This window comes from Lepidochelys olivacea (genome assembly GCF_965140295.1).
Source record: "Lepidochelys olivacea isolate rLepOli2 genome assembly, chromosome: 5".
Classification (NCBI taxonomy): Eukaryota; Metazoa; Chordata; order Testudines; family Cheloniidae; genus Lepidochelys; species Lepidochelys olivacea.
The window spans coordinates 96,669,452-97,246,167 of NC_140415.1; the positions used below are offsets into that span (position 1 = coordinate 96,669,452).

At 40.8% G+C, this 576,716-nt stretch overlaps 3 protein-coding genes and 2 long non-coding RNA genes across 7 annotated transcripts; 2 read left to right on the forward strand and 3 right to left on the reverse strand.

Moving 5' to 3' along the window:
• Positions 1–14,085: 14,085 nt before the first annotated feature.
• Positions 14,086–53,363, reverse strand: GCNT1 (glucosaminyl (N-acetyl) transferase 1). Of its 2 annotated transcripts, none has more exons than XM_084627724.1 (3): positions 53,218–53,363; positions 17,270–17,328; positions 14,086–16,580 (listed from the first exon to the last, which is right to left on the reverse strand). In XM_084627724.1, exon 3 carries the CDS (start codon positions 16,454–16,456, stop codon positions 15,164–15,166), a length of 1,293 nt encoding a protein of 430 aa, XP_084483850.1. In that variant the 5' UTR covers positions 16,457–16,580; positions 17,270–17,328; positions 53,218–53,363; the 3' UTR covers positions 14,086–15,163. The 2 variants fall into 2 exon arrangements, with proteins under 2 accessions (XP_084483850.1, XP_084483851.1); XM_084627725.1 differs by lacking the exon at positions 53,218–53,363 and adding an exon at positions 19,457–19,498.
• Positions 53,364–58,241: 4,878 nt separating this feature from the next.
• LOC311520718 lies at positions 58,242–98,195 on the reverse strand. The gene is made up of 3 exons (XR_014711676.1): positions 98,108–98,195; positions 70,095–70,247; positions 58,242–59,070 (listed from the first exon to the last, which is right to left on the reverse strand). It is a non-coding gene; the product is annotated as an uncharacterized lncRNA (long non-coding RNA).
• Positions 95,697–115,684, forward strand: RFK (riboflavin kinase). Its single transcript, XM_084628414.1, has 4 exons — positions 95,697–98,570; positions 104,753–104,904; positions 107,758–107,860; positions 111,666–115,684. Exons 1-4 carry the CDS (start codon positions 98,141–98,143, stop codon positions 111,794–111,796), a joined length of 816 nt encoding a protein of 271 aa, XP_084484540.1. The 5' UTR covers positions 95,697–98,140; the 3' UTR covers positions 111,797–115,684.
• Positions 115,685–128,533: 12,849 nt separating this feature from the next.
• Positions 128,534–428,584, reverse strand: PCSK5 (proprotein convertase subtilisin/kexin type 5). 2 transcript variants are annotated; one of them, XM_084628879.1, is made up of 37 exons: positions 427,838–428,584; positions 397,560–397,664; positions 365,211–365,324; positions 331,878–332,021; positions 329,462–329,538; positions 304,520–304,608; positions 297,158–297,330; positions 282,048–282,260; positions 268,443–268,543; positions 249,791–249,894; positions 232,435–232,552; positions 231,535–231,723; positions 220,063–220,199; positions 212,404–212,547; positions 210,046–210,148; positions 208,982–209,175; positions 207,293–207,377; positions 204,792–204,889; positions 204,192–204,321; positions 203,143–203,258; positions 186,946–187,048; positions 182,088–182,224; positions 178,876–179,079; positions 178,450–178,518; positions 161,010–161,052; positions 158,751–158,893; positions 156,847–157,047; positions 146,124–146,207; positions 145,318–145,513; positions 141,344–141,561; positions 140,030–140,266; positions 139,225–139,455; positions 136,924–137,101; positions 136,263–136,480; positions 133,900–134,000; positions 130,699–130,885; positions 128,534–130,044 (listed from the first exon to the last, which is right to left on the reverse strand). In XM_084628879.1, the coding sequence occupies exons 1-37, from the start codon at positions 428,033–428,035 to the stop codon at positions 129,635–129,637; spliced, it is 5,592 nt and encodes a 1,863-aa protein (XP_084485005.1). In that variant the 5' UTR covers positions 428,036–428,584; the 3' UTR covers positions 128,534–129,634. The 2 variants fall into 2 exon arrangements, with proteins under 2 accessions (XP_084485005.1, XP_084485006.1); XM_084628880.1 differs by lacking the exons at positions 128,534–130,044; positions 130,699–130,885; positions 133,900–134,000; ... (12 more) ...; positions 182,088–182,224; positions 186,946–187,048 and adding an exon at positions 200,458–201,169.
• On the forward strand, positions 148,326–204,774 carry LOC311520929. Its single transcript, XR_014711732.1, has 5 exons — positions 148,326–148,412; positions 165,402–165,511; positions 197,048–197,168; positions 201,661–202,206; positions 204,641–204,774. It is a non-coding gene; the product is annotated as an uncharacterized lncRNA (long non-coding RNA).
• Positions 428,585–576,716: the final 148,132 nt, after the last annotated feature.

Sequence of the window (576,716 nt, forward strand, 5' to 3'; positions counted from 1 at the left end):
CTTTTTGCACGTCTTTTCCAGATGGCCTTTAAAAGTCAAGCTTCTGTCCAAGGTTACACCCAAGTACTTCAGATAAGGCCAATTTTGGACCTGTTGACTGCAAAACATGACAAGAAAATGATTTCTTGGTGGCTTTGCTGTTTAGGTGAAAGGGTATTACCAAGGTTTTGGAGGCATTGGTGTGGAACTTCGAGCACTGAAAAGTATTCCACCATTTTCATAAAGTCAATGAAGAAGGTGTCACCAATGGTGGTGAGATCTTAGCATTGCTCTTGCAGTATAAGGCAATCAGCATAAATGTGTTCGCTAAGTCACTCAGTGTAGATGTTAAACAGTAGAGGAGACAGCATAGATCCCTGAGTGGGCATGCTTTGCTGATCTGCCCATTCAAAAAGGACACAGTATTTTCAGTTGCTCAACATCATGTCCTGGAGTTGCATAGTGCTATGGCATTTGATGACCCTTGATGAATTGAGCAATAGCCCAAATCTCCATATCGTATCAGAAGAGATGGTTAAATCTATCAGCACTGTTCTGGTTTTTAGATTCCACTGGAAGCCAGCCTCACTGTGACTAGTAATGGCAGAAACCTGGTTGCGGCAACTTCATCCCAGTCAGAAACTAGCCAGTTTCTTGTGCAGTATGGCCTCCAAGCCAGGGATGAGATGGGCCAGAAAAACCCTCTCCATAAACTTTCAAAATTGTGGAGAGCAGTGAAATTGGTGGTTTCTCATATTTGAAGAGGGCAATGATTATCCTCATACCAGCTTTTGGGGATCTTCCCCATTGAACATATGGCAGTAAATAGGTCTGCCAACCATGATGGTCCCTTTGGCCACAAATGCTGAAGAATTCAGGATAAGTACCATCCTCACCAGCAGTTTTACCACTTGTAGTGGCTGTAAATGCCTTGTTCATTTCTTCTATAGTACATGGGGATGATAGCGCTGAAGTGGAGGGGCTTTGTTGGACATTTCAAAAGAGCTTGTTCTGAGCTTTCTGTTTAAGAAGGATGAATTCAAACTGGAACAGGTACAGAGAAGGGCTAGTAGGATGATCCGAGGAATGGAAAACCTGTCTTATGAAAGGAGACTCAAGGAGCTTGGCTTGTTTAGCCCAACCAAAAGAAGACTGAGGGGAGATATGATTGCTCTCTATAAATATATCAGAGGGATAAATACTAGAGAGGGAGAGGAATTATTTAAGCTCAGTACCAATGTGGACACAAGAACAAATGGATGTAAACTGGCCATCAGGAAGTTTACACTTGAAATTAGATGAAGGTTTCTAACCATCAGAGGAGTGAAGTTCTGGAACAGCCTTCCAAGGGAAGCAGTGGGGACAAAAGACCTATTTGGCTTCAAGCCTAAGCTTGATAAGTTTATGGAGGAGATGGTATGATGGGATAACATGATTTTCGCAATTAATTGATCTTTAACTATTCATGGTAAATAGGCCCAATGGCCTGTGATGGAATGTTAGATGGGGTGGGATCCAAGTTACTACAGAGAATTCTTTCCTGGGTATCTGGCTGGTGAATCTTGCCCACATGCTCAGGGTTCAGCTGATTGCCATATTTGGGGTTGGGAAGGAATTTTTCTCCAGGGCAGATTGGAAGAGGCCCTGGAGGTTTTTCACCTTCCTCTGCAGCATGGGACACGGGTCACTTGCTGGAGGATTCTCTGCACCTTGAAGTCTTTAAACCATGATTTGAGGACTTCAATTGCTCAGACATAGGTGAGGTTTATTGCAGGAGTGGGTGGGTGAGATTCAGTGGCCTGCATTGTGCAGGAGGTCAGACTAGATGATCATAATGGTCCCTTCCGACCTTAATATCTATAAGTCTATGAGTCTAGTCAGACAGCTAGTCAGTTTTGGTCAATGAGTTACAGAGAAGGTGTGAGATGACAGCACTGGCTGCCACTTTCAGTTGACTGTGTTTTACTGGGTCAGCGACTCCAAGCTTACAGAGGAGTCCCCAGGCTTGTGCTTGGCATGAGTGAAGTAAGACCCTCCACTGTCTCAGTCCATCTCTTCAGGTGGGCATTTTTCAATGACTACTTGACTGCTTTTTCTGTGTTTGGCTCACTGCTCGTCTCATACTCTTTGAAAAGTGCATCTGGCTCTGGCTGCCAGCAAGTGGTACTGACCTTGCAGTAGCCACAAGGAACATGATTTGTGACAGCTTTGATCAGAAGGTGAACAAAGTGGCCATAGTGTATCTCATTTTCAACTTCTGCAGTGTGTGCAACCCAATTCCCTTTGAGGAAATTTCAGTGCAGTTTTGGCATCAATTCAATCTGTGGAACTCCAAAGCCAATGTACAGAATAGTGAGGCAGCGCTGGCTGCAGGGAAAGTTTCCAAGCATTATTTATGAAGTTTTCAGAGGGACATCACTTTCATCAGAAAGCAGAGGTCTGGATTATCTTCAGTATTCCATTAGGCTGACTGAAAAGTCCCTGGGGATTTGGGGCCAAAAAGAAGGTGGACATTGTGAACCCAAACCCAATCTGTCAGTTGCTCACCAGCTGCCTCATTTCTATTATAGCCTCATTGTAAATGGTTGCTATTAAAGTCACCAATGTACACAGCTTGACACAGCTTGGAGGAGGGGAGGTAATGCAGGCTTCGGCCATACAGGATTTAGAGATTTGAAGATTTGGAGGGTTATTTTCTTTAATAGGCTGGAACTTTTCAACAGGACATGGACTTTTATCTTAAACTTTTCAGTGTCTACACCCTCCCACCAGGTAACTTAATATTTACATAAATAAAGTAAAAGTCTGATCATTTGATGTGAGCAAACTAAACCAACGATAACAGAATGAAGGTTGGTACTGTTTAATGTAGAATGAATGATTACCCTCTGTGATTAGATTTAAAAAAAACCTTTGGTATCAGAGAAGACGTTAAAAAAAGATGGCAGTGAAAAGTAGGGTATCAGGTTATAAGTGATTATTTCCTACTGCTGAAGCTTACCTGGGAGGGTAGACTTCTACAAATAACACTACAATATGCATAGGAATATATATCATACATACCTATTGTCCATTGAGTCTGGTATCCAATCTCTGGCATAGGCTAGTACCAGATGCTTCTTAAGAAGCTGCAAGAAACTTAACAGACAAATACAGAATAAATGGTGAATTGGTGAAGTTTCCTGCTCAGCCCAGTCAGCAGATGGCTTATAGCTGGAAGCATGAGGGGTTATATCCCTTATACATTTTGTCTGATCTAAAGTAAAGGTGGATTTCTCAATATCCATATATATGTCTAATGCATTTTTGAATACACTCTTGGCCTCAGTGATTTCTTGTGGTGGTAAAATATATTTCCTGTAATCAATTTTAAAATTTATTATCTTTTAATTGTGTTAGATACCATCTTATTATTATGTTATATGGGCATAAATAGGAGACTCCAATTGTACCCCCTCTGTTCATTGTTTTGTACACATCTATCGTGTCCCCTCTCACTTGTCTTCCGTCTGAACTGAACATGTATCTTCTCACCATCCTAATAATTTCACACTCTCCTCCTATGGAAGTCTTCCTATGCCTCTAATCATTTTGTTGCTCATATTAGATATATCTTCATGATATTCTATTAAGGTTAAACCTATTTCAGTGTAACTAAATTGAAATGTTTATGACCAGCATTCAGATGCTATGACCAAATTCTGGCAAGTCTTTCAATTCACAGCATGTAGAAATTTATTCTTTTTCTATCTTGAGCCCTGCAGTCATCCTGTTCTTATTTCCTCAGATAGCTGCTGAGTGGAACATCTAGACCTCTGAACCCCAAGATAATCTGCTTTCAAAGTCGCAGTGGGACTCAGCCAGAGTCTTCACTTTTTTCCTAAAAGCTATATGGGGTGGGGTGAGGGGCAGGTGAAATGGAAGAATGACTGAGAACCAACCTGAGCATCACACTTATGGCATTTCATCTTGAATTAGGCCCCAATCCAGCAATTTACAAATGTGTGGGCACACTGGTGTCAATGGCGCTCCGAGCCCACACACTGTAAAACATAAGATCAAGGCCTTACATCAGGGCGGACAAACTACGGCCCCCGGGCCAGATCCGGCCCCTCAGCGCTTTGGATCCGGCCCATGGGATTGCCACCCCCGTGGCACTGCCGGCCCCATGCTGCTCCCAGAAGCGCCTCGCACCAAGTCCCTGTGGCCCCTAGGGGAGGGGGCACAGAGGGCTCTGTGCGCTGCCCTTGCCTGTGGGTACCTCCCCCAAAGCTCCCATTGGCCAGAAATGGGGAACCGCAGCCAACGGGAGCTTCAGGGGAGGTACCCCCAGGCATGAGGAGCCCTCTATGCCCCCTTCTCCAGGGGCCACCCCAACCTGCTTCCCTGAGCCCCCTTACACCCCCCCACACCCCTCTGCCCCAACCCCTTTCCCTGAGCCCCTTCCTGCACACTGCACTCCCTCCCACACCCCAACCCCCTGCTCTAGCCCTACGTTCATGGCCCTGCATGCCATTTCCCCACACCGATGTGGCCGTCAGGCCAAAAAGTTTGCCCACCCCTGCCTTAGATCACAAGCTCCTTGTGGCAGGCATTGTCTTTTACTATGTGATTGTACACCACCTACCACAACGGGCCCTAGCCCTTGATTGGGAGCTAATGTTTTAAAAATATATACACTAAGTTATATAAATAATAGGTTTTGCCTTTATTCAAACAACATTTTTTGTTTAGAGGCCTGATGATCTACTAATCTGAAAGAACAAATCAGGTCTATATACCATAATAAAGTGACTTTATCTAACGCTAAGTAGTTCAAGTCAGTTTCATGTAGCTGTAGTGGAGGAAAGAACATCAGAACCAAATATTGGGCAGAGAACTGGAGTAAGGCCAGTTAGCTGGAAAAACTCCACTTTTTGTTTTATTTCCATTGCCAGCAAAATGACAGAGAGCACTTAGCGGAAACTGAAATCACCTTTAACAGATAATACATTTTTTTTTTAAAACCTATAACATGGTTGGAGATTAACAAGTCTAAAAAACAAATGTTCCAAGTTTTCTGCCTTTTAAAATTTGTCATGTGTTAGAATAAGCACTTATACTGCCTGTAACTATGTGTGTGTACAAACACAACGATAGGATCATCCCTGTCAGTCATTAAACATCAGAATTGAAAAATCTAGGCTGTTCTTACTGTTGGATTGTTAAGGTTAGATAGTAGGGCTGGCTCTAGGAACCAACAAACCAAGCATATGCTTGGGGGCGGCACAATTCCAGGGGTGGCATTTTGCTTGGGCAATTGCGCTCTCGGAGCTTGGGACGGCAAAAAACCTAGAGCCGGCCCTGTTAGACAGTCAACATTTTGCATGGTATTTACATGTCCAAATATATTTAAGTACATACACACTTGTGTTTCCACTCCCAGGTGCTAGAAGTTTGATGTGCCAAGCATTTTTAAACCACTGAACAAGTCCCTTGCTCCTCTTCTTCCTGTCTGTTCCCTATATGTAAAAAAAAAAAAAGAGGCAAGAAGCAGGGCTCATAAAATGCATGTCAACTTCTTTTTAAACATGGCTCATAAAATGTGGTTAATAAAAATAAATCACAACTCCTCTGAAATCAGCTGAAAGACCTGACTATGCAAATATCTTCTGAATGTAGCACACCAGCCATCTATGCAATTATGCTGCACTATGCTGCCTTTCAATATAGTGGCACACATTTTCCTATTCCTTGGAAGGGAATGACCTTGTTTTGACTCTGACTGAAGAGAGATCTCTAAAAAGGAGAAATATGTATGCTCCCTCCACCCGCAAAAAGACTATGCCACCCAATAGATTAGTCTGTTCATTTCACTTAACAGTTACAAGTAGAGATCTGATTTCACAACAGAACCTGAAACCACTTAGTTTCTTTACAAACTTGGAGCTTGGACTGGAGGTCGTTTCTGCTCCAGCTGATGTAAGTGGTAAGATTCCCACTGACCTCACTGGGTGCAAGAAAGACCTGGTTCCAAGTCTTTTGAAAGGTTTGCCAACCTGAGTAATGGGCAAATGTATATTTTTTTCTAAAAATGTAGTGCAGAGACTCTCTGCTTAAGAATTTATCTGTCTCTATGGTTACCAAATAGGTTGTTCAGAAGCCAGTACCTCTGGAGCCAAATTTTGGACCACTATAGCATTACTCAACATTCCTTAAATGCCTTTAGTCCCCCAGTGCTTTAGATATAGATAGCCATCCTGCTCAGAAGGAGAGTGTTTCTTTGCTGGTGCATTGCTGTTATTGGAATGAATTTGTCCCAATAGGTCATCGTTCCCCACATTACTTCACCCCTAAAATCTGCCTGAAAAGTGGTATTTAGAACCACCATCCTACCTCATTTATTGAATGTATTCATTAATTAAGTGCACACATAGTATGCTTTGCCCTCTACAAGAGGAAAAGGAAAAGATTACTAAATGCATAAGCAGATAGGACGCAAACAAAAGTGGAGAAATCCAGAAAATGCTGTTAATTTAGAATATCTATTTAAAAAACAAACAATAAGGGGCAAACAGCACTTTTACAGAAAGGGGAAAAAAAGTTTAAGGAAGAATGAGGATGAAGGGGGAGGGGATGTCTGATGGATTTTGATAAGAAATTTTTCCCAGCATAGAAGAGGCATGAAAAAATGAAATGAAGGGCAGGGTGAGGTAGGCTTCATTAGTGGAGCAAAAAGACTAGTAGGAAGCAATATGAAATGAGAGCTGAGATTAAATTGGGTGGAGTGACAAATGATGGTAGTAATAGGGTGGAGTTGTACAGAACCTTAACCATAAACAGGTCAGAGCAGCAGTGGGAAGCTGATTTTAACTACTTCATTCAGATAAATTGGGAAAGAGAGAGGTGAGTAGTGTGAGAAAGAAGAAATTATATTAGCTAGAAGCCTGTTGTGTGCTTCTCTTAATTATTTTAAACATAGAAATGAGATCACATTTGTAGCAGGTGTTTATTAACGACAGAGCTGCCAAAAAAAAAAATGGAAAAAATAATTGGCAAAAGTTGCCAAAGTTGTTTCTAGATCCCAAGGTTGGAGATGCACCTGTTTTCTGTGGAAGTTTCAGTGATATCTTTTACCAGATTCTTTTAAATCAAAATTGTTTGACATTTTTCATTTACCAAAACCTGTTTTCGGTAAATTAAAATTTGTTTTCAGAATTTACTTTAAATTATTTTTGTAAAAATAGACAATTTTACAAAAACAATGTCAACAACAATTTGTGTACAAAATGTAATTTTTTTTAGAAAGGACTTTTTTGGGGGGAAAAAAGTTCAATTTCAACCAGTTCTATTAATTAGCCCATCTTTTTAATGTACAAGGACATAGCTGGTATTATTCTGAAAAGTTCTGGCTCGCCCACTTTTCAAGAGCGCTGAAAAGACATGAAAACAAAACTTCTTTACAGCAAGATGGATAAGACTGGGGAGTAAGTGTCGTGAGCAGCAAATGGTGGGTGACTCATCCCTGCACATATTTAAAATTAGATTAGACAAATCGATAGCTAATGTGTTGTAGTGAACAATTTTCCACAAGCAGAGGGGTGGGCTGGATAATCCAATAGATATTTTCTGTGTTGAATTTATTATTTTCAATCTGTCTCTTTCAGAAAATCTAGCTAGACACTTCTTGGGGAAAGAAGTCCATTAGATTTGGGGATATAATTCTTATGCTGCATCCTGATTTTATGTAAAACCCCCAGTTGTGGCACCGTCAGAGATCAGAATGAACCCATCTTTCTACTTTCAGGGGAAAATGTAAATCTTTTCTTTATGGAAAGGCCTTTCCTCCATAAAACAGTGCTAGAAGAAGTGACGGGCAAAACTTCCCCTGCAGATAAACAGAATAATCCCATTTAAGAAAATGACACTGACAAGGAGTGAAGAGCAGGAACCTTTCAGATCAAAACATGCTTTATTCATTTTTACCTACATTCTATGGTGACAGGCACAATATAAACACGAGACAGATATAAACTCTCTAAACTAACCAACTCTCCAAAAAATTTTTTGCTTTCAAAGTGAAAAGTCTGACCATGGTATTTTTCCATTTAATGAAACAAATGTGATCTAGTCCTGTGTCCCTTCATTGATTTTGGGTGTAATGGGCAGAATTTGACCCAGTGTCTTTAGGCAGAAATATTACGTTCCATATCCTTGTATTAGAGAGTTGCCTCCCCATTCTGACTTGGGTCCTAGACAGAGCCGTCCTTTGGATTTATGGGCACCCTATGCTCCACTGAAAACAGACCTAGACAGGGCCATCTTTAGGATTTACGGGAACCCTATGCTCCACTGAAGGCAGTCCCCAGCTGGCACCGCTGACCCCAGTGTGTTGAGGTGGTACAGCCAAACCCCACTCCCAAATTGCTGACACACACCAAGCTTCGTACACAGCAGACGCTGCGGCAGTGTCTCAAGGCAGGCTTCGTGCTGTCACAAGGAGGCTGCATCTTACCAGAGCCCACAGCCCTCCTGCAACCCCTTGCCACTCCTGGCTCACCACGAGCACTGTGACAGGAAGTAACAAGCAGTAATAACAATAATAATAATGATGAGGTGTGTGTGTGAGAGAGAGAGAGCGTGAGCAAGCAAGCCTCCGTGTGAGAGACTGTGTGTTGGGGGACTGTGTGAGTTGGGATGCACTGTTTACCTGTGAAAATAAAGGTTTTCTTTGAAATGTTAAAAATGCAGGAATATTTCTAATAATCTCAGCTAATGTAAGACCTATATTTTTGGCCCAAAGGACACCATCAGATCACACTTAATCACCAAGTAATTTTCTAAATGCACCTTTTGAGGACTAACACCACTGATTTTAAAAGATGCATGAGGCCTTGTGCAGGCTAGTCGCACCCTCTTAAAGGAATGGAGGAGTTAAACCTTAGGCTCATATGGCCTCTTTCAATTTCTTGCTGACACAGACCAGAACATGTATGCAGTGTTGGTGTAGCTGCGTCTCACCCACCTTGTCTCACAGAGCAGAGCTGTTAAGCAGGAGAGAGCCTTCCAAAAATCCTTCGTAGTTGAGTGGCATTCACTCCGCTGCGGAAGAAGCGGCTCCTATGTTTGGACATCAGAAAACACACTGAGGATCCCAGCATCATTCCAATGAGCTGGGTTGCCATGGATTGGATGAAAAGCAGTGAGTTTGGGCAGAGCAACAGTCTTCACCGAGGAGCATTTCACAACTGCTAGTCCTTTAGTATAGGGAGCAACCTCTCATGCTAAAGAGACTGAAGGGGCATCTGTGGATCAGAAGTTTCTTTTGACTGAATATAGAACTGGGGCTTTTGTGCAGCAAGTCACACTATTAATGAATGAATTCTCATTATTGATACAACATGCTTATCTTCTTGTGCTGTCTGTGAGTGTAAGAGGGCCTGATTCTGAGTGGCACTGATCCCCCAAACTCCCACTGAAGGGCTGGAGGATCTGGCTCAGAGGCTGTAGTTGTGAACACTTTTTTCAGTCAGATATTAAGTAGATAAGACTGATTTCTAAATAGGCAAGAGTTAAATCGTTGGTATGCCATATTTTCAATAGGAATCCATATATTTACACAGTGCAGTCAATTTGTTTAATTACTAGAGTAACTGATGTAAATAAAGTTTTAGTTATATGCCAGGACAATCGCTTGATTTGCTTTTTAGACTATGAGGCCATCAATCTACATTTGTCATGGCTGTGGTTGCATCAAAGCACTTAAACACAGAACATCTAGTGAACTGCTGCCCTCTAAGATCCTTCTCTAGAAAGACAGCTTTGATTCATTCCACATAACCAGAATCCATAGAGTGGATGACAAACTTAAACTTCAATCTTTAATGCAGCTTTTCTAGTTACCATACACGAATGAAGATGATTTGCCAGGACAATTGTTATCATTGGCTAAAAACTCATTAATAAATTCAATTTACAACAGCATATACCTCAGTTGGAGCTATTTTTAGGCAGTTTCAGAGTTAAGAAAGCTGGTTTTGTTTTTCTTAAGTCCTCAAATAATTTTTAAACAATCTGAGTAAATACTGTGCCTAAAAATCAGCACCTTTTCCTTAAGTCTTCCCCTTTTTTTTAATTTGAAAGTTGTTCAAGTTAAAAGCAATGAAAGAAAAGCAAAGAAAAATGATTAAGTGATAGTGTGAATACCATATTGTCCAGCCGATAGCTTCTTGCTGGCTACTGCCCTGGGATTTCTTGATGTTCATGGTGTTTCGTATGTGGGACACAATAGTGAAGTGAAAGATGGCGTAGTGAACAGTTGTACAGCTAACTTAGTTACAACTGCAGAGCTCAGAAGGTGACAGGAAACTTAAAAATGAAGTGTTATATTACAGGAGGCAGAGTCTGTGACAGCTAATTAGACTTAGATTTACTGAAAAGCAAAATTCAGGTAGGAAAGAGGTTGCATGTAAGAGTTAAGACATTTTAGGAATAAAGTCAGCCTTTGGTCAACTGAAATAGCACTCTGGTATGGTATCTGTTACTAGGACAACTGTGCTACTTTATCACTATATAGTTATTTATCTGTTCTATTTCCATAGTTACAATAGAAATCAATTAAATGACTCCCCTCCCCCATATTAATGTAACACTAGTGGGTGAAGTATAAATGGGATTTCAGAAGTGCCTAAGGAGCACACATCCCATTGAAAGTAAATGGAACCTGTGCACCTAACTCACTAATATGCTTTTGAAAAAGCTTGTTCTAAAAGGTTCAAAAACGTTAAGACCCTTAGGTACTCCAGTCTGAGTATTCAGATCTTCTGCCCTAATGCTAGTTTATATGCATTGAAATTCTTTTTTTGCATTTTTATTTGCATGGGAAGAAACATGGAGTTAGTCATCAGAGGAAGCATTCAGTTTGCCTGAACTAAAGTTATCCTACTTACAAGGTCTACTGGTGAAAAGGTTAGTGCAAGCATATGAAAATTGCTACCTCTAAACATACATTACTTTTAAAGTTGACCAAGCCAGTTTTCTTTAAAGTAACTCAGAAGTCAAGCCAAGTTTGAAGATGAAGTATCTAAGTTGCCACTTTCCAACTGGAGCATTAGGGAAGAGCATTTTTCATATTCATGGATGTTAGACAGAAGCTGAAACATATGAACAAATTGAAGATACTTTTGATGGGGATGGCAGCAGTGGCTGGTGATGGTGGTAGGTCTCTGGACAGGGCTTTCAGTGTTGCCAGCTCTTGCAATTTTGTCTCACAGTTTTTCTTGGTGTTTTTCTTAAAGCCCCAGCTACTGGAAGTAATTCAGCCCCCTAGAAAATACTGCTTACAGGGGAGTCTAGGCCAGTGGTGAGCAACCTGTGGCCCACAGGCAACATGTGGCCGATCAGGGTAATCCCCTGGCAGGCCATGAGATAGTTCATTTACACTGACTGTCCGCAGGCATGGCCGCCCACAGCTGGTCAATGTAAACAAACTGTCATGTTGCCCAACAGCAAATTACCCTGATGGGGTTGCTCACCACTGGTTGAGGCTCTTGCAACTAAAGTTGAAAGCATGCACATGAATTCAATCAGAAACAGCTTTGTAGTTTCACCACACATGCAGCTAGTGCAAATAATTACGCTTTGGCTTTATTTATTGTGGATTTTGGCTCACATAGCATACTTAAACTCAGTCTTTCTTAAGGACCCACATGTGTTAAATGGACCTGCTACAGAACAGTAATTGCTGCAGAATAAAAAGTTTACAAACAATTGTAATAGTATCAGTTATTTCTTCTTGTACTGTATACAGATTAGTATAGAATCCAGTCTGATCTGCTCTGAGTTGTTGCCTTTTACCTGAAGCTTTTTGTTTGATTAAATCCTCCATGGAACTGGTCAATTGAGACCATTGCAGTATACTTTAGAGTCCACTTTTGTTTTGAGCTTACATTTGTAATGGAAGACTAGCTACTTATAGACTAGTTGTAGCAGCCTCCCCAGGAATATACAAACGTCCCTGAACCTAGGGTTGCCAACTTTCTTATCACACAACCAGACACCCTTATCTCACCCCCTGCCCTGTCCCTTCCACTAGGCCCAACCCCTGCTCACTCCATCCTTCCTCCCTCGATAACTCACTCTCCTCCACCATCTCACTCACTCATTTTCCCTGGGCTGGGGCAGAGGTGTGGGAGGGAATGAGGGGTGCAGGCTCTGAGGTGGGGCCAGAAATGAGAGATTCAGGGTGCGGCAGAGGGCTCTGGAATGGGATGTGGGCTCTGGGGTGGGCCATGGATGAGAGGTGGCTCTGGGCTGAGGCATAGGGTTGTGGTATGGGAGAGGGTACAGGCTCTGGGTTAGGGGTGTGGGCTCTAGGGTGCAGCCAGAAATGAGGGGTTCAGGGTGCAGGAAGAGGCTCAGGGCTGGGGCAGGGAGTTGGGTGCAGGCTTAGGGAGGGGGCTCAGGGCAGGGGATTGGGGTATGGGAGGAGGTGTGGGGTGCAGGCTCCAGGTAGCGCTTACCTCAGGGGGCTCCCTGGAAGCCGAGACATGGCCCTTGTCTCCTAGACATAGGCATGGCCAGGCGAATCTGCGCTCTGTCTCCACCTGCAGGTGCCAGCCTTTTTCTAGGAGGGGAGGGATGTCGCTACTTCCAGGGAGCCACGTGGAGCCAGGTAGGGAACCTGCCAGCCCCAACAACCAGACTTTTAATGGCGTGGTCAGCAGTGCTGACAGGAGCCCCGAGGGTCCCTTTTTGACCAGGCATTCCATTCAAAAACCTGACAACCCTACCTAAAGCAGTAGTTAACCCAAAGTTTTAAAGCCAGGGGCAGCTTATTTTAGTGCTAAAAGAAATATCAGTTGCTTCAGGTTTGGGGTTGTTTTTTTTTTTTTAAAAAGGATATTGAAGTTTTCACTGTGTATGGCAATGGGCTAAATCTTGTGTTTGATTAAAACTGGCAGAGGTAACAACGTCGCAGATCCTTAGAAATATTCATTTTTGGAAGGGCAAGGGAAGAGAAATCAAGTTAAATTTTTTGCTCTTTTCATATAAAGTAGAGAATAATATTGTAAGTGGGTTACAGGATATAGGCCTAAACCCCTAGGCTTTATCTTTAATTTAGATGCAGAAGTGGAATTCCTATGTTAAAATGCAACTATATATAAAGATGTTTCCAAAGAATTAAGTTATGACAGTTTTAGACAATAGGTAGTTACTGAATGGAGAAACTTTCACAACTGTCTTTATCCAATTTATCAGACTGCAGTAAAAGCAGCACTAAGGAATAGTTTGAATTTTAACACCAAGGCAGTGCTTACATTCAAGGAGTTTGAGTGTAGTCTACAATCTTGCTTTTGTCACATCTACCACAATAGCTGCTTTTTTAGGCCTTACCAGAGACAAAAAGTCAGCTAGAACTTTCCTCTGATAGCATTCAAAGTTGTTGCAGATCCCTTTGGAAGACAGACCCGTACTTTTTAAGATTTAACTGTCTTTACCAAAATGAAGTGTGTCCCCAAAAGAGACCTGAAGTGTTTCTTCCCATTCCTACATCTCAGAAAATTTGATGTATTTATACCTTGTGTTCCATCTTCCTTAATGACTTTCTCCACAGCAGGTTTCTCAGCCCTAGTTCTGATGTCAGAGGGTATAATTTTGCAAACAAGTATGCAGCTAAGTTACACATATGAATAGCAACACTGGTTTCAATAGAACTCCTGCTAGGAGTAATGTTGTTCATCTACACATATTTAAAGGATCAAAATAATAAAAAGTATATACACATTTTTAAACTTTAATCGCTTACTATAGGTGTACAACCCACTATACTAAGCGTCAGTCTCGGCTACCATATCTTCTTCATCCCAAGAAGTTTGGAAGTAGTTTCAAGAATTAGGCCTAAAAGGCTGACTACTTTTATGTCAGTCCTGTTATAATGCACATTGAAGATACATCCTCCATTCTATGCACAGAAGTAGCCCCACTGAATTTACTCTGACTGGGAGCCACCTACCTGAGCAAGGCACAGATTTGTTAACTTGGGGCCAAATCATGCTAACTGTATCACAGTCAGTTATATTTTGACAGTGCTTTGAGAGGACTTTCAAATGTCAAGAGAAAACAGAGTTTCACTTAGAAAAATAATTTATTTGTCTGAATATTCAGTAACTGTTTAAATGTTCTGAGATACAAGTGGGTAGACTGATGTACGTTAACTCTTTCAGAATGTTGAGCCCAGCAGCTCCGACGGTTAGAGTTGCAACATAAAAGAATTAATTCAATCCTCAGACTAGTTAAAAAAAATTACAAGTGTAGAGAAGTGACATTATGCACAAAAAAATAAACATGATATCAAACATTTATATCCTAACAGGCCCAGAATAATAAATTCCCCTGAGAAGATGGACATTGCAGATTAAAGCTATAAATGTCGTCTCTGAAATTAAAATGTAATTGTTCAACTTTAAAATAGTTTTAAACTAAAACAAGCACACAAAACATTACTGTAAGAAGTGTACTTTAAACACAAGGCCTTGTAGTTGCTTGGTGAATATTTCAACTTAAATTCAAGGTTTTCAGAAAAGAAGATTCAGAAGTATGTATCCCAGAATACATGTGGAACCACTGCAAAAGTCTTAGCTTTGGCATATTGATCAATTCCCTTTTATCTGTTTTTTAAAGAATTCCTGACATGCCTTCCCTGAGATCCTTTTGCATCTACATGCTTGCTCAGTCTAGCTTTCTCTCCACCCCATGCCCAACAGTAATAGAAGATTATGAAAAAGGATGGAGTTATGGCCACACAAGATCAGGGGGTTCTGTTTTTTTAAGGCTTTGAATTGAATAGTAGCAGAGATCAAAAAACAAAACACCACAACCAAAAAACCTGAAAGGCTACTACTGAAATGTTACACAAGAATAGCTGGACTTACCAGAGGAGCTCTCTTGACCCCAAATATGCATTTTGAGGCTTGGACCTCTTCCAATAATAAGAGTATGTGGTATGGAAATTTGGGGGGGAAAAGTAGTCAGGTGAGACTGAATTGAACCGAACATATCATATATACCCCAAGTGGAGTTTCTCATGCTCATACCAAGGCGATGAGTAAGGTGCAACACACTAATAAATCATCACTACATAATATTTTATCTGCATGACAGCCTTATCAGTGTGAAGCTGTCATACCAAACACAAGATAGCATTTTAATTTTTGTGTTGATGCAAAGCTTTCTCTCTCAAATATTCTTCCAAGCACTGAATTGCGAAGGGGTCAACATCAGTATCAAACTTGTTAGCAAATAAATGGTGTTTCTTTAACATCCAGTTCAAGTCTCCCACTCCAAACACACACACAGCGCGCACATGAATTCCATTGCACGGAGGATAGGGGGCACCTTTTGACACATCCCCTTCAAAATAATGCCACTTCACAAACCTGGCAAGAGCATTCATGTCAGAAACATCATACTTGTCACTGGAAGAAACAGCCCCTGGAACTTCAGGGATTCTTTGAATAGTAGCCCACAGGTATTCATCAGGGCTATACGTGTCTTTAGCCCATTCAATAAATTCAAGGATTTTGCTGTTTTCTAGCACATACTCTACAAATCTCCTACTAGCAACAAAATAGGCACTGCCAGAGAAAACAGGTGTACTAAGAGGTGGAGGTTGTTTGTCTATTCCCATGTTCTTTAGCTTACCATCAACAATTTCATAGTGTTTTTTCCATCGTATTTCTTTGCTGGAAGGCATTTTCTCAGTTTCTAAGCTGTTTTCACCCTTTAGGGCTTTCAATTTCTCCACCATTTCCTGGTTGGTCTTAATAGGAAAGTCCATACCACAAAGATTTATCAAATATTTCCAGTTTGTACTTCTCCTGTAGAGATCTTTCATGCAGTTGAGGTCTGCCTGTACCCTGCTCCACGAAGCATACACTACACTCTCCAATTGGCTGGCAATAAAGACATTATTGAAACAGGACACAATTCCCTTAACTGCTGCCAGAAAAGATTCTGGAGACTTTTTGTCAACATGAATACAGTAATAATTCTGCGGAGCATAGATTGATCTTAGAAGTCTATCAAGCATGTCTATTTTGTGATATACCACTATTGAATAGGCAATTGGAAATTCAGCTTCTTCTTTACTGAGTGGTTCCATAATATACTTCCGCATCTTGGTAAAAGAGGCACAATCTGTTGTCATATTAATATAATCACTTGCTGTTAGCTTAGGGCGTTTCTTAAATGACACAGATAATATCTCAAGCTTTACTTTTTGAATTTCCTCTATATCACCCTGCAGTATCTTAGAGCAGTTAATATTACTGGTAGGATCTTCACCAGTCAGCTCTAGATGTCTCTGACTCAAGAAGTCCAGCTTTTGGTTACTTTTTAGAACAGAAAAGGCCACTAAAATAAGAAGTAGCACGAGGAGGTGCCTGAAGCGTAAAATATGCCAAAAACGAAATTTTCTTCTCAGCATTTCAGACCACATTGGATACCTTCACTTGGCTAAACAAAGTTTCTTTGTACTCATGATCTCAAACCCACTTCAAAAGCTTCAGAGTCATCTGTTCTCATTTCTCAAAAGTGTGTGTATACACACTGGAGGAAAAGCCCTAAAACAAAAAACAAACAAACAAAAAAATACAAGTCATTCCTAATACAGTTATTCTGCAATTCAATTCTACATTTTACCTGTGGCTTTTAAATCAAAAGTTGATTTAAAAGTCTTTGCTTTAATGGTGAACAGTTTAGTTAAAAGGAGTTTCCTGCAATTTAGAAAATGTAATGAGTTGGGTGGTGAAAGTTTAGATACAGTCTGAGTTTTCCCATTTTATGACCAGCTCTAGTATTGAAGCTATGTATTCAAATGTTAATTTCTCCCTCATACCATAATTTCTACTGCATTATTGGATGAAGCATGTTAATTCTGGCATGGCTGGTCTAAGATAGATTACTTAGATCTGCTGAATCCCTTTTAAAAATGTTGCCATTTTAAAATGCAATAGAAAGAAAAGTGTTTTGTCCCCTAGACAGAACTGGTTTACCCATATCAGATGAAATAATTTAGGGAACCAACTGAGGTTTTGTGCAATACAGAGAATGTGAAGTGTTAGTAGCTTAAGTATTTATAGTAAATATTCCAACCTGAATTTAACAGGGACATTTTACACACACACTCCATCAAAGTTTTGTTGGCATTTCAATTTACAACTCATTTACTGGGGAAACGATTCACACTTCATCCTCTCATTTGAAATACAGCCCCCATGCACATTCAGCATTTTATTCTTGTGATACAGACCCTTAAACATACTGAAGAATGAGCAGTGATGTGACCCTAGGGCTTCTTTCAGGAAAGATCTGAAAAAGAGAAGGGAAAAAATAATTTAGTGTTACATAGTCATCTAGCTTTCAGAGAGTTGCTAGAGACAGCTCTCTAATTGACATGGTATTGCTATTTTGTGGTCTATTTTTAAACAGGTATTTAAATTGCACTTTTGAAGCTGTCTTTCATATCACTCTATGCATGCGACAGCTTACTCAATTGTTAGAGAGCTGGCTACTAGATAAACGTGGACTACAGAGTGTTGAGAGAAATATAGTGTTGTCAGAAATATAGGAATAGCCCTAATTTCTCTCTAGATACAACTACAGGATTTCATATGAAATATCCAATACACAAAAAACAAAATAAATTAAAATGAGTTTGTTATAAATTCAAAGCACTACGATATATATCTTCACGTGTTCACCTGCAATGTACAGTGCATATTTTATGTCCACTAACCCTTAATTAAAATATCTTAACCCCCACCCACTTGAACATTCTCCAGTCAAATTTTCTATAAAGATACATAATGAAGAGTCCTGTAAATAGATGGACAGAGTCTGGAGACATCTGGGCAGTCATACATCTGCAGAAGAGTTTGCCAAGAATCTCTGGAATCTGGATCAACTAAACAGGTAATAGTTTAAGAGTGACACTTTATTTGTATTCACAAATATGCTTGCAAAAAATTAAAAGCTACATTTGGTCAAAAACTTTGTTTTTCCTTTTCTCTCTACCTCCCCTTCCAGGTTTACATGTAAACAATATTGAGACAGCACGAAAGGGAAAAATAATGCAAACTCAATAAATAAGACAGTGGAGGTCTATAAACAATTATGTTGCATCTAATGTACTAAATATCCAGTTCTACTTTTAAATACATCATTTAATTAACTCTAAAGAACATTCAGGTTTTAGTTTCAAGTACTTTATTTCAGAGGTTCTCAAACTTCATTGCACTGTGACCCCCCCTCAGACAACAAAAATTACTATGTGACCCCAGGAGCAGGGGCCAAAGTCTGAGCTCCGCTGCCTCAGGTGTGGGGGACCAAAGCCAAAGAACAAAGGGCTTCAGCCCCAGCTCAGGGGACTGTAGCCTGAGCCCTGACGCCCTTGGGCTTTGGCCCTGGGCAGTGGGGCATGGGCTTCAGCTTCGGCCCTGGGCGGTGGGGCTTGCACTTTGGCCCCAGGCCCCAGCAAGTCTGACACCAGCCCTGGTGACCCCATTTACCCATTTTGGGGTCCCGACCCACAGTTTGAAAACCACTGCCTTATTTAATAGGAAGCAAAATGCTCAATGTATATATGGAGAGATGGTGATGGGAGTCCATAATTTTCAGTGAGAACACTTGCCAGTATGTCAATCTGGAAACTAAAAGCATTAAAACTTTTTACTAACTACTATTCAAGATCACCGTGGAAGACAACCAAATTCATACAAAGTCATGTTTACACTTGCAAAAAATCAGTAGAAATGTAAGTATTACTAATAAAGCTGGTAATAAAAATATTTTCTGCAAAAAAATATTGGAACACAATTTTTGTTCCATGAAAAATTTAACAAAAGTTTTTCTATAAAGCCAAGAGTGCCAAAAGTTTTGTTGGTATCTGTCTTCCTTCCCAACTGTCACCCCAATTCCTCGTGGAATGGGAGTGCAGGGCGAAGAAAAGGGAAAACAAAATATTTTCATCCAAATTTAAAAATTTCCAATAAAAATTTCAATTTGTTTGCCAAGCTGTTTATTGAAAAACAATTACTGCCAGTTCCAAATTACCTTCTAACAATTTGTTTTTAGATTTTAAACAGAGACAAATGATCAAGGCTTGAGATTTCCATAACTGAAGAACTGCATTAAGCCTGTTTTTCTGCAACCTGCTCAGTATGAATTTAATAATGTCTGCTAAAATTTTAACTTGTAATTTAGGATTCTCAAACTGTGGCTTCTAAGCTTACTTGGTGATGCCAGTCAGTCTTCATTTGAGGATGCTTACTAGTTGCAGCCCAGATCATGATTCTCAGAAGCAGTTTTCACACACACACACACACACACACACACACACACACGGCCGTTTCTTCAATGTATAGTCAAAAATGTTTAAATTAGCAGCAGGTGACAACAAAACTGGAGAGTTAGCAAATCTACAGGACAGCAAACTCACACGGCAAGGTGACATTGAGAGATTACGGCAGTGGTAGCTCCAGGCAGCAAGAGAAGTTTCATTCTGCATCAAGGGAGAGGAAATAGACAGCAGTCGGGTAGAGTGCTGGAGGGGAAGGAATAACCAAGTAAAGTTTGCTCTTATTAGAGCACTTATATGTGCCAAAAAACAAAAAGTTTGAGGGACCAACGCTACTCTCCATGCGGACTCCTAGGATTCCATCAGTCTCCAAACTAAATGGATCCCACAACAATTCATTAGTCCCACTGCATTTGCAATTTTGAGTGTTTATAGATCATTTTATAGGAACTAAGTGCTCTGGGTCAGATTTTCCATTGTGGTAGTAGAACGATATGGAATTGGACCAGAAATAGCTCACCCCAACTACATATGCATGCTTATACTGTGTCCTCTGAAGTTAACAGCAGTAGTTTCATATTCTTGTTTAAATAAACTCATCTGACACACATCAGTGCCTCCTCAGATGTGCAACCATCTATATAACAGTTAAAATAGTTTTCTGTAAACTCAAATTAGCTGTAAACTCTATTCTGCAGAAGGGAAATTAAACAAGATGGTAACTCTTTGGTTCAGTTTCCACCTAGGGTCTACAGTAACTGTTCATAAAGCAAAGGGCTGGCTTTATAAACAGGCAAAAATAAAGTCTACAGCTCTGCATTACACTGGTGGTGTGACAAAGCTGTTCCACTCATCCACAAGGGTCTCCACACCTATACATAGTTGCGTGGAATAGGATTACCAAGGAGATTTCCCATCTTCCTAAAGAGGGTGGGAGGAAGGGAAGTGGTAGTTTTAACCCACAAAACTGCTATTAATCACCCCCATAACATTAAAGCCCTTTCCATCAGTTTCTCAGGGCAGGTCTACACTTCAAACGCTGATGTACCCGCTTCAGTGAAGATGCTACTCTGCCGACAGGAGAGCTTCTCCCATTGGGATATTAATCCACCTCCATGAGAGGCAGTAGCTCTGACTGCCTGTTCACATAGTGCTGTTACACTAGGGGCTAGGTAGGTGTAACTACCTCACTCAGGGGTGTGGATTTTTCACATGTCTGAGCGACTTAGTTATACGGATATAAATTTATAGTGTAGAGTGGCATTCTTTTCTTCCTCCTTTGTTCAAGGTACTTTTCTACAGAAAGTTTCCCAGGATCCATTATTACTGCTTATCACAAGTTTCTGCACAAGGACTTTATATAGTTCCCTTCACAGAATGAAGGTAATCAGAGACATACGACTGCCTTCCCCACCCAGTGGGGCACGAAGGTCTCAAATCCCTTACTATTTTGCACTTGTGCAGTCACCCACATGAGTAAAGAGGTGTGAAAGTCTACCATTCTAATTAACATATTGAGTGTCAAGTTTCTCTATAGGATCTGTAGCAATGTAGCTTATTGTTTCTGATCAGCTCTTCCCAAATACTCTCATAGCGCTGTATAGGTTTTGATATAGTCTTGTCTCTGGTCTAACTAACTGCAATAAAGATAAAATGTAACCTCTAGAGAATATATTTAAAGGAAGAGCATAAGGGCTTGTCTACACTGGCACTTTACAGTGCTGCCACTTCCTTGCTCAGGGTTGTGAAAAAACACCCCCGAGCGCAGCAAGTTTCAGTGCTGTAAAGTGCCAGTGTAGACAGTGCACCCGTGCTAGGAGCCGGGCTCCCACTGCTGGTAGCACACCTGTAACGCCCCTCGTGGGGGTGGTTTTTTTGGGAGCTCTCTCTCCCAGTGCTCTGCCGCGACTACACAAGCCATGTTAAAGCAAGGGCCGGCTCTAGGCACCAGCTAAGCAGGCTGGTGCCTGGAGCAGCGCTGCTGAAGGGGCAGCCCCGGTGGCAGCCCCTCTCTGTTTCCCGCGGTGGCAATTTGGCGGCAACTCTTCTGACTCGGGTCTCGCTGTCGGCGGCAGCTCCCTTCCATGTTCCTGTTCTCTCCGGCAGCGGTGTGTGTATTCAGCAGATTTTTTTGTTTTTGTTTTTGTTTTTTCTTCTTGGGGCAGCAAAAAACGTAGAGCCGGCCCTGGTTAAAGCACTGCCATGGCAGCACTTTAACATTGCCAGTGTAGACTAGCCCTAAGGTAAATATCAGAATGTTAGGAGGAGTAAGTTCTGAGACGGAAACATGTTCTCATTCTTCACTGGCATGGGTGTTTACAAAACGCGCTACAGCATCCACAAGAAGCAGATTACTAAAAGAAAAAACTAACAGCCACTCATTTGATTCTGGGAGAAATATTCTGATGCAACATTGGCAATGAAATACAATAACAGAAAGAGGACATTGTAGATTGAAAGTTAATGTTGCTGGGGCATTAAATTTCTTCTCTCCCCCAATACACTTGTTGAAAGCGGGGGGGGGAGGGGGGAACTACTCTGTCAAATAATCTGAGATAACTCTAGAAGCAGTCAGGGGAATAGGAAAGCTTTTGGCAAAGGGTTTTGCTAGGACACTAAGGACCAATCTAGTATCAGCTGGTTGAAGGGTGACCAAGGAAGTTCCCATATTTAGGCAAGAACAAATCCTGGTCAGAATCTCTGCCATACTAACTAAGGAACAGTGATCAACACATTTGTTTAGGAACAGGATACATTTCAGGGCAAAGTCAGAGAACATGTACTATACTGCAGAATTAGGACAAGGGCAACTACATAGTAGAATATAAGGCTATGGCTAACCTATAGAGATTTGTTGACAAAAATTATGCCGCTTTAATTAAAGTACTGTTGCATGTCCACACTATGCTCCTGGTGTCGGCAGAGCAGGTCACTAGCAGCTCTTGCATCAACACAGAGAGCAGTGCACTGTGGGTAGTTATCCCATTGTGAAACTGGCAGCAGGGTGCTTTGGGAAGGGTTTGCAGTGCTTCATGGGGCAGGTACAGTGTCACATGATGCGATTGAGAAACCAGCAATGTTTCACTGGCATCCTACAAGATTCAGCTGAAGTGTATGTGGGGGGAACAGACAGAAACAGTGTGCGTGTTGGGGGAAGAGTATGTCGGCATACTGCTTCTTTAAGTTCAGACAGTAGACAGAGCAGTCCCTCCCCGTCCACCTCCCCCACCAGCAGCAGCCCATTCTACCTGCCAGTCTGAGAGAGTCAATTCCATGTTAATGATTCCTTCAGAGTTTTCCTACAGCCCCCTCAGCTGCCAACAGCAGCAGCCTCAGCAGCTTGTGAGCTCTCCATGTTGAAAGGGAAAGGGTGCACGCCTGCAGGGCAGCCAAGCCAAGTTCAAAATATTTATGAGCAGAATGGTCACGGCAAGCATTGTGGGATACCGGGGGAGGCCAGTTATGTCAACATAGCGGCAGCATCTACACTGATGATTTGTTGCTTTAACTTCACTGCAAAAAGCTCTATGCCTCTCATCGAGGTGGTTTTATTTTGTTGGCAAAACAGCAGAGTTTTGCAGCCAAAAGTAGCCTTGTAGCGTGTACACCTCCACTGTTTTGTCGGCAAAAGCTGCCTTCTGCCAACGAAACTGTATAATGTAGACAGGGTCTAAGCAACTCTGAAAAACATAAAATTTTGGTAGTGGCTACGTTTGAGTAAGAAATAAAATTAGAAACTTCATTTAGATAGGTTGACCTACCTCCAACTGTTTTACAATTGTATAGTTTTGCCTACCAACCCAAAAAACCTCTTTAACCAAGGTTGCTGTCAGTTAGCACACATTTACACCTTAGGTCAAAAGAAATTATTCTTCTTTGGGGAGCAGAGAGAATAGAAAAAGCAGGTCACATTTTTGAAAGGATTCATTATCAGGGCTTGTCCACACAGAAAGTGGATGCTAGAAACCTTCTAGCGTGGATGCTGTTAGAACCATTTAATGTGGATGCAGTTTTGCTAGAATAAAGTTGCTTTATACCAGTCATAGCTTATTCTTGTATGGGAAGAGGACTAAACTAGATCAATATAAATCATCTTTATGCCAGGATGCTTTTCCCCTTCTTAATAAAAAATTACCACAACCTAACCAAAAGTTAGTTTTTGAACCAGTATATTTAGACCTGGCCTCTGCTTCTTCAAGAGAAGAAAGATATTTTAACAACTCAGTATTAAGTTGAACAAAATTAGGAAAAAGCAGCAAGTTATTTGACAAAACAGAATAAAGGGAAGCACTTTTTCCCCTCTCCAAAGTCACATAGTGTTTTGGTTTTTGTAGCCACTCCACAACTTTCACAGTTTCATAGGTTTCAAGGAGCCTTGCTGCCTCACGCTTGTAGTCTGGCAACAAGAAAGGTAGTGTTTGTATTTTCTTTAAAAAACAAAATGAAACAAAAAACCAAACAAACCAACCATGGGCCAGTATATTGGCAGGCAGGATCAACAGCTTAGTATTTAAAGTTGTCCACAAAAACTTAAGCAATGCATATACTACTTTCATATAGCTTAAGAATAGCAGTGTTTGGGGCTTAATTTGTGCTGGGGCTTGGCAGTTCATAGCCCCAGCACCTCCCGCCTCCTGACCAGCAGCCACTACTCTCTGGCTGCCCAGCTCTGAAGGCAGCATCATCACCACCAGCTGTGCACAAGGAAGGGTGGCAATACACCATACCATGCCACCCTTACTTTTGTCCAACCTGAAGTGCTCTGTGAAAACATCTCAGGTTAGAAACATTTCGGATGGAACCTACTCTGGTTTTCAGGTGGCCTGCAGCTTTGGGGCAGCCCTGCAGCTCAGGAACCTCAGGCTCCTTGCTGCAGAGCTGGGAGCCTGCAAGTCCTGGGGGCTCTCAGAGCCTCTGGGCTCCCTGCCACAGAGCCAGGAAAGTTTGGGATGGGCTTTCCAAATCTAAAACTCCAGGGCAGCCCTACCATGCAGGCTGGCCAGAGAGATCAAGGTTTCTAGACTCCTCAGCCAGCTTTCTCCTTGGGCTGGCCAACTTCTGCAGCTTGGTGAACCAACCAGGGGTCCCAGGTCTGGGGCAGAGCACATAGCAACATAGAAGACCTGGCAACTGAGGAGTGAAATTTACATAATTCTTTTTGGTTTTATGGGGCCCACCACTGACCAGCAGTTGTGAAACTGACAAGAATCATGTCAATTTCACTCAGCAGCTGCTCAGTCTGGGGAGCATTTTTTGTTTGGGCAACATCAACATATTGCTGCCTGTGTGTCAGGCTGGTTCTCCCAAATGACCACCCCGATCTTGAGAGAGTGTTGCTGCTTAAACCTACCAGAGTTCTTTCAATTTCTTGCATTCCTGGGATTTTTTCCTATCCTGGCATGGTCTCTTAGCTCTCAAGTGCTTACTGAGAAGTGGTTTATCTTGAGCTGCTCTTTCTGTTCCTGCTCAATTTCCCCCCTCAGACTATTAAGGTAAACCAATATATTCATACAACAAAAATAAGCAGGTGAACGTAAATTACAGAGCAGCTCCAAATCTAAATCCACCGCCTTCCCCAATCATTGCTTAGACTTTATGTACCAGCTTGGTTATTGCAATTCCACTCCCCCCTCCCCAAAAAGGCAGTGGCTTGAATTAAAATACTAAATACAAGGATGATGAAAATTGTGCATAATACATGTTTGCAGCAGTTAATCATAAATAGATTTTGCAAATGAGATATACATTGATAAATGCTTTAAAGAAGACCAAAACAGCATAAAAAGCAAAAAGACAGGAGGAGTCTGACTCTCTAGAAAGCATTTCCTTTCAACAGAGTGGAAATGCAAGATAATGTTTGAAGTCTTCAATGATGGTTTAAAATTGAAAAGGATGTGGTAGAGAGGCTCCCCTCCTCCCCTTTTGAAGAGCTATTTAAAGTTCTTAACCCATTTCAAAAAATCAAATCAAAATCAATCAAGTGTTGGTAAGAAACTGAAAAATTCAGTAGTTACAGAAGTACTCTATTGAATTTTGGAGCTCTCTTGGGGCTGGCCCAAGATTGTGGAATGAACAGTCACAGGAAATGAGAGCCATTACTAAGGGTATGTCTGTACTTAGAGTTTTTGCGCTGTAAGTTTCACTGGTGATAGGGAACCGGTAAAAGCAAAGCGCTGGTTTGTGTACTCACTCAATTCCTCAGGCGTCAGAGAGTGTTTACACTACCAGCACTTCCATCGGGATGAGAGCACCGCTGTAGGGCAGCTATCCCACAGTGCAGTTCTCTCGATAGATTTTGTGGGAAGGGGGATGGGGGTGAGCCGAAGGCCTTCTGGGTCTCTGCTCAGTGCCCCATGCTGCCCTGCTTCATGCCTTAGGAGCCCCATTACTTCCTGGCTTCTTCCATGGCATTTTTTTAAAAGCCTCCTGCTGTCTGGCTGCTTTCCCCGCCACATCTACAAACAAAGGGAAAGGGAGCTTCAAACTTCCCGGGGCTTACAGAGGGAGGGGCGGACGTTTGTGCATCAGAGCAGCGGAGATGCTGGCCAGAGTGGTTGCTTTTGGAACTGTGGGATAGCCTTCAGAGGCCAAAGGGTGTTTACACTGGTGGAATGCGTCTTCACTTTCACAGCAGTGCAAAAAGAACAGCAGTAAGAGCTGTACGCCTCTCATGAAGATGGTTTTCTTTTTGCAGTAAAAACTTCTGAGTTTCACTGCAAAAAGTCATTAACAAGTGTAGACGCTCCCGCGGTTTTAGCACAAAAAAGGGACTTTTTGCGCTTTAAATGGTAAGTGTAGACATACCCCAAACCTCTCACCTTCCACTCTAAGTGCAAGGCACATTTCTTTGACCTTGTCTTCTCTAAGATATAGCAACATGTGTTTTTAAATATATGTTTATATTATGCACACGCACACACACAAATTCCAAAAACAAAAACACACATAATATAAAATATGTATGTTTCTATTATGCACACACTTCCACTGGGGAAAGGACGAGAGAACAAAAAGGTGTGATAGTTCTTAGCTCTGTTTCTCAATGCACTGCTGGAAGGTGCTCAGATACTATGGTGATGAACACAGTGTAAGAACCTGTACAAAATACTCAGTAAATGGGGCTAAACTGAAGCGGTTAGTAGATGTATGTGAGAATCAAGGTCCTATTTTACCCATATCTATCTGCTAAGTATCCCTGGTAATTTCAGATTACTTTAAGATTAACTGCAGTTTCTTTTCAATTACCCTATACTTTTTTTTGGTATGTTTCCAGTTTCCCTGCCTCTCATTTCCCTCCCCCTTCCATATTCCATCAAATAATGCTTCATAAAAAGGGGGCAGGGTGGAGATTGGAGTGAAGAAATTAGTATCTCACACCATGACAAGTACCCAAACTGCCTTCTATAGGGTGAAATTCACAAGTCCTGCCAAAAGTTTGAGCAATCAGGATGTGTGTAGCCATGGAAGCTACATCCACAAGGCAGAGACCCCTGCTTAGCCACTTCTTATACACATTCCATTGAAGGGTACTATGGGATGATAGGGAATTTCACTGCCCAGAAGACCTTACACAGGCAGTCTTCCTACCAATTAATCATAGATTTTTCTATAGGTTCCAATCACAGTGATATTTAAGCATTGAATGTCACCCACAGAATATAAATTAGACTAAAAACTAGATACTAATTAAAGCTGCCTGATCAGATCTGCACTATTTTCATTAACCATCTCCATACGTTCTACTCATCAAATGTTTTATCCTTCCAGAATCCTCCTCTCCTCCCACATGTGACAGACAACACAACTCACAGCAATTGTTAATTATGCTGAGCATTTGACACTGGGTCAATACTTGGATTAGATTTTTCATATAGTTTCTCAAAAAGAAAAGGAGTACTTGTGGCACCTTAGAGACTAACCAATTTATTAGAGCATAAGCTTTCGTGAGCTACAGCTCACTTCCTCAGATGCTGTAGCTCACGAAAGCTTATGCGCAAATAAATTGGTTAGTCTCTAAGGTGCCACAAGTACTCCTTTTCTTTTTGCGAATACAGACTAACACGGCTGTTACTCTGAAACCTGTCATATAGTTTCTGGCACTCAGTTTGCAGAAGAGTTTCTTCAAGAAAAACGTGTTTTAAAAAGTTGGTTTGTAGTGACTTAGACACAGAAACTAAGTGTTCTGACAACATAATCCCATGCTAAATGTTTGGTTAAGGAGCAAAATTAACACTATGTAAAATACACTGAGATTAGCTGCATAAATAAGCACCATAAAGGAAAGTATTTCTCTATCCTAAGTACGGTATACTTTGAGCAAGAGGGTAAGATCCATTATAGAATTCAACTTTTTAAAAGGCACAAGACTAAGCAATTTAGAAAATGGGCTAGACACATGTATGCACTTGGCTCTGCTCCATAGTTTACACAAACAGAAAAGCTTACCACCAGGTGTACATTAAAAACCACACTTGGTCAGTGAGCCCTATGCTGGAGAAAACTATTTTATGATCAATGGTGAAACAGCAGGGACTCATTTCCCTCCAGGTATTTAGGAACTGGTTTAAACAACCAAAGAAGCAGTTATTTAATCTTGTACATTGTTTACGTTCTTATCCAGGTTTAAGTAAATAAGCAGTTTAGAGCAGGGGTGGGCAAACTACAGCCCGTGGGCCAGATCCACGCTGGGCTCCGGGTGCCGCTCCAGTGCTCCAGCCGGGTCTGGGGCCATACCACGTGGCTTGGCCCTGCTCCAGCGCTCCAGCCGGGGCACCGCAGCATGGCCCCGCTCTGGTGCTCTAGCAGGGATGGGGGCTGCTCCATGCATAGAAGCCGGAAAAGGGACATGCCACTGCTTCTGGGAGCCACTTGAGGTAAGCGTTGCTCGGAGCCTGCACCCGAGCCTCTCCCCACACCCCAACCACCTGCCCCAGCCCTGATCCCTCTCATCCTCTCCAAACCCCTCGATCCCAGCCCAGAGCATGCTCCTGCACCCCAAACTTCTCATCCCCAGCCCCACCCCAGAGCCCGCAACCCCAGCTGGAACCTGTACCCCTTCCCACACACCTACCCCAGTCCTGATTCCCCTCCTGCCCTCCAAACCCCTCAGTCCCAGCCCAGAGCACCCTCCTAAACCCCAAACTCCTCATCCCAGCCCCACCCCAGAGCCTAAACCCCCAGCCAGAGCCCTCACCCCATTCCACACCCCAACCCCAATTCTGTGAGCATTCATGGCCTGCCATACAATTTCTATTCCCTGGTGTGGCCCTCAGGCCAAAAAGTTTGCCCACCCCTGGTTTAGAGCCTTTCATAAGGCCTCCCAGTTCAAGTCCCTCTTCCGCTAGTAATCACTTTTCAGAAGATTGTTACCTCCAGCACAAGGCACAAGAATGTCAGCTGTAATTAAAAGCTTAAATACAGGTTCGCAATTTATTTATGGTGACTGTGTAGATTTCTGGGCTTGGGCTGGAGCCCAAGGTATGGCACCCCCTCCCCACCCCCCAGCCTGGGCTCTAAGACCCTGGCAGCGGGAGGTGTGTCCCAGAGCAAGCCCTGAAGTCCACACAGCAATGAAGCAGCCCGGAGCCCAAGTCGGCTGGTACAAGCCAGCAAAGGGTGTCTATCTAGTTGCTCAATAGACAAAAGTGGTTTGCTATTACATTGAGGAAGCTGATACCAAGAAGGAAAACAAGCTAAAGACAGACTATGGGTCTGGTGTAGAAGATGGCAATAGGAAGAGAGGAAGAAAAGGAACGTGATTTTATTTTTTAAAGATTTTTTAGCAATCGTCTCACATATAAAAACTTGTCTACTGAGAACTATAGGTCAAATCCACTATTGCTGAGTCCACTTAGACTATACCAGTTGTAGTGTAACAGTGGAAAACTTCAATTTTTTGTTTTGTTTAAAGCCTAAGTATAAGTCCACATTTAAGTGGGCTCATTTTCCAAAGTGCATCATCCACTGACATCATTTTTCTCCCTGCCTCTCCCCTGTGCCTTTCTGGGACCCTCCTTATTGAATTGGTTTTCCTTTAGAGAACAGATGCTGCAGTATTTCATGAGAGGTCATCCCATGACCCTTTTTGCTGAAACTCCATTTCCAAAATGATCCTTCCACAGAGCTCTGACATTGTTGTGTTGAACTAGCTACAGTCAGTGGCAGCCATTCAATGTCTAGCACTTTTGGGGAGGAGGGGGAGAAATCAGGCCATCTATTTCAATGCCTGAATATGGACATAAGAGTTTTGCTTTAGGCACCCATTTTTAAAAGTTTTGGCTACATTAGGACATAACATGGCTGTACGAGCCAGCTAGGTATTTGAAGACAACGTATAAATGATTCTTAAAAGACCATTTCAGAACATGGTGAATTTTTGTAGACAAGTCCCAAATTATATTTACCACCTACCCTACTAAAATCCTCACAGATATTACGTCGCTAGATTATCCAGAGCATCTTCCTATTTTCATTAGGAATATTTAGCACTCGCTGCCCCCCGCTACTCCCAGCTGGCTCAGGTTCTGCCACTCATCTCATTGAGTAATAACTTGCTCACTGAGTAGCCCTATTGAAGTCAATCTTGGTACTTAAAATAGATATTCAATAGAACTACTCAGAAAGAAAGGTGGTAGTTTCCTTTAGTGCAGGTGGGGCCAGGGGACTACCTTCTTTTACTCACAAATCTACACTACACCATCATTACAATACTGGAGGCAAAAAGCATTCCACCCGTTTCCCACAAAGTTCTTCACTTTTGTCATAATTACCTCTAAAATAGTTCAGATGCTCCCAGTCAAGTAATTCCAGTTTACTACTGAGAACTCAAAATCCAGTCAAATACCGAAATAATTTCTTTACTGAACACATGCACCTTAATGTAGCTTTTCCAAGTTTTACAAATTTAGTTACAATCATCATTTGGTTGTATTTCATGATTAAAAAGAGGGTTACCCAAATAGATCTTTAGTGATAGTTTAGTGTATACCAACACTACTAATTTATGGTCTCAATTGCAGAAGCTCATCTGCACAGTTTGGCCCCACTTAACAGCAAATTATCACATGAGGCACTGTTGTAATAAGGGGGCATGTTACTTCATTATCTTCATAAACTATTACAGTACTTGTAGGAGATGAAATATCCGGTAATTAAAAAGAAAATGACTAATTCACAAAATAAGACAGTGATACATTAATCTGGCTTTAACTTTTCCTTTAATTTGCCAAATTCATAGCAGAATCATATCCAGATCTAGTAGACTTACAAAGGTTGTCTAATTACAACAATAACGGGATCTATTATGTAAGAAGTGAATTTAGGGTCTAGAGAAAGACAACTGAGTATGGATTATTTTTATTTACTACAGAAACCAATAGCTGAAGCCTGTTACAGACTACCCTCAAACCAAAATTTCTGCTTGTTTGCTTAGAAATGTAGATCATGTTTGAAGGGAAGAATTACCAGTTCTTCCAAGAAGACTAGAAGAACATGATTTAAGTACAGTGGCACATGTCAAGTTTCAGTTGATAGAAAAAGCGATTTATCAGCTCAAGAGCTTCACACCTACTCAGAGCAGGACTTTATGATGCTATGATAAAAATGCCGGTGGCCAGTCTACAAGAGCACTCCCAGTGTGGCTAGTACTGATGGAGTTGCATGAGTGTTAGTTTTACAAAAAAAACCTCTGTTTAGGCACAGCCACTAGGAATCATTGCTATGAGTCAGTCATGACCAAATTTTCTACAGAGCTTGATACTCACCCAGCACACAAGAAATTAAACACTCAACATGGGGGATAAGGAGGGGCCATTTTTAAGACAACTACTGTAGTTCAGAAGCTGGAGTTTATTTCTCCAATGTACTCAGTACTGCTGAGTAAATTAGGGATTAAAAAGAAATTTAGTTTTCATCTTTCCGAAGGGAAGGCAATCATCTACCAGTGAAATGAGAACAGATCATAATGAACACCTTACACCATGGAATACTGACAGGTGGCCAGAACCAAAGAGCCTTAAAATTAAATGTTACCATTAATATCCTCAACATATTCTCCAGTTTACAAAGAATACAGCTTGCTGAATAGTTTCTTTCCCACAGTTTGAGAAGACTACTGTCACAGTTCCAGTCACCTTTACACTATCCTGTATTTTGTTTTCAATTTTTTAAGAATTCTTCAGTTGCCAAAAGCCGTTCTGCACACTGCCTATGCTTACAGGCTAATGCTGTATGTAAAAGCTCTAGTGTTTGGAACTGTCAAGAACTGCACCCTTCATTTCATTTATACCAGTTCCAAGTCTTACATCATACCCACACACTTCACTCAAAATAGTAGGGCTGTCAAGTGATTAAAAAAAATTAATCATGATTAATTGCACTGTTAAACAATAACAGAATACCATTTATTTAAATATTTTGGATGTTTTCTACATTTTCAAATATACTGATTTCAATTACAACATAAAATAAAAAGTGTACCGTGCTCACTTTATATTTATTTTTGATTACAAGCATTTGCACTGTTAAAACAAAAGGTAGTATTTTTCAATTCACCTCATACAAGTACTGTAGTGCAATCTCTATCATGAGAGTTGAACTTACGTATGTAGAATTATGTAAAAAAACCTGCATTCAAAAATAAAACAATGTAAAACTTCAGATCCTACAAGTCCACTCAGTCCTACTTGTTCAGCCAATTGCGCAGACAAACAAGTTTGTTTACATTTGCAGGAGATAATGCTGCCCGCTTCTTGTTTACAATGTCACCTGAAAGTGAGAGCAGGCGTTCTCATGGCACTGTTATAGCCGGCGTCACAAGATATTTACATGCCAGATGCGCTAAAGATTCATATGTCCCTCCATACTTCAACCACCATTCCAGAGGACATGTGCCCATGCTTATGATGGGTTCTGCTTGATAACAATCCAAAGCAGCGTGGATCGACGCATGTTCATTTTCATTATCTGAGTCAGATGCCACCAGCAGAAGCTTGATTTTCTTTTTTGGTGGTTCAGGTTCTGTAGTTTCCGCATCAGAGTGTTGCTTTTTTAAAAACTTCTGAAAGCGTGCTCCACATCTCATCCCTCTCAAATTTTGGAAGGCACTTCAGATTCTTTAACCTTGGGTCCAGTGCTTTAGCTGTCTTCAGAAACCTCACATTGGTATCTTCTTTGTATTTTGTCAACTCTGCTGTGAAAGTGTTCTTAAAATGGACAACATGTGCTGGGTCAACATCTGAGACTGCTATAACATGAAATATATGGCAGAATTTGAGTAAAACAGCAGGAGACATGGGACTCCTTGGGGGAGAATTGTGTCACAAATTTAATTAATGCATGGAAGCAAGTCCTCTGGAATGGTGGCTGAAGCATGAAGGGGCATATGAAGGTTTAGCATATCTGGCATGTAAGTACCTTACAATGCCAGCTACAAAGTGCCATGAAAATACCTGTTCTCACTTTCTGGTGACATAGTAAATAAGAAGATGGCAGCATTATCTCTTGTATATTTAAACAAACTTGTTTGTCTTTGCGATTGGCTGAAGTTTTACATTGTTTTGTTTGAGAGTGCAGTTATGTAAAAAAGAATCTACATTTGTAAGTTGCACTTTCAGGACAAAGAGATTGCACTACAGTACTTGTATGAGGTGAATTCAAAAATACTATTTCTTTTGTTTATCATTTCTGCAGTGCAAATATTTGTAATAAAAATATACACTTCAATTACAACACAATATATATATGAAAATGTAGAAAATCAAAAATATTTAATACATTTCAATTGGTATTCTCTTGTTTTAACAGTGTGATTAAAACTGCAATTAATTGCATTAATTTTTTTGAACCATGGTTAATTTTTTTGAGTTAATTGCGTGAGTTAACCGAGATGAATCAACAGCCCTAATTCCTAGTTATGTCTAGAAGATTGTCCAATATTACAGTTTCTTTTCCTTAAACTCTTATGTTCCCCTCATCAGCATGTTGCCCCTTCAACACCACAATCTTGCTAAAGTTGATACAGACAATAAGTTAATTGTGAGCAGCGATTTGACAATACTTGCAACCCCATGTTATTCATCACAAAGACTGCCCTTTACAGAAAAGAGGAAGAGAAGATGTGATCATCTTTTATTTTAGCAATTGGTTCGCTCCATAATCATCCATCTACTTATTTTAGCTGTTTCAACCTTCTAAACTCTGCTGACTTGTGTACTGCCTACTCTCCAAATCAAAACTCATCCCTTCAGTGGTAGCCACTAAGGTCTGGTCTAGACCCAACACTTAGGATGACCTAGCTACAATGTTCAGAGATGGGAACTCAATCCGAGAAACAGAGTTAAGTCAACGTAAGCCCCAGTATAGACACCTAACTACGGTTTCTCAAGGGGATGGGCAAAGATTTAACTGCAGATTTGCTCCATCAATTTAAGAGTTAAGGTCTGCATTTGGAGCATTTTGGGAAAATGAAACTGAAGGATGAGACTAACAATCATGACAAAGTCCAAAGCCTCTTTACTTGAGCACAGCATTCACTAAAGAGTGTTGTTCTATACTTGAATATAACTTGTGGGAAGGAATTGAACTCAGACCACGATTAAATTTCCAACTCTGAACTTGTTCATCACCCCAGGACAAATCACAAACTATCTGCACTTCAGTTTACTCATCTATAAAATGAGCAATGATAATTGTACACAGTGCCCGTGGTATTTGGAGATCTTTAGATGGAAGCCAGGTTCTGATTAGGCTTTTATTTATTTATTTATTTAAAGAATAAAAGCTCAGATGTAGATATATCCGGTCCAGTGGGGCATAGTTGGTACCTAACCCCGAAAGGCTACATAGACAGACTAAAACGTAACTTTCAGTCCAACTTCCAGCAGCGTTCCCCCTTCCACACACGTCACAAAATCTTTTCCTAGAGGGCCTCTTCACAATCTTGGAAAGTGGGGCTACTGAGGGGACCACTACTTAATAGACATCCCATTTACTCTTCTCTGCTTGAGATCTCTGTTAATGATTGGTCACCAAGTATTGCAAATATTTTTGTAGTTGAAGTTATCCTAATATAATAAGCATAAGTGAGGTTAAAAAAAAAAGTGTTTAAGTAGTGAGAGTTAGTATCATGCCATTTAATGTACCATAACTACTTCAGCCTCAGGATTAGAGCCTTTGTCTCACTATAAAAACCAAAAGCAAGCAAGTTTAACATTCAATAAAATACTTCACTAGCAGTTTTCAAGTACAGACTCAAAAGACCAATGCAATCTCACCAAGACCAGTTTTAGGTTACAGTTACAGGGCCTAATTGCTAATTATATCATGATAGCACTAAGGGGCTGTCAAGTGTTGGATCCAGACACTGGGGATTACCAGACACATGGAGACTCCTGAGGTGGTATAAAACTAGTATAATGGCTCTACATCTCTCCCCCATGAAGTCCCAAAGGTAGGGTGCATGGGTGGAGCCCTGCTGGACTCAAATTGTTTTCAGCTGCTGGAATAGTCCTTTGGGACCAAGACAGCTTAATGCAACAACAAGCAGCCTAAGGATTGCTCTAACTTGAACAAGGGTCTAAACTCCAAATATCGGGCACAACATGATAAATCACTTAACGGAGCCAGCCTTTTCCCTGAATTCTGCTGGAACTGAATCTGGGCCATAAATTTTAAGATGGCAAAAATGTTCCAAAAGCTAAAGGTTTTTAGCAAAAAGAAAAGAAGTACTTGTGGCACCTTAGAGACTAACAAATTTATTTGAGCATAAGCTTTTGTGAGCTACAGCTCACTTCATATGCTCTAATAAATTTGTTAGTCTCTAAGGTGCCACAAGTACTCCTTTTCTTTTTTGCAGATACAGACTAACGAGGCTGCTACTCTGAAACCTAAAGTTTTTAGCTCTCTTTCCTGTCAACTCACATCTTGCTTTGATTATACAGACCCAGATCCAAGTTCCCTTTTCTTACATCCTGTTGTGGCTGAACATATTTTGAGTATCAAGTTGAAATTAGCAAGTGGCCTCATCTCATCCTGTAAACCATCCTTTACTAATTTCACCTGATTAATATGTCTGGGGACAGAAAGAACTGTTAGTTAATATTCTCTGGGACTACAACTTTCTCTCAATCCATGGCAATGTTCCACTTCCTTTCAAGGTTTGTACTTTCACAAGGTTAACGACTCTGAATATCCCCTTTAGTAATACTTCTTCATTATGTAAATAGAAATACTCTATGCAAGCAGCATAGCGCAAGGTAAGTACTTTCTGTCTGTGAAGATTATATATTTAGGTAATTAAATATTCGATATTTATACAGCAAGTACAGTTTATCCTGGAAAGGCTGAATGCCATCTGTCATGGTTATGTTCAGCTTCATTTACCCCCCTTAGAGAATACTAACTTATTACACTTCTCCATCTTTATGTTGTTGCTGGTTGCCAATGCCTAATAAAGAATGCTAGTAGTTGATTTGCACAGACAATTCTCACACCACAGTATTTACCCTATAACAGTCCAGGCAAAAGGCACCACACTTCCATGATGTTTCAAGGTTCCCGGTGCTTTGTTGCCAGTGGTTACAAGAATAAATAAATGATTTAATCAAACTGAGCTAAAACATATGGCAATTCTTCCTAAGAAAAAGCAATTAAACAGAGCATTCTGTTCCACGTGTCACTTTTAAACCATTTCATGAGGATATTAAGAATTATGGGGCACTGGCACAGGGACAGGTGAATGGTTAATACCTTGAAAGAGCCAAAACACAGTGTGAAAAATATAAAGGTATTGTAATGAAACTGCTGGCTCATTGCTGGGCACTGTATTAAAGGTCAATACATCCTGAAGTCAGAACAGACCAGGCTCAGGACACAGCCAGACCCTGCAGGAGAGCAGGTTGGAGACAGCACTCAGGAAGATGGCTCCTGAGGAAAGACCAAACAACGGGTAGCCTGAGAGCTAGGATCTGGGAGATTCTGAGCTTGGCAGAGACTTGCCTGTTGCAAGAAGGCGGCCAGCAGCAGAAGTACACAGGATTGCAATATGCAGGGAAGAAACTGATATGAGGGTGCTCCAGTCAGACTCTGATTTTATTACCCCTGGACTGGACTGGCTTAGAGTTTTTATTGCCATTGATTGTAACCCCAGAAGAAGTTGTACCTATGGTATTTGCACAATTTATTTAACTGGAAACTGAGTTTTTACAAAAAGAAAAGGAGTACTTGTGGCACCTTAGAGACTAACCAATTTATTAGAGCATAAGCTTTCGTGAGCTACAGCTCACTTCATCAGATGCATATCGTGGAAACTGCAGCAGACTTTATATATACACAGAGAATATGAACCAATACCTCCTCCCACCCCACTGTCCTGCTGGTAATAGCTTATCTAAAGTGATCATCAGGTGGGCCATTTCCAGCACAAATCCAGGTTTTCTCACCCTCCACCCCCCCACACAAATTCACTTTCCTGCTGGTGATAGCCCATCCAAAGTGACAACTCTCTACACAATGTGCATGACAATCAAGTTGGGCTATTTCCTGCACAAATCCAGGTTCTCTCACATCCCCCCCACCCCCATACACACACAAACTCACTCTCCTGCTGGTAATAGCTCATCCAAACTGACCACTCTTCAAGTTAAAATCCAAGTTAAACCAGAACATCTGGGGGGGAGGGGGGTAGGAAAAAACAAGAGGAAACAGGCTACCTTGCATAATGACTTAGCCACTCCAAGTCTCTATTTAAGCCTAAATTAATAGTATCCAATTTGCAAGATAAGCTATTACCAGCAGGACAGTGGGGTGGGAGGAGGTATTGGTTCATATTCTCTGTGTATATATAAAGTCTGCTGCAGTTTCCACGATATGCATCTGATGAAGTGAGCTGTAGCTCATGAAAGCTTATGCTCAAATAAATTGGTTAGTCTCTAAGGTGCCACAAGTACTCCTTTTCTTTTTGCGAATATAGACTAACACGGCTGTTACTCTGAAACCTGAGTTTTTACAGGAACCCACCAGGGACTAGAACCCGTTGAACACAGCATTTGAAGTACTAAGAACTCACCTCTGAACTCATTACACATTAGCATGCTAAGCTGCACCCATGGGACTGGTGTACCACAGCATATACAATGAAAATCCTGCTGGTTGCAGTGTATTATGTAGAACATTTATTCTTCAGAAGGGAAAAATTAATTGGTGAACCACAGCAACAATGTTATCTGACGAGATGTGTGTTGCCACAGAGAGGAGAGATATGTTAATACAGCTCAGCATTTTCTATTACACAACACAGATGTAAATGGCCATGAATTAAGTATGACTTTAGAGAGATTAGCAGTTCATTACACGTGAATGTATTCAGTTACAGAAATTTCAATCTCTGTAAGGGAAGTACAAATATTAGTCATAATCAGAATTATATCAGCTACTATTAGGTTACAGATTTAGGTCCCAGTCCTTTAATGAGATGTGAGGGCAGACCACTTGGAAATCAGCTAGTCTCCACACAGACACAGAAGTGTGTCCCATTGCAGGACCAACGGCCTTAGATTTTCCTCAAAACTTACAAGTTCAATTAAAATAGAAACTCTCTTTTTTGAAGCATTAGCACTTAACGAGTTTTCAGTCTCATAATTTCAAGAAAACCCACCACACCTGACACTATTATGGAGACGTATATCTAAACAAAAAGACATTTGTGTTTTCACAGGTTAATTTTTAAGCTATATCGATATAGATAAGATTATAGATATATCAAACAGAAGCATTTAATGGTCATCATAGTGGTTGCTTAATTCTTTGGAATTCCTCTGCAGGGTACAAGGGAGAAGAGGTCACTATCTAAGAGACCTTATCTAAAAGGATGCCACTGAAGAACCTGGCGGACAGGCAGATATGTGCAGAGGAGATATTAGGTGGTGTTTCTTAGGCCCACACCCTCTTCCCTGCTGAAGAAACAATCATATAAAAGACAACAGCAATGTAACAGATTTTTTTTTTTTTTAAAGAAATTGTTAAAATACCCAGGGCATAATATTCAAAAGGTGATTCATTAATTAGCCAGATTTGAAAGAGGCAAGTTGATAGTCTTTTTAATATAGGTCATTGGGAAGGATATTGAAATTTGTATTTCTCTGCATGAACGTTTTGAAAGGTACATGTTTCATTTGTAGCACTGGAAAGGAGTCCAAAAATGTTCTGTGAGCTTGTTCTAAAAGCTTTACCATAGGCTAGATTCATTGACCAATACTTGCTGTTTCAATGCTATTTAGAGTTAGTGTAATCACTGCTTGCAGTAAGTCACTGGTTTGTGAAAATTAATTTGGACTCTTTGCTAATACTGGAAGATAAACTTGCATGTTTTACACAGAGATCAAGGCCATATCTACACTACAAACTCATGTCGACATGAAACCGCCACAGTCAGTACATCACTTGCATGTATGGCTCATGTCGGCAGTGTGCGTACTCACCAGGAGCGCTTGTCTCAATGCACAGCGTGGTGCGCATGGGAAGTTTTCGCAATGCATGATGGGACTGAAACTAGTTGCTCAGAGGTGACGGAACATGGAGTCAACTTCATAGAGTGCAACTGTCTCTATCCCATGTCATTTACATCCCATAATTTTCACACCTTTTTTCAAAGTCTCACAAATCCACAAGGCCCTCCTCACTGTCCACCATCTCCAACAGAAGCATGGAGCCTGCACAGCTCTGCACTATTGTCATGAATATTACAAGCACAGGGCACACGATCGTGAAGCATTTGCAGAGCTGCACGAAGAACGGAATTCATGGTTGTTGGTGGCATTCACAGAGCAGCTACAGATGATAGAGCGCTGCTTCAGGGCCTGAGCAACAAGCAGTAGCTGGTGGGATTGTATTGTAACATAGGCGTTGGATGAGGAGTAGTGGCTGCAGAACTTTTGGCTGTGCAAGGCAATATTTCTGGATCACTGTGCTGAGCTCACCCCAGTGCCCTTCAGAGCAGGGACATCAAAATGAGAGCTTCACTGACAGTGAACAAGCACATGCTAATCACACAGCAGAAACCTGCAACACCAGGTTACCAGCTGACTGGTAGCAATCAATTTGGAGTCCGGAAATCCATTGTGGGGCTAGTTGTCAAACAAATGTGCAGAACCATTAGTTGCCTCCTGCTACGCAGTACTGTGACCCTCTGCAATGTGCAGGACATGGTGGATGGATCTGCAGCAATGGGGTTCCTGAACTGCAGTGGAGCAATAGATGGCACACATCTCCCTGTTTTGGCACCAGACTACCTTGCCGGAGTATACATCAACAGAAAGGGCTACTTTTCTGTGGTTATGCAAGCGTTGGTGGATCATCAGGAGCACTTCACTGACATCAACGTGGGCTGGTCAGGGACAGTGCAAGATGCTCGCATCTTTAAGAAGACAGGACTGTTCAGAAAGCTGCAAGCAAGGACTTTCTTTCCCAAATGGCAGATTACCATTGGGAAAGTTGAAATGCGAATAGCGATCCTGGGGGACCCAGCCTACCCATTGCTCCTCTGACTTATTAAGCTGTAAAACTGACCATCTCAACAGCACCAAGGAGCAATTCAGCTACTGGCTCAGCAGGCGGAGAATGACAGTTGAATGTGCTTTTGGTAGATTGAAGGGACCCTGGCATTTGTTTACTCTCAAGATTGAACCTTAGTAAGAAAAATATTCCAGTGGTTATAGCTGCCTGCTGTGTCCTGCATAACGTATGTGAAGCAAAGGTGAAACCTTTCTGCCAGAGTGGAAATGGAGCGGCTGTCTGCTGAGTTTGAATAGCCGGACAGAAGGGCTAATAGAATAACTCAACTTAGAGCTATATGGCTCAGGGAAGCTTTGAATGACCATTTTAGCAGTGAGCCACAGTAACACAATTTGTTATACTGTGCTTTACTTGGCCCTACTCATTTGTGGCCTGTTAGAAATTATGTGGTGATTACGGTACATGTAGGAATATATCATCAGTATACTTATTAATTTTGTCTATGGCTTATCCTGTGCGTTGTGTCACACTGTCAGTAACAAGTAACTGGTTGCTTTCAGACCTGCTAAGCATTTGGTAGCAGATATTGCAAACCAGTAAAGACGAGTTATGTTTTAAATCAAACATTTATTTTGAAACAGAATTTGATGCAAAGAAACTAAGGCTGTCAATTAATTGCTGATAACTCATGCAATTAAAATAATTAAATAATTGAGTTAATCAAGATTAATGAAATAAAAATGATTAATCACACTGTTAAACAATATAATACCAATTGAAATTTATTAAATATAAGTGTACAATGCTCACTTTATATTTTTTATTACAAATATTTGCACTGTAAAAATGATCAACAAAAGAAATGTATAAGGTGAAATGAAAAATACTAAGTACTGTAGTGCAATCTCTTTATCATAAAAGTGCAACTTACAAACGTAGATCTGTTACATAACTGCTCTCAAAAACAAAATGTAAAACTTTACAGCTCCAAGTCCACTCAGTCCTCCTTCTTGTTCAGCCAATTGCTAAGGCAAACAAGTTTGTTTACATTTACAGGAGATGCTCCTGCCTGCTTTTTATTTACAATGTCACCTGTAAGTAACTGGTGTTGCAAGGTATTTATGTGCCACATATGCAAAACATTTGTATGCCCCTTCATGCTTCGGCCACCATTTCAGAGGATATGCTTCCATGCGGATAATGCTCGTTAAAAAATAATGCGTGAATTAAATTTGTGACTGAACTCCTTGGGGGAGAACTGTATGTCTTCCGCTCTGTTTTACCTGCATTCTGCCATATATTTCATGTTATAGCAGTCTTGGATGATGACCCAGCACATGTTTTAAGAACACTTTCACTACAGGTTTGACAAAACGCAAAGAAGATACCAATGTGAGATTTCTAAAAATAGCTACAGCACTCAACTCAAGGTTTAAGAATCTGAAGTGCCTTCCAAAATCTGAGAGGGATGAGGTGTGGAGCATTCTTTCAGGAGTCTTAAAAGAGCAACACTCTGATGTGGAAACTACAGAATCCGAACTACCAAAAAAGAAAACTAACCTTCTGCTGGTGGCATCTGACTCAGGTGATGAAAATGAACATGAGTTGGTCCGCTCTGCTTTGGATCATTATCAAGCAGAACCCCTCATCAGCATGGACGCATGTCCCCTGGAATGGTGGTTGAAGATGAAGGGACATATGAATCTTTAGCACATCTGGCATGTAAATATCTTGCGACACCAGTGTCACAAAGTGTGGAGGAGACAGGGTCCTGCACCCCCAACTTCCTACGATTCACTGCGACTCTCAGCCAGCCAGTAAAGCAAAAGGTTTATTAGACAACAGGAACACAGTCCAAAACAGAACTTGTAGGTACAGACAACAGGACCCCCTCAGTCAGGTTCATTTGGGGGGGGGGTGGGGAGGAGCTTAGACCCCAGCCCTGGGTCTCCCTCTGTTTCCCCAGTCAGCTCCAAAACTGAAACCCCCTCCAGCAGTCTCCTCCAGCCACCCCCCAGCTCCTCATCCAGCCTTTGTCAAATTTCCCAGGCAGAAGGGGTCACCTGGCCCCAACTCCCTCCTGGACTCAGGTTACATGCTCAGGTATCGTCCCTCAAGTGAAGTCACACCCTGATATCCTATCACCAATGCAGATAGTACCAGTAAAACTCCCCTGCAACATCCCCAGGTCAATCCTCCCCACTCCGTCACATCCAGCTACAACATTGCCATGCGATTGCTTGTTCTCACTTTCAGGTGACATTGTAAACAATAAGTGGGCAGCATTATCTCCTGCAAATTGTAACCAAGTTTGTTTGTCTGAGCAATTGGCTGAAGTAGGATTGAGTGGACCCATAGGCTCTAAAGTTTTACATTGTATTCAAAAATAAGAGAGTTATTTTTTCTACATTTGTAAGTTCAACTTTCAGGATAAAGAGATTGCACTACAGTACGTGTATGAGATGAATTGAAAAAATTCTTTATTACACTGCAAATATGTGTAATATAAAATAAATATAAAGTGAGCACTGTACACTTGTATTCTGTGTTGTAATTGAAATCAATATATTTGAAAATGTAGAAAACATCCAAAAATATTTAAATAAATGGTATTCCATTATTGTTTAGCGCAATTAATTTTTTTAATAGCTTGACAGCCCTACAAAAAAAAACCTACTAAAACAGAATTTACGAAGGGGAAAGAGCATTCATGTCCACTTCAGCTACACTGACACCAATCGTGGGTTTCACAGGTCAGCGATGTGAAGTTGTGATGGTCTTTAATGTGAAGTTGGGGTGGAGTTGTAGGGGTGGCACTATGGCCTCTGATACCATGTGGCTGGACTGCAGTGGAGTCAAAAACATCCTGGCTTGCTGTACAGCTGGATCCCCAGGTCACCTTCTCTCCAAATCCTCCTCCTCTTTCTCGCTGTTCACAGCAGGGGCCTGTGACTCGGGGTCCTTGGAGTATCGACGGTGTTGTGTGGGATGGTGGTGGAGTCTGCTGAGCAGCATGTTGTAAAAGCAGCAGGTGTGCAGCTCAGCACCAGATCTATTGTCCTCTCTGGCCTCCTGGTATGCCTGCCACAGCTGCTTGGCTTTAACGTGGCACTGTTGCTGGTCCCTGTTGTACCCCTTCTCCTGAATCCCCTGAGCAATCTGCTCTTTGATGTCCATGTTTCTATAGCTGGCTCAGAGCTGTGTTTGTACAGCCTCTTCTCCCTACAAGCCCGGGAGATAATATCTCTTGTCTACTCTAGGCTGGAGCACGTACATCTGTGGTGGGCAACCTGCGGCCCATCAGGGTAACCCGCTGACTGGCCTCCAGACAGTTTGTTTACATTTGCACGAGCGCCCGCAGCTTTCAGCGGCCATGCAAATGTAAACAAACTGTCTGGTGGCCCGCCAGTGGGTTACCCTGATGGGCCGCAGGTTGCCCACCACTAATGTATGTGGTCTGGAGCTGGCATGGTCAGATGCATGTAACCATGGAGAGCTACTAGGTTCTCTCTCCAAACCGGGTAATCAGGAAAAGGAATTTCAGAAATTAGCAGGGCATGAAAAGGGGGTGGAAGGTGGGGACTTCACAATGGAGACCAGAGCAGTCATTGGGCATTATGGGAAAGATGCTGGAGGATTGTTAGGGTCAACATAGCGTTACCTATGTCTACACACCCGCTGCCTCAAACTCCATACATCAATCTTGGCTCATTGAGGTTGTGTTATTATGTTGGTGTAATGGACCATCTTAAGTGGAGACACATGCACAACTAGGTTGACACAAGGCAGCTTATGTCAACATAACTTTGTAGTGTAGAGCAGGCTTAAAATATCAACTCACCACTGCAGATGAGAAGCGTGCCCTGCTAAGTAAGGGAATCCACACCACCATTTTGGCAGGATTTAAGCATTATTTAAAAAAACCCCAAAAACTTAAATTTGGATTAAAGTAATATTTCTAGCCCATATATTATGATGCTCTCCTCTGGGAGCCCAAAACCATAACTCACTGTGTTACCTCTTTGCCTTAGACATCTTTGCTGGAGCTGAAACGAAGGGCTTGTCTACACTGGGACTTTACAGCGCTGCAACTTTCTCACTCAGGGGTGTGAAAAAACACCCCTCCCTCTGCGCAGCAAGTTTCAGTGCGGTAAAGCGCCAGTGTGGACCGTGCACCAGCACCGGTAGCTGTGCCCCTCGTGGAGGTGGGGTTTTTAGGGCGCTGGGTGAGCGACTTCACAAGCCACGTTAAAGCGCTGCCTCAGCAACACGAAGGCTTTGTCTACACTGGACTTCCGCCAGTAAAACTTTTCTGGTTCAGGGGCGTGGAGAAAAAAAAAACAAAAAACAACACACCCCGAACGACAAAAGTTTTACAGATGAAACGCGCCAGTGTGAACGGTGCTTTGTCAGCGGGAGATCTCTCTCTCCCGCTGACAAACAGCAGCTGCACTGTGCACCTTTTAGCAGCACAGCTGTGTTGCTAAAAGTTGCATAGTGTAGACATAGCCGAAGACAGCTCTCAAAGACTCAGACTTGAAGGCTAGAAGGGACCATCAGGATCATCTAATCTAATCTCCTGCACATTGCAAGCCACAGAGCTTCACTGATCCCCTCCTGTAATAGGCCTATAACATCTGGCTGTGTTACTGAAGTCCTCAAATCATAAGACTGAGTTACAGAGAATCCATCATTTACTCCACTTTAAACTGTGCCACATGTTGCAGAGGAAGGCAAAAAAATCCCCAGGGTGTCTCTGCCAATCTGACCCAGGGGACAAGTCCTTCCCAGCCCCTAAAATGGCAGTCAGCTAGATCCCAAGCCTGTCAGAAACACCCAACAGCCAGATACCTGGAAAAGAATTCTCTGTAGTAACTCTCCCCTTCTAGTGTCCCATCAATGGTCGGAGATATTTGCTATTAACAGTCACAGATCAGCTACGTACCATTGTAGACAGTCTTATTTACCACCCCCTCCATAAACTTATCAAGCTCAGTCTTGAATACTGTTAGGATTTTTGCCCACACTGCTCCCCTTGGAAGGCTGTTCCAGAACTTCACTCCTGTGATAGTTGGAAACCTTCACACAATTTCAAGCCTAAACTTATTGATGGCCAATTTATAATCTATGCCACAACAGTCTGCCTTGCCAGAAAATTCCTTGACACTCTGCCAGTCTAAATCTTACCTTTTAGGTTACATTCAGTGAACTCCAGTTCCCAAGTTCTCCCAGAGAGGTCTTTCTGTAGTGTCCACTTCATCTCAATGAACATTAACATAAACTATGAAGTCCACTGTCTCCAAAGAGACAGTATTCCTGCACCAGCCTACTGGCTCACTGAGGACACATTCTAATTTAACACACAACATTGACATATTTCAGAGTAGCAGCCGTGTTAGTCTGTATTCGCAAAAAGAAAAGAAGTACTTGTGGCACCTTAGAGACTAACCAATTTATTTGAGCATAAGCTTTCGTGAGCTACAGCTCACTTCATTGGATCCGATGAAGTGAGCTGTAGCTCACGAAAGCTTATGCTCAAATAAATTGGTTAGTCTCTAAGGTGCCACAAGTACTCCTTTTCTTTTTGCAAACATTGACATAGTAAAACTAAACAAAAGTTTAGTAATAAAGACCAGATTTAAGTGATAATAAGCAAGGGACGGGGGGGGGGGGAAGAGCTATAGTTACAAAGAAAACAAAAAGTAAAAGATATATTGTCTAGTGTCTAAAACTTAACTGTTTACTATCCTGGTCTCAGGCAATTTCTCACTAGTCAGTTCTCAGCATCTTCAACCCACACAGCTGAAAGATTCACTTTCCACAGTTTCCAAAAATGCTGGCTTCTTTTGTCCCTTAAGTGATGGATAACTAAGGGGTTCCCTGCCCTCCTTCTTATAGTCCCATAAACCTTTGAAATGTATTCTTTTGAAGTGTATCCCCAGAAAAAAGTTCTTCTCCCCTGCTGGTGCGCTGTCATGTTGTCGTCATCTCACTGTGATCTAGCTCTTTCTGTTGGCTTGATTACTTGGTTTACCTTAGATGCAAATATACTTTCATTGCTAGGTTCAAGCTTTGTAAGCCAGAGACACTGGCAAATCCACATTCCTTTGTTTGGGATAAACCTGTTTATCCACTCACATTGCCTTGTCTGGACATATTTTAGAAACATGTTTCCAGCATACTTACATAACCCTTTACATAGTAACCATACATACATCACACAATGATATTAATGTCCCATATGTAACTAATTATACGATAACTTACAAGACACTATTTGGCTAAATATTCTGACAACAGTGTGTTGCACATGCCCTTTGCCAGCTGACATAAAGGGGCTCTTAGAGTCATATATATTTGCCAGGATAATCTTCCAGATATAAACAGAATATAAATCAATGCAGTCCTGTCTTCCTGAGTCTGCGAACAGAATGCAGCGGTGTTCCTGCTTATGTCTCAGTGAAACAACAGTGGCATTGTAGACTTAGAAAGTAAGTAGACTTAGAAATTTACCAAAATAGCTATTCTGGAATAATAAGTGTCCATGTGGGGAATTATTCTAGAATAGCTATTTCAGAAGTTTCCAAGTGTAAACAAGCCCTAAAAAATGGTTGTTTCTGTTACTGCTCAAAAGCTTTCTGGATAGTAACAATGAAACAATCATGTCAGTTTCAAGTGGCTGTTACTTAGTAGGTTAAACACCTCCCTTGCCTACCGCTACTATGTACTGAGGACAAACAAAACAAAAGGAAGGAAAGTCCATTGATAGTCACTGAATTGTATAAACTTTTTTATCACTATAAATTACTTTTAGAAACAGTTTGTCCATGCTTTTAAGCCTCGGGTGCTTCTGCATGCTAATTTTTTGATGAAACACATATGCAAAAGTGCTAAATGAAGGGATGTGTCTTCGGATAGGCTTGTCTTTCAAAGTGGTCTTCTTTTCTAATCCACTAATTTAGAAAGGCTTCTTCAAAATTGTCCTCACTAAAAAAATAATCAATGTTAGCAAAAGCATAGGGGAAAACTTTTTTTATTACTATGAATTACTTCAATAAACCGGTTGTTGTGGTTTTAACCCTGGGGTTTTTCCTGCATGCTCATTTTTTATTCAAATACCTATAAATAAAGGGCTGTTTCTTCAAATAGGCTTGTCTTTTCAAGTGATTATAAAATAGAACTTTATTCCTTTACAAAACTTAATATAACTTTTACTTGCTCTTGTTCAAAAATTTGAAAAGAAACAACCCTCTTATCTCTTCTATGTTCTGGACATCTAACAGCCTTCTTTCTCTCTAATTCACTGGCTAACAAAGCTGCTTTTGCTGCAGCTTCAAATTGTCCTCACCAAAAGCATAGGGAAAAACTTTTTAAAACTGTTGGTCTTCATCTTTATTAAAGCACCTGTGTAAAAGCGCTACATGGCAGGAAAGATGTTTGGGTCTGTTTTTTTAGATAAGAATAAGGCAGTTAAAGGAGAGAAGGGAGAAGGCTCTTGTTTAAAAATCTTGGGACTAATAGGATTGGTTCAGGAAAATGTATTCTATGATGCAGCTGTAGAACGGCATCTGATTGGTCCAACCCAAAGGGGGAGACAAAGGGGGTGAGGCAATATATTTTATTGGACCAACTTCTAGTTACACTCGACATTTTCCTCTTAATTTCCCATTACTGCAGCTGGTAGTGCAACTCCACCAAGAGCGGCTATGCCAAAAGTAATAACAGGCTGACAGGTATTTTAACTATTGCAGCGTCTGGTCCTGCTCAGAACAGGTCTAGGCAACCCCAAGATTAAAATGCAGTTACCAGGGCCTCATCTGCACGACTGTTTGTGCTGGTAGAGCTGCGCCTGCCAGAACAGTGGGAAATTTAAGACAACGACACTAGTGGAGACAAGGTCATACAGAACAACAGTCCCTGCCCTGAAGGACTTGCCCTTGTCTTCACTGTTTTAAAAAAAAAATTTTTTTTTTTTCACCTTGCAATATCTAATGTGTCTGAGCTATTTTGAAGTGAAAACGACAGTGAAGATAAGATACTTTCGTTTTATATAGGGCTGCTGGTTAATCACAATTAACTCACGCGATTAACTCAAAAAAATTAATCACAATTAAAAAACTTAATTGCAATTAATCAGTTTTAATCACACTGTTCAACAATAGATATCAATTGAAATTTAACACTATTTTTTGATGTTTTTCTACATTTTCAAATATATTGATTTGAATTACAACAGAATATAGTGTACAGTGCTCACTTTATATTTTTATTACAAATATTTGCACTGTAAAAATGATAAATATTGTTTTTCAATTTACCTCATACAATCACCATAATACAATTTCTTTATTGTGAAAATGCAACTTACAAATACAGATTTTTTTGGTTACATAACTGCACTCAAACAAAACAAAGTAAAACTTCTGAGCCTACAAGTCCACTCAGTCCTACTTTTTATTCAGCCAATCGCTAAGACAAAAACATTTGTTTATATTTACAGGAGATAATGCTGCCTGCTTCGTATTGACAATGTCACCTGCAAGTGAGAACAGGTGTTTGCATGGCACTTTTGTAGCTGGCATTACAAGGTATTTACATGCCAGATATGCTAAACATTTGTATGCCCCTTTATGCTTCGGCTACCATTCCAGAAGACATGCCTCCATGTTGGTGATGCTTGTTAAAAAAAGAATTCATTAATTAAATTTTGACTGAACTCCTTGGGTATATCTCCTGCTCTGTTTTACCTGCATGTTGCCATGTATTTCATATTATAGCAGTCTTGGATGATGACCCAGCAGATGTTCATTTTAAGAACACTTTCACTGCAGATTTGACAAAACGCAAAGAAGGCACCAATGCAAGATTTCTAAAGATAGCTACAGCACTCAACCCAAGGTTTAAGAATCTGAAGTGCCTTCCAAAATCTTAGAGGGATGAAGTGTGGAGCATTCTTCCAGAAGTCTTAAAAGAGCAACACTCTGATGCGAAAACTACAGAACCTGAACTACCAAAAAAGAAAACCAACTTTCTGCTGGTGGCATCTGACTCAGGTGATGAAAATGAACATGAGTTGGTCCGCTCTGCTTTGGATCATTATCAAGCAGAATCCCTCATCAGCATGGAAGCATGTCCCCTGGAATGTGGTTGAAGATGAAGGGATATATGAATCTTTAGCACATCTGGCACGTAAATATCTTGCAACACCAGCTACAGATATTTTTTGTACGTAACTCTACATTTTTAAGTTCAACTTTCATGATAAAGAGACTGCACTACAGTACTTGTATGAGAACAATTGAAAAATACCATTTCTTTTTTTTTACAGCACAAATATTTGTAATAAAAATATAAAGTGAGCTCTGTACACTTTCTATTCTGTGTTGCAATTGAAATCAATATATTTGAAATGTGGAAAACATCCAAAATATTTAAATAAATAGTACTCTATTATAACTTGTTAATTGCTTGACAACCCCAGTTTTATCATAAGGAAGAGGGGCTCATTTTCACTGTGGTTTTCACACCAGGATCTCTCTCACACAATAGTTACTGCAAGGTAAAAGATATGCATTTTTTAGCAACAAAGACAAGGCCTTAAGCTTTAAAAAATAAATATTGACCCTTTCTGTCACGCAATGGCCATTATATACACCAACACGGTGTCCTTATCTATATAAAAGGAATTACTGCTAAAATATCACTAGTGAGAGAGCTGGTTTAGATAGGGCACCAGTGGCCACTGACATATTAAGAACAATGCTGAATAGGCCTTTTATTTTTTTTAAGCCTAGTTAGAGGACACTGTTTAAAACACTGACTACACTAACATGGTGTTTAAGACCCCTTTCTACACCAGTGCTCCCACCAGTGGAGCTGCATCAACAGTAGAAACAGTGGGGATTTTTTTCCTTCCAAAAAAATTCCTAATGTAGGTACCTCCATCTTTAATTACAGCAATGCTAAAAGATACAACTGTCATATGCAAATCCAAACTTCTCGCATCTGGGAGGTAAGCAGCATATATGACAGTTTCTTTAAATTAACATTGCCCCCTACTCCCAAAATCTGGACTCTTATACTGTGCCTATCCAAATATCTGGGGTGGAATCCTGGCTTCATTAAAACGAATGGAACTTTTTGCCATTGACTTCAATGGAGTCAGGATTTCACCCTTTTTCTCTAGGACCCATTGGCTAGTGCCTACTGCAGAGCAGGGATTTGAACCAGTGAATCCCATATCTCAGGAGAGTGCCCTAACCACTAGGCTATTAGGTAAACAGGAGATAGGTGTGGTACTTAAGGTACCAGCACCACCACCACATTGTCCAGCTCTTCGTTTCTTTTGCTTTTATTTTTAAAAAGGCTAAAATTCTCCAAACCTAAACATTTTGTTTTGGATTGAATGAAAGGACATTTTTTTAATGATTGAAAATGCCCAAACATTTCAGTTCAACCCAAACCACTTTTTCTTTCCTTTCTTTCTTTCTTTTTGGACTGCCAGAAAACTGAAGAAATCAGTTATTCACACAGGTCTATCATCCTCTTATGCACTAGTGGAAGATAGTTAAAAACAGTGCAAGAAATAGAAGTCTCATTAACATAATAAGAAAATACTGCTTTGAAATTAGACAGATATTTTATGTAGCCCATCTGTCTCAAATTATTTCTTTAAGCACGTGGTCATGCAAATCTGTGTTCACCCATTCTTAGCATCCACAGGCAAACCATACTTAAAACAAAACAAAGTTATCTAAAAACTTTCAGTTTTCTCTGTATGGAAAACTGTGCTTACCTTACTACTATTGCCCTCCTAACAGGCATTTGCAGCATACTTGCACATGCATAAGTGAAGAATGCCTACAACTTTATGAAAGACGTGAACAATTAAATGAAATTTTTGAAAATTTTATTGTCAACAAACCAGACTTTTGCAGGATAGCATTTACATTTTTTGCAAAGCTCTGGCTCACTGGATGCTATTGGCATTCTGAAAGGCTCTATATTCTGTTGAAGAGTATGGAGATACATTTTTCTGCTTTCAATTTTCCTCTCCCTCACTTTTACTTTTGTTTGTTTAATTAACGTTCCCAATTAGTTTCATTATCATGCTATTTTTAGTGACAAGGTTAAAAATCACAGTAAGCTTTCCTGGAGTTGAATAATGCTGACTAGTATCCGATAAACTACATCAATGCTACTAATTGGCATGCTGAATTCCTGGGGAATTACCTCTCCTATAGCTTCTCTCAGTAGCAACTGCAGTTCTAAGAAGTCAGATTTCAGTATTGCTGCAATTGGAATAGAGCCTTTAGATTTCGTTTTGAGAGGGGGAGGTGGCAAGAGGAAGCTTTTAAAAGCTTTGTCTAAAAGACAGATAGCAAAATTCTCCACTGCGATGAAAGATTTTAAAAACTGAATTTTGCTCCAGCATACCAATGTAAACTCAGCAGGGCAGCTTCTCAGCCTTTTGCTCAAACTGGTGAACATTTTTATTCACACAGTTAGTCCAACTGAGCAGTCCACTTCACTGAAGTTAGTGGTTGGTGTAAAAAAACAGCAGATTTTTGGCCTCTGATCTTTGTCTTAGCCTCAGCCAGGCTAATGGAGCACAGAAAATTTCTCTGAGATGTGCTTAGCCTCAGGGAAAGGAGTGTTACAGATCACTCAACTAGAAGTGCCCCAAGCAACTAAAGCCCATTACCGATGATACAGATTCTTTCTGGGACCACCTAATTATCTTAAGGACGGACATCTGAGGACACTAGAGAGGTTAGAGTGGGGAAAAGCGTTGTGAACCTTACAGGGCACTGGAGACTCCCAAAGAGGATAGAAAGTTTAGTAGTAATGTACATATTTCCAAAATATTTACCTTCTGACAAAAATGTTTGTACCATAACTAGACTTCCATCACTAGTATTTTTTTCCCTACTTCACAGGGGCAGAAGGGGTCTATCTTCTTTTAGAGACAAGGGAGGTTTCAGCTCAGTGACAAAATAGCCAACAGCTACAGGGCTAACAACCCTTTTCTGGTTCCACAGAGCCCGGGTGTTTCTTGCCAAACTTGAAATCAGCTACCTGAAACCCCCTATTTAAGAAACCTGTTTGGAATTGCAAATACTCCAAATAGGTAACTCATACTGCTCTTTAAACGTAATTGACCTCACCTCCTTCCAGCAAAAAGATTTACTTTTCAGAACAGCTTTGAAAAGGGGGCAAAATGCCAGTGGTATACTGAGCTGCCTGTTAAGGTTTGAAACCACTCACCAGGCTTAGATTCCAGAAAGCCACTTACAGCCTTCTAAACTGTTGGTGTCCTCAAATCTGTTTCTTCAGACTCTGCTCTGTTTTACCAACCTTGACAGAACACAGGCATGCTATTCCTTAAAAATAAAAGAAGTCTGATCTTTTCTAACCCATGCCCATTGTCAAGATGTTTTAGCACTTAAATAATATTATGTAAACGCGGCTCAAATAAAGGGCACGAAGTAGAGACTAATGTTTGCAGAAATCCCAGAAATAAAGGGGTTGTTATTGTTTAACCTTAGATCAAAAAAAGTTCAGGTAAAAAGTCTGTTATACCTTTGCAAGGTTTCATATGTGGAGAATATAGGGTGAACCATACAACACAGTCAGTTAATTCATTCAAGTTGCCAACAACGTTAGCAACAGCAGCAACAACAAAAAACCTGGAGCCCCATTAGTTAAACGGCTAAAAGCACTCCTATTTGAAACAGAACAAAGTTTCCAGAAATCTTTTTTTGGGGGGGTGGGGGTGGGGTGGGGGGATTCAATAACAACTTGGTAAATTTCAACTGCATTAAGATAGCTTCTACTTCATAACGCTGGAGAGAAAGAGTGCTCCCTATTGCTATTTTTTCACATTGGAACGGCTCTTGTTTCCACCAGGACAAGCGAAGAACAAAAACGTGTTCTCGAACGAGCAGGAGAGGAAGCGAGCGTGCAACCGCCAGCGCTTTACAGCAACATGCGAGTTCCCCCAAAGGAGGTATAGAAACAGAAACAGACACTGCCTGCCCTGGCCAAACAGGCTCACCCACCCAGCTATTACTTCACTTTTCCCTAGGATGGGGCTCGGTCCCTGGCTCCACCACCTTTGTGTTCCAGTCAGTGGAGAGCCAAGGTGGGCGAGGGAAGAGCTTTTAACTGGATCAACTCCTGCCGGACCCAGCAGGGCGCCCGGGTCACGGGAGCGGGGAGTGAACGAAGAGGGGCTGGCTGGAGTAAAGCCAGGGCAGGGAGCAAACGACACCCCCTCCCTTAGGAGGGCGCACCAGTCCCCCCTCCCCCTCCAGAGCTCGGGCTGCCTGACTCCGTCGGACACGACTGGCCCGGCCCGCGGGGAGCCGGAGGAAAGGGGGCCGAGCAGTTACCTGGACCGAGCGGCCGGTGGCTCAGGAGGGACGCGAGCTGCTGCTCAGCTACGAACTGAGCCGGGCTAGCATCAGCGGAGACAAATTTCCCCCAGCCTCCTCCTCCTGAGAGCGCCCGCCCCTCGCCGGCGGCTGGAAGCACTTCCTCTGCCTGGCCGAGAGGCGCTGCTGAGCGCCCCGCCTCCTTATATCCCCTGCTCTTTACACCGCCCGCGGAAGCGGGGAGGATGGGGCAGGGCCTTGCACAAGCAACCAGCCGAGCGAGGCGCTTCCGAGGTTCCCCTTCACTAGCGCCGCCCCCGAAAGAGCTCCCTCCACTCCCCAGAGCGACACCCTCCTCCCCTCACAGCCACTGCTACCTAGGGTGCCAGTGTCCTCTGTGTCCCCCCCCCCCAGGGCTCCCTTGCAGCCTCTGCTACCCCTCTTCCCAGTCCTCTATGTCCCCCCAAAGACCCCCTCACAGCCTGCTACCCCCAAACTCATCCATGTCCCGAAAAATCCTCACTCCACCATCCATCACTCCCCAGAGAGTCACCTCTCCCCAGCCTCACCATTTCCGCACTTGACATGGTAAAGGATTTATATATGTGTGTTTTCTACAGGGCTCCGATTCTCAGGAGGGGAGCTTCTCTCCTGCAGGCCTCCTGCAGTTCTTTGAAGAGAAGCAGCACAGGCTTCCCTGCTGTGGAGCTGAGACATTCCAGAGGTGACGATGCGGGATCTCTGCCCTCTCCCACAGAGTTCATGAACTCCGCGGGAGAGAAGCAGCAGATGCTCACGTTTCAGGTTTGGTTCTGTGGATGTTCAGCTGAATCAATTTTAGAACCAGTGGGACACAACCTAGAAGGAGCACTGCTTCTGTCCCGTCCAGTGCCCCAAATCAACTGTTACAACCTTGCCCTGTCCTCTCTTCTGGACAAGCCTAAGTCTGTTGTAAAGGGACCCAACTCTTGGGTCCATGTACTTCGAAGCATCCTTGAGTCTGGGAAGTGATTGGTCATTGTTCTTAGCTCTGGCTCACTCCCAGGGGCAGACCTTGTGTCTGACACCCATCTTGGACAATGGGACCCTGCAGTTTGGCTATCTTAGACCCTGGAACTAGTGTCACAGCCCTCCAGAACCCCCCATTGCTTAGACATATTCCGCCAGTGTACCTGATTGTGAGATCTCTGGTTCCTAGTTACATTCTTCAGGGACAATGTGGCTGGAAGACAAAGAACACAGACTTATTGAAGAAATGTCTTTAATGGTAGACGCTTTCTCCCTTAACAAAGTACACTAGAGAGTTATAGATTTATTAAAAATAACACAATCCCCTTGTCTTACCTCACAGCTCCTGTGAGTCCTTAATTTGGTCAGTATTCTTAGGCTACAAAGCCCTTTTTGGCCTGGTTGTGCATATACCATTGGTTTGCCGCCTTGGTCAGAGATGCAGCCACCTTTTAAAACAGCCTCTGCCTCTGTTCTCCTTTTCCCCATATGCTTCAGATGGAGAATTTCCCTCCTCCCCATAGCTTCTATGTAGAGAGTCATTCAAAGTCAATAGCTCTTTTGGTAGAAAACCCATTATTCTGGTAGGGGAGACTCATTGAACATTTATGGCTTTTGATGGCTCTCTCAGAGCTTCTCAGACTAAGGCTATGGCTACACTACAGCTTAAATAGACATAAATTATGTCCTCAGGGGTCTGAATAAGCCACACCCCCTCCCGAGCGACATAATTTATGATGACTTAAGCGCTGGTGTGGACAGTGCTATGTCGGTGGGAGAGCTTCTCCTGCTGACATAACTACCGCCGCTCGCAGGGGCTGGAGTAATTACACCAATGGGAGCTGCTGTAAGCTCTCTAGTGTAGCCATAGTCTTTCCACTAGGTGTTAAGCCCCTGCTACTAAAGGAATCCTCCAAATCCACAAACAAGGTTGCAATATAACATGAAGGTCACACTTCAAAATGAAGGTTACAGTACAGAGTAGAACCCCTGAAACATAGTGGAGTTCACCAAACAACATGGAATTTGCAGGTTGACACAGATATATTCCCCAATCTGTCACACCAAACACCCACAGTTCTGAGTAGTTAAGATGTGCAAAATTCTATGTTATTATGTTATCTTTGACAGTGGGACAAAAATAGAAACAAATTATGATGCATAATGGTACACTTTTATATTTTATTATTTTTAAAAATAGTCTATGAAATACAAAAGAAAAGCCTATCAATCCATATGATGGCACTGACTTTCAAAAAGACCTAACCCAGAGAAGATCTTGAAAGCTTATCTTTCTCACCAACAGAAGCTGGTCCAATAAAAGACATTACCTCACCCACCTTGTCTCTCTAAAAAGACCTCAGCTCAACCTCCAACTTTGTGCCAGCAAATCTGTGTCTGCAAATAGTTGTGGGTGTATTCTGTAGCATTTATGCATCTGATTTGGAGGTTCAGTCAGGCACTTATATAAAACTAGGAAGCGCATCAACTATTACTGGATGCCTCCAACTTGTAAATACAATTACTTGTGGGTGCAAAATCAGAGACAGCTTCTGAAGATAGGGGTTTATATCATTACCAAGTAGAAAGCTTCATTAACTATCAGTAAACACTGTTAAATTCAGTTCCAAAGACAATGTAGCACAACCCATATCAATAAAAAAACATCCAAACATACAGGTAAGCTCTTTTAACAATTGAACTACCTTTACAATATTACCTGCCAAGTAGTCATTATGGATCAGCACCATATTACAGATGGTCCCATTAACTTCAAGGAGAGTATTTGTCAAGAACTTAGTGTTAAATGTGTATAAAGGCATCAGAATCTTGGCCCATGTAATAATTCCTTATAGTGTAACTACTCTAGTGTTGTAATAATTGGGTCCACAGATTTACCCTAATTGTGAGCTTGGTTGTAAAAAGTAAGTAAAAGTTCACAAAGTATCACAATAATTTATGACAATAAATGTTAATGTGAAAAGGTACAAAGGGGAAACAAAAGATTAAATTAATTCAACTAAAATGGCCTACTTCTAGAACTCAAAGACTGTGTTAAGATTATGCCTGGTAAACAAGAGAAGTGTGGGACCAAAAATCAGTGGACCAAAATTGGTATGTCAAAAGTCAGGCCTAGTTGGTGGACAAAATAATAGGAGGAGGGCTCCTTAAAATAAATTACTTTGTGGGTGAAAACTGTCTGACAACTACAGGCTGGAAGATGGGTGAATGGGAAGAAGTGAGCTTTACCATCATGGGGCTACCACTGACACCATTTCCTGGGACCTTACGATCTACTGTAACGTTGTTGGCCTTTTGTCATCCTGATGCTGAGAAATATCCTGACCAACTCAGGCCAGAGAGCAGGTGGGACCCAGATGCCATCACCACCTCCACACTGGCTTCAGCTAAATCTCAACTATCACCTGGGGTGTGAGACGTTGTCAACCCCTCCACCACCACCCCTGTGTGTCATTTTCCTTCTCCACCTTATTTCTTCTCTTTCCTAGAGTTGTAGTGGCTGAGAGGTTGAGATGCTGGACTGCAAGGTTGTGGGTTTGAGACTTGCTTGATCGCACACTAAAAGGCTACCTCTAGTTCACCTACCCGCAAAATGGGTACCCGATCCACTGGGTTAGGGCAAATCACATCACTCCCTTGTGTACCCTTGTCTATGAAACTGACATGCCTTAATCATGTCAGCCCGATGAATCATTGACTTGGGGGAATTTTGACTATCCCTCTCCTTTTGTACTTGTTTAATAAGAATCTAGCTTTAGTGGCCAAGACTATATATTTTGCAACACTGTTGTAAGCCTGTGACCAAAGAGAAAGCTAAAAGCAATACCCAAAATAGACAGATGCTGGGACAAGTTTGCCAGGTCTTGGAGTGGTAGGTAAGGCCAGGTGCCATACTTGTGGGTTTTTTAAGCAGGGAGGTTGCAAATGAGAGTGAACACCAGAGTCAGAAGCTGCATTGTCTACCTTTGCCGTTATTTCCTCTCCCTTCTTGTGTGTACTTTTCCTGTTTTGTCTTTCAAGAAACAGGATCAGAGTTTAAACAACAACAACAACAACAACAGCTCCAGTCCATTTCAACTAACTTCTTCTCTTTTTCACAAAAGAGCAGTTACCATCTAACAGTTAATACCATCTAAAAGACTGCCAAAAAGGGGAAGTTTGCTTCTAAAAACTTTCTCCAGCTAAGGGAAACGTTAAAATGATTAATACGTTTAATACTTTACTTTTCAAATGCTGTAACTGTTTTTCTTTTTTTCTGTATCTTTAATAAAAGATTTAAAAGATTTTTAGTGGTTTTTATGCTCAAATAAATTTGTTAATCTCTAAGGTGCCACAAGTACTCCTTTTCTTTTTAGTGGTGTGTTTGCCATGGTACTAAGTAGGGAGGACTCTGTACACCAAACCCTGAACTTTGTTTAAAACTGTTTAATGTTGGACAGTGACAGTATCATGTTAACACCTTGACTCTTTGGGCCCATATGTTCCACTGAAATTAATACAACACTCTACAGCTCATCAACCACCTACTCTCTCCCAAACACACAGGAAGAGAAGTGGGTTCTACAGTTTGCCTGTAAGGTTAATAATGCTGGGCTCCAGTGAATCACAACATTTGAAGTACTCATCTGGGCTCCAGTGAATCACAACATTTGAAGTACACAATAGCCAGATAGTGACTGGTAACAACTATGCCAAGTGGGAGTGAGAAATTGCACTACGGTTTTTTGTTTTTTTTTTGGCAAGCTTTTCATTCTGTTTTGTGTGGAGGCAATGGTTTGCAACTGCAATGAGTAACTTTGAATACTGTAGGGAGTGTTCATAATCTAAGAATTTAAGTGGAAGTCAGAACTAGAAAAAATGTTAACGTACCTGTTGTGGTTGTTGTTGTTTTTAATACTACAGTATTCTAGCCAAATGTCCCCAAAACATCTCAGTAAGACTGTTGTAAACTCTAGTGCACACCATTACAGGTGAATACTTTAATATTCTTATAAAGGTTTCAGAGATATGCATTTTGTTTTAAAGTTTTCTTCCTTTATTGGTGACCCTACTACAACAGCAAAGGAAAAAGTTATACCAACAAGTTACCAAAAGGGGAGTGGGATGGGGTGTTCACCCCACATCAGCCCTGATAGGGTTAAAGAGAGCCTTGAGAGGCCAGTTAGGTTTATCTGGTGTCACCTGAGAGTGAGAGAAGGGCCAGGGATAATGAGAATGCAGCCCAGCTGGGAAAGGGCTAAGATCCCACTAAAAAGCCCAGAAGCTGAAAGTAGAAGAAGGCAGGCTCAGAGCTAGAAATGGATGTGGGAAGATATGGGGGGCTGTGTTGTGTTTAGTCTGGAGAAGGTTGAGAGGGAACATAACAGTTTTCAAGTACATAAAAGGTTGTTACAAGGAGGAGGGAGAAAAATTGTTCTTTTCCTCTGAGGATAGGACAAGAAGCAATGGGCTTAAATTGCAGCAATGGTGGTTTAGGTTGGACATTAGGAAAAGCTTCCTGTCAGAGTGGTTAATCACTGGAATAAATTGCCTAGGGAGGTGGTGGAATCTCCATCATTGGGGATTTTTAAGAGCAGGTTGGACAAAAATCTGTCAGGGATCGTCTAGATTAAAGTGGTGGTCCGCAGACCGGTGCTGGTCCGCGAGCCATCGGCTCCTGGTCTGCGCGCACAATGGAAAAAGAAATTGCCGGTCTCCTACATCAGATGATACTTAGTCCTGCCTTGAGTGCAGGGGACTGGACTAGATGACCTCTCGAGGTCCCTTCCAGTTCTATGATTCATGTTCCCTGAAGTGTCTAGGAGAGGGCTGGACATCTCAGAGAAACAAGGTTCATTGTTCCTGTAAAGAGACAAAACCACATCAGACCTTATTAACTTAACAGGGGGTAAATATACTCTTTAAACACAGCACTTTCATGGTTTGTGGTAAAAATGAAATAAATTTATTGGCAAAACAGGAATAGGATTAAGTTAATTCAACTATAAGGAATGAAGACAGAGTTATAAGTAAAACAAAACAAAATATGCTTCTAAAGGTCTAAAGCTTAACCTAGCAAGGCTTTGTTTAAGATGGTTTCTCTCACCAGTCATTCTTTATCCCAGCCATGGATGACTTTCCCTCAGTCAGGGCCTTCCACAAAAAGTATCAGCTGTGTGCTACCCTTTTTCCTTTAGGTCAGTGATGTCAGTTCTCAAACTGTGGGTTGGGACCCCAAAGTGGGTCATGACCCCATTTTAATGGGATCACTAGGGCTGGCATTAGATTTGCTGGGGTCCAGGGCCAAAGCTGAAGCCCAGTGGGGCTTGGGCCCTCTCTTTCCTCCCTCTCCCCTGCTTGGGTGGGTTCCTGGGGTCTCGTAGTAATTTTTGTTGTCAGAAGGGGGTCGCAGTGCAATGAAGTTTGAGAACTGCTGCCTTAGGTCTTTGCCTAAGAAGGTTTCTCATCAATACTCAGTTCCAGAGACTTCAATGCCTACCCCCCTTCTCAGCTTGCTAGAGTTCTGTTCCCTTGTTTCTGTCCAGTGTTGCATGCTAAAGATGGCTTCTGTACTTGTTTATATCAAACAAAGTTCAATTACTCTGTTTCAAGAGGCAGGATGACCTCATGCTGTTTTCCCCTTCATATGTGTTTCCCATCTCCTGTATGATTTCAATGTAAATAAGGCTTCCATTGTTTTGATGCTATCATGCTTAATTTACATAGGAGACAGGTAAATAGCTGCCCAACTTACTGTCTGGGTGGGGCTGTTCATTCCTTTGTTCACACTTTAAAACATAATATCAATAAGTATTCATAATTCCTATATAGTGTTAACATACACATTTCACAATATTAATCCCAAGCATGGTACAGGCACTCATAAAAGACCTTATAAAAGATACACTAATATCATATTCAACCAGTTGATTCAATTGCTTATTATTAAGACCTACCCTCCCCCCACCTTTCTTTATAGCTCAGATAAAGTGTCTTTTCTCTGCTTGGGTATAATCACACTGTATATTTCCCTGCCCCCTTCTCCCCACACACACACTTGTTAGCTTAATAGCTTTATCTAATATGTATATCCATTCTCATTGTCTTTCAAAGAACTTTGGAAGTAACTGTCTGGTGGAGAAATCACATTCTTTTGTTTAGGGTGGGGTAACTTCTGTTTGACTGGTAAAGACAGTTTAAAAATTATAATTTCACTTTAGGTCCATAACTTTGCTTGCACCTACATTACACAATGATGTTAACTACTGAGTTATGAGCTTTCTAATAACACATTACATGACACCTTTTAGATTCAGATAATAACAATAATGACTTGGGGTATACTGGGCTGGTCAGGCCTACTGAAACTCACAGCTAGATATCAGCGTGTCCCTTGCCCTCTGCCCTTGGGCTGTTTTTAATGTCACAGCAAAGTATCAGAGATATGTTAAGAGCCAAAAGAATGCGGGATGGAGATTTATGAGTAAATTTATAAGGGACAGGGCAAGAAACTTCTTAAAACTACATTTTTAGGGAAAATAAAAGTAATTTGCTAGCTACCTAAATTTATGTCAGAAGCAAGAGGGTTAATGTATGAGGTTCTAACAGGCATGACTGAGGATTAAATTAAATGGGGTGTAGGTGAGGGCCAAGTGCTGTTTGAGAAGTGGCTGATTAGCAGGAGAGGGGAGAACACAAACCATACACAGCTGTCTGAGTTATCTTATTGGGTAGGACTGCATCTTTAAATATATCAGCCCTTATAAATTAAACCATATATCCCATCCCCTTTGAGATGTTATAAAGGTCAATGGCATGGGCATATGGTGGCTGTCTGGAAGGGGAAAACAAGGTATGGTAAATGTGGAGAACATTCATATGAGAAGTGTATGATGGTGTGAGATCCCCATACTCGTTGTTCAAGAGCAGAATTGGGCTAAGTGGCCCCTATCAGCTAATCAGGCTGCAAACGGGGGAGCTTTTGACTGAAGGTAGCTAATTAGAGAGAGGCTTACTTGTGTGGGAATACTTGGGGGTCTATAAAGCCAGGATGCTAGCTACAGACTGAACTTGTGGCTGAGAAAGAGTAGTTATTCCCTGAGAAGAGAGAGGAGTGTTAGGAAACTGCTGGAAAAGATGGTAGGAAGGTACTAATCATTCCCTGGGAGGAGGGTTCTGGACTCTAGTACACCTAGAGATAGAAGGGAAACCAGAGTGGTAGGCACCAGTCCAGGGGAGGAGGAGTTTTTTTGTTTTTTGTTTTTTTTTTGAAGCAGAGAGAAGGAGCCCAGAACTGCAGAGCTGAGGAACAAGACTGTAAAATATGATGACTAAATTTATACATGAGTTTGAGTTTATACATGGTAGATGGGATCAGAATAGCCAAATCTATACTGACTACTCTAAAGTGGATTACACAGGTAGAGTAGGAATGGCCTTTCTATCCCTTGCATAATGACAGGTTTCAGAGTAACAGCCGTGTTAGTCTGTATTCGCAAAAAGAAAAGGAGGACTTGTGGCACCTTAGAGACTAACCAATTTATTAGAGCATGAGCTTTCGTGAGCTACAGCTCACTTCCTCAGATGCATATCGTGGAAACTGCAGCAGGCTTTATATATACACAGAGAATATGAAACAATACCTATTCCCACCCCACCTTAGAGACTAACCAATTTATTAGAGCATGAGCTTTCGTGAGCTACAGCTCACTTCCTCAGATGCATATCGTGGAAACTGCAGCAGGCTTTATATATACACAGAGAATATGAAACAATACCTATTCCCACCCCACTGTCCTGCTGGTAATAGCTTATCTAAAGATAAAGATAAGCTATTACCAGCAGGACAGTGGGGTGGGAATAGGTATTGTTTCATATTCTCTGTGTATATATAAAGCCTGCTGCAGTTTCCACGATATGCATCTGAGGAAGTGAGCTGTAGCTCACGAAAGCTCATGCTCTAATAAATTGGTTAGTCTCTAAGGTGCCACAAGTCCTCCTTTTCTTTCTATCCCTGAATCTGGAAATAAGAGCTTTGTGACACTATCCAAGTCTGTGGCCTTTGACAGATAAATTGAGGGGCATACTGATCTATGCCAAACTATGACTGTTATCTTACCTGACTGTTGGGTATAATGGTGATTACAAAAGGAGCCTCAGAAAGCATGAATGACCTAATCAATGAAATATTGTTCTTAACTATATACCTAATTATACAGTAATAGTGTGCATCCCAGCACATCTTTGTTGGATCATATTAAAGAAGTTCTGTATTAAAATCACAAATGAGTTTGATTCCCCATAGTAAATTCCAGGGTATTACTAATTAAGAGGTCTCTTGGTTTTTGGTACTGTTTCTCTCCCTCTATGTGTGAAACTTGCAAGCTGCTAATTGTGTTAGTACATTCAAAGACAGAGTCTGTTCTCAAAGCAATTCACACAGAGAGAGACTCAAAGCAATACTCTGTAACAACAGAAACAGCATCCAGAGATTCCCCACCCTTTTGTTGTATTAACAATTGTGATTAAAATAGAGATAGAGGATGTATGTGGATGGATGCTTGGTGTGGATAATAACTGAATGATCAGGGAGGTGCCAGCCTAAGAATCCAGTGTCCATCTGCTGAAGAAGGCATCAAGTGGAAATAACCAGAGGACCCCCGGAGGGTAGACTGAAATCCACCCAACATCCTCAAGGATGGGAGAACCAAAGAACAAGATAACATCTAGCAGCACGGAGCCGTCAGGAATGTGCCATCTGCTGATTGATTCAGCAACAGCATGATAAAGCAGTTCACAGAGACTGGCATAGGAAGAAATTCCTATACAAATGGACTCTAGAAAGTGAGAACTTTGGGGTCTGATTCTGCAAACCAACTTCCAGGAGCATCAGATGAGCGTCTGACAAGGCCCTGCTCCCTCCTCATGTCCAGGCCACCTAGCCAGTGGCTTGGCATGAGCAACTCTAAGGCTGGTAACTATGATAACAACCTTGCAGAACCTGTGTGTGTGTGTGTGTGTATGAATGAATGTGTGAATAAATATGAAATTGAATGGAATGTTATAGCTATAACTAACAGCTTACTAGGATTCTTTCTGTATTCACAATAAATGTGGTATTTTGCCTTTTCCCCTTTAATAAGATCCTGCTGGTTTTTATTTTATTGGTATAACATTTTGGTGGAGAATTGCAAAAGGGGAATATTGGTAAAAAACCTCAGTTATTGTAAATATTGGTGTGCACACTGCCAGCTCTAGTGAGCTAGGCATTTCTACTAGGTTAACCAGACCTGCTGGCCTCCGGGAAGGCAGCAGGGGAAAAACTCATAGATTAAGCTATGATTTCAGAATCTAGGCTGTATCACTTACTAAGTAATGCCAGGAGTGACAAAGAGATTGAAATATCCATGTTAAAATCTTTAAAAGAAAACGGGGTAAGCCAGTACCAGAGGGAGGAATGGAGTCAGAAGGAACTCCAACCTCACCTTTTGTTAAAGAAATTACACCTTTTAAATAAATCCTTCAAAAATTTGGGCACAGTCCTTGGACTAAACAAGCCCTAGCTGATGTCTGCACTATTTCGGACCTAGAGGATAGATTGGCTCCATATATCCTCATATGCAAACCTTCTAGTGCTGCCAAAAGAGATGCAGCAGCAATTTGGTTGTTGTGGGAGGCACGTAAGGATTCTTACCTCCGCGTGTCCTCATGTAAGGAGGAAAAGGCACAAACGGAAAAGGGAGCAGACAATTGGAAGGTGCTGGCTGCAAATACCCAAAGCCAGCTGAAAATAGTGAAAGAGGCACTCCAGAAATACAAAGAGTGTAAAAGTTAACTCTGCAGAGGCTGAAGGGACGCAGGTAAAGGGGGAGAAGGTCCTATGTATGGCACCTGCAGGTATAATTACAAAGAGAAAAGAGAGTAAAAAAAAGTTAACTCTGCAGAGGCTGGAGGGAATTAAGCAGCTAAACTTTGTGAAAATGTTAAAAAGGAAAAGTGTGATAGAGCATTCTTGGTTTCTTTGCAACCATTCTGAAGGAAAAATGGGCCCTTTTTCCAAAGGAATGTCTGTAAATTAGCCAGGCAAAAATAAACTATCTGATTAAAATCATTTGACTGGACAATTTAGGCAAATTTGCTAAAAAAACATAAGGGGGTTCTATTGGAACTTAACTGCCTCAAATGTATAAAGGGAATGTAAGACATAAAAAACAGAGCACTGTGGAAGGGATGTTAAGGAAAAGAAAATATGTATGTATCTATCTCTGTGTGTGTGTAAATATGTAAAGTTCTAAGGACCAATTGGTTTTGTTTTTGTTTTAAATAATGCCACTAAAAATTCATTTGACTTTTTAATTCAAAGTTGCAAAACTGACAGACCTTTTTGCTAGACACAGGTAATTAGTGTTCTTTGGCTTTGGGATTTGGCATTTAACCCTTAAAAGGTAACTCAATGCTTTAGAAAATTTAAAATGTTTTTAAGTTGTGGCTGCAGCAGGGCAGTCAAAATCAGGAGAATAGAAAAAAAAATTCTGGATTCTTTTTGTTTGTTTTTTGTTTTTTGTAACAAAATAGCAGATGGGAGCTGTAGTAAAAAAAATAAATAAATAAAATTTTAAAAAAAAGACAGTGCCCCTCTGAAGCAACAGCAGGGGTGAGGTGCACAAAACAAAAAGACTCAATGTTAGAAATACTGAGTCTGAAAATGGCTCTGAGTAATCAGACTGTCACTTTGATAAAGGTACATGAAAACTCCGTAAGCAAAAAAAAAAAAAAAGAAAAAAAAGAAAAAAAAGAAATTGATATGGATAATGTTATAGAAGTTAAACTATGGAAGGAATGTGCATTTGCCCCAGAACATGTGCAGGGTATATTGTAGAAGGGGCAAAAGAAATGCAAACATACCATGTTACTTAATTAAAATGCTATTAGGGCTCCAAAGGGAGCCACAATAGGTTGGGTTTTCTTTTTCAGATTGCTGTGTGTTTTGGAAGCAGAAGTTAAAAGTAATCAAAACTCTGAAAGTTGATTGTGTCCCTTTTAAGATAGTCTCTGGGCTGCTGATGGCTTTAAATCCAAAAGCCGGAAGCGTTTGTGAAAATGTAAATGACCTAAATGATAAAAGAAGGAAAGAACTAGCAGCACAAAGGAGCTGCAGATAAAGGACACACCTGGTCAGCAAACAAATTGTCTAAATAAAAGGTATAGTATAACAAGATAATTTTAATAAATTTAATGATAATAAGTACCCGTGTAACAACGTATAGTGAGTATGATTTTTGGAAAAACCCTTTAAGGTCGTATGGTAATGATGCTTCTCAGTTATTACCTGTAAATAAAACTTAAAGCTTAACACAGCAGGAAAAACATTATAAACTTGGTCTGCTGTATAAGAAGGAAAACTCAGGGATTTAATGACTAAACAGTGGGATAATTTCCCCATAACCCTTAAAAGATAAAAGCCATTGAAACCTGGCCTGTCTATAGAACAAAAACAGGAAAATGTGTGGGCAAGTCCTCTGTTTTGCTTGCAATCAGCAAGGGTATTTGTAAAAGAAATATTTTAAGCAATAATCTGCCACCCCAAAAGGGGTAGAAACATGTTCTTTTTGTCTTTCAGAAAATCAGGAAAAGCTGACGCCAGCTGAAAAGCAACCCAATACCATGAATCTACTGTCACAATAGAAATTGTGTTTTGTGTTCTATGTTTTGTCTTGTTGCTAGCACTGTTGTGTGTTTAAAAAAGAAAAAATACTAAAGACCTGCAGGTACTGAAAAATAAATTAAGCTCTCTGTCCCAGCTACAGGACAGACTGATACAAAAACAAGTACATGCCAATGTAGACTTGGTCCAAATTGGTCTGGGTAACCTAAAAGCCCGATGGAATCTTTGGCAATGGCTTAATACTACCACATGGCTTATGCATAAGAAAAAAAAATTAGAAATAGGAAACTACACAGCCATAGCTATGGGATGCACTGAAATGCAGATACTTGCCCTAGCAACTTTGGAACACAATGTTCTGGGTCATATTGGGAAATATTAAGGGTTTGATGCAAAGAAAGAGATCATTTTGTTTGACACTTATCAAAATGAATGAATGCAATAGATTCCCAGTACTGTAAAACCAGACTTGTTTAATGGGAGATTTTGTTGTCAAAATTGCAAACTAACAGTCCCTGGAGGCAAAGGTATTGAAGGTTAGCCCACTCCCCATATTACACCTGGGATCCTTCTGGCTACCCTGGACCTCGAGCCAGTGGGCTGGAGAGGGAGGGAAGCTATTGGACACTAGAGGTTGTACTGAATGGACTCCTCAAAAATGGGTGTGCCTCACCTTGCCTGTTGCCCCAGAACCTTGTAGTAAAGATACATCACTAGGATCATGTATGTGGGATGAATTGGAATCACAATCTCAAATTGCCTCACAGTACCTTCTTTTGAATAGGCTACATAGAAAGTGACACTGACGATTATAAATCTTAGTGTCAAAAGGGGGATTATGTTGGATCATATTAAAGAAGTTCTGTATTAAAATCACAAATGAGTTTGATTCCCCATAGTTTAAATTCCAGGGTATTACTCATTAAGAGGTCTCTTGGTTTTTGGTACTGTTTCTCTCCCTCTGTGCGTGAAACTTGCAAACTGCTAATTGCGTTAGTACATTCTAAAACAGAGTCTGTTCTCAAAGCAATTCACACAGAGAGAGACTCAAAGCAATACTCTGTAACAACAGAAACAGCACCCAGAGACTGCCCGCCCTTTTGTTGTGTTAACAATGGTGATTAAAATAGAGATAGAGGATGTATGTGGATGGATGCTTGGTGTGGATAATAACTGAATGATCAGGGAGGTGCCAGCCTAAGAATCCAGTGTCCATCTGCTGAAGAAGGCATTAAGTGGAAATAACCAGAGGACCCCTGGAGGGCAGACTGGAATCCACCCACCAGCCTCAAGAATGGGAGAACCAAAGAACAAGATAACATCTAGCAGCACGGAGCCGTCAGGAATGTCCTATCTGCTGATTGATTCAGCAACAGCATGATGAAGCAATTCCCATAGACTGACATAGGAAGAAATTCCTATACAAATGGACTCTAGAAAGTGAGAACTTTGGGGTCTGATTCTGCAAACCAACTTCCAGGAGCATCAGACAAGGCCCTGCTCCCTCCTCATGTCCAGGCCACCTGGCGAGTTGCTTGGCATGAGCAACTCTAAGGCTGGTAACTATGATAACAACCTTGCAGAACCTGTGTGTGTGTGTGTTTGTATGAATGAATGAATGTGTGAATAAATATGAAATTGAATGGAATGTTCTAGCTATAACTAACTGCTTACTATGATTCTTTCTGTATTCACAATAAATGTGGTATTTTGCCTTTTTCCCTTTAATAAGATCCTGCTGGTTTTTATTTTATTGGTATAACATCTTGGGATACCAGACAATGAAATGGCAGATAAAGCAGTGAAAAATTCCTTAAAAAATGAGATACCTCTGAGTAAACAGGACTTCAAAAGTGGGGTTTGGATCAAAGAGGAAAAAAGAATGAAGGTTCTATGTAATATGTCGAACTTGAGGATAAAGGTATAGTCTCCCTATAATAGAAGAAGTGAAGTGACCTATATTTAGAGTGCTTAACAGGTCAGTGTGACCAGAAAAGTAATTTATATTTGCTAAATGAGCACAAAGAGAGGTTGTGCAATCCTGCGAAGTCCAAGAAACAGTTGAGGATCTGCTGTGGCAATGCCAGGAGAATTACACAAAGAAAGATTCTTTGTAAGAATGGAAACTCCTCAAGGTGAAAGAAAATAGTCTGAAAGGATTGGTGAGAGTAGGGTAGCATTAAAAAAACAAAACCAAACCATTACTCTGCTTTTTAAGGATACAAGACTGGGCAAGAGGATGTAGGATTTTGCTTATGACAAAAACTGTAGTTGGTGGGCAGTTATAGACTCTCATACTGCAGCTGCTACACCATAAAATGTCTGGAAAGAAAGAAGAGGGCTTGGACTAGTGGCTGGTCTGGGTTGGAGTATGATGGGCTGAGCTAAGGAGGTGAGGCTGGGGGCTGCTGAGTGCTAGTGTCTGGCTGAAGGTGGTGAGGTTGTGCTGTAGGAGCAGGCTAGGTAGAGGACTGTGGATGACCCCAGCTGAAACGAGACTAAACATTGACGCTGACAGTCGGGGGGGGGGGGGCAGAAAGTCTCCTTGGACTATGAAGGACAATAGGTAGGGAGTGGTTTAGGGTCTCAGATCAGGGAGGGAAAAAAAGACTAGCTACATCAGGATCTGAAGAAGGCATGCATAGACATGAAAAATGAACTGGGTAAAAGTAAACATTTTATAACTCAAATCAGCAACAGAAGATATGAAAATATGAGATGTTAACCCCTTGAAAATGGCAGAATGGATAAAGCTAAGTGTTGGTGACATACAAAGAGCTAAAAGAATGCAGAGTGGATATCTGATAGACTACACACACAAGGAGCATGCTGAAAAAACTTAACATTGTAACCTTAAGGAAATTTACTTGTCAACGGCCTGTCACTTTCCAGGTGCAATCCAGACCAGTGAGGGGTTGTCACCGCCTGTCCCGCATCCTTGGGTACTTCACCATGCTTTTCTGTTTGCTCCCAACAAGGGCTATTCACAGCCTATCAATGGGCAGGTCACACGCTGAGCGTCAGTGTGTTCTGCACTGCCCAGCCCTCTTATGGACAAATTTAGATATTAAAGGTCCATTGCCCCTGTACAGGGTCAATATTCAACAGTTAGCTACTTTAACTGGAGTTACTAAACAGTTGAGTTTAAACACAGCACTGGACTGGGTCAGATTTTTAAAAAAGCAAGTTTTTTATTTAACTACAAAGAGATCATAAGTGAGTACGCATATAAGGCATTAAAGTCAGAAATGGTTACAAGAGAAATGAAGATAAAACACTATCTAGTAACTAAACTGTAACAAATTGGACTTGGTTCAAAGTAAAATATTAACTACAGGTTCACAGCAACATGGCTGACCAAATTCTCAGGTCAGGCTCTCCAGTCAAAATCAAAGGGTTGGTTCCTTTGTCTTTTTAGGTGACAGTGAGAGAGAGAGAGAGAGAGAGAGACCTTGGTGGGGTTTATATATGTATAATAATAATATATAATATTTTGGCCCCTCCATTTTTATAGTCCAGTTACCCTTTGAAGTGGCTTTCTGAGGATTATCCCTCAAAGCAAAGTTTATTCAAACAGTAAAGAAAGTGATGGGGGTACATTGAGCCCCATGCTCTTTTTCTGTATGCTGAAATGCAGATTTGCCTTGTCTCCCTCTTGCCATCTCAAGGACTTTGTTTACTAATTTTATGTAAATTGAAGTAAACACATATTCCTTTGTTTAAGATAGACATACTTAACCGTTCCTGCCTACTCCGGACTATGTGGGTTTGAACATGGGCTACCAACATCCTTTGGGGGAAATTCATAACTTTACATATAATGTTGCTACACATTTCACCATGATATTATTGACCAGTGAGTTATTAGTTTTCAAATGATACCTCAAAGGCACAAAGATTATTACAATGTGTAGGGTGTGAATACAGGGATGGATTCAGTCACAGCACTGTAATGGTATTCTGAGAGTTTCCAGGGTCAAAGTTCCACTAACAACCTATCACTATTGAAAGCTGATGGTTTATTCCAATAATTGTTTCAGCTTAAGTCCAGAGACCCCGCACCACCTTATTCTTGCCGGTGCAATGCTGAAGGGAGCTGAGAACAGAGCTCCGCAGTTACAATGTGTGACATGACACCTGAATGGCAATGCTGACACATGCTAATAGTTTATTTATTACTGTTGTGCAAGTTCAATGAACGTGTTAAGTATTTTTCTTTTACCTGTTTTGGTAAACTGATCCTTCAGTGTACAGTGAAACATGGGAGGCCTCTGTGCAAAGCTGCTAAAATGCTTCGTGCTCTAGCTCCAAGACCGGTAGTAGAGTTGGGGCACACGGAGTACCCAGGCCTCCTGGAGGTGGTGAACTGATCTCTCTTTAGCCAAGAGTAAACAAAGAGAGAAGTAGCCAGATCAATAATCTTCCCTTTAACATAATGATAATAGCCTTTCTGCTTAGCCTTTAAAACAAGGGGTTCTCAAACAGGGAGTTGTGAGGTTTTTATGGTGGGGGAGGGGCGGCTCGTGAACTTTCGGCATCCATCCCAAATCCTGCTTCATCTCCAGTGTTTATAATGGTGTTAAATATAAAAAAGCCTTCTTAATTTATAAGGGGGGGGTCGCACTCAGAGGTGTGCTGTGTAAAAGAGTCACCAGTACAAAAGTTTGAGAACCACTCCTTTAAAATCATGATTTTCACCAATTTTTGTCTAATCAATCTAATTCTAGTTTAGGTGTATTTAGTTATGTTGCCATTTTGATGAATGCATGTTCCTCATGAATCTGCCCAGGTTCATGAGGTCCATTTGTAAAACAGTAATCTCTCATTTTAGGATTTTAAATTTGACTATAATTCTGTCTCTCTCTCAATGGTTTCTTGTGGTAGCTTTGAATGTTTCTTACCTGGTGCGGTACATATACAGGCTAGGAAGTTGACTAGAAGTATTGGATTTAAGTACAAAATCAGAACTTGATGCTGCTGTGAAGTATTGGGAGATAAGCAGTACAACATATTGAATTGATAGAGGGCTTCTTCTTCAGAGTTGTTAAACGAAATTACTTTCTATCCAAAGAAATAAGCGGAAGGGAAAAATCTACTTTTTTGATAACGGAGTAATTTAGTGCCCCTAGCCAACATCCGCTTTCAGAGGGGAGGGGAGGGAAAGGGTGGGAGATGGAGGTACCAAGCTGCTGCCCTTGTATCTCTGGGAGAGGTGACGAGGACCCTGGCACTCAAAGTCAGAGCTAGCTCCCTAGCATTTGTGCAAGGCTGTGGGATGGGACTACAGGTATTTTATATTATGGTGTGCTTAGAGTACTGGATTGCCTGAATTTGGGCCTCCCTCCAAAAATAACAATGATGAGGGCCATGAGACTTCTTGGTGCTTGGCATATATCCAGTTCACCTGCTGTCTGTAAACCTAAATCAGTATCCCATATAATTCCAAGAGACTTCATAGAATATCAGGGTTGGAAGGGACTTCAGGAGGTCATCTAGTCCAACCCCCTGCTCAAAGCAGGACCAATCCCCAACTAAATCATCAAGCCTGACCTTAAAAACCTCTAAAGAAGGAGATTCCGTCACCTCCCTAGGTAACGCATTCCAGTGCTTCACTACCTTCCTAGTGAAAAAGTTTTTCCTAATATCCAACCTAAACCTCCCACATGGCAACTTGAGATCGTTACTTCTTGTTCTGTCATTTGGTACGACTGAGAACAGTCTACATATGCCAAGGAACAGAGTAGTAGTGGCCTACTTTAACTCACATCTTATTGAAGCCCTGGTTAATTGCTTTTCATGCTACAGTCCTCTTCTGACTCCTTGTTGTGGGACAAGTTGCTTCACCAACTTAAGGAATTAAGGCCTGGAAGTCTCTCATTACAGCAGAAAGGTGCTTCCTGTTCTGTCAGTCTCAATATATGTGAGAACAGCCTATCGACCAAACAACAGCTGGAGATAGAGCAGGTATGCTCCAGTTATTTTCCTTCCCTATACGATGCAGGTTGTATGCCAGGGCTGTGTAAGTGTGCAGGACTCCGTGCATTGGTTCCGTGCTAGCTGAGAGCTTAGTAAGACCAGCGGAAGTTCTCATTTTAGTAAGAAATGATGTTTTATATGCAAATAAAAGCCCTTAGGTTTTTCTGTGAAAGGGGAAGTGAGAAAAGAAAATTTCCGTGGAGCTTTTTAGCGATTACTCTTCTTCAAGTTAACTGGACCAGTTTATATACAATTTAAAAATCTTTAGCCAGAGCAGTATCACACTCTACCTAACCCTTAGCACGAACACCTGATTTTAGGATTTGTCTATAGGGGGTTTATTTTGCACTAATAGTGGATTTTTTAAAAATCAAAATGGCTTCTATGCACATGACAACTCAGAAGAAAAATTAACTGGCCGTTTAGTGTGAATTGGATAAGCCACTTTGAAAATGGATTAAATTCATTTCCAAAGAGGGGAGGGAGGGGAAATCTTGTTTGGCTGCATCTGTATTGATTCATTTTTCAACCCTCCTACTGCTATCCCACACTGTAATGCTATACACTGGGACTGACCTGTCTGTTTACCTGTACACCTTCTATTGTTCTGGGGTCAGAATGACCAAATGTCACTGCCCTGGTGTGCAGCCAGGAACACTCATTTGCAATTTCTCACTACTGGAGCATTATAGCAGTGTTACAACAGTCATGTTTTATACATGTGTCACATGGCCACAATGAAATGTGCAGAGGTCATGGATTTCTTTGCTATGTGGGGATAAGGCAGGACTGAACAGTCTCCTAAGAGCAACCACTGCAGTGCATAAATATGAATATATAGCAGGGGTTGGCAACCTTTCAGAAGTGGTGTGCCAAGTCTTCATTTATTCACTCTGATTTAAGCTTTTGTGTGCCAGTAATACATTTTAATGTTTTTAGAAGGTCTCTCTCTATAATGTAGAACTAAACTATTGTTGTATGTAACGTAAATAAGGTTTTTAAAATTTTAAGAAGCTTCATTTAAAACTAAATAAAAATACAGATCTTATCAGTTTAGTGTGATCCTTGCACTTGCTTTTCCTTGCTGAGTTTTCCAATGTCTGGTACATATTTGGATACTTTAAGCTACACACAGGCTTCTGAGTGATCAGTTGTTAACTGGCTCCGAGAGGGGCAGAGGACAGATTTCATGTGTGAAAATACCTGTTCACGCAGGTATGTGGATGCAAATGCTGAAACCATTGCAAATGCAATTTTCTTCAGACAGTTAAATTTCACTGGCAGGGATTTCCAGCAGGTCCCTGATCTCTCTTGGTAGCTTTAAGTGCACTCCGCAGAACTCCAAACTTTGATGCCCCCAATTCCGAGCTTTTTAACGGAATGAGCTGCATTTTGAAATCTTCCACACCCATCCACTGAAATACAGACAAATACAAGTCACTTTCATTGAACTTTTCAGGTTTAATTGGAAAAGAAAGTATTGGGCCAAATCATTGGAAATCTTAATCTGTTAGAAAACTCTGATTCCAGTTCCTGCATGTACATTCCAATCTCATCGACACTGACAGTGCAACGTGTCAATAGCTCTTTTATGTGTTGGAAGTAGCGGCAAGTCAAAGTTCGAATATCCCAAGAAAAAACTGCTGTTTTACAGCAAATGCCTTCCAGGTTTCATAAAGATCCAGAACCGTTTGCCCTGCACCCTGGAGAAGGAGGTTGAGTTCGTTTAGGTGAGCGGCGATGTCAGTTAGAAACGTGAGCTTTCACAGCCATTTGTCCTCATCCAGTTCGGGGTAGTTTTGTCCTTTTTCCGACAAAAAGGCCTTGATTGCATCAAAACAGTTTACAAAGAGCATCAAAACCTTGCCACGACTTAGCCACCAAATGTTGCTGTGAAGTGGAATGTCATTATAAGCACTGTCCATCTCTTCTAGCAGTGCTTGAAACTGCCTGTGAGTCAAAGCAGATTGAGCAACGAGGACATTCACAATTTGCACCACTGTATTCATCACATTATTAAGCTCTGCATTAGAAATTTTAGCATACAGGTTTTCTTGATGGATGATGCAGTGAAATTTGACTGTTGGGTGGCCAATCTGATCTTCAAGTAACTTTACAAATTCATTCTGTTTCCGACCATGGCAGGAGCACCATCTGTTGTCACACAAAATATTTTTCTGATGTCAACTCCTCGTTCTTCAAAATGGTTTACAAAAGTTTATCTTCCCCCTTTGTTGTTCTATGCAGGTGTTTTAGGCAACAAAGTTCCTCTTGGATTTCATCGGAAGCACAATAACTTGCAACAACTGCCAAACGTCAGTTATATCCACGCTGTCATCAACTGCAGCGCTAAATACCGCTGCATCTTTTAATGCAGTTGTCTGCTTTTCGTTAATGTTTTCTGCCATTTCGCTTTTGCGTCTCTCAACTGTTCTCGCAGAGACAGGCAGTTCTTTTATTCTAGATATGCATCTTTATCTGGCAAATCATTGAACATAACCTCCAAACTGCAACATAAACTCCAAAAACTATTTTTTTATTTCCCCATCTGTAAATGGCTTTCCGTTTTTTGCAATGCACTGTGCAATCTTTGTAACTTCCTTCTTTGTGGCTTGATTTTTATTTATGCTTAAGCATTTAAAAACACTGCTTTGCTTCTCATATCCTGCTACTGCCTTTTTGATCGATTCAGTCTTGTCTGCTTTGTCAAGAAAGGGTTTCTGGTGCTTCGTTTGAAAATGTCATCGAACACTTGATGTGCAACAAACAACGCTTTCACAACAGAAAGCACAAACAGCACGATCCTTCTTTTGAATAAATCCAAATGTGTCTGTCCAAAAAGGCTGAAATGAACGGACATCTAACTTTGCTTTCTTAGGAGCTGAGTTTTTATCAATTGTACCCCTCAACTTACAGTGGGGAGGGGGGAAATCGCGTCAGATGGCACGCACAATATCAAACGCAATGTGCTGTTCCACGTAATAGTGATGTAAGCAGCAAATCAGAACTTAAAAATATCTCAGTACAGCGGTCCTGGAACAATTTTTAAGGTGGGGGTGCTGAGCTGTGCCCCCTCTTGCCCCTGTCTGCACCTCTTACAGCCTAGGCCGAAGCCAGGAGCAGAGCCCCAGGCCAGCAGCTGGGACCCCAGGGTGGCAGCAGAGCCCCCGGGACCGGTGGCCAGGACCCGGGCAGCATGAGTGCCACTCAAAATCATCTTGCATGCCGCCTTTGGCATGTGTGCCATAGGTTGCTGACCCCTGTGTGAGATCAGCTTAGTCTCCCTATCACAGGGTGGTCTTCTGAGTCCCCTGAGGCCTTAACCACAGACCACAACCACTCCAGGTCTCCTCAGTCACTGTTGTCTTATTGTATTTTACATTTACAGTGAGTTGCCAGCTCCCTATTTGCGTCTGGGGGAGGTTACAGTCCTGCCTGTTTCTGCTTTCCTTCAGGCTCCCAACTCTCCCTCCTACACTTCCTTTCCGTCTGTGTCTAGCTGCTGATGATACTGCTACCCCATTAGCCGACCAGACAGCCTGATACTAGGGGCTTTGTCTTATATAGGCAACTATTCCCTTTCCCCCACCCTTCCTGATTGTTCACACTTGCTATTTGGTCACCCTAAATTAGCCCCTCAGATGAATCCCCATTCAGTTAATTAGTTTCCTGCCTGTCTTTCAATCAGAGCTCAATTAGTGTAAACAGGTGGGGGTTTGATTAAAAGATATCGTAGAGGTCTATAAAATCATGACTGGTGTGGAGAAAGTAAATAAGGAAGTGTTATTTACTCTTTCTCATAACAGATGGTACTAGGGGCCATCCAATGAAATTAATAGGCAGCAGGTTTAAAACAAACAAAAGGCAGTATTTCACAGTCAACCTGTGGAATACCTTGCCAGAGGATGTTGTGAAGGCCAAGACTATAAAAGTGTTCAAAAAAGAACTAGATAGACTCATGGAAGATAGGTCCATCAATGGCTATTAGCCAGGATGGGCAAGGATGGTGTCCCTAGCCTCTGTTTGCCAGAAGCTGGAAACGGACGACAGGGGATGGATCACTTGATTGCCTGTTCTGTTCATCCCCTCTGGGGCACCTGGCATTGGTCACTGTTGAAAGACAGGATATTGGACTAGACTGACCTTTGGTCTGACCCAGTATGGCTGTTATGTTCAGGAGTCACTACACCCAGGAAGACATCAATAGGCTGAGGGAATCCATGTTAATATTGTCTGGGAACAACACAACAACCAGATCCATTTTTTTTAAAAAAAAAGCTGAAATGCGGAAGCTGTTGTAAGAAAACATCTACAACTTGTGCTTGTTTTGCACCACATCAAGAAAAGGAGTTAAATGGCAGTTATCCTTGGTTATCTCAACATGAAGCACTGCACCAACTAAGTAAATATGGAGAAGCCCATTACAAAATCTGTGGCTGTCCATAATGCTAGGGCTTGGGAGCTCTACCACTTCTCAAAACCATTTATAGTACAGAATAAGCAGGGTTCAAATGCTCCATACTTAATTGAAATAAGTGAATTTTGAATCCATTATGAATGGAAATACAGGTGCTGTAGTAGTTATAAGTTTTGAAGAAGACCATAACTCTAAACATGTCAATTTCTTTTATGTGAAGACTATAGTCAAAAGGAGACAAAGGTTGTAGGATGACTGCAGGTTACTGTAAACTACAAAAGGTTTACATTACACTGCTTCAGCATGTATCTTGGAAGGTACTCAAATATTATGATGATGTGTGGTATTAAAATGTGTTTGGAAATGATTCTTCAGAAACTGGTTTAGGCTAAAAAAAACAACAACCTATATTGGCATATTCTGCATCATATTTTAGGCGTGGTGACTAAACTAACTTTTTGATAGACATCCTTTTAATGTAAGGAATAAAAGCAAAACTATGTGTTGTCTTAATTTACTCATGGCTTTTTTTTTTTATTTTAAAGACAGCTAGAAAAATTTGCAGGGAATAATTTCTTTATAGTTTGGACTTTATTTAAAACACTCACACACTCATCTGACCACGTTCAAATAGCACAGATATAGTCCTTTTAACACTTCGAATATAATCCATACTTTAGACTGAGTTAAACCTACTGCTAGGCAGCTAACTTTCTCAGCTACTCCAATTTTTTAGGATTACATTATATTGTTGAGCAACAAAGCTGTAGAGGCAGATTGATTTCATTTACTTCAGAATTATTATACCATTTTAGATTAAATTAAAATTAAAATTAAAAGTGGAGTTACTGCGGTAATTGTGACCAGAATCTGGTCCAAAGCATGTACATACCTTGCCCAGCAATCTATTAGGAGTGTCTATTGTTCTGAAGTTATTTAATTATCTCACATTTTCTCAAGACTTGAAATCTTTTTCAGCAACATCATTCCTAACTACTCTGACACTCTCTCATAAATCCTTCACACCAAATGTCAGGAAAAGACCTTCTGAAGATGGTGGAATGTGGTCAGGAACGAGCATATGTTATGAAGCTGTTGAAGACTCTGCATAGTGAAAGTCAGAAGCCAAACATGTGGCAGGAATTCTTGCTGGGAGACAGAAAAGTCTAGAATTAGGTCTGATAGAACTACAGTAAATCCTATTCTCACATGATAAACAAGATAATGATCCCAAACCCTAACAAAGGAAGAATCATGGTAACATAACCTTCATTTGGTTCAAGCACAACAATGTAGAACTGAGGACAGGGGGATTAAGTATGGCTTTTGCTTCCACTCTGAAGTCTGGTAAATACTTATTAGAAAAGGGTAGGAAATCAGCTATGTGAATAAGTGTTTGTACACTTCTGGCTTGAGTACTAGGTGACTAATGGCAAGTCTCAATGACACAGGACCGGCTCTAGGCACCAGCAAACCAAGCATGTGCTTGGGGTGGCACAACTCCAGGGGTGGCATTCCAGGTGATTTTTTTTATTTGTGTTTTTTGCTTTGGAGGTTATTTTTTTGTTTTGTTTTTGTTTTTGCTTGGGGCGACAAGAAACCTAGAGCCGGCCCTGCAACTACAAAATTAAGTCGACCAAGTTATGTCAACTTACAGCCACTGCAGTAATTAAACTGCTTTTGCATGTCCACACTACACTCCTTTGACGGCAGTGTGTGTCCTCATCAGGAGCACTTGCACCGATTTAACTATCAGTGTGGGGCATTGTGGGATGGCTTCTGAAAGGCAGCAACAGCTGATGTAAGTGACGCAGTGTTAGGTGTTTGCATCGACCTAACTACTTTGACTTAGCACTACACCTCTCTGAGGTGGGGTTATTACACTGATGTAGTGGGCAAGTTACAGTGGTGGGAGCTGCATTTTAGTAGAGACATTTAGAGTTAGGTTAATGTAAGCTGCATTCCATGGATCTGTCTAATATAGACCAGAGCTAAATCTCATTAGAGAGGAATGATGATTCTGTGGTTAAGGCACTAGCTTAGGATTTGGAAGACCAGGGTTCAATTCTCTGTTCTACTAGCACCTTCCTATGTGACCCTGTGCAAGTCGCATAGCTTCAGTTCCCCCATCTTAGAGGAGGGAAGCCCATATCCCAGGGGTGTTGTGAGGCTATGTACATTAAAGAATGTGAAGCACTTTGGAATCTACTGATGAAAAGTGCTACAAAAGAGCCAGGGGGTATTATTTCCACTTTAATTTTTCATGCAACCCAAATGGAAGTCAATTAACATGCCTCTCCCCTATAAACTAAAATAAATTTAATGTTAATCATTCAGAAGCATCATCAGAACTTTTCAGTCTGGATACAGTAAACTTCCTTCTAGAGCTGGTTGGGGAACTACTTTTCCATCCTGCAAAAACTTGAGATACTGAATGAGGATAAAAAATCAGTCTCCAATATTCAAGAATTAAAAATCCAAAAAGTTTCGCTCCAGGTCAGTCAAAACATTGCTTTGATTTTGGCCATTTTTTTTATTTTTAGTATAATTATCTTAAATTTCTTAAGTAATTTTGAACCAGTAAAGTAGAATTTTTCATTTCTAAAGTCAAAACAAATTGAAAATTTTGAAATGTTACTCAAAGTTTGGAAACAAGTTGAAATTAACTATTTCCAACAACATTTTGGTTTCAACAAATTGACATATTCTGACAAAAAAAATCTCCCATTGAAAGATTCCTGTCCAGCTCTAATAACAAAAGATAGTGAGAGATCAGAAAGTTGGTGCCTGCAGTGAGACTACATGAAATGTTCTTAGACAGCCAAAGTGCAGGGTAGGGGAGGGCCCATGGGTTGAGTACTTGCTGCAAAATGTAAGACGCAGGCATTGAATTGTGGATGGCATAACAAAGCTGTGATAATTGTGGTTTATCCTCCTTTGACACAATGGCCTCTTGGCAAAGTGTCTCCTGTTCTTTAGTCTCAGACCTGACAAACTCACTACATCAAAGACTTTTGTTTATAGGGAATTTATCTATAAAGGGTGATCTCTACTGAAAACTTGTGACTTATTGATCATAATCACAGCATGAAGTATGTACAGATAATATTTAAGGAATAATGTAACTATTGAAGTTTTATGCTTTTATGGCCATAAGGTTAAAAGGAGTCACCCAGGAGTAATATTACTCAGTGACAACCTATTCGTACAGGAGGGAGTTGTCATCCCTTTTTGGTCAGAACAGCCAACACAAAACCATCCAAGACAACTGAAAACAATCAAACCATGTAGAGGTTTTTTGTTTGTTTTTAAAAAGGGATTATTATAAGATGGGGGATCGCCCTGTCTATGAATAAAGACAAAAGACTGTGTTTTCATGCAGCACAGGGTGGGGAGAGGCACTCTGTGTCCATTCACTGAGGAGATGTCTTGTTGAGCGGGGCAGGAGTGCTGGAACAATGTGTATAGTTGGGGTGCTGAGAGCCATTCAAGCAAATTGTAAACCTTGTATGGAAACCACTTTAAGCCAGGGGGTGTGGCACTCCCCTCCCTCCCTCAGCACCCTCTAGTTCTAGCACCTCTGAGTGGGGGTGTTTTTCATGAAAGATTAGATCCTGCTTTCTGTGAAGTCAGTTAGCTCTCCAGCAGACTGACCTTTGGGAGAAAACATACTTTCATAAATGATAAAGGTAACTGTAAGTGTAGGCCCTTGGTTACAATATAAACCATGAACATCTGTTTCTATAACTTTCTTGCATCTAGTGGAATCTCTTAAATAAACCTTCTTTTGGTTTATTATAAATGCTCACAAGTGTTTGTGTTTTATACAAGAGCAGTGGTTTAAGGTAAAACTGGTTAAGTGGGATACACTACTCATTTGGGGGCAGAGGATCTGGGATTTCTGTGAGAAGCCAGTGTCAGGGCTGGACATCACAGGCCAATGCTTCAAGAGAACTTGAGGACAGGGGTGCACCTATTGTTAACCGCCAAGGTAAAGTCAGGGCTGGCATATCCCAGAAGAGTGTTTGTGTAGCTAACAAGCTGGTGGTGTTAGTAAAATAACACTCAGTTACCACAAGCAGGACTCCCTCCTATGTAGAAGAAGCCTTTGTTCATAAATGAAATAAGGCATAGGTTCTTTGATGTAGTTTCAGCAAGCTTTCACTTCCTCCACCCACAGGAGAGGTAAAAAACAGTCTGTTTAGTTCTTTACTTGATAGTTTGTCACATCAGACAAGCAGCTCCAGCATTCATGCTGCCTCTTGGAATAAAGAGTAAGTAATTTAAGAAGACCGCATAAGCCTCTTGGAGCTACCCTGTCTGACATTAAAAGATTATCAGGTAAAGAACTGAAAAAATCAGTTTATTCTCCTTTATTCTCCCCCAATGAAGGGATTCAAATGACACCTATAGAAGCTAATATCCTATTTCATTACAGAACTGTACAAAAAATGGATACTTGTACTATTGTTGAATACATTCCTGTTTTTATGTTAGCTAGATGTCCATTTTGGCTTCTCAAGTCCTAGTTGCATTAGGGACCTTGCTAATTAGAATTTAAGCTTTGGAAGGCTGTTCCATTTTTGGTCAATGTTTAGATTCTGACAGGAACACATTTCCAGTATGGTTCAACAGTTCAGCACACTGCAGGAGTCATTCAAGCAAAGCCATGAACAGCAAATACAAATACCTAATTATAGTCTTCATTGCTTTCCTCTTTTTCTAGTGGTTTGCTGTCCCTGTCCATCACTCGGTCTGCAGTTTAGCCTTACAATCCCTCATAAGATTAAACTAAAAGTCATTTCTAGGCCCAGTTCACAGAGAAGGTCATCCTATGAGCTACTGTGACCTTTCTTATCAGTAGAACTGCAAGTGTCTGGTTTCACTTCTTTAATGCATAATCACATGATCTTTCTAGCTGGCATATTGGGCTGAGTCACTTCATACTTAAGGCCCAATTCTGCAATCTTACGCTGAGATTTACTTATGAGTCGCCTCACCGAATTCAATGAGACCACTCACAAGAATAACTGCTACTTAGGGCAGGTCTACACTGAAAAGTTAAGTCGACCCAGCTACATCACTCAGGTGTATGAAAAATCCAGCCCGTATAGGCAGTGCTAGCTAGGTTGATAGAATTCTGTTGACCTAGCTTCCCCCTCTAAGGGAGGTGGATTAACTATAGCAACTAGAGAACGCTCTCAAGCTGCTGTAGTGGATGTCTACACTGAAGCACTACCCAGCGCAGATGGAGTTCTGCAGCTGTGCTGCTATAGTGTTTTAAATGTAGACATAGATTTAGTGTGAGTTCTGAGTTCTTCCTCTCCCACACAGGTACTTAATCAGTAGTTCTTCACCCTTTTTACTTTAGCTTTCATATAAATATCTGCCAAAGGATTAGCAAAAGGAAACATTTCAAGTGAGAGCAAATAAAAACCAATGGGTTTCCTGAACATTCTGAACCATTGCCAAGTTAATATCAGCCTGTTCATGCTGAGTGAGTGCTAGATCTGTATGAGTAACCAGTCATATTTTTAAATAGAAATCATAGGGTGCATATGTAATGCCGACACACCCCGGTCGTTGGCGGGCAGGATCAAATCTGGGGCCTCTGGGAGCTTAGTTCATGAGCCTCTACCACATAAGCTAAAAGCCAATTGGCTGTTAGCTAAGGCTGTAGAGCAGACTCATTTAACTCTCTCTCTCTCTCAGTGGTCTTGGTGCCACTAGATGGGACAGAACACCACACCCAAGTGTGTGAATTAAACATAGGTCACTACCAAGGAAAGTCCTTCAGAACATTCCTGATAAAGTTACTTGGCAGATCAGCATTCACTCATCCTGCAAACACACATGCGAGTAACTTAATATATGAGAGTAGTTCAATTCACTTCAATACAGCTACTCAGGAGCTTGTCAATATATTATATGATGGTATATTATGACAAAAGTCTGTGTTCAAAGGCGATATAGGACATTTTCTCTGTGGTTTTAATAAGAGAATAAAACAAAAAAATATATATTTTTTCTCTGTGGTTTTAATAAGTTAAATGTGTTTGCAGGATCAGACCATTGTAGCCAAGATCCAAAGATTGATTGGATACTTACATGGATAACAAGACTATCCAGAATTGTTATAGTTAATGCCAACAGAATATTGGAAGGGATATGAAACCTCATGCCTCAGGTTTTACATCAATCTTTAACTATTAGGGATTAGGATGAAACCTTCATTTTTTCTTGATCTTCTTCTGAAGTATCTGGTGCTTGCTATTTTTGGAGACAGGACAATAGACAAGGTGGACCATGGATCTGAGCTAGTACGGCAACTGCTATGCAAAGCCCTGCCTCTCTTCTCTACAATAGGGAAATTTCTCACTGTTGCTAGCAGTGGTTTGGCTCCAAAGTGTTAGGGCTCCCAATATTGCTAGCATAGATGGGCTGCAGGCTGCTGCTGGCATCATGTCATTCAACACTGATCAGAACAGGACTAACTGACATGATGCTTCAAATGCCACTGCCATCAGTGGTGTCACACGTCTAGATATGCTACTCTGTTCACTTCCTTCTGCTAATCAGCAGTAGTTACCCTCCCAAGTTATCAGGACCTCATTCTGACTTGCTCCACTGAAAAAATCCCAGAATTCAAGCCCTTCCTACAACCTTGCTCTGGATTACCTTATCAATAACTCCTATATTTACCTGACTTTCCACACCCCACAAATAACCGCTCCATGAATGATTCCAGGCCCCCTATTATTCTGCTTCCTTTACACAAAGAAGAATCTCTGCCTTGGCTCCCCCCTACTCTTAATGTTTTCTTCACATGCCTCTATAATTTTTCTAGCCACTTTCCAGTTTCTCCTTTCACTATAAATTCTCCCTAACCTGCCATTTCTGCAGGATTTCTGATAGACTTTATTCCACACTATTATCTTCTCCAAGTTTCCCAGCCTTCACCCGTCACTACTTTCCTTGGCTCCTCTCCAAGACACCATGCAACTAAGAAACACTCCCCTCAGCCCATTCTATCTCTGGCAGGTCCCTCCAGTAAGCTCCCTCACTCCTGTAAATCTCTTTGTAGGGTTCATTGCCACTGCTAGCAACCCTTGTTGGCTCCTGATAGGTGATTGAAATCTTGTGTGTTCTGGTACAGAACCCCAAAATATAGGGCTATTTTACATCTACTTTAAGTTCTTGAAGGCACTGGAAAGCCTGTTGAAGCTGCTGATGTGGAAGAGATGATTAAAGAGAAAGAAAGCAGGGTCACTGAAGACTTACAGGCAGAGTGACTTTTGGGTAGATAGATCATATTAAAACTTTTGTATATGTTCAGATAAGCTTTGAATAAACACCATACTCTGAACCTTCATTCCATCACTATCAATGTAACTGAAATTGCAAACATTGAGTTGTAGAATCACAATGAATCAAAGTGTGGGCTTCCTTTATTCAGTTCCATGCAGGTGGGAGTAGTCAAGATTCTGACTCTTAGGGCACATCTACTCTGGTAGTTACAGTGCTGGCAGTTACAGCACCGCTCAGAGAGCGCTGAAGGGAAACTGCTGTTCTGTGTTCACACTTTCAGCTGCCTGCGCAATAGCGTGTGCACACTTGCGGCGCTATTCGGAGCAGTGCACTCTAGGCAGCTATCCCACAGAGCACCTCTTTCTCTTCCGCCGCTAAGACTTGTGGGAAGGTGGAGGGGGTTGCAGGGCATCCTAGGTCCTGTCCCAATGACCTGTGATTCATTGCTTTGCATCCCAGCAATTCCTGTGCTTCAGTGTGCATTTGGCACCATCCTTCAATGGTTTGTGTACCGCGCCCCCTGCCTCTTTGGGATGCAGGAATGGATCCCGAACTGCTGACCAGTGTGCTGCTCGCTCTGACCAACATGCCACGAGTTGCAGTGGAGTTATTCCTTAAATTACAAAGGCAAGAGGAGTGAGACATTGATCTCGCCATGCCTAGTAGCTATGACACAAGATTACTTGTGGCATTCCTGGAGGTGCTGACCACAGTGGACCACCACTTTTGGGCTCGGGAAACAAGCACTGAGTGGTGGGATCACATTGTGATGTATGTCTGGGATGACGAGCAGTGGCTGCAGAACTTTCAGATGAGGAAAACCCCAATCATGGGACTGTGTGATGAGCTCGTCCCAGCCCTGCGGTGCCAGGACACAAGAATGAGAGCTGCCCTGCCATTGGAGAAGTGCGTGGTGATTGCACTGTGGAAGCTGGCTAGTCTAGACTGCTACCAATTGGTCGCTAACCAGTATGGAGTGGGAAAGTCAACTGTTGGACTCGTGTTGATGGAAGTGTGCAGGGCCATTAATCGCATCCTGTTCCAAAAGACCGTGACTCTGGGCAACATGCGTGACATTGTAGATAGCTTTGCACAAATGGGCTTCCCTAACTGCAGAGGGGCGATCGATGGCACACATATTCCAATTCTGGCACCAGACCACCTAGGCCCTGCGTACATTAATCGGAAGGGGTATGTCTCAATGGTTCTCAAGTTGCTTGTGGCATTTCACAGACATTAACGCAGGCTGGTCCAGAAAGGTACATGACGCATGCATCTTTCGGAACGCTGGCCTGTTCAGGAAGCTGCAAGCAGGGACTTTCTTCCTGGACCAGAATATCACCGTAAGGGAAGTTGAAATGCCCACTGTGCTCCTGGGAGACCCTGCCTAGCCCCTAATTCCATGTCTTATGAAGCCATATACGGGGCAACTTGAAAGCAGCAAGGAGCGGTTCAACAACAGACTGAGCAAGTGCAGAATGACTGTTGTGTGTGCTTTTGGAGCTTTAAAAGCCCACTGGCAATGCTTGTATGGAAAGCTGGACCTGGCCGATGACAATATTTCTATGATTATAGCTGCGTGCTGTATGCTCCATAATATTTGTGAAGGGAAGGGTGAAAGCTTCACTCAGGGCTGGACCACAGAGGCTCAGCACCTGGAGGCTGAGTTTGACCAGTCAGAGGCCAGGGCTATTAGAGGGGCACAGCACGGCCTCTTAAGGATCAGGGATGCCTTGAGGCAGCAAATTGAAGCTGAAAGCCACTAATATTTGTTGTTATGCTCAGGAGTGCAGTGTTTGGGATGCTAGGAGGTGATTGATGCAATATGTGGATTTACAATAAATGTATGGTACTTTGCAGGGCTCTTTTTGCTTTCAGTTAGTAGAATAAAGATTGCTTTCAAAACATAATTATTTTATTAAAACACAACAACCAGAAGAGAGAGTCAAACAAAAAAACCCAGCAGCAGTGAGGGGGATAGGGGAAGGGAATGTCCCAGGGGGAGGAGCAGTCCTGGGACACCTAAACATTTGTGTATGTCCAGGGGTCCTATCCAACCTTCTCCTTTGGAATTCAATGCAACGGGTACTGTACTTCAGCAGGGCCCAAACTGCAGAGAGATGGGTGTTGAGTGCACGGGGTAGTGGGAGTCTGTAGTGCTGGATTGTGGGTGGCGGGGGACTTGGGGGGTGGGGAGGAGTGGAATGCTGTGGGTATAGACCGGAACCAGGAGGTTGATAAGAGTGTGTTGGCAGTGTCTCTGGGAGGCACATGGGAAAGTTTTGCGACAGTGGCTGCTGGGGAGGGTGGACGCAGAGCTGCTCGGTTTGAAGAACCAGTATCATCTGGAGTTGGTCTGCTTGGCGCTCCATAACCATTAAGAGCCACTCTGTGGCTTCATTCTGGTGCACCACATTCTCCTTTTGGTCCCTCTTCTCGCTGTCCCGCGACTCCTTCAATTCCTGTTTCTTGGCATCAGAGTGCATCATAAGCTCATGCAGAAAGTTCTCCTTAGTTCTTCTTAACCACTTTCTAATTCTGTTCAGCCGTCGATTACAAAGAGGGAGATTGGGCTCCCAAGGTCATCTCTGTGAAGTTTAACTGCAACATTTTACAGAAGCAGTATTGTTTGCAACACAGACAGCACTGATTCAGTTATTTAAAACACAGCCAGTACTCTCACACCTGTCACTAACTGGCTGACCCCAGGCAAGCACACATGAGCCACAAGACCCCCCAAAATGGTGAGTAGCTGCAGGGGCAGAGTAAATCACCCTTCCCGGACACTGCTGTACACTGGGCATGTGGTCCTTGGGGAGAGCCAGCACAGTATGGGGGGGCCTGATAATCATTCCTATCCCCACACTTTCCACAGGATGTGATTATTATGGAAGATATCTCGCTGCTGAGGGGGAGCAGGGAATCAAGGCAGGGTTTTCTCCAAGCCTGCGGCTTCTGCCCTAGCCTCTGTGTGGAGCCTCTGTGTGGCCTCGCCTGTGTGCGGCAATGATCTCTCCCCTGTTCCCCGCCCCGTGATGGCACAGTGGTGCAGGAAAGTTACCGTTAATGGGGCAAGAAAAAAGCGGCTCTGCCGAAGAACCTGAGAGAGTTTCCTGGAGATCTGAGGGAGATTCCTATGAAGCAAGGGAGTCAATCAACAGCTTGTTCCGCTGCTTAGAATAGGCATGAGGTGGGAGACAAGCCTGCTTTCTACAACCCTCCTGCCCCCATTAACTCGCTTCAGCAATTCCCAAAATCAGATCCACTTACCAGGGGCCTCCTCTCCTGTTTGCCCTCTGCCAAGATCCAACTGCTGTGACTGGCTAGCCTCCTCCGGGGTAGAAAAGAGCTCCTAGCTGCATGCATCTCTAACCTCTGAGTCATCCTCTACTTCTGGGTCCTCCTCCTACTCCACATCCTCATCCAAGATTTCCTCCTCCTGGCTCGGTCCACTCTCGACTGGACATGCAAGCCACTGAAGTATCCACAGTGGTCTTTGCAGTGGAGGTGGGGTCACCTCAGATTATCTCGTCCAGCTCTTTGTAGAACTGGCAGCTTGTGGGCGCAGCACCAGAGTGGCCTTGTGGTAGGCGATCCGCAGCTCCTTCACTTTGACCCTGGACTGCAATGCATCCCGGTCATGGCCTCCTTCTGTCATGCATCGTGAAATCTGTCCGTAGGGATCATAATTCCTATAGCTGGAGCGCAGCTGCATGCAAAGCAAACTCCATCTTGGCCACAAGGGCGCTAAAGTTGCATTAGATTTCACTGAGCCAGTAACACATGTGAACTCCTGTGTCACTATAACAGTCTTACCATGAAGCCAGAGACTATCCCCTTAAACTTTCCAGTCTACCTTTCCACCCATACAAACTGAACTTAGTGATAACAGGTCACTTACACCAAAAATCACCCCACATCCAGGTTGCTTCCAGTCCCAAGAGAACAGCCACTTTCCCAGATGAACTGGTACCTTTGATCTAGTACCAAAGCCAACCTCTGTAGCCAGTCCTGTAATAAACTATCTAAAGGTTTATTAACAGAGAAAAAGGAATGAGTTATTTACAAGTTAAGCAAGCAAATGAGGATTGTCAGTTAACTTACGTGATTAACTCAAAAAAATTAACTGCAATTAAAAAAAACCAACCAATGTAAAACTTTAGAGCCTACAAGTCCACTCAGTCCCACTTCTTGATCAGCCAATCGCTAAGAGAAACATGAAATATATGGCAGAATGTGAGTAAAACATCAGGAGACATGCACTTCTCCCCCAAGGAGTTCAGTCACAAATTTAATTAACGCATTATTTTTTTTAACGAGCGTCATCAGCATGTCCTCTGGAATGGTGGCTGAAGCATGAAGAGGCACACGATTGTTTAGCACATCTGTCATGTAAATACCTTGCAGCACTGGCTACAAAAGTGCCATGTGAACGCCTGTTCTCACTTTCAGGTGACATTGTAAATAAGAAGCAGGCAGCATTATCTCCCGTAAATGTAAGCAAACTTGTTTCTCTTAGTGATTGGCTGAGCAAGAAGTAGGACTGAGTGGACTTGTAGGCTCTAAAGTTTTACATTGGTTTGTTTTTGAGTGCAGTTATATAACCAAAAAAAAAAAAAAAAAAACCAACCTACATTTGTAACTTGCACTTTCAGAATAAAGAGATTGCACTCCAGTACTTAGTATTTTTCAATTCACCTCATACATCATTTACAATGAAAATATTTGTAATCAAAAATAAAGTGAGCACTGTACACTTTGTATTCTGTGGTATAATTGAAATAGATATTTGAAAATATAGAAAAACATCCAAAGTATTTAATTTTTAATTGGCATTCTATTGCTGAACAGTGATTTATCTCGATTATTTTTTTAATCGCGATTAATTGTTTTGAGTTTATCGCATGAGTTAACTGACAGCCCTCATTTGCTTGCTGAACTTGTAAATAACTCTTTCCTTTTTCCCTGTTAATAAGCGTTTAGATAGTTTATTACAGGACTGGCTACAGAGGTTGGCTTTGGTACTAGATCAAAGGTACCAGTTCATCTGGGAAAGTGGCTGTTCTCTTGGGACTGGAAGCAACCTGGATGTGGGGTGATTTTTGGTGTAAGTGACCTGTTATCACTAAGTTCAGTTTGTATGGGTGGAAAGGTAGACTGGAAAGTTTAAGGGACTTGTAGGCTCTAAAGTTTTACATGGGTTTGTTTTGAATGCAGGTTTTTTTGTACATAATTCTACATTTGTAAGTTCAACTTTCACGATAAAGAGATTTCACTGTAGTACTTAAGTGAATTGAAAAATATTGTTTTTACAGTGCTAATATTTGTAATAAATAAAATGTGCACTTTGTATTGTGTTGTAATTGAAATCAATGGGACAATGTAGAAAACATCAAAAAATATTTAAATAAATGATATTCTATTTAACAGCACGATTAATTGTGATTAATTTTTTAATCACGTGATTAATCATGATTTTGAGTGCTTGACACCCCTAAAGCAAAACATATACACACAAATGAGTTACCATCTAAATTCTAACAGTGACAGAGTTGTAATGATCTGTCAATTCAAAGTGTCTTTCAGGGCAGACCCAGAAGGCAACCTGTGGGGATTTCTGGCTTGTTTAAGGTCTCTGGCCCTTCAGAATTTAAACAGCAAAAAAAATGCAGTTTATTCTTGTCCAGGATTTTATTCACTTATTTTGGAGTTCAAAATAATGGGATGAGTTCATGTGCAGTGAAGCAATCAACAATCTTTTATTCTTTGATGCTTCACAATAGTTTGCCTGATGTCTAGGGGCCTTCTTTTGTTAGGCAGGAGAGAACATCGCCTGTAGTATTTCACGTTTGGTAATGTTTGCCTCCTGACTGGAGGGGTTTACAGTTACAAAGCAAACACTTAAATATTACCTTATAACATGAGCTATAGATGTGAGATTAATGCACACAGCAACTTACAAGCCTTTCATAAAGTCTAAACAGTAAATACATTCTCATAAAACCAATACCTATTTTGAGCAAAATTAACACACATGACCTGGTCTGGTCTCCAGCTACAAGATTGTCAGGTCTTAGCTAATGCCTGCAGCTGGGGCGAGAGTTGCCATGCGGCATGCCAGTGAGAGTTACTTCACTTGTGGGGAAAAGTGGGAACTCCTGACTGCTCATAAATCAAGCTAAGAAATAGCCAATGAGATTTGTGTGCATCCCTCTCCCATTATTCTGCAGGAGTCACTGTAAGGGAACTTGTATCCTTAAAAACCCCTAACCTGGGTTTTTCTCCATGTGGATGAGTGGGGACAGGACAGATTTCCATCCCAATCAGGAAGGGGTTACAGAGCTCCTTTGGGCACAGTCAGACCCCACCCAGTACACCTGAGGCCTGTCAAACCTGGAGAGGGCCAGCTCCTGGAAAGGGAGGATTCAAGCCTCATGGAGGGTGCGCTTGGAAGGAAGCAGAGCTGGAACACAGAGCTTCCCTACCCTCACTAGTGGGGGGCTATTGATTAGGAAAGCTGCTGAAGTGCCTGTGCTGTCTGGACCCTTGGAAGAGGGATTGTCTACTTTGCTCCTCCCTTTGAGAGCACAAGGTACTCATGCTGGACCCTTCAAAGGGTTGGGAATCTAGCAGCCCCCCCGCCTGCCGCCTAGTCATCTCTCCCGCTCACCGCCTCTGCCTCCATCAATAGCGGCCGAGGCGTCATTCCCACCATGACAAGGAAGCACAGTGTCCGATGCCTCCTGGTGCCCGCCTCACCCCACATGGAGACCTACGTGCGGGCATTGGCGAGGGTGTTGGGGCCCTTGGCCATTGTGGCAGCCTCCAAAATGTACGGGAAGGTCATCTTCTTCTTAGCATCGGAGGCTGCCGCCCAGGAAGCAGTGGAGAGGGGCCTGGCGGTGGGGGGGTGGGGGTATGAAGTGTTAGGGATTGGCAATAGCCAGACAGGAGACAAGATAAGATATGAATGGGGTGTGGATGCGGTGACTCATTGTGGCAAGCTCTATGATCCTGTCTTACAAGTAGACTTGGCATTATCTAAAATTTCATAAAAAATGGAGAAATGTTCACTTGGACACTGAAATCCATGGAGCTGCACTAGTATAAAACTGGAGTCACACAGTGCTGATTCAGGCTTCTGACTTTTTCAGAGGACATCACTTTACTAATACAAGCTCTCTGAAATCTAATCATGAAATACTGACAAAAAAGGCTAGTGTCCTCAAGTGACTGAGCAGACAAAATTAATTTTCCATCAGAAATGTTTTACAACAAAGAACATTCTATAACCTAAATACAGCTGAACAACTGTGGCACGTTGTCTTGTCTTCAGCCCCATCTGTCTCCTCTGAAATAGTTGATTACCTTTAACATACGTCTCCACACTGAGACAAATCAGGTGTAACAACATTCCTGTACTATCTGAGTTGGAGGAGCTCTGCATGTGGCTGTATTATGTAAGCCAAGCTGGAGTATCATTTCTCTCAAGGAAATTAAAAATAAAAGACCTCCTCTTATTTTTCCAGATACTGGGACACAATTTCAGAAGAAATATTTTCAAGGTATCGGTCCTGATATTAAAAGCCATTAATGGCTCGGGTCCTTGCTGAATCTCTGTATCTAAGCTACCAAGATAGTTGCACTCTGGAAAATGCACATCACAAAGCACAGGTAAAAGCAAAAGAGAATCCGCGATCAGGCATTCTTGATCCTGCGGGTCTCGCTATAGAACAAATATCCAATGCAACTAATTCAGTCTAGCCACCCGTAGGAAATGCTGCATGATCTTCCTATTTGCTAACACCTTTCTGACAATAACCAAAAGAGACAACAGTGTTCCTACCTCAAATTAAACCCCCCAAGGAAAGGGAAAACAGAAGACTCCATGAAGTCCACCTTGGCCTTCATTCTGCTAATACAGGGGCATAGACAACTTTTAATTCTTTTTTGGGGGGGGGGGGGGGACTAGAGTTTAAAAAAAGCCACTGAATATCACTTTTAAGGAGAAATGTTGTACCATAACTAAATTTATTCACTTCTAATAAAGTGAGATTAGCTTCAGTTCAAAATACAGCATGGCTTTTATTTATTAACACAATCCCTAAGTGGGTGCTAAAGCCTTCCAGACTTAGTTGTCTACGTCCACACAACCTATGTCTAGATACCTCCCACAATATTGTGATGATGACCACTACAAAACTCTAAATTAGATCTATTTTTTGGGATCCTTGCAGTCTGCCCACTGTGGCAGCGTACATGGAGAAAAAGATGGAGTTCCAGTTCTGATATGCTGATAGTCTGAAACAGGCTTGCCCACAACCTGTAGAGCAAAAAGTATGCAATGAAATTTGGTGAATAATTCTGAAGAACAAATAAATAAGGGAGAATCAAGCTGTTCATTAGAAAATATTTGCTGTGAATTCTTCACCCAATTCTAGTAGTCTTACTTTGAGGAATAACTGACTTGTAATAAAGATACTAATGAGGGGGAGTTGTTTTTCTAGTCATATATTTTTCATTTGTACAAAGATAAACATAACTTTCAGGTACTAAATCAGAAAATTGTATGTGCAAAGTTTGAGGGCTTGGTGTAAGGTGGAGAAGGAGCCTCAAATTTTGTATAAGCCTCCATAAAAACTAGGAATATCCTTGACCATGGCTCCTTTTACTAGCTGTAGAACCACAAAATGAGACATTAGTTAGTGCTCAATCCTTTCTAGAATTAAAAAATATGCAGTTCTTAAAAACAAATCTTTCCTTCTACCCTAAAGTAACTTTCAAGTGCTAATCAGAACCCTTGTGCCCAAAGCCAGATGTCAGAAGAGATTGCTCACCACCTTGTGGATACTAGAGGAACACTACAATTTTATTCTGAAAGAATTTATTTGTCCACAAAAAATCTGAAGACTGTTTCTTTAAAACAGGAACATCTAGGTATGCAATTCCCTTACACACTATAACAAGATGGGTTATTTAATATCAGGGAGCTGGAGAAACACTTTAGGCCATAGAAACTAACCATTGGCCTATATATTCCCATTAAAATCAACTTTATTGAACTAAATTGAATATTGGAACCCTTAGTTTAATAGGTCAAATCCAACAGTCCTCTGCGCTGTCACTTGTCAGGCAAAACTCCCTTTGGAGTCAGTATGGGCATTGATGGGAACACTGAGCCTTGGGATGGCTCTGGGGGATTAGATTGTTGCTTTGGTGGGTGTGCATGAAAACTCTGTAGGCATGGGGGAGGCAGTTACACCTTGTGTAAAATTAATATGGCTAATATAATGTATGGAAGTTAAACTATACGGAAGGAATGTGCATTTTCCCAGGACGTGTGCAGTGTATATTGGAGAAGGAGTGAAAGAAATGCAAATAAAACATGGTACTTAATTAAAATCCTAATAGGGCTCCAAAAGGAGCCACAATAGGTTGTGCTTTCTTTTTCAGATCTCTGTGTGTTTTGGAGCAGGAGATGAAAGTAATCAGAACTCTGGTGGAAGTAAAATGCTTCCCTTTTAAGACAGTGTCTGAGCTGCTAACAGCTTTGGATCCAGAAGCAAGCTAGTAAGCCTCTGTGTGTAAATGCAAATTACCTAGCTGATGGGCACAAAGAAGCTGCAAATAACGAATACATCTGGTCAGCAAACAAGCTACTAGAAGACTCATATTATGGCCCTCCAGGAAAGGGAGGTGAAAAAAACAAGTCAAGCCTGAAAATAAGGGGGACAGGTTAACCTTAAGGGGTGTGGGTGGATGTGTGGGTGGGTGGGGGAGATGGGAACAGGGAATGGGGGTAAGAAAATTGGAATCATGTTTTGCTAAAGGGGGAAATGGGAACAGGGAATGGGAGTAAGGAAGTTGGAATCATGTTTGGCTAAGGGTAGGAATGGGAACAGGGACACAGGTGTAAGGCTCTGTGGTGTAAGAGCTGGGAAGGAGGATACTAAGGAAGGAAACTGGAATCATGCTTGCTGGAAGTTCACCCCAATAAACATCGAATTGTTTGCACCTTTGGACTTTGGGTATTGTTGCTCTCTGTTCCTGCGAGAAGGACCAGGGAAGTAAATGGGTGAAGGAATAAGCCCCCAACAGGCATTTTGCCTTATTAAAGGCAGAGAATGGGCGCTGGGATTTTTGTCAGTATTTCCAAACTACTACCACTAGAAAACATCTCTCCTTGGCTTTCTGTGATGCATCTAATATGTGTCAATATGCTGCACTCATGCTGCTATGTCTAGGTTGATTAACTGCTTTCTTTGCCTTCCCCCCTGGCTGACACCCAGCACCACAATGCTGTACTTTGTTTAACTGGACTTAAGTAAACGAATGTTTCAGTAAATCAGTCTAGGTTACCCAGGCTGAAGGAATGAATGCAAGTAATGTTAGTCATCAAGAAAAAGGAGAATAATGAAAGGAAGATATAAAGACAGAGGAAAAAGAAGGGGAGAGCAAGAAAGACGAAGTAGTAAAAGTAGGTTAAGTATAAATTTTGTACCTGACCCCGGAAGGTACCAATATCCTCAGCTTCCATGAGCTCATCACATTCAGCAGTTGGCAGGACTGGATGTGATACACTCTCTCTAGTAGACAGGTCCCTAATCATTGAGTTTTGAAGACTGATTACCAGCACCATGGTTTACACTCATATCTCAGCACAGGTAATGTGTTCATATGTTGGATCATATTAAAGAAGTTCTGTATTAAAATCACAAATGAGTTTGATTCCCCATAGTTTAAATTCCAGGGTATTACTCATTAAGAGGTCTCTTGGTTTTTGGTACTGTTTCTCTCCCTCTGTGCGTGAAACTTGCAAGCTGCTAATTGCGTTAGTACATTCTAAGACAGAGTCTGTTCTCAAAGCAATTCACAGAGAGAGAGACTCAAAGCAATACTCTGTAACAACAGAAACAGCACCCAGAGACTGCCCGCCCTTTTGTTGTGTTAACAATTGTGATTAAAATAGAGATAGAGGATGTATGTGGATGGATGCTTGCTGTGGATAATAACTGAATGATCAGAGAGGTGCCAGCCTAAGAATCCAGTGTCCATCGGCTGAAGAAGGCATTAAGTGGAAATAACCAGAGGACCCCTAGAGGGCAGACTGGAATCCACCCACCAGCCTCAAGAATGAGAGAACCAAAGAACAAGATAACATCTAGCAGCACGGAGCCGTCAGGAATGTCCTATCTGCTGATTGATTCAGCAACAGCATGATGAAGCAATTCCCATAGACTGGCATAGGAAGAAATTCCTATACAAATGGACTCTAGAAAGTGAGAACTTTGGGGTCTGATTCTGCAAACCAACTTCCAGGAGCATCAGACAAGGCCCTGCTCCCTCCTCATGTCCAGGCCACCTGGCGAGTTGCTTGGCATGAGCAACTCTAAGGCTGGTAACTATGATAACAACCTTGCAGAACCTGTGTGTGTGTGTTTGTATGAATGAATGTGTGAATAAATATGAGATTGAATGGAACGTTATAGCTATAACTAACTGCTTACTTCGATTCTTTCTGTATTTACAATAAATGTGGTATTTTGCCTTTTTCCCATTAATAAGATCTTGCTGGTTTCTATTTTATTGGTATAACACATAGTGGTCTTCAAAAAAGCCATGCAACTTAACTTTAACTTGTACTGGTAAATATGGCAATTGTTGGATCTAGAAAATTGTATGCAATGGAACCCGAACCCTAACATTTTCAAGCAAATGACATTTCTGAGTATAAAAACTAGTGTCCTGCAATGAGATCCTAAAAGCTACTTGGCAAGTATATTTCTGAAACAAAAAAAAAAAAAGGTAGGTTTGGATTATCTGTCATCTAGTTAAGCCTGAAAATGTATGTTTATCAATTAGGGAATTGTTTTTAAAAATACACATGCACTTATGTATTCACTTATTTTGTGCCTCTATATATAATACAGCATTTGAGCTTAGTCACTGTAGTTGCGTGCATAATTGACTATTTTTAAAACCCTATTTATAAAGCTGTTTTTGAATTTCCTACACTTCATTTTACCAAGGGATAGTTTATTTTGAATTCATTTGAAAAATGTTCTTTTCTTCAGATTCTTAGTATTGTATTTTTATGACAGGTTTCAGAGTAGCAGCCGTGTTAGTCTGTATTCGCAAAAAGAAAAGGAGTACTTGTGGCACCTTAGAGACTAATCAATTTATTTGAGCATAAGCTTTCGTGAGCTACAGCTCACTTCATTGGATGAAGTTTAAGAGATAATCAGAACCACCAGTGACAAATACACAACTTTAAAAGGGCCAAACTGTGGCCCCAATTCAGCAAAGCACTGAAACATGTGCTTACTTTTAATCAAGTTAGTAGTGCCATTGTCTTCAATAGGATTACAGATATGCTGAAAATTAAGCATGTGCTTAAGTGCTTTGCTAAACTGGGTCCTAAATCCTTTTAGTACATTTTTTTGGAGCCTGATAGTTATTAATGTTTAGAACACTTGGATGAAGGACGACTGTACTAAACAACTTAGCTATGAAAAATAAACAGAGCTGGCAGCCTACTGAACACTTTCCACTTTAGGACTGTTTTCAGTTGATTTAGAGCTTTGCCATCTTGAAAAATTGGAGAATGAAGTTTCCCATGCTGGGTGTCTGCCTCACACTGAATTTTTTGGAAAGGCACAACAAAAATAGTTCAGCCATTTCAGAGAACAAGGTTAAGGAGAAATAGGTTGTGCTGACCATATTAAAGTGTGTGTGTGTGGTGGGGGGGGGGGGGTAAGGCTACACAGCCTGTTTCTGAGCACCAACTTCCCATCTCCACTTATCCCCCTCTCCACTACCCCCTACATCCCTTCCCTCCCAGGAAGCATGTCTAATGTTTTCCTTCTCAAATAGTTTCATTATTCCCTCCTCCCCCCAAAAAATAAAACTGCCAGCCATGACTCCTTTGTGGGGCTTTTGATTAATATATAGTTAGGTGTAAGTTAATTGAAAGGTGAGCTCACAGAGCCTTCATGAGCCACACAGAATTTCAAAATAATCTAACTGTTCAGATACAAGAGTCAAGCTTTACAGAACAGAAAATAGTAGTGAGGGAAACTTCTACTCACTTTTCTGTATTGGAGAATGTGCAGTGTAAAAAAATGTAATTTTTCTTTATGCTCAATTGGGTCCCCTAAAGATTTAGTAGGGGCCATACACTACCTTGGGCAAAACTTGTCAGACTGAGACCACTTTGACCCATAGCTCATCAATAGTTTGATCTCTAGTGCTGTGCAATGTTCCCAACTAGAAACTCTTTTTAAAAATGGCTATGGGGGAAGAGGGTTACACCTGGCACAAATAACTCCAAATTTGGGTCAGTAACCCTACTCTGCTGGGGCACACCAACTTTTAAAGAAATCCAACCATGCTTGTCACTTTGCCTACTCAGGAAGGTTGATCTTTAAACAAATGCCAAGATCTAACTTTAACTACAGTGGTGCTGCTGTACCACTATAATGAGAGCCTCTCTGCCCTGGCGCGGTTTTCTTTTAGTAAGTCACTCTTCTTCCAAGTGTTTTTCTGACATCTGAAATGAATTCATTTTAATACATGTCCCCACATCTACATACACCATCAGTTTGAGACCCTTGGGTATAAATGAACAAAAACGTATACAAGCTGAGAATGTCATGAAGATATGATCTAGCGATAAGCTTCTAAATGTAAATTAGGAAGCAAAAATGCTCCTGTAGTTAAAGCACAAGAATTGATAGCAGATTGTAATACTTTTGCTACAAACTCGGGGTGACCATAGGCAAATCACAATCTTGATATACTTGGTTTTCCCCTCTGTGAATAATCCTACCCATCCTAATAAACACTCAATTCAATAATACTAATAAATAAAAAATAATAGTTTTGGGTTAAAAGATGGGTCTGGGAGGTAGAATATGTGAGTTTTCTTCCCAGTTTTGCCACTGACTTGCTGTGTGACGTTAGCCTTAGATATAGCCACTCTGTTTTCCAGTTTACACCTCTGAATATTGTAGACAACGATATAGCCTTGTTTCACAGAGGTGGTGTGAATGCATCTAGCCTAGAGACCGTTACATGAGGCCTGGGAAGTGCGAAGTACCATAGCAGACTGGCCTCTGTGTGCAGGTACCAGACGCAAGCGCTACTGGCCTGGGATTTTGGAGCTGGAGAATCTGGATTCGGGCTGGAGCAGCTGGTTCAAAATGCTGAGTGAAGTGTCCGGCGGGGCAATGGTGTAATTATCCCCCTTCCCATCCAAGCCTCTTCGGCGCCGCTGCGCTGCCGGGGGAGTCAGCTGAACGCTTCCCGGGAGAAGGGCAGGCGCGGGAGCCCCTGGGCGCAGCCTGCTCAGGGTAGCGGCGGCCAGAGAAGAGTAGAAGCCGACAAGGGCTCCGGGGCTAGCCCAGGGCTCCGGGGCTAGCCCAGGGCCCCCCCCCCCAGGCGCCGCGCCAGGGCAGGGCAGAGAGGCTCCAGGCTGGCGCGAGGCCCATTCCCTCCTTGCTGATACCGAGGCAGAGGGGACCCGGCGCTCTCACCTGGGGGGAGGAGGGGAGGATGCGTGCGGGCTAATGAGTCTGCGCGGCGTCCCTCCCACACGCGGCTGGGCCAGTCCATTCACCGGGGAGAAGCGAATCCGGAAGATTCCACGGCGGAGAAACTGGAACCTTCCAGTAGGTCGCGGCTCGTGTCCGCCCCTCCCCACCCCTTCCGCACCGGCGCCTGAGAATTCATTCAAAGCCGGCGAGTCGACGCGACGGCAGCCCTCCTCGCGCTACGAAAGAGCGGCAGCGCTCAGGAGGCGCGCGCGCACGCACACGCGGGAACCGCTGCTGGTGGCCGTTGGGGCCGGTTCTCGTGCTAGCCGTCCTCGCCCCCATCGACCCTTCGCTGGCGGCCGGTCTGTTTCTGCCGCGGCCATGAGGCACCTGCCCTATTTTTGCCGTGGGGAGGTGGTGAGGGGCTTCGGCAGAGGCTCCAAGGAGCTGGGCATCCCCACCGGTAAGTGCGGGTGTTAGGGGATTCGCCCCGAGCTGTGACACCCCCTCCCCCTTACCTGCGGGGCATGGGGGCGCCGAGGCTCGGGGGGGGGGAACCCGTGTGTGACCGCTGCGGAGGGGGAGTAACCCTGACGTCAGTGACCCGCCCCATTCTGAGGTTACTGGTGTCGCAACACCGGCTTGTCGGCCACCGTCGCTACTTGCCCTGTGAGCGGCCGGAAGCGAATCGCTTCTCTCGGCGCGTGCGCCGGAAAGCGCTGAGCGGGGCTGGGCTGGCATCACTGTTGGCGTAAGGCCCCGGTGATGGCGCTGCTCGCGGCGCGGGAGCCAGGCAGTTCGCTTGAGGTCTGGGGGCCTCCCTGCGTGGGTGGGCAAATGCAGCGCCAAGCGGGAGCAGCGCAGAAATGGCCGTGCTTGAAAATACCCCACCCCGTCACCAACCTCGCTTGAGCAGCCGGCGAAGGTGTACCCAGGAACTGCCTAGCGTCGAGACCGCTTATGCTGTCAAAAAGTGCATTTGCTGATTTAGCTTATACTGATACTGTGCGCTAAATAAGCTCTTGCAGCAGAAGAGTTTTTATACTGATATGCCTGCGTCTATTCTAGGGCTTCTGCTGGTATAGAAATGGTGCAAAAAAAAATTCCACCCCTACCTGACATTGACTATCCTGTCAAAAGCTGTAGTGTTGGCTTGGCTTGAGTAACGCAAGAATTCACTACAACACCACTTTATCTGAACCTGTGTTGAACACTGTCCTTGTTTATGTATAGAGTCCTTGTTTAGAGTGAACTAAGGCAGCCTGTCTACAGTCTACCACAGGGAAATCTTGTAACTATTTCCCACAGTCACTAACACTGGTTAGCTCCACTTGCGTCAGGAACGTTGGGAGAGCTGGCATAGACATGCCACCAGTTTTTAATTTCCATGTTGATTAAATGTGCCTTAAACAGAATTAGATGATAATACTTCCAATGCTGATCACAAATAGTGTCTGTGGACACTAAGCATCTTGTGTTGTGAATACTGGAGAAACTGAACCAGTCCTGGCAGCAGTGGAAAGTTCTGCAAAATTTCCTTTATGTAGGCAAGGTCAAGCATGCTTTCTGTAATATGATGAAAAGGGATTATCTTCTTAATGTTAGCAATTAAACTGTTCTGAGTATCACTTCAAGGGCATTCTTTTTTAACCATTTTTTTTTTGGCAACAGGCTAGTTTCCTAGAGTTGATTAGGATTTGCCATAGAAGATCTGTGATTCACTCAGGAGTTTAGCTTTATTTGTTTCCATGATCCCTATTACCATGCCAGCTTAATGCTATGATTAGGTACCAGCACAAATTGGTGACAGGCTTGCATCCAAAATGCCCCCTTTTAAAATGTCAAATTAGTAGAAATTTCTGTGTATATCTTGCTTTTTCAAAAGTGTTGTCCTAGTTGCAGGATTTGTGGCATGGAAGGAAGGTGTTTTCTATAGAGATTGGGATGAGTGCATGTGTGTAGGTAAGGAGGAGTTGCAAAATAGCTTGCTCAGAAAGCTGGGATATCATCATGGTGCTATTTGATTTAAATAAAACTGGGATTTCACCCCTAGCTTCCCCTTACTTTGACTCTGATGCAGAGAATTCCTGGGGGCAGGGAAAGTTTCTACCTAAACAAGGGCTCCTCATGTGTTCTTATTCCTATCCTCCTCCTCCCCCCAAACCCCCCCCCCCCACATACACTCAAATGTATAGTGAGGGATAAAAGTTCTATTTCTTCAACTTGGAAGATGCTTTTCTTTTCTGGTTAACCTTTATTTATCACAAAAAAGGGAGTTAACTTCCCAGTAACAAGCTAATGGAAGTAGCTTGTCAAGAAGAAAAAATGTATTGTGTTGTGAAAGCAAAACTGTAGAATTGGAGAAATGCAACACTATTATCTATGTCACTATGTACGGGTAAAAGGAAGCTGACTAATCTCTTTATTGTAGAAACATAAGGCAGAGCACTGGGCAAGGCCTCCTCATTTGTAACACTTAGATGAGTTGGAGTTTTACAGTTAATCAGTGATCGTTTGTCTGATTTAGCCATGGTCTGCACTTAAAATTTAGATCAAACTACTATGTTGCTCAGGGGTGTGAAAAATTCACACCCTGAGTGCCGCAGTTAAGCTGACCTAACCCCGGGGTAGAATTCTTCCATCAACGTAGCTACAGCTGCTTGTGGTCTTGGGTTTCTTACTTCATTGATGGAGTTTTTCCACTGTAGGAAACATCTACACTATACTCACACAGCTGCAGCTGTGCTGGTGTTGCGCCCATAGTGTAGACATGCCCTTAGTTTCTGGGTCTCTGTACCATTGCCCTGCTTTAGGGCTGGTAAGATCTTTCCTGTACTGGGGGAAAAGAGGTCATTCTTTTTTTGTAACATAAAACCAGGAAGTCCTTTAAGCTAAACACCATAAACATTTTTATTTCATTTGGTGACTTTTATTGGTCTTGAAAGAATGCTTTATGCATTCCTAAACTTACTAAAAGGCTATCCCAGTGTTTAGCTTAGTGCTGGTCCTGTACAAACAAACAAACAATACTTGCATGTTTTGAAAATGTTAAATTGATGTTTTGGTCTCAATCAGTAACTAAAAAGTTTGCATCACAGAAATCAGTCGAGTTCGTTTAGCCAAGAATAACAACTTTGTGCTTTTACCGTGTCACTCCTAAAGCACAGACTTAGGACATAATGCTAAAAATACCAGAAGCAGTTTCACAGAAGCATTCTGGTAAATGTTTCAGGCTGTCTCTTTAAAATATTAAGCTGTACACTGAATATCCTGTCAGGTTAAAATCATTCAGTGTACTAATTTGTGATGTTTACCTTGAACAAATGGAGTGAAATACACAATGGAAATAGAAATTAACTATGAACAAAAATTATTCTAACTAGTTTCATATTCTGGTTATCAGATTAGCAAAATACTGAAATTTAAGCAGCCATTTGCATTTCAGTTACGTATAGTGAGGATAGGCATTTTTCAAGCTTCCTTAAAAAGCTGTCATTATATCTTAGGCCTTGTCTACGCTACAGGGGAAATCTGATCTAAGCTATGCAATTTGAGTTACGTGAATAGTCAGCACACGTTGCACTGGTTTAACTGGACTGATTTAATTTAAACAAATCAACTCAGGACGAGCCCTGAGTAATATTTTTTGTGACAATAAAGTACGGAATAAATTAGTTACACTTGATCTTGATTTCTATCCAAATCTCCCACTGATATCAGGGAATGTAGTGAAGGAAGTCTTTGAAGTCCTGAATTCATATCCCAGACCAGATAATAATTAAACACAAAATTTGAACTTCTTTAATGGCACATCTACACTGCAGATTTCCCTGTGTGGTATTTGCCCAAATCCTCTCTCATCCACACTCCAAGCCTTTAGATGTGTCTGGAGTTGGCTTACTCCACTGGGGTATGGGTCAGATCACATGTTGACCTGTGACCTGCCTACTTTGCAGCGTGAAGGTAGCAAAGGCACTGGTACCTGACTTTGAGTCTAGGTAGTCCTCCCCTACCATTCTCTCAATTCTCTATAGCTGTATATTCCGGCCCTTCTACTTACTCATTTCCTACTTTCCCTCTATGTATGAGAAGCTACTGGCAGTTCACATTGCTGTACTATGATATTAATCCTCAGTTTATACATGTGCTGCTCCAGTTTTTGCAAAGCTCAGACTAGCTATGCTAAACAGCATAGAAGATGGCTTACCTCCAGCATGCCACTAGCTGGCCAGAGGAGCACAGTGAGGTTCTAGTTAACTTCTGGTGTGTACACTGGTGTGTACACTCAGGACCATCATTTTAGCAGGAGCTCCAGAAATATCCACTGTTAAGATTATGTTGAAAGTTTGGCAGAAGTGAGTGTCTGCCAGACTGGTGTCCAGTGTAGGGAGCATATCAGGCACCTGAAGCAGCTGTATTTGCAAGGGCAAAGATGGAAACAGCAGATAGGCAATGCGCCCTCTGCATCTAAATACTCCTTCTATGAGGAGTTGGACTAGGCACTTGCTACTGAAGAGCCCACTCTTTCCTAGGACATCCTTCTGAATCTAGATGGTCTTATTATCAGACTGAAGGAAGGGATGCAGGACGGCAGCGAATGGGGCCACGATGGATACCAGGAACAGACCACAGAACTGAAAGCCCCAGTTCAGCTTACTCGGCCAGATTGGCTGTTGAACATCCTGGATCCATATTCCAAGAACTTATTTGGGGATGGACGTGTGGGACAGCCTGGAGAAGGAGATGTGTAGGGCCAGATTTTGGATCTGTAACATTGTAAGTGCTGTCTGCCATATTTGTTGTCACGGGATAATTTTTGTTCTAAGAGGGAAGGATTTCTGGGTTATGACCAATAAAACTATCACTGTGGAGGATGGTGTATGCAATGGAGTGTGGTTAGCTTTGGCCGAAGGCTGAAACCAAGCCATCTTCTAGACAGTGTCCTCTTCCTCCTCATGGACCTGTCTCTCTTTGATTAACGAAGGCCTGCAAAATCAGGGAGCAGTACTCTTTGCAGATGACATTTTTTCTTACTTTTTATGGCAAGCAAAGTACGGGCACAGGTGTGCCATCGATGGCTGCAGTGCAGTTTGGGAACAACATTATCTGAAAGAACGCTATTTATTTCAGGCACACTTCTAATGTCCACTGCTCACTGGTAAATTACAATGTTAATTAACTCACAAATCTCTACTACTACAAATCCGACAGGTGACTTGCCAACACTGAACTGCTTTGCAATGACCGTTAGCAGTGGGGGGTAGAAAGCTTCCCAAGGACTATTGCAACCTGCTTCTGTTGGTAAGGACTCCCTCAATTGAGTGATCTGGTGCTGGAGGGTTGGGAGGGTTGGGACAACCTCAGAATTCCATGGAGGTCTGTTTCTGGAGCCTCTGCAGGTCATCACAGGTCTCCAAGACAATGTGATCTCATCACACTGTGCTAGTTCTTTTGCACCAGAAGTGCTGGTCTGCGCATGGGGAATCTGCAGCAATTGCAGCATTCACCATGTCTGTCCACTCTGCGATGAATGAATTGGCTTAATAGTCCTGCCACAGTCTGCATCTCAGAAAGTGATTCCAAAAGGCCATCCAGCAACTCACCAAATGTCCACTTCACTGCATAAATAACTCTCCTGCAAACAGGAGTAGCTCATCTAATGAATCCATGGCTTGTCCCCCGGTTCAAGTGGACAGAGGTGAGGAGTGTGTAGAGGAGGAAGTGCCTCAGCTAAACATGGCAGACTAAAATACTTCTGCACAGGAGTTTAGGAAGGAGATGAGTTCTCCCACCGTATACCACAAGCCAATTTCTAGAGCAGTTCCACTTGGTGAGGTGCTAAGAACCCTGGGATATATCCCCAGCACCAAACAGAGGTTGCTGCTTTACCAGTGTGGAAGTAGTGTATATTGGGCATGGCTTATGTGAAGCTGTGCGACGGTGACTCTGAGTCAGGCTTGAGTAACGCACCACCACACACTGTAACACTCAGCCTAAATGAGTGTTGACACCTCTTTATTAAGAGATCTTCAGGGATGGAAAAGTTGGAGAGAATAGGAGGCTTGTTTGTAGAGGTCAGGGTATTCCTTTAAAATAACTTGGTGATTTGTTTTACAAGTGCAGTCTTAAGCTGTTGGTCTTATAACATCTGAGTTTTTTTTAACGAATCATTTTGAAAGGCAGTATACACTCAAGCCACTGATAGGTACCTGTGGTCTTAATTTCACTTTAATGATTTGTGTGTGTGTGTGTTTGCGTCTTTTAACGTAGCTGTATCCTGACGGCATTACAGTTTGGCTTCTGTTTGTAATGCAGATGGGACTATGGCCAGGTTCCCTGATTGTGCTAAAGCATTTAATTCAGCCTGGTTGGTTGGTGTATGTAAGGTCATTTCTACACAATAACTTGGAACTATGTTTTACATAGATCTGCTAACTCTGTGGTATCTTGGATATCTCACAAAGCCAGTGTGCTAATTGGCTATGAAGCTGTTTTTTCCTATTGCTTATTCTTGTATTAAGTGGAGCATTGTGTCATTTAATATCAAATGATATGAGTGGAGTTTAGTTTTTAGTATATTTTAAGCTGTTTACTGTACTATGGAGCACTTGATTTATATAATATACACTTTTTTCGATTTTGCAGCTAACTTCTCTGAGCAAGTCGTCGAAAGCTTTCCATCAGATATTTCTACTGGTATATACTATGGATGGGCCTGTGTTGGAAATGGAGATGTGCATAAAATGGTTTTGAGTATAGGTTGGAACCCATACTACAAGAACGTAAAGAAATCAGTGGTAAGAATTCTGCTTTATGTGGTATTTTGGCTATAATAAACTAACTAGACTACTGGCTTGAGTAAGAGGAGCAGGAGTTGCTCCATAAACTGAATGAATGGTATTTAGATATTGCATTTCCAGTCATAAAAGTGGCACTTGTCTTATATTTACATACTGAGAGGAGAGTCTCTTAGTAGACAGATTTCAGAGTAGCAGCCTTGTTAGTCTGTATTCGCAAAAAGAAAAGGAGTACTTGTGGCACCTTAGAGACTAACCAATTTATTTGAGCATAAGCTTTCATGAGCTACAGCTCACTTCATCGGATGCATCCACTGAATGCATCCAATGAAGTGAGCTGTAGCTCACGAAAGCTTATGCTGAAATAAATTGGTTAGTCTCTAAGGTGCCACAAGTACTCCTTTTCTTTTTAGTAGACAGAGTCCATGCAGCCATAGAAGAATAAGACATGTTCCTGTTTACCTCTTGCATCATCAATTAAATTGATAAAATCTGATGCTGCCAGTTAAAATAAATGTAAGCTTAAATAGTAAATTGAGCACATTGATTATAAAAGACATGGAAATAGGATAAATGAGTAAAAGCCTAATGATAGCTGTTAATTTTCAGAGTATAACTGCACTTCAAAATAAAAGAAAAAATTAGTATGGCTTAATAGATTTTTCTACATAATTGGTATTCTTCCAGTATGTTCTCTGATCAGTAATTGAATCCATATTATATTATATTATGGCCTCTTATGCAGAATCAGTATAATAAACTAAAAATGAATTCAAATATTATCAAGAACAGAAAGTCTCATGCCCGCTAATTATACCATCATCTGTGTAGGATTTTTTTTCTCTTGGGTCCTGGCTTCTTAGCCTGAACCAGCAAAACTAGTTACATTTTAGGCATTCTGAAATCACAGGCAGTTAGGCATGAGCCCCTGTTCTAAGTTTTATTCCAGCTGCTACTCTTTCATCTCTCTCTAGAATCTTCATTCAGTTCCCAAATGTGCAAGAAGCAAAAGCATCCCTAAAATATGCTTCTCAAATAACACACGATTTCTTCAGAATTCAAGGAACTATTTCAAAGATGGAAATAATATAAAGCTAGATGGCAGTTTACTACGTTAGAATCCTGAAACCTGATATGAAATGGGTGGGTAGTTGGAATTCTGACAATGATGGTAAAAAATCAAAACATAAGTAATTTTCCTATTCTTAAAAATTTCATAAATGTAGGATTCCTGCTCTTGAAGAGCAAAACACCTTAAGAAATTTCTCACACTAACCAGTTAAAAAAAAAATAAAATAACCTTCAAGCAGCAGTAAGAACAGTGGTATTTTAAAAGCTTTTGCAGTAAAACAGTAGAGCCCTATAGTACACTTGCAGGAGTATGCAGAGGGTAGGAGTAACTTGAAATAAAACCATATTTGGTAAGCAAAGACAAATACAATTGTTGAGTACATTTGTTGCTAGTATACCTAGCTTCACCTGCTAAAACACTGTAGCTGCTGCAGTTTGTGAAAGTTCAAACTCTTACCCATAATATTCTTCTAAATTAACTTTAATAGGAATGGAAATTTGTGCAGAATGTCTGTGACCCAGTAATTTCAGTTTTGTCTCTTTTGATTTACATGTACATGAAGGTACTCGAGGAGCTTATGGGTCATTTGTATCTGGCATGTCTTATGATGATGCTTAGCTATACATTTCCTTTAATTAGATTTTGGACAATGGATTTAAAGTGTGTTGATGAAATGCCGATTAGGACCACTTTCAGTGACATAACTAAATGAGGATTTTGCTTGAGAAATGAAGTGCTTTGTTCAAATTGTCATGCTTGTTAGCTATTTCAGCTAGGTCCTCATTTAGTTGCATGTGCTTCTTTGATTCAAGAAACATTAAGTTCAGTCATAGATACTAACGGTATCGTGAGGTACTCTATACATTTAAGATTTTAGAGCGATAGCCCTGTTAGTCTGTATCAGCAAAAACAATGAAGAGTCCTTGTGGCACCTGAGAGACTAACAAATTTATTTTGGCATAAGCTTTCGTGGACTAAAAGCCACTCCTCTGCCATGTACATTGGCCAAACTGGACAGTCTCTACGTAAAAGAATAAATGGACACAACATGAGACATCAAGAATTATAACATTCAAAAACCAGTAGGAGAACACTTCAATTTCCCTGGACACTCAATAACAGATTTAAAAGTGGCAATTCTTCAACAGAAAACCTTCAAAAACAGACTCCAGTGAGAAACTGCAGAACTGGAATTAATTCGCAACCTGGACACCATCAAATTAGGCCTAAATAAAGACTAGATGGGTCACTACAAAAAGGAATTTCCCTCTGCTGATACTCACAGCTTCTTGTCAGCTGTTTGAAATGGGCCACCTTAACTGCATTGGCTTCATTAGCACCACAAAAGTGATTTCCCCTCCCTTGGTATTCACCCCTTCTTCTCAACTGTTGAGAATAAGCCACTTTCACCTTAATTGAATTGGCTTGTTAGCACTGACTCCCTGCTTGGTAAGACAACTCCCATCTTTTCATGTGCTGTGTTTTCCACTCCATGGAGATGTACTGTAGTTCTTTGGACATAGTAGCATGAAATTAATGGTTGAGACTCTTGTCATGCTTACTGAAGCTTCAAAGATGCTCAGTTTACTTTAACAGTTTTCTGTCATGTTTCTTAAACATGCATAATAAATGTTAAATTAAGTTACTGAACTTTATTAAGATGTGGGGCAGGGATAAAACAGGTTTTTTTTCCTGTTTTGTAGTTGGTAATAGTAACTTGGGCTAATTTTCTTGAGAAACAGAGAAAACAAAAATAACTATCCGATTTTTTTTTTCTTTAGGAAACGCACATCATCCACACATTCAAAGAAGACTTTTATGGTGAAATTCTTAGTATAGTCATTATTGGGTACATCAGACCAGAAAAAAACTTTGATTCCTTAGGTAAGTATCAAGGCTTCCCTAAAAGTTTTGTTTTGTTTTGTTTTTAAAGATTTTTAGCCTGACCTTGATGATTTATGCAGTTCACTGCCACCAGAGATTTGCCTTCCTCCTGTGTTCTGTTTCACTTTTGATAATTAAGTAAATCTGCTTTTGGAAGTGGATCATTTAAACCATAAATATGGTCTTCGCTTGCTATGATAGGTTGAATGCAACAAAGAGGGCTTTACTTTTCTGATATTAAAAAAAAGAATTGAGGAATATTGAGAAATACAGAAAACAGATATACTTGCAAGCTGTGTCATCTTGCACATCTGTTTCCTGGCTGAATTATTCTTTTTTGGGTTACCATGGTGATGTCACTCCCAGAACCTTGAAGTATCTCTGAATCTGTTGAAGAACAGCTCCTTCACAAAATCTAAACTGATTATTCAAAAGTGGTAGTCCTAACAGAATCCTCATTCTTTGGTCTGGCTCTTCCAATACAGAACTTGCCATGGAACCTCCTATGTTATGGGAGTTGCAAATCTGATATATCAGCAGGTGGTAGATTCCATCCCTTTGTGCGATTGATTCTTGTGACAAATGGAGAGGCTTCACATTTTAGATTTACTCCTCTTCAGAATACAGTGGAGATAATGGTGATATCTCACTTTGGTGTCATTTCAGCAGGGGCTTTTTACTATTTGTTCCTCCTGTTATCATTGCTGCACAGTACCCGAGAGAGAAGTCTTGGAAGTAATTATTCGCAACACCCATTAGATGTGTCTTGTGCCAGATTGTGTATAATCTGGACAGGTTTACACATAGTAGGGTTTGTCTTCATGAGCCAGAAGTTATGGGGTTGATACAGAAATGATGGGGTGATATTCTGTTGGTTTTTTAGTCCCTTCTGGCCTGGAAAACTGTTTCTTTGAGTGCAGAAATCCTTAGATGCTCCTAGTTTTGGTAATGACAATAATGCAGCACTGCTTCCAGATGTACATGGTTTTCAGATTAAGGGTTTACATGTACCAACAAAAATAAATTTTAAAAATGACAGAGGAAAGGATATTTTTTATTCAGTTTCTTTTAACACACATTTGACTCCAATGCTCAGCAAAGAGAAGTAAAGATCTTTGTTAAAGATACATATTCTCATCTATTCAGTTAAGAGCTGAGACAGTTCTAACCCAATTTTATTGGATCCTCCAAAGAAACTTCGAGGAAAAACCCTGGAAAAACAAGATTTTATTGTAAGATTTTTTTTTTTAAAAAAAAAGGGAAGAAAAGCATCTTCATGTAGTCCTTTTTCATTATAATGAAGCAAAAAAAGGCACACCTTATAAGAAGGAGAGAGTGGTATCTGTAACATGCATCCAAATACTTGAAGTTTTAATTCGTGTTCTCGTTAGGGAAAGTTGTAATCTCTCTGCTCCAGTGTACATTAAGGGTGACTGGGTGCCTGGCTGGCTGGCTGGCTAGCTAGTCTTTGGCATTCGCTTTCTTCTGACAATGTAACTGTTAATGTTTGCTCAACGTCTGCCTCTTGAGATTTCTACCTGATGTTGAACTCTCATGTGATGGTACCCATCTTTCAACTTCCTCCAACCTCTGTTGATGCTCCATCCTGATTGATCAGAGAACTGATGCATTTGGAGCACTTTTGTTCAAAATGAAGCAGGGTGCACAGTACAGAGATTGTTTTTCCGTACTCCAGCATAACCAGTCACCTGTGTAGGTCTCACCATTTGGAAGAGTTTTTGTCAGCAGATGAGTAGGGAAAGCACGATTATCAGCATCTCGTGGAATGTTACTTGGAATTTCAAAACAACTAATTTGAAGAAAAGATGGCATTTGGGTAGCATTGCTCTTGACAATAATTGCAATGTCAGTCAGTGTCAAACCTGTAGTACTTATGAATTGCTCTTTCTGCGTAAGATCTACATCTTCCTGTTGCTGTTGGGTTTCTTAATCGTACACAGGATCTTCTGCTGCATCTGTTACTATTGGCACATCTCCTTGACTATTGTCCTCATGATCCAGTATTGGCATTGAAATGTCACCTGTTGCAGTTGTGGAGTTTTCATTATCTGTAGCATTGTTTGTTGGGTAAGGTGTGTTTTCCAGTAGTTTGAGAAATGAAGTTATTGGCTTTGAGCTCTTAGCTGCTGCTTCACTTGATTGTTTTCGCCGTCTCTTGCTCGCACCACTTTCAGATTTCCTCTTAATAGTGATCTATCTGGTCAATATGTAGCCTATCCACACTTGAAATATTTTGCTGTAAATAAGTAGCTTATCTACACTTGAAATCTTCTACTGTAAACATGTACACAAATGCTGAAAAGACTTAAAATGAAGGAATACTACTTAAGAACACAAAATGAAACAGTCAGACAGGTTATTATCCTTATCACTGAATCAAAACTCAAGCACGCAGATATAATGTAACAGGCTGAGCTGAAGACAAAGGGATGATATATATAGTAAACACAGACATGGATACAGACAGAGAGATAATGTCCAAAAATTTCAAACGTGAATCCTCTCAAAACTCACTGTACAAGATTGTCCTCGCAAATTTTCACCTGGAATCTGGGCCTGTAGACTACGATGGCCTGTGATGATGGTCAAGCTAGGGCTCAACCAACCAGTCACCTCTTTTAGCTACCATATGAAGATAATAGTGAGGAATTCTCACACATTAATAATTCCTTAGTCAACTAGATGTAAAACTATAAAGACACTAAAATGTGACAATTCTCTACCTTTCAACACGCACTTGATCCAGCACCAGCCACTAGTAGTGGTTTGTTTATATAATCAGCTGATCTGAGCGGACACGTTCATCACTGTCTAATCGTGTGCTATCAGAACTGATATAAAATGTTCATAAATATTAATGAAAATATAACTCTTATGTGACAAAATCTATATCAGTTAACAAAAAAATTGTCTTACCATATCACATCTCTTATTTGCTTAAATTTGCAGCACTACGGTGAAAGAGTATCACATTTTGGTCCGATAGGGATGCGCATAAAAACAAGTTGCAAAACTTATCAAATGCCAAAAAATTAACTGTCTAAATTTGAGATCCCCTTTGAACTTGAGGCCCAGGCCAAATGGCCCCCCTGCCGCACCCCTTCCCCCCCCATTGGCCCTGAATCTTACATCTACAGTAAGACATAGTTTTTAAAAGAATCTAGTATAAAGAATTCAAACACTTCTAATGAAATATGTAGTAAGTCTACACTTTTCTTTTTCAATTTAGAAAGAGTAGGTTTAAAATTCTAAGTAAGAAATTAATGATTACCACTAGAGCTGGTTGGAAAAACTTAGGTGGGACCATTTTTCATTTGAGAATGCATTTCCACTGAAAATGAAACATTTTATGAAACCGTTCATTTTGTGGAAGTTTTATTTGAGGAAAAACTGGGAGAAGGGAGAATTCCAATCATGCTGATAACATCTTGTTTCAACATTTTTTGTTTGAACTTTGCCAGGTTTTTTTTCTATTGTACATTAGAATAAAATAGTCAAAATCAAAATGTTTTGAGCTGAAATGGAACTTTTTGGGAACTCTTTCATGGGCAATTCTGAAAATTTTGGTTTTTCTGAATAGTAACAAAACCAAATCTCAAAATACTTTGATATGGGATTTCCATCCTCTGCGCAGCTCTAAAAAGAACATTGTCTCTGAACCTGAACTGTTTACTGATAGCAGTCTGTTTTTTCTGGGTCATATGCACTCTCTCTCAATATTGTATGGTTTAGTATTTGGTCTGAATTTTTTAAAAAATATAAAATGTAAACTTTCCTTTTGCAGATGCACTTATTTCAGCAATTCAAGATGATGTTGAAGAGGCGAATAGAAAACTAGACTTACCAGAACACCTGAAACTCAAAGAAGACAACTTCTTCCACATGCCAGAAAGCAAACTAGTAAATGGCCATTAAACAAGGTCATTTGTACACTTATTTTTACTGTACTCTTGTCTTTGGTCTGCTCTCATTAGTATTCAGCTGTTGTATCTGGTTAGTTAAGTGAAATCTGTGTGTGAACAAAACACTGTAAAACAGCTGTGTTAGCCTTCTTTGTTTGAACTAATGTATTATTAAATCTGTCATGCAAGGGAGTAGAAAGTAATGTTAAATTCTCCTTAAAAATCAACATTGTGATTCAGCATGTTAAATTGTTCACAGGTCTGATCATATGAAACTCAAAACCAAAGTTACTAGTGTCTTTTTGTCTATTAATGGTGTGTACATATTGGCTACAGACAAAAGACTTCGTGATGAGATTAGAGTGGACAGTCATTACTGCTTTCCAATTGTTTTTACATTTTCCTTATATCTGGACTTCAGCCACTAATTTACAAAATACCAATAGTGATCATGCTACAGGTTTGTCTGTGATGTGGAAATCATCTGTAGCAAGAATAGCATACTGTAGAGATTATATTTTTGATATGTTTTAGTAGGCATATATTACACTTGAAACTGGCATTAATTGAAATTATTTATTTTTATTTGAAGAGATTATCACTAGAGTAAAATAATTGCACTGTCTTCCATTTTAGTGACATGCTCCCTATTTTAAGCATTGCCTGAATCCTAAAATGGATGCTTCTGTTTATTTTAAAAAATACATATAAATCCCATCGTGCCAAATTGTGAGTTGGCTGATTTCATTTTAGAATAACAGCTCACTAAATTTAAAGTAATTTAAAGATGCTAGATCTAGGTTACTAAATTAAATTTGTGTAACTCTGATATTGCAAAGCAGATTGAAAACCGTCCTTAGTGCAAGAGATCTTCAAATGATGTGGAGCCACTGTAGCGAGACCTGTGCCCAGGCCTGTGCCCTTGTAGCCACCTAGGATGGGAAAGGGGACCAGAGCAATTGCGCGTTGGCTATTGACAGCTGCTACAATGGTACTTTGGGGCTGTTGCAGCTGGACATAACCAAGAGCAACACTGAGGCTGTTCTTTAGATTATGTTGTGGACAAAACCCACCCCAGTTGACCTGAGGACTGGGAAGTTAAGCCATTTTTATGTTTTACCCTTTCCTTGGATCCTGCACCAAATGCAGCTTGCGTGGTGCCAATGATTAAGCACACTATCAATCGCTATGTGAAGAAAAAAACAAAGCCGCTTTTGGGACACTATGTGAAGAGGATAAATTCAAAATACAAACATTTCAGTAAAAAGTAAATAATTATGGTTTCTCTTGCCATACAAGACATAAACATGCATACAAATGCCATATTATCTAAACTGTGGTTGTACTCCAAGCAGATTCTATAAAAATGGGGCTTCATATTTCTAGTCTGATTCCAGATCAAATCTGCTTCTTTTACAAATATGTGATTTTGTCCCTTCTAACTACTAGCCATGCAAATTCATTCTGGAGTCTCAACCTGGGGGTTTTGCATTCCTGATCCTGGGCTGCTCCTTGGGCCTAGAATGATGCTTCATGTAAGTTAGTGTGCTGAGGGCCTGTAATATACAGCTGTACCAAGGACTGCCCTGTGCACTGCAGTGTTGTCCAGAATCTCTGCAGTGCTGTGCTGTAACCCCTGCTTTGACACACCCCATCCCCAGCATGCCTTTTATTTCAGGGTTCTCAGAAGTCAGACTTAGAGCTGTCTTCCTCAGTTCCTGTGCTGGGAATCCTTACTTCTCTGAATACGGGCTTCTAGGTTCCCTTTGTGCTTCTCTGGCTCTGGCTCTCTCACGCAGTGTAAAGAGACCAGAGCAGTTGTGAGGATCTTGCCATGAGAATGAAATTGAATTCTTTGATTTGCATATCACCAATTAGAGATCTTGCAACTGGAACTTAACAGTCCTGTTGATATGAAAGAGGAAAGAATCTAAATCGGTTGAGGAGGGAGGTGTGGTACATAACCACTTTTCAAAGTAAATAGTACTTGAGCTGGTCCTTGTTATCTTTTCAGAGTGCACACTGAAAATTCTTGACATAACTGCTGTCTGGAATTTTCCAAAGAAGTTTCAGAATTTCTCATTTGCCTTCTGTTCAAAGTTGGGAGAAATCACATGCAGTAGAAAATACTGTTTAAAAAGAATGGTTAATGTGAATGGCATTTTACTATAAGACTCAGTGTAAGCTGTCTTTTTACACTCTGCACAACAATTCAGACTTGTAAGTTGGAAGGAAGGGTATCTGTTAGGGATACATTTTAATTCAAATGAAGGAGTGAAGGGAGGATTTTCTTCTTGCATGAATATGTCCAGTTAATTCTGATATTTCACATTCCCCCTTTCTTTCCTGGGGGAACAAAATACCAGTTATATATACTATTAAGGAAAAGGTGTCGTATTGAAAAGTAAATCTGTTAGTTTAGGGTTTTAAAACTAAACAATTGTAAACTTTTTGCTAATGATTTCATGTGTCAGTTGAGGAATTGTTTACCATTTTAGGAAACAAAGGTGCCTTAAAACATTTGAGTACAATTGTTCATAACTGGTAACGAACACTAATGTCCAAGAATCATTTCACAATGTATAACCATTGCACTGAGCAGAGAGAACTTGAACTGCTAATTATATAAAACAACTGGAAGTGAGACTGATTTATATAGAGTAGTGTCTTGAGGTTGGTTTTTGAGAGCATAAATGTGTCTCAAAGTATCTCTCTGCCTTTGTGTTTTGTTATGTACTTGCTGGATATCAGTTATTTAAGTTTGATACAACTTAGTACAACAGAAGCTTTATGAACAGTTATATTTTTGTACTATATACTAATATAAAAGTACAAATCTTGTATTTGCTTATTCTACTGTTACAACATCTAAGCTAACTTTTAAAAAAGGAACTGTAGCTGGGTAACAGTTATATTCCTGTTTGTCTCATGTTTTCAGGTGAAAAGTCTTGCTTGGTATAAATAATTTTTACATATTGGTTGGCATGTTCTGAAAACATTGTCAACTGTTCACTATTTATGCTGCTTGTTTACTTGTCTTTCTTTCAGCTTCTACAATGAAAACTTTGTTCAGTGGTTTTCACTTTCAATTTCCCAGTGCTGCAATAGTTGGGTTACAAACATTGCAAGGGAAATGGCTTTTTAAAAATGTTTTAGAATTTTAAAAGAACCGTCAAAATACTTTCTCACAGTTTACATTTTGGGCCAAATATGAGTTAGTGTCTTTCTGAAATCTACTGCTGTCTTTGAATAAACTTTGGTCTAGTGTAGGGACCAGTCAATATATGTTTTGTTTTTTTCAAAAGGAAAAAAAAACCGAACAGTAGCTTTTAGGTAGGATAAAATTGGTATTGTTAGCTTAGTGCAAAATGTGTACATTTTTAGCACATGTTGAAAACTTTGAATAAAGTGCAATAACTGCTTGATTCTTTCTGCCTGATTTAAGATAGTAACTAACAATTGCTTATGTAGTTAATGTTCAACATTGAGAACCACTGGTGACTAGTAATTTCTAGTGTGTGTGTGTGTGTGTGTGTTACATATATAAAATCAACTTGTTAAAGTTGGGTTTTGTATTACTTCAGTTGACTCCTTTGCAGACAGCAGACCACTCTTTCTTGTTATGAAAGTGCCCTACCTATTTTTTGTGTTGAGGGCAATGAGATTGTACAAAAGGAAGAAAAATCCTGTTCACACTGCTTAGAAGTGAGGTTGTACATATGGCGATTGGTACAGCTACCATGCTAACTGCAGACCCATGTGCTTTGGAATCTTGCACCAAAGGTTTATTAAAATTCCAGGCTGTTTTCTAAGAGTCCCTGCAGACTCCACAACAACATGTAAAGTCACCTTTTATTAGCAAGTCTTCCTACTACAGTATTTGGCAAATTATATATCTTCACTTTCTACCCATCCCTATCATAAATTCTTGGGACTAGGTTTTATTTATTCACAGAATTTCTGTTGTCTAGGATTTATTGCCATGTTGTGTAACTAACACTGTACTCACCTGAAGCTAATATTACTTCCTGGATAGTATTTCCACAAGAACAGATTATATTTAATGAAAACCTAGTAAAAATTCACTTGGTCAAATCTTACCCTTTTTCGCATTGATGTAAATCAAAATTGATGTTTGCTGTTTCTTTTTTATATGGATGACAACAATGTCTCTTTCACTAGTGAAAACTGAACAAGTGATGGCTTAATTACAATTTTTTCTCCAGATTGCTAGATAACATTAATAGAGTTTAGTCCTTTATTTTATGTATTTAAATCATTGCCTACTACAATAGTGCCCTGATCCCTCATCTAGGGTCTGTAGGTTCTATTGAGAGAGAGAGCCCTTTTAAAACCAGAGACTCTTTTGCTTTCAGTGATGCTTTTCAGTGTCCGCCACATTTACCATCTAGTTTTGATTTTTTTTAAAAAAACATTCAAAGGGTTTAATCTGAAATTTAGAAGCACTAAAACAAACATGGTTGTGGTGATCAGCATTCTGTTACAAAACAAACAATTCAGGATTCAAATTATTTTAGTTGAAGGAAGATGGAGCACTTCAAAACCACATCTAGAAAGCAGCTCAGTTCTTTTACAAATCAGAATATGCCAGAACTGATCATTTGGGTGGTATTTTAAACTTTTCAAAGTGCTTAAGTGGCCTAGGAGAGTTGATAATGGAACTAAGAGAAAGATACACAACGGTGGATGTTGCACCAGTTAATGCCTAGGTGCCCTGGTGCCCTGCTTCCCTGTGAAATTCACAGCCCCAAACTCGATGCCCAGGCTTCCCATACAATGCATGGGGAAAGTTAAGTGCTTAAAAAAGGGATTCTCGGAAGCCAGCAAGATGAGCTGAGGGCTGCCTAAGCTAACCCTAAGAGGGGAGTAGTCCTGTATGTGGCAATCTTGAAGCAAAGCCCCCTACGGGCTGTTGCCTGGATGAAACTATTACCATGGTCAAGATCAGCTCTAAGACTCTTCTACTAGTGCATCCTTGTGCTTTAAATATCTACTGAAATGCAGAACAAGGATAAAAACATAAAAACATCGACCCATCTCCCATTGGAGACCACCGCATCACTTACCTCACAGTAGTACTTCAGATAGGAAGCAGTCAGCTCAGCGTGCTGCATAGATAGGCATCGGACAGCATGGATAGTTGTTCATCCACTGTCTTTTGATGGGATGCTCATGTGATCCCCCAGAGGGAAGCAGAGTAGCAGTCACGCATAGAAAACAAACCACAAATGCCATATTTTTCTCCCACAAGCTCAGTGTGGTGGCTGTTCCACTTTGTATAAATGCTTAGAGAGACATTGGGCCAGAGCCAGAGAGAGAGTGTAAACTGGTCATTAGAGCACCGCTCACCTGGGATGTGGGAGACCCAGGAGCCAGTCCTGCTCCAATGACTATTTTGATACATTCAAAGTGGAACAGGTTCAGTGGGAGAGATTGAGGGAACTCCACATCAGGGTATCCTGTAGCTCAGTGGTTAGAGCACTCAGAGGTGAGAGACCCCTGTTCAAATTATTTTTCCCCCTCAGGCAGAGGGGAAAACTAAACCTGGGTCTCCTATATCCCAGGTGAGTACTCTAACCACTGGGTTAAAAGTTTGCAACCTGAGCACCCTCCTACACACCCATCTCCTGGTTTTTGAAGAGGGCCTGATTTTGTTCAAGTGCTCTGAGCATGCCTAGTGGATCTCGCCCCATAGGGAAGATAATGTGGGCAAATGCCTGTCTGCTGCTGGTTCATGGATAGGCATCCAGACACCTAGAGTTAGGCAGACATGCGTTCTCGGAGGCAGAAATGTAAGGACCTAGAGAACTTTTACAGCAGAAATGCAGAGTGAGTTTAGGTGCCTATAGACTATCAGGGTTGGAAGGGACTTCAGGAGATCATCTAGTCCAACCCCCTGCTCAAATCAGGACCAATCCCCAATTTTTGCCCCAGATCCCTAAATGGCCCCCTCAAGGATTGAACTCACAATCCTGGGTTTAGCAGGCCAATGCTCAAACCACTGAGCTATCCCTCCACCTTGTATTAGATGGCATAGAGTGAGGATTTTGCAGATTACAGTGGTGCCTAATACTGGGACTTCGCAACCTGAGTACTTATGTGGATCTAGGCCTTTGTGTCCAGTCTGTTTCCGGTGTATGCTGTTATTAATAATGTGTTAGGCTCCTCCTATTTGTATTGGTCTTTCACACAATAATACAGGAGATAGATATTTTTAAAAATGGGTGTGAGGATTGTAGAACAAATATTGGCAAAGTCACTCAAAGGCAGCTGTACTACTTAAAAGTGCTCGTAAATAATTTGTGAAATGGACTTGATTTCAAGTGAACTGTGTGCCTTAAACAAGGTTTGTTCGGAAGTCCATAGGGGATCACAGTAAATAGAAATTCCATCATAATTTCTTACAGATTCCCCCAAGAAAAGCTGTACTAACCAAGATTAAATTATCCTTTTTATGAGAGAGGTGTGTTCACACTCCATACTAGTTCAGTTCTGGAACTCTGAAGATCAGAGCCCAAAAACAGATTGTGGTCGTATTTTTAGGAGTAGATTTGCTTTTAATTTGAGAATACAATGAAAATTCCAATGTCATTTAGTGAGAGTTGAAAGATGAACATTAGTTGAATTCGAAGATATGAAAATCCTTTATACATTCTAGTACAATATATATATATATAGTAAGAAAAAGACTACATTTTTCATAGAAAATGCTGAGATGTTTATAGCTCTAACCTATAGCAGCCTAACTCCAGTAAATGAACTCTCATATCAACTTTTGGAAATGTAATCATACAATATCTCTTCACCGCCCTCTGCCGGGTAAATTGAGTCGACATTGATTTGCTTACTTGTTGCCTGTAACTTAGAGGTCTGGGTTACAGAAAATTAAGTACAGGAGATTCTTCTGTATATTCCAAAAATAAGTGTGTAAAAATCCAGACAGGAAGATGAGGTGACTGTAGTTTTCAAATGAGGTTTGTGGATGATTGGTGTTCTGGAGAGCACTTCAAAGTGGTCTTTAGAGCCACGTTTATAGCAATGCTGAAGAACATGCAGCTGAACCAAAAGCAGTCCTGCCATCCTAGACTGTTTCATTCAACAGTCTTCAGACAAAGTTCCCTTATAGCCCTGCCCTATGTTCCTCTGCCTTTTTGGTGACTGAAAAGGAAATTAAAGCAGCTAATGCATGTATATAGCACTGAAATTCAATGACCTTGAGTTGCAATGAGATGCACAATCTACCAGAAAGAGGAAAAAGGACACACCATATTAGGACAGAAAGTAAAATTATATTCAATTGAAAGTGCAGGAAAAATAGAAGTGGCAAAAATCATGCCTGTTATAAATAATAAGATCACCGTAGTTGCACCAGGAATTAATTTAGTCTGATGTAGGAGTATAGACAGAACACATGGACAGAGCTACTCTTTCTGTAAAGTGCCATGGTATCTTTAGTGAAATTTTGTCTCATTTAAAAGACTACCTTTGATAGCCCAACATCTGCACTGCAATTAGACACCTGCAGCTGGCCTGTGTCAGCTGACTTGGGCTCGTGGGGCTCAGGCTGAGGGACTGTTTAATTGCGGAGTAGACTTTCAGGCTCGGGCTGCAGCCTGAGTTTTGGGACTCTCCCATGTGGCAGGGTCCTAGTGTCCAGGCTCCAGCCAGAGCCTGAATATACCACAATTAAACAGTCCCACAGCTTGTCAGCTGGCTTGGGCCAATCAGGGGTTTTTAATTGCCTTGCAGACATATGGGCTATGGAAAAAACATCACTACTTTCTGCAGTGCCTGTCTACTTGTCTCGGGGTTTTCTATAGCACCCACAACTGCAATTTCTAAGCACATCAATTTTCTGCCTGTTTTCTTTCTGGTATTAAAAATGAAAGACTTAAATATCAAATTGTGTATTGATTTCATTTTGAATTTGTAAGTAATGTATATTGGGCTTGTTTTACTGTACTGAAATGAAGAAAGACACAAGGGAAATTTAACAAGCAGAAGGACATTTTTGTTTAAACACAGCATAGATTTGCTATACAATCTGCTGCTGCAGGAGACAATTGAGGTAAGGTGATTTTTTTAAAGGACTGGAACTATACAATGATTACTCAGGGCTTGGCTACGCTTGCGAGTTAGTGCGCAGTAAAGGAGCCCTGTGTGTACTAGCTCACTTCCCATCCACACTGACAAGGCACATAGAGCACTCTGACTCCACGGCTAGAGCGCTCCTGGTACTCCACCTTGGCGAGTGGAATAACGTTTGCTGCGCCTCTGATGGAGCACCGCAGCGCCAGTGTGGATGAGGTATTGCATTACTGCGCTCTGATCAGCTTCCGGAAACATCCCATAATCCCCTTAAGTCAAGTGGACACTCTTGTCATTGTTTTGAACTCGCTGTAGGAATGCAGATATGTCCGTTGAAAGCTCCGTTTCTGACAGCCAGCATGCTTATCTGCTCTGAGACAAAGCAACAATTACTGTGGAATGCTGTGTGTGAGAGAGAGAGGCGGGGGGATGAGGAGTTTGCTGGTGTCTGAACTTACAAGACAGCATGCTGACATGCTCTCAGCCTCCCAAAAACCCACTCCCCCCCCATACACACAACACATTCCCTGTCACACTCCACCCCTGACCCCCCATTTGAAAAGCACGTTGCTGCCCCTTGAATGCTGGGATAGCTACCACAATGCTCTGCTCTCTGTGGCCGTTGTAAGAGCTGCTAATGTGGCCACGCCAGTGTGCTTGAAGCTGTCAGTGTGGACAGACTGCAGCGCTTTCCCTATGCGCTCTACGAAGGCTGGTTTAACTCAAAGCGCTCTACATCGGCAAGTGTAGCCATGCCCTAACATTTGTAGTCTGTAAGGAGGTGTGCGTGTCTCCCCTTCTGACAGGGAGGGAGGCTGTGCCTCCTCACTGTTTCTCAAGCAGGGTGCAGCTCCAGCTAGTTGAGTCCACCTGGTGATTAATCCAAGTAGCAGTTAGTCCCTCTGCCCAATCCCTCAATCAGGGCAGTGAGCCATTAGCAGGCCTGGCCCACAATCAGCTCAAGCCTTAATTAGTCTCTCTGCCCCAGTCCCTCAATCAGGGCAATTCACAGTTTGTAGCTCAGACTGAGTCCGTGCAATAGAGCCCAGCAGTTCAGGGTGGGAAATTAGCTCTCCACTGGGAGTGACAGCAAATGTGCTCAGCAGATCTTTCTATACAGCACAAGACAATATTATCTGGGGTTTACCTCTCCACAGAGGGTGTGCACATGAGTGCTGAGTGAATTCTCTCACACAGATCTGACTGCAGCCTGTGTGCTGAAATGGGGCTTGAGAGCCTGGCACAACAACTCAGTGCAAGGGAAACCCAGGCTGGCAGGGAGGGCTGAGTGGGACCCCAGCACATCAGGTGGCAGGCATCCTGGACCCGGGGAGGAGGAGTTTCTAACCCGTCACAACATTCTTATAAGACTAATGCCTATTTTAAACAAACTAACATATAGATGAGCTGGTTTCCAGCTATGAGTTTGTCAGTTCTTAGTTAACATCTACAGCCTTGGCCAGAGCTGGCACTTGGTTGGCCAGCATCGCAAACCTGATCACCTGTTCCCTTGCTTAAATCAGATAGTGGCTAAGTGCTCTGTTTCTGTTTGTTGGCTGTGTGTTCCCTGCAGTATTAGGAATTGGCTGGTGAAAGCACAATACAGAATTAGATTATATGATTTATTATAGGAACTCCCATTTTTCTAAAGATGAGATTCTAAAATGGGAAAATTAGTTCACAGGAAAAGAAAGAAAGAAAGATAATTGGGAAGTAAAGACCATGTGAAGAGAGGAAAAGGCACACAGCAAGAAAGGGTGCAGTGTTGGTGTTGATGTGGGGAATGAGAGAAGATTTGAAAAGGACAGATAAAAATGAGCATGAGAAAATTCAACGTAACAGACATCAGATGAGCACAAAAACTGAGTAATATTCCAATAAAACTAGTCATACAGAAGCTGAGAAGAGACTATATATAAGGAACAAAATCAAAAGAACTATTTTCCTTTTTATTCAAAGAAATGTATAATAAGGACACATTCAGTATATACAGTTACTCCCATAGAGACACAAAGAGAGTGAATTTATTGGAATTTTTGTCTCTGATATATAATCTTTTCCAGGTTGGTAGGGACTGAAATTTGTTAGAGCTTGATAGTTCTTTGGCGGCTACTGTGAAATGTGATCTCAGTTCATCTCCTAGAGAATAGGTATCCACATTCATTGTAACTAGGGCTGTCGATTAATTGCAGTTAACTCACGCGATTAACTCAAAAAATTAATCATGATTAATCGCAGTTTTCATCAGACTGTTAAACAATAGAATACCAATTGAAATGTATTAAATTGATATTTTTGGATTTTTTTTACATTTTCAAATATATTGATTTCTATTACAATATAAAATAAAAAGTGTACAGTGCTCACTTTATATTATTTTTATTACAAATATTTGCACTGTAAAAATGATAAAGAAATAGTATTTTTGAATTCACCTCATACAAGTACTGTAGTGCAATCTCTTTATCCTGAAAGTGCAACTTACAAATGTCGGGGTTTTGTAACATAACTGAACTCAAAAACAAAACAATGTAAAACTTTAGAGCCTACAAGTCCACTCAATCCTACATCTTGGTCAGGCAGTCGCTAAGACAAATAAGTTTGTTTACATTTACGGGAGATAATGTTGCCTGCTTCTTATTTACAATGTTACCTGAAAATGAGAACGGGGTTTGCATGGCATTTTTGTAGCCAACGCTGCAAGGTATTTACGTGCCAGATGTGCTAAACGTTCATATGCCCCTTCATGCTTCAGCCACCATTCCAGAGGACATGCTTCCATGCTGATGATGCTCATTAAAAAAACATGCGTTAATTAAATTTGTGACTGAACACCTTGGGAGAGAATTGTATGTCTCCTGCTGTTTTACTCACATTCTGCCATATATTTCATGTTATAGCAGTTTCACATGATGACCCAGCGCATGTTGTTTGTTTTAAGAATGCTTTCCCTGCAGATCTGACAAAACACAAAGTATGTACCAATGTGAGATTTCTAAAGATAGCTACAGCACTCGACCCAAGGTTTAAGAATCTGAAGTGCCTTCCAAAATTTGAGAGGGACGAGATATAAACCATGCTTTCAGAAGTCTTAAAAAAACAACACTGATGCGGAAACTACAGAACCCAAACCACCAAAAAAGAAAATTAACCTTCTGCTGGTGGCATCTGACTCAGATAAGGTAAATGAACATGTGTCAGTCTGCGCTGCTTTGGATCGTTATCGAGCATAACCCACCATCAGCATGGACGCCTGTCCTCTGGAATGGTGGTTGAAGCAGAAGGGACATATGAATCTTTAGCGCATCTGGCACATAAATATCTTGCGACCCCAGGTACAACAATGACATGTGAATGCTTGTTCTCATTTTCAGGTGACATTGTAAATAAGAATTGGACAGCATTATCTCCTGCAAATGTAAACAAAGTTGTTTGTTTGAGTGATTGGCTGACAAGAACTAGGACTGAATGGATTTGTAGGCTCTAAAGTTTTACATTATTTTATTTTTTAATTCAGGTTTTTTGTACATAATTCTACATTTGTAAGTTCAACTTTCATGATAAAGAGACTGCACAACAGTACTTGTATTAGGTGAATTGAAAAATGCTATTTCTTTTGTTTTTTACAGTGCAAATATTTGTAATAAAAATAAATATAAAGTGAGCACGATACACTTTTTATTCTGTGTTGTAATTGAAATCAGTATATTTGAGAATGTAGAAAACATCCAAAAGTATTTAAATAAATGGTATTTTCTATTATCGTTTCACAGTGTGAATAATCGCGATTAATCATGATTAATTTTTTTAATTGCTTGACAGCCCTAAAATTGTAGCTGACACCATTGTGAGCCAGCTTTGCAGAACTTTTGTCTACTGAATGACAATGGAGACATAACTTCCCACTCTCACACACATTCACAGCTGGTCCCTACATACAGGGCAACTGCTACCTAAATTATACCTGTTCAGAGGAAAAATACAAATGCCATTCTCTAGCACTGTCCTTTGGTACCTTCACCAATAATAAATTCACAAGAAAAATTAGTTTAAATTCAAATGTACTGCAGTTATTGAGCAATCCCACAAACATTTCTAAACAGATACCAACTAAACACCCGGAAATTATGCAGATACAGCAGAGAAAAGGCAGAAGTTTCATGACACCAACGATGGTACCTACTATGAATTTTGAATCTCAGCACCTATGAAACTGGCTAGTGCACTTCCATTGTGTCTTGCTAGCTTTTTCTTTGCTCATCTATGTTTTGTTGTAAAACTGGCAGCTGAAGTGATTAGCAGTACAAACCTTGAATAGGTAACATCATTATAAATATTTTGTACTGAATGACATATATGAAAGTTAGGTTACTTTATAATATGTGAAACTCATTACACCCTCTTTGCAAGGTCTTGTTTTAAATGCTTGCTTCTGGTAGAAAGTGGTTTCATTTCAGCTCAGTGCTTCAAACAAACTTGTATGTCCTACTGTCTCATTTGTTATTTGTACTGGAGCACTCCTCAGTATTGCCAAACCCATATATTTGAGAACCATGATTTAGCCTTGAAAAAAGCAAAAATTTTCTGTAGAAACTGTTTTTCAAAGGAAAATTTGGTTTCCAAGGAACAAATTTTTTTGTGACAATTGCATGCTTTGTGTGGAAAAAATTTATTTTTCATTGTAAGGCTGAATGCTCAAAACCCAAAATATTTTGATTAGTAAATACTGCCTTGGTATTTCATGGGAGTTGTAGTTCAGCTGCCACGTATCCTCATTCTCCTCTATGGGTCTACCTCCCCAGCCAGATTACATCTCTCATGATGCATTTCAGTGATGTGGCTGCCATCATGCACCATCCCACTTCCCAAAAGGAAATACCAGGAAGTATCATGGGAGTTGTAGTCCAAGTAGGGAGCCCAGCCTATAGAGGAGAAGGGGAGCTTGAGGCACTTGAACCACAACTCCCATGAGGTCCCATGGCAATATTTACAAATGCAAATATTGCAGTTTTTTTTTATTTTCTGCCAAAAATCTAAATTTTCTGGTGTGGGAGGGGGAGAGAAGCAAAATATTTTTTAACCAGCTCTACTAGTGAATCATCAAAGTAAGGCCAGGAAAGAAAAGGCTTTTCCCTGACCACATACACATACTTGGGGAACGGGAGACTAAAGAGCACCAGCAACCTTACACTTCCCTACAAAATCCAATCAATCACCTAAATCAAGGAGCAGAGGCAGTGATTACAGGAGGTAAGTAAGTGGAGGGGGGGGTGATTTTAGAGAGTGATGTGGAGGAAAGAAAAGGGCTCTTAATGCAAGGGTTGAAGGAGGAGAAAATGAAGGAAAAAGAATGAGTGATTGGAGGACCATGAGTGAGGCAGAGGAATGGGAAGCTGAGAGAAGGAGAGATTAAGAGGGCCAGGGTATGAAGGACAGCAAAGATAGGTGGAAGGAATAATAGGGCAAGGTAGAGGTAGGAGAAGAACAGGCAAGAAAAAAAATGTGGAAAGAAGGGGAAAGAGGTTTAGCAACAGTGACAGGGATTTAAACCAGTAAGAAACTTGAACTGGAGAAGGCGTGGCAGAAGAAAGTCCCAGAGACATTTTATTTTTAAAAAAATATTATTTTCTTTAAGTTTTACAGTGACCTTCCTCCATACGGTGGGAAGAGGGAGGAAAGAGAAGGAAAACTGGATGCAACATACACTAGTTTTGCAGTGACTAAATAAGATTTTAACTTTAGATAGTTAATGAAAAATGTTTTTTTGCCACCAAAAGTTCATGAAGAGAAAATCAGGCATTTCATACCGCTTTATCTGCTGCTTTTTCTGCTGCAATGTGTTCTGCATTAAATTTACATATTGCTGACTCCCCATCTCACGTCTCACTTTGTTCCCCAGTAGGTCCCTAAGAGGGAGACAAATTGTAAATAGTTCACCCTAAGCAAAACACCCTCAACCCACTACAAAACTCCCTCCCCTCAAGCTCCTGTTGACACCATTTATCAAGTATTAACCCCTTACAATCGATTCCCTCCTCAACAAAATCAGTCCCCCTCCACAAAATCAATTATCTCCCACCTTGTAAATCATAATTCATTTCTTCCATCTCACTCACCCAACACAAAATCAATATCTTCTTCCAGTAGCTCTTAGAACTCAGCCTTCTCCTCACAGCAGCCTGTCCTACCTGCTCTTGTGGAAAGGGGGAAGGTGCCTCTTGCTGCTTCTCTGCTTGCCAGGCCTGGCCCAGCTCTGCTTTTGCAGCTCCAGTCTCATAGTAACTGTAAGCAGCTCTTCATGCTTCTTGTTATGCTTTCTTCCTATCTTGCAGAAGCTGGAAGAATGGATCTCCATGGCAGTCAAGAGATACAGATTAAAAATTCTGGTAGCCAGAAAGCCATAGGTGGCAAGTCAAGCTGGCTGCAGAAGGGCAAAAGCCAAAGACTAGGCAGGTCTGTACCCTAAGCACAAAGTAGAGGTTAAGGCCTAGATTTTTCAAAGGTATTTAGGTGCCTAATTCCAATGGGGTATATTTAGGCACCTAAAGATTAGGCAGATCTGTACCTACAATGGGAGTTAGGTGCCTAAATACCTTTGAGGATCTGGCCCTCAACCTCTACATTGTGCTTATAGTACAGCCTGTCTTTAGAGCTAGGTGCCTAAATATATCCCATTGGAGTTAGGCGCTTAAATATCTTTGAGGATCTGGTGATAAGTGACTTTCCCAAAGCCAGAGAAGCAGTCCAGACTAGAACTGAGAGTAGAACTCAAAGGTTTCTGGTTCTCAGGTGTACTAAAACCACTGTGACTTTTATATCTACTCAAAAATATGGTCCTACTTGATTGGCCAGTGAGTTGCAAAATAGTAGTTTAAAACAAATCCCTTTTTAAGTTACAGGAGTTCAAAAAGGAATATTGTGCAAGGTGTTTCCGTTAGTTTGTCATTCGGGTAATTTTGAACACACCAGCCTTTCTTCATAAGAAAAAAAGAAATTGTTCCCATGCTGAAACTGAAAGCCCATAGGCTGCTCAGTTCATACATATTTTTTACAGCAGTTCATACTCATTATATTTAATACAGCTCATACATATTTAATACAGTCCATACATTTTTTTTTTTACTGGGGACAGCTTAAAATAAGCCTCTGAAATTTGATAAGGGCAGTTTCAGGTTAAAGCATATTCTTACAGCCAATTTATACAAACCACTACTAAAATAAGGGTATTGTTAAATGAGAGCATGTGAACAGGAAACTGTTTGAATAGTTGTTTTTCTCGGTATGGCCTTTCAATCATAATGTTTTCACTGTTTTTCTTATTCTATCCTTTGTTTTGTTTTGAGAAATTTTACCAAGAATGAGCTTTTACTTAAAGTGATTTGTCAAATCTTTATTTTCAAAGTACCTTATTGTTTCATCTTTTCCTATAATTATAGGCCATTGATTTATGTTTGGCAATATTGTAAATAGTTTTAACCCTTCCCCTGTTCTGCAAGTAAGGGTTTGTAATGAATAGGGCTGGAGGCCAGATTTTCAAAGCAGGGGACAATAGATACATAGACAACTGCCCACTTTTGTGTTATAAAATAAGATGTGTAATTAATCAGCATGTGCATCTCCAACACCCCACTTTGACAATGAGGATTTAAATAATTAGAACCCAATCCAAGATTGCCATTGACTTCAGTGGGCATTGGATTGGGTTTTTATGTAGCAATGCATAAAAATGCACTAGGACCAATAGTGGGGGTGGGAAATGGTGGAAATGAGGAAAGAAACCTGAATTAATGATTTTTTCACTTTAATAAAGTGAATGGGCTGGTGATTTGACAGTCCTAACTTCACACAGAATTTAATATACTACCTAAACCAAATTGTTAGCTGAATTTGCTAGGCATAACATGTAGGTGATAGTACTTTTGTAAAGTGTTCCATAGCATATTTTACATGGAGTCTATAAAGCATCAGACATGCATAAATAGGGGAAAAGGCAGGTGTTCCCTATTCTGAGTTAGGTGGGTACATTTCACTTGGCTCTAAATTCCTCCTGTAGGGGAGATCCATGGTAATTGTAATCCATTGGGACTACATACCTAGTGGCCCAGAGAAGATTTAAAATACATGAGTGCACTGTGAAGGAGCGAAATGGGCTCTGCAGAGGTGTTTTGTTAACCAGCCAGTAAATGACAATAGTAAGAATATTGGAAATATACTGAAAGTCAGCTTCCTTCAGGTCATCACAAGTATTTCTAAAGCTCTCCTATCAGTGTTAAGCAAAAATACTCTAAGTGTACTATACACCAATTGTGTATTGTAAGGAGACTATTAAATGCGTTATCTAGGTTTTTATATGGCATCCCTTACCATAGTATCTGAGTCCCTCACAAACATTAATGAATTACCAATCCCATGCGATAGAGACGTATTATTAGCTGTGATTTATAGCTGGGGAGCTGAGACTGAGAAAGTAAGTGATTTGCCCACAATCACATAGGAACTTCGTAGCAGAGTGGGGCATTGAACGCAAGTCTCCTGAGGCCTAATCCACAGTTTTAGCCAAAAGCCCATATTGCTAGTGAATAACAACAACCTTCTCTGCATGCTTTTGTACAAAGATTTAGTTTATTCTTTCACAACAAAGGAACCAGGTTTAGCATCTTCTCATATAATGCAATAAATTATACAATCTATAATGATGAAAAAAATCATTGTCTTCCATTGTTTCATTTAACATTTTTCAGTGCAGTGTTGATTACTCCCTTTCCTATTATCTGAACATCCAAAGCCATTTGTGATAGATATGAAAAGTAGGATTAATAAATCTTTTGCTTTCATGTCTGTTCTGTGACAATTCTCTGTAATCTCCAGATTTTTCCACATACATATTTATAGACTAAGCACTCCTTTATACTAAGTCCAAATAAGTCTGTAGAAAATGAAACATTGCTTAAAATATATACTCACTAAGATCAAAATTAATCAGGAGTTAATGTCATATAATATATTTCAGATATATTTTATCTTTTTGTTTCATTCAAGTCATGGCTACAATACATTCTACTTGGAATGGGGTCAGAGTGACCTCAAATTTATCTAAAACTGAATGTCTGATATATTAAATCTTTGAGGAAATGCACTTAAAGGTTATAGCAGTGTGTCAGATTTTGGGGAGTACCAGTGCTTTGGATAATACCATGGAAGGAAAAGAGTGTAAAATATGCAAAATCACATATTATAATGTGAACTACAGTACAAACTTTAATCACACAGAAGTAAACAATTAAGTGACATCCTATCCCAGGGACATCTATCATGTAGATAAATATGCCTGTCTTGTTTATATCAGTATATTTTTAAAAGGGATTGACAAGTGCTAGTTGGATACGTGTGTCTGTTTTATATACACCTATGCACTTACATATACATACTAGAAAATATTTTATTTTCACACATTAGTATACAGAAAAAGAATCTTTTAGCCAACCCATTTCTTGAGTGCTGCTTCTTAAAAGACTCATCAAGGATTTATAAAATGTTTTGGAAACAAAAGTTTAGAAACAACTTTGCTTCCACAGTATGTATAGCTAAAATCCCTTTTTCTTAGAATTATCATGAATATAAATTTCTGCTTGAGCCCCTTCATGCAGAGAAAAAAATATTTTATTCCCCTGTAAGATAACTAAATTGATTTAATGTAATGAGAGAGGCAGCGAAGAGGGAAAATACACAGATTAATAAAAAATTATCTAAATGAATAACTTTCATCATCATATTCCAGTTCATCTTCCTCCTCATCCTCCAGAAGTCCATATTTAAATTTACGATAGACTGTGCCATCCTGGCTCATATATACAATATCATCATCCTCTTCTTCGTCTTCATTATCCCAGTCTTTATACTCAGTCACTTGATCATCTTGATAGCTGGTGCTCTCATGGTGGTTACTCTTGTAAGAAGAGAAGGGTTTTGAGTGATCTCTCAGCTTCTCGTACCCACATCTGTTTACTGTCTGGGCTTTGGCTTGTGATCTTCTCCAGATGAATGCAATGGCTCCAATGCAGAGGATCAGCAAAATGGAGGTAGCAACAAACAAAGCAGTTTTCCCTTTGCTTTGAGCTGGTAGGTTCAGAATGGTCTGTAATACACACTCATCTGCAAGTTAAAGGCAACCAAAAAAACGTGAATACCATGACATACTTAAAGTGGGGACTTTGTTTTAGGTGGAAGTTTATGTATTCTGTATAATAAAACATTTAAACCCATTAGCAATTTAAATGTTTTGGACCGAATTTACCTCTGGGGTAAAGCATTGTAGCTACTTTGAGTAGCTATAATGGAGTTACACCAGGGGTCAGTATGCATCCGATGAAGTGAGCTGTAGCTCACGAAAGCTTATGCTCAAATAAATTGGTTAGTCTCTAAGGTGCCACAAGTACTCCTTTTCTTTTTGCAAATACAGACTAACACGGCTATTACTCTGAAACCAGGGGTCAGTTTGACTTGAATTTAAAATGCATGCCTCAATTTGCCACCTATTTACACAAGCATTGCCCATTCAACCAGATCATGAAACACTCTGAGAAGACTTGGAAGCTGTCTGTTGGGATCTGACCCTTTAAAATAGCAGCAGCGAGTGAGAGTATCTAGATACTCTGGCAATGGTGTATTAGTAATGGATTTGTATGCAGCAAAGTTCTGCAATGATAATTCTGCAGCTCAGAAGAAAATCAGTTTAAGAAACAAAACAAACACCCAACAGGGCACAAGGTCATTAAATATCAGCATTTCTCTTCATCTCAGTCCTACCTTGTGTTTCACTGCAGTCACAGCACTCCTGGGTTTCTGTGAGATTAGAACTATCACAGCACTTCACACAGCGGCCCTCGTCTAGGTAGAGTTTCATGTTAGCTGGACACACAGTGCAGTTGAGGGGTCCAGGCCCTTTACACTCTACGCAGGTATCATGGCATTTTTCACATTTGGATTGGTCTCCCTGGAGATACAGAACAAAATCAAACCACATTTGCTTTCCTTTTCTGTTTCAGCACGGATCTGGCAATCCTATGCTGTTGTAATCTGAGGGGACAGATTCTGGTCCCATGGACATCAATGGCAAAATTTTTTGGGACCGGGATTTAGTCATAGTGTTTAGGTGATAGCCACCATCTTTGCTGATACACCAAAGAATGAATGGGACACCTCCAGAACTAAAAGCATGAGCTACTACATCTTGAGTTAAAGAGCCACGGCACTGTAACTGGGAGCTGTAACAACTCATATCCTCTGTGAATTGACACAGAGCAGGAGCTGTAATACATGGAAGCCACTAGTGGCTTCCATTTAGTTTCTTGGTGAGCTGCACACATTTCTGTAATTTCTTCTGTCATCAGCAGTGACAAAAACAACATTGAAAACAGGGCCCCACAGTCATGTAAAACTCTGGAGTATTTTTAAAATGTAAGCCTCCATTCTTTAAGCGTATTGCAGCTCAATTCCCTTAATAGTTATTTTAAATGTGACAATCAGCAAATAACCACATGGCCTAGCTCATTTCATTGACATGGCAAATGATTCTGACCTACATCCCTAAGGCTTGTGTTAGAATGACTGGATAGAACAAGTAGTTTTCCCTCTTATCCTTCTTTCTTATCATCGGCTGGCTTGTGGGGGACAGATCCTGTGAAGTGTTGAATGCCCTTGGCAACTGAAGGCATTAGCCAGCACCTCATAGGAGGCACTCAGTTACACACAGATCCGATTCAGTCACAGCATAGCTCTGAAACTTACTTAGAATGTAAGCTTTATGGGGCAGGGACCATGTCTTTGTCCTGTATTTGTACAGTGCCTAGCACAATGGGACCCGGGTCTGTGACTGGGGCTCCTAGGCTCTACCACAATAATAATTATTATTATTAATTATTTGTAATAATTTAATAACGCAGCCTTGACGGAAACCGCTCAGTAATACAGCTAGGATAACTGAGGTGGGTAGAACAACTGGGTAAAGATACAACAAAAAAGAAAGGGTGAATTAAATCCATCTCCTCTGGAATCCTTTGGAAGGAAAGGTAAGGTAAGGAAATGCCTGTTCTAATGCCTAGTGTAAGGGGACTGTTGCCCCCTTACTAAAATTCAGTGGTAGTGCAAAGTACCAAGGTAGTGCAGAAGCCAGGAAAGTTCCCCACAATAGCGGGACCATTCCCCCGCTTACACTAGCACCCATTCCCACACATCTCAACTATCCCTCATTATAGGGGTCATCTCTCATTTGATACCCTCTGTTTTGCACATACTCAAGCCCTGATTGTAGTCTGACTTAATCCTGTTTTATAAGGATGGAATTCCATTCATTTCAGAGAATGGGGCTGTTTTGGTTGGCTAGCTCCCAGTACTAAAAGGGAAGGGTCGATGGGAAATCAGGACCCTGAGACTGACAGTCCCCTGAGACTGACCGCCCCAAATGGGGAACAACGGGGAGAGGCCAATGCTCCAGGTCAGCCTGATTGACAGGGCGGGCAGGCTAACCAGGGAGTCAGGAGGCCAGGAGCGTCCCATCCTCCCTATGAGCTGGAATTGCCTGAGTCAGACAGAGTGGGGCTGAGCTAAGGAGAAAGGAGGGGCCCGAGCTGAGCTGGGGAGCAGAGCTGTGCCAGATCCAGAGGGAGCAGAAAAGCAGCCCAGAGAGAGCAGACCCTGTGCTGGGAGCAGAGCTGCAGCCCCAAAGCCAGAGGCACAGCCCAGAGAGAGCAGACTTGCCCTGGGAGCAGAGCTGCAGCAACCAGAGCCAGAGGGGCCAGAAAAGCAGCCCACGAAGCAGGTCAGTGCTGGGAGCAGAGTCACAGAAGCAGCCTGCAGAGCAGACTTGTCCTGGGAGCAGAGCTGCAGCAACCAGAGGCAGAGGGGCCAGAGAAGCAGCCCAGGGAGCTGGAGGCAGAGCAGCTGCCGTGCTGAGACAGAGTGGTGTTGCTGGGGCTGGAGCAGTCTGGAGCTCGGTGCAGTGAGCAGCTGTGGAGAGCGAGGGGGACCCTGGGCAGTGGGCCCAGTACAGGGAGACGCCTCAGCCAGGAGGCTCTGTAGGCCAGACTTGGAGGGGGATTGGTAACCCCGACAGGGCGGGGGCGACACTGGGAAGAAGGGTCCTACCACTTAGAGCCTGAGAGCGTGTGGCCATCACCAGAGCAAGTGTCCAATCCATAGCATCCCTGCAGCACAGCCAGGGCCTGAGAAGAAGGCCTGGGACTTACAAGGAACAGACTGTGAACTGCCCTGACATTCCAGAGACACGGTTTGTGATGTTCCCTGCCACAGAGCGGGGTGATGTGTTTCCTTTAACCTTTCCCATTTTTCCTTATTCCTTTTTAAACTAATTGTTGATTAAATAAATTGTATTTGCTTTAAATTGTATGTAATGATCAGTGGGGTCAGGGAAGTGTCCAGTGCAGAGAGAGTACCCCGGAGTGGGGACACCGTAGCCCCTGTCCTAGGTGACCACAACAAGGCTGGGGGGTCAAGCCCCCCAGGAATCCTGGGCCCAGCCTTGTTGGGGTTACAAGGACTCTGCCAGACAGGAGAGTGGGCCGGAAGGCCTCCGGGTAAAGAAAGTGGGAGTGAGGAGTCAGATCCTTCTGCTAGCCCATTTTACCAAGGTAGTGCAGAAGCCAGGAAAGTTCCCCACAATAGCGGGACCATTCCCCTGCTTACACTAGCACCCATTCCCACACATCTCAACTATCCCTCATTATAGGGGTCATCTCTCATTTGATACCCTCTGTTTTGCACATACTCAAGCCCTGATTGTAGTCTGACTTAATCCTGTTTTACAAGGAGGGAATTCCATTCATTTCAGAGAAGCATTTGGAGCCATGTCTTCCCTACCAAGAGGGGAATAAAAGTAACTTTTGAATTCAGCAAGATCAAACACTGTTTGCTCTGCTTTTCTCGTTTGGGTTTTCAAGTCCATTATTATGTAAATACTTCCTAGAGAAGATGCGTGTGTATAGACAGTACCTCTGCGACTTTGTATTCTCCAGCAAAACATTCAGAGTAGCAGATTCCACCTGCTAGATGGTAACTCCACACACAGGACGTACAGCTGAGAGCTCCCTTCCCTTCAAAGGAAAATAAAGCAACAGTTTTATATTGAAATATGAAAAGTTATCATCTTCCTTTGGAAACTATGATAATCTGCTCCCATCAATTACACAGGGCATTTGTTGTCATCAAGTATCAGTACTGAACATGCTTAGCATTAAGAAGTCTATTTGAAAAGTGCTTGAGCCATAAATTAAGAAAAAAAAATTGTGCTGTTAGAATTTTGGGTGCTCAAAAATGTTTTCAGTGTATATTTTTAAGTTCATTAAATGCTAAAAGATTACTGAGAGAGACAAGCGGTGTGTGTGTGTGTGTGTGTGAAGGTCTATGTTTTATTGAAGAAGAGCTCTGGGTAACTCGAAAGCTTGTCTCTCACCAACAGAAGTTGGTCCAGTAAAAGATATTACCTCACTTATCTTGTCTCTCTCATTTCCTGGGATTATGGCTATAACAATACTAGAAACAAATATTACCAGATATGGCAAAAAGAGCATGAGCCATTTTCCTATTAGTGATCAGATGATTTGCTGGATGCTGTAATGTTTTGCTTCCTTAGACAAGCACTAACAGAACACTTGGCATGCTTGGTTTGTTACACAAACAGTTTAATAGGCAAATACAAATGTTACATGCACATCTTGTGCGTCGTATTGAAGTGGATGGTTTAACATGATTAATGTGAAAATGGGGCTGTCCAATCAGACTTCAAAACTATTCCCCTTGCCCCCATGTCCATGGCTGTGAGAAAAGAAGAAAATAGAAATGGAAGAAGTGGATAAAGGAGTGAAATTAGTAGCATTGTCTCAACTAGTAAGGGCTAGATTGTCACTAGGCCTAACAGGGCCATGCAGCCCCCTCTCCCAGTGCTGCTGGATTAGGGTTACCCAGATCACAGCACTGGGTTCCATGCGCAAGAAAGGGGCTGTGCTGCTGCTCCATCTCAGTAAGTGTGTGAATGGAGGGGAAAGTAGGGAGGGACCAGGGTAGAGCCATGGCTCTTCCCCCTCAAAGTGCCAATCAACAGAGCTTCACAGGTTTCCGGGCTGGAATAAATTATTTCCCCCCTGTAACAAGTGGGGAGCAGGAAAAGAACCATGATTCCCCAACTATAGTTCCTCCCTGGTGCTGCTGGGGCAGCACAGCTACATGACAACAGTTACTCACTGGCCATACACTTTTTGTTTAGGAGGATTATTATTAGCCAGTGGGCTCACACATATTCAATCTCTCTGTCTTTGTGCCCAGTAGTATTAATGGCAAAACAAATACAACATCATGTGTAGGAGACAGATTGTAAATTATAACAATATTTCCGATTCCAAATCCAAGCCAAAAATATTGCTGTTGATTACAATAATTTGTCTGTACAACTATATTTTCATAGCTATCAAAGGTGACATTTCATTCTACGAGTTGCTTTCAAATATTATTATGTTGCAATTAACCATCTGCATTCTTCAATGCAAACCTTTATATAGTACATTCTGAGCTACAGAATAGCAACTGGTAGCCATCATTTCAGAAACAAGGAAACCATCTAAGTCCAAGGAGAATAACACTGCCCAGCTCAAAATTGGATAGGGATAATTTTTTTTGAAAATAAATAAATAAGCACCAGGTTGGATTAGAATGGCATTAGTACAAAATGGATGGTGCCTCAAGGTGAACTTCAGCAAATATTTGACTGTATTTCAAAACAATATGTATACACATTTTGTCCTACTACCCTTGAACCCTAAACTCTGTGCTTTTAGTTTGATTTATTTCATTAGCTGTCCATTTTCTGCCCCCTCCTTTGAGAATCATTCATCTCTGAAAACTTGGAACCAGATTCTGAAACCCTGACTCACACAGAGTAGTGCCTTCAGTGGGACTGTCACTAGTCACAAAGTAAGGCAGTACTTAATGTGAATAAGGGAATCAGAATTTAGCCCCTTAGCTTCTTACCCCCTTACTGAGCTTGAGTAGTATCTCATTTTGTGAGTAGCCCCATTGATGGGACTACAGTGGAGTAAGTCCTGAGTCCAGCAATAAGCTTGTTTTACAGCACAATTATTAGTAGCCAACAGACTTCTAAAATCTGTCTAGTGACACTTTTGGCGAAGCACATACTGAATCATTAGAAAACTGTTCAACTCTCATAAATGAACATGTTTGTATAACATGTAAGTTACCTACTGCACAGTGTTACCAAAACCTTGAGCAGAGAGAGTTGGAGAGAGAAGTAGATTATGTTTTAAAGCCCTTGTGGCAGAGAAGCACATAAGGGAGGATCTTACCTTCGCAGGAGCTGCAGGTAGGGTGGCATCTCTCACAGACATTTGTATCACGATCGTCATAATAATATTCAGGGCAAGAGGGGAGGCATTCATTCTTGGAGTGCAGCAGGAAGGAATATGTATCACAGGACAGACAGTCTGTGGGCTGAGGTCCCAAACACTCTTTACAGCTTTTGTGGCATCTCTCGCACAATCCGATGGAGTTGTTTGCATAATATCTGAAAGAAGTTTTTTGAAGAGGTGAAGGTATGAAAATGTTTACATGGTCAGAAAAGATCCATTCCTCTCAGCTACTGCAGAGATTTCATTCTTGATTACTCTTTTCTTTGCAAAACTGCAGTCTTAATGGATGTAGGGTATTCCCTTTAATGCACATGTGCCATTTGGCCCTCTGAGTTTAGCTAAAGAGCAGCACTTTCTAAAACAGTGGGGCAAATTCAGTCACGAAGTAAGCAGATACGCCTGTGGACTAGGACTCAGGAGATCTCGCCCCAGCATATCTCCTTGCTGGGAAAATCCTAAATTGTCCCTAAAGAGCAACCTTAATGTAGAGAAATAACATGAGAAACTTTAATCTAAAAAAAAAGCAGAATTGAAGGCTACATGCTTAACAAAGCTCTTTGTCCAATATAGCTTTTAGCTATCCATCCTGGAGCCTTACCCAGCTGTACAGGCTTGTACGCATCCCTTTCCCTGTTTGTACCAGCCCGATCTGCAGGTACGGCACTGAGTGTTATGTTTTCCATAGCAAGTCTCACAGGTGCTGTGGCATGTGAAACATCGTCCCTCATCACTGTCAACATAATATCCGTCAGGACACGCTTCTACACAGGTTGTATCTACAGAGGGAATAATGAAGAACAAAGGATCACATACAATATTCTCTTCTCCTCATTGAGGCTTGATGACATATCCCATATCAGATGCTATAGCAGAGCCAGAAAGGGAGTGCCCTGCTGTATTAATTATTTTTATGCCTTTTAGCTCTCATCCCTTCATTTGTCCGTCTCTGTTTTCTCTGCTTCATATAGACTGTAAACTCTCAGGGCAGGGACTGTGTCTTTTTTTAATTCCTGAAAGATATCAAGTGATTATCATATATAATAATAATAAATAACCAAAAGCATCTGCAATTTATATCAGAATATACAAAGGAAGCAATAATCTTCAGGAAATTTTATCCCTCCATCTGCAGCACCATTTATCTCTTGGTTTCCCTGCTTTTGATTCTAAATACCTAGCTCACAGTTTTGATGCATATTTGGTCGCATCTATCGGATTTATGAGAATTTTGAGCCTTTATAGCTCAATGGCTTTAATCCCGATGAATAATTGAGCAGTTTGGCTGCTGCTTTGTGTGATGAGAGAACACTCTTGCAGTCCTGTCAAATGTACCATGAATATCACAATGTTTCATTGAGATTTCAGAGGGAAATCAGCAGATCATAATTCTGGAATGTAGGGCTAGCTCTGAGTCAGTTAACCATATGGGCTTCAACCTACCCAATGTTAATTAGGGTGAAGGAGAACAAAAACTACTCACAAAGTGAAATAATCTTTCTTGTGTTGTGTGTTTCAATACTCAGGTTATAGATAGGCAAGAGAAGATTTTTTCCTTCCTAATACTATTTCTTTGATATTTTGTTTGCCACTTTCTGGACTACAGGTTGTCTGTCTAGCTATCTCAATCTAAGGTACAAACTGTAATGAGCAAAATGATATTGTTCATTTGTAGTAGAAAGGGGCCTGAACCAAACTCTCAGATTTGTACCCTCACAAAGTTGAGGGTTCAAAATCTGGATCAACATCTGAACTTCCCAAAACTCAAAGAATTGTGATTCAGTATTCAAATTTGGTTCAGAGCTGGAAACTCTGATTCAAGCCTGGGGCTAGCTAATGCCCAGCTCTATTACATCTCTCTCACATTCTCACACTATGCTGACTACAACCAAGAAGAAACGTGTGATTAAAATGGTATTTCTCTGCAAAATTATTTATTTTTGCCCTGAGACAAATTCACCAAATAAATAAATAAATATCATGATTTGGTCTTACAATAACGTTTCTCTAGTTTTGATACAGAAGCTCACTTCTTTAGAAGAAATTTGGCCTTTGATGAACTTTGTAAATGTTCATTTTTGTTTGTTTTTTATATGCACCTATTCACTAAATACTAAATCCTGATGGACTTTCAATATTCACCCAGTCATTACTCAGGCAAGCCAATCTTCTGTTCTTTACTTCAAATGTTAAGTTTGCTTGAAATGCAGTCCAACAGAGAATGACCCATTGATCCGGGGACAATTTTTCAGCAAGTCTCCTTAACTACGTCTGTATATCTGTGAGTATATTCTATATTGCACACTCAAAACCTGCCAAGGCATTTGAACAAGCCCACATTTGCATATATACATGAGTTTTATGTGTGCAAAATAGATGTGTTTGCAAAATATGCAGGCAGGGCTAAAAGAACCCAGATGGTTCTTAATGTGATTTTCAAATCACCCACTTGTAATCAAAGCTGTAAGAAAGGACAGTTGAAAGCAAGCAGAGAGTAGGTAACAGAAAAGTTTTAGTTCTTTGTTAGCCATAAAGTGTTGTGATGGTTAGAAGTTCTGCTTTGGGCCTCAAAGTTTGTCAGGTCCAAACCTACATATCTGCCCAAACTCCAGGGCTGGCTCATATGGTCAAGAGATTTTCTTGACTAGCTCCAAAGAATCAACAGGCATGTGTGCATTGTGGCACAAACACCTGAAAGCTACCTGTCATACTTGACTTGCAATGTTCAGATTGGCTTCAGCCTGTTGAAATATGGATCCCATGATCAAATATCTTGACATTTCATGAAAAGGAGCAATGGAAGTGCAGCTTGAAGCACCATGATTAATGGGGATCTGCATATGTCACACATCTTCAAAGGAAAAGAAAAAATAAAACCTGGCTGCAGGAGCAAGATACTTACTGAGAAGATGCCAATTTTTTGGACAGCTAAGACACTGATGTTCAGCAGGCCCTGTACAGCGAGAGCACTTCTTGTGACAAGGGTTACAGGTCTGAGTCTGCTCATCGTGGTACTCAGTGAGAGAACAATACTTGGACATCACACAGTGACCCTGGCTGTTCATCACCATGCCCTCTTTACAAGTAAGGCAGGCAGTGGAGGAGGAGCAAATCTGACATGTCCTGTCACACTCTGAAATGTACAAACAGCAAGTATTTCACCACTTTTTTTTTCATTTCAGATTCTTTTTAAGTAGTTTTAATTTGTCAAGCTGCGAACATACACCCAGGGGAATATTTTCATTCAGGGAACTGGAGAAAGGTTTGTGTGTTTGTTTAAGTATTATTTCCTATCCCATTCTTTCTATAGGCTAACAGTTTACTTTCTTTATTGACTGCCACTGCATACTGAGCAGTGGTTTTCCCTGAACCATCCCCAGTGATGCTCAGTCTTTTTCCTGGATGGTAACCTATAATTTAGAAACCAGTAATGTGTATGAGTAGTTCTAATTATTACTTCCCATGTGTATTTCTTTGCACTTGTCAATAAATTTCCCATGTTGCCCATTCACCTAACTTTGTTGAGTCCCTCTTGGCTTTCTCACAGTCTTCTCTCGTTTGACTAGACTAAATAAAGTCATGTCATTGGCACATTTTGCTGCCTTGCTTTTTCAGGATCAATGGTAAATATATTAAACACCCCAAACACTTTTAATACTATTCAACCAGTTCTACTTAAGACTGTTTCCACATTTAAAAAAAAATACCTTGACAATCTTCAGTCTCTGTTTCATAGTAAGTCCCTTCTGGGCATTCTCCAAAGCACTCGCCATTGTGCAAAACAAAGGACCTGCTGGCACACTCATTACAGTCATCCGAGTCAGGCCCATCACATTCTCTGCAGTCCTCGTGGCAAGGAGAGCAGCTCCTGGAGTCGGCATAAAAGCCAGAAGGGCAATCCGGCAGACACTTCCCATTGTGCAAGAAAAACTGGTCCATGCATACTAAGGAAAAAAGAGAAGCAGCTGGCTAAGCAAAAGAACAGCTTATTTTCTTTTCCTGATGAAACCAACAAAACCCAAAGGTAGCGCCTGCTGCATTACATCTAGGGATGGACAAACTAATTCAGAAAAATAATAAAAAACAAAAATTGTCCTAGAGCCTTTACTAAAATTCAGGCTATACCTAGATTGAGCCTCTGCGTGGAGATGGGCCTATGATGCAAAGTTACCTCTGAATTTAATTCCAAACTTCTCAAAAGTTCAGGGATATTTGGATCTGAACTTTTATTCAACTCATTACTGAAATAGGGTCTGTCTGGAATATTTGCATCCAGATCTGAATTTCCCCAGAGGCTGGATGTATTAGGATATGGAGATATTGGTTGAGATGATCTCTACCTTTGAATTTATTTTAACCTTGTAGTTTAACCTTTTTGTTCATTCCCTTTCACTGTCCCCCACTTTTACACTTCCAGGTTGACAGATAGTTGCTCAATTTTACCTGCCCTTGAAATTCACACAATCATTCAAACTTTGGGGTGAGCAGCCCAACTAAACAGAATCCCCAAAACTTTGTGGTTCACTCATCATTAATTGCATGAATACTCAGTCGGCTTGATTCTCCACTGCTCTGTATCTTGCATAGCTATTTGCACCTGTGTAATGTTGGTGTAAAATGCCACTAGTTTAGAATGGTAGCATTTTGCATCCACCTTGTACCAATGTAAACGACTACCTGAGTTGCCAGGCCGTGGAAAGCCAGGACCCAAGGTCTATAACATGCTAAATCAGGGATGAAGTTAAGCCAGCAGGAATCTCTTGAAACACAAAAAAGAGCAGAAAAAGGAACACTGAACATATGTCATTCCTAGATCTATCTGGTTAAAAATCCTACCACATGATTCTGTGTTCATTAGCATCATCCTGAGTAGCTTAACAATTAAATTAAAGTTACTTTTCTCATTTTTGTTAACTACAGAAGAACTCTCTCTTTCAACAAATGTTTGCCAGGCTATATATTTCCAGCAAGGTCTTATCTTAGCCAAGTGGATACATGCCACTGTGGATTCCCTGCAGTACCTTTGCATGCACTTTCATGATTGCATTCCTGACACATCTCAGGGCAGTGTTTACAGATTCCATTAGTGGCAAAGTGCTTCTCAGAACAGGAGCTTTTACATTCCCATTGCTCCAGAAGCAAAGGACTTTCACAGGACTGACATTTTGTGGCATTTCCTTCACACGTCTTGCAGGATCCGTTACACTTGATGCACGTACCAGTTTCAGCAAAATACCCCCTAGAGAGTCAGGACAAACAGAACAAACAGTAGGAGAGAGCACACTTTTGGAACAGTTTGATGGCACAGTTTATTGCAAATATAGAGAATAAAAATGTATTTGGGTGAATCAGGAGCTTCACAATGGACAGATTTCACAAACAGCTGCTATGTGCCACACATCTCATACAAGATATTTTGCCCACTAAACCACATCATCCCTTAGCAGCACCAAAGTCGCCAGCATCCAGAAGGGCTGCATGGTATTAGCAAAGTTTCCCATGAAGTCTTTCCTTCTGCCCACCAGGGTGTCACTGTGATAGCCACTGTTCCTGTCCTCCTCCTGCTTCCCAGGCTGGAGAGGCACAGAATATGGAAGGAAGAAGCCATTGCCTGCAGCAGTGATATCAGTGGTTCAGGAGAAGGAAGAGAGGTATCATTCCAATGGTGGTAGGACAAGGAGAGAGAAGATACACCTCTGAGTAGTGGGAGGGATGGGGAGCAGGGAAGAGAGAGACCTCACCCCCAGCACCAGGAGGGACAAGCTGTTCCTGCATTAGAAGAAGGCATTACAATGGAAGGTCAACAACTCTGTAGAGGTTCAAGAGAGAGAAGAGGGAGGAGCTAGAAAAACATAGAATCATAGAATCATAGAATATCAGGGTTGGAAGGGACCCCAGAAGGTCATCTAGTCCAACCCCCTGCTCAAAGCAGGACCAATTCCCAGTTAAATCATCCCAGCCAGGGCTTTGTCAAGCCTGACCTTAAAAACCTCTAAGGAAGGAGATTCTACCACCTCCCTAGGTAACGCATTCCAGTGTTTCACCACCCTCTTAGTGAAAAAGTTTTTCCTAATATCCAATCTAAACCTCCCCCACTGCAACTTGAGACCATTACTCCTCGTTCTGTCATCTGCTACCATTGAGAACAGTCTAGAGCCATCCTCTTTGGAACCCCCTTTCAGGTAGTTGAAAGCAGCTATCAAATCCCCCCTCATTCTTCTCTTCTGCAGGCTAAACAATCCCAGCTCCCTCAGCCTCTCCTCAGAACTCATGTGTTCCAGTCCCCTAATCATTTTTGTTGCCCTTCGCTGGACTCTCTCCAATTTATCCACATCCTTCTTGAAGTGTGGGGCCCAAACTGGACACAGTACTCCAGATGAGGCCTCACCAATGTCGAATAGAGGGGAACGATCACGTCCCTCGATCTGCTCGCTATGCCCCTACTTATACATCCCAAAATGCCATTGGCCTTCTTGGCAACAAGGGCACACTGCTGACTCATATCCAGCTTCTCGTCCACTGTCACCCCTAGGTCCTTTTCTGCAGAACTGCTGCCTAGCCATTCGGTCCCTAGTCTGTAGCTGTGCATTGGGTTCTTCCGTCCTAAGTGCAGGACCCTGCACTTATCCTTATTGAACCTCATCAGATTCCTTTTGGCCCAATCTTCCAATTGGTCTAGGTCCTTCTGTATCCTATCCCTCCCCTCCAGCGTATCTACCACTCCTCCCAGTTTAGTATCATCCGCAGATTTGCTGATCGCATCCAAAAGAAGTGTCACTCAAGAAGCTGTAAAAATTTTGGCAAGTGTATTCTATTGTCAGGAGTGTGTCACACGGATACCTGTGTTATACAGCCTGTAGGTAAGTGGTAAGGAGCCTTTTTGAGAAGCAGCTCTAACTCTCCTCTAATAACCAGATGACAGCATGTCTAATATGGTGATTCCCGCATGGATCTGTGTGATGCAGTTTGTGGCAGAACTTCGACATAATCTGATCCTACACAGAATGTGCCCTGGACTATGAAAGCAGAACAACTTTAAGCAACTGACGTAGAGCAGCTGTGGGCAACCACAGTCACTCTAGGTTTGGAAGGATTAATCATAATGAAATATTCACTAGGCTTGGCCTATACCTCATAAATGAAAGGAGATGGAAGGGCAGGCTGGAGGCACATTTCATTCTGCATAAGATCTTGGAAAAAAAATATATGGAGGGAGGCCAATAAACTGTCTGAAATAATTACTAATTCAAAACTATGCAGTCATCTTCTAAAACTGAGGAAGGAACGAGCCAGCAGAATATCTACTTTGCACTAACACGTACAGCCAGGCAGCCTACACACAGTGGGGTGCTCTCCAGTGCTCTATTGGCATTTTAGGGAATGCTTTAAAAGAGCAAGGGGCAGTACTTTCTGAAGAAAGCTAAGGAGGTTAATTAAGAGGAAAGTTGGAAAGAAGGAAACAGAAGCGAAGAAAGTCCACCTCCATCTTTCCTGTTTCTATCTTCTTCCTTTCTTTTCTCTTATCATCTCTCAATATCCTTCCAATCCCTTCTTCCTCCCTCTTCTTCTGTTGTGTGAGTTTGCTCACCTTGCTTTGCAGATTCACTCTTTCTAAATGCCTCTGTCACAAGAGAACAGTGGATCAGTAAGATACGTAGAACACCTTCCCCTCACACTACAGTACTTTCTTTGGTTCTAAAGGAAGACATTTAGAACTGAATGAGAGCACCCTTGTTTCTCTGTGATACCTTGCAAATGGGGGTAGGTGATAAATGTAATGTAAAATATCGTAGGGGCTGAAACTTGAAACTTAACTTGGGCTGATTTTGTTGTAGTAAGGCCAATGTCTGAAACCCTGTTATGAATGGGTCTCGTAAGATACTCTGGAAGGCAGCAAAAAGTGGGAGGGATGCAGCAGTTGTACATGAAAAATGTGAATTAAATTGCATGATTCCATGCAAAAAATCTGGGAAATGGGTTCTGAAAACACACACAAGTTAATGTAATAATGCTGCAGTATTATTTTGAGATCAGTGTGTTACAGTTCATTTTTTGGACGGGTAGGCTGAAAGAACCCACACTGGCCTAGATTCTAATCTCAGTTATATCTTTCATGTAGTTATTCCAGATTCATTCTGGTGTATATGAGATCAGAATCTGTCCCTTTGATGCTCTGATTTATTTAACACAGTTAGCAAGTATGCAAACCGTGGTAGGAAAATACAGCCAATATATTAGTATAAATCACAGTGGAAAAGGGTTGGATGTGTTTTCCCAAAAGAAAGAAACTAAGTGGCGGCCTCTAAGGACTGGATCCTACACAGCATACAGCATTATGCATACATGCACTTGGCAACTAGTGATAAGCAGGATATAGAGTGCAGTGGAACCTGATCTGCTTTACGGTCTGATCAATGCTCATTGGAGTCAATGGGAACCTTTGTTACTGCTTGGCTGCCAGGTTACTGATGCATAGTAGGAGAAAAACCAGAAGAAGTACATGATTAAGCTCCCCATTTGCATGTTCAGGATTGTGCTTCAGTCCATAACTCCTCAGACACCCCCATTCTGTGCCCATACCCTGCCTCTTTTTTATCCTGTATTCTTGGGTGTAAGGGAGAGGGTAGAGAAGGGTTATTTTCAGTCAACGTGGAGATCTACATGAGGGTGAAATCCTGGCCTCATTGAAATCACTGGGAGTTTTGCCATTGACTTCAGGATTTCACACATAGTGCTTACTTACATTCACACATAGCCTCTGCTAACAAAAGCAAAGTAAATTACTTCATCCAACTGTATACATATAAATTGTTTCAGCACATCATAATTTCTGATGGCCAAAATGGTACATTAACATTTCCATAACAGGAGTTTATGATGTACGATCTAGAAGGACCTAAATTATGGAGACAAGTGGCACAGTTAAAAATTAGTGAGCAAACTTGAAAGTTGGTGTAAATCAACAAAACGAGGGAAAAAATACAAGATAACTTACGTGGGGCACTCCTGAAAGCATCTGCCTTCATGTAGGTAGAGCGGCCGGTGTGGCTGAGACTGGCACTTCATACAGTGCCTGGGGTCAGAGCAGTTTTCACAGTCATCTGTGCAATTCTCACACTTCCAACTTTTCAGGTCGCCAAAAGTCCCTCGAGGGCATGTATGTACACAGGTCTCAGCGAGAAGAAATCTCCCTAGCAATACACCCACCCCAATGAAATGGCACAGTTGAGAAGGCTTAAAAAAATAACTCTGGGATCTTGTTTGTGGTGGCCACACCTGCAATAGCATATTGGTGGGTTTCTTCTTTTAAAAATGGAACCTTAACTTTGCATTTCCTGCAAATCCAAAATTTAGGGTTTTTTCCCCCCATCTTCTTAAAAACTGCAACATTCTTTTAAGCCATTTTCCCAAAAGGCCAGTCTCATGGCCAACTGTCATTCAGAGACTTTAAGGCCAGAAGGGAGCATGATGATCATCCAGGCTAACATCTTGAATAACATATAATTTTACCCAATAATTCCTGGATTAAGCCCTTAACTTCTGGTTGAGTGGTTGGGGAATCAGACCCCTTGATAAATTTGTCCAATGGCTAATTACCTCTGCTGCTAAAAATAAATGGTTTATTCACAGTCTGACCGTATCAAGTTTCAGCCTTCAGTCACTGGATCTTGTTATACCTTTATCTGCTAGATTAAGCAACCTGCTACTATCCATTAACCAAGATATTCCCTGGGAATATATAATGTACCGAAGTACCTACCCAACTAAAAACTCTTCCCAAAGAAGCTGAATGCCACTTACCTTCTGGACATGAAGTGCAAACATTGTCAGCTCCATCACAGGTCCTACATGAAGAATCACATCTTTGGAACTTTTTTTTTGAGTCTGGGTAGGAAGAGGGAAAAATACTGCTGTTTACACTGTTTAGTCTTCGTAGGGACTGGATCACCATTGGCACTTTTAGGAGGACAAGTAGGCAGGACACCTTCATTCAGTCTGTGAACTTTCCTATTTGCTTTTTCTACGTAGATTCACTCAGAGCTATTTTAAAAAACCTAACTATTTACAGCCATAAAAGTCTAATGTTATATTCCTTGAAATTAGACAATTGACAATTTAATTCAATCACATATTCTTGGCTGATCAGTAAAGGGTTAGTGTAGAAAAATAAAACACAAAGGGCACCCTCAAATCCAGTTTGGCATTGTTCTAGAGTGTTTGTTGCAAGTGCTTAGCTTGTTATTGGTAATTTCAGGTTGGGGGTATGGATGGACATTGAATTTAGACCACAAATAGGTAAATGCAGACTCATTTTATCTGGGGAGAGGGGAGGAATATATGGTTAGGGGTCGCTTCTGAATGAATAATTTGTATTATGCTTTCATGCTAGTTGGTTACATTCTTTCCCTAACACGTTAGGAGTTCTTTGGAAGTGAATTAAGAATATGAAGGAGAAGAAGGGAGTGCCTGGAAAGAGATGTATTCACATGTATCAATCATCTCCCAATTCTCCCCATTAGGAAGAATCCTTCATGTTCCTCTTATGGAATCTTTTTATCTGCAAACTTACACTTCATACTCTGGGTGGGAAATTTGGGGTAATGTTTGTATAGACTGCTCGGCTGGTGGTGAGAGCAATAGGAGACCTGGGTTTAATTGCTCCCTCTGCTGGAGGTTTGAACTTGGGTTACCTACATTGCAGAAGAGCACCTTAGCCCCTGTGGCAGTCTGGCTCTCTCCTACTGAAACAGTTCCATTGGGTAGAAATAATGATGTAGTGATTGGCGCAAGGGCTCAACCTTGGCTCTCCCACTGCCTAGTGGAGTACTGTAACCAGAAGGCTATAGAGTCACTCACACTCAGAGTCTCTTTCTGGCTCAATGACTAGTCAAATATTTGAGACAAAGTGGAACAGCTTCAACAGGAGAGAATGAGAAACCTTTGCTCCAGGGGTTAGAGACCTTCCAGCTAATGTAAATGTCCCCAAGTTCAATTTCCTCTACCCATGACTAATTCATTATTTGGACACAGTGGAACACTTTCAACAGGACAGATTGAGAAAGTCCTTCTCCAGAATATCCCATAGCTGAGTGACTAGGGCACCTTTTTGTAATACTAGGAGATCCAAGTGCAACTCCCTTCTCTAAATCAAGCAGAGAAGGTGATTGAACCCGAGGCCTCCTACATATATTTACTGAACATCTCTGACTTCTTAGGCTTCAGTTGTCAGCAGCTGGAGCTGGGACTGCGTGCCTCTGCCCCGCAGCTGCAGCCAGGGCTGGGTGCTTCCCTTGCAGCTTCTCAGGGCCGTGGATATGCCCCCATGGCTGTGGTTAGAGCCGGGACTATGTACTCCTGTCCTGCAGTTGCAGCCAGCTCTGGAGCCGGTGCTGTACGTCCTCCCTGTGACTGCGGCCACTGGAGCTGGGGCTATGCCCCTCCCACGCCCATGGCAGGGGGACTTCGCCTGTCAGTCCCCACCCCTGGGACTTCAGCTGTCATTCCTTCTCCCCGCCACAGCCCTAGCCACCCCGGTTATTTTTAATAAAGTCAGATACAGGTCACGGGCACGTTAAAAAAAAAATTCACAGGAGTCTGTGACCTGTCTGTGAGTTTTACTAAAAATAACCCTGACAAAATCTTAACCTTAATTATGAGACAAGGAAACAAGGAGGGATGGATCAGTTCTTCTTATATCCTTTATAATCTTAAACACTAGATTAATCCCCTTCTAACTTTTCTTCTTTCCAGTTTTAATAGTCTTAGTTTATCATACCTCTCACCAACCTCCTTGTACTTATCCAGATATATTCCTTGTTAGCAACAGCAAAGGTATGGTGCCCGAAACAGAGCTCAGTACTATATACCACCAGCAAACACTGTATTGTTTTCTATCCCTAGCTCTCCTCCCAGGTTGGCTGGGAGAGTGTTAACTATCTCTCCGTGAGTAGAGGAAAGTCCACAGCTGTATGCCTTTAGTGCATGCACTGTCAGAGTAGTAGGGCTGGACCAGCTGTGATGGATTAAGCTACTCTCCCAACACACTATAAGAGAACTGGACTGTAATACACTGAAACTGGCCAGTTAGGGGTAGGTAAACCTTTTGCAGGGTGGGTATGGGGAAAGCTTTTTGATTCAAACTTTAGCTTCATAGAGTTATTCATTTTAGTTAGGTTTATATAGAGTCTAGGATTCAGGAAGCCTTACTATATAACCTTGAAAGGCAATGTTTGTTTCTTTGAGCTAGGCCCTGAAAAACTGGGTTTGGCAGTCAGTAGGACTTCAAGATCCTTGGTTACTGATCTTACACTTATACAGGGTTACCTTGGTCTTGTCTCACACCCAAGCAGCTTCTGTGTTTGTTTTGTGCTACACACTGCGGCAGATGTTCCACTGGGCTATGTATGATAATTCCTTTTCTCTGAGGGGCTTGCAATTTCAGTACCCATTACCATCTATGAAATTCTAACTTTTAACAGTATATATTATTGTACACTTATCTAAGCTGTCAGATTGCCCAGCACACTTAAAAGCCAGCTGGAGTCTCTCTCAACTGCCTGGATGTTACTAATCAAAACAACTTAAAGAAATCAGCAAACTTCACTCTAGCTTCCCTAATTGTTAAGACTATAGTGGTCTTGACAGACCTCTAAGAACCTCACTCATGACTCCTCTTCATTTTGAGGAGCAGCAATTCACTACAATTGGTTTTTTATAAGACTTTGCCCCTTTTGTTCATAGTTATTCACTTTCTTAATGTTTTATTGTGGACTTGAACAAGCCCTTTTCAGAATACCAAGTAAAATGTGTTTATTAGGCCATGTTTGTTTAGTATTTTTTAAAAAATACTCTGAAAATGTTAGGTATGATTTTCTTACATGAAGTGATCCTATTGGGTTATATTTTTTCAGGCTTTTTATTCTCCTATCCTTAAATATACTGTATCATTTTCTCTTATATTGAGGTGAGACCCACTGGTCTGCAAATCCTCTCATCTCTCTTGGTTCCTTCTTTTTAAAGTAAGCCCCACATTAGCCACACTGTGATCATCAGGAAGAATTGTTGATATATTCCATAGCCATGTTGTTAAATAAGAATGTTTCTCACTTTATTTACCTCAGAAATCTCACATGAACTGAATACTATCTGTTTCTGGAATCTATTGCATTTGCATTTCTAAGGTCATTCTATCTATCCTTTTTTAGCACTTTCAGTCTTTCTCAAGGCTACAATGATTTCCCACAGAAATTGTCTGAGATTTTCTTGAATCAAGATGGAATACAAAATGTTATGTAACTTCTCAGCAGCCACATATGCACTGATGTCTTTTATATTTTATTTCCTTTGAAAACCTTCTGTAGACAGGGCAAACTGTTAAGTGTTGTCATTTAATACCAGTTATGAAGAGAAAAAAGGAAAACAGAAATATAGCTGTAGTAGCAACTTCCAAGATTATGGGGCCCTAATCCTGACTGAGGACTTGGGGTAACATAAATAATAAATAGCAATTAGATAAGGCTAAGACAGAGACTAATAACTGCTGAGAAATGTTTATGGAGAAATTTCTTGAAAACATTTAACTGTTTACAATTAAGAAATACCAACTTTCATTTACAATTAAGTATTTCAGCGATCAAGATTACAGTTTCATGTTTGTTTTTCTTGGCAACATTTGTGACAGTCATTCTTTGCAATACATTACAGTCTCCACCAGAGGGGAATATGCACAAGCAGTTAAGCTTTTACGATATTTTGCCTGGGACATAGAAGAAAATTTCTATAGTCCAGTCACTCTAGCTTATAACTTTCCAGTCAGAAATAAATACTTAAACACTCAACTTGAGGGTTCTCTTCCTAGCACCGATATGAAAAGCTTGTAATTAATTGGGCCTGTTTGAATTCTGAATCGAGTTCTCCCAGCTTCAAAACTGCCATTTATTTTAATAGTAGCAGTTGGATCCTCATTTTGAAAAAAACAATAGTCTGGGTGATGCCCTAAATATCCTTCAAAACAAGTAAATATACTGCAGAAGATTTTGTGGTAGACCCACAAGCACCTGCCATGATGGGACCAATGCTTTTTTTTTGCATAGAACAGTCTTGAAAAGTTGTCAAGAAAATGTACTAGCCTAGGGACAAAATGTATTTATTGGCCTTTGCTCTGATGATAATGAGAAACCAGATGGCCAGTTCTGCCACACAGTAATATTTTACTTGTCACTGACCCATTACTTACTCATTCTGGGCATGTGGGCAAGTAGAATTCTTCTGTAAGGAAGTGGTAGAATTAGTTAGATATTTAGTGGAGGAGTTGTATCTTTGAAGTAAAAAGGGTGATGAGACTACAAAAAAGAATTGCAAGCTCTGGCTGTTAGCCTTGCATTCTGACCTACTGTACCCCTCAATAGTTATGTTAGACCAAGCAGTAAATGAGACCAGCTCATGACTGCTTGGCCAGCTGTTACCTGTATCTGGAGGATTCCTCCTTGTGCTCTGGAATCTAAGCTTTCATTTAAAAATTGAAATCTCAAGTCCTTATGGTTGCAAAGAAAACATTAAATATGTGAGCCAGATGTCCACTATTGCAATGACGTTTGCTAATTCAGCAGACAGCCTGAAATAATAGGTCAGTCAGAGAGAAGCGTGGATTGCCCTTATTCATATATATGAAATGTTTACTCTGAAGATTAGTGATGATAATGAGTACTTGTGGCACCTTAGAGACTAACCAATTTATTTGAGCATAAGCTTTTGTGAGCTACAGCTCACTTCAGAGGATGCATACTGTGGAAAGTACAGAAGATCTTTTTATACACACAAACCATGAAAAAATGGGTGTTTACCACTACAAAAGGTTTTCTCTCCCCCCACCTGACTCTCCTGCTGGTAATAGCTTATCTAAAGTGATCACTCTCCTTACAATGTGTATGATAATCAAGTTGGGCCATTTCCAGCACAAATCCAGGTTTTTTCCCCACCCCCCCCACAAACCCACTCTCCTGTTGGTAATAGCTTATCTAAAGTGATCAGCCCACCTTGATTATCATACACATTGTAAGGAGAGTGATCACTTTAGATAAGCTATTACCAGCAGGAGAGTGGGGTGGGGGGAGAGAAAACCTTTTGTAGTGGTAAACACCCATTTTTTCATGGTTTGTGTGTATAAAAAGATCTTCTGAACTTTCCACAGTATGCATCCGATGAAGTGAGCTGTAGCTCTCGAAAGCTTATGCTCAAATAAATTGGTTAGTCTCTAAGGTGCCACAAGTACTCCTTTTCTTTTTTCGAATACAGACTAACATGGCTGTTACTCTGAAACCTGTCATTGATGATAATGTTTACTACTTCACTGCTGGTTTAAAAAAATGCAAAAAAAACTTTTTCAGACCTTCAGAGCTTGGATGATTTTGCAGAAACTAAAATGTCACACATGTAAGCTTCCATTAGGGCCAAAATCTGCCCCAATACCATGTTAATTCTTGTTTCCTTCATCAGTAAAGGTAAACAATTTATAAATATTTTCAGCTTCACTCCCCATTGCAGAAACTAAGGAATTGACTTGTACTTTTTCCACTTTCTGAGTTAAGCTTTATTGCAGTTTGGGATACGTGGTAGCATTCCATCCATTCAGGCCACTCCATGAGCTTATCAAACTGAAAGTTTTATGAAGGTCTGAACTTTGGTTTTCTTCCTTTCTTATTTATGCTAGTTCAAAATATGTCAGTCTACCTCTGACAACAGGACATGGGACAATGATAAACAATCACAGTAAGCATTGATTTCTTTTAACACTGAACAAGGAAGTTTGTTCGAAGGAAAATAACAGTGGGTGGTATCCTGACCACGTTGGAGTATTGAAGTCAAGCGTCCCTAAAGTTACTTTTTTATCTTTCTCGTGCTTCTACTAAAGATTTCCCTTTAGCATCATCTATTACAGAGGTAAAGAAAAAGTACACCTATCCTTAAAGATATTCAATGTAATCTTTCACAGTGAGTGAAAGTAAATTTTGAAGCTCCTTGAATGCCGGCTCACTTGCTTTCAAGAATGCAGGTGTGTCTGAAGAGAGATTGGTTTAAACGCATTCAAATTAGCTACTTAGCTGTATGGTAGAGCTCTATATGGGATTATATTTAGTCCTGCTCCTGCTATTATGGCGGTGGGATCTGTAGGATCCCAGACCTGCCGCAGGGCTCTACAATAGTCCCGTGCAGGGCTCTCCAGTCCATTCTTTGGTCTTTCTCATGTGGCTAGGGAGCCACAGCAGAGTTCTCATTAATGCATGGTCAGTTTTTCTGTGATCCCTGACCTGCTCATTAGTTTTTACCTTGTGCTTATGCACACAACAATCCTTCACACCTGTGCAGTGTAGGATCAAGTGATTGTATTCACGTTTATAAAAGCCACCTATGGACTCAGTACATTTGTTTTCTCTGTTTGGGGACCACATTTATTTATTCTCATATATAGAGAGAAGGGATTTAAATAGTTAATTTGTTCCAGTTCCTGATATCAAACTGGCTGCCCACCCACATTTGCAATTACTCTCCTTTGCTTCCTAATTGAAAATATAGCAGTTTGTGCTAAAGAAAACTTGATTTTTTTTTTGTGAATTTTTTTTTTGTAAACCCAAAGTCAAAAACATGCAATACATTGCTGCAGTGACGAACATAGAAGGAGCTGTACTGCCAGGGTTGTAACCATGTGTACATTACTTTTAGAAGGTGACCTGTTTGGTCTGTACGCTGTGTAGTAAGGATGTGATTTGAATGAGAGCCAGTTTTTTCCAGTGGGGATGCTGTTTAGTTTGTTAGATTTTATTCTGTTTATGGCACTGGCCTTGCAAAAATGATACTGCCCTGAATAAAAATACATAAAATAGACCACATATCTCGAAAAGCTAATTACAATTAAATAGACATGATAAAACATAATGAAAACAATATACAGAGGTAATAAAATACTAGAACCTATCCCATCTCAAAGACTTATGAGAATTATAAATTCAAGGGTACTAGTAGGTTAGGTGAGAAGTAAGTCACAACCCCCAGTAACCATTAATTCCCAAGCTGGTTATCACATAACAGCCACAAGATTAATTTAACGAATGAATGCCTCGAATAAAAAATCTGTATGCAACTCCAATGGGGATGATGAAAAATATGTATAGGTTAGTGAATAAGTGTTGCTTGCCTCTGACAGAGTTACATTTCACATATGGATGCTATTTAAAAAGGTCCCCTACCTCCTTCTATGGTGCTAAATCCTCCTCTGTAGATATCATAAAATTTTCCATCTAGATTTCTTTTTCCTCCTCTCCCCCTTATTCCATATTCCCCATCTCTCTGCCTTATCCATTAGTCCCTATCCCCTCACTAGTCTCACATCTTTCCAGATACACCACAAAATGCACACCTAGAGCCAGATCCTTAGTTGGTGTAAATCAACATAGCTACATTGAAGTTAATGGACCTATAAGGAATTGTACGAGCTGGCATGTAATTCCTATAATCCTTTAATTTCTGAATATTTTGTTTTCTCTCCACCAACCCTCTGTTAACATGTTATATTTTTTAATTCTTGTTGTTTAATATGGTATTTAGGGAAAGAAAAAAGTGCTCAGACACATGCAGCTGGTGTAAGGCTTCTAGTACACTTCTCAGTGGCTTCTTTTTGGATGCTACTTCCGTTCTGTGTTACAATGTGTGATATGAGTTGTACTGGCTATACTTACCTCACATAATTAATGACTAATTTTGTTTTGAAATGATTTGCATGTGAAGAAGCATGTACTCCATGTTGAATCTATAACAGAAACATTTCCTTTGCACCTCTCAAAAGAATACGGTAGGCTACACTGTATGACTGAGGAGCATACAAGCTCAGGGTGTGGTATTTCCAGTGAACTGGCAAAATTAAGACCCGATTTCAGCTTGCAAAATGTCTAGTCCGGTTGATAGGGTGTGTGTAATCACTTGGTGAATCAAGCCTACACTAGTATGTCTCCTGGCTCCCAAAGTCATTTCATCATCTGGTACACCAGATAAAATACAGATGTTTTGAGCTACAAACAGAGAGCTCAACCATTTTTTTCCCTTGGCTTGCCTTTCCTTTTAAATGTCTGGAAGCCATACAAGCGCTGTTTCCTCATTTCAGGCCTTGATATGATTTATTAACAAATTCTCAGTTTGGAATTGAATTGTTAGCCCACCAGAGTACCCACAAAAAAAGTATAATTTTAGAAAGTTTTTATATACACACTGTCTTAGTCTTTGGTCTGTGTGCTCATGAAAATTCATGTTTCTGGTCTTTCATTTATTCTCACACAAGAAATGGAAGTGAAGGTTAGACATACAAAAAATGTATACTCTACACCCAGAAAGCGATTTTAATCCTGACCTAGCTACATCAATCTCTCAAAATGTAAATAAATTCTGCCTTCCCATTGACTTATCTCTTAGCATGCTCTGGTATGCTGCCCCTTAACTTGTTTGTCTAGGAGCCAAACTGAGACAACAGTTTTTTGTCTCATGAGACTCAAATGGTTGGTTATGAACCAACTTGTCCAATATGAATGGTCAATTAAGTTACAAAATCCACTGTAACATTCTCAACTACATTGTCTCAGACATAGTCCAGCAGAGATGAAGGTAATGGCATTGTTATTTGTGAGCTGAGTTCAAGGTCCAACACACCTCAGCCACAACCTTGCCTGCATTCACTTTAGCATACTTTTTAATAGAGAAAGATTGTTCAAAGGCACTTGTGGTAGTTATTGAATTAAGCTATGGGGGTTTGGGGATTTTGCCTAGATTGCCACCCTAATGAACATGACACAGCTAGCTGTGTATTTTGTTTGGTTATAGCAGGGAGTGGGAGTGAAGTGACTTGAGGTTTTTATTCTGTCACTGACTCACTGTGTGACCTGGGACATGTCATTTTACCTGTAGCTCAGTCCTGAATGAATGGGAATCAAATGGAAATATTACTTACTTGCTTGGTGAAACAAAACGAGATCCTCAGATGAGACAAATTTCCTGTGTCATTATTTATTCATAGTTATAGATAATTGTAACCAGAAGAAAGCATCTAGATGCCAAATAAAAGCAAATTCAGGGCCTCTACTTATATCGCTTTTGCAGATAAGAAATATGCTTCTGTTGGGCACAACACCTCTGAATGGATAGGAAGTACATTCGTTTGGAAACATTAGACAATAATTAGAGATGAGCTACTAGTGGGAACATTTTCTTGTTGCTGCCAACACCATCTGGCAGAAGGATTATATAGATGTTAGTTAATGGCAAGGCCATGTAGATCTCAGGACAGCCATTCTTGTATTTGCTCTTTTAAATCCATATAAATACATTTGAATCAAAAGCAAATTTTCATTTGACTATATTTGTGACTCTCATGTTCACTTTCAATGAGCATCTGAGCACTTGAGCTTTACTAATTTGAATGCTCACACAGGATGAAATTCACATTCATTCCAAGGGTCAGTAGCAGGCCTATGCTTCATTGAAGTCCTACTTAGTTCCTGGTGTGGGACTTACACCGTGCAGAGGACTTGTGCTGGGCCTCTGCACGGCAGTGAATTTAATTTTAAAAAGCCTATTTTAAAGCTTGTTTACAAATATTCACAAAAAGTGAATACATAAAATTCACAAGTAGCGCTGCTTTGATTTGATGCATAAATCATGCAAACTGGGAATAAAACAATCCCAACACAGTACATAGTGCAAATTACCAATAGTCACTAGGAATTGTTCATTAATCATCTACAGATTAAGAATTATTTGCTGAAGAAATATGTAAATAATTTTACAGTGAACAAATGTGAAAGTACTGTGATCTGCTTGCAGGTAGTTCATGAAAACAAAAAAGATATAAAATGATGTATTTGCAACAAATCATTTGCTCTGCTCCAGTAATTATGATAAAACTCATCAATAGCATTTTGCATTTCAAAATGTTTCACGGACATTAATTAATAACTTGCCATGATCTTGTGGGAGTAAAAATATTATCTCCATTGTATAAATGGGGAATCCGAGACAGAGAGAGTTGAAGTGACTTCGGGCAGTCACAGATGAAGCTAATGGCAGAGCCACGGCTAGAATTCAAGAACTCCAGCTCCAAATCCTATGTTCAGTCCATTAGATCATTATGGTTATTCTTAAATTTGATCCATTAAATTACTTACAATATACTCTATACTTCATTCAAAGTGAAATTCAACCCTGTTCAGGGAGCCAACACAGGGCCTCAAAAATAGGGCCTAAACTGGATTTAAATTGTGCATAAGCCTTGGACTCTCTGCCGAAGGGTGAATTCCACCCTCTGTGACCAGATTTATATTCATAGTCCTTATGATTCCTTAACTTCACAATCTACTTAGATATGCGGTAGTTTTATCCAACCTATAGGACCTTGGAAAAAAGGGGTTGGATGCCTTTCTAAACATTTCTAATCATAATAGTCCATGGGGTGAAATAAAAGGGATCAAAGGATCTAGCAACATACCATTCCAGAATTTCCCCTCCACTACCATGTTTTTTGGATTCACACACTTCCCGTGGAGTAGCTGTAAATTCTGTTTGCAGCTGGTGCAGTCATCAAAGTTGAGCCCGTCACATGTTGCACAGGTCCTATGGCACTCTTCACATTCTGCAAAGTCCTCATCACTGTAGAAACCTGCTCTGCAGTCATTCACACATTCCCCATCTACAACATAGAAAGCGCCTTTAAGTCATAGTATCGCTCACACATATCAAGAACCAGAAGATGAAGAAACGCTTTATACACCTATCCATTCTGGGTGTTGTGATGAACAGCAACATTAATAATACTGTGTGCTTGAGGATTATTAGTGAAGTTTAATCTCTAGTCTTCTTTATGCCGCTTCCAACCCCTGTTGGAAATTCAGGGATACATTTTGACAGATTGTGTGTAGTTTCAGTCATATGATTCCTACTAAAGCCAATTGGAAATGAACAAATTAAAGTCAATTGGGAATCCTGCAGCTGAGACCCATCACAGCTCCAAAACTGTATTCTTTAGATTCAGCACCCAAGATTAGACTTGTATATTTTGAATAATCCTGGCTACTTGAGATTGGGGAAGGTATATATCCCTGATCTCATTCTGAGGCAATTTAAGAAACACAAACAGAACAGTAGAATAGTGTGAAATTTTTGTTATGCCTCCCCCCTCCTCACCCCAGCCCCTGGTTTTAAATTTTATTGCAAACTTTACACTCAGCCCATGTCCTTATAGAAAACTTCACAAACCTTTCAAGCCATTCTCTACCAAGGTTTAAGTAGAGCTGAGTCTATCTCAAAATACTAACACTCACTATCTTATAAAAGTTTAGATCTAGATTTGAATTTCGTGATTGAACCCTAAGATCTGATTCCAGCAGATGTGTGGCCAATATTGAGTGAACCTGGGTTGATTCAGATCTTCAGCTACCACAGTGAAGGTGCTTGGATACCATGGTGATGTTCGGCAGTGTAAACACTAAAATAGTTAAGATAGATTCAGGGCTAGTTTGAGCAAATCTGAGGTTCCTTGCAAAGCCCAAAATTGAATTTGACTTCCTTCCAATGCACACAGTCACGTAGGGAGCAACAGGTCTTGTGTTTGCAATTGGACATACAAATGGTAATATATAGGTTTGCAGAGGGAGACAGGAGAAAAGTTGATAGGGCTTTCAAATTAAACAGGAGAATGGAGGAGCTTACAATGTACACCAGCAATGGTCATGGTAACCTTGAGGCAACCTTGGTCTCTCCTTTATCACGACAGAGCTTTCTGTCAGCGTGAAGCTGTGCTCCATAGCACCCAGAATTGGAGGGGTGAGTGTGCCATATGTTGGGGACTACCTGTAGCTCAGGTTTGGCAATATTGTCTGAATTAGTCCTGGTTGCTTCATAGTTTTACGAGGAATTCTTAGTTTTGTGTGAGTTTGATATGAAATTTAGTGGTTTTAACTGGGTTTTGCTCAGACAATTTGAGGTTTATTTGTTCAGACCTGAAAGTCAAAGTTAAGCTAGAATGTGCAAAGCCACACAAATTAAAAGCAAAGAAAAGGTTTGCTTCATTCTGTCAAACTAAAGCCACCTCATTTCACATAGCTCTATCAAATAGAAATCTTTTCCTGTACGTGCTCAAAGAGAGGGGATTGAAGCCAAACACTTGTTAAAAATAAAAATCCCGCTTGGAATTCATAGTCAAACATTTTGGGACCTTTGAACCAAAAGATCCCTTGGATTTACACAAAGGGCCTGTTTCTACAAGGTGTCCTCGATTCATATTGACGTCTATAGAGGATGCTCAGGAACCTCAGAGAATTAAGTCCAAATTTTGGCTTTTAGTGCAAATCGTTTTTGAGACGGCATATATATGTTACCTGTTACTTTGCTTACCTAAGAGATAAAAGCCTTTTTTACACCAGTAGCACTCATAGTTGTCACAGCTGATGCAGTTTTCATCACATTCTATACACTGAAGAGTACTCTCATCATTGTAGGTGTTCTCAGGGCAGTTCTTATAGCAATGCTGCTTATACCTAGTGACAGAACATTCTTAGTCAATTTAATAAGTCTGTGTGAGGTCATGGAGTTCATTTTTGTCAGTGTGGTGAACAGGCATAATTCCTAAGCAGATGTAATACAATTACTCACAAACTAAATAGCTACCTAGTTCAACACTACTCTACAAGCCAGGTTTGTTAATATTATGGTTCTCAAATATACTTGTAAAGTTTGATTTAAAAAAATTGATGCATACAATTGTGTGCCTAATTTGTACATTTATTGCAGTTGCTTGATAACTGGCCATCTGAACATGCATAACACCATATTTGTACAGACAGTCATATATGTGTATACACAGATTCATAGATCCACAAATTTTAAAGCCAGAAGAGACCGTTGTGATCGTCTAATCTGACTTCCTGCATAATAGAGGCCATAGGACTTTCTTGAATTAATTCCTGTTTCAAGTCCAATAGCTGCTGTTGAAATACAGCATGTCTTTTAGAAAAAGGTCCAATCTTGATTTTAAAATTTCCAGTGATCCAGTATCCAGTACCTTTGGTAAGTTGTTTCAATGGTTAATTAACCTTACTGTTAAAAATGTGTGTCTTATTTCTAATCTGAGGATGTCTAGCTTCAACTTCCAGCCATTGGATCTTGTTATACCTTTGCTAGATTGAAGAGCCTTCTACCATCAAATTTCTGTTTCTTATGTAGGTACTTATAATCAGAGGTCAAATAAATTCTTAACCTTCTCTTTGGTAGAATAAGTCAATTGAGCTCCTTGAGTCTATCACTATAAGGCATGTATTCTAATCTTTTAATCATTCTTGTAGGTCTTCTCTGAATCCTCTCCAATTTTTCAACCCCCTTCTTGAATTGTGATCACCAGAACTGGACACAGTATTTCAGCAGTGCCAAACACATAGGTAATATAACCTCCCTAATCCTACTCAATATTCCTCAGTTTATACGTGTAAGGATCACATTAGCCCTTTAATCTCAGTGTTACACTGGGAGCTCATGTTCAGCTCATTATCCACCATGGCCCCCCAAGTCTTTTTCAGAGTCACTCCTTCTACAGATAGAGTCCCCCTTTCTGTAGGTATGGCCCACATTCTTTGTTCCTAGATGTATGACCTTACATTTGGCCATATTGAAACACACATTGTTTGATTGCGTCCAGTTTAACAAGTGATCCAGATCACTCTGTATCAGTGACCTGTCCTCTTCATCATTTACTCCAATCTTTGTGTCACTTGCAAACTTTATCAGTGATGATTTCGTTTTCTTCCAAGTCATTGATAAAAATATTAAACAATGTATGGCCAAGAACTGATCTTTTCTGAAGTCCCTCTAGAAACATATGCTCAATGATGATTCCTTGTTTACAATTACATTTTGAGACCTATCAGCCAGTTTTTAATCTTGGATATTACTTAATCTACAGCATGAATGTTGAGGATTGTAATATGTATTTTCTAACTGCAACATTAAATTAGTCACAACTGCAAATACTTACTACTGGGCCCTGTAGATAGTGGATATCAGATGTAGCATATATGGGGATTAATCCTGGAATTTGCCAACTGGTAAATTTCCAGGATCCAGGTACCGAAAGACAAAGACTTCCTCAACACAGATGTGAGGCTGGATACTTGCCATTTTCAATAAAGTAAGGCTTTCCCCCAAGAAGGTAAACAGGTAGGCTATTGTTTGTTATGCCACTGGCTGCTCATCTCAACAGCTTGACAGCATTAGCGTGTTGGATCTGTTTATTGCCATCACTGAATATCAGATGTCAGGCATGAACCTGCTCCCTCTGGGGATTTTGCCATTGACTTAGGTAGGAGCAGGAAAAGACTAGAACAACCTGATTCCGCTTGGTGATAAATTTCCTCAACGCTTGTTATGGTCAGTGGGAGTTAAGGCCAAGGTGTTAAGTATCCTCAAGTGATAATACTTTGCTTTAGGGTTTGAGGGAGTCTCCCCCACACCTATCTTTGCCCCCCTTTTTAAAGTTCTTCAACCACCCTTCTTTGTTCAAGCAGCAACTAGAAGCTAACTGATATGGCATAACCTCCATTACCTTAGGGAGCATTGTTTTTGGTTCAGAAAATGTAATGACACTAAAAGAGTTGAACTTACATATAGTAATTGTGGATGCATGCTGTGCATATTCTTGGGTCACCTGGAATTAAAAAACAAAATTATATAAATGGTACTCTAATTTGAAAAACAAAATGCTATACGTGGCAAAGTTTAAAAATAAATTATTTTCTGACATTGCAGTTATGAGAGATGGGCCTGAACTGGAATCTCAGATCTGAATCCCCTTCAGTTTTGAAGTAATTTCTTCCCAAAACCAGATTCTGGCCTAAATTTTGAAGTGACTAGTGATTCGGAGCACCCAACTTATGACACCTTAAAGGGGCCAGCTCTTCATAAAACACTGAGAACCCATCTTCTGAAAATCAGGACCCTTCAAAGGGTCTTAGATTGGGCACCAAAAAGTTTAGAGACTCATAATCACAAGTCACTATTCAAAATGTGCTTTCGGCCTAATTCTAGTTACTATAAAGGGAAATTCTCAGCATGACATTTTTAAAAGCAATCTTTTAAAAAATATGAATAAGCACTGAAAGTTGCAAACCGTGATTTGCATGAATACATATCTGCAGACTCATGCAAATCAGGGTTTGCACACATACATTTGTGCCCAGGTCTTTGGGGTTAGAAGAATGTCTGTACAAGACTGCAAACACTATTTTGTGCGAATGCTTCTGATAACTTGATCAGATAGAATTACTACTGGAACATGAACATTCTCTGCTGTTTGCAATTGGTGCAGCAGAGAACAGACACAACAAGGTGTCATTATTCCCTGTCTTGTTTCAAATCAGACAGGGGTCCAGTTGGGGTCCCAAACGGACTATCCACCAGCTGTAGTTTGCCTGAGTGTGGTGTGCACCAGTCACATTCCCTCCCTACTCCTAACACACCAACTATGTCCTGGCCATGGTGTAGGAGCGGGCATATTTGGCTCTACACTCACTGGGGACTCTCCCACATGAAGGGAATTCTCACCTGGGTAGTTGCAGATGGTTTTGATGCCCTTTGCCTTACCTAAGCAACCCACCGGTAGCTGTGAATGGGCTGGAGAATTTGGAACACTAAACTTTCAGCATTTTAAAACAAGAAATATAAATATTGTAAATACGATTACAAGAAAGCTGTGTTTAAATTCCCAGAATGGGATGAAGACAGACCTGGAGCAAGAGATCAGCACAAGTCCAGTGTGTTTATAAACATTCTGCCATGAAATATATGTAAATTTGTTTCTGGTACTTCACAGTATGCTTAGGTCCAGATTTTTAATGACCCTACTTTAACCGTGTTGACAGTATTTCCTTGTACATAAACTGCACCTTGCAAATGCACATATACTAGCGAGGCACACACTTACCTGTTTTGCACATATACCTGACAAGTCATTATTGAAGCGTGAGGTTTTTCCCACAAAGATTGCATGCTTGTTGTAAATATGCTCCTTCATGTTTACAGAACAAATAACAAAAGCAACCACTTACTTCAGTATTCTTTGGATTAGGTTTTTCTAATGTTGATAAAGGAAAATACTATTAAAATATTTAAGTACTTTCTCTAGAAAGTAATTTTTTATCCTCAAGGTAAGGTATTTAATTTGCCCAGAGTTTCTTTTGCATGGTTTCTGAGAGCAGAAATGAGTTCTATAAGGAAATTTCCTCACAAAGACATTTTCTAAAATTGTTTGTTTTCCCTTCTAGTGTGTATGACATTTCTTCTTGGCACAGAGGTTTATGATAAATCAGGGTAGGCTAGTGTGTATATACTTATGTACAGAATATCAGGACGCCAGATATTTGGGTTTGTTGTTAATATTTCAGGTGAGGTACCACCAGTCCCAAGAAGTCATTGATGGAAACAGATAGGTATTGTCTCAAGAACATTCTGAGAATTTGTGGGGATCACTTGGAGTTTTACTTCCAAAGTCTTCAGATGCTCTCTCCCTTTCAGGAGTATATTAATTTGTTTTCATGTATAGGAGCTCTGTTTTCTCTGGCTCTGTGGGATGTTCTGGAGAAAGTGGTCTCTCTTGATTATCCACTTTTAGTTCTTTCTTTTGTTACCTATATTTGGCATTGCCTAAATAGATGTCTCCTAGACAAATTGAGAATATAATTACAAACATAGAATTTTTTTGGCTTTTAGTAAAGAGAACAGAAAGGTGAACATTAAATAAGTTAGTTGCTTAGGCAGATGTTTAAAAAAATGAATATTTAAAGAGCATTCCATTCTTGATCTTGTCAGGCAAGAGCGTATTCAAGGATAAAAGAGGAACCCTTCCTGAAACAGTGCTAGTCGCCAGCTTCTTACATTCCTGTGACGGTGGATGTGCTAATAGTAAATACCTTGTCAGGAGGCTATACCCATCTTTGGGAAAAGCTAACTTTAGACTGTTTCATTTGGAAGGTGTTTGGGTTTGAATCCTATATGGAGGCCTCCAGGGTGAGATCCGTTGGCAGATTTTCAAACTGCTAAAGCCGGAAGAAGAGTGTATCACGATTCAAGGAGGTCAAAGCAAAACTTACAGATGTTTTGTCTTCCCTTTGAAATGACTGGCAAACAGAGTTATGTATTTTTGCCATTTCTCTCTGATATCATAATTTGCTGAGCACCCTCAATGCTTGTTTACTCTATTGGGAGGGAAAGTTACTGAGCAACTCACAGGAATAGGCCCAGTAATTGTATACATGACAAAAGAATGGATATAAAAAGGGTCAGTGTTGATCATCATTGCTATGTAAGGTTTTGAGAACTTGGTTTCTGTTCACATCTTTCAGTAGATACTTATGTCTCCTCTCCTCTCCTTGTGTAATTATATAGCAGGGAACCACAACCTGTCAGAGGGACTTCTACAGCAGGCTGTTGAGCTACTATCTATCAAACTGTAAAAAGAAAATTATTACAGGGAATGCATGTCTGGAACTGTAGCTAGTGATAACGACCCCTCTGAAAACACACTAATCATTTAATTATTAATTTTTTTTGTCATTCAGAGGAAATTATGGGGTTATACTGTCAGGGGTAAAGTCATACTCATCTCAGTTCTTTCATTTTTTTCTAGTTAAAACTATTGGAGAATCCAATCATATATTCAGATTTGCAGCCTTTGTTAAACCAGTGTGACCCAAGTACAATTGTCTATTGATTTGGTCACTCCATTAAATCATTTGTTAGAACTTGCTACAACATTATTTGTTGTCTGAAAATTATGCCAATTAAAATGGATACTTTACTGTTCTATAGTTGGGCAGCTAAAGCTTCTGAGTTAAAACTGTTAATATGCTATGGACCTTGGATAAGAAAGAAATCCAAAAATTATAATTTTATCTGATGGCAGGCAGAAATAAAACATGGCTCACACGTAATCCTGTAATATTGAATTAGCCATTCAATACAGATCCTGCTTTATATCTTCCAAGTTGTTTGAAACCATCTTTGAGAGAGACCCTATTCTGGAAGAACTTATTAATTAAATTCTTCTCAAACATGGTTCCCTGAAAACTTGCCAGACTAATACTAGGCTCAATTCTTAGCTAAAACAAACATGAAAGGATTCTGAAACGGATGTCCATGTGTTCACATCATATTCAATCTGAATTTAAACATCCATGTGGGTAGCTATAAAAGGTCTGGGTCTCCAGAGAGTAAGCAAACCAGTAGAGGTCTCCGGTTTCAGGAATCTTTTTTGGCATGTGACTACTAATGATTGATCTGCATATTATCCTGATATTATCAGTGTTATTTCCAATTCTAGTGGTACTCACCCCACTTCTTTTGAAGCCAAAAGCAAAGCACCCATTGATTACAATGGGAGCAGGATTTAACCCATTCAAAATCTATGGTCAGATTGTGCCCTCAGTTATGTGTGCACAACTCCCATTGACTTCATTGACTTTGCGATTTTGTTACAGAGACGTTAGCTAAGTATTCATCACCTAGAGTTCATGGAGAAAGTCATTTGGTTTCCCTCCCACTTCGTAACCAACTGATTCCTTCCTCCCCGCCCCCCACTTTCTCTAGCACAATAAGGCTGGAGTAGAGACACTATTTGGTGTAAAAATAATCTCTGTTTTGATATAAGAAAAGTACATTAAAAGATTAACTGTTGGTCAAAAGTCAAAGACTCTAATTTCAATTGTAATTCTCTGGTTTGGGAAATTGTTTGGTGCCTTTTCTATTCCTGAAGAGAAGTACTGACATTCATGTTACAAGCATAATGGCGTTTTGCTGGAGGAGTATTTATGTTTGAATAAATAAAGTTAAACTGAAAGGGATTTGTAATATTACCATAGAGGCTTAAATAGATATTTATATGTGTTCATGCATATTAAAAATTAAGTCCAAAGGTGTTTTGAAAATCCTGGTGATGTTTCATTATGTCTGTTCACAGTGTTTAGCCGGGGTCTGATTCTGGAAACATTACTTACATTACAGGTCCTCTCTACTGAATTTCCCCCATTGAATATAATTACTCACTCAAGTAGTGCCATCAAATTAGAACCAGATCCTGAAATGACTCAAGAGTACACTTAACTTTATGCACTGTGAGTATAATTTTATGCACTTTTTGTTCTAGCTTTCCATTTGTTTATTAACTATCACTTTTTAATTAAATTGCTTGGAGGAAAAATTAATTGACTCGCCTTGAGCCTGCAATGTATTAAGCACACCCAGCTCCTCTTGCAATCAGAGGGAGATGAGGTATTCAGCGCCTGACATTATCAAGCCCTTGCTCTCCTTTTAAAATTTAATCAAAGGTAATGGCTAGAAATGATTTGATATTACACTATGGTCTTCCTTTAAGAATCAAGATTTTGTAATTGCTTAATTTCAAGTTATTGCTAGTTTTATTGCCTTTTATGTTTCTCTGAATAATATCATGAAATAATATGAAAACAGTACTGTAAGCTTTAATGTGTCACCGATGAGTATAGTTATATTTTACCACTCTAGAATTTTTTTTACTTTTACTTTATTGGCTCTCAGTTAAAACAACTGAAGCATACACTGCTCTCATAATGGGAATGTTGACTAGAGAGGGGCCCAAACCAAAATCCCAGCACCCAGGCAATCCCCAAACTTTGGGAAATATCAGACCCAAGATTTGTTGCTTGGGTCGTCTCTGTTTGTGTGAAAGGTTTGGTTTTTTTCTTCCATTTTTGTCCCAGTTTTCTTTTTTCATCTTTCTCTCTTCTGTCACACTATCTGTTCTATCTTCTTTCTCTTCCTTTTTTTCTTGATGCCATTTCACCTTTCTTTGGGTGGCCAGGACACCTGAGAGCCAGCCAGGTGAGAAAGGACATCAGCGTATAACAGCAAGAGAGAAGGCCAGATTCTGCTCTTAATTATGGTGCTATAACACAGGACTAACTTTAATTTTGATTACTGTGGTTTTATTTACAAAACAAAAAGAAAAAGACATGGTCTTTGCCCCAAAGATTATACAGTCTAATTTGACTCATGATGTAAGGAAAGGTTGTAATGAACAATAGAGGAGATGAGGTATGAGAAAACAAAGATTATGTGGTTATTCAGTGTGTTCCATGTAATGGTTCCATAGCTTAAGAGGGCAGCGGGTCTCAGGAGTAAGTGATAATAAATTCATGTTTTTCAGCAACAGGGAAGATCTGGATTTTTAGGAGGCATTTGAAATGAGAAGAGGTTGAGTGGGAGGAAGTACTATCAGGTGGAATAGGTCAGTTGACTTAATGGATTTGATTTATACTAGTTTGCAAAATAAGAATCTGGTCCAAAATGTGCCAACCCCTGATGTGATGGGTTATACATGAACATAAGAATGGCCATACTAAGTCAGACGAATGGTCCATCTAGCCCAGGAACTTGTCTTCGTACAGTGGTCAGTGCCAGATTTTTAGAGGGAATGAATAGAACAGAATAATTGTTGAGTGATCCATCCCCGGTCGTCCAGTCCCAGCTTCTGGGAGTCAGAGGTTCTGGGGTTGTGTCCCTTACCATCTTGGCTAATAGTCATCGATGGACCTAGACTCCATGAATTTATTTAATTCTTTTTTGAACCCAGTTATACTTTTGGCTGTCACATGTCACCCATAATGAGTGCCATAGGTTGACTGTGCGTTGTGTGAAGATGTATGTACTTCCCTCTGTTTATTTTAAAACTGCTCCCTATTAATATAATTGGATGACCCCTGGCTCTTGTGCTATGTGAAGGGATAAATAACACTTCCCTATTCACTTTCTCCTCACCAGTCATGATTTTACAGACCTCTATCATATGCCCCCTGAGTCATCTCTTTTCCAAGCTGAACAGTCCCAATCGTTTTAATCTCTCCTCATATGGAAGCTGTTCCATGCTCCTAATAATTTTTCTTGACCTTCTCTGTACTTTTCCAATTCTAATACATCTTTTTTGAGATGGGATGACCATAACTGCATGCAGTATTCAAGGTGTGGACGTAGCATGGATTTATATAGGGGTATTATGATATTTTCTGTCTTAGTATGTATCCCTTTCTTAATAGTTCCTAACATTCTGTTCACTTTTTTGACTGCTGCTGCACATTGAGCAAATGTTTTCAGAGAACTATCCACAATGACTCCAAGATCTTTCTTGAGTGGCAACAGCTAACTTAGATCCCATCAATTTGTATGTATAGTTGGGATTGTTTTTCAATATACATTACTTTGCATTTATCAACATTGAATTTCATCTGCCATCTTGTTGCCCAGTCACCCAGTTTTGTGAGATCTCTTTGTAACTCTTCACAGTCAGTTTTGGACTTAACTACCTTGAATATTTTGTATCATCTGCAAACTTTGCCATCTCATAGCTTAACCCTTTTTCCAGATCACTTATGAATATGTCGAACAGCACTGGTTGCAGTACAGATGCCTGGGGGACACACCACTATTACCCTCTTTCCACTGTGAAAACTGACCATTCATTTCTACCCTTTGTTTCCTATCATTTAATCAGTTACTGATCCATGAGAGGACCTTCCCTCTTATCCCATGACAGCTTACTTTGCCTCAGAGCCTTTGGTGAGGTACGACTTTTTTGAAAGTCCGGGTATGCTATATCACTATATCATCCTTGTCCACATGTGTGTTGACCCCCTCAAAGAATTCTAATAGATTGGTGAGGCATGATTTCCTTTTACAAAAGCCAGGTTGACTCTTCCCCAACAAACCGTGTTCATCAATGTGTCTGATAATTCTGTTGTTTACTATAGTTTCATCCAATTTGCCTGATACTGAAGTTAGGCTTACCAGCCTGCAATTGCCAGGATTGCCTGTGGAGCCTTTTTTGGTGTTACATTAGCTATCCTCCAGTTATCTGGTACAAAGACTGATCTAAGTGTTGGCTTACATATCACGGTTAGTAGTTTCACAGTTTCATAAACCAAAACTACATATAACTGTTATACACCAAAACTGCAGTGGGATAGCTATATATCTTGTCTTCAGTCAAGTACTTCTGCTAGCAGTCAAGGGATGAATCCCACACAAGAACTTTCTGATCTCTTTTTTACAGAGAGGAATTAATGGCTCAATCTCACTCCTGGTGAAGTTAATGGCAAGAATCCAACAATGGGAGCAGGAGCGGGCCCCTAAGTGAGAGGTTAAGCAGAGAGTATACACCATCAATACATCTATAGTAGCAGTAGTTAGTCAGGGGTCATTGAAATAAACCACCTGAAAATCAGAGCATTCAGAATGGTGGTTTTGGGTTTGTCTGGAGGTTATCAGTCATAAAAATAGAATAAAAAGGGAAATGTCTAACTTGGGTGAGAGTATAAACTATAGTCTGTTTTTGGTATTTCAGAAACATAATGAGAGGAATCCAAGCAATATGATAGGTGCATTATTTCTAAAGCGAGTTTCATATGTATTGAGATGTTAGGGCTGTCATTCATGTTTGAGAAAAACTGTATTGTACAGAAATACATATGTCACTGGGCTAAAATCTGATACCTTTAATCATGTTGAACAGTACATTTCTCCACAAATAATTTCACAGAAGTCAATAGGACTAGTGGTGGAGTAAGGCACTACTCAGTATTAGTAAGGGTATCAGAGGGCAACACTACAGTCCTAATCTTGCACTCCAGAAGTCCAGTGGAGTTTTGCCATTGACTTGAATGGCAGCAGGATCAGTCTGTCCCCTGCTATCAAAAATGTGTAGCCATGGCAAGGCTTATATCAGGGGTAGGCAACCTATGGCATGCGTGCCAAACGCGGCATGCGAGCTGATTTTCAGTGGCACTCACACTGCCCAGGTCCTGGCCACCGATCCAGGGGGCTCAGCATTTTAATTTAATTTTAAATGAAGCTTCTTAAACATTTTAAAAACCTTATTTACTTGACATACAACAATAGTTTAGTTATATATTAGAGACTGATAGAAAGAGACCTTCTAAAAACGTTAAAATGTATTACTGGCATGCGAAACCTTAAATTAAAGTGAATAAATGAAGACTCGGCACACCACTTCGGAAAGGTTGCTAATCCCTGGCTTATATAATAAACAATTTAACTTCCCTTCCATATGCAGACAGTCCCAGAAGATTTGCATTTGCTTCAGTCAGTAAGAGGTTCCATAAATGCTCTTCCTTATGCAAAGGCACAAACCCAAAGCTTGCACCTGTTTGTAACTGTTTAAAGAAGTAGGTGCTTGTGAATAACACTTGGGGTGAAGTTGCTGAGAGGTTCATTGTTAAATTTTACATATGTTTTCGTTCTTTGATAAACCTCATAGAAATAGCAGAACACACCAGCAATAGATCAGCAAGAAACTCTTCTTTATTGTTTATTTCTACAGAGAATTCTGGCTTGAAGTGGCTGCTGACATATCACAACTTTTAAGCTAGACTGTTAAAGTGGAGCATTTGTACCTTGCAAAGCCAAGCAGATTTCTAACACAATGACTGCCCTCCCACTCTCAGACTGATTCTATGGTTAAACGGTTTAACGAGAGTCTATAGATCCGGCTTCAAACCTCCAATAATCAGAGGGTAAAATTCTGCTCTCAGTCGCACTGTGAATCTGTAACTCAATGAAATTGATGGAATCTTACCCATGGAAATGAAAGCAGAATTTGGCTCAGATTTTGCCAAAACCCAACACGCTGAGGAGCCAAGGCTGAACTACTTTGTGAATACTAAAAAATGATTTCAGCTCTGCAGATGCCAAGCTGGAAATAGTAAAGAGGCTGTGCATCTAAAACTGCTGAAGGTCTAGGTCAAATTCATCCCTTGAATAAATCCATTGACTTAACAGGCTTTCCTCAAGCATGAATTGACCCAGAAATGTTATTTCATGAAGAAATAAAACGCTACAAAAAAGAGTCTTTAATTTACTGATTCTTATTAGATATGTTTAATATTATAAGCACCTAAGGAAAGTCTCCATGCGAAGATACTGTTGGAAAGACAACATCCTTGAATCTCATGTTCTGCCTACACTGAAATGTCACTGCTGAAAATCAAAAAAAGTGTTCCAAATTTACTGGGTATTATTTTTGGACAGATTGCATTTCCCACTTAAGAAGCCAGTGCAAACAAGACCTATTATCTGCAAAGCTAAAACCCATCCTGTGAGATTAACATCTGGAGGAAGATTTACTCTAAGATAAAAGAGGATCTTTGTAGTAATATTCTCCGTATTTTGAAAGTCTTTGCCTATTCATCATCAGAGATATCTTTAAGAAATGAAGTTTTGCTTTGTGCTTCTTAGGTTGCTATGAGAACTAGATCACTTTCTATTCGTTAATCAAGAACGCAACAGCCAGAGTCCCAATTTGCACCTGTACACTTGAATCTTTGTTCATAGTGCTGCCCTTGAGCCATCTCATGGGTTCTTTAAATCTTCTCCAAAAACATTTTCTCTCACTCCAGCTCCATTATATTCCATTTTTCTCCATCTCATTCTGTGTAATGGCTTTGTAGAGTATTTTGCAAGTGATTCAGTCTTCCTTCTCTGTTTGTTAGCTCCCTTGCAGCCAAGATTGATTTGGATGGCCTTTGACAGCTATTCAGATTTATACTGGTGTAACTGAGGCATATTTGGCCCCAAATGCTTATACCTGAGTTTGTTCTTCTAGGAGTACTGCCACTCAGAGTGTTTCCGTATTTATTCTTATAAAGAATGCTTGAACGAGAACAATGTAGTTGCTCATCTGTCTCTTTTTTTTTTTTTGTCTTGATGATCACTCCAATTAGTAAATATTGCTGCTCTGGTTCCTGTGTTCTCAGAGGTGATATTGGAAAAAAGCTCTTGATGCAAAGGTCTTAAGGGGCAAATCCTGCTACCCTTTCCATAGGCCCGGAGGGACCTGGGCACAGCAGAACTTGTAGAGTTTTGCTACACAGATGGTCGGCAGGTTTTGAGGCATCTGTTTAGGGATAAACATTCCAACAGGACACAGCACGCAGTTATGCAGGGGCTTCCTTCATACGATAGCTGTGGAAGGGGTTTATGGAAGTGAAGGGAAGTAACTTAGCCGAGGGGCTGACGGATTGGTGAGCTCATGGATCCACTGGCCATTCTCTCATGGGAGTGCACTGGCTGGTTGAAAATAAAGTATGTATCCTATGGGCTATATTTTCATACATAGAATATAACTAAAACTACAAACCATCAGTACCTTCCAGCTCCGCAGGCATCTTTACTTATACTAATTTCAGAGACTCTATAAACAGTGAAATAAAATGAGCCACGTTCTGCAGTTCCACCAGAGTAACTCTGTTGACTTTAAAGGAGACGTAGCACAGTCACTTTCTGAAGAGCTAGGGTAGATCTCTGTAGAAAGTTTAAAATTCATTGTTTTTAAAAGAACCTGGAGAAACTGAGACAATGAAGCAAGCTCTGAGTCTGGGAGTGGATGGTACACGCCCTCTCATCAAAAATCAAATGTGATCCAATTACAAGAATAACAAAAGGAACACAAGGAAAGTTGTGAAGTCTTGGCTCATGAAAATTTTAGGATTATTACAAACAGGAAAAAAAAACAAACTCTCCCAACCTCTATTGCTCCCCTGACTTTCTGGTTGAATGGTTGGTTTGGTGAAAGTTAGAGAATTCAGAGATCAAGAAGGACTTCAGTGCTTATGGTCCATCACTGACCTTCGAGCAATGGGATATGCAATATACCTGGTGCTCTGGGATTGATTTCCTCCATGATTTCAGGGTGCCTCTCAGGCTTAATTTCTTGTTTCAGACTAGTGTGCATTTCTGGCTTTGTTCATCTCTCGGTGTGCCACGATTTGCATTAACCTTGTTATTTACAATTGCAAGAGACATCGGGAGGAAGGTTCAGGTCTGGGTCTGTGGGCATTGTATTGTGCATTGGGCCCACATGCAGGTGGCCAGGTCAGCAGGTGGATCACAACTGAGCTTTGAGACTGAAGTCATATGCCTTTGATAGTTTGGTAGACAGGGGAGGTGCTAGGTCCAGCACATGCCTTGGTTGCACTAACTGATGTCCAAGCTATAGTCACCTGATGTTCACCCACCTTGGTGAAAATGACTTTGGGAATTGCACTGGATTAGATTTAGGGCTTATGATACACAGAGATGGAGAGCTGATTTATCCAGTTATAGAGTCACACTCAGTTGGTTTGGTCAGAAATGCTCACAAGGTGTGTGTGATGCAGTAGGGGATGCAGTAGCCCATACTGACAGAACATGAAAAAAATGTGAACCATGAGGTAGCCAGGATAATTTTGGGAATTGAGGGGTGGGGCATGATGATAGCTGATAAAATGGGCCTGAGTTCTTTAGGGAGGACAGAGTGCATCTGTCAGATGCTGAGGGGAGGAGCAACATTTGACTCGATGACCTTAGGGAATGTGTTATGCAGGAGATGGGTATCAGGCATGTGAGGAGTGTGATGCTACTTGCTGGTGCTCTCATTGGCTGGTTTCCAGTGTGGGTTAAGGCTAAAAGGGCCAGCTCCCTGAGGTAAATGAGACCTAGGATTGCACTGTTGGACCTTGTGCTCATGGGGGGAGGAGCTTGAAGTCTTTGCAGGCTGAGGCTCCCCCCACCCTGTCTTGCAGCTTCTTTCACTTTACCCCTCTGCCTTTCTCCCCTCCCCCTCCCAAACAACCCTCCACTTGATCTTTTGAAGGGCAAAAATTGCAGACTCCATAGCTACAATCTGTTACAAATAGTCCAGCTCTAGCCTGAATTACTGCCTGAAAGAGCGACTTGGTATCTGTGCCTGTTTGCCAAAGCAGAGAGATCTTTTAATACCTTCTCCTTTCTTCTAAAGTCTGTCTCTGTGACACAGCAGCATTTCTAATGTAATAACACATACATTCTTGTCAGCAGCTCATGGAGCCTGCTCAGGGGATTTCTCCAATGTCATATTTGACGCTACTGGCTACATCTGACATCGTTTCCTTCATTTCTGGCTCCACGAGAGATTTAGGATGAATTGTAAGAACCACATTGCCTGGGCCAGGGAACTTGAGACACACAATTAGGTACCTCAGGTTCTGTGTTTTAGGGCCTTCTTAGATAGCATCCACAGAGGTAGTCTTATTAGCTGGACAGTATTCTTAGTATTAAAATTAGCAAACGTGTCTGTTATGCCACTGCCATCAGGCAGCAGCAACAGTTCTCATGTAGACCCACTTGCAGTATCAAAGAGGGAATCGCAGAAACGGGAAATGCCACGATACACAATGCACCAGTCCTAAAATTTATTTACGTGTTTGGTGGCATAATAGTAACCATTGTTCTGTGAGCTGCCACCATTCAGTGTAGTGAAGCAGAGAACAAGAGGATTCATGTTTGCCAGTCAGGAATCAGCAGAGATGATGATGGCAAAAAAAGGAGAGTCTTTAACTCCCGCATATTATTCCAGTGTTGTTACAGGACCAACCCCCCCACCCCTCGGTGGGAAGATGAGGATTCATTATGAATGTAGGTTTTCTATAGCAGTGAGGCTGCAGTAGTTGCCATAATACATGGCCTGGTGAAAGAGCCCGTCTCCACTGCACCTGCAGAATTCTCTAGCACTCAGCCTTGTAATTTACTAGTGTTGTGCACTAGGATAAGAATTAGGCTTAAAACTATGGGTCTGCTTTCTAGGTCTCAGTAAAAATGGCTATTTAAAAATATGGATTTCACAATACACTGCATGATACCTAGCAGTTGTAGCTCTCATTGATACCAGTGCACCCTAAATGCATTATTAGTAATGTCTCTTTTTGGAGCATTTTCCTATAAATGGTCTGACTGGTCTGTAACAGTGTCTTTTGCCTTATCACTGCTGTATCTGTTTTAATAATATCAATACTTTTCCTCTCAAAATGGCTTATTATCATTAATTAAGTTTCAGAATACCTTTGTGAGAGAAGTGTCAATACATCCTTTGACATGTGGAGAGTGAGGCAGAGAGAAGTTAAGTGACTTCTCTATTCCTAAAACTAGACTGCTTCTTCCCCGTATCTCAACACTGGGGATTGGGTTATTGTGCAAGCATCTGCCATCTTCATCCGTCTGAGAAGGCACCAAGGTCCATCTGCCTACCACCTTCTTTGGGCCAATCCATTCATTGCTTCCTCGACTTTCCTCAAGATCTTTCCTACCCTCTCCTGCCATGTTACCTTCACCAGGTCCTAAATCTAAGCTACTGAAGTATAATAGCTGACAGAAACTGAGGGTAAAGTTTGATCCTGAAATATTACATTTATCTTTGTTGATCACTTGTCATGAACTGTGACTAAGAGATTGCTGATATAGGTCAGTCAAGACATAAATAATTAGCTACCAGAAGGTTTATAATTTATGTCTGGTCACAGATAAAGGTAAACAGAGATAGATAGAAATACAGCAGACCCAAGTTGTGGCAAGCAAGAATTCTGCCCACAGTCTACTAGCTACACACTCAGTTCAGTTATCATAATTAAGCTGACCCTATTGAGTATATTTGAAGTTACATGCATTACCAAAGAATCACAGTTTATAAAAAGAAAAAAATCAGTTAAACCCTTGTGATTTGCTGAAGGTAACAAATCCATCAATCAACAAGCTTATTACAATGTGTTTGTGATGTATCTCGCTTTTTTATTTCATTAGGTTCCTATAAGTCATCCAGCAGTCAGTAAAAGCTGTGGTTCACTCACAACCCAGCGTTGCAGCAGGATAATAATAGTTAGTTTTTAGATACTGCTGTTCATCCATAGATCTCAAAAGACTAAACAAAGGATATGTATCATTACTCATTTCACTGAAGAGTCTGAATCTTTTTGTATATCTAAATAAAATGTATCTATATCTATTTACATATTAAGAATCATATCTTTTTAGGGAAGAAAATGACATAACTTTAATTCTAGTTGGGCTATTACACTATTTTCTAGAAAGGACATTTGTTTATCCCCAGAAACTCCTAGTGCACTGCTGACTGAGAGTGCCCCAAATACCATTATGCCCAGATCTGAGGCAAAATTTCTTATTGTTGCCAGAGGTGAGATATGTCCAAGACAAGTAAAGACTGCAGGATCATGCTTCAGAAAGAAAAAGTTATATCTGGCATTTTTGGATGAATACGAATGCATCAAATTCAGTATTTTGCCAGCACACATAACATTTCATTGTTTTGTGTCTTTTGTGGCCCTTGGATGTTTTTACAGCATTTGTCATCAGAAACCACTTTTGGCTGGGCAGAGCAGCATGGCCCAGCTGTTTGCTCTCAGAGGTATCTTCTAGTCTATCCATTCTGATCAGATATGAGAACCCTCTTCCTTCATTTGTCTTAGCTGCAAACTAAGCTAATGATGCAGCCAAAATCTAACCAATTAATAACAACAACAACAAAAAAAACCCTCTCAGCAGCTCCGTCCAGTTTATATTATATCTAGAACTTAAAAATAATGTTATACTGTAGGGACACGTGATAACTTTTGAAATCTGTTCAGGATCTTGCTTTCTGCCTGCTTTTGTGCTTCAGTTTAAAATCCAGTGGTAGCATTTTAAAATAACCATATCCACTGTTCTATCAGTGCATCCATCTTAACCAGAAATCACAAACATTTTCTGGAGTTCCAACCAAACTTTCTGCACCCTGAACACTTCTGACCTTTGGTCTGTGCTGAAAATTGATCCTGAATTTGCCTGACTCTTGCCAATTGTCTCAAGCTTTGACTGGAGCTTTTGGAAACCGATTTAAATCAGAACTTCAAAGGTAAGAGTCAGAAGGGAAGTGGGAAGCAAGCCTAGTGGTGAGTTTATATTTAGGAGATGAAAGACATTAGACATAGGGTGTCCCATTTGCCAACTACTTTAGCCCCTTTTTCTGTTTCCCAGTTATCCATGATCAGGAGGATTTGCATAGCAGCAGATTCTCCACCCTCACTGCTCTTCTAGCCAACCTCACAGCAAGTAGGGAGTTTGTGTGGAGTAGGACTGCAAGCTTACGAAAGGTCCACACAGTCATATTGAATCCTTCCCTCCTGCCTCCATTTTTACAGTGCTTCTCAAACTGTGGTTTGGGACCCCAAAGTGGGTTGGGAATCCATGTTAAAGGGGTCGCCAGATCCAGCGTTACACTCACTGTGGCCTGGTGCTGAAGATGAAGCCCGAGCCCTGCCACCCTGGGCTGACGCCGAAGCCCAAGGGCTTCAGCCTGGGGCGGCAGGCTTGAACTCATGTCGATCTCCGCCCAGGGTCATGTAGTAATTTTTGTTGGCACAAGGGGGTCACGGTGAAATGACGTTTCAGAACCACATTCCATTGCCAAAAGAACATCCACAGTCATGAAAGAAGTTGTTGGATTTGATAATATTTATACTGAGTAACTGGTCACCTAAGTCACATGCTATTATGTTTGCTCATTTATGAATGACTGAACAATTAAGAACTGGAGGGCTTGAATAAGTCACTCGTGGTGAAAACATTTGTATGAATACATATTTGTATGGGTTTTTTTTTTTTTTTGCAAAAAAGTGAAAATATCATGATCACATGCATGCAAGCTTGGAAACAGTAACTCAAGGGGGCTGTGAATACTTTGGGTGGGACTGCATTCATTAATTTTCTTTTAATGAATGTTTGAAGATACCTCTTTCAATATTCACTTTGCTCTAGATGGCTCCATACAATCTACTGCTGTAGCTAGTGTTACAAAGCAAGAATTTTAACTAGGGATTTGGCCAAACCAAAGTGCCAGATATGAATAACCCCGAACTGTGGAAACTTGTTGACATCTGGATCTAGAGTTTGTGATGCAGGGCCATCTCTAATTTTAACACATTTGAATACAGACTGCTGAAAGACACTACGGCAAAATCCTCTTTTGTTTATACCACTATAAATTCAAAGTAACTCTGCTGATTGCAGTAGAGTTACTCCAGATTTATAACAAGTTAATTAGTGTAAAATTTGGCCCTGTATACTTTCATTTAACTTTTGGAAATTGCTTGACAGCAAAGAGTTCCTTTCTGTGATGTGAATTTCCTCATCATGTCTCATTAATCCCCACTTGGACACTATTTTGTCTTCCTGTTGGGTCACCCTGTTCTCCTTCAGTCCCCGGGTCATAGATTCTTCTGTTGTACTTCTGTCAGCATAGCCATGATGAAGTCAGGTTTCTGAACACAAGTGTATTAAAGCCAGATAAATTAAACTAACTGCAACATCTTTTCAACAGTTAAGTCTCCAAAAGAAATGCCCAAGGGCCAAAAATAGTGGTGAGTTGTCTGTCTCCATTTGAATTAAATAAGGCAGATTAGAATTAACTGTTCTGGAATGAGTAGATGGTATTTATTTGAGGATGTCAAACATTCTGACAGAACCACATTATGAGTAGGAGACACATTTCTTTCTCCTCATGAAAAATTGCTAGTATTAATCAATTTTTGAGACACTGAAGCTCAGCAGAAGTAAATTGCCCTGTAATGGAGTTTGACTTTACAGATGTTTCTTTAAAGAAGAGAAATAGTCTAGTGGTCTGTGCTCAGGCCTAGAATGGCTGAGGTCTAATTCTGGTTCTGACATTAACTCTTTTTGTAGCTTTGGGAAATTCACAAAACTTCTTAGTTGTGGTACAAATACTTACCTATCTCAGAAGAGTGTCATAAGAGGAATTAGAAAAGGAGTACTTGTGGCACCTTAGAGACTAACCAATTTATTTGAGCATGAGCTTTCGTGAGCTACAGCTCACTTGAGCTGTAGCTCACGAAAGCTCATGCTCAAATAAATTGGTTAGTCTCTAAGGTGCCACAAGTACACCTTTTCTTTTTGCGAATACAGACTAACATGGCTGTTACTCTGAAACCTGTCATAAGAGGAATTAGGTAAGCATAATTCTCAATGTATAGTGCATGCTATGGCTCTGTGTTGAAGAATCAAATGATCTGAAATGCAGCTTGCTCTGGGACAGAATGAACAGTGCTCATTAACCCCACCCAAGGATTTAGGATCAGAGATGAAAAGGAATAACATATCCCCAATTGAAACTACCAGGGGAATGGCACATAAAAACAACACATACCCAGCCAACAACTCCGGCATCCATCTGCACATGGTATGCAGTCTTCAGAGTTAGGGTCCTCCACTTCACCTGCGCATTGACGATTTCAAGTTTAGGGTTAATTCTAGCAAAATGAAGGGTCAATATTTAAAGCATTCAGCTGGGATATCGAAAATAAATGTATCAATCTGGCCAAGCCCTAAGGGTACTACTCATACTTGGAATCACTCATTTTAACTCAATATGATTCTTCTCCCACTTACACTTGCGTAACTCCATACACCTCAAGGGACTGACTCCCAATTTACATGGATACATGTGAGAGGGGAACCAGCACTTGAGTTAAGGACCTTAGGATTTGGTCTTTTTGTGTATCAGAAAACAAGAGCCAGATTTTCAACTGAGAATCTGGCCCCAGGGGTATTGTTCCTGCTGGTGGGTGCTTACCTTCTCTACACTCGTGCTTCAGGCACCTATTATCAGATAGGTAATATCCTTTGAAACATCTGTTGCACTGGGTGGAGTCGAGGCACATTTCACAGTGCTCTAAGCAAGACAGACAAGCGCTGTTCTTCTCTGAATGGTAGTAGCCTCGTGGACAGCTCTCTCTGCACTCTCCCATGTACAGGAAACGTTTTTTTCCTCTCTTGTCTGTGCAGCAGAAACACAGTGGGAGGAAATAGATCAGCAGTAAAAGAGACATCATTTAGCTAAGGCAGAAAAAGTAGTGTTAACACTGAACACCAGAGCTTCAGCTGATGGTCAATCAGTGTAGCTCAGTTATTCACCCGTTTACACCAACTGAGGATCTGTATCCAACACTTTCCACCGTGTTCGGAAATTATGGCACTAAAAATTTCATAATAGTTATTTCAAGTGCACAAACATTATAAACACCCCCACAATCCTCAAATATGGATGGAGAAGCTTCCATGATTGGGACTCTCACCCCGAATTCTCCTCAACACATCTGGGTGTGACAGAAGAGGCCCCTCCCTAAACTCGGATATCTTTCACTTCAACTTTGGGGAAGCTTGGGTCTTCACTGGAATCTTCATCCTGATTACTCTGAATCTTGAAAGTTTGGATTCTGAATTGAATTTAGAAGTGTAAGCTTGTCTATTTTATATTGAAGCACCGGTGATCTCTAGTGTTTGATGGTAAAAACTGGCAGGTCTACTAGATGAAAGCCCTCCCAAGTCTACGCCACAGACTCATTTCAGTAGTGAAACCTCTTCCCTCAGTCCACCCCACCCACCACGTGAAAGCAGGTATGACTCAGGGCGTTTTGCATTGCAGTGAAGGGAGCTCTTTACAAGTCACCTTACAATACTATTATTACTGTGCTAACTGTATTATGTTGCATCAGTATTTTCCCCATGACAATTTTTGAAGCTACAGTCAGAACCTAAACTATTAGTAATGGGTAGTTACTCTGCTATAAAAAGAGGCATTGATACTCTTTTATTTTTACTTTTTGTGTGTGAGTTTTGGTTATTCATGAAAGTTGCAGAATGGATTCTAATCTTCTCAGATCCTGATACTGTGACTGTTACCATGGTGTCTGCCTCTCTGGGAGCCCATAGAGATAGAAGTTCTGTATTGTTGCCCAGACTAGAGGCAGAATGGGCAGCAGCGGTGCAAGCTTTTTCCCACACTGCTGTGATCCTGACAAGCAGATACTGCCTATAGGGGTAAAAGTGTGTTTCAGCCTCTGTGTCCATTTGGTCTCAGCCTCTTGAATGAGACTGCCAATGTAGGTACCAATTAGTACGTATTGTAATAGTGTTTTTTGTGATGTAGACATCTATGTATTGAGAACCGGACTGAGACCATTGGCCCATGTATTTCACATTTGCCATGAAAGTGTCAATCAGATGCGAAAGATTTTGGGTCACTACCAACCTGGTCTGAATTTGAACTGGCTTCCTAGAAGTGAAAGGCTCCATATTCCCTTATCAATACTCTGAGTCATCAAGAACAATGAATAACAATTTAACTTAATTATTTTATAAAAAATGTTATTCAATTAGTATTTGGGGATCTTAATGGAAAATAATACCTAATGAAAAGAGAGATTCTTTGGAAGATCATCTACACTTGAGAGATGTTAAGCCTGTCAAGGCAAGTGATTCAGATACCTTTGTCCTTACAGCAGCCTTGTGCTATGTTACTACCACTTGGTAGGGCAATGGCCTGTGTTCCTTTCACAGTCTGGCTGTATTAGCTAATTCAGCACTCCTGTCAAGCTTTTCTGAATTTATGATAGTGTAAGTTTTGCTTGCTCATTTAGTCATAAGTGATAATCAGAAATACCAACAGGTTTATAGAATTATATGTATAAGTCTTGTAGCTGCTTGTTTGCCCATTGATCCATAGAGTTTCAGTACTTCTGACAACATAAAAAGTGGTTTAAGTAACATATTGTCAGGAAAACGGTATTCAAGGAAATATTGTGACAAAGTCACATAATCCATTCCTGTCTTTTCAGCAGCTGAATACTCTTTACTTTCAGTAACTTTTTAGACTATACCCCCACAAATCTAACACATGTTCATGTACAGTACTTTGGAGAAATCTACCATGCTCTACTGTAATTTCAAAGTAAAAAAGAATTCCTTAGATCATGGAATTCCCTGTATTGTCTGTTTAAATATAATCTGTATAATGATAACATTTGTTAAGAGATTAGATTCCTTTTGTGTGGATGGTAGCATTCTCTTTAGGAATGTGGAAGTGGGTTCTCTGTACATCTGCATCTGACCTAAGTCTGCTTTAGACAGGATCCTGGTGATCCCATAACTCCTATTATCTATCTTGTACTGCAATGACTGTTACTGTTGTGTCCTTCTTAGCTCCTGAAGAGCGGCATTTTCTGAGACTTACACATTCTCACTGTAATAGCTATTTGAAACATACATTTTTCACTGTTAAACAAAAGCACCAGAGCTGAAACATACATGTATTCCTACCAAAGTTGGTTGAAGTTTGGACTTTGGAGTCAGGCTTGAATCTACCTCTGTAATGTGCCTAAGCTAGAATATTGAATTAGAACACACACACCCCCACCAGTTGTGGCAAAGTTCAGACTTGGGTCAGAATCTGGATCTGAGCTTCATGACTCTGACACATGGCTCACCTTTGAATATAATTTAATATATTTCTTCCAGGCAGGGGGGCAGTTAGAAGCAGACCGAAGATGAAGCTATTGTGGCTATTATACATGTTTTGTTTAAGTGAATTGTGATGAAAGAGCAGACTTTTTTCTTGTCTGGGTTAGCACAAAAAGGCTTCCACGGTAGACTAGACTGCCTAGTGCAGCTTTTCTATTTCCAAACTTAGGTTTTCTATTTTATTCAACCAAAAACATTTCCTTTTTTAAACGTTTTTATTTTTGCCTCTCTAAAGACAGGCATAATTCCAAATACATTAGGCTGTCTTTGTTGGCCAAATAATGAACTGACACAAGAAGAACAGAATACATCTGTATTTTCAAGTGTTTTTCTTGCAAACTGAATTCCAGGACATTATACTGAGTTAAATCATGAGGATAGCCCGAAATGGTGGCAGAAGTTCCAGGACAGGATTAGGTCCTGAGAGCAGAGGCACAGAGAACCTAAGAGGCGAAGGAAAGAGTTGTAAGGAGAAATCTGACTTACCTGTACCACAAGCAGTACATTTGTTTGGTTCACTTCCACTGCAAGCTCTACAGGTATGATGGCACAAATGGCATTGGTTGTTAAATTCAAATTTCCCTTTGGGGCATTGCAGCACACACTGTCCATCATCAAAAAATCTGTGGTGGTAGAGAGAGGCAAAATGCCACAGTTAAAGTCTATAGCTGTCTCTTCATCTTTAAAGAAAACGTCCACCCTCACCCAGCTATATTTATTACTTATATTCTTTGCACATTGCTTTTCATTTCCCTTTGATTTTCTTTACAATATTTGGTAAGATAAAGTGGGAGGCCAGCTAAGCCTTTAACTTCAATCTTATACTTCAGATTTGAGTTTGACTTTTTTTTCCCCCACAGAAAATCACTTATCTTGATGTCTCTGTACCACAAGCTCTGAAATGTTCCTTATGTCTGTTAAAAAGAAGCCAAGAACATGTTTCTGTCACAGAAGTTATCTGTGAAAAAATCTAGGCCTCTGTCAAAGCTTTCTATTTGTTTCACTTTAAAGATTTGCTTTGAACTGCCCATGGGACTATTCAAAGTGCATAAAGTTAAACATTTGTGTAAATCTTCACAGGATTGGGGCTGAAGGGGCTGTCCCCATATGAGGGTTATTGTTGAATCCTATGAGGGTTATTGTTGAATACTTTTTATTGCTGGCTAATGACTCCTCTTCTCCAAAACTTTGTTGATGAGTCTGAAAGAACTGAGTGAATGTAGTAGCAACATAACTGGCTCAGGTATGCAATTATTTTATTTTTAATGGTTTTAATCTTAATAAGGGGAAAGGATACATATTATAATGATGTGGCCTATGAATAAATATGGAGAAATATATATGAAAGAAAAAGTTGAAGAAGTGGGCTAGAACCTCAAGATGTCTTAAATACAGCTAAGGAAAATAATGGAGAGGACTCTGTATGGCCTCATGCACTTCTGTGCTCACGTCCTTGACTGGACTGGCATTTATATATGTAGAGCCCGATCTTGATATGTGTTTAAAAGGACAATTAAGGATTGACTCCTTACTTTCTTAGCACTGATTTCAGGACAGTAGTTTCTCCATATTATGATAGCAACCAAGTTCTATTATAGAACCCTACTTTGTGCCCCTGTAATTTTGGTTTTGTGCATGGGTGAAAGTAAGGGGGTATGGGCCGGTATGGCGCACCAGTAAAATGTAGCCACCAGTACCGGCCCGTAACACTGACTTTAAAGTCATTGGGGGGGAGGGGGGGGAGCCGCAAAAGGGGCAGTGACGACCCAGCAGGGCCGCCGATGGGGGGGCGCAAAAAGGGCACCGATATTAAAGCTTTAACATTGCTGCCCCTTTTGCCCCCTCAGCCCCCAGCTGCTGATGGGGGGGGGCAAAAGAAGTTGCTGCCCCGGGGCTGCAATTTAAAAGGACCCGGGGCTCTGACCGGTGCTACCGTTACTGCAGCAGTGCTGGCCAGAGCCCTGGGCCCTTTAAATTGCCGCTGGAGCCCCGGGCGACGCGGGCCGGGGAGCACAGATGGACTGGTTGGGGGACACTGACCCCCCCAGCCCCGCCCCTTCCGCCCAAGGCCACGCCCTTTGGGGGGGCAGAGTGGCCCCATACTGGTAAGAGCTGCGTTTTACTTTCACCCCTGGTTTGGTGTGACAATCATCCAGATTTGTTCTGAAGGGAGATTGTTTCTGCAGAATTTGAGGACAATTTGTCAAATGGTCTTTTAGTTAGATATCATCTCAAAAGTACCCTGATTTGCAATGTTGATACTTGTGGGGATGGACAAACATGGCTGTGATGGCAAAACCACTGCTTTGTGGACACAAATTGGGTAGTGTGTACTTGTATCTTTGCCTCTGATTGGTTCCAACATCTTAGTTATGTGAAATGTGAAGAGGCCTGTAGCAAAACTTTGAAGAATATGACCAGAGCATTGCATTGCTAATGAAACCAAGGGAATTTTGCATGGCACCCGCCCTTCAGAAAGCTACGCTCTGGCAACTCTGCCTTGCCATTTTCTGAGCTACCCCATGTGCATGCCCAGCTTGGCAGGTGGAGCCCTGTGTCTGGGGGTACCAGGGCTAGGAAGAGGGCATGGCATTGGGGGAGAAGCTGAGCTACCACAGTCTGTCATTGCCCGTCCACCTGAAAGTCAGGGTCCACCCAAATTTCCACTCCTAGCTATGCCACTGGTTTGCTCACTCAGTGCAAAATAGTTCTCCAGGAGTGCCCCATAAATAAGCAGTTCCCGGAATGCTTCCTTTGAAAAAGTTTAGGAACAAACATATAGGATCAATGGGGAAGAGTTAAGAACTCCAGATGGTTGGAGAGAGAGAGACTCGCATACCTACATGTGGCATCCAGTAGACTTTATCTCTGTTCAGGAGACTAAGACTGATTTTTATCAACAAAGCTAGCCCAGTAAAGAGAGACCCTCTCTTGCCCTGGTCACTGTGTAGTCCTCATGATAGAAGCTGACAGCTCAGATCCTGATCCTGAGCTCAATAGATCACGGAATATACAGATTTAGAAAGGGAGGAGAAGTTGTTTTTTTAATTGAGAACTAAATTGTTTGGCTGGGAAAAACCAAATTTCCCTGATGCATTAAAAACAGATAATAGCATCCTGGGTTTCCGAACAAGGGAACAATGCCTAGAGCAGATTTCCCACAGAGAATGGGGATGTTCAGTGTTCTCATTTTCATAGGACTTCAGAAGGAAAAAACCCAATCTTTTCATCCTTTGTAGAAAAGAAAAAGAATTCTGCTGTAGGAGATCATCTCTCCTGAATTTTAGTCTGTATTAGAGTGCCATTCATTACACTCTTCAGTGTGAAACATTTAGAATCATAGGACTCTGAGACTTAAATAGGTCTATTTCCAATACATTACAAATAGTATCCACTGGAGCTATTTTCTCCCCTATAGTTTCCATTTGGATTTTTCTTTTATCTATTTTTGTTTTTGTTGTTTCTTTTTATTTTTGTATTTTCTTAGTAGATCTTTTATGACAGACAGAAGGAAAAAAACCTGACTCTCTTTGGAAGCCCTAGATGTAAAAAGAAAAAGAAAAAACTGGTGAGGGACTTGTTACGGTGAAATAAGAGCTTTGGAGCTTAACTCCCCTCTTCTCCAGTTGTATTATGTAGTGTAACCTGTGTAAGGAAAAGTACCTCTGCAAATGACCAACGTATATATTCTAGAATCCCAAAATTGGGGACAGAGGTGGAATAAATGTCTAGCCTTCTAGCTCCACACAAGACTGATAAATTCTGCTTGAAGCCAAATAGGAGGCAGCTAAAACTCTGGTTATGATCATAGCCTCCCAAAGGCCATGGAGACTCAAGGAAGAGAGGAGCTTGATCATTACAGCCTGGAACATTTAGGGGGTTTTGTGTTGTTTGTTATTATTGTAACAAACCTCGTACCTTTTATCATGGAACAATAAACAAGCAAACCTCCCCTCCCACACAAAAATCTGTGTTACAGTAACACAGAGGTTCCAGTTTACCACCCAGAAGAAGCATAGAACTTCAGCTCTGAGCCTGACACTCTGGCCGGACACACTGAGCCAAATTAATCCGTGGTATAACCCACCTAAAGGCAGTAGAGTTGCTTTAAGGATGAATTGACCCTGTACCGCTACTTGGTGTTTCTTGTTATTTCAGAGGTCTTGTCATAGACACTGGTGTTATAAATTGTATGTTTACTTGGTTTTTTTTGGTGTGTTCTTATGCCATGGAAAAAGCTTATAGGAGATTATTCTGGTCTCACACCAGTGTAAAAATGGAGTAACTCCACTGAGATCAGTGCAGTTACACCCGAGCAAAACTAATGTGAGTGCAGAATCAAGGCTACAACTTCTCTATTGGAAGAACATGGAATTTAAAACAAGAGACTATAATAGCTCCCTTGTATAAATAGCAGAGGTGAACCTGAGCTGCAGAATTCATATTAGATTCAAACTTTCCCAAAGTTTGAGCAGTGGTTCAGGTTGGGATTTAGTTCAGGACCTGCTCTAGTAAGGAAGTATTTAGATATATTTTAAATAAATAATTATGTCTTCGTTAGACAATAATCCCTTCAGGCCCTGTATGGTAATTGATCTCATGCCAGGTTACCATATAAATCAAATATGTGTCATGAAAACCAATGCAGATGTGGCAAGTCAAAAAATGGACTCCGAGTGTCTGAAGATATTGTCTACACTGCAATTGGACACCTGCGGCTAACTTGTGCCAGCTGACTTCGGCTTGTGGGGATCAGGCTAAGGGGCTGTTTAATTGTGGTGTAGATGTTTGGGCTCTGGCTGGGTCTGGGCTCTGGGACCCTCCTCCTCCTCCTTCAGGGTCCTAGAGTCTGGGCTTCAGCCCAAGCCCAGACATCTACATCGCAATTAAACAGACCTTTAGCCCAAGCCCCATGAACCCGCATCCGTTGGCACTGGCCAGCCATGGGTTTTAAATTGCAGTGTAGACATACCCTGTCTGTCACTGATCAGGGTCAGCCTGTCCCCTTTGTGGCATGTTAGAGGCCAAAACCTACTACCAACAGTTATGGTTTGCCTGTATGTCAGTCAGGGTTAGCTGATTTCACTGATTTAAGGAAAAAAGATTTTCTTCCCTCAGGGCCCATCTGGTTGAGCAGCTGTGCAAGCAATTGGTTTCATTTGTGCCACCTTTGTTCTCCTTCCTTGCTCTAATTTTGTTTGTCATACTCACTTGATTCACCTCATCGGGTTAATTAGTCTGTTTTTATGAGTTTGTACATCACCTAGTACAGTGGGACACAGATCCTGACCGGGGCTTCTACCTGCTACCACAATGTAAATAAATAACAACCACAATCACTTACCTTGTGATTGCACAGCCGACACAGTCATTCTGAGTTGGTCCTGTGCACTTAGAACAGGATGCTGCACAGAACAGACACCGATCCACACGCTCGGCATATTCCCCTGGCAAACAAAACCCAATCGTTTACTTAAGACCCACAGATCAAATAAAAAACTTTGTCCAATATGTTGCTAATTGAAAAGAATTAGACATCAAAGTTTTTTGAATTTCTGAAACCGGCAGTTCTCAGTTGTGTCAACAGGCAACCCACTGCTTGTGCCCTGGGTGCTGGAGCACTGTGTCTTTCGGAATGATGAGCCCAATGACTTGTTTTCTTTGAGTCTGCTTGAGTCTTATGAAGAATGCCTGTTAGTGGTTGAGCCAGCTCCTATTGGCTCAGCTTCTGGTTACAGGGGGGGCCTCTATTCTGGTGCACTCTGGAGAACTAGATTAAAGGACACTGCACGAAGGGTAACCGTTTGAGTCTCTGCTCCAGTTGTGTGTGGGATGCATGAGGAGTGAGTCCAGACAGCAGATGGGATTTTGAAGTAGTTCGGTGCACTACATTGCACTGTTTGGCAACCATCTGGTAGATATGAGATACATCACAACCATTCAGCTGCCTGCCTGCCTTTGCTATTTCTAACATGCGAACCACTGTGGTATCTCCATAAACATTTTGGTGCTAAATCTGAAAGGCAAACCTCAAGCAACTAAATGCACCCAGAATTGATTATGTCTTATCATTCTTGTGGACGACATAACCACAAATAAAGTAATTTCTTCTGAAAATGTTGGGGTTTGATTCTGATTTCACTTAGCTCATTTTGCCCCGAGGTAACTCCATAGATTTAATACCTAGTGCTTTTCATCAGATGTCAGTGGAGTCATTCCTGATTCTCACCAGTGTGAGATCAGACTGAGTCCTCTTGAGTCTCCCATGTTTACTATGATTGTTCAGAAACATGGCATGTTGTGTATTTGGTGCTATTTTATCTCTTTAGCAGAAACACATTCAAAGTGGTTGCAGAAAGATGCCACCTATATAGGACACATTAATGGGCTGCAGCAAACTCAGGGTGAATCCCTTTGGTGCTGATACAGTATTCTTACACTGCCAGTTTACAAGCCCCAGTGTAAGGCATGTGCTAAGGTCATATTCATAGCCTGTGCCACCACAAGAGATCCTAGAAGACTACTTTGCAACTCACAGGTAGCCAGGGATGGGTTTCTATAAGCTAAAGCCTGGACCAGCCCAAAATCAGGAGTGCATAATGGTCCTCTTTGTCCCCCTTACCTCTCCTCTTGGACTGTTCCTTCGGTTCTGTGCCTCCTGGAGACCTACACTTGCTTAGGGATATAGACACCCAATTACCTTTAAAATTAAAGAGAACTGGGTGTCCCAGTCCTCTCAGTGACTTTGAAAATCTCATCCTCTTTGGGCAGCGAGACTATAGCTGCTGCTGCGTGGTGCTGTAATACATGACATGTCCTTTTGTTTATTGGGTGCTCATTAAGACATGGTTACTGTGCTGCCTATCTATGCTCCCCATAACTCGTAGAGTAGCTAGAGTCCTTTGGCAAGTGACATGCCAGCCGTGTGTGTATTAAGCACTGTGTGGGGGCAGTGAATCTATCCATTGAACTGTTTTATAAGGCCCTAGATTAAATAAATGTGCCTATGTTATTTGGTTAGCAGGTAATCTATGCTAGTCAAGTACAGATATTTGACTGAATTTACTATCTGCTGCTTCATTCTTTAGCAACTGATTTAGCTGAGGATATGGTCTGGGCAGTGCGCCCTGGGAGGTAAATGAAGCCTGCAAATTCTGTGGATACCCCTAGGTGGAGAATTCTTCTCACTTGCATTGCTGCCTTGAAACTTGGGCTGTGCATGTGCATTGTGGGACTTAGGACACAGAAGAGTGGAGTGTCTTTTGGTTTTGGCTGTCTCTGTTTTGCTGAGTCCTCTGTTTTGCTGAGTCCTCCACAGTGTATGAAGGAGCAATGTCAGGAAGGGAGGCAGAAAAGCTATTATGTTAAGGCATGCTAGGGAACCTTTAGTGCACACCAGCAGGGTCTACCCAGTTAATGTAGGGCATTACCACACCATGTAGACAAGCCATAAAATAATGTTAATATACAAATATCTATTCCCTCTCACTCCAGACATATTAGCCACTCAATTTTTTATATAGGAGAAATCACTGGGATGATTTATGAACTAACGTCCTTCTCATTTTGAGTAAGGGCAGCAGACATATATAAAATGCCCAGACAGTGAGATCTCTATCCATGAGGAATTCTGCAGACATGTTTTACAAAGTCTGCAGGATCCCTTTGAATTCTCTATTAAAAATACACTGTTTTTGCAAATAATCTGGGATTTACAGGAATTGTTAGCATGTTTTTAGCTATTGTTCTTCCTTTTTCCAGCCGTGAAAGAAAATATTGAGGTTTTCTATATATATAAAGCAAAACAACAACCCCCCCTTTGTTTTTAAGCACCTTTTCTTTGCAAGTCCCAGAGGTAACCAAAATATTTAGGCGTCTCTCTGTGTGTGAGTACGTACAGACACAGAATTTATATATTAACACTTCTATGGTGCTTTTCAGCCATAGATCTCAACGGACTTTAGCATATTTATATGTGCCTATTTGGATGGGTATCCCTCTGTTTATATAATCTCTCTAGACTGTGTAAGTGAGATCTTCAGCTGGTGTAAATTGGCATAGATCCACTGAAGTTATCTGAGGTGTGCTGATTTACACCAGCTCAGGATCTGGCCCATAAATATATATATCATATAATGGGGTGATGATAAAGATGTGATAAACTAACCATTTGACATTGAATTGAGTACAGTTTTGTGCATTCACACTTGTGTAACTGAGATAAAATTTGGCCTTCATTAATTAGTCCTCACTGCACCCTGTAAATACTATTATGCCTTTACAGAGAGAAAGTGAGGCATAGATAGGTTATATGATTTGCCCTAGGTCAAATAATGACAGAGCCGGAATTAAAGCCTTTATCTCCTGACTTTCAGGCCAGTGGTGTACTCACTAGATTACAGTCCACTTCACAAACACTGTATTCCCACAATTAGCAATCCCATTTTTAGATTACTATAGTGTAAAGGTGTTATGATACGGAAGCACATCCGTACAAATGACTTTTTCAGAATATGGCAGATAAACAGATACTTTTCCCAACAGAAACTTGATATAAAAATAACCACGTTCCTTAGGGTCAGGTTCTGTCTTCTGTGTATTTTGTGTGATGTTTGTAAGCACAATGTTTGATGCTATAAAATAACTAGGCAACACTAGAATACATGCACATTCCACATTGAAGATTCTGATGGCTCATTGCTTGGGAGGGTGCTCATGATTTCTCATGGTTGTAGCATCCCTCAGTAGATGTTACCCTTGTATTAAATCATTCCTTATCTGATATTGTTGTTTTGGTTGTAATTTATATTCTGAAAGCTTTTCGTTGTTTCTTCATCTCTGTTAAATTCACTTTATTTGGCAACAGTGATAGACTCTGTGTCCTGTATAGGATCACTCAGTCTGGAGCCACTAATTCATATACCTCAGAATACCCCCCTTCCAAACCCTCCCCACATGGCATCAGTGGTGAGTTTTAAAAGGCCTTTGTTATTTCTTTGTTACTTCCTCCATCTGAAGTGCTGTAATTCATTTCAGCTGCCCTGGATTAGTGCCAGTTGAAGGCCAGTCCTTTGCTAGCTGAATCTTTAATTTGCAGCCTCTTAAAACACACTGTTATAAGAGTGAACACCAGAAATTGCCTATGTTCTGGGCCTCTGATTTCACAAGTCACAGCTATGGTTGTAGAACTGTCATTAAACATTAATACAATGCATTTTTTTCTGTGGAAATTAAAATAGTTAATGCTGAAATGCTGAAAGAAGATTTTTAAACTATACTACAGAACTATTTGTTAACTTGACGTACTTGCCTAGGGCTAAAAAATGCGTAACCCTTCCTCCCCCTTCAGACATTGGTAGCTAGCTGATGACCTGCAAAACCTGCACCCTTTTACTTTATTCTGCAAGGTATCCATGTCATGCATGTAACTGGGAAATAACACTAGATCATTTTAAAAAGTAATTTTACCACCTTTAAACATACTTTTCCACTGTACCTCATTTCAAGGGAAATCACTCCTTTTTCGTCCCAAAGGGTGTGTCTACACTGGACTCAAACACCCATGGCCGCAGAGCTGTAAAATTGCAGAGTAGATGTTCAGACTTGGGCTGGAGCCTGAGCTCTGAGAGTGGAGAAAGTGCCAGAGCTCAGGTTCCAGCACGAGCCCAAACATCTACCCTGCAATTTTACAGCCCCACAGCCCGAACCAGCTGACATGGGCCAGCCACAGGTGTTTCATTACAGTGTAGCCACACCCAAAGATTAGCCCTGTTCCGTGCAAACAGGGCGTTCCCCTCAGCTGCCACTTTTATTGCTGAAAATTATTTACATAATCACAACAAAACCATGAAACTGGGCTTATAACAGAAGTTAGTTATGTTAAGGGCATGAAACCCACTGCATGTTAAGTTTCCTCTGTGAATAATGCTTTGTATCCCTCATTTGAGATCTTTGGCGCATACTGCATTCGACATTTGGATTTTGGCAGGTTGCAAAGTATGGCTTTAATTGTTTATAGTATTGTTATAATTAATAATAAGCACTACAGTAATACATACAATACATAATTAATAATACTTAGTTCTTGTATAGCACTTTTCATCAGCAGATCAAAAAGTGTTTTGAAAAGGAGAATAAGCACCATTATCCCCTTTTCACAGATGGGAAACCTGAGGCACAGAGAGGGGAAGTGTCTTGCTCAAGGTCACCTAGCAGGTCTGTGGCAGATTTGGGTATTAGAACCCAGGTCTCCTGAGTCCCAGGCCACTGCTCTAGCCAGTGTACCCTTACCCTTACCATGTAAAAACTGCTTTTTTCGAGTTTGTCTTGCATAAATTATTTTGATTGCTGTTATTTTAGTAATATTTACCACCAGTGCAGGTGATGCTGTAAAATACACAGTAGGTCATAGCCCTGCCCAGATACACAACAGAAAATGCACTGGGAGGCCCAAAGTATGATGCTAATTTACTGTCTGATTCCTCAAGATGGTGAATACTACCCCAAAAGTCATTCTGGCTGAGCACTTACCCAGCCCTCCTTACCGTAGTATTGCAGCACCTGACAATCTTTAATTAATTTTATTCTCACAACCCCCTTTTGGGGTTTGGAGGTATTGTGATCAGTATTACAGATGGGGGAACTGGCGTGATTAAGTGAATGGCCCATGGTCATATAAGAAGTCTGTAGTTAACCCCAGAACTGAACCCTTCTGGTGTCTTCTGAGTGTTATATCCACCAAACCATCTTCCCCTAACTTCACTAGGAGTTGAGAGAACGCAGCACGAGGAAGTGACTCAAAGGATTGGGTCCTTAGAGCAATTTTATTTAAAAAAAACCCCACATTACTGAGGGCTTGGTGACAGCAGCTTCATTGCTAGAGGCAGGGCTCAGCATTGGTGGGCTTTGGGGCAGATAATGAATTTGAAGAAAGCATAGAGTTTCATAGAGTTTAAGGCCAGAAAGGAACATTAGGTCGGCTAGTTTGGCCTCTTGTATATCACATACCATTCAATTTCACCTCGTTACTCTGTAATGAGCCCAATAACTTGTGTTTGGCCAAAGCATCCAATTTTGATCTCAAGACAGCAAGGGCTGAGAATCCAGCACTCACCTAGCAGTCTGTTCCAATGGTTAATCGCCCTATCAAAAATTTGTGCCTAATTTCTAAATGGCATTTGGCTAATTGGGTTCAGCTTCCAGCCAGTGGTTCTTGTTATGCTGTTATTTGCTTGATTGAAGAGCCTGTTAGAACCCAGTATTTTTCTCCCTGGGCTGGTACTTGTACACTGTAATCAAGTTGCCTCTGAATCTAAGCATGGGATCGGTTGCACTGGGATTTGGGAAAACGCTCTGGGTGTACAGGGGAGGGTGCACAAATCTGAGTGAGGGATCCATAAGTGTTTAAGCTTTGGGGTGAATTTTCAAATGTGCCTACATGGCAGTCTTGTTTTCAAAAGCAACTGAGGTAGCAAGTCCCACTGACTTTTAGTAAGACTGAAAAAATGGAACCTCAGCTCCCACTTCCCTTCTGGTGATCCAATCATCCTTGAGGGTCAGAACAGACCAGGGATTCCATTCCCCCAGCAAAGATGCTTTGTGCAGAGTTAGATGTGGTGATTATAGGATGTAAGGGTCTTCTGTTTCAGGTTTAGCAGAGATCACATAATGCTTCAGGTTGGACTTGAAGCAGGATGTAGAGAAGAAAGGCTTTGTCAACTGCAGTATTTTGCATAACCCTCAATTCTTGTCTCCTCTGAATAAACACATGTACATCTGCTGTATCTGTCCTTTTGCCAAAACAGCTTGAAGTTTATGCTCACTGCTATTTATTATTTGTCTATGGTAGTGCCCACAGTCTCCAATCAGGGATTGGTGCCCTATTCTGTTAGGCACAGCGCTAATATGGGAAAAGATAGTCCTTCCACCAAAGAGCTCAGATATTTGCCATAATTTAAAAAAAAACCCAGTTTTTAAATTACCATTGGTAATAACAACCCAAAATGTGTTTTCCTCCATTGAGTCAGCACATCCATCGGTCACTTGAGAGGAGTCCTGAGCTACTGCTAAAACTAATGAGAAGTGGGTTGGAGACTGAGAGAACCTCATGTTCCTCTCCACAGACCCCTTATGATGGAGACCAAGACTCACGTTATAAGCTCAAACAGCACAAATGCATTGGCCACCACTACCACCAAATGCAGGAGGTTCCTAATGTGGAACTAAGAGGGGAAGAACTGTTTTAACTGTGTCTTCATTATGTGAGTTAGCACAGTCGGGTATTGAGATCTTTTGGTGCTCAGATAGTATGGTGATGGAAGGATGGATGATGGATAATTTTTTTACCAGTTTTATTGTTGCGGTTAACAAATTGTATTGGGTCATCCCTTAGTTGTCAGCTCCCACTAGCTGTTCCTTATAATGCTAGAGTGGATCTGTCCCTGCCTAGTGAGTAGTTGACAAAGGCTAAAGGGGTTGGAATGGATCCACATGTTGTTTTTTGCCAGGCCCGCTGAGGGAAATTCCGGGTCCCAGGGCCAGGGCTGTCCCCAGGGAGGTCGGCCACCTACACTGGCCCCCGGGCCCTTTAAAATCATCCAGGCCCCATGGCAATGGCCCCCTTTTGCCCCCCAGTCAGCGGGCCTGGTTATTACCTCTGTTACATTACTTCCAAAAGGAAAGGAACTGTGAGTGGTTTTGGCCAATGGGTGAATAAAATTCTCCAAACAAGTGGATAGGAACTTGAGGTAAACTAGCTACACAAGGAGTTCCCAGCACACAGGAGTTGCTCTCCATAATTGGTGTGATCTTGTCAGTATGTATACTGCTTTTACAATAACAGTGTTATACATCTCCAAAATGAAAGAAAAGCGATGTTCCATGGAGCACAGTGGGAAAAGGCCAGCCTTGAAATGTGATGTTGTTTTTCCATAAAAAACCTTCATGAAATCCATCTTACACTCTGTAAAGATGGCAATAAATTAATAATTGTGAATGTGGGCTTGATCCATAACCAACCACCCCCAGATCTGGCAGTGAGTCCATGAGATACTCAAGAAATGAAACAAAAAGAAAACGCCTGGCACTATATGAAGGTGCAGCGTTTGCTGCTGACTGAAGAGACCTCCTTTTAAATACTTGGGAGTTCTTTCTACAGCGTTCACTCCCTTGTCTGCATTTCACATAGCAGAAGTGAAACTTCACTTACTTATTGGGGAATAGATATTGTGGTGATCCAGAGACAAACTCCTTCTAGTATCTGCTAACTATAGTACATGTGTAACTGAGTATGGAACTGATTCTGCTACCTTTACCAGCACAGAGTAACACATTCATGAGCAATTCCATTGATTTTGCTGGGATACTCAGTATGAGGGTTTCAGAAACGGGTCCTTTTAAAATAATGGGCTTGACTCAAGCCTAGGTGAGAGGCCCAATATTGCTGTGCTCTAGGTGCCCTGGACTTAACCAAAATTTTCCAGGACATCATAGGTCCAAGTCCTGCTCTGTTGGCCAGTGCAGAGGTGGAGAATAGAGATGTGGTTACATTTGGCATATAACGTTTGTTGGTGATGGCAGCATATGCACCAAATAGATGGACATGACCCTAGTAAGCAGCTGTTGGCACATTAACAAGGCTCAGTTGCGAGCATATAGCAATTTGCTAAGTAATGATACTTTCATCCGTAGAGGAGGAAAGGAAGCCCTTCCCACACCAGTATTCTTGGAGGGTGGTAAACTGAACTGGTCAAAAACCAGGAAAACAATGTTGTGCAAAATGTTGAAACTTCCAAGTTGTTTCTCTTTTGCAGGGTTAAGAATGGATACATGTTTCCATGATTTTTTAACATGTTCATCAAAATAGTTTTTTGTTACAATACATCGTTCCCCAAAGAGAGGGAGCCTGCAAAACTTTTTAGAGAAAAAAAAAAGAGAACTTTCCAGTGTCAACTTCCAGTGTAAGTAGACGGGATCAAAAATAAGGTGCATTGGTACTGCTGAGGATGAATGCACTCTGGACGCAGACTTATCTCTACATTCCCCTTACAGTCACTTTTCCCACTCACCAGGCAGTCTTTGTTGCTCAGAAAAATGCTGAGGGTGTATTTTTTGAGGTGGTGGTGTACAGCGAGAAGATGGGTCAAGCTTTTTTACAAAAAAAAGGGGGCTGTTACAAAAAATAATTAAATCTTTCATTTAAAAAAACGGAGCCTTTCCGTACTGGGCAGTTGTACTTACTAGTTTAATAGCTCATTGAAATTCTGCCTGTTCTCCTGAGATATGTTGGTTATGCTGTGAGACTCTTTCTGGATCACCGTTCGATAGGCCTCATTATCTCCCAGGCTCCAATTTAGGGAGGCACTTAAGCACATTCTTAATCCCCACTGAGGTCAATGGGAAGTCACCATGAGCCTTTTTGAACAGGGAGGGAGACAAGCACACGTTTTATCATAGTTGTGAAATGGCTTAAGTAAAGTATGATTGTTAAAAAATCTCTGTTGCCACTTTTTGAACTGTGATATAAATAAAGGCAGATATGTTCTTCAGCAGGCAGGATGGAGAAAAGGGGTAAACTGCTCCATGTAACAAAGTTTCTGAACTTCAATGAAGTGGTTTGTCTGTATCTATCATGTACTCATTATTAGTACTGGATCTCAAATATTGAAGAGCAACTCCTCACAAATGAAGCAGAAGGAGGACTGATCGTGTCGTGAGAAAAAAATTACATAGCAAAGGAAGATACTTTCTTGGCAAATTTAGGGCCCATTTCTGCAGAACTCACTCATGATTAATCTCATTGGCTACAACGGGACTACAGGTATATGGATTATCATGTGAGTAGGGTGGGCTAGAATGCTGGCCAGCCTCCTCTAAAACTCTGTAATAACAATGCTTATAAAACACTGGATTCCATTACTAGACACATCAATGAAAGATGGCTGGCTAATGCTCCAACTTTATGCTACAAAGTATTACATTCAGGAGTAAGACTCAGTTCAGCAGTTGCCTGTCTGAGAGGCTCTACAGTAGGGATCGGCAACCTTTGGCATGCGGTCCGTCAGGGAAAGCCACTAGCAGGCCGGGACGGTTTGTTTACCTGCAGTGCCCGCAGGTTTGGCCAATTGCAGCTCCCACTGGCCGCGGTTTGCCGTCCCAGGCCAATAGGGGCTGCAGAAAGAGGGGGCCTGGCCTGCACCACTTCCCGCAGCCCCCATTGGCCTGGAACAGCAAATTGCGGCCAGTGGGATCTGCGATCACCCGAACCTGCAGACGCTGCAGGTAAACAAACCATCCCAGCCTGCCAGTGGCTTTCCCTGATGGGCCGCATGGCAAAGATTGCCGATCCCTGCTCTACAGCTTAGTGTTTAAAGATATGCGTTCTGGAAAAGCTATTTGGCCAATATTAACATGACTGTACTATCACTTTTTGCATGCTCTCCTCGCAGAGGACAATATGTTGAGAATGCAACACAACCAAATTGGTGAAATGCCCAGCAACAGTATCAACAATAGAAAGATGAAAATGGAAGCAGAGTGCAGAAGTTCTTCATGCAACAAACAACTAAGGTATCAACTGATTTTCTTTGGGCCAGATTGTGGCCTGCAAGGGAGTGGTGGGGCGTACTGCGCACACATTCTTCCTTGGGCCATTTTTGCCACTTCCTGTGCAGCGTGACTATGTCCCTCCCTGGCACAGGTGGGCGAGAAGGCAGGCAGTGGGTGGCCCTGTGACTGTCTCCCCAGTGTGCTTATAGAGTAATTATACCAGCGTGTTGGAGGGGGGGAGAGGGGGTGTACGCTGCAACAGGCTGAAGTTCACGCTCTCCCAGGAGCAGCGGGGAGAGTGTGATCGCTGATCTAGCCCTTTATTTTTAAGTGGTTTTAGAGCTAGCAAAAGGTACTGGATTGAAAACCACTACAGAACATACTCTGATTGGGCAGCTGAAGTGCAGGCTTCCTCAGACTGCCCTCACTGACTCTGAAGACCTGTGGATGAAAGGTCATTCAATCTCCAAGCCCATTCAGTTCTTCATCTCTCAGCTGAGATGCTCAACAAAGGTATCAATTAACATCAATAAAGGCTCCAAACCTGTACCATTGGAATGCTGCCTCCATGTGGAGGCCTGGTGACTTCAGTGAGGGTCTTCACGGGTGCAGCAATCTGCCTGTGAACAGTCATTTATAAGCACAGAGCCTAATGCAGTGCTTTTGTGGTACTGACATCTATGCACTGGGAAATAATGGAGATCAGCAATCCATTGCACAATGGACACCTCTGGCTGCCTAACGGGAAACGTAATGTCTTACCCTAATCTATTCCTAACCACCTCGGCAATTAGGTAGGTATGGATCTGGGTTTTAATCCTAAATATGAAAGAAACTGGTCTGATAATTACTGTTATGGATCAGAAGAAGTCGAAGCTATTCTGCATCAGAATTCAGCTTCAGTTGTGTTTCTACAGCACAAAAAGTAACCTCCATCAAAAACAGGTGTTTCTGCCATGATAAATACCACTGCTTTTCAAAACGTCAATACATTCACTAAAAACAAAAACCAACCCCCTCCCCCACTTTGTCGCAATGACTTATATGTGATATCAAACTGCTTTTTAACATAAAAATTACCTTCCTCTCCTAACGTGAGATACTTTACATATCAACAATCATCAACATGTGTTTCCAGACCAAAGCAACAGGAACTTAGGTTAATTTAATAGAAAAAATAAAATATGGAATAACATTGATTTTGGCCAGTATCAATTACAACAGTACTACTCTATTTTACAAATAACAACTGAACATTTTACACATGTACAGTATTTTTCAGTAAAAATGGATTTGGATTTAACAATGTGTCAGTATTTTAAAAAGAAAACAAAGATATTAATTTCTTCTCTATAATAGTGTTAGAGACATTTGTAAGTATCCAAACAAATTCTTTACAATCCATTACATAATTATATCTCAATTATGAATATATATATATATTTATATATAATATATAATATTAACTTAAACTTTGAAAGCATTATGTTCTAGTTAATAATGTTATTAGAGTAATAAGGACGTAACAGACTAGTAGTTAAACTAGCACAAATAAAGTCGTCATGACTTTGAATGTTTAGCAGGAAATTTAATGAACACCAAAGGAACGTCACAGTTCTTTTACTATCATAGAAAATGGGATGTCTGTAGGAATTCAGCTGTTCTCTGGGAAAAGGAACATATTGTTTCTACTGGCACCAGTGCTTACATTTGTAAAATTTAGGGACAGATTTCATATTGAAAAAAGGGAAGTCTAGAAGTTCTGTTTCTACGATATATGTTTTTACAGAAATGTTTTCCATTTTCCATTTGTGTGTCACTGATCGTCGCACCCAGATTACTTTTGTACAGAAGGAAGACTTGTTTTAGGCCAGGTCTACACTACCGCTGCTGGTCAATCTAAGCTATGCAATTTGAGTTATGTTAGTAGTGTAACTCAAGTCAATGTAGCTTAGATCTACTTACTGCAGGGTCCACACTTCTCTATGTTGATGGGAGATGCTCTCCCACCGACATTGCTTCCACCTCTCATTGTGGTGCAGTAGAGAAATCGATGGAAGAGCGCTCTCCCATCGATTGAGCATGTCTTCACTAGACCTGCTAAATCGAAGCCATTATGCCAATTTAGCTCTGTAGTGAAGAAAAGCCCTTAATCAAATCAATATCTTTGAAATTTAATTTACTACATTTCACCTAATTAATGTGTGTCTAGCAATATGCTAATAGGAACATATAAAAATATGTTGACTGGGAATGATGTGTAACTAGAAAAGGAAACACAGGAGCCCTATTCCTCTCTCACTTAAACTGGCTTCACTGGGGTTAGTCCCAATTTATACCATTGTTGATTAAGAGCAGCTTAAGGCCCAGACTACCAAGAGGGATATTATTACACAAAATCCAAACTGGATAGACATCGTCTCTTGATGTAAATGTATTGATCTAAATGTAGTTACTCCAAGGGTTGAATTTGACCCAGTGTATCAGTTCCAGTTATAGGGCCCAGTCCTGTAAACACCTACTTCTGGATGTAGTATCACTGAAATCTACGTATTAGCACTGTGACTAGTGGTACACGTTTGCAGGATTGGGCCCCCTGTTTGCTAAAATACAAGATAAGATTATACAACTACTACTTAAGTGGTACCTGTGTGCTACAGACTTGAGTTTACAAAATACTTTCATTCATGAAAAATAAGAGGACCAGCTCCTTTTGGAATTTGTTCACAATAGGAAGAATGCCCTTGTCAAAACGTAGGTGTTATTGGAATGTTACATTTTATTCCAAATAGCAACACCTAAGCCGTGGTCTACACGAGGGGGGGCGGGAATCGATCTACGTTACGCAACTTCAACTACGTGAATAATGTAGCTGAAGTCGATGTACTTAAGATCGACTTACTGTGGTGTCTCCACCGCAGTGAGTCGACAGCTGCCACTCCCCCGTCGACTCTGCCTGCACCTCTCACGGCGCTGGAGTACAGGAGTTGACGGGAGAGCACTCGGGGGTCGATTTATCACGTCTAGACTAGACGCGATAAATTGATCCCCGCTGGATCTGATGGGTAGTGAAGACAATTTGTTCACAATAGGAAGAATGCCCTTGTCAAAACTTAGGTGTTATTGGAATGTTACATTTTATTCCAAATAGCTTTGACAATTTAAAGAAAGAAATTAAAATCCCAGAATAGCAGTTAAGAAGCTAACTGTCTAATAACCAGATCTATATAACTGGGGTGGAGAAGCAAAATGTATGTAAATACTGCATGATGCAAAAAACAGCACACAGCATAGGACACAAAGTAAGAAATATGTGTGGAATTGATCACTTTTTAATTTATTTTTAATACTGATACAAAGGATGCAGAACATAGTCCCACATATAAAGATGTTTTTAATTCCCTCAAGGGCTGGTTTTCTTAAGTTCCCCGTGACAATATATAAGCACAAAAAAAGACTGATGCGAGTATTTTTTTGTTTTTGTTTTGTTTTAATCCATGTAAACTTGTGTCGTATTCTTGAAACACTCTTTAAACATCTTGAAGGGGAAACAAGCAGGAAAAAAAAAAGGGAAAGGAAGAAAAAGGACCATCAAAAACAGGGATAATCCTAAGGTTGACAGGAAATCAAATAATTACTTTAATGTTAATTTTGGCATCAATGCTTTGGTCACACAATACTGACTGTGATCCCGGATGCTTAGCTCTAAACACCCAGTTATGAAAGGTAGGCTTGTTGTAGTTTTTTCCATTAAAGTTCCAACAAACAGTTCACCATCTCCCCTGACAAAGAGGAGAGAGAGAGAGAGAAAGAGGTGGCTTGCTTTTTTTTTCTTTTTTCTTTTTTTTAATAATATGGATTAATCTATAAGTCTACAGGAGCAAGAGGATTCTGGGAGGTACCAGTTCACCCTTTGTGTGTACATGTTCTGCAACACAGTTGCTGAAGTACTTTCCTTTGACACAGATTGTTCTTTTTCACTAGCATACAGAATCCTCCCTCGGCCCAAGATTCTTCCGTTGCTTCCGGAGGTCAGCGATAGAGGGAGGGGGCAAGTTGAAGATTTGAAGAGCATGGTGTACAACGGAGGAAGATTTAATTGGTCAGACAGGCAGATTTGATGGAAGAGACCATTCAGGAGCAGGTAGCAAGTAGGAAATTTGGTCCATCAAAAGGAATTTCAGTCAACAACATTTTTTTTTTTCAAGAAGAAATATTGTGTTGTCCGACAGGGAGTGATTGGTATCCATTTGTGAAAGAGAAAAAAAAAAGATTAGAAAAAGAATAATTAGAAAACAGTGATAAATACAGTGAAGGATTTTTTCTGAGTTATTATGAATCAAAAGGATATAACAGTCATATCACAGAAAGAGAATAAAACATTCTAAACAGAAATTGAACCTTTGTAAGTCTGACAAGCAACCAATGCTTCTTGATCCCCTGCCGGTAATATAAGATCCTCCTTCTTTGAAAATTATAAGTAACATTATTACTTCTGTGTTTGTCCTCCTAGGCTACTGTAATAAAAATAACACCATTTGCATGAGCACCTTCTCAATGCCTGCTGACTTCAATGGGAGTGGAGAGTGCTCAGTACTTCCTCGGACTTCTCAGCTTCTGGAAGGATTGAGCCATATGCCAATAAAATGATGATTTAGTTATTTCTGTGCATGTTGGTCTTGTACCATTTTGTTTTTGTATCCGCAGACGCTACTCTAATTTGTACAAGTGGGCAGAGGAAAGCACTTGTGTGTGTGTACATAATATTTTTCACAAAAAGCATGGTGTGAAACAGTCACGGAAAGTGAGAGGCTGGTATAATCATGTTCACACAAAAGAGTATTTCTAATGAAATTTACTTTGCCTAAGCTCCTTTCTTTTTCAGCTCAACATCAATCACAATCCATGAAAAGTACAAGAAACAAAATTCTGCCCTCAGTGATGCCCATCTGTGCAAACTCATTGAGGCTGCACAGGTATAAATGAGGACATATGTTAGCCGAAGCAGTACCAGACCCAACAAGTATTGCAACATATTGCTGATATGCAAGAGGATACTGTGAGTACACGACTTTAATTTTCTTTTTACTACTAGCTTTATCTGACTTGAAAGTGTAAACTGACTAACATGATCTATAAATGTCCAAAGAAGCACTATGAGTCCAATCCTGCTTCCATTGAATCAATGGTAAAATGCTAATTTGACTTAAATGGGAGCTAAATGGGCCCCAGAATCATCATTAGTTCTTACTATATTTGCTTTGTCAGATATTTGCCCCACTGTGTGTAACACTAAGCTTCTGTTCTGAAATGATCTCACTTGTTGAATTGGACCGTACCTGCAATGACCTTAGGTAGTAACACCTTCAGGAAAAGGACCCTGTTATCTCTTTAACTGTTAACACACTTTGTTGCTTTAAATAATATAGTAATGAAGCTAATAATATGCAGTTAGAGCAATGCTGTATTAAATGCAACAAATTGCTTAGAGAATGCCAAAATCTCCATTATGAAGATAGTACAATATTTTCAAATTGTCTCTATTTCCCTTTGCTATTCATTCACATAATTCAATTAAGGTTATTGAGAGTTAACATCACATTAGTTGTCAACATCTTTACAGTTTAGAAGGGCAAATCAGACACAGATGAATCTTTCAGTTAAGAGTGCATTAAGATAGTCACAAGAAAAATCTTTCTAAGGAAATGCCCATTACAAAACAAATGAGGTGGAAATCATGGGCTAAAGCTCAGAATGGGGTCTGTGAAAGAAAAGAATGGGGTCTGTGAAACAAAAATAATCCATATTATATATTTGCCCCATGTATAAATCTGAAAATATAACAAAATAATAATTTAGAAATAATCATTTAAATAATCAATTAACAATCATCTAGAAATACTTCAAGAAGCCAAACCAACACAAAACGTGGAACAATTAAGTTAACTTTGATGCCAACAAAAGGAGTATTTTTGAGAAAAATAATAATACTCACCATCCTTACAGACTGTTCCAATTACACAGACCCCGGTATCTAAGATATAGCCATTTGGACAAGTTGTACAGTTTTTGTCTCCTTGACCACTGCATTCCAAGCAGCTGGCATCACATCTTTAAACAAAACAAAAGCCAGAAGTTATCACAATTGCCACTAAGCAACAACAGGAATTTCCATCACACTGTCTCAGTTAAGTTCTCGTCACTGAGATAATTCATATTCTTTTATTTAATGATAATGACTTGATTCTGAAAATTTTGAAACGAAGTACAGCAGGTAGAAGTAACCAGTCACATTTATAAAATACATTAGGCATCCATAAACTGGACAAAACTACACAGGGAGATAAGGATCAAAAAGTAAAGCATGTCACAGAAGATTAAAGGAGTATTATGTGTTTTCTGTGGAAAGCTGTAACAAAAGGTGATTCCCAATGCTGCCCCCGTCAAAGAGAGTTTGTCCAAAGTCAAAAAATAAGAGCTTCAGAAGGGCCTGAATTGTACTTTACAAAGATGTGCAAAAAACTCTGTCCCTTTCAAATAAAACTCAGCAAAAGCTTGCCAAGCCTTGTCCATCAAGTATTTCTGCTCCATAGCTGGTTGTGTATAGCTGAGGAACTGAATGGTCCATATGAATGGCAATTTACCTCTTGGCAAATGGCTACTATTGCTTCTTTAATGGAAAAGAACAGCCCCTCTGCTAGATCTGTTAACTAGTTACCATATTTTTATGCCTGTAAATTCAAATTGCTTAATAAAACCTTGATTTAAATAAGCAGAACACATACACACGCGCACTGAAATCCATTTTAAAAGCCCTTATTTAAAAATTACAATCAAGTTAACAATTCTTGCTTTCTTCCCATAGTTTGCTGAGCATACTGTGTATTCTCTTATTCTCAACACCCAGAAATGTGTTCTACAATGTCATAACATTCTATTATTTAATCCAATTTACACAGTAGTACATGTATGATATCAAATATTAGACACTTGCTTTAAAAAAACCCCCAAAATATAATTTAGCCTTTGAAGACCATATCTTACCTTTTGCACGTTTTGTATCCGTTTTCAAGAGAGTGGTCAAGGTAATAACCACCACTACAGGACTGCACACATCTCCCATCCTCCATAAAATAACCTTCTGTGCAGTTTATGCAAGCATCTGCTCCTGAGCCTTAAAGCCAAGAGAAAATACACTGTAACACATTGACACATTCTCAGTATAGCCTGGATAACAGACAGCATCGCTAACTGTAACAAAACATCTGCTCATCATAGGTTACTGGACATATATATTCTCGTTGCTTTACACCTTGCCTACATGTACTGCAAACTATATCAGCTAGCGACAAAAGATAAATATAGCGGTAATCCTGCCATACTTTTTTCTGAGAAATAAATTGTTATTTCTACAGCTAGGAATCACAAGCAAAGAGAGCTAGTGAGTATGTGTGTACTTTTCAGCCAGAACGTTTATATTTTTATGTCAACAGGAAGAAGCCCACTTTACTCAAAGATCTATTAAAGAACCTCCAAGGCATAACTTTTCATTTACAAGCCAATCATCATACTGTATTTGGAAACGTGATGTCATATTGCACAAAGGACAAAATGATTACGGGAAGTCAAATGTCACTGAGGTACCTGCACATGTCGCACAGGAACGGTGACACGGTTCACATTCCCTGCCGTTGTGATATTTTCCTTCTTCACAGCGGACAGCGCATCTGGATCCATATAAACTAGTGCAAAAGTACAAATTAGACTGTTTAATACTGACCAGCTAACAGCAAGGTAAGGAGGGAGGACAATGATCAGACTCAGAAACCTAAAGTATTCTGCAATGTAGGTCTCTCTTGAAATTCCGTTAATAAAAGTTCAGTGAAATGATAGTATCCTACTCTACACTTATACAGCTTCTTTCACTGCAAGTTCTTTACAAACTCAAATATAGCAGTCATTTCACACATGCGCCTACATCTATGGTGGAGTTTCACAACTTGTAGCAGACAGTACACAGTAGTATAGGACAGGAAGTGAAGAAGAATGCCAAATCTAAGGGAAAATGCAAAGAAAATTCAAGTATGCAGAATGTAATTACCCAAATGGAACTTGGTCTGGGGTCAGTACCACTGCACTTACAAACATGCAACGGTACCAGTAGTGTCCCCTAATACCACGTTAAAATACTAACAAATACCAACTCAGTGTGAAGAGTGCCACTTAATGCAGCCCGAGGATTTCCCTTTGTAAAGGTACTGAGTTTGCATGTGAACTGGGACCCTTCAGTTCATGCCTGCTGTATCCACACAGGGGAATTACAGCCTAGCACTATTGCAGACAGCTGTCTCCAGCCAAATAGTATTTGCAAACCACTACGTTGCATCATCCCATTCACATCAATGAAATCTTCACTTCAAAGTGTAGTTGCAATTATTGAGTTTAACTTCCCTATCACTAGAAGGATCAATACCTTGAGGTGCTAAGAGCTTTCAGATCCCACTGAAATCAGTGGGAACTTGACAGCATTTGGCTCCTTGCAGGATTAAACACGTAATCAGCTGAACAAAAACCTTGGATCCAAATTAACTTTGGGAGGGCCTGAAATCTTGATCTGAATCCAGAATTTGCAGCCTATGTTCCATGTTTAATTTGAATTTTAGTCTTTGGAATGGCTATCCACAGAACAAATAGACAACTGTAGTCCAGGAAACCTGTTAGATACTCTCTCCTACAAACCTGTAACCTTGGCTCTTCCACTGGGCTGCCTGATATAGCTATGAAACATCTCCACACTCTTGCTTTGCTAAGCGGATGTCTGCCTGAGTTCACCAGCTTGCATCATTTTTAAGAGACTAGCACCAGAGCAACTTGAGGAGGTATAAGTGTGGCTATTAAAATTAGTCAGAAACATAAAAGGCAAAACTTAGGTAAACTTCCTGAAATCGTCCTCAAGATTTTCACATTTTCCCCCACAACTGTTCACAGGCCTGTCATAAGAGGGTGTAGTTATACAAATTAATAATACTCTACACTTCCATAGCACCTTCCATTAGAAGATCTCAACATGCTCCACGGCATGAATTTACCAATAGCCTCACAGCATTCCTGTGAGGGAAGTAAATATCATCCGCATTTTACAGAGGGTTTCAATGTGCTGGGGCCTTGGCTTGATCTGATGCCTTGCTTCCCTGAGATCAAGCCTTCTCTCGAAGGAAGATCATTTTCTAGTGAGTGATAAACCACATCATTGGAGACAGAACAACGCAGGTGGTTGAAAAATCTAAATGCACTGTGGGTATATAGAGAGTGAGAAGTGGCTTTACCATGTGAAAAAGAAATTAGGCCTAGACATTCAAGGAAACTAATTCTAATGGTCAGCTCACACTAACTCAAAGACTGTAATCTATTTTGCCACAAAGTACATGTCCAATACTAAAACAATCAAGGATCATCCTTATTCTAAACAAGTCTCAGATCCAGATTTTGACCTCAATTTTTGTGTGGCATAAAGCCAGCATACAATCCCTTACAAATGCTACAGGGATAGTTGACCCTCTCCGCTTGGATCAAAAGGTCACTCATTCACATGGAAGTAAACACGGATGCTGCTGCTGCTCTATGGATTTTACCTATCAGTTTCAGAAGTGATTAAGTCCCCCTACCAAGCAAAAATACCCACTGCTGTTTAATATATGGGCATAACCATATCGTAATGGAATTGAGCCTGAGGTACTTAAGATAAGTGAATGATTGGATGTCTGAAGAGACACAATAAAGATAAGGAAATAGTTTCTAACTGTCACAGGAATGAATCAGAAGGATTAATACAATTCACCAGTTCCACTTCTGAAATAATCCTTGACTGCCACACTGTAGGTCAAAAAAGTGAAGAACACAGCTTTTACATGGCTACAACTTTCATTTTGCCCGCTGTTAAACATTTTTTAAAATTCATTGTTACCCAAGATGGCTTATGATGGCACAAGAAAGTATTAAATTACAGCACAAACAGCAATAGAACACATAAATGGAGGCCCAGACAAGGTTAAATAGTAATATAATGTATGTCTCTTTGATATATGTCCATAGACTCAGGAAGTCTCTTTGGCTATTGTGTGCAGTGAAATCCATCATATCTTTACCTTAGGCCATGTCTGCATTCTGTGCAGCTTTGGGATTCAGCACATGTCTTACAGTTCTCACTGCATTTCCGGCAAGCAATCTTATCTGCAAAGGAAAAAAGAAAACCAGCCCAGAAAACCCTGGTCAATCATGTTTAATAAAATTATATGGATATAGTCCATTGTTTATTGCTTTTCTACCTTGGCACAAGGAATGGAAATAGAAAGCAAGAATAAAATTAAATAGCTGAAGTGCTACTTATATGTTGACCTTCTTTATCAAATGCTTTCAATTATTTCTAAATATTTAAAATAACATCCTATTCCTTTGAAAAATAATATGCTTTGAGATTGTAAAAACACTTATATGAATACACTTGTTTAAATTAACTACGTTTTTATTACTGACTCATGCAATCTTTTCAAATAATAGGAAGAATACTAAATTCATGCAAATAAGAGTTTCTACATAAATTGCTCATGCAAAGCGATCTAGTAACCTTTGTGTAATTGTCTTTTAGATCATTTAAGCAAACAGACTTTCCTAATTTCATTTTTTTGGGGTTCAAGACTATGCCTGATTGCACTCTTCTGATCTTATCAAACGTAAGCAACATATTACTGTGCCCTCTCCCCTAACAGGTTCCCTTTACCGCAGCTATAAGACCTAAAGTGGCCATGTTTCTCCACCATTTACACTTCTTACCCTAGAGGCGCTGTATCATGGACACCAACTTTCTACCTGAAAAGGGCTGTGAGAATCCAATCTAACTCCACATTCTCTTTTATCCTGCATCTTGATCAGGCAGAGGAGACATTGTAGTAGAAAGAATAATACTACTTTGTTCTTGTAAAGTGAAAATGAAAGAAATGAAGCTAATATCTGCCCCTGCTATCCCTGGTTATGAGTAAACTGCTTCATAGGACTATAGGCAGGAGACACCGGCCCCAGTTCAGCAAAGCTCTTAAGCACAATTATCTTTAAGGATGTGCCTACATCCCTGGGATTAAATATTTTATATGATCATGGTCTAGGCTGGGAATTAAGACTTGGGGACTCTGCACGGTCATCCATAGGTGGGAATTAAAGCCAGGTCTCCCACAGGGCCGTGTACGTTACTGCTACTGCATCATTGCATTACTGCAGATATTAAATGTCTGCCAAATTTTGCCCATTTTGTGCAGCTGTGTTAAGAGTTGAGCCTCTACCTTCCTTAGCACACCAGTGTAGCAGCAGCCGAGCAGCATGCCCTTCTGGCTCTCTTTACCAGGGAAGCATGGTGTCCCAGTTTAGGAAGTAATGTTTAATATGTGCTGGAGATCAGCACACGCTGCTCCTTTCTGGAGCAGCAGGAAGATGCATTCTTCCACATGTTCCCCCACCACATAGTGGATCTACTATTGTAGTGGGCCAAGCGTTGCTCTGCTACCTCCACTTCCTAGTCAGAACGAGAAAGGGAAGGATTTTGTCAGGTATCTGCTAAGCATGATTTTCAAGAGCTAATAATCTCAGCAGAATCCAGGTTTAGTTTTGGAAGAGACACTTGATCAGGATTGGTTCCCAACAATTTCATAAAAGGAATGAGATTTAGAAAAGAGACAAATGTATCAAAATACACTTTTAATCTTAAAAACTATCTCCTGACCTCCCCCAAGCAACCCAGCCCAAATATTGGAAGCCCAAAGAAATAAGCAGGAGAAAATACTGACTCTTGTCAAGGTAAAATCCATCTGGGCAGCTGGTAATACAGCTATTGGATTCTTCATTGAGATAGTAACCGGATTTACAGCTCAGGCACTGGTCACTATGGCTTCCAACACAGGTTTCACAATTGGGTGAGCATTTTTTACAGCGTTTCTTGTCTGCATTGTAGTGACCAGGTGGGCAGTTTGGAACACAGATCCTGCATTGTGCAGTGAAGAAAAGGCAGAGTCGTCACTGATGTAAACCCACCACCCTATAGCAGAGGTCCCCATACTGTGTGGTGTGCCCCACCTAGGGAGCACAGAGGAACCTTTGGGAGGTGGGGGTTGAGGGCAGGCCAGCCCCTACAAAGGGCAGGGAGGAAGCACCACCCAGCCCTCCCCGCCCCCAGCTCTCCTCTGGTCCTTTGTGCAGCCGCATCTCTGGCTCCCGGCCCCAGACCCACCCGCAACTGCGGCCTCAGCTTCAGTCCCATTACCCCGTTCCCATCCACCCTGACCCTGGAAGAGGCAGGGAGACGCAGACAGGAGTAAGAGGAGCACAACCCTCAAAAGTTTGGAGACCACTACCCTATAGGTCCACAAGTATAAAACAGCCACCTTGCTCAGCATCACTACTTCTCCTTTCTACCAGAGAATTTAACAAAAGGTAAACCTCACAAGCATTGCATCCACTAACTTTTTTTCCCTGCAGCATCTGCTGGGTCACTGGCAATTCCCTCATCAGACAATCACACAGTTTCATTTTTAACCATTTATATCTGCCCCAAGCTTGCCCAAGCCCAGTGACTGATGCTATGTACTAGCTATGCTGGTTCTAATTTTGTTTTTATGTTCATTTTGTTAAAAAAAAATAGTCAGATGATGGCTGAATAATCAGGAAATGGTGTTTGAAGGATGTACATTACATTCAAATTAGTAGGACTTTCCTCTAACTCCTACGCAAATTTGTAAAATAAACTAAGGTAAGACAAATTATTCCATATCCTGTAGAAAAGGGAAAAGGAGGGAGATGTTAAGATAAAAATTGAACAAGGGATAATATATAAAGATGTTTTTTTCTTTCTTACCGGGTGTTGTTTTTAGATTTGTAGTAATAGTGTAGACAATCAGTACAGTGGTCTGGTCCTGGCCCATAACACCCTACTTTACTGCATTCTGCATTGCACGGACCTTTAATAAATCCAAAAATGAAAGGAGGGGAGAAATGACACATCTGCATTTGCTACTCTGTGGTCCTTACAAAATATTACGATCATGCAGAGTATAATTAGCCCAGTTCCCTATGTGGACTCAGTGACTAGCTATAGTGAAGCTAGCATAACATCTAACACAGACTTATCAGATACTATTTGTGGAGTCAAACAGATGCTTTCATAACAAATAAAATCATTTACATTTTTTGTCACCGATGCCCGAAGGTCCCTGAGTCCCTTAACAAAGACTAACAACATCATTTATCATAAATAGCTCTGTTGTGCCCAAATAAATCTAAGATTGGGAGCAAACAGTATTTGGCACGCTATCACTAGCATATTGTTGTTAATAATTAAATAAGAGTACTGGGGCCCTATTCATAATATTGTTACAATATTTTTAATATGAACTTTAAATCTGAAAGTTGGGGAATTGATTGTTAAGATTCTCCAACCTGACCTCATCTTCCTGCTAACAGCCTCTTACTGGATAGCAACTAAATGCTAGTAATGACCACTATCTTGTGGTGCAGTTTCTTCATAATTCCAGGAGAGGATGTGGGTAGATGATGACTAAATAATGGTGTGGTATCTTAGAACCAGGGGGAGCAGAAAAAAGGAGATATATTAATGAATAATGGGATCTTCCAGTGGCTTCATAGGTTAGAGAGCAGATGAGCTCACTTGGCTGTATGGCTCATGGTGGAATTTTGGATGTAATTTTTGGAATGTGTAGGCAAGATAATGGACTAGATTTCAGTGTATTTTCTCTCTAAATCAGCAGCTGAAGCGGTTCTGTTTGAGACTTTTGTCAGTGTTTATTTTGTAGGTCTGTATTTACATTTTGGGAAGGCAGAGTTTGTGGTCCACCGTGGCAATGTGAATGTTATACAGTGGTTTGGTGTTTATAACTAATACCATCAAAAGTGTTTGGCAGCTTAAACATTATCACTACGGAAAGCTGCTCAGTAACCATTATGTGTCAATCCCATCTCCATGCCATGTTGATGCCTGAAGCCAGAATAGGGGAGAAAAAAAAAAAAAAAGGAAAACCTCAGTCTGTCCAGGTGATTCTACAGTGGCTCAATCACCTTCCAAAATAAAGAGAGGTTCAAGAGTGAGTGGAGAATGGAAAAGTTCTCAGTATAATGCTGCCATCTTGGGGCTGGCACTCTACCTTTAGACAGGGAGATATTGATCACAGAATCATCCAATCAAATATTACCAAGCTATTGGCCTTCAAAAGTTCCTTTTCACACATAATGGGCCTAAGTGCTTTCAGAACGCTCTAGACATTGTTGGAATAAATAATGTCATACCGAAACAGGCCAGCCCCACTGACTTGTTGTCTTCTTGCTCTGATGCTATCTGACTGATGCCAGAAAGACTAGTTATAATAAAAATTCGATGAAGACAATGGACAATTTCTGATAGAGCTCAGTTGAAAGAGATTGTCTCTCCTGACACAATGTAGATGATACCATCCCGAACACCTGCTCATATATACTGCTGGGGAATTCTTCGCCATGTATATTCATCATGAATATACCATATGTACTTGTCATGCTTAAAAAAACCAGAATTAAAAAGATGTATGTGCAACTTTAAATAACAAGTCACATGACTCGGCTCTTAATCAAAACTCTTAAGTGAAGTCCCATCACTCCCATTCCTCATGGGAAAAACCTCAGTGCAAAGCCTTTTTACTAGAGCTTTGGTTGGCATCATGCTTTTGATCTTAGAAAGTTCATTTTCCTGCATGTAATTATTATAAAGCTTGCATGTTTATATTTATTACAATTCTAACTTATGAAAAGAAGTTTTATAAACACACATACAAATTTCCTCTTCAATCCAGAGACAGGGAAAGGCAGCTCAAAGTAACTGTGGATATTTTTTATTCAACTGCTTTGGTTATTGTTGTTGTTTATTATTTGTTTCCAGAAGCATCCACATGGTGCTAAGTGGCTTCCAAACAAACAAACACAAACAAACAAACAAACAAAAAAGGCACAGTTCCTGCCTCCAAGATCTTAGCCTCTAATCAGGGAATGCAAGTAGACAGAAGGAGGAAGAGTATAGAGAAGTGGTGAACATCAAACACTTAAGGTGGCTAGGCAGTGATGTTCTGACAGTACAATGGCACATACAGTGGGCCAAATTAGTCCTCAACTCTATTATACATGAGATACAGTAAATGAATGATTCCTCGAGATGTAGACTCCAACTCACCTGCATAGTCATCTGTCCCATAGTCCTCTATAGGGTCTTCGACTGGACTGGAGCGCACTCGTTCCACTTTGGGAAAATCGTTTCTTGGCGAGTAAGGCTGGATGGATGTCCCATAAAGAACTAAGGACCATTCTTTCAATTTGCCTAGCAGTCAAATATTTAAAGCATAATCTTAGAAATGACTTACATCCTCTCTTTCTCTCTATCATGTGGATTTTGATTCTGATCATGTGAACTTGTGAATGAATATGAGTGAGTTTGAGCCCTTGCTTTATCTCTGTGTTGTGAGACAGAGAGAATGCAGTTTTAGCTTCAGTATAAATCCAAACCAGCTCACCTTTCTAAATCAGTTTTTCATACATCAGATCTTCCACCACATCAACCTCTTCCAGTTCTAATAAAAGCTTACTTAAATACTCCATGCTTGCTTCAATGAAAAAGCATACAAAGTTTTCAAATAAGGGATGAAATCCTGACCCTGAAATCAATGGGAAAACTCATACAGACTTCAATGAGGCAAGTTTTCATCCCAGATTTCACTTTCCTTCAGAACACTAGTAAACCAACTTTTCTTTTTTATTATTCTTAATCTGTCAATTAATTAGTTGCACAATTGATGGGATGCCAGTTTATTAAAGGGGTTGATTTTCTTATCATATCCAATGAGTAACTCCTACTGGCTTTAATGAAGGTCTACTAATGCACACTAAGGGAAGAAAAACTCTTCTAACTTATCAGAAACTCTGTAGTAAAACTTCCATGACATCCTCTGAAAACATCACCATCAGTGACAACCCATACTATAAAATTACAATATGGAAAATAAGTTTGTCCACACTGCTCCCTTGATTGCATTTGCCCACATTAAAAAACCATTATACAATTTAACCCAAGTCAACATAATTGTCAGTCTCTCATCATGGAAGGCTTGGGACTGAAATAGGTCAGCAGTGAATATTTGAAGAAGTCCTGCAGCTATGTTTCGTGGTGGGCTGTTCTTTGGTCTAATTGCTCTTCCCTCGGAGCAACTTTTTTTCAGAAGTTTTAACCAAATTACCCTTGCTTTAAGAAGATCACTCATACTACATGTATGGTAAAATTCAAATAAGTTTACGCCCTCCTTTATATTAGTTGCTCTCCACAGTTCGTTTTTGGGCTGTAATATTTTGCTTTGCCTGTGTATTTTTAAACTATGGAAGTTAAGTTCCATTAACTTTTACTAAATCCTAGTTATCTTTCTGTATTCTCCCAATTTTGTTGCTATGCTCTAGTGAGGTACCCAAATAATGTGCCCTATTACCTCTTTGATTTTACATTCAACACCTACAATTTAAGCAAAAAGAAGCAGAGGTTTTCCTAAGCTGACTGGCTGATGGGAGGTGATCACCCATTTTCTTTTCAACTGTTATATTTTCAGACTAAAAACTGTTGTGAAATAGTACGTGTCTCAGTCAACCCAGTATTGTCAATCTGATAGAAATCCTTCTCTTTATCTGACATTATTTTGTCCTCTCTTGATTACAAGGCCAGAGAAGGCCATGGTCCTAAAGTCTAATCTATTGCATCACACAGGAGTAGCTTAATTCTTGCATTGAGCCCAACAACTTATAGTTGAGCTAGAGCATATGTTTTAGAAAGACATCCAACCTTGATTTAAAGACTTCAAGTGATGGAGTTACCATATCTCTTGTTAGGCTGTTCTAATGGTTAATTACCCTACTAGTGTATAAAATGTGCACCTTATTTCCAGGATGAATTTTTCTAGCTTCACCTCCCAGTCACTTGCTCTTGTCTACTAGATTAAAGAACCCTGTAGTATCAGATATCATCTCCCTGTACACGATCAAGCTGAACTGGCCCCATAACCTTCTTTAGATCAAATACCTTTAATCTCTGGTTATACACCCCAGGATCACGTTGCCCCTTTTAGCCACAGCATGTCCTCTAGGTGCTTATCCCCAAATCCTTGTCAGAGCCAGTTTTCCAGTCCCTCATCGTGTAATTATGGCCTATGTTTTAAGATGTATGACCTTGAATTTGGCTATAATAAACTGGATGCAGTCAAATAATGTGTTTTACTAATAGATGCAGAGTGCCGTGTCCTCATCATTTAATTCTTCACCAATCTTTGTGTCACCTGCAAACTTTATAAACAATAATTTTATATTTTTTTTCCAGATCATTGACAAAAATATTGGTCCAAGAACCAATTTCTCCAGCACCCCACCAGAAATACCCCACTTATTTTTGCTGCCCATGCATGGAGTCTGGAAGGATTTTTCTCCCAGGTCAGATTGACAGAGACCCTGTGTTTTTTCACCTTCATCTGCAACATGAGGCACAGGTCAATTGTTGGTTTGATCTACAGTGAATGGTGGATTCTCTGTAACTTGAAGTCTTTAAATCAAGATTTGAGGACTTTAGGAACAGCCAGAGATTTTGGGCCTGTTATAGGAGTGGGTGGTGAGGTTCTGTGGCCTGCAATCTTCAGCAGGTCAGACTAGATGATCATGGTGGTCCCTTCTGGCCTTAAAGTCTGAGTCCTACTGAAGCTTCCATACTTGGACTTTGCATGATGCAGTGGTCTGCACGAGTACGTCTATTTACAGGATCTGGGCCTTACATGTGTTTCTTAAGTAAACAAGTGGAGGGGAGAGTAATGCAGGCGTTACCATGGGAGTATTTTCCTTTTAAAGAATAGTTCAGTCGATAAAGAGTGAGAAAATCCATGGAACTCACCAGCACATAAATGAAGTCTGCCTCAAGGCAGGTTTAATTTGTACAATGAAAATACACACACACAGACACACACACTTTTATAACAAATATACAAAACATACGCACTTGAGCCAACATATCTTTTTGGCTGATTCCACCATTTAGTCTGGCTACCACAGTCTCTTTCCCTCCTTATATTTAGTACATAACAAAGAGATCCCCAGTTGTACGTGTAGAAGAAACAGTATACCACAGTGTTTCATAGACAGCATATGTCTGCACTTTGCCCCATTAATTCTGCTGAATTAAATGCAGAAATAACATACATTGTTTTTTTATAAACTGGATGCTGCTTTTCTTTATGGCTAACAGATGTGACAATACTTTGCCCAATGCTAGGGTCTGATGACATCAGAAACATTACATGGGTTGGCCATTTGTTCACATTTTGAGACAGGAAAACTGCAGTTCTTAATTATAAAACTTTTTGATAGCTAAACAAATATTTAAAGACATGCAGAAATACAAAACACATATGGTGGTGATAGCAGTGTGATCAATTTCAGACTATGGTGATAAACTGGGTAACTATTATAGAAGGTACTCATGCACCTTTGCTTACCTCACACACTGCCCACTGATCTATCACTGCCAGGAAAAACTTCAAACATTCCAAACATCTGAGTTTTTCCTTGGCTAACATATGCCAGGCATTAGCAAATCTTTTCTGAATAGGAATGCTATTGGACGGTTTCCATTATGAGGCAAGTACTACGCTGGATGCTGAAATTAGATGATGCTAAAGAGGACAAAAAGAACCAGGGCCTGAATTCTCCACTGTCCTGGATCCCTGTGTTGTCACTTGCAAGCATATGAATGCAGAGTCGGTATCTAACATTTATATTCGGATCTGGTGGTGTCATACACCCATTTTGCAGGTGTAAATGATTACACAAGGTTCAAGGCAGTGAAGAATCACTTCTCCAGGTCCAGATTCTCAGCTGTGCCCAATAACCAATGGGTGCATCTGAAGATATGGGAGATGATTTCCCATTGACCTGATTCCTGACGGTTTAGAGCAGACTCAGGACTTCTTTAAACTATTCTGGCTAACTGTGGCCCCATGGGCTGATATACCAGCTGTGGACTTCTACAGCCGCGTATTGGAGGAGACGGCTAAGATAGCTCTGTGCCAGCTGCCAGAGAAATCCTCATTTGGGCAGGTCTACTGGATTTGCAACTTCTTTGCACTACATAAGCTAGAGCCTCACCAGCTGTAAATCCTCATTGCTCAACTGAAATCAGTAGAGCTCTGCCAATTCACACCACTTGAAGATCTAGCTCCATATGATTAACCACTAATTGTGCTGTAGTTCATACAGTATAAAGTATTGAAATCAACAGGACTCCTCATTCAAGCTAGAGTTTGCAGGCACATGTCCTTAAAGAGTATTTGAATTTACGTAAGTCCTGTATAAAATTTGGTGGAACTCAATCCTCTCTTTAGCTTGTCCCTTTTACACTGCCCTGGTAGCATAACGGGGCTGTAAATGGACTCTGGGGAATAGCCCCTATGTAAGGAGCTGGTGGAAAACTATCAAAGTGGCTCTATGCCAGCCCTTGCTCAAGCTCTAGCATAGGGAGCATGTCATGGCAGAGCGGGAGGGAGGTGGTTGGAATGCATTGCTCTTTGCTGTACTTGGCTGGGGGATGACACATAGGGTGCTGTTGCAAGCTGGTCTAACCAATTCCTTGGAGCCAGGCAGCCCTCTGGCTACCCCAAGAATAAATTTGGTAACATTAAAATATTGATGAAGTTGCCGACCATTGACTTTATGGGCTTCCTTTTTAATAACCTGATGAAAGGAGGAACTCCATTGAAGCCAATGGAATGACACCAGTGAAAACTGGTGTGAGAAGATAATCAGACCAAACATAGCTGAGTGATGACTGAAAAACTGAAGAAGACTGTATTTTGCTCCAGACCTCTAGAGTGCTGTAGCCAAGCCCTTCAAAACTGCGTGTCTAAAGTTGGGCTTCTAAATCCTTAGTTAGCACTTAAATAAATAGACTGCCTGATTTTCCATTATACTGAGCACCCAGCAGTTTCCATTGACTTTAACACAAAGTTTCTTGCTGTGCAGCAATGTTGAAAATCGGACTGTTTATTTAGGCTTCTAGTATGGATTTAGGAGCATAGCTTCAGACACTCACTTTTGAGTAACCGTTTTTTCTTTGTTGAGTGCTTGCTCATGTTGATTCCAATTACGTGGTCACCAAGCCTAAATTTTGGAGGTGGGGTTGGACCTGAAAGGTTCGCTGACTGTAGCACCGCTCCTCCAAAGGCTGCATCATCTCTGGCCTGCTGAGTAGTAGAGTAATTCCTTCACCTGGACACTTCAGGCAGGAAGTGTGAGGGTCACTTTTTGGCAAATGCTTGCTACAGTCTATGCAGGGTTTAAACTCTGGGGACCAAGGCATGCCCCAGTTCTGGGGAAAAAAGGGGGAACCAAAGGGTGCACCCCCCACTAAAGCCTATCTAAAACTAATACTAATACAAACGATACACTTTATATGAACTATTTACACGAAGAAGTTAAAGAAACTAGGGGAGTTGCACTTGCAGAGCAAGAGCCACGAGCGTTCCGGCTAACCGTCACAGTCAGTAAGAAGGAACTGTGGGGTGGCGGGTCGGCATTGCCCTATATTGAGCGCCATAAAGGTGTGACCCCAGGGGACGCCCAGGCCGACCCAACGGATGCTGCTAGGGGAAAACCCTTCCAGCTGCTGTGCGTGCAGTGCGTGCACACCTCATTGGAATTGACATGAGCAAGCACTCAAAGAAGAAGGTGTATTAATCCAAATTAAGTATCTTAAGCCAAATCCAATTTCAACCAAGAGAGGAAAAAAAAAACATTGTTCCAGTCCACAGGACAAAAGGCCATCTCTACATCTGATAACAAAACTACCAATGGGACTTTCTGACCAGGCTGAATTTGGAGATATTTAATATGCTTCTTATGTTATCAGCCACAAACTTTTTTACAAAATAAACTTTAAACAGATACTTTTCAAGCTTGGTAGCTAGTACTTAGCCAAAAATTCTTTATTCTTTTCCTGTGTACTGGTGATACAGTCATCATATTTGGTGAAAGTAGTTTAGATTTTTGAGTGTCATTATATATTTTCTAATTCAGAAACAAGTGTATTTTTAATTGCCTAAAAATAAAATTCTCGTGTTAAACTCTCAAGAATATATTTGTATGGCTTCAAATATTTTATCTTGAGTATCAGACATGTCTTATTCTTGCAATTTAGGATTGATTTTAGATAAATCAATTTTTAAAAAATCTTGAATGGTTTATGAGTGGACTTACTTTTCTGAAGGGTAATATATTTTGTTGTCTTTATAGAATTCTAAACCAACATGCCTAGTGGTAATTTTATGGTGACCCAGATCAGATTTTAGAGCATTAATCCTGAATTTATATACATTTTTTAAATGTCACAGGCTAGTCATCACTCAGATTTTCCACTTTTATTGCAATATTGTTTACTGAGTTGATTCTCAGTGTTTTCAATCACACTATAAGTGTTAATTTAGCTTTACTGTTACATAATTTTCAATACATTCTTTGTACTCCAACTCTTGAGTGAACATTTTTAGTATAGATTTCTTGCTGATGTAATTTTTCTTCCTCAATATTTTTATTGAAATAAATCTTGACAGAAATTAAACGCCCCCAGACAACTGATTTGAGGGCATCTCATTTATTTTGATGTGAGATATCAAGGGAAGCATTCTACTCTATATTAATTAATAGTGGTGGTATTTTTTGTTTGTAGAATATCTTGTTGAAAATGAGGCTTAGGGCTGAGATTTTTTTCAGAATACTTAAGATACTCATCTCACATTGCAAGTCAATGGGGATTGGCATCTTGCTCTCTTGGACCCCTCTGAAATTCTAACCTAAATCTCCATTTAGTTGATCTATCTGTATTGAAATTTTTGCATATACTAGTGTAAGATCAGACCACATATTGGGACCTATGTGTGCAACAGGAATTATAAGCAGAAGATCTTCTGAGGCTAAAAGCATATCTAACCAAGAATAGGATTCAAAAGCGGGAGAATAAAAGTTCTGGGACACTTTGTCTTGTGTATGGCAGCACAAAGCAACCTCAAAGCAGGTGCAGCTGGCTAAGGGAGGCTCACCCCAATATGGTTTGTGTGTGTGTGTAGATTCTCCAGTGGTAGAGAACTGAACAAGGCCACTTCCCTCCTTGTAGCTGGCGTACTGAGCATGGATTGGAGAAAGTGTGTGGACAGAGATTGCTAGCAGTTTTATCAGCCACAACAAGGGGAGTGGCCTTGATCAACCTGATGAGAAGGTGGCCCAGAATCTGGGGAGCTCAAAAGGTAGCCTTTACCAGTTTGTACATGCCATTGTGTTAACTGCCTTAAAAATGCAGACATGCAACTGCACATACCAATCTTGGGCTTCTCCTTCTGAAAATTTGTCTCTAAATCCCTTTGTATTTTCAAACACTGACTCTTGGCTGCCAAAACTCACAAGCCTGATGTGGTCTAGCTGTGAAGTGCAACTTATACCTTGAGATGGCAAGTTTTCACATGGTGGGGATAAAGGAGGTACTAGTTTGCCTCCAAGAACACTGCATTGTTGCCATTCTTTTCCACACAAACCAGAAGTAGGTTCATGGTAAGAAGGAGTTACGGGTCTCAGAAGACAAGTAACAGAAGTGTGGAAGTGAAACACAACAAATAGATGGGAGTCAAATTCTGCCCTCAATTTTCTGCAATCCCATTGAAATCAGTGGGTCTGCTCAAGTATAAATGAGGGTAGAATTTAGCCCAAGTACGACATGCAACTGAACATATTCTTCTGAACCACTAAGCCTAACTAAAGGATGGATTCATACCTGGAGACTTGAAACTTCTCAGCTGAGATGGGGTATCATGAATCTCCAACTTCCAGTCACCTGCTGCTTTTTCTCCCCAGCAATGAGTAGTCATGAACTCCCAATTTTTAAAACCTTCTGTGGAATGATCAAATAACCTAGGATAAAGCAATAAAGTATATCCTGAAGAACAAGAAAATAAACCCTTGCCTACATCAGTGATCCTCAACCCTCATGTGTACCCACTCACAAATGAAATATATTTAAACTAATTAGCATATCTAATCTAAGCACTTATACTGAACTTATCACCATGGTTTTGCACCACCTATTTCAAACATATCTGATGGGACCATTTTGTATATAACAAGTCAATGCGGGAGAGGGAATGGTTCTTCTGTATGCTGTTGCTTCATATAATGCAGGAGAGAATGAAAGTTTATTCACTTCAAATTAAAACTGCCAGTGCAGTTTAATAAAAAGAAAAGGAGTACTTGTGGCACCTTAGAGACTAACCAATTTATATGAGCATAAGCTTTCGTGAGCTACAGCTCACTTCATCGGATGCATACTGTGGAAACTGCAGAAGACATTATATACACAGAGACCATGAAACAATACCTCCTCCCACCACACTCTCCTGATGGTAATAGCTTATCTAAAGTGATCACTCTCCTTACAATGTGTATGATAATCAAGTTGGGCCATTTCCAGCACAAATCCAGGTTTTCTCACCCTCCGCACCCCCCCCCCCCACAAACTCACTCTCCTGCTGGTAATAGCCCATCCAAAGTGACCACTCTCCTTACAATGTATATGAAAATCAAGGTGGGCCATTTCCAGCACAAATCCAGGTTTTCTCACCCCCCCCCCCAAACACACACACACAAACTCACTCTCCTGCTGGTAATAGCTTATCCAAAGTGACCACTCTCCCTACAATGTGCATGATAATCAAGGTGAGCCATTTCCAGCACAAATCCAGGTTTTCTCCCCCCCTCCCCCCCAAACACACACACACAAACTCACTCTCCTGCTGGTAATAGCTTATCCAAAGTGACCACTCTCCCTACAATGTGCATGATAATCAAGGTGGGCCATTTCCAGCACAAATCCAGGTTTTCTCACCCCCCCCCCCCCAAACACACACACACAAACTCACTCTCCTGCTGGTAACAGCTCATCCAAACTGACCACTCTCCTTACAATGTGTACTCTGAAACAGTGCCGTTTAATAAAATTCACATCCTGAAAAAGTATACACTGAACACAACTACATTTCCTTTGTTCTAAAAGCGTGACCCAGATACAAACATCATTTTTTAAGTGGAAAGTTTTCTTTTTTCCAGTTTTGGATGGAAATACTGAACAGGGGGTTAACAAAATAAGCAATACTAGGTGAGCAATACCACATGAGCAGTTGGGGCCAGGAGAGATTCAGTGCTCATGATGCTTATGAACAAAACAAAGGTAACTGAGATGTTGGTGTATCAAACTTCAAATGATTTAAGTACTGCTATATCCAAAAGTTTGACAAAGTCTAGTTTTGCTTGAATGCAGAGACTAATTGGCATATGATGATTTCATCTTACTAACAGTTTTACAGTAATTTCATTACTTAGGGCTTGGGTGAAGAGATTGGAGCTTGGGTCTGAAATACAGTGCATTTTAGTAGAGGGGACCCAGTTTAGAGTCTGCAATCTGATGCTGATCAGCAGGGAAGACTGGCCCAAGATTTTATTGCCTAAAACTGGAATTTATTAATGAGATTTTGAAAAGACACAAGAGAGCATGCACTTTTGTTCAATGTTAACAGCATGTTGCCTGGTTCCCCAAAGCTATTGATGAGAGATTCACTGGAGTAGAGACTAGTGTCTCATGAATGGTACAGTTCAGCTTTGGAAGGTTTTAGAAAAGGTTCAGAAAAGGACAACTAAAATGATTAGAGGTTTGGAACGGGTCCCATATGAGGAGAGATTAAAGAGGCTAGGACTTTTCAGCTTGGGAAAGAGGAGACTAAGGGGGATATGATAGATGTATATAAAATTATGAGTGGTGTGGAGAAAATGAATAAGGAAAAGTTATTTATTTGTTCCCATAATATAAGAACTAAGGTCCACCAAATGAAATTAATGGGTAGCAGATTTAAAACAAATAAAAGGAAGTTCTTCTTCACTCAGCACACAGTCAACCTGTGGAACTCCTTGCCTGAGGAGGCTGTGAAGGCTAGGACTATAACAGGGTTTAAAAGAGAACTGGATAAACTCATGGAGGTTAAGTCCATTAATGGCTGTTAGCCAGGATGGGTAAGGAATGGTGTCCCTAGCCTCTGTTTGTCAGAGGGTGGAGACGGATGGCAGGAGAGAGATCACTAGATCATTACCTGTTAGGTTCACTCCCTCTGGGGCACCTGGCTTTGGCCACTGTCGGTAGACAGGATACTGGGCTGGATGGACCTTTGGTCTGACCCAGTATGGCCATTCTTATGTTGTTATGAATGTATACAATTTCAGATCTCTCTCTCCCTTTCCTGGAAACACACACATACAGCCAGATTCACAAATACATGTTTAGCTATATATTTTTATTCACACTCTTTATGTATGGAGATTCCATGGCTCACATCTGTGCTTAAGTATATTTCATAAAATTAGATTTGTACACTAGCTGACTACTGGCATAGAACCATTGTTGATTCAATGGATTTACCACAATTTTCTCTTAGAAACTACAAGAAAGAGTCAAGTGATTTCACTTGGTTTGTTTTTTTTAGACATTTGTATGAGTAGGTTTTTCTTTTTTTAAGTGTATTTCAGCGTCTTTTTTTCAAAAAGTTGTGCATACAGTGTGCAAAAACTGTGAAAGCTGCATACAATTCTAGCGCTGTTACTTTGTGCAAAGTACTGTTAAAAGATATTCCAGGCACACATAAAAAGGCTATCTTTCCTCTTGAGAACCTCACTCATTCCACAGAGATAGGTCCTAATCCTGTAAGGCCTCCATTTCCCTAACTTCCTTGGAGTTTAAAAGAAACCATGTGCACAGAGAGCTTGCAGGACTCGTTTGTGTAACTTTTATCCTTCTGTCATTCTAATTCGTGTCTGAATATCTGATAACATTCAATGAAGAATATATACTTCAAAATAAAACTACATTCTCATTCTTGACTGGGTCGGATTTTTTCTTAGTGCAATTCCACTGATGTCACAGAATTTGTACTAGCAGAGTATTTGGCCCATTCTGTGTGATTATCAATTTAGTTATTTGAGTACAGCAGATTTTGCAAACAAATGTTTGCTAGTATAGCATACACCATGTACTGCAGTGATCCAGATTACCTATCCAGGTATCATTCCACACACACATATTGGGTAGGTTCAATTTAAAAGATTGCAAAAGTTTGCTTTTAACAGACTTAATACAGTTGCCATGCAATATTGTGCTGATTTTTTACAGTAACTCAGTAAACAACTCATATACCACAGTATATTATTTTTAAACAGAGTGTCAGTCAGTCAGGTCAGCAACAGTCCTCTCTACTGTTATGGCAACTAATTTACATTGCATTATATAAATACCATGTCATTATTTAAAAAATTCTATATTTATTGGGATTTAAGTCACATACATTTCACAGAGACATGTAACTGATATTTACTGCCTATTTTTACCAAGGACTAGTACAAGATTTTCCACAGTATTTGTGTTTTAGAGGAGGGTATAATCTACTTTTCACCTTGTCCTCAGATCAGTGGCAATTACATTTTCAGTCACCTCAGATGTTGGTCTTCATATTGTTTGCTTATCTAAATTCTGTCCAAAACGTGGTATTTAAAAATGTGAATAGATTTTTACTCTAATCTAAAACCACAGTCACTTTTGGGTGCCCGAAACAACATGGTGAAGAGCTGTAGAAGCCGAGCTGAAAAACCTGGGGCACACCTGGGAAACTATTGAAAGACTTGCCAGAAACAGACCGGAATGGAGGCGCTTCATCACTGGCCTAAATGCCAGAGGCATAAAAGGAACATGACTGAGTCACTAAAACCCAGCTCATACTTTTCATGTGTCAGTGGATTCATTTACTAGGTCATACTTCATACTAAGGGTATATTTATTAATAGTTTACAAAGAATTAGTAAATGATTAATAGGTGTTTCAATGAATGGCTAATCAACTGTTATGGATTATTGCGGAGTCCAATAGTTCAATGGGTGGCTTATAGCCATGCACAACAATTATAGACGTGCTTATAACCACTATAACACCTCTACTCGTGCCTGTAACATACGTCTAACATTATCTAATCATTCATGAACCCTTTATAAACTATTTATTAATGTAATTTTAATCTAAAGTGGGACCAGTTGCCTAAGTACCCATGTGAACCTTGGTGATACCAATATGGCCAAGATAGGCTGGATATGGCAGTCCTGACTTCCTGTACTAAGAGATGGAACATCTATGTGCTGAAAAAGAACATGTCCAGTACGAAATTAATTTAAAGTTGAAAAAAATGGGTCTCTTTGAGAAATTATATAATACACATATGTGTAGGTGTGTATGTGAATATATATTCACACACACACGCACACACACACACACACACACACACATATATATAAGTAGAAAGTATACTCAAATAATTATTTCCTGAAAACGAGATCATCTTGTTTAAATGTGCAGGTCTCTCTTTTTATCATCCTCACCACTAACAATTATATCCCCTCTCCATTTAACAGCATAATTAGAAACAGAAATAGTCATCTGTAATTAAATTTTAGAAATAGAGGCAGGTGGGTATCCACTTTCAAGCACATTCCACAGCTGGGAACATAAAATTAGCCCCTTACAGTTACATCTACAAGATCTACAAGGACGAAAATAGTTTAGATTTTTAGTAAACGGCTCACAACTGATAAATGCAAAAAACAAAAGCAACAATAAAAACAATGAAACCTAACAACCCAAAGAGAAAAACAGCAAGCCATAGTTAATTTGAGTTTGCAAACTGAAACCCTCTCCTGTCTATAACATAAGATGGATCTGGGGGCTAGACTTTGGTGAGTACCACCACATTCAGACATCATGACAAGACAAACAAAAAAGGTAAATTTATAAATATAGATTTGTATTACTCTGGTCCTTTTTAATCCTTGAAGTTCCAGCTGCATGTGATAGACAACCGTACACTATGTACTGAATTCAGTTTCAAGAATCAGGAAATATACACACTCCCAAATGATTGATCAGTGGGGATGAGGGCAGTTGGAGGCTGGGGACGATTTGTCCTCTACTGCAGAGCTCTTTGTTTATGATGTGCTCCAGCCCTCCTAAATTAGCAACTTGACATATAAGTGGTCCCTGCACGCTGGGCTAATGGGGGACAAGACTTAAGCTGAACTAGTATTTTGAACATCGCAGAGTGCCTTCTTGAGCTTTGCACCTGCAAATGTTTGGGTAAACTCTTTTGAACAGCTACTCTCCACAGAGGCTCCAGCAACTGCCTGTCAGCTGGGAGAAATAACTTTTGAGGAACACCAGACAGCTGAAACTGGCTGAATCAAAGCAGTCAACCAGTTCCTACCACCCATTGGCGTTACAGTATGAAGAAAACAAATCCTCCTAAGAAATGGTCTGGGAGCTGATAGGCACTCTGAAAGCCTTCTCACCTATAGCTGTTAAGTTAAAGGGATTTTCCATAAGAAAGTAGACGATTATATCTTCCCTCTGTAAAGGCATTGTTTTCCATAGATCTGACCTCCAGACGTTCACCTCTTACATTTACTCATTAAAGCGAATTTATGAGGCAACATGGAACTCAAGCACAGTTTGATCTGAAATGTGAGCATGCCAGCTCTGCTCACAGGATGGTTGCATGCACAACGGGAAAGATATAACTACACTGAAGGAAAGAGGCCTGACTACAGTCACCCTCATCTTTGATATAGAGAACTTGCCCGCAGATTCTACAGGTACCAGCATGTAATGGTCCGTCTTCATCGGACCAGGTGTGTCAGGACTTGAGGTTCCGCCTGTTGATACCAGGGTATTATTTGTGCTCACGGTTGTTTGTTTAAAAAACACACGTTTCTGTCTAATTAGCTGAAAATCTTCAGCAGCCCCTGGTGCAGGTCCATGAATTAACACAGCACCACAATACAGACTTCTTTCGGGCACAAGTGGGGATAGGAAAGCTGGTGGGGGAGGCAGGCACAAGGCAGTACATCAAGTAGGTCAAATTCATCCCTGGTGAACCTCCACTGAAGTCAATGGTATTATACCAGGGACTAACTGGGCCCAGTGATCCCAAGGTTACAAAACTGCCCATTCATCTTAGGCAGCTGAGACAAACCTGTGCGGAGGAAGCAAAATTCTTCAGAGCTATCCCCTGATCTGACAAAGTGTAATTCATCTCCCTTCTTCCTTCCTAATTTATTGGAAACACCATTTACTGCGGCATTCAGATAGATCATAAATTTGACCCCATTCATTTGTCATCTTATAGTTCCTTCCACCTGTTCCACTTTTCAGGATGAATCCAGCTTCAACTAAAATTAATTTGAAACAAAAATTAAGTGAAGAATTGAGTGTTAAAAGCTGATAGATAGCGACCAGTAGACTAGTACTGTGAGGAACACAAAGGTTCCCTGTACTAATCCAGCAGTAATCTCAGGCCTGATCTAAAGGGCCTGCATTTTTACAGAGGTTGGATATATTGAACTTCATCCTTCTTACAAGCTCATCTTTGGGCATCTCCCAAGACTGGGTTTAGAATAAAAGGGAGGATGGTGCCATTTGCAGGGGCTCACTTGCTTCCTCACAAATAACTGAATTTGGCCCTCCAATGTCAGGGAGAAAGATCAAAAGAAAATCTTTCCCCCACTATTTTAAATATATTTATTTTCTGATGCTATTTTTCTGACTCTAGCATCACTAACATTCCCAGTGCTCATGAACCTATTTATTTTCCATCTGTTGTCTGCCTGCTGGAAACAATTCTAATGCATTGCACAAGTCTTTTTCTCCTGTCAGCTGCAGCAAGAGAAGCCACTCAAAGTCTTGTTTTGAGGGGGGGAAGGGGGAAGCAAGGCCAGTGCTGACAGACACAGCAAAGCAGCAAGTGCAGGACTTTGAAGAAATTGGGGATGGGAGACAACTGTTTCGAGAAGAAGGAATGGCACAATGTCTATTCAGCAAGAGAAGGGCTGGGGCAAAGCTAAAGGAGGAAGTGCAAAATAGCAGCCTGGGGATGGGAAATAATTATTCCAGATGCTGGTTCATCCACATGGGCTGGGTACAGGTAGGTGATTGTATTCTTTTGTTTTTCATGTATTTGATGGTATTACTGTAGGGTCACTCTAGTTGTTAGTGGAGAGGGGTTCGGGGTGCTGTGGCTCAACATCAAAAGTGGTGTTGTCCTCTCCTCTTCTTTTTAATTTACCTCTAAAATGCAACACTTTATGAAGTATTTCCATAGTAGATTTTAATATGTTAATGACAGCTGGGACAGTCCAGAAATCTAAATAGCCCTATATAAAGAAAGGGCTTCCTCTTCCATTTCTCATCGCCAAGAATTTTTATTAAATGATATCGCAAGTGACACCAGATTACAGGACCCCATATTTAGTCAGAAATGGAGAGGTTTTGGAAGAGGATTTTATGAACAAAATTTACTGATATCAAAGATTTCATTAGAGGAAAAGATAGCAATGGAAAACACGTCCTCTCGTTGTTGGGAAGAGGTATTATTAATGTCATTGAGAAGTAAGCAGATGAAGATAAAGGACTGGAATTTTGCCACCATATGTTTAAAAGGCATTCAGCTATGTAGTTCTAACGGGCAGCAGCTGTTTTAAATGTAAAGGATGCAATTTAAAGCAAGCAGTGACTTCGCTGGGAGACAAGTAAGCCCACAGCATACTAGTCCCTTTCCGTGTTCTTTCCATCTAGAAGGTCCTCTGTGGCCTCTTGATTTGAGTGTGTATTGGGACAAGCCTTGGTCTCTCAAAACTATTCCCTGTGTGTTGCCAAATCCAATGGGCAAATGTTCTGAAAAGGGGATTCTGTCCCGCTTTGGTCCAAATGTAGTTATTATGACTAGTTGAGCCTCAGCCTCACCCCAGCCTGCACTCTCTGAGCCTGTATTTTCGTCTTTTGCAGTACATCCAATTTAATCATGTTTAGCACTTTCCAAACAGCAAAGCAGATGTTCTCTGTAATGCAGTTTTTGATGAATGCACAAGAAGCTGAAGCCAGTGACAATGTAATCCACCAAATGCCTGTGAAGGAATCCATAGCTCCTCTGCCTAACAAGTTTTCTTCCTGACGTCATTTTGGGGGATGCCAAATAACAAAATATTGGGTGTGGGGCGGGGAACAACAGATATTGTCTGGGGGACCTATTCATTGACACAACAGAAACTATGCAGTGACTCTTCTTCTAGATCTGGTGGATAAGGTGTAAAATGTACATCTGCACTTCTAAGTTATTTCACCAGTAAACTGTTTCAAATTAAAACCAGATGAGTAATGGTGAAGCAATGAGATTTTTCCTGGGTTCAGTAAAACAGCTGGTATTGCTGCTATTACTCATGTTCGTGTGCACGTAAAGGTCTTGTAAGTCTGAGAAAAGTATCTCAGTCAGGTAGCAGCAATGTATGGCAGACTCTGTCTGTAGAAAAAACCCAAATGATTTGCTGCCGAGGCATCCTTGTATTACCTGTGCACATGCATGGATTTATTCTGGCATACCTATGACTATAGTAGGAAAAAAGAAGCATTGCTTCTTTTTGCCCTAACTAAAGATGTTAAATAAAAACAAAAACAACTCTTTCTTGTATGACAAATGACAAAATGACATTTAAAAATACACACTCGAATCACTAATATGCAGTGTCCCTAAATTGTAGGGTTTATTCTTTGCGGACTAAAAGAAAATAAAGAAGCCTTCCAATAATCTGAAAACACTGTATCCACCAACTTTTGAACTCTACTGGAAGGAAAGGATTGTTGGGGGCTGTAGTTCATTTGCCAGTCCTGGCTTCCCCAAAATAAAAATATTATTTGTTATTAGAATCCTAGAGCTGTGAACTGATGTTAACTGACTCTGACTGGCAAGCTAATATATTTCAGAAGCCTGCATGAGAAAAGGATTTTTGGTGTGTCTCTGTGTAATAATATTTGCTCTTTCATGAATAATTTGTTTCTGGAAAAAGGCTGAACATAAAAGGCCTTTCAATCTTTGTTTTGAGGGTAGCATTCTGATAACAGTGCTGGATGGGACGCAGCCTCACATTTCCATGCTTTATACATATATTTCTTTTGCATCATTTCTGTTTCACTTGCAAGCTCAGAAAACGACTGCCTTTTAAGGAACAAGGGTTACAAATAGGATGACTGCATTAAATTCTGTAACTTTTCCACATACCAATCATCACAAGAGGTGAGCTGTGAACACTGGAATGTCTTTATCTCTCACTGGCAATGAGTCAGCTGCAACACATGAAAGGCTGGATCCTAAAGTGAGCTCAAGTAAAACCCAAGGGTTTATACCAACTTATTTTATTTGGATATATTTATTTGGACTGCTTTAAAAATTTTCATCTTGAAGCTTTCATGGAAGAACCACTGCATAAAAAAGGACAGAAGAGTAAAGAGAGCCTCCTCCAAACAGAAAACCAAATCCAAATTGCAACTGTTTAGATGGACAGAATCCGTCTCTGTACAGGCCAACAAAGAAGGTTCTGTATGGCACATGCACCTGTCAATGTTATTTCTAAGGCACTGATAATGGTGGTATCTCAACACTGAAAATACTATGAAGAAGCTAAAGAATTCAGAACACATGGTGATTTCCCTCTCCGTTCCATGTGTGAATTTATATGCTTGAAGGATTTTTTGAAAGTATTTATGGGCATCACTCCTGGGGAAAGATTTTAGTGAGAAGGTGGGTCTTATACTTCAATCTGAATAAAACCATGTTTGGAGTCAATCTGTCTCTTCTACCAAGGAGCTCCACAGCATCTGTTCTCCTGCTACGAATGCTCTCTTGCCCAAGTCAAATAGTTGACCCCTGGTTCTTTATAGCTGTGTTGTCCCAGTGGAGCTCAGCTGTCTTGGGAGACCAGAACTTCTGAGGCCGTCACTGAAGTAGCCAGGTTTCAATTTGTTAAAGCATTTGCAGATAATGATTGGGACTTCACATTTTTTTCTGAAATGAATGAGGTCCCGATGGAGTTCACAAAGCACAGGTGTGATGTGCTAGTTTTGGTTGTTGTTGCTAAGGCGACATGCCGCACTAAATTCAGCCTTTGTGTGATAGCTGCATTCAACCCTACATAGAATTACAGTAGACTAATGTGGTGAATCACCAAGGCAAAAGTGTTGATTATCCTTGCATGAGAAGAAAGGGTACATTTTTCTGGCCAGCTGGAGATGCAAGAAAGCATTCCTTGCCACTGTGGCTATTTGCATGTCTGGGAGTAGCAAGGAGTTTGAGGAGGACCCTGAGGTGCCACTCCATTTTGATCTGATGAGATTCCATGGACCACTGATTGGTAGTTAAAGCTTTGGTGAGGATAAGGTATTGGTAGGGTTTCTATGCTGAGGGTAAGTGATAGTGATACACATCACTTCTAGGCATTGGGCCATCCTGGTGGTGGAGGAGCTGCCTCAGAGAATGAGACATTCTGTCAGATCTGGATAAGGTGTCTCCCAGTTTCTCTAAGCAGTCTCATGTAGAGCTGAAAGAGGAAGGGAGAGAGACTGAGCCTTATGGATTGCTGCATGATAGAGGCCTAGTAACAAACAGCAGGTGTCCATCACAACTCTGTGGGACCACTGAGATAGGAATGTGGATCCACTTGAAAGATGCCCATTAAAAAATCTCATACGAGTGTCAACAACCCTTTATGATCAACAGTGCAATGCCTGCTTATAACAATAACCATGTTTTCTTTCTTATTCTGTCAAGAGCCTTTCATGGCTGGAGGAGACCACTTCTATGTACTCCGGCAGAAGGAAAAATGGAAGGGGAATTGATGAGGAAAACAATTACAGAGGAATTAGGCTACTTTATCTTATGTTTATTATTTGGGAAGAAGTGTTAAGGAAGGAGGGATGAACAATTATGTATTAATTGTCTATAGAAGACTTTCCCCCATTCAGCTACCCTCCGATAATACTCAGGCTATCAAAATTTCCTTTGCTTTTGTGCTGATCTCACAGCTGGAAGGGGTTCCATCTGTAAAGATGAGTCTGTAACAGCTTTGCTCTAGTCTAGACCTATACTGATACAGTAATGACTACAGTCCTCATAGCTAATTACTGCTTCATTTCCCCCATCCCTCCTACTCCACTCCCCAAAGTAATTAGATGCCTATGACCGTTAACCCACGTACAACAATTATTTAATTCCTCTCTTTGTAAGCTACAATCTCACCCCAGCTCTGAGCCCTCACTGGAGTGCAAAGTTGCATAGGGTTACTGTACCTGTTAGCCAATAGCTGCGACTTTGTTCCAGAAGGAGAGGTTAGGAAAATTGCCAAGTCTCCACGCCGAGGATGGGTGATAGTGATGCGCACAACCACATGCTCCAAGTAGATCACATGGTGGTTGGAATTATCTGAACAGCCAGTGGCTTTGTATACTGAGTGGACCTGGCTGTCTGGCCGTATTGTTCTGTAACATAAAGATATACCAACAACAAAGTTGTTTCAGGCTTGCTTTCTGGAGAATGGACCAAATCATCCTTGTATGGCATTTATTGGTCAATGTCAGACTACTATTTTTTAGTTTAAAAAAATAAAATTTTAGCATTATCTTGGTTACCAGGCATCTTAGTTAGCATAATCTTAGTGACCAGCTGAGGTTTGCTGATGGCATCAGAGAATGTCACTGGACCACAGCTTATTAATTCACAGAAATGCCTGGCTCCATGGTTGTTGCTTAAATAATATTGACTACTGTGTATTAGATAGTGAATATCATTAACACGCAGGGGATCAGATCCTCATCTGGTATAAAGGACATCGCTTCCCGGAAGCGTGGCAATTTTCAGCAGCCGAGGATGTGGTCCATTAAGTACATCTATCATTTAAGTACATCATTCATTTTTAGTGAATTTGGTGTTTTGGAAGTGTGTCTGAAGACTGATCTTCTCTGTGTAGCCACAGAACAGGCTGGGCACATACAGTGCGAAAACAAACTTCCCTCAGGCTGCGGGGCTTGACTAGATGACCTCTCGATGTCCCATCCAGCCCTACAGTTCTATGATTTATCAAGGGCAGGATAGCTTTCATATGGGCAAATCAAAGAGAGCACAAAGAAAGGTACATTGTATCAACTGCTTTACATGTAAATATATGAACCACTGAATACAACATGTATTACTTGGCTTGGTGATCCGTGTTCTCCACACACACATGCTGTTGAGGGACTGTTGTCCATTTTTCTGCTTCCATCACTATAGCTTCAGCATCCATCAGTCCAAATCCATATAGGTGGCTCACTGTCAGATGTAAACAAAATGGTTACAATCACAACATAGCACATTGCTGTTTTGCTAACAGAATGGCATCATTAGTCATTGCAGTCATCAACTAAAGGCTACTGCTTCATCATTCCTGTTGCTCAGGAGCACCCAAAGTTTCCTCACCAAAAGCTATTCTGGCAATAAGGGCTATACCTCATTTGCACAAAATAGAGCATAGTGCAGCTGTTTAGATCTTCATTGCAGACATGGCCAATGGATACTACAGATCCCAGCATGCATTGCTTCATCAAGAACTGGGTAGCCCAGACATTGTAAAACTCCAGGGAGTGCAACTGCCTAACAGACTGCCCTGTGGTCACCTGCTTTAATTCAATCCAGTCCTCTACCATGAACCTGCAAACAAATGTTAGAAGGTGGAAGGAGCCAGAAGTGTGTTATCTCTGATAATTCAAATGCCTCGCAACCGCAACTACAGACACATTCTGAAGGTGGCTGACTCACTGGGTGTTTGCGATTTACACAGGGCCAGACTGGGGCTTTTAGATCCTGGTACAATCCACTCCTTGTTTCTCTGTGCACAGGGGGAATGTGGATGTTGCTTCATGCTCTCTCAGATGGTGCAGTATGTTCCTCCTGTGCAGCTGGCCAGCTCTTCCCTCCATTCTTGGGGTAGTTTGTGCAAGGAGGGAGAAATCCCTGTACTTCTCCAATCCCAGGGGTTAAAGTCATCCTGGGCCCTTGAGCAGGGTGCAAAGCAGAAGAGGGGATAGCTCCTTGCTCCACTCCCTCTGCAACCCACACAGGACCAGGGACAATGAAGCCCATAGAGCAGTTGTGACTGTGGGCTCCTCGTATCTCTAACACTAGCAGTTTTAAAGTGGAAAAACCATCATGAAGCATGTTCACAGTAAACAATTCTCTTTCTGTGAGAAATTCAATTTCCTGTCATACCTAATAATTAAGTTCAATATCTCAGAAGAAGGCTTAAAAACATTATCTTTCCTAATTTTAGGTGAATCAGTAATTGAACCCAGATGCATACAAGATACAGAGGCAATGAAATGTGTGACAGATTTTCTCCCCCGCCCTGCAAGCTTTCACTTTTGACATTTTACAGTGATAGTCCTGTGAGTATGAACTTGATCCTGTTGTCTCAGGCATGTCAATTATTTCACATACCTGCTCCTGAAAGGTAGAAAGTTACTTTTGATTTTTTTTTTAAACAAAGAACATAAAATATCTAGTACTTAAAAGGGCTTAGTAATAAGCAGCTTCATGGCATACACTGAAGGTTTCACTCACTGACCTGTTAATCAGCTGTGAACTTTTTTTTAGTTCTAATCAAAACAGGAGCTTGCAATTGGTTGTTGATTAATTAGAAGGGACTGCAAACATCAGTGACCATCTGTTACAGCTGCTATAAATCTATATCTTTGGTAGATTTCTCAGGTGGAGATAGTGGAAGGATAAGGGTATGGGAGCGAGTACTTTTAAATCGCAACATTTCATCGATAAATCAATTTAGACTGCTACCACAGACAGTACTACAGACAAATCATCAGAAAAACATAAAATGCTGTTTTAATCTCTAATGTGACAAGGCATGGTGTAAGACAAGTCTTTCAAGCTACACTTTGCAGAAAGTTTATGAAACCAGCCTCCAATCAATGCCAAACCAGAACTCAAAGGATTGCATCTATCATTCCCCACCCCCCACAAAATCTTGTTAAACAAATGACAGTTCAAAGTATAAAACCGATCTAAACTTAAAGATCACACCTTCCAAATATGGCAATATCTAATGTTGGCTGAAATGGTCAACTGAAGAAAGCTCTTCAACGGAAAATCCTGCGAGGCATAATGTGTGTGCAATGAACTGTTATTCTTACAATCTCCTTTCCCTTTAGCCCCAAATGCAAGTGCACGTAGAATGGAAACGTGCATTCTAAGACAGCTAAAACACAGCTCGTCTAAGTAATTGGTCAACTAACATTTTCAGAATAAAACAAACCAAAAAAAGACTTCAGAGTGTATAACAGATTCATGCATTCCAAGGCCAGAAGGGACCATTGTGATAATCTTGTCATTGTGATGTTACACTTCCTGTGTAACACAGCCCACAGAACTTCCACATAATAATTCCTAGAGCATATCTTTTAGAAAAACATTGAATCTTGATTTAAAGATTGTCAGTGATGGAAAATCCACCACAACCCTTGGTTCATTGTTCCAATGGCTAATTACCTTCACTGATAAAAAAAAATGCATAATTTCCAATCTGAATTTATCTAGCTTCAACTTCCAGCTAGCGGATTGTGTTATACTTTCCTCTGCTAGACCATTATTAAATATTTGTTCCCCGTGTAGGTACCTATACACTGTAATCAAGTCCTTCTCTTTGTTAAGCCAGACAGATTGAGCTCCTTGAGTCTATGACTAAAAGGCATGTTTTCTAATCCTTTAATCATTCTAGTGGCTCTTTTCTGAATCCTCTTTAATCTATCAACATCCTTCTTGAATTGTGGGCACGAGAACTGGACACAGGTTCTAGCAGTGTCAAATACAGGTAAAATAACCTTTTTTCTCCTACTTGAGATTACCCTGTTTATGCATCCAAGGATTGCATTAGATCTTGGGGCTATGCTGTTGCACTGGGAGCACATGTTCAGCTGATTATCCACCATCACACCCAAATCTTTTTCAGAATCACTGAGGTCCCCATTGTGGAAGTATGGCCTACATTCTTTGCTCCAGATATACACATTGACATTTAGGCATACTAAAACACACATTGTTTGCTTGTGCCCAGTTCACCAAGCGATCCAGATCATTCAGTATCAGTGACCTGTTCACTTCATTGTTAACCACTCCTCCAAGTTTTGGGTCAGTGATGATATTATGATTTCTTCAAGGTCACTGATAAAAATGTTAAATAGCAGAGGTCCAGAAACAGATCCCATTGGGACTCCAGTAGAAACACTCATGCTTGACAATGAGTCCCCTTTTACAATTACATTTTGAGAACTTATCAGTTAACCAGCTTTTAATCCATTTAACGAGTGCAATGTTTAATTTTATATCATTTTAGTTTTTTAATCAAAATGTTGTGTGGTACCAAGTCAAATGCCTTAGAGAAATCTAAGTATATTATATCAACATATTATCTTTATCAACCAAATTTATAATCTCATCAAAAACAGATATCAAGATAGTTTGACAGGATCTATTTTCTATAAACCCATCTTGATTGGCATTCATTATATTACCATCCTTTAATACTTTATTAATTGAGTTCAGTATCAGCTGTTCCATTATCTTACTCTGTTTTGATGTCAGACTGATAGGCCTATAATTACCTAGGTCATCCCATTTACCCTTTTAAAATATTGACACAACACTGGCTTTTTTCTAGTCTTTTGAAATTTCCCCCAATGCTTCAAGACTTATTGAAATCAACATTAATGGACCAGCATTTAAAAGACCTCACCCAGATACCTACCGGGCTTCAAGATTAAACTCAATAAGTTTATGGAGGAGATGGTATGATGGGATAACATGATTTTGGCAATTAATTGATCTTTAACTATTCATGGTAAATAGGCTCAATGGCCTGTGATGGGATGTTAAATGGGTGGGATCTGAGTTACTACAGAGAATTCTTTCCTGGGTATCTGGCTGGTGAATCTTGCTCACATGCTCAGGGTTCAGCTGATCACCATATTTGGGGTCTGGAAGGAATTTTCCTCCAGGGCAGATTGGAAGAGGCCCTGTTTTTTTTTTTTTTTTTTTTTTTTTGCCTTCCTCTGTAGCATGGGGCACGGGTCTCTTGCTGGAGGATTCTCTGCACCTTGCAGGAGTGGGTGGGTGAGACTCTGTGGCCTGCATTGTGCAGAAGGACAGACTAGATGATCATAATGGTCCCTTCTGACCTTAATATCTATGAGTATGAGATACATGTTATACCTGCTGATTTTAAAATGTCAGACTTAAGTAAATGTTGGCTAACATGCTCCTGAGATAATAATGGAATGGAAAGAGTATTATCAGCATCATATAATGGGACTACATCATTAGTTTTTTCCCAGATATAGAACAGAAACATTTAATAATAATTCTACCATTTCCATCTAGTAATGGACCAATATTATTGTCAGGATTCCTTTGTTCCTAATATACTGCCTTCTTATTGTCCTTTAAATCTGCTGACTACAGAGTTCTCCTTGTGTCCCTTTGCTTCCCTTATCAATTTTCTACAATTCCTAGCTTCTGATTGATGTTCACCCACTCCTGACACAGCTGAGTGGGATGGTGAGTAGCAAGATTTGGTGATGGCAGGAGTCTGTTCAAGGACATCCCTGGTGAGGCAGGCCTCTGGTTGAGCCCAAAGTGGTTTCTTTACCCTACTTACACACTGAGTTTCCTGAGGGACCAGAGCCTGAATATTCACACTTTAAAAAATAGCTGTTTTGAAATATTTACAGAACAACCCCCCGCCCCTCACACACTATCTTTCCTACCTTTAACACCTATTTTTAAAATGAACATGAGAAGAGATTACCACTAAGGTTGATGGTGCTTATGTTAATTGTCCATCACCATCATTACACTTAATCAATGTTTAAACTCTTTTGTATGGAAGAGGAAAAGTAGGACTAAGAGGCTAGGCACCTGTTTTTACACACACACACACACACACACACACACACACACACACACACACACACACACACACTTACTTTAAACACAAGTACATACTTCCTTGGAAAATATTCCCATCCAAATCAAGTCAGTGGTGTTACTAAAGACTTCCATGTGGAAACCTTCCAGACAGCTGATATTTGGCTGTCTGCAGTGCCTACACTTCGAAGCCCTTGATCAAGTGGGTTTGGCTGGCCGCTGCAAGGACTGAGACAGGGCCATCATTTTCAGACACTAAATAATAATTTAGGAAAACATTACAGAATTAACAAAAGTTGCTGATCACTCCCGTCATAAAAGAGGGTTTAATCTCCTTCCCCACTCTTTTCAAATCACACCCCTTCATTTGTACACATTACGAACTCTACTTCTGCTGCGTCTGACAGTAACCAATTCTGGCACCTCCAAGAATGGTAAAAAATTACTTTGACAGCATATATGGGGCTAGGCATGCCGTTTGGGTAACATCTAGAGATGTGATTGCCATTGGAAAAGAATACAGACTCACTTCTGCTGACACAGGTAGGATAACAACATTAGCAAGGTAATCATGATGTGCTGTCTTTGCTGTCTAGGGTCTGGGCTACATGGGGTGTGTGTCTGTGTTTCAAACTAAGATACGCAACTTCAGCTATGCTATTCACGTAGCTGAAGTCGAAGTATCTTAGTTCGACTTACCTGGCCATCCTCATGGTGGCGAATCGACCGCAGTGGCTCCCCCGTCGACTCCGCTTACTCCTCCTGCCGAGGTGGAGTACAGGCGTTGATTCGGGGATCGATTTATTGCGTCTAGATGAGACGCGATAAATGGATCCCCGATAGATCGATCACTACTATGTTAGGGATGGTGTGGAGATGGCTCTTCACACGCAGAGCTTCAGGGAGATTTCTACCTCATTGACAGAAGAGGAACATGGAATGGGAGCAAGCCTGCTGCTGTTCCACTTCAGCAGCAGTGTACTCCCCCTCCATGCCCATTTAACTCCGCTGGCGGGTGAATGCATAGGGAGCCCACGGTCCTGCCTCCTCTCCACTCCCTTTGACATAATAATGTTGTCAGGTGTGTTGGGAGGAAGCGGCCTCTGCACTCTCTGAGAGGAGGGACTGCAACTGTGCTCTAGGGATTGCTCAGGGGTGCAAAGAGCAGAAATGGTCCCTGAGCTATGTCTCTCCTCATGCACACACATGTAACCTGGCCTACTATTGTTTATACAGCTTCACAGGTGTACACAGAGCTTTACATGTACATAAAAGGACAGGTTTAAGGAGAAAACTAGTCTCACAAAGCAAATATTGAATTTTAGCTGATCTCTTTACTCTTCTTATCATTAAAGATTCCTAGAGGCTTATGTCCATTTATTTATCCACAGAGCAGCTCCCCTTACCCCCACTATAAAACCAGAGACCATCTAGCAATGATTAACTATGCAAGCTTATCAGATCTTCCCCAGTTTTTCTAGGAAAGGTACGTAATCCCTTTATTTTGGGCCAACACTCTCATGCATAGGAAAAGATGTAGGATGTTTAGGAAAAGACTGTTCTTCTTTATACATAACGGTGATGTAAACTTCATATTATGTGCTGCCCCCCCTAAAGTGCAGCCTTTAAAGGACAGAATCCATTCCCAAGATTTGATCAAATGCAGAAGTATTAATGACTGTTACGTATAAATGCAGTCATTACTTAAAATCTCGTAGTCTCTTGGTGAACTGGGCCAAATTGAAAATACAGTACTTATAATGTCTAATATAGCTAAACTGAATTTAAGTTATGCTGCTACACTTTGCCCTTGTCCATGTTAATGAAATGATCTTCAGTTCTTCTGATCACCTCTTCTCACAGACAGTTTAGCCACTATAAGAGCGCCTGATTATTAAATCCCCCTTCAGATACTGGACTGACAGAAACAAATGAAACAACTATATGGGATGCAGAATGTCTTCTCCTAATTTGATATTATTCAGCAATTGTCACTATGCCCCCTAATTTTCCAATCCCTGAAAACAGCTTTGACAGTATAGAGGTATTGCCTAATGTTTATGTTGGTAGCATGCTTTATACTACCAATATTGAATCAATGGAAGACACTGCTGGCAGTAGGAGAGTTTAGAAATACATCTGGGGGAAGAGTCTCAACTAGTGTAAATTGCCAGTGAAGTGAATTTACACCAGTTGTGGATCTGGCCACTGATCTCATCTAAAGCCACTGGTATGTATCCAGCCAGCTGGAACCTGCAAAATTACTTGCCTGAAATGCCACTATATATGGCATGTTTCTGTGCTTTTAGATATTGTTCAGCTAGATTGGGAGAAATAAAATAGCAGGATTTCTTTGGAGTTTTGGATTTGTTTTGTGTTATTCTAGACCCAGGCATCTATATCAATCTCACTGAAAATCAAATGAGGACAGAATCATCTGTACTGAAATGCTTTAAAATACAAGACTGTGCTAAATATTTAACTGAATCTGAATTTGTTTCCACAGCTGTATTGGTGCTGTGCATATTTATCAGACAGAGGTGCAAGTGTAACTAGCGCTGTAGTGAAAGTAAACAGGAAAATTATTACACTTGCTTAGGAAATTTTGTAGTATTCCTCTTTACACAGGATTGCTCTCAGTCTGACTGTGTTTTAGATCTTGTGGGAGTTTTTGTTGTTGTTTTTTTGTTTTTGGATATGCTGATGCCAGATATTGTGCTGGCAACTCTGTACTTGACAACAGAAATTCCAAAACATCTGTGTTTAATTGGCAGTGAAAAGCTTCCCTCTTTCAATTCTCCCTGCTTGCCTGTAGATTGTCCTTCTCATCTACAAGGATGTCTGTATTTCACAGGAATTTGGTCAATATTTGTTTTTTTTAAAAAAGGATTTCACAATATCTTAAACATGAAGAGATTCTTAATACTTCTGAAATTAGCCACTCTCCCCTTGTTACTCATCCTACAACTTCTTCCATCCCTCATCCTTCCGCAAGATGATCTTAGAATGGATCTTCTGCCCAAACTTTTTGACAGGTTATTAAAGATGGATAACTTACTAAATAGATTTAGTTCCAATTCCATATAACTTTAATTAATTTCTGTCATTTGATTAGCTTTATTGCAAATGTTAGAAGTATTTTGGTATGTCAAGTATAAAGCAGATTTATTTAAAGGAAAAATGGAGGGATGGTAAAGGATGCTACAAGGAAAATGTGTTTGTTTTTAAGTAGCACTGCTTAAGCTTTGTCCTATTTTGCCTGTGTCAAATTACAGCGAAAAGAATTTTTGAGATTTTGAATTAGAACTTAGCATTTTTCAGCCACATCCTTAAATTCCAATTCCCTTGTGTTGTGCCAAAAGCTACCAGTAAGTTAAAATAATGGGATTTGACTTTTGAAACACATAACTGTGCTGCACAGCCAACGACAAATTACGTGATACTGTTCTTTTTACTCTTGGGGATAAAACCAACACTCATGCTTTTCAAATTCACATAATGTATCTGAAACTCAAAGGAGAGTATAGAAAGAATGCAATCGTATTCCTTGCATTTTTATGTTTCTGCTTATAACCAAAATGTAAATGTTTCTGCTTACAGCCAAGACAACAGAAAACCACATATTTCCCCAAAATACAGATAACTCTAAGGACTCAGCAAGAATAGAAGGAAATTTCAGTTTCTGTTCCAAGGATCACACAACATAATGGTCTGTCTGTAGGACAGAAAGGTGCAGTGTGCACTACCCTATTTATTACATTACATTATAATGGGATACACTGAAAATTTGGGGGCCAGATATGCAGATAGAAAAGTGATAGCAAATAATCAGAAAAAGGATACAATGTATGTTGTTTGTTCAATAAAACTTATGTTTAACTTCTGCATGTAATTATATCAACCCAGTGACTGATTATTTGTATCAGTAAGCTTGATTTCTTCAGATAATACCAACACTATATTATCCAACATCACACTCAAGACTACCATATAGATTTTATTGGTAGATTGAACTATCTGACTGAAAGTCACTACTGACTGTTCTGTGATCTATAAGAAATAAAATAAAGAGGTCTGTGGCACACTGGCAGAGCAGCATGTAGAAGTTTATACTTCCACGGTCGGTTCAGTCTGGTGGATAAAGAATTTCTGTTTGCAGTTCTGTCAACATAGCATCCTTTATGAGACCTAAATTCACTTTAAAAAACAACAAACCTTAGGATGCAGAAAATCAACCTGCAGACTGCATTTATAATTACATCCTCACAATAATCGCCTATTTCAGGAATTTAAAATACACCTGCATATTAGCTTATGTACTAGATGAAGACTGGTTGACTAAAAGGACTTGTAATAGGAGACAGAGCTCTTCACTTCTGGGTCACCGATGCAAATCAGGCCCCAGGCAGTAATGACTGAAAATCATTACTCTTTGATGGTCATTTGGTAGCTTATGAGAAACAGGTCACTAGTTAAGTCCACTACCTGTGGATGCATTGTCATCCACATCACAGAAAAACACTATTGCATTTTCATATTTGTTGAGAATCTCATCAGAGTGATCAAGAAACCTGATCTATCTCCTTGTCCCCTAGAAAAGTTACCTTGTGAAATGTGTTGAGATAGAATGAGAAAACCTGCCCTGCCCCTACTTTTTCTATGATTGCCCCCCACCTTCTGGCATGGGTATCACAATATATATGATAGGATTTTGGCCATAAAGACTGCACTGAAGCCATTCATTTCTATCTCTTATAAAATGACTCATTTTGTATGAAGGGAATAAATTTAAGGGTTGTATGCTGGTGCACTAGCTTTATAAAAGGTTTGTTGAAAGAAAGTTGGCTATGATGCATGTGTGGTAATGTAAGCTATAATTTTTAAACTCAGTGATGGTCATTTTACAGTGTATTTCTCCAAAAGAGACAACTCCATTGCAAAACCAACTGTCTGTAAATTTTCTTTGAACAAAACAAGCCATTTGTGACTGGAGCAAAATGTAATTAAAAACCCACTCATTTCCCTTTTTAAGACTCTTCAGGCCAAATTTCCCCTTGAATGTGCATCTGAGGTTCCCCATGATATTAAAAGCAGATGGATCTAACCATATTTGGATTACAGAAAACAAACAAACAAACAACCTTTCATTAAGAATTTATAAGAAAATAACTCCAAACAAATTATGACAGATTAGTTGAGTGAATTCGAAGTGGAAATGCTGACAGATCTTTAGCTATAGACACACGAATACCATTTCTGTGCTGCTTAAAGTATCAGGTGCATAGTGAAGAACATTTCTCTTGTGTTGCCTTATGTAATTTCTGTATCTTTTTGAAAGTGCTTATGTTCCAGTAGAATATCAACATTTAAAAGAACACCTGACTAAGCACAGGGACAGTATCAGATTTCAGCAACATATGGATGAATAAAAAATACATTGTGGTTACGGTATACATATTTAATAAATAATAATAATACAATAAGTATTTATAATAATTAAATATCCACCTCAATAACCCTGTAAGGTGAGTAAGTATTATAATAGGTATAGATAAGTGAACTAAAACAAAGAAAAGTTAAATAATTGGCCGAAGTCTATCAGAGTAATTGGCAATGTAAAAAATAGACCTACGGGTGACATCCTGGACTCAGGCAAGCTAATGGCAAAGTTCCCATTTACTTCAATGGGACCATGATTTCACCCTAAGAGCCCCGAATCCCAGTCCCAAGCTCTGTCCACTAAACAATACAGTCATCCTGGTGACAAAATATTTGTGAATATAATTACTGAAAATACCCAATAAAAGACAATGAAAATCAAACTCCATTGGCTCTTAGGGACACATTTTATTAAAAAATAAAAAAGAGAGAGAGAACTGAGCTCCACCCACAAAACTCTGCGCCTAACATCTGTGCTTAGAATTATGTATGTGTAAAGTTAGGCAGCTAGATTGAAAAATCTCCCAATTTCCAAGGACTGTTGTTATTAACAGTGGACATAAATGTAATTATGTGATTGCATATATTCCTTGGGCTTTTTATTTTTAAGGACTAAAGGCAAAGTGTTCTGTCTTTCCAGCATAACCATTTCTTACTCAAGTTTAATTCAATAATTCTAGTCTTACTAGGAATAGTTATTATTGCAAACCAGAAAGGTATCATTTTAGTTTTTCATGCAGAGCCTGAGTCTGTTGACCTGTATGGCATGCATGCTATAAGGCTAATTTTTCTTCCCGCAGGCTTTGAAAAAGGGTTGGATTAAGGTGTATTAAAGAGAAAAAGTCAAACGTTATCATTTCTGTGGGCTGGCTGGTGTTGTTGCTGTCAGTTCAGTCTGCAATTTTTATAATGTATATTTCTTGAAAACTGTTTGTTCATAGCCTGGATTATGCAATGGATGCCAAGCCTGGAAGCTCTCTGGGGCAAGGACTGTCTTCTTTATTGCTTGTTTGTACGGTGCCAACCACAATCCATCTCATCCTTGAATAGGGTTTGTAGGTGCTACTGTGATATAAATAAGTGTATGGCCTGATTTATCATTGTGTTACTCCAGTTTTAGGGTAGATTAAGTCCACTGAAAACTATTGAGTCACACCACTGTCAAACTGAACCAACTTAGTGGTAAATCAGGCCCACAATATATGAATACTATAAATGCAGAAAAGCAAATTAGAGTGTATTACAATATGTTATAGTCAGTCTATGTTTCTTTATGTATCTAGTCACTGAGGTGTGGCCGCTCAGACTTTCCCAGTTTGACTTTACTGCCAGTCCCTTGGTTCCTAGAGCCAGCAGGGAACAGAACACTGCAGAGATAGCAGCCTCAGCAAGAATTACAGTTGCCATAATGAGGAGTTTTTGATGGGTTTAAAGTTGGGAGGAGAAATAAGGATTTTTTGGGGCTCTCTCCAGGCATCCTTTTTTCCTTTCTCTTGAACTCATCTCTGGAACTACCTAACCATGTAGCTGTCAGTACCTATTGTTCCTGCTCTCAGCTGTCTCTTTTAATTTAAAAAGAAAAATTGGGAGGTATATCAATTTCTATTAAGCAAAAATAAACCCTCCTGAGAAGAATCCTACAAGCTTTCAGGTTGCAGAATCCAAACAAGATCTCCTCTCACTTTCTGTTCTACCTTTCCCAGCATCCCAAAAAAGATATGGTGATTCTTGCAAAGGCAGATAAGGTTCAGAAACCAGGCAATTTGTTTAACCTAGTTTTAAATTTGGAGCACCGAATAAAGTAATTTTAACATTACTGATAATTGCCATCTGAGCATTTGCTGATGGAATGGAGGAAATGATCTAGCAAAAAAGAGTCACCTAGAACAGGATGCAATGTCTGGAAAATAAAAACCCTATAATTTTTAGGTCCCACAATCATCTAAAACCCTGTATTGAAAAATCAAAGATTTATGGCCCTATTTCCCCTACCATTTACATTCTATCTCCTCCACTCCTCAGTTTCCACAGTAATCAGTAACTGTAATGATACTTTATACAAATGAAATGATAAAGGTGCTGGCGTCAATTGTATGATTTCTGTGATATTTAAACATGTTTGACATTTCTAAACGGTCACCACTATCACTGGGCACTCCTCCTCCTCCGGGCCCATGCTGCTCACCTATCGTGTTCTATTCCACCAATGTGGTTCCTTACTGGGAGAAGTAGGGGACTGCATTTCTGAGAGGATCCCAGATAATTTTAGGGACTTCTTCCATCTGCTTCCCTGGTGCTATGCCGAGTGCTGCCCTCATGTGTTCTGAACAACACCAAAAGCCCATGATGAAAGCGAAGGGCAGCAAAATGAGTTAAAATAAAATTAACCAGGTAGGGCAATAAATTAATAATAGCATCTAGATGTTTGACTGTGGTCAAGGAAATAGCTTGGAGATATCGCTCAAATTTAAATCCACATGGACTGGGAAGCTGAGGGCCTGCTACACTAACTCATGGGATCATACCCACTTGGCAGTTTTCAATGACATTTCATTAATGAAGGTGTTTTTTCATTCCCCTCCCCCACCCTTAATTTGCTTATTAAAGGTGATTGCTGAAGGGTCTGGCTTTTGTTGGAAGGTGCATGATATAACAGTCTTTCCTGCTTCTTGATAAATATAATCCATGAAGTATTGGAATTCCATAGCAGAGTGGCAGATGCTAGGACCCTGATGAAGGATGTCAGAATCCTCTATTGAGTTACCCTGCATTCAGTGGTCTAGACTCTGTATGCTACTGCAGCCTTTTTATGGTGTTGGTTTAAGAGGGTTCCCTGGGTGGTGCAGTTATGGGAATAGTTCTATACCACCACACTGCCCTGCAGCCCCTGGGCGGGGAGGAATAGGGTATGGCCAGAGAGAACTGCAGTCTGGGTATTTTTGGCTGACAAAAGGTCTCATAGGTGGCTGCTATAAGTCAAGAGAGCTTAGAATGTAAGTTTGTCACATTCAGAATTCTTATATTTGTTAGCAATGATTAGCATCTGATTCTTAAATCATGATTTAAAATGTGTGACAGAATGTGTACGGGAAGCTCGTTCAGCTCTTTTGAAATAACCCGCAATGTTGTGCAGACACTACAGTTATTCTCTGAACTTGGTCTGAATACTTACCTTTGACATCAGTTTAAACCTGACCTATTATCAGAATACAAATGGTGTTGTCTTATTTTTCCTCTTTCTGTGTTTCTCCAGTGTTGCCCCCATCTAATACAAGCTCTGCACATCAAAAGAATACTGAGCAGTTATATAGCAGTTTACACATTCAAGGGCCTATTCAAACATTAAGGGCTCTCTCCTGCTCCCAATGAAGTCAATGGTGACATTCAGTAGCCATCAGTGGTACAGGATTAGGCCTTAAATGCTCTGTTACTGCTTTACAAACCATAGCTGTGCTGCTAGGGAGGCGGGACGCAAAAAGGTACATATCACTTGCAGTTCTTACAGGCAACTGGAATGTCTCCAGTGGGGAAAATGCCTGTAGAGGTGGTCAGTAAATGGAAACTATCCGTTAAAGTGTTTATATTTTTCACTGAAATTGGATTTTGCTCTCAGAAGTAATATTATCCCCATTTTAGAGATGAGGAAAACTGAGGCAGAGGTGAAGTGAGTTGTCCAAGACCACACAGTAAGTCACTGGCAGAGTCAGGATTAGAATACTGGCATTCCTGACCCCCAATGCTGTACTCGCTGCTAGACTGCACACTCTTGGACTGCTAATGGAACTTTAGTACCACGTAAAGAAGTATGAAATGGGAAGCTCCTTAAATTAAGGTCCTAACTGTGAATACCTGCTCAGTGATGCCATTCAGAAGAGATGATTATGCTTCTTAAAATTACTTTGTTGCATTCTGTTTCTTTCAACCTACAGACAAGTGAGCACTGATGCTCCATTCTTCTTTTATGATTTCAATATCAACCTGCACTGCTGATTGAACACTTGAACGAACATGTAACCTTTCCAAAGCAATCTACAGCAGTGGATAAAGATCACCCGTTTTGATACGCCTAAGAGAGGAAGGAAAAAGGATGCTCTCTAACTTTTTGCTAGAATAGAGGCCTGCATTAGTTATAAAAAGAAATTATTTGAGGTGGAATAACAGGTAGAATCTAGCCATGCTGAGCATTCTATAGTTTGCCTAATTTTTTGTAGTGATTGAGGATACAATGCAAACCATATGAACAAGGTCTGTGACTGAGAGTGCTTGTAAAATACATTTTCAAAACTATTTTTTGAGAGTGCCTTGTCCTAAACTACTGTGTAAAGACACCTGTTCACTCTTAGTGAAATAATAATTAAAAAGAAAACCCATTTCTGACCAGGAGGTTCATTTAGCTGACTGCTATTTAACAAGTGCTGTTTACTCTCCAGAAGAAGTATACTGGAAGGAGGGGAGGGAGGAGGAGTGGTATCAGTGCAGTGCAAAGCACAAGGCAGCTCAAGTATTATTCATTAGTTAATCTTTGTCATTCGTGTAAAAAAAGAAAAAGAAAGAAAGAAAACTAGAGCCCTTGTAGCCAGTAGCTACATTTGTGAGCTCCTCCTTTCTGTTCCCCAATGACAAACAGTGAGAGTAACTGTGCTGAGGGATGGTGTTGCCATGCAGCCCAGGCAGGCTGACCCACTTTCAAGTACCAGCTTTTGCTGACCCTTTGAGTGAGAGGTTCTTCCAAGTTTTTGTTGTTTTCACCCTTTGATTTCTCATTTCTAAAGAACCAATCCCCCTTCCCCCCTTCTTCTTCTAGCATTCATGGAAGAAAGGCAGCTTGTTTCTTGCACCTCACTTTGCCTTAGTCAATTTCAGAAAAATTCTCTTTTCGGCCTTGTTATGAACATGCTTTGGAAGAAATATGGGTCTTGACATCAACAAAATCATGATACAATTCCACAAGGATCAGAGTAATTCATCTATGAAAAACCCATACTTTAACTGTTACTCTTGGCAGCAGCGAAGGATAATAGTGAAATATTATACTAAATATTGCCACGTGCACTAGTAAAATACAGTCTCATTCTTGCCAGCAGCGGTGTGCAACTCCCCCTTCCAGCTCAGGTTTGGATGCTGTGATTTAATCTAACTCTTTTGCTTCTCTTCTATCCAAAAGCAACAGAGGTTTAAAGAGAGCTGGATTTTTATTGGAACCATTTGCTTAGCCTAAGTTGCCAAAATAATTTAGTTAAAACTGGTGCTTTTATTTGGGTTAAAGTTGATCCTTAGCTCCACAGAGGTCGAGGCACTTAGTTTGTCTTTCTCCTTTTGAATTCCACTATGAAGTCTACTGCCGAGTTTTGCCAGGTGAAGTCGTATTTCCTGCCTCCCCACAGTCAGCCAGGTCTACATTCATGATTTTAGACAAGTGGGGGAGAAACCCTCCTTAACTCCTTTACCTCATAAATATCTCCCACCACAATTCAAACATAGCACACGTGTGCCTTCCAGTTGTTGGGGTGTTAAGCCAGAGAAAGAATTGTTGTAACTATAAAGGCCCTGTTGCTGCTGCTAGTATACATGTGTTAATGCAACTCTTCAATTTCCTAATGAGAGACAACTGCTCCAAGATACACTATAGTATGATACTGAGTACTATGACGTTATTGCCTTTCTTGGGAACAGGTGAAAAAATACAAAGGGATAGAATTCTGGAAATTAGATAGTAACCAAGATGCTACATTTACACCACTTGAAGACCATAGTCTAGATAGTTTCAATCACAATAATAAGATATCAACACACATTTCCTTCCAATACATTTTTAATGCCAGGCTATGCGTCACAGTGACAAGTACTATACTGACAACATCATTAAGTATCTCTCTGTGTGTTCTTGCATGTAGGTGTGGGCCTTTGTATCTCTATCTTTTTTATATGTATTGTAAATGGGTCAAACCCAGACCCTTGACTGTGAAAACATTTTAATTTTGAGGCCGTGTGGAGTTGAATCCCCATTTCCAAAACTATCCTCTATCGTTTAGGTTCTGGATTGGATCCAAAAATGAAAGGGGCCTTTTTTCTGTTTCTAATTCAGATGCAGCGGAAATGTCATGGGGCAGAATTACATATTAAATATGTTCTGTGGTGGATGTTCTGTGATCTGGAATAGGTTAAAGCTAAGGTTTAGATTCAAGGCCAAATTTTAGTGTGAAATTGTGTGAAAATTTGATGGCTCTGATACTTTGTGGACTGTTCTCAGGAGTTTTTGGCACAAAATGGCATAAATCTCACAAGACAGACTCAATTTAAAACTTGGGTGGAATTCCAACCCAGAAATAAAGCCAATAAAGGGTTTAGACAATGGGAACTAGAATTTAAACCATCTTGAAATGTAGAGGTGTTTAGATTCAAGGTCCAATTTTAGCCCAACTAAAATATAAGCAGAATTATATGATATTGCTAGTCATTGACTATGATGGTCTGTATATATCTCTATAACAGCTGGTCAAAACCAGTAAAACATTTAGTGAGAACTTTAAAACATGTCTGAGTTTTTTGAAATTTTGAAAAATGTCTGATTGAAAAATGGGATTTCTGTCCCTTGAGACAGTCTGATATTTTGACCCTTGTTTCCATCCCAAATCAGGGCAAAAAGCTGAAATATCAAAGCCTTGTTTGTGCAGAATGAAAAGTTCTGAACAATTTCTATTCAGTAATGTCAAAACATTCCATTTTGCCATTTTGAATCAAAATCCCTTATATTCCTAAATTGAAATGTTTTATTTCAGGTTTGCTTGACATTAAATTCTGTGACCTTAACATCAAGCTAGACCATCTGTACACCTGTGCCTGGAAGACACAAAGACCTGGTTCAGATGCTTTACTGCCTGCTTTGTGCTACCAACGTAGCAAAAAGTAGGCAGTAAGGGTTGACCAGAATCCAGCCCATAATACTTTTCTAGTAATTTCAAATCCCAGTCTTTAAAGGAGGAGAAGGAACACATCTCTTTTGTTAATGAAAAAGACTAAAAGCTCCACATATTGCAGGTGACAGACAAACCATCTGAGAATATTTCCCTCAGCTTCCCCTTTAAATGTCCAATTTTGTTTTTGCCTGTCACGGTGAATAAGAAAGGAAGCTCTCACCCTTATAACCAGCAGCATTGGTTTTCCAGTCATTAGAATTCAGATGTCCTGCACGTGAAGTCCTTACAATAATATGCTGTACGTCTCTCCAGGTCAGAGATGGACTAAGGAAAAGGGCAAAGACAAAGTGAAAATCAGAACTTTCTTACCAAAAAGGGGAAAAAAAAAGTCACACAAGTTAAAAAACAAAACCACAAACAAAACCAGTGTTCAAAGTAACATGACCCAGCTTTACAGGATTGATGTGTCAAATTATTTCTACCTCTACTATTCTTTTTCGATTATGAGAGATGCATTAATTGATAGGCAGCCTGTAAAATACACACACTCAGTATTCCACACATGTGAATTTACAAGGATGGATAAAAAAGTGTATTTGACCTAGAGATAACTAATATGACCACCAAGTTGTTCATGTTGCATCTGTACATGGTTGCCTACCTCAGACATGCACAAGAGAAGAAAAGCATAACAGATCACAAGCTGTTTCATATTCATTACGGCCCCAGTCTGGCATTCCTTTCACACTCTAAACTTCCACTGTAGTCATTATGGAAGCGTGAGTCTACATTGTCATTGACTTGCTCATTATCAGCCAGATTCACTACTGGTAATCAGGCAGAGATCAATCCTGTATTCTTTATGTACCCAAAACTCCCAGGAATGAATTTGGGTAGTTAATGGTTGTGATGAAGTGGGAATTTTCTGTAATATTGTATTAGTCCTGTGTGTGCCTCAGTTTCCCTCTGTACTTTGCATTGATACCCTGTGGGTGCAAAAGGGTTAAAAATAAAAAGTTGCTCTTGGGGCAGAGCAGGAGACATGAGGTGGTGTCATGTAACTGTTGGGAGGGGGAATGAATGGATCATTAAAGAACTGGCTGAAACCGACCCATATCGATGGAGGATCGATCCACAAAGACATTGGGAGCCCTAAGGATTGAACAACTGATGCTTATCCAGCAGGCAGAACATGTGAACATTTCCACAGGGATTGGCAAGGGGGTTGGGGTGGCTGTTGGAGAGACTCAGCAGCTTTCACCTGAGACTGCTAGCGAGTCAGAGCCAGAAATGGATACCATAGCAGCATGGCTGATTGCATTGGCTTCGTGAGTTTGGACTATATCTTAACCTTTGCTTCTCTGTGCTAAACTAAGGGCTTCTGATATAGTGTTCCAGTTGACTAATAAATCCTACTTTGTTTTGAAAAGGCTGCCGGGTGTCACTGCAAATAATTGCTGGGGTGCATTGGTCCCTGAAGAGTATAAAAGTCTCTGACCAGGAGTCTATCTCAGTTGGACTCGCTGGACAGAGCTCACAGTGTGAAATGGGAGTACAAGAACCAGAGAATCAGTCTTGGAGGCACAGAGGCCATATGGCCTACCCTTAAAGAAGAGTAGAACCTCTTAGGGGTCTGGCATTCTGAACAGGTACTTCCAAGGGACTGCTTAGAAGCTGGGAAGTAGCACTGATTCCGTGGATCTGTGACAATGGGCAAGTGACTGACAACACATACGTGAGTTTCTACAATATGTAAATAATGATTCTGTCCCTAAGGATGACGAAAGAGGATCCCATCTGGGTCTCCACTGTGGAATGAACTACCAATTTTTTCTCTCACAAACAGAAGAAATCTTTCGAGAATGTAGCATTTCAGATGCCCTTTGTTTTGCAGATACATATTCTCAGGAGGACTTCCTTTCTAAAACCATAGCTTAAAAGGCCATGGATTATGGTGGTGTTCATTGGCAATTTCTCATTTGTTCTGTTAGCAATGAGGTGGGGAATATGACTGTTCTTCCAACAATGTTGTTAATAGTGAGAATGATAAATGAATACAGAATGAGCAGCTATGGTAGGGCTTCACAAAAATTAAATAAAAAAAGAGGAAATGGGGATTTGTGCTCATACCATTACTCACCAAACATCATCCTCTGAATAGCCCTGCTCCTGTTCCCATTGACATCAGTGGTAACACTGTCTTTGAGTTGGATGGTGCCGGATCAGGCCCAATACTAGTTAACTATACTGTCTAGTACAGTGATTCTCAAACTTTTGTACTTGTACCACCTTTCACATAGCAAGCCTCTGAGTGTGACTCCCCACTTATAAATTTAAAACACTTTTTTATATATTTAACACCATTATAAATGCTGGAGGCAAAGCGGCGTTTGGGGTCGTGTCTGACAGCTCGTGACCCCCCATTTAAGAACCTTGCAACACCCTGAAGGGTCCTGACCCATAATTTGAGAACCCCTGGTCTAGTAGCTAGGGCACTAAGCTGGGACTTGGGAGATGCAGGTTCAATTCCCTACTCCAACATAAATTTCCTTTGTGACCTTGGGCAAGTCACTTAGTGTCTTCCTGCTTCAATTCCCCATCTGGAAGTTGGGGATAATGCTTCCCTACCTCACAGGGGTATTGTGAAGATAAATACATTAAAGATTGTGAGGCACTCAGATACCGTGGTAACAGAGGCCATAGCTGCATTGATCCTGCAGTTTTTCCATGCATGGAATGCCTACTAAATTTAGTGAGAGATTTCTATGTGGAACATCTGCAGGATAACAGAAACTATCCAAGCAGGTAGATTTTTCTGGGAGCTCTTCCTGACACAGGAAGTCAGAAGAGAAACTCACCAATCTGAGAATTTGGTGTGCAGAACTCAAAGCAGTGTTTCTTATTTTTATAATCTGTCCTCACATCTGCCAGAATTTATTTTCTCATAAATTTAACCTTTTGAAATACTTGCTTTGTAGATGCTATACCATACTTAAATGTAGAAATAGTATCTTGTTTATCTTTTGAAGTAAGTAGCTGAAATCAATCAGGTCTATGACATTTCCTACATATAACTCAGTCTGAAGAAATTAGTGTTTTATTTTCTTGCTGAGCTGCATAAGCCAGGGTTTCTTAAATGTACACAATTAAGATGACAAACTTTAGCTTCAGTAAATTGGAACTCCATAGGGAAGCAGCAGATATGCAGAAATTACTGAAAACATCTAAGTTTTCTATGGAAAACCTGTCTATCTCACACAGGGCAAAGACAGAAATAGACTGATGGAAATTAACAGGTTTGTGATCAAAGGGATTTCATCTGTCTGAATGAGATTAAAGGAAGGAAATGAAAACCAATTACATTTGAGCTTCATAAATCACAATACCATATAATGGCAGTAAACCTGAGAAGTGTAGAAAATACACTCAAAAGTAACAGCCGTGTATGTGTGTGGAAGGGGTCCTCCAATGGCCATACAGTCTATATAGTTGAAACAGGACCAAGTCAACAGAATTTTTATATATATTGACCAAGTAGGAATTGCTTAAAATAGGTCTTATATACTGTAACTAAGTTACAAATGGCATCTCAAACTCAGGTGTGGAACCATTTAACTGTATACCCTTCCCCTCTATTTTTTTCATTTTTTCTTTTTTCTTTTTTTTTTTTTTGGGTGCTGACATTGCTATCTTACTTTCGGATGGACTCTTGTTCCTTTGCAGCAAGTTTCCCACTAGGTTGTGCGAGGCCAATGTCAACTAGACTCTGATGTGACCTAGCATCAAATACCCTTTTTTAGCTACCAATGGAGAATCAAAGGAGGTATTGTGTATTTTAGTGAAGCCAACACAGAGTGCTGCTCACACTGGAGCCCTGAAGATGTTGGTGTATGCAGATCAGCTGGAACACTCACTTTGAAGATGCAAGATCATTTGTGCTGAAATCTCTTTTGGTTTTCAGAACTTGTTGCATTTCTTCCTAGCTGGATCAGTTTAATCATGACCATTTAATTTTTCTTGTGTGCATCTGAGGTACTGGGGCAGCTTGTGGTTAAATTATTGCATTATTTTTAAGGTGCATTATTGCCTTTTGGTGATGGATGGACATTTACAAATATTAATATAAATATAGCTTGTTTCCCAAGAAGGGGTCTTTTTTCTAGTTAGACAATTGAACTGGTATGATAGTAAGTATTTATCCAGCTGAGAGCTGGTAAAAAAAAGAACTGCAAAAAGTGAAAGTCATGGAATGTAATGGGCATTAAGGGCTTGTAAGATATGGTATGCTTGGACAGGCACGTAACATGCTTCAGAAAGGAATCAATAAAATTTTATACCAGATCAGGAATTTCACTAGGAGCCCATGTAATGTCTTAGGAAAACATGTAGCATTGGCTCAAGCCTTCAAGAGTACCTCTGAGAATCCCAAGAGCTGCATTCTTTATTAGGTGAAGTCTGAACAATCTGTGACTCCACAAAGCAAGGCGTTATAGTTGTCGAAACTACTGAGAAGAAAAGGCACTAAAATATTCACATCAGTTTTAAAGGGCAATGATCAAGACTGCTACATTCAGCTAATTATTAAAAACCAACCAGGGGATCCAGTCTCCTTTCAATGAACACTGAGCTCTCATTATTGGGAATTATACAGCGTGTCAAGATGAAAATACAACCCACAGTTAAGGTTTAATGAAAACTCCCCCAAAACTTCCAGCCTGGGGAACCTTGAAAAGCGAGCTACTCTGGTTCTATTTTAAAGTTCTGAGTAAGAGGCCACTGTTATACAGTATTTGCCTGCTACATCTCATCCTCAAAACCAAACTCAGACAACAATTTCTCAAACTGAAAACCTAAAGCTAAGTGTCAGGTACCCAGTAAACAGATGTGTGTACGCTCAACCTCTCTCTCATAGTGCCTGCACGCCAGTTTGCTTACTGCAAGAGCTATTGAAGTATAACATTTTTCTTCTATTGATGTTGTCATCTCAAATATAGACAAGCTTTTGATGTATTATATCAAAGGCAGCAGGGAGATATAACAGCATAAGAACAGCATTGCAGCTGATTTCAACAGCCTCCGATAGAACCTTCGCTGTACTAGGAAGTGAGCTATTGCCAAATTGAAATTTCCTCTCTACAGTAGACACCTCATTTGAAACCAAATAGGACTGCAATTGTTCACCCCCAACTTTTGTCAGAAACTTTGACAAAAAATAAGAAATTGGAAAGGAGTCAAACTAGCAGTTCATTTGGAGAAAAAATAGATTTTTTTTTCAAACTAGGGAGTCATAGGAGCCAATTTTAAAGCATCTGGAACCATCACAGAAGCAGTCAAGTGTTTGTAAAACATGTCAAAATTGGAACCGAAGTGAGTAAACAGTTTCTCTAGCCATGTAAGCCACAGATCCAGACAAGATGTCACTGATGTTAATTGACTTACCACTTGATTAATCTCAAAAGAGTTAATGGGTAAACATCTTGAAAGGAAAAAAAGTACTAACAAGACCAATACTGACACTGCTATATAATGGGATCAATTTCAAAAACAAGACAATTTCCTTCCAAGAAAAAAAAAACTTGAATGTCTCATTTGAAATTGCCTGGGGATTATGCATACCAGACAATACTCAAAATCACACCAGAATGAGCAGAAGTAAGAATAATTAGATGAAAATTGCATGACCAGCAGCCAATAAATAATGAATGTCAAGTCCTCAGCTCTCTAGTAATACTCCAAGGTCTGGACCTCTTCTTTCAACCTTTTCAAAACGGTTATAAAACAAGGTAAATGAGAAACCATGGAAGTGGAACAACTGTACAATAATGGTGTACAAAATCAGCAATATTAGTTTGAGTTTTAACTGGATCCTTAACCAAGAATGAACAGCATTATCCAAATTGGTTAGAAATTAGAAGCTTTACTTTCAGGTCAGATTCTGATCCCTTCACTTATACTGAGTAGTGCTTTACTCCACAAGTAGTCCTTTTGAAGACAATGTAGCTAATCCTGAAGCAGGTGCTATTCAACATGAGTAAGGTTAGTATTTTGTCATGGGTATTTTTAGCAAAAGTCACATACAGGTGGTGGGCAATAAACAAAAATTCACAGAAGACTGCGACCTGTCTGTGACTTTTCCTAAAAATACCCTGGGGGGAGGGACTAACAGTGGGAGTCCCACTGGGCGCTGATTGCTGGCCACTGCTCCTATAGTGTAGGCTGACCCAGCCCTGGGCACTGCACCCAGTCCTGCTGCTGCTCCTGGGTGGGGGCTGACAGCTGCTCCAGCCCTGCAGCTGCAGTGGGCTGAAGCTGAAGAAGTCATGTAAGTCTCTTAAAGTCACGGAATCGGTGACCTCCATGACAGAATCATATCATAGAATCATAGAATCATAGAATATCAGGGTTGGAAGGGACCCCAGAAGGTCATCTAGTCCAACCCCCTGCTTGAAGCAGGACCAATTCCCAGTTAAATTATCCCAGCCAGGGCTTTGTCAAGCCTGACCTTAAAAACCTCTAAGGAAGGAGATTCTAACACCTCCCTAGGTAACGCATTCCAGTGTTTCACCACCCTCATAGTGAAAAAGTTTTTCCTAATATCCAATCTAAACCTCCCCCACTGCAACTTGAGACCATTACTCCTCGTTCTGTCATCTGCTACCATTGAGAACAGTCTAGAGCCATCCTCTTTGGAACTCCCTTTCAGGTAGTTGAAAGCAGCTATCAAATCCCCCCATATTCTTCTCTTCTGCAGACTAAACAATCCCAGCTCCCTCAGCCTCTCCTCGTAAGTCATGTGTTCTAGACCCCTAATCATTTTTGTTGCCCTTCGCTGGACTCTCTCCAATTTATCCACATCCTTCTTGTAGTGTGGGGCCCAAAACTGGACACAGTACTCCAGATGAGGCCTCACCAATGTCGAATAGAGGGGAACGATCACGTCCCTCGATCTGCTCGCTATGCCCCTACTTATACATCCCAAAATGCCATTGGCCTTCTTGTGCTGGAAATGGCCCACCTGATGATCACTTTAGATAAGCTATTACCAGCAGGACAGTGGGGTGGGAGGAGGTATTGTTTCATATTCTCTGTGTATATATAAAGTCTGCTGCAGTTTCCACGGTATGCATCCGATGAAGTGAGCTGTAGCTCACGAAAGCTTATGCTCAAATAAATTGGTTAGTCTCTAAAGTGCCACAAGTACTCCTTTTCTTCTTTCAAGGGCACACTGCTGACTCATATCCAGCTTCTCATCCACTGTCACCCCTAGGTCCTTTTCCGCAGAACTGTTGCCTAGCCATTCGGCCCCTAGTCTGTAGCGGTGCATTGGATTCTTCCATCTTAAGTGCAGCACCCTGCACTTATCCTTATTGAACCTCATCAGATTTCTTTTGGCCCAATCCTCCAATTTGTCTAGGTCCTTCTGTATCCTATCCCTCCCCTCTAGCGTATCTACCACTCCTCCCAGTTTAGTATCATCCGCAAATTTGCTGAGAGTGCAATCTACACCATCCTCCAGATCATTTATGAAGATATTGAACAAAACCGGCCCCAGGACCGACCCCTGGGGCACTCCACTTGACACCGGCTGCCAACTAGACATGGAGCCATTGATCACTACCCGTTGAGCCCGACAATCTAGCCAGCTTTCTACCCACCTTATAGTGCATTCATCCAGCCCATACTTCCTTAACTTGCTGACAAGAATACTGTGGGAGACCGTGTCAAAAGCTTTGCTAAAGTCAAGAAACAATACATCCACTGCTTTCCCTTCATCCACAGAACCAGTAATCTCATCATAAAAGGCGATTAGATTAGTCAAGCATGACCTTCCCTTGGTGAATCCATGCTGTCTGTTCCTGATCACTTTCCTCTCATGCAAGTGCTTCAGGATTGATTCTTTGAGGACCTGCTCCATGATTTTTCCAGGGACTGAGGTGAGGCTGACTGGCCTCACCTTAAACATCCTTAAATCCTTAAATATCCTTAAACATGAGTACAGGGATCAAAATCTGGCCTTTTATGTAAAAATAAAGAACAAAAATTATGATTCAAAAGAAACAAAAATGCCATCAGTGAAAGAAAATTAGAGGAAAGTTCAGTCGGTGTGAAGTTGTATGACACAACCAGGATCAAACAGTGAGGGATCAGAGTGCAAATTAAGTTTTCCTTCATAGCAAAATGATAAAGCAATCAAAATTAACAACAGTGACTACACTGTCATAATGACCAGTGGTTTGATGCAGATCAGTCTATCTGAAAATAAATGTTTTGCTAAAATATCAGGGGCGTCTTTGAGTCTAGTTGAAGAAAGGATACAAGCAGAAATAAAACATAATACCATGGGATTTACAAAAGAAGAAACATTGCCATGCAATCTGAAGGGGTCAATGGGCCATCTTTGCAAATCCTGGGTATGACGAGACAGGCTTTGATTGTTACTGCTATATCTCATCAAAACAAGTAGTATTTTCCGACACTGCATCCTTCCCTGGAATTCTGTTACATAGTATTTACTAGTAGATCACACACAAAGTCTAATCAATTTTAAAATACAACTCCTATTCCAACAACAGCATTTTCAGCATTCTGATGTCCACATGACTCTGCCCCATGAGGCCATTCAACAACTTTATAAACAAAGCAGAAAACACAGCTGTTTGGCCTAGCCACAAGCTCCTTGTAACTCATATAACTATCCAAACTCTTCCAGTGTTTTCTGCAGTCATAAGACAAATCCAATTCCAATGTTTCATCCAAAATCCATATTCACATTTACTGAATGATGAATGCCTCTTTATGACTAGTTGATTAATAACTGTCTGTGATGTTACACCCAATTATTATTTATGGAAATATGCTTATGATATGGAAATGGCATAACTGAGATATATTTTATGCAAGATGTGTCTTGTAAGGTATCATCGGAAAGGCCATAATTTACTGAATGTAATTATCCAATGTGTATGCATGTATCATTTCTGTATCTAAAGTTAGGAATATTGACTATGTAACAATTACAATTGTGTGTGTATTTGGGAGACACACACCAAACAACAGGCCATCAGCCTTGATGGGTCATTAGGAAGAAACAATAAGACTTTGAAGATACTAATTTCTCTCCTTCCTGAGGGGCACCCTAGGACGTAGCTGTGACACTACTAGGTCAGGTTTCAGAGTAGCAGCCGTGTTAGTCTGTATCCGGAAAAAGAAAAGGAGGACTTGTGGCACCTTAGAGACTAACACATTTATTTGAGCATAAGCTTTCGTGAGCTACAGCTCATGTCATCGATGACAAGGTGGGTGAGGTAATTTCTTTTATTGGACCAACTTCTTTTGGTGAGAGAGACAAGCTTTTGAGCCACACAGAGCTCTTCTTCAGGTCTTCTTCCCAGACCTGAAGAAAAGCTGTTTGTGACTGAAAAGCTTGTCTCTCTCACCAAAAGAAGTTGGTCCAATAAAAGAAATTACCTCACCCACCTTATGTCTCACCACGTAGGATGTCTGCCTGATTATTAAATCCAGGGAGTACTATTTGGAGCACACTATTTTATGGCAGCTGCTGTGGTAACTCTCAGAAAAATAGTTTGTCTTTTAGCTTTTTAAGGGCTTTATAGATCAAAAGTCAAGATCTTAAGTTTCACCTGGAAGCAAATAGGGAGCAAGTTTTATTGCCAACATCACCAGATGAGCAACCAGTCACATTTTGCATTAGCTTCAGTAGTCCTAAACGTAGACCCACATAGACCACACTGCAATAAAACCACAAAAACATGGATAACAGTGGCAAAATCCAGAGCCAGGCAGAATATCACACAATAACCTGGCATAGATATAGAGCAGTTCTGATGAAAATGAAATAAACAAAGGACCATTTGCACGTTGATGACACTGCTGCCTATCTTTTGCTGTAGCACCTGGTGGCTTCACATACACATAGAAAAGGAGTCGGGGACAAAATAGAACCTTGCAGAGAGATCTCAGACTATGGCTTCACACTATTCTGTGCCTTCTCAGGAGGAAAGAATGAAACAACTATTCAAGAAATACACAGTCCACCCAGACGAGGAGCTACAGCCAGACACCACAGCACCAAAGCCCCGTTATCAATTTAGGCTTATTATACTAAGCATCTGGTGTACCTTTGGGGGAAGTCCTACGGAACCCTCATTTAATAAACATGCAGGCAGCTACGTCTAGGACAGTGCCCAAACTAGCATTTTGATCTAGATCTGTCGGTGCTTAGAACTCATTCCTGTTTATGTTATAACATCCAAGAAACTACCTTAAAAGAATGCTAAGGTTGCAAAATCAAGCCCTCAAAATATAGACTCTAAAACACTCTAAAAACAAGGCGTCCTGCTGGGACCTGGTTCTTGTCTCCTCTGCAGTTCAGTCAGGCTGCTCCTCCTCCAGGCTGCCGGAGCACCAGCAGCAGGAATACTCACAGAACAGAAGGGAGAGTCTCCATGTTCTCCCATTGGTGGTGCCTGGCACACCAGTGGCCAGCAGCAGCAGCCAAGAGGAGCAACTGCAGGGAAAGTCCTTCTGAGTTCCTGCACCAGTGAGCTAAAGAATGCTTCGCAACGAGAAACCTAGTGTGCATGTGTGAACTAAGATATTTTTCAAAGGTTTATAACTTGGCCAAATGAGGGTGTGTTTTTATGGAAACAGCAAAAGACAAGATGATACCTCACTCCCCCACCAAATTTCAAGCCCATCCTCCAAAGCATGGAAGTACTAGAGGTTCTCAACAAAACGGTTGTACACATTTTCTTAATGGACTAAACAACTTATTTTTACCTGCAGGGTTATAGTGAATCACAAATTGAACATGATCCAACAATGTGATGCAGTAGTGAAAAAGGCTAATGTAATTCTGGGGTGTATTAACAGGAGATTCATATGTAAGACACAGGAAGTAATTGTCCCTCTCTGCATGACACTGTTGAGAGTTCAGATGGAGTATTATGTTCAATTCTGGGCGCCATACTGAGGGAGGATGTGGATAAATTGGAGAGTGTTTAGAGGAGAACAACAAAAATGACCAAAGGTTTAGAAAACCTGACCTAAGAGGAAAGGTTAAAAAACCTGGGCATGTTTAGTCTTTAGAAAAGAAGACTGAGAGGAGAACTCAAACAGTCTCAAATATATTAAGGGCTGTAATAAAGAGGATGGTGATTAATTGTTCTCCATGTCCATTGAAGGTAGGACAAGAAGTAATGGGCTTAATCTGCAGCAAGAAAGTTTTACATTAGGAGAAACTTTCAAACCGTAAGGACAGTTAAGTTCCAGAATAGGCTTCCAAAGAAGGTTGTGAAATCCCCATCACTGGAGGTTTTAAAAAGCAGCTTGGACAAAGATCTGTCAGGGATGATCTAGGTTTACTTGGTCCTGCCTCAGTGCAGGGGACTGAACTTGGTGACTACTCGAGGTCCTTCTAGCCCTATAAGTCCATGATTTCATAACATAACATAAGAATGGCCATACTGGGTCAGACCAAAGGTCCACTCAGCCCAATATCCTGTCTACTGACAGTGGCCAATGCCAGGTCTCCCAGAGGGACTGAACCTAACAGGTAATGATCTAGTGATCTCTCTCCTGCCATCCATCTCCATCCTCTGACAAACAGAGGCTAGGGACACCATTCCTTATCCATCCTAGCTAATAGCCATTAATGGACTTAACCTCCATGAGTTTATCCAGTTCTCTTTTAAACCCTGTTATAGTCCTAGCCTTCACAACCTCCTCAGGCAAGGAGTTCCACAAGTTGACTGTGCGCTGAGTGAAGAAGAACTTCCTTTTATTTGTTTTAAACCTGCTACCCATTAATTTCATTTGGTGGCCCCTAGTTCTTATATTATGGGAACAAGTAAATAACTTTTCCTTATTCACTTTCTCCACACCACTCATGATTTTATATACGTCTATCATATCCCCCTTAGTCTCCTCTTTTCCAAGCTGAAAAGTCCTAGCCTCTTTAATCTCTCCTCATATGGGACCCGTTCCAAACCCCTAATCATTTTAGTTTCCCTTCTCTAAACCTTTTCTAATGCCAGTATATCTTTTTTGAGATGAGGGGACCACATCTGTATGCAGTATTCAAGATGTGGGTGTACCATGGATTTATATAACAGCAATAAAATATTCTTCATCTTATTCTCTATCCCTTTTTTAATGATTCCTAAACATCCCGCTTGCTTTTTTGACTGCTGCTGCACACTGCATGGATGTCTTTAGAGAATGATCCACGATGACTCCAAGATCTTTCTCCTGATTAGCTGTAGCTAAATTAGCGCCCATCATATTGTATGTATAGTTGGGGTTATTTTTTCCAATGTGCATTACTTTCATTTATCCACATTAAATTTCATTTGCATTTTGTTGCCCAATCACTTAGTTTTGTGAGATCTTTTTGAAGTTCTTCACAGTCTGCTTTGATCTTAACTATCTTGAGCAGTTTAGTATTGTCTGCAAACTTTGCCACCTCACTGTTTACCCCTTTCTCCAGATCATTTATGAATAGGTTGAATAGGATTGATCCTAGGACTGACCCTTGGGGAACACCACTAATTACCCCTCTCCATTCTGAAAATTTACCATTTATTCCGCCCCTTTTCAAATACATAACTTGTTAAAAATTCTATTTCTAAATCTCTTCTGAAAGTACAGTTCATAAGTTATAACCATAATCTGTTTAAACCGAATGTTAATATTTCTGTTTTATGTACAGTCTTCTTACATTTCCTTCTAATAACATGCAGCCAATCAGGTAAGCGGAACAACTTTGAGTTAACTGAGTGTCATAGGATTAAACTGAAGACCTGTCATTCTCATCTCATACTGGAACTATATATAAAAAAATGACACTCCAAAAGCATTTCCACAGTTCAGTTTAGTTTTCTTATCACTTTTGGCCTTTTATTGTATTCATTGGTAATCAAGCTCCTAGTAGCTGGGATGAAAGCCTCTCTTAACACTGAAGGGATATGAGATAGGTTCCTTGATTCAAAAACTTGTAAGTAACCAGACAGTTGTCTGTTTTACTGCATTATTGAAGGAGGCTCTGTAAGGAAATGAATCAGTATGAGAAGTGCTGCTGCTATTGGGTTAGTTTTCAGAAATCTGAGTCCCTTCCATAACAGCAGCAATTTGCAGAGGAAGAAAACGTGACAGATTTCAAAAGTATAAAGGCTAGGGAGTAATTGCTTGGATGCACAGATTTCCTCTCCTCTGTGATTTACATTCAGTTATGTTGTCGTTTAAAAAATAACTGAGGAACTTTTTGATGTACTTTTATTGTTACTTTTCTGGGTGGATATCAGTATGTGTAGTGAGGCGGTGTGGTGCCCCACCACCCCGCCGAGGGACAAACCCCCCCCACAGACACCAAAGTGGGCGGAGCCCATGGATCCTCTGCCCGCCCCCCAGAGGTTAAGGCGCAGGACAAGAAGTAGAAAAGCCCAACCCCAGAGCCCAGTTGGGCAACAGCAGCTGGAGAGGCCAGACGCCCGTGGCCTGGCTCCAACTTGGGAGACCCTGGCAAGCCATGGCCGACCCGAGGACTGGCCGGACCAGCCGAGGCCTGACCCTGATCGACGCCCAGAGGAGCAGCTGAGCCTATCCTGCACCAGCTACTCCGAGGAGCGGCCAAGTCTACCCCTCGCCAGCTACCCAGAGGAGCCCATGGTGGTGGAAACTCCTATGAGGGGCAGTCTGGAAGTAGCCCGGGGGCAGCCGACCCCAGTCTGGCTGCAGCACTGCCAGAGGGCAATGTCAGTGTGTTGCGGCCAGGATCCCCACTGACACAGCAGCGGGTCTTCGACTGCTGCTAGGGCCCCAGGCTGGGACGCAGTGGAGTGGGTGGGCCTGTGTCCTCCTGCCACCCACCTCACGGGTGGCAGTCTCCCCCTCCCCCTGGTTGCTAAAGCCAGGGCCTGGGCCTATACTGAACTATTTGCTCAGCCCCTGTCTAAGGGCCTGAGCCCCTGACTGTTTCTTTGCTGCCCCGCTCTGACCCAGGGCCTGGGCTTATACCGAACTGCCCACAGGACCCAGCCTGAAGGTCTGGGCCATAGCCTGGGTATTCCCCAACCCAACCGAGAGTGTAGGGAGGTGGTGTGGTGCCCCACAACCCCACCGAGGGACGAGCCCCGGCTGAGTTCCCTTACAGCATGTTAATATTCACCAAAGTTCTTCATTTGTTTTCAAGAGTAATTTGTTTTATCCCTGACCTTATATGAGCAAAGACAAAGGAAGTCTATAACTTGTATGAGAGAAGGAAACACAGGCAGTACAACAGGTATTTTGCAACGTTAGAGAAAAAACAGCAGATTAACTCTGTCTGATGTAATGTAGCTACAACTTCTCAAATTATGGATGGAAAAACATAGGCATTGGCTTGTTAATAGAGAAACATGCAGGTTTCACCTTGGACGTATACATATTATTTTTTCTCATGTTCAGGTACCGTCTCTCAAGCAAAGTAAAAGACATTCTCTTTATTTATGTTTTCCCTAAGAACATGACACAATGCCTAAAGGAAGGAATATGCTGTTTTAACAAACTCTCTCTCTTCACACCAATTCATGCAAATCCTAAATTCAAATCCTTCATCAGCCAAAAAGCTCTTCTGATCTGGCAGTAGAATGCTCTTAAGCAACTTTAACATTTTATATTTAGAGCTAAGATGCCACCAATGCTGAATTAGTAGAATATAACAATTTACCCTCTAGCAGCAGGTTTACAGCTAGGAAAATTTGGCATTGCATAATGAACATAAAAGAATGGAAAACAATTAAGTACCCAATTACAGAGCTGGAGCAGGATACTAACTCCACTGGGCACTGATCATGTAAAAGAAAGCAACTGAAAAACAGGACATGAAAGCCCAAATACTACTGGGTCTTTATAGGCCTGAGCCCTACATGCAGAAATCCCTCATGGAGACTGGCTTTGTGTGTGTGTGTGTATGTTAACTATTTCTTTGGTGTTTCAATGCAACAGACTCGTATTTACATTTCTAAGTTATGCTCAGATATTTTACGAAATGAGCATTTGAAGAAGCTAAATTAGGTTTCTTTGGTCACATGATGTGGATATGCCATTTGATACAAAAACACTGGAAGAAGTTGTAATTCACAAGAAAGTTTTGTAAATATCACAGACTATAATGCAGTATTGAATTTATCAGCTCCCAAAAAAATCCCGCGCCACCAGCTGAAAAGATCAGCAGAGAATTCCCCTTGTGGAGGGGAACTCTCCACTGGAGTAATGCTGGTCAGAGTGCCAGAGCTGAGTCCTGTACCAGGTGCCCCACCCATTTGTGCTATGGCGGGGCCCCTAAGGCAGGGAGATGGCAGGCTGGGACAGGCCAGGAGCAGGGCGAGGTGGATCACAGAGCTCCAATACTTCAAATCTCCACTGGTTTAACGTCTCTTAGGATCCTTACACGAGTGGTATAAGTTAGAGCAGCCTCTTGGGTGCTCTAAATAATGTCAAGGTCAGGCTGATGCTAAATCAGGGAGCAGTATGCTTCCCCTGCAGTGACCATAGCTTGGCTGCTGTAGAGAATTGCGCACCTAGGATCTAAACATTTCCAGAGTTTCAATACACATAGTAAGAACATAAGACTGGCCATACTGGGTCAGACCAAAGGTCCATCAAGCCCAGTATCCTGTCCTCTGACAGTGGCCAATGGCGGGTGCCCCAAAGGGAATGAACAGACAGGTTATCAGCAAGTGATCCATGCCCTGTCACCCAATCCCAGCTTCTGGCAAACAGAGGCTAGGGATACCATTTCTGCCCATCCTGGCTAATAGGTCCATCAATGGCTATCTTCCATGAATCTATCTAGCTCCCTTTTGAACCCTGTTATAGTATTGGCCTTCACAACACCCTCTGGCAAGAAGTTCCAGAAGTTGACAGTGCATTGCATGAAAAAATACTTTTTTGTGTTTGTTTTAAACCTGCTACCTATTAATTTCATTTGGTGGTTCCTTGTTCTTGTATTATGAGAAGGAGTAAATAACACTTCCTTATTTACTTTCTCTATACCACTCATGATTTTATAGACCTCTATCATATGGCCCCTTAGTCTCCTCTTTTCCAAGCTATGGTAGATCCACAATTTTCCTACTAGGCAGTGCCTTATAATCGAACAAAACAACACAGTCTTTCAAACATATACAAAAAGTGCTCTGATTACTGGGCAGCTCACGGTGTGAAGAACATAATTAACCTTGAAAACTCCTTTCCCACTAATCTTTTTGAAAAATCTAAAAAATATGATGGTGGTTAGCACAGGCATTAATATGAAATTTAAGGCTAAATCTGCAACCCCCAACCTCCATTTGCTGGTGCCAATAAAATCTTTGCATCACATGACACCATCATGCATTCTCTGTATGCCACATATTTTACAAAATAAAAGTATTTTAGAAATGGTTAGGAGAGTTTTAAATATTGTTATTAGTAATGTTTTTCATATCATATCACCTATAAAGATAGATGCTTTAGTGTCATCTAACCCAAGAGGAATCAGAGGCAGATGAAAATTATAACAAATACCTCTTAATACTGTAACATTCGGAAACACCTTACAAATATTTAAAATAGCTGATCCATACAAAATAATGTCAAGATATTAAAGCTGAATATATTATGATCTTCTTGAGCTATTAAAAAAGCCTTATCCCTCTAAAAGGGGGCATTCTGGGATTTTAATGGTGTAAAGTTCCTATTTCTAGCTCTCATAAAAAAAGGATTAGATAATAAATATATGACTGTTGCAGGACTGAATGTCTTGGGTCACACGCCAGGCTAATTTTGGGAGAGAAATTTTAATTTTTGGGGAAAACAGGAAACATTTCTCTTGCCAGCTGTTTGTTTGGTTTCTTTTAATGCCAGTAGCGTGAAGCCTATCTGAGGTTCAGTTATACATAGTTCCACTGGAGAAATATTAGTGGGCAGACTGCAGGTGAGGTTGTAAAAATATATGTTAAGTATATTGTATTAAGTAGCTCTGCATTTTATCATATTAATAGCAATAAAAATTATTTTATATCTATACAGATACAGACACACTTAGCCCATATCCATTTCTGGAAAGGAAGTAAAGAATTCTTTATTTACCAAAACTGCCAGGGAATTTAGGAATGCAAAATATAACTATCTCACCTAGAATTTGGCCAATATTCAACGATTACCATGGGATATTTAAAGACCAAGATTAGTCAGTTTCTTGGTTTTTTCATCTTATCTACGTACAGCAGCAGCACATTCTCCCATCACCACACCTGTGACGTTAATACAATATTTTGCTTCTATCTGCAGTGTCAGCCACAGTGGTACCTATTTATTTGGAAGAAGAGTATCACCTACTGAATTACCAGCTCCATCCAGTACCTTGGCTATCAGATTGGTACGGCTGCAGGTATTATGTGTCTGCTACAATACTTTGAAAATTCCAGTTATAACAATGATGTGTTTGAAAACATACATAAAATACCATGAAAAAAGATAAAATTAGAATTACAGGCAACAGCAATTCATTAAAAAGTAATTCTGAAAACCTCCAGCATACATATGTGCATACAAATGTAATTTTATCTGTGTATGTGGGGTGTTTAAAAACAAATGTAAGTATTGTAGAACTGAGATTAAAAAGTGATTGAAAGAATGGTTTTTGAAATAACGGTATTACATTAACTTTTCAAAGCCTTTTTCGTCATTAACTATTGTATTGAGAAAACCCAATTATAATGACACAAGTGCTGCTCTGCTTAAGATTGTATCAGCTTTTCAATTACAATATCTTGTTTTCATGGCTATGTAACTCAGAAGTACAAATGTGTTCTGGATTAAATTTTAGGTCAGGGATTCTACACTAAAAGCTACATTTTTACAAAATGGCAACCCAAAACCTGTTTGCTATTACAAATTACATACTATGAAAGTATAATACAATTTGAAATTATTATGATGCACACATTTTTTACTTCCCCCCCACCCCACCATGTTGAATAGTGTCATCTGAACCTCATAGGATCAATCTCTTATAATTTAAAAACATCTGATTTTAAACAGGATTTTGCAGATCATTAGTCTATGTACATTGTGCATACCAGACCAGTGCACTCTGACATAATACATAATAATGAAAAAGTTTTGAAATATGAATTTACACGATAAACTCTCAGTGACTTTTTCTGGTCAAAAATGTCCGTTAAAAATATATTCTAGTTACAATGTACAAAATTCTGCCGTTGAGGAAAACTCTTGTAAAAGCTAATGGAAATTTTGCTCTAGTAAGGATTAAATGATTTGGTCCACTGTCAGATAATCTACATTTTAAAAATCAGTACGTAGCTATATACATGATAGAAATCTTGGATTTATTGTTTCATCACACATAATACTGGTGAGTATTTTTATTTTTTGTACCATGCTAACATCTGCTCATGCTGGCACACTGTCCTCAGTTCCATCAGCCCTATGAACCGAGCTAGTGAAAGGGACTTGGGTCTATGCACAATGTCACAAACAATAGCCTAAATACTAGACTCAAGCTTGAGCAGCACTGTGAAGGTTCCCCAAGCCATTCAATGGGAGCTGCATGTGTTCAACACCATTAAAAAGTATATCACAGCTTTAGGCACCCAATTTAGAACATTTTTTCCCTTTTCTCTCTCTGTTTCAGTTTTCCCACGTGTAAAATTGAGTGGTGTGTGTGTGTAAGATAATATTTCCTTCACTCACTGGTATATTGTGAATTTTCACTAGTTAATGTTTCTAAAGCACTTTGAGATCACTGGATGAAAGATGTCACGTTAATAAAATATATGCATTTATTTATGCATTATTATTAATCTTACTTTGCTTCCAGTGCCAATGCAATGATGCCTGCAGCCATAGGTGCAGAGGCTGAGGTTCCAGTATGACTGTCTGTACAACGCTGCCTCAGGTCGGTGGTGATCTGGAAGAAATTGAATGTGTGAAATTTAGAACACAACTGCAGAAATCAGAACAGGTTTCTATTGCCTACGTGAGTCAAATGCAGGTGAACAGAATTTTCCTCTTTAATAGGGATGAATACATTGATTTTAAACTTTTCTATTCTACTCACAGGTTGAAGGTATTGGTGAACTTGGAGAAAAGTTCACTCTATTCTATAGTACTGAACAGGTATGTTAGTCTCAGTTTTTCATGGGAGATTTGGAAATCTTTCCTAAAGATTTGGAAATTAGAAAAATACACATTCCAAAAGTAGGTTAAAATTCCACCCTCATATTACTTTGCATTTATATAGCACTTTCTATCCAAGAACCACACAATGCTTTACAAACATTAACATAATTAAATCTCTCAGCATTCTTGTGATGCAGGTAAGTATCATTATCCCAGTTTTACAGGTGAGGAAACTGAGGTGTGGAGGGGTTAACCATTTTTCCTCATGTCACATAGGGAATGTATGGCAGAGCTAGGAACCGAATACACACCTGCCGACTCCAACTGCTGTGTTCTAACCACAGCACCAGGCTTTCTCCTTGAAGCAACAATTCATCTGAAAATAACCCCTGGTTGCACTCAACACCCCACACTGGAACCTATCAAACAACTTAAATGTATGGAGAGGCCACCCTGAAAGAAATCTTTCCTGAACTTCCTCATCTGGCCTTCAAGCAACCTCCCAACCTCACCAAGCTCATCATCAAAAGCAAGCTCCCCACAGACCAGGACACACCAATTCAAAGCAGCACCAGACCCTGCCACAACAGATGCAAAACTTGCAGACATATCTCCAGTGCTACAATGATCAACATCCCCTATACACCTTTCACAACACATGCCTATCACAACATGTGATGTACCTCATCCAGTGCACTAAATGCCCCAACAACAACTACATGGATGAAACCAGACAATCACTACACTCTCCAGTGAACTCACCCAGAAACATGATAAAACACAAAAATACCATATCACCCATGTGTGAACACTTTTCACAAAGCAATGACTCCGTATCTGACCCATCAGTCCTCATCCTGCACAGCAGTTTCAAAAGATGAGCCTGGGAGCTTAAATTCATAGCTTTGCTAGATCTTAAAAATCATGGTCTGAATAAAAACACTGGTTTTAGGGGTTATTACAACAATCACTGACCCCTCTTTTTGTCCTATGACTACAGGAGTGTTAATGGGCCACTTCACCTCGAATGATCCCTTAGAATATATGGTAAACGATCTGTTCAAAACCACCTTGTATTTAGCTGTGACACTCAGAGTACCTTTCCCAGACCTTGGGAAGAGCTCTGTATTGCTCGAAAACGTCTCTCTCTCTCTAACCAACAGAAGCTGGTCCAATAAAAGATATTACCCAACCTGTCTGAAAATCCTGGCAGGCTCAAAGAAACTGCCTCAGTCATGTTGAAGAAGTTTTTATCTGTCAGATTAACCAACTTCATAAGTTGTTTACAGTCTTATATTGTAATATATTGCTTACAGAAAACTCATTTTAAAATATGGCCTAAGTAGATAAAGCTCCAAAAGCCATAATGAGCACTTCCAGCTAAATAGACCAAACAGAATCTTGCATTTAACAATAGAACACAAGTATCTCAGAAAGAAGTGTGATTCTAGGAAGATAAATGTATTTCTACAAAGTTTTAAATCACACGTAAAGATGTTTCAACCTAGTTATCCCAGTTCAGGGGATTAGCACAGCGCTACAAACATGTTTCTAGATCACTAATTCAAATCTAGCTTGTGTCATTAGAAACAGAAAGTCTTTATTTTCTACAATTCTTCAAAAGGACATGTACAATGAGTGGGTGGTGTCAGAGTAGCTCCTTGTGAACAAGGGCCTATGTCACAAAAAACACTAGATAGGTTAAAAACTGGACTGGCTACGGAGAGAAAAATACTTTCATAACTTTTTAGGTGGCTCTTTAGGTTAAGTCATTAATGGGGCAGCGTGTGGGTAGTGGGGAGAAGCTTGCAGTTTTGCTGCAGGTAGTGCACCTCTTCCCTGACTATACAAAGCTCTTGGTCTCCCAGGCTCTCCACTCAGGAGCTTTCACTAGCATTATATTTTACATCTAAGACCACGAGAAAAGACTGGGAGAAAAACAAAGCATGGAAATAAACACAAATAAGGCTTACAAAAGAATAGAAAGATACCTGGATAACTTTAACCTGGTAGCCAGCTGAATTATGCATTGCCAAAAAGTCACATATCACATGAGCAGATGAGAAAGCATTTATTAGAAGTGGATGGTAGTCTGGTATCATTAATATGTGTGTGTGTGTGTGTGTGTGTGTGTGTGTGTGTGTGTGTGTGTGTGTATATACTTTTGTTCAGAAGAGCAGAAATTAACACAGAATCAATGAGGTGACATGGCGTAGGCATCAGGTGAACTCACTCAGAGATAATGTTGAAAGATGGGGAAAAAATTGACTAAGGCGTTTAGAAAATCATATTTCTAAACTACTTGATCTGCCAAAGGCCAGTCTACCTCTCTTCTTCAAAATCTCAAAAGTCTTGAAAGAACCATTTTGGTCTATTTCTGAATTCTTGATAAATCATTTTATTCTGTCCATGACCTGTAAAAATCTTTAAATAAAATTTTCAGACTCTCATTTAACAATTGTACACCAATTTAGCGAATGGATATTTAGAGTATCAATGAAGCACTAAGTGGGTGTACTAGTTTATATTGTAAAAGGGGTGCCGAAAACCACCCTGTATTTCCCACACCCTGGTGTAAGTTGATTTTATACTGTAACTAATCTCTAATACAATGACATACTTTCCATTATATGCTTCAAAAGGGATTAGGCGAAGGGAAACTTAAAGGGCCAAATTTACAGCAGCCAGAAGCCCTGTGTCAACTTGTGTGAATGCAAAGCAGGTAGAGTATTTGCAGGTGAAATCTAAATGGCCAAGGAGCACACAACTACGTACACAAATTAAGTTCTGTGGGCTTTCTCAGGCACCTCTTTCTGAAAATTCGGCCCCCAAAGAGTGGAAAAAATAAAGCAGGATGAATAGCACATGCTCATTCTCTCTCCCACAGTGGACAGCAGAACTACTGCACCCTGCGAAAGGGTAGTGCAGTCACTGAACTCTCTCTGCACTCCAAGAAGCACTGGGTTTGCTTGCAGCACAACGATACCTTCAGGAGCTCATGCAGGGGAAAGTCTCTTCCTCATCTCCCCTGACAATGGTTTTGCCTTAAAAGACACCATTTAGCCCTCTACCTTGAAAGCCTATTGCCAGATGTTATCTACATATTTATCTATCGGGAGAAAGAGTGGTGAGTGTTTTTGAGGCTACATCTACACTACAAGCTAGGAGTGTGACTCCCAGTTTGCGCAGACATGCTCATGCTCATTGATCTAGCAAGCTAAAAACAGTAGTGTAGCTGTGGTGGAACGGCAGTACGGCACCGGGCTAGCTACCCTGAGTACAAACCCATCTGAATCATATAGGTACATTCTTGGAGCTGCAAGCACATGCCGCCCACTGTCACTGCCCATGTTACCATGGTAGAAAGCTACCATAAGTACATCTATGCGAGCTGGGAATCACAGCCCTAGCTCATAGTGTAGATGTAGCCTTAGTTTTATGTGTGCAGTACCCCTGAATAGCAAGTGTAATAAAGCCATTACACTCTTCTGCTGCATTGTTTGTCCCATGTCCTAGCAGACATTGTACAATCCCTTATCTCTCTCTTTCACTCAGCAAATATTGCAGCAGAAAATGTGTAACGAAAGCTCCCTAAGTGGAAATCCTATCTGAGCCATTTCAAAGGGTAACAGCTGAGATGTTTAGATGTAAATTACAGGAGACATCTAAGGCATGTTTTTCAGTATTAAGGGTGCACTGCCAGAGAAGCCTTGTGTCTATCTTTAGAAACAAAGAGACAGGACCACCAACAAGCAGTCAAGCTTCAAGAAGAAAAATTATGTTCGAGATTCCAAGACCACACGAGGGCAACATCGTTAATCATAATACAAGGAGATGAGGCCTGCCAGGGATATGAAGTTGACATTAGTGTATGAAAGCTGTCATTCTATTCAATAGTGTGAGTGGACTTGGGCACCAACTTTGGACCTTTTACCTAAAGTACAATGCATTCACAGGTTTAAATATTATCTGGGTTTTAGTTATCATTGTAACAACTGCTGATCTAAGGAAACAGTGACAAGCCTAAATTCAGGCTATGTAATATTTTATAATGCACTGTGTTACAATCATCCCATCTTTCCGCTAACAACAGAAGAAAACAACTGGATTTGACCGAAAGCAATTACATACCGGCTGGTAAAGATATAGTTTAATTAACAGGAAATTAACAACTTAGAACACCATGACAAAGGTCCGTTTTAAGGTATCATTATCATCACAGTATATTTTCTCCTTTACTATATATTAGAGTTAGCTTGTTTTCAGACTACGTGCAGTTTTATAAAAGAAAGACCCAGATACCTACTGTAATGGTTTGGTACAAGTGACTTGCTCTGAAGATTTAAAGAAGTGTCATTTCTGTACAGTTATTATTCAGGTTGTGTTATCAATCTTCCCTTAGTTACAGCTGTAGGGAAAGTTAGTTATTCAGGTCAAAAATAGGATTTTCCTTTGCAGAGAACATTATCACTTCTCCCAACCTAAGCCTCTTATTTCCAGACATTTCATAATTCATGTCTTGAGCCTTTAGCTGTGGTTGAAACACTTTTTACCTGTTGATGTAATTCCTACGGGTATGTCACCTTGAACCGACTTGTCTTCTAAAATGAGAAGTGTTTAACGAAAATCTGTAGTTGCCAATTCTCCCCCTAACATGGTGTCATGTGATCCCGAACCACTTTCCATTGAAGGTGCCATGTTGTATTATATCTGCTCTACAACAGCAGTTGAACAGGGGGAGTTTTTTTAATAACTGACAAGAGATGCTATTGATGAGCATGGAATTAATTTTTAAAAGGAGCAATGGTGTATACCATAGATTGTAAATTTCATAAGTGAGTGGGGGATTTTCATGCATAACTCACCAGTATGGTTAACAGAAAATAGTTGAGTAAATCCACAGTACACTGATTGTTATGATTTATTTGTGTAGTGCCTTTGCTAAGATAAAGGCCATACTAACATATAGAGCTAGATTGTGCCCTTAAATACAGCCTATTCTAAGAGGTGGTGCAGAGACGCAGGGCTCTAGGGGCAATACATAGAAGCATTTCTGCTGGGGTGGGGGGAAGGTAGGGAGTGGGGTACAATGCCTTCTGGAGCTCTTCAGTAACACTGAGGTTAGAAGGGGAGGAATTTGCTACAGTTAAGTGTCCTAGGCATATTTCATGTCACTTCTACGGAGATTCTTAGAGTCTCACACTCAGCACGTGCTTCAAATGATAATTGTTTTAAAGGAGTACATTTTTCAACTGGCCTGTGCTTGGCTTCCACTTACGTGTGTCCCAGACTGTGGCTTTATATACCTGTGCCTGCACTTTGCAGCTGCTCTTGCAAACATCTGATAACAATTCTAGCACTGAACTATTTAAAAGGAATACGTACATACTCTTTGCATCTGGAAAAGGCAGGTGTACTTTGTGCATGGACAGTGGGAGTCAAGAGTTGAAAATCCAGTCCAAAATATGCAACAGAGATTTTTGACAGGTGCAGTACAATATAGTAACAACTAATATGTATTCTTGGCCTCATCCTTAATGCAGTCTTAGTGCAGGACATTAATGTCAGTGGGAGTTTTGACAGTGTAAGAACTGCTGTCTAAACTGTACAAGCCAGATTCTTGTGTCACTTACTTTAATGTAAATATAAATTCCATATCTTCATCACAGTAAACGAGATCAGAGACTTGCCTATGTTACTAAAGCAACTATGATTATACCAGATTGAAAAAGAACAATTCCAGCACATGGCATGTTTGTGAGGATGACAAAACCATGTCAATGGGAAAAAATGTGTGGTTAACTACAAAGAATATTTTCTTACGACAAGATGAAACCAGGAGATATCTGTAACCAGCTTTTACATACCCCCTCTCTCCACTCACCATACTACTGAGTGCCTTTTTAGAATACCCGGTACCACTAGCATTTTTGCTTTTATGGGGACTGTTTACTTGTCCAACTCAGAAGGGGCCACTAATACAAATTGGATAGGAATACAGCATAATCAGCACAAACCAATATGCTGATTTGACTGAGATTGTACAAATACAAAGCAGAATTAAGCAGGGACAGGAGTTTGAACAATCTGACACTATAAAGCATATGAGACAGAAGAACAATGTGCTGTCACTTAGCTATATTTCTGTATTACTATATTGTTCAAAACTCATAATATACTAGGGGGCTCGACTCTATCCTCAGTTACAATGAAATAAATGAAGAGTATCGGCATTTAAATCGGCTATCCTAAGGTAAATCCTGTGTGAGATCAGAATCAGGCACTAGGATATTTATGGTGGATTTTTACGGTGGATTGTATTTTATAACATATTTTCTCCTTTCTTAAAAGCAAGAATCTCATACACACAGTACAGCAAGCTGAACTATCACATCCAATTAGACTGACCTATAGGAAAGTCACTAATCTTAAGAAAGCTGCTGCTGCTATTCCACATGAGGAAGCCATCAAGCCCTTTCTATCTAATTTCCTTTTGTGGGTGGGTGTGAAGTATAGTCCTCAGGACAGGATTAAATTTAATTTATCTAAATATTTTAATCTTTATTTTTCCGATGATTATTTGCTATTTATATTTATACAACACCAACAATGCCCTTGTCAGTTTGTGGAAAAGAATGAAGATGAGGTCTCTGTCTCAAAGGACTGATCATCTAAGCAGGCAACATAAAAACTAAGGATGGAAGATGTGAGGCAGCAAAAAGCCGTATAATTTCATAATGAAATTGAATTTGCATCATCTTAGTGCCAGGATTTTTTGGCTTTGTATAGGAGTTCGCTATATTTTCTGGTGATGATTTTCACTTGTGTGTATTAGTCAAAACATCTCTGCTGGGGACATTAGGGTTAATAGGTCTTTTGGAAAAGGTGTGTTATAGTGAGCAAGTTAGAGGAGAGGCGATATTAATATTATCCTTATCCTTAACCCTATATTGATGGCTTACTACAGATGTGAGAGAGAGAGAAAGATGGGAGAGAGGTTCATCATTCTGCGTGTGTGCTCAGAGGACACTGATTGATAGGTTACAGCTGTTACTTGTAACTCTTAAATTCTTTCAGTTAAAGGGTTGGTTCTGCAAATTCACCTCATCTCTCTTTAGAGCTGACCTTAGAGTAATATAAGAACTAACACAAATGTTGTCCAAAGGAAGGTGACTGGTTTGTATACAATACTGGGGGAGAAGGCTATTTCCTGCACTCAGTGAACAATGTTTTTCTTTGTTATTGGAAGTATTGCTTGAGGTGTCAGCTACCAGCAGTAAAACATCCTGAGGAGAGGTTTTGGACCTCAGGAGTCAACTGGTAATACAGTGCAACACAGAAGAAGAGGAAAGGGTCTTTGGTGGAATATTTAGGGCCTGATTCTCGACTGTGTGAAATCAGTGGAGTTACACCGGTATAAACCTGATATAACTCAGTGGAGAATCAGACCCCTACAGTGCGGCCATTAAGCGAACAGATGATGGTTTGAATAAGAGTAGTCAGGATCTGAACGGGGCCATGATAAGCAGAGAATCGAGGGAGTACAGTAATCTCCTATGGCAGCTGGCACGGGACATGCCTTAACTGATTAACATGTATGCAGCTGGATCAGCCCATGTTGATTGGATCACTGGAGATACCTGCTGCTGGACCCAATTCTCAGAACTAATGAGCACTCACAGAACTCATTGACTTCAACTAAAAGGTGCATTTCTTCATCTCCACTGAAAAGCAGGCTCTGGATGTCTCAAATTGGCATTCTAAGTTAAGAAAAATGGAACTTTTGAAAATGTAGGCCTTAATATCTTTGCCACATAAGCCTTTATATAAAATGGGTGTCAGATTCCCCTAATTCACCAGGATAACGTACGGCTAAAATTACGTTTGCAAAACACTTTGGGATCTTTGGAAGTAGGACAATATATGAGTGCAAAGTATTATCATTATTAGAAATATAATAACGCAATAAATTTTAAAAGCTATATAGGATTAAATATCTTTAGACTAAACAACATTTTCTTTAACCTTATTCTCATGATTCAACTTAAAAGTAAATTTACAATAATGGAAATGTGATAATACCAAAAATGTGTGGAGGTAATTTTGGGTCAAAAGTGAGGAACATCTCAGAAGTAAGCAATATAAATAATATGTCCTGATGTAATGAGATTGTAGAAGTGTAAACACAGGGAGTAAGACTTACCTAAAAGAATGGAAGAAATGATTGAGAAAACGATGATTGAAGAAGAATGGGAGGATTGCACAAGATGTAACAACAAGTCAGGCTGGAGAAAGAATTTAAACAGAAAAACATGAATGATATTGGGAACAGTTTAAGAATGTTTTACTAGATGACCCTAAAGTCACAATTCCACAATCAAGAAAGAAGGTTACGCTGGTTAAAAAACCAGCCTGACTAAGAGGGGAAATGAAAGCATTACATATATAATATAAAACAAATGTATAAAAGGGAAGTTGATAGCAACGAATATAAATTAGAAGTTAGAAATTTGACAAGGGAAGTAAAAGGACACAAGTGGAAATCTATAGTCAGGCTATAGATTCTATAGCAAGGAGAAGAAGAAGGAGTACTTTAAGTGTATCAGGAACAAAAGCAACCCTAAAAATGGTGTTGATCCATTACTAGATGGAAATGGCAGAATTTCAAATAATACCACAGAAAAGGCAGAAGCATCCAATAAATATCTCCGTATTTGGGAAAAAGACAGAAGATGCATTCATGTCATTTGATGACAAAATACTTTCCATTCCAACAGTAACTAAAGAGGATGTTCTGCAGCAGCTACTTAAATTAGACATCTTTAAATCACCATGCATGGATAACTTGCATCAAAGTGTTTTACAAGAGCTGGACAAGGAGCTTGCTGGACTATTAAGAGGGCTGTTAAAGTTGATTTTCAATAATCTTCAAACACACTGAGAAAGTTCCAGAGGACTAGAAGAAAGCTAATGTTGTATCAATATTTTAAAAGGATAAACTGGATGACTTTATTAAATAGATTAAAACTTCCTAACTGATATCTCAAAATGTAATAGTAAATGGGGAATCATCACTAAGCGGGTATGTTTCTAATGGGGTCCCACAAGGATCAAATTTTGGACCTATACTATTAAATAGTTATCAATGATCTGGAAGAAAACATAAAATCATTACTTGATAAAGTTTGCAGATGACACAAAAATCGGGGAAGTGGAAATAATGAAGAGGACAGGACACTGACACAGAGTGATCTGTATTGCTTGGTAAACTGGGTGCAAGCAAACAATCTATGTTTTTATAGGCCAAAGGTAAGGCCATGCCTCTAGCAACAAATAACTTAGGCCACACTTACAGGATGGGGAACATTATCATGCAAAATAATGATTCTGAAAAAGGCTTGACATTCATGTTGGATAATCAGATGAATATGAGCTTGAATGAGCTGTGGCTAAAAAGGCTAATGAGATTCTTGGATATATATGTGTTGCCAGCAGACCACATGCCAGCTCATGCCAGAGTCCCAGGCCAATTCACTTGTGTATTAGTTTAGATCAAAGTAATTGTTAAATGTATACAATTGTATTTGGTGTTTAAACTTCATGAAAACTAATGGGATGTTAGTTGCATTGTTTTCACTTATCTGTATACTGTTATAATGTAGTAGCAAATATTTACATTGTGTGTACCCCTTTAACTAAATAATCCATCAAACAAGAAGAGACCTTGTGGAATGCAAATGAAGAACTCTAACAGAAAAATTCTAATTTCAAAGCAAATAGTCATTGTACATGATGATTGGAGGTCAAAGACTCTAACTGCATCCCTCACTTTCTGTCATCAAAGGAAAAACCTTCATGGGCAGTGACCCTGTCAGCTCAGTTTTCTGTGAGAAGAAGCTATAAGAATGGATTTAATGAAAGATCCTTCATCTCTGGACTGTTTGGATTCTAACAAGGCAGAATGACTGAACGAGAAGATGGAGATCCAGAGTTATTCTGGGTAGCCCTGAGAGACTTTTGGGAAATTGGCAGATTACTACCTTTCTGCTACCATTTGGAATTATAGATGGCAACTCAACTGTACATATATTTTACCTTTTTTAACCTCTCAATAACTCTCATTTCCTTTTCTTAGCTAATAAATCTTTAGTGGGTTTACTATAGAATTGGATGCCAGCATTATCTTTGGTTTAAGATCTGCAGTACCATTTGATCTGGGGTAAGTCTGGTCTCCTGGGACTGGGAGCAGCCTAAATGTGACGTGATCTTTGGTGTAAGTGACCGTTTATCACTAAGTCTGGTTTGTCTGTGTGGCAGGACAGATTGGAGCAGCTAAGGGACTATCGGTGACGCCATGGTAGGACTGGTATAGTGATCCAGGAGCTCACAGTTGGTACTGGCTTGGTGACACACCAGCCTGGGGTGTCTTCCCCGTTTTCTGACAGTCTGCCCTGGGGTAGGCACTCACAGTTGTGAGCCACCCCAGAGAGCATGACAATATAAATAGGAGAATATCAAGTGGGAACAGGGAGGTTATATTAATCTATATATCTGGTACCATGTGTCGTGACTGCTCTTGGAATACTGCGTCCAGTTCTGATGTCCACACGTCAAGTAGGATGTTGAAAAATGGGAGAGGGTTCAGAGAGGAGCTCATTCTATTTAGCTTATCAAAGAGAGTTAAGGTGTGACTTGATCATAGTCCGTAAGTACCTACACAAAGAACAGAAATTTGATAAGAGAGAGCTCTTCAATCTGGCAGACAAAAGTATAACAAGATCCAACAGCTGGAAGTTGAAGCTAGACAAATCCAGATTAGAAATAAGACTCCATTTTTTTTAACAGGGAGGGTAATTTTTAACATCTTGGACTGGAAGCAGGAATTATTTCAGGGAAGTCCTGTTGTATGAGTCATGCAAGAGCACTGACTAGATGATCACAATGATTCCTTCTGCACTTAAAATTCATGAATCTATTAGTTTTATTGAACTTTGGAAAAAAAAGTTAGCAAAGGTCTTTGAAAGGACCATATGGGAAATTTGATCACAGGAGTGTATATTGCTAGAAAATTGAATGACTTCTTTGCTTTATTATCTATTGGGGAGAACAAGGAGAGTTGCCAAAAACAGAGATAAAGTTTTTGTGGTGAGAAGCCAAGTGTCAGGATTCCTTCCCCACTCTGAACTCTAGGGTACAGATGTGAGGACCCGCATGAAAGACCCCCTAAGCTTATTCTTACCAGCTTAGGTTAAAAACTTCCCCAAGGTACAAACTTTGCCTTGTCCTTGAACAGTATGCTGCCACCACCAAGCGTTTTAAACAAAGAACAGGGAAAGAGACCACTTGGACATGTCTTCCCCTCAGAATATCCCCCTAAGCCCTACACCCCCTTTCCTGAGGAAGGCTTGATAATAATCCTCACCAATTTGTAGAGATGAACACAGACCCAAACCCTTGGATCTTAAGAACAATGAAAAATCAATCAGGTTCTTAAAGGAAGAATTTTAATTAAAGAATCACCTCTGTAAAATCAGGATGGAAAATACTTTATAGAATATTCAGATTCAAAACACAGAGGATCCCCCTCTGGGAAAACCTTAAAGTTACAGAAAACAGGAATAAACCTCCCTCTTAACACAGGGAAAATGCACATAAAACAAAAGATAAACTAATCCACCTTGCCTGGCTTACCTATACTGGTTGCAATATTGGAGACTTGGATTAGGATGGGTTGGAGAAGATGGATTTCTGTCTGGCCTCTCTCAGCCCCAAGAGAGAACAAAAAACATAAACAAAGAGCACAAACAAAAGCCCCCACCCCGCCCGCGCAAGATTTGAAAGTATCTTGTTCCCTTATTGGTCCTTTGGGTCAGGTGCCAGCCACGTTAGCTGAGCTTCTTAACCCTTTACAGGTAACAGGATGTTGCCTCTGGCCAGGAGGGATTTTATAGCAGTGTATACAGAAAGGTGGTTACCCTTCCCTTTATATTTATGACACCAAGAAAGAACAGAAAAATTACTGGAACGAAGAGTTACCTCAGAACAAGTTTTTTTTTTTGTTTTTTTTTAAATTAGATCATCTGAAAATAGGGAAGATTCCAGGAAGGGATGGCCGGCATCCCAGAATCTTGAAAGACACAGCAGACGGTATTTAAATAAAAAAAAAAAAAAAAAAAGCTAGAGCAGGAATTTTTAACTCCTCATTAGCAATAAGAAAAGAACTGGAAATAAGGTATCATGAAACCCATGCTTAAGGAGGGAGCAAGGAAAGATTCTAGAAAGTATAAGTTATATTCAGTATTAGAAAAGCACCTTGTGATTTTTTATTATGAAGAGCACAGTTAACAGGTGTAGACTAGTCAACGATAAGTCAGAAGGAAGTCTGTGCTTAATGAATCTGATAATATCTTTGAGGGAGTGACAATAAGGGTTTAAGAAGAGTTAGGGGCAAAACAGAAGTTGACAGTCTATCTGGACTTCAGGAAGCCTCTCCAATTAAAAAATAAAGACCAGTAATGATGGCAACAATAGTGAAATCTCCAGTGGAATAAAAAAACAGCCCCGGTCAAAAATTAATTGAAAACAGCCATAGTCTGGGAAGGAATGAGATGGCAAAGAGCACAGGACAGATAAGCACTGAACCTAATTTTACTTACTGTTTCTCAGTTACCAGGAATAGGCAGCAATATGAATGATGACTAAGGGAGAATGAATACAAAAAACGAAGGAAGCTGAGTCCCAGTAAATCTGAAATAAATGGGGATGTGGGTTGGAAAATGGCTTCTGTAACTGCACGTTTTAAAATGAAAAATAATGTGGACTGAATAAAAAATACCAAAAGGAGATTTGCTCTGAGGTCTGGTGATATGCTACAAAGTGTTGGTCAGGAAAATAATCTTTATGGATGACAGCAGAGAGACTCTGCTCAGAGTTTGGAAGCAGTTAGGAAAGCAGAAAGAACGTAGGACACATAGTGGAAGTGAAAGGAGAAATCAGTCTCTGTCACAAGGGTTAGTAAGACCATACCTGATGTATTGTGTAGAATTATGGATGTCAGAATACAAGGAGGTTGAAGGAGCTACACACAGTGGCAGAAATTTACATTCAAATTCTTGGTCTAAAACTTGTATACAAATATATACCATATTGACCAAGGGTGACATTTTTTCAAACAAGCCCACGTGTAGACACAAAGACCTAATAGTCATTTTGCTCTCCCCTAAAAATCATTATAGAAAATACAAAACCACATACAATTAAAATAGCATTACAAAAACAAACAAACCACATACTATTTTCTTGTCGTACGATTCCCCACTGCTGTAAGTCGTAGCTAGGGTGGATGCACATTCTTCCAGATACCAAGGTTTTTTTCCGCTTTCAGCTGTGCTGCTTATGGAAATAGTGTAGATGCTATTGGTGTAGCCATCGCAGGAGCAATGGTCCTTACTCCTTCCACCATTTCCAGACGCCCAAACAAAAATGGAACCTAACTTATTTCGTCCCTGTTTACAAACAATAGGAAAGATTTGATTAATGTTTTTTTCTTAGTAAGCATGTGGGCCCTTACCCCAAATCCTTCCCCCTTCTCCCCTCCCCCCCCAAAAAAAGACAAAAGAGCTCATTGTGGAAGATTGTGAAGAAAAACCAGAGTTTACCCGAGGTAAGAGCTAACCCTCCCAAATTCAAAACATGAGTAAGATGAATAAACACAACCTTAAAAACAAAAATTAAATTCAGATTCTATTTGTAGGTCTGGATCTATTCTGTCCAGCCTTACAAAGAGAAATGCAGAAGAGCCACAGCACGCATTAAATGTAACATACTGGATTTAAATAGTAAACAAACAAAAAAAGAGCATGTTGTAGCTACAAACATTTGTTTATAAGGGTTCTCCTGAATGTCTCATTCTGGAATTACCAAGTGACGCCATGTACTCTTTGAGTAATATCAAGTACCATGAACCACACTGGAGCAGTTGCACAAATATTATAAATTGTAAATGTAAAACACTTTGTTAAAACAAAAATGGACAGGCAAAGATTGCTTTGTTAATATATTAGCATTAAACACCTACAGCCCCGATTCAGTAGTCTAATTGAAGTTAGGCACATGCTTAAGTAAATTGCTGAATGAGGACCTAAAACAGATATACATATTAAAAAAATTTAATAAGTGAGTCTAAATAAATATAGTGGGAGTGAAAATGAATCCATAATTATTTTGGTGTTGATGTTGATGTAAAGGGTGAAGATGATCAACATGCTGCATGCCTGTTGTCTAGCAGGGAACTGTGGTTTTCCATATTCCAGGCACTTCATGCAGATAAACAGGTTAACATATGAGGTTCCCATAATTTACATAATCTAAATACATCCGTTGACTATTAGCAAACACTATGATATGAATTAGGATAGAGATTTTAATCAAAAGAGTAAACACGTCTTTAATTAGTTCTGCAAAATGACATCATTTTATTATTTATTAATTCTTTTGAGGGCAAAGGAAAAAGCCCATCGGTTACAATTAAGTTAATAGTCTAATTTATATCTTACAGTATTTGCTTGCAGCACATCATGCAATATATGGTTTGTATAAGTGGTAGGTTCATTCCTATGTATGATGAACTAATGTTATGCCCCATGCTACTTTGCTTTCTGTGATCATGAATAAATTACTAGTACATATGTTTTGTTTTGTTTTTTTTATAAATAGAGTGGATTTGTGCACTGCAATTGACATAAAGACAGCTGCTGGATATCTACCAGGACAATCTTAAACAATTAGCAATTCAAAGATTCATCTAATCCAGATGCACAGGGGGTTTTCATTAGTGCATTTTTTGCTGAGTGTAATAGAGCCTAAATCAATGTAAGAAAAAAAATCCCACAGTTCATGATTCTGGTAGATATATGTGCTTGAATTCACAAACATTGATGAGTTTCACTTTGTGAGTTTAATAAAAGTTCACTACCTGTAGAGATTCTTCTCCTCAGCACAATAACTTAAATATCAAATTCTCCTTGCTAGTGTTTACATAAGGTTATGCCTTTAAAATGCAATTTTTCATTAAAAAACATTTCAAACAGGAAAAAATATCCCAGGGCGCCAAGTTAAATGTACTATGAAATCCACATGCTCCTGACAAGACCAGTCCAGCCAGCCAGGAAGTATAACTATTTCAGTTTTTTTTTCTTTCTTTGGCTGATCTTAGCTGCTCCAGTGATAAAAAAAGTACATTACAATATTCTTATTTAAAAGGCTGGAGCAGTTCTAGACTTTTTGCAGGGCTTCAATTCAAGCAACTAATACCACAGCATCTGATTTTGACATTATTTTCATACACACACACAAATGGTAGTACTAGCAACATCATGCTGGGCAAACTTTGTGGTTGTTCTTATCAAGTACACCCATGCCCAAGCAGATCACTCATATAACAGTGCTGCTCCTGCACAGGGAAAGTTCAGTTCATTGTGTTCCCTGCTCCATCATCTCTCAGTCTTTATATCTGGATTAGAGCAGTAGACTCTGGTTCTGTTCCTCTCTTCCAGGTCTCATCCCTCCCTGTGTGAACCCAAGAAAGAGCAACATCACCTTGCTGTTTTGTGTTCTGCTTTTTCACAACCCTTTTACCTTTTAGGGCATGACCCAAAGCTGAGAGAAGTCAATGGCAGTCTTTCCAATGACTTCCATGGGCTTTAGATCAGACCTATGAACTATTGCTTGTCTTCTTCATTCTGTTCATCCATCCTCTGGTCACCTCTCTCCCTAACTTTGTTCTTGCTCCCTCTCCCCTTTCCTGAAATATTGACTGAGGGAAAAGTAGTTTTTGCTTGAGAATACCTGCAAGTTTGAGGCAGGTTGATGACATGGAAAGCATCCATCTACTGCCTCAACTCATTCCATCATGCCCATGGATTTGAGATTCAGGAGCTTCTTTAGGATTGGGAGGGGACTAGAAGATCATGCCAAAGAGCGGCTGTTCTTTCCTTTTTACTATGCTCCTGGCTGATTTCTGCTGATTACATTAGCCTCTTACAGCTGGTACCCTCTTTCTTCCAGGGCTGAGCTACCTCACTCTCCTCCTCTAAATCCCTCCTCAGTCTTCACTTTTGACTAGTTTCTCACTGCCAGTTTTCACTCCAGAGTGATGTCTACACTCCTGTCTGGCTCTACAATATTCTTATCAAACGAACAAAAAGCAAAAGAAAAGAACTCCTCTCTCCACACACACACACACAATTGCATATATCAGAACAAGCAGTGTATGCAATACAAAATTGGGTTTTCAACAAAAACTGATGGCTTTTGCAAAAATTTTCATCTTTCATTAAACCCTCCCTCCCCAAACCCCTCAAAACAAAAGTTTCTGCATTTTGGTCAAAAAATGAAATATATCAATTTGCATATATCGCTGCAGTGCCACAGGAGAGTTATTGTTCAAATGCCTCACATCCCCATTCTTCCCTACAGGTCACACTCCCCAGCTGGACTTCATCTCCCATGTAGCACCCCAGGGACTACCATGATACACTACCTCCACTTACTAAGAGGTGAGGCCATGGTATGTCTTGGGAGATGTTGTCCAATAAGGGAGCCCATGCTATAGAGGAGAATGAGAATGTGAAGCACCCAAACTACAACTCCCATCAGGCACCACAATAGCATTTTGGAATCTAACTGTTTCCATTTTCTGTTTTTCTTCAGAAAGTCAAACATGACTTTGTTTCCATTTTTGTAGAAATTATTCACAGGAAAAAAATATTTTTTTCTGGTCAGCTCAAATGGCTGCATTTGGCTAATTTGGGCACTGATCCCATAATCCCTATGGCATGTGATTCAACCTATTACTACAATTACTGCAGTGGAATTTCTCAGAGGACCAAAGATTACTCTTGTGAGGAAGTGTTGCAGGAACAGACCTCAAATTATTAGTTCCTCTGTCCAGGGAAAGGTGCCTTATTTCTGTAAAGCACCAGTACATTGATAGTGCTATAATAAATAAATAATACTATTAATGTGAAATGAGATTTTTGCAGGTAGAAATAGATATGTGAGCAAATTTTGCTCCTGCACAAAATAGAGGGCTGCTGAAAATGAGGCCCTGATTGTTAGAAATGCTGCAGTGCAATATTTAAAAATAATAAACACCAACTTAAGTTTTATTAATTCAAATAAGTCTTTGAAGAACAGGAATAATAACTATTTACATCCCAGTTGACCTTTCTGTTGTGAATTTTTTGGTAAACATTTATTACGTGTATAAAAATATACTTCTTCAAAATCAGTCGCCTTTAAAAAATAAAGGTTCATAATTAATCTTGTTTCCATAAAAAATACATACCAGGTGCATAGACTAATGGGGGGTGGGAAATCCTCCCTCTAATCCACATGAAGCAAAGAATTCCAGTTCCTCTAACATACTGCAATATGGTACATTTAATAACTCAGCATTTCACAGAAAACAATGGAATTTAGCCTTCAGTCTAGACAATATGCTAAGATCTTGTTCCTAAAAGCTATTTGGCAAAGCAAATGACAGTCTTTAAAAAAAAACAAAACCCAAAACCCAAATTTAACCTGCCCAAAATAACATGTCAAGTAAGTATGCTCTGGTTTTCATTTACTGTCTATTGTTTGATTACTATTTGGTTGTCTCCTTTCCCCTCTGCCCTCACACCCCACTTCAATTCATTGGACCCACTTGTGCGCAGGAAATTATACACTTGCTAGTAACTCTAGATACCAAAGAACCTACTTAAAGCAACAGCATTAGATGTCCTACTGTAAGTGAACCCAGTTTAAAATTGGTCTCTCTTCAAAATATGAAGTTAAATAAGAGACATTTGGGCTGTGTTACAAAGTTAAGATAAACACACATATAACATACTGTAGCTTTTACGATTTGGCTAAATCTCCAGCTGTCATGTTCCAGATGCCCAAGGGTGTCAGGACAAAAAGTGTATTCCGGGACTGGCAAGAGGTTTTGCATCTTTTATTACTTGAAAGCAAAAGTTGTATTTACAAACCATATAGACACATGTTTTTAGACAGAAGCAAAACACTAGTCAGTGATGTGAATTACAGTAGAGGAATGGCATGGGCTTGAATGTGAGTGCAGCAGAACATTCAGAGTGCTCATGCCAACGATGTCAGATAAAAATGCATCAACCATCCCCTCTGGGTACAGAGCTATGTCTTCTCATGTCTTGCCTTTGCAATAATATTACTGACTCTTTTCCAAATACTGTAAAGCATTCCACAACCCAACTTGTGGTTGTCAGTGTACTTTTTGAGACATTCTCCTACTGTTTTTATCTTTGTCACTAGCCTTCATAAAATGTCTGAATATTTAAAAAAAAAAAAAAAACCCACACACAACCAAAACCCCTCGGCCTGCAATTCTGACAAGAAACAAAAGCGCTTCACTGACATTTAGTGTATCATCAGTCTAGGTACATGAAGAATTTTACTAAGATATTTTCCTGAGTATAGCTGATGTGCGCAGACTGTGCATGAGAACTGCTCTAACTGATACCAGCTGCAAAAGGCCACAAAGGCTGAAAAATAGGGGTGGCACAGGATGCCCACTTTCTTCTGGCATTTCCCTCTTTTCCTTGTACTGCTAGCAGCTGGGAGGGCAAATGGCGTAAAGGGCTTTTCTGCAGCTCAGCACCACAGGAGCATCACTCTTACACTAGTGTGATCCTTTCTGGGCCACTTAATCCAGTTTTAGGGCCAGATTCTGCCAGGAATCAGAGCCAATACAAACATTCTTGTAAAGACACATGGAAAACTTCCTCAACAATATTAAAGGAGCCTCCATTGCTCCAAATTTATACATGGTTATAGCTTTATTAGTTGATACCTTACTGACAGTGGTACACATCAGTGTAGAGTGATGATCTACATACTGTGGTCCATGTACCACTAGTGGGCCACAGGGCATTTCCAAGTTGTCTCTGAAACAACTTCCACTGACCATATGAAGCATGAACAGGTGAGGCAGGAGTTAGTCCCACCATTCTAGAAAGTTAAAATAATGTATTCATTCACTATTCTACAAACCTTACTCTTGCTTGTGCATCCTTGTGTTCTTCTGCCTAAGAGATAAACAGGAACTGAAGTCTGTTAATGATTCTCTTTCTTTACTGGGTGGGGTTTTTTTTTGGTGTCATTTCCAGACTGATCAAATTTGCTGAGGGAGAGGAAACTCAATGTGAAGGAGTAGGAAACACACAGGAAGACAGAACCAGTGACCTGGAGAGATTAGAGCAGTGGGAGCTACAGGCAATGAGAGGCAATTTGGTCCTAATAAATTTGAAATCCTACACCAGGTAGAGGAAATAAGTCATGCTGATAGAAAATAGAGAGCAAGGAAAGAGAATCATAGCTATACTCATGATTTCAAAGTTTATTTTCCTCTTGTCTCCTTAATTTAGTTCTGAATTGCACCAATTTCTTATCTTAAAAGAGAACAGAAATCTAAACAAGAAAAGAAAAAAGTACAAACGTATTTCACCCTTTCATAGGATTTTACACCTTCTTAATACTTACAGTGTCTTTAATAAGTTATGGTGGAAATATTCTACGTACAGGTAATATATAACGTAGTGAAGAACTAAAAGAGATTATGCATTAACACAGTAATGATGGTGATAGAATATGTGAAGAATATTTCAACATGCATCTGGTATATTTTTTATTTGCCTCTTTACTAGAACAACAGGTTCAATAGCTTCAAGCTATTCCCCACAGAGCTATAATTAGTGCTTAAAGTGCAACCAAAAAAAAATAAAAGGGGTTGGCTGAAACCTGAAATCTGAACCTGTGGAATGCTGGAATGAATTTCTACTTTTCCTAAACAAAACAAAATAAAGCCAGTTACAGGGCTGCCGCATGCATCATAGATTCTGCCTATCTGTTCATGTTATCTATTCATTATGATTCATTATTACCATGAAAAAATACTGCATTATTGTCCGACAAAAATAAACAAACCAAAAATTCCAGGTTTTCCAAAATATTGTTAAACCAAGAGTAGATTTAGGATGAGACACTTTCTGGTTAATAATAGGTAAAGTTCTCTCATTACACAAAGCCCAAGTAAAGAGGCACTGTGCGAGAGCTATGCAGGGTTTGGGTGAGGGATGGAATTCACCTCCCTAACCTACAGCGAGGATTCAATCAGCTCTTCCTGTCCTTTTGCAGTTACCTGTTGAAACCCCCTAGACAGGGATTTGTGGCCAACAGATCCATGTAAGTATAGACCTAGTGGTGATACCTAAACTCCTATTCCCACCAGGTATTCACAAGTAGTGGAGAGCACAGCTCCATGGCACACATTAGGGTGCAGATTCTGCAGCTGCCAACCGGCTCAGCAGTGACGCTGTTCAGCGGGGACTTCTGTAGCCCCAGTGCCATAAGAGAATGAAAAATAAATCCACATTTCTAAGAAAAGTACACAAGGTAGGTACAGAGATTTTCACAGGGATTGCGGGAAGGAATCCTCTTCCCAGACACAAGCAACAGAGATGCTGCTCCATGGCTGCCTTTATAGACTTAGGGCTTCAGTAGCCCCTGTGTATGGACTGTCCCCACCACATGGGTGTGGTTGGGGAGAAAGGATGTGATCTGTCTTAGTGTCAGATCTATTGGCTTCACCTTCCTTAGCCTAACCTCACTCTGTGGTGCAGCAAACCCTTGAGTACGAACTGGCTTCATGAAATCCTGCTCTCCGCACAGGCAGTAGAAAAGCACAGACTCTGCTGTGTCCAGGTCCCTACAGTTCTGCGGAGAAGGGGGATGAGAGACTTAATTAACCAGATTCTTTTATTGTTTAAATGCATCCTCACTGAAATGAGTACATTTAAAACATATGGAAAGGACCAATTTTTTTCCAAAGTGGCTTGTTAATTTTGGTTTCCCAATTTAAGACTTATCCTAAGTCAGAGACCGGATGTATTTTATGTTAATCTATTTCAAGTTGGGCACCCAAAATAAGAGGCCCCTTTTGAAAAGCTGGCCCTTAGGCCATATCACTCCTCTGGCTTGTTAGAACAGTTTCCACAAATGTGTGAGGGATGGGATGAGGTAATTAATATAGTCTGTTTCCAATACCCTTTGTGACACTGTATGGAAACTGTGGACATTTTGAGGTATGTTTTCCTGTAACTTTCTTTCCAAGTTTTTCTGCCTTTTGGATGTGTATATCACATTGAATCTAATGTAGGAACATTTGTTACATTATTTTATTTTCTGTAAACTTTCTTTTTGCACTACATACTGATCATCTGTGGAAAAACTGCATATAACAAATAGTACTGCTATAAAGGAATCTTCTATTTATTTCCAAAAGAAAACAGAATGCATAGTATCACAGTACATCTAGGCATTATGAAAACTAAACTTTGCTACTTTACTGATTGGAAGACAGTATTTGTAATCTAGAGTGTTTTAGCAGAGCACTTGGAATTGCCAACTTCATGCAAAGCATAGACTGAAAAAAAAATTCTAGTTTCATGACATATATGGAGGTTGTCACCCAATCTGAGTTTGCTGGGCAGCATTAATTTGGAAAGGACTAGAGCACATCCAGCACAAGATATTCTTGCAAAACCATTCAGTGTCCTAATATGTGTGCTTTAACACAGCCACATACATTTAGAAATAAAGATTTGTTTCAAGAACTGCATCCTGGAAATCAGTGACACTGAAAGGGACTTAGGGGGTCATGGTTAATAACTAATTGAACATGATCTCCCATGCAATTCAGTGGCTGAGAGCAAACCTGATTCCTGAATGTGTAAACTGGGAAATAGCTAGCAGGAATAGGGAAGTGGTATTACCTTAGTATTCAGCATTAGTGAGACCATTACTGAAAAACTGTGTCCTCTTCTGGTGTCCAAACTTTAAAAAAAGGATATTGACAAATTGGAAAGGGTTCAGAAAAGAACTACAAAAATGTGTTGAGGTCTGTAAAATCTCACCCAACCATGAAAGGGTAAATACGATCAATCTATTCCGTTTACCCGAGATGAGTGGTGTGGTATGGGAGTCAATGCCAGATCCATGTAATGCTGTGCAGTGGTGGTCAGTCTACAGCTGCCCATACCACCATCCACAGGCCCCATGCGATGCTATGCAATGATGCCTTCTTGCCTTAAAATCTATGATCCTATACAAATGATGTAGGCCAATGATATCATCTTATGTTATCAGGAAGTATCAGCTGTGACATTAAAACGTAAACGTCACTACACTGCATGCAATTAGCCTGTCCTTCAGAATGAGCAATTAGAGATATCATCTCTGTTGTGTTAACAACCAACACAATTCACTGTAAAGCAGAAGCTCCACATTTTTCACTCAAAATCATGAAGTAAAAAAATTGTTATTTGCTCATACAGTACCTGTAACAGAAAATTTCTGTGCTCAGTCAAGTGACCAATGTAGGGGGGCTAACCCACTGAATGACCTTGGGAAAATCATTTTTGGCCAACCTGTCATAAGTTAGTGTACACTTTTGCACATGTCCAGCTTGCCTGCATACCAATCATACATGGACATACAATTCTGGATTTGCATGTACACACGTATGTGCTCATGGAAACCCCAAATTGTAGACATATATATTAAAGCATACACAAAAGTGAGTATACACTTCAAAGGATGTGGCCTTAACCTGTCTGTGCCTCAGTTTCTTCATCCGTACAATGGGATAATAGCCATTTTTGTGACATGCTTCTGAGATACCCAATTGAAACTCTCGACAGAAGTATAAATATTATTATTGTATTTCAGTGCAAATCTGCAACAAAGTGAATGTTTTGTGTAGACAACACTTACGTGTTCCTCTTAAACCCATGCAAATTATGATGACAGACAAAGTTAATAACATTTTTAAATATATTTAAGAACAGTCTGTTATTTGCTTCAGCACAGGCAGCAACCCCTCTGCCTAAACAGTTACACATTATATACATTGCCCTCCACCATTGGAATCATCTTATTCTTTCTTGCCATTTCCCTATTTGGGGTTGGCGACCTTTATAGCCTTCTTCCAAAACTCGTAATTGTATGCCTAGCTGTTAGGCAAATTGGTCTCTCTAAGGTACACAGATATCTAGTCTTTTGCTTCCTCCCTTGTCCTCTTCCTTCCACAACCATTGCAAGGACCATCTTACCAATATAACTCTCAGGTCTGCACTGGTCATGTCCACATCAATGTAGCCTAGCCTCCCTGAACTTTTCAACTAGGACAACCTGCATAAGGCTCCTTTTGCTTCTTATCACAGAGTGTTCAATCACTTCACCATCTTCATTTCGGTGGTGGAGTGCACGCTGATTTCTTTTCTTGTGGACATCCGAGGCTCTGCTCCATATATTAGGATGGGTCGAATAACACTCTACCTTTAACTTTATTGGCATCTTTTTATTACAGTCCAACTGGTGGAATCTCCTGGTATTATTTTTTTAAAGAAATAAATCCACATGTAATTCCCTCCCCTAAATGCTTGCACTTGAGTTTGAGGGCTGTTCAGTGACTGTAGGAGAGCCTTCTGCTTCGAAAATACACTTGAATACACACTGCAACCAAAGTTGGTGAAGCGAGAGAGATGAAAAGGGGCAGTGATGATGGGAGGGGAGGCACCAAGCCGAGTTCTCACAAGAGGTTCAGCAGCACGACATCAGATCATTAATGTCCATCAAACATTTTGGCTTATATCCAGCTCACTAACAGAACAGCGTAGTGGGAATGAAATGAAGGCCACTGTTCTGACACGCAGGCAAAAAGCCAAAGATCCTGATTTAGATTTCTCTGCCTGTCTTTCTCCCCTTTTATATTACATTAAGGATGACCTGCTCTGCCACAGCTTTAGCGTAGCTCATGTGTATGCAGAACAGGTGATGCAAAATCAATAATGGAAAACAAGTGAAGCTGGCTGCTCATTGTCACAGCCCAGATAACTGGCTCTTTGAAACCTTGCTACACAAAATGCCAACAGTAGCCACAACTCTCCAGAAACATAGTTATGGTATCTTTGCCAAGGAACATGTAAAAATAAAAGCAGAATAATTTGAAGTCATGACTACGTAATCCTATCAACAAACTTACTCTTTCTTATATCTACATTACAAATATGCTTGCTTGTGTGGACAAAACATAATGTTCAAATCTAGATCAGATTTGAAATCTAGATCTATCTCTAACCTGATTTAACAAAATGGCCTGTGTATACAGGAGGTCAGACTAAATGATCTAACGGTTCCTTCTGTCCCTAAAATCTTTGAATCTTTTAAACATTTGGGTTTTTCCTCCCATACAAGGAAGAGGAAAACTTTATTACGTGGTTTGTCCAGAACCTTGTTTTACTACAATAAATAAGCCCGTATATTTTATAGTGTTGACATATCATATACCGATATACCCTTTTCTTCAAAAATGTTACTCTTGGACATATTGCTCTAAACTTGATTTTTCATCTAAAACTGAATTGTACAATTATAATAGAATAGTTTTTCAGGTTATTAAATCTACTAGTTGTTATACACTGGCGTTTAAAACACAGACCTTTTGAATGGATGCATTTTCCATACTAGCTAATACAATGCTGGTACCTATAACATTTCCAAGAAAAAAATCCCTTGCCATCTGAAAGTATGATGCCAAGGTAACTTTGCCATTTGAAATTAATACTATTTGAAAACAAACTCTCCAAGGGCAAAAGTACTCATCAGATTCATGAACTTAAGTATCATAGAATTACACAAACCAACCTAAAGATGATGTAAAATTATGGTGCTTGAGACTAGTTTACAACATTTTCCCTTCTCCATTCTTTATCCTAATCTTGCATAGCAGCTGTACAGCACCTTTAATTTCTGTCTGAGATTTTCATTTTTTAAACTTTTGCTATTACTTTGTGTCATTTTAAAAAAAAACACATTTGTCTTTTTCAATTTATGGCATGTTGTTCTTTTTCTATGAACCACTGAAAAATGTACTTATTAAAATTATTTATTTTTGTTATTTTGTATAGGATTTAGCCCTAGGGTGAACAGACAGCAAGTGTGAAAAATCCGGACGGGGGTGGGGGTAATAGGAGCCTATATAAGAAAAAGATCTAAAAATTGGGACTGTCCCTATAAAATCAGGACATCTGGTCACCCTAATTAGCCCAGTGGATTTTTCAAAAAATTTCAGACACCCTGCATGAATCTTTTAATTGGAATGATACAACCGAAAGATAATGTGGACATGGTTTCAAAAATCAGTCTCTCAGTGGCCTGAAGAAGGGGTGGTGATTCTTGAAAAGACATACCGATTTCACTTTTATTTGGTTAGTTCAATAAAGAGGGATCATTCAGTTTAATTACATTTTAATCAAAGTCATTATTCAGCAGCACCTGTAATTTTCTTAATTAAACATACTGTGCACAATTTTTCCTCTCAGACCCACTTAAAGGATCTTGCTTCTATATTCCTGCTTGCATTAGCATCCATGGGAGATGTGTCTTGTAGGACTAAAGCAGAATATCAAGTCCAGATCTACTACGTGGATCTGCAAGATGAACCTGCCAACTTTCCCATTGTCAGTCTATTACTTTAACATGGAACAAAGATGCTAAATGTATTGCTGTAGTTACTGTTTAGGACCAGTATTTTTAAAAAGAAAGGCCAAGATCTGTGTGCAAAATTGTGTGGGGAATTGCCTGCGTACCTTCGTTTGTACAACTATTATAACAGCTTTTATAAATCAGAGGATTTGGCATGGTTCCTAACCAGCAATTTGTGTAAACCCTGTGATCTGAAAAATCCCCATATAAAAACAGCACTTGTCATATTTCAGTGCAAAAAGCAGAAAGAGGAGCTTTATTCTAAGACCAAAGAAGGAACTATATTAGAATGAATAAGGAAAACCGCATCTCTCTTTCACTGATTCACTATAGAGCTTCTGTCTGAGAGCATTCCATAATGCTATACTGACTTGCCTCCTGCTACAGTTTTAAAGAGACAGCACACACCCACCCTTTCAGCAACTTGTGACTCAGCAGATCTGCTTCTTCCATTCAGACATCTGCTGATTTTAGTCTGGTGATAAGGTACTTTAAAATATTTCAGATTTTAATTATTAATTGAAAATTTTTTTAAAAAATACTTCTTTTGCATAAATGTACATGCTCTCACAGTGGGACCCAGACAACAATTCAGAATAGTGACACCTGTGTGAATCCTTTTAAAACACTTCAAAAGGATAAAAGAAATTAAAAATTAAAGGGTATATAACTTGTTCCAAATATTATTGCTTTTATTGTTCTAAGAAATAAGAGCAAACTCCCCCTGGACTCTTTATGGAAAAAATAATCCATTTATAACTGTACAATGAAGAATTAAATTTATCTTTTGTGCTGTTATCTCTGTAAAACAAATCAAACGATTTGGTACTATAATGAAAGTCTGTGGTCTGTTGACGTCACTGTAGATTTACACCAGATGAAGATCAGGCCCTTGAAATTATAAAGAGCAAATGAATATCTGTGTTCTTCTGATATGTGAGTGGGAATAACCTTTTTGTGATTGCATTATCTCAGTGAAATGATGCTCACACACACACACACAATTTCTTATTTCATTCAGCTATTTCTTCCCCTTCCTGCAGTTCCACTAGCTTCCTTAAAGGTTTTGCTGCTGTTGTTCACTGCCATCATTGTCAAATAGTAATAGAATGTGATGGAGCTTTGATAAGTGCTTTGATAAGGCCCTGGTCCAGCAAAACATTTAAAAATGTGCTTAACGTTAAGACACTGAAGTCGCTGGAGCTACTCCCGTGCTTAAAGTTAAGTATGTACTTAAGAGGTTTGTCGTAGCGGGACCGTATACAGCACATACTGTATTAAGTAAAAGCATGATATGCTGCCACATGTGCCTGCCAGATCTGAACTGAATGGAAGTATCAGTTGCGGAAAGAAATCAATCATGTTACATTGCAGCAGGTCCCAGGGTTAATTAAAACTAGTTTTGTTAGTGGCGTTTACTTTATATTAAATAATTGTAATATTCAGTATGCATACAGTGCTTTCCATCTGCAAAGAGCTTAATAAGTATTAACTAATAAATCATCACAACACTCCTGTCAGGCAGGTAAGCAAATATCCCCATTTTACAGAAAGGTAAACCAAAACAGAAAATTTAAGTCACTTGCCCAAGACATAGCTGGGATTAGAACTGAAGAATTGAAGAATTCCTGGCTCCCCATCTTGTGCTCAATACTAGGAAAATGACCAGGAGGGATTATTGATATCAATTTTATGTTGTGTTTTACATCTTAGAATTAAACAAACTGTGAATGACTTGAAATGACTTGAAATCCTCTAGTACTGCATACAGATAATCTAGGCTCTTACATATTCTTATAACTGTTACTATCCGCCTCCCTCACCCACTCCACCTGTTTTTTTTGCCATGATCAACTGCTGTGGCATATTATAAAGTAACATGAGCTCTTCAAGGCAAATACAGTCTTTTACTGATGCATACGCTCCAAATACTCCAAAGCTACTGCTCATTATATTTTGCTAAATTCAGTCCTAGTATAAGTGGTTACAGCACTCACTGACTTAAATATTAGCTGCACCTCCTGAATTTGGTCCCCAGTATTGTTATATTTCAACATTGGAATGAACAGCCAAATGGTCTCTTGATCACTTTGAAGAAATATTTTGTGCTGATCTCACCTCTTACAATCCTAGAGCTGTCGTCTTTTTGCTAGAAAGTCTATCGCTACATTCAAAACAGTGCTCAGACCTTCAAATGTGCAATTTTAAAATAGTTTTCATCTAGTGGTTCTCAGCCAGGGGTACGTAGAGGTTTTCCAGGGGGTACATCAACTCATCTAGATATTTGCCTAGTTTTACAACAGTGCTACATAAAAAGCCCTAGCAAAGTCAGTACAAACTAAAATTTCATACAGAAATGACTTGTTTATACTGCTCTATATACTATACACTGAAATGTAAGTACAATATTTATATTCTAATTAATTCTAATTGATTTATTTTATAATTATATGGTAAAAATGAAAAAGTAAGACTTTTTCAGTTAATAGTGTGCTGTGACACTTTTGTATTTTGATATCTGATTTTGTAAGCAAGTAGGTTTTAAGTGAGGTGAAACTTGGGGATAAGCAAGACAAATCAAACTCCTGAAAAGGGGACAGTAATCTGGAAAGGCTGAGAGCCACTGACCTAACTCTAAACAGGGGAAAGAGGCAAAAGTGCTATTTTTCCTTTAAGCAAAACTTAGCTCCTTCTTTTCAGCAATGTGTCTTGAAAGCTTTAGATTTCCCTGCTTGTGCACATGCGCCCATGACATGACCTGGTGTTTAAGGAAACCTACCGTTCTGATGCCATTCTCAAAGGCCTGACGTGCTAGAGAAGCAGGTCCGTCCACAGTCTTCCCATCATCATCAGGACCCCAGCTGGCACTGTAGATGTGTATATGTTGTGGATTCAGACTGAGAGACTTTGCTTCCACCATGTCTGTAACATCACCGTCCAGCATCCTCACTCCTTCAAAACAAGAGGCAGTGAATGTGAGAACTAGACTAATGAAGCATGTTTGAAAAATTATGTGAAAAATACAGAAAGCTACTCTTTTCGGATTACATTTCTTAAGTTCTTATTGATTATGGCACTCAAATTGTAAAGTCGATTTCTCTAAAGCTTTAGGAAACATCTGTGCTCAAATTCCTTCATCCAATACACGTTTGAATTTTAAAGAAAAACTTTAATTTTGGGGAAAACGTAAAAAAAATTATTTCAACCTCAGTGCATTTATATTTCTCATTTAAAAATAATTATAATTTCCTTTCCTTCTCTATGACACAGTGCAATTTCAGACATGGCAATTCTAATTTGATAGACATAAAACACAGGATGTACGCGGATAGATAAGCACAGGATTATGTCTTCATTGCAGGATTCTGCAAAAGGAGAAGCTGGGGAGGACGTTCTTAGGTACTAGCAAAAGTGTTATAGAAAGTTACTGACAAACCATAGCATTCTTTGCATAACATTATTCTACCTCAATTGCAAAACTGCGAACATCCCTCTCTAGGTAGGAAACTGTGTAAGGCCTGCTTCTGAAATTCAGTTGTGTATGTGGAACTCCCATTTATGTCAATGGCAGTTATGCATAAATAAGGGATCTCAAGATCCGACCCTTGGTAAACGGTAGTATTTGACAGACTTGTGTGCCAGTATTTGTAAAGTGGATATCTACATGACAGCATGGTGTTTTAGGAGCAGTGTGATGAGAAAGGCTGAAGGTTGTAAACTAAGAATATTTTGGAATTTTAAATAAATATTCTTGTTCAAGTCAACCATAACATTTCAATATAATTTAATCTTGAGGGAGCAGCCAATTGAGGTCAGTTTAAAACTTTCTCACACCTTAATAAGTAGCAGCAATGAAAGGATAACCTCCAAGTCAATGAGATATCTGATCAAAGATTTTCATTTTTAAATAATAATTAGTATGTAATTGTATGAGATAGTATATGTTGATGTTCACTTCCATAATTAACATATTTGAAGTCTTTTCCCATTTAATAGGAATATTGCTATTTATAAATCAAATTTATATATTTTAATTATAAGAACACAGATTTGTTCATGAGTTTGCACTGAATTAAGCTGAGTGTTTACCAAGGCCTTACCTTCCAAGGTATACAGATTGGTTTGTTGATAAAGGATCTATTTTTTCTCATTCTAATTGACTGGAAATTGAGAAGTGATCATATTTCTAAATTCACACAAAAACTGCCCAGGTTCTGTGAGATAATGAACTTGTCCAAACAGTGATCTCACTATGAATTTTACTTTATAAAAAAGCAATTTAAACAACTTTGGTAATCTCAGGTTTTATTTTGCCTCCTCAGCAATCTTAAAAAGTTAATGAGGGGTAAAAGGTGTGTTCTCATTCTTTCAAGCATATCAATATATTTGATTCCAAACTAAAACACCAAAAGGTATACTACATTTAAACAAATCAAGATAAAAAACAGAGGGAGAGAATTTCATTTTAGTTACTACAACAATGCAACATGCTTTATGAATGTAGCATTCACTACAGTGAATAGTAAAACCAAGTTCTATCCCTGGCATCTGAAATAATTTACACCATGTTTAATGTTAAACATTAAATCCAGAAGTGGTAAAATCCAGAAGCAGCCTGTCCACTCTTCTCTTTTTGCCAACAGTTAGCAGACATCAAGTGCAACTTTTATCAATGGACATATCATTGGCTATTTTAAATAGTTACTTTATTTTTGTAACAATTGCATGAGTTGTTAATTTTGCCCCCTCACAGAACATACAAAGTGTTTTTCTCGTGTGGTGATAGCACAATTATAACCATCCAGAAGGCAATTAGCAGACTTAGTTTCCAGACTGTCCACTAAATCTTCAGAATTCTTTAAACTTTTCCAAATATTTGCCATAAATGTCAAAACCTAAGTGGAATTTTAGTCAGCTCAAACTTCTAACAAATCGTGAAGAAGCATGTGAAAATTAAGTGAAAGCACGTTTTCCTTTCAAATATTTGTTTTTAATCAGTGCCTCACTTAAGCTTAAAGAAACAGCTGAACAAATTCCTTGTCAGTTGAAGACAATCTACATCTGTTCTGTCATAGTTTAGTATAACCGTTTTCCCATCAGGACTCAAGCCCAGCCAAATGACTAAGCACCAAATCCCCACAGATGCTCTGTAACTTCCACAAATAAGGCAGAAATAACAACAACAAGACTAACACGGCTGCTACTCTGAAACAACAAGATAGCCATCCCTTTTTATAGCAAACAAAGAGAGCCCAAAACCCTGTAAGTGGTAACTTGCTATGTATGAGTGCTGTAAAAACTGGCAAACATTCAAATAATCACATTCCTTTGGCTCAGCTAAAGGAGGCTCAGCTACAGCAGAGAGGAGTAAGAACCGGAGACACATTGTATGATTTCTTCACAAGAGTTATCTCCCAAACAGCAACAGAATTAAGGTCCACATTCTAATCTCACTCTCACTGTCTCCTGTCAGCACAGGTCCACTGATGTCAGCAGATTTACTCCTGATTTGCACTGCTGTGAGAGAAGAATCAGACTTTTGAGGAAATTGTTCCCTGCTCTGTTCTGTGGTCAGTGTTTCTGGCGTGAATGGAAAAGAGGGGAAGAGGACAAAGCACTTAGAAAAAGGTGAGCATTACTGGTGGATATATTGCAAATGACTTTCCATCACAAACATCATTAATCATAGTTGTTCTGCTGATAGAATTTGATGAAATATTGATGGAAAGGATTTTCTTCCACTTCCGTTTCTTTCCTCTCTACCCCTCCGAGGCCCTGAGAGCACATTCTGGCTGAGGTGAGGAATACTGCTCTCTGGACAAATTCATACCAGTGCAAGCAGGTGCATCTCTGAGAAAGGTGTAAAGTGTTCTCCATCAGTAGGCCAAAAGAGGCTCTTTAAATCCAAGCTTACACTGGGAATTAAGCTGTTAACTGAACACTGGTTCGGTTTAATATGGTTTCAAATATAGCACAGTTTGTCTGACTCGGGCAGATGGGACATAACCATTTTTCAAACCATGTTTAAGAAACATACTCGTGACAGTCCCCAACACATTGTAAATATGCTGGATGAAGCTCTTCCTTCAGTTGCCAGTGGAGTTGCTCAAAGGATGAGTTTTGTTTCTAGTCTAGAGCAAAGTGATTATATTTAGTTTTGATGTGGTTACACTCCCTGTTCACTGAACAGGTAAACCATGTTTAAATCCCGTTAGCCTGAATCCGTTTTAAACTATGTTTAAAACAGGCTGTGGTTCAGCAAATATGGCTGAATCCATTGGGACTGTCATGCAGCACTAAACACATTCATGATACTTAATAAAAATAATGCATTTAAAATCCAGCATTGCCATGCAGAGGAAAGCCTTACAGTATCTGCAGGAGGTGTCTGCAGCCTTACAGTGTCTTGGTCATTTCATTAGATAGTGAGTAATGTCTTTTTCCCCCCTTCCCAACAGCTATTCAGAGCAAAGCTCTTATTTTCCTTTATTTCTTTCAGCATTAACTTTTCTCTGTTCCCCCTCTAGTATTCCCTACTGTCTTTCATGGAGATGAGCCTATTTCACACTTCTGCATTCCCAGATGGCCTCTATTGTAGGACAGAGAATCACCAGTTAATGAGTCGGAAATACAGTGTTTTCCTGAGAAAGAAGGGGAAGTAGAAAGAAAGGGGATGTGATGACCTTATGGTTTCATCAAATGCAAATTGCTCACTTGTATTTAAGGAGTATTCCTGCATGTAGGTCTGTTCACTAACAGATTCATAGATCGTGTCTCCATAATATATTACAAGAACTGAAATATATCTTAATTAACCAGGTTTCAGAGTAGCAGCCGTGTTAGTCTGTATCTGCAAAAAGAAAAGGAGTACTTGTGGCACCTTAGAGACTAACAAATATATTTGAGCGTAAGTTTTCGTGAGCTACAGCTCACTTCATCGGATGCATGCAGTGGAAAATACAGTGGGGAGAGTTAACCTGAAGCAAATACTCACCAGCAACCACACAACAAAACCACTAACCCAGGAACCTTGCAACAAAGCCCGTTGCCAACTGTGTCCACATATCTATTTAGGGGACACCATCATAGGGCCTAATCACAACAACCACCTCGTTCACCTGCGCATCTACCAATGTGATATATGCCATCATGTGCCAGCAATGCCCCTCTGCCATGTACATTGGCCAAACTGGACAGTCTCTACGTAAAAGAATAAATGGACACAAATCATACGTCAAGAATTATAACATTCAAAAACCAGTCGGAGAACACTTCCATCTCTTTGGTCACTCCATTATAGACTTAAAAGTGGCAACTCTTCAACAAAAAAAACCTTCAAAAACAGACTCCAACAAGAGACTGCTGAATTGGAATGGATTTGCAAACTGGATACAGTTAACTTAGGCTTGAATAAAAACTGGGAGTGGATGTGTCATTACACAAAGTAAAACTATTTCTCCATGTTTATTCCCCCCCGCCCCAACTGTTCCTCACATGTTCTTGTCAACTGCCGGAAATGGCCCAGCTTGATTATCACTACAAAAGGTTTTTCTCCCCCCACTCCTGCTGGTAATAGCTCACCTTACCTGATCACTCTTGTTACAGTGTGTATGATAACACCCATTGTTTCATGTTCTCTGTGTATATAAATCTCCCCACTGTATTTTCCACTCCATGCATTCGATGAAGTGAGCTGTAGCTCACGAAAGCTTATGCTCAAATCAATTTGTTAGTCTCTAAGGTGCCACAAGTACTCCTTTTCTTTTTGCTTAATTAATCAGACACTGTTTAAAAATCTATAGAAATGACTTACAGTGTGATCAAGGGAATGGAATAAATAGCTGTAATAAAATCTCATACTTCAGGGCACACTATGATCACATGCCATGGTTAGGAAGGAAGAAAGTGCTTTCTCAGTAACTATGGTCACGATCAAACAACACACTAATACGCATGCTTAAAGTTAGGCAAGTACTCAAGTGTTTTGCTGGATTGGAGTCCATATGCACACGTGCATTCTTGATTTGTACACTGATGTCAGAAAAGTACAGCATTGTGCACACGTTGAAATGTGTCTTTGAAAATTTGAGCCAGCATGCTGAGGAGTTACTTCATTCACCACAGCTGCTCAAGTCCAGTTACCCTGACAATTTGTGCACTTAGGGTATGCAGCAGTGGTCTTTCCTCTAATCAGGGTGAGAATATGAACTCGGTCTCTCTCTTTCAACCCATGGAGGGGGAACACATCCAGTGAGGGCATTTTTTCCCTTTACTCGAGGAACAATATTTGATACAATTCGTTTCTGTTATGTCTTCAGATATAAAATTTCAGTAACATCGTTTACGGTATTATATATTATTGGGGAAGATTTTAGAAGCCCACAGGTTTCCTAATTTTGTTATCCTTTGTATTTACATATACTAAATTCCATCTACCCACCCACCTGCCCCCAGGCCAACCTCAGAAATGGCCATCTCTCAAACCAACCAACCACCCAAACACCTGGCTCAAGCCCAGTTCATCCACCATAATAATAAATTTAAAAAAAACCCCACATTATTCTGGAGTAACCTCTACCATCAGCTTCTACTGTCCCTTCCCCCTCACACATAGTTAATCCTGTGTGTCCCTTATACAATTTTTCCCCCACACTCCACCTACCATAACTCCAATATATCCTTGGAACAAGTCTCTTTTTCCCTTGCCTTACCCATTTCTCACATTTCATCAATCAAACCAGCCAGACTCAAACAAATTCATTTCTTTATCTCTCTGCATGGAGGCATCATGATTCTTCCTCTGAGGAAGGGGGAGGCTCCAGGACCTTCCCTTGTCCCTAAGTTATAATAAGAGAAATCTCCTGGAAATTGGAAGAACAAGCCTACTCCTGATCAGTGAGGAACTAAGAGTCTGACCTGCACCTTCCCTACAATGAAATAAAAGCTGGGCAGTAGGGGATAACCATATTCTAGGCCATCCAGAGAAGTCATTAGGGAGAGGTAGGCTGACAAACTCTTTTGTTTGGAAGAGTGGCCTGGTGAGCTGGCTGGAAACTCACTCAACAGCTTTCACCAAAAACACTGGGGACTTTCCATTTCCTGCTATAGATGCAGAGATGCATTTCTTGGGTCACAGTAGATGCCAACAATGTTGTCCTTGCCTTTCCTTAATACTTAAAAAAACATTTTTACACATTCATATTAATAACACAGGTGATTATTTTTTCAGCGTCCCTTTAAAATATGAATAATTATTAATATTGGACCTTTGTGGGGAATAAACAGAAGAGAAGATGATGGCACATTTTTAACATGTAAGCGTGGCACATTATTTCTTGATATAGACAGATTCATGCATTTTTAATAAGTAATAATCATAATACCCATCTCTTGTATAGCATTTTTCATTAGTAGATCTCAAAGCAAAGGAGATCAATATCATTATCCCCATTTTACAGATAGGGAAACTGAGGCTTAGGGAGGTGAAGTGACTTGTCCCACACCAGGTCAATGGCAGAGCTGAGAATAGATACCAAATCTCCAGAGCCCTAGTCCAGTGCTTTAGCCCTTAGACCACACTGCCTCTTTTTGAATATAACTGATATGGTACACCAAAGTCACAAATTTAAGTTTTTATGCAGTCTCAAACCAGATTTCTTAATGAAGTATTTAAACATTTTAATATAGTCCTTTCATCGGAGGATCTCAAAGTGCTTTACAAACACTAAAAATCCAATCTTCACAACAGGCGTGTGAGGAGGGTAATTATTATCCCAATAACACAGGCTGTGAAATTGAGTCATACAGAGTAGGTGACTTGCCCAAAGTCACATAGTAAGTTTGTGGGAGCGCTGGGAATAGAATACAGATCTCCAGAGTCCTTATTCTGTATTTTAATCACAAGTCTTGCTTCTTAACTTTCTATGCGTATTTAAAGAGTTCTAGAGAGCAGTTCTGAAGTATCACTACAAAAGGCTTCTCTTCAGTAACTATATTTAACTACATCCATTTCAGAAGCATTTACCTGTCAACACAGCTCATGTTGTTAAGCAAACAAATTTCTAGCTCTTGTTCAAAAAGATTCCTGTGTGCCACTTTGTACAAATTGTACTTGGGTTAACGGTGAGACTGTTTTACAAACCTCCGATCTTGGCATTAAAGGCGATTCCTACTGTGCAGTGTGAGTTGTTTGCAATGGCTGCCACTTCTCCAGCACAACGGGTTCCATGCCTGTAGGCAGAACAGAGATTTTTTTAAAGCGAGTAACATTACCCACTAAAATGCAGATTGTCAATGTTTAAAGGTTTTGATCTTGCTCATCCTCAGATGCAAAAAACATATCTGGATGTCTGTGCGAGATATTACTACATGACCCAGTCTGTAGTGCATATGTTAGATATAAAATTATATTTCGTAAATAGAAAAGGATTAACAAACAAAGAGATGAGACTAGGAAACAAAAACAGTGATGGTCAACAACAAAGAATTATGTATAAAATTATAATCATAACCCCTAAGAAATGTCAAAGGGCATCTTTAATTTCTCAAGCAACTGATAAACTATATTTGTATGAGATAAGTATCGTCTTTACTCATGAGACCACAGTAATAAGCTAAATGCTGATTAACTCTAATGATAGATCAAGATATCAGAATTAGATACTTCTCACAAAGTCACTTCTTTATTAACCTGTTTATAACTCACCAAATTTGATCATAGTATCCCCCCCAAACTTAACGTTGAAGCTCTTTTTCTCCTTAGAAGCCTGGTTTCCAATTTCACTAACACCAAACTACCTCAAATTTCATAACATATCTCATCCCAGGGTAGATTTTTTCCCCCCAAACCTGGAGTAAATCACACAAGGATTTGCAGAGGTATGGGTTTTTTTTAAAAAAGTTCCCTGTTTTTCATTTTCAGACTTCCCAAGCCGTATTTTTGACTCATCATATTCTTGAAACAATTTTTTGCTTCAACAGTGCACGAATGCCTGCACTATTTACACAAACTTAAAATAGCGAAACAGGTACCTGAAATTTGATTAAGATAGCTTTGAAATTTAACACAAATTTCTACTGTGCATGAACTCAGAAAAATTTCAAACTACATATACTGAATGAAGACAATGACTTTTAGCTTAAAGCCTACGTTAACGCATATACCCCAAATGACAACAAACATCCCCTTTATTGAATGTTTGCATTACACAAAACATTTACCCACCACCCCACTACGATGTTGATGCAGGCCCAGAAAAACCTATGCTTGACATCCTACAGAGACGTGCCTTGAGAAACTTTCAAGGGTCTGTGCTTCATTTCCGTGGCTCCTTTTATATTTCTAATGTACAGAAACAAGTTCCCAGGCTTTTAAATGGCACTTTAAAGAGATGCTTGGCTAAAAAAGTTTTGCACTTGTCCTTTGTGTTAATGTCAAGATGATGTAGTGCTGTAGAATGAAAGAACGAAGAAAATCTTGGTTATGATATTTTGCCAATCTACAAGATGGGAATGCTAACTAGAAATAAGAAAATGAGCTTTATTTGCTGTTGTTATTTTAGAAACAGGAATGTGGAAAAACCCATTCAAAGACTGTGTAAGCTCAACTGCGTTCAGGTAAAGGAAGGAAGCTGTCATATTTCAAACCAACCCCCTCCCAATTTATTATAGGCAGAGCCAGGGCCATCCCCACAGGGTGCGGAGCCTGGAGCGGAAGTGGCGGATTCCTCTCTTCTGGGATCGACCGTGCCGGCCAATAGCACCAGCCTGCGAGCCCCCCCGCAAAGCAGTTGCCCCGATTTGCCATACCCAAGGGACAGCTCTGGGCAGAACTCGCATCTTTGCCTAAAGTTAAAGTTGCTTAACACTGTCCATTATAAGTCCCAATTTTTGATTGCTTATGTTCTGCCAAATTTTAAATGCTTGGGTTGAAATTTTTCATATTTTTCATGTATCTGTGCCTGGCTGAGTTCTTTTTGAAAATTATCACTATATATTGTGTCTAAGATGGATATAACTCAGATTGCTAAGGAAAACTGACAAGCAAGAATCAATTTGCTCCTTTCCTCGTTCTTTTTGTTGCCTTTCTATGTGGAAAAAGTCTGTCTGTCATTAATGACAAGCCAGAAACATGTCAAAACTTACTTGGGAAGACCTTGACTAACGCTGGACTTACTGCCTTCTGGAGTCTTCTCACCTAACAGAGAGAACTTGCAATAAAGCTTCTTCATAAGAAAAGGGAAGGGGCATTCATCACTCTTACACATGCTACATTTCTCCATGTGAACAGGAATTGGGCCTTGGGATTGGGAGTTTCTCCAGGTTTATACTGAATTTAAGGCATGGCAAATTCAGAAAGCCTGGGTGTGCCATGAGGAACGCAATACATATCAAAGAGGATAACAATGCTTTTTCTTTTGCATGCCTCTTCTTATTCACACACAGCATTACTATTCTTACAGAGCTTGATCCTGCTCTCTTTGAATTCAGTGGCAAAACTTCCATTGACTTCAACAGTAGAGAGTTTAGGCCCACAGTATGCATCTATTATGATGACCTAGTAATCATCCAAATCTGATAATCATATACATAACTAGCCCAAATTACAAGACTAAAGTGAAGAAGGTAGGCCAGAAGCAGCACTTTTAGAACTCAGGCACTAGTTCCAGAAGTCTTTCTATTTATAAGACAATCAAGCCCTCTCTTGTCTTGAAGCGGCATAATCCTAAAAGCTTAAAACTACGTTTAAAATCAGTGATTTTCTGGATTCTCATTGAAGTTTATCAGAACAGTTAGTGGGATCTTTTGTTTTTATTGAATAAGTACAGGTCACTGTAGCAGGGCAGTCACCCCACTCCAGCCCTGAAAGGGTTAAAAGACAGCCCTTGGAGAGGACTGGGGCTGAGAGCCAATAAGAAGAGGCTGGGAGGCAGCTAATCAGGGCCAGGCTGGGCCCTATAAAAGGGCTGCTGGGCCAGAAGGCAAAGTGTCTCTCTCTAGCTTTGGAGAGAGATGGACCTAGCTGCCTGAAGGAGCAAGGGTACATGAAGCCGAGCAGTGCTGGGGAAGGGCAAAAGGAGCTAGGGAACTCCAGCCGGGCAACTCCCCAGACTGAGGCCTTGGTAAAGGCCTAAGGAGGTACTGGGGCTGCAGAGGTGCAGCCCAGGGATAGGCAAAGGCAGCAGATCCAACCCCCTTGCCAGTGATGAGTGGCCATTACAGACTGCAGTCTGCCCCAGAGAATGGGGACTAGATGATGACTGGCAGTAGCCACTGAGGCAAGATGGACTTAGAAGGTTGGGGGTTCCCCTGGGAGGGGAGACCCAGAGTGTGGGGGTACTGCTGCGGGGCAGAACCCCAAGGTAAAGGGCACCGAGGTCCGGGAGGGACATGGGGGCCTGAGGCAGGCGAGACAGTGGCTAGCACAGGGCACTACAAGGGCTGGAATTCAGCTAATTCCCTTATGACCAGCAGGAGGCACCGTGCCAGTGAGTGCTCGATCTGCTACAGTCACCTTTAAGAGTCTCAAGAAAGTATTACATACTTTTCCCCATGGAAAGATTTTTGCTTAGCTTTATCAACATGTTGCTTTCACACAAATACTTCTGGTTCAGTGCTTGGGCTGAGGTTCAGTTAAGTTTTTATTTGTTTTCTGAACTGGTTCATTTAGCCCACTTAAAATTACCCTAATTAAAAGCAGATTTTATAACTCTGACTACAGGTGTGCTCCATGCTGGCAAATCCTTGTGAATCAGCAAAGATAAAAGGGATGAAGAATGATGCAGTATACATTATTGTTTCCGTATACATTACGACTTTCCTCCTCCTCTTCCTTCCTCCCATTCCAAAAGCATTGTTGAGTTTGAGATGTAACCAAGGTTAAAATGAAAATGCATTCTGTGAAACCAGGAGCCATCAGAGCAAGAAAGTCTTGCTGAATAATATACGAACATCTGTATTGTTTTCAGCCTGCCAACTATCCTGCTTGACCTGCATATCTTTTCCTTTTGTTGCCTACTGTCATATTTCGCTTCACAAGGGTGATATCCCCTAAAAGATAAAAGCTAATGGCAGAAGCATGTCAAACTCTGAAAGATATGCTGACTATTGAGAACAATTCACACAATGGACCACTGTGCAGATGTGTAGTCATACTCTAAAGAGGCCTTCTTTGATCAGAGAGATAGTTACCTCACCAGTTTGTGGTCAGACCCTATACAACTGATCTATATAAAATAGTGTAAGAAAATTGCACACCATTGAACCAGAGAATTTGTCATGCCATCAAGATTAACATTAAGATTGGACAGGTTGATGTTTAGAAATGGTAACTAACAAAACTATAGTGATTTATTCAGCAGTCTGAGTGCAGAATCGAATTGGGTGAATACTGTAAAAAGATATTCCCAACCATTTTGTTCCAGAAAAAAACCCCAACAGTAACCTCCTCGCATTTGCTTCTACAGTATCTGAACTACTTTTTATTTTTTTCCTCCATATGGCTGAACTTTTGTACAAACGAATGCTGGCAGAAAGAGTCATATCTATGTTGTTATATGTTTGCATGAGTACTCACAACAACACACTGTGCGTGCAAGCATTTTGAAAGCTTTTAATGTGCTTGCAAGTAACCCAGTCAGAAAGCCCAAACAATAATATGTGAATCAGATGGCTAATCACCAGTGTGAATAGTGAAAGCAACAGGCATAATGAAAAGTTTGGGAACAGTTGCTACTGCAGGCTGAAATATGGTTACATAAACCATTTGGTTAATAACTCCAAATAACAAATAAATATTTCAAAATCAAAGCCTGTTAATGAATAATTAGAAATAAGAGAAAGAAATGAAACTTGTCAATATAAACAGTTTGCTATTAACAGTTCACCTAACCCTAGTGGTGATCAAAGTATAATCCAGTGCAAATATCTCAAAGGTCCTTGAGTTTTTGTATTTAATTCTTCTCAACTGTTTACATTCGACTGTCCTAGCTCTCATCCACTGTAAGGTGCACAGGAGAGCAAATAAAAGAAAAATGGAGCAGAAAAGCCCCAAAAGCAGCAGAAGACAGGGAATCAGCAAAGCCACCTAGCACACTCCTTCTGCCAAGAAGTTCACAGAAACTCTCCAAATACAAAGATGGTCTTGTGATGAAAGTATGAAACTGGGACTCAGGCAACTTGGATTCAATTCCCAGCTCTGCCAGAGTGTGCGATCTTGGGCAAGTCTGTGCTTCAGTTTTCCATCTATAAACCTGGGGTAGTAATACTTTCCTTCCTCATGGGGGCGCTGGGAAGGTAAATTTTTTAATGTCTGAGAGGCACTCAGATACTAAGGTGATGGATTCCATAAAAGTACTTAAATAGACCAAATTAGATAAACAGAGCCCCGCCCAGAGATCCAGAGCTGCCAATCATGTCTAGCTAGCCAGTGAGGACAATCCCATCATGTTTCCTGTCAAAATTTTCTGTCTCTGCAGTGAGGCAGACATTTCGTAAACTCCGCTTCTCACACAGAACTGGACTCTGACTTTTCAGCCTTATATAGCAATGAGTGTTCTTCAATTTGATCTTAATAGTCTCAGTTATTTTGGTCGATTCTTTCAGATTTTGAACAAATGTTGAGCTTTCTTTTTATGTTCTTCTCCAGCATAGAACAAGTTCTCCTTGATTAAAAAGAAAACGATGGACAATGGAAGGAGGCTGAAGCCAAATCCCACCATTTCAGCCAATGCTACTTTAGAGACCAATAAGGGGGAAAATCTGTATTTTGATTGCTCTGCTATTCCAGAAGAACCCAGTGATTTGTCAGACTCTTATGAGGCTGCTCAGGGAGTGCACCTAACAGTCTCGCACAATAGCTCAAAGCTTCTATAGTGACAACTGAATTCTGGTAAGAATTTCCTGGGGAGTAGCTGAACCTACATCCAACATTTCAAGATTTTTGGTTTCTAATGAAAGCATCAGCAATCTGGCACCTAAAGTTATATGTTGGATAACTCGTAAAGTACTTGAAAAGGAAAAAAGGGCAAGTCTTGCTACTCACTCTGCCCAAGTGGTGTCTGGGATGGATTTAGTACCTGCAGGAATCTACTTCCTCAGATAAAGAAAACATCTTCTTGTCTGTTGTTCCATAAGGTTAGCTCCATGTCAAATAAATAAATGAGGATACAGGAAAAACTGCATCGGATCTACTTATTCTTCGGATTTCAATAAAAGAGGAAAAGAAAAAAGGTGGCAGAGAATGCTTTCAAATATACAAGGGGAAAAAACCCCAAAGTAAAAAACAAAAATCCAGAAAATCTTATTTCATTTTATTCCTTTTCTGACTCCTTGTTCATTTAGGAAGATGAGCTGCTGGATTCAGACATTGGCGCTTGATTCAGGACACACTGTTTCCCCTTGATTATTTCCAGATAATGAGAATAAAAAAGTAAAGAGGACTTTCTGAATTCAGAAAAACAGAGCAAGAGGAGGTTAGACGCTTATCTGGTAAATATTTCCAGTTATGTAAAACAAAATAAATAGGTATTCCAAACATTCCAGTCCTGGGAGTTGCCATGAAAGTGTAACGGGAGTAAATGTAGCAGCTTAAACACTTCCATGCAGTGTTACATATCCGATGATACAGTATGTGATTGGACATGCTGTACGGGATTTGAAATTGCAGGAAACAGCAAAGGGAGTTAATAGACAATACATTACATTTTACAAATATCAGAAGGACAAGTCAGCCCACATATAAATTGCTAAATATTGTGATATAGTGGGGAAAGAGCAGCCTGTATCTGCGAAGAGTATGAGATATCAAGGAATATTACTAAGCATCTTGAAGAGATTCCCCCCACCCGCCAGATAACAACAATCCAGGGGATCAGAGAAGGAGAAGTATACCCAGCTTTGCAGACTGCTGGAATTAACGGCTTCACGTATTAGTTATATTATGAATAATACTGTGTGTGAGTCAACTTTTATTGACAAAGTGCAAATCAGCAGAGGAAAACAAACAGAAAGAAACAAGTTACAGTCACTACCATGTTCAGTAGGAACCAGCAACACAGTACAAGGATCCTTGCTGTATGGCCCACCAAGAGCTATTGTTATATACATGCAAGACTCCAAAGATAGAGAGGATGCATTTCAGGGAAATGGTCAAGAGCCAAAAATTGATGGGCATCCATTTTCTAGAGCCAAGCACTTGATCGCTGTTAGTACTCTATCAGCACTCAGGGGACCAACACGTTTTGATAATATAGGGCAGTGCCATAATAGTGTCCTATAGACAAAGGGGAAAGAAGAAGCATCACTTTGTGACTAGAGGCCACGGCAGGTTTCAGAGTAGCAGCCGTGTTAGTCTGTATCCACAAAAAGAACAGGAGTGCTTATGGCACCTTAGAAACTAACAAATTTATTAGAGCATAAGCTTTCGTGAGCTACAGCTCACTTCATCGGATGCATAGAATGGAACATATAGTAAGAAGATGTATATATATACACACACAGAGAAGTGGAAGTTGCCATACAAACTGTAAACAGCTAATTAATTAAGATGAGCTATTATCAGCAAGAGAAAACAACTTTTGTAGTGATAATCAAGATGGCCCATTTAGACAGTTGACAAGAAGGTGTGAGGATACTTAACATGGGGAAATAGATTCAGTATGTGTAATGGCACATGACAATGTGTAACGATAAGGCCATGACACTCTCTGAGTGGGAGAGACAATATATGCTTTTCTTCCAAGTAATTCACCTAAAGGTCAGTCTCCCAAATCAGAATGGTAGAGGGTTTTGCACTCACTTTTCCCAAGCATAGATGACAATGCAAGAAGAAAGGCAGTGGAGAATCTGGCCCTGATTTCCCAAGCAGTCTGGCTGAATAAGGCAACATAAGACAACATAGCACCATAGTAATGAAGTCCACATCCATCAGCTTTCCACTGAATAGTATCCATTATGTGAGTCCAAAAAGAGAATTCATGCTTCCAAGGAAACTGCAAAACCATCCTGTGTATTTAGTAGCGTTCATACTTTTTGTCTATTGTTTACAAGAGTGGTTCCCAAACTTGTTCCGCCGCTTGTGCAGGGAAAGTCCCTGGCGGGCCGCGCCGGTTTGTTTACCTGCCGTGTCCGCAGATTCAGCCAATCGCAGCTCCCAGTGGCCACGGTTCACTGCTCTGGGCCAATGGGAGCTGCTGGAAGCAGCGCGGGCTGGGGGACATACTGGCTGCCACTTCCAGCAGCCCCCACTGGCCTCGAGCAGTGAACTGCAGGCACTGGGAGCCGCGATCGGCCGAACCTGCAGACGCAGCAGGTAAACAAACCGGCCCGGCCCGCCAGCAGCTTTCCCTGCACAAGCGGTGGAACAAGTTTGGGAACCACTGGTTTACAACAATGGGTTTGCAAAGGAGAAGCCTGATTATTTCTGTTTACGGCAAATTATAGTTAAACAATTTTTTCTTAGTAGGGGCCAATCCTGCTCCAATTTATGTCATTGGGAATTTTGTCAAAGTTGGATGTTTGCTTTTGAAAATCCCACTATCTGCAATGCCCATCTGCATTTTTAGATGACTGAATGCATTTAAAAATCTTACCCTTCTTGTCTCTTCTTCAGTGCAATTAACTGAGCAGTTATAATTTAAAAACACGGTTAATGCTAAACATATATATATATATATATATGTAAGTGTTTTCTCATGTTTTATTCTAAGGGAAAAATATAAGAGGAACAAGTACTTCTGGAGTTAATATATATATATATATATATATATATATATATATATATATATATATATATATATACACACACACACACACTACCAAGAATATGCCATAAGTTAACTAAAACTTTAGTCCCAATTATATGTATTGTGATAAAGTTCTTCCTCTACCTTGGTGGGTCCTGCACTTATTGGCAGATTTTGCTCGCATCAGAGATTCACAGTAGCTCTCAGTTGACCACTTTCATGGCTCAAATCTGCTGTTCACTCAGATAACCTCATCACTGGCCAGCATGGGAAAAAAAGAGTAAGAACAATCCCCGCAGTTTCTGCTGATCCACCATGTAGGTCAGGGAACAGCTCAGAGACCTTCCCCTCTGGTGGAACCTCCTGTGTTGGGTCAGGAGTTGGGAGGTTTGGGGGGAAACCGGGCCCACACTCTACCCTGGGTTCCAGCCCAGGACCCTGTTGACTGCAGCTGTCTAGAGTGCCTTCTGGAACAGCTGCGTGACAGCTACAACTCCCTGGGCTACTTCCCCATGGCCTCCTCCCAACACCTTCTTTGTCTTCACCACAGGACCTTCCTCCTGATGTCTGTTAACTCTTGTACTCCTCAGTCCTCCAGCTACAAGTCCTCTCACTCCCAGCTCCTTACGTGCACCTCACTAACTGGAGTGACAGCCTTTTTAAACCAGGTGTCCTGATTAGCCTTAATTAATTCTAGCAGCTTCCCAATTGGCTGCAGGTGTCCTAATTAGCCTGCCTGCCTTAATTAGTTCTAGAAAGTTCCTGAGTGTTATGGAATAGTCCCTGTTATCTTACCCAGGGAAAAGGGACCTGCTTAACCTGGAACTAATGTATCTACCTACGACCACTCTCTTGTAGCCATCTGGCCTGATGTGTATATATTTAAAATTCTTGCCAACTGACACCTAGTACACCACATTTTAGCCCAATGTGAGTTTTTAAATCAAAGGCTGTATGCCTTGCCTTTTCTGAAAAAAAACAAAACAAAAAACAACAATGGTAGAAGAAAGGGAACAAATTAATAAAAAAAGTTGTGAAGTCTGACAGATGACCTCTCTTTTGTTATTATTACTTTTTATATGAATTAGATTGTAAGCTCCTGATTATGGCAGGAAATGTATTATTGATTCTTAGCTCACTTACACTAGTGCAAAACAGGAGTAACTACAACAAACTCAATGGAGATAAACTGGTGTCCCAGTAAGATCAGACTCAAACCCAATTCACAATGCCATGCACATCTATAATGTGTGGCAAATTGCCGGCACTACTATGATGGGTCTCGCGCTTTCTCTTCTTGGGTGGGGGTTCAGGGCACTGTTTCTTGTCCCTGAACTGGGATATTAACTGCCCCACTAGTGTCCTAGAGGAGGGGAGTGGAGAGGGAGGGACCCAGGCCCGCCCTCAACTCTGGGTCCCAGCCCAGGGGCCCTAGGGATAGCAGTAAACTACTAGAACTAGTGGTTCCTTCCCCTGGGCTACTTCCCTCTCCTGCCCTTCAGCTTGTGGGGCTTCCTGCCCTCCCTCTGCACAAACTAGGTGTCCCTTTACCTAGGGTCTTGGTCTTCTTAGCCCACCGCAGCACTTCTCCAAACTCTCCTCTGCTTCCCTCCAAACTGCTCTCTGCTCCAACACCAATCCACTCTGCCTCAACTCCTCCACTTGTCTGATTGAAGCAGGGGGTTTTTATCATGTGACTGGCTTCAGGTGCTTTAATTAATTTATAGCAAATTTTCTTCCCTCTACAGGGAGTAAGTTTCCCTTCTAACACTCTCCTGCTGCCCTCTGGCCATGCTGTATCACAAATGCTACACACAAATATTTGATAATAGTAATTCTTCCCTAACATCCACCTGTTCCAGAGAAATAGTAGAAGCAGGGAGTGTGGCCTTGAACAACTGGAGGCTGGGACTCCATGAGAATCTGTGGTCTCAACTTCTTGGCTCCCCAGCCATACAAGAGGAGGCTATCCCCAACCAGTCAGAGAGACTCTGGATAGAATGAGGGTCACGGAATATTGAGGATGAGCTTTAAACAGCATTAAGAAATCCTTTCATTTTTGCTTATGGCTTCCTATAAATATGGCTTCTTAGCCACCCTTTCCGTGTGTAGCCCAGTGAAGCCATGGCAGATCAACAGTGGAAGGGAAATCCTTGTGTTGCTACATTTCTCCCTTCCCCCATTTAAATCTACAGGAACAAGGGAGTTTTGCTGCATTCCATGACACACAGCAGAGGCCCAAATTCTAACCCTCTGAATGGGGTTTAAACTGGAAAATGCTGACATTAGCTACTCTGTTTAACAACTTAATGAGGGAAGGAGACAGAACAAGATTAGTGCAAAATTTACACAACAAAGATCATTGTGATGATTGTGTAAAAGCAGCCAATCTAAGTAATTGCTCACTCTTGAATCTTTACAGCTCAAGACAAGAATGGAATTAGTTGTCTCCAGTTTGCAATAAAAAGCACAGACCATTAATATAACCCTTGAAATTAGTTCCGACTACATTTTGATGTCCTGGCATTTAATGGTTATGAAGTAACACCTCTACTGATGCTCAAACTCCTGGGTAGATAAAGAAAGCTACAAGTTCCACCTGAACCAATCATGAACAAGCTCAATGTAGTCTAGGTTTGATTCACAGCAGCACCATTTTGTTTAACACAAACATATAGATGCTGTGAGCAACAGACAGAAGCAATCATCAATGTATAAATATTTACAATAAATACAAATGTAAATGTTTTCCCATGTTTTCTTATAAGGGAAAAATACAGGAGGAACAAGAACTTCTGGAGTAATATATATATTTATTCATTTATTACCTCAGATATCTCTGGTTGAAATCCACTCTGCATACATAAATCCCAAGTAATCAAGCTCTGTGAGGGTGGAACAGTAGGGGAGGTAAAATCCACCCCCAAACTAGGGGCAAGATGCATCGTTGCTGCTATTTAACAATAATACCCACGGCCTCTCTGCACAATTATATTGGGTGCTGGGGCCAATGTGTCCACATAAACATAGATCTGTGGTCCTGTCCCAGGCTTAGCCCCCACTGTGGCATTCTGTGTTGGGCTATGGAAAGCTGGTGCACTTTTTACATGATGCTCTGCACCACAGTAAAATTCATCCCACCTGCATTTCAATATATAATTCAGTATCAATGCAAAACTATGACAAGTGTATTAACCCAAGTTCATGCTTCCAAGGAAAGAGAAGAAGGGAGCTTTTTGGAGTGTAACAGGCCACTTCCAGGAGCAAATCTAGATGTTGGTGAGAATCTTCAGAGTCCTGTTTCAGGATCAGCCATTTAGAGACTGATCACAGCACATTAAAAATTAATTAATCTGCCACCAAATAATGCCTATTTGGATATAAGTTCTCAGAACTCAAGGTTATCTCTCGGACCATTCTATAGCAGCATCACTTTACAGTAGCATTGCTTGTGGGAAGTCAGGGTTGGTTGCTTCCCTTCAGTTTCAATTGCAGCTACTTATAGTTTTAAACAGGATACATGCCCTTTGGGAATTAATAAAACAGGTTTGACACGATGCACTAAAGGAAAAGTTACACTTTCACACTAGTGCAACTCAGTCTATTGAAGTCAGCTGCATTTGACTCTGGGCTACACATGTAAAGTGATCAACTTTTGGAGCAACTTTGGTTAATGGATTTGGTGTCCACAGCCCCTGCTATTCATTCCTTTGTCTGTACAGCAGCACTTCACAAGAATCCTGTAACATCTGAGCTGCTAGTCCTTCTACTGCTACCAGGGAAATTTGAAAGGATCTCAGTTGTCTGAAAGAGCAAATGCGCACAAGACAAATGCTGAATACATCTGCAGAGGAAAACAGGTTCTGAAAAAGTTCTCACTCCCCTTCAGCAGCCACTGTCCTGTTCCTCAAAGTCTGCATTAATGCAGTACTCAAGCATTAACATGTGAAATGACCCTTCCTTGCTCCTGAGAAATGCTAGCTGGTTGTTGACAGGCCACAATTTACCAAATGATAATCTTCTCAGCAGCTTTCCCAATTCTTCTTCTCTTTTCCACATTTCCTGTCTACCCCTAAGTGCCTTTCACACTCGGTGTCCATGCAAACATGTTCCATATTACACAGAGGCTATCAGATTGTCATTTCCATCGTCAATGTGCCAGACAGCATTCCATTAAAAAAAAGAAAAGGCGTTATACCCTGGGAAGGGGAGATGGAAAGGTACACCTCTATCTCAACAGGAAACATCAGCAGAGGGATAGACATGGAGCATGGTGTTTTGATGTGTTTTTAAATGTGCTACCTAATTGATATCAGCCTCTTAAGCCTGGTCTACTCACAACATTCCACGGGTTTAAATTAACTAATGGTGTGAAGTTAAACCTATGTATTAGTTTAACCAGCACAACTTTGTGTGTGGACATGCATATATTTTAAACAAAGCTTGTACCAGTTTAGTTTGCCCTTGTAAATTTACCAGTACTGTATAACCTTTTAAAAAATGATTTAAGTGTGTCCACACATAAATGCATCTGATGCATCCGATGAAGTGAGCTGTAGCTCACGAAAGCTTATGCTCAAATAAATTTGTTAGTCTCTAAGGTGCCACAAGTACTCCTTTTCTTTTCACACACAAAGTTGCACTGGATTAATTAAAAAGGTTGACCATCACACCCTTTGGTAAACAAAGCAACTATTGTGTATAGACAAGCCCTTACACCAACTCTACCCAGATACCCACCTGGGGAATAAGCACAGTGTAGATTTTTGCTAACTCTTCTGGAGATTACAACTGAGCTTAGCTTGGTACCTATTTTAGACCTTCAGTTCGCAAAAGAAGTCACTGTCACTGCAACTGCTTTACACAAGTGGCCACAATTAACTATTAAAGTATGTTTTATGGAAACTTTACACTATATACAGATGTAGCTGCTTACATACAATGCAATACATTGGAGAATTAAGACCATAACATTTAAACAATGGTGTTGCACCATTGTGAAAGGAGAATGTAATGCTATGGATGACCAAGAAACACAGGAAATTACAAAATGCTGTAGATTTTGGCAGAACTTATACCAATACCTAAAGTTAAGGTTTCCTGATACTTTCTATTGTAAGTTCCTGTTTTCAGTTGCTTTTAACTTTGCCAAACTTTAACCACTCACACTGAAATGTCCATATTTGTTCTCTGCCTCAGGCAGAATTTTATTTTTAAAGTTTCAGCACAAAAATAGTTCAGTGTTTCTTAGAACAAGATTAAGGAGAAATGGTAGTTTTTCTAATACAAAATAATTTTTCCAATCATTTTCTGACAAACTTCTGTGCTTCAATGCTTCGGAGCAGGAAATTGGAAATTTGGCAGGGTAAAAGTCCTTGGGCCAGGAGGTGCCTTTTGCTGTCATCATGAAAATCTGCCCAGATTTGGCTAAATGTTATGTCTCTGAAAAGTGTAATTTGCACATGCCCTGTAGAACTTCTTAGAGAACTGTTACTGAAATTTCCAAACCTTCTATCTGTAATGAACATGCTCCAGCCCACCTGAGATCATTAGATGTCAACTATGCTGACCCACCTACAGAATAGGCACTGGCTACAACTTTGGATAGAGGGGACATGGCAACAGTAGCATCAGCAGCTGCCCTGCTAGCCTAGGAAAAGGAGTGTTTGGTTAAGAGCTAGGAGTCTGCTTTTCCACTGATTTGTTAATAATTCTATTCATTTCACAGCCCTTATTACTTAACATTTATTTCATTAGGGTAACAGGTAGAAAAGTATAATTCCTCCCATTTTACACATGGGGTAACTGAGAGCGTGCACAAGTTACTTCTAGCAAAGTTGAGAATAAAACTCATTTCTCCAAGATGACAACCAAAGGCTCATCTAGTTAGCAACACTGACATTCAGAATGTGTCAATTTTATGTGCTTGTCTCTGCTGCCTATAAACACTAGACCACTTTCCTCTCCAGAGCCAGGAATAGAACTGCTGATTCCCACTTCCCAACATTCCTCTGAAGCCTAGAAAGTAGCATGTAAGCCAATGACAGAGTATGTGTTGTGTCCCCCTCTAGTGGCCGGCCCACATAGCTGAGAACAGCTACTGCTATCAGTTACTCCTTTACTTCGAGTAAAGGGGCGTGAAGAGGTTGGTGCTGTGGATGTAAAGGCCCTGCATTCCAAGCTTGCTGATGACCCATAATGGAGCCAATACAGTTCCATATGATGGATGTCTTTCTTTTTGTCATGTTTATCTTTATAGCTAGCAGCATGAATAGTGATATTTCTGGAGGTCACCGAGCTGCCATGGTGATAAGTACTCTATCTTCAAAAATAACACATTTCTCTGAAGCTTGTGTATCTACAGTTGTTACATTTAACCCCTAAGATTGTGATGGTTTTAAGAAGTTAGCAAATAAAGAAAATGTCTGGGTTTTTTTTCCAGTTTGTTTCCTTCATGCATTTGACTGCACTCTGTCTAGAGAGTTTCACTCTTCCTTCCATCAGGACTTGTCTGCAAGGGAAATTGATCAGAATAGCTATTCCAGAATAGCTCCCCAGTGGACTCTCCATTCTGGAATAGTGTCCACATGGGGAGGAATAACTATTGCAGAATAGTTTATTCCACAATAGCTATTCTGGTTAATTTCCCCATAAAGGCAAGCTCTAAGGCCCCAGTCCTTCACACATCTATGCACATAAAGTATCAAAGTGAAGTCAATAGGACTGCTCACATGTGTCAGTAAGTGTTTACATGATCATGGCTATAGTCCATTTCTCCTTTTCCTAAAGTTATATTAAAGGAATTAAACAAACAAGGACATACTATTGAAAGATAATCTATCTCAGACACTAGACTTTTTAAGATTAGTTACTTACTTACTAAAAAGTTCACAGTGTCTCTTTAATAAAAGAAATGAATGTGGGAGGAAAAGAGACTATAATCTGAGTGTGCAGAAAGAGCCATGATGGGATTCCCATGCTCCAGAGACAGCCCAAATCTTGCTGTGTAATACTTTCTGTGATCCCCAAGCCCCACTGCGAATTTTATAGTCCCATGTCATCTTAATTTTATGGTGCTGGCTCCTTCCCATTGTAAATAAATTTCCATTGACATTCTAACTTCCTCTCCTCTTGTCCCACTTCCCCCTCTAGTGCATTACAATATATCGTCAATCGCTATTGATTGTGATTCAGACTTCTCATCCAGACTGACAGAGAAACTATGCAGCCAATAGAACAGGAGTACTAGTGGCACCTTAGAGACTAACAAATTTATTTGAGCATAAGCTTTCATGGGCTACAGCCCACTTCATCTTGGGAGACAGACCAAGCCCGCAACCTGACGTAAATATTCTCCAGCAACCACACACCACACAACAAAAACACTAACCCAGGAACCTATCCTTGCAACAAAGCCCAATGCCAACTCTGTCCACATATTTATTCAAGTGACACCATCATAGGGCCTAATCACATAAGCCACGCCATCAGGGGCTCGTTCACCTGCACATCTACCAATGTGATATATGCCGTCATGTGCCAGCAATGCCCCTCTGCCATGTACATTGGCCAAACCGGACAGTCTCTACGCAAAAGAATAAATGGACACAAATCTGACATCAGGAATCATAACATTCAAAAACCAGTAGGAGAACACTTCAACCTCTCTGGTCACTCAGGAACGGACTTAAAGGTGGCAATTTTGCAACAGAAAAGCTTCAAAAACAGACTCCAATGAGAAACTGCTGAGCTTGAATTAATATGCAAACTAGATACCATTAACTTGGGTTTAAATAGAGACTGGGAGTGGCTGGGTCATTCCACATATTGAATCTATTTCCCCATGTTAAGTATCCTCACACCTTCTTGTCAACTGTCTAAATGGGCCATCTTGATTATCACTCCAAAAGTTTTTTTTCTCCTGCTGATAATAGCTCATCTTAATTAATTAGCTGTTTACAGTTGGTATGGCTACTTCCACCTTTTCATGTTCTCTGTGTGTGTATATATATCTGTGTGTGTATATATATCTGTGTATATATATTTATATATCTTCTTACTATATGTTCCATTCTATGCATCCAATGAAGTGGGCTGTAGCCCACGAAAGCTTATGCTCTAATAAATTTGTTAGTCTCTAAGGTGCCACAAGTGCTCCTGTCATTATGCAGCCAATGACATCTCAAGTGCCAGAGCAAGCAATTCCCCTTCTTCCAAAACCTCCACACTAGAGCCTTATCATTTCTGTATAGCAGGGAAAAAAACAAAACACATAAAAATAACTCATCAAATGGGTAGAGCTGGTTGTACTAAAAACACTAAGACAAAAATATGAAATCAAGCATGACAGAAAAAGCTCCTAAAAATTACAGGAAGGCAAGCCGGAATTCTCATTCCCAATCATCCTCAGGCAGCAAAGGACACCCATTCGTTGCTAGAGAAAAGGTTAGGAAAAAGCTTTTGGAAAGGGGAGATTTTGCCTTTAAAGGGGCACCTCCTCCCTCTTTTCTCTATGTTCTTCTGTGGGGCAAATGACTGAAATATACAAGAACACTGCTCTGAGGAAGCATGGAGAGGTGAGGCAAAGCAGAGGAATAGCATAGTGATGTGTTGGTGGGTCACGTGGCTAACAGCCTGCTATTTTATCCATGTTGCAGAGCTCATTTGGATATGTGGTGATTATTTCAATCCCAGAACAACAGTTAAGAAAGGAATAGGGTATTTTAAAACCGTGGTATCCTGGCCAAATTCCAGCTTAGGCAATTACATTCTGCCTACTCTAATTCCCACTGCAATTTCAACTGGCTATGGTATTGTGTTCTGTCCTAAATTCGATGTGATGCTGCTGTGCACTATTAAACAGACAGTTTTCTCTCTAGAGCTGGTTGCATTTCAGGTTAGGTGAATCCCTGTCAAAACAGAGCCAAACCCTACCCTTATTTGTGTTGATGCAATAAGGCATCAATCCTGCACAACTACATTTTCTAAGGGAGTTTTAACATGGACTTCAGAGGGTGCTGGATTAAGTCTCTGCTAGAAAAAGGGGGTTGGGGAACATCTTCCCCAAACTGAACTAGTATGGCAGCATAACTGTAAAAAGATCTCTAAACTGGGTAGCCCACATGGTCTGAATGAGGCACAGTGTGCTGGATTGTACATGGCTAGGCACCCTATGCTTATGCTGTTATGTGCAGTACATGGTAAGTGGGGTAGTAAACTTAGGTTAAAGAAGCAATGAGGTGTATCCCTCAAACAAAACCATTTGTTTCCCTTGACAACCTGTCCTGTGCTTTCTAATATCAAACCTGCTGCTAGCAACTTTCCCAGCCTGCCACAATTCCCAAGAGTTGGGCAAGTACATAACTCTTAGTTTGTATTTCAGTTTAAGTTTGTTCATCCACATTTTATCACTTGGGAGAGAAAGGGATCCCCTAAAGAACTGCCCTTAATGTATCTTACAAAAACATTTCATAGCTAATGAAACTCTTTGTCATTAGTTTAGAGTTATGCAGCTCCACTTTTGGTTAACAGCTTATAGTTTACCTGCAAGTTTCAGCTTTGGACTGTTACTGTGTGGGTGTTCTATCCAACTTGTAATTAAAGGTTGTTTTAATGGTATATTAAGAGGAAATCAATAGTATATCCAAATATGTGTGCTTTAGCTGCACAACAGAAATAGAAGATTCAGTGGGCCAGATTTTCCACTCTATTAGACCGGTACACCTAAACTCAAGTCAATGGAATTACACAGGCACAAAACAGGTGCAACAGAATGAAGAATCATAATCACTCTCTTTAGCGTCCTCTAAGCTAAGGTCTGCTATAGGGAGAAATCCCAAAGAAATGCATTTTCTTACTTAAGTTCCTACCCAGCTGTCCTGTTAAACCAGGACTATCACACTGCTACATAAAACAAACATAGTCTTACTGCAGATGTGGTCTGCCCCAACTTAAATGAATAACTGTAAACTACAGTTAAGTTTTGGGATGGAAAACCCATTCTTTCCAGAAAAAAAAATCCCTCTTCCTTAAATAAGACCCCCACAAACCCAGGTCAATACACGGGTTCATCTTCCCTCTAATATATTGTTGCACCATGGACCAGCTGGGACTTAGAATGTGAAGGGATGATCTGACTCATCATCATCAATAATTCATATATAAGAAAGAGAAGTAATGGCATAGAACTTCACAATAGTATTGTATCTGTGAGTCCACTTTTTGGGTAGCTTAAATAATTAGAACTACGGAGACAGCTTTTATTATACTTTCTCGGGTAAATACAGGAAAAGTGAATCATGAGAATATGTTTTAACACAGTCTGAAAGGAAAGGCTGCTGCTTCTCGCACATCTATTATTCAAGTGAGTTATACTGCTCAGTAACCAAAACCAAGGCATTGAAAGGACCCCCCCCCCCCGCCGCAAACTAATGGAACTTTGTTTTCTTTTCTCTCTCTTTTATTTTTCCTCCTCTGGAAATCTGTTAACCTCAGTGACTTTTCAAACCAATGTATTCCTTTTCATTTTAGAAACATAACCATTCAAGCCAACTCTGAATTTTGGAGAGATTATGTAGTGTAGTAAACAGACCCTTTAGACATAGGTTCAAACCCTGTTTTAGAACAGAAGTCAAATTTCTCTATTGACCATATACTAGCAAATCCACCACACAGTCTGATGTGATGATTAATAGTCATGCTTTGTGTTTCTATGGGATGTTCCTTCAAAGGATCTCAAAACATTCTACAAACATTAATTAAGCCCCTCAACCCTCCTGTAAGGCAGACAAAGATTATGTAAGGATTACCACTGAAATGCAGCCATCTAATGAATACACACAACAGCTGGGTAATGGTGCACAGCAACTCCACATAATTGTTTAGGACAGGCAGTGAGGAAGAATACTTTTGAAATGAAATTGCAAGGGGAAACTAGTTAAACATAACGTGATTATCCAAGCTGGACTTCAGACAAAGTTTAGCTCCTTTACTCTTGCAAACAGTACAATGGATCTTTAATTATAACAAACGGTCCGATCATTGATTTAATATCTCATCCGAAAGATGACATGATCTCCAGAGTCATGGTGTCTCTTACCACTCTGATGGGGAACTAGATCAGTATTAACTCTGAGGCTAGCTGCTAAATCACCAATACTGCTCCTTGTAAAATATACATGTTCTATGGAGAGCTACCCATATATTGCCTGAAACTGCTTAGTTATGAACATCTGCTAAAAATCACAGCACAAAATGAGTATACCAGCTATAGGCCTGGTACACATAAGAGAGGCCCAAGACTAGATAGTAGCATGTTGCAAATCAGGATTGGGCTGCAGTGGAAAAGCTTTCATAGCACTTACCTGCCTGTTAACAGGTTTGCCAATATTTTTTGGTAATCACTTTCATAAACAAGAAATCCAGACATAAATTTACAGGACAACAACAACAAAATCTGCAGTTTCCTAATAGTACCTCACAGCCATCAACTAAACTTGCAGAGAAACTGCATGAGATTCTGAGTACCTAAACTCACATTGACTTCAGCAGAACTGATGAAACTCTGCCCCACTGTAGGTTTGGTCTCCATGTGTCTACTAGTACACATACCGTCAATTAGTTTTCCTTTCTAAATTGTTATGTTCTCCTAAAGGGGACATGTTTGGTGTTACCTAAGCCCCATTTTGTCTTGCACTGAGAAGGGCATTTTCTTAGGACTGATTTTTGGAGCGAGCAATCAAAAAAATTCAAACTCTCTGTGTTAGATTGCATTAGGTTCTTCAGTGTTCCATATTTGAATAATGACATGATAAAGTCAATAGACCCTTTTATTCCACTGAAATCACTTTACTGTCCATTCAGGATGCATTAGAATCTGTTCTGCCTGTCAGATATCTAATATCCATTCTGATTAAATGACTTAAAACATAGATTCTGTTGTCCACTACAAAACAGCATCCATAAACTGGCAGAAAACGAATTGCCTTTTGGCATTTTATTGGGAAAATGTGTTAATTTGACAAAGGAAGAAAAATGGCAATGATTTGGAATGGGTATATTGGTCTTCTGCTGGAAAAAACATTCTCATTATTTTGGACCAAGTAAAAGCAAAAGAACTCACTGTGACTTATTAACTCTCTCCCCACCTTTGCAACTGCATATAAAACGGTGTAGATACTATGAGCTGTAGATATTAGAAACCCAAAGAAATATTTTTTACCTTTTATGATTTAGGCCAGCAAAGATTCCCGACTTCAAGCATTTTTGTATCATGATTCTTACAGTCTATATGCAAACACATTCTTGTACAAAATACAAATTCATTCATTTAAAAAAGTATATATATAGGGTTATTAAAATAAAATGTGTTAATTTAATTAAATATAAAGCCGCAAAATTTGGAACTGTATTCCAACAGAGCAACTATATGTCTCCTAATCAGAAATTATAGGCCTGATTTTCTTCTTTCTCATATGGAGCAAATCAGAAGTCCTTCATTTTAAAGAGATAGGTTACTAAGCTCTGAAATATCAAAGGAAAATCTCAGCCTGAAACAGAGAAATGCCTTTTTTTGTGTGTGGTCCAAAATGAAAACTTGTTTTAATGTTGCTAACGTTTGTTTTCGTTTCTTCAATTTCTAAGTTTACCCAATGGCGTGGGGCTGAAACCCAGTAAGTCTGTTTGCATTCTATCCAGTGAGTTCTGATGGCTAAGTGACACAGTTGTTTTAAAATGATGTTTACAGGTGACAGCTAAATAAAAGACATAGAATTAAGCAGCAGCACTCAGCACTAAATCAAAACAAGATGACTTGCATAGCAAGGATGACTTCATACACAGCTGACTGGTGTCTTTAGCTGTGCAAAAGAGAAGTTCTAGTATAGGCCCATACCATTTACAAGCTTCACAATTCTCTGCCAAGTTGTAGAAACCAAAGTAAACTTCTGGCAGGACTCCTACATACCACAGTAGTTAAAGACACTATCGTCCTACTCTAGTTTTGACTAAAAGCTTCAAGAGATTGATTTAAGGTTTTTTCCTCCCCCCCCATTCTCTACACTTGAGAACTTTATTTTTAAATATCATTTCAAAATACATCATTCAAGTTTATCGACTGCCTTTTTTACAAATCCCAATTTTTGCTTGCTCATAATTTTATATTCCTAATAAGCCTCATTACTGATTAAAAGAGAAAAGTTAGCAAACAGTACCAGTACCCTGAAGTTTCCCAGCTGTGTCCTAGCAAAGCTCAACGAAGACAGCTGCTTAGTTTTGCAGCATTTCTTTTTATTCCTTCTTATCACTCCACCCCCATAATTATATTGCTTTATAAAATAAATTTGCTTAGCCTGCTGATGTGTACTTCTATGTCCCACTATCCTTTTTTAATTGGAACATTATAATGCACTGTTGAGTGTTGGAGCAGTGTTAGAGCAGGAACTGAGAGTCAGGAGATTTGAGTTCTTTATCTACTCCTATTTATGATCGTGGGCAAGTTGCTAAGACCTACATTTTCAAAAGTGACCACTTCTTTTGGGTGCCTCCATTTTTGTGGGACCAATTTGAGACACCTGGCACCTGATTATCAGGTGTATTGAGCAACCAGAATCCCAGTTGAAAGTCAGTGGGGTCAGGTTTTTAAAGGTAGTTAGGCACCTAAAGATAGGCACCTAGCGGGATTTTCAAAGATGCATAGGTGCCTAACACCCACTGGGAACTGGGCACCAACACACTTTTGAAAATCTCACTAGGTGCTTATCTGCATTTTTAGGCACCTAAATAGCTTTAAAAATCTGGCTCTGAGTACTAAGGGTACTCAGCACCTCTGAAAATCAAGCCAGAGATTCCTGATCTTGGGAAACCAAACTTTACAGACACGTCTGACAATTAAGGCCTTGACCTTTCTGTACCTGAATTTTTCAACACTAAAATGAAAATGATAATAGGCCTCTGTGTAAAGCACTTTAAGAATCTCAACTGAAAAGTGCTACAGTACATTTCACAAGAGCAAAACTCTTTGCAGTCTATTTTGCTTCTTTTTTTCGGTTTTATTTAACAGATGTCCTAGAAGCATCTCCTAACAGATTCAATTTGATCATTAACATTTTTCTTGTTGACATGTAGCCTGTGATCTTGGGTTTGCTGCTTGCTTCACCAAGTTAGCATAGCAGCAAGTTTTGTATAGCTTGTTCCAGATGAGCCTTTTTGTTTAACATTACAGTAAACCACATCTGCAGGATGTTTACAGATTTCAATGCAATATGGTTTTATTGGCAGTTACTATCTAATTGCACTACTGTTTTAGAAGATTTTTCTAGTAAAGAAAAGACAGACATTATTCAGTAAAGTGAGCATCAGTATGAAAAAAGGATAAGAAATGCGCCAATGGTATAGGATGGTATAGAGAGAAGAAAATAGTTCATGCATCTACTTGTGTCTAGAAAATAATGCTTGAAGCATGTAAACAACAGCAAACGAGAGAACCTGAATTAGAACATACGCTAACATTACAACCCCACATAAAATAGTTAATAATAATAATTTATTAGATATGCTATTCTAATCAATTTCAGTATAATAGATTTCTGTGTGAAATGAATTTTTCAGTCATTTACAACCTCCTATATCACTGTTTTAATAGCCAAATCCCTGATTAATTCTCATCCAGATCTTACTATAATATCTTTATAAAAAACCATAATGGATATTACATAAAGTCTTAAATTACACAGCTAGTAAGCTTTAAGCAGCACATTAATGCTATGAGAAAATATTACTGTAGCAGATGATCTTGTATGCATTCATTTTCAATTGTTTATTCATATATTTTCTTGAAATTTTTGCAAAATATTTGTTTGAAGAAGCGTTTCTTCCCAAACCCAGAGCGGCTGTGGGCATTGAGGAGACAATACACAAGTGGGCAAATCCCAAGCACAACACTCAGCTTGATTAGCCAAACTGGGCACTTGGCAGAATCCGCCCACCCTTGCCATGAAAGTTATTGCAACCCAAAGACTGGAAGAGACACTGCAGCTCCTTGTATCGTTCCCCTCTCGAGGCTAAGAAAATCCAAGTGGCCCAGCAGCACCACTTCCTTTGCCATCAGTATCTCAGCCACATTATACAAGAAGTCCCTGAAGGCAGAGCTCTCTGATGCACAGGGTATGCACCAACCCTGCACAGCCCACCACCATTTTGCTGCAGGAGCAGGATTTGTCCATTTAAGTTAATGGATGTTTCGCCACTGACTCTAATGGGAGCAAGATCGGATCCTCAGTGTCCTTTTGGAGAGAACCCTCTGACCATAATGGCTGCAGCATTGATGGGTTTCAGACAAAAACTAATCAAGGATGGCTTCTGTAACATGAGCACTGTAGGGCTGAGGGGGGAGAAGAAATAGCCTAAAACACTGGAGTGGTGAGAAGGAAAAGGCTTCCTCCCTTATAGCTTCTCTAATGCAAATCTATCTTGCAGGCAAGTAACATTCCAGTATCTGCCATGTATATATAATGTAGGGATAATCTTGCAGTGGCAGGGAGTCTAGATAATTGCCTCTAATGTCTATGATTCTATAAAAAGGATTATACTTCCCTGTGCAAAGTACCATGCTTAACAGATACATAACTGTCCGCCGGGGCCCCAGTGATAGTGCTGGGCTCTTTCAGGTGCCCCAAGAATGGTACCAAGAGCCTCCCAGGGAGATTCTTGGACCACTAAAAATAACTGCTGAATAACATCAAACAAGAAGCTGATCTCCAAAGGAGAAAGCTGTCTTTCAAACAGAAATATCTAACCATCAGCAACAAAGGACATACAATTACAATCGGAACTAATTACCATTTGTTAGTTAGTTTTAAATTGCCTCTAGTAAAATCACACACACACACAAAACTTCATTAATTTTGAATTGAAGTTGCTGAAGTGTATTTCCTCACAACACCACAAAAATTAAAAGTGCAAGGAAATCATAAGCTAAGGCAAAGTCCACACAAAACACAGTACCAGACTACAATAATTTGCTTAGAAACAGCATCTGAAAGAAAGGTTAGACTTGCCAAAAAACAAATTCAAAATGGGTTCATTTTTAAATGCTTAGAACTCTAATTAATGGACTTACTTATAAATTCTCAGATAAGTACACCCATCTACTCACAGAGTGAGTGCTCTAAAGCGTGTGAGGAGACACATTATATTATATATACGTAACATAGAGTTAAATGCAAATCTCAATGCTTTATGGAGACATTCGGATGCATCCCTACTACATTGGCAGATTTGGTATGTTCTACTTGAGGCACTGCATTTAAAATGTCAAACATGCCAGAGTGAACAGGCCTTACTTGTTTTCGTTGCTGGCATCATACCGAGGCATGGGGTCAATATCGTTGCTATTGACATCATAGCTGGCGTTCGAATCCTGTAACCAACAGAAAAAAGAGAGAGAGAGAACCAGTTTCTTATTAATTAGCCATTGACTCATGGGGCCCACATACATTCTTCAGCAGGTTTCTACAAGAGAGTAATTAGGTTAACTAACATTCCTGAGGTTTTGTGATGTTTTAGGAAAGGATTATATGTTCAATAATTACAGGATTTACATTTTTAAAATTTTGTTTTGGAAAGGGTGGAGGAAAACAAATACATTAGACAAAAGTATTTTTCCAACAACCATTATGAAATAGGAAGAGCTGCTTGTCACATATGTAAATTTATTACATAAAACTCTATATTCCTCCTCTGACACCTCTGTATATAACACCTGAAAAAGAGACGAGGTTTGCATTACATTTATCTAGGTTCAATAACAATTGGATATAGTCTAAGAAAAGAAAAATTCCTGAAAGTTTAGGAAGCAGAGATCCTTTATATTCCTCAAAGAAAATATTCCCACATACCGTTCAAACACATAACACAAACTATACACTCTGGAAAAGAATATACCTTTTTAAACTTCCTTATCTTTTCAGAGAGCATAACTGTTTGTAATGTATGTGAAATGTGTGTTTTTGTCATATTGTCCGCATTTACCAAGATTCTTCCTGTTGAAAATAGTTTATAGTGCAAACAGTTGCTTGTTTCTGTGGCTTCTGTTAACTGATGTGGTAGCATGTGGTGTGTTGACATGGCAAGCAGATCCTTTTAATCTCTTCTTTGTTCAAAACCAGTTACCACATCCACCTCAAATTTTCCTGTTTGTAGCCACATAGAAGGCATTTGTCATCAAACCAGTGAATTGCCCTGGGGAAATTCCTCGCTGGCAGGGGGAGAAGGTGGGGAAGGTAGTAAATAGCTGCATTATATTCACTGGAAGGATAGGACTGGGATGAAGTTAGTGGCATCTGATACAATCTTGTCTGATCTATGAGGGAGGAAAGTTGTACCTGGCTTGTTTAAATAACCTATGATATGGGAATTAACATGAAAGATGTAGTGCGTGTGAAGATCGAACGAATCTTAAAATTGACAAATAAAGCTATATCTTGTCACTGATTTTTAGGCAGAACTTCCTGTTGATTTCAAAAGGGAGTTTATACACAGGATGGATGGCAGGATAGCAGCTAATTCAAAATCAATGGCTTTAGAACTGCGGACCCATTTCTAACATTTTGGACCGGATGTCATCCCTACGTCTTGAATGCTATGTCAGGATGAAATTCACCCCTACAGCTAGCACCCTTTGTGCTGGCCCTCTGCACAAGAGAATTTCATCCCAAATGCACTCATCTGTTTTCTTCACTGCTATTCATGTACAGCATGCACAGTCCATTTCATAAAAACATTAAGACACCCAAGGTCGTGCACTTCTGCATCATGACTAATCTGTGGCCTAGAATAATCACCCCTAGCAATGCACTACCCTGAGATTCTAAATAGCTTGAAAGGACAATGTCAGCTTTGGTAAGACAAAAAGTTTACCTACCAAGAGAGCAGCCTCTCCGTACATTAAGCAAATATTCCTATTTATTTTAAACCAATTGTTTAAATGTGACAAAACACAAGCAGACAGAAAACCTGTAAGGCCATAGAAAACTTACAATAAACAAAGGGCATGGTTCTCCTCTCATTTACAGTAGTGTGAATTGGGGATAACATCATTGGAATCAACAGAGCTATACTGCCAAGACCCCAAAGTGTTGTAGATGAGTGCAAGTCACACCCCTTTTTTCCTCTACATTTTTGTAGCCATAGGATGGATAGCTTGAACTTAAATAAATACTCAGGAGGAAATAATTAAGTTAAGACCTTCAGGAATGGGCTGTTATCTCTCTAGACAAATATTTTTGCTCTACACCAGGGTTTATACTCTCCCTTTAGCTATATACTCTTGAAATTAGCAGATGTGTAGCATATTCAAAAGCTCTGAGAGTGATGGTGGTGTGAGGACCACAGGTCAAAGCATTTAGGGTGAAAAATTACAAGATCATTGAATTCAACCCCCTCCTTATATTCCATAAGGATATAGATTCCTTATGGAAGACAAATCAGATATTAAACTGATATTATACAACATATTATCCCACAGATTATTTCCATATGAAAAAATATAACTTTTTGTAATTTCCTTCCTTTTATTGTTGCTGTTATAGAAAATCTTTCCTTTCTTTCTTTCTTTCTTTCTTTCTTTCTTTCTTTCTTTCTTTCTTTCTTTCTTTCTTTCTTTTCTCCATCAACCAGAACAACACAGTCATCTTTCTACAAGCAGCAATCTCAATTCTGAATAATAAAACAGCACTCTGAACTACTGCAAAGACTCACATAATTCTGCATCAAGTCTGGGTGGGTTCTCTCAATGCCATCATCCAGGATGGTGATCACGACATTCTTTCCGGTGTAGCCTCTCTTCCAAGCACCTACTATGTTCATATCTGACTGACAGTGATGAGTGTTATCACTGCAGTGCTAAAGAGAGAAGAGGAAATAAATGCATTGGATGTTGGAGATAATTGAACAGTGGGGGGAGGGAGGGTTGGGATATTAGCTTATTCATTATCATAACCAATTAAATTATCAGCAGATGACTGTAGTGATTTGAATTGCAAATACGGAAGATCAGTGTCTTCATTATCAAATACCAGGATAATTTAAAAGAAACGCTAAATGAAATGGAAATCACTAGAACTGCTTATTTCTTTTTAAATACCCAACAGTAGAAAAGGGCAGCTATTAGCTATGATGCCCAATTAGAAGTCTTGCATAAAATGAAACAAATTTTTTTTTTGACCATTTGATGTGCTCACTGGAAATGTGCATTTGAATTTTTCAGCAAAACAAATCATATGCAGATAAGTCTGTAGAGAAACATCTGTAGAGATAAGTCTGTAGAGAAACAGCCCTGGAAACAACTTGCTTTTTGGAGTTTCTGTGCTGTATAATTTCTTTACTGGATGTCTGGAAACTAATCCAGATTCGTTTCTATCTACAAAAGAAGGCTTTTGGCAGGTTTTGTGCAATATCAGCAGGAGATGAGCAGCACTTAAGAACCTGTAACCAAAACAACCCTCTGAAAAACTTGCAGTTTAAGATGCCTGATGAATTGTAGATGGCTATAAGTCAACATGTCGGGGTACAACTTGCTGACGAATGGGTGTGGAGAGAGCTTAGAGTTCCTTAAAATTGAATGACTCTCCTGTGACATGAGTACATCTGCCATTTATATGAAAAAATCTGTCTTGCTATGGAAATGAGAAATGACACTTGGGTATTCATATACCCCCACTAGCAACTCTCTGACCCATAAACAAAGTGGTTCCCTATGAAGCCCGAACCATTCAGACCCTCATCAGTGTTGCTTTTTTCCAACTCAGTGAGAGCAAGGAGGGGAAAAAAAGAAGAAGGAAAGAAAGAAAGAAAGAAATGCTTGAACCTAGTATCATAGCAACAGTAGCCACACGAAAGCTCTCAGCGTTCATTCCCCACTCCCCATTTCCTTGCACATGAACCTCAATGTAATGTTTTAGCATTTTGGAAACTGTAAACAGTTCAACTAAATAAAAAGGGACAGATTCTGCCCTGACTTACACACAGGGGGAGGGAATGGGGTAACCCCACTGAAGGCAATTTGTTAGCACAGAATGTGGTGTAAATTAATGTAAGATTACTACTGAGACGGCTCTTACCACTGCCTCCTTCCATTCACTGCACCTTGATACAATATACAAACCAGTGGATTTCACAGTGTTTATTAGAGGTTACTAAAGCAAGTTTGCTATTAAGCATTGTATAAACAAGGCATTTGTACAACTTTAGGGATCAACTCCAAAGAATGTCTAGCTAAGGATTGAAAGTAGAGTTATGTATATCATTCAAAAATGTGCAGACAGCTTGTTTTATAAGGTTAGCAACACTCTACACTTCCTTTTTTGCACAGTTTGTGCAGTGGCTGCTCAAGACTCTTTGTGATATACAAACAATAATAAAACTGCATCCTGAACTACTGCAAAGACTCACATAATGCTTCATCAAGTCTGGGTGGGTTCTCTCAATGCCATCATCCAGGATGGTTACCATTGCAGTGCTAAAGATTATAACAGTGCTTCGCACATAGAGTTCCCTTGTTTTTTTCAAAGTGCACTACAATCTTCAAACCAATCAATCTTCACCAAACAGCTGTGAGGTAGATAAATATGACTACTGACATTTTACAACTGGGAAAATGGAGACATGAAGGGTGAAGTGATTTGCCCAAGGTCACAGAGCAAGTCATAGGCGGAAGTGGGATGGGAGTTCCTGTCTCCCTGCCTCAGGGTCAATTTACTGAACTATGCTGACTCACCACTCTGAGATGATCATGCCTTACATATTTACCAGGCACCTGTGAGCTAGAGGAGTAGACTTATTAGCCAGAAGCCAATACTAAAAGTAAAGTATTCTCCAGCAGGTCGGAGGTGGGGCACATAATTCCTTCAGTCTGACGAAAGACAGAAACTCCACCCTTCCTTTCTTCCTGGTTGCTGGGAATGAAGAAAGGGGAAAATGACTCCCAATGACCAACATGCAACCCACCACTAGATCTTTACTCCTCTCCTCCCTTTCTTTAAAATGAGCAGCAGCCCTTGGGGTGTTCTGTTCCTAGGCTTGTCCCTTTCCCCCTGGGGAAGAACTAGCAGTTCTGGCTGCTCTGCTTCTTGGTCTAGTCCAGTGGTTCTCAACCTGTGGCCCATGGGCCGCTTGTGGCCCAATCAGCACAGCTCAGTGACCCATGTGACATCCTCAGGGCCATACGGGTAGTATTGGATGTGGCCCACAATAGTAAATAGGTTTAGAACCACTAGTCTAGTCTCACCACTTGCCCCGGGAAAGTGTGTGGGTGTTTGGTTCCTATTCCCCTGAAAGGCCCTTGGACCTCTACCAGAAGATGATTCCTTTCTCTCTCAGTGATGTCAACAGGCTGCCCATGCCTGAATATCTGCTTCTGGGGCAGCAGCAGAGGTTCCCATTGGCCTCTTTCCTACACTGATGTACAAAAAAGCAAGACAAGATACACCTACCCCATTAGTGAATGATTAACTGATTCTTCTGATATACTGTGCCAGATCCTGGCCCGCACTTTGTGCTCCAGCACTGGGAAGACAGCCAAACTAAATGGGTGGTCAGAGAATCCCCTGGCAAAGGAGAATCTCCAGAAAGTATAGAGCTGGCATATCTCTACACCCAGTCCGTCCTTCAGCCATAGCATAGGGGGCATATAAGGGATGAAAAGTTGGTATAAAGCCACCATCATTCCCATCCCCATCTCTGCCAAGCACATAGCAACTGCAGCTGAAGATGGAGCTCATCTTTGTTAAAATCCATCCTTTCCTTTCAACCCCTACTACTACTTTGTCATCTCTCATCATGCCTATGGATCCTCTTCATCCTCCTCTCACCTCTCCCTCCTAGTCTAGGCAAAATGCTGCTATTAGAATCATCTTTCTCTCCTGCTGCTCCGAGCAGTTCTCTGCCTCCATGCTCCCATCTCCTTCATTCTCTCCTGTCTCTGGCTCCCTTTCTTTTTTCCACATCAAGTTCAACCTTTTCTCCACCACAAATCCCCTGCCTCACAACCAGCTCCTCTCGCCCCAAAATTGCACCACAAACTGTACCCCACACTCTGAACTGGCATACCATTTTTCAGGCCAATCTGATTAGGAATATCAATTTTAAAGCAGTTTGAAAATTTAGCTTTTAATAGAAATGCTCTTTCAACCTCAACTACAGTGCAGTTAAGCACAGCCGCCAACTTCTTGTCCACTATAAATTCTCTCCTCCACCTCTTTAAATCCCTCCTTCAAAATCACTTCTAGCGAGAAATCTCCAGTGTAAACTTCCATTCTATCATTCTTCCTTAACTGTATTGTGTTTAAACTTTATTTTCTGTTTCATATTCATCTGTCTGAATTACGTTGTCAGATCCTTGGGACAGGGACTTTGTGTTGTAAATGTTTGAAAGCACTGTGTAGATTTACAGAGCTACCTAAATAATGAATAGTCATTAAAATAAGAAAGCAAGTGCCTAAAATTAATTGGACTTTGTGTCAATGGGCAAGTACTGAAGCATCTTATTAATTCGCAATAATGTCAGTGTATTTTCTCTGTTCCCTCTTTTTGGAACATGATTTTTTGTGTGTCTGCAGTTGTAGTTTTTGCCCCCAGTCCTGCTTAACTTTACATAAGCACATGAGTTATCCTACTTCAATCAATGGAACTACTAAGATGCATTAAGTTAAATTTGCAGGATTGAGGCTTAATTTATCTTAACCTCTATTGATGTGAAGTTCTAAGGATCATTTTTATATTTGGTTGGCTATTTTAAAATATTGATTAGTTGTCAAATCTATCCCAGCAGTAACCAGACCAAAAAAAAAAAAAAAACCCACACAAAAAACCCACAACAACCAACTTTGTTAACATACAAAACCTTGGGGAGTTGCAGGTTTTTACCAGATCCATCCATATAAGTATTGCTGATTGATTTCTCCACCTCCGCCACAGAGAATAGGCAAGTACATGGAATCCTACCTTCCCCCGGACAAGTTAGTTTAGTCACAGTAAAAGAGCATCATTTTAGCATACATTGTTTTTGCCCACTGCCTGAAGGATATCATTGAAAGGAGTAACAACCCCTCACCCAATATAATTTGACTGAGTTTTTTAAAAGGCAGTTAAAGGCTGATGTTTCTCTTTGTAGTGTTTAACTGCAAAACATTAATGACACTACAGTTAGCATTTAATCAGAAACCTCTGCAGGGGCAGAGAGACTCTTGTGTTCCAAAAATGCTTAGGAAGCAAGAAGGGTGTTTTGAGGAAAATTACTGATCTAGAACTTCCCTTGGACTTGCAGTTCAAGTCTCATAGAGGTGAGAGGCCAAAAGAATCACTTGAATGTGGACAGTTTGGAAGCTATTCCTGCAATTAAGAAACAGGCACAGTGTTTAAAAGAAGTGATTCAGCTATTAAAGGGGTTTTCTGCAATCTGCTACATTCTTTCAATGCTAGACTTGTGCCTGGAGTTTCGTAGTTATTGTGTTACATACTCTCTCATAAGAACAGCCATACTGGGTCAGACCAAAGGTCCATCTAGCCCAGTATCCTGTCTTCCGACAGTGGCCAATGCCAGGTGCTTCAGAGGGAATGAACAGAACAGATGATCATCAAGTGATCCATGCCCTGTTGCCCATTCCCAGTTTCTGGCAAAAAGGCTAGGGACACCATCTCTAACCATTGATGGACCTATCCTCCATGAATTTATCTAGTACTTTTTTGAACCGTGTTATAGTCTTGACCTTCACAACATCCTCTGGCAAGGAGTTCCACAGGCTGACTATGTTGTGTGAAGAAATACTTCCTTTTGTTTGTTTTAAACCTGCTGCCTATTAATTTCATTTGGTGACCCCTAGTTCTTGTGTTATGAGGAGTAAATAATATTTCCTTAATTACTTTCTCCACACCCGTCATGATTTTATAGACCTCAATCATATCCCCCTCTTAGTTGTCTCTTTTCCAAGTCTTGTTAATCTCTCCTCATACAGAGGCTGTTCCATTCCCCTAATCATTTTTGTTGCCCTTTTCTGAACCTTTTCCAATTCCAAAATATATTTTTTGACATGGGACAACCATATCTGCATGCAGTATTCAAGATGTGGGTGTATCATAGATTTATATAGAGGCAATATGATATTTTCTGTCTTATTATCTGTTCCTTTCTTAATGATTCCCAACATTTCTGTTAGCTTTTTTGATTGCTGCTGCAGATTGAGTAGATGTTTTCAAATGTAGCTCATTGTCTTTATCATTATCTTAATGTTTTGTGCCTGGTGTGCTAATTTCAGAGGTCTGATACTGGCTGTATCCAGTTATGGATCAATACCAAAAAGGAATTGACAGAGTGAGGAACCAGTAATCATCTTAAAGTCAATATTCTAGAGCCAAAAATGAATTTTGAGGAAAGCTATACACCGGACCCGCACTCGAATGCGGGATTTGGGATCCATACCAAGTACCACATTATAGTGGGGACTGTGTTAAAATGAAATTACTGTATACAGTAAATGTCAAATCCATAAAGTATAGAAAACCTCAGAAAATAAACTCCTACTTGAAGGAAACAATAAACGAGAAAAAAAGTGTTGTTTTATTAGAGATTTATAGTAGACATTACAATAAACTAGTCTAGTTTTTCTTTAAAAAGTCGGTGAGTTGCTTTTGCTTCTTGCTGCTGTGCCGCTTCTGCTAAGCAAACTGCAAAAGACTGCAAAAGCTGCATAATTTTTATAGGCTCAAAGTCTTGCATCTCAAACCATCTCAAAGCAGTCTCTAAGCCAGCTACGGTCGCAATAGACGCTGGAACAATGTCCACTTCATCTTCCTCTTCTTCTTCCACAGCGAAGGCCAATTCTTCAGCTTCTGGAATGTTGTTTGGTTGTACGGCCTGAAGAATTTCGTCATCCATTAGACTGTCAGCAATGGGACAAAATTCTTCTGCTTCATCATTGCCTCTTATCCAGGACTCGATATTTTGTGGCAGAGCAGTTACCCCGAGCCCGGACAGTTGCTGGCACAGCTCCTGCATCCACTCCATGTCTGTTCTTCCAACTTCCTCCTCTGTAAATCCCTTCAAGTCGAATTCCTCGTCAGACTGTGATCTGCTTTCTTCATTTTCTTCCAGGAGCGGGTGGCCAAACGACTCTTTCAGTCCCACCATCCAACAGCGGTTTATCGTTTCAGCGCATAATAAATTCCAGGAATCGCCACCAATGTAAAAGAAGTCTTTTGTAGTCAACTTCTTCAGAGAATCAGTGACAGACAACTCGTTTCTATCATTTGTCATACCAAGTTCCGTCGATAGTGCTGCTTAAAAATGGCAATAACACCTTGATCAAGCGGCTGGATTTTGGAAGTCGTGTTTTTAGGTAAGTATGCAACCTGTATTTTACCGTCACAGGTTCGGAGTCTTTCAGCCAGAGGACATGCTGGACAGTTGCCTAGCAAATAACGGCCTTTTCTTCTAAGCATTTTGCCCGCAAATGCTTTCGCACAGAAGGGACAAATTCAGTGAAGAACCATTGTTCAAAAATCTCTCTTGTCATCCAGGAATTTTTGGGGTTCTTGTACAAAAACGGCAGGCAATTCACATTTACGTGACGAAAGCACCGAGGCATGCGAGACTTTCCAATGCACAATGGTTTTAATTTATGCTTGCCTGTTGCATTCACACAAAACAATACAGTAAGACGATCTTTTGCCTGTTTATATCCTTTTTTCTTACATTCATCTGTTCTAACAGCCAGGGTTTTATCGGGCCACATTTTATAATAAATTCCTGTTTCATCTGCATTGTAAACCTGTTCCTCCGAGTAACCCTCTGCCTGCAAAATTTCCCTCAGCTTCACAGGGTATGATTGCTCAGCGTTGTAATAAACAGAGTGTTTTTCTCCTGAAACTGCAATCTGAGAGATTCCGTGTCTTTTCTGAAATTGCCGTAGCCAACCCAAACTCACCTTAAAATTGCTGAATTCGCCATTACGTTTCCGGTTGAATTTTTCCACTTGCATGGCTATAAGTGAACCAGAGATTGGAATGCCTTTCTGCTGTTCTTGCACAAACCACGTGTACATCGCAGAATCAAGATCGGCATCATTCGCTAAACAGGCTCGTTTTCTTTGAAGGCCATGCTCTTCATCCAGGTTATGAATGTAAGTTCCAAGCTGGTCAGCATTCTTTAGCCATCCATGAAAGGTGGACTTGTTAATGCCAATATCGCAGCTAATCTTTGCCTGGGTTTCGCCATTTCTAAGTCATTCGATAGCGTCCAATTTCTCCTGCACCGAGTAAGCCTTCCTTTTGTCCAACATTTTTGACATCTTTCTAAAGATAAATATTGTACCTGCAAATTTTTATTACATTACATTTGTATGACGTTCTAGGCCTACAGTAATCGTCTTAGGGCTTGTCTACACTACCGTGGGGTCGATCTCCCATTGACTGCGCTTGCGCTCCTCGTTCGGTGGAGTACTAGAGTCGACGGGAAAGCACTCAGCGGTCAATTTATCTCATCTATATTCAAAAAAATTGTACTGTACAGTACTTAAATTTGGGATCCATGGCCATGACTGCGTAATATGCGAATTCGTGTTATATAGACGCGCGTTCTAGCGAGGGTCCGGTGTATAAGGCATTCTATTCTGTCTTTGACAAGTTTTTAACAGCCAATTTCTCATGAATTGTTGATGTTATGCCCTCTGAAAGCTATCACATGGTACAAAGCACAGGTTTCCAGCAGTTCTTGCGTTAACAGTGGTTAAAGATCATGTCAAAGATCTGGCAGATCTCGAACTGATTTGGTGGAACAATACAAATACTTTAAAGCCCAGTAAATCTTCCAACCATTAGCCCCCCAACCAGAAATTAACAGGGAAAAAAGATCCTTGTAAAAAGACTGGCTCTTCCTGATTTTCATGTAGAACAGTAGTAAAAAAAGAGTCTTGCCATAGGCAGTAGACCTTGAAGTTTATGGTACACATTCTTTAGGTCTAGGAGCTTCATCCACTGTACTATACAGCATGATATAATATATGATGTGATAAAGTTTTACAGGGTCACACAGGTCACACAGAACAATAAGAATGGTCAAGGGCAAATTATTTGGACTTGATCAGCTCCTAAAATCCATGCATGGAGGGGACAGAACTGCTTGGGGCCAAGAGGTGGATCTTGGTTAACCAAGGAGTTGTCAAGGGAAGAGACCTTCTGCCTCTTCTGTGAGAGGAAATTCAGTGTTGGACATTTGGTTAACCACTAGCTGCCAGGATGTTATTCTCAGCTGGACAGTAAATATATCCAAGCAGCAAAGTTTAGTTTCCCTTAGCTTTAGTGGAGATGGCTTACTGGTGCCAGGCTCAAGTTCATTTGGTACTTTTGATATGAAGCAAGCTTCATTTTTGAATGGAGGGGAGGAAACATCAGTTACCACAGTGAAGGATGACCTTCTAAAAGTCTAAATAGACAGATAGATCCACTGTTATAGTGGCCCATATGATTCAATATAAGCAAAGAAAACATGTTTTCAGGAACAGTATAACTCAGGAATGAGTTAAATTAGGCAGTTAGTAAATTGTGTTTACTGAGGGATAATGTTTTTTAAAATAATGCTTTTTTTCAAGAGTGTTTATCACATTTTTAATGTTGAGTATAAACTCTTCCATCAGAGCTAGCAATAAATGAATGGGGGATGTTAATGATTAGGAGGAGTTTTTGCAGGAAATAAACATTTTAGTTTTCGTAAATGTAATCTAATATTTATTGCATGTTAAATAGGAAACACTGTCTGCATAGAAACTTCTTTTCCTCTGAATTTCACCCCTGAACAGTTTTGGATCACAGCATTTTAAAGGCCTACAGAGGTTGGAGATATTATATGGACTGATTCATCTCATGCTTGAGATGCTTTCGATTAACTAGCATTTGATGTCTGAAACAACACATTTTACTGAACTGCTACTTTTCCCCATCTGAGTCTCTTTCCAATGAAATATTTGAAAAATATACAGTATTAAATATTTAGTTTCAAATTCATCCCTGGTATAACTTCAACGTATTTGACTGAGTTACACCAGAGATGAATTTGGCGCTTGACCTTTTTGATTTTTCAAATAAACAAGTAAAATGTATTTAGAGGCCAGTGGGAGGAAACAAATCAAAAACATACATTATTTTATAAGTTCGTTTAAACAGAGAAGCAGAACAGGGAATCAGTGTAAATGGGCTCCTTATATTTATAGAACTATCTATTGGCTACAGGGAAACAAGAACAAGACAACAGAACTTAATTTATCTCTATAAAAAATGAGTTAATGACTCAGGTTACTCTGTGACTTGACACTAAATTTCTAGTCTTCCCAAAAGGAGAACAATTCAGAATATAGTTAGCTCACATATACACTGAGACTATTCTATCATTTCTCATCACTGGAAATTTTAAAATAAAAATTAGATATTTTTCTGAAACATCTGCTCTGGTTCAAACAGAAATTAATTCAGGGAAGTCCTCTGGCCAGTTATACAGGAAGTTGGACTAAATAATCGTAATGATTCCTTCTGGCCATATAATTTATTAATCGATTCTACCAAGGACTATAGGTTCAAAGCTTTTCTTTTTCTTTTCTATGTACTAGTTTATCAAGTATTCATATTTATTTGGTAAGAATTAACCTTGTGACTACACACACACAGATTTGCTGCATGTTGACTGATGGTATCATCAGCTCCATGATACCACTAAATTAATTAACTTATTAAATTAATTACGGTTCAAGTATAAAACAACAAAAAAATGAAAGTCACTATTAAGGCAAAATGTTTGGTGTGAAACAATGTTCACTAAATTCCTTTCGAAAAAAGGGAAACGATGCATCATATGATACTGTTCTGCTGTAAAACATGTAGGAGGTAAACCTAGCAAAAAACATTTACTAATGCTCCCCGCATGTGGGATGGATTTTGAGATCACAGAGAGGGTTGGAGATATAACTTACCAATCCTGTGGATCCTAGGAATTCATGAAGAAAGAATCCATCCGACCCATGGATTCAGAGCCTTCTTTGGGCTCTGTGGCACCATCTTTCACTTGGTAGCCACGTGCCCTGAGGATGCTTCCATTATACATATACCCTACACTCCTCAGCCTGGGGGAACATCAGAGTGGATCGGAAGTTAATGCTGTTTTCACCTGCTTTAACTCCTGTCTAAGAAAAACTGTGGAAATCCTGTTGGAAGAAGCATATGCACAGAGAGGCTGTTCCCTGCCCTGAACTGTGCATCCTCACCCAGAGTGGTGTTATTCAGGAAGGGGGAATTATTCCACAAATACATCGTTCTTTCCATTCTGCCATTTTTGTGGCCTGTGCATTGTGCTTTTATGTGACCTCCATTAATTCCCACAAAAGAAAGAAGTATCAGAGAATTTTATTGAGTCTTATGACATATGGTCCTTTTCTTAAAGTGCCATGGAGACATGTGATTACACTAAACTCATATGTCACGTTTTAAAATTCATGTCTTGTTTGCCCTGAATGACTCTATGATGACCAGAAAACTACTGAAATCAGAAGTGAACCCTGCGAGGTGGGAGTGTCCAAGAGCTTGGGCTGTAGCCTGAGCCTGAATGTCTGCACCACAATTAAACAGACCCTTAGCCTGAGCCCCACAAGCCCAAGTCAGCTGGCATGAGCCAGCTGCAGATGTCTAATTGCAGTGTAGACATACCCTCTACACTTGCGGTGGCATGCAGGATATGTGTAGCTACATGCCACAGAGAAAAGCAGGTCTCATCCACACTGCAATGTGTAGCTACATGCAGCAGTGAAAGGCTTTGGCAGCAGGGAAAGATCCAGCAGCTCCCAGAGCAGCCAAAGCCTTTCACTGTGGTGTGGAAAGTCTTGAGCAATGAGAAGGCAGCGGTGTAGTGCAGACATGGGAAGCAGTGCTTGGACATGTTGAGAGACGTGTAGGGTATATACCATAAAGTTCTGGGCATGTCTTCACTTGCCTAAAGTTCTGGGCAAGTGTCTCACTTCTATTGACGCCTGTGCTGGGGGTTGTGCAGTGTCTGCAAGCTACATGCCAACATCACTGTAGTCATAGCCTTAGTGCTACATCAGTAGGTTTGAGAGTGTGGTGCAGAGCAGAGTGTGGAGGGTTTTAGTTGATTTTATTTCCTTAGGACTTCTTTGTCCTCAAAAATTGTATTGCTGTAACTATACAAGTATAGCAATACAAAGGCGCTTTATACGAGTATAGCTTATTCCTGTAGGGAAGGGGGGAAAGGTACACCAATATAAGGCACCTTTACCAGTATAACTGCATCCACAGTATACCAATATAATTATTTTGGTAAAAGCTCACGTCCCTAACTGACATAGTTATACTGGTACAAAATCTAAGTTTAGACCAGGCCTTATCTTTTGAAAGAAAGGAGATACAAACAGCTTTCTTTATCAATAAGAGTCTTTACACTTTTCAGAGATCACCAAAGTCAGGGGAAAAAAAGAGAGGTGGTGGGTGACAGGAAGGCCCAGAACAGAGTTAAAGAGATCAGAGCATAATGAAGCTGGGGAACACACTCCCAGAAATTAATCTACAGTACAAATTATTAATGTCATAATCATTTATTCTTGTCTCATTTCTATAGTATTTTGCTCTGTGTTACTGTTATGACCTTGTCTCTTGGAGGCGCCTTGTTCCCTTTACTTGTCATCATTCACGCTGTTCATTCACCTCCACAGCTCCTGTCAAATAGAACTGACTTCTTGTATCCCTCTGCCTTATCGCCTGTCAAATCTTGGCTGAAAACATATCTTTTCTCCCTTATTCATGCCTCTTCATTTCTCCTTCACTTTGTTGTTATTTTCAGCTTTATGGCTGTATTATTTAACTGTGTAAATTGTTGTAGGAGACAATTTGTATGAAAAATACCATACAAAGTAAAGTGGCAGCATAATAAAAGGAAGAGAAAAGAAAACTCTCATAAAGAGAATTTCAGCTTTTTTTTAAAGCTATTATATTGTATCATGTAAGTACGTGACATGTTTTAAAGATATTTTCAATTTACTTCTTATAATGTAATGGGATTTTTGGAGCTATTAAGGACATCTTGTAAATTTGTAAGCAGACAATTTTGAAATTGTACATTATTTACTCAATACTGCAACCCCTCACAATAAGGTTAATGAAGGGTTTGCCATGTCAGTTTGTACTTTGAAGCTATCATGATGATCAAACAGATAGTCAAATTCATAATGTTAAGGAAATGTTACTGATTATGCACAGTTGTCAAACTTTAAACATGAGTATCTTGGCAATCATTAAATACAATGGGCCAAGTGAATTCTGTAGAACAGAGAAATTTAAAATGTACATCCCTGCACCATCTTCCCAAAGCTGAAATTAATCATAGAGCAAAACTGAGTAGGAGGTAAAATGTAAATATAAAAATGTGAATGATAATAGCATCATAGAAATGTAGGGCTGGAAGGGACCTTCAGAAATCATCAAGTCCAGCCACCTGTGCTAAGGCAGCACCAAGTAAACCTAGACCAACCTATTTTTAAAAATCTCCAATGACGGGGTTTCCAAAACCTTTCTTGGAAGCCTATTCTTCATCTTAACTGCCCTTAGTGTTAGAAAGCTGTTCCTAATATCTAACCTAAATCTCCCTTGCTGCAGATTAAGCTCATTACTTCTTGTTTTACCTTCAGTGGACATGAAGAACAATTGATCACCGTCCTCTTTATTACGGCCCTCAACGAATTTGAAGACTGTTGTATGTTCTCCTCTCAGTCTTCTTTTCTGAAGACTAAACATGCCCAAATTTTTTAATCTTCCCTCATAGGTCAGTTTAATAATTTTTACCATCCCCATTTTACAGAAAGGGAAACTTTGAGATCTACTGATGAAAAGCACCACCTAAGAAATAGGCTTTATTTAATAATTTTTGTCACTCTCCTCCGGATTCTCTCTCTAATTTGTCCACATCCTTCTTGAAGTGTGGCACCCAGAATCGCATCCAGTATTCCAGCTGAGACTTCACCAGTGCCACATACAGCAAGATAATTACTTCCCATGTCTTCCATACAACACTCCTGTTAATACACCTCACAATCACATTAGCCATTTTTGCAACTGTATCACTTTGTTGACTCGTATTCAATTTGTGATCTACTATAATCCAAGATTCTTTTCAGTATTATTAGCCAGTTATTCCCTATTTTGTAGTTTTGCATTTGATTCCTAAGTGTAGGACTTTGCACTTGTCTTTATTGCATTTCATCTTGGTGATTTCAGACCAATTCCCCAATTTGTCAAAGTCATTTTGAATTTTAATCCTGTCATCTTCCAGTTTAGTATCAACCACAAATTATATAAGCATACCCTCCACTCCATTATCCCAGTCATTAATGAAAATATTAATTATAATTGGACGTTAAGAATGTTTTATTAAATACCAAATGAATACAATTCTGCAATCATGCAAGTAGGCTTCTTAGTTTAAAAAAATCCTAGTTAAGAAGGGAAGTGAAAGTGGCAATTAATTTTTTTAAAATATAAAACAAATGGAAAATTGGGAAGTTGATAGCAATGAGTAGAAATAGGCAGTTATGCAATGCAGACAGCGGATAAAGGAAGCTAAAGGTAGAATCGTAAAATCTACAGCCTGTAGGGTTAAGGATAATAAAAAAGGAATTCCTTAAATCGATCAGGAACAAATGAAATCCTAACATTGGAATCGGTCCAATATCAGACAAGGATGGTTAAATTGTCAATCCTGATGCTAAAAAATCTAAATTATTCAATAAATATTTCTGTACTATATTTGGAAAGAAGCGGGATGATGTATTTGTATCTCATAGTGATTAAGAAATGCTTTCTTTTCCTCCAGTAACTAGGGATGATATTAAACAGCAACTATTAAAGTTAAAAAATTTTAAATCAGCAGGACCAGATAACTCGCTAGTTTGGCTGATAAAAGTAACTGTACGGACATAATATACTTAGACTACTGTACAACATTTAACTTAGTTCTACATGACATTCTGATAAAAATAAAATAAAGCATTATACAAAATCTGCACAGCCCATATTAAGTGGATTAAAAACTGGTTAACAGATAGACCTAAAAAATTATCTGTAAATGGGGAATCAGCATTCTTCGGGATCTAGTGGGGTCCCACAGGCAGTTGTTCTTGGCCCAATGTTATTCAATATCTTTATTAATGATCTGGAAGAAAATATAAAATCATTGCTAGTAATCTGCAGATGACTCAAAAATTGGTGGTTACAGATCAGTTACAATTTGTCTCGGTCACTCTGGATCCTATCCCTACCTTCCAGTGTATCTACCCCTCCCCACATCTTGGTGTCATCTGCAAATTTGCTGAAGGTGAAATCCATTCCATCATCCAGATCATTAATGAAGATGCTGAACAAAACCGGCCCCAAGACCAACCCCTGGGGCACTCTGCTTGATACTGGCTGCCAACAGACATCGAGCCATTGATCACTACCCATTGCGTACGATGATCTAGCCAGCTTTCTAGCCACCTTACAGTCCATTAATCCAATCCATACTTTTTTAACTTGCTGGCAAGAACACCGTGGAAGACCGTATCAAAAGCTTTGCTAAAGTTAAGGTATATCACGTCCACCACTTTCCCCATATTCACAGAGCCAGTTATTTCATCATGGAATGCAATCAAGTTGCTTAGGCATGACTTGCAGTTCGTGAATCCATTTTGGCTGTTCCTGATCACCCTCCTCTCCTCCAAGTGCTTCAAAATGGATTCCTTGAAAACCTGACTTCTAGATTAAAAAATTAAAAGTCTCCAAGGAAAAAGCAATCTTCTAATGATACAGAAAAGTATGCATCAAGGAGTTACACCGACAGCATAATCCTTCTGCACTGTGGCAATCTAACCTCATTTTGGGAGTGTACCTGCTGTCGAAGCCAAGATCACTTTTTGTACTGAATCTGGTTCTTGAAAGTTGCACATAAAATAATCCACAAAACCAAATAATACTCAATTGCAATGAAATAAAGGTCTACTTAAACATAAAATGATACATACATTCAAGTGAACAGTTCAGGACAATGAGAAGCAAATTAATTTTGATTTGTGGGACATTAAAACAGAACATGGGCCCTGATTCAGCAGAAGTGTGTGATTACCCTTAATCCAGTCCTGTTTAGCAAAGCCATTAGGTATGTGCCTAAGTCCCATTGACGTCTACATGACTTAGTCTTATGGTTAGTACTATACTGAATTGGGGCTCTGGTCAATTTTTCATTGACGCAGAGAATATCAGGACTTTCCCTTTTTTATCAGCAAGCAAAGCCAGCATTTTCTTTTCCTTGTACTTTTTCATCTACTTGACCCCGGTTAACCTGTACCCTTTGACTTAACTGCTGCAGATGGAAGTATTTAACTAGCAGGGAAAAAAGGAAACTAGGTGAGAACCTTTCTATTCACTATGAATGCTTTACTTGACTGTCCTATATATATATATATATATATATACACACACACACACATACACATTTTTTTCAAAGCAGAATATGAATCAAATGAACAACTTGATCTGCCAGCAGCAGCACGATTGCAATTGTACGGCTGCCAGAAAAAAAAGAGAAAAAAAGTAGAAAGCTGTCGTTTCATGCCTGACATTGTTAATCTGATCTCCCTCATTTGAAACAAACAATAAAAAAACCCTTCTCACGACTGTCTGGTATTAAACACGGTGACTGTTTAGATGATGCAGAAAATAATTCTCAATATATATGCCTGCAGTTCAATCATCCCTTAGCCCTCCCACATAATTGTTTCAGGAGGTTTTAGTCAATCTGTGTTACTCCCTGCTTGTCTGAAGATAACAAGGGTCTTAAACTGTGTTCCTTGCAGGATCACTCCCCAAACACACACGCGTGTCTGTTAGACAGTACCTGTGGCATGTCTGAAAAGAGAAGAACTTCTCAGCCTCAGGTTTATTTTTCCTATTCTGTAAATTCCTTCATTGAATATTGCCAGTGAATCAATCCTCCAAATGAAATATCTCAGTTAATGGAAACAGCTTACACAGTCTGTACCATAGGATAGGCCCAGAGGCATGTTACTGGCCTACTGTCTCTTGGTAAGTGTGATCACAATTCTTCCACATCTACTTCATAAACGTTTGCACTTTTAATGTCAGAGGAGAGAAAATACCGACACCTGGTAGACAACAAAATGTGTTTTTCTACTGCATGCATCCGATAAAGTGAGCTGTAGCTCACGAAAGCTTATGCTTAAATAAATTTGTTAGTCTCTAAGGTACCACAAGTCCTCCTTTTCTTTTAACAAAATGTGTGTCCTGTCTCAGAGAATAAAACAGGAACATTTCACATTTTTACTGGATGTCTCACTGGCCACTATTGTGCAACCTGTTCATTAAATAAAAAGAATGGGCCAAATTTCTGGTGAATTTGGCCCAATGTTTTTGAAGGATAAACAAGTGAAAAAAGAGCAGTACACGACAGTCTGATCCCTTTGGAATTGTGCAATTGTCTCCCTTTTGGAGTCTGTGCCGTTTACAAGCAATGTGGAAACACAGAAGTCAAAAAGATGGAGAGGGCAGAATTAGAAAAGGAGCACAACCACCACAAGCTAGCAAATAAACTTAATCTTGGTATACTGAATCCAAACTTTAAGGGCGAAACATTTCCCAACTGAGTACAGTGGTCCCAAAAAGCTCACCAGTTGAAAGTCAACTGTTGAGAAGCCTACTTTACGGAGGCATGGCAGGCATTCCCCTTGTATATGGAATACTGCAGCAAGACTAATTATTTTCCAATTATAAAGATTAACATTTTATGGTGGCCATTGTATGAACAATGTACGTGAATTAAAGTCGTCTATCTACTGCTCTAATTTATGCAGCTGGCATTGGCATTTAGGCCTTGTCTACACTAGAAAGGGTTTACTGTGTATCTATAGTGGAGACACAGTTTGTACTTTTGCTAGTATCAGTTATACCAGTTCCTCAAATGAAATAGGTTAAATAGCAAAAGGACTTTTTTACTGGTATAACTGCAACTACACAAGGGCTCATACCAGAATAGCTAAGTTGGTTAAAAAAAACCTGACATCCCCAAGTGACACAGCTCTGCCAGAATACATTTTAAGTGTAGACCAGACCTTAGTTAACTAGGGACACAGGTTCAGCAATTTGGGTTGGATAGATACCTAAAAGTTGAGTTGCTTTCTCAAACATTGGTTCTGAAAACCTTAAAAGGTCACACCAGGATCACTTGTGAAATTTCCAGTACATCCTGGCTGCAGCCAAAACCACAAGTTTTGTGAGGAAAATAAAGCCTCTTTCTGTCCGTCTCCAAACCTGGAAGTACAGAGGCACATGGAAATCGAAAAAAGAAGAGTTAACTGATTGCTTCTGAACTTCAAAAACCATTAGGTGTTTATATTCATAAAGGGATGAACAGTTCCACACACGCTTCCCTCAAGTAGTAAAGTAATTTATTATTATTATTCAAGTATCTTGTCTATATTTATTGTGCACAGAGCGCCAGCTGTAAAATCCCACAGTACATTGATGTTTGAGCTTCCTTGTGTTCCCGGGCTTGCACTCCTTGGATTTTATGCAGTTTTGATTTTTATCATATGGAAACCTATCCCACCCTTTCCTGGAGAAAATCACATGTAAAAGGGGAAAAAAAATCTCCTTGCTTTTGATGTCACCCATCTCTCCCTCCAGTGGGAGGGGTTTGCAAGACAGTAGAGAGGGCAGGTGGTGTGGCATATGCATTTGTTCCAAGATCTACAGGGACATCTCTTGGGTCTCAGATCATCCTTGCCTCAGGACCCAGGCTGCAATTGACCTCCTGCCCACATTTGCACCCTACCCCCTACCAGAGTGCTGAGTGGGACTTAATGCTGTAACTGTCAACATTCACTCTTGGTGGAATTTCAAATGGAAAGCACTGATTTTTTTTTTTAAGAGGATAATGCCAAAGAAAGTAACTTTACCCCTTGCTTCTCCCCTCTGGACTGGCACACCTTTCTTCTTACATGGCATACTTGCACGAAGAGGTTTTGTGGACTCAAACTGAAGGGGCAGAAAATTCTGGTCTGATTTTGCTCTCTCTATCTATGCATACTGATCTGATTTGGCTGTCTTTGTGTTACTTCTATTGACTCTGTGTCTAAAAGTCACTGGAGATTACATGGATCTGGTCCCCCCCCCCCCCGGTAGAATTTCCCTCCAAAGCACCATTGCCAAAATGTAGATTATCTTTATAACCTTTTCACCTATAATTACCTCTTTGAGGAACTCTTTCCTCAGCTGGGCAGAGGAAGATGCAGAATGAGACCCATTTCCCTTAGAACTTGGGAGGTAGTAATAGTTGCAATACAGCTTTTGTGACATTAAAAGTAGGAGCAAATTATGCTGAAGCAAATTTGCCCCTTCTTGCTTGAGGAATCCAGCCAGTTCATTGATGCTGAGTAAACTACAATGCAAGTCTGCCTATTTATTGTAAATTTGTCCAGTTTTACACAGTGAAAAATTGGTCCATTGGGCTTGCAAGGATAAATGCCCATATTTAGGTTTAATTACACCAGCACAGCCAGACAATTGCAGTATTTGGCAATAATTTCTGATAAATGAGAGGGAAGTGGAGTTTAGCAGTTAAGAGGAAGGGGCTGGGAGTCAGGAATTCTGGAGTTCTGATCCACTCAAACTGAGTGCCCCATGGCTCTGGGCAAGTCACTTAACCCCTCAGCTGTGGTGAAAAATGGATGAAGACTTAAAGGAATATTATAATGCTTAATTAGTTAAGGGTAGACTGGGCTTCTCCAACCTGCCCAGTGTAAAAAGAGCATATAGCTTTGCTGATCCAGGAGCAAAACAGTTAAGGACTTGTGTCTCCCTCTACCCACGTCCCCCGTTTGGTGAATCTAGTCCTTTAAAAATGCCTGGAAACAAAATGTTTAATTTAACTGGAAAGAATTTTTTTGATTTGCTGAAAATTCCAAATTCAATTTGACACGAAACAATTATTTTCCTGATTTTTCATAACTGCCAGCAAACTGAAAAATCAGTTATTCACCCAGCTCTAATCACTTTCTCCCTTTCCCCTGCACCAGCTCATCTTTATTAGTTGGTACACTGAGGAGCAAAGCCAAGACTCCACTCATTCCCACCCCACTCCCTGCCCACCTGCACAGCACCTGCTTACCCTTAGGCATCCAAACCCACAGTGAGGCAGGCTGCACAGTAGCATAGGGGGAGTATCTTACTCTACTTACTTGTACTCAGGCACAGCTACACAGGGTATGTCTACACTGCAGCTGGAGGTGTAATTCTCAGCTTGAACAGACATACACATGCTAACTTTGATCGATCTAGGGCGCTACAAACAGCGATGTGGTGCAGGCAGCTTAACCCCCCATGTATTGGACCATACTCAGGTGATTAGTCTGTGCTACTGCCCACACCACCATGGCCACATTGCTATTTTTAGCATGCTAGCTCAATTGGAGACAGAGTAAACATACTGACACCCCAGCCGTGATCTGGCCTTTAAAGTTTGGGAAGCATTGTCAATCTGAAAAGTGCTATTTACATCTTTATTTAGTAGACACTCTTAATTAGCAGCCACTGCCCTACAGTAACCACACCTTTACCAGGCAAGCCACAGGGGAAGCATTTAAACTGAATAGCAGATGAGGTTTCTAAACAAAAATGTGGTATTTCTCAGAACTTTAGAAATGATCTTTTCCTTTTTCAATCATCATAGGAGAGCATGCAGTATTGCTCCAAAAAGGAAAATCATGTTACAGATCTGCTTTTCTGATGTTCAACAACCTGAAAAGAGATTAACATGGATTCTTATTGAATAGGTTTCTTGAAAAGTAAAAACTGGCAATTGCTTCTACTTAAAAAGGAAATTATGCCATTCAATAACTGTATGTCTCTATACGCAAACATTTTTTTCCATTGGAATACTATGTATTGTTATCAAATTCAGCAATTACTATCTATTTATATTCCATAGCACTTATTACTAGCATTTTATTATGGACTAAAATTAAACAGTCAAACATTTATTCCCTCTTAACAGAAATACAACATACATTATATGGAACTGCCTTTTCCTTGTTAATTACAGAAACTACTACAAAAAAAGACATACAGATAGCTCAGAAAAATGCAATATATACAGAGAGAAAACTGAAGTTCTTGACCTGACTGCAGCCATTTAAACACAGAACATCACATTTTAAATGAATTTTAAGAGTTAAGAGAGAAGGGGATTCTCTCTCTTCAAAGATATAATCAGCAGCAGTAGGTAGAGTGCAGAATGTGTGTTATTACTAAATGATATATATTGGGGAAAAAAATCTGTTTACTGCAGAAATGAAACCATCTCATTTTTGACAAGCAGGAAAATCTATCCAGATAGCTACTACACAGATCACTTTAATATCACTTCTTCTTGGTTCAGTGAAAATAATTGCCAGAATACTGCTTGACATCCACTTTGCTTTCACTGGGCACTTCCAGATATGACCCAGTGGGAAACACACAGTAGCTGCTCAGGTAAATAAGAATATGAGAACTGCTACCATGGAACAGACCAGCAGTCTGTGTCTAGTCTTTCTGTTAATCTTACTAAACTACTTGTTAATCACACTACACTAGTTACTTCAATAATCTCCTGTGGTCAGCAGAGATGTGATTAATCCACTTTTCCTCCTGATTTGCTGGAATACCAAATATTAGTTGTTGTTTCTCATCAGGAAGTGTGTATTGATCCAGGTAGTTACAGCATGATCTAGTGTTAACTAATGATAGATTATGTTATCATAATATCTCACTGAGAACAAGATGTATGCTTCCACCAGTAAACAGACAAGGAGATATTAGAAATCTTCCCTGATTTCCTGATAAAAACATAAGATTGGCCATACTGGTCACCAATGGTTCATCTAGTTCAGATTGCTGTCTTCTGACAGTGGCTGGTGCCAGATGCTTCAGAGAGACTGAACAGAATAGGGCAATTATTTCAAATGATCCATCCATGGGTTGCATGCCTGCCCATCCTGGCTAACAGCCATTGATGGACCTATCCTCCATGAACTTTTATAATTCTTTTTTGAACCCAGTTATACTTTTCGCCTTTAGAGCATGCCTTGGCAATGAGTTCCACAAGTTGACTGTGTATTGTATGAAGAAATACTTCCTTATGTTTTTTTAAAGCCTGCTGCCTATTAAATTTAATCAGGTGACTCCCAGTTCTTGTATTATGTGAAGGGGTAAATAATATTTCCCTACTCACTTTCATCATACCAGTCATGATTTTATAGAATTCTATCATATCCCCCCTTAGTTGAGTCTATTCTAAGATGAACAGTCCCAGTCTTTTTAATCTCTCCTCCTATGCCTAATCATTTTGTTGCCCCTCTCTGAACCTTTTCCAATTCTAATATATCCTTTTTTGAGACAGTGTGACCAGAACTGCACTCAGTATTCAAGGTGTGGGCATACCATGGATTTACATAGTGGCATTATGATATTTTCTGTCTTATTACCTATTGCTTTCCTAACGGTTCCTAACATTGTTAACTTTTTTGTTGGCCTCTGCACATTGCTTTCAGAGCACCCTCCACGATGACTCCAAGATCTCTCTATTGAGTGGTAACAGATAATTTAGCCCCCATCATTTGTACGTATAGTTGGAATTATTTTTCCCAATGTGCATTACTTTGCACTTATCAACACTGAATGTCATCTGCCATCTTGTTGCCCAGTCACCCAGTTGTGTGAGATCCCTTTGTAACTCTTTGCAGTCTGCCTAGGACTTCACTATCTTGAGTGATTTTGTATTGTCTGCAAACTTTGCCACCTCACTGTTTGTCTTTTCAAGATCATTTATGAATATGTTGAACATTGTCCCAGTACAGATCCTTGGTCCACCCTCCACTGTGAAAATTGACCATTTATTCCTTCCCTTTGTTTCCTATCTTTTAACTAAGACAGGACTTTTCTTCTTAGCATATGACTGCTGGTGGTTTGATACTTTCCGATATTCAGTGACAACTCCACAACAGCAGGTAAAATGTTATCTCCCTGTCTTCCCTTATCAAATATTAAATACTTGATCATCTGATGGGGCGCATGTCTGGAACACATACACACACATAAAAAGGTGCAAATGGCAACACGTGAAAGATGTATGAAAAACAGAGTATTGCCATGCTACATCAATACATACCTGGCTTTCACTGTACAACTGGTGTGCACAGCAATAGAAAAAGGTGTGTCAAAAGGAAAACTGGATGTGGCTAAATAGTGCAGCAGGGTGTAATACCCCTTTAAGGGACAGTGGCACTTACAGCCAACACAGTGAGAGTGCTGTCAAGGAGCACCATGTCCTACCCCTGGAGCTGGGCTATATAAACAGGAAAAGAAAGCTGTGCAAAGTAGAGGTGACTAGAGGTCACTCTGGTTGCAGACTTCATATTATCACTCTGATCAGGAACACCAGAGACTTTGTTTTTCTAAGTATAAGTTTGGTTGCTCTGACTGAAGAGTCTGGGGTAAGGCCATTATGAAGTGCACTAAGCGGCTCTTCCCCTGACTTGGCATCTAAGGGAAAAGAGAAAACCAGCCTGTCTGCCTGCCTGTCTCGGAGAACAACTAGAGAACTAGGATCTCTTGTGGCCCTGGTCAGTTTGGAGGCCTTCTTAAAGTGGACATGTGTCTTTTGATTAGTTAGTTTTGGCTTCCCCTTCCTGTATCCTCCACAGAGACATAGCAGCATTTCATCCCTTTTGGCAAATGTTATGGAAATGCATGATAGTGTAATATACCCTACCAGTTTTAAAGTATGTTGCTTTCCAGGCATGTCAGTATCTTCATGATAGAAGGAAGGGCCAGTGTACAGGTCTAGAGATGACAAATGGCTAGCAAAGACTCAGGGCCAAAGGATGAGTACCTCAATACAGGTAGATGACAATAAAAGGACATTGTGAGGCTCACACTTAACTGTCAATTTTCATCTCTTGAAGGGTCTGAGACAAAGACAGACTCAGCTCCCACTGTCAACAAGCAGATAATCAGTGTGTGTCAGTCTGCAAACATCTGGCATATGAACTCCTCTTCACTGATACTCACCTCTGGTGTACCCTGACACAGATTGTTTTAGGTTGTCTTGATCATCTGCTCAACTGTTCCTGACCCCCCAGTGACTCTTCTCTCTCCCTCCCGGCCTATTCCATGAGGAACTGCTCACTGGTTTCTCCACTTTTGTCCCCATGCAACCCTGCTAGACCCTGAGACAACTCTCCCCTTAGCTGGTGCCATCACCTAGGGAAGCCCAGAAGTCTGTAACATGCTTTTTCTCAGTTCTCTGTCTTGCATTTTTGGGGGTCCAGCAAGATAAGCCAAATCCCCACAAATCTTATCAGCATCTTTAGGGAAGCAGACTCCTTGTCTAACATTCTCCTCAACGCTCATTTAATAGCTACATGACCTGAAGGCACTCCTTTTGACCCACTGCTGCTACTGAAGGCCATTTAACCTTATTCTAGGCTCTTATGCACCTTAGAATGCATTGCATGGTAACAGGATATCCCTTAAAGGGGATTTTGGTAGGGTTCACTTGGAAGTCCCTGAAGATGTCAGTAGAGTATATGTAACGAGCCACTGCCCAATCCACTACTCATGGCTCCAGGGTCTATTTTGGTGGGGGAGTTTTCTGGAGGGAGGGCAGAGTCCTGAGTTTGTCAGACTCTTCTCCAGCCTTCACACAAAGCTCTGAGTTTGGGGTCTCATTGAAACCCAAACCCAACTGAGTTTCACCTGGTTTAGGTTTCACTATAAGAGTTTTGCACAGCCAGCCCTAGTTACAAGTAACTCAGAGCTCATCGATGTGTACAGAGTAGCTCAAATTCTAGTGTGAATTACCTTTCAATTGTCTACACCCTAAAGATCACGTTACTAATATGAGAGACTGAGTGATAATGCAAATACCTGAGTTAAGTCGCTGAGCATGTCCAGTGTCTACTAGGTGTTTCCACAAACTGAAGCAATCTCAATCTAAACTGGCTACCCGTGCAGCTAATACATATATAGTGGCCTCTTTTCAACCAAACTGTTGCCTGAATGCTTAACTCAACGTTAGTTGCCACCATTTTGTCCAATTATCGAGTTTTGTTGGGCCTTTCTGGCGTTCTAAATAATCCCCCCTCATCATAGCTACTCTAAAGCATTGTGTCAACTCACTCTTCATCTATCTGCCAGCTCAATACACCGAGCAGCATTGGCTCCACTCCTGATGACTCCTAAGGCATCCCGCTATTAGCCTCTTTCAATGCTGATAACTGCTCATTTATCCTTTTCCCTGCCCCCTGTCTCTTAACCAGCTATTAAGCCACAACAGGACTTTGTGTGCCTCATGTTGCTCACACAACTGGGTAAATCAGGACTAACTCCATTGAAGTCAATGGGGTTACACCAAAGTAAAACAGTGAGAGGGCAGAATCAGGTCCCTTATCTTTGCTTGGGTATTCCAAGTTTCAGTAACAACACCATGTAAGAGAGAACTCCATTTTCAAAAGCCTAAATAAATTACATGTACTCTATTTCTTTTCTTCTTTTCAAAGACTACATAAATTATATTAACTGACAGTCATTTATGTATTATTCTATTATCTTTTTCAAAAATACCTAACAGACTAGAGAAGCACGATTCACCCTTACAAAAGCCAACCTCTTTTGTGCGTAAGGCCTTGTCTACACTAAAGGGAAAAGTCAATCTAAGTTATGCAATTTGAATTATGTGAATAGCGTAACTCAAATCGACGTAGCTTAGATCTACTTATCGCGGTGTCCACACTATGTGATGCGACAGGAGACGCTCTCCCATCGACTCCCCTTACTCTTCTTAATCCACGGAGTACAGGAGTTGATGGGAGAGCAATCTGCGGTCGATTTAGCGGGTCTTCACTAGACCCGCTAAATCGACCACCGATGCATTGATCGCTGCATGTTTATCCCCCGGTAAGTGTAGACAAGCCCTAAGAAAGGATGCTGACTCATCTGAAGTTAGAAGGAAACTGTCCAAAATTCTTACCCTCCAAAATTCACTGGAGGGAAAGCAGGACTTGCAAAACTGGAGGTGGGGGGCCAGAAGTGGAGGGGAAATAGAAAATAAAAGAAAGTCTGGGACAGAGCAGAGAAAGGAGAGCAGGAAAACACTACAAGAAAAAAGCAAATAGAGCAGTGGTTCTCAAACTGGGGGTCATGATTCCTCTGGGGAATGCAAGGTTATTACATGAGGGGTCACAAGCTGTCAGCCTCCACCCCAAACCCTGCTTTGCCTCAGCATTTATAATAGTGTTAAATATTTTCAGAAGTGTTTTTAATTTATAAGGGGGGTTGCACTCAGAAGCTTTCTGTGTGAAAGGGGTCATCAGTAAAAAAACAACTGAAATAGAGGGAGAAAGGTTAAATTAGAAAAGAAAATCATTCTGAGCAAAGCAAGTACTTCACTGGTGAAACAACAACAGAGAGACTTTTTTTAAAGGATGTGAGAAAAATCACCAAGGTTCATAAAGAATAAAAGTTAAAAGTCAGAAAAGAAAAGAAAGTGGAGAATACAATGAGAAAAGAGAAAGCAGGGAAAAAATCCACAAAGAAACAGTTTTACTTTTTCTAAATCTATGATTTAATGGTGGCTTTGGGCTGTTTCTAGCAACAATCATGAAAAGTGTGAACATTTTTCCAGCTTTGGACAGGCAGTGGGTGACACTTCTCTCCCCATTCCAAGTCCTCTATGGATGCTGTAGATCACCTTCATTTTCTTTTATGAGAAGTTGACAAGTGTGCTCTTACATTACACTCCTCAACATGCTTTATAATTTTAATGGCTTTCTCAGATATTTCCTCAGATTCTTAGGTAAGGTTCACTGGTATATAAATTTCCTGGATGACCCACTTTAAAGGTGGCTTCAATATTGGACACCATTTTCTCATCGAGTATAACATTTAAAAATATATATTACATATATTTGTGGATTCCTCAGTTATTTTATGCACTAGTTTCTCAGAGGAATACCATCGTGTCCCAGTGATTTACTGTAACTTAAGTTCTAGTTTTCTCTCTGACAGCACCACACCTTCATTAGCTGCAAAGTGTAGCCTTTGGATAGACGTTTTCTTCTTAACTTCTCTGGTGAAATCCAATTCTGAACAATCATTTTGTTTCTATTCAATTCCCAAATCATTTTGATTTTCACATTTACTCCCATATGCTATAACAGATCCATCATCTTTCCCTAGAGCGACTCACATCTGATGTACTTTAAAAATTCTTATTTCTCCTCATACTTTTAGTCAGTCTTCTACTTCTTAGTCTTAGTAAAATCTTCTATTTATATTCAAATAGTGGACCCAAGTGCCCAGCCGGAGCAAACTGAGGGGAGGTCTGCAGGGTTCACAGTGAATGAGACCTGTTCCTTGGGCACAGAGGGCTTGTCTAATAATTATAATTAATAATAATAGGAGTGGTAGGGCTTACCTCTGACAAGCTGACAATGTTGAACAAGGCTTGCCAGCTTTCTGCATTGACAGAAAAGTCATGGTCAGCATCACCTTAATTTGGGGGAGGGATAGCTCAGTGGTTTGAGCATTGGCCTGCTAAACCCAGGGCTGTGAGCTCAATCCTTGAGGGGGCCATTTAGGGATCTGGGGCAAAAATTGGGGACTGGTCCTGCTTTGAGCAGGGGGTTGGACTAGATGACCTCCTGAGGTCCCTTCCAACCCTGATATTCTATGATTCTGATTCTATGAATTAACACAACTCCCTGAGGTCATGTTCTAACTCAATGTGATTCTCTAGTGAAGAAGGGGAAGGTGGACCCTCTATATGGACTCCCTGAATCCACCTCACATACAGTGGAATCAGACTCATTTCATTACCTTTGGGGATATCTACTCCAGGGGGCAAAGCGTAGTTCTTAGGGAGCTACTCCTAACTTGAAATCTAGTCAACTTTTAAAAAATGAATTAAAAATAGTTTCACTTATTACGCCTGTCTCTCAGTCCTCCTACCATTTTTGAGGTTTTACAGACTATGACTCTGAGTACGCTGTCAAATGCACAGAGAAGCATTTTTCCTCAAATCCCTTCCAGTTATAGTGGGACTATTATCACAGGTTAGGTAAAGTATTTTTAGACAGCAGTGGAATTTTGCAGATGACTGCGAACCCTTTTATTAGCTATGTGAATTGATTCGATATGGAACAATTATGAGCAGTCTGCATACTTTATTCACAATAATTAAAGAGATGAAATATGGTAGATATTTTTGGTATTAAACTAATGACACGTAGACAGGAGAGCTGTGCGGATAATATGTTGGACTGTTCACTCTCCAAACTCTAAATATGTATGGGGCCCTCGTCATAGGGAAAGCAAGGTACATGGTCTCTAGTCATTCTTTACTTGATATAAGTTGAGACAAAACCAACTCCTAGCTGTGTAAGTCAATCTTGAGCAATGTTTGAACTGTGACCATCAGAAGAGATATTATGTGTCATTCATCCAAGAAAGGTTATATTCCGCCATGTTAGCTATAAATCATCAGAACTGACAAGTTCAGGTAAGGAAAACATATTGCAATCTTTAAACTAGTATTGTCTCAAGGTGGAGAAAAGTAGCATCTAATGTTTTCTTTTCCTCATTATTAGAAAGCAAAACACAAGAGCAAACACAGATAACTGGACTCTCGAATAATGAAAGACAGTGGACTTGATCTTGCAGATAATGAGTGCCTTCTGTGAGGTGCTGTGCACTTTCTACTCTCCTTACTCTCACTGGAAGTTTAGGGTACTTGGCACTTTAGAGCAGCGGTCTCCAAATTCTTTATGTCGCTCCCCCCTTACCTGTAATGTAAACTGATCGCCCCCCCTGTGAGCTGGAGCCAGAGCAGAGCTGGGAGCAGAGTGGGGCTGGGTGGCGCTCCCTCCCCTCCCTCTGTGATGGCTGGCCCAGGCCCTGCCGAGCCCCCCGACACATTCCTCCCTCACAGTTTGGGGACCACTGCTTTAGAGGCTCAGGCCCTGAGTGAAAGGAATTACAACAGTTTCTAAGTTTCACTTTCTAGGAACATCTTTAGAATCAACATTGAAGAATACAGAGATGGAATATTTGTTTTAAATATGTCTCATGGGATACACATCTCAGGTTTGTGATGAATCAAAGGGGACAGCAGGCATGCCTCCCCACCCCACCCCCCATCACCCCATCACTTCTGGGCATAAATGTCACTAAAATAAGCCCATACCATTTTCTTAGTTCCTATTCATTAAAATGACCAGGTCTGTGGTTGTGAAGCAAAATAAAGGGGGGGGGGGGAGGGGGAGAAGAGAAAGACATTAATCAAATAGTTTGTTTGACATAGTATATAGATAAAAGATCTTGTGTCAACAAATCTCAATGAAATTTACAGCCCTGCTAGAGATTAGACCAGTTCAAGGGCCAAAGGTATCAATCTCAACCTGTAATGAAGTTACTCATTAATCAACATCCATACCAGCACATGATAGTACTTTATTGCTTTCATAATAATGAAGTTTGTAGGTAGCAACCTAGAATCCTCTCTCTACGGTGTGGCAATGACGGATAGTTCTATACAGAGGTTTTTTCCCCTTTCTTTTTGGTTTGTTTCTGACCACCAGAAAAGATACGTGAGTTTAACATATAGAGATGAATTTACAATCACAAATGCAGTGTTATGGGGATGTTTTAGAAATGACCTGAAATAGCTTTGAGGTCACTTATTCAATACTTGTTAATGGTTGCCTCCTCTTTAACTGAACCTTTATGGCAATCAGAATTTCCTGCCTACTGATATATTGTTACCACTCCAGCAATATCACAAATACCGCCATTTATTCAAATCTATCTATCTACATCACCGTGAGTGTCCTGATAGGATAGGGACTAAAGCAACATACAAATTAGATAGATCAAATAAAGACAACCACACATGCTCCAAAAGGCTGGGAAAAGATCCTGTCATGACTCTGATCCAAAGAGAACAGCATCAACAAAGAATTACTGCAAATGTATTACATTTCGGATAAAAATGCTTTTTTCAAAATGCACAATGAACCACTAAACAAACTTTGTCATTTCAATACAGTACTGCAATAAAGTACAGAAAGCATGGATAGAGAAAGCATATAGAAAATCATAGCCTCAAGGATTGAAGATGTGATCACATGGGTTGTAACTAGAGCTGATCAGAAAAACTTTGATAGAACCATTTTTTGTTCTGAAAATGCAGTTCCATCAAAATTGAAATGCTTCACAAAATCACCTTGATTTTTCAGAAATTTCATTTCCGAGAAAAAACAGCGGGGGAAGTTTCAGGCGCTGTTGAAACATCCTGTTTTGACATTTTAGCAATGAAATGTTTCATATTTTTTAGAAATATTTTATTTTGTAATATCACATACAATTGTTATTGTATTATAAAATTTTAAAAGTTCAAATCAAAATAAAACATTTTGGTTTTGTCCAAACAAAATGTTTCGATTGATCTGAAAAATTTTTTTTCCCTGAATTCTCTTTCATGGTAATTTAGAAATGTTCATGTTTCCCTCTGATTTGGGACATAAACCAAATTTTAACATCCGTAGCCTGACATAATATAATAATATCTAGTTCTTATATAGGGCTTTTCATGATTAGATATCAAAGACTTCACAATCTTTCATGTATTTCAACTCACAACACCCCTGTGAGGTAAGGAAGTGGCATTATCCCCATTTCACAGATGGGGAAATGAGGCCTAGAGAGGCTAAGTGACTTGCCCAAGGTCACACAGCAAGTCTGTGGTGGAGCAGGAAATTGAACTTGGGTCTCCCAAGACCTAAATTCTCCCAGCCCCATTATCTTGACTTTCATGAGGAGGAGATATCCACCTTTGATCCTTCCTACCGTGTCAGAGAAGAGATTCTGTATGTTAAACTTTTTTATTTTAATAAAAAGAAAAGGAGGACTTGTGGCATCTTAGAGACTAACCAATTTATTTGAGCATAAGCTTTCGTGAGCTACAGCTCACTTCATCGGATGCATCTGATGAAGTGAGCTGTAGCTCACGAAAGCTTATGCTCAAATAAATTGGTTAGTCTCTAAGGTGCCACAAGTCCTCCTTTTCTTTTTGCAAATACAGACTAACACGGCTGCTACTCTGAAACCTTTTATTTTAATTAAACTTTTTCTGAAATTCTGGATCAAGCACCCCTCCCCTCCTCTTCCTCTCCACCTGAGTTAACATCATAAATAAAACAGTACTACTACTTTGCACTTCTATGCATGGGCCAGGAGAGCCAGTAATTCTGTCACTGCCAGTATCATGGTAACCACTAACATGTACCACAGGGCAGCAAGAACAATGACACCAATACTCATATGTGGCATACGGACAGCAGTGCTATGGTGCAGTTGGAGACTCCTGTAATATGCTATATCCCATAGCAGAAATCATATTCCTGCAGTCATACTTACACCTGTATTCAATGTATATGATTTTGTGAACTAATAAATATACAATAAAATGCTTTAATTAGTAAGTATAGCACAATCATTGAGCAATGTGAGTGGTTTCTATCAAAATCTGTTTGGTATAATAGCCATCATTTAATAAATATCCTTTTCCCCTCCAGTGCCAAGCTGCAGCATTGACAGGGCCCAGTACACATCACTTCCAGCCTTCCCAGGATAAGCACTGTTTGTCACAATAGGAGGTTTTAGAAAGGGAGAATCCATAAGGTTTAAGGGAGATAAGGAAATTATATATAACCAGGGACGAAAGATTCCCTAGAGCTAAACTGGAGAGTTCCCAGGGACTGTGGTAGCCTCCACCAAAACATACTATACACCTAGCTCGAGAGACTTGACCATCCTTTTTCAAAACTTAGTTAATTATTTGGTAGTTTTAAACTGCACCCATTGAGTGCTCTGAGTGTACACATAAAAAAGGATCCTCACAGTATATCAGGAGTCACAGATATCACCCCTTTGAACCCACATATGCATTCCTTAACGCACCTCCTCATCAAGAACCTGGAAAAACAGAGGGATCTTGTATCATGCCCGTAATATCAAAGGTTTCAGGTCTAGTGGACCAAAAAGGGAAGCAAGTTCCAAAGTCAAGAGCCCTTCACTGAAAATTCCCTATTGTATACACATAAATATTCCCCTACTGTATGTCAAGGCTTATTGAGGAGATTTTAAAATTATGCCAGAAATTCAGTAAGTTGAGTCATGCTTGAGGCAGGGACAACAATATGCCTTTCAAGGGATCAGTGATAAGGCTCAGTGATAAATATACGAAAAATCTGGGAAGTCTGGTTATTGCATAGTCTCTGATCAAAGCCCAGCAACCCTGGAACCATGGGCCAAAACCCAAGTCACTCCCTATCCTGATTGGTGACCTACCCATAAAGCATATACTCTTATCTGCACTTGAAGATAAGGCAACTCAGAATATACTGTTATTTGCAAATTACCTTTGGTCTGTGTCCTTTTTGTTTCTCAATTGCAATTTTTAAAAGCATAAAATACAAATGATTCTCACAAGGAGAATTCAAAACTATCTTTGTAAAGCAGCTTTAGGAAAACTCTTGCTAGTATACATCAAATTCTAAAGATCTGGGTTTATGGTTCCATGCAGCATTCACACCAGAGATGATATTCCACTGAAAAAGTGTCTATCCTAAAATTAAACATCTTCTTACATAACAGTTTCAAAAAAGTACATTTCCCCCTCAAGCCTGATGACATTCAAGCCATCGAGTCTCAAAATGCTTACTTCAGTTCAGGGCCCTGCTCTCATCTGAGCTACATGGGTGACCTTGTGTGGAAAGAGGGCTGCAGGGCCAGGATTCCAACCAAGTGTTCAACAGAGCACTAGCAAAGGAGATCAAGACCGTAATGGTTAGCACAACACAAACCCAAAAGGGTGTTCTCACAACTGTGGAAATGGCCAACACAGGCTAGCACATATGCTCACCTGAAGACCATACTGTTCCTATTCAAAGGAGCAGAAACGTGGGCCACAGCAAATGTCTTCTCCAAACTGTCCTGGTCCTTCTCCACTCTGCCTCACAAACATCCTGCTGCTGAATAGGACTAGGCAGTGGCCTGGCTCCCTCTCACTTGCTGACCTGGATCAGATTTGGTCCTACATTCGTTTAATATAGGACAAAATGCCTTTGGATGTGTGATCTATATCCTAAGAAACAAGTGTCTTTGAAGCCAGGCTGGTTTACCATAGGCAAAATTTTCAGTGAACTGGGAAATATGATGATCCTATTATTAAACTGCAGTCATTTGCCTAATTTGATGCTCCCTTCTTCCAAAGCCTGGATATACTCTGACTAAAATACTTCACTTAGGCCATGCAACACAAATTAAGGACATACTATAGTTAAAATCCGTTTGGGTAGCCAAGATCTCCAGTCCAAGCTTTAACTGTGACTGTTACATGTTAAAAAAATTAAAATAAAAGTTTGCTTGTGTCAGACTAAAAGCAACACACAGTCAGATGGAATAGTTCATTATCTAACACACCATATCTGTGTGCCTACTACTGTCACAAAGACATATTTCTGGTCTCCATTCCCTTGCTTGATGATACAGCTGACATTGGAGTCAATGGGAATTATTTGTATTACGTGGGGTCTTGGTGGCAGGGAACTGGGCAGCCAGAGAGGAGGTTTGTTTTTTTCCCTTTCTCAAATAGACCATGGTTATGTCCCTTCCCCTCCCCACTGATGAAACTTTATTCTATAGTTAAAAATTCCAAGAGCACCGCAATAGGAAGCACTCATTATACTTGTAAAGAGTTTACAGACCCTTCCTTAGTTCATGTAAAACTGAGAAGAAAGTTTGCCTTTTTCTGAAGATACTATTTTGTCCCCTACAGAGGATCATAGCACAGCAAATAAACGATTAGCATGAATCAGAGCCAATGGCTGCCTTTATACTTACCATGTACCACATGCTTGGCCACTTGGGATCATTGAAATAAGTGGATTGGGTACCACCAGGTTTATAATCCCTCTTTATCCTTCTTTTAACTACCTGTTGTTGTATCCACTCCACCTGCCAACAAAAAAAATATTTGGTAAGTGTTAGGGTTCCATGGAGATTATCAAGAAATGTGAGCAATCTTGGGAAGTTTCCCATTACTGAAGTCCAAGTCTATTTCATCTTAAAGTGTTCATTTTGGCAAAGGGAATGCAAAGCTCACCTTGTCATTTAGTTCGCAGGAAAATATACCAAATTAGTTAGTACTACATGTTGCTGTGCACAACTATTTAAATCCCCTCCTAACAGGACTTAATTAGCTATCATCTATTGACCAATGCCATTGCATATTTTATTATTCTTTATTATTAATAATAAATAATTAATAAACACCCCATTTTTTATTTATAAACACAAAGATTAACAGTTACTCAAAAGAAAACGAATGGGATTTCCAAGTTTTTTTTTCTTTTTCCTTTATTTAAGTTTTTTCTTGTCAGCTGCTAATACTGCAATGTATTCAAAAGCTCTGTTTAACCAATAACTGAATCAACCTCATGAAAAGACCAAAAAAATAAGATATAATTCATTGCAATGAGATTATTTGTCACGATTCACTCAGTTTTCAGGAACTGTATTTTCTGTAAAATTAAAGTACTTCCCAGAAAAAAGCAGCAGAGTACAGGCTAATAGGTTAAATTACAACAAGAAGCTCAAAATATAAATGAAATAAGAGATCAAGGTCAAAATCAGGCTTCCAAAGTTAAGCTTCTTCTCTGTCAGACACCTCATCAAAGACTCTAAACACATTCAGAAAGGCGATACCAAAAGTGACATCCAGTCCACAGCAGGTATTAATTTGTAATGCTTCTCCCCACCCCCAACACCATTAACCTTTCTAAATGGGAACTTGCTGCTATAAATGTAAATATTGTAAACTATCCACAGTCAAACCCAGATTTTACTTGCATGCTTGTGGCTTACCAACAGCTCATATTGCTGCTGTATTGCTGGTACAGAATAAAAATATAAAAGTTCAATTCACATCTTCCAAAGAAAGAAACGCAGCCATCACCTGCTAACAGCCTGCTCTGTACCTTGCACTCCTGATTCCCAGGCATGTACACACACACACGCACAAAAATAAACTTTACTTTCAAAGCACATCTTTATTTTCTTGTTCCAGCTCAGAGTCACTAGCTAGGGACAATATTAATGTTTTCCCATAGCAGAAAAATGTGTCCAACCATTCATTCTTAATTCTAGTTCAAATCCTGAGATCCTAAACCAGGCAAAACTCCAACTGATTATAATGGGAGTTATGCATGAGTGAAAATTGATGGCCCCATGCTTCCCTGGCTTCTGAAGACAGGGAATGCAGATCATGGTGAGAGGAGAAAGAGGGATCTTTGAACCTGTGGAATCCCTTCTGTGAGGGAGTTCTATGGGGTACCACTTCCATATGGTGGTAGAGGACAGTGTGGGGACTGTGAAAACATAGTTTTTCCCTCTGCACTAAGCAACATCGCTACCTGAGAATTGCTTCAGGTCAGTGGTAGCGGCATGGTTTCGACAGAAAGAGCTGGGATGTCAACAGGCACAGAATAGGAGGGAGCTGGTTGATGCTGTGTAAGCAAGTTGAAGTCCCTTTTCTCTGTCAAATCCTCCAAAATCTACCCCTCTTATATCTGTGGGTGGTAGGGAATTGAGAAAGTTTTGATAAGTCCCCTTTCTCTTCTGGCCACCTCTTTCCTCTTCCAACAGTACGTCTGGCTTGGCTGAAATCCATCTCATGGACTTCTCAGCAAGCCTGGGAATATTTACTGGGTTGTCTGCTGCCATTAAATATTACACACTGCAGAGCTTCATTCAGAAAGGGAAGGCAGCCAATCATTCCTGGGCACCTCTGAAGCAGCAAATTCCTGGAGTATCCAAGACATATAGAGTGTAGCTGGCCAGATGCCAAGAGAGAGGACCAAAGACCTGAGTCTCTACTGATGGCAATTACTGAACACAGAAGAGAGACATATTAAGGTTAAATGGGAGCCAAATTATTTTTAACTCTGTCCCATCAAAAAAGTTGGTGTCCCATAGATCTTCAACAGATGCTCCCTCCCAGCCCCCTATTGGCGGCATGAACTCTCTCTTCCAGACCCTGATAATGGATCCTTGTTTTTTTCCAACTCTTCCTGCCATGTAAAACAACCCAACGCTTCCTAGCACATACAAGGCCACATGTGCTGCACCTTAGCTGACTCACTGGCAAACTAGGTCCCCTTGGACCATGAACCTGTCTTAATCTGACCCTGACTTGTTGAGGTCAGGGAGAAGTGAAACTTCAATACAGCTGGATAAGCAATCAAGGTTTTCAAGGCTTATGCAAACCCAAACTCCAAATCTTTTTTTGATTTAGCCTTTATTGCTTATGACTAGTCACATTTTCAGTATAACAAGGGATCTCTGATGTCTACATTGCACAAACATTTACACTCTGCTGCTGACCACAAAAAAGCTGAAAGTGAATGCAAAATAACAGTGCTTGTGAAGGCTGAAAGCTTTATTAACAAATACAGCAATGTGATCTCAACACTAATCTGCATATAGATGTTTCAAGAGGTACAAATAGTTTATTTTGTCTCAGATCAAATAACTGAGAACACTTATCATAAAATTCCTTAGTGCCAGCAATCATAAACCCTCCCTCACTGCATCATTCCCATCCACCATGGACCCAGAGCAATTACTTGGTACATAGAGAGATTTTGATGTATAAAATTGAACTCATTTGTAAATCAGTGTTCTCATCATTTAGGAGCACGAGGGCTTTGCATTTCAATATACTATCGACGGAGATTGTTTCAGGAAACAATTCACTGTGTTTGGCAAAAGAGGCTAGCAATTGTGTTTTAAAGAACCTATTTGTCTATCACTGGGATCAGACCTGAGAGGTACTGAATGTTTCCTGCAAGATGAGCACCCTTCATTCTTAATGAAGTAAGTGGGAGCTGAGGATGTGAGCACTTTGCAGAAGGTGCTCTGAAGCTTGCAAGATCAGGTCCAAATACTGGAATGACAGATGATATAACTCACTGTCCTACCATAAAACCAAACTGTAAATACATATATACAGCAGATACATTTGCACCATAATGATGCATTCTGATACACTGAGCCTGATTCTCCACTGACTTGCTCCTTGTATTTCAAATATGCTGACCAGCTCTACAGAAGGACCTCAGAAAAATCGAGGAGCCATCTCCTGCACTTTACACACTCCAAAAGGGACCACCACAAACATGAAATGATCACATGCTCCCACACACTGGAAGAAAAAAATCAGGAAACTTACCTGGATATCATGCAGGAAACCCAAAACATCAGTCTAAAAAACCTGATGCCAGCAATCCAACTCAAAAAGAAAAAGTGGAACCAACTACAACAGCTCCACAACCAACAGAACACTACCTCTAGGAGAAACCAAGACACCGTGACCCAGCATATGGACACTACAAGACACCCCAGCATCATTAACCTACCAAGACTACCCTTAACCAAAGCTGAAGGACCGGTACTCTCCAAAGGACTGAACTTCTGCCCCACCACAGAACCTGACACTATATTAACATGTGGGAAACTAAAAGAATTCTTCCACTGGTTCCACCTCAAGGAATTCTTTCACAGTAAAGATGACACCACCCACAACAACCACATCCCCCCCACCAGTCATATGAATAAACAGACATCTGACTGGACACCTCCCAGTGGACAAAACTACACACTGGATCATTACAATAATTGTGTCAGGAAAAAAATGGACTGTGAAATCCTCAACAAACATTACATCCACTATAATCTCTCTACCACCAAAAGGATAGCTACACATTTCCTAAAATCCAATCACCAGATAGTGATCAAACCAACAGAAAAAGGGGATGCTACAGAAGTCCTTAATTGTGATGACTGTGTCAATGAGACCAACAGACAACTCTCTGACACCACCCACTATAAAGAACTAAAAGAAGACCCCAAACCACAATTCACACCAAAATGTAAAGATACCATCAACTCCTTCCCCAAGCAACTCCAAGAAAAGCTCTACAACCTCACCACCAGTAAATCACTCCAGAGACCTTCTACAAGCTTCCCAAGCAACACAAACCAGGGAACCAGGCAGACCGATCATATCTGACCCTGGCACTCTTACTAAAGAAATATCAGGACTCATAGAACTCATCCTCAAACCACTCACCACACAAAAGGCCAGATTTCTTCAAGTCACTATCAAGTTCCTCCAGAAATTCTGTAACATAAACAACTTCCCCAGAATACCTTGCCACCATATTGCCACACAATCCTTGCCACCATAGATGCCACCTCCTTAAACCCCAATATCCTCACCATGATGGTATCACTGCCTGCCTCAAATACCTACAAGATAACGTACAATGCTTTCATCTTCAACCATAGTGACTTTATCTTTAACTACAAACATTTTGTCCAAACCATGAGAACAGCCATGGGAATTAGAGTGGCTCCCCAACATGTCAACCTCTTCATAGGCCAACTTGAGGAAGAATTTCTGGAAAAATGCTCCATGAAGCCAATGTTATACCTGAAGTATATTAATGATATTTTCATCCTCTGCACAGAAGACCTAAACTCCCTAATGGATTTCTACCACATCATCAGCAACCACTAGCCATCCATCAAACTTGTTAGAACATTCTCACACCAGCATCAACTTCTTGGACACTGTGATCAGCCTCAACAGTAGAACCATCCAAATGACTACATACAAGAAACCTACAGATCACCATACTTACCTATGTAGATCCAGCAACCACTCCAGATGCACCACAAAATTTGTTATCTACAGCCAGGCATTCAGATGTTGCAGAATTTGCTCTGAAGAGAAAGCCCAGGATAAACACCTAAACACACTGAAAACCACCTTCATCAGACAAGAACACTCCACCAGAGAAAAAGATCACATCTTGTCAAGGGCCACCCAAATACTCCAAGAGAACCTGCTTCCATAGGCGCCGACTCCGTGGGTGCTCCAGCCCTGGAGCACCCACGGGGAAAAATTGGTGGGTGCTCTGCACTCACCAGCAGCTCCCCACCCCAGCTCACCTCTGCCTCTCCTCCACTCCGCCTCCTCCCCTGAGCGTGCCGCCGCATTCTGTTTCTCCCCCCTCACTCCCAGCACTTGTGCCGCGAAACAGCTGTTTCGCGCAACAAGCCTGGGGGCGGGGGGGGGGGAGAAACGCGGCGCTCTTTGGGCAGGAGATGGGGCCAAGGTGAGGATTTGGGGAGGGGTCCAATAGGGGCAGGGAGGGGTGGAGTTAGGGCGGGGACTTTGGGGCAGGGGTGGAGTAGGGCCAGGGGTGGGGCCGGGGGCGGAGCGCAAGTACCCACCGGCACAGAAAAAAGTTGGCACCTGTGCCTGCTTCAATATACGGGGGAAAACCACTGCCTGCATACCCCTAGCTGTCACCTACCCTCCCACAGTGGGTATCATCAAAAAATTACAACTCATATTTGATGAGAACCACATCCTGAAATAAATCTTTCTTAAACCCCGTCTTCTGGTCTTCAAATAACCCCCCAAACTCACCAAGCTCATCAGAAGAAGAAAGCTCCCCAGAGACCAGGACACCAACTCAAAGCAGTACCAGACCAGACCAAAAAAAAAAAGATGCAAAACCTGCAGACATATCTCCAATGCTACGATGATCAATACCGTCCTCCCACAACACACCTTTCAAGATCCATGGGTCCTACACATGCCTATCACAACATGTGGTGTACCAAACCCAGTGCACTAAATGCTACAATGACAACTATGTGGGTGAAACCAGACAATCACCACACTCTCAAATGAACTCACACAGAAACAGGATAAAAGACAAAACACCATATCACCCATTTGTGAACACTTTTAACAAAGTGATCACTCAAAATCTGATCTTTCAGTAATTGTCCACAAAGGAAATCTGCACAGCGCCTTCAACAGGTGAGTCTGGGTACTTAAATTCATAACGCTGTTAGACACCAAAAATCATGAACTCAATAGGGACACTGGCTTCATAGCTCATTACAATAATTAGTAACATCTCTACCTGCTAATCTGTAATGGCCCATATCAAACCGCTTTTACATAACAATGTAACCCTATAAATGGCCTCCTACAATGTGTTACCCCTTACTCTTAACAATCTGTTCCAACTTGTATTTAACTCAGAAACTCTTTTTTCCTTCCCCAGACCTGAAGAAGAGTTCTGTGTCACTTGAAAGCTTGTACCTTACACCAACAGGAGCTGGTTCAATAGAAAGTATTACCTCACCCATCTTGTCCCTCTCTTGCTCGGGGGGTAGGCATTTATAACATCACAAAGTGGGTGTAAAATGCTACCATTCTGATTTGATTCACTTTGCACAGATACAAATGACAACACAAGGAGCCCAGATGGAGGAAAATCCAGCCCAGTTCACTGTGCCTAATCACAGTCCTCATTCCATTGGTGCTTGTGCATTTTTTTAATCAACACCCTCTGTTGGGATCTGTTTTAATAGCTGTTATAATATAATCTGTTATAATTGCATTGAGGATGTACCAACACACTCATTTGGAGTGTAATTAAAAGCATCACAGGAGACTCGTTTTCTCAGAAAAGGAGCTCAGGTGCATTAGAAACATGACATTTAGTTTACAGAAACTATCACTTCGACAGTACTCACTCCATGGAGCAACAGAGCTTTTTCCTTAGTTAGTGAACAGAAAGCTTGCCAGTTGGTCTTGTCTAAACTGTCTGATCCCTGGGTTGTAATACTGATGAATAGATCAAAACTCAGCAGTTATTTAAATGTCCTGCCATACATTTCCATTTCTCATTTCATGCATATATATACACACGCTTCACTGCCCAATGGCTGGTATAGCATGGATTTGACTGATTCTGTATGAAAAAAGTTCATTTGTTTAAAAATGTTTCCTTTTAAAAAGTGTCCAGTTCACACTTCCTATCCCCTAGTCCTTGAAGGAAAATCTCTGGAGTAAGTGATTATACAGATTCCTACTTCTTGCCAAAAGGAGACTCTATGCAAACAATGAGGTGCATTCTAACATTTCCATAAAGTCACACTTAGCTGAGGGGGAACAGTGCACATTTTCCAATTGACTTCAGCTCCGAAAGTTCCATTTCCTGAATGTCTAGAAATCAAAGCCAACCCAGATTGGAGACCAAACTACTTCAAATAAAAATCATCATTTCCAGTCTCCTCATCTCAGCATTTACAGGGTTGTTCTGTGCACAATATTGCTCTTCTTTACTGACATGCAAGCAGTGCTGCTGAATACAAGTTGCTCTGAGCTAACGCAAATGGCCCTTTTAAAAAAGAGGAGCTAAACAAAACGATGAGATGTTATCTTTCATACAGCAAAACACTTTTCTCTCACTTTACTCTCTCACTCATTCAGTGTAATGAATGCAAAAGTTGTCTTGTAAGAACAGTGAAAATGAAAGTGATTGAACATAAGATGTTGTCAAGAGATGAAAAAACTAACTGTTAATTAACAGAATACTGAATACGTTTAATCAGAAAAAAATTAACCACACCAATGTTTCACAAGTGTAGCTTTCTAAAAAGTTTTCAAAACACTGGAAATTATAATATGGGCCATGCATCTTAACTGCACTATTTCTATTCAACATCTTTTGGGGATTGAGGGCTTTGTCATTATTTTTAATAACACTTCAGTGTGTTTGTTGCAGTAAATATTTTTTAATTTTCAAATGGCATTGGAGATGTGTAGTTTACATTTTCTATTTCTTTGAGCAAATACAGTGCATGTGAATGTGACAGGTAAATAGCAACAGCTACAGACAAACTTAAGGCAAAATCCTGCCCTATGCAGGGAGAAGGGAGGGGTACACAAGAAGAAAAAACAGTGGATGCCAACTATGAATAAGAAGTGGGTTTTACACTAGAATCTATCCTTTTAGCCTTGCAGCATTGGAAACATGCATATGTGGGCCCTGAGTCTAGATAGACAGGCTGCATGCGAATGCCACTCCCAATGCACTCATAGGTCCAATTGTCAAGCCACCATTCACCTAAGCCTAGCCTATGTCTGTAAATTGGAAATAGAAATAGCTGCTCAGCTACCAAGAAAACAGGGACTTTAGAAACACAACAGATTAAACAGACAGAGAGAGAGAGAGAGAGAGAGAACCACCTCAGACAAGAGTCTTGGGAAATGTCAAAAACAAGCAATGAACTTGGATGGCTGTATTGGATGAGTGAGTGGGAGATGTCATGGGGAAAGGTGGACTGGCCAGCAGGCAACACGTTCACTTACTGGGGTGGGTAGCCAGGGAATCGCCTTTTGACATGAAGTGAGCTGTAGCTCACGAAAGCTTATGCTCAAATAAATTGGTTAGTCTCTAAGGTGCCACAAGTCCTCCTTTTCCTTTTGACAATAGACATTGTCTTTTTGCAGTCAATGAACTTAACAATTTAATAGATTTGGTGATTGACTATTTTATGTGATTAGCATGATGAAAGCCACAAACCACATGGACAGATATATGTAATAGTGTTACCCTTATCTCTTCAAGGATTACACCTTATTGACCCCCCTAAAACACATGAACAGCCAGACTACTCCTGCTGGCAAGAACTGTGCATAGATAGGTGCCTGTAGCATACATGAATGTCAAGTCACTGGACTGTGGGAGTCCCCCCTTCCCCTGATCACTTCCAGTGCTGCCAACTGGATTGGTGCTCTTGTGAACTCCCTCACAACACTCTATCTCATTCATAATCTGCAAAACACATCTACCATCCCAGCCTCCTCAGGGCCCTCTTCTGAGTTCTTCTTCATGCCAAGCTGTGTGATGATTCTGGCAAATGCCCACTATGGAGTAGGATATGACCACCAAAACCATCAACATGATTTGAAATGAGGTTTCCAGATATAAAAAATCAGTACACTAACCGATTATAACGTCACCAAGCTCTTTTTATATAAAAAAGACTGCGCTTAACACATATACAAGGAGTGTAAAGACACTACAATACTTTTTTCCTTTTCTCAACAGAAGCATAATGGGATTTCATGTTCAATGGAATGACAAGATTTTTAGCAGTGGATACAGGACAAAATGTGGGAAACATTTAGAAATTTTAAAGATACAATTTATGGTGTTTTGATATTATCTTAGAGCCAATACTTCCAGCCCATACTCTGTAATTGCTCCTGACTTCAAGGGGAGTTTTGCCTGAGTTAGTCTTGAATAATAACTAGAGGACTTGTCTCTTATATTGATCAAGATGAGGTTGGTATTGTCTTAGATTGACTAAAGATGGAAGGAGATATTTAGCAAGGGGAATAGAGAATGGAAGGTGTGTATTCTCATATCCCTATACCTTCCAAATCACAAACTATATCTAAGCATTCTCAATTTGTATTTCACATTTCAACAGTACAAAACCCATGAAGTTGAAGACCTAGAACTAAAATGTCTATCTGCATGAGGATGACACTCCAACACCCTAAAAGCCACATGTAACTTTAGGCATTTGATTTATGAAAAGTTTTTACACATTTCCAGTTTGAAAATTGAAAAAAACCAAACCATTATTGGTGAGCTCTTCATGTTATTTTAAAAACAATGCTTTAAAGAATTGATCTTTTAAAAAACAAACAAACAACGGGCTTAATTTCTCCATCTCTGTACCAGCACTTCGAGCCTCTCAGTAACAGTAGCCGGTCTGCACATAAAAATGGTTGAAGACTGTAGGACAAAGTAGCTGTTGACCCAATTCAAGAGCATAGGAAATGATTTGCAGATACCATTTCTTCAAATCCCCATAAACTGCCGGGGTCTAAAGTTGGATAAAAGTTAATGAATCCAACAGCGCTAAGTGATACATTCTCATTGATTGACAAAGTGCATCTTCAAAAAGGGTCAATGTCTATCCACAATCAAAACCGTTGACATAATTATGCGACACACATTCTGAAAAAGCATGATAAAAGAAAGAAACAAACACCAGGTCAAGACAATCTGGGAGGCAGAGGGAAAAATGTTTGAAATTACTACTTGTGTCTGTGTAAATACATCCTATGTAACAGCAGGGCAGACTATAATAGTTTGACCTGTGGAGCAAAGCAGCTGAAAGGCTTGTCAGAAATTCAATGCATATTTTTTCAAGTCTCACTGACATGAAAAAGCCAATCAGATTTATTGTGAATGTGTCTATCCACTTTGCTATATGCAAGTAATCCATCTTTCCATCATAGTGATATAGATATCACAGCTTAACATATACATGTTCACAAAGTACTCTGTATATCGTAGCATAACCCCACAGCGTATGTGACAAAAGGAGTTTTTCCATCAGTGCAGGAAAACCACCTCCATGAATGATGATAGCTATTAGGGATATAAATATTGGTTTAAAAAGTTAACTGGTTAAACGATTAAAATTATATCATTTAACCAGTTAATCATTAACCAAGGTAGCTCCGGGAGGCCTAACATGGCTGGAGCTGGAGTTGCTCTGGCCTGGCCGGGACTGAGGTCCCGTCAGCTGGCACGGCCAAGGCAGGGATCCCACCGGCTGGCCTGGCGTGGCCGGTGCTGGGGTCCCTCCAGCTGGTGCAGGGCCACCGGGGTTAACAGTTAAGGTTGGTTACATCCCTAATAGCATTTTACATCCCTAAGAGCTATGGTTACAGAAGCATTCTTCTGTTGATGTAACTGCATCTACAGTGGGGGTCAGGTCAGCATAGCTATATTGGTTAGGGGTATGGATTTTTCAAACACCTGACTGATGTAGCTATGTTGATCTAACTTTTAAATGCAGACCAAGCCTATGTTCTTTTGTATCAAGGGGATCTGTGTCACAGGGTAAGTGTATGGGGCTGTGTGTGGGTAGCCTCAGCTGCCAGGCTCCCATCACATGCCTCCACTGCAGCAGACACCAACCAGCAGTTACCCTCCTTTGCTGGGGAGGCCAGTGGGGACTCCACAAGTAGGGAGCAGAAGGCTACACCATGGGAGTACTACCTCCCCTCTCGGACAGGGCCCCTGCTCAGCACAGCCCCAGGGCCTCGAGTGCCATCCACTTCCCCTGCAGGACAGACCCTGCGCATGGGAAGCAGTCAAGACCATACAGAAGGACCATGGTCAGCAGGGGATTCTGTCTAGCAGGGGGCTCAGTTCTCAGAAGGTGCAGCTTTCCACTTTTCTCCTGACCTTGAACCTCCAATGCAGCCCCCTTCCACTTTCTTGTGGGCGGGGGAGTGAGATGGGCAGGGAACCAGGTCCCAGCAGCTGAAACCAACTAACCACTGTTGGGAGTAGAAGGCTTTCTCAACTGCTACGTGATGAGTAACCTCTGGCCCCGACCCGGGTTCTGGGTTCCCTCCACGACCACCCCCTGCACCCTCATTGACACAGGGCAGTCCTTCCCCACCTCAGCCCCTGTGGCTACTGGGAACTCCTCTCTCCCCGACCCCGGCCCCCCATGAGTACTGGGCACCCCTCCATGGTGACCTGTCAGTCCCTCTCCGCTCTTCCCCAGTTCCTGTGAGGGGGCATATATTTTCTGAGGAGGGCCTCAGCAAAAATAGTTTGGGAACCTCTGATGTAGGAGAATTGCAGCATGATTTCCCCTCCACAGGTGGGCAGGATGGATGACTTATATGACTGTATGTGGGCTACAGTGAGGTGTGGTCCCACTCTCATCTCTACCCCTTCGAAAAGGCCCTCAACATCCCTTACATTATGGCTGCAACTATGTGGAGGGTGGGGGGAACTAAGAGGGGGAGAGCAGGCTCCTTGCAGCCTCCCACATTGTGCATTGCAGTAGGGGCAGGCCACAATCTGGCTCAAAGTGACCAGCTGAAAGTCACACAGCAAGTCTGGGGCAAAGCTGAGAATTAGACAAAGGTCTCCTGATTCCCAGTCTTGTGGTTTTAACACAATACCATCCACAATCCTTAAACCAGTCTTTTTAGAATAACCATGTTTCTTCATGACTTTTTACCTTTAAAATTTGGGGCTACAGTAACAAGTTCACAGGCTTCAGAATCAGTTTCAGGGATAATTCACCCTTTGCGAAGTCCAAAATGATCCTCACTCCTGCCTTATGGCAACTGTTAATATAAGCCATTCTAGTTTCCTGGCCACACAAGTTTGTAACTGCTCACAAATAACAAGGAAATAGAACTGTGAAATACCTACAACCAGTTATTTTGTTTTGCATGATACCCAAGGCTAAGTTCACACCATTTGATTAAAAATCATATTAATGTGACTGATTTGGGGATACTACAATATATTCTGTGCTGTTTTATTATACCATGAGGGTTAGTATTAATATTGCATTGAACACAAAATGATATGACATGTCTTTAGCTAACATATGCCTAAATGCGTCTCCTTAGGAATTCTTAAATCAGATGCAGAACCAAGTATCCAGTAGGGGATTGTAATTTTAAAAACCCTTTACCACAGTATTTTAATTAGCTTTGGAGTCTAACATCTTATACTTGAAATGTCTTGGGGTTTTGTGTTTATATTACTGGAGTGACAATCCAATCACTCCAGTAATATAAAAAAAAGCTCTATTGAACTGTCGAATGGATTTTTGCTCTCCTTAGGCTAGTCCTTTAACTCTGGCCATGAATCATTTAAGTCCTTGAGAAATCTGCATTTGCTATTTTCAGATAACCTCAAATCATTTACTAAATGAATTCCTAGGCACACAAATCTCCCACTGGGCCAAAATTTTGCTCTCAGTAACACCAGTATAAATCCAGAGTAATTCCAATGGTCTAGATTCATAGAATTATAGAAGATTAGGATTGGAAGAGACCTCAGGAGGTCATCTAGTCCAACCCCCTGCTCAAAGCAGGACCATCAACAACTAAATCATCCCAGCCAAGGCTTTATCAAGCCGGGCCTTAAAAACCTCTAAGGATGGAGATTCCACCACCTCCCTAGGTAACCCATTCCAGTGCTTCACCACCCTCCTAATGAAATAGTGTTTCCTAAAATCCAACCTAGACCTCCCCACTGCAACTTGAAACCATTGCTCCTTGTTCTGTCATCTGCCACCACTGAGAACAGCCTAGCTCCATCCTCTTTGGAAGCCTCCTTCAGGTAGTTGAAGGCTGCTATCAAATCCCCCGTCACTCTTCTCTTCTGTTCTGCAGACTAAATAAGCCCAGTTCCTCATAAATCATGTGCCCCAACCCTGTAATCATTTTTGTTTCCCTCTGCTGGACTCTATCCAATTTGTCCACATCCCTTCTGTAGTGGGGGCCCAAAACTGGACACAATACTCCAAATGTGGCCTCACCAGTGCCGAATAGAGGGGAATAATCACTTCCCTCCATCTGCTGGCAATGCTCCTACTAATGCAGCCCAATATACCGTTAGCCTTCTTGGCAACAAGGGCACACTGTTGACTCATATCCAGCTTCTCATCGACTGTAACCTCCAGGTCCTTTTCTGAGGAATTGCCACTTAGCCAGTCGGTCCCCAGCCTGTAGCAGTGCATGGGATTCTTCAGTCCTACGTGCAGATTTCTTTTGGCCCAATCCTCCAATTTGTCTAGGTTACTCTGGACCCTATCCCTACCCTCCAGCATACCTACCTCTCCCCCCAGATTAGTGTCATCTGCAAACTTGCTGAGGGTGCAATCCATCCCATCCTCCAGATCATTAATGAAGATGTTGAACAAAACTGGCTCCAGAACAGATCCCTGGGGCACTACACTTGATACTGGCTGCCAACTGGACATCGATCCGTTAATCAATGATGATCTAGCCAGCTTTCTATCCACCTTATAGTCCATTTATCCAATCCATACTTTTTTAACTTGCTGGCAAGAATACTGTGGAAGACCATATCAAAAGCTTTGATAAAGTCAAGATATATCACATCCACCGCTTTCCCCATATCCACAGAGCCAGCTATCTCATCATAGAAGGCAATCAGGTCGGTCAGGCATGACTTGCCCTTGGTGAATCCATGTTGACTGTTCCTGATCACCTTCCTCTCCTCCAAGTGCTTCAAAATGGTTTCCTGAGGACCTGCTCTATGATTTTTCCAGGGACTGAGTTGAGGCTGACAGGTCTGTAGTTCCCCAGATTCTCCTTCTTCTCTTTTTTAAAGATGGGCACTATATTTGCCTTTTTCCAATCATCTGGGACCTCCCCTGATCGCCACGAGTTTTCAACGATAATGGCCGCTTCATTCCAGGGTCTTCAGTGGCTTCTGCCTGCATAGATCCTGGTGCCAGTAGTGGTAGAAAATCTACTGAGGGCTGTGGAGGCAGTACAGAGCAGCCACAACCTAGTGATTCACTGGGACCTAAAATGGTATATCGATATAGCCATTCCTCAGTGGCCTCTCTGCTGGCCAGGATACAGCTGAAAGAAGTTCTCATATATTATTGTTTCTGTTTTAAAAGAAATCACCCCCCGCTCCCCAATGTACTTTATACTAGGCAGCAGCTTTGTTTAATGGTACTTTGCCATTGTGGAAATCCCTGCCATAACTACATGATGGAAAAATTCAACCACAACAGCTTCACCCAAACATATAACTTTTCTAATTAAATCGAGTGTTTTTCTATTGTAATACTTGGTTTTGGCAACTAAAAATGTAAGTTGATTGCACCTCCTTGTGACATTTTTCGTCTTTGTGCCATTGCTGCTGTGTAACGCTAATCATAAAAAAACAAAAAAGGCTGAATCCTTGTCTCAGGTAAGCAGGCTGTTTATTAGAGACCAGAATTGGGCCAGAAATCTGCATCTTCAGGTTTAGCCTTAGTGCTGTGGTCATTTTTTATTTCTTTTGCAACTTAGGCAAAGGCCAGGGGCATCTTTTACTATTACACCTCATTGGTTCTGGGGAATATACCTCTTTGTAGCCAGGACATTAGCCTTAATGATCACCCCTATCTCATTGACAACTGATATTTTTGTCCCTGTTCTCTGACTACAAATCAAGAAAGTGGATCTAACCTGATTGCTGTCTCAAGCCAGGAGTGCAGGGAAGGAAAAGAAGAATGTTCAATTTCCTTTAAATCACAAACTCTGATGACTTCATCTCCTTTTTCTTGGCCTCTGACCTGAGCTCCTGCACTCTAGTCTCCCAGCTGGCAGCGCAGTTTGTTGCTACTAAAACACTGAGATTGCTAGAGCTCTTAAACCCCATCATCACCTTCTGAAACATTTTGCTACTCATGAAAGAAGCATATATCCAGCCTCAGGGGAAAATGTAGTCTAATTCCCAGTGCAAATGGGAAAAGATTGGAGTTCACCTTCCTAGATCCAGTAGCCCACGGGTTCTCAAACTGGGGGTCAGGACCCCTCAGGGAGTTGCAAGGTTATTACACAGAGGGTTGTGAGCTGTCAGCCTCCACCCCAAACCCCGCTTTGCCTACAGCATTTATAATGGTATTAAAAGTGTTTTTAATTTATAAGGGAGGTCGCACTCAGAGGCTTGCTGTGTGAAAGGGGTCACCAGTACAATAGTTTGAGAATCACTGCAGTAGCCAGAAGCACACCAAATGTTTTCTCAACTGAAGTATTATTCCCACACCTGAAAAACCACTGACAGTGCTGTCGGTTACATGGTATCTGTCAGATTCTGCAGGTCAGTCCACAAGAAAGGTGGAGCAATGCTTGATTAATGAATGTGCTGGCTAGTGCTTTTTTAAATTCATGTGTGAAGTCAGGGCAGTACCATGGTTTGCAACTTGCTGGCAATCCTGTGCATTTTGACATAAGAAGAGTGCCAACAACAGTCATTTTGCGAAAGCTGTTTCCCTGACCTCATAATTCATAACACCCTCCATAATATAAATAATACAGAAAAAAGAAAATAAAGAATCCATTTTCATCACTGACATTTCATTGAACACTTTTCATTCGAATATATCAGAGTTTTAGATTTCCAATTAGACCACATAAGTGAGGTTAGAGCAGTGGTTCTCAAACTTTTGTACTAATGACCCCTTTTCACATAGCTAGCCTCTGAGTGCGACCCCACCTTATCAACTAAAAACAGTTTTTTATATATTTAACACCATTATAAATGCTGGAGGCAAAGCAGGGTTTGGGGGGGAGGCTGACAGCTCACGACCCCCCCAATGTAATAACCTCACAACCCCCTGAAGGGTCCTGACCCACAGTTTGAGAACCCCTGGGTTAAAGTGTGTTCTGATTGGTGCTTCCTGAAATGACTATTATCTACATTTATGTCGCTCAGATGGTAATGTTTGTGTGTGATTTTGATGCATATTCTGTAGTGATGAAAGGTTTTGAAGGTGGTCTACTATAAACGTGATTCTTTATTTGATTAGAGGTTCTGAATATTCTCTGCTTCAATAAAAGACTTGGGTTTTTTTCAGCTAATGCGGGCCCCAAGCATACAAACATGAGCTTGCCTTCTCAAGCATGCAGTCATGAGCTTGTTTGATGCCATCTGGGATATATTACACAAGACACCTCATCTCCCCAAGGCAAGGACTTCAGGACCTTAGGCAAACACGAGGGCTTTCACACACCTTTCCTTCTGGTGACTGTTATACCCAGTTCCCCTCTTCTTGTAGCTTGTGCACTGAAGCGCCTGACCTAGTGACTGGAGTGGCTAGGACATTAAACTGGATATGGGAAAGAGGATTTATAGAACAGTGTACTGAACACTGTCTTTAAATACTAGAGGCTCCTAGATGGTTCTACTTCCTACCAGTGTAACATGAAAACCCACAGAGTTAGAGCTAGAAAACCATGTTTCCCACAAAGACTGTGAGAGCATGGGATTATACAGCTGCCTTTCTCAGGACTGTCTGATCTACCAGTAACTACTAAGTGGACAAGTGGAGCAAGACAGTATGCCAGCCTCATCCTGGTAAAAGAGAAAGAGGTCTTTTGCATACAGAGAGTCTGGATTATTATGTGAGTTGTGAACTCATTACAGTGGCGACCAGTTAAAGAGCAGATTGATTTTAAGTTTGCTTAATGTACCTACAAAGATGTATTTGATTTGGATCCTTTGCAAAAATGAAGGCAAATCAACATATTGCCCTCTTATCGTATTTGGCATCCCAGTGCCAGTCTGAGTGATGGAATGCATTGTCACTTGAACAGGGAAAAATTTCAAACAATGTCAAAACTTGAATCAAGGTTAAATGAGTTTTATGTAGGTGATGGCCAACATATTGATAGAGACGACTGGTTCTAAGTAGATTATATGAGAGGATTTAGAATGACAGAATGCTTTATTTCATTACAAAATTAATTGTGTTAATTCATAAAATGCTCTGGAATACAAATATATGAAATCCACTAAGTGAAGTGTGGTTTCCAGGACTTTAATAATACTTCATTAGCACTTTTCGTCTGTAGCTCTCAAAACTTTTTAACTAGTTGGGTAAACATCATTGTCCCATTTTCCAGGTTGGGAATTTGAAGCATAAAGAGGTGAAGTGATTTGAGCAAGATCACACAGAGAGTCAATAGCCCAGGTGAGAGCAGAACCCAAGGTTGGCCACTGAACCATCCTGATTAAAGTAAGGGGAGGACCTGATATACTAAAGAGTCAACGGGAATGAGAGAGGTTTTCCAATCTTGAGTGATGCTCACGTTTTCTGAAATGATCCTAAAATAAAACAAGGGCTGACATGATTCAATTTTTTTGCCAGCTCCATCCGTCTTCCATTATCTTTGCTCATTAACAGAGAGGTGCCAAATTATCTATGCACATTGTGAACACCTGCTCTTTGCTCTGATCCACAATATCTGAGAGAGAAAGTTGCCATTAGCAGCTGGCAATGAGTTGCACAGCAAACCCACACATTACATCAGGGCTGTACACTGCTACTAGAAAGATTTCCAAAGGCAAGAACAAAACAAAACATAACAAAAACCTTCAGCCAATTTTTCTATGACTATCCTGTATTGTAACCAATATCATCAATGTCAGATGGAGCTGATTCCTCTTAGGAAATACTTCCCTGCTGTGTAAGAGGTGTTCTGTCACATTCCTAGATAGTCTGCTCTGAGAAGCTCCTTTCCAAAATGTTTTTTCTTTCTCTATGTGCTGGGCTAGGGTTGCCTGGTGTCTGATTTTCAACCGGAAAGTCCTATCGAAAAAGGGGACCAAAAGTGTTAATGACCCAGCATCTCCCCCTGCCCCGCAGTCAGCCTCCTTGTCAGGCTGTAGCAGCTCTGGCCCCAGCACCAGAGCAGAAAGAGCCCAGCTGAGCAGGGGGAGAGAGGTGGAGATGATCAAGTGAGCGATGGGGGGACTGGGGAGAGAGGAGTGAGTGACGTTGAAAGGGCTTTGGGGGAAAGAGGTGGAGAAGGGGACGTTGCCTCAAAGGCTGGTTACCAGCAATCAGAAAGGTGGCTGATATTCTGGCACTTTACCCTGCAGGATCAGCTTTTTCCAGATCGTCATCCCTTTCCCCGATTCAAAACCAGGATCACTCCACTTCCTCCATTTCTGGATCATTCTGAAATGATACCCACCCCAGCAGCTGAGACAGCAATTTTCTATCTTTCCATTGCTGGCAATGTAAATGGAGTAAAGACTCAGAACATTGCACGGAGACCACTTCAGAAGCCAATGCTGCTGTGTTCTTTGTTGAGCTATTAGAACAAAGAATTACTATTCAGGGCCGCTCGGAGGACTCTGACGAGCATTGGTTCTCCCTAACTTATTACTTCATTCAGCTGCCCTTTTCGTTACAATTCACATAACTTATTGTGCTTCCCTGCAAGAGCTTGTAATGTGTTACCTGAACTGTAAAGTAATTCAAATGTTATTAATACCTGGGAGCATCCACAAAGTTAAGGTCACCAAAGAGTTTCCTTTATAACCCTTTGCTTTTACACATTTATTGTTAGCATTATGAAATATTTTTCTGGGCTGAAATTTCCTATACTTGGTTTCTACCTAAGAGTGATTTTTAATTGTTGTTAAAAGTTTGCGCAAAAACCTTCAGCAGTTTTTTAAGTTCTGTGGGAATGAAAATAACACTTTCCCCTTTTGGGCTGCTGCCAATGCACGCTACAAAATTCTGCCAACTCTGAGTGTTCACGTCTAGAGAGCTGAGCTGTGCAAGGCTGCAGGATTTTTTAAGTGTACACTCATTAAGCATGCACCGTTAAAGTGTAAACCCCATTTTATACCAGTGAAGTGCATCTACCACAGTGGTTTGTGCCACTGATGTAGTTACACTGATGCAAATTGCCTTAATGTAGACAGCACCTTCGTGTATAATTTTCAATGTGCGCTTATTGGCACCAGCCAGCCTTAAATTGCAGGTATGGTAAAAAAAAAAAAAGTGACTGTAAAATGTGAGCCTCTTCACTCATGAAGTGAGCAAATTGAACATACACAGGGCTTGTCTACACTGCACCACTGTGTGGACTACAAGTTGCGCATTCTAACTGCCCCATGTGGGAGTTGCTGCTCCAAACTAGAAGTTACCTGCTAATACATTAACATAGTCCTCTGTCAAACAGGACTATGTTAAGGCAATCTAGATACCTTTTTGTTTGCGCCAGGAGCATCCACACAGGGCAGTTAAAGCGGAACATTTTGATGCACTTTGCAACTCACACCTCTGTAGTTACACAGTGCAGACATAGCCTTAGTTGTATCGCCTTACATTAGTGACAGAACTAAGAGTTTTTACTCCTGTGGGGAGATGAGCTGGATTCTTTTCAACGAATTCAAAAAAAACCCCAGCTGCAGATCCTTCTCATTGATGACAGTCATCCAGAAACCAGACAGAAAACAGCTTTATTTCTAGATTTCAGGTGGGTTTGACTTCTGGTTTGCAGTTACAAACAACATCAGTTTTCCTGTATACTGGGCACATTTGATGCAGAGTCACTGGGAAAAATCTCCCCCAAGGTCACAGAAAGCCAGATTTTCAAACGTAAATAGGTGCCTAAGGATGATTTTCAAGAACACTTACTCATGTCAAACTCCCATTGAAGCCATTGGGTGTTTTGCAGTTTTCACAATGGGTTGCTTCAGCGGTTTTCCACTGGAAAGAGCCCCCTGTAACAGACAGAGCCCCCAACACACATCCCATTTTTCTGACCCCTTTTTTTCAGCAGCCATGATGCTACAGAGACCGATATATGACTTAGATGTTTTTAAATGTTCTGATCTCAGCAGTCACAGTTGACCATACCACCAGCCTCCCGAAGATCCCCCAAAAAGCTGTCATAATTCTCATTCATCATAAAGCTCAAAGAACTTAATCAAAACTCTGCTACTTGCTGGAATGTGATACCTGCCAGTTGTTCTGACCTTGGGTTTCCAAAGATGCTGTGATGACTGATAAAATGGACAAGGGTCTATAATTACTTTTTCTACCCCATAGTGCAGGGCAGTGTCGCTAGCCAACCTGGTCACTAAGTGATTCTCCATCCTTGCAGCCAGTATCACAGCAAGCTTAAAAAAAAACTGCTGTGAAGAAATAGCAAGAGAAGGCAATCCTACTAAATACATGTGTCTCCATTTCCCAAGCCATTTGTTACACTAATTACAAAAGGGAGCCAGTTAAAACCTCCAGACTAATCTCCATTTTTTGCCTAACAATTATCAATGAGATTGTCATTGCAAAGGAGATCTAAAATTTACCTGGCAAATAGATAACTTAAATTTTCTGAAATACAATGTTGCTTTCTAAGGTCCAGGTAATTAAGGAGGGGAAGGCAAATAACCTCTGTGTCAGTGTCTCTGGGTTCCTTCCCCACCAGACCTGAGTCAGGCCCCTGCAGCCATAGTACTGCACTCCTATGTCCAGGTTTTCTACCATGCCAGAGCAGTTGTAAGAGGCTCCACTGTCCAGCTGAGCCCAGGATAGTTTGCCGCCAAGTCTAACATCTCCAGGTGTGGCAGGACGGGCTGACTGAGCTCCACTTTTTAGCAGAAAACATCAAAAAAAGAATTTCATCAGGTAGTGATTATTTCTGAGGTTGTGTTTCTTTGCTTGTTTGCATTAATAGAAAAAATTAGGATTTTTCTGAATGTAGTGGAATTAGATATTAACAAATGTGACAGGGTTGGGCCAGATGGCTATAGGAGAGTAATCGAAGACAGATATATAAGCCCCAGGCTAAGTAGGTCCCTTTTCCCTGGGTAAGGTAACAGGGGCAGTTCCAGAACAATCAGGAACCTTCTGGAGACAATTAAGACAGGCTGATTAGAACACCTGCAGCCAATCAAGAAGCTGCTAGAATCAATTAAGGCAGGCTAATCAGGGCACCTGGGTTTTAAAAAGGAGCTCACTTCAGTTTGTGGTGTGCATGTGAGGAGCTGGGAGCAAGAGGCACTAGGAGCTGAGAGTGAGAACGCATACTGTTGGAGGACTGAGGTGTACAAGCAATATCAGACAGCAGGAGGAAGGTCCCATGGTGAGAATAAAGAAGGTGTTGGGAGGAAGCCATGGGGAAGTAGCCCAGGGAGTTGTAGCTGTCACACAGCTGTTCCAGAAGGCACACTGGACAGCTACATTTCCACAGGGCCCTGGGCTGGAACTCGGAGTAGAGGGTGGGCCCGGGTTCCCCCCAAATCCTCCCAACTCTTGGTCAGACACAGGAGGAGTTGACCTGGCTGTGGGTTGAGAAAAATGGCCAAGCTGAGGGCTGTCGTGAAGCTCCAAGGCGAGCAAATCCACCAGTAAGCACAAGACCCACCAAAGTAGAGCAGGAACTTTGTCACACAAAGTATTTAATTTTATTACTAAACCACAGTCCAGTTAGCATTATGATTAACTTTGTTAAAGCTTTCTGTGCAATGTAGATCAACAAATAGGAATTGTCATTTATGCACAAACATTTTATTGATGAAAAATAGCTACGTTACCCCCATTGATATTGTAATTTGGCCCATACTCTTGGAACAAAGGACATATCACGGATAATTCAAAATATATTTGCATTCAAGGGTTGGGGGATGCAGTAGCACTAGGCTGTCACCTTTGTAGTCCTTCAGGTTCCAGTCCCAGAGGGTTCAATTGTGAGCTGCCCTACTCCACTGCACAGGTTATCCAGTGGTTTCTGTGGGAGAAAGAGCAGCTGCCTCTGGGCCACTAGTCCCTGTCCCACACAAGTGGAAAGAGAATGTGCAGGCAGGGACAAAGTGTGTTCACTTCATCCTCTCCAATGCATTCATAGGCACAACTAAGCTGGTGCAGAGGGGGAAGAAAGTTGTTTCAGAACAAGGGTCACGACTCTCAATTCAGTTCCTGCTTTGGACAGTGCAACTATGCTTTGCCCTCACTCTGGGCAAATTGGAAGATTACAGTCTAGCCCACATTGTGTCACAGGTTAATAGTGCATATGGTGGTCTCATACAACCCCATTCATTCACAACACAAAATCACACCATCTTTGCTAGTTTCTGCTTGAGTGGCCCAGGACTCATACGGAGGTTTGAAGATCAGGATTGAGCTGCAATGGCAAAGCTGGGTGAATGCAGAACCTGGTTTAAACTAGTGCTAAGATCAGTCACTTTTCATAAGCACCAATTTCACTCACAAACTAAAACAAAGGGGAAAAAACCCTTCTTGCACACACTTTATAGCATCATAAACAGGGTATTAGAACACCAGTAATTATAATGACAGGTTTCAGAGTAGCAGCCGTGTTAGTCTGTATTCGCAAAAAGAAAAGGAGTACTCGTGGCACCTTAGAGACGAACAAATTTATTTGAGCATAAGCTTTCGTGAGCTACAGCACACTTCATCGGATGCATTCAGTGGAAAATACAGTGGGGAGATTTATATACATAGAGAACATGAAACAATGGGTGTTACCATACACACTGTAACGAGAGTGATCACTTAAGGTGAGCAATTACCAGCAGGAGAGCGGGGGGGTGGGGTGGAGGGGAGCCTTTTGTAGTGATAATCGAGGTGGGCCATTTCCAGCAGTTGACAAGAACTCTTCTGGCTCTGTCAATCTGTTTCTTCACTTCAGCAGGTGGGTACTGTAGTTGTAAGAATGCTTGATAGAGATCTTGTAGGTGTTTGTCTCTGTCTGAGGGGTTGGAGCAAATGCGGTTGTATCGTAGAGCTTGGCTGTAGACAATGGATCGTGTGGTGTGGTCTGGATGAAAGCTGGAGGCATGTAAGTAGGAATAGTGGTCAGTAGGTTTCCGGTATAGGGTGGTATAGCATTCTTACAACTACAATACCCACCTGCAGAAGTGAAGAAACAGATTGACAGAGCCAGAAGAGTACCCAGAAGTCACCTACTACAGGACAGGCCCAACAAAGAAAATAAAAGAACGCCACTACCCATCACCTTCAGCCCCCAACTAAAACCTCTCCAATGCATCATCAAGGATCTACAACCTATCCTGAAGGACGACCCATCACTTTCACAGATCTTGGGAGACAGGCCAGTCCTTGCTTACAGACAGCCCCCCAACCTGAAGCAAATACTCACCAGCAACCACACACCACACAACAGAACCACTATCCCAGGAACCTATCCTTGCAACAAAGCCCGTTGCCAACTGTGTCCACATATCTATTCAGGGGACACCATCATAGGGCCTAATCACATCAGCCACACGATCAGAGGCTCGTTCACCTGCACATCTACCAATGTGATATATGCCATCATGTGCCAGCAATGCCCCTCTGCCATGTACATTGGTCAAACTGGACAGTCTCTACATAAAAGAATAAATGGACACAAATCAGACGTCAAGAATTATAACATTCAAAAACCAGTTGGAGAACACGTCAGTCTCTTTGGTCACTCGATTACAGACGTAAAAGTGGCAATTCTTCAACAAAAAAACTTCAAAAACAGACTCCAATGAGAGACTGCTGAATTGGAATTAATTTGCAAACTGGATACAATTAACTTAGGCTTGAATAGAGACTGGGAGTGGATGGGTCATTACACAAAGTAAAACTATTTCCCCATGTTTATTCCCCACCCTCCCTCCCCCCACTGTTCCTCAGATGTTCTTGTCAACTGCTGGAAATGTCCCACCTTGATTATCACTACAAAAGGTTCCCTCTCCCTCCTCCCCCCCCACCCCCCGCTCTCCTGCTGGTAATAGCTCACCTTAAGTGATCACTCTTGTTACAGTGTGTATGGTAACACCCATTGTTTCATATTCTCTATGTATATAAATCTCCCCACTGTATTTTCCACTGAATGCATCCGATGAAGTGAGCTGTAGCTCACGAAAGCTCATGCTCAAATAAATTGGTTAGTCTCTAAGGTGCCACTAGTACTCCTTTTCTTTTTAGTAATTATAATAGAATCAACTTGTAACAAGTATTATGTATTAGTTTGTCCATGTTCATATCAAACTGTTTAATACTCAGGAGGCAGGTATTAACGTGAAATCTTTCTATGCTCTCTTGTACACTGGAAGTCAGTAACCCAATTCATGATCTAATTTCACCAAGCGGCAGGATCCTTTAGCAAGGGTAGCAATAGCAAGACTAAAGGAGTACTTGTGGCACCTTAGAGACTAACCAATTTATTTGAGCATAAGCTTTCGTGAGCTACAGCTCAATTTGAAGTGAGCTGTAGCTCACGAAAGCTTATGCTCAAATAAATTGGTTAGTCTCTAAGGTGCCACTAGTACTCCTTTTCTTTTTAGTAATTATAATAGAATCAACTTGTAACAAGTATTATGTATTAGTTTGTCCATGTTCATATCAAACTGTTTAATACTCAGGAGGCAGGTATTAACGTGAAATCTTTCTATGCTCTCTTGTACACTGGAAGTCAGTAACCCAATTCATGATCTAATTTCACCAAGCGGCAGGATCCTTTAGCAAGGGTAGCAATAGCAAGACTAAAGGAGTACTTGTGGCACCTTAGAGACTAACCAATTTATTTGAGCATAAGCTTTCGTGAGCTACAGCTCAATTTGAAGTGAGCTGTAGCTCACGAAAGCTTATGCTCAAATAAATTGGTTAGTCTCTAAGGTGCCACAAGTACTCCTTTTCTTTTTGCGAATACAGACTAACACGGCTGTTACTCGAAACCTGTCGAATAGCAAGACTGCCTCTTGATCCAGACTAAGGTTAAGGAGGAAGGATGACTGGTACAACAAGTATGAGACACAATGAAATGCAGCACCCATGAGGATAATATTTCATTGATATAGTGCCTTTTCAACTCACTGATCAAGCTTTAAATGTGAAAAATAACAGGACAGTTGCCATTATTTACCCACTAGTATTGATTTTTTTCTTCTAAGTGCTCGTATGCTTATGGCTACACACACAGACTTCAGTAACTCACCTGGCCTCATTGTTGAACAGCTTTGTCATTCTGTTTGGCTAACAGAATCTTCTTGTTCACTAATGACATTTAACAACTTACACTTAGCATTGTCAATGCTAAACACAAACTTTCCCATAATAACTCCTCTCCAGAATTGCTCTAAGCTGAAAGTCCAAACCATCGCTTTTAAAAAGCCTGGGGCTTTAGCCCCATAATGAAATTCTCATGCTGACCCTTCACTGTGTGATATACTAATTGGCAGAGTTGGGTGTTCTGTTCCCCCTGCCTCCCTTTAACTCAACCTAAGACTTCAATCCTGGCATATTAAATCCAGAAAAAATTGAACAACATCTTCCTGACCGTCCCACTTTTTATTGTGAAAACCCCCAACCCTCCTCTATATCTATAACAAGCATGCTGATCAAGAAGAAAGGAGTACATTCTCTCTTACTACTGGCAAGATTCCCAAGGAATAGTTTCTCAACTTCCGCGCCGGATTCCTTGCCAAAGCAACACCATAATCTTGTGGTGAAATCCATCCTTTTTCCCAGACTTTCAGCTAGCTAAACCCCATGTCAGCCTAACTTATTGTTTAGCACTTTGAACTGGTACAAACACTGCTACATAGCAACATGATGATTTATTTGTGGCAGCTACTGTTCCTCCTTCCTCTACCCTCTCACAAACTTCCACCTTGCTATCCTGCCAGAGTTAAGAACAGGGATGTGGCAAGGCATTTCCTCCACCTCGGCAGGCTCAGTGCATCCCCTTCTGGTGATTGGGGCCTACAGTAAGTCAGCCCTACTCTGGTCTGTGTTTATTCTCCCAAAAAGGGGTTATTTCCCAATATTTTCCAGGCAGGCCTCAGGATTGCCCCTCTGCCAAACAAAAACAAAAAATAGAAGAAGAAGAAGAAGAAGAAGAAGAAGAAGAAACCAGTTCCAACACAAAACAAAGGGGAATACCTTTCCCTACTCTCACCAGGACGGTGGAGGCCATGTTATTGTTCCTGGGGTACCAGTCCTTTTCCTAAACAGGCAGTCTGTTATATAGCTTCCCCTGTAGGGAGGAGAGCAGCCATCCACATTGGAGCGGCCTTTCTCCCTGTTTCCACTAGCCCTGCAGTACCTTGTCTCTCCTCCCAATCTCTCACAGGAGGAGGACTTTTTCAAGGTCTCAGGCAGCCCCTAATTGGACTCGGGTGTCCCTAATTGACCGGAGGTAACCCATTTTCAGCTTATAGGGGAAATGGTCTTTATCATTCTTATATACCTGCCTTCCACCACTCTCTTACAGCTGCCCCGTCTTTGTCACACTGTGTGATCCTCCTAGAGGACAGCTCTGCACATACAGGCCTTGTTTACACTAAGGCAGTTTGGCTAAGAGTTGTCACTGTTGTTACCACCAGTTCTGCTCTGGTAGCAGAACCAGTGCAGAAGTGGTGCTGACAAAAAGTGGCATTTTAAGCACCAGGTCACATAGATCTGCTCTTAATAGAGTTAGATGTCATACAATAGCGATGTTGCTGCCACCAGTGGAACTGAACAGGTGGTAGTGACAGTGTGAAATGTCAGCAACAAAATCCTAGCTTCACTGAAGTCAATCCAAGCTTTGCTATTGATTTCAGTAGAAGAAGGGCTGGGCCTCAAACACTTTAATCTTTCAGAGTATGAAAAAATTCTAATATGGAGTGAACCAAACTACTACTGTATAAAAGGAATTTAACAAAATCAAAAGGTGAGATGGTTCTAGACTAAAAACAATGCCCACAAACACTAGTACTGTAAATGCCTTCCTCATTTGTAAACTGAAAATTTCACAGATGGAGTTACAACATGGTACTTGAATTATTAAATTCATACTTAAGCAGCACTGCTCTGAGCAACATTTCATTTTTCAGATCTCCATTTCTCTTGTCATGCAGGGCATTGGGGACTCAGTGAGAAAAACTGGACTCGCTTTAGCTTGTATTTACATCATTTGAAATTAAGGCACAGATATGAGATTCTAAATGGCAAATTATTAAGTAAACTTATTAAGTAAAATTTATTTTACTTTATTAAGTAAAATTATTAAGATTTTTAGTGTCGTTCTTTTTTTAAGTATTGTACTACAGAGCCTTATACATCACTCATGTATGCTAACTTGATTTTTCAGATGTTTTCAGGGTATGTTACACATTATAGATCATGGTCCTGATTTTCTGTGCCTTTCAATGCTGGCCCTTTGTTTATTTTTTTAAAAAATAACCTAAAATAAATTCACTCATTGCATAGACTTCTGTATTTCATATGTGTACGTTATTGTGATGTGTGGTTAATTTCATGTGTGGGCTCCATTACTGACACCTACTTTAAACTGTATTCCCATTGGTGCAAGAAGAGCTCAATTCTGATCTTACTTACACCTGTTTGATACCTGTGTAACTGAGGCTGGGTCTACATGTAAAACTTAGGTTGACCTAGCATGAGTACTCAAGAGTGTGAGAAATCCACACACCCTAGCATTATAGTTAGGTCAATCTAACCCCCAATATAGACACAGCTCTGTCAACAGAAGAATGCATCCATGGATCTAGCTACCATCGTTCGGGGAAGTGGAGTGGAAAACTCCATCCGTCAATGTAGTCTGCATCACCACGACAGGGTTACAGCAGCATGGCTGTAGCATGGTAGTGTAGACATGGCCTGAGATCACACTCATATTTCAGCTCTCCTTCCCGTTAGCAACCCCTTCTGCTGGCACACTATAAACAATGAATAGTCCTGGGGAAAATACTGAGGGGTGCCTTACCTGCTTCATTCCTCCATAGGGAAATTCTGCACCAAGAAATTGAACAGCTAACTTGACCATAAGGAAGTTTCTTCCTAATCCCAATTAAGGATTCTAAAGGAAAGTCAGGTAAGCACAGAGGGAGCAGAGAGGGTCCCCAACACCCTCTGCAGCTCTCCATACCCTTCACTAGTCATGGATTGACTCTGATCACGCTTCACCCCCATACATACGCACTAACATTCCCAAAAGGACTCTTCAAAGCACTCTATGGAGGGATGACAGAGGAGCACACGACTGCTGAGGAGGGGTTTACTGAAGGGTTCATGCAGAGTTCATGCACCTGGAAACATTCAGGGCACACCCTGACTGTTGTGTAGGAGCGGTGCACACACTGCTCCGTCCAAGGACATGGACCATGGGAAGTCGCTCAGAGGACATGAACCATGGGAAGCTTCCTTGGACTGGGCTCAAGGCCTGAGAACAAGGATTGTAGTAGATAGAGGCTGGTAAATAAGAATATTAATCAAAGTCATATTATTTTCTTTATTGATGCCTTTTGCGGTCAGAGTATGTAATGCGCAGAGGGGAGAGAAATAAAAGAGAGGTGGAAAAGCTGACAGGGGCAATCCCGTCAGCAAACCAGCCTGCTTGCTCGCCTAAAGCCGTGTCCTGTCTTGTATTGAACCGCAACAGTTTACAGTGAACGCTGCAAGAGTTTAGTTGGTGGGGGTGAAGCTTGTTAGAAAGGCCAGGGAGTTTTGTTCTGTCTTATCATTTGCCTACCCACTATCGACTTGGGGCAACACTTTAATTTGGTGCATGATACAGATCCCTGCTTTGGATCTTGGCCCCTCTCCTGCCTATCTTTCTATCAATTTTTACAGCAAGCTGCAACCGGCGATGACATGCTCAGTAACCGCACTCTAGCAGTGCTGCTTTGAAGAAAGCTCTGTGTGAACCTCTCCACTCTGCAGAGTTCTGTGCTAGGCTACGTTAAGAGTGCTGGAGGTCTACATGTGACCACAGGCGCTCACTTTGACCATTCCTCCTCTAAAAGTATCTAATTGATATCCTCTCTTGGCGGTGCCAACGTACATTCCTGAGCTGAGGCGCAAAGGGCTCGCAGCAGACGCTAATAAATACATTTCTCAATATATGGACAAAATTCTACTATGCTGAATATCGTTTACATGCTCATTTAAAGACAGAGTAGGGTTCATGTAAACATTGGGCCAAATTTTGAAAATGTGTACTCTACACACGTCTAATTTATGCCAACTTTAAGGCCTTTCTACACTGCCAGAGTGGTGTAAAGTGGCCTTCGTTTAAATGAGAATGAGAACCAAACCCTAGATCTTCAAAGCCAGCATGTACATTTAACTAATTAATCAGTTAGATGCAAAATTAGCCTTTTGTTCACCCATTTATCTGACTTGTGTAAGAAATCATGGTAACTGCCCATAAAACCGCAGATGCCATTTTTAAAAATATGGGTCCTATTAATAATTTATGCAGGATGTAAACAAAGGCCGAAGGAAGTTCCTGCAAGTGTATCTGAAATAACTGGGAACAAACAGTAATAGAGTAAGAACAACTTACAGGAAAATCAAACAGAGCAGTATTAATGAATTGTCTGGACCCAGATTCTTGGCTACTGGAAATGGGCCCAGCTCCATTGAGTTCAAAGAAATTGAAGGGATAACTTGACCATAAGGGAAGTTTCTTCCTAATCCCAATCAGTTAAAATGTTTCTAAGGCATTAATAACCAAATTCATAAATATCTAGAAAGAGAGACACTGTCATAAAGTGTCATAGTTCCATTGAAATGAATAGAGCTACACTAACTTATGCCAACTAGGAATCTGGCCCTTTGTGTTCACACAGTCAAAGACAACACTATGCATACAAGTAGTTTGGAAATACAAGACTACAAAATAGTAGTATTAACTTCCTGAATTCCCATTAAGTGGAGGTAATGCCATAGAATTAACACAACTAACAGGTGGGATTTACCTGCAATTAATTCTGAGCACCAAGATGGGGTTTGAGTAAATGCCCCTTTAAAACTGGGCCCAGTATTTTATCTTTATTTTATTTTTTTTAAAAATTTAGTTCAATCCTGAAGTCAAAATACCCATAGAAAGAGGAAGAACGGAAGCTTTCAGGGCTGACCCCATCATGAGTTGCACATATGCAGTTTTACATTCATTTTGTGTACTAAAATAATGTCACCATTTTCAAATCAAATGTATAATTAAGTATGGGTGTTATTTTGTCACTTGGAAGACGATTTTAAGTTACAAGGAAGCTACTTTTAAACAGTTTGGAAAGTCCACAAATGCTAGTGTTCACCTATTTAGATTGTAAACTCCTCTTAGAATCTAAAACACCACCAAGGCTATGTGTCTTCATTGTTTGTATTGCACAATGGGACCTCAACCCTGATTGGAGTTTTTGGGTGCTACAGTAATATAATTTAAAAAATAAAATCAAGAAATTCATAGTTATGATTACCAGTCAAGTGTCCATTAGTAGTATTTGATGGGACGGATTCTCTGATGTGGCCAAAATCTACTTGGCACAGCAAGGGACCATCAGGGAACTGGTTATGTCTCCCTGATTCTTTGTTCAGCTCTGCCTTAGTCCTTCCCCATACTTCGCTCAAGGCTGCTCTAATCTAGGAATGTTGTGAGTGATCCAAAAGGGACCATACAGCAGCTGGATATAGCCACAGTGTTTGTGCTAGGTGGTGTCTGTGTACAACAAAGTCAGCTACACTAGCTCTGTGCCCACAGAAGACTCACATGTGCTGGGGCAGTTGCTAAAAGATGCAAATGGTTTCCACTCCATTTGCACTACTGCCTATGTGGGGGCGAGCACTTGGTATTTGTTCAGTGAATCTGAGTATTCCTGGACCCTCCAGCCTTGCCCCTGACCCTCTCCATGTTTATCACTGAAACAACCTGAACAATAAGGTTGATGGAGCCCTTAGAGAACACGGTTTAGCCATACACTGTGTGAGAACCTCCTTTGTAGACACCCCACATCCTGTAGCAAAACTACCCTACTTATGCTTCCTACACAGCCTTCCACACCACTAGAAAAGCAGGATTCACCACTCCGTGTCTGTGTGTGACATTTACCTCCCTGGGAAACTACATACTACACATGTGCAGCATTCTGCTTTTATTCGTTGATAATTTTTATACTTAACTTTTTTTCAAGGTTAGTAAAGCATAAATTTCTCAGTAAGGGGGATCAACATGCTATGTTTATATACTCCAAGTGCTAACTCTTGAAAAACACTAAGGTTTTTTTCACACTTGAATAAAATAAAAAAGCTTAATGATTTTTCCTCAAACTTTTCAAAAACATTCATTTCTTGGTTGAGGAAACACATAAGAAATTCCAACTCCAAGGTTGTTTGGGGGAGAAGTTACAAAACAACTGAAATTAGGGGCTTGCAATAAAAATGCTTTCTCAGCCACAATTATAAGATAAAATATTGTGCAATGCTATAATAGAATGGCCAGTATTACCCAATGCCCTCAGTTACCCAACATCAAAAATTTGCTAAGACTAAATATGTGATGCAGGGTGAGATGCCACATTTCAAATAAAAAAGGTCCTTTAATATAAAATAAGGAATAAGGATTAATTAAAAGGAACATGGAAAAGAGTGTGCAAATCTTAATTCCCCTACTTCACTAAATGACCATAAAAAGCCAACAAATACCACCAAACCATGGGGATATCATCCTACTTTGCACATTTTCATTCGCAAAGGCAGCCGACAAGAAAACAGCAGTCTGTTAAGGTTATTAAGGTGCATCCGATGAAGTGAGCTGTAGCTCACGAAAGCTTATGCTCGAATAAATTGGTTAGTCTCTAAGGTGCCACAAGTACTCCTGTTCTTTTTAAGGTTATTCTTGGGAGTTTAAACTTGCAAGGCATGACATAAAGATTAGTACATTAACAAAATTCTTATAGTACATCTCCCCCAGGAACAACGGTGAACATTATGTTCTGAGGATAGCACATCAGTTAATAATATGGTATTTGTCTTTGTTTCATCTTAATGTACCTTGGTGAACAGATAGTATATCCACTCTTGTAAAGCTAGCTGCCATCCAGGCAAATGTTTCCTGATATGACGTTTCAAATTAAAAATGCAGAAGCTTTTGCCTCAGATGCTTGCCTAGCTGGATTTTCTTACCTTTGGTTCCATTGAAATGAAGCTGTGGGTACCTCTACTTGAGAGAACTGACCTTTTAATTGTTTTACTATGATAGAAGTGGTAGTAATCCTTCAGTGCTCCAATCTGTTGGGAGGAAGAGACAGGGGAGGAAAAGAGAGAGAGAGAGAGATTTAATTTATGAAAAGCAGTTTTCAGTTTTTCATTTTTTAAAGGACTATAAATTATGCAATTTCCTGCTGTGCTGAAACGTTACTTGAACCCCAGTGATCATCTTTCAAAAGAAGGACATAGGATATGAAATGGATGGAGTGTCCTTGAGGCAGCAACTGCAAAACCAACTATTATAATTGAGCTGCTTAGCCTGTCTGTATCTACCTTTTTTAATGTTTAATTTATATGCAGCATTTTAAGTAATTCTATATCAATCTATATCCAGACTGTCTTCACATGGCAAGTATAAAAATCATCAAATAGCTATATTAAAAAGCATTCCATCTAGTTTGCTCAAGGAAATGTACTATAAAATGCACAATAGGTTATTTATGTCATTAACTTACCCCAAAAAAGTTCTAAGCATCATACCATTCACAAAGGAATATAAATATACGATTTTTGGGGGGGAAAGGGAGGAGTAACGTCAGAACTCTTAATCAATTACTAGAAGTGCTTATTCAAGTTATGAGAAGTCAAAATGGGCAACTTCTAAATAACAGAATTCAAATTACTTTGTCTCCATCACTTCAGTATAGTCTGGCAATGTTGTTGGTTTTACCCAGCACTAATCTTTGTAGTAACAAATTTTAAATCATTTACACCTGTGTTATAATGGATAGCCAGACTTTTAAGACATTACTCATATACATCCACACACCCAACATCTTTGGCCTAGGGAAAATGCTTCCCCTAAGCATTTTAAAATTTGGCCTTCAAGAAAATACCATAATAGTTGTAAATCTTAGAGGAAGATCCTTTATTTAAATTAACAGAGTGTTCAGATCTCCTTTTTTTGCTTATTTTTAACAACATTTATTAAAATTGTAAACACTCAAATGACCTTAGAAAGAAAATCTGGCTTAGTTTTGAAAACAAATCTGAATGAAATCACAAAAGATGATGGAAGAATAGCTATCTAACCTCAAGGATTCTGTGTTTTGAATTAATAGCCCCTAATAAAGACAAGTATACAGGAAATAACACAAGTGTTCAACCTTAAAGCAAAGTTCTAGGAGAACTGGCAGGAAAACACAATAGGGCTCCAAGGATCTGTTTTTAGGATTCATGAAGACTAAAGTCTCTGGCTCTGTGCTGCCTACAGGACAATGCAGAACACTTTATCACCTCCTAGCCCCTGTGCTGGAGCTCACAATGCCAGAAACAAGGCTAGGGTGCTTTAAACTAATCAGTGGTGCCAGATCTAGTCCTCACCCCAGCATTGGCAGCATTCAAACTTTACCAGTTTACGCAAGGTCTCGGCCCATTTATGAAGATTTATGAGGTTCTGCAGTATGTTTGATGCAGGAGCCTGGGGATTTCTTGTTTGTTTGTTGCTTTAATTGCATTTTTTGCATATTCACTAAACCACAACATTAAACACAACTTTAATCTTCTATAGCCTCCCTCTCATTAGTATGGATTAATGAGCCTCTACTGTAACTCCTTGTTTATACACACACACACACACACTCTGCAGTCACAAAGCAAGTAGGTCTGTATTTCACCATTGCACAGAACTGCAAACACAGAATTCTGTCATATTTATTTGGGGGAGGAGCTGCCCGCCACCCCTGGGCTGAAGCCTGACCCCACCACCCCAGGAATGTGTGGAACTCACTGGCTGCTTGCTCCTCCAGTGTTTGTTTCTCCAGAGGGGCCAAGGCTCAACTCCTGCTAGAGGCCCTGAGTGAGGGGCTACTGCTCCCCCACCCCCACAATCATCACCCAGGAGGCTGTGGCTGCAAGAAAAGCCCCTGGTGGCCGCATGTCGTCATGCTGGCTGCATTTGAGAAACACTGGATTAGGTTAATAAATACTAGTGGGATCAAAGAAGCCCAAATCTTGGAAATGGAATTTGATTCCTATTCAGTGAGAGCCAGTGCTTTCTCATAGTAAAGCAGTAGTGTACTAAAAAATTTATTACCCTCCTTTAACTTAATGGGAATTTACTTAGACCCTCAAAATCCTTGGACCATAGAGAACCACATGTATGTGCAAACAAACACATGCATCCCTACTATGATTAGGATGTCTTGCCTGCTTTATTACAGATAAGAATTTGAGTTAACTTTGAAGAAATTAGCCAACACACCATCATTACTGTGAAACAACAGCAAAACTTCTGGTTTAGTTCTTGAAATATATTTTCCCTAAGGCAGCTTTAACTCTGAAAGTAGCATAAGGATAACTCAGGATACAGATACAGTGACTCAGTTCCTCTACCTCACTGAACCTTGGAGTGTCCTCAGAAAGCTTGTGACGGATGATAAACTCCATATTGAGTACATTACATACATTCACCAGGCTGTTCTGTAGGGCTGGTTGCAGCAACAACTGAACATTTCCATTGATCCTGTATAGCAGCACGTCAGCAGGGCTCACAAAATTACTTGCCCATTTGATAATGGGAAATAGGAAACCTTCTCTGGTGGGAAGGGACTTATCCATCAGTTTCCATAGAATTTAAAGTTTGATTTAGACTAGAAGTTTCTACTCCTTCTGGTTGCAAACATAACCTTCTGACCATGAGCCGAATGGGATCTGTGATACGCGGTAGACTACCTGAATCTGTAGACAGACATTCAGAGTTTCCCTGGCCCTTGCAGGGGAATTGGGAGGGAAGGGAGGATTCTCCACCCTACAAATTCTGCCTCAGTAAGGAAGACACCTGGCAGTCCCTGCAACCAGGGGAGTGCAGTAACTGCTACCTCTGTGCAGCCGTGGGCACACAAATCACTAGGTCTGTGCAGAGGATGGAAGTTCTCTTTCACAAAGGATTTGAGGATTTTGAAATTTAGCTTTGTTCCAAATCAAAATTGAAGCCAAATCCAAGCCAAAATTGAAAATTTCAAAATTCTTTGAAGGAACATTCTGGTCATTTACAACATATTCTTTTGATTTCAACTTTTTGAAGATTTTGTAGTAATTTTTAATTATAATTGTATATTATATAAATTATACATAAGGAGGCATGGAGGAGTTCCTCCCACACTGGCCCCTCCACAGGCTGAACTCACCAAGAGAAAACAGGCTTCACAATGCTAAACAACAGTGCAGCCTTTGCCCTCTCCCTGTGTACTGGGGAACTTGCATATCATGCAGGTCCTGACTTTGTCCTTAGCTCTCTAGGGGGGAGTGAAGCTCTGCAGTGCTACTGACTCAGTGGCACGTACAATTTGCACAATCCAGCCACATAGCAATGGAGAGGTATGAACTGCCCAAGGCGTAAATCCTGTCTCCAGCTCACATTCCAAGCAGGCAGACCATGCAGGAGGGTGTTTCTTTCCTACAAGCCACTCTTCAATAGTGAATCACACTGTAGCCGCTTCTCCAGTGCCAAAAGTAGGCTCTGTGCTTCTTGCCTTCTATCACCTTGGTGCGATGTTACTGATAGTTCTGCACAGTGGTGGATCCACCAGACCAGGGCAGGAACAGCAGCCCTCAGCGGGCTGTGGAGCTGCCAGGAAATTTGACTGTAGAGTAAGATATGGATTAATTACCCAAATCCCCAACCTACTTCTTCAAACAAAGCCCATTTACTCTCGTGTTGTGCTGAGAAACATGATGTGTTATTTAGTAAACATTCTACAAGGTATTAGGCCTCATATCATTTCCCCATACATGCTTCAGCACGGTAAGGTTAAAGAGTGACTTGCTTTCAGTTTTGTACAGTTTCAGGCACCAAAAAGCTGGCCAATTAGTAAAGAACTTAAATAGAAGAGACAGAGAAGATCACAGCTGCAGGAAACTACTCAAGCTGAAATGCCAACAATGACGAGCAGACTTCTTTCCAAATATGTCAGCTCCCTGCCACTCCCATTGGTTTTGCAGCCCAGCCCCCTGCTCCTGAGGAGTAAATGAGTTTTTCAGATTATTTCTGTCAGCCATGATTAAAACAACAACAAAACTACCCTGTTACTGACATTGCTGCGTGCTCTGGTCTTGTCCTGCACTGAAGCAGCAAGTTAAAGCCATTGTGGCAGTCAGTATGTTTAAAAGAGGCAGAGGCTGCTATTTTGCCTTTTCACTTAAGGCCATGAATACACTACAAGCTTTGGTCGACAAGTTACATCGGCATAAAGCCACTGCAGTTAGCATATCGCTTGTGCATGTGCAACCTGCCACTGTCCAGCACGCTCTTTTGGGAAGTTTTGGCAATACATATTGGAACTGAAATAAGTCGTGCAGGGTTGACTGAGAACAAGGGTTCAGCTTCATAGCTTGCAACAGTTTCCATCCCATAATGTCATCTATATCCCATAATTTTCGTGCCTTTAAAAAAAAATCCCACGAACCTGCACAGCCCTCCTCACTCTCCATCATCTCTGACAAAAGTATGGAGCCTGAACAGCTCTGCACTATTGTCCTAAGTTTTGCAAGCACAGGAAGCAAGATCCTCCGGTATTTGCAGAGCTGTAAGAAGAACTGAATGAGCGGGGAACATGATGATTTCTTGGAGGACAGATTGCTGTGGAACACAGTGAGAACCAATTCAATGTTGTTGGTGGAGTTCAAGAAGCAGCTGCAGATGATGGAGCATTGCTTCTGGACCTGAAAAACAAGCACCGACTGGTGGGATCGCATGGTAACACACGCTTGCGATGATGAGCAGTGGCATCAGAACTTAGGGATGCGCAAGGTCACATTCCTGGGTCTGTGTGCCAAGCTTGTCCAGTCCTCCAGCGCAGGGACATCAAAATGAGAGCTGCACTGTCAGTGGAGAAGCAATTGGTGATCACACTGTGGAAACTTGCAACGCCAGATTGCTGCTGGTCAGTGGAAATCATTTTGGAGTTGGAAAATGCAGTGTGGGGACCATTGTCATGCAAATGTGCAGGGTCTTTAATCATCTCCTCATAAACAGGATTGTAACTTTTGGCAATGTGCAGGATGATAGTGGATAGATTTGCAGCAATGGGGTTCCCAAACTGCAGTGGAGCGATAAATGCCATGCATATCCTTATTTTGGCACCAGACCATCTTGCTACAGAGTCCATCAACAGAAAGGACTACTTTTCTATGGATATGCAAGCACTGGTGGATCACTGGGGACGCTTCATTAACAGTGTTGGCTTGTCCCGGAAGATGCATAATGCTCGCATCTTTAAGAACACAGGACTGTTTGGAATGCTATAAGAAGGGACTTTTTTTCCTAACTGGTGGATTACCATTGGCAATGTTGAAATGCCAGTAGTGATCCTGAGGGATCGAGCCTATTCCTTGCTCCTGTGGCTCATGAAGCCATACACAGGCCACCTTGAGATCAACAAGGAACGATTTAACTACTAGCTCAGCTGGTGCAGAATGAGAGTAGAATGAACTTTTGGTAGATTGAAGGGACACTGGTATTGTTTACTCATGACAGTGGATCTCAGTGAAAAAAACATACCAAGGGTTATAGCTGCCTGCTCTGTCCTGCATAAAATCTGTGAGGCAGAGGGCGAACAGTAGCAGCCAGGGTGGAGAGCAGAAGTGGCTGTCTGCTAACTTTGAACGGCTAGACACAAAGGCTATTATAAGAGCTCAATGTGGAGCTATACGGCTCAGGGAGGCTGTGAAAAAGCACATTGACAGTGAGCCACAGTAATGGATTGTGTAGTACTGTTCTCTACCTGGACCTGCTGTTTTTGGGACCTTTAGGAATTTTGTGGTGCTTGCTGTACAGTTATGATTATCATACTGTGTTTGTCACTGATCCTATGAGTTGTGTCATACTGTGCAGTAACAAGTAATCGTTTGCTTTCAGAACTTCGAGGCACTCTGCAGCATATATTATGAACGAATAAAAATTATTTTCCCAATAACAGAATTTTATTCAGTAACAAAATCAATGCAAAGAAAAATCAGTGAAATTTAAATGCAAATACAGTAAACACTTAATACATTAATGGACCAGAACTTAACAAGGGGAAAGAACATTCATGTCTACTTTTACCTACATATACAGCAACCATGGTTCTCTCGGGTCAGTGTATGTGAAGCTGTGATTGTCCTTATTGTGCCCAGGGGTGGACTGGTGTGGGTAGGGATGCGGCCTCTGATGCTACATGGAATGTTTGGGGAGGGGGGAAATTGGGAGGTACTGTAATGGAGTTCTTCTTTGTGGATTGCAAAGAGAGGTTAGCCCACAAGAGTCCACCCATAGGTCCACAAGAGTCTACAGCATCTCTGTTTGCTGCCAGAGAAGCTCCATTATGTCCTGGTGCATCTCCTTCTCTTCCTGCTGGGACTCCTGGGCCTTTCTCCTGTCCACTCTTTTCTTCTCCAGGCTGTCTGCAGTATTCACCCTCCAGGCCCTTTGCTCATGGTCCGATGCCGCACTGGCTTGCAACATCTCACTGAACATGTCATCCTGAGTCCTCTTCATTCTCCTCCTTATCTAGCTCAGGCATTCCGTGGCTGTGGAGGGGAGACCCTTCAAGGCTTCAAAGGCAGCAGCTGCAGATAAAACACACAGAGGTAAACCATTGTCAATATAGTCACAATGGAAAGCAAAAGTGAAGATTCAAAACTCCCTTCCCTTGCTCCCCTGAGATTTTAAACAAGACGTGTCTATTGACACTTTTGCTTCAGCATGCTTATGCATTGTGCCACTCACTGAGTGTGGCCCACCAGGGATGAGGGAATTGCTTAGTTGAATAAAACTATGAGTACAGGGCAATGACACTGAATACTGGCACCATTTTCCATAGGAGGGTAACAAAGGCAGAGAGAGCACAGCTGCTACTGGCATCCAAAAGCTGCCTGGGTCCATATGCTGCTAGCTTGTCTACTGCAATAGTGCCTGCTGAAGTTATCGCTGACTGGCATGGGAAAGTGTCCTACAATGGCGGGAAAAATAAGGTTGTCATCCCTAGAAACCTTTGGGAAAGGATTGCTGAGTACCTCCATGAAAGTTTCATTGAGATCTCCCAGGAGGATTCAAGGGACAGCGCTGTGTACATAAACAAACTGCTCCGCATGGCTCCCCCTTGCCTAACTCCACAGGGGAATGAAAAGCAGATAACAACGCTGCCTCTCTTTGTTGTACTTTTTGAAAAGTGTACTTCAATGAAAACTTGATAGTTGTGTCCTGTCAACATGGGGGCACCATCACTATAATGGGAAATAAATTTATATGCTTACCCGAGGATGCTTTCCCTGCATCAGGCTCACCCATGCTCGACTGGTCTGCAGCGGAGTCTCAAACAGGTCCTAGCTTGTGGCGTTGCTGGACCCCCCGGTCATGTATTTCCCCATCCTCCTCCTCACTGTTCACACCATTGGCCTGTGACTCCAGCTCCTCAGAGGTATCCATGGTGATCTGCAGGGTGGCAGTGTGGTCTCTGCCAAGTATGGCGTGCAGCTTTTTGTAAAAGCGGCAGGTCTGTTGCTCAGCACCAGATCGACTGTTTGCCTCCTTGGCCTTCTGATACGCTTAACACAGTTTCTTTGTTTTCATGTGGCATGGCTGCTGATCCCTGTCATACCCTTTTTCCTGCATCCCCCATGCAATCTGCTCGTAGATGGCCATGTTTCTTTTGCTGGTCCGTAGCTGTGCTTACACAGCCTCTTCTCTCCTCAGGCCCAGGAGATCCAATACCTCCTGTTTACTCCAAGCTGGCGCATATCTGGAGCGAGTAGCTGGCATGGTGAGCTGGGCAGTAGCACACAACAATGAAGAGCTAGCTGCTAGGTGTGCTCACCAAGTCAGACAATCAGGAAAAGTTATTTCAAAAATTCACAGGGCTTTAAAGGGGAGGGGAGCTTTCCAGTCTCCAGGACCCTGGGGAAGTAGAGTTCACAATTGTAACCAGAACAGTCAGTATTGGGCATTGTGGGACAGCTGTTAGATTGATCCTAACGGTCCTAAGAAACACAGTGTCTACACTCTTGCTACGTTGACGTCAGTACATTGACCATGGCTCCACACTGCTTGGATAGAGGGTGTTACTGTAACGGGGCACTTACATTGGTGGGAGACAAATTTAAGTACAGACACGTGCAACTAGGTCGACAAAAGATGGCTTATGTCTATCTAACTTTGTAGTATAGTCCAGGCCTAATAGTTGGGCTTAACTGGTATTCTCAGATGCCAATGCATATCTCTCCCCTATTCCCTTTGTTTTCCCTTCAGGCTAGTACTCCAGTCTGGTAGGGAACAAATACGTTTACACAACATTGCCAAATCTGTACCTCTGAACGGTGGTGACATTCCTCAGAATAACAGCTCAGTATCTGCCAAAGATCAGAGTATGACTTCAGTGGCATTCCTGGAAACTCCTTTCTGAAGTATGCAGATACTATGGAAATGAGCCCTTCCTCCATCCCCACAAAATGCCAATATATGAGAACATAAAATAAAATAAATAAATGGAAAAATAAAGGCCAAGATTTTCAAAAGTGGCGAGTGATTTTGGGTTCCTCAGTTTGTGTGTGCCCAATCTGAGACACCTTAAAGGTATCTGATTTTCAAAGCATGGGTGCTTAGCACTGTCTGACCCTCTCCTGCTGTTCAACCCACCCTCACCCCCCGAAATCTAGTGGCCTGTCAGAGACAGGAGTGGAGAGAGTGGCAGTTCTTGGAGTGGAGAATCTCCCTCTGTTTTTTCATCAGTTATGCTGTAGTCTGAGGTCGTGTCTTCACTGCTAAAAGAGGTGTGCTTTTTTACCTCAGGGTGACTATTGAGTGTGAGCTACCCCAAAGTGAAAACGCAGCTGAAGATGAGGCATTTTAGTTTTATCCTGACAGAAACTCACTAAGGGCAGGCCTATACCATCACCTGGGGCTGACATTGCTTCGTCTACCTCATGGTGAAACGGAAGTGCCTTGTCTTCACCGTGTTTTTACCTCAAGACAGCTCACACACATTACTGACAGGCAAAAAATACACCTTTTTTTTCAGTGAAGACAAGGCTGAGCAGCATAGTGGTAACTTCCCCCCTCCTTAGCCCCCAGAGCAGTCTCACATTCCCCCATGAGGGCTTGTACCGCAGTTTGGGAACCAGAGTTTTAGATATCTATAATGGTTTGTGTTCCCTTAAACCATTTTTTCTCGGTCTCATAGGTTGAAATGAGGGACGGTCATAACTCTAATTCCAGACAAAAATAAAAGCTAATTAACTGCCCCTCAGATAGAAAATGCATTGTTGTGAGTGAGTTTTCTTGATCAGTTTCTGAAAAGAACCTGGTCCTCAAGACAAAGGAGTTCAGCCAACTAGTAACACAGACAGGTTGACGATTCTCTTCTGAATTACTTGTGCATGAATAAAACAAGGAAGATTAATTACTGCGTCCTCCTGTTACAATAGGAAGATCACTATTTCTGTTTCAAATAAATCAGCTTTACCCCCAAACATAGCAAGTCCTTTATCCTTGAAATTCCCTCTCTTCTTTTTTTTTTTTTTTTTAAACAGAGAAAATATAACACCTTATTGAAGTAATGTATGCCACTACTGACTTCCTTTGCAGCCTTGGGCAATTTTCCACTGTATTTCAGCTGTTTGCATGGAGAAATTTTGCCTGTGCACTTATATTGAACTGGAAAGGTACAATTTTGTTTTTCAATCAGTGGATGTCTAAAATGAAAAACTGAGCTATTAACATAAAATAGCTCTGCATTATGTTCTTTCGCATAAGAATGTTATTACTATTGTTTACATACTGCTGCATTTTCCTTTAAAAATCCCACAAAAACCTTAGTATGTTAAGTGCTTCAATAGGAAATCCAAAATAAACTCTCTAGACATTTAACTTGTTATATGTGCCTTTGTTAACAGGACAAAATGAGCAACAATAACTGCAACTGAATTTGCCTTCTTTGCATCTGTTCTATTTTCAATATCAAGGCTGAGATTTTCAAAGTCACTGTTTTATGGTTAATAGGAATTGAACATTTAAATCCATTAAGAAGCTTTAAAAATTTCAGCACAAAAATGTAATTAGAGTGTGGATATAGCATGTTAGAGAATATACAGTTTTAAAGAACTTCTAAAATAAAAAAAATTTATAATGAAAATTATTTACATGAGATTACATACTGCATTTTGTATACCACCTATATAATCAAAGTTTCTCTAATCTGCTCCCAATGTAGGTCATATTCCAAAATATATTTACCAATATAAAGATATATCAGCTTTCCTCTAGGCTATGCAGCAGACAAATAATTAACTACCTTGAAAAAGCTCAGGATACACAGGACAAACATTTATGGATCAATAGATGATGCAAATACAAAAAGAATGTACAGTTATGCACTGAAAGAAATATTGCAAATGAACTTCTGTCTAGTGGGTCTCTTGTACATCAGTGCTACCATGGAAACCATATTCAACATTTGAAACTACACGATGAAAAGAGAAGTGCTGAGAAACATTTAGCAACATGTAATGCTTTCGTATCATCAAAAGAAATAAAATGTTTTGATACTTAAGAGTGAGGTCTTACTTTCCACTAGTACAACCTTAAGTGAACAGTCTTTGGAAAAATGAAAAAGATTCAATGATAAAAGAGGTCAGAATTTTCAGGGAACACTGTAATCTTTTAAAAGAAGGATGACCTTTAAAAAGATCAGAAATGCATCAATAGTTTCATATTCATATGGGTTTAATCACAAAGAATTATTCATTAAAAGCACCCTTCTAAACAGGCTGAACAATCCTTCAAAAGAGGATTGTGGCAGCTTTTTTGGATTATATATTTATTTAAATCCTGCGGATTTCAATCTGAAGTTGTTCTCTCCTTATAAATGAGGTTGGAGAGGAGGGAGCGGTTAGCTGGTTGTTTTAAATAAAACTACTTAGAGATTTTAATTGACAACATTTAATTGTATCCAGTGATACTTCTCTTGGAATGTTTTGAAGAAAATAATATTCATAGTAGGCCAAATCTTGAGCACCGTATCCAGGGAAACTTCCAATAATGGTAATAGGAGATTGCCTGATTAAAGACTAAATGAAAGCTAAGGGTTAGCTTTATATATTTGTCCTTTACATGAATGTGCAATGAAAAGAATGGCCCAAGGAGCCTTCCCAGTGAGACTCCCATAAGAGCTACCGAAAACTGCAGTCCCTTCAGCACCCCAAAAAAAGAAGAAGCATGGGACAGAATGGGCTCATGGCCTCACCTCCCTCTATCACAGCATGGGAAATGGGGGTGTGCTGCATTTCAGGGAGGGGGAGGAAGAGTCAAGGGACTCTTTCTGAACATCTGAGGAAGAATGCCTACTAATGTTTCCCTAGAAGCAATGTGACACCACACCACTTCAATGCAGGGCTGTGCATTACAGGCCCAAGTAAAAACTGAGTAAGGACCTCAAAATTGGCCCTAACTGGACTCAAGGACTGAATAAACAGTGAGTAAAAACATCAAGTTGTTGGCATTTTAAAGGACCAAACCAACAGAATTCCTAATGAATTCAAAGTGATATTTGGCCATCATGTTGATCATTCAAATACTCCAAATTAAAAGAAACTTGAATTCTGCCTTTTGAAGTCCATAAAGAACACCCCTCCTCCATCTATTTCCTTTCAAGGACTGAAAGAGAGGTTATGATTTTAATAATATGTTAAAAATAAAGGACTCAAAATTTAAGAAACACAGATACAGGATTTTTTTTCAGTTCTTCAGCAGATGTCTTAGCATTAAACAAGATCATTTTCAGATTTCTCATGTTAATGTTATCATGCAGCATAGCCAGCCTAACCATCCCACAAAATGAAAACACAATTATGGACCATTAATGAGAGTTTTATGAAGGGAGGGATTGACCTTTAGGTAAGTTAATGTCCCTGTCAAATAAAACAATGTACTCTTAAACTGATTATTCATCTCCCTCTTTGTTGAACCCAACTATTTACCTCATTGCATTTCCATCGGAACTACAAAATAAGTTCAGTAAATACTTTAATCCTTTTCCACAAAGTAAATAGACTTTACCTCTGACATCTGTAGTGATATAAAGAAAGTTTTGTAATCGTTATCCATGCAAGTTCAAGTGACAACAAATGCTGTTTGGACCTAAAAAGAAGCTGTAGGGAAAAATGATAATGTTTGTTTCTCTAAAAAAAGCTGTTGGGCAGGAAACAAATCTCTTTAACATTTCAAGAGGTTCACACAACTGCAGCTTTTGTTCTAACCTTCTTCTCTTTTCTTTTCTAACTCGCCAGTTGGTAATTTAAAAGCTGATATATGTCTTCCTTAGAATAATCTTCATTGCTGTTATTACTGACTTCTACCCCTATTTCATGTTGGTTTAGTGGAGAAATGCAAAAGGAGAATGAAAGAAAAGAAAAGGAATATACATACTGTACCATGAATGTTCATTTAAGTACCTTACATCACTGACATATTCCATATTTTATGACTATGCCAAACCCTAAGCACTGCTGATGGTGGAGGGATTAATTTGGACTCTCATCAATATATTATTATAATTCTGGAAAATAATGTGACTTTACAAGGTGACCTTAATCACTGTTATTTCAATCATGTCAATCGTATAAAGATAAGTTATTAAATAGATTTTATGTTTTAATAAAACAGATTCATGGGGAAAAAACAGGCATTAATTTCCTTTGAAAATTGACCACAAAATGTTTAATAACATGGGCCAATCCTGAACACCCTCACTCGCCCGCCTGAGCAGTCCCACTAGGCAAAAGTCTCTTCTCGTTTGCACCAAGTAAATCAGAAGTAACTTTGCTGAAGTCAATTGAGTTAAACTGGTTTAAGCGAGAGAATAATCTGGTCTAATCAAACTAATTGCATGAGTAAGGGTTTGCAGGATAGGGCGCCAACTCAGATATGATGCTATGTTTCTGTTCATTTATTTTAATTTCAGCATAAAACTCACTAATGCATTAATATCAGAAGATCTTATAACCTTCAAAGTGACTGACGCATCAACGTACAGTAGTCATGCTATTTCCATAAAACACCTAAAACTGCAGCCATAAACCTTTTCAGACTGTACTTTGCCTTACAAATCTGAACTCAGTTCTTATTGGCTATAGTAATTATGTTTTCATTGTATTGACTTTCATATCAGACTTTATTGAGTAATTTCCCCCTCCATCCTCACTACATTTTTTTGAAGAATAATAAAGCTGTGACTCATGAGAATTTTTGGGAATGAGTTTAGTTCATCTACGTGATGTGTGGCATTATTAAATACCCATCAGCCTAGTTCAATCAATCATTTTATCAGTGTAAACTGCCACAACAGTGAAACTGTAACATACTTCTTTGACTTTGTCCTGTATCAAAGTCTAATCATCTACCACTCTGCACAACAAGCTTAACAGAGCATGAATAAAGGTCAAACAATCCCAGATCCAGATATTTCAGTGATAATATGCACATATCTTATTTGATCAAAGCAAGATCCTTACAAAGGCACTACTATATTCTAATGAAATACTGAGGCCTAATCCCACACCCCTTATTCACATGAGCAATCCCTACTCATGCAAGTAGCCCCATTGACTTTGATGGAACTACTTATGCAAGGACTACTCATGTTTCAGCATGGAGTCCTATAGGTAGATATTGAAATTCAATACTTGTTAGTAAGAAAACACCTGTATTTGGCGGGACCTAGAGACAAGCTTCAAGAAAAATATCAGATCCTGTAGCATGCACACCAAATCAGAAAGGAAACATCAGGAACATGCTACCAGTTTAAATGATGTTTGGCAAAACAAAATCTGGATTATGCCAAATCACGGAGCTGTTGGTTCTAGGTATAGTCAGGTAGGAATCTACTGTCTATTTAATCTAGTTAAGTCAAGTCAGAAATAACAGTAAAAAATTACATTCCCCATAATTCAGACAGTTAGGTCCCCCTCCTGCTCGCACTCATCAGTAGTGTCAGGTGGACTACTAGAGCTCAATCCAACTTTCACTTAAATCAATGGAAATCTTTTCACAATCGTTAATGGAAACTGCACTGAGTTCTTACTGAGACAACACCTAGCATATATCTTGATGAATCCAGGCTCAATCAGGAAAAAAGTTCTGGATCTACATTTTATAGTACTGACACCCCTCAAAGTACTTGGCTACAGCATTAAAATTACTAAGTCAGTGAAAGCTGTGAGGTCCAGCTACAGTTGGTGATCAGGTATCTAGATTTACCAAAGCCATTGAAAGTATTCAGGACAAAACTTGGGGTCTGTCTATTGCACATTTATAAGGAATACTCTTTTGGGACATCCTCTTTGGGAAAGAAATCCTTTAGAACTTTACAGATCAATGAATACATACATAGCTGTGTCTCAAAAATTATTTGTGCAAAGGAAAGAAAAACATTTTGCCTTCACAGATGGCAGGTTATTTTTATGATCTCTAGTGTACATTTATTTAATACATGGTTCCATACATTTAAATATAGGAAGTTTGTTCAGCTTTGAAATAAATAATGAACGGCATAAAAGAAGATGTATTTTAAACATACAGACCGCGTTTCAAATGTAAAACATTTACTTTTCATGCCATATAATTCCTGCATTGCAAAGTCTGCTGAATTGTTTAATATTTAAAACATCTTTGGACACATACTATTTTGAAAAGGCAGCTTCAAAATAATGTATCACCTTAAATGTGTCAGAAATGTAAAGAGATAGATCAATAGATCCTACTAACCACCTTCTCACGCCCCCTGCTCACTGAGCATGTATGTACAGTAGGGAGATTATTACATGTTTGGGGCTTTAATGTCATTCTCAGGCTACAGTCAACTCAATGTCTCCTTATCCAAATGCAACAGTTTCACTATGTTCCCAGCACATGACCAAGAAAGGGAAATGACTCAACCCTAACAAGATGGAAACGCTGCTCATTGGCAGGGGAAGCATCTAGAAGAGTAGGCGGTTGTGGTGTCAGCACCAATTACTGATGACATGCGATTGACTTCGCCAAAAAAGTCCACAGTCTAGGTACCCCAGTGTGTGCTGGCCCGTTTTGGGAGCTCAGCAACCCCATGTATGTCGACCGATCACACCCCAGATGATGGATATGGGCTTGGCCTGGTGGCTGAGTCAAGTGACCAGATTCACTTGGTAGCAGGCTGGAGGTGGAACTTTCTACAAAAAGGAGTCTGTTCCATCAGTAGAGAAAGGAAAGAGACTTGCAGGGAGTAGGAATGCCCTTTCAGGAGCTGTAGGGTCAGAGAGAACTCCGGAAAAGGGTTTTCTACGGTAGCCAGACAGAAAGACTTGAGTGGAGTTTTGCAATGAGGGGCAGAAGCCTTAAGAAGTTTGAGGAAACTCCAGGGAGCAAGATCTGTGTTTTGGGAAAGAACTGTTGAGCTCAGCAAGGAACCAAATTAATGTTAAGTTGGGGAAAGACATCCTATAAGCTGATATGCAATCTGTGCTTCAATAAACCAGATCCTCAGAAGTGTATTTGACTCATAAGGGTCTGGGGGCAGTTGCTAAGAAGCTCAAGAAAACAAATCTGAGACAGTGTCAGGGCTTGATGCCAGTTCAGGTCAGACCCTGTTACATTGGGGCTCTGATGGAAGGCATTAATGCTGCTGGATTCTTGGGTATAATCAGTGGTGGGCCAGGTAGCTGCAACCACATCTCTTTAATGCTCACATTATGATGGATAAGTAGGCACTTTGTCCCCTCAAGAGTACACAACTAGAACATTCTGTTAGGCTACATTTGAAGACTATCCATAAGCTTCAGTGACAAAAGAGTGTAGCTGCCTACTTGTTACTTAAATTGGGAAAGCTACTGTGAGCTTGTAAGGCTGGTGCTCACATCCCTGCACTCACTCCCCTTTTCACTTCTTGCTGGTTGTGATCTTTAAAGCCCTGAATGGATTGGGGCCTCACTATTTGAGGGATCACAGCTCACTCTATAACCTGTCATAACAATGCAGCTGTGTTGTTGGTGACAGGCCATTCTCAGTTTAAGGCCCTGCCTTTGGAATTCATTCCTCCTGGCTGGCCCACTAGAGACCAACTTGCCCTGAGGAGCTTCAGATCATTTTTTAGGGTGGGATTTGGTTGACTTTTTGGCTTTGGCTTAGTTTACTTTGCCTATTAATTTAGGCTACTTTAGGTTTAATATTTGGGGCATATCTACTACCTTTGTGAGTAAAAATTTTCATATAAGGATGTGCAGGATCAGGTGACAGGTGGTACCACCATGTGCTATGGGTAGCAGATATAATTTATGTGGGTTTTTTAGTTTTGTTTGGTTTGTGTATTGTTTGTACTTAAAGCTGGTTGCCATATCAATAGGCACAAGAAATTCCACCAAAATTAATAAATAGAATGTTCTCTACTTCTTGTTATCCAGAAGTGAAGGCTACCTGCTACTTTTAATTAAGTTAAACAGCTAAAAATGTAGGCCACCTTCAGATTCTAGTCTCAGATTTCTAGCACACAGCATACAGATATCAACAATGCCCTCACTGCCCAATAAACTCTCATACAGGCACAAATGCAGCCTTCCCCCCCCCCACACACACACACAATTTGAATAAGAATGCATGTACAAATGTAGCAACTGATTTAATCATGAGTTCTAGCAATGCTGCTAAGATTTGTATTTTGGCTCTAGAGAACAAACATGAGCAAGACCTACTTGCTTTTGGCAAAAAAGAGCAAAGTTCAAGGTTGCTTTTACTTCACCAAAAATGAGACAAACCTAACGACCCCATAACAGATGCTTTTTTTGCCTAGTAACATTTGACAGTATGCTAGGCTGCTGATAGGAAACCAAATTTTCCTAATTGTTTACCACAGATTAAACATATAGTTAATATGGTACAATCCTGGGAGAGGTAACACTGGTTCCTGTTTTAAGAGACAAGTTCTGCCCCAGTTATGCATGGAAACAAGTCCTATTGACTTCATGTGGAGTTATCTATGCACATGAGGCCAGAATTTGAACCTCAATGTTTTCAGACCTCCTGTTAGAAAACTGAATTTTCCCAATTTCTCAGGTTGATGGTTATCTCAGCTTGACATTCAACATTACTGACATGACACATGATTCAATGTGGCATGTCACAGAAGGATTTTGCCCTAAAATGTAGGATACTTATTATCTGAAAGTCACCAACCAAATAAGAAACATTCCATTAACTTACACAGTGGAAAAATAGATTAAAAGATGCAGGCAGCATGAAAAGGCTCATGAGTTGATCAACAGTGTGGACCGGCTGCTGCTTCTCTTTCTATAACTTAATGATTCTAAGATCCAATTCTGCAAAGATGTGGACACATGAGTAACTTTACACTCATGAGTAATCCTACTCATGAGCATAACTTCTTTTACAGACATATGTTTGCAGGATCAGATCCATAGTCAGTGGCTGCATTTTTTTTCTAGAAGTCCTTTACAAATGCAAAATATAACACCATGCATACAGCTATTTAGGAAATATGTTTTCATGTAGTAGCATAGGTTAAATTTGGGTCAGTGATATGTTCATGAGAGTTATCAGAGCTTGTTGTTACAACTATTACTATTAATTTTGTTGACCATTTCTATAACACTTTTCATCTTCACATCATGTTACTAATGTCAACCGATTAATCCTCACAATAGTGAGGACTGAAGCACAACGGAAGTCCAATCCTAATTCAGGTCTCTGGGCACTACTATAATATAAATAATTATAACAACGTATGTCTAACGAACAGTAATTCTGGCTTTGTGACGACATATTTCTGTGTGCTAGCATGGATTCTTGCCAATGTCTCAGGTCTTATAATGTTGGGTATAGCAACTCTGGTTCATATGCATATAATTCTGTTTTGTACTCTATGCACTATTGCTCAGCTTCCACATTTTCCACACAGACCTGTTGTTTTCACTGGCTTCAGTAGTTAATCTTGCTGTCCAGGCTGTTCTATCTGGGCTAGATGCTGATCCAGCTACAAAGCAATTTAGCATAGTTAATTTCCTCGAGTTCGATAGCAAAAGCTATCTTTTTTTAATGTCTTATGATCAAGTGTTTCAAATATAGCGTATGTCTGAGGTAGTGCTGCTCTAGATAGGAAATCTACTTTGTGTATTTCTGATCCTTTACCATAATATAACTTCAAATTATATTTCTTCTATGAATCTACATGGAAGGCATTTGTGGTAATAGAAAAGGTTTATGAAAGCAGTTTTCTGGAGGCTTATGGTCTGCATCATCATCACTGATCACATCTCCACCATGCAGGTACTGAATGAATCTCTCCCTTCTTTTCACTCTCTGCATACTGTTGCTGTGTAAGCAAAAGTGAGCTTGACATAAAAGCTGCTTGGAGGCCTTTCCTGTAGTAAGGCTGCACCTAGTTCCTTCTCATTTGCATTGTGCTGAATTGGAGCATCCCCTAAGTATGCACCCAAGTACATCTTTGCACTTAAGTACTGGGTACTGGCTGACAAATTCTTTTACCTGTTTAATTGCTTTGTCATTTCCAGACAGGATCCTTGTCTGTTACTTATACACATCAGAGGGGTGGGGCAGAAATTTTGTAAGGTATTCACAAATTCCATAAAGTGTTGTATTGCTTGACATTTTTTCTCCCAGGTATTCCTAGAATTTCTCAGGAGTTAGATGTGCAGCTTCATCTGTGAGCAGATGCCCTATCTAGAAAACAGCCAAAGTCCTAATTTCATTTTCAGTTTGAGATTGTTTTTACTCTGAGCTGTGTTTTTAACAGTACTGGTAATTTTGCTTCCTTGACTTTCGGTCCATCTCAAATAGTACTTTCCTAGCAGGCAACCAAGTACATGAAACAGATCCCCATTGCCAGCCATTATCTTTTGGTATCATCTTTGGATACAGTGTCCATTTTTATTGATTCACTCTGAGCCTTTTGCCACGGTTACTAAGAGAAAAGGCTCCTTCACCCCTTTCACTACTTGAAAGTTTAAATCATAATTCATTCTTATAAATGTAGCTCAGGGTGCATTTACTTAAGGCAGGGGTGGGCCGTTTTAAGCCAGCCCGCAAGCTCCCACTGGGGAGCGGGGTCTGGGGCTTGCCCCGCTCTGGCGCTCCAGCCGGGGGTGCCGGGTCAGGGGCCACACCATGCTGCTTGGCCCTGTTCTGGCACTCCCACTGGGGTGCCAGGGCGCCACAGCATGGCCCTGCTCCGGGGTGCAGGGTTGGGGGCCGCACCACGCAGCTCCTGGAAGTAGCTGCATGGCCCCGCTCCGATGCTCTAGCAGGGTCGGGGGCCGCTCCATGCATAGGAGCCGGAGAAGGGACATGCCACTGCTTCCAAGAGCCGCTTGAGGTAAGCGTCACTTGGAGCCTGCACCTGAGCCTCTCCCCATGCCCCAACCCCTTGCCCCAGCCCTGATCCCCCTCCCGCCCTCTGAACCCCTTGGTCCCAGCCCAGAGCACCCTCCTACACCTCACACTCCTCATCCCCAGACCCACCCCAGAGCCTGCACCCCCAAACAGAGCCCTCACCCCCTCCCGCACCCTAACCTGAATTTTGTGAGCATTCATGGCCTGCCATACGATTTCTATTCCCTGATGTAGCCCTCAGACCAAAAAGTTTGTCCACTCCTGACCTAAGGCCTTCATTTTAGAATCATCATATAATGGTATCTTGACTCCACTATATTGTAAAGCCAGATTCCCCTCGTCTTATTTAAAATAATCCATGTAGATTATTAGTTTGCATGTGGATCCACAGCACATTTGGCACATGGTTTCGTTACCCACGTCCTTACCAGTGCACACATTCAGTAATATAAACCGCTGTTTTACTTTAGTCTTAACTGCACCTACAAGATATCTAATGCTGAATATGGATTCATCAGATATGCTCTCCTCTTTGTATTCTGCCATATGTGTCTTATTTTGCCGCTTTTGCTGCCTGCAAGCTTTGCAAAAATATGTTTTTTCCTTTTATTTTCTACAGATCTCTTCAGAAGGTGGACACTTCTTGATGACCCCAGAATGTCTGCTAGCACAATAGCAGCAGCAGACAGTCCGTGTGTTGTGCTCTCTCTGTAGTGTTGTAGTTGTTTATAACTCTCGGCCTTTCTTTCTTGTTCAGCTGAGTTTTTTCCCCATAAAGTTTACCTCAGTATGGCCTGTATTTAATTTTCTCAGCTACATCTGTGCAATTTCACTATCTCTGTACATCGCTCATAACGTATCTAGTTTAGGATCTTTTAACATCTTAGCTCTGGTACCTGTATCTGTGATGCCCAGGCTATATAAGCTTATTATACAAAGTCCCAAATTCTCATGTGGCTATGCCCTGTCTCAGTTTTGTGACCTACTGACCTGAGATCTAAGTGTCCTGTCTTTTGTATAAAAGAAAAGGAGTACTTGTGGTAGCATAAGCTTTCGTGAGCTACAGCTCACTTCATCGGATGCATTCAGTGGAAAACCACTGAATGCATCCGATGAAGTGAGCTGTAGCTCACGAAAGCTTATTTTCCACTGAATGCATCCGATGAAGTGAGCTGTAGTTCACGAAAGCTTATGCTCAAATCAATTTGTTAGTCTCTAAGGTGCCACAAGTCCTCCTTTTCTTTTTGTGGAAAGAAACACGGCTGCTACTCTGAAACCTGTCTTTTGTATTAAATCTTTAAATATAACAGTCCTGAGTGGCTGAAAATGCTTCTACAGAGCATCAAGGGTCTATTATCTTGTTTTTCTGCATCAGCCAGTGGGAGATGCTGGTAACTCCAGCAGCAGTCTTTTACTCTCACTCAATTAAAAGAATCAATCCTTATTTTAGGATCTTTCTTTTCTAGTTCAGCTGCAATTTTCTGTAATCTTCTGACTTAAATGAAACTATCGAGATAACAGCAATCTCCCTTTAACCCATTAGGACTGGAAAGTTGCTAGCAGCCATTCTACTCAATCTTTCTGAACAATCAATCTTTCTTCTTTCAACAACAGCTTCTCTGTGCCTTTGCTAGATCTTCAGGTTTGAATCTGATTAATATTTATTCACTGTTTGTGTGATTTACTGGCCTAAAAGCACTATAATCCCATACAACACTCCTGACCTTGTGGTTCAGCCGAGACTTTTCAAATAAAATCTTTACAAAGCACAGAGCCATAACATAATACTGTAATCTGCAATGGCCACAGGTTGGCTCCTCATATATTAGAGCTTAGTACACTATCCTTGTAACACTGAGTGTCCTTATTGCCTTGCCCAATGCAGAATACTGGGGAAGAGGTAGACTGTTGCCTCCAGAAGATGACGGAAAGGTAAGGGTAGGTCACTAGCCGCCTTTACACAGACGAAATCTGTAGAAGAGAAGGGACGATCTGTTGGGACAATCAAGGTGTGAAGGGAGGAGTTGTGGGGATGGGGAGGGTACCTATATATTCACCCCTTCCCTTGAATCAAGGAAAGGAGCAAAGAGTCTTCACCCCTACTTCACTTTAGTATGGAGGCAACAGATTGTTTTTTATTCCATTCCTATTCTCCATTGGAGCCACAGAAAGGAAAACTTCATCCCTTCCCTCTTTTCAGGGGTAGAAGCCTCTTCTCTCTCCCACTTTACTTGCATGATTGGGAAGAGGTAGAGTGCCCCGCCTGAGCTAGGAGCAGTACTCTAGGCTCAGAGCTGAGGCTGGCGGCAGCAGAATGGAACTGGCAAAACAAACTGAACACAAACCTCAAAAGGTTCACTGCCCATTCCTTACTTTGAAGGCACAATATTTGAAATTAGAGGAAACTCATGTACCCATCCCTAATTATCAGCCCCCTTTTTATACAATGAGAAGTGGAGGAAGACAGGGTTAAGTGATTTTCCCAAGACCATGGAAAGCATCAGTGTCAGAACCAGAATCGAGCTGCTGGATTTTAAACCTCTTCTCAGGTCATGTGTCACTAAACTAGCATCCCTTTCTGCACTGTATTGATGTTAGCATGTTAGCACTAACATGTTAGCACTAAACCACAAATGTATTTCCAGTGAGAAGCTGTACTTCAGGAAACAAGGAAAACTATGGGAACTAAAGTGACATATCAGTATACTATCATTTTCATGGCTGTGTCGAAAAAAGCTTCCTTTTCTCTCACTGAATAATGATAAACCATTGTATATCAATGGAGTTACAACATATCTAAACTGGGAGGAGTGGTCAATACACTGGAGGGTAGGGATAGGATACAAAGGGACCTAGACAAATTAGAGGATTGGGCCAAAAGAAATCTGATGAGGATCAACAAGGACCAGTGGAGATTCCTGCACTTAGGACGGAAGAATTCCATGCACCGCTACAGACGAGGGATCGAATGGCTAGGCAGCAGTTCTGCAGAAAAGGACCAAGGGGTTACAGTGGACAAAAAGCTGGATATGAGTCAACAGTGTGCCCTTGTTGCCAAGAAGGCTAAAGGCATTTTGGGCTGTATAAGTAGGGGCATTGTCAGCAGAGCGAGGGACATGATCGGTTCCCTCTATTCGACTTTGGTGCGGCCTCATCTGGAGTACAGTTTTGGGCCCCACACTACAAGAAAGATGTGGAAAAATTGGGAAGTGTACAACGGAGGGCAACAAAAATGATTAGGGGACTGGAACACATGACTTATGAGGAGAGGCTGAGGAAACTGGGATTGTTTAGTCTGCGGAAGAGAAGAATGAGGGGGGATTTGATAGCTGCTTTCAACTACCTGAAAGGGGGTTCCAAACAGGATGGATCTAAACTGTTCTCAGTGGTAGCTGATGACAGAACAAGGAGTAATGGTCTCCAGTTGCAGTGGGGGAGGTTTAGGTTGGATATTAGGAAAAACTTTTTCACTAGGAGGGTGGTGAAGCACTGGAATGCGTTACCTAGGGGGGGGGGTGGAATCTCCTTCCTTTGTGGTTTTTAAGGTGAGGCTTGACAAAGCCCTGGCTAGGATGATTTAGTTGGGGATTGGTCCTGCTTTGAGCAGGGGGTTGGACTAGATGACCTCCTGAGGTCCCTTCCAACCCTGATATTCTATGATTCTATGATCTGTCAACTGGACAAAGTCAAGGTAGGTGAGATAGTATCTTTGATTGGACCAACTTCTATTGGTGGAAGGTCCATAAAAGATATTACCTCACCTACCTTGTCCATCTCTTATCCTGTGACCAACATGGCTACAACAACACTGCAAACAATTGAACAAAGTGCAAAACACACTACATGATTTTAATAAATCCTTCAACAGCTTCTATCTCTAGACAGCCAATGTAAGGTGGAATTATTCCAAGATTTAGCAACAGATACTCAGCTCAGTGCTAGAGCTCTGCTCAGTATAATGTGGGGCGAGGGGAGGAGATATGTCACCCTGTAACTATTGGGAGCTGGTTCAATCACAGTGTAACTTAAAGCAACCTTTAGAGTGCTCTATATTATACCAACTTGTAACAGCCTCCCCAGAGGGCCATTATTCTGGTCAGGGTTCAATAAAGTTCAATAAAGTGTACCCCATTCTTGGTACAGCTGGGAGGGAATGGTGTAGAGACAGCTTTATGCCAGCTAGTGATTCCCACACAACAAAGGAATCACCAACTGCTAATTTACAGTGGGCCAGAATCCCCCCTTCTTAAGAAACAAAACAAAAATGTCATCACTAAAAATCAAAATTCAGGATATTATGTCATCACTTAAGATACTTCTGTCATACAAAAGCCCACTCTAACAAACTAAGCTTTGGGACTGTCACTTACACTGGCTTTACACTAGGGTAACTCTGTTGGCTTTAATGGAGTTATTATTGATTTACACTAGGCCTACTGTCAATAACTAAGTACTATGGCCCTGATCCAGCTCCCATTAAAGTAGATGGAAACACTCCCGCTGATTTAAGTGTAGGCGAAATCAGGTCCAACAGTGTGAATTAATATGCACAAAATCTACAGCACTACCTACAGTTATCAAAATGAGCCTTCATCGGTAAGACAGTCTTACCAAAACAAAAAACCTAGTGAACAAATTCAGGCTTGAAAAATCCATTTGCCCACTTGTCAGAACCAATAAGGGACCTATATCATCAATTTCTGCAGGATTTTAGCTTTCCTTTTAAAAACAAAAATTTCTAGCCCTCATGTTTAGGAAGAGAATCTTCCAAACACAAATCAAATGTTCTGCAGTGTCATCTTCCTGACACCTCAGCTGCTGTTCGTTGCTTTCCCAAGCCAGAGAAGAAGGAAATTAGTAATATTCTGGTTAGTTTCACTGCAGCTATTCAAATAACTATGGGTGACAGTACAATTGTCAAGACTCATGTCAATTTCATGCTTGTAAAGGTAAGAAAAAAATACCACCAACAGCACAGACAGTACTGGAGTTATTCACAGGAAAGGAGGATGAAAAAAATGGAGCCTAGGAAAGGGTTGCTTAGCAAAAACCTCTTCCTTTCCCACCTTGTGTCTGCCAGGAGGCCATGCAGTGAGAGAAGTAACAGAAAACTCCTTCTTCCTTTGGGGGAAGTAAAGAAGACTGGAGCTTCAAGTTCATCAACTAGTCAGAGACTTAAATAAAAGATGAAGCCCCTAAGCAAGGTTCACAGACAGTACACTGGTAGAAATCTCTCCATCCTCCATCTGACCAGGAACTGCGAGTAGCAGGGAGCTGGGCTTCTCTCCAACATTTTGCCTCTGGACCTCATTAGTGGCCCCTCCCTCATCCATCTATCACATCTACCCCTGACTAATTGATCTAGTCATCTGGTGTCTGATTAGTTTTTCTAGCCATGGCCAGGACTAAGACACCAGCTGGACAATGAAAACAAACAGATATTTCAAGGACCACTTGTTATATTTTACTACCAATCACCCAAACAAAGCAAAATACACAAGGGCTAACTTACATGCATCCCCAAGGAACCATTAAAGCACAAAAAAACAACAACCCATAAAACATATGTTCTACAGCCCTTTCCAGTGTATTGTCTGAACTTCATTTCACAACCTCCTGCCCATTATTTCATCTCCACTGATCATCTCTTTTCTCAAGTCAACATTGAGTATCACTTCTCTGCAGATAAAATCCAAAACTTAAACCATCTTTCCTCTTTTATCCCTAAATTAACTTGCAGCCTGCCTAAATCTCATCCTCTGGCTTGCTTTTTCTCATAACTTCTTTCATCTCCACTCATTCAAAATGGATAGATCAACTAGTAACAAAAGCACCCCGAAGCAAAGCCCTGCATCTCTACTGCTCCCCTCAGTTCAACTCAGTCAATTGACAATATCGTTGGGATCTTCCTGGTTTGCAAAATCTTTTACCCACAAAAACCTCTGAAACACTGTCCATATTAGACATCAGTTCTTATATATGACCTTATTGTGTCTTATCTAGACTCTTGTAGTTCTTTTGTTCCTTTGGGTAAAATGCCTGCTGAAGTCAATTGCAAGACTCACACTGATTTTAAAGAGCCAAGATTTTGCCTTCTACACATTCTTTGTAAAGCCCAACTCTCAAATCTTCCATTACCCAAAAACGCAGCTCCATGTCCCTTTACTTCTCTCTGGAGGTGGTAAATGCAGCTCCATGTCCCTTTACTTCTCTCTGGAGGTGGTAATATCCCATGTTCAGAACCCTTTAATGGTTTCTTGTCCATTTCAGATTGTTTATGGATCTGTTCTTCCATAAGATTTGCAATGAGCAACTTCAAGCCAAAATAAGCATAGCACAGCTCCTACTGACCCAATCAGAAGAAGGCTCCCTTTCAGGTCACCTGGCAGTAACACTGTCTACAAAACCAAAATCCTAACCATCTTGGCTGCCATAATATATAGGTTGCACACGCAGCAAGTTCTGCCACTGGAAAAGGACTCTGCTAACTGGTTACTTTAAGTGTCTTAATAGTGCACCAGATATCAAATCACAATACTTTTCACAATCCTTTTGAATTTATCTTGTCCTGTTCTGTCTATTCCCTGTACTCCACAACTATCAGATTTCTTTCAGCCACTTCCCATTGGTTTGCCACAATAAATAGTAGATTCTCATCCCTGGCTGTCCTTGGCATAGATTTTTCTCCCTCATTTTCCATCCTTTTTTTTTGGTCAGATTGATTCCTTCACTCTTCAAATCCATGTTAGCAACCATCACTTCTCCCTTGTCTGTGACTTCTAAATCTCCCTAATAAAAAGACAGCCAAATCCCACTCCTTGAACTTCCCAGTTTTCCTTTCCTTAATCATTGTCCTTAAAACTTAACCCTCAAATCTCTTTTCACCTGTGCTCTATAAAATCTACATATGCTACCTGCAAGATAACCTGTATGCTTTGTTTCACATGTAGAGATTACATACGTTCTGTTATACTTTTCAAGAATGGTGCCATAATTCTTTTGAATTGTATTATGTACACTCTGAATGGCATAATTCTGTGCTATCCACAAGGTAACAAGGGATGTAGAATCAATGTCATACACCTGAAGACCCAACAATCTGGCAACCTGATGAAAATGGTACCAAATTTTCAGAGCAGGGGTGGGGCATGGAATAGAACAGAACAGACTCCTCACATGAATGCCCAGGGACACACTAATGAACACTCTGATGCAAAAATGCCATTTGGAGAACATTTCACGAGGAGTAACCGGAAACTTAAAAGTGCCAGACCTAAAGTGAACTTCACACAGTCATGAAACTCTGGGAAATGAAATGCATACCACTCTTCAGACCACATAAATATGTAATAAACCATGCTCTGGGATCTCTATTTGATGAGAAAAATGACATCCAGTAGCCAAAACATGTGTAGTAATCTCCATGAATGTTTTAGCATATGTCCACTGCCAGCTTTTTCCTGTTTAAAGCTTGGTAGCAAGCAGAATGAGCCTGGGAATCAACTACCAGACTTGTTCATGCCATCACTAATGCTCACTTGTTCCCTCAAAAACACATTTCCCAGTTAATATATTCCTATATTCTTCCTTTTATTTGCATACTGCACATCTGCATACCTAAATAATACTTACATGAAGGGCATCAGCATTATGCACTCCTTTAATTTTAGATCTATTTATGCATTTTCCAATTGTCCATTACTTATATGCTCTGTATTTTGTCCCCTCCCTATCTGCACACCTGATCAGCAATGTATGTATTATTAATATAAGACCATGGGTGTATACATGGCACTTTACTGACATATAAGAAGACAAAAGCTACTTACTGCTTTCCGTATTTATCCAATGGAAGGTTTGGGTGTGCAAAGAATGCAGGGTCAAGCCCTAAATGAGCCATCTGGCATGGCAAATAAGACAAGGGGCAGAAGAGAATCCTTCTCCATACATCTTAGTATATTGCCTGTTTCTGTACTTGAACAATATGATAATGCTCAAACTACTGAGTCCCAAATATGAAGATACAAAAAAGAAAAAAGACACAGAATAAGGGACACAAAAACAATAGGGCAGGTAGCTATAATTTTGGATTCACTTATTTTATATAAATGGCAATTTGGAGCCAAATTTTCCAAAGAGTGGGTGCAATTTGCACATATACATTTTCCTCCATAATTTTGTGCCCCTAAATAGGATTATTTGTGCCTCAAACTACCTGACTGTGGGAACAAAAAGGGAAGCTGGGATTCAGCCCTTTTGGAGATTTAACTATTTGTATTTGATATTTTATATAATTTCAGTGTTTGTGATCCCACATTGTTTGAGGTAAATAATTAACAATAATAAATGTGCACTATTCCAGATTAAGATATAAAATGAAGGACAAAGAACAACTGAGAAGTACGTTTGAAACTTTCAGTACAATGATACAGTATGTGTGAACTGATTTTATTATACTAACAACTGGGTGAGTGTTACTGTCCTTTGATCTGATGGGGTGAAAAATATCTGAAGTGCAGCTGTATTTTTGTGAATTTCCTGCATGAGATGAAGAGGTCTTCTGTATATGTTAAATCTTGTGTTCTAAACTTTTAATTGGTATAATTAAAAGTGCACCCAGAAAAACTAATTGCAAAACAGTATTGTTTATTTTTAAGCACTCAGTTTGCCATGCATTGGATAACAACTCACACTTTATAAGGCTAAATCCCAAGAAATGTGTGAGACAGTATGGCAGGGTGCACATCAGAAAAAGGGTACCTTAACTCTTTTTTCTCACTGTAGTATCTGTGCCTAGATGCAGCAACAGAGTACTTCCTAAATGTGACTGGATCCAGCAAGAACCAGATGTTTCCTCACTCCAAGTGTCTGGATCCAATAATTTTCTCATGGTCTGTTTTTGGATCCAGACAGTTCCAGGTGTTTTCTAACTAAGCATTTGTGGATTCAGCAGAGTCCCCATGTTTTCTAACTGACTAGGCATAGATCAAGGAAGATTTGTATGATTTTGTGTTAAATTTGCTTGAATTCAAGATTTTACTTCTCCCGCTTTCCAGTTTTATTATGAACTGGAGAAAGGAGGAAGTAATTTTATTGTACATATGTACAATTTAGGAAATCAGTGTTTCCCGGGCATTGACAGGCATGCTTCCCTTTACCGAAATATGTAAAGTCTAGATCTCTGAGCACAAGCCCAGTCAGATTCCGTACATCAGCCCTCGAATGCCCTCTGTGCAGACACGGCACATTTCCTCTTCTCAGCCTCAATATTTCCCCCTGCCCATGCACAACTGGATTTTTAACAGGGCTAGTCTGGTTTATTTTTCTCGCTCCAAGCTGCCTGCTAAAATCGGAGCGGCAGCAAGACGACATGCAGGCATCTAGGGGCACAAAGGGCGACCCTTTCGCCACCTCCTCCTCCTTCCTCGTAACCTGTCGCTCCGGAAGGTGTCCAAAATGGGGGCTAGAAACTCCCCCACTCCCACCTTGGCAATAGCAGCAGCTGTGTTCTCCTAGTCCTAGTCTGCTTGTTCAGGGGAGAGCTGATTTTCAGGGACTGAGCTCAAAGTCCATGCTCTGAAACGGCACAAATGGAATGAGACGCTTGGAGGTGGGGAAAGCTGTGGGAGGGCTAGATGCTCTGATAGCTTGGACAGAGCGGATACTCCTTGCCCCCAAGCTATCTCCTACCCCCTCCCCCTTCACAAACACGACCCTAGCGGCAGACGGCTCCGATCCGCAGTAGAGCCACTTCCACCCAGCGTCAGCAGGGGCAAGGGTAATTTCTTAGATGCATTTAATTTCCGTGACAAACGTGTTCCCCTGAACTCCCCCCCCCCCCCCCCAGTACAGCTTGCGGCGGCGGGCCGGATTCCAAGTTTAGCCGGAAATTTACCTGGCTGAACCAGCGCGTATTTTGGCTTTAACGCTGTGTCCACGTTATCATCAGTCATCTCCCCCACCCCCCGCCATGAACTGATCTTTATTTTACATTCATAACCATCACAAATAACAACCGGGGCACCTTTTCTAAGCACCGATTCTCACTGCATTTTAAAACCCCAGCCCCCGTTCCTTTACCTGGTTGAATCACCCCGAGACAGTAATCTTCCCCCAACCCTCCCAAGCCCTAGGACAAAGACGGGGAATCAGGGGAGACGGGGGGGGGGAGGGAGGAGGGGAAGCTGGGTGTTTGTCTTCCCCTCCCCTCTCACTCCTGCTGCTAGAGCCACTGTCTGAACGCAGGAAGTTTCAAACGTCTCCTGGCTGGGTGTTTTGCACGCTCCCACCTCGTGAGAAGCTGTCTGAGAAATGCCCACGGCGCTGCACAGAGAACATCCCCCGCCCTCACTCGCACAATCCCTCCCCAAAAGTGTCTGCAGGGAGAAACTTCTGTCTCCTGCTGTTGTTGTGCATTGCACACTCCCGTCATCCCCCCCAGAGCACTGGCACCCGGGACACACACATACAATTAAAACATACGTGTTACACCTGGCCTAAAATAAACCCTGCACGCAGCCACGCAAAACAAACCCAAGGGGAGAAACAGTCCTCTGCAACTACAATCCACCGGCAGGATTCAGCCACAAACACATCCCTGCTGACTCGAACAGGACTCTCCACACACGCTGCACTCGGGGAACGGCTCCGAGGCATCTAGACCTAAGGGCAAACTTCGAGCTGCCCCTTCCATTGCCCTGCGCTCCCTTGCTTAACTTTGTGCCAGCCCAGACTGAGCAGCAGCAGACCTGGGAGAAGGTCCTGCCTGCGGCATCTGCAACGTTACCATCTGCTAGAAAGTAGTGCATGTAGTTTGAAGGAGGGTTACCTGTCCTATATTGACGTATCCGTATTTGCTAGCTATCCTGCTGGCTTCCTGGTGCCCCCCAGTTATCCTCACAGCCCAGTGGTTGGTGTACATTCGAGTCCTGCAGGCGGGTAGCAGGAACCCCAGCAAGAGGGTGAGCAGGCAGAGACGGTCCCCTCCTCCTCCGCCTCCCCAGCAGCAGCGACTCTTCCAGCCCATCTTCTCCTCCTGTGCAAACAAGCCCCACGAAACTTCTTCCTTCTTCCGAGGCTCCTCTCTCACCTCCAGGCGACAACAGCAGCAGCGCGCCTTCCAAAGTTACCCCGAAGAGGCAACCAGAAATAGCTTCGAATATTGCATTGAACTTTCTTTGGGTTTAAATTATTAGCGGTTATGTATGATTATTATCATCAGCAACTGTTGTTATTATTAATGTCCCTCCTCTCTCCAGGGATTAAGTAACTTGTTTCTCTCTCAGTTGCTGAGCTTCAGGCTTCTCCCTCGTTCCCCTGCTACATGGGAAGTCTTCTCTCTGTAGGGAGGGAGGTGTCCTTTGCTTTTCCTTCTTTCTCAGATTTCCCCCCTCTACTTATCTGCTCTCTCTCTCCTTCTTTATTTTCTTCTTCTCCTTTTCTTTCTCCCTCCCTCCCCTTGCCCAGAGTACAGCAGCAGCAGCAGCAGCAGGCAGTGTTGAGTGTTGGCAGCTGAGCTCCTCAGTTCAGTCAGCCTGTGTAACCTCCCTCCCTCCCTGCCTCCCTCCCTCTGAGTAGTGAGTGCGGAGTGTGAGTGGAAATGGCAGCAGCGCCTTCTCTGCATAAGTCACTGTGCACCCCCCTTCTCTCCTCCAGTTCCCTCCCGGCTGATACCAGGAGCCAGCCCGGTCCTAGCGCCTTCCTTTTCCCATTACAAATACAAAAGCCTTAAACAAACAGCGCGAGATGATCCCACGACCGAAAACAAACAGCCAGCAAGGGATGTGGATTTGATTCAATTCATTATTTATTTCAGTGCAAAGAACCGTGCATAATAGTAAACGTACATGGTATCATCACCAGGCGTGCAGCCACATCCTAGAGTACACATGCACAGACATGCTAAACCCAACTCCAAAACCATGCATCAGAAGTTTATAGTGTATATCTTTATACATTGCAATAATAATAAAAGAAAGTGTGCTCAACACCAGCACAGAAAAACAGACACCTAGAATTGCACATAAAAAACCTGTCACATGAATAAAATCAACCCTCTCATTTCTTTATCATCCAGGATAAAACATTTCAAATACCTGTCATATAAACATAATTCTTTTCAATTATAAGTTCTTTGGGTCAAGGATTGCCACTGACTATGTGTTTGTACAATGCCTAGCACAATGAGGACCCAACCTGACTGAAATGGCGATGCTATTGCAATATAAAATGTTAGTCAGAATTAAAATTTTAGATCTAATTATGCCACACCTCATAATACCCTGCTAGGGATGAGTTGGAGGATTGTCTTTGTAGTCCTTGACATATTAATTATTTTGAAAATATTATTTCATAGTAACACTGAAAAATAAAAATCCACACACATCAACTATATTTTAAAACATATGATAGTATAAATATTAGATATGTTATGTTGGAGCACTGGATGCTGTGGCAACAGATGCTTTTGAAATGTATATAATAAATATGTAATGTCTTTGAAGAGTATCTAAGAATATTGAATATTGCATTATATCATCACCAATTACACAAAGAGGCTTCGTCTTAGAGAAGGATAGGCTAGTGGTCTGAGCCCAGAACTGTGTATGAGGACCTAATGAGTTCTAATGGTAGCTCTTAATAAGTATATGAATAGTAATGTTGTCTTCAATGGCATTACTCACATGCTTTAAGTTAAGTGTGTGCCAAAGTGTTTTCCTGAAGCAAATCCTCATATTTGCTGCCAGCCAATGATAGCTCCCTTGTGACCTTGAACAAGTCATTTAACGTAGCCTTGGTTTATCTGTAAAATGGGGATACATAAACCAATGTATCTGCCTCCCAGGGGAGTTGTGAGGATTCATTAGTGTTTGTAAAGCTAGCTGAATATTAAAAGCACTATATAAATTCAAAGTATTATTTTTTATCAGAGACCCTAAAGAACATTACAGAAACAGGCATTAATATTCCCATTCCTACAGAAAACAGACATGAGAGTTTTAGTGCTTTCAAAGGGTCACATAGCAAGTGGGTAGTATCTTGATCCCAGTTCTCTGCTCTAAACACTAAATATGCTGTCTCCCTAATTAAATGTAAATTAGCAACAATAAAACAAAATTATACAATCTATATTAAAATATTCTATGCACCCAATTCACTTATTTTTTTCTGTAATTTTGTTGCATTCTATTACTGGCCAATGTGCCCCCATATCTGTCATTAACTTTAATCGGGAAAATCCACTCTCTACTCCCCCATTGAATTATCTGTTCCCTGTCTCTAAAATTTCACTTGCCAGGAAATTTTTCTCTTCCCTGTATGTTTTTCTGTAGTTTGCATTATCATTTGCTAATCATATTACAACACACTATTTACCTCTGTCCTCAGTTCCAAGACCGCCATGGGTTTACCTCCTCTAGAAATTTCACAAATAATGATTCACTCTTTAGCAAACAATGGGCCCAATCCTGATTCCACTGAAATCAATAGCAGAACTCTCATTGACTTCAGAAGAAGCAGGATTGGGCCCAGAAGGGGCTGTCATGTTGCTGATATTCATAAATCCACATTAATTGAATATGACATTAAATCTCCTCCAGCAATTAGCCCTCCTTATTGATTACTTTAGTGATAATTACACAAGTCAGCTCTCTTTCACAGCATTCTACATTTGGAATGTTTAAAGTATATTTAATCAGAAATAATCTCCCTACTGAAGTATATAGCAATCAATGTCCTGCAAAACCTAGCTCTCTTGCTGTTGATGTTTTTTTTAAACTACGAGGAATGGAAAAATTGTTCACTAATCATTTCTCAGTGGACTCCACTTTTTTCTTCACTAATTTGTTTCCAGATATGTGTGTGTCTTTCTTTGACAAACATAACATGCAAGGTATTGACCATAAATGAAAATTTATAAGTTAATGGGGAATGGGTTCAAAAATGTTTAGCACTTATATCAATAAAAAAAGGGTTGGTGATGCAATAGAACATCCTTCCACAGATAGACAACAGTACCGTAAAGGGATAAGGAATATAACGCTATATTCTGAAAACCAGTTCTTGATAAATGACGTCATTACCAGCCCAAGAGACATATCTAAGGGTATGTCTTCACTGCAGAGTTAACTGAGATGGTCAGCCTGAAGTGATCATCCAGGATGCCCTAGCTCAGATATGAGCAGCCTTACTGCAAAGCCATACTTGAGCATATCCACTGTAGTGTATCCACACTGGTGCTTCTTCACTTGTGGGGTGCTAGGACTTCCAGGGTTATATCCCAGGTTTCTTAGCCATTCAGTAAGCTGAGCCACTGTATCGTGGGAGAACTCTTCTGCCTTTCTCGGCACAGGGGGAACTGTGGGAAGGCACTGAAAAACTATCTGTACTCATGTTTAGTATCCAATCTCATTGCAAAGTGGGCATGTTACTATCCCCTAGGTAAGCAGCATTTGGGCTTTATCTGATACCCAGGATGAGGCAAGTAGCCCAGCTGTAAAGCACCATGGCACTCAGGTGAGAGGTTTTTTTGTGTGGACAGGAGCAGGGTTAAGGACAGTACCTAAGTTGACTCTGCAGTGAAAACAAGTCCTAAGGCTGTTTAAAGGTTCAGGAACATGTAAGTCTCTATCACCAACTCTACCACAACTTGCTTTTTCTACCTCAGTTCTCTTCCTACTACTTCTATCACCCAACTGTGCCTGATCATTTCTTGATACTAAATGCAAACTTCCACCTGAATCTAGCTCTTGCCCTATGGTTATTAATACCTAAACCCCTTTTCCATTGTTACTCTCCATTGATAATGATTATGATGGGTGTACTACCTACACTGGCCCTGAGAGGTTAAATTAGGCCCAATTAACCTCTAGGCAGCACCTGGAGGAGGAGACAGGGAGCAGGAATTGATTAATCCAGACATGAGGCTCAGCTGGGCAGACACAGATGGGGACTATATAAGCCAGGAAGCTGGCAACAGGAGGGGCTGGAAGGAAGGAGTCTTTAGTTGCTTCCTGGGTGAGAGGAGGTGTGTCTAGGGCAAGTAGCCTAGTAACTCTGTGGCTTGGTAAGCCCAGAGAAGGTAGAGAGGTAGGCACGGCTTGGGGGAAAAATAGCAAGGTATGGGGTAGATCAAACTTTCTCTGCTGATGAGAGGGACCCTGACCTGGGACCCCCCTGCCAGCTGCTGATGAAGTGGTCCTGGTGGGGCAGTGAATAGGAAGACTTCCTGAGGTAACAAAGTTCCTCTTGACAAATGGGCTCAGGAAGGGGGTGGGGGAGATCTGTATGGTGACTTGGCCAGAGGACTGAGTCATGAAGAGGAAGCTGCAGTTCTTGGAGTTTGCAGGGCAAGAGGATAATGGAAGAGACCCTGCCAAGGGATGCTGGAGATAATTTCTGGGATGGCCAGCAGGAGGTGCCACTAGCAGTATGTGAACCCCATGACTGTGCTTCCATGGCTATTCCTATTTGATCTAAGTCTCTTCTCTATTCTTGCTACTCCCTACCCCAAATTCTTTCCTGATGTTCTAATTTCCCTTCCTCTCTTGGGAATTCCTGAGCCTCAATAAGTCTGGTAGCCTCTCACATGGGTCTCAGGCTGTGGGTCACTTTAAGACTCCTCCATTCAAATTTTGCATGTTCTGGAGTTGTAGAGGTGTGCTTTGCACTCTGAGGTATAATTAAAGAAGGAAACCTCAGAGTGCCAATGTATCTGGAGCGAGCAGCAAGCCAAAATCCTGCAAAGTAGCAACCAGATATGTTGAGCCCTGAGGATCTTCAAAAGTAGGGAGGACTTTCATAAGGCACTGGGAGTATGTGTTAGGTTTTGGAATAGGTGCCCTGGGGCAGTATCCACCTAGGAAGAGAATGTGATTACTTTGAAAGCAGGGCTGTTAGCTCAGAGGTTTAGGTAAGATTTAGCATGACCTCAGACCTTACCGTCCTAGAGTTCAAAGCCAGAAGGGACCACTTGATCATCCACTCTGATCTCTTATATACCACAGGCCAGTACCCCCGCATGAAACCCAACAACTGACATTTGACTAAAGTAATACACCCCATAGGAGACTAAACTATTGTGTGCTATAGGGAAAAAATAGAAGGTACCAAGGTGCACTAATACCTGAGGCCCCTGGAATAATAGGGAAATGATTAAGTGAGATGTGAGCCCTATCCTAGCTAGCGACTGGCACCCACATCATGAAGTGGAGAAAGGTGAAAAACCCCAATTCAGCAATAGTGGAGAAGAAAAAAATCTATTCAAAGTGTGATTGTAAAACCAGAGGACTCAAGGAAAGGTGTAGTTACTACAACAGACTTCAACCTCACTGTGCTTCACCTAACCCGTCTGCAAAGTGGGGATTCTAATTGTTGATGAAGAGCACTTTGAGATCCATGATGAAGGGTGAAAATTGCCAACTATAATAATGGAAAATTGCAAAGATATATTTGATAGTGAGACAGCATAATCTAGTGGATAGGGCAATGGATTGGGAGTAAGGAGACCTCGATTCTGTTCCCAGCATTGCCACTAACCTGCTGGGTTTCCGTGAGTGCTTCTTTCCTTTCCCAGCTTTTGTCTGTCATCTCAACTGAGATCTGGGACTGCCTCTGTATATGTGCAGTCCCCAGAAAATGGGGCTCCAAGTTTGTTTGGGTCCTCTAAGCACTATTGTAGTACATATAACAATTTTACTCCTCTTATGTATGTCTTGGTATCTTAACAATACAGTATATCTTCTAAACCTCTTAATATTAGCCCCTGAACATTTTTTCATACAAACATGGAAATTTCTTAGGGCTCATTCTCATGACAGGAAATCGCTCACCTTTTTGAGGTAGTAAAGATGTTTTGTCTTTTTAATTCCTTACTGAATCATGGACACTTGTAAAAGTAGGCTCAGAAAAATGTATTTAAACATAATGTACACCTAATTTGTAGGTATAATAAAAGTTAATCATAGCTAACTATGACTAACAGGGCTCCACATCCACTATCTTTCTCTAGTAAATGAAGGGGTCACTGCTGGCATCTACAGTTCTTCCTAGAAGATAGACTCTACTGTATCCTCTCTCATGTGTATTTATATGGCTCCTATCACTACAGTATCTGATTGCTTAACAATTTTTAATGTTAGTTTCCTCACCGTGTCCCTGTGAGGTAGGACAGTGCTATTACCCACATTTTACAGATGAGGAGCTCGGGCACAGAGAGAGTAGGGTCCAGATCCTCAAAGGTATTAGAGGCCTGGCTGCCTCTTTAGGCACCACTGATGCTTTCAAAACCACTGCTCAGCTGCTGTCTAGCCCCATAGTCACCTAAGTTCCTCAGGCACCTACATTTCCACCAGTCTGCATTTGCAAAGTCACTCAAGCTCTGATGTCACCCCACAGTGGATGAGCAGCTTGGAGCCCTAGCTCAAGCTGAAGACCTAGAGGCCCCAATGTGAGAGGCACTCCCCTGCCTAGTTTGAGCATGTCTTACCAGTGGGACCTAATCTTCTAGGCACGCTCTGAGCATGCCTAAAACCTGATACCTTTCAGATGCCACAGAAGGAGATCCAGATGTAGGCCACTGATGGGGATGGAGTCAGAAAACCACCCATTACCAAGGCAGTCAGGAGCACAGAGAGCATAAAAGAGGTATTGAGCAGGAAACACTATTTCTGCTGCTAGGGCATGTGCTACCTAAGCAGTTGACCTGGCTTTGGTGTCTCCTTCCAGAGGAGCATTCATGCCTGAGGATTCCCAATGGAGGGAGGTGCCTAACTTTGACCCATCAGCTAGTTTGCCCCAGGTCAGCTGCATAGGCACCTATGCTCCTCTCCCCTCCCTGCTTGTCTCCTGAGCAATTCATTCCTGGCTATTTTAGGTGGTTCCCCACTCAGCACTATGACTTATGAGGATCCCTTTCTTAGACTTTTAACTCTTGCTGTGTATTCTCTGGGGTGCCTGAGCACCTAGCTTGAGGCTGAGGTTTCTACTGGGCAGCAGGCAGTGGCAGATTAATGATTTTGCTGCCCCCAGGCCCTGAAATAATTGCCACCCCCCCTTCCCCATATGAACTTGTTTTAATTTTTTTACAAATTAATTTGAACTAAAATGCATCTAAATATCATTAAAATAATTGAACATTTACAAGTTTTATTATAAAGAAAATTACAACAGTGGACCCTCGCTTGAACACACGTCTGTATAGCGCAATTTCACTTATAGCACGGGACCGCGCACGCATCCAAAACCCCACGTTCAAGCAGGGGTCTGGTATATATCAAATATTTTTTTTTATTTTATGTAGATACTTTTATTTCTTTTATTGTATGAGAGTAGTAAGTAATTAAATTTGTTTACGCCTACACCTTTGAGCAGCAAACTTATTAATTAATTCTGTATAATTCAGAGAAGTTGTTAGATCCTTTTCAATTGTCAGGAGAGAAAGGGAGTTTACTTTTTCTTCACTGAGATTAGCCCTCAAATAGCTTTTCACCCTTTTTAATGCCGAAAATGATCGTTCCGCTGAACAGTTTGTAGCAGGTGTGCAAACGAACATTCGTAAGGCAATATCAATATTTGGATATACTGAATGAATGTTTTGATTTCGAAGAAGGCTGCAATATCTTAAAATTGACTTCTTTTCATTTTCAGGAATTTCGACACCTTCCAAATCTGATCGAAAATGTGGACACTCACTCACGAATGATTCTTCTAAATCTCCTTGGTAGCACAGCTGTAATTTTTTAGCGTGAACTGTTATATCTGTTGTTGAAGTATTGGTAATGTTAGAGAGAAACTGAAATCTCCCATAAGTTTCTTGATACGCATTACTTCTGCGTTTTAATGTGGAGCATACAAGGTCTAGTATTGTTAAAAAGGTATCCACCTTAAATTTATCTCTATCACACATTTCCACTTCAACTTCACGTGTCTCATCAGATTGAAGTTTATGCTTTCTTTTTCGCCTTGTGTCAAATTCATAGTCTTCAGTTTCAGATTTTTCTTTGGCTGTCCCTTCGTACATATCAAACTAGTCCCGTATAGAGTTAATGTATCCTATTAGTGAGTTGTAGAGTTCTACAACTGTCTGTATATCAATATAAACATTTTACAGTTTTTGGCTAGTTATATGAAATCTTTCCAAGAGTGAGCTCCAAAATACAGCCATAAAAGCTGCCTCAAGTCGATGGAGTTTTCGCTGAAGGCCTGCAGCTTCATTACATGTAACAGGTTTCTCAGTAGCATCTTCCTTTATTGTATTTAAGGCTTTAATTATAGCCTTTCAGTTTTCACTCAAATTTTGACAAGCTTCCACTCGAGATGACCGAGTCTCAGAAAGTCTTTTTATTACTTTACTGCCTGGCTTCAAATTAGATAGCAAAATCTCCCACCGGTGCGTAGAGGCAGAAAAAAATGAATAAAGATGTTGGACAGTTGAGAAAAACAAACATGCTTCTTGACAACTTTCTGCTGCACATACTCCAACCAGATTTAAAGAATGTGCAGAGCAAGGCACATACACAGCATAAGGATTTATATTCTTTATTCTTGCTTGCAACCCGCTATAGATACCAGACATGGTAGTGGCATTGTTGTACGACTGGCCACAGCAGTTTGTGATATCTAATCCATAACAATTCAGAGCTGAAAGTACAGCATCAGCTAACTGTTCTGATCTGTGGCCAGTATTTGGTAAAAAACAAAGAAACCTCTCTACTGGTATGCCATCATATCTCAGTAAAAAAGCCAATTGATCAACATGAGATATGTCAGGAGTTGAGTCAACGCTTATCGAGAAATATTTGGCTTCTTTTACTTCTTTAATAATATTTGATATCATATTTGAAGCCATCAATTTTATAAATTCATTACATATATAGGATGAAAGATAAGATACGTTACCTCGACCTTCATTTCCGTAACGTGCAATGTGATTTGCTAGAAATGCATTGAATTCTGCGACAAGCTCAAGGGCCATCATGTAATTGCCGTTATAAAGTGATCCAAATTTTTCCACCTTACCTCTAAATGCAAGTCCTCTGCTTGACAGTTTCTTTACCATTGCTACAATCCTCTTCAACACATTTCTCCAATAAATAATGTCGTCTTCCATTTGAAATTTTAAATTCGTATCAATTCTTCCAGATATCTCGTCTCTCTTCACCATTGTCAGTGCACATGTTTTATGTTCAGTCAAATTTTCATGTTCACATAGTTGAGCTGATATGTTTTTCCAGTCATGGTATCCACTCATCGCCAGACTAGAGCTCCCTCCGAATAATCGACATGGGGCACAAAACACGTCTCCTTTGCTCTCCGAATATACAAGATATTGTTGTGGCTTTACTTCACCATTTAAAAGATGTCGTTCAAACACATTTTTTGTTAGAACATGATTTTATCATATATTGTCTTTTTGAGTGAGTAAAATCACTATCAATATTTTGTTTAATACCATGCGTTGATAAATACTCAATTGTAGCATCATTCAATATCCATTGGGCCGGGTCGTCACTTATGGTAGATATTTCAGTGTCAGATTGAATTTTTGATTGACATGATTCGCAAATCTCTGCAGTATTGTCAAAGATATCCAGATCAACATGATTCCCGGTAGTCTCTGATATGCTAGGATTTGGAGCATTTTCTTCAATACTAACCACAGCCGGAATTTCTTCCTTAGTTTCACTATGTACTTTAATCACATCAATATTTTCAATATCAACACCAATATTTTCACTTTTTACTTCACTACTACTTTCAAGTATTTTTTCTGTCTCACTGTTGGCACTAACTGATAACAAAGGAATCCATTTTGTGCATTTTTGCTATCATTTCATTTTCCCTTTCTCTCTTTTGTATAGCATTTTTTTTTAACTGAGAACCGCTTAACTTCTTCCTTCCAGTCATATTGTTAATGCTTAGGATTGCCACGAGCATGTTCCTTACTAAATGGCGTTGCGCCGTCATGGGTGGTTTCAATACGCGCTATGATAGGTAGAATCGTGGCACGCGTCAGTGATGCCGCGATTACGAAAATGCTGCTATTAAAAATTTGCTGCCCCTGCAAATTTGCCGGGCTAGGCCTAGGTCTTGGCGGCCGAGGCGATAATGCACCGCTGGCAGCAGGCCATCTAGCGATTAGCATAGCATCACTGAACAGAGCAATACATAAGCGCCTTTGTGAATCTAGCTTAAGTGACTTAACCAAGGTCACATAGGACATGTGTGGCAGAGCAGACCTGGGTGTCAAGTCCTAAGCTAGCGCCGTAACCATTGGACCATCTTTCCTCTCACTGTGTTAACCAAAGTTTTTATAATGACCTTATCCCTATAGTAGAGTTTTGTTGGTGTGGGGAATGTGATTAAACAGAGCTATGCTATATGAGTGACGTCTACACTTTTCTATTTATTTAGGGTGCAATTCAGCCATGCATACTCAAATTGATTAGTGCCCTGCTAAATAAGGAACCACATAATCATATTATAATCATTTTCCTTCACCTTGTCTCCTCTTCAGTGGCACTACATGCATAACAAGGCGCCACACAGCATGAGTTTGAGTGGCTGACATGGGTTCTGAATCATGTTACACTTATGTACCCTAACTCTCTATACTGTGTTCATCACCATGGTTTGTCACTGATTGCTGGGGCCTCTGCATGGATTATATGTTAAAAGGCCTGACTTGACAATAAGCACAGATAAATACAGATTATCCAGTGAAAAGATGCAAAAATGAAAAAAGATCCCTCAAAGATATGCCTTCTTCAAGGGTGTATTTTGGACTTGAGGGGCAGTTTCCTTTAGCATCTGCTATGTATAAGTATGCTCTCTCTGTGTCTACATGGGTGTACATATAGAGAGCAGGTATGCATGAGTGTACACACACACACTGCATCCCCTTACTGACTATTGGATAAAAAGAAAAGGAGTACTTGTGGCACCTTAGAGACTAACCAATTTATTTGAGCATGAGCTTTCGTGAGCTACAGCTCACTTCATCGGATGCTGTAGCTCACGAAAGCTTATGCTCAAATAAATTGGTTAGTCTCTAAGGTGCCACAAGTACTCCTTTTCTTTTTGCGAATACAGACTAACACGGCTGTTACTCTGAAACCTGACCATTGGATGCTACCCACTGCCAGGTATAAATATTACCCTCCCAATGCTCTCGTCAAAGAAAAATAGAAACAAGTACTTAAAAGGATATAATCTTTGAACTCTGAGGAGAGATGGTTGACTGAGTGATTTTATTACAGGGAAGCAGAATTACAAGTCAGGAAACTTCCTTTCTCTTAAGACAGCATCCACCAACATTCTCACCCTGGAGAATCAGAAACTCAAGGGGTTTTCCAAAAAGAAAATCAGTATGGTGGCACTGAGCAACAACAATAAAGCAGATGCTAATGGTGAGATCAGGAAGATTTGTATTGGTTTATTTGTTTGAATATAAAAGTAGGGAAAAAAGGACTAAGGTATCGCTATTCAAACAGACACACCACTGAAACCCACAGAAGCACAAAGAGAACAGAGACAAAGACTTCAAGACAATGGAGCAAATAATTAAGGAATCAATTTGCAAACATCTAGAAGATAATAAGGTGATAAGTAACCCTCAGCATGGATTTGTCAAAAACAAATCGCATCAAACCAACCTGATAGCTTTCTTTGACAGAGTAACAAGCCTTGGGGGGGGGAGGGGTAGATGTGGTATATCTTGACTTTAGTAAGGCTTTTGATACCGTCTCGCATGACCATCTCATAAACAAACTAGGGAAATGCAACCTAGATGGAGCTACTATAAGGTGGGTGCAAAACTGGTTGGAAAACCATTCCCAGAGAGTAGTTATCAGTGCTTCACAGTCATGCTGGAAGGGCATAACAAGTGGGGTCCCACAGGGATCAGTTCTGGGTCCGGTTCTGTTCAACATCTTCATCAGTGATTTGGATAATGGCATACAGAGTACATTTATAAAGTTTGCAGATGATACCAAACTGGGAGGAGTTGCAAGTGCTCTGGAGGATAGGATTAAAATTCAAAATGATCTGGACAAATTGGAGAAAAAGTTTGAAGTAAATAGGATGAAATTCAATAAGGACAAATGCAAAATCCTCCACTGAGGAAGGAACAATCTGTTGCACACATACAAAATGGGAAATGACTGCCTAGGAAAGGGATCTGGGAGTCATGGACCACAAGCTAAATATGAGTCAACAGTGTAATGGTGTTGCAAAAAAAGAGAACATCATTCAGGGATGTATTAGCAGGAGGATTGTAAGCAAGAAACAAGAAGCAATTCTTCCAATCTACTTCTCTCTGATTAGGCCTCAACTGGAGTATTGTGTCCAGTTTCTGGGCACCACATTTCAGGAAAGATGTGGACAAATTGGAGAGAGTCCAGAGAAGAGCAACAAAAATGATTAAAGGTCTAGAAAACATGACCTATGCGGGAAGATTGAAAAAAATGAGGTTGTTTAGTCTGCAAAAGAGAAGACTGAGAGAGGACACAATAACAGTTTTCAAGTACATAAAAGGTTGTTACAAGGAGGAGGGAGAAAAATTGTTGTTCTTAACCTCTGAGGATAGGACAAGAAGCAATGGGCTTAAATTGCAGCAGGGGCAGTTTAGGTTGGACATTAGGAAAAACTTCCTAACAGTCAGGGTGGTTAAGCACTAGGATAAATTGCCTGGGGAGGTTGTGGAATCTTCATCAATGGTGATTTTTAAGAGCAGGTTAGACAATTTCAGGCATGGTCTAGATAATTAGTGTTGCCAGGAGTGCAGGGGATTGGACTGGACTAGATGACCTCTCGAGGTCTCTTCCAGTTCTATGATTCATGAAAAAATGGGCTATCTTAAAAACAATGGACATTCTGAAATGAAACACACACTCCTTTTGCGGGGAGGGTGAATTTGGCCTCCTGTCCCTCAGAAAGGCATTCAGGAGCACGGAGAGTCTGAAACAAGATTCCTTTAGAGCAGGGGTGCCAAATGTATTGACCTGCCAAGGCACATACAACAATATTCAGAAGTTCAAGGGCTGGGGCGCACCTGCCAGGGCTTGGGGCTTCAGCCCTGCTCATTCTGAAGCCCCAAACCCCAGTAGGTATGCCCTGCTTGGCAGAAGCCCTGAGATCCCCCTCCCCACTGAGCAGAAACCCCTATCCCACCACCTCGCTGCAAGGCAGAGGTCCTGAGCTCCCCCCGAAATCTGGTAGGTGGAGAATGGGGGGACGGGGGATGTGGCGGACTCCATGAGCCACACTTTAATGGTAAAAGAGCCGCATATGACACGAGCCACAGTTTGGCCACCCCTGCTCTAGTGGCTGAAACTAAGCAATGAGTATAAGGCCCTACCAAATTCACGGCTATGAAAAATGCATCATGGACCATGAAATCTGGTCTCCCCCCATGAAATCTGGTCTTTTGAGTGCCTTTGCTCTATATTATACAGATTTCATGGGGGAGATAAACATTTCTCAAATTGGTGGTCCTGACCCAAAAGGAAGTTGTCAGGGGGTCACAAGGTTATTTTAGGGGGGTTGCGGTATTGCCACCCTCACTTCTGCGCTGACTTCAGAGCTGGATGGCAGGAGAGCTGCAGCTGCAGCCCGGGAGCGCAGCTCTGAAGGCAGAGCCGCCGCCAGCAGCAGCGCAGAAATAGGCATGGCATGTATGGTGTTGCCACCTTTAGTTCTGCACTGCTGCCTTTAGAGCCGGGCAGCTAGACCGTGGCGGCTGCTGACTGAGGGCCCACCTCTGCAGGCAGCAGCACAGAAGTCAGGGTGGCCGTACCATACCAGGCCACCCTTATTTCTGCGCTGCTGCTGGCGGCGGCTCTGCCTTCAGAGCTGGACTCCCGGCTGCAGCTGCCGCTCTCCAGCTGCCCAGCTCTGAAGGCAGCGCTGCCGCCAGCAGTAGTGCAGAAGTAAGGAGAGCAGCCCTGCAACCCCCTCTACCATAACCTTGTGACCCCCTCACAACTCCTTTCTGGGTCAGGGCACCTACAATAACAACACAGTGAAATTTCAGATTTCAATAGCTGAAATCAAGAAATTTATGATTTTTAAAATCCTATGACTGTGAAATTGACCAAAATGGACCGTAAATTTGGGCCCTAGCAATGAGGCTTTATAAATGCATGAAGTGTTCTTATGTAGCCATTAGGGAAACTGTTAGCTCAGGTACTGAGGGGGTGGAGTGTATTGACAGCTTCTGTCTGAGCCAGTTCAGTGTTCTTTCTCTGGGAGATTATTTCATCATTTCTACCAAATGAAAGCCTCTTCCCCTTTCAGATTCCCTCCCACTCATGCCTTTCTCTTAACAGACCTGAATCCCTTTCTGCTGCCCACCTGCAATACCTTCTCTGCCTCTCATTTTGGACCACGTAGACATCCTGTGACCTCCCCTTTGCCCATGTGGTCACCTCTGACCTCTCCATCACCTACAGTCTCCACCCTGCTTCCCCACAATGCAACTCCTTGTCTGCACCCTCTTCATATAACTTCCCCCTCTCTATTCCCTTCTATCAGTTTGAAATCCAGGTCATAGTTGAGAGATCCTCAGTTATTATTACTGTGGTTATTTGTAGTACAATAATTCTTAGAAGCTCAAATCAAGATCTTGACTCCATTGTGCTAGATATTGAATAAACAGTCCCTGTGCCAAAGAGCTTACAGTCTAACTGGAAACGATAGGGAAATTGATATAAACACACACACTGATAATTTGCAAGCATCATGTGAGTTCCATGGATTTTTTCCTGCTTGTTCATATACTTATGTATTATTTTTGGATAGAGTTTTTTTGTTTACTTTTTTTATATTAAAGTTATAGAGCAAGGGTGGGAGAGAGATGATGATGTGAAGGGATTAGCTGCAAGGAGAAACAAAGCAAAGCATGTAGAGAATGGAGAAAAGGATGAAGTCAAGACACTGAGGGGAGTAGGTGGATAGGAGCTAGAGAAAACTGCCAATCAGCAGAGGGGGAAATCTTCAGAATAAGAACTGTAGAAAGCATTGCCTGACCTCAGTGGTGTATGAGGGGATGTTTAAAATCTGCTGTAGCTGCTCCTGCTGACTTCAGTCTCTGGCTGACTCCATTCCAGAAATAGTATATTACACTTTAGAAAATGCAACAGAATTCCTCTCAGCCTAAACTGACCACAAACATTCCTACTACAAATTAGAAATGGGTAAGTGTATGTGAGAAAATGAAGCTCGTGACTGAATCCTAGTGTATGTCTACACAGCCAAAGCTTCAGCATGGGTAGTACAAACTGGCATGGCCCCTGGCTCATACATGGCACAGTACCCTGTGCTACACTGTCTTCACTGCTATTGTTAGCGTCGCTAGCTAGATTCAAGCTAGTTTGGGTAGGCTAGCCCATGCACAGCTGCTGGTATGAGACATACCCCTAGTTTCAACTTTAATTGTAGAGGGGTTATTGTGGCACCATGATATCACCCCCTCTTACTTTTCATTTGAGTTTATTAAAAAAAATTAAATGATACAATGTAAAATAACAACTTTTAAAAAAATAATCCCCTGGTCAGAGTTAAGGTTGTGGAGTTGTGATAAAATACACATTGCTTTATGTTGATAAGAATAATGCGTGGATTTTTTATGTCGGGAGTGTATGATTTATGGTCTTATTCATTTCCTTGCCTTTAAGTGATCTGGTTTGGTAAATGATGTAATACTGAAGATAAAGTACATTGTCATCACTGAGAAGCCTTACCTAGTTTTTGAAATGAAGGTGGTTTTGTTTTGGAGTTATTTTATGAATGAGACAAGAGACAGAATTTACCACCTTTCTCTGCTGTTGAGAAATTAAACTCCTACAATTCATGAAGAAATTAGATTACTCCCAGAAAGGTTTCACTCACTCTAGAAGAAATCCAACCCCCTACTACTAAATTATGTCAGATCACCCACCCCCATTAACACTCTTGTTCTCACTCCCTCTTTTCCCCTCCCTCTCTGTTTTACCTTCATTCCTTCACTGAGTTAAATAATAGAAGTACAGAGACTTCATTTTTTAAAATTAGTGATTAGGGCTGAATGCTTGTAGTAACAAATCACATGATATTGGGAGCCAGGGTGTCTATTAACAATTTCAATTCTTAGTTGGAGTTAATTCTCCAGAGTTAACTATTATATGTAGCTCTTTATGTTAATAAGATGTGGATTCTTTCCTGTGGTAAGCATTGTGTGAGCACCTGTTTAAGATACACAGTGCAATATTTCTGATGGCTATAGCTCCAAAATATAAAAATAAAAATTCTCCCTTCTGCCAAAGACACTACTTCAAAAATGAACATCTGTGGAGATCCACCTTATAGCCTGTATAGTTAATACATTGGGAAACTGTAACCTTTTTGTATTTTGAGAAATTGTTTCTTGGGTGAGAATTTATTAACATGGCACCTGACCTGTACAAAGAGGCCTTAAAGATCCTGGGTAAAACTGGGAAAATGCTGCCAAAGATTCCTGCATGTATTTTTGCTCAAATTCAAAATGGATCTCCTTTTGTCATTTTCATCTTGTCCTCCCGAGCATTCACACTGATCCTGTTGGGATCCACTGGATAGACAGGGTACTGTATGACACACCAGCGAATAGCTTCTCACCAGAGTCTTGGTTCCAAGGCAACTAGGACCATGAGTGCTCACACATAGTGTGAATGTGACATTAAAATATTAGATTTTCAATTCTATCCAGTCAATCTTGTTTTTTTCCTAATAATGATGGTTGAGGCAAGGCCTGTTTGGCCCAGAAAGGAAAATGTTAATGTTCTAATTCATGTTAGCTCTTCCGGAGAGAGAACCATATGATTTACGTGATCAGTAATAACTAGCCAACACAGCTTGAATTTTGTATATCTAGTGTGGAATAGTTGAAGTATGCACTATCAATCCACAGAGTAAACAAAAGCAAAACAAAAATAATCATTGAGAACATTCAAACAATGCACACATGTCTTAGCAGAGATTACAATCTGCTCGCGCACGTTTCACAAGCAGAAAAGAGGCTAAACTCCCACTCTCGCAACTAGTTCACTTCCCAGTGGGCTGATTCCTATGCCACTGTGGAGCCCCATTGAGCAAATTGTAAGGCTGGAGCCTGAATTTGAGTAAATTTCTTGTCAATTATTAGTTCAGATCTAATCCTAGGCCATTTTCTGATTTTATTTACGCCGTTAAGACACAGTACCATACCACTGATGTCAATAGATATGCTCAAGTTTTATAGCAGTGTAACTGAAAGCAGAATCTGGCCCCCAGTATTAATTTTTTCTTCCAACATGTCTGGATTAGGTGACTCATCCAGATGACCTTACTCAGACAAAACTCCAATTGAGGTTAATGGAAGTTGTGTATGAGTAAGTTCTGTAGGACTGGGTTCCAAAATATACTTTGAGATGTATCTTCCCCGTGATGTGGATAAACAAGATCAATAGGTTCATGGACAAATTCAATAATCTGGTCTTTGAGAAGGCCTCTTTAGTCTGCAAAGAATGTGGCAATTTATGAACAATTTTGCTGAACTGTTGCTTCAATTTAAAGAAGTGGTGCTTGTACACTGCTGCTTATAGAATTAGAGCATTTCTTCCAACAATCACAAGTAATATCACAGGTGAGGAACAATCTGAAAACCCTTCAACATAAACAAAGGCAGCACTATGACAAAACGGACAAGCTTTTCATCTCCAGTGTCCCAGGGAGATGTCAGGATAGGATGTGCGCATATGAAAGCGAGCTGTAGCAACGATGTAGCTCAAGGAACCTTGCTCTTACATAATGCAATCCATTCACAGGGGCTATCACAGAAGTTGGAGTGACCCAATAAAATGCAAAAGAGATTACCAGACTGATTCTTTGAAAGGCACAAAAATGAAGTTCGGAGCCTGACAGAGTCTAAAAATGAGGAAAATGTGAGTATTAATTCTAAAATTCTATTTCTAAATGTTGAAAGAACAGAGGGTTTTTAGAGATGTAATGTTACATGCAGAAGAAACACCCATTAGTTTAGGTAAAACAAGTGAAGGGAGATCAGAAAACCAGTTAGGTTCTGAAAATCACAGGACGTGAATTTAATGAAAATACTAAGGAAAATTGCTAACGTTCTTTGAGGTCAATTGTGGCTCTTCCATGAGCCCTGTGTTAAGGGTAGCATGTTGCTGCGCCGTTCTTGGAGCAGCGAGGGAGATTGTGATCTGGGGAGATGGTGGCACAAGAAGGGAGCCCTGTTCTCAAAGGCAAGGGTGCAGTTGTACCACCATACACATTTAATGAGGGGGGGGAGCAAGCAAAGGTTTTACCCACTTCTTGTCCCCTTCCTTCCAGCTGTACTGGGAAGGGATATGGCAGCTCTGCAGAGTCTACCTCCCATCCTGTGCTGCTATCCATGATGCAATTAGCCTTCCCAGGAATGGAAGGTGTGCCTTTGGCCCCTTTAGGTAGCCCTGGGCATGATTCAGCCATATCAACAGAGCAGTTAGCAGAGGACACATGGTTGTATGAAACTGTCTATTGCAGACACACAAAGTTCATAATATTAAAAAATAACAGATTATTGCAACTGGAACTTATTGGGATTCTATTTATCTGAATGTATAGGATTCAGATCTTGGAGAAACACTTCCTTTTTTAAAAAACAGGAAAAGGCTAAGGCCCAGATCTTCAAAGATATTCAGGTGCGTAACTTCTACTCAAAGGAAATAGGAGGTTAAATACCATTGAGGATATGAGCCTAAAAGCTTCCACTAAACTTTTTGAAAGGCGTAAGGTAAACATATGCCCATAAAGCAGCATAAATCTTTAATTGTTTAAGCCTTAGCATTTTCTAACTAAAGGCAAAATCCTAATTTAATTTAAACCAATTTGAGTTTTGTTGTTTTCAGTAGGATCAGGATTTGACCTCATTGTGCCATCCCCTTCCTGCATGGTGAGAAGGCACTGGACTTGGTGTACAGTAAGATCTTTGACAAGCTGAAATGCAAAGCACGCTGTTCAAATTTCCTCCTGCCTACTGTGGGATCTGTTCAGTAGATCAGTTTCTGTCCTCCTCATTCCCTTTTCTTATCTTCCTCTAGTCCAGCAGTTCTCAAACTGTGGGTTGGGACACCAAAGTGCATCACAACCCTGTTTTAATTGGGTTGCCAGGGCTGGTATTAGACTTGCTGGGGCCCGGGATTGAAGCCAAAGTCTGAGCCCCTCTGCCAGGGCTGAAACCATAGCCCAAGGGCTTCAGCCCTGGGCAGGGGGGCTCAAGTTACAGCCCCCCTACCCAGGGCAGAAGCCCTCAAGCTTTGGCTTCCCCACCCCCCCCCCCGCCCCCCCAGGGCAGTGGGGCTTGGGCTTTGGCCCTCCCACTTGGGGCGGTGGGGCTCAGGCTTCACTTCCCATTCCTGGGGTCGTGTAGTAATTTTTATTGCCTGAAGGGGGTCGCGGTGCAATGAAGTTTGAGAAACGCTGCTCTAGTCGTAGGCTTAGAGAAGCTACCCTGAAAAACCCCACAAAAACCCACCCATTAAACTAGAAAGACGTGTGATCTGCATAATTGCTTTAATTGCAGCCAGTTCTGCAATGAATAGTCCTGCTGTCAAATTTAACAATGACTTAGGGGCAAAAATATCTCTGTCTTTTAATATAACATGAAAGAGATGAGGAAACTCTTCTGATCATTGCCTTTCAGTGTAAAGAACTGATGTCTAAGGGAGGGAAAAACCATGTCATTGTTGAATTCAGAAAAATTATGATTAAATTGGCAACGATAAATAAACAAAATTAAACTGTATACTTTCCTGGCCTTCTGAGGCATGAAAACTGTAGTCATATTTATGGAAGAAGGAGTACAGTAATTCAGCACAGAACAGGGATTTTTTAATAATTGTAGTTAGCACAGTTTCAAAAATAGACTCCTCTAAATGTCCTGCTGTGTCAAGAATGCCAAAGAAATAAGAAAGTAAAACTGCTAAGACATTTATAGAGGCAGAGGCAATGTGGTCTACAGCAATGAGTGCATGGATAAGAGACCAGAGGACATGAATGCTAACCCTGATTCTACCACTGATTCCTTCTTTGGCCTCAAGCAAATCATCTCCTCACTCTTCCTTGACTTCACTATTTTAAAATGGAATAATAAAACACACAGTGGTTTGGTGAAGAATAGTTGATGCTTGCATGGTGCTTTTACTATAGAAGAGCTAAGGATTATTTATAGCAGTGGTTCCCAAACTTGTTCCACCGCTTGGCGGCGTGGGCTGAGGGACGTACTGGCTGCTGCTTCCAGCAGCCCCCATTGGCCTGGAGCAGCGAACCGTGGCCAGTGGGAGCTGCGATCAGCCGAACCTGTGGACGCAGCAGATAAACAAACCGGCCCGGCCCGGAAGGGGCTTTCCACTCACAAGCGGCAGAAGAAGTCTTGGAACCACTGATTTATAGGCATCTTTCAAAATGTATTCTCCTGACCTGAATGGTGATAAAAAGATTCCGCCCCTTTTACATCTAAATCCTGTATGTAGAATCTCAAACTGCTACTTAGATGTGTCTGATGTGGTGTATGAGGCAGCTGCTGGCAGGGACAAGGGGAGCAAGAAAGCTGCTCCTGGCTGACTGCAGGAATGCAAGAAAGTCTTCAGTCCTGAGATAAAGGTGAGTGGGCTACAGGGCAGTGGCCCAGGGGACAGTAGTACAGAGTTAAAAGGGATGCACATGTGATTGCTATTTATAGGCTCCCTGGGTTGGGACCCGGAATAGTGAGTGGGCCCAGGTCCTGCTCCACCAGCCACAGGCTGAGTGGCCAAAGCATAGACAACTGGTGCCTCCCCATATGGGGAGGGGGAACAAGATAAAGGGGAGGACACGTGACCTTCCCATATGTCTCCTCCCTGCCCAACCTGGGGCCCCTGCACTCTCACCACCCCGTTACCAGTGGAGGGGATGGGCTTTATCCTACCGCTGCACCAGCTTCCCTCTGGCATGTTTGGCTGTTCTTCCTAGCAGGCAGGTCCAGTTGGGAAGTTTAATGGAGCCGCTCCCAGTTGCTGCTCTGTGCAGCGTAGCCAGCTGCCTGGGAGAGAGCCTGCCCAGGAACGAGCCTGCCTGCTCGGGCTCGGCTTCTGGGCACAGGGGCCGAGCATGCTGGAGGGCAGGGGGCAGCTCTGACTCCTTGGCTGCTGTCCCTGGAAGTTGAGCCTGGGTGGGAGGCATCCCGCTACATCCAGGTGCTCTCCCAGGCAGCCACTGCACTGGGCAGTGTCTCAACGGCTAGAAGAGGCCCTGCCCCTTCCACTCTGGCTCTGGTCCAATCCTTCCCCTCCCTGCCTGGGCTGGTTCCTGGAGGGGCACTTGACCTTAATGCCCCCCTGACACATCGCCTCTGGGCCAAAGCCCTGAAGAAGGGAGATTACGTAGGCCCAGGGAAGGGGCTGAAGACCCCAAAGGGGTCAGTATGTACTGAACTTTAATACCCCTTGGAAGGGGATTGAACTGAAGTAGTGGTCTAACTGAAGAGCTGGGGCCCGTGAGGCTCGCTACTGAGCAAAGAGTCTCCAGAGAGGAAGTCTTGGGGGCACTGCTCCATTCATATGAGAGAGAGCCCAGAAGGGGCTGAAAAACAGTTTGAACCACGTACTGTGATAGGCCCGGTTGGAGTGTGTACTCCAGGAGGGGTCTGTTTTGTTTCACACTTACAGTCTGTGCGCGACTTAGCTGGAGGGATAAGTCAATGAAAATTCACTTGAGAAGAGTTAACTGCCAACAGGGGTCGCTGTAAGCAGCACAAACCTAGACAGTGCAGGCATGCATCCCTCCAACAGGAGAGTGGCTGCAAGGGGTGAGCAGCATCCCACTAACAGTCTGCTTTACATATCAATGAAAGTACAGATGTACACATGTAGGCCATTAAGTTTCATTTTGTTTTCATTTTTACCCATAATTTGTAGAAGCAGAACAGAAGTAACAGATATTAACCTCCATCTCCAGATGGAAGCATATGTCTTACGTTTGCATAATCATAAGAGTTGCTTTCCTGAGTTTTGGCCAAATCTACAACACAGTAGTGTTTTTACTCACTTTGTGTATTTATTGGATTAAGATGGGTCCAAACCCAAAATCCAGTTCCAGTCACCCCAAGCTTTGAGGAAGTTGATACAAATTCAAACTTTATGGCTATCTCTCTACTGGTTGAACCAAAACCCTCTAATTCAAGCATGTCCAAAATTTAGAAGAGTGTAATTCCAGATCTAAACTTTGACTTGGTCCCATCTCTTTTTTTGGGGCTGGATAAACTAGTCTGGATAAAATAAACTCAAAACTTTTGCCCAAAATTTGAGGTGCTGAATGCTTTTGAAGTTCTAAAACATTATGCTGTTTTTTTTTTCATTTTTACTCTTCCTTGTTCTGACCATGATTAGATGGAAACCAAACAGCTGAAATACCAAGAGAGAGCCTGTCGTCGTGTTATTTCTGGCCTGACTGGAAGCAGGAAATAACAGAAATGTCAAAGGAAAGTCTGTTCTCATGAGATTTCCTGACCAATTTTGCTGACTACAGTGTCAACTTCTCAGCAGCTTCAAGGCCTCGAATTGTTCTTCTTAAGCCTACATCTCTGACTTTGTCCCTTAATATTGTCCATTTTCCACTACCTCAATTCTGCCATAATGACCATCACAATGCCCTGTCTCCTCCCACATATGCATGGAATGAAATTCTCAATGGAGTTGAAAGGACACAATTTAATGTACATGATGGCTTTGGGTTTTGGTATATAGAAGTGGCAAAGATCCTTTCACTGCTCGGTCATTGGTACAAACAGACCAAGCTGGTAGCATTGTTTTGTATCGTGTAATGTGTGAAATGCTAGAAGTCTGTCTACTTCCTGAAAACCACTGGCAGTCTGAGCATAGAGGCCAAGGATTGTGTGGGACTGAAGAAGGCCTCGGTTCTCCACTATATTTGAGGTCTTCTCAGATGCAGGGGAGAAGGAGGCTGCAAGGAGCCAACTGAAGTTCCCTGACTCAGGTCTGTCTGGTCCCAGCATAAACTGGGGACTCTGTACCAGTGCAGGATCAGGCCATGGCAGTGCTGTTATACCACACTTCCTCTTCTCCTTGTCCTGCTCGTGCCCCATCTTTCCTCTTGTGGTCGGGGATGGTAGAACTGCTTCTGCTAGCTTTTTACTGGCAAAGAACTCTGGAGAATTCTCCACAGGCCATCTCCAGTCTTACTGATCCAGAGTCTCTGGTCTTACTGTTTTAAAGTGGGCTAAGTGCCATTCAGACACACACAATACTGTCTCTGCCTGGAGAGTTTATAGTCTAACAGGAAGGCAACAGATCATGAAAGTGAGCAAACAAATAGTAGAGACTTACTAAAATATGGCCAATAGTGGTGTCACAACAAACAGCCACTTCTTTTGCCTGGTCCCTATTCTTTCCCATGGAAATTAACTTCTTATAGGAACTTTTTCCCCCAGTATGTCTTTCTGTGTTTGGTGCTTTTTTTTTCTTTTCTTTTTTTTTAAAGCAGAGACAAGCAGCTGCAGCCCTAAAGTGGCCATTTTGAAACTTTGCTGCATCTCCATGTTACAGATCAGTGTTAACTTGTTACATATAAAACTACAAATGTCCTTTTAAAATGTATAATTTATGTATTGTTTATTTTATTTTTGGGGAGGCATTGGAGAGAAATGAGGTGCAAATGGGCTGAAGTGAAGGAGGGAAAGTGAAGCTACTCCCTTTCTGCCCCCTTTGGTGTTTCTGAACTCTAAAAGATCTGGAGGCTTCAGAGCTTCCCAAGACCTAGAGTTGTGGTGGTTGCTGGGGCCTGCACAGAGAGGCCCCATTAGCTCATGTTGGTGCTTCCTAGAGATTATTTTTGAAGATCATCACTGATGCTTGAGGGGCAGCCTTAAGTAGCTTGGCCTGTCATTGCCTAGGCTGATTTCTGGGGTTGTCAGGCTAGCATCTTTCTGAATTTTTTTAAAGAAATATTAAGAAAAAAACGGTCACAGTGAGACCACTAGTTCAAGGTCTCATTTTTGTGGTAGGTAGGGCATTCAGGTAGACAAAGTGAACCTGAGACTGGAGTAGTGACATATCAGAGAAGGTTTCAGAGTAGCAGCCATGTTAGTCTGTATTCGCAAAAAGAAAAGGAGTACTAGTGGCACCTTAGAGACTAACCAAATTATTTGAGCATAAGCTTTCGTGAGCTACAGCTCACTTCATCGATGCATCTGATGAAGTGAGCTGTAGCTCACGAAAGCTTATGCTCAAATAAATTGGTTAGTCTCTAAGGTGCCGCTAGTACTCCTTTTCTTTTTATATCAGAGAAGGATTAATGCAAATCATGCACTGAATCTGCAACTTAGGGCATAAAATTGGGGGTAGGGAGTGGTTGGTGGGAAGGAGGTTGTGTATGATTATATGGAATAATGAATCTGTTCTGCTTTCTATACATGGGCCCCCTATTAGCATGAAGTTACCTTCACAATTGGTGTAGAGATGAAAACCGACTACTGTATATTGAGAGCGAGTCCAGAACAGTCTGAAACAGCACAATATTCTATTTATTTACAGCAGCAATTGGAGTTTGATAATTATTTCAGTCATGTTCATTTGGTAAATTGGGGTATTTAAAATGTAGGTCAATAAAGTAGCATCCTGTGATCCTTTCCCAAATTGCCTCTATTAAATTCAGTCTACGCTCTCAGTAGCCCTGAGAAAGGAAACAGAAGTCCACTCCAGCTTCACTTAACATGTATACTCCATGTGAATCATTTCAGAGTGCTGTGCTTGGCTGGCTGTGTCAAACTGCACATGCCAATGTTTCAGTTCTTCCCCCCTCATCAGAGTATGTTACAGAATGACTCTCAAAGTAGCATTTAAATACTGTTTTGTAATGGATCCTCAGATGGTTTGGAGGTATTGATTGCATTAAGCAGGATCTATGCAGAAGGTCCAGTTAGCTTTCTTCCTCCTCTTGATCTTCAGAGAATTCTGAAAAGAACAAGAATCACTAGAGCCAATAAAGTCTGTAGAGCCTGATATTCACCATTCAGGAATAGCCACCTACTAGTCCTCACCTTTGAGTGAGATGGGTCAGCAAGGCATCAGCCAATGGAGATTGACATAGGTTTTTTTATTTGCTGCAGGTGTCAGACAGCAGCAAATTAGTATTCGGTGCATCTTGCACCTGCCCTAGAGCACAGTTGGGATGGGAACTGTACATCTCAGAGGGTGCTGTGTGCAAACCCATATACAGGGCTTGTGGCAAAGCCACAATTCAATCCTTAGCGTCTATAACTAACATTCATTAACAACTCCAACTAAATGGATCTCTACATTTAACTAGTTGTGCATTAATTACATAGCAGTTGCTCTTTAGGAACATAATTAATGAGAAAAAGATTCAACAATTGAGTAATACCACACACACACCACCCTTTATTTGTCATATCTCATTACATATTCTTAACAATAGTATTTGATATTCTAAAACTATGTAATTATACATGTAACCCTTCTGCCCATCAGAGTTGGCAGCAACAAGGGCCGGGTTCAATATCTAGGGGATCCATTCCAATAACACAATGCAAACCGGCTCGAGCCCCCACCCAGTGACCTGGGACAAATATATACCACCCCCGCTGGGCGCCTCCCAGAGGCAATACTTCCCCTCTCGCAAGCACATAGTCTGAGTGTAGCAAAACGCCTTTTAATAACAGAGAGAAACAATGTGGCATTATGTTGGGGAAACACCACCAACAGGATTCATAACACAACCCATGAGCAAAAAAACCCACCCCAAGCAAACTGGGGCATGCCCTTTCCCTTTGGTTCTTGAGTCCAGCAACCCCAAATCACCCAAAGTCCCAAAAGTCTCTGTCCCTGGTCAGGGCAGCCCCAGAGTTCAAAAGTTTATCTGCAGAGCTTTACCTCCCAACCTGGGTGGAGATGGGGGCAGGGGTAAAAGGCACCTTACATGATCTGAAGCTGACCGCCCCACAGCTCCATAGGCCTTCGCTCCGCTCCGCTCCACCAGCCGCCCCACGAACTGCTTCGCTCAGCTCCACTCTGCTCCGCTCCGCGGCCCACAAGCAGCTCCCGCCATCCCACGAACTGCTCCGCTCTGTGTCCCACCAGCAGCTCCCACCATCCCATGAACTGCTCCACCAGCCTGTCCACAAGGCACTCCAGCCATCCCACAAACTTCTCCACAATATATCTTCAGGCTCCCCCACTACTTAACACAATGCTCAGTGATTTCAGCTCTTAGGTGAATTCAGCTTGTAGTAGAGGAGCCTCAGTGCTGGTGCACCATTAGCCCAAAGTGAGCTCAGCAGCCTGTAACTAGACTCCTAACAAAATCAAAACTAGCTCTGATATTCCACAGTGGAGAGAGAAGGAAGTGCAATTAGCATGTAAGGCCCTCACTAAAGGGCCCATGCCACCAAGAATTAATACTTGTCCCCAGCCTCTCTCTCTTCACAAAGTTTTGGAACCCATGACCCTTGCCTAGCGAGTGCTACTTAGTTGATGGTGAGTCCCTTCATCACAACAAAAGGCCAAGCACAGTTCCCATAATCAGGGTAATAACAATTTATTCTTTCTGCCCCAATAACAGAGACACTGGGGATCCCACAGCAGCCAAAGTGACCATTTGGGCAGCTATGGCCTCATTTTAGGCAGGGTGGGTGTGCCTATGCAAATGAGATCGGCCCCTGAAGTTCTTTTCCGCAACTTGCCACACCTCACCACCAGATGTCAGGGTGGAGCTCACCCTGACACTGCTTACATCCATTTTAATTAAATTCATTGTTTAGTGTACATAGAAAGCAAACTCGTAATATCCTTCTGTGCAGCAGTGTCTGGCTTTTAGCCTTGCTCTGAAAATCCTGCTTTTTAAATTTCTTCAGTGCTAAGCGGTGTGTGGTGTCAAAGTCTTTGCAATGACCATCACTTTCAATTATTGTACAATTCCTTTTCTGGATGTGCATGAAGTTAACAAACAATGATGATAAATACCTTGCAGGCTTCATCAAATGGTTTCACATTTTTCTAGCAGCATTATTGCAAAGGAAAAAATCATTAATATATTTAAACAGCTGCTTTATGTAATCCATAAATTTTCAAGTTTATAAACAGTGCATAATCCCAGATAACATTCTGTAATTTGAGTCTGGTTTATAGGCAGAGTATTCCTTGATTATTGGAAGGTTTTTACAATGTTTTGAAAACAGTTTAGGAGGAATGTATAATACTAATGTTAACTTGTATCTTTCAACATTTTACAGTATGACCATAAATTGACCAAACAATAACAGGGAAATTCCAAGGTAACATGAAATCCACTTTATCTGACACTTCTTGCCTCTCTCTCCAAGATATGGCCATCCTCTGCCATTCTCCCATTTCTCCTTCTTGTTCCTTCCTTGACATCTACTCTTGATTCCTCCCATTCCTCTCTCCATTATGGTCTTGGGGAACTGCAGCTTCCACATCAATGAGACTTATTACTCTAGAGTCTCTTACCTGCTCTCCCTTACCACCTGTTTTGATCTCAATCAGCGTATTGACTCGTAGTCACCCCGTTGGCCACTTACCTTGGTCTTCACCTTGAAATGCTCTTTCTCTGACTTTTCTGTCTGAGTTCTCTTTAATCACCCCTTCCTTTCTTGCTCTTTCCCTGTTCTTACACCTTGTGAACTCCTGTCTACTGACCACTCTTAGTTGTCAGCTGCTCAACACTCCAACCCTGTCTAATCCCTTTCCTGCCTGTTTATAACTCATCATTACTCTCCTCATCACTTAAAATCTCTGCTCCTCTAGCTCTCACCACCCTCTTTGCCCCACTAGTCCTAGCCTTGTCTTGTTGATCAGATTGTCCCCCTGCTCTTCGGAGAGTCTCCAGAGGATTTTAACGTTCTTAAGGGACATTCTCCTTTCATAGTTCTGCTCCTTCCCTTGCTCAACAGGTCTACTTGTCTTCTCTCAGTAGCTCACATGCCCTTTATCCATGGCAATTCTTCACTACCTTTGACTCACCTCTTACTCCTACTATTTTCGGCTTATCCCCCACCTCTACTTTCTCTGCCAAAGGATGTCCTATTTCTCAAAGAAAAAAACAATAGTAACTGTCAGGAACCCTCCTTCACCTTGAACTGTCTCCTCCTTCACACCCGTCTTTCTCCTATCCTCTCACCTTAAGATATGCCCTCTTTATCTGATCCTTCTCTTCCTTTCTCTTGCATCTCCTTATCCTCAACCTTTCTCCCCAGTTTCCTTCCCCTCTGTAAAATGTGCAGCAGAGAAGAGAAAAAGAGCACAACTACTTCCTCGTCCCTTCTTGCCTCTCTCGTGCTCTATCCAGGACCGGCTCTAGGCACCAGGAAAGCAAACACGTGTTTGGGGTGGCACAACTCCAGGGTTGGCATTCCAGCCATCCTTTTCCTTTTTTTTTCCCCCTTGGGCAGTTGCGCTCTCGGAGCTTGGGGCGGCAAATTTTTTGCTTGGGGCGGCAAAAACCTAGAGCCAGCCCTGGCTCTATCACCTTCTCTCTTTTATTTCTAAGCTTCCAGAGGCAATGGTCAGCCCCTGCTCCCTTGAGCTCCTTCCCGCCATCTTTCTTTGACCCCATGCAGTTTGAATTTCACTGTCTACGCTCCACTGACATAGCTCTCATCAAATTCAGTAATGACCAACTCCTGGCCAAGTCTGACACTTCTGTATACACATTTGGCTGCCTTTCACATGGCTGAGCACTCCTTCCTGCTCTGTAATTTCTTGACCCTGTACTTTCAGGGGCTGTATACTTTCCTGCTCTCTTTTTACCTTACTGGCTTCTCTATTAGCATTTTGTTCAGGAGTTCATCTGTCTCTCCCTGCTCCTCTGTAAAAGCAACATTTTATAGACACTATTTTGGAATTTCATTAGTTTTACAAATTTTATTGATCCTATTTTTCATACCCATATACCTATGAAGCCATATTGTCGTATGCAACTGTACCCTGCATAGAAAGAAAAATGAGTCCTCATAAATTTTAGCAGCGTCTACAAATTATTGAAAATAGCTTCCTATAAATCAAAGTAACCATTTTAAGGTCTGGTATCTTAGAATCTTTCAGGCCTATAAAAGAAAGATTTTTGAAAGCTGCTTAGAGGCTTTGTATATTATAAATAGTCCTGACAGAGTTGGATTAGCTGGCAGAATGCAGGTGAAGCAGTCTAAGGTGCCTGATTCATGTAAATTGACACATAATTTCACAATTTATCACAGTGGTATCACGAGCATATTTCTATATATTTTAATTTAGTAAATATTTAGTTGGCAATATCAGCTATTAAGTGATCTTTGGTATTTTCCCCTATTAGGTTACATTGCATTGTATATGATATATCAATGCTGTCACCATTTCAGCATTGAACTTGTCTTTGCTTTTAGTGATGTTTAAAACAAGTGTATGTATTCCCTTTCCATAGAAATGAGAACTTAAACTGTGTCAATTTAGTTGGATGGATGACATTGATTCAACCCCTTTTCTCCCACGGTGACTGCAGAAGATATAAATTTGGAACGACACCCCAGTAGGGTCGTATTGAGTTATACCCTAGTCTCATGGAAATAAGTCTCTCAGTGAAACTTCAAATCTGGTAAGTCAAAATAAATCTCTGTGGGGCATTGACAGATACCTTTTATGGGAAATGAGAACCTTTTTCGGAACAATTCTGTCCTTTGCATAAAAAATGGGGCCAAGAGTGTCAGTGAGACAGAGGGATGCAAATCAAATTATTTGTATGGAAAAACATTAAGTTCAAACTAGAGACCTGAACCTGTAAACCTTTGCTGATGTGAGTAGCAGCATTAACTATAATAGAGATCTTTGACTAAAGACTAATCACATGAGTAAGAGTTTGCTGGAGTCAACCCTCTGGTTTGAATTTCATGTGAGCAGTCCTTACCCCAGTGACTAATCCTATTTATACCTTACATACTTGGAAAAGATTGTAGACTCTATAGAGGAAAGGAATATATGAGAGACACAAATTATTACAACAAAAATCACTCTAGGTATGTGGGTTATTTTAACAGGAAATCAGAATTACCCTCAAATATCCAAGGAATTACATCCAGGTCCCCCTTAAATAAGATTTTTAAAACAGAGAAATGAAAAATGAATACACAATGTGGTGAGCATCCATGGAGTAAATGGGAACAAAGGCAAACTGATTTATTTTTTAAACTGGAAAAGTGAATCTCCATAGAAGGAAGACAGCACTGCATGTCTAGTGAGGCTGCATCAGAACCAGAGCAAAGCAAGTTGCCTCACTCACTTCTCCTTTCCTTTTAGTTGTTAGTTAGTTCTTTCTATTTTCTTCCAGATTTGACTTCCTATTTTCATATATCTCTGGAATTCCCACTGTTAGCCATTTGAGAAAAAAACTATATACATAATCAGTGTATCATGATATTTCTGTTAAAACTAGGGAAGTGAAAGGGTAAGATTATTAGAACTATTTGGGCAAAAAATGAAAATTGATTTGCCTCTATTTTGTATTAATTTTTTGTGATTACACATGGAATTGCAATGGTATGCATGTAAACTAAAATTATTTGCATTCCTGTGTTCAAATGCATGCATGTATGCAGTTCTGTAAATGTGGCTTATTCTATTCCTTGTGGGCTTTTTAGCATAAATGAGTAGGTATATACAGTACTATTTGATTTTTGAAATTGCTTTCATTTCAAATTGTGACTTGTTAATGTATAGATTTGTGATTTGCCTAATGGGTAGGAAACAACTTTCTATCAATCTCTAGAAAAGGATTATAAATCACCCATTTTTAGACAGACCCACACCCAGTCTGTCATACTTCTCAGTGTAGTAAGTTGAGAGGTTAATATACACAAACTTGTGGTTCCATCACAAAGTGCTTGTGTGATTTGCACTGCAAAAATGTGGTTACTGAATGCAAGTACTGCAAGTGATATAAAATAAAACAATGAATACGCAACGAAGTAATAAATAGCTTTGGACAGCCAAAAAAACTGACAAGCAGCCTGAATCTTTCCAACTTTTCTATCCTCCAGCCCTAACCAAGGCTCCCTATCATCAGGACCAGGACTATGTGCAACAGGGAACAGCTCCAACCTGTAAGTGGCATAACCACTCCTGTGGGAGGGACTGAGTCTATAAATACACGGCCCTCCATTCTGAATGCCTGCAGCCACATAAGCTGAGCTGCTGATGCAGCAGAGCAGCCAGAAAGAGGTGCATTTAATTAACCAAGAGAAAGAAAAGGAACTGGGAAAAAGAATAGATGGAAGTGGAGAGATGAAAAATACTGAAACAAGGTGTGTACCATCTATAAAGCTCACTCTAAGCAAGATGGGTTGGAAGGAAAGACGTCAAGAGGAAAAACAATTCATTTGAATTTGCAAAAACAGGTGGCTTTTCAAGCCCTCTGGCCCCCAATCCATGTGACACTATTTATCCTCCCTCCTAAGTTGCTAGACCTCTGTTTGGGTAGGAGCTGATGGTCCATCATTACATGTCATTATAATACCTGGCCAGGGGTGGTGGTGGTGGGAGGATAAATCTGTAGAGCAAGAGATAAGTGAATGAGCCTGCCATTCTGTTCCTTTCATCAAGGGTAACTACTGTAGAACCCAAGGAACTGAATCCAGGAGTTACACATGCCTGAAAAGCTAATACTTCCAGTGTCTTTATAATTGACAGACATTATTTTTCAGACATAGTTTACTGGTCTCTGTGGAGGTCAGAAACAATTTCCTTCAGTCAGTCAAGGAAGGACACCAGAGGGCTACATAATTACTTAATCTCCAATGCCCAAAAGACACCCCCTTCCGCACCCTTCAGCCTTCCTCTCCTCAGCAGTTTTTCCATGATATATATTCTAAAGTTGGCATTTGAGTTCTCTTTTCTAAAGGGATCTTGCAGCCTGATGGCTTTTCTTGTTACAATAACAGATCCCACACCCAGTTTATCTTCCTGATTGCAAGTGTCTGCATCCTGGTGGGATTCTCTACATTGGATCTCTGACTGAGTCCAGTTCCTTTTATCATGGGGATTTGAGCTTATTCTTCTGTGGCTCTTGGTGCAGCTGGAAGTGTCCCTTATGAGATTTGTTTTTAGTCATCTCTGGTTCTTATTTCCTGTCTGAGGTGTTTGAGTACATGGAATCGGGGATCAGGGATGATGGCTTTCAAGAGCATATCCTTCAATCTCCGTCTTGGCTGCAGCCAGTTCCAGCTGGGCTTGAGGAGAATGTATCTCCTGTGGATTCTCTCCTGGAATCCCAGAAAACTAGGTCTCTGGCATAATGATATAAGCCAATAACAATGCAGTCTTTGCAGGTCTCCCACCTAGTGTGACACATCACTTCAAGGGCCAACAAGAATCTTTCTTGAGCAGCAGAATTCAATGCAAAGTCCAGTCCATGTGCAACACTTTCTTACTGAGATGATGCTGGTGTCTTCCCCTGCCCAGCACAGACAGGCTTGAAGTGTGGGGCAGGTGAAGCAGAAACCTCAACTTGTTTTTGTGCATTCAGTTGAATGCGGAACACAATGGGCCTGATTCTCCACTTGCTCAAGTATAAATCAGGAGCGACTCATTGGTGTCCTGCACGGAGTGGAGCTGAACTGAAGGAACATCCCTAGGGACTGAAGTAAGGAAGACACTCCCTCCTCCTCTGCCAAGAGCAAAGGGACAGCTCCCTTTACTCACCCTGGCTTTGAGGAGCAGTGATCCTTCTCCTTTCTTGGGCTTTGGAGAGCCCCCTCCTATTTTAAACTACTTTAACCACTAAAATGTCCCTATCTTTATTGCCTGCCCACAGCGCCACCTTGGTGGCTTACAACAGCTGGAATTAGCTGCCCCCTGCTTTGTTGCTCAGGTATGATACACATCATGAAGGCCATAAGTATCTAGATTGCAAATTATTTTTTTTATTGTGGAGGGGAGTGGTTCTTCCTTCTGGAACCTCTTTGCAGCCTGAGACAACAGTGTCGCTTCATCACCTGGAGCAGAGGGAGAATTCTTCCCACCTCACATATTGAACTGTTCTGATCTGCAGTGGGTGGGTGCATGGCCCCCTAAACTATGGGGTCCTATATGACCAGAAAAATGGCATTGGTTTAAGGCCAGCCCTGTTTTCTCTGATAATACACCCTTCCTCAAGGGGGAGTTGCAAGGCTTAGTTTGTTGATGTATGTAAAGCAATTTGACATCAGCAGATAGAGGATGCTATAGAAGTGAAAAATATCTTGTTCTTGGTACTAGGTATTAAAACTATTGAAATTGAAGCTGTATTTAACTGACAGATATATATAATTTACTGCATAATATAAATGTGTGCAGTCTAAGTATGCATTGTCATAATCTAAAGGTGTGAAACTCCATGTGGTGATAAAATGGCTCTTTGGATGGCAAAAGGGCTGGGAGGAAACTTTTTTTTTAAATAGATGCTCTTTCCTGTGCATTCTGAGTGCGTGATAACAGACTTTGCATTCTGAATCTGAGTGCAGTTTGAATTGTTTCAGTAACAGGAGCAAAGAAGGAAAGGATTCTGCTTCTTGTCTGATCTTTAATGTGGGGAGTCGTTACGTAACAAAAGAAGAACTTTGGCTTTCTGTTTGGTTTATTTTCTATTGTGTTTGCAGGATATTCTAACATTTAATTCAGGTTATAAGTTTACTTTGCAGTTGTGCTTTGGAGCGATAAGGAGGTGTCAGCTGTAACCATTTGCCTACAAGTCAGTTATAAAAAGTTTCTTATCAAGCTTCTCTAGGAAAAACACAACTTTTATAATTCCAGGAAGAGTTAGGTATATGTCTGATATTCTTTCCAGCCAAAAGGCCTATTACAATTCTGTCATTTTATGAAAGTAAATGTAGTCAGCATGGGGAGAGCATACTCTGTTACCCATCAGATGCAGATGGATCTGAACCAAACCCTCAGATCTCTATACGCAGGAATTCTGGGGTGCTGGAAATGTACATTCTTTCAGTGGGCTTCTATCTACAGGGCTGAAGAAGAACTTCAGATCCAAAACTCCCTCTTCTTTGGGATGCTTGAAATCTGTTACAGGTGGGTCCTGTGGCTTGAGCTCCTCTCTACCTGGATGTGCTATGGTGTTTGGATATGAAGTGAGAATCATATATTTGGAATACAGCATGGTCTTACATGTATGAGTTAGGAAAAAGCAATGGTGATATGCAAAATGTTTCATGAGTACTGCTTTGTATCAATCCATTTTCATGTTATAGGCTTGTCTGTATTAAAGTCAGATGACGTAATTTAATAATGTTGTGCAATACTGGAAGAACTGCATATGGCTAACAGAACAGTTACGCCTACTAGAATATAGAATTTCTATATAATTGAATGGATAGATGTCAGCAGAAAACTGATCAGTTACATCCCAATGTAAACATGGAGCATAAATCTGGTGTCATTATGCCTGAGCTGAGCTCAGATCCTTGTCAGTCAAATACAAGGCCCCTTACACAGATGCAATGTGGAAGGGTGAAAGGAACCCTATGCTTGGTGCATGGCTCACATAGGGGCCAGCTACAATTTCAGGGCCTGCTCTTTGGGGAACCCCCTTGATGAGCCCTCAGGGTTGCACAGCACCTCAAAGGAGGGAGAAATGAAACAATGACCAGCTGCCTTTCTCCACTCTGTTCCCTAGAACATGCTGGCGCACAAGAACATTCAGAACCTTTGGAACTTTCAGGCAGTGGTGATGGCATCAGACTCCTTTTGTGAATGTTTTGATTTTGGACACTTTTTGTCCTTCCTGGTTCCAACCCCTTCTCACTCTTACAGATGCTCCACAGCAACTTCCCTCCATCCATATTTATCCTTTCCTCCTATTTCTCCTTCTCTCTCTGCATTTACAATATTTCCACGGCTTTTCCTCCTTTTTCTTACTCACGCTCCTCTTTATTTATCCCCTGCCCACACTTTTTAAATTTCTATTTTAGAAAAGGAAAACAAAACAAATTTTTAAAGTGGAATCCCCCCTGCTGCTTTATCATGATATTTGCCCCTCTATCACCCTGACTAACCAGCTTGTATGTTACATCCTTTCCCCTTCACCCTTAATCTGACTTGCTTATTTAGACTGAGAAATCTCTTTGATGCAGGGCCTGGCTTCTCCACTGCACCAACACATAACAGAACACAGAGCTTCTATCCCTGATTGGTACTACCAGAATACAAATAGATAATACAAATAACCACGTTAAGGGACAATCCTGCCAGTGCAGGTCCCTGCACACCATACCACTTGGGACAGATTGTGTCTCCCTCTGGCATAATCCCTCCCCATGGGACAGTGCCCACTCCATGCAGCCACCACCTGGTGCTAGTGCTAAAATAGAACAATTTGTCACTTCTCTCAAATCCTGCCTCTAATTGTTTTACATGTTCATTTTTGTCATCTTAGACATCCTCTGGATTCCTTCATCCATAACGGAGCCCTAAGGAAAGGATCCTCCCATTATCCAGCTTTAACCCCTGCACATCTCCACTTAGGCTTTGTGCCTCAGGCACTGTCATTCTGGTTGTGACTACAAGGGACTGTCTTTGGAGCTCTTAACCATTGCTCTTTATAAATTCACAGGGACAGGTGTTGAGCGAAAAAAGATTCTCTTCTGGGTGTTCTGAGGTGATCCTGTCATGGAACACGTGAACAAGGCAGGGTGGGGTTAGTCTGCAGTAATGCTTCATTTATTCTGATGATAAACCAGCTTCAGGCATTTTTCGAGGCTGACAATTCAGCACCTTTTGCAAGCATTAAATTCACTTCTTTATTAAAAAAAGAAAAAAAATCTTTCCAAGCAAGTAGAGTGACATTGTTTGATACAATGTGAAAAACAGAAAATATTTCCTTGTCATTCATTTGATATATGCAGCCATGGCAGAAGCTAAATTGCACCAGGCAACAAACATAAGCAGGCCTATATACTCATTTGCTGCAGATTCCACCTCTTGCTACAGAGGTGCACAGTAGGATTTAAATTTTCATTTAAAAAACCTCTTTAGTTCTAGCCTTGCAAAGAAAATATCAGCTAAGTGTAAACTGATGCAGTCCTGTCCATCTGAGTAATATGAGGGGCAGTACTGCCTACTGGACAGAGAACAAGGCTGGGACTCAGAAGACCTGGGTTCAATTTCTGTGTGCCTCAGTTTCTCTATCTAAAACATGGGGCTAATGACACTTTGTAAACCTCTTTGAGATCTACTGATGAAAAGCACTGTGCAAGAGTTCAGTATTTTTGTTACTGAGCCTGCAGGCAGCCTGGAACAAAATCTCTGAAATCTTCAATAAGGGAGCAACTTTGAAAATGAATCATGCCAATTTTTATGTCAACATTGTATTCTATTCAACATTATTTTCCTTCTGGTTATTTTAACATTCAGGTAATTTTTATTATAAGGGGAGCTGGTAGTGATACCTATATTCAAGTTGCCATTATAAAAGATTCTTGTGACCTTTTAAAAAATATATCTTATACCTCCCTTGTTTGCAGCAGGCCTCTGAAATGGGCATGGGGAGAGGCCTATGGCTAGAGAAGTTCCTTTTTTGTCCCATGAAATCCCATTCAAGTTTTTCTGCAAAACTTTTGAAAAACACAATTTCCCTGCTGGCTCTTGCACTGATCAAGAAAATTCAACTCGTCCCTGACAAATTCTATAATGCAGTTATGCAATTTCAACACACAATTCCGCAACACTGGAAATCAAAAAGATGGGGACAGTAAAATAAAATGAATTTATTATCATATTAACTAGCAGAGGGAACACTTCAGTGATTGTATTTTTCACATTTAATTTAGAAAATCATCATTCTTTTTTTTAAAAAAAAATCCCTAAAACCACCACAGAACCTCCAGTCTGCTGGAGGGGACCATCACAGAATGAATGGGTAGAATGCTGTAGAATTTTAGGTCAATCTAGCTGATGCATACAGTCTTTCACATAAATGTGTGTGTACAACATTGTACACACATCTATGTGTTATTCAAGTCAAATGTTCCTTATCTACATTTCTGTAACGTTGGCTACGATGCCTCTTCAGCACTGTGGCCTCCCTCCTCCTCCTCCTCCTCTCAAGCCCCTCTTCCTTTTACTTGTCATCAAACAATAGCAAGAGAAATAAGAATAAGCAAATGAGCTACAACTAAACATACCTCTGCCAAGAGTGCTACTTGCAGTTTGGTGGCACTACCATGCAAAATACAAGCTTCCAGTGTATTAATGGGGCTGATGTTAATCTGTAAAGTCCTAAATGTTCAACGCCTGGGTATGGGCACTGGCTTCTCTCCTCAAGTGATAATGTGACAGTTGTGATCAACTGAAGCCCTAGAGCTAATGGCCCTCTGGGATTGGCAGCAGGACTTCAGAAGCCCTCCTTTCCCTTCCCCCCTTGTTTCAGTAGAACACTATTTTTTCTTGAAGGGACAATGCAATGGTGATCTATTCCCTCAGGCTTTAGAAGACAGTACATATCAGTTAAGGGGGGAAAGCTTTTTCCTGATGGGTTAGGTGAGAATTTTTTGAGTCCACTAGTGTTGGCAGCTTCCGTAAAGCCAAATAATGAAGTAAATAAAAGAAGAGTTGTTCTATATCAAAAAAGACACCAAGCCTTCTGTCAGATGCTGAGCATTGGCAGGGCTATCACATCAGTCATCATCAGAGCCACCCATAGCCTCATCATCAGTTGCATCTGAGATATGCTTTGGCAGCACTCCAGGGTACACAGCATCAGCAAAGACACCACAGTTAACTTTGATCGATGTCAGTCTTTCAACATTTCTGCCAGCAAACTCCATCATTCAGTGGCAATGTTATCCTGAGTGCTAAATAATTTCTCAGGATTATCACGTAGTCACTTTGTAGAATGTCAATGAGAGATTTCTTTTTTCAGGCCTATATTTGAAAGGTGTAAATCTTTCTGCTCATTTATCTTGTGATCTTCCATTTATTTTTTTCCCCTCAGACATTTTCAGATGTTTTGTTGGATTACTCAGAAAGCAAAAGACTAATAGTGCTGGGCTGAAAACAGGCATAATCCAGCCAGGCACTATGCATGTCATTCTGCTGGTATGCCTCAGTAATGACCCACCTCTCCCATACACTGATGCATATGTGTAACATGCCAAAAACTAGCATAAAGAGCTTAGTGTTATAGACCAAATTTACTGTGACATTTTTGAACCAAAGAGTTGATCACTACCTTCCTACAGCTTCCCTGTCTGTGATCTCTTAAGTAATCCTCTGCCATTGTGTCAGGTTCTACACCATCCCACTGAGTGGTAGAATTACTCTATGTGCTTGATCTCATGTGAGGTCGGATTTTTTTAGTAGCTTAGGAGCACAAGTCCTATTATGTTGTGCTCCTTAAATCACTTAGGCACTTCTGAAAATCTTACCTGTGGATAGAGCTTGTCAGAAATGCCAACTATTACTATGGGGAAATTGAAAAGAAATTTGTCTTTTTAAAAGATTCTGAGAAATATTTCACTTTTAAAATGAAAAACTGAATCCAAATATGAAATATTTTCAGTTTTTGAAAACTGTTCTTGGTAAAAATGTTCAGGTTCCACTAAATTAAAATGTGACTTCCAAAAATCAAATATCTTTAAGAAACTTTTTCTTAAATCATGTTCTTTGACCAGAATGAAAGTTTTCCATTAAGTTTTTTGGTTGAAAAGTCACTTTGCATCAAATGTTTTGACCAGCTTTATGCATGAATCTTAGCAATTGACTGTAATCAAGGAAAAGATAAGTAAAGTCAGATACCAACATCAGTATAAACAGGATCATCATTAACTTGGAGGATACATATTGCATTTAACAGGTACACGTTTCACAACTTGTTCTTGCAGATTCCAGAAAGACTAGGTGGGTGAGGTAATATATTTTATTGGACCAACTTCTGTTGGTTAAAGAGACAAGCTTTCAAGCCTACACAGAGCTCTTCAGATTCCAGAAAGGAAGAACATTTCTCTCCTTATGACTTTCCTCTACTGGCAAGTTAATATTACTGTGATCTGTTTTAAATACCAGTGCCCTCTAGTGTGCCCTCTCAGTAAGACTGAAGTCTATGTAAGTCTATATAGTCTTTCCCTTTAAATTTAGTTTCCATCTGTACCTGATCTCTACATCTGCATCAGAATATTTTTTAAAACATTATTGTCCCTTCTAAATTTTAGTTTTCCTGCATGATTTCTTCATCAGACTATTCTTGTGATGTAAAGATCTGGAACTGTAGTCAGATGCTTAATCACAAGACGTGTTACAGCAGGGCCAATTGGCTCTGTGAATACATGCAATTTATACCGTAGTATGAGTTTCTGTGGGGGAGGGGAAATTGCCAATAGAAATTTAGCTATCCCATCTAGGCTTGTAGTGGTTTCTGGATCTATAGATTCTCCTGCGGGGGAGGAGACGAAGAAGAGAGAGGGCCATATTTTGCCCATGGGCTAAATACATCCCTTATGTAACACTATTGCTGATAAATAAGTCCCCAGTAAAGTCAAAGTTCATAAATACCTACCAACCCAGGATTAATGGGATTTTTTTGTTCAAAGAAATATTTTCGTTTAATATTGAATACTTGATTTTTCACAAATGGGCTCTAAATTAGCCTGCCAGGTTTTGTAGACGTCACAGTCTGTGGGTGCCCATAATCACAGATCACTGACTCTTGCAATTGATTACAAGGCAAAGTTACAGTGCAAAACTTGGAAGCTTGTTATGGATGGGTTTTTCATTTAAGCAAAACAATGCAGATGTGAGAGAATAGACCACATAATCCTATGTTTATGGCATCCAATTGCCATTATGGGAAAGATTAGATTGTCGCAATTTCAGTATCATGACTTCTTTGAAAGATTAAGTAGATATAGGGAAAGGAAGCAATAATGTAAATATATAACTGTAAGTAGCAAAATAGTATGGGGAAGTTTTAATTTAAAAAAATACAAAAGAGTAATACAATAGAAAATATAAGTCCATGTGTTCCCCAGTAAAACTCTCTTTTAAGGTGGCGCTGCTACCCTGTTTCTGATTACCATACCTTTTAAACAGTTTGAGTCAATACCTTTTCTTAATGGGTTTCTAAAGTTAATATTAAAGTCTGAGTGCTAGCTACACAAAGGCTGTTAGTCTAATCCAGCGGTTCTCAAACTGTGGGTCGGGACCCCAAAGTGGGTCATGACCCGGTTTTAATGGGGTAGCCAGAGCTGGTGTAAGGCTTGCTGGGGCCCCGGGGCTGAAGCTGAAGGTCAAGGGCTTTAGCCCGGGGCAGTGGGGCTCGGGCTTCAGCTCTGCCACCCCCCATTCCCGCCCAATGGGCTGTGGCTTGGGCTTTGGCTTTGACTTCCCCCTGGGTAGCAGGGCTCGGGTGGGCTCCTGTAGTAATTGTGTAGTAATTTTTGTTGTCAGAAGGGGGTTGCAGTGCAGTGAAGTTTGAGAATCCGTAGACTCTAATCTTTAAATGTAGCTTCAATATTGCAATTAGAATTCGAAAGTTAGATTCTGTCCCTACTTCTGATTACCATACCTGTTAAACAGTACATTTTAAACAGGCATTTTGAAGCAGTACAAAGAAGCCAGAAAGTTGCCTTAACCAGCTACCTGGGAATTTCCCTTATGTAAGGGTAATCACTGAGTAATGTACAGTACAGCTGTTATAATAGCATAGCTTTACATGTGCTGAGATCTATATGGGGGTGTGGCTGGATTGTATTTTTGCTCCTATTAGTCAAGGCAGCTAGCATAGCCCTCACAGCTCTCTCAGTTCAGATTGGTCCTCAGTGAGTTTCAGGATATGGGGTCTGCAAACTCCACTCCTAATCTAGGTCTAATGTTCTGAAATGCTCCAGCTCCTTTCTAGAGATATGGGGCTAGATTCTGCTCCCATTAGCACCCATCTACCCCATGTATGCAAGTAATAGAAGTACTTTTTGTGATCAGTAAGTTTAGTTCAGCAGAGGTTCACAAACTTTTTAATTAAATATTTCATTGAGTGCTTCTTTAGCACCTTTTTTGGAGGAGAAAGCTATAATTCTCAGGATATGCTAACTCCCACCTCCCCAAAAAATTAGAAAAGATAGAGAAATAGAGGTATCCTCAAGTGGCTGTACTAGAACTGAACAAATATTTATTTGTATTACAGTAGCACCTACTGCCCCCAATCCACACCACATATCCATTAGGCACCATAGAAACAGGAAGAGACAGTCCCTGCCCCAGAAAGACTTCCCACAATGAATAAAAAGGACAAACAGAAGATGGAAGAGAAGAAATGTCTCCATTTTACAGCTGGGGAACTGCAGGAAATGTGCTAAAGCTTGAACCTGAACTCACATCTCCCAATCCAAAACCTTACCACCAAAACGGATGTGGATAAATTGGAGAGAGTCCAGCGAAGGGCAACAAAAATGATTAGGGGTCTGGAACACATGAGTTATGAGGAGAGGCTGAGGGAACTGGGATTGTTTAGTCTGCAGAAGAGAAGAATGAGGGGGGATTTGATAGCTGCTTTCAACTACCTGAGAGGTAGTTCCAGAGAGGATGGCTCTAGACTATTCTCAGTGGTGGAAGAGGACAGGACAAGGAGTAATGGTCTCAAGTTGCAGTGGGGGAGGTTCAGGTTGGATATTTCTTTTTCACTTTTTCACTAGGAGGGTGGTGAAACACTGGAATGCGTTGCCTAGGGAGGTGGTGGAATCTCCTTCCTTAGAAGTTTTGAAGGTCAGGCTTGACAAAGCCCTGGCTGGGATGATTTAATTGGGTATGGGTCCTGCTTTTGAGCAGGGGGTTGGACTAGATGACCTCCTGAGGTCCCTTCCAACCCTGATATTCTATGATTCTATGATTCTATGAAAACTATCTGTTCCTCTCCAGTAATCTGCAGATAGAGCAGGGTGGTCCTCTCTCTCTCTCTGTGAATGCTTTTAAATCATGAACATTAATGAATTTCCCCTGCTCTGTAAGTTTGTTGAATAATGAAAAAAATATTGTGGAATCAGGTATTCAAAATATAGCAAACATTATTGAATAAAGGATTTGATAAATATTATTGGACCAGAGTTACTTGCAATACTTAGTTCATCTGACAAATGTAGCCTCTTTTTTCCAGCACACGCTGTTCCAACAGACTGCAACAAATATATTCTTGAGAATTGTAAACTATTTGATATTTTTGAGACTTTTTTAGCTGTTTGTCAGATCTCTGCAAATATTTTCTATGGGTAAATCCTCTCCACCCACATGTAGATGGAATGCAAAGGGACAGAGGTAAAATTCAACTTGCCAGCCAGGACTAGTGACCAGTGCAGCCTATACAGTGGAATAGTGGCCACAGTTTTGCCATGCCAAATGTGCTGGATTTTGGCACTGCTGGATTTAATAAATATCTGGGGGGCTGTGTACTCTCAAGTCCCCTAACATTTTGGGGAGCTGATGGTTCCTCTTCAGCAGCCCACAGGAGTCACACAGCACCTCATATGACAGGTTTCAGAGTAACAGCCGTGTTAGTCTGTATTCGCAAAAAGAAAAGGAGGACTTGTGGCACCTTAGAGACTAACCAATTTATTAGAGCATAAGCTTTCGTGAGCTACAGCTCACTTCCTCAGATGCATATCGTGGAAACTGCAGCAGGCTTTATATATACACAGAGAATATGAAACAATACCTATTCCCGTCACATAAACACCACCCTATACCGGAAACCTACTGACCGCTATTCCTACCTGCATGCCTCCAGCTTTCACCCTGACCACACCACACGATCCATCGTCTACAGCCAAGCTCTGCGATACAACCGCATTTGCTCCAACCCCTCAGACAGAGACAAACACCTACAAGATCTCTGTCAAGCTTTCTTACAACTACAATACCCACCTGCAGAAGTAAAGAAACAGATTGATAGAGCCAGAAGAGTTCCCAGAAGTTACCTACTACAGGACAGGCCTAACAAAGAAAATAACAGAACGCCACTAGCCGTCACCTTCAGCCCCCAACTAAAACCCCTCCAACGCATTATTAAGGATCTACAACCTATCCTAAAGGATGACCCAACACTCTCACAAATCTTGGGAGACAGGCCAGTCCTTGCCTACAGACAGCCCCGCAACCTGAAGCAAATACTCACCAATGACCACATACCACACAACAGAACCACTAACCCAGGAACTTATCCTTGCAACAAAGCCCGTTGCCAACTGTGTCCACATATCTATTCAGGGGACACCATCACAGGGCCTAATAACATCAGCCACACTATCAGAGGCTCGTTCACCTGCACATCCACCAATGTGATATATGCCATCATGTGCCAGCAATGACCCTCTGCCATGTACATTGGTCAAACTGGACAGTCTCTACGTAAAAGAATAAATGGACACAAATCAGATGTCAAGAATTATAACATTCATAAACCAGTCGGAGAACACTTCAATCTCTCTGGTCACGCGATCACAGACATGAAGGTCGCTATCTTAAAACAAAAAAACTTCAAATCCAGACTCCAGCGAGAAACTGCTGAATTGGAATTCATTTGCAAATTGGATACTATTAATTTAGGCTTAAATAGAGACTTGGAGTGGCTAAGTCATTATGCAAGGTAGCCTGTTTCCTCTTGTTTTTTCCTACCCCCCCCCAGATGTTCTGGTTTAACTTGGATTTTAACTTGAAGAGTGGTCAGTTTGGATGAGCTATTACCAGCAGGAGAGTGAGTTTGTGTGTGTATGGGGGTGGGGGGGATGTGAGAACCTGGATTTGTGCAGGAAATAGCCCAGCTTGATTGTCATGCACATTGTGTAAAGAGTTGTCACTTTGGATGGGCTATCACCAGCAGGAGAGTGAATTTGTGTGGGGGGGTGGAGGGTGAGAAAACCTGGATTTGTGCTGGAAATCACTTTAGATAAGCTATTACCAGCAGGACAGTGGGGTGGGAATAGGTATTGTTTCATATTCTCTGTGTATATATAAAGCCTGCTGCAGTTTCCACGATATGCATCTGAGGAAGTGAGCTGTAGCTCACGAAAGCTTATGCTCTAATAAATTGGTTAGTCTCTAAGGTGCCACAAGTCCTCCTTTTCTTACAGCACCTCATACTTTTGGCTCATAGTACGAGAATGGAGATTGGAGTGACAACTTCTTGATTTATGTAATGCAACAACAATCCCTCTTATGCATGCTTGAGGAGCCCACCACCTGCTGTACTTCTGTGTGCTAGACCACAACATTGTATACAGTCTTATCGGCACAAGAGGAAATCATGTCAAACCAAGTCAAGAGTCTGGGGAAAATATGGTATGGGCACAAGTGTCCTCATCTTGAATGCATGCACGATCTTGGCTCCATTGTTTGACAGACAGATCATGGAGAAAAGCCATAGGGGAATGAGTCATTCAGCTATGCATATCTTTAGCTCTTGTAGAAGGTTCAAGGCCATATGATCTTTTTCAAATCTCTGACACAGCGGGCTACCTGTTTTTGACAAGTCCAGGCACTGAGGGCAGTGAACAGAACATTTCAGCAGACAGCTAGGCAAGAGTGACTGCCTTAGAGTTCTTAGACTGATCCCTGATCTGCATTTCTCTTATTGCACACATCTTGTGGCCCTCTTGTTTTTCAGTGTTAACTTTAAGATGACATGAAGCTAGTTGGGAAAGTGAGATTTTCAGCTTTAATTCCACATTCCTATACTTTGTGTTTATTGGACTTTGTAGGGGGTTCTTATCTCTTAAAGCCTTACATTCTCACATGTAGTTTTGTCTCTTTGGGTATGTCTTCACTGCAGTTAGCTTGAGTGGAGAAACTCAGGTTAACTTAGCTAAAGTGAGTGTCCACACCACAGAGGGTAACAAATCATATTCAAGGTAGTGTGTGCACCCTGTACTGAACCCCAAGAAGTGTTATCCCTGGGTTCTTAGCACTGCACTAGTGTAAACCACTCTTTGAAATCTTTTGTACAATATTGCAGTAAAAGTTGTCTCTTTTCTGGGCACATGGGCAAAAGTGGATTAGCCTGGCAAGTCATTACAGCGCACCACTTCTGATTTTGTGTTCATGGCCTGTGTTCCAGTGTGGAGGCATGGAACGCTTACCATGCATTAATGGAGTTCTGACTTAAGTAACGGGAGGCATATACAGAGCATGAGATGTGGGGGAGGACTTTTCACAGTGGCTGGTTGCTCTCAGAAGGCAGCAATATGATTTGCTAAGGAGATCATGCAGGCTGCCTGCAGCCATGATGGAAGGGCGGAGAAACTCATCCTGATTTTCTTAGCTGAGGAATCCTCCTGTGTTGACTGGTGGTTCTGGAGCAGGATCACAGGCACCGAGTGGTGGAACTACATTAGCATGCAGGCCTGGGATGACAATCAGTGGACCCAGAACTTCTACCTTCCTAGAGCTATACTAAGAGCTTGTCGCAGCCCTGCAGTGCCAAAATATGCAGTAGAGACAGTCCAGAAGTGCGTTACTCTTGCCATCTGAAAGCTGGCTACCCCAAACTGCTGTAGGTGGGTGGCTAATCAGTTTGGCGTCAGAAGTCAATGCTGGTGCTGGGTGATGAGGTTTGCAATTGAAGTAATAGCTTTGGTTGACGCATGGATGGTTAAGATTGGTAGTGTCCCTGAAGTAATAGCAGCTTTGAGTAAATGGGCTTCCTGAACTGGACCAGTGCCATCAATGACATTTGTGCCCATATCTGACCCCTTCCAGGTGCACATTTTTATGTAAACTGGAAAGGGCATTATTTCATTATTCTACAGACCTTGCTTGACCACAGAGGGAGGGAGAAGAGTTGGGTGGGAAATGGCACTGCTACAGCCCTCAAGTGAAGGTGCACCTAGTATTACCAAAAAAAGCCCACCTTCCAGCACACAGCATCCTGCACTACAGTAGTAGATTGGTCCTAAACCAGCAATGATGGCACTTTTATGTTGTCATATCCCCATTAACCATGTCAACAATGGCGTATCACTCTATTACTCAGCTGAGATGATGCTGGTTCTTCTGCCCAATTCTCCCTGGTCCATTTTTCCCCAGTCTCCTCCTCCATCTCCACCCTAAACAGGACCAGGGAGTCTTCAGCACATTCAAATTGGCTATGGCCAGAATGGTGAGCACCTGCTCCAGCTCAGCTGAGACTGCTGTGGCCAGTGTCAGCACCAGACCTGGATTCCTCTCTTCCTCCAAATTCTCAGTGCTTGGTTGTCTTGGGCCCTTGAGGTGTCAAAGGTGTACACAGGCTCCAAGTTTGGGGGTGCTGCTGAGCACCTACTCTTGCTCCTAACATTTTAGTGGAGTTATGGGACCAGGAGTTGTGGTCCTTTGCCTGACAGAACAGGTTTTTCAAGCATTTTCTTCTGCGGGCACTGAGGTCTAGTTCAGCAGATCCCGCCCTGCCTGCTCTGCTATCTCCAGTATGGTAGCTTCATAAGACTTTTGATTGCTGGTTCTGGTCCATAAAAAATCGTGTGTTGCTGGCCTCACACCATAGGTCTGCAAGAACTTTGGTGTCAACCTCATGTTGAGAGGATACTCTCCTGGACACCATCTGATCTGAACAAGTGTAATGAGAGTGCTATACAAGTATTACGGGTATAGTAAACCACATGTTAAGTTGGGGGCTGAACATCCAAGCAAACTATGCTGGCTGGAAGTAACTGGAGGTAACTTTTGGTCTGGAACCAAGGAGTAGGGAGACTAACTCCCAGGGTAATTTTGGTAAGATCCTAGGGGAATAGAATGGACTCTAGCTGCATCCACATAGTGTGCAGTAGCTTAAGCAGCAACAGTCATCAAGCTTCGGCCTATACCCCCGTGGCAGGCTAGCTAGCTTGACTTTAATTCATCATGTTCAAGGTAGGGATTTTTGTGTGTGGTTGGGAGTCAGGTTAAGGCCAATGCTCTAATTATAATTTACGTTTACTTTTCAGTGAAGACAAACCCTTTGTTCTCCTTATGAAAGGAAATAAGGACCAAAAATAGAACAACTTGGCCCATGGTCTACTGTTTATCAGCTTATAACATTGTAAATCCAAACAAGTCAGTGGGGTTGCACTGATATTACTGTGATGGGTTCGGTCACAGAGACCCCCTTGGGACTGTTACCTGATGTGCTGAAACTACCTCTGAGCCCACTTTCCCTGCCAGCTTGGGACTCCAGAACCCTGCCTTTTTGAGCCAGACACACTAGTCTGCTGCAACACAGACCCAGGTCTGGTCCACGGTCCCCAAAACTGCAGACTTTAACCCAAAACTGCTCAGCAAGTCACCTATCTCCAGCACCCAGACACCCAGTTACCAGTGAGATCCAAACTGCAAATAAATCCATTTTACTCTGTATAAAGCTTATACAGGGTAAACTCATAAATTGTCTGCCCTCTATAACACTGATAGAGAGATATGCACAGTGATTTTATTAAGTATAAAAAGTAGGATTTAAGTGGTTTCAAGTAATAACAGACAGAACAAAGTAAGTTCCCAGGCAAAATAAAACAAAACACGCAAGTCTAAGCCTAATACATTTAAGAAACTGAATATAGGTAAATCTCACCGTCAGAGATGTTCTAATAAGCTTCTTTCACAGACTAGACTCCTTCTTAGTCTGGGCCTAATGCTTTCCCTTGGTACAGTTCTTGTTAGATCCAGCTCAGGTGGTAACTAGGGGTTTTTTCATGACAGCAGCCCCCTTTGTTCTGTTCCACCCCCTTTTATATCTTTGGCACAAGGCCGGAATCCTTTGTCTCTCTCTGGGTTCCCACCCTTCCTTCTAAATGGAAAAGCACCAGGTTTAAGATGGACTCCAGTATCATGTGACGTGTTCACATGTCCTGTGAGACTTCACTATTCACTGGCTGGCACCCATGTATACAGGAAGGCTTACAAGTAAACAGAGCCATTTACAACCAATTGTCCTAGTTAATGGGAGCCATCAAGATTCCAAGCCACCATTAATGGCCCACACTTTACATAGTTACAATAGGACTTCAGAGTAATACTTCATATTTCTAGCTTCAGATAAAAGAATGATACATACATACAAATAGGATGACCACACTCAGTAGATTATAAGCTTTGTAATGATACCTTACAAAAGACCTTTTGCATAAAGCATATTCAAGTTACATTATATTTGTACTCATAAGCATATTTCCATAATCATATGGAGTGCAATGTCACAATTACCAAGAGGAGAATCTGGTCCTTTCAATCCAAAGGAAGGCTTGAGAAAGAAAAAACATAGCGCTTTTCTAATTAGAAGTGGGTACTCTTCTTTCTGTCTTTTGTATCTATTAGAATATTCACCAGCCTGCATTTTATATACAAAGTAAAAGGCTCATGTTTTATTGTGACTTGTCCCAGCGACAGCCTACATCCATCATCAAAGCGGGACACTTAAGCAGGCACACAAAATAAACTGAGCATTTGCTTTTGTCAGTGTTTCTCTCTTCTTCTCACTGTCATCTGTTGCATGTTTGTTCTGCTTCCAGGATGCAGAATTCCAATTTTGGATAATCTGACTGCAGCCTACAAAAATGAATTTACAATCTAGCCCACAGTACTTGCCACTTTGATAACTGTTGGCAAATGCTGACTTTCTTTCAGTGATTTCTTAGATAATGTGCTTATTTCCAATTCTAAGAGTGGAGGGAAACACCAATATCTCCACTCTGTGTAGAAACTTGACCATTTTAACTTTATAATAACCATTGAAGTCAATGTGGTGTTTGATGTAAAGTCTTATGTAAAGTAGTACACACATTTACAGGCAGAATTGTAAACATGAGCATGCCACTTATTCTGTAGTGGCAGGTAGTCTTGTGGGATACCTTAAATAGAAAACAGTGAAGATATTTCCTATATAGATCAAAATAATCTTCTTGCAAGAAGGTGACATTTCAGGGAGGGATTATATAGCTAATGACATACCAGCATCTGTCTAGGAAACATGTTAATGACAAATAGCAATCAGGGACCCACATTAGGTCAGGCAGAAGGAACTATTTCAAAGAATGTCATCCATCTAGTAAGGCGTCTGAAGGATGATGAGTTCATCTTACTGCCGAGAGGAATGAATGACAAGGGAGAAAAATACACAGAAGTAGACATCAGCCACTGCTGTCATGTTACAGCATTTCTATTGGGCACATAGCTCAAGTGAATTCCTCTTTCTTTTCAGCAGGAAATATTAACAACTAGAATAGGGGACTGGGAGCCAGGATTTGTGGGTTCTATCCATGGCTCTTCCACTACCTTTCTACGAGACCCACAGCAAGTTATTGAACTCTGTGCCTTGTTTTACCCATCTGTAACAAGGAGATAGCATTGTATTGTAAGGATTAGTTCACATAGAGGTAATGGTACTGAGAGGGTTAGTTAATATATTTGAAAAGTGCTTTGAAGATGTAAAACTTTTCAGTATTTTGTGCTTTGTCTATACTATTGCAGATGTTTTATGCTTACAACATTTGAGTGCAAAACTCTGGATGCAGCTTAACTACCCAAGTGCCTGGCAAATAAGGTCATTAGGGTTTTCATGGGCACTGCAGGCACAACTATTTGGAAGCCAGGCTGGAGGGCAGCTAAAAATTAGGAGTGATGTGCATAACTTTGAGTCTGTCTGCCACCTATTTCATATATATAAATGTAGTGTCGTGTCATGGAACCTAATACAATGCAATGTATGCTTCAAATAATGGCTCTCAAAGAACATCCAGTTGAAGACTGTAGGATCAAACCTGATTTTTGGGAAAAAGGACATTTCTTACAAAGCTGGTAAAAGTTGCTTCAGGTGCAAAATACTTTTGCTTGACATAGGAAGGACTGCTTCCAGAATTACCCAGAACAGTAGATCACTGTACCCAGTTTGTCTAGGCAGCACCGCTTAGTGGCCCATTAGGGCAGAACTCACCCCTTTGCTGGTCCCCACCAGTCACCCCTCATAGATCAAGTGCCATAACGCCTTATTCGTCCTGCTATGGCACATTTGACTCCTACCCCTTCCAGGGTGTTAGACCTAAAGCAAAAAGGAAAACTGAAATTAAAAATAATGATCACCCATAGATTCACTGGTGGCACCTCAGCCTTCTGCTCCAGGGTTGTCTCCATGTGGCTAGTCCCTTTCTGTGACCCTTCCTGAGCTCACCTAGCTACCTATCTCAGGCTCTTAGCTGGACCTAGGCTTCCCTCATCAAGGAAGTAGCAGAACTCTGCTTTCCTTCCTGGACAGCCCTGACCTCGGCTAGGTCTCCTTTTAACTCTCTCTCCATAACTGACATTGGTTGCAGGTGTAGTGAGGCAGAAACTGATGCCACAGGCTTTCCTTAACCCTCTCATTGCCAGTGGGGGGCTTATCTGCCCCATCACATTCACCTTAACTTTGATCTTGTTCTACACAAAGTTGAAGTCACTTTAAAAGATAGTTTACTCTCTAAGTAAAGAAGTTTTTTATCTTTTACTAGTCAGGATGTGTTTTGTGCTGCCAGGAAATAAATACACATAGCAAGAGACAGGAGATGGGATTTTGCACTGCACAAGATGAAACTAACATAATGGACTTCTGGAGGCAGTGTCTCATAAAGTCTGGTTCTGATCCAAACTGCTTTGATTTGTTACCTGTGGAGCTTAAATGACTTGACAGACATGAATCACAACTTATTCTAAATAACCAAATTCTCTTCTCCAATAGGTGCTTGTAGCTCCTGTTGTAGGACTTGTGCATGGGTATCCAAAGGCATAATATTTAGCACCAAAATAAACTCTTATTTCACTTTACTAATTACCATTACAAGCCCTTCCATAGGGTTCTTCACCTCCACTGGGTCAAATTCAATGAAAATAAAAAGTTAAAGTTCTGCTTTAATAAGCAAATTGTGTTTATTTATCTGGCAATTCACAGTTTGGCTTTTGGGACAAGATAGAGTTCAGGCTAAAGATTTTATTTTATTATATTTTATTCCAGCACTCGAGAAGAATCTCATGTCACCTTTCCTAAATGGCTGTTCCAATTGGAAATAACTCTTCAGAATTCAGATGAAAATTGCTGACCATGCTGTTTGTTATTGAATTCATAAATCAATAAAAACAGGGATCATTTTGAAGGCTTTTTAGTTTATAACTAAAATGCTGCTTGCTGCCCATCTTTAATTTTCCAGAGATCTCATTGTAGTAACCACACCGTTCCGCCCATGCCAGAGACAGAAAAACACAGCACTCCTGATTCCATTAGAAATGTGTATTTTCTCTAAATTCTAATATTTAAAAAAGCCAGTTGAGACCTATAGTTTATATTAATTATAGTTCTAACTACCCAAATCACAGTGGAGCAGGGAGAGAATGGAGTTGAGGATCATAGAAACTAAAGACGAAAAATACCTATTAAGTTATCCAGTCCATTCCCCTGCTGATGAAGCATTGCTACCTACACTATATGTCCTAGTGGGATGTCCAAACTGTCCCTGGCAGGATAGAAAAGGAGTACTTGTAGCACCTTAGAGACTAACCAATTTATTTGAGCATAAGCTTTCGTGAGCTACAGCTCACTTCATCGGATGCATACTATGGAAAGTGTAGAAGATCTTTTTATATACACACAAAGCATGAAAAAATACCTCCTCCCACCCCACTCTCCTGCTGGTAATAGCTTATCTAAAGTGATCACTCTCCTTACAATGTGTATGATAATCAAGTTGGGCCATTTCCAGCACAAATCCAGGTTTTCTCACCCCCGCCCCCCAATCACCACACACACAAACCCACTCTCCTGCTGGTAATAGCTTATCTAAAGTGACCACTCTCCTTACAATGTGTATGATAATCAAGGTGGGCCATTTCCAGCACAAATCCAGGGTTTAACAAGAACGTCTGAGGAAGGGGGGGGGAGGAAAAAACAAGGGGAAATAGGTTACCTTGCATAATGACTTAGCCACTCCCAGTCTCTATTCAAGGCTAAGTTAATTGTATCAAATCTGCAAATGAATTCCAATTCAACAGTTTCTCACTGTCTGGATTTGAAGTTTTTTTGTTGTAATATCACAACTTTCATGTCTGTAATCGCGTGACCAGAGAGATTAAAGTGTTCTCCGACTGGTTTATGAATGTTATAATTCTTGACATCTGATTTGTGTCCATTTATTATTTTACATAGAGACTGTCCAGTTTCACCAATGTACATGGCAGAGGGGCATTGCTGGCACATGATGGCATATATCACATTGGTGGATGTGCAGATGAACGAGCCTCTGATAGTGTGGCTGATGTTATTAGGCCCTGTGATGGTGTCCCCTGAATAGATATGTGGGCACAGTTGGCAACCTGATCAACATCCTCTACAGCAAACAGGGAAAGATTAAGAATGAGCTCTCAAAAATGGATACTCTCATAAAAAACCAACCTTCCACACAAACTTCCTTGTGGCTGGTCTTTACTAAAACTAGACAAGCCATTTACAACACACACTTTGCTTCTCTACAAAAGAAAAAGGACACTAAACTTTCTAAACTACTACATGCCACAAGGGGCTACAGCAATGGTTCCCTCAACCCACCCAGCAATATTGTTAACCTATCCAACTATACTCTCAGCCCAGCAGAAGCAGCTGTCCTATCTCGGGGCCTCTCCTTCTGCCCCTCCACCCCCACAAACATGATACAGTTCTGTGGTGACCTAGAATCCTATTTTCGACGTCTGCGACTCAAGGAATATTTCCAACATACCTCTGAACAACATACTAATCCACAGAGACCTCCCTACCAACTCTACAAAAAAAAGGATTCTAGGTGGACTCCTCCTGAAGGTCGAAACAGCAGACTGGACTTCTACATAGAGTGCTTCCGCCGACGTGCACGGGCTGAAATTGTGGAAAAGCGGCATCACTTGCCCCACAACCTCAGCCGTGTGGAACACAATGCCATCCACAGCCTCAGAAACAACTCTGACATCATAATCAAAAAGGCTGACAAAGGAGGTGCTGTTGTCATTATGAATATGAACAAGAGGCTGCTCGGCAGCTCTCCAACACCACTTTCTACAAGCCATTACCCTCTGATCCCACTGAGAGTTACCAAAAGAAACTACAGCATTTGGTCAAGAAACTCCCTGAAAAAGCACAAGATCAAATCCGCACAGACACACCCCTGGAACCCCGACCTGGGATATTCTATCTACTACCCAAGATCCATAAACCTGGAAATCCTGGGCGCCCTATCATCTCAGGCATTGGCACCCTGACAGCAGGACTGTCTGGCTATGTAGACTCCCTCCTCAGGCCCTACGCTACCAGCACTCCCAGCTACCTTCGAGACACCACTGACTTCCTGAGGAAACTACAATCCATCGGTGATCTTCCTGATAACACCATCCTGGCCACTATGAATGTAGAAGCCCTCTACACCAACATTCCACACAAAGATGGACTACAAGCCGTCAAGAACACTATCCCTGATAATGTCACAGCTAACCTGGTGGCTGAACTTTGTGATTTTGTCCTTACCCATAACTATTTTACATTTGGGGACAATGTATACCTTCAGATCAGTGGCACTGCTATGGGTACCTGCATGGCCCCACAGTATGCCAACATTTTTATGGCTGACTTAGAACAACGCTTCCTCAGCTCTCGTCCCCTAACGCCCCTACTCTACTTGCGCTATATTGATGACATCTTCATCATCTGGACCCATGGAAAAGAAGCCCTTGAGGAATTCCACCATGATTTCAACAATTTCCATCCCACCATCAACCTCAGCCTGGTCCAGTCCACACAAGAGATCCACTTCCTGGACACTACAGTGCTAATAAACGATGGTCACATAAACACCACCCTATACCGGAAACCTACTGACCGCTATGCCTACCTACATGCCTCCAGCTTTCACCCTGACCACACCACACGATCCATCGTCTACAGCCAAGCTCTGCGATACAACCGCATTTGCTCCAACCCCTCAGACAGAGACAAACACCTACAAGATCTCTATCAAGCATTCTTACAACTACAATACCTACCTGCGGAAGTGAAGAAACAGATTGATAGAGCCAGAAGAGTTCCCAGAAGTTACCTACTACAGGACGGGCCTAACAAAGAAAATAACAGAACGCCACTAGCCGTCACCTTCAGCCCCCAACTAAAACCCCTCCAACGCACTATCAAGGATCTACAACCTATCCTGAAGGATGACCCAACACTCTCACAAATCTTGGGAGACAGGCCAGTCCTTGCCTTAACATACTGCACGTATAGACCCTGTCCAACTGATGATGATTTTTTGTGGTGGTGAGTTTGGGTTAATTGGACAAGCCATTTTTTTTTGTCTGAGACTCTGAAAAAGCAGTAACCTTTTACTTTTCAAAAAATTGTCTAGCATTTTTTTGTCAACTCCTTACCCTATGTAAACCTGTAAACACACTCAGTGAAAACTAATGCATGCTGCAAGGCTATATTTACCAAGTTGTAATGCACTTTTTTTCTCAATGGAATGCTCTGCCTAGGTATGATAGGACTTCTGCAAAGGTATTGGTGAATTCTGCAAGTTCAGCTTCACCCTACTATAAACTTCCATTTACAAAGAAGACATTTCTTTTGATTGCAAAGATGACTTTTCAAAGTATAACAGGCTCACTAGGGGCCTGATCTACTGCCCACTAAACTCCATGGAAGTCATTCCACTGGCTTCAGTGGGCTTTGGAATCAGCCCCTAAATTTGTAAGTTTGTCATGGAGATTTTTCCTTATAAATTGAGGGTAACTTTTTGTCAGGAGAGGGAAGTCTTGATGATGTGAGTGTATGATACTCCGTATGTGTTTTTATTTACGTACCCATGGCATGTAGAGCTATGAACAAGCAAGTAATACAGAGGAATAAATAACTTTAAATTCATGATCATTTTGAGAGGACTTTTTGCGCTTGTTCCTGTCAACCAGAATCTTTACCTTTGCACTACTACAGGAGTGGCAGGTGATGACAAATTTTTCACCCCTGTGCTTTGTCCTTGGACTTCTACCTTGGAGTTCTGTAGCTCCCTCAAGCAGTGCTGCTGGAGAGACTAGTGTGACATGCCCCACCCGCATCCTGGGACAACATCTGCTCTGCTTCCTATTGTTCTAAACTTAAGGAGTTGAAGTCTCCGTGAGCAAGGCAGGAGGATGGAATGATACCTCCTGTGGGCACTCCTCTGTGCTAAGCTGCACAGAGTTATGTTGTGTGGAATAAGTAGTTGCTCTTCTCTGTTTTCCTGACTCTTGGTCTAAAACACCACACCTTGTCTCTCCAGGGGCCACCCTAAAGTAACAGGAGTGTGGTTGGTACTACTGTAGGCTTTTTCAATCAGCAGAATATCCACACATACACACACGCACCCTTGAGTGGGCCTTCAGTGAAAGAACGTTCACGTCCCTGCATGGGAGAGATAGGCAGCAGCATAATATTTCCTGTGAGAAGGGGGACAGGCTGTGCCATCTTTCCTGCGGAAGTGGAACTTCTTTGACCCCACCAGGAAACTTTCCCCCCAACTTTTGCAATACTAGGCTGCTTTGATATTTAAAATGTGTACCCATACATACAAATTATTGGAGGGAGGTGGCAATACTGCATTACCAGAATCCAGCATAGGCTCCTAATTCCTAGAAACAGGAAATTCTGTTAAGGGGTTTGATTCCCCATTACCAGGCAGCTGATATAGCCCTTTATACTAGTACAAAGTGAGTGCAAAACTGTCAAATCAGACTGGTAATGATTTGCACATACTTTACATTAGTAGATAGTGCCAGGTAATGAAAAACCTGGCCAAAGGTTCCAGCATGATGATTAAATTACAAGAATCTGTTCTTAATCCATCTTGACAGCTTCCCAATATAAAGTGATAGAGTTTTGTTCTGGGACTAGACATAAACTTGCACACTGATCTGTCTAGACACGTAACAAGCCAAGACCTTTGCTTATTGTATCATATTTATTTGTCTTGCTTTACTACTGCTACCTCCTCTGCCTCTATGTTTGTCTCATTTACCTAATGCATCTTGTTGAAACCTAGTTTATGAGCTTTATGGAGCAGGGATTTTTTTTTAAGGCATGTGTTGTATAGCACCTACTGTAATGGGGTTCTGACCCTTGATTGGTACCCCTAGATGTTCCTGTAATACAAATATAATAATAATTAACCCAACAGTACATAGACATGAATAGGAGATGGAAAATTAGTCTTACTTTTACATTTTGTTTCTCTTCTAGAGCTTTTTTCTTAACTATGCAAGGATTTTAGGGTCGCTTATTATGTGATTGCCTGTGGTCTTTCAACAGCAGTTAAATAAAATGTTATGATCAAAGTACTTATAGTCTCTCAACTAAATTACTTCGAAGATGGGTCTTATTATCTATCCAAAAATAAAAAGTGCCTATCTGAAGCTGTAGGTTCCTTTTGATTATAGGCAGAGTTGATAGTGCTGCTTGTGATTAAGGTTGCCTGATACTTCCAATAATAAAGGTCCTATTTTCAGTTGTTTATTACTTTGCCAACCACTAACTGTTTGGGCTGAAATTTTCCATGCTGGGTGTCTGCTTCACCGAGGATTTTTGGTTGTAAAATGATTGTCCGCCCTCAGAGCAAGATTAGAAAGAAATGCATTGTTTTGCTCAGGTTAAAAAAAAACATGCAAACTTTTCATTGAGAAGCTCTAGCACTGCCATGCGTTGGAAGAGGAACTTGAGATTAAAGCAGGGAGGTTACCTTAGTGTCAAGAATGTGTCTTTTGCTGTCATGTGAAAAACTCAAATTTGGCCAAGTTATGAGCCTTTGAAAAATTCAGTTCAGAAATGCACAGTCAAGACTTGTTAAAGTTTGGCAGCTAAATAGACTCCAAAGATTCCATCTGCACTGATCATGCACCAGAGCAGGGCTGCAGGGGCTGAGAGACTTTCCCTGAAAGTGCTGCTCCTGGCTACTGGGGCACTGGGCTTTGTAAAAGAGAGATGGAACTTGGGTGAGGGGCCTAAAGTAGGAGGCTGGGATTAGTTAGGCAAAGAGATTGAACTGGACTCAGGAATGGAGAAGAGACAGGTCAGAGGGGATGGGGGCAAAACGGGGGAACAGAAGCAGTATATAGGTATATGCCCACTACCCTCCAGAAGCTGGAACTGAACCCAAGATGCCTGACTTATCATTCTGCTGATGGCAGTAAATAGCTGTGAAAATCAGATACTACAGTGGTGAGTGCCACAGTAAATCCCATGGGGAAATACATTTTTCTGTCTGAAGAGCGGAGTTGGACTAGTGTGTTGTAACTAAGGCCTGGAGTCACACACTAAACAATGAGGAGAAAACAAAAAAATATTAAGTAGCTGTGCACTCAGTGAGCACAGTCCATTTTGTGCCTGGAATGGGGCGGGGTCTGTGGGGAAAATAGTAGGTGACCATGTGTTATGACCCACAGGTCTCACACTAGGGTCTACAGGGTTCCTGGGGGTGGATGGGCACCTTGCTCCAACCCTCCACCTGATGTCTCATTGTTAACAGCTAGAATCAGGACTCCTTGAAGCCCAGCTCAGATAGTGGGCTCCACCCTTAGGCCCCACCTGATGGAACACCAGAGCTCCTGACTGGCTCATTCCCCCTAATTAAGCTGGAATGAAGAACGGGAAATCATCCATACAGCTGGGCTCCACCCTGCATTGGACTGCTCACCAAGTGCTACCTGCTCTTGTCTCCTGATCCTGACCTGACCTGATTCCTGATATCTGACTCTTGATTTCTGACTATGGTTTCTGACCTTCTAGTCTTCAACCTGGGCTGGCATGGAGACCTGGCCCTCTTACGCTAACCACTAGTCCAGCTGCCTATGTCCTGGCCCTTGACACCATGTAATTAAAGGCTGCATCATAGGGGAACAACCTTAATGCTGGGACTTCCTAACTCTTCAGTGTTTCACTTTGTAACCTTAATAATGTTGTTTTAATGTAGTTTTCTGTGTGCAATGTACATTAAAATACAGTCACAAAAAGAATCCCCCCCCCTTCCCGCCCAGCTTCTCTCTCCCCTTTCGAACCAGAACGGAAAACTCAAATCATCCACCAAACCAACAAATATTAACCCGTATCAGATTCCTCCTTTCTCCAAAGACTTGTAAATAGATGGGCTTTGCAGCATGCCCTGAATGCACCAGATTTGAGTTATTTTGGACCAAAAGAGGAGAGTGTGTTCCAAGGCTAAGGGACCCTCACTGTAAAGTACCCTGCTCAAAGCTCTCTTTTATACAAGGGAAATTCAGATCGAGCGCCTCTGCTGACCACAACTACAGCAGGCTGCCACTGGGAAAGAGGTAGTCTCTTAAATAGGCAGGTCCAAAGCCATGTGCTTTGAATTTCTAAATATATCTGTAGGAAGCTTGTAAAACGTGGATTATTGGCCTGACTGAGCCTAATAGTTTATCCAGTCGTGTAAACATTTCCCTAAGGATGGTTTAAAAAGACAAGAGTTGACAGATCACAGCATTAATGGAACCGTATTTTCAAAATAAAAAACGGAGGCAATTTTGTGGTGACCTTCTTTAGGATCATGAAATACCCTGGAAAAAGACAAAAGTTCGCTTTTTAAAACATTTGTTGTTACTGTCAACTTCTGATTCAACATAAATGCATATTTCTCAGAGTGGAGGATTTCTTTCCAGTACTGTCATGTTTTGAATGAGTTTATCATAAAACACTGAACATCTGTCATTAACATTCAGTTAGAACAAAATAACAACTTTGATAGTGCCTAAGCTCCTGTGATTTTTCCCTTCACTACAAACACTGTTTATCAAATTGTTTGTTCCTGGTAAACACAGAGAAAATTATTCTTGGCATAGAAATATGCCTTTAACAAACATCTTGGAGTTACAAATACATCTTGCACAATTTGCTTGATGAAATGAAATATGAGGACATTTCAATTGTCCTGATACAAGTGCCGAGGGACCACATGAAAACCTGTGACTGCCTTGGTCACTCTACATAGCACCTGTTTCAGAATTAGGCCAGCTCTATGCTCATATTGGAATGGAGTGATAACCCCCCCCCAAAGAAACTGAAAAGTCCTAGCATTTCACTTAAGCAAGAAGAATAGGTGTTGAGAATAACAGCTTAGAAGGTTGCAGAAAGTAAAGGAAACAGGAGAAGAGAAATGAGAAAGAAGAGACAAAGCAATAGAAAATTAATGCAAGATCCAAGCAAACCTGTTCTACAATGACAGGTTTCAGAGTAACAGCCGTGTTAGTCTGTATTCGCAAAAAGAAAAGGAGTACTTGTGGCACCTTAGAGACTAACCAATTTATTAGAGCATAAGCTTTCGTGAGCTACAGCTCACTTCCTCAGATGCATATCGTGGAAACTGCAGCAGGCTTTATATATACACAGAGAATATGAAACAATACCTACTCCCACCCCACTGTCCTGCTGGTAATAGCTTATCTAAAGTGATCATCAGGTGGGCCATTTCCAGCACAAATCCAGGTTTTCTCACCCTCCACCCCCCCACACAAATTCACTCTCCTGCTGGTGATAGCCCATCCAAAGTGACAACTCTTTACACAATGTGCATGACAATCAAGTTGGGCTATTTCCTGCACAAATCCAGGTTTTCTCACATCCCCCCCACCCCCATACACACACAAATTCACTCTCCTGCTGGTAATAGCTCATCCAAACTGACCACTCTTCAAGTTTAAATCCAAGTTAAACCAGAACATCTGGGGGGGGGGGGTAGGAAAAAACAAGAGGAAACAGGCTACCTTGCATAATGACTTAGCCACTCCCAGTCTCTATTTAAGCCTAAATTAATAGTATCCAATTTGCAAATGAATTCCAATTCAGCAGTTTCTCGCTGGAGTCTGGATTTGAAGTTTTTTTGTTTTAAGATAGCGACCTTCACCCCAATCTGGTTATGTACTCCCCGTGCACTATTTGCCAGCTGAGCAACAGCAGTATGTGTAGGGTGACCAGACAGCAAGTTTGAAAAATCAAGACAGGGTGGTGGAGGGTAATAGGAGCCTACATAAGAAAAAGCCCCAAATATCAGGACTGTCCCTAGAATATCAGGACATCTGGTCACCCTAAGTATGTGGCACTAAACCCTTTTTTCTTCTCACATTGAGCACTGGAGGTAGTTTTGCAAGCCGTGCAAATACAGTATATGGGGCAGATTCAGCACTAAAGTAACCAGCAGTGTAAACTCCAGGTTGGGTGTTTGATAAGAAAGCACATGTAGGTTGGTAAAGTAGTTACTTGCACTGATTTGGAGCTGAATTAGCTGCTGGCAAAATTCCATTGATATCCGTGGCATTAAACCAGCAGAGAATTTAGCCATGGACATTTAGAGGGTGTGCAGAACAAGTGTAACATATTCCAAGGGCCAAGTTCTGTTTTTAGTTACACCCAGGTAAATGTCAAGTAACTTTTAATTAGGTCAATAGAATGTGATTTTGGCCCTTTGTGTTGATGTACTTTTGAAAAGTGAATCATCAGCCTGACAGACTGTAATTAAGGATATCTATGTTATAGTTTATGATGTAAAAACCTCCCTAAAGACAGTGAAGTTGTGCAAATGGATTATTGACTCAAATGCTGAGACATCTCAGTCACTTTGGGCCAGATCACTGCATCTTCCCTTGTTTGTGAAGAAGGTGGTTAGATACCCCCACAGCACCTTCCCAGCAAAAAACTCTCTGGACTGTCAGCAAATGGAGAGGAGATGGGAACAGGGGGCCATGCCCAGGACTGGGAAGTTTGGTGTATGTCACACATTGTTTCCACTGGGGAATTCATTTAAGTGTCAATACAGTCTCAGGCTGGTTGAGAAAATTTCCTGTGCATACTGTGGAGCCCCTTTTCCTCTTTCCCCTTCCCCTTTAAGTGTCTGATTTTTCTCCCAGTGGGAGCTTTGCTATTAACGTCGATTGTAGCAGGATCGATCAAATCTTCACGGAGGCTCTGGGGCAATACAGCAGGGGAGACCCTGGAAGACAGCTCCACAGGAGCCATTTTGGCAGAAAGATGGTGGGGAGCGGCAAGGGGCTAGGAGACCATGGAGAGGCACAGAGACTGCACAGAATACAAGAGCCCAGCAATTTGTGGAGGAGCAACCTCTCTTCTCCCAAGAGCGCAGCACTGGGAAAGCTCCACAAAGCTCCGCCCTGCTCCCTCCATTTTTCCACGTAGCAGAATGAACTTGGTCCATGGCTGTTTTTAGCAATAGACATATCTGTGCATACATTAACTAAAATATATCGACACTGTTGTGGCTTTCTCTCATACACCCTATGTCACCTACTAAAAGTCACCAGGAAATGGTTAGTTGGAAAAAGTTCCCATGCAGTTGTGGTATCTGCTGCATTTTACTAAAGTACATTTGTGGTCATAGCTACTTTTTCCCCCAGAGGTTAAAAATAAAAGGGGCTACAAAACCAAAGCCCTTTGTGGCAGAGATCATTCTGAGCTGCAGAGAATAGTATCAAACTGATTCAGGCCAAACTGACCTGATTTTTAATTTTGTATGCCAAAAAATCCACTTTTGGGTGAGGAGGTTATATGGCCAGGGCAAATTTGCATCTGAGTTAGAACAAACATGCAAGGAGGGCTTTAACTCCACTAACTTGTATTAGCTAGTTACTATTTGAGAACATCACTCTTATGAGTGGCAGCAGGTCAAGCAATTTTGCACAGATACTTAGAAAAGATGAGTGGTAAATGAGGCTTATCATGAAGAAACAAATCCAGATTAGCTAGTGCTTCACAACAGGAGCTAATTCAAAATAGACATTCACCATCTTTATCACTCTGCCCAGCAGTCACTCAATACCACAAGAATGCTTGTGGAAAATAAAGTGTTCAGCAACAATAAACAACTCATTTGCTGCTGTTTTATGCCCTGTGTTCTTTCACTATAATTTCTCTTGTAACATCCCTTAGATTGAAATATGTATTATTCTCTTTTAACATGCCTAATCTATGGACTTCTGACAACAAGAAATATTTTTCTCTTTACTACATTGTCTTTAATTCCTTTGAAATATTTGTTTTTACTTTTGACAACATATAACATATCAGGAAAGCCAAATAATATTTGTTGTGCTCCGCCATTTCCCACTGTAATTTCATTGAGTTATTTTTTTAAGTTTTTCAATTGAAATTAATAACAACATTGATAAAGGTAATCAAAACTTGAACCTAGGTTCATTGTCCTGGACATTTCTCATGATTACTTCCAACTTAACATGCATCAAGGGAGACTAATTCAACAGATAAACCAAGAAATAATGTTCTGTATTAGAAGGATTCAAAGCACCATGAATTTGACAATCACTCCTCAACCTTAATGAAATCTTTCCTATTAATGGAATACAGGAATTAAAATGGCTAAATAGAAGAGTATGATCTGGTCTATATAGATTAAGATATTTCCCTAGCTAGTTGTCAGGGAGAATTCATTTATAGTGAGTAAAAAGAAAAGGAGTACTTGTGGCACCTTAGAGACTAACCAATTTATTTGAGCATGAGCTTTCGTGAGCTACAGCTCACTTCATCGGATGCATACCGTGGAAACTGCAGAAGACATTATATACACACAGAGACCATGAAACAATACCTCCTCCCGCCCCACTGTCCTGCTGGTAATAGCTTATCTAAAGTGATCATCAAGTTGGGCCATTTCCAGCACAAATTCAGGTTTTCTCACCCTCCACCCCCCCACCCCCACAAACACTCTCCTGCTGGTAATAGCCCATCCAAAGTGACCACTCTCTTCACAATGTGTATGATAATCAAGGTGAGCCATTTCCTGCACATTTCCTGGATTTGTGCAGGAAATGGCCCACCTTGATTATCATACACATTGTGAAGAGAGTGGTCACTTTGGATGGGCTATTACCAGCAGGAGAGTGAGTTTGGGCGGGGGGGGGGGGGCGGAGGGTGAGAAAACCTGGATTTGTGCTGGAAATGGCCCAACTTGATGATCACTTTAGATAAGCTATTACCAGCAGGACAGTGGGGCGGGAGGAGGTATTGTTTCATGGTCTCTGTGTGTATATAATGTCTTCTGCAGTTTCCACGGTATGCATCCGATGAAGTGAGCTGTAGCTCACGAAAGCTCATGCTCAAATAAATTGGTTAGTCTCTAAGGTGCCACAAGTACTCCTTTTCTTTTTGCGAATACAGACTAACACGGCTGTTACTCTGAAACCTGTCTTTATAGTGAGTGGTATTTTAAAAAAGGTTGCAATAGTTTCTTGGTGAGGATTTTTATGCACGCATCAGCACTGCTGAACAATTTAAGGCTTTTTCTGGTGCATCGCAGATTTCATAAAGGGGAAAATATGACTTATTAAAAATAAAAGTTGCAGCCCTCTTGTTCTGTATTTTAGTATATTAAATCATTGTATTTCTCTGTAAAGATCCTTTTAGCATGAACTAAAATCAGTTTGTAATAACACACTGTTCCCTCCAACTTCTCAGTCTAACTTTCTCAGCTATTTCACCCCATGATTTTTCTTCTCTTTTTATTTATTGTTAATTAAGTGAAAAATCTTGAGTTCCACAAGGGAATCTATTAAAAACCACACAAATGTCTGACATAATTCAGTCACTTTTGGCACACTTCTCAACCTCTGTTTAGAAAAGCTGAAGAATGAGCAAATCTGGAGAAGCATCTGTCTCTGTGTCTCTCTCTCACATATATACACATACACAAACAATGAGAGATGGGGCTTTCCAGGTCACCCACTTACGTCATTAGTAGAGAAGTTTTATGGCGGACTCTTTCACACCTACGTCTGCTGTACCTGTAATATGAATAAACAAAGGCGTTACATTTCTACAACTGTCAGAGGTGAAAGGCCAGTGTTTGGTCCATTAAGCTGTCTAACTCACAGATATCACTCAGCTTTCAATTCTGGATGAATAGCCTTATGGAAATGTTTCTTCCTCCAGCAAGACATGACAGCATGAAGAAAAATAAGGCAATAAGGAACAACTAGAAGCAAAACCAAACCAGAAAAAGAAAAGAAAACCCATTGTATAGGCTCGGGAGCCAAGTTCTGCTCACCTTACATGAGTAGCCCCAGTGGATCAAAGTCATCATTGGATGTAAATCCATTGACTTCTGTGGAGTTATAAGATGGGTGGATGTGATTCTCGAGTGGGTAAGTTGAAGATGATTTCAAAATAGAAAGAAAAATGTCAGCCCACCTGTCATTTGCTGTTTAAATTTTGCTGAATGTTTCCAGTAAGTTCACTTGAATGGTCTGGATTCTCCTTTGTCAAGAACAAATTATGCCAAACCAACCTGATTTCCTCCCTTGACAGGATTACTGGCCTACTGGGTAGGGGGCAAGCTGTAGACATGATTTATCTGGATTTTATTAAAGCTTTTGACACAGATGACACTGTAATGAGCAAACTAGGAAAATGTGGTTTAGATAAAATTACTATAAAGTGAGTGTACTGTTGGTTGAAAAACTGTACTCAAACAGTAGTAATCAATGGTGGTCCTACCAAACTGGGAGGACATATCTAGTGGGTCCTGCAGGGGTCTGTCCTGGGTGTGGCAGTAGACAATATTTTCATTAATAACTTGGATAATGGAGTGAAGAGTACGCCTGTAAAATTTGTGGATGACACCAAGCTAGAAGAGGTGCAAGCATTTTGGAGGACAGAACTGGAATTCAAAATGACCTAAACAAATTGGAGAATTGGCATGAAATCAACTAGATGAAATTCAATAAAGACAAATGTAAAATACTACACTTTGGAAGGAAAAATCAAATACACAGCTACAAAATTAGGAATAACTGGCTAGGCAGCAGTACTGCAGAAAAGGATCGAGGAAATTATAGTGGATCACAAATTCAATACGAGTCAACAATGTGATGCCATTGCCAAACAGGCTTATATAATTCTGGGGTGTATTAACACAGTGTCATGAAACATGGGAGGTAACGGTCCCACTCTACTCAGCACCAGTGAGACTTCAGCTGAAGTACTGTGTCCAGTTTTGGGTGCAACACTTTGAGAAAGATGTGGACAAAGTGGAGAGAGTCATAAAGAGAGCAACTAAAATGATAAGAAGCTTAGGAAACCTAACCTAGGAGGAAAGGTTAAAAACTGGGCATGTTTAGATGTGAGAAAGAAGATGGGGGGGTTGAGGGGGACAGACCTGAAAGCAGTCTTCAACTACGTTAAAGCCTGTCATAAAGAGGTTGGTGATCAATTGTTCTCCATGTCCACTGAAGGTAGGACAAGAAGTAATGAACTTAATCTGCAACAAGGAAGATTTAGGTGAGAAAGTATGAAAAAAATGTATAATTATAAGGATAATGCTGGAATAAGTAACCCAGGGAGGCTGTGGAATTCCTGGAGATTTTTAAGAGCAATCACCTGTTAGGGATGGTTAAGGTATAGTTTGTTCTGCCTCAGCATAGAGGGGATGGACCAGATTCTGTGATTCCTTTGCTTCTTAAAAGCCATGAGATTACTCTGGATTTACTCCAGCGACACTGAGGGCTAGTCCGTAGTCAGTTCCAGTGCAGCTAAGATAATAAGCAGTAAATTCTATTTTTAAAAATTCTTTCACTTTTAATAACCTAAGTTTTGGTGATAATATTAGGAAGGATATGTGTTTCTTTTAAAATATATAGGGGTGATACATTTCTGGCGCCATTGAAGTCAATGATAAAACTGCTATTGGCTTTGCTGGGCCAGGATTTCATGCATAGAGTTTTAACTTGCCCGTGTTCCTTTAACAAGTTAGAAATTTAATTGAGTTATCAATTGACATTACCTGTCCTGAGCCAACACACTGTGTATTCCTTTGCTTAACATATTCCTCTGCTAGTACACAGTGTAGTGCAACAGAGATATAACCAAAAAGATACAATTTAAAGCATTGTGTAGCTCCAGCGATATTTAGCTACTCATGGTTCTCTTACTGGTGTCGTTGCTCATTTAAACTAGGGATGACTAAAACTGGCTGTAACTATAGCATGTGGGATATTTGTAAACCAATACCAACCTCATCCCTTGCTCCAGTCACCACTCCCAGCCTATTTACCTAGTTAGATGTTCTGCAGTGGCTCTTTTTTACAAAATAAAATGGCATTGGTCATAGAGAATGATGATAGTAAATATTTCTATCATGGCACATAAATGGTATGAATGCTTGAAGGATGTAGTGACTATTGACACAGAGCTGGGAGCTCATTTCTGCAGGAGTAGCTTCCCTAATTACTATCTGCTTCCTTATTGTCAGGATACCATCTTATGAGAATTTTTTCCCAGCCTGTCTTGGTAGGGCTGGCCCTTTAAATTTTGGAAAGAGTAAGGTATTTTGACACATGCAGGCTGCTTCTTGCATTCCTGCTCCAGTTCTAGCATGGGCACAAAAGATATATTCTATTAACAAGGAAAATTACTAACTCTGAAATGAATGTCAAACACATAATTATCTGCAGGAGTTGCAGTTCATTTGGGTGGATGTGATAATGGCCACATAGAAAAATACATGTTAAGATTTAGCATACATTTATTGCAAGAAAAAATGCACTTAAACATCCCACCATACATAATGGCCTATTTCACAGCTTGTAATATGAAAAAAAAAAAAAAAGTGGGCCGTCATATTGTCAGCTGATGTAAATCAGTAAAACTCCATTGATACTGGTGGAGTTACATTTATTTACATGTCACACTGTAACGATGCAGCCTTTGGCGGGACACTACTGAGAGCATCAATTCAGGATAAACTGCTTAGAGGAGGGCAGTCACGGCCCAAGGCTGGGGGTCCTTTACTACTAAGGCACACCAAACCAGCCAAACAGAGAGGACTTTGGTTTCACCCCACTTTCTAACCAGAAGTCATACAAGCAATTCCCTCAGACACTCCAGTTTCCCAGTATCACCACCAGTGCCACTCCTTATGGGGACGAATGGTTATGAAAACCAATACCCCAGTAAAAGAAAAAAGGTTCTCCCGATCCCAAAGGACCAAGCCCCAGACCCAGGTCAATATATCAGTTAGATATTACCCACAAATCACGCTGTTGCCAATCCTTTAGAATCTCAAGGTTTATTCATAAAAAAAAAGAAATATAGATGAGAGTTAAAATTGGTTAAATGGAATTAATTACATACAATAATGGCAAAGTTCTTGGTTCAGGCTTGTAACAGTGATAGAATAAACTGCAGACTCAAATCAAGTCTCTGGAGTACATCCACAGCTTGGACAGGTCATTCAGTCCATTGTTCTGAGCTTCAGTTTGTAGCAAAGTTCCTCCAGAAGTAAGAAGCAGGACTGAAGACCAAATGGAGAAGATGCAGCTGCCTTTTATAGTCTCTTGCCATGCAGCCTGTGCTTCCTTTGTTTCAAACACAAGCTGCCCAGCACATGGCTTGGAAGCCTTACAGTTCTCTCCATAAGCATGTCCCTGCATGCCTTGCGGAGTCATAAGGTGTATCTACCTTCTCTCAATGGGTCAATTGTGTAGCTTATGGTCCTTAATGGGCCATTAAGTAGGTTAGACACTGCTGATGCCAAACTATCTGGGGTGTCACCAAGAAGCATAGCACAAGTTTGAAATACAGACATACATACATATCTATAACTCATAACATCAAGGTGATACAAACATATAAACAAGATTATCATATCTGGTAAATGATAACATTTTTGCAGATATCTTACATGGCATATCTGGCTGATTACTTTGTGGGTGTTACCCCAGGAGCCAACATTTGAAACAGGTATAGAGTCAATACTTATAACTTTAAATACAAAAATTATACATGCATACAGATAGTATAATCATAACCAGCAAATCATAACCTTTTCATAGACACCTTACTTGACCTCCTTTGTACAAGATTTGGTGCAACACAGTTGGTCACAGTTCATATCAATAACATCACACAGCCTTCTTTTAATATAGGCCTAAAATGGCTTAAAAACTCTGATATATTGCTGGTTATCCCATCAAAACATGGAGAAGTCTGATGCAGTTTTAAAAAGTGGACATGCTGAAAGGATAAGATCTCTAGGGTATTTGTACTGCACCTTACACAATGGCACCCTGATTTTTATTAGGGCCTCTGGGCACTATCAGAATATAAATATGCACAATAATTAAATTAGTAATTGCCTTGTAACAAATTTGAGAAGGGAGATTTTAATCATCAAAGGCATATTTACATTACTCAAGAGAGAATCTTAGTCTCCAGAAACTGCATTCTGCAAACTGCATGCTTCAGGTCTATAAAGATGTGCTATCAACAGTGTGAGGAATCCATTCTGTCCCACTGTATTGCAATTTCCCAATTACCTTTACTCTTCATTTCTCTTTTTAGCAAAAACAGGAGTTTCTGTTCATTTCTCTGTAATTTGTTAAGTACTATGTATCAGGAGGGGATCATTAAAATATACCCTTCTGTGCTGATTTTTAAAGCATTAATACCAGGATGTCCCAATTAATTAGGAACCCTGAGGAAATGGTGCTTTCACTGGGTTAAAAGAGGAAACATTTTGGCTAATATATTCACTTGAACTTCTTGCTTTCACTCAGATGCTATTCTCACTCCTTGCTTTTAACTGACTCTTTTCGAGGGAGAAATAGGCTATAATTTTGTAGCCGAATCCTCAGAGATTAGGAACAGCACCTGTAAATCCTAAGAGATGCAAAGCATTTGGAGGCAGATCTTTATCTAGTGTACATTGTCAGCGCTCCAATGGAGCTAGGACACTTTACCGCCGCTGAGGATCTGCTCACTACCTCCAACTCCCAAGAGATGTAAAGCACCTGCTTAGCATCTTGTAGCATTTGGCCTTTTGTCAGTTTGCTGTTCATTTCTGCTTCATAACTCCATCCTTGAGGAAAACTAAACTAAAGGTAAATTACAGTCTCTCTTTTTTCCTATTATTAATGGAATTGCCAAAAATAATTACTATAGGTAAAAATCCTTCCTTTTCTGCCTTTTTTTTTTGTGGCCTACGTTTCTGAATTTTGCGTTTTCTCCAGTCACTTTCAGGTATGCCAAGTCCCTGTTGCATGACAAGTTAACTTGCTTTTCCATAGTGACATGCCAGTCAGCTCTTTTATTGTTCCAATGCACTTTAAAAACTCTTTTTGGAACAGCATTCAGTAAAGGGAAGGGGGGGGGAATAGTCATATACTTTGACAATTTATGCAGCGGCAGTGTTAGCCCTGCGCTTTTGCAAAACAATCGTCTTTGTTCTGAGAATATTCAATTTTTTCCAAATGAACTAAAGCCTCTCTTTCAACATAAATATATCCATACGTTACTTTTATAATGGCTTCTGTTCCTTTACTATGATGCTTCGTGTATCAGGCTATAAAATGACAACTAAGAACAATAATGATGCACAACAACTAATAGTAAATTTTTATCTTTGCCTGTAGCATTTTAAGTGCTGCACAGACTGAGCCCCTGATTCCACAAAGAGTTTCATCAGTAGTTAACTTTAAGCTTGTGAAAAATGCCCTTGTTTTCAATAGGACACGTAGTTAAAATTAAGCATATAAATAAGTCAGACCAGAAAAAAGGGCTTGATCTTTTCGCAACAGTGATTGAAAATGGAAACAATGATAAATGCATGGTGGCTCTTGATAACCCCTTGCACTGCCCAATTACTTCAGGATAAGACAGTATAAACATTTATGTCACTCTTTCTGTGAGTCCAGAAAACTCATTTCATCTGCCTCCAAATCTAGACTTGAACCCAGATCAATCAATCCATTGCACCAACCAACCCTCCAACAAGCTACTACAGCGTGTTTACATTGCATTTGACTTTGCTTTTCAAGTTTAATGCCATTATAACAAAAATGAGAACAGAAGAGACATGACACAGATAAAGCTAGTTTGTTTGCATTGCTGAGGGGGGAAGAAAATCACCTTTTGATTTCCACTGATAGACTGGGTATGTTTCTTTGGGTCCTGACACTTTGAAAATAGACTATTTCTATTTTGAGTCTGACACTAAAGGTGAAAAGCTGAGTGCTATTATGAGAGAGGAAGAGCTTACAGAGCCACTACATAAATTGAATCACCAGAAAGCTGTGCATCTCGCTGCATAATAATGCAGCTATTAACGATGCATATCTGACACTCATGTGTTGCGTGACAGACACACAGATCTGCTAATACCATGAAAGGCTGGTAGGGTTAGTGGGTGTTTTTTGGACACAGGAAAGTCAATATAATCTATAAATATGTGAATTCAGCAACTCATGATTGCCATGTGCAAACAGTAATTCTGAAATGGGTTCCTTGTTTTTTTCCCCCCAGTTGGCCTCTAAGTCAGATCCTGTCAACCTTGCCCTCATCCACATAAAGCTCTCATTGATTTCAATGTCCTCCCACATTTATACCCCTGCGTCTACTAGCCTCTGACTATGCATATCTCTAATGATTTTACATGGAAACAAAACACGTCGTTTGATACTCATCATGGGCTGGATTGTGCTTGGCCTGTGCAAGTGTGTGTGGGATGTGAAAGGGCGCAAGAAACCTTTACCACTTGCACTTCCCTTGCAAAGGCAAAGCACAACTGCAGCTCCTGTGCTTTGTAAGGAGCATACAGACCAGTCTCTGAGAACGAGCCTGGGTGTGAAAGCCATTCCAGAGGGGGCAGATTAAGGGCAGGGACTTGGTCTAATTCCCCCTTTCAAAGTCCAGCAAAGTAGATGGGCTGCAAAATGGGAGCAGGCGACCTCATCCTAAGAGACGGCATGGCACGTGCTTTCCTCCTAAGCACCAGAGAGCTCTAGACTACAGTTCTCTCTGGGACATTGCGGCTCAGTACTATCTGTAACGTTGACTTGTGCCTAAGGATATATCTATGCTGCATGGGAGTTTCACTACATGGGAGTGAGCCTCCCAACGGGACTCATGCTAGCAGGGCTCAAACTAGTGCACTAAAAATAGCAATATGGATGTTATTTCTTGGGCTGGAGCTCAGGTTCTCAAGCCTAAGGGGTTGGGTAGATTTGAGGGTCTGAGCTTCTGCCCAAGCCGAAATGTCCACATTGCTGTTTTTAACATGCAAGTTCAAGTCCTCCTAACACAAGTCTGTCTACCTGGCTGGGAGACTTGCTCCCAGCTGCAATATAGACATACTGTGAAGGGACATGCCGTCACTCTGGTGGGGAGGAGACCAATGAGCTCTTCTGGGTCAGTTCAGCACTAACAAGGTGCACCTGCAAGGCTTGTTTCTCTGAAGAGAAGGGGGTGGTGAGCAGCAGGAGGAGGGCTGCCCCACCTCAGATCCTGCTGATAGACACAGGTTGGCTGAGAGGGAGATAGTTGCAGGCCTCACTGCTCCCAAAGCTGAATGGACCAGCTGCAAAGCAGTAGGCCTTAAGAGGGGAGGGGCTGGAGGTAAACCCCCCTGAAAGACAATAGACCAACCAATAGACCAAGGCCCAAAAGCTGGATCCAGAAAGATTGCATGAGAGACAGGCCCTTTTCCTTTCTTTGTTTTCAATTGGATTCTCCTCTCCCATCAGGGAAAGCAGGAAGAAAGGATCTTTCTTTTGCCTCTTTTACTCAGAGAACCCCTTATATGCTACTAACTGGGGGTTGGGAAGGACACTAGAAACCACTGAAAGCTGGGTCTGCGGGGAGGACTCAAGGGAGCCCCTCCTCCCACCTACATGCCCTCATAGGCTCTCACTAAACCCAGATGGAGAATGACCCTCTGCTTACCCCATAGTTCTTAAACTTGATTTCATAACTTTATAGAAAGGAGATTTTCCTGAGTACTGACCGCAGCTGAATGGTTCACAGTCAGGATGTACCAATGCTGAGTAAGAAAAACATCAATTATCTGTTTCTCTGTGGTTTAACTGTTGTCTGTAGGCTATTGCTACAACTTTTGTTTAGAATGTAAAGTAAATCTACAAAAGTAAAAATAAGGGGGTAAAATACTCTATTGCATCTAAATACACAATTGTATCTAAATATTAGTTACTAATTTATGTTCATCCCCCACCGTGCAGCTGGCATAGAGCTGGCCTAGTCCATTACATGGCAAAAGCAAATAATATTTTTCCACTACTATTTTTGAAACAAATCCTGCATCTTAGAGTAACTCTCGGAACACTAATGTGTAAAAACATGTTTTGTAAACTCAGGAAAATTTAGAAAGTTACAGCTAATTAGAAAATAATCAACCTTCTAACTGGATGATGACTCATTTAATAAAAAAAGAACTGTAGCCCATTTGGCTCCTTTGTATGTACTTTTAAATTACTGTTTAACTTAGAAAGCCCACCTTAACACACACAAGCCCATATTTATATGGGCATATCTGGAAATAGTATGAGCAGTTATATCTCTACTTAAACTGGGCCTGTTTTTGCTCCCACTAAAATCAAAAGGAAGAGGATTAAACTAATACTGTGCACAGACACATGTTTGCATGTGTAATGAGGTTTTGCAGATATAAGAGACATCCATGCATTTTATAGGGCTCACCCATTACCTGGGCCTTGGAAAACGTGGCCTGTAATATAGTTCAAGTTTCCCTTCAACATTAACAAGTGCTCCACTGACACAAAGTAATTCATTTCACTACGTGAAGGCTGGTACAGGTATATCTCTGTGGGCTGTTTTTCACTATTTTGTTGTTGTTGTTAAATTTGACAACCTTACATAAAAATTCCCATCTTTTTAGTTAAATACAATTGCCTCATCCTAGATATAGCCAATAACCCACCTTGTACCACTGAACTTCTACATAATGCCACTTACTTAGGTGTGGGTATTTAGCTATGCAACTGTTGGCCTTTGTTTTCTGCCTACTGCACTTTTAAATCTTTGACTGTATGCTGTCTACAGAGAAAGATAAGCCATTTTGTGTTCAATTCTGTGCAGACTATCAGAAGAAATGCACACTATGTACTTCATCCTGCAGATTTTGATTTTGTTCTTTCTAGTATGTTGTTGTTTATCTAAATTAAGTCACTTAGACCCAAAGTATGTTATGCTGTTTGTATATATAACAACTAAATATATAACACAAAAAAGCAAGGTAGCTGATGTATTCAGTTGTTTCCACGTAAGGCATGTTTCACCAGTTTCAAAGCATTACAGTAGTTGGTGAATAAGATTCATAGGCCTCAGGCCCTTTCAGCTACAGCTCCAAGAACTGGGAATATGTTTTTCATTGGTGCTATCGCCTTACTTAAGGCCATTAGGATAAATGTTCCCCTCCCACCCTTTCAATCTCCCCCACCCCTAAATAAATAAATAAATAATCTTATCTTTACTGATTCGGTCCACAGAGAGTGGAGTTCCTCCTTTGATCTGAGAAGCACTCCTACCCTCCAACAGACCTGAACATGTGAGGTGCTGAGCGCTTACAAGGAGATGCAGAGTGCTCTCTCTCTCACTGACTCAGTGGGATTTGAGGAACTCAGCAGCATTTTTGTGAGATCAAGACGCAGGATTTCAGTGCTTCATAAGAGTTGGCATTTAATTTCTTCTTCTTTGTACAGTTATGCTTTTAGCTGAGCACTCCTCATTGCATAATTTTGAGTGTCACCAGATGGTCTTGCTTGCTCTGTTCAAGTGAATGTATAAGCAGTTAACTCCTGAAGCAATGCTTACTGTCATTTGTGGTGCAGTTCTCTCTTAGGTTCTGATCATATCACCAGTAAAAGTCTATTCTGCCTCATTTTTGTCTCAGAATCTTTCTGAAGTGTAGCTGCTGCCTACTGGCTATATCCACACAAGCAAACAGAGATTAAACTGTGCCAAAAACATTACATGCTGTTCCTGTTCTTCATGGCAGAAATGTGTGTACTCTAATCTAAACAGGGCTTCACAAAAATCTACAGCACAGTTCCTGACACTGTTCTCTTTTTTTTTCTTTTGAAATATCAGAATCTGACTCATTGCATTGATGTCTGTAAGTGCCCTGCCTCTCCAACATTTTTTGTTCTATTAATTTTTCTTATTCTGACTCTGGTCTGCTTGTTTGGGCCAGTTGTTCCTCTCTAAACATTAGCATCAGACTAAACATGGTGAATAACCCTGACAAAATTGCTTGACAATGTAATAATCGCTGCTTTTGTTTGGATGCCAATAATGAGTAAGTTCATTGCAGGGCTTTTACCCAATGTTGAACTGTCTTTCTGTGAAAGGTTTTGATCTAACTAATCCTGATTTGTGACTGTAGAAGCTTTCTAGTTTGCAGCTTTATTAAGCAGCTGTTTGCTGGTTTCCCATTGTCTTTCAGGGATTGGCCATGATCAGGAGAGAACGCTGGGCTAAATGGACCATTGGTCTGACCTGTGGCCTCAAGAGGGTAGTTGTTTGTTTGGTGTCTTTGTCTGTGACATGCAGAATGCTGCAGAGGTTGATTCTTAGTTTATTATCTTAATTTTTTTTTTTAGTAACTTGCCTGAAGTACCAAATAAAGCTGTGACATTCTATACCTTGGGGGAGCTTACTGTAACCCCCATATTCCTCATTTTCATATAATCATGATCTTCCTTTACAAGGCATACTTTATATGTATCAAGGGAAAGGTTATGATCCTTTGAAAGTCATTTCTCTATCCATATATGTGTATCATTAATGCATATGAAGTTATGAGAATTGTGTTGTATGGTGGTCACTAAAACATGCTGTAAGTTGGGGAATCAGCCAGATATTAGCTCCCCTGAGGCAACAGCAAGGAACAAAACCAATGCCCGGGCGGGGTGCCAAACAACCCACCAACAGCCATTGTCCAGCAAGGGAGCTACAATGAAATGACTCGTCACATGAGGCCACACCAGGGGAATTGCTCAATCTTGCTTGGAGAGACTCAGCAATGTCCCCCAGACACGCCTGGACTTGTGCTCCCCCAGCACATGGACTGAGGGTATAAAATAGACAGAGTGGACACATACTGGGCCCTTCTCCTGCCCCCACCTTTGCTGCAAGCAACTAAGACACTGAGAAGAAGACAAGACTCCAACAAAGGAGATTGGCCCAGGTTTAAGGAACAAACCTGTATATTAAGGACTGCAGTATCCAGTGGGGTGAGAAAAGCTGCTTAATCTAGATGTTGCCCAGTCTAATAGGGTTGAGAGTTTAGACTGTGCTTATATTTTCTTTTCTTTTGGTAACCACTCAGGCAAAAAGTTAATCGCTTAATATCACTTAAAATCTATCTTTGTAGTTAATAAATGTATTTGTTTTATCTGAAGCAGTGCATTTGGTTTGAAGTGTGTCAGAGACTCCCTTGGGATAACAAGCCTGGTACATATCAATTTCTTTGTTAAATTGACAAACTCATACAAGCTTGCAGTGCAGTGGGCATAACTGGACACTGCAAGATGGAGGTTCCTAGGGTTGTGTCTGGGACCGGAGATGTTTGGCTAGTGTCATTCAGTTGCACAATCCAAGGAGCAGCTTGCATGCCAGAAGCTGTGTGTGAGCAGCACAGGAGTGGGGGGTTCTCACCGCAAAGCAGGGTAAGGCTGATTCCCAGAGTCAAGGGCTGGAGTGACCTAGCAGATCACCGGTCCGGATAAAACCCGGGGAATGTCACAGTCAGGAAATATGCTGATACCTTCTGTTTAAACTGGTCTGTTTTAGCTGTGACTTTAAGGTAACTTGTAAAGGAGAAAAACGTGCTAGTTCCTTTTTACGCTGCTTTATGCAGAGAAGGACTGAAAGCTGTGGTGGTGGCCTGATTTGTTTTTTTTTGTTTTGTTTTCTTTTTTTAAAGAAAGGAATAGTTCTGTTTGTTTTGAACATTAGAAATTTAGGGAGGGTTGCTTTTGTTTAGGTTGGATGGTTCTGTGATGACTGGAGAACAAGTGAAATGGTGACCTCACAACACCCAAGAGACTGAATGCTGAAAATGGAAGAGAATTTTAATCAGACTGCTTAAAATCTTTTGGGGTTTTTGTTTTCTTAATTCCTGTTTAACTTCAGTGGCTGGCTAACAATTTGGATCAAGGACACTTTTATTAATCAACAGCGGTGCCCCTTCAACTAGTGTTCGAGCTCACTAAATCACCCAGACCCCTCCCAGAAGTCCACCAGAAAAACCATGAGGAACAAACTTGATATTCCTCATAGTAAGGCATTTGTTTATGTACAACGCTTAGCACAGTGGGGTTCTGGTCCATGACTGGGTCTACTGGATGCTAGGTTGCAACTGCAATACAAATACTATATTAAAAACTTCCAGGATAGATAACAAAAGCATGATTCTTCCCCCTCTGCCCCCCCCCCCCAATTCTTTCAGATTTTTTGTACATCAGCACATAGAAAAGGCAGAAGCAAGTTAACATCATCTTTAACATTGGTTTATTATAGTGAGATACAATTTTTGCAGGACTAAGGATCACACTGGCTACTTGAAAGGGGATGAGGGTTGCATCTAATTTGCATTTAAAATACACATAAAATTACACTGGATATTAGTCTGAGATAAATGCAAGCATATTGCTCTGTAAATCCTTAGACTGGTATGCCACCTCTTCAAGCAGGATTATAGCAGCAGAGGGGAAATTTGGAGTGCCCTGATAACTTTAGCTAATATCTGTGCCAGATGAATTCCATAACCACTTTTTATTGTGAGGGCCTCCTGAAAATAATAGGATTCTCCTCTTGTCGTATGCTTTGCGCTGAAGATTTTAGTCTTCTATAAATATTTAAAAGGATCATTTACCTTTTCTCTTCCCCCCTCACCCCCGTTAAATCAAAGGAACTGCACACTACTACAGAGGACTTCAAGTGGTGTCATGTCTAAAGATAAATCCATCCAAATACCTTGCACTGTGTTTCAGAATTCCCTTCTTCCCCTGGACCTGCATGGAGCCTGCAAGGAAAGCGGAAGGCCTTATCCCATAAGTGTATTAGCAAACTCTGGAATAGAGTAGTGTGTTAATCCAGGAACATTGCAGCATTTGGATGTAGAATGTGTTTAGAGCAGAATAATATCATTTGTGATGTTCTTTAGGCTTTGCTCATAAAATAATTCATGCCTTGTGTTTCATCTGAACTAGCTGCTCTCAAAGGACATACAGTGAGTTTGTCAAAGTTCTTCAGTGAAGGGCCTGGCATTTTATCCTGCAGATACAGCTGGTTGCTTTTTTTGTTCATGTTGAAAACCTTGCTTTATTTGAAGCAATTGTATGGATTATCACATTACATATGCCATTAATTCTCGGGGTGCCCCTCTACCTGACAGCTTCTTTATGTAAGGGGATGGTTACCCCTTACTAACATTCAGTGGGGGGTGTTTTAGTTGCTAGCTCCCAGTACTAAAAAGGGGGAAGGGTTGATGGGGAATCGGGACAGCCCCCAGGAACAATGGGGAGAGGCCAATGCTCCAGGTCAGCCTGAATGACAGGGCGGGCAGGCTAATCAGGGAGTCAGGAGGCCAGGAAGGTCCCGTCCTCATGTGAGCTGGAATTGCCTGGGTCAGACAGAGTGGGGCCGAGCTAAGGAGAAAGGAGGGGCCCAAGCTAAGCTGGGGGGGCAGAGCTGTGCCAGATTCAGAGGGACCAGAAAAGCAGCCCAGGGAGAGCAGACCCTGTGCTGGGAGCAGAGCTGCAGCCCCAAGGCCAGAGGCACAGCCCAGAGAGAGCAGACTTGCCCTGGGAGCAGAGCTGCAGCAACCAGAGGCAGAGGGGCCAGAGAAGCAGCCCAGGAAGCAGGTCAGTGCTGGGAGCAGAGTCACAGAAGCAGCCTGCAGAGCAGAGACAGAGTGGTGGAGCTGGGGCTGGAGCAGTCCGGAGCTGGGTGTGGTGAGCAGCTGGGGAGACCGAGGAGGACGCCTCAGCCAAGAGGCTCTGCAGGCCAGGCTTGGATCGTAACCCCGACAGGGCGGGGGTGACTCTGGGAAGGAGGGTCCTACCACTTAGAGCCTGAGAGCGTGTGGCCACCACCAGAACAAGTGTCCAACCCACAGCATCCCTGCAGCAAAGCCAGGGCCTGAGAAGAAGGCCTGGGACTTACAAGGAACAGACTGTGAACTGCCCTGACATTCCAGAGACACGGTTTGTGAAGTTCCCTGCCACAGAACGGGTTGATGTGTTTCCTTTAACCTTTCCCATTTTTCCTTTACTCTTTTAAAAATTAATTGTTGATTAAATAACTTGCATTTGCTTTAACTTGTATGTAATGGTCAGTGGGTCAGAGAATGCCCAGTGCAGAGAGAGTACCCTGGAATGGGGACACCCTTGCCCCATCTTAGGTGACTATAGCAGGGTTGGGGGTCGAGCCCCCCAGGAATCCTGGGCCCAGCCTTGTTGGGGTTACGAGGACTCTGCCAGACAGGAGAGTGGAAGGGGAGCCCTCAAGGGCAGGGAGGCCACTTCAAAGTGGGAAGGGAGCGAGGACTCAGATCCTTTCGCTAGCCCACTTCACTGGGGTAGTGCAGAAGCCAGGAAAGTTCCCCACAATAGCGGGACCATTCCCCCGCTTACATTTGGGAATGCACTTGCCCTTAAACAATGACCTACACAGTCATTCTATCCAGAGGAAGGGTCTGATAGATCACCTAGGAAAGAGATGAAAGAAAGAGAACTTTCCACGCTGCTCTCAGCAGAAGCAAACGTTTGTCTGTATTAGCCCTCCTTACCCTTCCCTGCTGAAGGAGTGTCCAATACAGTTCTCCTGGTCTCTTTTGTGGAAGCATTCCAAGTTTGAAGGGACACTGTCAACATAGAATTTTGTCTGAAAATGTTGTACTTGCTATAATTACTACTAACGCCAGAGATCACTATCACTGAAGGAAGTTAGCAAAAAACCCTTTTCCCCCCATCCCTCTATTTAGTTTATTGACTTTGTGTATGACAGCCCTCTGTCTGTAGTGAGTTTCACTGTTTACCTTTTATAATCAGTGAGTACAGTTTTTCCCTTGCTAAGAAAAACCTGATAAAGATCTACTAGGGAGCAGAAAAAAAAACATTCCCGCCCCCCCAATAAAAGACCATTATAAAACCCAGAATCCAAGTCATCCATCGTACCAGAAAGATGCTCTGTTAGATACTGGAACAATTGATCCACTTAAAAAAAAATCAAGTTGCCATTGTCCATTTAACATGAGAGACTGTGAGGGATGCTGTTGTCTGAGCAGATAAATCTGAGACAGGCGGGATTTGGGAGGGTGTGACCTACTTGGGTACAATCTAGACCAATGAGCAGCTGTGCAACCCTTGCCCTGGATGCCTTATAGATTCATAGATACTAAGGTCAGAAGGGACCATTATGATCATCTAGTCTGACCTCCTGCACAATGCAGGCCACAGAATCTCACCCACCCACTCCTGCGAAAAACCTCACCTATGTCTGAGCTATTGAAGTCCTCAAATCATGGTTTAAAGACTTCAAGGAGCAGAGAATCCTCCAGCAAGTGACCAGTGCCCCATGCTACAGAGGAAGGCGAAAAACCTCCAGGGCCTCTTCCAATCTGCCCTGGAGGAAAATTCCTTCTCAACCCCAAATATGGCGATCAGCTAAACCCTGAGCATATGGGCAAGATTCACAAGCCAGATACTACAGAAAATTATTTCCTGGGTAACTCAGATCCCATGATCTTATGATGCTCTGATGAAGAGTTCCCGGCTGGCTGCTCAAAAACAGCCTTCCACCATGCAAGTCACATCCTGTTTGTTTGTGTGGAACTGCAGTCTGCCAACCACACTTGGGTTACACTCTGGCTCTCACCAGCCTTGGTTATACTGTAGGGTGACCCCAAACACACGCCAGTCTTAGATATTTTCCCTCAGAAATGTATGTCCTGTGCTGCCCAGTCCTCTCCTGCACAATATAAATTGAGGCATAAATGTCAGAAATGGTTACCAAATAAAATAAGTTGGGACCAGTTGCATTTTAACTTCTTAAATTCAAAGCACAGTTTTCTCACCACATGCTTTCACTAATCTTACTGACCAAACTTCTTTGGGAGAAGGAGTCCTGACCTGACTCCAACAAACACTTCCTTTGTTACTTCAAGAAAAGAAGTACTTGTGGCACCTTAGAGACTAACTGATTTATTTGAGCATAAGCTTTCGTGAGCTACAGCTCACTTCAAATAAATTGGTTAGTCTCTAAGGTGCCACAAGTACTCCTTTTCTTTTTGCGAATACAGACTAACACAGCTGTTACTCTGAAACCTGTCTTTGTTGCTTCAGGTGCTGTGAATGCGATGGGCAGGGAGAGAGAAAGGACTGCATTGGGGTGATTGACCTTCATTTTTATGGTTCCAGTCCCCCTCTTGAAAACCATTTCCAGGTGGTTACTAGGGGACCATGGGGAAGGATGTTCCCTGCTGCTATTTTTTCTCACCTGTTTGTGCTGCCTTTCTTTTCCTTCCTGCTTAATGACTCTGATTACTGCTTAAATACATATTAAGCAGAGCACACATTCCTTTGTTTAGGACAGACCTGCTTGCCAACTTCTGCTTGGGGAGGGTTGTGGTTTGGAACATGTGTTAACATCATAGAGGGAGATCTTATAACTTCACATACAGTATTGCTACACATATTATATTAGGACAATACTGATGAGAAAATTGAGTTTTCAAGTGATACTTTTTGTACAAAGCATGTCTTGTAAGGTATTAACATAGTGTGTAGGGTGTGGACAAGACTACATTCTGTCACAAAGGATATTGAGAGAGACAGATGATGGCGGGACTCTTTAGAATAAACCCAGAGATGGACTCAAAAAGCTAGGTCACTGTCTCTCCATGCTGCTTTCATCTTTTACAAATGACCACTGTCAGTGCTGAGCATCCTAGCCCTAATCTGTATTCTAATGAGGCTCCTATTATAGTGGCATTATTCTGAAGTGCTGGAATACGAATTAATTGTTTCTTAAAGAACAGGATGTTTTGTATAATAGAATAACTGGATTTGGATGTAATTGTGGCTTTGGGACCCATGAGGAAGAGATGGTTACTTGACTTTCTTAATTGTTTCGATTTGGTATGCAAAATCATAAAAAGATGGGCAAAAGAGGCCTTCCCTCCCTCTATCTGCACCTGTGCAGGACCCAGGCAATATGTCAGTCCTTTTCTCCTAAGATCAAAGGCTGTTTCAGGCTATCGTTCCTGTCAGTATCATCCTCAGGGTATATCTACACTGGAGGTATAAGTTCCAGGTCAAAGAGACTTTCCTGATTAGAGTTAGTGTGCTAAAAATAGAGCATAGCAGCACAAGTGTCAGGAGGGACTAGCTGCCAGGTATGATCCCACCTGGGACCCTAGTTACGTACTTGGGCAGCTAGTCCCTCCTGCTGGTTGCACTGCCATAGCTATGCTCTATTTTTAGCAGCTAGCTAGATCAGAGGTATGTCTCCTCGAGCTGGAATTTACACCGCCAGCTTGACGTGCAGAAAAATCCTCCGAGAAAGTAGGTATTGATGGGGTAAGAGCACAGCCCTGGCTTCCACCAGGCAGAGGATAGTGGGGCACATTTTAACTATTCTTGTCCATATACGTTCTTCCACTGTACTCTCACTGTAGTATACAAGTGTCTTCCTGGAGTGCATTAAGTGCAGTGACTACTATCTGTCATGTGTTCTCTCATCTTCTCTCTATGCGGGGAAGTGTGGGCAGTGGAATGTTTGGTTATGGATTGTTGTTCTTTTAAAATTTATATGCAGACACACAAGTTCCTTGGTGCTTGTTAGAGAAGACAAGGTCAAAGAAATGTACGTTGCATTTGGAGTGGAAAGTGTGAGGTTTGTGAGGATCCTTAGTTCCTGGGGAATTCATTCTATAGTCTTAGGTTGACTCTGAGAAAGCTCTCGCTCTTGTACAGATGAGCCTTACTCTAGCTTCAGCTGGTCCAAGGGTGCTCAGTGGCCACAACTCTCAGTCCACTCCTGGTAACAATGTCCTGCTTGTCCCGTTGGAGTACTGCACCTCTGCACTATGCTTCTGCAAGCTATGTTTTGATGTGGAAAAATGATTACCCAGTCTGCTGTATAACACGATGTGTCTGACTCCTACCCTCTCTGAAATGAAGTGAATAAAGATCTTTAGCTATTTCAAAACTTGTCAGAATCATGGCAAAATTCTTCCTTCAAGTGTGCTTTTTTTTGGTAAGAAAAACTAAATAATGTTTTTAAACTACCACTACAATTCTCTTTAATATGTAAGTTTCTCATGATTACCAGTATTATAATTTGTAGTAATAGAGGTTTTATTAACCAGACATGAAATAATGACAGTGAAAGATTGCATTTTTCTTAGGACTTATCCTGAATATGTTACAGGAAAGAAAGAAATGAGTTAATATATGAAAGGAGGCATACATTTTTCTTTAAATATTCATTATTTTAAAAATATGCATACTTTTAATATTAATGATCCTCATGATCAGAAACTGTTTGTTTTTCCTTTTGATGTCCCAGTGAATTGGTTGACTTATGAACGAGTCTAAAGAACTGCATTCAATTCCTGCATTTGCCCATCTTCCTGTGTGACCTTGGTCAAGTCACATTGGGCCAAATATTTTTAAGAGCGTGTACTTCTGAGTATGGCATTCACATGCTCACACTTTAGGCAGTGTACTTGTGCAAACTTTGATTTGCACATGATGTGAGGAGGATCAGGAGATCCAGAGCCAGGGCTGGAACAGGAGCGGGTGCAGCCTCTCTGATCTACCAGGCAGCTGGGAGTGTCCCCAACCATGTAGCAAAGTTGAGCACATTGGAATGGCTGCTTTTGTTAGAAGTCTATATACCATGTGGTCAACTGCTTAGCCCTGGCCTGTGGACTTGCAGTTACCTGAAATAATTAATCAGACTCAGAATACTCATCACAAATGCAAGTAAATATTTTTGAATGGAAATAAAGGTTTTTACACAGTAGAGTATAAGCAATAACATGTGGGGCCTGTGCAGAAGAAAGTGCAATTCAGCATGCATGCCTCTGAAAACCTGGTCCTTAGCCCCATTCTACAGATGAGGTACAGAGTAGGTTAACACTCCCACCTACTTTACAGGAACATTAGGAAGATTAATTCTAAGTATGGTCAACTTTTGCAATTTTATCATGTCTTATGATATTTGCTGTTTTTCCTTAAGCCTCAGCTCTTCAAGTCAGGTGATTATGTGAGAATCTCAGCTTGCATTTTTTTAAATAAATAAGTCTCTAGCTCCTACAAATGGAAACATAAAACCTAAAGGCTGAAAAATTATAAGGCAAATTAAAAAAGTTTTAATTGTATATTTTAAACTCATTTTCGGGGTGGGGGGGAAGGGGCCTCAATCATGAGTTTGTACGTTTGGGGTTGGCTATATTTTTAATGCCCAATAGAAATGTGAAATATTCTCATTTAAATATTTACAATAACACTATTTGGAATGTGGCTATTTGGACGAAGGTTTAGTGTTTAAAGGAGCTGTGAGAATGCCTTGCGTTGTTAATCTAAAAGACTTTAGTGTTGGTGACATTTTGAGAGTTCCAGGATTGTCTCTTTCCCCAACATTTAAATTCTCCCCATAAACCCTTACTAATCCAGAACCTGGTTAGTTTGTCCTGTTTCTCTTTTTTGATCCTCAGATGGCTTTTGTACCCATTTCCTATCACCCTCTCCAGCTCATAGTGTAGTAACCTGTAGTCTAACAAACAGGATGCAGCAGCAGGAACTCAGGAATACTAGAAGAAATAATTGTGCTCAGTATTTTCAACAACACATGTCGTCATTACTGGAGCTGGAGTTCACAGGTCTGATATCTAGCTCTGATGAAACCAAGCTCTCTGGACTCCTAAAGCAGGAAGCCTCCAGAATGTAAGTTTTTTTGCCTTCAGCATTCAATATACTACATAGATATCCCACAATAAACCTTTGAATAAGGAATAAGCTACATTAAAGGATACCATGTTTGTTAACACCACTCCCCTCAAAAAAAAGAGACTGGCTTCTCTGACTTTTTAGAGATTATTGAACATTTACATTGCGGTTGTGTCCAAAGGCCGCAAGCTGATCAGGTCCCATCATGCTAGGCACTCCATAAACACACAGGAAATGACATTCCCTGCCCCAAAGAGCAGAGATTGGTCAGAACCAGAATCCTGGATTTGAAATATGGGGAAGTTCCAGCAAGGTGTAAGTCAGGCTGGAATTGGACTCTTTAAAAGAAAGTATTGTATATTTGCAAAGTGAGTTCTCATTATCCAAGAACACTAACTCTTCCATTTCCTGTCCTTAGAATTTTTAATATGCTATCTTTATCCTTAATGTTTCAATGTAAGTAAATTTTAGGATTTGAATTACCCTGTTTTTAAAGGTTTCAGAGTAACAGCAGTGTTAGTCTGTATTCGCAAAAAGAAAAGGAGGACTTGTGGCACCTTAGAGACTAACCAATTTATTTGAACATAAGCTTTCATGAGCTACAGCTCACTTCATCGGATGCAACCGATGAGTGAGCTGTAGCTCACGAAAGCTTATGGTTAGTCTCTAAGGTGCCACAAGTACTCCTTTTCTTCCTGTGTTTAAAGAAAATAATAGCTATCTACTAGTAAGTGAAAAGGGGCTGCCACTTTATTCTCACTGATTTATCCTTCTTGAAACAACAAGGCTGTTTGAATACTATAATTACCTGCCCATTAAGAATGGGTCCAAAATTCTGTAACTGACTTTCCTCTCCCTAGTGGTGGGTTGTTTCTGTTCGATTAGCCTTAGCAATTAAATCCAGATTCTGATTAATTTTTTGTAAAAACATCATCTCCTTCTGAATGTTTTTTCTCACACTTTAAAGTTGCCTTATTTGTAGATGCTTTGCAACAATAACAAAAAGTGGCATTTCTGGAAAATCTAACCTCAAGGTATATAATAAAACTTTTAAAGCAGACTGGGGATAGTCACCATGAGCAAACGTTATTCTTTTTGGAAGGCTATAGCTTGCCATACTAGACAGATAAAATGGAATAGATGCTCTTCAGTTTAAAAACGAAAACACAACAGCTAAGAACTTTTTGGTGATCTCAGGCTAGATTCCCCAGCTGGTATATGTGTTGACATCACTCTACTGAAGCCAATGGAATTATGCTGATTTATGCCACTTGAGGATCTGGCCTCTTGTCTTTAGAATTAAGGGTTATGCAATAATATCAGAACCATTATTGTTTTTGCACCTAAACTGTAATGCAAAATTATATTATTTTAGTCAATTCCTGTTTTCTCATATTGATAAGGATGGCTGAATTCAATAGGCAATGGCAACCTGCTCTCCGTAGACTTTATTTATGAACATGCAGAAAGCACAGGATTGTATGATGCGTTTATTTTTCTTCTTGATAACTGCTGAGTCTTTTCATAGAAACACAAATTGAATAGTTCTTCCTGAACTTGTAAGATTAAAGTCAAGATGAGGCTTTCAGAATCTGTATTGCTCACATCCAGCTCCAAAAGCTTGCCTGAGAAGGAAAAAACACCCATTTCTAATTTTTAAAAGCATGTGGGTTTTTTCAACCAAATCAGTTAAAAATATTTGTCACTACATGTTACTTATATCATTGTTACTCATAACTAGGAATGCATCAAGTAGTATCAAGAAACTTTCTGTCAAGCACTAATAATTATTCAGGGCGTAGGCAACTGAATTTCCTTGGAATTCTACATAACCTTCTCCAAGGAAAAAACAAAACAGAGTGTTCTCTTTTTGAATAATTCAAAATTAGTTAAAAGAAAAGGAGTACTTGTGGCACCTTAGAGACTAACCAATTTATTTGAGCATAAGCTTTCATGAGCTACAGCTCACTTCATCGGATGCATACTGTGGAAACTGCAGAAGACATTATATACACAGAGACCATGAAACAATACCTCCTCCCACCCCACTCTCCTGCTGGTAATAGCTTATCGGAAGTGATCACTCTCCTTACAATGTGTATGATAATCAAGTTGGGCCATTTCCAGCACAAATCCAGGTTTTCCCACCCTCCGCCTCCCCCCCCCCCAAACTCACTCTCCTGCTGGTAATAGGCCATCCAAAGTGACCACTCTCTTTACAATGTGTATGATAATCAAGGTGGGCCATTTCCAGCACAAATCCAGGTTTTCTCACCCCCGCCCCTTTTTTTTTCCAAAAAACACACACACAAACTCACTCTCCTGCTGGTAATAGCTCATCCAAACTGACCACTCTCCTTACAATGTGTATGATAATCAAGGTGGGCCATTTCCAGCACAAATCCAGGTTTTCTCGCCACCCCCTCCCCCACATACACAAACTCACTCTCCTGCTGGTAATAGCTCATCCAAACTGACCACTCTCCTTACAATGTGTATGATAATCAAGGTGGGCCATTTCCAGCATAAATCCAAGTTTAACCAGAACGTCAGGGGGGGGGTAGGAAAAAACAAGGGGAAATAGGCTACCTTGCATAATGACTTAGCCACTCCCAGTCTCTATTTAAGCCTAAATTAATAGTATCCAATTTGCAAATGAATTCCAATTCAGCAGTTTCTCGATTATCATACACATTGTAAGGAGAGTGATCACTTTAGATAAGCTATTACCAGCAGGAGAGTGGGGTGGGAGGAGGTATTGTTTCATGGTCTCTGTGTATATAATGTCTTCTGCAGTTTCCACAGTATGCATCCGATGAAGTGAGCTGTAGCTCACGAAAGCTTATGCTCAAATAAATTGGTTAGTCTCTAAGGTGCCACAAGTACTCCTTTTCTTTTTGCGAATACAGACTAACACGGCTGTTACTCTGAAACCTGTCAAAATTAGTTGGTAGTCACTCTGCTTCTTGCCTTCCCTATGTAACTTGATTACTTCTCATTTTTGCATTGCAGCAGGGTATTAAGATGAAAGTGAGTGGTGTGAAGTAGTGGGGGTTGGGAGCCTGTTTGCACAGGAGATTAGGATTTGCAGGTAGCTCTCAGAGCAAAGTTTAAGTAAAAGATTTTTGCCTGTAGGGACAGAGAGAATGGAATTTTCATCTCAGGCTTTTGCACAGGCAGGCTGCAGCTCCCCCTACAGCCTGTGCAGGGGTGTGGCAGACACAACTGTTCAGTAGGGTTGGGCAAACATTTTCTGCCACATAGTTTATTTGAGTTGAATGTGGCAAATAGTTGGATGGTAAAAAATGATTGTGCATAAAAGTCAAATTTTTTGGTTTGAAATTTTGAAAATGAAACTGTTTCAAAATTAGAAATTTAGTCAGTTCGTTTAAAAAATGAAACAAATCATTTTGGATGAATAAAAACATTTCGTTTGACTCAAAATGATGTTTGTTTTTTGCTTCAGTGAAGGGGGGCAGGGAAGTATTTCCATGTTGAACTAAAACAATTCAATCTAATTCTTTAGATATTTTTCAGTTCAGATGACAAACCAAAAAATCAATTATTTGCTCACCTCGACTCTTTACTTCCCTTTAAGTGGTTTTGTGGATCTGCTTTGTATATATGGACCTCCTCAATTCCTTTTCCTCTGTCTATGGCCAAACTTGTAAACTTTTCTCCTTGGTACATACTATATTTTTGTAACTCCCCAATATGGGGTCTCCACTGCTTTGCTCTCGCTGTCCCCCATGGAAGGCTAACCTGCAGATTATAGGCTGCTTTTGGTGTTAATGTACTTGCTTACATGGGCACAAGATCTAGGGCTCAACCATAAAGATGAGGAGTACTCCAGTCCTACCCTAGAAAAGCACTTAAATTTAAATACATTGCTGGATCAGATCTAGAGTGCTTGGCATCTTGCAAGACTGAGATCTTGACTGAGTCTGTACCAGGCAAATCTCCCTTTGGAATTAATGGAATTTTTGCCTGAGCAAGGACTTCAGAACTGAGCCCATGGAGCTTAGACCAACACTGCAGTAAGACCAAACCACACACTTCTCTAGGGGAGGAAAATACAGAATTTTGAAATTTACGTATTATTTATTGTAGCCGGGGGTAGCAACATTTTGCTGACAGATTTTGTGATTTATTCACCTCTGGACACAATGAAATCACTGAAAACAGAATGGTGCCTCTGTACATGTCAAAACATTTGGAATTTTCTGTTTAAAATAATGTGTGTTCTCTGACGTGTGCATGTGTGCCAAAAAAAAAGTTTATTGCTCTGAGTTGCATGCTACTTTTTAATGGAAATACAGAAAAATATTTGATTAGCATCAAAACACTGCACTTAAATAATGCGTTTGGTTAAAAATCCTCATTTTGGATTAGGATGCATGGCTAAAACAAAAGGTTTACGAATATTTTTATTGCATTAAGAACCTGTTCCTGTGACATCAAATCATCTCTTGAGAAGTCCTGAGATTGCTCAGTCTTTGCTGAAGTCAATAGGAGCCAAGGGTGCTTAGCACCTGGCTAGACTAGGCTCCAATCTTTTTGTGTAGATGTTTTCACTTTAAAATTTAAAAAAGTCTGGGAAAAGTGGAAACAATTGTCTGACTGTAATTGAGGGAGAAAGGAAGAAGCTGGTGCTAAGGGTATGTAAGATGAGGCAATTTTCTTCTCTGCTCTGGGAGACTGAAAAAGCAAAATATATGTGAAATCCCAGATGTTTAGCCTATGACTTATCTTTGCAAGGGCAAAAAGGATGACTCATCATGCCTAAATTTACATTACTATGCAAAAAAATGTGACCTCACCAAGCCCTAATTACATGCTCCTACTCTAAGAGCTCTTGTGAAAGTGTCATTTTCTTTGTGAATCATGCAATTTGATGCTCCCTTTCACTCTACCACAACAAAGCCAGGCACGCAAGTCATTCTTTTGTTTGGACAGTTGGTCTTCTAATTAGAAATCTGATGACTATTTCTGCACTAAATGGTCCTCCCTTGTGTCCCTCCTCCCAGTGGAGTCAGTGTATATCTGTAATAAGATGTTTGTACCAACTAAGACTTGGGACATACAATAGTTTTCAAATTAACTTAAGGCTATTTTAAAGACAAGAAGATACGTGTAGATATTGCAAATTTGATCACATTTTAGAAGGCTTAAAGACATCTGCCTACCAAGACCGCACAGATACAATCAGTCACAGGCTGTTGGAACACTGTGAGGTTGCTGGGAGTGTACAGTGTGCACCAGGCAACCCTATCTCTACACTGCTAATCCACACAAAACCATCTAATGAATGGAGACTGGGCACATGTTAGAAGATGGTATTCTCAGTGTGTATATTCAGAATCCTAGAAATGCCTAATGTAATATACACTATGCACTTAGGTAGCGCTCTCCATCCAAAGATCTCAAATCATTTTACAAACATCAGTGGAGTAAATCTCAAAACACCCCTTTTATTCCTATTTTAGAAGAGAAAACTGAATTACAAAGGTGTTTAGTGATCTTGCCCGTGGTCATACAAGACAATGGCACAACTGAGCAATAAAACCCAGATTTCCTACCTGCCAGTCCTGTTCTTTGGCCACAAGAATGTGTTTTAGTCTGTACTTAGAAAGAATAATATCCAGAATAAATAAATAAATTCCTCTGGATAAAAAGTATGCTGCATTTGCTCAGGATTTACAAGGATCTTCTATGTAACCTGATCACAAATCAATAAAGAGAAATACTGAGGATCTCTGCCAGTAGGAGAATCTGCCTCATATGCTTTTTAATGTCCTTTGCTGAAACCACTCACTAGTTTTTTCTTTTCCTGTATTCAGTAGTAACTCTCCTCTGCTCCACCATTTTGTTTTACATGTTCTTTCTGAGAAAAAACAGGGTGTAGCCTGAACTAAAGACGTTGGATCCAGGATTGCTGCAAATTCGTATTGTGCCTCATTTCAGAATAGTATACCCTTTCTGATGTTCTCTGTTCCCATGCATAATTAATAACACCCTCTCCCCCAAAGTCAAAGAACACTAAGGGTCTGAATTAAATCAAGAAAGGAACCTGAGTTTCAGATTATAGATGTTGTAGCTGAAGTGTCAGATTTCTTACTCAGTGGAGATTCTTGCACAGTGGAGTGAGCTAAGGTCAAATGAGGTATCCTTCACTATGACTTTCTTGACTTGTGTGAGCTTAAGTAAAGCTCTTAATTATTTGAATCTGTGTCTGTGACTTAATTTTCTTTTATTTCTCCTCACAGTAATAGTAAGAAAAGAAAACTTCCACAGAGCTATATGAGAGTTGCCAAACAGGCATCTTTGGAAACCTTTTTAGAACTGTTGTATGAATACAAACCATGTCTGATCATTTTAAAAGTTGCATAAGTCTAAAGAGCCTCATTATTCCAAAGGAGACTCAGAAACATGCCCTTTGGAAGAGGTGATGAACATATAGCTATGTTCATAAATAAACTCCAGAAAACTCTGAAATCAGCCCATTGTTTTTATTCTGGAAAAAAAACAACCCAAATTTTTGACTTCTGTAAAATGAACACTGTGACACTTCCATCAGTCATCCACTACTGCAGCCAGGAGTGCTGCTGGTCATTTGTCTAGGATTTTGTTTCAAACACTGAACCTGCAAGGCACAGAATATCCTCCACTCCCAATGATTTCAGTGGTACCCAGTTGATGCCAAAGTAGCGCTCAGTGTTGTGTGCATTCAGCACCGCACAGGACTGAGCTTTCAGGTAGTGCCCTCCTTATGCCCCGCTTGGTCTTTCTAGTAGTGTGAACAACACAAGAAATGTTAAATTAAAAAAACACAAAAAAGACCAACCAAAAGGGAACTGGAATCTCAGAAATAAAACCAAGTATCTGAAACTCTGTGTCAACTCACGGAAATTATGGGATTATTACAGACACAAGATAACATAAATCTTAGATTTTGGAGATGTAGAGGCTTCAACTCCCTTTTTAAATGGTGGTTTGTGGGGTTATGGTCGTCTGATGCAATATCACAGCAAGAAGGATGCTGTGGAGTTCAGCCATTACTGAACACAATTGGGAGTAGTCTGGGGCTAGGCAAATGGCTCAGGATGACCAGGCATTGACTGGATCTATGATTACTACTTCAGTGAGCCAACCAAACTAGTTAGTCCTGGAAGATCTTGTTTCTGGCAAACTTCCATAAATTTCTGGAAGTAAAAACTACCCATTTGAAAGACCAAGTTGCTGAAGAAGTTGTTGAACTAGTGGAAGGCCACAGGCATCTGTTAGAAACCACTGACAAGCTAGTTGCAAAATGGCCCTTTCCTTCCTTAGTCTCCCACAGTTCACTACGGTTCTCTGACGAACCCTGCAAAATGAAGCAGCTCAAGCACTAATTGCAGACTGCCCTAAAGGAAGCTAAAAGAACCTACCCTCAGATACCAATGCATGCACCAAATCATGGTCAGCAAATTGCTCTGAGCAGTAAACAGCCAATTGACCCAAGATGTCTACACATGTTGCTAAACCTAAGCATCACCTGCTGGAAATGGGGCCTTCCTATTTTGCAAATAAAAAATAAACAGTATCAGAGGAGCCTGCACTGAAACAAGCACAGCGTACCAGATGGAGGAACAAAGCCCATCCTGTCTGCCCTGATAGAATGGGGATCAATCATTAAAACAGAAGCAGTGGAATCTTGAGGAATGTCATGCCCACCATCTGGGAAATTGTTCCTTGCTCCTTGTAACTGATGAAGTCTAGTGAGGAAGCCCCTGATCCTTTGACAACTAAAGTCATTAAAGAAGGCAATGAAATGAATGCAAAAATCTTCATACATCACCAGTAACCACACAGTTGCCACCTTCATATTTCCTGGCAACATCATCCACACTCCACCAGCACCTATCCCTTGCCAAAAGCCTGATCTCTTGCAGTCCTCTCTCAGATCAGGACATAGCACAGAAATGGACTTACGATTGCTGATGGATGACCTTCTCCTGACCTTTGGCCTCTTTCTGTTGATACTGCTAGAGATTATTTATATGGTTCTGATGATGGTTTACTCTTTGTGGAAGTAAATGGAGCAGCACTAGACTGGATGAATTCATTCTTATCAAAATAGATGTCAATCATCATCCAGAGACCATCTCATATAATCTCTCACGTCTAAGGACTGTATCTTCTCCCCTTTAATGTCTATATAAGACTTTCTTCAGAGAGATTGTTAGAACATACCTTTGTGTCCTCTCACAAGTTGCTGTGATGCTCAATAGTTCCTTCTTCAGCAATGTAGCCTTCACCATCACCAAAAGGTCTTTGTGCCTCAAAGAGACCAGAAGATAGGTTAAGGGAATTTGAAAGCAGCTGACTCAAATCCAACCCAGGAAGGAGAGAAGCACAGTAATGCTAACAGGAAGGGGAAACACTTTGAGGAATTTGTGAGTACCTTAATGTCACGGATGATTGGTGGTATTAGATCAAATATCATCAAGGTGATGTGAAGACGTGCATGCAGTCTTGTTGCACTCTGTTACCTGTGGAGATGCAGATTACCACAGAGGTGAGAAACGCCATCTGTAACTCGCCAAAAATCAGTGTTCTCAGACCTAGCCACAGTGATCCACAGTTTCATCTCCTTTAGGTTAGACTATTGCAGCATGGTCTGTGTATTGAGTTGAACTCCTACAAGAAGGCTCAATTTGATATAGCACACAGATTGATGTCACCACATCATGCTTCTGTTTCATGAACTCTATTAGCTCCTCATTCAGATTAGAAAAACATCTGATTTACTCCTCGTTCTATCCTACAAAGCACCTGACATACTGAGAAGGATAGATAATTTTGTGGTTAATCTACTGGTCTGGGATTCAGGGGATTTGGGTTCAATTCTCTGCTACAACCTTCCTGTGTGACCTTGAACAAATCAGTTAATCTCTCTGTACTTCAGTTCTCCATCTGTAAAATGGGGATAAGAACCTTCTCATTCATCCTTTTGTCCTGCTTCTCTTTAAGCTCTTTGAACTAGGGGCAGTCTTATTTTTTTTTGTTTGGGAACAGCATTTAGTATAATGCAGTGGTTCTCAACCAGGGGCATGCAGAGGTCTTTCAGAGGGCACATCAGTTTATATTTACCCAGTGCTACATGAAAAGCACTAGCAAAGTCAGTATAATCTAATATTTCATACAGACAATGACTTGTATATACTGCTCTATATGCTATACACTGAAATAGAAGTACAATATAGAATCATAGAATATCAGAGTTGGAAGGGACCTCAGGAGGTCATCTAGTCCAACCCCCTGCTCAAAGCAGGACCAGTCCCCAGTGTTTGCCCCAGATCCCTAAATGGCCCCCTCAAGGATTGAACTCACAACCCTGGGTTTAGCAGGCCAATGCTCAAACCACTGAGCTATCCCTCCCCCCCTATACAATATGTATAGTCCAATTGATTTATTTTATGGTTATATGGTAAGAATGAGAAAGTAAGCAATTTTTCAGTAATAGTGTGCTGTAACACTTCTTTTTTTTTTTTTGTATTTTTGTAAGACACTGGTATAAGGGATCTTGTTGTGGGCACTGTAATATGAACCACAAATAACAATGCTAATTACAAATAATGCAGCCAGATAGATTAGTGAGGTAAAAACAAGTTAAAACAGGGATGTGAGAGAGGGCTACAAATAGACTAGAGAAATGAAACCATTCTGAGGAAAAAGGGGAAGGAAATAGGGGGGAAATGGATAAAACAGAACTAAAATTATACTGGGACGTAAGGAAAGGGAGACTATATATATATATATATATATATATATATATACACACACACAAATAAAACCAAATAGGATTAGGGAGTGAAAGGAAAAAGCATAAAAACAGAAAACCTTGCAAAAGGGATAGATTCAGATAAAAGGTAAATTATTATTACCATCCTTATGCTTATGATATTTACAAAATGACAAAAGGAAATATTTTCTATAACAGCCATCTGGTGCCAGAGTCAAAAGTCTGATGGAGTTTTTGGAGCTGTCTCCTCAGCTGGTGTAAATCAGCATAGCCCCACTGAAGCAATGTCCATAAATCACATCAGCACTGACATTTTTTTTTCAGTTGACTATTTGATAGCTATCAGGTTGGTTTGACATGATTTGTTCTTGAAAAATCCATGCTGACTGTTACTTATCACCTTATTATCTTCTAGATGTTTTCATATTGATTGCTTAATTATTTGCTCCATTATCTTTCTGGGTACAGAAGTTAAACTGACTGGTCTGTAATTCCCTGGATTGTCCTTATTTCCCTTTTTATAGATTGGCGCTATATTTGCCCTTTTCCAGTCATCTGGTATCTCTCCCATCTTCCATGACTTTTTTCAAAGATAATTGCTAATGGCTCAGATATCTCCTCAGTCAGCTCCTTGACTACTCTAGGATGCATTTCATCAGGCCCTGGTGACTTGAAGACATCTAACTTGTCTAAGTAATTTTTAACTTGTTCTTTTCCTGTTTTAGCCTCCGATCCTACCTAATTTTCACTGGCATTCATTATGTTAGACGTCCAATCACCACCAACCTTCTTGGTGAAAACCAAAACAAAGAAGTCGTTAAGCACCTCTGCCATTTCCACATTTTCTGTTATTTCCCCTCCCACCCCCAGCTCCGATTGAGTAACAGGCCTACCCTGTCCTTGGTCTTCCGCCTTGCTTCTAATGTATTTGTAGATTGTTTTCTAGCTACCCTTTACGTCTCTAGCTAGTTTGATCTCATATTTTGTGCTTTGGCCTTTCTAATTTTGTCCCTACATACTTGTGTTATTTGTTTATATTCATCCTATGTAATTTGATCTAGTTTCCACTTTTTGTAGGACTCTTTGATTTTTAGATCATTGCAGATCTCCTGGCTAAGCCAGGGTGGTCTGTTGCCATACTTCCTATCTTTCCTATGCAGTGGGATAATTTGCTCTTTTGCCCTTAATAATGTTTCTTTGAAAAACTACTAACTGTTTTCAATTGTTTTTCCCCTTAGACTTGCTTCCCATGGGATCTTACCTACCAACTCCCTAAGTTCGTGAAAGTCTGCCTTCTTGAAATCCATTGTCTTTATTTTGCTGTTCTCCCTCCTACCATTCCTTAGAATCATGAACTCATCATTTCATGATCACTTTCACCCAAGCTGCCTTCCACTTTCAAATTCTCAACAAGTTCCTCCCTATTTGTCAAAATCAAATCTAGAACAGCCTCTCCCCTAGTATCTTTCTCCACCTTCTGAAATAAAGAATTGTCTCCAATACATTCCAAAAACTTGTTGGATAATCTGTGCCCTGCTGTGTTATTTTCCCAACAGCTGTCTGAGTGGTTGAAGTCCTCCATCACCACCAAGTCCTGTGCTGTGCTTTGGATGATGATGTTGGTTGTTTAAAAAAGCCTCACCCACCTCTTCTTCCTGATTAGGTTGTCTGTAGTAGACCCCTAACACAACATCACACTTGTTTTTTACCCCTTTTATCCTTACCCAGAGACTTTCAACAAGTGTCTCCTATTTCTATCTCAACCTCAGTCCAAGTATATACATTTTTAATATATAAGGCAACATCTCCTCCCTTTCCCTCTCCTCCCTCCCAGGAAGCCTGTGCTTCCTGAACAAGCCGTACCCTTCTATACCAATATTCCAGTCCTGCATATTATTCCACCAAGTTTCTGTGATGCCAAGTATGTCATAGTTGTGTTTTACTAGCATTTTGAGTTCTTCCTGCTTATTCCTCATACTTCTTGCATTAGTATATAGACATCTAAAATACTGATTTGTCGTGTGTCCCCCCCCTGCAAGTTCTGTCTTGTCTTTCCTTTATCCCTGCTATAACAGTCCAAATTCCAACACTTCTCCCAGATCTCCATGTTTTTGACTCTACCTGTGGGCTTTGGTCACCTGCCCCCTTTGAACCTAGTTTAAAGCCTGCCTTACTAGGTTAGCAAGTCTGTAGACAAATATGCTTTTCCCCTTCCTTGATAGGGGTACCCCATTGCTGCTTAGCAGTCCTTCCTGGAACAGCATCCCGTGGGCAAGGAAGCCGAAGTCCTCCTGGCAACACTATCTTCACAGCCAGGCATTCACCTCCAGGATACATCTGTCTCAGCCTGGGCCTCTGCACTTCACCAGAAGGATTGAAGAGAACACCACCTGTGCTCCCAACACCTTCACCCTTACTCCCAGAGCCCTGTAGTCACTTCTTATCTGCTGAGAGCCATACCTCACAGTATCATTATGCACACATGGATGAGTAGCATGGGGTAGTAGTCAGAGGGCCAGATGATCCTCGACAGTCCCTCCGAAACATCTCCAATATGGGCCCCTGGCAGGCAGCATACCTCCTGGGATGCCATGTCAGGGTGACAGAAGGGTGCCTCCGTCCCCCTCAGAAGAGAATCATCAACCACCACTACTTTACATTTCCTCCTGGGAGTGGTGGCTGCGATCCTCCCAGCCTTCTGGGTACATGGCTTCTCATCCTTCACCTTTGGGGGTGATTCCTCATCGCTCGTTGCCAGGGAAGCATGTCGGTTTTCCATCCCCATGGTGGGTGGGTTGGGAGCAGAGGTGGAATACACTGCCTGCTGCCAGAAGTAACCAGTACCCAGTGTCCTCCCAGTGACAGAGCTATATCCTCCTTCCCTGGAGGTGGGACAGCAATCCTCTGAAGCTGGATGGCTTCAAACCAATCTGATAGCTTTCTTTGACAGGATAACAAGCCTTATGGATATAGGGGAAGCGATAGACGTGGTATATCTTGACTTTAGTAAAGCTTTTGATACCATCTTGCATGACCCTTCTCGTAAACAAACTAGGGAAATGCAACCTAGATGGAGCTACTATAAGGTGGGTGCAAAACTGGTTGGAAAACCATTCCCAGAGAGTAGTTATCAGTGCTTCACAGTCATGCTGGAAGGGCATAACAAGTGGGGTCTCACAGGGCTCAGTTTGGGGTCCAGTTCTGTTCAACATCTTCATCAATGATTCAGATAACGGTGTAGAGAATACACTTATAAAGTTTGCAGATGATACCAACCTGGGAGGGGTTGCAACTGCTTTGGAGGATAGGATTAAAATTCAAAATGATCTGGACAAACTGGAGAAATGGTTTGAAGTAAATAGGATGAAATTCAACAAGGACAAAAGCAAAGTACTCTATTTAGGAAGGAACAATCAGTTGCACACATACAAAACGGGAAATGACTGCCTAGGAAGCAGTACTGCAGAAAGGGATCTGGAGGCCATAGTGGACTATAAGCTAAATATGAGTCAACAGTGTAACACTGCTGCCAAAAAAAAGTAAACATTATTCTGGGATGTATTAGCAAGAGTGTTGTAAACGAGACACAAGAAGTAATTCTTCCGCTCTACTCCACGCTGATTAGGCCTCAACTGAATTATTGTGTCCAGTTCTGGGCACCACATTTTAGGAAAGATGTGGACAAATTGGAGAGAGTCCAGAGAAGAGCAACAAAAATGATTAAAGGTCTAGATTCCCTGTGAGGGAAGATTGAAAAAAATGGGTTTGTTTAGTCTGCAAAAGAGAAGACGGAGAGGGGACAAAATAACAGTGTTCAAGTACATAAAAGGTTGTTACAAGGAAAAGGGAGAAAAATTGTTCTTCTTAACTTCTGTGGATAGGACAAGAAGCAATGGGCTTAAATTGCAGCAAGGGAGGTTTAGGTTGGACATTAGGAAAAACTTCCTAACTGTCATGGTGGTTAAGCACTGGAATAAATTGCCTTAGGAGATGGAATCTCCATCATTGGGGATTTTTAAGAGCAGGTTAGACAAACACATGTCAGGGATGGTCTAGATAATATAGTCCTGCCATGAGTGCAGGGGACTGGCCTAGATAACCTCTCGAGGTCCCTTCCAGTCCTATGATTCTATGATTTTTTAGGGTCTCTCAGCAAATCATATTTTGCCCTTCTTGTGGTAACTCCGCAGCTCTAGTGAAATAGCAATTTCCATAAAATACATAAACATATACTTATATGACCCTGATACTTTTCCCTTAAGGAGACATTCTTTTAATATTTTTATAAACTTCATTGTTTATAATAAACTTTCATCTTCAAATATGAAGGTGACAATTCTTTGTTCTTCTTTTTGTTTTCTCTATCAAGCTGAAAACTTTTCTTTTTCTCCCTTTACATTTAACACATTTTGCTTTTTTCCATGTATTTTCACCAAAGCACAAGATCTTGTGCCACGTTACCCCATGCACCATTCAACATCAGTACTGGCATTTCAGTCAAAGACATTTGATATAAACATTGCCGGCAGTGGTCAGTGTGGAGGATTTCAAAAGCCCTAAGTAGGTTAGGCATCTCATTTCTTTTGATCCCACCTGCTAGGTGCTTTAGAAAATCCTAGTAGGTGCCTTTCTGCCTTTGAAAATCTGGCCCTTGGGGTTTATGATAATATTTTGAACTCATGAGGGCCAAGCCACTAAAGAGTGAGCTGTAAATCTAGTGGTCTGAGCACAGGAAAGCTTGTCTCTCTCACCAACAGAAGTTAGTCCAGTAAAAGACATTTCCTCACCCACCTTGTCTCCCACAGGAAAGACAGCCTTTAAGAGTTGCTATAGGGTCAAAGTAACTCAGGGAAACACCGCTTCTGTAATAGCAATAATAACCATGTGCCATGGTGGCCAAGAGGCTAAACAGCAGGGTAAGAGGCTTCTGCAAGGGAATAATGTGTATGGGGAATGGAATCCCTACTTTCTTGCTAGAGAGGATGGGGATGGGGAATAGTAATGGCTATATAGAGAGTCACTAACCACTGAATTGCAGTCACTGGGTGGGGGTAGCAAGTTGAGGGGAACACAGCAACCAGGTCACAATGTACAGTTAAGGGTACACAGATGGAGAAGAATATCATATGCACCTGAAACTGCAGGGTGAATTAAGATAGGGAGGTTATAATTACCAGAGTGGGAATTTGACCAGGACACCTGAGTTAACCCCCCTATAAAAATGCCCTAGAATCTAGGGAATTTAAAATCCTAAAAGACTCTGCACCTCCAGCTCATGGTGTCTCTAACACCATGCTGGGGTACTGGCTCAATACTGACTCAAAGGAAAGGGTGCCACCTACTGTAATACCACTTCTGTGAAGATTAAGTGGAAATGTATGATGAAGAATATTGACTTCTATAGAAATAGAGGTGCTCTAGACATAGGGGAGGTGAAGACCTAAGAAGTTAAGACTCTTAAAAGGATACATTTGGATTCTGAAGACTTCATCAGTTTCACTTGTTTTGTTTTTTATAAATCCTCACTCTTGCCATCTTACCAAGTTTGGACTGATGATTCATCGATAGCTTCAGGTGAAGAATTTATCTGACCAGGCCGGCATTTCATGCAAAACAGCACAGTCAAAATGGAAAAGTCATCATTAAAACCAACTGTTTGTGAATGAACCATTTGGCTGAAATATATTCCCATGAGGTCAGAAAATTGTAAAAATCAAAGTCTGTTGCTGATAATTTGCAAAGACATGAAAAGGCTATAGTTTTCATATAATTTGTACCATTAACTAAGACGCCCGAGTCCTGCAAGCACCTGTGCATAGGTTTAACTTTACTACTGTGAGTAGTCTCAGTGAAATTGTCAATGTCTCTAAACATAATCAACTGAACTACTAGCTTAAGCTGGTTAGCAGTCTGGAGAGTGTTTTATCTATTAACAGAAAGAACTGATACTTTTTAAGAGACATTGCCAGCTTTTCTATATGTTCCTGACCAGTAGGATAACAGAATATAAACTGATACTTTTACTATAGCTTACCTGCAAATATGTCATGCACAATCACAGTCATACTATATTCTTTCTTGTTCCTTCTTTTTGATCACATTTTTAAGACTTAATATCTTCACCATTGCCTCTTGTAACGTCACAACAAACTGTACTTTTAGGACTGGTTTTTATATACTTTATGCAATGGAGCAAACTCTATAAAAATATATAAGGTAAGACAACCACATAAAGTAGATTGGGAATAAAGAAGAGAGAAAAATGAGGCAGAAAATATGTACATATCTATAGAATACATGATGATGGGGTGTTTGATAGGAATATTTTACAAGTTAAAGATGAGCTCAGCCGAGAAATAGAAAAACAAATAAAAGCATTGAGGACAATGCAAGTTCATCTCTGAGGTCTTATCTCATCACTGTGCTGATTATGTATTGCACTTATACAGCTTAATTGCAATTTAGACGCATCTCCATGCCATTTAAAATGCGACAGTAAGGTAACAGCAATGCCAGTTTCAGAATGGGCTTGCTATAAGATAGGCCCGTAAATTTTTAACAGCGACCATTGTTTATACAACAAAAGAAAATGGGTATCAGACTGAGGTTAAGTATAAATTAGAGGCTGCTCATTTCTGAGTCATAGTAAGGGCTCAGTCATGATTCATCTGAAGTCTGGTGGGAATTCTGCCATTGATTTCAATTACTGCAGTACTGGGCTCTCTGGAATGACAACGATACAGTATTTGTTCCGAAAGTTATAGCTGTCATAACTATAGCTGTCTATTTTTATAACTGGTACTCTGGAAATGCATGTAAATGTAATATAATTAGTAGAACAGGTCTGTTTTGTTGTGAATAAATGATCCAACTAATTTAACCTTTTTGTGAATTTCTTTGCAAACTGATCCTGATTTCTACAATTAAACTCATTTTAAAGTACTTGTAAATTATGAATACATCTGAACAAATTTCCACCTGTAGGTGGCTTTGTAGTCTATTCACTTCAGTTATGTTTTTATCTAGTCACTGTTTGTTGTCTGTGTATATGTTGTCATCCATTGTATGGTATTTTTTCGGCAGCCTTGGTGCATGTCTGACTCTTGTTAAACAGGAGATAATAGGTGAATGAGTAATAAATAGTGAATGCTGAAAAATGAAATACCGAATATTGAATCACGCAGTTCCAGCATGGGTGGTTGGATGAATCCTCATTTGTTCTAAAATTAGTGAAACTTTCAGGATTTGAAAACATTTTTACAAATAAAGTGACAGACATCATTATATTCAAATAATGCATCTATCTCCCCCTACTTGCTAGATACTTTATTAAGCTTTTCATCATAGTAACTTGGTGCCACATGAATCATAGCTAGGGTTGCCAGGCATCTGGTTTTCGACCGGAATGCTGGCAGAAAAGGGACCCTGGTGGCTCCGGTCAGCACTGCCGGCAGGGCCGTTAACAATCCGGTGCAGCAGGGGCCCAGGGCTAAGGCAGGCTCCCTGCCTGCCCTAGTTCTGTGCAGCTCCCAGAAGCAGCGGCCAGGTCTTTGTGGCCCCTAAGTGCTTGGAGAGCCAGGGAGGCTCCATGCGCTGCCCCCACCCCTAGCGCCAGCTCTGCCGCTTTCATTGGCCAGGAACTGCGACCAATGGGAGTCATGGGGGCGGCACTTGCAGGCGCGAGGGCAGCACACAGAGTCTCCCTGGCTGCCCATTAGCCTAGGAGCTGTAGGGACCTGGCAGCTGCTTCCTGGGAGCCATGGTAAGTGCCACTGGGACCCCGAACCCATTCCCGCACCCTGAACTCCCTCTTGGAGCCCTCACCCCCCAACACCTGCCCCAGCCCTGAGCCCCCTCCTGCACCCCAAACTCCTCATCCCTGGCCCCACCCCAGAGCCCACATCCCCAGCTGGAGCCCACACCCCCTCCCAAATCCAAACTCCCTCCTGGAGACCCCCGCCATACCCTGCCCCAGCCCTGAGCCCCCTCCTGCACCCCAAACCTCTCATCCCTGGCCCCACCCAAGAGCCTGCACCCCCCCTCCTGCACCCCAACCCTCTCCCGCCACCTGGAGCCCTCTCCCACACCCTGAACCCCTCATTTCTGGCCCCACTCAGAAACCCTAATCATAGCCACTCTTTAATTGGTTTTGTTAAGCAGTGAGGACCTCATAGAAGATCTGATCATAGGAAATAATCTTGGTGATCATAAGACTGTTCAGTTCCAATTGAATGGAAGGAGAATCAAAACCAGGCCATCAGCTATAGCTTTTGATTTAAAAAGGGCAGATTTGGGGAACTTAAGGGAATTTGTTAAAGAAGTCCACTGCACTGAAGAGCTCCATGATTTAAATATGAGGGAGGCTTGGAATTTTGTCCAGTCAACTATACAAAAAACTATCTGATCTTTGCCTCCCAAGCAATGGGGGTAAAACATGTAGGGAAAGGTTCCAGGCCAACCTGGATGAATAACCACCTCAAAAAGTTTATTAGAAGTAAGCAGAGAACCTATAGGAAATGGGGAAAGGGGTTCATCAGGAAAGAAAGCTACACTCTAGGAGTTAGAAAATGTAGGAATAAAATGAGAATTTATAAAAGTCAAGCTGAATTAGCTCTTGACAAGGAAAATAAAATGAGATTTTTTTTTAGCTATATAAATAAAAAGAGAGTAAGGAAGGATGAGTTTGGGCCGCTAGGCAGTGTGGATGGGAAGGAGAGTAAAGATAATGTAGCTACAGCCCCCAAATGAAATCCATATTTTGCCTCAGTTTTCACTACAGAACATGATGGCTGTGACAAAGGCAAATGTGATCTCAGGCTGTATCAGGCAAGGCATTTCCTGTGGAAAGCAAGAAATATGAATGCCATTGTACAAGGCATTAGTAAGACTTCAGTTGGAATACTGTGTACAGTTCTCGTCACCGGTGTTCAAAAAGATGAATATAGACTGCAACAGATCTGGAGGCAGCATCCGGACAGCTTGTTTGATGGGGCTTTGAGGGGGGACTGTCTAGTGACTTAGGCAGAGGGCCTTGTCAGAGAGAGGGAGAGGGACCACAGTGCAAGCAACCAACAATGGGGCAAAAGCTAATTCCCAAACCTAGCCACAAGGAGGCACACACGCGGGGAGTGGAGCCATTTACAATCTCCTTCCTCAAAAAGCATCAGGGATGGCTACAGCTGGAAATGGGACATTGTACAGGGTAGGCCAGTGCATTGAGATGGCACCAAAAATTGTGTGTCTCAGGTGCTTGGCAGGCTGGTTCTTGCTCGTGGTCTGACTGTGGCTGATCACTATATGTGGGGTCTGTTTGGGAGGGACTTTGGGCATGGGGGGTTACTTTCCTCTGAAGCCTGTGGATGTGGGTCACTTGCCAGCATTACCTGGGAATATCTCACTAGTGGTTAGGGCACTCGCCTGGGATTTGGGAACCTGGGTACACGTCCTTGCTCCAAATCAGGCAGAGAGGGGACTTGAAAAGGGGTTCCTCAGATTCCTGGTGACCGCCTTAATCACCAGGCTATTGGCTATAAGGGAACAGGTGGGGTAGTCTTGCTCTTGTTTTTCACAAGAAAGGTCTAGGTTTAATCTGCTAGAGCAGTGTGTTTCTCAACCTTTTTAATACCAGGGACTGACTTGCTGCCTTCCATAAACTGTGTCAGGGAGATCTCAGCCACTGGCACTGGTCCATAGACGGGTAATTGAGAAACACGCTGTGCTAGGGTATGTGCGGACCTGACTTAGGCTCCTAACTCCAGGAGAGCATTCACAGCTGAGAACCCTGAGCAGAGTTAGTTGCTGCCTGCAGCCCATCAGTTCGGCACCTAAATATCTTTGAAGGGTGAAACATAAGCTCTGCCCCTTTCCTCTGCATTTCATTCTTGGTTACCCTAGGTAGCTCCTTGCTTCGCTTGCTGGCTTCCGAGGATCCCTTCCTTTGGCACTTTACTCTCTCCATACATCATATAGTGAGCTTGGCTGCCTAACTTGTGGCTGAGGATTCTCCTAGGTAGCAGGATACCTAGGGGTTAGGAGTTGCAACGTCTAAATAACTTTTTGGATTTAGCCCTATGTGTTTTCATTATCATGTTGGTCACATTGTGATCTCTGTCTACTGCTGTACAACCAGAATAGCCCGACTGAAGCCACTGGCTTTACAGTGATGCTAATTAGATCAGAATCTGGTCTATTAAGTAGAACTCTGGGAATGAATACATGTACTTGTTTAAAAATATAGGCCACAGGTACTTTTTGTGTCAAGGTAAGTTAAGTACTTTAACAGGGTTTTAAATCAGTTTTGCTATACTTACCTGTAAGAGATTTGAACCTAGTGCTTAGAAGCTAGTCCTCCCCCTGCCACACCTCTGCTGATAAGAAATAAATCCTTTCAAGGGCTATTAGGCACTAGATTGTTACACTGGATCTGAGCAAGTTGTTCCTGTAACTGTGATTCATTGACAAAATTCAGAGTGTTCCACGCCCTCCACATCTCACTTCTCACTCTGAGGTGTCTGTGTTAGTGTAGTGTTCGTATTCTGGGCTGCAATGAAATGTAACATTTCTAGCTGGCTAAACGACTGGCAAACAATTTGTCTAACACCACCTAGTCTTTACTTTGTGTTTTACTTGCTTCTGTAAGTTTTAAAGCCAAGTTTTAGATGAGATATCAGGTTTCATAAGAATTGTCTTCTTGGGAGTTTCCAGTATTGCCCACAGGTCATAAGGATTCACTGCACAGAGATGACAATGGCCAACAACAAACTAAGGGCTTGATCCTCCACCATTCAAGTCCTTGGGAGTTTTTCCACTGACTTGAATGGGAGTAGGAATAAACGCTAAGCCCATTTAAATGAGGTGATGATCCTCCTCTATGGAGAAGCATATTGGAGAGAAAAGATGCCTCAAAATTTTGTGGGGTTCACTTACAGAGCTGAGATATATTATGTATTCAAGAGGGGTGTGGTGTATTTCCATATAACTGCCTAGGTGGCAAAGTTTTGCTGAACATATAATTCATGCTGCCCATATAACGATTTGGGGGTGCTCTGCTAGAAGTGTATCATGTAGTATGTTCATAGGGCATAGAAGTTGCTTATCTAAATTCTTTAGCATCTAAGTTGTATGGTAGAACTAGCCTCAGGTCATGCAAATCCAGGGGGCCCTGCATTAAGAATATTCTGATGCCTCTGTATTGGTATCAGAGAGGTGCCCTATGGTGAAGTCAAGTCAAATAATGTGCTTTGCTTTCTCTTTCCTTCAAAACATTTTAATTTTTTTATACAGTGTTTAATATTTCAATATTTCCAATGGATAAAAGACAACCTTGTTCGGAAAAATATGCAACTCTTTCCCTCCTCCTCTAGGAGCACTGCTCACAGTCAGTGCTGCCAACTTTAACAATAAATTATTCTGGAGACCAGATTTTCATATTCATTCTCCGAAGAATGGAGAATATGTTTTTAATAAAGCTCTTGCGATGAATCGGTGGCTCAAAAATAGCTGGCTTATGCTTCATTTCTGTGCTATCGGAGCAGACCTCAGCAAGCAATGCGCCTATATAAATAATTGTAATAACTAAAGGTCTATTGTAAAGCTCATCTTACCTACAGTGCAAAGCAAGGCCACCATGGTGCATGTCTGCTGTCTACCCCAGGCCAGAGGTACAGTTATATTCATCTTCCCAATGCTACTGTAGTACCGTAAAAGGCATATGTTTGTTTGTGGCAAAGCTTAATTAAGAAAACTTGGGAGTTTTATCTCATATGTGGTATAAACTAATTATTTTGATTTTTATACATTTAGGGACAGATTCTGCCCTAACACTCTGTTGACATCAGAGGATTTCTGTGGTATCTGACTGGAGCAGAGCAGGGCCAATCAGAGGGAGTGGGGAGGGGGCAGGGGCAGGAGGGCCATTTGGCCTGGGCCTCAAGCTCAAAGGGGGCCTCACATTTAGACACGTGTTAATTTTTTGTCATTTGATACGTTTCACAACTTGTTTTTATGCGCATCCCTATCAAACCAAAATGTGACACACTTTCTCAGCTTAGAACTGCAGATTTAAGCAAATAAGAGATGTGATTCGGTAAAAGACATAATTTTTTGTTAACTGATATAGATTTTTGTCATATTAAAGAGTTAAAATGTTCATAAATATTAATAAAAATATATCGGTTCTGATGGCACAAGATTAGACCATGTGTTTGTCATTTTTTTCTTCGTATTATGGCTAGGGGCCTCAAAAGCTGAAAGTGGCCTGGGCCTCTCTGGACCTCTGAGAGGGCCTGGAGCAGGGTACAATATTGGTTTGGTACTGAAAGCAACCTTTGTCCCTGTTTTATCCAATAGCAAAGTCAGGCCAGATATACCCCACTGGTGCCAGAAGGTGAAAATGGCACCTCTCTGCACCACCAAAGGATGATGTGGTCCAGGGTGATTCACAACTGGTGGAAGAAAAGTGGTGTTTTTGCTGCTTGAAGGGATTAGGTAGAGGCAGCCAACTTTAAGTTCTGCTAGGACCTCCAGTAAGAGTCCTGCTGGCAGAGGCTGCAGGTGGGATGCACTGATTCAATGTTTCCAAAGCACACACCCCTATTTAGCCAGTGCCACCCATTTTGGGGGCTGCATTGGATGCTTGTGGAACCTCAGTGGACGGGAAATGGTGTCAATTTACCACCACTATAGCCTCTCTTCCTCGTATACTTTCCAGTATTGTGACTTAATATTGTTTCTTCAGTGCAAAGATCCATAATAATCATATCCCACAGTACTGCAAGAAGAGCTGCTCTGTATGTGTGGGCAGTCAGTGGCCTTTCTAAATAACATTAGAATCACCTCAAGAAGAGCTTTGTGTAAGCTCAAAAGCTTATCTTTTATCGGACATCTCTGTTGGTAAAAGAGATGTTACCTCACCCACCTTGTCTCATTAGAATCACACAGCAGTTCTTTGTGTCCCTCTTTTCCTTTGTACCAGCAGAGGCTCCTCAGCATAAACAAGATGGGCTTTATCCTGCTTTAAATCCTATGCATTCTGATCTTTTACCAACTACTGAAAACTGGCTCTGTTCATATTGTTATATGTCCTTTTTTTTTTTCCCCCAGGTCAAGTTGTCGATAGATTTCACTCTTTGGACTAAATAAGAGAAATGCAAATTAATTAAATTCACACTACCTGGTTTAGACATGAGGCAGAAGTCCCATATGACATGACTAAGTGAATACACAAATTAATCTCTCGCTTGCTTTGCGGAGTTCATCTTTGCTCTAGGATAAACCTGTGTATTGCAACCAATAACACACATTACACATAAGTCTATTATGGTTATGTGGACAGCTTTATATTACAAACATCTTAGTTGCTTTTCTGGCTATAATCCTCTTTCCCTCATAACATGTTCCTCATGCACCTTTTAAACACCCACTGATTGTCATATTGGTGCTAGTTACAGTATTTTACCAGCCTCACTTGGGTTACACTCTGGCTCTGACCAGCCTGGGTTCTACAACAGGGTGACCTCAGCACCCCCCAGTCTTAGATATTTCCCCCTGAAACGTATGTCCTGTATGGTCCAGCCCTCGCCTGGACACTATAAGTGATATTAAGTCTGTTATTTCTTTGAAAGACTAATACACCATCTTATTATTTCAAATAGTTATTCAGATACTTCCATTTAAACATACTGCATTTGATAAAACAGTAAAAATAAGTTTATTAATTACAAAGAGAGACTTTAAGTGAGTACACGTAATGAGGCATAAAAGTCAGAAATGGTTATAAGAAAAAAAAAGATAAAATGCAACTGTTACCTAATTTAGCAAAGTGTTAAATTTTAAATCAGTTTTCTCACTACATGCTTTCAGCAGTCTTACTGACCAAACTTTTTAGGTCAGAACCCCTTCTCCCAGAGTCCAACAAAGGTTTCCTTTGTCACTTCAGGTGCAGTGAATGGGCAGAGTGAGAGAAAGAGGGTCCTTTGTAGAGCCCTGCCTGGATACACAAAGGTGTATTCGCATCTGATCCGTGATCCACAAAAATTATCTGTGGATTTGCAGGGCTCTACACTGGGAACCAGGCTGAGACTCTGAGGCATCCCCTCGCCAAAGCCCAGTTGGGGAAAGCCGCACTGGGAGCCCGTGCGGAGTTATGAACTCTCCACCTCTTGGCCTCCCTGCTCAGTGTCCCTGCCACCGAGCTCCCCGGCTGGGCTCCATGGTGGCCTGGGATGGGGGAGACCTGTGCAGCTGCCTGGGGGGGCTGCTCAGACCCCCGCCCAGGGCAGGTGGAGGGACCCAGGCTCCCCACAGCTGCCAGTGCAGCTATCCCCTACCCAGCTCCGGCTGTGGGGGCAGGGAGGGGTCTCAGAGCTGCAGCCCAGCCACGGTAAGAGCCAGGTAGGCAGCTGTGGGGAGCCATGGCAGACCCTCCACCTGCCCTGGTCATGGGGCCTAAGCAGCCCCTTGCCCAGTGTCCCTGTCCCCCATGTTCCCCCACCCAGAGCAGGTGGAGGATCCATGCCACGGTTCCTCACAGCTGCCCGCCTGGCTCTCACCATCCGAGCCCTGCATGGATACAAAATTTGTATCCACATCTGCACTGATATCCGCAGAAATGGTCCACGGATATAAAGTGGATACCTGTGGGTTTGCAGGGCTCTAGTCCTTTGGGGTATTTACCCTTCCTTCTTTATAGTTTCAATCCCCCTCTTGAAAAACATTTCCAGCTGCATACTAGGAGACAAAAGGTCTATGTGGAAGGATGTTCCCAGCTGCTTTTTCCTCACCTGTTTGAGCTTCCTTTCTTTCCCTTCCTGCTTGGTGATTCTGTTTACTGCTTAAATGCAATTTAAGCAGAACACACATTCCTTTGTTTGAGACAGACCTGTTTTCCAACCTCTGTTTGAAACATGTGTTCATAGTTCCATTCAGTGGAATCTTATAGCTTCACATGCCACACACTTTATCAAGACAATACTGATCACCAAATTATGAGTTTTCAAATGATATCTTTACAGGCATACTTGGTACAAAGATTATTGCAGTAGTGTGTAGGATGTAAATATAGAGGTATATTCTTTCACAAAGACTTGTCTCCATATTTTGGATATCAACATAATCCCAAGGCTTTACTTCATACTATGATGGATGTGGGTCTGTAATGGCCACCATTTTTAGCCCACACTGATGGTTTAGCTAAAGACCTCCATATCTCTGAGCTTATGTGTCTACAACTTGAAATAAAAAAACTCTGGAGCTGGGCTGCAATAGCCCCACATCCTCTGTGGGTTAAGCACAAAAGGGGACATGCAATAGACTCTGACCAGTGGGTTACACAATTACAGCAGTGTCTCATGTACTTCCCACAGTGAAATATTTAGGAAGGCACACACAGTATAATTCTGATTCCATTGACTGAAAAATATTCATTGACTTCCATGGGTGCAGGATTTGGCTCTTCATATCCTTGGTCCATAGTTTGTGCTCTTTGCTGGGCCTCTAAAAATGGTGGCTTCATGAAATATGCAGTGAATGACAGGTCTTTCCCAAAGGCCACAAACATGCTGGGTAAATTTAGGGGGTTAAAGAACAGTCAGAAACTGCACTTAAGTAATAGAGGTGACCTCAAAATAATAAAAGAGGCAAAGGAGAGGGCTAGGGGGAAACCTTCTAACATAGAATGCAAGGAAAAATATAGCTTGTACTGACCAAAATCTCCTTTTAGTTGTGCTGATGCACCCCCACTGAAGTCAATGAGGTTGTTCTAATATGACTACTAAGAGAATCTGGTGAAGTGTTTTCATTTTTTCTCCAATAGCAAGATTAAGCCTTCCAAGATAGGATAAAAGTTTCCATGCTCATTTGAGCTGCTTCATCCAATTATTATCTTTCTCTTTGTGACACTTTTATTAATATGACTTCAGCATTAAACCACACAGAGAATATTCTGCTTGGAATCCAAAGTCAGCAGAGTATAAACATCTTTCTCAATTCTGAATAGCCTCTCCATATTGCGAAATCCCAGACTGAACTGACTCAGCTTCAGACTTTCTGCCTGGGAACAGGAACTTCCCATTTGGCATTGATCAAAGAGAATACTGGGCTTCAACTACCTAATGATCCTAGAGACAAACAAAAATCTGTGACAGGGAAGCTTATGTATTATTTGTAACAGATATGGGTATTTACTGCATCTGTAGATCATTTGCAGGTAAAGAATAGCAGATACGATACGCTTTTATCTGTAGATCATTTGCAGGTAAAGAATAGCAGATACGATACGCTTTTATCAGAGACAGAAGAGTTACAATTTTCAAATGTATGGTAATGACTTTAAAAAGCGATTATGAACTAACTCATTTCTTGGTGCACTTTATACTACCGTGTAATAATCCAAACTGCCTGTGACTTCTGATTATACTTGGCAACAATCACCAGCTCCCACTGTACTGTATCTGTGGCACTTATTGAACACAAGGGAGCTGATTATAGCCTCATAAATTCAAAGGCAACCTCTACTATTACTTAATTAGAATCAGTATCTGAGCATAAATCAGGGTAGCACTTGCTAGTACTATTATGGCTAAAGGTCTATCAGCCTGTTCAGTGTACCACCAATAATTTAAATTATAAATTCAGACTTTGAGGGAGGTGTCAGTAAAAATTAGCTCTGTGTTGGAACCTGGCAAATCATATTTCAGAGAGCAGAAACTCTTCAGTTATTTTTTAAAATTGAATTAATGCAAGTCCCTTTGGTTTTTGCTTATAATTTATTTGTTTTAAGCCTTAGAAATATGTGAAATTCATATATTTTTGTTTTTCATGAGTCTTGCATGAAAAATATAACTTACATACCAGCATGATAGGGTCCATATTACTTTTCAAACTCCCTTAAAAAGTGGATATCATCATTTCCATTTGTGTAATTGTGCTTTACTCAGACTTTGACAAAATGGTTATTTTCACATTGAGAACATGTTTGATGATGTCATTGCGAATGTTGCTTTCACTTTCAAACAAAACCTGGTTTAGCTCAAAAAACCTGCCCATTTGCACTAGGAAATGAGTCCATTGTTTTCTAATTTCCATAGTGTGGTCAGGTTTTCCTTTAATAATAAAAAAGGGGCCATTTTTGAGTTTTTAGCCCCCCTGTGCAGTCAGGATTTTGGGGGACACACGTTCCTCCTAGCCAGCACACAAAAAAACACCATGAGGACTAAAGCTCACAGTGTTTCCTAGGGAAGTGGCCCTTTAACAAGGCCCCCTGCTTCCTTCTGGTAGAAAAAACTGCAGCAACCTAGAGTAATGGGGTCTCAGGAATCAGTAGCTTTGGATTCTATGAAATTTTCTGTGTTGTTTTATGGGAAAACTGACTTGTCTGAGACAAGTCAGAGGTAAGTGGGTGGGAATTAACTAGGGGACGGGGACTGAATATAGCAAATACTTATTTGCTATATTAGATCAGTTGCAAGAGATGGAGGGTTGGAACTAGGCAGTGAGGTCATGTGACAGTTGGTGGGAAACCATGCAATGGGATAAATGGGGGTGAAAGGAGTGGAGACTAAAAAGAGAGAAAAAGAAGGCAACACAATATAATGGACCCAGCATAATCTGTCTCAAATATTTGCATCCCTTTCTCTGTCCGTCATCTATTTCTTTCTTACTTACATTGCAAGATCTTTAGGGCAGAAATCTATTAACTAATTCTGTACCTGAAACAAATTACACACTTTGGGGTTCTGTAAAAGAAACTACATCTTCCAGGCAAATGAACGATTTTGAGAGATTATCTATAGGTATGTCTACACTGAAATTGAAGGTGTGATTGTAGCACAGCCATCCTGGGGCTGCTGGAACATAAGGGGCAGCTGTCAGAGTATTCCCCCGCTGCCTCTGAGTACTGGAGTCTTTTCCTGGGGTGGGGAAAGGCTCCAGCAGCTGAGAGACAGGAGGACACTAAAAATAGCAGTGTAGATGGGGAGGCAGAGCTTGGGCAAGTAGAGAGCCGTGTAGGGTATGTACCCAGACCCTTCATGTATGTCTTTACTCGCCTAAGCTGTGCCTTGTCATCTACATTGCTATTTTTACCCATGCAAGGGGGCTATGCATGTATGTACACGACATACTGCTAAAAGAAGAGTTCAGTGTAGATGCAACCTATGTCTTTACTACTGCTGTTACCTTTGCTAGCTAGATTAAAGTTAGCACAGGTATGCCTAGCTGGGCTACAATCACACCTTCACTTGTGCTGTAGAGGTACCCTAAATTTGCATGTGTTCTACTGTATACTAGGCTGGTTTGGTCCATCTTAGCTTTTGTACATTGTCTTGATTTCGTTTTAATTTTCTTTTTTAAAAAATGCTGAAGAAAATACATTTAAATTTTCCATCAAAATCTGGGGTTTCCAAACAGTGCAGTAGGACTGATATATTATCCACTGTCTAGATGCAAGATGAATTAAAGACAAATTTTTGCTCCAAAGCCCTGCTTTTCCTGGCTTTTATGGGTTGAAGTCAGACTTTTAACATCAGAGGAACGTGGTTTTTTCGAGCATGATCATACTGCATGGCAGTTATCAATGAAGTAATAACCCCATACTGCTTCTGCTGTGCATTTCAGTGGAATGTCTCCTACGGTGCAATGAATCCAAAAGGCACATGGGGGTTTATTAGAAGGATTACAGTAAGAGAAGTTTATCAGCAAATACTGTGGAACTGTTGTGGGTTTATCAGTAATAAATGCTAAGGAGATCATTTTCTAAATGTTGCCCAAGAGAGATGTTTAGCCAAACCCATTAACAAGGGATATGTTTTCTTACGTGTGATCTATTCCTTGCCCAGTTTTTTCCAAATGTACTCTTTTTGATAAAAAAAACCTGTGATCTTTGAAGACAATAGTTTACATGGTAGTTAAGATTTTACAACAACATAAAAACAAAATATTGCTGTTTTTCTCTACTTATTATCCCTTGCCAGCAGCTCAAGAGCAGTTGGCTTCAATTTCCTGATTCTCCTCCAGAGTCTTACAGTCCATGATTTCATGATGACGATGTAGGGCCAACCTGAGGTCATACATATCCCTCTACAAATATCAAAACAGGAACCTCATGCCCGCTGCAAAACTGCAAAGGCTACACACTCTTTAAGCTCTTCTCCTATTGAGGCAACCCCAGCAACTGCCCTCTCCATTTTCAGGGTACATAAGAACTGCATGGCTGATATGAGAACTTCCTTCTATTAAGGCCAGTACCATGTCATAATAAAATTTTGGGTTTTTTTTTTTTTAATAATCAGGTGGAAGAATTAGACTCATCAAACTCTGGTTCAATATCAATGTTTCTGAATGGCTTACAAACTTTAAAAGGAAACTTGTCCAAGCATGAATGGGTCTGAGACCTTGAAAAATCTAAATTAAAAAAATCAAACCTACAGAAAAACACTGAAACAAATATCAGAGGGGTAGCCGTGTTAGTCTGGATCTGTAAAAGCGGCAAAGAGTCCTATGGCACCTTTATAGACAAACAAACAGATGTATTGGAGCATGAGCTTTCGTGGGTGAATACCCACTAATCATTCTTGCTTGCATATTTATACCTGCCTCTGGAAATTTCCACTACATGCATCTGACAAAGCGGGTATTCACCCATGAAAGTTCATGCTCCAATACGTCTGTTTGTCTATAAGGTGCCACAGGACTCTTTGCCGCTTTTATTGAAACAAATGTAATTAATTACATTTTGATCTTTTACCTACTACTGAAAACAGGCAGTGTTCATATTGCTACATATCTCGAAGAACTTTGGCATTTCACATAATCCTTTTTAGTTTTAGAAACTCCTTTTAATGCAGCATGCATCTTAGTTTTGAAATGAGCAGTATTCCTTCCAGTATTATATTATAGCCTCAGCGCTGGTTTCAGTCATTTTACCTCTCTCATGATTTGGTTAAATTTAGGAAAATTACTATTTAAAAACATACCTGGATAACTATAACTGAATTCCAAATGACACCTTTCAAAATAATCAACAGGCAGGTCATTTCGTCCTTCTCTTTTAGAAAATAAAATCCCTTATTGCCTCTTTTTACCATTTCAATTACTTTGACCAAAAAGAAAAATCACTGAGGCTGTGAGTAGTTAACAATGTGTAAGAATCCCTTAGGCCATTCCTATATTAGGAAATTGTATTGTGTGTTAAAATATGATTTTTAACCACGAGGACCACGACTGCGATTGGTGTAGACAGACACTAGGTATGCTCAGCACAGTGTGAGCTAGTTATGGTTTAATCATGACGAAGTGACATGAGGGTGAACATGACTTATTCTTGTCTGTATGACTGCAAAGCTGTGCTCAGCATCATGTTGGCTAACTCATTTGTTAAGTCATGTTTAAATAAAGGAAACATTTCTAACAGAGACAAGGCCTTGATGGATGATGTAGTATATAGGTAGACTTGGAACAGTTCAGTTGATTTAACCGGACGCACAGAAACTGTTGAAAAAATACTGCCACAGGTGGTGGTCGACATTAGCAGAGAGGCAAAGTAAGAAAAATGCTACCTGAGAACCTATTAGAGTTTGATTTAGGGATATTTACTTTGTATAATTAGACAAGTGATGTTGATAATTTGTGTTTATAAAAAGTTTGAGCTTTAACTTTTTGAATCTCAATGTCTGTTGTCATTGAATAATTATTATCTGATAATCCATAATTTCCCACAACTGTGAAAATTTAAATCCATAAAAATTGGAAAAAATAAAATAATTTTGTGCAACTGGAAATTTGATAAGAATGCTTATAATTTTGACAGATATCAATCTTTATTTAAAGAAAATAAAAATCGAAGTCTGCCAAGCCTATGTACAGGAATAGGATAATGTCTCTTTAAATAATTTGTGGGCCCTCTAGTGGTGCCTACCATGTTTCATGTCTGGAAAGTGACAGAACCCACCCAAAACAGCAGTGTATGTACGTAGCTAGGCCTTGCTTGTTGTGTATATTCAGTAAACATGGTTATTTGGCCCCCATTTTGTCTATATGGTTCCTTTATATTAAGTGTGTATAAAGAGTACAATGGATGAGGATAACTTTACTAAGCTTTTCCAGGGATTGTGTTGGTAAAAGAGCACATGAACCCTTTCATCTGCAAGGTCACTGATTCAAATCCTAAACAAGTGGGTAGTGACCAGACTTTGTATGAGAAATGAGTTAGCTTTTTCAGCCCAGTTCTGGTGGATTGGTGTATCATGTACACACAGCAAAAAGCATAATCACAAATGGCACTACTGTTGCCAGCCTCAACAGACAAAGGTCTGATGAATATAAGAGCCGAAGTACCCCTGAAGGAGAAGGTGGAGACACGTGGGCAAGGCTGTGTGTAGGGAAGCTTGCATTGCCACTGCCTGTATTGTATTTTGTCTCTAGATAAACAAAATATTTAAGGTTCAAAATCACTGATTTGACTTTGGCATAAAAACTAAAACAAATGATGTAACCTGTATGACAATGGGAGAGGGGAAACAAATGGAATGACGAGTATTTTAACGTGTGGGGTTTCCTAGCATTTATGAGCTGATAAACACTGGGTAATAATTGGACAATGCCCTCAAAAAGATAGATAATTATAACCACATGTAACCATATGCTTGTATATTAGTGTTAGAAGACCAGACTCTGATCTCAGTTACAGTTCATTGAGAGTACTTTAGTTGCTCTGAATTCAGACCAGCATGAGTGAAATGTTTGGCCTCCTGTCCATTTCTGTCTTTTCCACCTGCTACCTTGGCCCTATCCCCTCCTGACTATTAACGTCCCTTGTCTCTGCTCTCATTCCTTTCTCTCTTGCTCTCCTTAAGCCTTTTCCCTTCTTTAGGTCCTTCCTCTGTGTATACAAATATACTTTTGTATCCCATGTTATTGTCAACGGACTAGTCCAGTTCTACCACTAGTAAATTTTTTGTGCTTTGTCAAGTCACAGAGGCCAACATTTTCAAACCTGGGTGCCTAAAATTAGGAACCTAAATGCAAAAGTACAGACACAGTTGCTTAACCAATGTTAAAAATGTTGTCCTTAACAGCTTTGTACTTGTATTTTCACATGTGTAGCAAGGAGATAATACTAGAGCTGGTCAGGAAATAGATTTTTCAATCTGTGAAACATTTTGCAATTTTTTCATCCAAAATGGGATAAAAAGCTAAATCTTCAAAATTTTCATAAAACAAAATTGTTTTTTTCAGATAATTTGAAATGTTTTGTTTCAATAAATTTAGTGTTTCATTTTGACTTCAACCATTTTTATTTCTTTAATCTAAAATAAAGTAAATATCTAAATGAAAAGTTGTTTAGAAACAAAAAGAACCCTCAAAATTTTCCATTCTGAAAATGTCAAAATGGGACATTTCAACATTTTGAAAACTTAATTATAATTCTTTTCTAAACAAAATTTTGTAAAATTAATATGATTTCATGAAAAACACTAATGTTTGTCAAAGCAACTTTTTCCAACAGAAAACTGTCTGTATGAAAATTTTGGATGAGCTCTAAAGAATACTTCCCTACCTCACCAGCTCAGCTGGCTGGCAGCTCCTTCAGGTGGTCACTCTTCTGTGTTTTGTTAGAAAAAGCTATTTTTGGTAAACCAAGAGAGGCAGGCTCTGAGAACAGTGACATTCCCATTCTTCAGGGAGCATGCAGTTACACTATTTAATTATAAAAATGGGGATTGTGCAGTTCATTCACATTAATGCACAGTGGATTGTGATCCTGACAGACAAAAGTCAGGGAGCCAGGACCTCAGCTGAGCAAATTTATAGATTCCAAGGCCAGAAGTGCCCCCTGCGATCATCTTCTAGTCTGACGTCCCGAATAACACAGGCCATGGAACTTCCCCACAATGATTCCCCTAGCAGATCTTTTAGAAAAACATCCATTCTTGATTTAAAAATTAGTGATGGAGAATCCACCACAATCGTTGGTAAACTGTTCCAATGATTAATTACTCTCTGTGTAAAAAATTACACCTTTATTTCCAGTCTGAATTTGTCTAGATTCAACTTCTAGCCATTGCATCGTATTATACTTTTCTCTGCCAGATTGACGAGCCAATTATTTGTTCCCTATGTAGGTACTTACAGACTGTAATCAAGTCGCCCCTTATCCTTCACTTTGTTAAGCTAAATAGATTGAGCTCCTTGTGTTTATCACCATAAGGCATGTTTTCTAATCCCTTTATCATTAACTTCAGTGTAGCTATGAAGCTTTACACCAGTGGAAGATTTGGCACCCTCTTATGGGGGCCAGGAGTCGGTATTTAATTTTTTGCCAGACTGAGGAGAGGGGAATTTTTCACAGACTTAACAGAAAATGCCAAGGCCAGCCATGCCTAATTGAGTGTCTGTGTCGTTCTATACATAACCCGGGTCCCTCTTTTTGTTTCCCTTGTTTGGTGTGTGTGTGTGTGTGTGTGTGTGTGCGTGTGTGCGCGTGTGTGTGTATTATATTGTTAATTGTCCATCATGTGGCCTGTAACCTCTCTGAAGCAGAATTCTGACTTTTCCTTCTGTTTCTGTGAAGTGCCAAACATACTTGCGGGTGCTCTAAATAAATAACAATGAATAAGGATAATAATCTTGTTACTTTCTTTCATATGGGAATTGACAGCAGCAGAAATCGTTGAAGGTTTCCAAGAAAATATACTGTATTAGGAACCAGGAAATAACATTTGTGATTTAAACTCCTTTTATTCAAGTGGTATTTTATTGTGTGTTCTTTTTTTCCAGTTTTATATTTTACTGTTACAGGAAACAATGCCATTTCAGGTACCCAAGAGAGACCAGAGAGCTATACTAAGTAATACACTGCTAAATAAATCCAATCCAATCTGTCTTTTGCATATATCTGCCATGTTTTAGTCTGCCCATGTTTCTGCTATTCATCTACTGATGAAGAAAATTCCCACTGGTATAATGTGAGATGTCCATAGGTATTATAAATAACCCTTCATAGATCTCCACAGAGGGATAAAGTACAGGGTCAGTTCAAAGTCAATCCAACATTTTTAAAGCAAGCAAGGATATTATTTGCATACTGTGAGACAGCCTGTCCCTTACTTAAGAATATATTTACAGATCCCTTAAAATTAGATGTAAATAATGCTCCTGTTTTGTTTTTATAGATTACTAGAGAGGCATTTTGTCATATTCAAGAAATACATATATGTTGGTTGCTTTCAGTAAGGGTTTTGAGAAGAGAAGACAAAGTCCCTGCAGGTACCGCAAACCATTGCTGTGCAGACACTAAATAATAACCAACCCTTTTAGCCCCAGATATTAAAAAAACAAACAAAAATTAAATGCCTCCCTCTCAATGATCTGTTTTTATCATTGCAATCCTGCAGTTTGCTCTAATCAAACATCGCTGATCTGTAAATGGTTATGGCATTCTGAAAAACACATTCATTTTCCTCATCCACTAGTAAGAGAAAAAGTCAATACCCTTGTGAAGGCACAGGGTGGAGGACCTTGATATTTTAGGAGAGCACATCTTCTTCACAGAATACAATCATGAAGACGGATGCCTCTGATAAGGTTCTGGCCAGTGCCTAATCTCAGTTTAAGTTAGAATCCAACTTCACAGGAATCAGCAAAATACACTGAAGTGCAGAAAAAGATCAGTAGCTAGTGTTTAAATCAAGATCTTTTAAAATAGTATATTAAGGAAAGCACACATGTAAATGAGTTGTTATCCTAGGACTTTCCTTAATCCATTTCTCAACTGGTCCATTGCTTTACAGATAATGGGCCTAATTCTCCTCTTACTTACATTAGATGCACATTGGTGCAACTCCATTGAGTTACTTATGAATTGCACTGGTGTAAGTGAGCGAGGAATCAGGACCCGTGGGTTAACTTCTGTTCTCGTTTACACCAGTATAAATACATAGTCATGGCATTCAGTATAGTGTAGTTACTCAGGATTTACACCAGTGTAACTGTGAGCAGAATCCATCCTTCTGTGCTTGATTCTTATCTCACACTGATGTAAATAAGGTGTAGGGTCCCTGAAGTCAATGCACTTACAATGGTGTAAAACCAATATTAGTGAGATCTGAATGAGACCCTCTGCCCCAGATGATATAATTAATAAGACATACAGTCAGGATGGAATGTTTCCTCCATGTGCTGCATTGTGCAACTGGATATTGGCATTATGTATTTTAATGCAGCAACTATGAGCAATTGTCAATATCAGAATAAGAGACTGGGGCCAAACCTTGCTCACTTTACTCACACAACATGGTCACAGGATTTGGTCCTTCAAGGAAAAATGGTCTTAATGACAAAGTTAAGGGGTTCCTAAATATTTTATGTTAGAATAAAAGTCAGATGTTCAATAAGTACCTTAATGGACCCAGGTGACATAAATGGAATTACTTCAGTTTGCACAAGGGTAAATGAGAGCAAAATTCAGCCAAGTAATCCAAGCAGGATTTTCTCCCCTACCGCAAGCATTTTTAATAATCACATTTTTGTATTTATTTAGAAACATTTGGTTATGAGATCTGTAACTGGGATAGGTATTCCAAACTAGAGATGCAGACACAAATCTCATAATCAAACTATGTTCGGAACTCACTGCATGAGACATTGAAAATGTCTCCTTCCCTGTAAATTTGCATTTAAATGTTGATTGTCTTCCTTTAAGTGATGCTGTTTCAAAAGTGATCCTACTTACAATCACATTAGCTGTCTTTATGTATACTTGTGCTTGTGTCTGTTAGGAAAATGTGTTACCATAACTAGCTTTTTTGCTACACGCTGCAGGATGCTAAAAAATCATCAGTTTCTGTTTGCTTGCAGCCACGAAGAAAGATATTCTATTTTGCATCTTTGATGCTTACTGAATTTTAATGAAAATAAAAATACCTTTTCTCTTTCTCACATTCACATGGTGAAGAGACTCACCAATAGACCCAACTGTTTTATTCTTTTCTTGGTACAGTTTCATAGTTCACCTAGAGAGAAGCAAGCCCCAAATACTTCAAAACCATAACACTTCACTTTACTTTCCCTACTTCAGTCCATTTAGTTTGTAGGACAGGCCAAGTGCATCAGCCTGACTAAGGCCCACATCATTCCTTTCTGACAGAAAAACCTAGGGCAGCGTTTCTCAAACTGGGGTCTGCGGACTCCTGGGGGTCCGTGAAGCTATTCCAGCGGGTCTGTGGGCCCCAGTGATCAACTCCTCCCCCTCCCTCCAAGTGCCTCCTGCATGCCAGGGAACAGCTGTTCAGCGGTGTACAGGAGGAGCTGGGAGGGAGGAGGAGGAGCTGGGGACTGGGCACGCTCAGGGGAGGGGGGAAAGGGGTGGGGTGGGGCTTTGGGGGAAGGGGTGGAATGGGGGCAGGGCCTGGGGCTGAGCGGATTGCTTGGGATTCCCCCAAATATTTAAAATCAAAACGGGGATCCTCAGGTTGCTAAACTTTGAGAACCGCTGATGTAGGAGACGGTCAGTGTTAGGGGGAAGACTCTGCTGCCTCACATCTGGCAACAGGGTTGGGGTGGAGGGCATTTCTGGAAATGGTGGAGTAGCCAGGGGTTGTGGCCTTCCTAACCCACAAACATCCCAATATTCAGGCCATCTAAAGAAGGATGAGGTACCCATGCATACCCATGTTCGAGGTTTAGGGACACCCAGAGCACGGGGCTGTATCTCTCACCATCTTGACTAATAACCATTGATGGACCTATCCTCCATGACACTATAACAGGGCCTGATTGTCATAGAGTGGATGTTCAGCTCTGAAAATCAGGCCCCTTTTAAGCCCAGCAATCAAGGCACCCAAAATCACTAGTCACTTTTAAAAAATTTTTACCACTAGTGTCTCTACGTGAACCATCAGCTATAGGGCATGTAGTTCAAAGGCAAATTCTGTGCTTAGTTCCACCAGTGAAAATACATGAAGACAGGTTTCAGAGTAGCAGTCATGTTAGTCTGTATACGCAAAAAGAAAAGGAGTACTTGTGGCACCTTGGAGACTAACAAATTTATTTGAGATGAAGTGAGCTGTAGCTCACAAAAGCTTATGCTCAAATAAATTTGTTAGTCTCTAAGGTGCCACAAGTACTCCTTTTCTTTTTGCGAATACATGAAGAGTTACTCTGGATTTATGCCAGTGGAATCTGAGAGCAGAATATGGTCCTAAAACATCACCTTATTGAAACTGTACCTTGGAAGGTTTCAGAGTAGCAGCCATGTTAGTCTGTATTCGCAAAAAGAAAAGGAGTACTTGTGGCACCTTAGAGACTAACAAATTTATTTGAGCATAAGCTTTCGTGAGCTACAGCTCACTTCATTGGATGCATTCAGAAAGCTTATGCTCAAATAAATTTGTTAGTCTCTAAGATGCCACAAGTACTCCTGTTCTTTTCGTACCTTGGAAGTGTCTGTGTTTGATAATTTTTCAGTTGCATAATGCTTTTGCCAAGAATATACTGTAGCAAACTTTTCCAGGGCAATATATTTCTTGCACCTGAGGACTAGTAAGCTTCCAAGTACAAGCTGCATACTCCAAAAGAGAAAATTAAAAAATTGAAATTGAACAAGAAACCTCTACTGTAAGAGAAAATGGCAACAAAAATGATAATTGCTTATTTTATTGCTGTCTCTGGACATCTGCCCAGATGTGCATGAGAAGAATACATCTACCTTCAAATCAATATATGGTATTGGTGGTCTAGTGGCACAATAGATTTCTTACTTGCTATTTGATCCATGAAAGAGAGAGACTCTCAATTTAAATCCCTTCCTTACTGAAGATCATTTCTGATAGAGTGACTGTGGAGGCCCAAAAGTGAAATGAATTAGTTGGTTACTAATAAATTGTTTCTCTCAAAACCATAGTTATTAAGCATCTGGGACAAAATTCATTGCTGATATAATTACAGTGAAATGAATAAGATGACAGAGGGGATTTATAATGCATTACTACTGACCAATCTCTGTAAAATGTACCGAATTCAGCCATGATGTAAGCAGGCACAGCTCCCACTTCAGTTAATGGAAGTTGTGTCTTGCTTACATTATGGCATCATTTACCTGAACAGGTCAATATTTCCGTTCGTACTGTGTACTTTTTGTTTGGCTCTGGGGTTCTTTATATCTGTCAATATCAAAACCTTTAACAGAGTACTAAATAAAGCCCAAACCTATAAGAATACCATACAATTACAGTACAGTAGACCATATACAGTAGACCGTATAATGATCTGGATGATGGGATTAATTGCACCCTCAGAAAGTTCTCAGATGACACTAAACTGGGGGGAGAGGTAGATACGATGGAGGGTAGGGATAGGGTGCAGAGTGACCTAGACAAATTGGAGGATTCGGCCAAAAGAAATCTGATGAGGTTCAACAAGAACAAGTGCAGAGTTCTACACTTAGGAAGAAAGAATCCCATGCACTGCTACAGGCTGGGGACCGACTGGCTAAGCGGCAGTTCTGCAGAAAAGGACCTGGGGATTACAGTGGACGAGAAGCTGGATATGAGTCAGCAGTGTGCCCTTATTGCCAAGAAGGCCAATGGCATATCTGGCTGTATTTGTAGGAGCATTGCCAGCAGATTGAGAGAAGTGATTATTCTTCTCTATTCGGCACTGATGAGGCCACACCTGGAGTATTGCATCCAGTTTTGGTCCCCCCACTACAGAAGGGATGTGGACAAATTGGAGAGAGTCCAGTGGAGGGCAACAAAAATGTTTAGGGGGCTGGGGCACATTACGAGGAGAGGCTGAGGGAACTGGGGTTATTTAGTCTGCAGAAGAAAAGAGTGAGGGGGGATTTGATAGCAACCTTCAATTACCTGAAGGGGGGTTCCAAAGAGGATGGAGCTAGGCTGTTCTCAGTGGTGGCAGATGACAGAACAAGGAGCAATGATCTCAAGTTGCAGTGGGGGAGGTCTAGGTTGGATATTAGGAAACACTGTTTCACTAGGAGGGTGGTGAAGCACTGGAATGGGTTGCCTAGGGAAGTGGTGGAATCTCCATCCTTAGAGGCTTTTAAGGCCCGGCTTGACAAAGCCCTGGCTGGAATGATTTAGTTGGTGTTGGTCCTGCTTTGAGCAGGGGATTGGACTAGATGACCTCCTGAGGTCTCTTCCAACCCTAATATTCTATGACTCTATGATAAGGTGATCCTGATATTAGGGACTTTGTCTTATATACACAGTTATACACCCACCCTCCCACCCCTGAAAAGGTATCCCAGTTTTTCACACTTGCTATCTAGTCACCCTAGTAGAACCTCACATGTGCATTAATGACAGGGAACACCGTTTGCAAAGGAGTGAATTTTACAAATTATCGAGTAAGTGAATACAAGTGATAAGAAATGGGATAATGCATCACAAAATGTACTTAGTTCATTTTTTGACATTTTAGTCATGTTTTAGTGATTTATTATGCTATTTCATAATGTACTAGTGAACATTCTGGAGTATATTTTGTGTGTGTGTGGATTTTTTCTTTAAACAAATCTTAGTGACACTCCCTTGCAGCCACTGCTATTAAGCCTTTGCTGAGAAGTGGGGAGAGACAGACAGCCTTTTGTGATTAGATTAGATTAGAAAAGTACAGATTACTGTACTTCTACACTTACTTTTGAGGGTAGTGGAGTTGATTTTTGTGTTTATACCATTTCCAGGCTTCACTTTCATATTGGCTGCTACTCAAACTGGACTCTTTACGTTAGCATTCTCCCAAATCCTTTTCTATCAGCCTGAACAACAGCTCCCGCAAAGAAGCAGTAGTGTTTTAATACTAAAGATGTTTTGTTTTTCCCCTCTCTCTCTCTGAAGCATTTGAGGACAGACTTTTAAGGTTGGTGGAGTCCCATAGCCTTTCTCTTAACTAGACTTCCAATATTTCCATAACTACATTCTGGAATAACTAGCAGCAAGTATGCAGAGTACATGCTTATAATAATGTTGACTTCACCAACTGGCACACCTCTTGATCCAAGAATAACATCCCATTCTGCAAGAACAGTACCAGATGTTTCACTTCATGCCATGCATAAGCACTAACTTCTCTGCCTGGGGAATAATATATACCAGTTTAGCCAGAGAGCATCACATAATCCAGCATTTTATGAGACAGAAGCATTGAACTCTTGCTCCAGCCAGGAATAATATCCTACCAAACTGATGGGTGGGCATGAAAGATGTGAGTACAGCTCTCCATCCAGGAAAAATATTCCATCCAAAGGAGCTGTAACGAGCATCCCATCAATGCATAAGACATGTCTCTCTGGTAGATAAAGCTATACAGTTAACTTTCCTAACAGGGTATTCCTTTATATTTACCTGGAAATTCTAATGCACCGAATCAAAGCCAATTTAAACTACCCAGTGAGAAATTCAAAACATCATTTGAATGGAGTTAAAGGATTTGAACCGTGAGGTGCTGAGCACCTATATTTCCCACTGAAGTCGCCTCTCAAGATCAGGTCTATAAATTTGACATTATCCAACAGATTTTGTCCTATGGGCCTAGACAGCTGGTACTTGGCAGAATCACCTTTCATGAAGCAGCATGGGTATTAGTTAACCTCCCTTTATTAAGAAAAAATAGCAAACCGCATCTTTTAGTAGAACTTCCTTTGCCAGATTTAACAGGTTTACTGTTGCAGTTTACCTGAATGGAGTCGAGGCCCTAATCCAAAAGGATGGAAACATAAAGACAAAGAAAAACAGAAACACAGTGGCAGTTTAAATGATAAATCTAAGCACGACCACAAAAAGGCGATTCATTTCTCTGTGTGTCTATCACCACAGTAGTTGAATGTCTTAGTATGTGTTGTTGATTTTGTTTGCGTGCTCATTGGCTGTATGCTGTTCAAACACATACCACCAGCAAATTATATGGAAATACAAATATATTCACATTAATATAAATACATGCCTTCAAATGAGTAACTGCAGCCTACATTTTCAAACGTGCCCACTAAGTTGGGAACCTCGCTTTTTTGGATGTCCAGTTTGAGACATGTCTGGCCTGAGGTCGAGCACCCAAAATTCTATTTCATTTCAATGGGAGCTGCACCAGCACCTCTCTAAATCAGGTTCTAAGAGTCTCAGGCAGGGCACCTAGAATTAATGGACATTTCTGAAAAAAAAAAAGGCCTAAATTGCTTTAAAATAATCAGAGAATTTATCCAGCTGGTGTATCCTGAAGTTTGTAGTAATATTTAGTAATTCATACCCAGGATATGAACCACTGTCCTTTGACCATTCAGATACAGAGCTGGCCCTCAGTTCTACAGTCCTCAAGGCAAAGAAAGCTGTTCAAGTCCCTCTCTGGCTTTCTGTCTGAAACCCTTTTAAGCATGAGTGACCTCTTTCCCCAGTGGCTTCCTGCCTGGATGTGACCCCCACTTAGGCTGTATTGACTCCTTAGTCTGTCTGTCTGAGACTGCACAGTCCAGGATGAATGGCATGGAAGAAAGAGAGAACATAGCATGGATAAAGACAGCAAATGAACAGCATTTTGTCTCTGACAACAGAAAATATATATTTATTATAAAAAACTGATTCATTTCTACCACAATAGAGGGCTTGGGATATGTTGGGGGCGGGGGAGGCGGAGGGGAACAGGCAGACAACAGAAGCAATTGGACTTTGGGTCTGGCTGACCAGTTTCCTGTGTAGCTTGAACGAAAGCGAGTTTATACAGGTGGTCTGGCATTGCCACCTCGAGAAACCTGTTGCCTGACTCACTTTACTTCATCTGGCTGTCGCTTTGACTCCTGGTATGCTGACTGGCTTGAGCACTGCAGCAACATGTGAGTTTCTGCCTGGCATTCAAAATCACCACAAAATTCTACTCAAATTAACTGGCTGGCAAGCCAGACACAGAGCCAAATAGAGACCACAGACAAACTGAATCCCTTCTCTCCTGCTGCATGAATTGTAAATCTTATTTAAGACTTGTGCTTTCACCTGTAAGCAGCCTGCAAATGAGATCTTGGAAACTATTTGAATTACACGGCTTTTCTGGATGATTTTCACCAGTCACTAAAACACACAGGGCAGAAATCTAACTTCTAACCCTCCTAATACCTTGGCTTCTCTCTTTCCTGTTGACATTTCTCCTTTCTACTATCTCCGCTGCTTCACAGTTAGCATCTCCGGGTTGACAGTAAAAATGTCAATATACTTTAAATAACATTTTATTTTTCAATTACACATGAGTGTTAGGTCATATTGCATCATGTTATCAGCAATAAGAGACTGACATTGAACAAGATACCTAGAAAATGAATGGAGAACTTCATTTTATTTGAAAGTCCCCAGTTTGGTTATGGAATATACAAGTGAAAAATAAAATAGATGGTGGTGGGTTTAGGGGAAAAAAACCCTGCAGATTTCTCAGGAACTTGTCAATAAATAGTATGATTGCATCTGAAATAGTTGAATCCCCCCACAGAAGTTCCCTCAGCTGTCTAGTCTATTTCTGAAGTAGTTAGTTTATATGTACGGATCTTTTGTAGCTACAGGTCACCCCGAGTGGGTTTTTTGGGAGGCCAGGGGAAATGTATTCAGCAGCTTAATTATGCAGCATATAACATTGAGTTTGGTTGAACAGGGCAACATACGGTGCTTTTCAATACCCTTCTTACAGTGGGACAGTTTTCTAAGTTTTTAGTCATTTGAAATTATTTAACCTACAGATCATCATCTGTAACTTCTGCAAGGTCATAATATAGGGTGATCTTGTTTCTCAGGTGAAATGCTGGCTTCACTGAAGTCAATGGCAATGCTCCCATTGACTTTAATGGGGCAAGGATTTCATTGCAGTATATAAGCTAGCGTGTGTTGCCTTGTTGATTTTTTCCTTGGAGGACATCCTTGACAGAATTGAATGCGCACCAACCAGCTTTCTTTTTTTGTTAGAGTTCGCCTTCCTAACCGTGGCGCATGTTAATTTCTTGGCCCAAATAGATGTATTGTTCAACTTCTTCTACTTGTTCTCCCTTGACTATTATTTGAGCTTTTGGCAAAGCACCAGACTGCATAAATTTCATTTTTGAATGGTTCATTTTCAGTCCAACTTGGCTGCTTTTTTGTGTCGAGTTCTCAGAGCATTTTCTGTAGTTTGATAGTGTTGTCGGCAATCAACACGATATTGTGTGTGAATCGCAGGTGGTTTAGCTGCTCTCCATTGACACTGATTCCACCTGTCCAGTTCATTCACTTCATTACCATTTTGAGGCAGGCTGTGAAGTGTTTCAGTGAAACCATGTCTCCTTGCTTCACACCTTTTTTTACTGGGATGCGAAGGGGAGTATCAAACAGAGCTATATCCATAGTGCAGTCAGAGTTTGCTTCCTTTAGTAGTTTTGATGTAGTTTGATGTAGCTCTGCAAGAGCTTTCAACACTGCATTGATCTCTACACTGTCAAATGCTTTTACATAGTCAATGAAGGCAATGCATAAAGGAAAAATCAACAACGCAGCACATGCCAACCTCTTCAGCTCAGCAGTACTGCTGGCAATGTTATATGGCAGTGAAACATGGGCTCTGATGAAGATAGAGGACCAACAACTGTCTGTCATGGAGACGACAGAGTGGAGTGCAGGACGTCATTGTTGAAAGTAGGTACAGTAAAATGCGATGGGTCAGGTATATAGCTAGGCTCACTGACAATCAATGGACTACAGCTCTCATTGAGTGGTACCCACGGGAACTGAAATGACCACTTGGCCGAACTCCAAAGAGATGGGAAGATTTTTATCGTGAAAAGGCACGGTCGCACATGGAGAGGGAAGGCCAGGATAAGAGAAAAATAGAAGTGTTGTGATCAGCACAATCTATATGAGGGCTGAAGGATAGATTGATCACTGTGATATAAGCTAGGCACTTAAACATTCCACTAGTGAAATCTCTGCCTGAATTTTCTGATTCCTGACTCATATTTGCTTAGCTGTAGTTATTGCTAAATACAGCATTTTTTAATTTTTGCTTCTCTAGTTCATTTTTAAATTCATTTGCCTCAATTTTCTTGTCACAATTGAGCTTTGTTCAGTGCAGGATCCAAGCAGGAATAGGGAAAGTTGCCTTTAAAGTTTCCCAGTCCTGGGGTCAGCTGGTGGCAGATTTCATACAGAGGGAGTGATATTTAGGGTAAATGTCAGCCTTATGCAGGAAGCCTGCATAAAGCCTTATCATTTAAGATCTACTTAAAATCTTCATTAAGGGCTTAGTGGGACATATATGATGAACGTGGCCTTCTGTGGACTGCTCTGCAGAATTTCACCCTTAAGGCATACTTCCAGGTACTTTGTTATATGAAACTGTATAAACTGGCAGTCTGCAGATAGTTTTTCTAGGGGACTTCTTTGGTTGTTTGAACCTCTTGCTTACTGCTTGCAGAGTTTTGTCAGAACCTGTCTGTCCTTTGTTATGCTTATCTTGGAACAAAAGAAGAGAAAAGATTATAATCACTAATTTCAGCTGTGCAGTTATCACAGCTCCATTGTTTCTTGTAGCCTAATGTTTTCCTAAGGCCTTTGTAGATGAGGGACTGAACAAAAATGCTGTACTATCCGCTCCACATCAGGTCTCTGCCTGACTTTTGCCCGCTGCCATTGTCTTTTCCCTGTCTCGGGCTGCCTTGTTCACAGATCACAAGATAGTACAGGATAGTAAATTGCCTTCCTTAACTGCCTTAGGAGCTATCTTCTATCTAGTTGGCCAAACATTCCTTAGATGCATGTCTGAAGCCATTGACGCCATCTGCTCTTTGGCAGTAAGTATGTTAAAGATCCTGAGGTTGAGTTTGCTGTAGCAGAGAATATTTAACAGAGTCACACAAAGTGGAGACTGCGCTGCTACTGATGACCTTTTTTCTCAGTATAATGACTGTTCAGTTATATGAAGGCTGGAAAAGATGTCTCAAAATATAATTTTTAAACATTAAAGAAAATTAGTTTCTCATCTGAATCACTTCTTACAAAGTAATTTGCCATTTACCTTATTCTTCCCTCTCCCCTCACCCTCCAGAGAAGACACTATTGGAGGCCAGAGTCTTCTGTTAATGGCTGCAGAGCAATATGGGGCAGAACATTCCTTCTCCCTAGAACTCAGTGAATCTCTCCTGAGTGTAGTTGGGATGTGTGCTGGGTTGAAGATTTGGTCCTTAATGAATGAATTACGATTTTACTACTAGAAACTATCAGTTGTTTATGTTACTATACATTTGTAGCATGGACAAATCATTTTTATAGCTTTTAGTAATATCAGTTATCAATTTTGTTCCATTGTGAATAATATTTTTCAATAACAAGTGCATAAACATGTGCAATGTACTTATGGTGACTAGATAGCAAGTGTGAAAAATCAGGAGGGTGGAGGTGGTAATAGGTGCCTATATAAGACAAAGCCACGAATATCTGGACTGTCCCTATAAAATCAGGACATCTGGTCACCATCAATGTACTTCTATAATTTCCCCAGAGCAAACAATTAACCTTTGAATGAGGATCCTGCACTCCTTACTCAATTCAGGGCTACATTCTTAAAAAGGAGGCACATGATTTGTGCACAATTGCACACAAGTGTTTGGGTTTGTATGTTGAAATAGATATTTAGATGCCCAGCTACCAATGGATTTTCCATCTACACTATTTTCCAATGGAAAATGAAGATTCCACAAAATCAAAATTTTCCCTGGGTATATTTTAATTTTGCCAGTAATTTTTAATTTTCTGTCAGGAAAGTAAAAATTAAATATTTCGCTTGGGATTGCTTCTGCCCAAATCAGAATATTTCATTTCTTTAACTGACCCAATGTGTTTCATTTAAAATTAGCGCAACAAAATATTAAACTGCAGTTTCCTATCAGCATTGCTTTATGGGAATTGTAGTTTGGGCCCCTATTCTTTCCTATGGCCTGGGCTTCCTGGAGCACTTCATCTCTCATAATGCAATAAAGATTTCCCTCTGACTGTGTGGTGCCCTATGGGAGTTATATGACTTGATATTTCTGAATCAGAATTTCTGTTCTGTGGAAAGAATTAAACTTTTCATCATGATTTGGGATGAAACCAAAGTGTGGCAATTTCTCATGGAATTGAAATATCAAATTTTGCTAATCTCTTCTACTATATTCAATACAAATATCCATGCAGTCACTGTAAACTGAGCATGCAAACACTGAACTGCAATTGCACACAGATTATTATTGTCTGTGATTTTTAGGCCTGTCTGAAAAAAATGGCCTTTAATGCTTCAATAAAAGTGAACTAAATCCAGCTTTGACTGGACAACCCTTTCTGAAACCTCTGCCCATCTTTTTATGGTAGGCTTTTTGTCTGTATTCTGTGAGCCAAATGCCAGTAAGGAAGCACTATATGTAATACAGATAATCTGTAAATGGATTAGGTATGTTCTCCAAATGTATACACAGGTTTCTTTGTCCTCTCTTAGGCAGGCATCATACTCAAATACTACTTGTGCTTTCTTTATATTTCAGCACATATCCATGTTCTGGCAGATTATAATGCTAATTGGTACACTCCTTTCTAGTTTGCTATTTTACCACACTTAGGAAATAATAAAGTTGAACTCCAAGACCTGTGCTGCCATTGTTTCTTCTTTACTCAACACAAGAATCTTTGAGAAAACACTTGTGTTTTCAGCAATGTCTGCTGAGAACAAATTTTCCTTGTTGCAGGAGATTAGAAAAGGTCTGGAGTTAGATATAGCCGCAGTCAGTCACTGAAAATGAAGTCTTAGCTTGATGTTCATAGAAAGGAAATGATAGTTGGTGACAAAATTTTACCTTTTGTTTAACAACTGGAAAAATTAAGGATACTTATGTATCGGTGAGTGACAAAAACATTAAACTCCAATCACTTTTCCTTCCTTGCATTTTTGATTTCTTCTGTTCTGAAGAGTAATAAAGAGCAACATCCTGCAGTCCTTGGTCAGGGAAAACTCCCACTGAATCCAAAGAAGGATGGCAGAGTCAGGTCTCTAACCTATATGTAGAATGCAGTTTGGTTTCTGTGGTGATATTTATAGGCTAGTGACTGGGGGCCAGACTTTTAAAGGGTTTTACGCACTTAAATACCTGTAAAAATCTGGCCCTGGATCCCTAGTTGCATAGATCCCTAATTCATTGTGTGTGTCAGTAAGTTACATGGTACTACACCAAATCTGGACCCCAACCTGATGCATGTGGTTGTGCCTATGAGGAGCCCCAGTGAAGTTAGCGGAGCTATGTGCATAGGCCTAAAGATCCACCCACACGTGGCTGATTGTAGGAAATGAGCCTTAAAAGTCTTTGATGTTATATTTAAATATTAGGGGTTTAGGGCCTGAGGCCTGCTGCCCTGCCATTGCCCTCCAGCTGCTGTCTCCAGGTCAGTGGAAGGCAAAGAGGATAAAAATCACCCTTCCCAATGGGACGCTACCTAATCCTCAGCCTGCTGCTGTGGTGTCTAGTGGTGTTATACCCTAGGCCACTGCTGCAGCTGCTTCTGTGTGAAGAGAGGGGGAGAACATAAAAGACCTGTCTCCAGCACTATAGCTTGAGCCTGCCCTGATTCCAGCTGTTGGCATATGGCTCTGCTTCACTGTGCTGGTCGGGATGAGAAGAAGGAACAGAGAATAAACAACTGCTCTTCCCTTCAATAATACATGCCCCCTGCTGAGATACTTTTGGGAGACCAGAAGAAGAGAATATAAATGCTTGTTTTCCCTTTCTTGCTGCTGCCTGAGCTTGCCCTTGCTGTCCTGCTCCCTACTGTGTTAGTTTTGGGGGAGAGAGAGAGAGAGAGAGAGAGAGGAAACACTGACAATTGGATGAAATAGCCATTTTTGATAATCACTCTGTTTCTCCTTGATTTGTTTTATTTGCTGATGGTAATTACGCACATCTTAAGTAGGTCTTTTCACTTTTCTTGTTGGTCTGGTCATAATGTTTCTTAAAGGCCTAAACATGTTTCCTTGCTTGTCCAGGGACAAAAGTTTCTCCGCAGAGCCCCATGATGAATGTGAGCCCTCGGGCATTTTTCAACACTCAGCTTATCTGCTACTGGAGAAATATTATCAATAACTTCTAAACAGTTGTTAGATAAAATTTTAAGAGATTCTAGCAACCGTAACTGACTGATCAATATGAAAAGGTTCCTTTATGGTAATTAGCCAGTAATTATTAAAGATGGATCAGAAGTTCTATTTGATTCACTCCTCTGTATAGTGTCTGGCCTAGGGACACAGGTAAAAGAGCTTAAAAAGACTACGTTTTTTATGACAAAAAGAGGATGAAGCTGCAAACTGACTCTTTGGTTTAGGATATTTTTTACACAGATGGATTAAGAGACTGGAAAATACCAAAAAATATATTAATTAAAAATGGATAAATATCTAGAATTTGCCACAGTAGCCTTCTTTTTGGAGGCTCCAAGGTTAGAATCTGTCACTTCTCTCATTGGACTTTTTTTTACTGTGATGGTTTTTTTTAGGCTGATGGTTAAAAGCAATGGGTCCAACTCTACCATTTCCCATCTTTTTTTTCTCCTGAATCCGCAGATTCTTAGGATAGGATATATGGGGAGGAAGAAAGGAGAAGGATGTGGGAAGAGGAAAGTCTAGTCCCCTAAAGACAGTAATACTAGCATAGCAGACTAAAACCTTGGTCCGTCTATGCTAGAATTAGGGCTAGGTATGAAACAGATTTCCCATTCCTGGGATATTCCTTAAATTGGAAATTTGTTCCCATTCCAGAATGGAATGAAAACAAAATATGAAATTTCCCAGAAAACAAAATCCTCCCCTGCCTTCCCCAACCCCTCAAAATCATTTTGGGTCAGTTGAAGTGTTCCAATTTAATGACATCAAAAAGTTTTGTTCCTATTTAAAAACTAATAATTTTGAAATTTTTATACCAAAAAGCCTTTTTGAAACACAAACAAAAAAACCCCCCAAAGCATTCCACTCTGAAAACTTCAAAACTAAATACTTTGTCATTTTTTTCAAAATTAAATTTCATCAAAATCTACATATTTCCACAAAATATTTTGATTTCAATGGGACATTTTTCCATTGAGAAATGCAGATTCCTCACAAAATTCCCAAACAATGCTAGCCATATCCTGTGTCTGACAGTGGCTTCTATCAGATGCTTGAGATGAAGGTCCAGGCATCTGTGTAACAGATAATTATGTGAGAATCTATCCATTAGGGAAGTTTCTTCCTTATTCCAGGCAGGGGACTGGTTTAAGCTTTGAAAATGTTCCTCCTATATATTTATACTGACTAATGTAACTGGATATGCTTCCATTTTCCCTGTAAATGTCTAATCCCTTTTTGAATCCTGCTGAACTATTGGATTCACTGATATATGGTGGCAGTGAGTTCCACAAGCTAATTATGGCCTTGCCATCTATGCTTTCTAGGGTGGTCTATTGACTTACTCCTACTTCAGAGTCATTGTGCTTTCCCGCACATAAAGCATCCCAGCCTTGAAGCCAGTGGGTTTGCTATGAGCATTGCGCCACTGTGCCTTACTGTTGCACCTTTTCTAAACATGGGATCTCAATCCCAAGAATACAAGGATTTTGCCTTAGTCTGACCCTGGACAAAGTTTCACATCTGTTTTGATTTTTATCTGAATCACTGTGTCCATTCCAAGTTTGGATGTACCTGTCACCAGCATCTCTGTAAATTGGGACTGTTTCTTAGTTTTTGATGCAATGATCACACTTTTAAACATTAAAATAAACCTTTAATTGTGCTCAGTGTGAGGCTATAGCCATGGTGAGAAGCAGAGAGAGTGTAGATTATTGCTGCTGAATACAGACAGTGCTGCTTTAAGTTTGGACTAACCAGTGGTCTTGTTTGCCTGCTTTATTTTGGGTCAAGGATAATGAAGTTGCTCTTGGGCTTTCTGTTTTGCCTGTGTATTTCTGGAACTGGCACCATTATTAAACAAGCATTTCCTGTCGAAGACAGCAAGTATTACCCATACTAGCAGCTTCACGATGGTTAAACCACTTTTCCTTGAGGAGAAATTTCCTGGCCAGGCAGATGATTTTGGAATTTGAAATATCAGGCATTGGGCTGAAAGGCTATGTCCACACTGTTCTAAAACAATGTGTTCAGAATTAAACTAAACCAAATTAAAGCCACTTTATTTCTGAATGAGAATGTTCCCACAAAGGCTTAATGCAGTTTAAATACTCTAGTTAATTCAGATGCTTTTTCCTGAAAGTCCTTATGTAGACAAACCCTTAGCTATTTATCATTCCAGGATTAGAGTGTAGAACAGTTACATGTAAACGTTATAGGTTTGCAATAGGTTAAGATTATTTTGATCATTTTCAAGGGGATAAGGCTGAACCAAAGCATGAAGCTCATCTTAAAAATGCTTCAGATTCATTCTGCATTCAAGCATTTCCTTTGTCTTGCTCCCCCGCACATAACAACACAGTAAAAACTTTGTAATACAAATTAACCTCCCCAATTAAAATAAATGGCAGTACTCTTAGAACTAGATTGATAATGGGCATAGTTATCATCAAATCAGACAGCAAAGGTGGAAGAGTTAAGTACCCTATTTGTTTATTTTTGCAAGAGTTGACAACCGAGCTCTTTCTACAAGATATTTTCATCTTGTTTTATTTGATAATCAAATGTACAGATGCATATTTAGTGAGAGATTAGTAAACCTCTCTGAAGTATGAGAGAGGGGGGAAATCCCTACTAAATAGCATTAGATATCTCCCAAGCTTGCAGCAAGGATGAATCAAGGCTAAATATAGAACAGTCCAACAAAAAAGTATGTTCCCCATACATGCATGCTCACAAGTCCCCACAGTCTGAGTACTGGGAGAGTATCTTGTGAATTCCCAGTGTCTGTGTCATGGCCTAAGTTGTTGTCAGAGAGCTCTAGGAGTAGCTCACATTTTTGTGAGGGGAGTGAAGTTTGGTTCTCCTAGACATCCAGACATTTTGATGTTTTTCCAATTTGTCCAAATCTTTTGAAGCACATTCCAGGTCCAGGCCTTCGTTCTCTCTCTGGCCACATAGGGGGATGTCTATGCGGGGGGGGGGGGGGGGGGAGGGGGAAAACAAACAAACAAAAAAGTTGGCAGCAAGTCTCAGAGCCTGGGTCAACTGACTAGGGCTTATACTATTGGGCTAAAAGTAGCAGTATCGATGTTCTTGCTGAGGCTGGAGCCTGAGCCATGAACTCCTCCAGTTTCCAGCCCAAGCAGGAAGTCTACAATGTTATTTTTAGCCCTATAGCATGAGCCCTGTGATCCCGAGTCAGCTGACCTGAGCTCTGAGACTCACTGCTGCAGGTCTTTTTTTGCAGGGTAGATGTACCATAGACTCTCCATCAAATACTCCTCCCTCCCTTGCTTTGAAAATCTGTCACTTGTGGACAAAGCCTCTTCAGCCTTCTCCCCCTTCTGGCATCTTCTCTTGGTAGTGGATGTGATGTAATGGTGGCCTACCACTCCCCCTCCTCTTGCCCTCTAGTAGAGCCTCTTGTCTGTAATGGTGCCTACAGGACTATGAGAAGAGATATTCCTAATTGCCCTGTGCTGGGAATCTATTTTCATTCCCCTACTCATCCCCACTATTCATGCTTCAGAAAGCACTATACTTCTGAAACTCCAGAGCCAATCTCTCAAACTCAGAGGATTCAGAAATGTGCTAACTCTAGCGGATAATCACCAGGGAAATCAGAGTGGAAGAAAAAGTAAATGGAGCCCTAAAGTAGTTGGAAACAGAAAAGGAAGTTCTGGGACTGCAAGCTTAAGTGCTGCCCAGGGAAGGGCAGAGCAAAGTGCACAGATACTGCACCTGTACACACATCAAGCAGTGCTACCCAAATGGAGCTTTGTTATATGATTGGGACAATCTCAAAGCACAAGGCTCAGATACTTCTTCGTATCTTGGGCCTGATTCTCAATTGCCTTGCCTCTTGTGTAGTCATTTACACCTCTGCGAATGAGTGCAAAGAGGGTGAAAAATGCTACCAGATCAAACTGATAGTGCTTTGCACCCACTGTGCACAAGTGAAAATGATTTCAAAAAGTGGCAAACAGGCCTTTAGTATCATTGTATACGATCTTGCTATTCCTTTTCTGAAGTACTGTTTACATGACACGTTAATATTTTGGATACTTGCTGTTACTGTCACTATCTTTATGGGCCCACAATAATTAATGTAAGGGGACCATTGTCCCCTTACGAACATTCAGTGGGGGTGTTTTGGTTGGCTTGCTCCCAGGACTAAAAGGGGAAGGGTCGATGGAGAATCAGGACCCTGAGACTGACAAAGTCCCCAGGAACAATGGGGGGAGGCCAATGCTCCAGGTCAGCCTGAATGACAGGGCGGGCAGGCTAACCAGGGAGTCAGGAGGCCAGGGAGGTCTCGTCCTCCGTGTCAGCTGGAATTGCCTGGGTCAGACAGAGTGGGGCCGAGCTAAGGAGAAAGGAGGGGCCCGAGCTGAGCTGGGGAGCAGAGCTGTGCCAGATCCAGAGGGAGCAGAAAAGCAGCCCAGGGAGAGCAGACCCTGTCCTGGGAGCAGAGCTGCAGCCCCAAGGCTAGAGGCACGGCCCAGAGAGAGCAGACTTGCCCTGGGAGCAGAGCTGCAGCAACCAGAGCCAGAGGGGCCAGAAAAGCAGCCCAGGAAGCAGGTCAGTGCTGGGAGCAGAGTCACAGAAGCAGCCTGCAGAGCAGACCTGTCCTGGGAGCAGAGCTGCAGCAACCAGAGCCGGGGGGCCAGAGAAGCAGCCCAGGAAGCAGGTCAGTGCTGGGAGCAGAGTCACAGAAGCAGCCTGCAGAGCAGACCTGTCCTGGGAGCCGAGCTGTGGCAACCAGAGGCAGAGGGGCCAGAGAAGCAGCCCAGGAAGCAGGTCAGTGCTGGGAGCAGAGTCACAGAAGCAGCCTGCAGAGCAGATCTGTCCTGGGAGCCGAGCTGTGGCAACCAGAGCCGGGGGGCCAGAGAAGCAGCCCAGGAAGCAGGTCAGTGCTGGGAGCAGAGTCACAGAAGCAGCCTGCAGAGCAGACCTGTCCTGGGAGCCGAGCTGTGGCAACCAGAGCCAGAGGGGCCAGAGCAGCAGCCCAGGAAGCAGGTCAGTGCTGGGAGCAGAGTCACAGAAGCAGCCTGCAGAGCAGACCTGTCCTGGGAGCCGAGCTGCAGCACCCAGAGGCAGAGGGGCCAGAGCAGCAGCCCAGGAAGCAGGTCAGTGCTGGGAGCAGAGTCACAGAAGCAGCCTGCAGAGCAGACCTGTCCTGGGAGCCGAGCTGCGGCAACCAGAGCCGGGGGGCCAGAGCAGCAGCCCAGGGAGCTGGAGGCAGAGCAGCAGCCGTGCTGAGGCAGAGTGGAGCTGGGGCTGGGACTGGGCTGGAGCAGTCCGGAGCCGGGTGTCGTGAGCAGCTGGGGAGGGCGAGGGGGAACCCCCTGCAGGCCCTGACATTCCAGAGACACTGTTTGTGACGTTCCCGGCCACAGAGCGGGGTGATGTGTTTCCTTTAACCTTTCCCATTTCCCCTTATTCTTTTTAAAATTAATTGTTGATTAAATAACTTGCATTTGCTTTAAATTGTATGTAATGGTCAGTGGGTCAGAGGAGTGCCCAGTGCAGAGAGAGTACCCCGCAGTGGGGACACCCTGTCCTAGGTGACCGCAGCAGGGTTGGGGGCCCAGCCTTGTTGGGGTTACGAGGACTCCGCCAGACAGGAGAGCGGAAGGGGAGTCCTCAAGGGCAGGGAGGCCACTGGGTAAAGGAAGTGGGAGTGAGGACTCAGATCCTTTCGCTAGCCTACTTCACCGGGGTAGTGCAGAAGCCAGGAAAGTTCCCCACAACAGCGGGACTATTCTCCTGCTTACATTAACAACAACTGAACAGTTTTATATTTGTTGTTCTGTGATGGCCTTGATGTCGGAACAAAATGGAACTGGAAACTGTCAATTTGATATGTGAGAGGGGCTTGCAGCAATTTGTGGCGTGTTGCAAGCAGGTCCCTGAAGTAAAAGGTCTTATTTTCAGAGGGTGGGAATTCAGTGAAGTCTTAAAAGCAGGTTTTGTTAAGGCGTCTCCACCTAACCATCCAAAATTGATGCACCCAATAGCTATTTCTGAAAATTCTGGCCAAGTCCCAGTCAAGTGTGTTAACCACCAGACAATTCCTACTCTCTTGCCATCAGTGACATGATACTGATGAAAATCACTTCACAGACATAGCACTTACCCAGTCACTAGAAATAGAATCATGCATGAAACACGCCACAGAATGTTGCATCCCTGATTGTTTTTGGAATCTGAAGTCTCAGGCAGGAAATTTGTTCTTGATAGAGGTCTGGCAGCACACTATATGTTCTTTGTTCATTTTGAGATCTGTGACGCATTTTTGGAAGTAATTCCCTAGGATGATCTGTTGAGAGAGAATCGTTCAGATTCTCTGTGACCTTGGTCTTTCAGTAGAAATCTATCTTTTTTTGGTGGCTGTAGTGCTTGAGAAAGGTGCCAGACTGACAACCCAGGAATCTGATGTCCTAGACCAGGGTTTTTCACCCTTTTTCTTTCTGAGGCCCCCCCAATACGCTATAAAAACTCTATGGCCCACCTGTGCCACCACAACTAGTTTTCTGCATATAAAAGCCAGGGCTGTGTTAGGGGGTCGCAAGCAGGGCCATTGGCTGGGCCCGCCTGCCACAGGGGCCCCCACAAAGCTAAGTTCGGCTTCAGCCCTGGGTGGCGGGACTCAGGGTCCTGGAGTTCAGCTCCATGTGGTGGGGCTTCAGCTTTCTTCCCTGAGCTCCTGTGAGTCTAACACTGGCTGTGCTTGGTGGGCCCCCTGAAACCTACTCATGGCCCCCCAGGGGGCTCCGGATCCCCAATTGAGAACCACTGTCCTCGACCATAGATCACGTATGGCATGGAAAACAGCAGCCTAAGCTTTCCTGTGAGTGTGGGATAAGAACCTATATACAATAAAATAAAATAGAATACCCCACCAATGAGCCTCAAATATCTTCCAGGTCACTTTCATGGCTTTCCCACTCAGTGCCCATTTAATCCTGGAGTTCTCTGCTAAACCTGCCAATCAACAAGCCTATAAATGCTTGTTGGGTATCGTTATTTCTGATGTGGTCACTTGCACTAAGAACTGGATTGAGACCACTGATTCACACCCAGACCACTGAACAGCCCTTGATGATAATTACCAGCCTGAGCTGGATTTGCCCCAGTGAATTCTAGCAATGAGAGGTTCTATATTATATTACCGATAGCTGCACACTCCAATCCCTGAGCACAGACATCAATAAACTTCAGATATTTGTCCCACTTAGGATGACACTCAGTTTAAAGACTAAATACATAATTTATTCTGTTTGGGAGATGGAGCAAGACCCCTTAAAGTAACACCAGGATTAACCATAATACAAAGTTGATTGGTGGAACAATGGCCATATATTTCTGAAGTGTAGAACTTGTACTTCTGCCTTCAAGCAGAACGGCACTTTGAGATTTAAGCTGTAGACAGAGCAGGATCTGGATCCGTTTCTGTTCTCCTGCTCACATCAGAAGATTTGCCCAAGGATTTTGCTGGACAGTATTATTGATTGATTGATTTTGGATTATTGACAGTGCCCCCGATGTGCTAGGTGCTTTTCAAACATATAATAAGATGTAGCCCCTGTCCTAAAGTATTAACCATTATGTCACCTTCTTCTGGCCAGCTGCTGCTTTCAGCATCTCTTTGGGGAGACCAGCCATCTTGCATTTTGTTTGTTAAATAATAGCTCTTTAGTGGGTAGAAAAACAAATAATGGCAAAAAATGGCAAAATACTATTAACAACGATTGCTTTAAAATGCATAATTTCTTGACATAGGAAAGATAAGGATCTCCTCTTAAAAACAGAATGGATCAACTCGATAAATCTCCAGAGAGAACAGCCAGCATAGAGGCTACAAAACAGTGTGTGGTGATTTTGGGAAATTGTGACCACCTTTGTTAGATGGCATGAATAAAGCTATAAGAAATGACGGAGTCAGTGATTAGAAAATCAAATTATTTCCTGAACAAAGAACATAAGATGCAAGTCAGTTCACCATAAGTTCATAACCCTTTAACTTTGACAACTGTAATACCAGTTGTTGTTTCTCTGCCCTGCACATTTGGGAAAGGAATACAGATAGTCCTATTTCACTAGCTGGATCTTTGTGGGTATTGTAGGTTCTATGTGCTGCATTTCTTTTTCTGTTGTTGTATCTCTGCCAAATACATAAGTAACATACTATAAAAATTAGAAATGTATTTTCTAAAAAAAGGTTTTGTAGTCTTGTGAAGCAGGACATTTTTTTAGAAAACAGGAGTCCTGACAATAAGTCTAAAGAGACTTTTGTAAAGTGCTATGATCCAAATGATACTTCCACATAGAGAAAGATGATAGGCATGATTCTCTACTACCTAGCAGTTTGTGCAGAAGTATATGCATGTCCAGAGCAGAAGAGCAGCTTTCTACACAGATTTTCCCCTGGTGTAAATTACAGTTGAGAAGCTGGCCCAATAAAATTAGTTGATGGGTGGGTAGATAAAGCATTTTATTTATATATATATATGCTCTATAAAATATATAAAACAAACACACACACATATATATATGTACTCTCAATGTAAGCATCCTATTACAATGTGTAAGCCCCAGGGTCTGAAGCACCAGAGGGGAAAGGGCTCTCTACTCCCTCTATCTGTGACAAGGGGAAAGTGCTGCCATAGCTACAATTGCACAGGCTACCTACGCACAGTTCCTCTAATGAAACTTGGGGGAGTCGTCGTAACTGCGTGTGAACTTGAATGTTGGAGAGCAGTGAGCTCCCAAAGAAGCTCAAGAGGGGATAGAGCTCTTACCATATGACAGAGCTCTTTTACAAGAAGCCAGAATCAGCTCAAGTTTCCTAAGAGTGCTTAGCTCCCTTCCCATGGGGACTTTGGTAGAGGACAACAGAATTGCTGAGTGGACTCCTGTCCACCCAGCACCTTAATAAAGCTGAGTCACTAACATGGTGGTGCCTCCAAAAAGGCTTAGGCAAGCAGCTCCCTTGGAACTGGAGGCAGGCCTGCACATAGGTGCTTGGACTACTGCTACAAGCTTATCTCAGCTGTGAGTGGGGTTTGGTGGAGGGATGAGGTGATGTGGCCAAAGGACTATTATCTGTGGGACTGTCTTCGCAGCGGGTAGGTAGGGACTTAGATTGTCATAGTGAACAGAAAGGGCTGTTTATTTGTGTATATATATCTATTCTATTGCTGTGCTTTTCCAAGTTTCTATGTTCCCACTCCCCTAAAAAGATTGCCTTGTTTTTCCACAGTCTCAGAGTGCTTGCTTATTAAAGGCTTCCGAGGTAGGTGTGTTTAGTTTTCCCGGGTTTCTGGCTGGGGACAAAGTTGGTTTAATTATTTGTCATGAGGGACACTAGATATATAGAAGAACCCAGCTCTTTTTGCTGCTGCTAACCACCTGGCAGAAGGTTTAAAATGTGTATGAAAAATAGGACAGGTTTAAATTGTTATTAAAGCTTTCTTTCTGATTTTCTTGACTAGCATGTGTATCTGTTGCAACTTGAACATTTTATTAACAAAGAGATTGATCTTGTTCCTATTGAGGTAAATGAGAACTTTGCCAGGGCCTTCAATGAGAGCAAGATCAGCCTCACATAATAGTTTGTTTTGTTGCATTTCCTTCTTCATAGAGATATATGGGGAAAGCAGAAAATATTTTGAAAGGAAAAAAAATTTAAAGACTTACAGTTCTACCATGAGGTCAACAGCTGCCCTCAGCTCATGATGCTTACATCTACCCACAAAGAGTACAGGTAGCAGGAGGTAAGGCTCAATCTTGTCATGAATGGCTCCTGCTAGGACCAGAATGGAGCCCAGCATTCTGGAACATGTAGTCTCTGTAGGTTACATCTCCATATTAAAGATGAAGGACAGCCACAGTTTATTTCATTTTATGTGTAGCCTTCTGGTTCCCAGCAAATTTCAACCACAGGCCTCAGCTGAGCAAAAGTTGTGTGCTGCAAGTCTAGAAGAACTGGGTGTTCTTTTGTTTTGTGTTTATTTACCAGTAGGTTTCCTGAGGTTTTCCTATGTGTTTTTTGTTTTTGTTTTGTTTGTGTGGTTTTGGTTTTGGTCATTGCTGTTGGACACATGGTCTTAATGTTAATGATGTATACTGTATTTCCAAGGGGGGGAAACCAGCTAATGCCTTTGACTTTAGCCCAAAGCTATATATGTCCAAGTATGAGTGTTTTAGATGTGATTGCAGCAAGTATTAAATTTATATGAGAGGTTTCAATTTTAAACTAAATCAGTGTTTCATTTTTCACATGCTGGATTTTTCAAACTGTTTACTGATGAAAAGAACACTCTGTGCACTGAACCATTCAATCCATTTTAGTGAGATGTATGATATTTTCATTTCTATCAAAAATGCCTTTAAGTCAAAGAGCAGCCTCATATCACTTTATCTTCAATGCAAATTATTGCCATGGGCTGCAAACCCAATAGATAAATCTTATATATTCATTCTACTCCTACAAAATGGTGATTTCTCCAACACAGATAATGAAAGAAAACCAACTATCTGTAAATAGGATTTTTATGGATTTAAAAGAAAAGCTGATTTACAATGAAAACCAGGAAACTACGGGAGGATTATGGTAGAACAGCCAGAGAGTCTCAGATTGACCAGTCAACAGCACATAGCTGTACAACTCCCATTCTCAATAGTTCTGGATTCCATGCTGGTACAGACTGCAAATTAACAGAAGAAAATGTGAGAGCGTCTTTGGTCTTGAAATAGTTGCTTATTTAAAGGTTGGATGGGGAGCCAGAGGGAAGCAGGACACCCATTTGCTTGGGTTGATTTAACAGAGCAAAAGTTGGCTGAAAAAAATTGAAATTATTTAAGAAAAGAAAAGGAAGGCATGATAAGGGTTTGTGCTCTTTCTGAAGGGAATTTTGTTTCTTTTTAAACTTGGAAGAGGTCAGTGTAAGCTCTGTCTATCCACCAGGGCAGGTCAAAATAACAGCAACAAACACCAGGATAATAAAACCCTTAGGAAGTTAATTTCCATCTTTGTAATAAGAACACTCTCTTTTCTGTTTCAGTAGATACTGTGGTTTTGCCTGAATTTTAATACTTTCTTATCTCTGTAAGGAATTGCCATCTCTTTGTCAGAGTTAATGAAAGCAATGGGAGCCTCTGAATGCACCACTAAGCTAACCCAGGAGATTTACAAAATCATTGAAGAAGGGGTGGAGGCCAAACGCTTCTCTAAAACCATTGCTTTAGTTTGTGCAGATTTTAACAATTGCTTTTGTCAAATCCAATTGTGTGGCTGTTCTGTAGTCCCACTGCTGGGTGAGATACATAAATTTTAGAGCCGATTTGCAGGGCACAGCTCGGTCTTTGGGATTGCCTGTGGGAGAGGAAGAATACACAGAACCCTTTAACCGTTTCTTCCACTTGGCACATTCATTTTCATTTTTAGGTTAAGTTAATTCAGTGCTTGTGAGAGGAGCTGGATTGACAGCGTATACAGCATGTGTGGCAGCAACACAGCAACAGCCCTGCCTCAGTTTCCTTCTCACTGTTTGGATACATTAGCCTTCTAGATAAAAAAAAACAAAAACAAAACTCCACCTCCTCTAAGGTCATGAAAATCCCAAACCTTCATTCAGTGTCCTTCCCTGGGGCACAGCCTTATCCAAAGATCTAGCAGTTTCCTCTTTTCTTTGGGGTAGGACAGTTCATCGTTCCCCCTTTTCCAGGAGAAGATTGCAGGGGAGCTCTTCCCATCCTCAGCCAGCAGATGCAATTTTAAGCCCTGAAAAGAAGACAGAGGTGATCACATGGTCACTTTCTAAGCCAGGGGTGGGAAAACTGTGTCCTGCAGGCCGGATATGGACCACCAGCTATTTTAATCTGTCCCTTGAGCTCCCGGTGGGGCTTGCCCCTCTCCGTCGCTCCAGCTGGGGAGCAGGGTTGGGGGCTGCGCCACATGGCTCCCGGAAGCAGCAGCATGGCCCTCGTCCAGCTCCTATGCACAGGGGCAGCCAGGGGGCTCCACTCTGCATGCTGCCCCCATCCCAAGCGCCACCACTGCAGCTCCCATTGGCCGAGAACTACAGCCAATGGGAGCTGCAGGGCTGGTGCCTGTGGATGGAGCAGCATGCAGAGCCGCCTGGCTGCACCTCCACATAAGGAGCCGGAGAAGGACATGCCGCTGCTTCTGGGAGCCGCTTGAGGTAAGTGCCACCTGGAGCCTGCACCCCTGAGCCTCTCCCTGTGCCCCAACCCCCTTCCCCAGCCCTGATCCCGCTCCAAACCCCTTGATCCCAGCCTGGGGCACCCCCCTGCACCCCAAATCCCTCATCCCCAGCCCAGAGCCTGCATTTCCAGCTAGAGCCTGCACCCCTTCCCACACCCCAACTCCCTGGCCAAGCCCATATCCCCTTCCCGCCCTCTGAACCACTCAGTCCAAGCCCAGAGCACCCTCCTACACCCCAAAATCCTCATCTCCAGCCCCACCCTAGAGCCTGTACTCCAGCCAGAGCCCATCCCCTGCACTTCAGCCCAGAGCCCCCTCCTGCACCCTGAATTCCTCATTTCTGGCCCCACCCCGGAGCCCGCACCCCCAACCAGAGCCCTCACCCCCTCCTACATCCCAACCCCAATGTTGTGAGCATTCATAGCCTGCCATACAATTTCTATTCTCAGATGTGGCCCTCAGCCAAAAAGTTTGCCCACCCCTGTTCTAAGATCTCTATTTCTCCTTGCCCAGGATATCTTCCTCCACTAGTTCCAGGGTCCTTTGCCCTTTCAGGGATTCCCCTAATGCACAGCTGCAGACACTCTCCTTCCAAGTTTCCCTTCCAGAGCCATCCAGATCTTTAAACCAAGTCATAATGTAATAAACATCAGTTGGAGTTTCTAAAATTTATAAATGATCATTTTTTAACACAAAAGGTATGGTACACTATGTGAGTTAATTCTATTTTGGACCTCATTATGATGAAGAAAGATGAATTTATCACTAGAATGGAAGTTGGTGGTCACCTAGGAACCAGTGATCTTGATCTGACTGCATTCAATATAGGCAAACAGAGGACAGTTCCAACTAGTATAAGTATAAGTATTTGGTGGTTCAAAAGGGATAGTTTCCCAAAGCTGAGGAAAATTATGAGTGAAATTGATTGGGAGGAAAAATGTAGACAGAAAAATGTGAATGAAAATTGGGAGTTCTTTAAGAAGAGTTTATTAGGTGGCCAAAAAGCCACAATCAAGAAAGAGGATAACTTTGGCTAAAAGCCTGCCCTGATTCCGTGGCAAAGTAAAGGCAGCAATTAGAAATGTAAAAGCAACAAAGAACAAATGGAAATGGTGAGCAATAATTTTAAATTAGATGTTATAAGTATAGAAAGTTGCTAAGGGAAGCTAAAGACATCAGGGAAAATCCATGGCTGGCAGGGTTAAAGAAAATGAAGAGGATTTTAAAATACATGCAGAACCAAGGAAATCCTAGCAATGGTATAGGCCCATTACAAGATAGAGATGTTAAAATTATTACTGATGCTGAAAAGGCAGAAGTGTTCAATAAATATTTTCTCTGCATTCAGAAAAAAGTAGGATGATGTAGCTAGTATCACACAAGGATGATGAAATACTTTCCAGCCAAGTAGTAACTAAGGAGGATGCGAAACAACATCTACAGGATAAAACATTTTCAAATCAGCAGGCCGGGATAACTTGTACCCAAGAGTCCTTAAAGATCTCTGGCCTGCTGATGTTAGCTTTTAATAAATCTTGGAATACTGTGGTAATTTCAGAAGCCTGGAAGAGTGCAAATTTTGTGCCAGTATTAAAAAAGGGCAATTGAGATTATTCAGGTAACGAAAGGCTGGGTAGTCTGACATGTATCATAGTGGAAATGCTGATACAGGATGCAATTAATAAGAATTAAAAGCTCGAAATATAATTAATGCCAGTCAACATGATTTTATGGAAAATAGGTCTTGTCAAACAAACCTGATTTAATTAATCAGATTATAAAGGTGATTGATGAAGATAACTCTGTAGGTGTAATACACGTAGTCTTTTGTAAGGTGTTTGACTTAGTACTCCACAATATTCCGATTTAAAAATTAGCAGTACACAGTATAAATAAAGCACAGATTAAATTTCATACTGTAACTGACCAATCTCAAAAAGTAATTGTCAATGTGGAATGGAGGTGTCTCTAGTGGGGTTCTACAGGGATCAGTTCCCGGGCTGATGCTATTCACACTTTCATCAATGATGTGGAAGTAAATATAAAAGGCTTCTCATAAAATTTACTGATGAGACAAAGACTGGCAGAGGGATGAGTAATGATGAGGACAGGACAGTCAAACAGATCAATCTGCATCACTTCATAAACTGGCTCCATTCAAACAAAATGTTTTTTAATACAGCCAAATACAAAGTTATACATCTAGGAACAAGAAATGCAGGTCATACTTACAGAGTGGGTGACTGTATCCTGGAAAATAGTGACTCTGAAATGGATTTAGGGGTTGTCATAAATATAAAGGGAAAGGTAACAACCTTCCTGTATACAGTACTATAAAATCCCTCGTGGCCAGAGGCACAATATCCTTTTACCTGTAAAAGGTTAAGAAGCTCAGGTAACCTGGCTGGCACCTGATCAAAAGGACCGACAAGGGGAAAAGATACTTTCAAATCTAGGGGTGGGAAAAGGCTTTTGTCTTTCTGTTCTGTGTGCTTGCCGGAGAGAGATCAAGAAAGCAAGCACTCCATTAGAGTTAGTAAATACTAGCAAGGAAATGCGTTCGTTTACTTTTGTTTTGGCTTGTGATTTTCTCTGTGCTGAGAGGAAGGTGTATTCCTGGTTTTCTTTTTGTAATTTTAAAGTTTCTGCCCAGAGGGAAATCCTCTGTGTTTTAAATCAGATTGCCCTGTGAGATTAGCTTCCCTTCTAATTTTACCGAGATGCTTCTTTTAACTTTTTTCTTTCTAATAAAGTTCTGTTTCTTTTAAGAGCCTGACTGATCTCTCTATTGTCCTAAGACCCAAGGGCTTGGGTCTGTGATCACTTTGTAACCAATTGGTTAGGATATTATTCTCAAGCCTCCCCAGGAAAGGGGGTTTAAGGGCTTGGGGGGATATTTTGGGGGAATAGGAACTCCAAGTGATCCTTTCCCTGATTCTTTGTTAAATCACTTGGTGGTGGCAGTGTACCCTCCAAGGGCAAAGAATTTGTGCCTTGGGGAAGTTTTACCCTAAGCTGGTAGAAATAAGCTTAGGGGGTCTTTCATGTACCCTAGAGTTCAGAGTGGGGAGGGAACCCTGACATGGGTGGACAAGCATCTCTGCATGAGCTCCCAGTGAGATGCTGTGGCAAAAAGGGCTAAACCCTAATCCTTGGATGTACAAATAGGGGAGCTGTGAGCAGAAGGAGATTTTAGCTCTGTTTAGGGCATTGGTGAGACCATTACTGGAATACTGTGTCTAGTTCTGGTGTCCATTGTTTAAAAAGGATGATGAAAAATTGGAGAGAATGAAGAAAAGAGCTACAAAAATTATCTGAGGGCTGGAGAAAATGCCTAAGAGTGAGAGACTTAAAGAGCTCAGTCTGTTTAGTTTATTGGAAAGAAGCTTGAGAGGTGACTTGATTATGCTGTATAAGGACTTTACAGGAAGAAAATAACAGGTAATAAAGAGCTCTTTAATCTAGCAGACAACAGCTTAACAAGAACCAATGGCTGGAAGCGGAAGCTAAACAAATTCAAATTGGACACAAATTTTTAACAGTGAGGGTGATTAACTATTGGAGAAAACTGTGAAGGGAAGTATTGGATTGTCTCTTGATATCTTGAGATCAAGATTGTCTGCTTTTCTGGAAGATAAGCTTTAATCAAACAAAAATTATTGGGCTCAATACAGGTGCAGCTGGGTAAAATATAATGGCCTGTGATACAAATGAGGTCAGACTAGATGATGTAATAGGCTCTTCTGGTCTTATACTCCATGAATCAATGAATAAATTGCTCCTCCCTCCTTGGCCCTTACCAGGGAGACCAAGAGCTCCTTGACAGTTTTCAGAGTAGCAACTGTGTTAGTGTGTATTCACAAAAAGAAAAGTGAGTACTTGTGGCACCTTAGAGACTAACAAATTTTGAAGTGAGCTGTAGCTCACGAAAGCTTATGCTCAAATAAATTTGTTAGTCTCTAAGGTGCCACAAGTACTCCTTTTCTTTTCAAGAGCTCCTTGTCACTCTGTTCTTCAGTGAACAGGCCCTCCGAAACTTTTAATTTTTGCCTGCTCAAGCCATCTTCTCCGGTATGTTCCTCTCCTTTACTTATTCCTTAAACACCTGGGAAAGAAGCACCAACCAAGGGAACTTTACTTGCTCTGCCTTTTCCATGATCATTCCCTTTCTTGGGACACAGGCGCCGTGTGTGTCAGGCAGAGCTGGGAATGCTGATGATTTACTGAGTGAGCTGTAGCTCACGAAAGCTTATGCTCAAATAAATTGGTTAGTCTCTAAGGTGCCACTAGTACTCCTTTTCTTTTTGCGAATACAGACTAACATGGCTGCTACTCTGAAACCTGAGTGAGAGGAGTTGCTGCTTGCAGAAGGGCAGCACTTTTACATGGCCTTTGGGGCGATAGTCAGCCAGTGGCCAAACTAGCCCCAGGATCAGGGAACCACAAATAATTCCTCCCCCTTCTAGTGTACCCAGCAGCTACATGAAGCAGCTGAGAATTAAGGCCTGGATCTCCACTTGCAGAAATGGCAGGTAGTCACTTATATACATGTAAAGTGGCTGTAAATCACTATGAGCCAAATTCTACGTTCGGTTACAGTATAAGCCTGGAATAACTTTATTGAAGTCAGGCAGCGTCATCTCCAGCAAGGTGCTCTGAATCGCTCTGCTTATGCAAAACAGTCTGAAAGCTCATCGAGGTGGTTGGC

Excerpts from the sequence above, each read along its gene's own strand:
- GCNT1 (XM_084627724.1), bottom strand. The coding sequence starts at position 16,456 with ATGTGGTCTGAAATGCTGAGAAGAAAATTTCGTTTTTGGCATATTTTA.
- RFK (XM_084628414.1), top strand. The coding sequence starts at position 98,141 with ATGAGTCTGCGCGGCGTCCCTCCCACACGCGGCTGGGCCAGTCCATTC. Across the intron at positions 98,571-104,752 it reads GGAGCTGGGCATCCCCACCG|CTAACTTCTCTGAGCAAGTC; the intron begins GTAAGTGCGGGT and ends TCGATTTTGCAG. Across the intron at positions 104,905-107,757 it reads AGAACGTAAAGAAATCAGTG|GAAACGCACATCATCCACAC; the intron begins GTAAGAATTCTG and ends TTTTTTCTTTAG.
- PCSK5 (XM_084628879.1), bottom strand. The coding sequence starts at position 428,035 with ATGGGCTGGAAGAGTCGCTGCTGCTGGGGAGGCGGAGGAGGAGGGGAC. Across the intron at positions 397,665-427,837 it reads GATACGTCAATATAGGACAG|ATTGGAGCACTGAAGGATTA; the intron begins GTAACCCTCCTT and ends TCCTCCCAACAG. Across the intron at positions 365,325-397,559 it reads TCATTTCAATGGAACCAAAG|GTGGAGTGGATACAACAACA; the intron begins GTAAGAAAATCC and ends TTTTGTTGGCAG.